At 43.2% G+C, this 576,716-nt stretch overlaps 6 protein-coding genes and 3 long non-coding RNA genes across 19 annotated transcripts; 6 read left to right on the forward strand and 3 right to left on the reverse strand.

Annotated features, from left to right (window-relative positions):
* The first annotated feature begins 7,841 nt into the window (after positions 1–7,841).
* On the forward strand, positions 7,842–27,742 carry LOC128846735 (uncharacterized). Its single transcript, XR_008446810.1, has 3 exons — positions 7,842–8,098; positions 9,928–10,045; positions 26,632–27,742. It is a non-coding gene; the product is annotated as an uncharacterized LOC128846735 (long non-coding RNA).
* Positions 27,743–41,351: 13,609 nt separating this feature from the next.
* LOC128846672 (OX-2 membrane glycoprotein-like) lies at positions 41,352–196,146 on the forward strand. 10 transcript variants are annotated; one of them, XM_054045917.1, is made up of 11 exons: positions 41,352–41,577; positions 43,222–43,371; positions 47,632–47,755; positions 54,040–54,189; positions 55,645–55,924; positions 62,406–62,553; positions 68,299–68,380; positions 69,397–69,723; positions 70,376–70,648; positions 79,448–79,558; positions 104,395–108,323. In XM_054045917.1, exons 7-11 carry the CDS (start codon positions 68,299–68,301, stop codon positions 104,409–104,411), a joined length of 810 nt encoding a protein of 269 aa, XP_053901892.1. In that variant the 5' UTR covers positions 41,352–41,577; positions 43,222–43,371; positions 47,632–47,755; positions 54,040–54,189; positions 55,645–55,924; positions 62,406–62,553; the 3' UTR covers positions 104,412–108,323. The 10 variants fall into 10 exon arrangements, with proteins under 10 accessions (XP_053901892.1, XP_053901907.1, XP_053901899.1 ...); XM_054045932.1 differs by having other exon boundaries at positions 47,660–47,755; XM_054045924.1 differs by lacking the exon at positions 43,222–43,371.
* On the reverse strand, positions 167,465–190,939 carry BTLA (B and T lymphocyte associated). 2 transcript variants are annotated; one of them, XM_054045908.1, is made up of 6 exons: positions 190,784–190,939; positions 177,890–178,210; positions 176,580–176,615; positions 173,814–173,957; positions 172,649–172,695; positions 167,465–170,467 (listed from the first exon to the last, which is right to left on the reverse strand). In XM_054045908.1, the coding sequence occupies exons 1-6, from the start codon at positions 190,869–190,871 to the stop codon at positions 170,126–170,128; spliced, it is 978 nt and encodes a 325-aa protein (XP_053901883.1). In that variant the 5' UTR covers positions 190,872–190,939; the 3' UTR covers positions 167,465–170,125. The 2 variants fall into 2 exon arrangements, with proteins under 2 accessions (XP_053901883.1, XP_053901877.1); XM_054045902.1 differs by having other exon boundaries at positions 173,814–173,969.
* Positions 196,147–205,700: 9,554 nt separating the features above from the next.
* Positions 205,701–207,783, forward strand: LOC128830565 (uncharacterized). Its single transcript, XM_054016428.1, has 2 exons — positions 205,701–206,393; positions 207,214–207,783. The coding sequence occupies exons 1-2, from the start codon at positions 206,003–206,005 to the stop codon at positions 207,714–207,716; spliced, it is 894 nt and encodes a 297-aa protein (XP_053872403.1). The 5' UTR covers positions 205,701–206,002; the 3' UTR covers positions 207,717–207,783.
* Positions 207,784–212,411: 4,628 nt separating this feature from the next.
* CGGBP1 (CGG triplet repeat binding protein 1) lies at positions 212,412–217,253 on the reverse strand. Its single transcript, XM_054045999.1, has 2 exons — positions 217,042–217,253; positions 212,412–215,692 (listed from the first exon to the last, which is right to left on the reverse strand). Exon 2 carries the CDS (start codon positions 215,674–215,676, stop codon positions 215,173–215,175), a length of 504 nt encoding a protein of 167 aa, XP_053901974.1. The 5' UTR covers positions 215,677–215,692; positions 217,042–217,253; the 3' UTR covers positions 212,412–215,172.
* A 405-nt stretch (positions 217,254–217,658) lies between these two features.
* ZNF654 (zinc finger protein 654) lies at positions 217,659–276,395 on the forward strand. Its single transcript, XM_054046008.1, has 9 exons — positions 217,659–217,806; positions 237,081–237,226; positions 244,463–244,544; positions 246,696–246,831; positions 258,477–258,679; positions 259,583–259,722; positions 268,255–268,396; positions 271,690–273,988; positions 274,423–276,395. Exons 1-9 carry the CDS (start codon positions 217,675–217,677, stop codon positions 274,428–274,430), a joined length of 3,288 nt encoding a protein of 1,095 aa, XP_053901983.1. The 5' UTR covers positions 217,659–217,674; the 3' UTR covers positions 274,431–276,395.
* A 64,426-nt stretch (positions 276,396–340,821) lies between these two features.
* LOC128846780 (uncharacterized) lies at positions 340,822–341,776 on the forward strand. The gene is made up of 3 exons (XR_008446815.1): positions 340,822–341,117; positions 341,250–341,341; positions 341,729–341,776. It is a non-coding gene; the product is annotated as an uncharacterized LOC128846780 (long non-coding RNA).
* Positions 341,777–368,296: 26,520 nt separating this feature from the next.
* On the forward strand, positions 368,297–375,101 carry C1H3orf38 (chromosome 1 C3orf38 homolog). Its single transcript, XM_054046015.1, has 3 exons — positions 368,297–368,540; positions 370,596–370,816; positions 374,432–375,101. The coding sequence occupies exons 1-3, from the start codon at positions 368,297–368,299 to the stop codon at positions 375,035–375,037; spliced, it is 1,071 nt and encodes a 356-aa protein (XP_053901990.1). The 3' UTR covers positions 375,038–375,101.
* Positions 375,102–540,622: 165,521 nt separating this feature from the next.
* Positions 540,623–574,139, reverse strand: LOC128840384 (uncharacterized). The gene is made up of 3 exons (XR_008445642.1): positions 574,050–574,139; positions 561,856–561,961; positions 540,623–540,680 (listed from the first exon to the last, which is right to left on the reverse strand). It is a non-coding gene; the product is annotated as an uncharacterized LOC128840384 (long non-coding RNA).
* Between the last annotated feature and the right edge of the window lie 2,577 nt (positions 574,140–576,716).

Raw genomic sequence — 576,716 nt, forward strand, 5'->3', positions numbered from 1 at the left:
GACAGGCTAGGTTGTGAGACAGTCGCAGATGGGGCTGTGGGAATGGGAAAAAGGGAGTGAATTCCTCAGAAAGATAAATGTAGTTGTGAACAAAGAACATAGTCTTTCTCTGTGAACAAGACCATGCACAGCACCTATCACATGCGCACTCAGCACAAGGTCGAATTCTCGGCCTTCGCATTCAGTGCCTGGGGTCTTCTACAGCACATTTGAGAAGCCTCTCAGGAGAACGGAATTTCTGTTGCAGGCAGACATGGTAAGCCGTAGACTTGTGTCAGCTTAAAACTTTGATTTCAATGTGAAATGAGGCCATTGCTAATATTAATGTCGGTCCCTGCTGCCAGCAATTCGGCAAGCAGGAAGTCTGCTCCTGTCCCACACCCTCGCGGCTGTCCCCGGGAACGATCCCTTTCGGCTGCCCCTCTCCTGCCTCCACCGCGTGGCTGCAAACCAGCGGTTACAGTTCTGTAAAGGAACGGCAAAGCAGTCCCAACACTAACATTCCCCTACCTCATTCAAAGCAGGTCATCATGAGCGACATCACCCTCATGAGGATCTCTGACAGCGAGAAAGAGCGAATGCTCCGGGAAAGCCTCCAAAGACCAGGGCCGTATGCCGCCATGCTGTGCAGAGCAATGATTCCAGAGTACTTGCTTGTCTCGTGGCGTGGCAACGTGTCCTACTACGGAGGACCCAATAAGGCCGCTCTCCCCAAGAACCTAATGCAGCGGATTTCCAATTACCTCCAGGAGAGCTTCCTCGAGATGTCACAGGAGGATTTCTGCTCCATCCCCAGACATATAGACCGCATTTTACTGTAGCTGCTGTAGCAGTGACTAACCAGTAGAGCGGCTTGTGCAGGACAATCATGCAAAACCGGACATTGCTAGATTTTTTTTCAATAGTTGCACTGCCCATGACTGAACCGTTAAGCTAATCAAACTAATCATGAGAAACCCATTTTTTAAATTGTTAATATTCCTGTTCTGTTACAAATAAATGTTTAGATTTTTACAACCCTTACTGGCTGATCCTTCCCCAGATTCTGTGTCCGGGGTAACGGCTGGGGAGGGTTGGTAGGGGATCTCTGTAAGGGTGATGAAGAGATCCTGGCTGTCGGGGAAATCAGCGTTGTGAGCGCTGTCGACTGCCTCGTCCTCCTCATCTCCTTCCTCATCTTCCCCGTCCGCTAACATGTCCGAGGATCCAGCCGTGGACACTATCCCATCCTCAGAGTCCACGGTCACTGGTGGGGTAGTGGTGGCGGCCGCACCGAGGATGGAATGCAGTGCCTCGTAGAAACGGGATGTCTGGGGATGGGATCCGGAGCGTCCGTTTGCCTCTTTGGTCTTCTGGTAGCCTTGTCTCAGCTCCTTGATTTTCACGCGGCACTGCGTTACATCCCGGCTGTATCCTCTCTCTGCCATGTCTTTAGAGATCTTCTCGTAGATCTTTGCATTCCGTCTTTTGGATCGCAGCTCGGAAAGCACGGACTCATCGCCCCACACAGCGATGAGATCCAAGACTTCCCGATCAGTCCATGCTGGGGCCCTCTTTCTATTCTGAGATTGCACGGCCATCACTGCTGGAGAGCTCTGCATCGTTGCCAGTGCTGCTGAGCTCGCCACGATGTCCAGACAGGAAATGAGATTCAAACTGGCCAGACAGGAAAAGGAATTCAAATTCAAATTTTCCCGGGGCTTTTCCTGTGTGGCAGTTCAGAGCATCCGAGCTCGTACTGCTGTCCAGAGCGTCAACAGAGTGGTGCACTGTGGGATAGCTCCCGGAGCTATTAGCGTCTATTTCCATCCACACCTAGCCTAATTCGACATGGCCCTCGTCGGGGAGGAGTACAGAAGTCGAATTAAAGAGACCTCTATGTCGAACTAAATACCTTCGCGGTGTGGACGGGTGCAGGGTTAATTCGATGTAACGGCGCTAACTTCGACATAAACGCCTAGTGTAGACCAGGCCTAAGGTGCCACAAGGACTCCTCAATTTTTATCAATACCCTGGATGATTCAGCATGTAGTATTTCTCTGGCCATTCAGTTCCTCTCTCTCTGCCTCCCTAACTGCTCTCTCCCCCTCACCCTTTTTCAGTAGTTGTGTACAATTGAGGAAAGCTGAGAGAAAGAGACAGCTCCAGGGAATAATTATTCCCTCTCAGCCCCCAGAGCAGCCACACACCAGGAAGGGTTTAGGTCTCTTTAGGCTGCAAAGTATCACTCTCCTGTCTGAACACAGTAACACAGCAGCTCTCATACTCCGCTACGCAGAGTCTTGGTCTGACACATGGTTCTGTGTTGTCTGTCTTCTTTCCAGCTGCTTCTAGAAGCATCATCTTTATTTAAACCGTAATAAAAAAGTGCGGGGAGGGGCTCCACAACTCTAAAACCTGGAGGAAACAAATGAGTCAGCATAGGTTTCTCTGCTGGGAGGGGAAGAGTCTGGAGCTGCTAGTGGGAGAGCAATATCCCTGGAGAGAAAGGGACTGGGCGGGATAAAGAGAGGACTAGGTGGCAGAGAAGTAGAAGGGAAGAGGGGATCAGACCAATGGGGAGAGGGAGTGAAGAAAAAAGAGACTGGGTGATAAGCTTCTCCTTAGACAGTCACAAACTCTCCCTAATCCTCCCCTGCTGTTCCTTCACTAGGAATTGCTGTAGTTGATGCAGGTCAGTGGTGTAATGACAAATTTGATGGAGGCTAATTCACATGCTAATAGGGTGACCGGATAGCAAGTGTGAAAAATTGGGACGGGGCGGGGGGGAGGTGAGGGGAAATAAGACAAAGCCCCAAATATCGGGACTGTCCCTGTAAAATCGGGACATCTGGTCACCCTACATGCTAAGGAATGGAAGGGGAGGTGTCTGTGAGTTGCTGCTCTCTGTAAGATCTGGCCCACACTAGGAAAAGGTTTTAGACCCCTTAAATCTGGCACTGCTACTATGAATCTGAAACAGAGCTCAATAAGTGCATAAGGCTGCTCTCGCTGGGCAAAGATCACTGTCTATTTTATCACTTCACCTCCAGGGGAGGATTTCAGTGAAGAATTTTCATTTTGTATCTTCTGGGCTTATAGCCGGATAAATAAGAGCTCCTTTGTGAGCTTCCTCTGGGTTCTGTGGTACCTGCTGCCATCTTGCGGCTGTGTGAAGTCATTGCTGTTTTGTCACTGATTCCCCAAACAGGAAAGAGGCAGACGAGAGGGACTTATCAGGAGGCTGTTCACAGGCTCTATTTCTCCATGTATTACTTGGGGAAAACAAGGATCATATATAGCATTTCCTGTTCTAGCCTGACTATAACCAGCTGTTAACCTAGCCTGAAAAACCTCATGCTGTGTTAATTATTACTTTCCCATGACCACACTGACACGGACAGTGTGTAACACTTGTAGTGTGTCTCTCGCACAGAAGACCTAGGCAGCTGGTAGCATCTGAGCTCCATACCACATTCACATGGTGGTTCGGGGACTATGTAAAATACACACATGCACAATGTGGTGTCCCAGGGCTGTCATAGAGATTTCCTCCGGGGACGTTGCAGTCTCTCTTTTAATGTGATCCTTGATGTGGCTCTGTTTCCAGGTGCCAATGAAGCAGTGAGATGTGAGAGAGTTCCTGCAGCAGCCTTAGGTGAAGATGTGACCCTGAAATGTAACTTTATACCCTCTTTCGATGTTTTACAAGTCACCTGGCAGAAGTTGGAAGGCTCTTCATTCAAAAACATAGCTACCTATAGCAAGGCACATGGAACTAAATTCATAGGGCCTTTCAATAAGAGAATTTGTTTCAATGATACAAGTCTGAAAGCATCATCCATCACTCTTCGTGGCGTGACATTGGAGGATGAAACATGTTATAAGTGCATCTTCAACGCATTTCCATACGGCTCCTTCAGCAGAGAAACTTGCCTCATTGTACAATGTGAGTTTTAAACCCTTTTTCTCTAATGGTGCAGCGCCCTCTAGTGGATTGGATCCAGAATGTCACTGTAATTTTCTTAACTTTTAACTCTCTCCAGCCTGGGCTGTCTCCAGGGCCATCCAGAGGGGTAGGGGAGAGAGGGGGGGCAAATGGAGCAATTTGCCCTGGGCCCCACAGGGGCCCCCATGAGAATATAGTATTCTATAATAGTGCAACTTTTTTTTATGGAAGGGGCCCCCGAAATTGCTTTGCCCCAGGCCCCCTGAATCTTCTGGGTGGCCCTGGCTGTCTCCCACAATGCCTTGCTAATGACAAGCCTCAAGCCCCTCCAGGCATTTATCACTCAGCACAACCACATGAGGGGCCCCAAAGCCAGCTAGATTACAGGAATGCTCCCAGAGCCACTCATGACACACAGAAAGGCACCAGCCAAATCCCCCCAGCTCCCAGCATTGTACCTCAGGAATATACAATCTTGTACTGCTCAAGATGGGCAGTGCAAATGTATTAATTGGTTCAACACTTCATCAATGGAAAGAGGATATACACAGCCTTTGCAAACCTGAGCAGATTACCAAACAGTTTATACAAACTCACTGGTAAAGATAAACAGTAAAACAAATTTATTGACAACAAAAGATAGATTTTAAGTGCTTATAAGTGATAGGCAAAAAGTCAGAGTTACCAATATAAAATAAAATATAAGCATGCAGTCTAAACCAGTGCTTCTCAAAGTCAGGACATTACTTGTTCAGGGAAATCCACTGGCGAGCCGGGCCAGTTTGTTTACCTGCCGCATCCGCAGGTTCAGCTGATCGCGGTTCCCACTGGCCGCAGTTCACCGCTCCAGGCCAATGGAGGCTGCAGGAAGGGCGGCCAGCACATCCCTTGGCCCACGCTCCTTCCTGCAGCCCCCATTGGCCTGGAGAAGCACTGGTCTAAATTCTCAACCCTATTCGATTGGGCAGCATCTAGCTCACAGGTATTCAAACTGTTGTTCATTGATCACCAGTGGTCCGTGAGCTCCATTCAGGTCGTCCGCAGATAGTTCCCTCTAAGGTGCGCGCCTGGGCAGCCGCACGCAAGAGACTGAAGGGCCACCCACCTAATTAGTGGAGCTGCGCAGGCGTGGCTCCACTAATTAGGTGCCTGGACCCTGGAGAAGATGCACATGTGAGGTGAGGTGATGGCCTTGGGGGGACTAAGGAGTAGGTGGGAGGGGGCAGTGGGGTGAGAAGAGGGGGTGGGGAGCATTTGGGATGTGCAGGGCTGCAGCAGCCAGAGAAAGAGGCGACTTTGCCCAGCTCCAGGGCTGGGCTGCTGGGGAGAAAAGGCCCTCCTTCCCAGCCTCAGCTCTGTGGCTGCTGTAGCGGGGGAGAGACCCTCCTCCTTCTGAGCCCCAGATCGGGGGCTGCTACTGTGGGGCAGAGAGGGCACATCCATCACATTTGAAAGGTAAGACTACTGATATTAAAATGAGAGTTGTGTGCTTTTATTTGTAGAACAAAAAAACGTTTATTATTATTAAGTTTTTTTTTATATAGAACTTTTATCCAATGGTTAGCTAATGGTTACAATGCTTAGCTAATGGTGCAAACAACATTTGGAAAGATTAAATGAGACCCTCAGCAATTTTCAAGTGGTCCGTGGGAAAAAAAAGTTTGAGAACCACTGATCTAGCTTAAGCAGTTTTTCTCACCTCACTGGATATTGCAGTTCATAGTACGCAGATTTCATCCTTGAAACCTTGGCCAATTTTCTGTGTTGGAGTCTTAACTAAGTCTTCACAGTGTCCTTGTTGCTTGCAGCATAGGTGAGGGCAGGAGAAAGGCCAAGCATCGTCCCCCTGTGTTCTGTTTTATACCCTCTGTCCCAAGAGCTTGTAGAACACAAGTCCAGGCATGTCTGGTGGGCAATGCTGAGTCCCCAGGCAAGGTTGAGCAATTCCCTTGGTGGGGCCTCATGCAGGTGAGTCATTGAATTGTAGCTCTCTTTCTGGACAATGGCTGTTGATATGGTGTTTGACACACCGCCCGAGCGTTGGTTACTTTCCTTGCTGTTGCTTCTGGGGAACTAATATCTAGCTGATTCCTCCATTTACGGCATGTTTTAGTGACAACCATACAACACAATTCTCATAACTTCATATGCATTAATGATATACATATGTGGATAGAAAATCACTTTCAGCAGATCATAACCTTTCCCCTGATACCTCACATGGCCTGCTTTATATGCAAGATCACAATTATATATAGATAAGGAATATGGGGATTACAAGACGTTCTTACAAATTATCTTAGGTTTACCTGTAACAAGCCCCTATCATGTATCACCAATAAGATTGGATCCCTGAGCCTTTGCTGTTGCACCAGACTGCTACCACCATAGCACTAACTTGATTAGCTGGCAGCAGGAGATTGCTGCTGTGCCAGATGGGGAACAGCCCATTGTTTCTATGTGCTAGGTCCAGGGGGTGGAAACCAGCCCTGCCCAGATTTCTCTCTTCCCTGTCCCCTGGAGACAGGGACTCCTCTTCCATGCTAGGGCAGCAAGTCTGGGAAAGACAACATTCTGGGCATGTTTGAGGGGCTCTGTCCAGCCCAGATCTCCCCACATCCTTTTTCCTACAGCTGTTCTCACAGCCATTCCTACTTTGGTGTGCTACTTTGATGGTGGTATGAGCCTGGTGTTCAATGTTCAAGTCTTTGATTATTAATTTGGCAAGCAAGAGAAAGGGAGTGGTGATCTTTAACCATTGAGAACTCCGCTAAACCTGAATGGAATTTCATGGGACAAAGAAAAGGCACTTCTCCAGCCTGAGGGCTTTCCCCCTGCTGAATGTAGGCTTGCTGCAAACCAGGAAGATTTTACAGCTTCTAAAAACACTATTAAAGCAGCTATTAGATAAGTAGAAGCAGCTGGTCCAAGTTCGAGTCAGTTTGTCCCCTAACATCCCTGTCCTCCTTGTGTAACACAAGGTTCTCAAAGACGATGTTGGTTTTAGTCATTGTAGAGCCAAAGTTTAGCCTGTTTATGATTATATAGCAGAACAAGTCCCTCCTCCTCCTGCCCCCCCCCAAGCCTTGTGATTAAATCCACAGAAGGTCTCGAGTGAAGGAAAGTTTTACAAGGTTTCTCTTGTGATGTTTCCTCAGCAGTTTTCAGCTGAGGAGATGTTGTTGCCACATACTCCTGTAGAGGAAGTTAGTTCTTCCTCAAGTATTGCTGATGCCCTAAAATCCATGTAGATACTGAGGATTCCGCTGGGTCCATGGACCATCAGTGTAGAGGCCCTATGAACGTACCGGGCATACCATTGATCTGCTTTATGGAGCTGAATTGACAAGGCTTTCCCTTCTGGCCAGGGTTCTTGTATCCAACTCACAAAGGGACCTCCCATAGCATGGAGAATTTCCACTCAGAAGTTAATACAGCAATTTCTGAGTGGGTTTTCTCCTGGACTGATGCAAGAGGATGTGCCTCCAGCCCTACTCCTCACTTTCCCCTTCCCCATATGTGGATCCTCCATTCAATGAAGGGCTCTCCTTGGATTTAGGGATAGGGACATGGTGCCTCAAAAGTGTTTATCAGCACATTTTTTTCCATTACAAGAACTGTGGATCCGTGAAGAAGGTACCATCTGGCCCAATTTTCTTTAATTTCCAACCTTATGCCTTCTGCATAAAACCCCCAGCAAACAGTTAGATTTTAATGGTTTATTATTATATTTTAAGACTATAAAGGAACATATTGAACATAGCAGGAATAGTGTGGTTTTCTCCATTAAAAACTTTGCACAGGTCTTAGCTTTTTGGTCACAGTGTAAGGATAATTGTCATTTCCGTTGCACTCTATTCTTTCTCCTAGCGATTTCTGCAGTAAGAACTGAACTCCATTCAAACGCCAGCAGCCCGGAGCTCCTGACTGCAGTCTGCTCAGCTACAGCAAAACCTGCCCCAGAAATCACATGGAAGCCTGAGGGCTTCCTGATTGGCCAGCCTGAGATACATGGAGTTAAGCATGCAAATGGCACAGTAACTGTGACAAGCAAGTGTAACATCTCTGTGAGGCTCCTGCGACTGAAGAACCTCCAGGCTTTGACATGTGTAATAAACCACCCTATGGGAAGGAAAGAGAAGATAATTGGCCCACTAGAAGAATATGAAGGTAGGTTCGATCTGGATGTTGGTATAGGATAGTCTGGGGAGTGGAGAGCAGAGAAAAACCATACCAAAAAAAAAAAAAAGAATAGTTGTCCAAAGAAGGTTGGTTCTCTTCCAGTTGCTTTTCTTCAATGGCTTGTATCTGAGGACTTCTCTTCCGTGCAACAGTGAGTTCAAGTTAGTACACTTGAGATACTACACTGCAGCTGCACATAGTGCTTTGATAAGCAGAGTGATTGGATTAGCTTCTGATGAGATGTTGTAACTTCAGCATCACTCCTATTTCAACCTGCTTCCCTGATGGGCCAGCTGGCGCAAACATAAAACACCACTTAGCTTGAGCTGAAGATTTGTGTGTGGATAGGAGTCGATTTAAGGATAACACTCGAGTTACAACTCGTACTGAGTGTGCTATGAACATAAACCCTGGTGGTATGTCTACATAGCAGCTGGCAGGGTGCTTCCCAGCATGGGTGGACAAACATGCTAGTTCAGATGAAGATAGTGTGCTAAAAATAGCAGTGTGGCTCTGGCCGCTTGGATGATGGCAGGGGGTAACTAACCCCACTGGAGCACCTACGGGTGGCTAGCCTGAGCGGCCACATATACTACCACATCTTCACTGCTATTGTTACCCATGCTAAAATCAGGCCTTCCCTTGCCATGCAGACATACACTTAGATATTCAGAAGACCAAGCTTTTCCTGTTATTTCAGTCCTAGAGCTGTTTCTGGAGCTTTAGATTAAAGGATGTCCTGTACTGAGGATTTCTTGTAACAAATTACCTTATTTCTTATACAAAAGGTCACCAAAGCAGCCATTTTTTAGAAATGAAATTTTTTTACAAAAGGTGTTGTAAACATCAAAATCTTTGATTTTTGGTCAGTTTCAACATAACTGATTTTTTTGAATATTCATTTTTATTATTATTTTTTCATTTATTGAAAACTTTGCTAAACAAAAAATTAATAATGATTTTGAAAATAAAATTAAAAGTATGTATTGAAAACCCACATTGTTGAATCTTCGATGTAAAAGGGTCCATTCTAAGCTCTGTGAAATGGAGACACCTTTAAAATTTTGAAATTTGCAACCTGTTTTTTTTCCATTTTTCAAGTAGATCTAAGAGGCAATAGCAGTATAAATGAGTGTTCATGGGACTCTCTCAACTAATAGTAATTTTTATAATGAATCGCTACTTAGCACTTTCAAAGCATTTAACAGCTACTAACTAATCCTCAAAACACATTTGTGAAATATGTATTACTAGAATTAGAAGAATAATGCAAAAACATTATTCATACCTATTTTAAGAATGAACAAAGCTCTGTGTTTGTATGACACAAGGTTACTCACTATTCATTATTGGCTATTCATCAATCCTTATTCTCCTGTTCACAAAATCTTCCATCCAATCAGAGAGCAGAGACAGAACTCTGTAACCCAGATGACCAATCACATTTCAGAAGAGCTGATAATGGAAGTGAACGGCTCACATATACCCCATCTGTTCAAATAAACTCTGTTACACTGTTCTGTGAATAAGGAAGACATGACCAGAGATCAGAAAAGGTTTGTGAACAATTCAGAAACAGAAGAAAAGTTTTATTATCAGATTATTTATTCATCATGAATAATTGACCTGCTCTGACGAATATCCACATTTTATGGTTAGAAAAACTGATACCTGGGGAGGTTAACCAACATGTCCAGTTTCTACACTTAGTTTAGAACTCTATGATTCATGGTTCCCAGTATCTGAAAACATAAGAAAAGCGTTGACATCCATATGGAGTCTGTGTGACATTTGGTGTGTGCTAATTTGCATTTCAGCATCTGATGAGGAGAGCAAAATATATATTTGGCAAGTGCTTGGCATAATTTCTATTATTCTGAATGCCATAGGAGTCACCATCCTCATCTTGACATACAAGAAAAGCAAAGGGAATAAGTAAGTAGAATTATCATTTTCTTTTAAATTATCTTACAGAATTCTATTTCACTCCTCTTTCCTGCTCCATAGTTTAACATCATGTTACCATTTCTTCAGATCTTGAAAACTAACCTTGGTGTCTGTCCCAGATTTTTATAAGTATTTACATGTTATTACACCCAGTATTGCAGGCCTAACTGATTTAGGAGCTAGTCTCATTTCAAAAGTGCTTTAGGCACTTAGGAGCCAATAACCCATTAACAGTCAGTGGGTTTAGGCTTCTAGGTGCCTTTTAAATGAGACCTAGGCCAGGTCTACACAACAGATGTATACCCACACCCTTGAGTGACATAGTTATACTGACCTAACTCCCCCACGTAGACAGGGCTATGTCAGTTTTTGGGGCCGGCAGGAAATCTGTAGTCTGTATCCAAAGTGTTGAAAACTTTTGAGACCTGCATATATAATATCCCTTTCCCTAGATTCCTGTAAGGTTTTCTGTTGATCTTTAGGATATGCTGTGAGGTTCATCTATTTTCTAGGATTTTTGCATAGGTGGGAGAATTATTATATTTCTGGATGAAAACTCAGAACTATGATTGTGCAGAATAAGTCCATGGAATGCTATGTTGACTTCATGTGCAGCAGGCTGACTACTGTATAAATCTTACACGTGGCAACCTGGGAATATAAATCCCGTCCTTCAGCTTCAAAAACACCTCTAGCTAGTGATGTGCTGCCATAAAGTTAACAAGGGTCTGCTTCCAAAATGTTGTCTCAGTCAGTGATGCATTCAATAGTCCCTGGGTAAAATACTCTCCACCTCTGTCCCACTGTATCAGTTCCCCACTCTTTCCCTTGCTGGTGGGGGTAGGGAGAATAGGGGGGGAGATAGGTTTCAAAGTTCTTCCAGCTCCAGGCTGAGCAGGAGCAGGTGGGCAGCAGCAGGGAGAATGGTGGGATGCAGTGGCTTCAGAATTGCTATTGATGCTTCCTCTCTGACCACCCAGTTTCACCACACAATAATGGAGGCTCCCTGCAGCACTGCTGCTTCCTGAGTGAGCAACATTCAGCTCGGTACTTGCCTCAGAGGTGGCTGAATGTTTTTCACAAGTGGAGCCGGCCTTAGTCCTTTCAGACAGAGTGCAGTTTTTGTTTTCACCACTCCCAAAAACATACTGCTCCCCAGTCTCTCACTGCAGAAGAGGAGTCCAGCTGCTTGTTCCATTTCAGCCTCATCATTGGCTCACATTGATTTCTGAGTCATATCTAGCTTCACAGGAAAAGAAACTTATTAATAAATGAAACTGAGTGTCAAGGCTGGATTCCCACATTGAACTTTAGGGTACAAATGTAGGGGCCTGCATGAAAAACTTCTAAGCTTAACTACCAGCTTAGCTCTGGTTTGGCTGCCACCATTTCAATGGATTCCCTTTTTGGGAAGCCTTGAAAAACCTTCACCAAATCCCTGGTGAAAACAAATCCAAACCCCTTGGATCTTAAAACAAGGAGAAATTAACCATTCCCCCTCCTTCCTCCCACCAACTCCTGGTGAATCAAGTTCCAACCCCCCTGGGATTTACAACAGGGAGAAATCAACCATCCCCCCTCCTTCCTCCCACCAACTCCTGGTGAATCAAGATCCAAAACCCTTGGATTTTAAAACAAGGAAAAATTAATCAGGTTCTTAAAAAGAAGGCTTTTAATTAAAGAAAAAGGTAAAAATTATCTTTGTAAAATTAGTATGGAAATTAACCTTACAGGGTAATCAAACTTAAGGAGCTCAGAGGACTCCCCTCTAGTTTCAGGTTCAAAGTACAGCAAACAAAGATAAACACTTTGGTAAAAGGTACATTTACAAGTTGATAAAAACAAAGGAAAACTAACACGCCTTGCCTGGCTATTTACTTACAAGTTTGAAATAGGAGAGACTTGTTTAGAAAGATGTGGAGAACCTGGATTGATGTCTGGTCCCTCTCAGTCCCGAGAACAAACACACTCCCAAACAAAGAACACAAACAACAGCCTTCCCCTCCCAAGATTTGAAAGTATCTTGTCCCCTTATTGGTCCTTTAGGTCAGATGCCAGCCAGGTTACCTGAGCTTCTTAACCCTTTACAGGGAAAAGGATTTTGGAGTCTCTGGCCAGGAGGGGTTTTATAGTACTGTATACAGGACAGCTATTACCCTTCCCTTTATAGTTATGACACGCCCCCCAAATCACAGATAGTGTTGGATGTTTGGTTTCACACTGGCTGTGATTTCTTCCTGGAGTTTTAGGAGAAAACAGAGTTAATAAGACACATGTACCTTTAGACATACTACTGATTATATAAAAACTAACAATATGTTTTATTTTAAGAACAATTGTTAATTAGTTAACTTTGGGAAACTTTTTTGGGAGAGTGCATTAGCCACTTTGTTAGAAGCTCCCGAAATGTGTTGTATTTTAAAATTAAAATTTTGGAGAGCTAAACTCCACCGAAGAAGTTTTTTGTTATTTTCCTTGGCGGTATGAAGCCACTGTAGCGCAGCATGGTCTGTTTGTAGTTGGAAACGCCGTCCCCAAACATATGGGCGTAGCTTTTTTAGCACGTACACAATGGCATAGTGTGACGTTGTGCAGTCTATATGGTTTTATAAAAACTTGATAATAAGTCAATATAATGTAACTGAGCTGGTTTTAGAGAAAATATGGTAATAAGTGAATGTAACGTAACTGGGATATGCTTCATGCAAGAGGTCTCTTGTAAGGTATCATTACAAAGCTTATAATCTACTGAGTATGATCATCTGATTTGTATAAATGTACCACTCTTGTATCTAAAACTAGAAATATAAAATGTAACTCTGAGGGCCTATTGTAATTGTGTAAAGTGTGGACCATTAATGATGGTTTGGAATCTTGATGACTCCCATTGTCTGCAGATGGCTGTATTTACCTGTGAGTCTTCCTGTATATGTGTGTGCTGGCAAGTGAGTAATGAAGTCTTGCAGTGACATGTGATCATGTCACCTGAACTGGAATCCATCTTTAACATGGTGCTTTTCCAGTGAGGGGGGGTGGAAACCCAGAGAGACAAAGAGTTCCCGCCTTATGCAAAAGATATATAAAGGGGGGAAGAGAACAGAGAGGGGGAGAAGCCATCATGAAGAATCCCCTAGCTACCACCTGAGCTGCAACAAGAGCTGTACCAGGGGAAAGAATTGTGCCCAGGCCTGGAAGGTGTCCAGTCTGAGAAAAACTTACTGAAACATCTCTGAGGGTGAGATTATCTGTATTTAGTTTGATTAGGCATAGATTTGCGCATTTTATTTTATTTGGCTTGGTGACTTACTTTGTTCTGTCTGTTACTACTTTGAACCACTTAAATCCTACTGTCTGTATTTAATAAAATCACTTTTTATTTAGTAATTTACTCAGAGTATGTATTAATACCTGGGGGAGCAAACAACTGTGCATATCTCTCTATCAGTGTTATAGAGGGTGAACAATTTATGAGTTTGCCCTGCATAAGCTTTATGCAGGGTAAAACGGATTTATCTGGGTTTAGACCCCATTGGGAGTTGGGCATCTGAGTGCTAAAGACAAGCACGCTACTGCGAGCTGTTTTCAGGTAAACTTGCAGCTTTGGGACAAGTGATTCGGACCCAGGGTCTGTGTCTGGAGCCAGACGGGAGTGTCTGGCTCAGCAAGACAGGGTGCTGGAGTCCTGAGCTGGCAGGGAAAACAGAAGCAGGGGTAGTCTTTGCACATCTGGTGGCAGCTCCCAAGGGGGTTTCTGTGATCCAACCCGTCACAGTGGCGTAGTCGAGCAGGATCTGTGCACAGTTGATTGCTTTGAGATACTGGTAGTGATTTTAAGTGAGTTTTAAGTGTGGTGGCTGGAGAACAAAGTGGTTACTGGTTTGTTATTTTCTGTTTGCTTATTTCGGGAAAGGGAAGTAGGGACAGAAAAGGAAGCAAAATAAGTAAGAATGAAGATCAAAAGAAGCTAAAACTACACAAGTTACAAATTGCCCAGAAAGACTGAACAATGGGCGCTGGGAATGTCTCTGTTAACTAAGAAGCCCCTGAGCTGAGTGCATCTCAGTTTCAGTGAACTGCAGATGGGTGTGGCCCAACCTCTGTCTGTGCTGAAGCTGACTGGAGTGTCTAATTTAGCAAGACAGGAGTGGAGGGGTGCCTGTTCTGGCAGGAGGGTGTTCTCTGTGGTATCCCAGCTCATCAAGTGATGGTCTCAAGGGAAGACAAATGGAAATTGATGTACAATTTGCCTGGGGAAAGCCTGACCTGGAAAAAGAAAAGGCTGCCCACCAGCCTGGACTTAAGAGACAAAGCAATTAAGACCCCCAGAAGCATGACCTGGCTGTAATGGAGTGGAAGAGGTGCACAGAGACATGTATCCTGGAGCTGGAAGTTGGGGTCCTGGTGACTGCTGCGGTGGGAACAAACCCCAAGGACTCTAGCTGGAAGCAAACCCAACCTGAGTGAAAGGGGGGGGATTTTGCTGGCCAGCGAAAGGTCCCTCATAGCTGGAAGCTGTGAGCCTACAGCTGGGTCAGGGTCTCTTTCCCTTTTGGGGGACACAGGAGTGTCTGCCCCATAGGGGAGCCCAAAAATGAATTTTAGGTATACTGCCTCCGCCATGGTCAGTGTCCAAGTCTCTGGCAGTAAGTTCAGGAGGAGGGTGTGACGTTGTGCAGTCTATATGGTTTTATAAAAACTTGATAATAAGTCAATATAATGTAACTGAGCTGGTTTTAGAGAAAATACGGTAATAAGTGAATGTAACGTAACTGGGATATGCTTCATGCAAAAGGTCTCTTGTAAGGTATCATTACAAAGCTTATAATCTACTGAGTATGATCATCTGATTTGTATAAATGTACCACTCTTGTATCTAAAACTAGAAATATAAAATGTAACTCTGAGGGCCTATTGTAATTGTGTAAAGTGTGGACCATTAATGATGGTTTGGAATCTTGATGACTCCCATTGTCTGCAGATGGCTGTATTTACCTGTGAGTCTTCCTGTATATGTGTGTGCTGGCAAGTGAGTAATGAAGTCTTGCAGTGACATGTGATCATGTCACCTGAACTGGAATCCATCTTTAACCTGGTGCTTTTCCAGTGAGGGGGGGTGGAAACCCAGAGAGACAAAGAGTTCCCGCCTTATGCAAAAGATATATAAAGGGGGGAAGAGAAGAGAGAGAGGAAAAGCCATCATGAAGAATCCCCTAGCTATCACCTGAGCTGCAACAAGAGCTGCACCAGGGGAAAGAATTGTGCCCAGGCCTGGAAGGTGTCCAGTCTGAGAAAAATTTACTGAAGCATCTCTGAGGGTGAGATTATCTGTATTCAGTTTGATTAGGCATAGATTTGCGCATTTTATTTTATTTTGCTTGTGACTTACTTTGTTCTGTCTGTTACTACTTTGAACCACTTAAATCCTACTGTCTGTATTTAGTAAAATCACTTTCTATTTAGTAATTTACTCAGAGTATGTATTAATACCTGGGGGAGCAAACAACTGTGCATATCTCTCTATCAGTGTTATAGAGGGCGAACAATTTATGAGTTTGCCCTGCATAAACTTTATGCAGGGCAAACTCATAAATTTAAACTTTATGCAGGGTAAAACGGATTTATCTGGGTTTAGACCCCACTGGGAGTTGGGCATCTGAGTGCCAAAGACAAGCACGCTACTGTGAGCTGTTTTCAGGTAAACTTGCAGCTTTGGGACAAGTGATTCAGACCCTGGGTCTATGTTGGAGCCAGACGGGAGTGTCTGGCTCAGCAAGACAGGGTGCTGGAGTCCTGAGCTGGCAGGGAAAACAGAAGCAGGGGTAGTCTTTGCACATCGGGTGGCAGCTCCCAAGGGGGTTTCTGTGATCCAACCCGTCACAGTCTTTTTTAGCACGTACACAATGGCATAGCATTTCTTTTCGCTGATTGACCAATGGCTTTTCCTTTTAGACAGTTTTTTACTGAGAAATACGACAGGATGGAATTTTTGATTTGGTTCTTCCTGCATTAAAACTGCTTCCACGCCTTGCTCGGACGCATTTGTGGTTACTTGGAACGGTTTGTCAAAGTTTGGGGCCCTTAGCACAGGGTCAGACATGAGTGTTGCCTTAAGCTGGTTAAAGGCCTTTTGACACTTATTAGTCCACTGAACTGCATTTGGCTGTTTCTTTTTGGTTAGGTTTGTTAGCAGGGCGGCGATTTGGCTGTAGTGGGGTACAAATTGCCTATAATATTCAGCCAAGCCTAAGAAGGATTGGACCTGTTTTTTAGACTTTGGAACCGGCCACTTTTGGATAGCATTTACTTTGGCCTGTAGGGGATTTATAGTTCCTTGACCCACCTGGTGCCCCAGGTAAATTACTTTGTTTTGGCCTATTTGACACTTTTTAGCCTTAACAGTTAGTTCTGCCTGCTGGATGCGCTCGAAAACTTTTTCCAGGTGCTCCATGTGCTTTGCCCATGAATCAGAAAAAATGGCCACATCATCGAGGTAGGCAACTGCAGATTTTCCCAATTCCGCTAGGAGACCATCTACAAGTCTTTGGAAGGTGGCGGGTGCATTTCGCAACCCGAAAGGGAGTACATTGAATTTATACACCCCTGCCTGGGTGACGAAGGCTGACCTTTCCTTAGCGGGTTTATTTAGTGGTACTTGCCAGTACCCCTTGGTTAAGTTTAAAGTAGAGATGAATTGGGCATGTCCCAATTTCTTCAATAGCTTATCTGTGCGTGGCATTGGATAGTTGTTAGGATGAGTTACAGCATTTAGCTTACGGTAGTTCACGTAAAAGCGTATTTTCCCATCTGGTTTGGGAACTAGAACCACTGGAGATGCCCATGCACTTTTAGAGGGGCGGATTATACCCATCTGTAGCATGTTCTGGATTTCCCTTTGTATAGCAGTTTTGGCATGAGGTGACTCCCGGTGGGGTGGGGTTCTAATAGGGTGAGCATTACCTGTGTCAATGGAGTGGTATGCCCATTCGGTCCATCCTGGAGTGGCTGAGAAAATTGGTGCAAAGCTTGTGCACTGCTTCTTGATCTGCTGTCGCTGCAGACGTTTAAGGGTCGTGGAGAGGTTCACCTCTTCCACGCCACCATCCTTTTTTTCTTTGTAGTAGACACCTTTAGGCCACTTCGCGTCATCTGTTTCCTGGGCTGTAAACTGGCAAACGTTTAATTCTCTGGAATAAAAGGGCTTAAGAGAATTAACATGGTATACCTTAGGCTTTATGTTGGAGGTGGGGGAGGCTATGAGATAGTTAACAGCTTCTAGGCGCTCCTGGACCGTGAATGGTCCTTTCCACGACGCTTCCATTTTATGGGCCTGGAGCGCCTTTAAGACCATGACTTGGTCTCCTACTTTGAAGGACCGTTTTCTGGAATGTTTATCATACCAGGCCTTTTGCTCTTCCTGAGCATCCTTTAGGTTTTCTTTAGCAAGGGCTAAAGAATGTCGGAGGGTGTTTTGTAGGTTGCTTACAAAGTTTAGAATGTTAGTTCCTGGAGAAGGCGTAAACCCCTCCCATTGCTGCTTCACCAACTGTAATGGCCCCTTAACCTCACGGCCATACACAAGTTCAAATGGTGAAAACCCTAAACTGGGATGTGGTACAGCCCTGTAGGCAAAAAGCAACTGCTGCAACACTAGGTCCTAATCATTGGAGTGTTCATTTACAAATTTACGTATCATGGCCCCCAAAGTTTCATTAAACCTCTCCACCAGGCCATTGGTTTTATGGTGGTAAGGGGTGGCAACCAAGTGATTCACCCCATGAGCTTCCCACAGGTTTTCCATGGTTCCTGCCAGGAAGTTAGTTCCCGAATCTGTAAGGATGTCGGAGGGCCAACCTACCCTGGCAAAAATGTTTGTTAATGCCTGGCACACACTTTTAGCCCTGGTGTTGCTTAAGGGTACTGCTCCCGGCCATTGGGTAGCAAAATCCATGAAAGTCAGTACGTACTGCTTTCCTCTGGGTGTCTTCTTTGGGAAAGGACCCAGAATATCCACAGCTACGCACTGAAATGGGACCTCAATTATGGGTAGTGGCTGGAGAGGGGCTTTAACCTGGTCTTGGGGCTTTCCCGCTCGTTGGCACACCTCACAAGACCGGACATATTTAGCAACGTCCTTACCCATTCCCTCCCAGTGGAAGGACTTCCCCAACCGGTCCTTGGTTCTGTTCACCCCAGAATGGCCACTGGGATGATCATGGGCTAAGCTCAAGAGCTTTACCCGATACTTAGTGGGAACTACCAACTGTCTTTGAGGATGCCAGTCTTCCTGGTGCCCACCAGAAAGAGTTTCCTTGTATAAAAGTCCTTGTTCTACAACAAACCGGGATCGGTTAGAAGAGCTGAGAGGCGGTGGGGTGCTCCGCGCCGCCGCCCAAGCTTTCTGAAGGCTGTTATCTGCTTCCTGCTCGGCCTGGAACTGTTCCCTTGATGCTGGAGACATCAGTTCCTCCTTGGACTGTGGACTGGGGCTTGGTCCCTCTGGAAGCGATGCAGGTGCTGGGGCTGTTTCCATTGCCTGTGAACCGCTGTTCGCTGGTGCACTATGTGGTATTTCAGGCTCTGGCTGAGCCTCTTGGGTAGGGTTATCTGCTGCTTCTGCCAGTTCAGGCTTGCTGGTGCCCTCTGGCATTGGAGTTGTAGACGGGTTTGCAAGCGCTGGACTCAGGGCTCGCAATGGTTTTCGTGCTGGTTGCATTGCCAGTTCCGGTTCTGGGACTGGCTTTGGCTGGGTCTCTGGGATTGGATCCACTACGGCTGTTGCAGTCGTTGGCAGGGGATCCAGTTCCACCACCTTTGTCTGGGTCTCCGGTAACACAGACGGCTTGCTTAGCCTGGCTGCGGGTGACTATTCCCACCCTCTTGGCTAGCTTTACATGGTTGGCCAAATCTTCCCCCAGCAGCATGGGAATGGGATAATTGTTATAGACTGCAAAAGTCCACATTCCTGACCAGCCCTTGTACTGGACATGCAACGTGGCTGTAGGCAAGGTTACAGACTGTGACACGAAGGGTTGAATTGTCACTGTAGCCTCTGGGTTGATGAGTTTGGGGTCCACTAGGGATTGGTGGATAGTTGACACTTGAGCCCCAGTGTTCCTCCAAGCGGTAACCTTTTTTTCGCCCACTCTTAAGGTTTTCCTTCGCTTCGAGGGTATGAGAGAGGCATCTGGGTTTGGGGATCTTTGATGTGATTGGGGTGTAATGAACTGTAATCGGTTGGGGTTCTTAGGGCAGTGAGCCTTTATATGTCCCAGTTCATTACATTTAAAACATCGCCCTGCTAAGGTATTACTGGGACGATGTTGGTTGGTGGAGACTGGTGTGGTGGGGTGAGAAGGCGTCTGGGGTTTCCCTTGGGATGTGGGTGGGGCCTTGGGTTGTCCCCGGTGGTAAGGTTTTGTTTCGGCTTGCCCCTTCTGATATTCGCTCCAACTGCTACTAGTTTTTTTTTTTTTCTGCCACCTCCACCCATTGGGCTCCAATCTCCCCTGCCTCAGTTACAGTTTTGGGCTTCCTATTTAGGATGTACCTTTCTATTTCCTCAGGAACACCCTCTAAAAACTGCTCCATTTTTACTAGGGAAAGCAGATCTTCCAGAGATTGAACATTTGCTCCTGATACCCAGGCATCACAATTTTTGTCAATGTGGTAGGCATGACGGGTAAATGACACATCGGGTTTCCACTTTAGGGCTCTGAACCGCCGACGGGCATGCTCGGGTATTAGCCCCATTCTGAGTCTGGCCTTGTTTTTAAAAAGTTTATAACTGTTTATGTGTTTCTTAGGCATTTCAGCCGCCACCTCTGCTAAGGGTTCACTGAGCTGCGGCCTCAGCTCTACCATGTACTGGTCTGCAGCGATGCTGTATCCAAGGCAGGCCCTTTTAAAATTTTCTAAGAAGGCCTCAGTATCATCGCCTGCCTTGTAGGTGGGGAATTTTTTGGGATGGGAAGTGGTACCTGGAGGGGGGTTGTTAGCATTGGCTGGTGCATCCTGCTTAGCCTTTGCCACTTTCAGTTCATGCTTCCTTTCTTTTTCTTTCTCCTCCATCTTTTTTTTTTTTAGCTCCATTTTTTTTTTTGTGGGCCTCCTCTTTGGCTTTTTTTTCTTTTTCTTTCTGCTCTGTCTTGAGTTTTGTTAATTGAAGCAGTCTCTGATGTTTTCTTTCATTTTCTTCTGCTTTTAGTTTGGCCAGTTCTATTTTTTTAGCTACTTTTTTGGTAGTCATTTTTCTGTTTTCTTGTGCTGGGTAACCCCCTCTGCAGTTGGCTGAAACTGGGAAGCTCTCAGCTTTGGCTGCTGCTGAGTTAACAGAGACTTTCTAACTAGCTACTTCCGAGGATGTAAAAAGAAAAAAAAACAATTCAGCTTGTAAAGTCCTTTTACCAGTCAAGTTTGCTAATTGAACCCTTCTCTTAACAAAGGACCTGTTAAAAAAACTTAACACCTCTGCTTTCAGGCAAGGAGAGATAAGATATGCATCTATCTACTTCCAGCCCGGCTTTCCAAGCAGCTAGAAGGAGAAAAAAAAATCTCACTGGCTTTTGGGTTTAAAATGATCTCACCGCTGCCACCATGTCAAGGCTGGATTCCCACTTTGAACTTTAGGGTACAAATGTAGGGGCCTGCATGAAAAACTTCTAAGCTTAACTACCAGCTTAGCTCTGGTTTGGCTGCCACCATTTCAATGGATTCCCTTTTTGGGAAGCCTTGAAAAACCTTCACCAAATCCCTGGTGAAAACAAATCCAAACCCCTTGGATCTTAAAACAAGGAGAAATTAACCATTCCCCCTCCTTCCTCCCACCAACTCCTGGTGAATCAAGTTCCAACCCCCCTGGGATTTACAACAGGGAGAAATCAACCATCCCCCCTCCTTCCTCCCACCAACTCCTGGTGAATCAAAATCCAAAACCCTTGAATTTTAAAACAAGAAAAAATTAATCAGGTTCTTAAAAAGAAGGCTTTTAATTAAAAAAAAAGGTAAAAATTATCTTTGTAAAATTAGTATGAAAATTAACCTTATAGGGTAATCAAACTTAAAGAGCTCAGAGGACTCCCCTCTAGTTTCAGGTTCAAAGTACAGCAAACAAAAATAAACACTTTGGTAAAAGGTACATTTACAAGTTAAAAAAAACAAAGGAAAACTAACACGCCTTGCCTGGCTATTTACTTACAAGTTTAAAATAGGAGAGACTTGTTTAGAAAAATGTGGAGAACCTGGATTGATGTCTGGTCCCTCTCAGTCCCGAGAACAAACACACTCCCAAACAAAGAACACAAACAACAGCCTTCCCCCCCCCCCAAGATTTGAAAGTATCTTGTCCCCTTATTGGTCCTTTAGGTCAGATGCCAGCCAGGTTACCTAAGCTTCTTAACCCTTTACAGGGAAAAGGATTTTGGAGTCTCTGGCCAGGAGGGGTTTTATAGTACTGTACACAGGACAGCTATTACCCTTCCCTTTATAGTTATGACACTGAGATTCCCTCTCACAGGGCCCGAAGGCCAGATCTGTTACAAGGGGACTTATGCAAGCCCGTTCCAGTTTATCATGGCACTTGAAATGATGCACTTTGTAGCAGAACAACATAAACGTTACTCAGCTCAGGACCTTTCTTTTGCAATCTGTCTCCCCTCCCACTGTCTTAGCCCATTATAGTCATTGTCACTTGTCTCCTCTTATCTAAATAGACGTTAAATTCTTTTAGTGCAGGGACCATATTTCTGTGCAATGTCTAGCACACTGTTGGGCACTGTATAAATATTCAATATTTACATCACAGACCAACGAGTAGCAGCATGCCCTGCACTCCTGCGGAGAAAAAGAATTTGAACCAAGATGGAGGAGACAGACACCAGTACCAGCCAACACCTAAGAGCCAGCAGAGTGTTTTCTACCAAAATGAGGTAACAGAAAATCATACACAGGCAAACAACCTAGCAATGCCTAATGCTAGGGAGTTGAGGTCTGCCACACCGTGCTTAACTTGTGCCAGGGCTTGCCAGGACTGAGCACCGGCACCTCTAGGCTCGGCAGTTCACAGCCCCAGTACCTCTGGGGTTGCCACATCAGTTATGAAAGTAAAAAAATTGCTTGAGCCCCAGCACCTCTTTCGTTACAAATTAAGCACTGCTGACACAGCTACAATACAGACATTGGATGTTCTCCTTAAAAGAGACACTTAAACATTACATTGACTTTCTTTTGCAGGCTAATTGACTTCCTTATCTGTCCAGATAGACACTAAAGACTTTGAAAGTGAAAAGAAAGACAAAACAAAAATAAAGTACTGCTCCTTTATGAAATATAAAGATAGCCTCAGAGTGTTTAAAAACATGTTCCACATGTTCTTCACTTTAGAACAGGGGTCGGCAACCTTTCAGAAGTGGTGTGCCGAGTCTTCATTTATTCACTTTAATTTAAGGTATTGCGTGCCGGTAATACATTTTAATGGTTTTTAGAAGGTCTCTCTCTATAAGTCTATATATTATATAACTAAACTATTGTTGTATTGTAAAATAAACAAGGTTTTCAAAATGTTTAAGAAGCTTAATTTAAAAATAAATTAAAATGTTGATTCTACGCCGCTGGTCCACTCAGCCTGCTGCTGGTCTGGGGTTCCATTCACCTAGGCTGGCAATGGGCTGAGCGGGGCCTGCGGCCAGGACCCTGGCTGGCAAGGGGCCGGCAGCCAGAACCCCAGACCAGCAGCCGGCTCAGCAGCTGGCTCCTGCCAGCCGGGATCCTGGCTGCCGGACCCACTCAGCCTGCTGCCGGTCTGGGATCCCGGCCCTGCCCACATACAGTGGGTACCTACCTTTTCCCTGGTTCTGGCCCATTCTCTTCCTCTCTCTGCACTGAGCTGAGGGTGGGAGTGCACTGAGCACATGGCTGAGGGTGAAGGAGCAGCCTGGGGGTTGGAGTGTAGGGTCTGGCCAGGAGCTAAAATGAGGGAGGGGGCTCATGGTTGGGGCAGAAGGTTTGGGTGTGGAGCGCTTATCTGGGCAGCTCCCATTTGGTGCAAGGGGTGCAAGTGGAAATGTGTGTTGGAGGGTGCAGGAGCTCCTGTTTGGTGCTCAGGGTGGGGGTGGGGATATGGGGGGGTGTGCAAGAGTCAGGGAAGAGGGCTAAGGGCATGTGAGGGGAGTGCAGGTGTCAGGGCATGGAGTGTGGGGGGGCCTGCGTATGTGTGGGGGTGCCAGGGCTGGGGTCGTGTGTGTGTGGGGGGGGATGAAGGAGTCAAGCAGAGGGCTGGGTGTGTGTGAGGGGAGTACAGGGCTCAGGGCAGAGGGCTGTGTGTTGGGGTCAGGGAAGAGGGCTGGGGGTGTGGGCTGGGGTCACGGGGTGCTTACGGGCTAGAGGAGATATGGCCCGATTACCCCGCCCCCTTCCCCAAGGCCCTGCCCCGGCTTCTTCTCTGCCTCTGCTGGGAGCAGCGAGCACGCTGACTCCGCTCTACCCCCTCCCTCGCAATGGCCATCAGATGATTGCCAGCAGGGAGGGAGGGACAGAGAAGAGGAGGAGGGGCAGGAACCCAGCACACTGGGAAGAGGGAGGGGAGCCGGCAGGACCAAGCTTCTGCCCCCTGCCCCTGTGGGAAGTGGGGGGGGCATGGAGGGCGGAGAAGAGTGGGCCGGGCCAGGCTGGGCAGGATTTTTAATGGCATGCTGCTGCCTGCCGGGACCCCGGCAGGCAGCAGTGTACCATGAAAAATTGGCTTGCGTGCCGCCTTTGGCACACATGGCATAGGTTGCCGACCCCTGCTTTAGAGAATGTCAAGCCCTCACTTCCCATCTCTTGTGCAGGACTCTGGCAAGATATTTGGAGGATCTCAATATTGGTGCTTCAAGAAGCTCTAATCTGATGTTCAGCTCTCCCTCCAATTCCTCTGTGCTTCCTTAAGCATCAGCCCTCTCCAGCTCAGTTGAGGGGAGGGAGAATCAAAGCTCATGCTGACGCCTCAAGTGACATCAGCATTCAGGCCTCCCAAAGAACTCACTGAGCACCTCCAGCAACAATATGGAAGAGGGAAGGCAGGATAGTGATGTGATTTCAATGTGAAAATGAACAGGAATGGAAGCCTTTCTTTTAAAGACAATGGAAGTTCAGACCAGGTCAGGGATCGGCAACCTTTGGCGGGTGACTCGCCAGGATAAGCACCCTGGTGGGCCGGGCCGGTTTGTTTATCTGCCGCATCCGCAGGTTTGGTTTGCCGCTGCAGGCCAATGGGGTCTGCGGGAAGCGGCAGCCAGCACATCCCTCGGCCTGCGCCGCTTCCCTCCATCCCCATTGGCCTGGAGCAGCAAACTACGGCCAGTGGGAGCCACGATCGGCCAAACCTGCGGACACGGCAGGTAAACAAACCGGCCCAGCCTGCCAGGGGGCTTACCCTGGCGAGCAACGTGCCAAAGGTTGCCAATCCCTGGACCAGGTCATAAAGGGATGGTACAGCACAAAACCATAAAGTGCTTCTGGTTTGGCTTTGCTCTTCACTTCTATCCAGTGCTTAATTTGCAATGAAAGAGGTGCCAAAGCTCAAGCAAATTTCTTTCATAACTGATGCGGCAAACCCACAGGTGCCGAGGCTCTGAACTGACAAGCCATGAGGTGCCGGGGCTCAGCCCTGGCACAAATGAAGCACTGCTTTTATCACCTGCGTAGTCCCAGAACCTGCCTTAATAATCATTTACCACTTACCTAGTGCTTCTCACCCATAGCTCTCAAAGTGCTACATATAGGTGAGTAAACATTGCCTCCATTTTACACTTGGGACTACTGAGGCAGAGGGATGTTAAATGCCTTGCTCAGAGTCAGCTGGCAAGGTGGTGGCTTTGCTGGCAGTAGAAGCCTGATCTGATGATTCCTATTCTAGTGCAGTGGCCAGTGAGTCTTGTTGCCTCCCATAGCAGTATCTAGTACATCGTTTCCTGGAAATTCCGTTCCTGCAACCCCAGAATCATGGGTCTGTCTCAATTTACTATAAAAGAATGATAATTGAGGGGGTGTTTTCAGGAAAATATGTGCAAGGAAGGGGCAGAGGTGCAGGGAGAGAGAGTGGCAGAGATGGGATGAAGCCCCATTCTCAATTACTCTGCTTCTGTATTTGTGTCAGAAATAGAGAGTGGGAGAAGGTGGCTTCAGGTCACTTCTTCATTTCCTACATTTTGGGAAACATGGAGTCTATCCTGGAAGTCAGTGACTAGATGTAGTATGGTGAGCTCTGGTTACGTTTCCTTCCACCCTGGCCTGTCCTCTCATGGAAACCTGTTGGGATTATTCTCAGGGGGCCATTTCTGCTCCCTGTACGCTGCCGGGGGGGACGGGACACATTATTATCCCTCTTTGAAAGTATAGAAAATTGAGGTAGAGTGCATTGAATTGACTTGCTCATGGTCTCAGAGTGAGTCAGTGGCAATGCTGGTGATAGAGGCCCGGTCTCACAACTCCTAGTTCATTGGCCCATGTTGCTCCTATGTTGAGTAGGAGGAGGGAGGTTATATCATCTTTGTATTTAGCACTGGTGCGACTCCTGCTGGAATAGTATGTCCAGTTCTGGGTGCCGACAATTGAAGAAGGATGTTGATAAATTAGTGAGGATTCAGAGAAGAGCCACAAGAATGATTAAAGGATTGGAAAACATGGACTATAGAGATAAATTCAAGGAATTCAATCTATTTAGCTTAACAAAGAGAAACGTAAAGGGTCACTTGATCACAATCCAAGTCTCTACATGGGGAACAAATATTTGATAATGCACATTTCAGTGTAGCAGAGAAAGTTGTAACAAGATCCAATGGCTGAAAGTTGAAGCTAGACAAATTCTGGCTGGAAATAACATGTGCATTTTTAACAGAAAGGATAATTAACCAGTGGAACAATTTACCAAGGGATGTGATGGAAACTCCTTCAGTGGCAATTTTCAAATCATGATGAGATGTTTTTCTAAAATATATGATCTAGTAATAACTTTGGGGGAATTCTATGGCCTGTGTTATACAGGAGGTGAGATTAGCTGATCACAGTGGTTCCTTCTGGCCTTGGAATCTATGAATCAGTAGCCAGGAAATCAGTTGTTTGAGTAGTAGTGATTCCTGATAGAATTTTCTGACACTTGAAGTAAGATCCTCCCCAATATTTAACTTTAAAAAGGGACTGAGCTGGGAAAAGGTACTGGGGATAGAGGGAAGGGATGAGTTGAATCAGTGCAGAGATTAGATTCTTCAAAATGCAGCATCACACAGATGCTTTCCCCCAAAACTGTTCTGCCCTGTTGGTCACATGGATGTGAAGGAGAATAATCTCACTAGTGACATCCAGTCATGCAGTTATAAATCTTTCACATCTTTTAAGCACCACCAGCCTACTGATTTGTTCGTTAATCTGTCTTGTTTATACCCATTGCCTTTTTAATGTGTTAGTTCTAATTTCTGGTACTGGCTTCTAGGAGTTTTATTCAGTTGATCCTTTTGCTAGTGTTTTCCCGCATTGCTTTTCCCTCTCTGATAATTTAAACCTTTACCTTTAGTACCACATAACTGTATCACTTGCTCTTACAGCGGCGAACCCCAGGAAGTTCTCAGCGCAAGAGAAACCCATTTTCAAAATCAAAGGACAGTCAAAGAGAGACACTGGTACCCAGAGCAATGTTTCAAGAAGAAAATGAAGAGAATGAGGAAGGCAATCTGAATCATTCATTTGTGGAAGGGGTTGAAGAGATTGAAAACTCGGTTTTTAAAAATTAGAGAGAAGGTAAACTTTCACTACTGCAAATGAAAAAAGCAGAGAAACCAACGTCACTAACTCAGCATTCAAACAAGCCCCAAAGAAGATTTTTTTCAAAGCATTGTGCAGTAGCTTGGAGAAAGGAGCTATTTATAACATGACTTTGACACAAAATAAGCTAAAAAGGGTGGAAAGTTTTTTCAATTGGAGACCTCAGAATGTTTCAGTTTTCAGAAACCATTTTTTTACTTTTTTTCCCAATGAAAACAATTCAGCAAAATTGACGCAAATTCACCAAAAGTTTTGGTGCCACTGAATATTCATTTTTTTTGCCAAAGATAAAGTTTCAGTTGAAAAGTTTCACCCATCTCTAGCTGTGACACCCATTTTATGGAAATTTACATTTAAAAGTAATTATTTCCCCTTTTACACTCTTTTTAATCTTCAGCTTACTTGGTTCCTGTTACGCCAGGCAGACGCAAAAATTTAATGGGGTTTCATTGTTGCTATATTGATCTCAGTTTAAAAAAAAAATCCTGTCTCTTAAAGAGTTCATTCACAACTAGAACACCTCTCCAAGGCTGTCCTCTCTCTTTTCCAAGGTAGAGGAGCTGTGGCCAGATTAAGAGAAAAGAAAAAGAGATAGCCTTTGTTAGATGAATGGAGAGGAATGCAGAGAAGAGTTTATTTGGGGCAAATAGCGGGAGTTCTAGGTAGATTAGACTAACATTGGATAGAAAAGCAGAGATACCATTTTAGTACTTATTATGTCAGATGAATACAATGTAGAGAAATTGTAAAATGCAGTGTTTAATTCCCCCTAAATCCTTGTAAACTTTGTCCTCTGCTTTAATTTCAGTGATTTTTCTTTTTACATGTGTACAGGGCTACTTAGCCAACAGCATCCATTTTACTGCCAGAGAATAAAAACTTTGCTCTTACAGAGTTTGAAGTGATAGTGTTCTTTCATTTTGGATCATATTGAGTGTCTCACTTAGATTAGTCAATATCAATAATGTTTTACTAACACCAGAGCACATATGGTTTAACTGTGAAGATCTCAGTCTCCTTTCCAATTCTACAATCTAAGCATTTTTTCCCTTAAGAGGCAATTTAAAATAACTTCCCACACAATAGGGCCTTAGCAGCACCCCATAAAAATCAGTCTGATGTTTCATTTCACCAGTATTGTTATTCAGTAGAAAGTCTTTCTTCCTATGAATCCAGAATGGTTTGTTGTTACAACAATTGCTGAATAAGCAAATCATTAACGCACTCAGAGAATTAATCTGTGGCGTTCTGTAGGTATTGCAGCTGGATACCAACATCTATCAGGGCGAGATTTAATGGAGAAACAGTAGTTAACATAGCTGTCTCTCTAAAGGCATCAAGGAATAATCCAGCCTAGAATATGAAGAGTGCTTGGCTGAGAAAAAGGGAATCCAGTGCTAATAGTATTGTTTTCTCTCTAGACATTAAGTAGCCCCTAATCCATAATATGACACTCCAGAAGCATCTATATATCTTAGGTACTTATATGGACCTGTCACAGGGTGGCTGGCCCCTTCAAAGAAAGAGGGACCAGCATTCTTGATGACCAAGCAGGGGCACCCAGGTAGGGGCCTGGTGAGAGGCTGGATGACATGTGGTTTTGAAACTAAGGAGGAACTTGTAGAGAGAAGAGGGAGACATGACAGCAAGGCAGCTCAGAGTAGGATGGGAAGGGAAGTTGGAGAAGGGCTTTCATGCAGCATTGCAGAAGGACTTCCATGCAGCATTGCAGTGCAAAACCTTTCTGGGAAAAGGCGGCCTGGGCAGAGACAGGAGCTCAAACCAGTTGTGAGCCCCAAGAAATGGCCAGTAAAGAACATTGACAATTACCTAAAATCCCTTCAGAAAAGAAGGTGGGCCCAGACAGAGCAGTTATCTGAACTTTAAATGACCATAATTATCCCAGAAGGGGAGGACATTAATTTGGGCAGACTGGGAGAGGAGAGGGAGGGACTGAGATGTGCACCCAGGAAAAGATGATCAAAGGCCTGAAGATCATGGTGCAGTGGAATGGTGTTGATAAAATAAATAAATACCCAAACACAGAATTGGTTGAATGGAGAAAGCAGCCTGTGAAGTAATTATTAAGAAACAAGCAAAGGGCATAACCCCAATTGGGGGCAATGGGTCTATGCCTGGGCCAACAGAAGGTGTGCGTGGACAGTCTTGGCCCCTGATAGGACCCCATTACAGTTGTAACTGTACAGCTCACAGTTTTCAGTGTATTTATCCTCCCTGTGAGGTAGGGAAGTGCTGTTATCCCCATTGTACTGATGGGGAACTGAGGCACAGAGGGCCTTGACCGAGGTCACACAGGAAGTCTGTGAAGGGGTGGGTTATTGAACCCAGTTGTCCAAAGTCCCAAGCTAGCATCCTAAGCATTGGAATTTCCTCCTTCTCAAAGGATATTCTTTAGCAGATTCTGTCCAGATTTAGTGGCATTGAACTCTCCAACCATACATGAAAACACAAAATAGGTGCAGAAAACAAATATTTCTTTCTGCAAAGGGAGATGCTCCCTTATTTGGGGCAGAGACATTCAGTATTATGCGGGTGCTGTCAGTTCACCCCTCTGGAATTAGGTACCTCCCCTCCTTATCTTGTGGTTCCTTTTACAATTTACAGTTAATAGATTTGTGCACTAAAATTTGGTACTGCTATTGCTCTGTCAGTGGGAAAAGGAAGTACTGACTTCTCTGAGCCAATTGTGTTTCAATTCCCTGTGCCTTTGATCAGAGAGATGTCTCTTGTAACCATGTCGGAGCAACACTCTTGCTTGGCAAATAAATTATTTTGTCTGTTCATATGATTAACACCACTTACATTCTGCCATTTTGAGCAAAGACGTCATGTAAAAGTATTCACTCAATGTATCCATGTAAAAGTATTCATTCATTCATCATTTAAAAGTAACAGATTCAAGGTGCTATATGGGGAAAAAATAGGAAAACAGGAAAAATTGAAAAAGAGAAGAGAAAAATCTGCTTCCGTGTTAAGTATGGAACAGTACGATTATATATTTCACTATCTAGATAGGTCTTATTTGGAACAAAGTCAAGTTTATATAGAAAAAACAAGGACAATCTCACAAATGCCACCAATATAATATTTAACCAGAAACTGAATATAATCAGTATAAAAATAAACTGAAGATGAACTATCTGTAGTTAAAAATCAAAATCAAATTTCCTTAGAGGCTGAGAGAACTCTGTTGCTTAACATCCTCCACACCCAGTAAGAAGACATTCCAAATCACTCATCAGGAAGGCAGGGATAATGTAAGAAAGGTATGGTAATGTCCGTCTTAAAAAGCAAACATGCAAAGCACTTACTAGCTGAAGGAAAAACATCCTAACAAGAACAGGTGTGAACTGTTGACAGGGAAATGCAGCACCCAGCAAAGGAGTTGGTTCAACCTGCCTATGCTGTGACTAGTTATCTGCCTCCCAGCTTATTGGTTTGGGCTAGTGAGCAGGCATCTGATAGTAGCATTGGGTGGAACTTCCTCTAAGAGGGACTCTGCACCATTAAAGGGGAAAACTAGAGGCTATGAAAATCTTTGAGAAAGTTCTCCAAAGAAGCCTACAGTTTGGAGTGGGCCCAGCAGATCTCCCCTGCTCAGAGAGATCTGGGAAATGAGTGAGAGCAGGGGCATGGTGTCCCATGGTACAAGGTAAAAGGGTAAAGAAACTTGAAAGGAATGGGGGTGGCTTTCGCAGGCACCTGATGAGACCCAGTCATTCTCCCCACCAACCAGCAGAAAAGGTCTAGCTGGAACTATTTGCAGTGAGAGGCAAGAGCAAAATTTTGGTGGCAATTCTGAGACCTGGAGGGGCATAATGGACTGCTGAGCCTCGAGAAGAAAGCTTGGGGACTCCAATTGTTATTTTATGTTAATCACCAAGATGCCCCAAAATGGGAAAGTAACTCAACAGCACCAGTTGTGGTGGTTTAATTGAAGAAAAGGGGGAAACTGAAGCAACTCGAATGTCTGACACTGGATTTGGTCAGACCTGGCTACACCCCTGTTGTAGGGGCATGGAAGAAAGAGAGAGCAAGAGAGAGGGGCTCTTGGTGGTGGTTTTACTTTCAAAGCATAATACACAGACATAATTCCTGAAAGGATAGGAGACCGTACCTCTACATCTACACTACTCTCAAGAACATTTAGAGACAGCCAAGAGCCTTTCATGGAGCGAAGGAAAAAAGCCAGTGACATTACCATTCAATTTTACAATTTCAAGAAAATGCCAGCATCTGAATAAACATGAGATTGCAAGATAAGTATTGAGGACATCCATCTACATGCAAGGCAGTGCCATAATAGAGTACAAAAGTTTGTGGCATAAACACATCATGAACAAACATGTGATTTAGTGCAGTCTGTAGAAGTAGTTTTATCTTGTAAAACCTTAATAAGAGACTTAAAAAAACAAGAAAAGGAAATTATTTTCCATTGCCTTTTCTAGGTCTTGTTAACATGGTATTTTTTCTATATCACATAGACATCCCCTTTTAAAATATTGACAGAACAGTAGCTTTATTCTGGTGTCCTGGAACATCCACCCCAGTGTTTCAAGAATTATAGAAAAATCAATATTAACGGTCCAACAAACTGTTCGACCAACACTTTAAAAAACTCTGGGATTCAAGTTATCTAGACCTACTGATCTAAAAATGACTAACTTTAATGACTGCTTTGTAACATTGTCTTGAGATACCAGAGGAATGGAAAGTGTTTAATCATCATCATGTGATATAACTACGTGATGTGGGTCCCCCCCCTCCCCAAATACAGGCTAGAAATATTTATTGATCACATCTGTCTCATCTGAATGATTAGTGGCAATTTTACCATTTCCAATTGACCCAATACTATTATGAGGGCTCTTTTTGTTGCTAATGTTCTTTAAAAATACAGGAGGGAGACGGATGAAAAATTAAGCCAAACAAACCTCTTCCAAGCTGTCTGTAAAATGATACTGGAGGCTGAGGAGACTTTGCTGTATGCTGTTCTCCCCAGCTACTCTCTCTTCCAGGCTCCAGGGAGAAGTGACTGGCGTTTCATAGATTCATAGACTTTATGATCTTCTAGTCTGACTTCCTGCACAACACAGGCCACAGAATCTCACGCACCCACTCCTGTAACAAACCCCTGACCTATGTCTGAGCTATTGAAGGCCTCAGCTTGTGGTTTAAAGACTTCAAGGTGCAGAGACTCCTCCAGCAAGTGACCCGTGCCCCATGCTGCAGAGGGAGGTGAAAAACTGCCAGGGCCACTGCCAATCTGCCCTTGAGGGAAATTCCTTCCCGACCCCAAATATGGAGATCAGCTAAACCCTGAGCATGTGGGCAAGACTCACCAGCCAGACACCCAGGAAAGAATTCTCTGTATTAACTCAGATCCCACCCTATGTAGTGTCACATCACAGGCCATTGGGCATATTTACTGCTAATAGTCAAAGAAAGTTTCCTTTGGTCCCATGTTTGGCTCAGGTGAAGTATCTGTTTCATGGGTAACTGAGGCCTAGCAAGTAATGGCCACATTCAGATTCTCGTTTGGGAAACTAAGTTCACATGAGTTGCTGTTTTGGGTCTGTGACCCCCTTTTGGTTTCTGTTTAAAATATTTATAAATGACTAGGGTGTAAGGAAGAAAGAAAGTCCTGTCCCTAGGGCTCAGGCATGCTGGCTGATTCTGAGCCATAGGGTAGGAATTCTGTCTTGTTTCTTGCGGTGTCCAGGACTGAGGGTCAGGTTGTTAACCCTTCGCCTTAACAAGAGAGACTTGTTTGTGCTTAATGGGATGTCAGCTCCCTGACACCACCAGTTTGTTAGCCACTCAAACAATCTCCTCAGTGCTTTGCCAGCCTACACATTTGCCTTACAGGTAACGCAAGGTATACCCCAGCCCATAGGTGCCAACTTTCTAATGCGCTGGGGGATGCTTGACCCCTGGCTGTATCCCATCCCTGCCCCCACTCCACCTGTTCCATCAAGGCCCTGCCCCTACCCCACCTCTTCCCGCCCCATTCTGCCCCCTCCCCAAAGCACCACACCCTCCCTCCTTCCTCCTCTCCCCCCAGCGCCTCCTGCATGCCACAGAACAGCTGATCGCATCAGGCGGGAGGTGCTGGGCGGAGCAGGGGCTGATGTGGGGGGCTGCTGATGGGTGCTCAGCACCCACCATTTTTTCCTCCTTGGATGTTCCAGTCCAGGAACACCCACAGTTGGTGCCTATGGCCCAGCCCAGCCCCTCTGAAATCATCCCTGTGTGGTATCCAGCCCGTCACTGGACACTCACAGAAAGCACCAAGTTTGCTGTGCCCAAGAGAACAGTGTATACACAGCATGACTGAGACAACTCAGGGCCAGATCCTTGATAACATCATAAGAACATAAGAATGGCCATATTGGGTCAGACCAAAGGTCCATCCAGCCCAGTAACCTGTCTGCTGACTGTGGCCAATGCCAGGTGCCCCAGAGGAAGTGAACGTAACAGGTAGTGATCAAGTGATCTCTCTCCTGCCGTCCATCACCACCCTCTGACAAACAGAGGCTAGGGACACCATTCCTTACCCATCCTGGCTAATAGCCAATAATGGACTTAACCTCCATGAATTTATCTAGTTCTCTTTTAAACCCTGTTATAGTCTTAGCCTTCACAACCTCCTCAGGCAAGGAGTTCCACAGGTTGACTGTGCGCTGTGTGAAGAATAACTCCCTTTTATTTGTTTTAAACTGGCTGCTCATTAATTTCATTTGGTGGCCCCTAGTTCTTATATTATGGGAACAATAACTTTTCCTTATTCACTTTCTCCACACAACTTATGATTTTATATACCTCTATCATATCCCCCTCTTAGTCTCCTCTTTTCCAAGCTGAAAAATCCTAGCTTCTTTAATCTCTCCTCATATGGGACCTGTTTCAAACCCCTAATCATTTTAGTTGCCCTTCTCTGAACCTTTTCTAATGCCAATATATTTTTTTGAACTGAGGAGACCACATCTGTATACAGTATTCAAGATTCAAGGGCGTACTATGGGTTTATATAAGGGCAATAAGATATTCTCCATCTTATTCTCTATCCCGTTTTTAATGATTCCTAACATCCTGTTTGCTTTTTTGACTGCCGCTGCATACTGTGTGGACGTCTTCAGAGAACTATCTATGATGACTCCAAGATGTCTTTCCTGATTAGTTGTAGCTAAATTAACCCCCATCATATTGTATGTATAGTTGGGGTTATTTTTTCCAATGTGCATTACTTTACATTTAACCACATTAAATTTCATTTGCCATTTGGTTGCCCAACCACTTAGTTTTGTGAGATCTTTTTGAAGTTCTTCACAGTCTGCTTTGGTCTTAACTATCTTGAGTAGTTTAGTATCGTTTGCAAATTTTGCCACCTCACTGTTTACCCCTTTCTCCAGATCATTTATGAATAAGATTGGTCCTAGGACTGATCCTTGGGGAACACCATAGTTACTCCTCTCTGTTCTGAAAATTTACCAATAATTTCCTACCCTTTGTTCCCTATCTTTTAACCAGTTCTCAGTCCATGAAAGGATCTTCCCTCTTATCCCATGACAACTTAATTTACGTAAGAGCCTTTGGTGAAGGACCTTGTCAAAGGCTTTCTGGAAATCTAAGTACACTATGTCCACTGGATTCCCCCTTGTCCACATGTTTGTTGACTCCTTCAAAGAACTTAATAGATTAGTAAGACATGATTTCCCTTTACAGAAACCAGCTGATTTTTGCCCAACAATTTATGTTCTTCTGTGTGTCTGACAATTTTATTCTTTACTATTGTTTCAACTAATTTGCCCAGTACTGACGTTAGACTTACCGGTATGTAATTGCTGGGATCACCTCTTGAGCCCTTTTTAAATATTGGCGTTACATAGCACTGAGGTTAGTTATAAGTGAAAACAAGTCTAAATTTATTAGCAAAGGCTAAAATTTCAAAGATACTGAGTAAGGATAATAGGAACAACAGGTCACATACAAAACAAACGTATAACACAGACTCAGTGCACTCCTGCACCAGGGCTTTAACCTTTAACAACCGGGCTTAGCCTGTTTATGATGACCCAACACAGCTCTGAAAGGAGCATGAGGCTTTTCCTATTTTAGCCATCTCTCTGTAAGTACCAAGGAGGTACATTCTTCCAGCATAGGAACAAAGGGTCAGGCCACTGAGGAGATGCAACGGCAGTTTGAGGAGCAGAGGTTGAAGGAATGTATTTCTGGAGGCTCTGAGCAATGGGATTGGGTAGGGTTACCATTCGTCCGGATTTACCCGGACATGTCCTCCTTTTCGCGCTAAAAATAGCGTCCGGGGGGAATTTGTAAAGCACTCACAATGTCCGGGATTTCCCCCCGGCAGAGCAGAGCGAGCGGCTGGGAGGGCTGCAGGGATGTCCCGGGCTGGACTCCTGAGCAGCTGTAGAGGAGCCGGAGCCGCCCTGCATTCTGAGTTGGCCTCTCCTGCAACCCGGTCCGGCAGCACTGTGCAGGGCCAGGGACCGGGTTTTGTTGTGCAGGGCCAGGGACCGGGTTTTGTTGTGCTGGGGAGCGCAGCCACGTGTCCGGCTCGGCTCGCACAGAGCCCAACACCCTGTTCTGAGCAGCAGGGTAAGGGGGACCGGGGGCAGGAAGGTTCTGGAGGGGGCAGTCAAGAAACGGGGGGGGGGCTTTTGTGGGGGGGTGGAGAAAGTTTTGGGTAGTCAGGGTACAGGTAGGGGGTAGGGTCCTGGGGGGCAGTTGGGGGGGGTCTTAGGAGGGGGCAGTTAGGGGACAAGGAACAGGGAGGCTTAGGGGTGGGGTTCTGGAGGGCAGTTAGGAGCAGGGGTCCCAGGAAGGGGCAGTCAGGGGACAAGGAGCAGGGGGGTGGGGAGCTGGGAGTTCTGGGGGGGGCTGTCAGGGGGCAGGAGTGGGGAGAGGGATCGGAGCAGTCAGGGGACAGGGAGCAGAGAGGTTTAGATGGGTTGGGAGTTCTGGGGGGGGCTGTCAGGGGGCAGGAGTGGGGAGAGGGATCGGAGCAGTCAGGGGACAGGGAGCAGAGGGGTTTAGATGGGTTGGGAGTTCTGGGGGGGCTGTCAGGGGGCAGGAGTGGGGAGAGGGATCGGAGCAGTCGGGACAGGGAGCAGAGGGGTTTAGATGGGTTGGGAGTTCGGGGGGGGCTGTCAGGGGGTGGGGAGTGGTTGGATGGGGCGTGGGAGTCCCAGGGGTCTGTCTGGGGGTGGGGGTGTGGATAAGGGTTGGGGCAGTCAGGGGACAAGAGGCAGGGAGGCTTAGATAGGGAGTGGAGTCCTGGGGGGCAGTTAGGGGCAGGGGTCCCAGGAGGGGGCAGTCAGGGGACAAGGAACGGGGGGAGGGTTGGGGGTTCTGGGGGGGCGGGAAGTGGGAGGGGCAGGGGCGGGGCTAGGGCGGGGCTCCTCCCGTCCTCTTTTTTGCTTGCTGAAATATGGTAACCCTACCTTTCCTCCTACGCTGTACCTCAGATGCATTTTGATCCATTTTGCTGAGTGATTCAGACTCAGCTGGGTCTAAGTGCTCTTTTGGGAAACTGAACTTACGTGAATTGTTCTTTGGGTCTGTGACTTCTTTGAGGTTTTGTTTAAAATAACATTAACTAAGAGAGGGTAAGGAAGAAAGTTGACAGTTGAGATTTCTTTCATAACTCTGGTCTGAGTGAATGGACACACTTGATCATTCAGTTCCTCTCTCTCTGCTTCCCTTACTGCTCTGTGCCTCTCTCTCAGCTTCTTTCATTAGCAGCATTCCTCCCTTTGGAGGAGGGGAAGTGCAAGAGAGACTGACAGAAGGAGAGAGCTTCAGGGAGCTGCAGAACTCAATTCTGTGCTGGGAACAGCCACACACCAGTCTCCCTACAGCTCGTTTGGCTGCAGAGCCATCGCTGTTGTGTCACGCTCTGATCATTCTAACCCAGCAGTTCTCACTCTCTGATCCACGCATCCCTGGCCATTGGTGTTGTGACGTGCTGCTGTCTCTTTCTTGTTTCATCTGTTTTTTAAAAGTAACTAGGGTCATCTGTTGTTCTTCTTTTAAAGAGAAAAGGAGATCTTGGCCACATGCAAGCAAAAGGAAACAAGGAACAGTCAGCATAGCTTCTCCATTAGGTATTTTCACAGCCCTGACTGAGTCCACTGGCTGGGTGGCCACTAAACTGCATTAGTTGTCACCATCCTTTGGATCCCACGTGCTATCAAGCCAGCTGACTCTGGGCAGCATCCAGTCACTGGTTCTACCTCTGCATCTCCAAGGCCTGCTCCTGGGTGCAGAACTCGCTACCTGGCCCCCTGAAACCAGTGATGATCCTCCCAAATCTCCTCAGTCATTTTGTTCACTCTCCCACACTCCATCCCTGTGGGTGCTCTGATTTACAGTTTAATTCTTTGGGAATAGTAATGGGGCTTACAAATACTATACAGAGCATAGACAGAGAGAAAGGAGAGTCTTTCCCGTTTATAAGCAAGCAGCTTGATCACAGCCCCATGCAGTTGCCAGTCATGGAGGCAGGCACCCACAGCTGCAGCAAATAGAGGAAACAAGGCCTGCTAGAAAGGGGAGAGTAGAGCAAAAGAAAGGGAGGCAGAAAGGCCTGAGATAGCAAAGGGGTGTGACAGCCCTGCACCAGGCTGCCTCCAGGAAAACAGATAGGAGATTGCAAGCCCATAAAGCGAAGGACTAATAGGCTTAATTGGAGGTGAGAGTTCAGGAACTGGGCTGACTGAGAACAAACTAAGGAAAGTCAGTCAGGAGCAGCTGAGGCCCCTCCAGAGACCAACCAAGAAGTGGTGACTGGGACACGTGGCAGGTAAAATAAGGAACATAAGCTCTGCAAAGGAACTATAATCGTCAATAGGGTTACCATTTTTTAAAATAACAAAAAGAGGACACTCCAAGGGGCCCCGCCCCCTTCCCCACCCCACCCAGTCCCACCCCAACCCCGCCCCTTTCCCAAAGTCCCTGCCCCAACTCCATCCCCTCCCCTAAACGCTCCGCCCCCCCTGCTCCTCCCCCTCCCCTGCTTCCCACGAATCAAATGTCCGCGGGAAGCCTGAAACAGGGAGGCAGGCAGCAGGTAAGCTGGGGCGAGGGGGCGCAAGGAGGCGCGGCCCAGTCCGGCCCCCTGGCCGAGCGGCTCGGGCCTGGCTCAGCTCGGGCCCTGGGGCGCCAGCCCCAGTTCCAGCCGAGCGCACCAGCCCCGGCCCGCCCCGGCGGTTCCAGCTCGGCTCGGGCCCTGGGGCACCGGCCCTGGTTCCAGTGGAGCGCGCTGGCCCCGGCCCGCCCTGGTCCCGGCGGCTCCAGCTCGGCTCGGGACACAGGCACTGGCCCAGGCTGAGCAGCTCCGGCCCCGGCGGCTCCAACTCGGCTCGGGCCCCGGGGCACGGGCACCGGGCCCAGCCGAGCGGCTTCGGCCCCGAGGCACTGGCCGAGCGGCTCCAGCCCCGGCGACTCCAGCTCGGATCGGGCTCCAGGGCACCGGCCCATCTGGCACCGGCCCCAGCACTGGCCCAGCCCCGGCTGAGCACCACCGGCCCGAGCGGCTCCGGCCCCAGCGCGGATCCAAGCCCCACGACCGCTCCCTATTTTCCTGGACATGTCCGGCTTTTTGGAATTCCCCCCCGGACAGGGATTTGACGACCAAAAAGCCGGACATGTCCGGGAAAATCCGGACATATGGTAACCCTACTCGTCAACAGCACAGAGTTGCAGATGAAGGCAAAACAATAAATGCCTGAACATAATTTTACTCCTTCCCTGCTCTCTTGCCATTCCTGAGAGTCATTGGGAAGGTTGGTCAGTGTCTTTATGGGGGAAGCAGAGTCCCTGCATTCCTCCCGCTGTGTCTTCTGTTTCTTATGGTGGACTAGCTGTCTTGCTTGCTCACAGAGCTTGTTGTTTTTAAAAGCAGGCTTTATTTGACACTTTTTTTTTCTGTGGCTCTGTTTCCACTGAGGGTTTTCCATGCTCCAACCCCTCTGTGGGTTTAGTGGGAAAAGAGTCATTAAAATAGGGTTACCATATTTCAGCAAGCACAAAAGAAGACGGGAGGAGCCCCGCCCCTGTCCTGCCCTAGCGCCGCCCCTGCCCCTTCCACTACCTCCCACTTCCCGCCCTCCTCAGAACCTCCAACCCTCCCCCTGCTCCTTGTTCCCTGACTGCCCCCTCCTGAGACCCTCCCCCCATCCTAAGTGGCCCCCTAGAACCCTACCCCCTACCTGTCCCCTGACTGCCCCAACCCTTATCCACATCCCCACCCCCAGGCAGACCCCCGGGACTCCCACACCCCATCCAACCACTCCCCACCCCCTGACAGCCCCCCCCAGAACTCCCGACCCATCTAAACCCCTCTGCTCCCTGACTGCTCCGAACCCTCTCCCCACCCCTGCCCCCTGACAGCCCCCCCCGAACTCCCAAACATCCCCCCCCGCTCCTTGTCCCCCGACTACCCCTCCTGGGACCCCTGCTCCTAACTGCCCTCCAGAACCCCACCCCCTACCTAAGGGGACAAGGAACAGGGAGGCTAACTGCCCCCTCCTGAGACCCCCCCACCCTAACTGCCCCTACCCCCTACCTGTACCCTGACTGCCCAAAATGTTATCCCAATCCCCACCCCCAGAAAGCCCCCCCCGAACTCCCGACCCCCCCCCTCCGCTCCCTGTCTCTTGACTGCCCCCTCCAGAACTTCCCTGCCCCTTCTCCGACCCCCTGGCCCCCTTACCCTGCCACTCAGCCAGTGTGCCGGGGAGGAGGATCAGGGAGAGGAGCTCCAGACTGCTGGTGCAACTGCCGGCTGGTGACCTGCGAATGCAGGGAGGGAGGAAGTGATCTCAGCTGCAGGGGAGAGGAGGAGGGGCTCTCTCTGGCTGTCGGAGCCCCATGTAAGTGGCACCATCCAGCCGGCTGCCCTGTCAGCAGCGCACGCTCTGCATGGGGGGCGGGGAAGTTCGGACATTTAGAGATTCCCCCCGGACGCTATTTTTAACTCTAAAAGCCGGACATGTCCGGGGGAATAAACCCAAAATTATACTGTCTTGCACTGTATAGAAAGATTTGCCCAGCGTAAGCTCATAAAAATTCACCCTGTCCCTCAATGTGAAGAGGGATATGCACAACTTCTTGCCCACCCGCTCCCCAGTTAGAAATTGCACAAACTGGATTTAATTAAATCTTGCATAAAATAAATTTTAACTAAAAAAGGCAGATTTTAAGTGATCATAAGGGACAGCAAACAGAACAAAGCAGATTACTGAGCAAAAAAAACAAAACACAGATACTAAGCCTAAGGTCTTTAAGAGACTGGTTTCAAGAAGTAATTTCTCACCCTAAATGTTATTTCAGGCAAGTTGCAGAGTTTCTGTAGCTTAGAGTTCACGTTATTTCTTCTTACAGACTGGACCTCTGTCTCAGTGTGGTCTCACCCCTGCCTTTCCACTCAGGTTGGTTCCTTTGTCCCTTCAGGTACTTTCAGCAGTCTTTCTTCTTGGGTAAGCAATGGAGGAGAGTCCAGATTAATCCCCTCCCCAGCCTTAAAAAGAATTTACCTGAAGAGGGAAACCTTTGTTTGATTCCCCATCTCCCTATAAAGGAAAAGTACCAGCAGTGTCCAAGGTGGTATATTGTATCAGGTGATCTTATCACCTGTCTTAGTAGTGTCACAGCTACCTCAGGAAGGAGAGAGATTAGTGTGGAAACAGGGTTAAAGGATTTCAATATAGACCTCTCAGTTGTAAGAAACAGAGCAATTGTTATGCTAAGTCTTAGCTGATATCGCGGAACCTGTAGAAGCAGGCTCACCTCAGAAGCAGGTGGGAAGACAGCAGAGTAGAGTCAGCGTGACCCAGCCTTGAGATAGCGATGTTTTGAGAACAGAAGTGAGAAAATATAGGAATGGGCAGGACATAACCTAAACAAACTGCAGATGTTTTTAATTAATGCATGCCATTAAAATGTATAAATGCTTGTATGATATTGCTTGTACTTTGAAGAAACTGAGGCAGAGATGCTCTCTGTCAGCTGTGTTCTTCTCTTGCAATTGCATGTCCTGAATTAAGCTGTCTTTGATTTTGTTGCTTCCAACCTGAGAGTGGAGTTCGTTTCTTCCACATTAGTATCTTCACATTGTTTCTTCCTAATGGCCCATCAAGGCTGTAATGGCTGGTTGTCTGGTGTGTCTCCCCCAGATACACACACACACACACACACACACACAGTTGTAATTGTTACATAGTCAATATTCCTAACGTTAGATACAACGATACATCCATACAATTTGGATAATCTCATTCAGTAAATCATAACATTTCCAGTGATACCTTACAAGACCCATCTTGCATAAAATATATCTTAGGCCATATTCATATCATAACCATATTTCTATGAATAATATGGGGTGTAACGTCACACCTAGGTGAAGATGTGACCCTGAAATGTAACTATATGCTTTCTTTTACAGGTAATCTATCAGAAGGTCAAAGGATCTTTTAATACACAGCATAGCTACCTACAGCAAGTTATATGGAATCAAAATCCTGGAACCACTCAGGAGAAAGTGCATTTCAGTGACACAAGGTTGAATGCATCATCCATTGCTGTCCATGGGATGAAATGGGAAAATGAGGCATTATAACAGGGCCTCATCCATTCCTTTCTTCATGACACGTTGGAAAAAGAAATATGCATCTCTGTACAAAGTAAGTTTTAAACCTGCCTTGTATTATTTTTATTTATTTGTATTACTGAAGTGCCTAGAAAACCTAGTCATGGACCAGGACCTCATTGTGCCCCAAGGAGTAAACTAACATATGGTACAGTGTCTTCTGATACAAGAAACCAGGCACCTGAGAGTTTCGTTACTGTGAATAGCTTATATGAGAAATTACTGCTATTAATTCACATTGTGGTAATGCCTCAGAGGTCCCAATGAGTCCTAGACCCATGTTGTGCTAGGCACTGTATAAAAGGCCCAAAGAACTTGTAAGCTAAGATATAAATATTTCAAACAATCTTTACACAAATACTCATTTTAGATGTGGGCTGTCACCGAAATAGTTGACAATGGTGCCCGTTAAGAAACTCATCCCAGTTAGTCAAAATATTGAACATTGGGAATATGTAAATAAACTTGAAAATATTGAGTATGTATAAAGAATATATCGGGGCCCAGCAAGGAAATAAAATAGAAATTTGATCAAGATACATGTCTGCTTGGTTTGTCTTTCCCTTCCCCCACCCAATCCAATCAACCTTCACTTGACAAGGTTCTTAAAGTAGGTGTGACTTACCATTATGCTAGATACAAAACTTACCTATGTTGATGATAATGACATAGAGTCTACCCTCTCATGCGGAAAAAATTGTAAGAGGCCATGGTGAGGAACAAAGGTTGGTGCGGTTTCCCTTATTGGAGTTCCCCCAAATTAATTTGCTGGGGAAACAGGGTTTTCCCACCCTGTGCCTTCCTGCTGCCTTCAGGTCCTCTGCTACTTGTTGAAAATGTTCTAGTGCAACCTTGCTGACAGGGTCTCCTTTGCCAAAAACTGCTCCTGGAGTCCTTCTGGACAGGGTGGATTTGATTTAAATCAAATTGATTTAAATTGCTAGTCAGGACGACTCGATTTAATCATGGATTTCTACGTAAAAGTGCATTCTTGTTGGTTGTTATAACCCTAATACATATTCTTCACAACTCCGAGATAAATGTAGGTTTCATTTTTAGAAGGTACACATTATACATTTTTTAAAGTGATTTATTTTGAAAACTTTTCAGATTAGTTTTACAGCTATATCAGAAAATGAATGATTGTTTGGTTATTTCATTTACCAAAGGTAATTGAAGCAGATATTTAGGAAGTCATTGGGAGGTGAACTATCTCCAATTCAACAGGTTAATCATTAATATTTGGAGGATTTTTTTTGCCATGCTGTATTAGGAGGAGAACATCACCAGACAGACATTTAAGTTGTTATAGTTAACTAAAACAACAACATTATGTATTCTGTTTTTTTTCCTTCAACAGCAAACATTTTATTTATAATATTATACATAATATACATATAATATGTATAATGTATGATATATAATAATGTATAATAATATACATAATATTTTAACAAAACAAACATGAATTTTTGAATTTAGTTAAACATTCAAGATTTTTAAAATTGTTTAACTAAAATAGTTAAATGAAATATTAAAAAAAAATGACTGTGTCAGCCAGTTTTCAACATGAGAAACTTAAAATATTGGCTTCTGCAGCTAACTCAGTCGTCTTCACCTTCATTTTCCTGTTTGTTCATAATCTGGAAAAGAAAAACAAGCTTTCCTGCTTTTTCAGGTCCCAAACAATTTCTCTATTTGGAATGAATTAGTCCAAAGGAAGAAAATATTCTTTCTACACCAACAGAAGAAGCTACTGCTGTTAAAATTGAGGTTATCACTTCAACAGTTGAATCTAAGTGCTTAAGTGATGTCCACCAGTTCACTGGTATGACTTTCTTTAAAATGTCATCAGCAAACATATATTTCTTGAATGGTTCTTATTCCCAAACTGGGTCTCTTTTACAGCCTGCTACCATTATAGGTTTTCCCTTTTAGTGAGAGAATGGTATGGTAGATATCAAATCAATGAAGGTTACACTCAGAAAGACCTCAAGACTTCTGGAATATGCTGCTCAAACAGTTTAACTTTTGTTTCTACTGCCTGTCCCTCCCTTCTCACATTTATCTCCAGACTTCTTTTTTCTCTTTGGCCAGATCTATTCCACCCCCAACAATCTTCTATTCATTGAACTTTTTGAAACTTTGCACTTTTAGAGAGAGGTAAGGGATTGACTCTGTGTACACAAATTTGCAGAGGGACAATAGGGTTGAGGTCTGTTATTTCTCACCTCTATATATTATTTATTTATTTATTTAAACACATTTTTGCTGTTAGCAAGCATATTATCTCTGGACTCCTGCTTTGGTTGGAAGTAACGGAAGAGGAGAAGGACCTTGGAGTCCTGGTTGATCACAGGATGACTATGAGTCGGCAATGTGACGTGGCCGTGAAGAAAGCTAATGCGATCTTGGGATGCATTAGGCGAGGTATTTCTAGTAGGGATAGGGAGGTGCTGGTTCCGTTATACAAGGCACTGGTGAGACCTCATTTGGAGTACTGTGTACAGTTTTGGTCTCCCATGTTTAAAAAGGATGAAATCAAACTGGAACGGGTACAGAGAAGGGCCACTAAGATGATCCAAGGAATGGAAAATCTGTCGTATGAAAGGAGACCCGAGGAGCTCGGTTTGTTTACCTTAACCAAAAGAAGGCTGAGGGGGGATATGATTGCTCTCTTTAAATATATCAGAGGGATAAGTGTCAGGGAGGGAGAGAAATTATTTCAGCTCAGTACTAATGTGGACACTAGAACGAATGGATATAAACTGGCCGTCGGGAAGTTTAGGCTTGAAATTAGACAAAGGTTTCTAACCATCAGAGGGGTGAAGTTTTGGAATAGCCTTCTGAGGGAAACAGTGGGGGCGAAAGACCTCTCTGGCTTTATGATCAAGCTTGATAAGTTTATGGAGGGGATGGTTTGATGGGATACAGTGATTTTAGTCAATAGGTCGATAACAATGGTCAATGATGGGATATTAAAAGTTACTACAGAGTACTATTCCAGAAGGTCTGGCTAGAGAATCTTGCCTGCAATGCTCGGGGATCAGCTGATCGCCATATTTGGGGTCGGGAAGGAATTTTCCTCTGGGGTAGATTGGCAGAGGCCCTGGAGGTTTTTCGCTTTCCTCCGCAGCATGGGGCAGGGGTCGCTTGCTGGAGGATTCTGAGCGACTAGAAGTCTTTAAATAATGATTTGGGAGTTCTACAGCTAAGTCAAGGGAGAGAATTCTTCCAGGAGTGGGTGGGTCAGGTTTGGTGGCCCGCATCATGCGGGAGGTCAGACTAGATGATCATAATGGTCCCTTCTGACCTTAGAGTCTATGAGTCTATGACTTCAAAACTGAGTTCACTGTGATCAACACTGCATGTAAAGTTGAAATGGAATCTTTTGATGATGTCGATTATACGGAAAGGAATTCCATATTCCTCCAGAATGCGCCATATGCTGGTCCTCTGAATGCTATAAAAAGCCTTCTCAAAGTCTATGAAATTTATGTAGCGTTTCCATTGCCACTCTAAGTAATGTTCTATTATGTTTCGTAGTGTGAAGATCTGGTCTGTGCATCCATGCCCTTTCCGAAAACCAGCTTGCTCTTTTATGAGAACGCTATATATGCCTCTTACTATGATCTTACACCATACTTTGCTTGGCACAGATAAAAGTGTGATACCACATCAGTTATTACAATAATTGAGAGTTCCTTTCTTTGGCATCCTGACTATAACCCCATTGGTCCACTCGTCTGGCACTTTTCCCTTTCCCAGACTGCCGTAAATAGAGGGGCCAGGATAGATGCTGTTCATTTAGGATTTCCCTTGAACAATTGTGCATTCAAGTTATCCTTGCCAGGAGCTTTCCCATTTTTTAAGGATTTGATGGTTTGAATGATCTCTTCCTTAGTTGGGGTGTCTGTGTTGATATCAAGATCTTCTGCCTCCTGGATGTTTGCTTCCTCTTTAGGTGGCTCCCTGTTCAACAATTCTTTGAAATGCTCTGTCCAGCACATTTCTTGTTCTTTTTCGGTTGTTAGTAGGTGTCCTTGTTTGTTCCTGATGACAGTGTTTGTTGATGTCTGCCATTTACCACTGAAAAGCCGTGTCATTTTGTAGACGGTTCCTTGTTCACCACAAGCAGCTGCATCCTCTGCTTGTGTTGCCAGATTATCAATATAATGCTGTTTGTCCACTCTCACAAGGCATTTGACCTCCTGGTGTGACTTGCTACACTGCTTGTGGTATTTGTCCTTTAGCTTCTGGGATTTTGTGTCTAAAACTTTTTTCTTCTGGGCTCGTCTGGTTTCTATGGTGTTCCATGTGCTGGGTGTAATCCACTTCTTCCTTCCTTTTCTGCCTGTAGCCTACACAGGCTTCACTGCTCTGTTTATAAATTGCTGTTACGTTGTCCCACTTCTTGTTGATCTCTTCATCGGCATTCCGCTCCTCTTCATCAAGGTCTGCAAGTGCTTGAAACCTGTTCTTTAACTGCAAAACAAAGGCTTTCTGTATTTCAAGGGACTTTAGCTTGTCAATATCATAACATATATGTCCCTTGTTTGGTGAACTCACACTTCTGTTTTAGCTTGATGGAGGCTGTCACAAGGTGGTAGTCACTTCCACCATCTGCACCCCTTCTCACTTTCACATCTGTCAGTGAGCGTCGCCATTTGCCATTGATTATGATATGGTAAATCTGGTTCTTAGCTCTGCCATTTAGAGAACACCATGTCAGCTTGTGAATTTCATGATGTTCCAGTAGGGTTACATCAATGACTAGGTCATTCATATTACAGAAATCAACAAGCCTCTCTCTGTTTTCATTCCTGGTGCCACACCCATGTCTTCCTATTGCTCTGTCGTTGTTTGTGTTGCCCTTAATGACCTTGGCATTCAGGTCGCCCATGACGATAGTTAGGTTGTGGCATGGTACTCTCTCTCTAACTCTGCCTGTAGTGTAAGGTAGAATTTGTCCTTTATTACTTCATCACTGTCATTTGTCGGAGCATAGCACTGAATCAGGGTGATATTATGTTTCCCTTTCAGTCGGGCTCTCATAAGTCTGCTGCTGATGGATTTCCATTCAAGCAGGGAATGCTCCACTCCCTTCTTCAAAAGGATGGCAACATCCTCATGGTGTTGTCCATCATCACGTCCAGAAAACAACAATGTTTCTCCAGAGGCTGTTGTTAATCTTCCTGATCCCATCCATCTACTCTCGCTGACACCCAGGACGTGTAAGCTGTAGCGTCTCATCTCTGCTGTGACCTGAGCTAGCTTTCCTGTTTTGTACATTGTCCGTATGTTCCAAAAACCAAGTTTGGCTTTTGTCTTGGTGTTGAGCACTTCAGTCTTCATGCCAGTGGCTTCCTTTCGGCTTTCACCACTGGCAGTCATACGAGTCATTGACTCCTGATGGCCATCACACACAGTAATGGTCGATTTCTCTGTTGCTGTTTCCATAAAATATGTTGTTTTTTACGGGACAGGGTTGTTAGCCCCATGCCTAACCCCCATCCTGAGAACCAGGGTGCAAGGCGTCCCCAGCTATTCTGGGGCCCTACGCAGACCTCCGTCGGGAGGGCAGGGGCTGGCCCCAGGCCTCTGCACAGGGGTGGAGTGGGGCTGGCTTTGGGGGACGGGGGGAACCGACCCCCAGCACTCACCAGCGGCGTGGCTGGGGCCAGGTTGCTGCACTCCTCACCGCCGGTGAGTGCAGGCCTGGCCCTGCTACAGTCCTCAGGGGAGTGGTGGCGGGGGGGAGGCTGGGGCTGAGCAGGGGCGGGAAGAGGTGGGGGTGGGGCGGTGAAGGGAACGGAGCAGGGTGGGGGCTTTGGGGAAGGGGTAGAGTGGTGGTGGGGCTGGGGCTGAGTAGGGGCAGACCAGGGGTGGGAAGAGGAGGGGTGGGGCAGAGCAGGGGTGGGGGCCATGGGGAAGAGGCGGGGCAGGGGCTGGAGCAATATGCAGCTGCGCTGGGCACCCAGAAATTTGTGCCTCAAATTTCCTGGTGCCCTACGCAGCTGCGTACTTTGCATATGGGTAGGGATGGGTTCTGCCAGGGTGTCTGCTTTGTCTGGCCCCTCCCCCACAGACCAATCTGGCACGGTTGAACCTACCAGGAGCAAAAAGCCCCCACCGACACAAACTCCAGGGATCATTAGAACACGCAAGCTGTCCCGCCACGACAAGGCACTGACACCAGAGGACAGAGAAATGTAAGTACAATATTTATATTCCCATAGATTTATTTTATAATTATATGGTAACAATGAGAAAGTAAACATTTTTTTTTAAATAGTTTGCAGTGACACTTCTGTATTTTTATGTCTGATTTTATAAGCAAGTAGTTTTGAAGTAAGGTGAAACTTGGGGTATGCAAGACAAATCAGACTCCTGAAAGGGGTACAGTAGTCTGGACAGGTTGAGAGCCACTGATCTAGTACAGTCCTCAGCACTGAGGCAGGACTAAGTATTATCTAGACATGTGTGCCAAAGGTGGCACGCGAGCTTATTTTCAGTGGCACTAACACTGCCTGGGTCCTGGCCACCGGTCCTGGGGGCTTCTCTGATGGCCTGGGGTACCAGCCACCGGCCCCCTGCCAGCAGGGGTTCTGTGCACTGGCCCCGCTCAGCCCGCTACCGGCCCTGGTCCTGGCCACCGGTCTGAGGGCTCTGCTGCCAGCCTGGGGTCCCGGCTGCCGGCCTGGGCCTCTGCAGCTGCCCCCAGCTGTGGCCCACTGGCCCCAGCGTGGGCAGTGAGCGGGTGCAGACAGGGGCAAGAGGGGGTGCTGAGCTTAAAAATTGTTCCAGCACCACTGTACTGGGATATTTTAAGTCCTGATTTGCTGCTTATATCACTATCACGCCACGTGGAACAGCACACTGTGTTTGACGTTGAGATTAGAATGTACATGCAAGAACTGGAATCAGAATTTTCTGACAGATTTCAAGATTTCCAGTGATTTGGCCCAATGCTTTCTTTTCTAATTAAACCTGAAAAGTTCAGCGAAAGCAACTTGGATTTGCCTGTATTTCTGTGGCTGGGTGTTGAAGATTTTGAAATGCAGCTCATTCAGTTAAAAAGCTCAGAATTATGGGCATCAAAGTTTGGAGATCTGCGGAGTGCACGAGAGAGATCATGGGGCCTCTATTCTGACCTGTTGGACGTCACTGCCAGTGAAATTTAAGTGTTCAAAGAAAATTGTGTTTGCAGTGGTTTCAGCAATTGGATCCACATACCACACACATGAAATCTGTCCTCTGTCCCTCTCGGAGCCGGTTAACAACTGATCATTCAGAAGCCTGTGTGCAGCTTAAAATATCCAAATATGTGTCAGATATTGCAAAACTCAGCAAGGAAAATCAAGGGAAAGGATCACACTAAACTTTTAAGATCTGCATTTTAATTTAATTTTAAATCAAGTTTCTAAAACATATTAAAAACCTTATTTACTTTACATACAACAATAGTTTAGTTATATCAGGGGTCGGCAACATTCGACATGCAGCTCGCCAGAGTAAGCACCCTAGCGGGCCGGGCCAGTTTATTTACCTGCTGACACGGCAGGTTCGGCCGATCGCAACCCCCACTGGCCGTGGTTCGCCATCCCTGGCCAATAGGGGCGGTGGGAAGCCACGGCCAGCACATCCCTCAGCCCGCACCGCTTCCCGCCGCCCCCAATGGACCGGGATGGCGAACCGCGGAGAGTAGGGGCCGCGATCGGCTGAACCTGCCGCGTCAGCAGGTAAATAAACTGGCCCGGCCTGCTAGGGTGCTTACCCTGGCGAGCTGCGTGCCGAACATTGCCGACCCCTAAGTTATATATTATAGACTTATAGAAAGAGACCTTCTAAAAACATATTACTGGTATGCAAAACCTTAAATTAGAGTGAATAAATGAAGACTCTGCACACCACTTCTGAAAGGTTGCCGACCCCTGATCTAGACCATCCCTGACAGGCGTTTGTCTAACCTCTTCCTAAAAATCTCAAATGACAAAGATTCCACAACCTCAATAGGTAATATGTTCCAGTGCTTAACTATCCTTACAGTTAGGAAGTTTTTCCTAATGTCCACCCTAAATCTTCCTAGCTCAAATTTAAGCCCATTGCTTCTTTTCCTGTCCTTAATGGATAAGGTGAACAATTTATTACCCTCCTCTTTATGACAACCTTTTACGTACTTGAAGACAGTTTCATGTCCCCCCTCAGTCTTCTCGTCTCCAGACTAAACAAATCAATTTTTCTTTCAATTTTTGCTAGTCATAGCAGTAGCATTGCTGGGGGGGAGCAGAGCAGCAGCTGCTCCCCCACTGAGCACAAGTGGCACCTTGTCAATTTCTTGGTGCCTTTTTAATTTTTACTCATTCAGAGGGAACAGGGGGAGCGATCAAAAAAAAGGCGCCACCTGCTGCGGCACTTTTACTCACCTGGCGGCGCTCCGGGTCTTCAGCGGCACTTCAGCGGCGGGTCCTTCAGTGCTGCCGAAGACACCCAGAGTGAGTGGCCGCCGAAGACCTGGAGTGTCGCCGGGTGAGTAAAAGTGCCACCAGTGAGTAAAAGCGTCGCAACGGGTGGTGCCTTTTTTTTTGATCGCTCCCCCTGTTCCCTCCACCTGGCTACACCACTGAGTCACAGGTAATGTTTTCTAGACCTTTAATCATTTTTTTTTGTTGCTCTCCTCTGGACTTTCTTCAGTTTGTCCACATCTTTTGTAAAGAGCAATGCCGAGAACAGGACAGCGCTTGAAAAGAAATTAGTGTCTCAAATGCTTTACCTTTGCCAGCCACAGTCAATCGCTCCTTTTAGCTAGCAGCATTTCAGTTATTTGGTTTATAGTTGATTTGCTCTCCTCACTTTCTGTGGTCCGACAGGAAATCTGTGTAGGCTGCATTCAAAGTATTGATGGGTTTTGAGATGAGCATATAAAATATTAATTTCCCATGGATTTCTGTTGGCTCTGTAGGCCACTATCTTTTCCCCATAAGCCCAGCTGAGTCACTTTAGGATCTGTAAATCTTCATCTCTCTGATCATCTCCCTTTGTTCTCTCTCTGAGACCAAATTCCAATTTAAAGGGGTTAGCTTAATAGCAAAATGTAAATTCAAGAGCTGGCCAGCAGAATTTCCCTCCTGTGAAAAATTTCACCATTTTGAAAAAAATAGTTTGCCCCAAATTGGACAAAAGGTTTATATATATATAAAGCCGCACCGGGGGGGGGGGGGGACCCGAGCCGAGCTGCGCCGCGGAAGCCGCACCGGGGGGGGGACCCGAGCCGCGCCGCGGGGGGGCCGGGGCCGGGGGGACCCGAGCCGCACCGCGGGGGCCGCGCCGGGGGTCCCAGCCGCGCCGGGGGGGCCGCGCCGGGGGCGGGGGGGGGGCCCGAGCTGCACCGCGCCGCCGGGGGGCCGGGGACGGGGGGACCCGAGCCGCGCCGGGGGGAATCCCAGCCACGCCGCGGAAGCCGCGCTGGGAGTGGGGGGACCCGAGCCGAGCCGCGCCGAGCCGCGGGGGGTACGGGCTGGAGCCAAGCCGGGCCAGAGCCGCTGGGGCCTGCGGGATGGGCGCGCCTCCCCGGAGCCCTTCTCCCGCCCCCACTCCAGCTTACCTCATGCTGCCGGCCCGCCCCTGCTTCGTCTCAGACTTCCCGCGAATCTCTGATTCGCGGGAAGCAGGGGAGGGGGCGGGGCGTTCACGGGAGGGGAGGAGGGGCCGGGGAAGTGAGCTGGGGGCAGGGCGGGGTTGATAGCTGCAGCGCGGGGCCGAATCAGCCTAAAGCCGTCCCTGCAGCCAATATTTGATAGACTTCGATCAAATCCCCCCTTAGTCACCTCTCCAAGCTGAACAGTCTGTCTTTAATCTCTCCTCATATGGAAGCTGTTCCATACCCTTAATCATTCTTGTTGCCCATCTCTGTACCTTTTCCAATTCCAATATTTTTATTTTTTTAGTTGGGGTGGCCAGATCTACACACAGTATTCAAGATGTGGGCGTACCATGGATTTATATAGCGGCATTATGATTTTCTGTCTTATCGATCCCTTTCCTAATGGTTCCTAACGTTCTGTCAGCTTTTTGACTGCTGCTTCACATTAAGCAGATGTTTTCAGAGAACTATCCACAGTGACTCCAAGATCTCTTTCTTAAGTAGTAACAGTTAATTTAGACCCCATCATTTTGTATGTATAGCTGGGATTGTATTTTCCAATATACATTACTTTGCATTTAATTTCCTATATCAGTTTGAGCCTTAATGCAAGAACTAATAACTTTTACTGGTAAATAAAATTCATGTAGAATATTTGCTCACTATCATTGTCCTTCCCAAATCACACCAATCACTTTCAAACACCCACATATACATTTAAAATAAAAAAGTATTACTGTGACCAGGGTCCCAATGGGGAGCCAGCTGTGGTCACTCAATTAGGATGAACTGCAAAGACTGGGGCAGACAATCCCCATAAAGCTGGTGGATATTCCAATGCTTAGATTTACCAAGCCAGCATAAAACAGCTTCTTTATTACCTTACTGGTTACTCAGAAGTCCAAACAATACTGTTCCCTTAAAGTGATCCAGTCTTAGGCCTCCATCTAGGTACCCACGTCAAATATGATGAAAATTTCTGTAAATCTTATTTCATCACATAAAAGAATAGGTTCTACCAATCCCAAAGGATCGGACACATTACCTCCCAGGTTTATGAATGCTTCAGATCTTACCCGAATACATGCTACAGCAATTCTTACTTAATAAATTTTAGTTTAGTTAAAAACAAAAGAGAGACTATGGTTAAAAGATCATTATACACACAGACATGAGTTCAATTCATTGAGGTTCAGATTCATAGCAGAGATGCTGAGCTTTGTAGTTGCAAAAAGTTCCTTTAGAATTCAGTTCATAGGTCACAGTCCAATGTCCAAATCTCATATTCAGGGCGCACCAGCATAACTGGGACCTCAGGCTTGCGACTCAAACTTCCCCTGATGAAGTCTAAGCAGATCTGAGATGACAGAATCAGGACCCAAGGATTTTTTTATACAATTTCATGTCATCTTTGACAAGCTGGGATTTCCTCGGGGAACAAAAGGTAATTAGGATGACTTTGAAGGAGGTCCATCACTGGTACTTAGTTATACGAATTAACAGAAGGCCATTTGCTTGTTCCACTACCATTCACAGTACATTTCAAAGAGAGATGAATACCAAGATGTCCCGTGTTTACAATTCATTTAAACGATTTGGACCTCTGAATGATCAGAATACAGCATAGACAGGGACTGTTGATTACATTGTTGAACCTACTCATACATATGTAAATACACAAAAACACAAACATTATCTCCCCACATGTCTTTTGAGATTATTTATTTTGCAGGATGTGTAATCCTTTCTAGCCATGCATCACAATTATGTTTTGGAAAATATAAGCAAGCAAATATAGGCCATCTTAATTTGTATAACCCATTAAAAAGTTACGAAGTCTTAAAGTAGTTGAGTTCCCCCTCAGACGTTCTTCTAAAACATGGACTAACTAACAAATTAGAGAAGGAATTTGTTTTCGCACTAGCTTTAAAAAAAAGGAAAGCCCAAAAGCTTTTAAAGTAATAATTGGAAAGAAAATATTACAATAAATTGGCCAACATGGGTTTCCTATCATCTCTAAGACACCTGAAGGTGTATTTCCAGTAGATAAAAATGTTATTTTTTTTCCTATGGCAATGTGTTTTCTTTTCCTATTAAGTTACTCGGTAATTAGAAATGAAGTCTTAAACATTATAATCTATTTATACAGTGCATTTGATATTTCTTCAGCACAAATGAAAACACGCTCCAGTTCAAGGTACTAAAGGTGTAAAGATTCAAAAGATAAAAATGAATTTAAAAATTGAACTTGTATTTACAAATGACTAATCTAAAAGCCTGTTTTAGCCTCTGGAAACTGGAAGGGACGAAAAGTGTGTTGGGTCACTACAAAGACTAATTTCCCCCTACTGTTACTCACACCTTCTTGTCAACTGTTTGAAATGGGCCACCCTGATCACATTGGCCTCATTACCAGTACAAAAGCGATTTCTCCTAGCTTGGTATTCTACTGTTGAGAATATCCCACCTCCACTTTAATTGAATTGTCTTGTTAGCACTGACCCCCCACTTGGTAAGGCAACTCCCATCTTTTCATGTACTGTGTGTATATACCTGCCTATTGAATTTTCCACTCCATGCAGCTGATGAACTGGGTTTTAGTCCACGAAAGCTTATGCCCAAATACATTTGTTAGTCTCAAATATTAAGGACATTAGTAAAGAGACCTGTTCTAAGGTTGTAACAACCTGGTAGGATGAAGAGCACTCCAGGAATTATGTGTTTGTTTTTTAAAAAGGCCCAGGCCAAGGGTGCATTGACTAGATCAAGAAAGAAAACATGTTTATTTTCTGATTGAAAAGTTATTCTCCAACAGCAGAGATATGTACAATAACTTCCTCTGATTTCCATCAGGAGCAACTGAAATGTATAAGGGAAGCACTGACTGTTACACTGAAAGTAAAACTGATCAGCTTTGTGAGAGAGACTTAAGGAGATCAGCAGTCCTCAGGTTTCTTCTCTCCACAAAGGCGAGCCAGAAACTGCTCTCATCCTGTCAGCTGGGTAAGGAGGAGTTATTTACTCACATGGAGTGCTTTGAGTGCACTTCTGTTCCCCGCAGAGGCGGATTTACAGTAAAACACAGGGTGCCCTGGCATGGGGCCCCTCAACGACGGGGGACCCAGGGCCAGGCAGCTGCGGGGGCAGAAGCTTGGTCCTGCCGGCTCCTGCTGCAGGCTCTGCCCCCACCGGCATCCAAGCTCCCCACTCCCTCGCCTCATCCCCCGAGTGTTACGTATTCCTGCCCCTCCTGCTCCCTCCCAGTGCTGCCCCCACGACCGAACAGCTGTTTGCCGGCACTTAACTTGCTCCAGGAGGGAGGGGGAGGAGCAGGGCCCCAGCGCACTCAGGGGAGGAGGTGGAGAAGAGGCGGGGGTGGAGCCTTGAGAAAGAGGGTGGAATCGGGGTAGGACAGAGCAAAGGCAGGGCCCCTGCACTCCCCCTACACATACCCCCCCTGCTGTGAGCCTCTCAGGGCAGGGGGCTGGGGTGGAGCAGGGAGCACCCCCACAATCCCAGTCCACACCCCCTGCCCTGACTCCTGCACCCCCCTCACACACCCTCAGCCCCCTGTCCTCCCTGACTCCTGCACCCCCCCCACACACAGCCCCCCTACACCCCATGCCCTGACTCCTGCATGCACACACACATCCCCACCCTGAGCACCAAACGGGAGCTCCTGCACACCCCTCCCACATTCCCACCTGCACCCCTTACACCAAACGGGAGCTGCCCCAGGTAAGCGCTCCACACCCCAACCCTGAGCCCCTCCTGCATCCTAACTCCTGGCCAGACCCTGCACCCCAACCCCCAGCCCCCTCCTGCACCCTAACTCCCTCCCAGACTCTGCACCCCCAGCCCTGAGCCCCCTCGCGTACCCTAAACCCCAGCCAGACCCTGCACCCTCAGCCCTAAGCCCCCTCCTACACCCTAAGTCCTGGCCAGACCCCGCACCCCAACATTTTTTTACATTTTTTTTTATAAAGCGCTCTTATCCAATAGTTAGTTAATGGTACAAACAATATTTGGAAAGATCGTTAAGTGGTCCGCCGAGACCCTCAGCAATTTTCAAGTGATCTGTGGAAAAATAAGTTAGACTACAAAAACAATCAAGGTACCTCACTTTATTTTCATTTACTTCCTATTACTTATAGGAGGAGAATGAAGGGAAAAAAAGAAAGAAAAACAGGGGTGGGGGGAGATAAGAGAGACTGTTCTTTTTCTTAGCTGGGTCCCAAGGAGGGGCCCCCAAAATGAAGCTGAGCACAGAACCCCACTAACTCTAAATCCGCCACTGGTTCCCCGGCCTGCTAGCACTGCTTCTGGCTGGGAGGGCTGGCAGGGGGGTTTTTAATGGGGCACAGGCTCTCAGCTGCCCAGCTGGTGGGGGCATTGGGACCCTCACTAGACTCACTCTGCAGACAGCAATGCAGACAGCTCTCTCTCTCCTTCTCCCAGCCACAGAGCAGCAGCCCACACAGCTGGAAAACTTACATTTCTCACAGCCTGGAGCCCAGAGGAAGGCGCGGAGGGAGGGGGAAGCGGGGGAGATCTGTTGTTCCAGCTCCGTAGGGACAGTCCTGTCGGCCTTCGAGGTCCTCCTGCGAGACCGTGGAGCAGCAGTTAATTTTCTTGTGTACACTCTCGGCTGGCAGAGACTCACACTGTGGACCTGGAAGTTTCGTTTCCAAAGCCTTGTTCTTCCCAAGGAGGAGGAAAACCAAGGAGCAGTAAACAGGTATAGATTCTCCTCAAAGAAGGGCTAATCTGCGCCTGGTATTTCCTCAAAGAGCACTAATAATATTATAGTCTGCACATGTCCTTTTGCATCTGTGGCTTGGGTAGAGAGGGGAGGGGAAGCCGGTGACTGATGTATATGAAAAACATAAGGTTAAAAAGGTGTTTGACAACTGTTTAAAAACAGCCTATGGTGGTCTAAGCATCCTGGATGAAAACCAGTCTAGCTAGCAGGATATAGATATGAAACGGAGCAACTCATACAGTTTTTAGAGGTAGACAATATAAAGTATCTGTGTAACTTTATTTGTATCAGACATTAAATGGAAGCATCTGATTCTTGCAGGGTAAGGTCTGGTGAGTTGTTAGCACCCTTCAGAGTATTCATTTGAGCAACCTATCTGGCACTCTTAGAACAGCTACCTAGATAGTCCTTTAAAACGGCTCTCTTTGCTTTTGATTTGTTGTAAATGTAACACAGCGCACATCCAATTTATGAGAACTGCGTGGTAATACTAGTATAGATTTTTTTCTTAATTAACAGAAGGCCAGCTCCTCAGCTGATATATTTTGACATTTACTCTATTGAAGTCAAGGGTGTTACACCCACTTATACCAGCTGTGGGTCTGTCCCATTTTTTTCCTCTGGGGGTTGATTAAAGGTGGTCGATTTGATTGCATCATATTTAGCTCACAAAGAGAAAATACCAGGGGTACTTAGCCTAAGGGAGAAAGCAATAACAAGAACCAAAGGCTGGATGCTGAAGCCAGACACATTCAAATAAAGCATAGGTTTTAAACCAGGTTTTTAACCACTGGAACAAGCTACCAAGGGCAGTGGTAGATTCTTTGTCTTCAAATCAAGACCAGATACTTTACTACAAGATAAGTTTGAGCCAAACTCAAGTTATTGGGTTCAATACAGGGGTAACTGGCAGAAATTTACTAGCCTGTGATATACAGGCAGTCAGACTAGAGCAGGGGTAGGCAACCTATGGCACGCGTGCCGAAGGCGGCACATGAGCTGTGTTTCAGTGGCACTCACACTGCCCGGGTCCTGGCCACCGGTCCGGGGGGCTCTGCATTTTAATTTAATTTTAAATGAAGCTTCTTAAACATTTTAAAAACCTTATTTACTTTACATACAACAATAGTTTAGTTTTATATTATAGACTTCTAGAAAGAGACCTTCTAAAAACATTAAAATGTATTACTGGCACGCGAAACCTTAAATTAGAGTGAATAAATGAAGACTCAGCACACCACTTCTGAAAGGTTGCTGACCCATGGACTAGAATGATGTGATGGTCCCTTCTGGCCTTACACTCTTTAAATCTATAATTGATTATTAAAATAAATAAATATTAAAAAATCCCACAAATAACACAACTGGCTGTGCATTTTTTTTAATAGTGATCTTTCAAAGAACAATAGATTTTATTTTAACTTCAGTTAATGACACACCAATTTGCATGCTTCTGAAAATTGGTGGGATTGAAATCAGTTACAATTGTAATTTGTACATGTTGTGATAATTCCATCTGTCCATCAGAATTTGTTACTAGAAGAGGTAGGGGGATGGGAAGAAGCTGTTGTAAGCCAATACATGTATCCATATCTAGCAAGTTGTCATAACTATAAAGGGAAGGGTAACAGCTGTCCTGTGTACAGTACTATAAAATCCCTCCTGGCCAGAGACTCCAAAATCCTTTTCCCTGTAAAGGGTTAAGAAGCTCAGGTAACCTGGCTGGCATCTGACCTAAAGGACCAATAAGGGGACAAGATACTTTCAAATCTTGGTGGGGGGGAAAGGCTTTTGTTTGTATTCTTTGTTTTGGTGAGTGCGTTCGCTCTTGGGACTGAGAGGGACCAGACATCAATCCAGGTTCTCCACATCTTTCTAAACAAGTCTCTCCTATTTCAAACTTGTAAGTAAATAGCCAGGCAAGGCGTGTTAGTTTTCCTTTGTTTTCTCAACTTATAAATGTACCTTTTACTAGAGTGTTTATCTTTGTTTGCTGTACTTTGAACCTAAGACTAGAGGGGAGTCCTCTGAGCTCTTTAAGTTTGATTACCCTGTATGGTTAATTTCCACACTGATTTTACAGAGATGATTTTTACCTTTTTCTTTAATTAAAAACCTTCTTTTTAAGAACCTGATTGATTTTTCCTTGTTTTAAGATCCAAGGGGGTTGGATCTGTATTCACCCGGGAATTGGTGAAGGTTTTTCAAGGCTTCCCAGGGAGGGAATCCATTGGAAATGGTGGCAGCGGGACCAGAGCTAAGCTGGTAGTTAGGCTTAGAAGTTTTCATGCAGGCCCCTACATTTGTACCCTAAAGTTCAAAGTGGGGATACAGCCGTGACACAAGTATATATTTGTATAATGATCTTTTATTAATGGTGACCTAAATGGGGAAAGGAAAAGCATTTGCTGCTTTTTGATGTAAAGAAGACATGGAGAATGAGAGAGTGGATGCGGGCTAGGGAAAGCTGAGCTTCTGTTTGCTTTATTTTTTAACTTTGGAAGTATCGGGAATAGAAAGTCTGGCTTTGCTGCAAGACTTGTCAGAGGTCTCAATCATTTCAGTGGGAGGTAATCAGTCTAGAACAAATAAGTCTTTTCAGAGAAGTGTTTCTCAGTTCTTCAAGTTAAATGGATGTTTTCAAGAAAAAACAACAAACAAGAATTTTAAACGTACTGAATGATTTAATAGAAATGTTTATGATCAGATTTCTTCCTCTCTGTACTTGGGAAGTCATAATTATGCCAATTTCTCAGTTGCCATACATAGTGTCTTCTAGGACACAAGACCAAAAGTTTCTAATATAGAAAGCTATACAGCAGGGAAAAAAGCCACCCAAACTTGTTTTTGAGAAGAATAGGAAATCACCAACGTTAATTTTATATATCAAACAAGGTTAAATCCATTTTTTTACACTTTTCATGTCCTCTATTAAACAAGGACCCAAACTATGTTAGAGCAGTGGTTTGCAACCTTTTTTCATTTGCAGATCCCAAAAATTTTTTGAATGGAGGTGCAGACTCCTTTGGAAATCTTAGACATAGTTTACGGAGCTCCAGGGGTCCACGGACCACCAGGTTGAAAACCACTGTTCTATGGTAAGGACATTTTTTCACAGACCCGTTACAAACAGTCTGTGGACCCCCCAGGGTCCCTGGACCACAGGTTGAAAACCACGGAAGTAGAGAGATCATAAGCTACTAGCAGGAGTCCTAGGGTGGGCCAAAAACAGGACATACCAGGCACTGGAACACAGCGGGGAGCAGCAGTAAGATTTAGAGATTGGAGTACTAGAACCACAGCACTATCTCCCAGCTGCATGGAGCAAGAGCTCTAGGGATGACTTCCTCCCAGGGTAACGTCCAAAAGCACCCCCACTTCCAATCTGTTGGGAGGAACAGGAATTGTGCTTCACTCATCTCAGCTGCCTGCTGACATCAGCAGAACCTTTATTCCTGAGTGAACTGTAGTAACCATCACTAACCCTGTGCATTTCCTCTCTGTATCAAACGGCACATAGTGACTAGTTCCTGTGCAAATACATAAGCAGGAGACAGCGCTAGAAATTTCTTTACCCCACACTACCCCCATTCCTCTTGCAGAGGAGCAGAGACCAGTCACAACCGCAACCCCTACAATCCCATGATTAACACCATTAGTAACATTACCAGCCACAGAAAAGATGGCATGACATTAAAACACAATCACTAGTACTTTATTCTGACCACAACTTTATTGGCATGCTTACATGCCTATGTGACATCATATATCTAAGGCTCTTATCTCTGTCGTACAGAAATACTCACACAATATGCAATTCTTCCTCTAGCCATTACCCTCAACACGGTTGGATGTGCACTCTTTCAAATATCCATCAGTTGATTATGGCTGAATTATGGTCGGATTATGATCCACTAGTTGAATGTGGATGGTATTTGCTGTTTGGCAAATTCCTTATTCAGTTGTGTCATTGCTGGTAGATTCTAGTTTTATGGTTTTATTCCATGTGATGGAAAACCTTGGTCTAAGTTCAACCCTGGTATAACTGTTCTTCTCCATAGAGTTACATCAGGGATGAATTTAGCCCATTTGAAGCATAAAGACAGATTGTTCAAATCTGTATCCATCTGACTTAGCTGTGTTTATTTTAAAACTTGTATTTATTTTATATTGTGAGCTACAGCCTATGGCTAAAAGGCTATATTAATTAACCAGTTACTGATAGATTGTTCATTACTGTGTGTGGCTGTGCACTACCATTTCCTCTAAAGATTTATTTGGGAAATGGAAAGAAGTTCTGTTTTTAAATTGCAGTCGCCTCCCCAAGAACAGAAGTGATAACAGGACACAGGAAATAACTTACAATTAACTCTGTTTTCCAGTGCTTTCCTTGAATCTTGCTGAAAGCTCATAACTCTGAGTATTTACTTTCTTCACAGAAATTGTTCTCAGAAACAGTCAGTCGGTTTGGCTGATGTTGGTAATCCTTGTTGCACACTAGGAATATTGAAAAAGCAGTTTGGTTACTCTTGATTTCAGTTTAAATAACTAAAAGACACCTAACCAGGGCTCTAGGCACCATAACATACCACTTCATACAATTAAATCTCAGCAGCACTTGTACAGGAAGCCAGCCAGCCTACTAGCCACACACAAAAAAACTTCTTTTCTGCCCCTTCATCATTCTAGGAAGTGTACCTTCAGCCCTCTTCATGTCTGGTGAAAGAAATATCTTTTGGGATGCTTGGAAGGTTACCAAATTTCAATCTATTTAGGGCAGAGGAATGAAGCAAGTTCCAGAATCCTAGCACCCTCATAGAGAATGTCCTGCTAGCTGCCACCTCCATTTTTTAGTGAAGGGAATCCAGTTCGAGTGCCGTTGCGGCATAGGAGCTGATTTTTTTTTATTTTTCTCCACTGCCCTGAGGTCCCATCCCCACTCTGCCCCCTCCCATGAAACCCCACCCTCACTCCGCCTTTTCCCACCCCTCTTCTGCCCTCCACTTGCTGCTCTCTGTGCTCCCCCAAGCCCCTCCAGGCACCAAACAGCTGATTGGCAGCCCCACCAAACAACTGATCTGTGATGCTGGTGCAGTGCTGCTGAACATCTGTGGTTGGTGAGTGCTGAGTACCCACTGTTTTTTTTTTCAGTGGGTGCTTCAGCCCCGGAGCACCCATAGTGTTGGCACCTATGCCCTGTGAGAGAACGGATGTGGCAGTATGATTCAGGGTGCAAGAGGTGATCCTTCAGCTAGTCCAGGTCCAGGCCATTTAGGTCTTTGGTGGTCATAACCAACACCTTAAATTCCACCCAGAAACCAACAGGCAGCCAATGCAGATCCCAGAGACCTGGTGACATATGTTCTCAGTGAAATAACTGCCTTAATAAAAAAGCAGCGACATTCTGCACCAGCTTCAGCATCTGAATGGTTTTAAGGTGTAGCCCCACAGAGTGCTTAGCACCAGTCTAATCTTGAGGTAACAAAAGCATGGGTACAGTGGTACAGCCCACATCCATTGGGAAAGGTTGCAACTGTCTAGCCAGATGCAGATGATAAAAATCTGACTGAATTATTACTGTAATATAATCATAACACAGAAGTTGGAAGTGTCTAAAATCACCCCCAAGTTGTGAATCTCACTAGCTAGGGCTGGTCAAAAATTTTATATCAACAGTGATTTTCACTGGAAAATTGTGATTTTGACAAAATAAAATTGTTTCACAAAAAGTGGTTGTTTCCTGTGGAAAACTTCCATTTTTTTATGAAATATTGAACACATGAAAACAAAAATGTTCCAATTTAAAGTTGCACCACCATGCTTTATGGGAGTGCTGATTTGGGTGCTTTATGCTTCTCTCTTTTCTATTGCCAGGGCTATCAGGATGCACCTTGATCAACTATGTTGTACCCTCTCCCTTCACCAAGAGGTAGCAAGTGGTGCATCATGGAAAATGTAGTCCAACCACAGAGGCCAGCCCCTAGAAGAGAACAGGAGCATAAGTCACCCAAACTACAATTCCTATAAGGCACTGCAATGCTATTTTTTTCAATAGAAATGTTTGTTTCAGCTGAAATACTTCATTTTTTAGTATTTTGCCAAAATGTTGAAATTTTTCCCAAGGGATGGGCTGGGGGGGAAAGCTATTTTCTCACCAGCTCTTCTGGTAACTACTACTAGTTATTCCTAGCAGCTAACTGGAGTGCTATTACCTCCACCATTTCCTCTGATTCCCCTAACTGACCAGCCTCACTTCAGTATTGTTTGGGTTGAGCTTCAGCCAGCTCACTCTCATATATACCCCAGTCTCATTTAGACACTGGCTGAAGTACCGAGTTGCATCATCTGGGTCTGACGAGGTGGAGTCATAGAGCTGGGTGCTTTCAGTATACTGAAAACACTGTACCCCATGCCTTCTTGCTGACCTCCTTAACACCCCCCTATACATTTCGAACAGGGGGGATGATGGAATGGCACCATGCGACACCCCATTTCTGACTCTCCGAGAAGAGGAATGATTGCCCACATCTATCCATTGTGAACTCTGAGAGAAAAGAACAAAGACACTGAAGAGCAACCCCTTCCACTCCTGTTGGGGCCACTAGGTGAGTTGTCAACCCTTGTGATCAATCAGGCAGCTGATGTATCTAATAATACTAGTGTGGACACCTGATCTTCATCCATTGCTAGGAAGAGATCATCCACCAGCACAGTCTCTGTGCCAAAGCAAGGTCCACATCAGATTGACAAGAGTCAAAGAGATCTAGGGCATCTAGTTACTGAGAGGGTTTTTTTTTCCACAACCTTCTCCACAATCTACCCAAAAAGAGGTGATACGATCCTGATAGATGATTGGCAAGATAGTCAACATCAAATTATGACTTCTTGAGCAAAGGTTGCACTTATGTTTCCTTCAAAGCAATCAACTCCCTGCCCCCTCTCTCTGAGAGGCATTGACAATCTCCACAAGCAACAGATCCAGCGTTTCTCCACTGGTCTTCACCAGCCAGGAAGCATATAGATCTAAAACACAGGTTGTGGGATAAAGCTCTTTCAACATTTCAGTCAGTACCTCAGTGTTACGTTCCCCTGGTGTTATCTGGACCAGTGATCTGCTAGGTCACTCCAGTCCTTGACTCTGGGAGCCAGCCTTACCCTGCTCTGCTGTGAGAACCCCCACTCCTGGGCTGTTCACGCACAGCCTCTAGCATGTAAGCTGCTTGGATTGTGCAACTGAATGACACCAGCCAATATCTCCGGTGCCAGACACAACCCTAGGAACCTCCATCTTGCAGTGTCCAGTTATGCCCGCTGGACGCTGCAAGCTTATATGAGTTTGTCAATTTAACAAAGAAATTGATATATACCAGGCTTGTTATCCCAAGGGGAGTCTCTGACATGCTTCAAACCAAATGAACTGCTTTGGGTGGAATAAACAAATAAATGTATTAACCTACAAAAGATAGAGTTTAAGTGATTATAAGTCAAAGCACCACGAGTCAGATTTGGTCAAATGAAATAAAAGCAAAACATATTCTAAGCTAATCTTAACACTTTTAGTGCCCTTACAAACTTAGGTGCTTCTCACCACAGACTGGCTGGTTGCCCTTCAGCCAGGTTCTCCCCTTTGATCAGCGCTTAAGTCCGTTGGTGGTGGTGTCTGTACATGGAGGTGGAAGAGAGAGGAAGAGCATCACAAACATCTTTCCCTTTTATCATGTCCTTTCTTCCCTCTTGGCTTTGCCTCCACACTTCCAGGCCAGGTGAGCATTACCTCATCGTAGTCCCTGACTGACCAAGGGAAGGGGGGTGACTCACTCGAGAGTCCAACAGATCCTTTGTTGCTGCCTAGGCCAGTGTCCTTTGTTCCTGTGAGGTGGGGATGGTTTGTCCCATACGTGCCCTGATAAGGTGTGAACTGTGCCCCTCTGTTCCTGGAGAGTTTTGCCTGGGCTTGTTTTAAGCCATGAGGACACATTTTCAGCCTCATAACTATATGCATGAAATTACAACCTATAACATTACTATAACAACAATGCTCAGTGCATCATGAGCCTTCCGAAGACACCCGACATGACAAACTTTACATTGGATACAACACAATCAGATTATAAGGATAAACATGGGGGTGCAGGGTGTTCCCCCGAGATACAGAGTGTCACACTTAGTGAGCATTACCAGCTGAAGATCTAGCAAACAAGACTAGGACTTTATTCCCTCGAGACCTTGCTTGGTCACCATGGAAACAGAGAGCCCATCTCTAAGTTGACCAATCTTGTCCATATAATAACAAATAGTTTTCTCACAGTAAGAGGAACCCAGCTAGCTACTAAGATGAGACCATTAGAATTTATCAGACATTCTGTCGTCCAAAACAAATGTGCTGTCTGAGATTTTGAAGATGCTATGTTGGAGGAAAATACAAAGGATTTTGTTTTCTTTCTCTTCTGAATGTGGCAGATTATTTGTCAACCGAAGTGATCTGTGAGAAACAAGACAGTGAAGAGCGTGCCTAGGGATGGAGGATAAAAAGTATTATAGGATATGTCAATACTCTAATAAGGGGTCCCAGAGCCCAAACTCCAGCCCAAGCCCAGATCTCTACACTGCAATTTTATAGCCCCACAACCCTAGCCCTGTGAGTCTGAGTCAGGTGACACAAGCCAGCCACAGGTGTTTTATTGCAGTGTAGACATACCCTTAATGTTCTACTAAACCACCCAGGCAGTGGTCTGTCTGTGGAATAAAATTCTCACTCAGAGTGTTCTGGAATATTTCTGGCTACATTAATTTCTGAGGGCAGACCTGCCTGATCCGTCAAAGGCCATGGTCCTCTTGGCACCCAGGAAACCCTAAACTGCCTTAGAAGATTTAAAATCTGCATGCAGATTGAAGTCACTGAGAACAACTGAATCAAATGCCACCATAGTGAGGAATGTTATTACTAAGTGACTTGGCAGTGCATCAAGGCAAGCTGAATTTAACCAGGAATTAGATGTTTTACATCATCTCCTTACAAATGCATCATTGACTATATGCATTACATGATTTATTAAATAGAATGCATGTGTTTGGAGAGTACCCTGATGGGCAGGTATTATTATTATTATTTATTATTAACAATAATAAGAAATAGTGGCTTATGGGTTTTTTTGTTGTTAAGCCCTAAGGGCTGATTGCATGGCAGCAGGACTCTGGGTTCAAGGAGAGATTTTTTTCAGGGATCAGGTGTCCTGGGAAACAGCTATTTTCTTAGGTACCTTTCCTCTCATTCTCTGTCTGTCTGTCAGTCTTTATCTTTTTCCTACTATCTCACTGGAGGGCACTTCTTATTTTTACTATGTCTCTTGTGTTTCCATGGACAATGCAAGAATTTTGTTTTTCTCCTGAGTAATGCTCCACTTCTTATTGTTCTTGTCACATCTGTTTCCTTCTCTGCTCCTGAAACGCAAACCCTTGCCTTGGGTGAGGTCACTCTCCAGAAAAGTGTTTTTCTTTATCGTTGTCAAGTGTTCCCCACCCCACATTAATTTAATGTCCCTTTGTGAGCCAAGGAGGCTGAGAGGGGGTAGCTGTCACAGTGACAGTAAATGAATTAGAAGCTGTGTGCATAAGATGAAAGGCCCAGGACACAGTAGTATTTTGTTGGGATTCAGAGATGGAATGTTACTAATGAGGATGTCGTAATAAAATGTCTTCTGTTTATGTTGAATGCCTTTTCTTGGGAGCTTGGTGGTGGCATAGCAGGTCCACATAGCAAGAAGAAGGTGAAAAACTTTCACAGTACATATGCCGTCTGGTGAAACTACTACATAAGGCACTGGTAAAGAAGGGAATGATCAGGTGAGAATGGAGCAAGTACTGAAGGGTGCTTTGTCCTGGCAACCTGATAGCCCTGAAGCTGCAGCTTTCTGATTCACTTTGGAATCCCCCCTCCTTCTCCAGACTGGTACGGGATATCAGGGAAGAGGAGGATCAACTGGCTGCTCGGGAAGCTGGCCGCATACCTGCAGCTTCTGTATGCACTCTTACCGCTGTGGCTCCTCATGATGAAATAGCTGACCTAAAGAAGGGCCTGCTGTGTCTAACTGAGCAAGTTAATCAGCTACTCCAGCTGAATACTCTAGTGGAAAACCTGACAGATTCCGTCAGTTACAAAGGAGGGATGCCCTTCTGAGAACCAATGATGCAGTGGCTGATATTACCACCCGTCGTTCAAGAGGCTATGTGGAAACTACTTGTAGAAGTGACTTCTTCTGCTACAAGTGTGGGGAGAATGGTCACACAAAACAAGACTGTGAAGCGGAAGAAGATTTACAGAAAGTCGCCCGCAAGCTTATCCAAGCCAGAAAGAATTTGGAAAACTTCAGAGAAGCCCAGTGAAGGAGTGAACTGGGGCATCAAGGAAGGTACGCTCCACTAGGTGTCACCAACAGATTGCTAGTAGCTGAAGGGATTTGCCCCCAGGACTGGTCAGTCCAGCTCCCATTGTCCCTGTTCAAGTAGAAGGCATTTATGCTCATGCCCCTCTGGACACTGGTTCGCCGGTCACCATGCTATATAAAATATTTTGCAACACCCACCTTCGTCACTTGCCTATCCAGCCCTGAGATAATTTGGAAATCTGGTGGTTGAGTAATCAAAAATACCCATATGAGGGATACTTGTCCATTCAAATTGAATTCCCACAGTCCATTCTGGGAGTTCCCGAGAAGCTGGACACTTTAGTCCTAGTATGCCCAGACCCCTGTGTCAAGAGTAATGTCTCAATCTTGGTTGGAACCAACACCAGTCTGCTCCGGTGATTTTTCAAAGTATGCAAGGAAACCATGGGGGAACAATACATCAATTCCTTCCCTATCACCCTAACATATGTGAAGCCTATAAATGCTTCCAAGGAGAATCTCTTTGTTTCTGATGAGGATGCCAATAGGTACGGCAGTGTGTGGTACTCACAGAAAAGAACTGTCCACATACCACCCGGTGGCACCCCTCAAGTGACTAAGATCCCTAAGTTTCCTGTTCAGCCTACAGGTCAGTTGTTGTTATTGGAAACACCAGAGGTAATGTCTCTACCTGGAGGATTCATGGTCAGGCCTGAGGTGCAAGCGGCTACGGTAGTGTCTACTAGAAGGATCACAGTTACTGTTAGAAATGTATCTGTTCACAAAGTGATCATTCGGCGTGGGACAGTGATTGCCCAGTTGTTCCCAGTTGATGTACTACCTCAGATGCATATTGTAGCAGTCAAGAGCAACACTTATGACTTGACACCCGATTGTTTTGATTTTGGAGATTCCCCTATCCGTCTAACTGACTCTCAACCTTTTCGAGAATGATCCCGTTGCCTGGCCCCAGCTGATGTGGAAGTTGTTCAGAAACACTTACGTGATTTGATGGCCACTGGAATAATTTCTTAGTCACGAAGTCCGTATGCCTCTCCAATTGTTGTAGTGAGGAAGAAGAATGGATCTGACAGAATGTGTGTAGCTTATAGAACTCTAAATAAGCTCACTGTACCAGACCAATTTTCAATGCCAAGGATTGAGGATGTCCTTAACTGCTTAGATGGAAGTAAATGGTTTACTGTATTAGATCTTCTCAGTGGATATTATCAAATACCTGTGAATAAGGTGGATAAAGAGGGAACTGCTTTTATGTGTCCACTTGGATGTTACCAATTTGAGAGGATGCCCCCACAGCATTTGTGGGGCTCCTGCTACCTTTCAAAGATTAATGGTGTGAACAGTTGGAGACATGAATCTCCTGGAGGTCCCTGTCTACTTGGATGACCTAATTGTTTTCCATGTATATAGGTGCTGGGTGCACAAACATGATTTACACGAGAAAATGCCTATTTTACATACAGTGCATGTGCAAAGGTTTTTGTGGCGCAATTGGCGGGTAGTATCGAACCAGGGATCTCTGGAGCTTAGTGCATGAGCCTCTACCACATGAGCTGTTAGCTAAGGCTGTAGAGCGGACTTACTAATTGCTCTCTCTTTAAGTGGTCTCAGTGCCACTAGATGGGACAGAACATCACACCCAGAAGGTGTGTGAGTTACACATCCTTAGAGCTTGTTTGAAATTCTAGCTCTAAATGTGGAACTTTGGGGGTGGGCGGGAGGAAAGAGATTTAACTTCAGGTAACTTTCCAGCTCCTACACCACAATCACATTTGGTAGTGTAATGGAGCCTTTAGAATGGACTTTCTCTGCAGTTTGCAAATGTGTTCCTGTCACATCCAAGAGCGGTCTTGTCATGGCTCCAAAAATGGGAGCATTATCATTGGAAATATATCTACTGTTAAGCCCATAACTTCATGTATCAAATTTCTCTTGCATCTCCAGATGAAAGAACAGCTCAGTTCTCAGATGACTTACCAAGGTCTGATGTTGAGTGTGGTCTTTATCATGCTCTGCAGGACAGAAGGTAAGGCCAATGGAATTTCCTCTCAGATTTCTACAAGGAGTGTGGGGGCTGGTCTCTGATTCCTGAGGCTCCATCAGTGAAGTGAAGTGACACCTCGCTGGGTCCTCTAAGACAGAGATTCTTAAACTGGGGGACACGGAATGTATTCTGGGAGCTGGCTGCCTTCAGAGCTGGGCTGCCGGAGAGCAGTGGCTGCTGGTCGGGCACCCAGCTCTGAAGGCAGCAACGCCAACGCTAGCAGCACAGAAGTAAGCATGCCATGGCATGGTATTACCAACCCAAGATGGAATGGCTCTTCTCCAAAAAAAAAAAAAAAAAAAAAACAGGTGCAGCCATCACACCAGTAACAACAGTGTGATGCCAGTAAGCAGTATCTCACTTAAAATTTACATTACTATATACTTAAATGGCTCTGTTTGAATCAATGCCTTAATGTTTTTACTATTTAGTGAGAGTTGCATGTGGATTTTTTTTATCAGTATGTGTACTTGTGTGGCAGGGGTGGGGCATAAACTACTACAGACAGAAGGAAGGGGGACACAAGCAAATAACTTTGTGAACCACTGGTCTCAGAAACCAGTTAATCTAAGTCTCCCTCCTTTTTCTGTGTGCATAGATAATTTAATGGATTCTTTCTCCATCTGATTCTGTGGGAATGGCTTTGGGTCTCTCTTGCTATCCAGTCTTCCTCGCTATCCAGTCTTCCTCTAACCTCTTATTAGAAAAAAAAAATCTGTTGGGAGAACAGAAGCCGTATGTGGATTTAATCAAGTGGAGGTAGGTGTTTAGAGGGGTTGGTAAGGAGGTGCAGTAAGTGGCTTTCCCTTTTTGATGGTCTAATAAAGATGGAGGCCAAGGACCTCAGGTGGTGTAAACCAACAATGCTCCATTGAGGTCAATAGAATAGCCCCATTTTACACCTGCCAGTTATCTGGCCCAGAAAGTCAGCAAGAGATTTCTAAGCATGAGCGAAGGTGATATTTGTCTATTTCATATATTGTTTTATATCACTACAGTGGACACAGTGACACAGAAAAACGTGGTGAAGGTGGGTGGCAACGGGACCTTGAGCTGCTTCCTGAAGGAGTCACATGACGTTCTGCAAGTTACATGGCAGAAGAAAAATACTGGAGTGAATGAAAATTTGGCCACATACAGTGTATCTAAAGGAGTAAATATTGTTGAAAAATATCGAGGTCGATTAAATTTCACACGCCTGTCACTAAATGATACGACCATTACCCTCTGGAGAGTTAGAATCCAGGATGACGGATGTTACGCATGCATCTTTAATACCTTTCCCACAGGAGCCATCGTACAAGACTCCTGCTTGACTGTCTATGGTGAGGTTCTCTGTGGGGCAAAATCTCTAAAGGGAAGGGAAGGTGTTTTCTATCAGCAGCATTAGCTCGCAGCATTCACTGGTCAGTTGCATCAAGGACTCCAGCACTGGGAACTTCCCAATAGCAGTACCAGGTCTGTATTAGCTGGAACTGCGTTAGAAGAATACCCTATCTATCACTGCTAGAGGGACTCCAGCAATGTGAGCTGCTTCTCTGCAGGCCCATGTTACTGCATGTGGAGACTCCCACTGTGAGCGTTCTTACTTTAATGTCCTCTGAGTGCCAGCTAAAACTCATGGAGGGGGAACTTCCTCCCTGCAGGGTCTTCCCAGACATGGCTAGAACTCGGGCTGTGTGAGCTTCCTCACTGAACAGCACTATTGGTAGCAGCTAGGAGAACATTGTCAAGCGGCCACATGATTTATCTCTTGGTAGAAACCCTCAATTCTGGGGTCATAAAAGAAGTTAACGCCTCCATGATAGTTCCCTTCAATATACGGGAACAAGGGAATAGGGAATGAATCATTGCAAGGGCCTGGGGTGGGGGACTTGTTTGTATTCCTTCTCTCAGGTTGCCTCAGAATGCAATGAGGTACATTGGTTTCGATACTATTCCATTTGGTCAAAAGCTCCTTGTGTTTATGTGTTTCAGAGCAGCTGAGAGGATCTCTCCATTATGTCGTCTCTGAAGGTAACCTGACAGCCACTTGTTCTGCTAATGCCTGGCCTCGTCCTGTGATCTCCTGGATTGTGCCAAAAACTGAGAGTGAAAAGACAGAAGAGGTGGTCACGCACCCCAATGGAACAGTGTCCGTCATCAGCAAACTCTATGTCAACAGTTCTACAAGCCTGGCAGGCCAATTGCTGATCTGCAGAGTACGGCACATGGAGGAAGACAGAGATTACAGTGTGAAAGTGAAAGAGGGTCAGTGAGTGATATATACGACCAGTGTTAATGTCCTCTTGGCTGCAAGATTTTGTACTAGCATATCTCCAGCCCCATTTTTGGATGGGGGAGATAACGAGAAACAGACTTCCAAGAAAGAGGAGAGGAAAGTGTTTGTGTTGTGGGGAGGGAGAAAGAGAGAGGATCCTATTCTGAGTTCAGCACTGCATTGGGGTTTGGTGCAGGGGACAGCAGTCTATCATTATGTGCTCTGAGGGGTGGGGGGGGGTCGGAATTAGAGACGTCTGTATGCTTTCTGGGACAAGGTCCCATGGTTCCTGTGGCAAACCCATGCCTCGGGCTGAAAATTCTATGTAGGGTTTTTATTGACTTAAATATGAGAATGAATAATTCAGTCAGTATGATATCACTTGTTGTTTATTTTAATAATGAATTCAGTTAAGTGCTCTCTGCCCTAAAATTTTCAGTGTAACACCAACTTTTTTTTTTTACTATCAACACAACAATGTAAAAGTTGTCAGTGGAGACTGGTGTTTTGGGTAGTCGGGAGGGGGACACTTGAGGCTCAATTTTTATAGGTATTTTTAGATTTATCACTTTAGTATTTGAGCACATCACAATGCTAATTAATTTGTCCTGCCACCATCCTGATGACGTAGAGAAATATTATTAGCCCAGTTGTTAGAGAGAGGAAACGGAAGCATTAAAAAATTAAGGGCTGAATACTCAAAAGGAGCGAGGCTCCTTCCATTGATTAATTTCCACTGATTTAAATAGAAATTAGGAGCCTGATTCCTTTTGAGCACTCGTCTTCAGTTACTTGTCCAGATCACACAAGAATCCTGTGACAGAAATGGTAATGAAACTCACATGGCCCGAATTACAGTATATTTGGTGCCTTGATTGTTAGACAATCATTCCGGTTTTATAGCACCTGGGAAGGCATGCAAGGCAGTTTGGGACTGTGGATCGAATCCATTAGGCTGTATGATTTTTAATGATCTTTTTAGCACAAATGGTTAACAAACAGGACTGGTCAAAATTTTCCACCAAAAATTGGATTTTTAATATTTTTATTGAAAAAATTCAAAATGAAAATTTTAATTTCATCTGGAATTGAACCATTGGTTTCTGTTTTTGAAAAGTGGTGAAAATTTTGAAAAGAAAACAATGTTAGTTAGGTTTTTTAATTGTTTTTGCTGAAAAATCAAAAAGGTTCTTGAAATCGAACTGTTTTTGCAAAATGTGTCAATTTGGACAAACCTGCAATTTTTCAAAGAAAAACAATTTCCGATGAAAAAATTCAACCAGCTCTTATTGACACTATGGACATTTTTGGCTTTGTGATCGGCGTTGGCCCACCTACCCGCTAGGGGGCAGTGGGGAGCTATGAGGTCACTGGCCGGCCTGGGTCACGCCTCCGTCAGCGGGGAATTAGCGGCGGGGCGGCCGCCAGCCAGAGTCTGTAGCGCGCCCCTCAGGCAGGGGAGCGCCGGCAAAGGTCAGTAGCGCGCCCCTCAGGCAGGGGAGCGCCGGCTAAGGTCAGTAGCGCGCCCCTCAGGCAGGGGAGCGCCGGCTAAGGTCAGTAGCGCGCCCCTCAGGCAGGGGAGCGCCGGCTAAGGTCAGTAGCGCGCCCCTCAAGCAGGGGAGCGCCGGCAAAGGTCAGTAGCGCGCCCCTCAGGCAGGGGAGCGCCGGCAAAGGTCAGTAGCGCGCCCCTCAGGCAGGGGAGCGCCGGCAAAGGTCAGTAGCGCGCCCCTCAGGCAGGGGAGCGCCGGCAAAGGTCAGTAGCGCGCCCCTCAGGCAGGGGAGCGCCGGCTAAGGTCAGTAGCGCGCCCCTCAGGCAGGGGAGCGCCGGCTAAGGTCAGTAGCGCGCCCCTCAGGCAGGGGAGCGCCGGCTAAGGTCTGTGGCGCGCCCCTCAGGCAGGGGAGCGCCGGCTAAGGTCAGTGGCGCGCCCCTCAGGCAGGGGAGCGCCGGCTAAGGTCAGTGGCGCGCCCCTCAGGCAGGGGAGCGCCGGCAAAGGTCAGTGGCGCGCCCCTCAGGCAGGGGAGCGCCGGCAAAGGTCAGTGGCGCGCCCCTCAGGCAGGGGAGCGCCGGCTAAGGTCTGTAGCGCGCCCCTCAGGCAGGGGAGCGCCGGCAAAGGTCAGTGGCGCGCCCCTCAGGCAGGGGAGCGCCGGCTAAGGTCAGTGGCGCGCCCCTCAGGCAGGGGAGCGCCGGCAAAGGTCCCGGCGTGGCTCTGCCGGGTAGGGGAGCGCAGGCCCACCCTACACCACTGCGCCCCAGCCCAGGGCCCTGACAGTGGCAGAACGAGGGTCCCACCACTGGGTCAGCGGGGTCGTCCCGCTACATAGACTCACCACTGTGCAGCTCTGTCCCTGGGCTACTTCCTACCCGACAGTTTTCCCCGAATCCCTCTGGTCCCGTGAGTGCGTCGGGGTAGTCCGCTGCTGGCAGCTCCGGCTCCCCCTCAGGCTCAGGCTCCTCCAGCTCCTCTGGGTACTCGGCTGCTGGCAGCTCCCGCTCCCCCTCCGACTCCTCCAGTTCCTCTGGGTACTCGGCAGCGGGCAGTCCTGGCAGCCCCAGTCCGTCCTCCAGGTGAGGTCTCCACTGGCCCAGGGCCTCCCCTGGTGTGGCAGCAGGCTCTGACGGGAGCAGCCCACGGTCTGTGTCTGCCTCCCTCCCTGGTGCTGCCCTAACTGAGCTAAGGGCCCCGCCCTTTATACTTCCTGTTCCACCCCTCCCCTTCCGGGGGGTGGAGCGAGCTTGGGCTGGCCCCGCCCACTCAGGCTGAGGGACAGGCACTTTACCCTCAGGTTCGGAGGGAAGCCACCCTGGCTCCCTACAGGCTTGATCCAATTCTCATCTAAGTCAGTGAGAGTCTTTCCATTAACTTAGATGAGAATTGGATCAAGCCCTTAAATTGTCATCATTGGGGTTCTGGTGCTAATTCCACCTTGAGATGAAGGAAAGCAGTTTACATGTCTTTGAACTATTGTTTAAGCCTGCTTGCAAGCATCATTACATGCACTCAATTCATATTCTGAAGGTTAATTGAATCTTTGCAACTACAATAGAAATTTTAAATAAGAAATGCATGTTTCTTTTATAAATGAAAACTTGGAATCTGGAATACAGTTTGCAGTAAGGGGGATTCTTACTGGGTAGGATTCTTCAAAAAATATTGTGGCTTCTGAATACACAAGGCCTTGCTTATTTATCTACCAATCATCATGACAGAGATGGAGAGACAGTAAGTTTTCTTTGCTGGGAATGATTCTAGTTACACTTTGTTAGCTTGACGAAATGTTTTCTGATTTCCCAGAGGATGTGGAAACAGAATAGGGGGGAAATAAGTGGTGAAGATGGGCACCACAGGTATTTTGACAAGTGTGTTGTCAAAGATAAATTTACTCAGCCAATTTCTGCTCTGAAGAACTCTAGTGATGACCTAAATAGAAATTGGAAAGAGCCCACCATCACCCGGTTCCCTATTACGCCCTCTACACTCTCTCAGGGTATGTCTACACTACGAAATTAGGTCGAATTTATAGAAGCAGGTTTTATAGAAATCGTTTTTATACAGTCGATTGTGTGTGTCCCCACATAAAACGCTCTAAGTGCATTAAGTCGGCGGACCGCGTCCACAGTACCGAGGCTAGCGTCGACTTCCGGAGAGTTGCACTGTGGGTAGCTATCCCACAGTTCCTGCAGTCTCCGCCGCCTGCTGGAATTCTGGGTTGAGATCCCAATGCCTGATGATGCAAAAACAGTGTCGTGGGGGGTTCTGGGTACATGTCGTCAGGCCCCTCCCCCTCTATCAGAGCAACGGCAGACAATCGATTTGTGCCTTTTTACCTGGGTTACCTGTACAGACGACGTACCACGGCAAGCATGGAGCCCGCTCAGCTCACCATCACCATATGTCATCTGGGTGCCAGCAGACGTGGTATTGCATTGCTACACAGCAGCAGCTCCTTGCCTTTTGGCAGCAGATACTGTATTACGACTGGTATCCATCATCGTCATACTCCTCAGTGAGTTCGGTCAGAGGCGCCTGGGCTGACATGTTTTGTCTCCTGGAGACTCAGTCTTGCCGGCAGTCCTATTGCACCGTCTTGACGATGATGGCTAGCAGTCATAATGCACCATTTTCTGCCAAGCACCCAGAAGATGCCGATGGCTATCAGTCATGCTGCACTGTCTGCTGCCAGCTTAAGATGTAAAAGATAGATGGACCAGATTTGTTCTGTATTCATTTGCTTCCCGCTCCCTCCGTGAAATCAACGGCCTGCTAAACCCAGGGTTTTGAGTTCAATCTTTGGGGGGAGCATTCTGTGTGACAGTTGTTTGTGTTTCTCCCTGATGCACAGCCACCTTTGCTGATTTTAATTCCCTGTAAGCCATGTCACCACTCGCCCCTCCCTCCCTCCGTCAGACAATAGTTTTGTGCCTTTTTTCAGCCCAGTCGCCATAGCACTGGGATCATGGAGCCCGCTCAGATCACCGTGGCAATTATGAGCACTATGAACACCACGCGCATTGTCCTGGAGTATATGCAGAGCCAGAACATGCCAAAGCAAAAACAGGCGAGGAGGCGATTGCAGCACGGTGACGAGAGTGATGAAGAAATTGACATGGACATAAACCTCTCCCGAAGTACGGGCCCCAGCAATGTGCAAATCATGGTGTTACTGGGGCAGATTCATGCCATGGAATGCCGATTCTGGGCCCAGGAAACAAGCACAGACTGGTGGGACCGCATCGTGTTGCGGGTGTGGGACGATTCCCAGTGGCTGCGAAACTTTAGCATGTGTAAGGGCACTTTCATGGAACTTTATGACTTGCTTTCCCCTGCCCTGAAGCACCAGAATACCAGGATGAGAGCAGCCCTCACAGTTGAGAAGCGAGTGGCGATAGCCCTGTGGAAGCTTGCAATGCCAGATAGCTACCGGTCAGTCGGGAATCAATTTGGAGTGGGCAAATCTACTGTGGGGGCTGCTGTGATCCAAGTAGCCAACGCAATCAAAAACCTGCTGATATCAAGGGTAGTGACTCTGGGAAACGTGCAGGTCATAGTGGATGGCTTTGCTGCAATGGGATTCCCTAACTGTGGTGGGGCGATAGACGGAACCCATATCCCTATCTTCTCACCGGAGCACCAAGCCACCGAGTACATAAACCGAAAAGGGTACTTTTCAATGCTGCTGCAAGCCCTGGTGGATCACAAGGGACGTTTCACTAACATCAATGTGGGATGGCCGGGAAAGGTACATGATGCTCGCGTCTTCAGGAACTCTGGTCTGTTTCAAAAGCTGGAGGAAGGAACTTTCTTCCCGGATCAGAAAATAACTGTTGGGGATGTTGAAATGCCTATAGTTATCCTTGGGGACCCAGCCTACCCCTTAATGCCATGGCTCATGAAGCCATACACAGGCAGCCTGGACAGGAGTCAGGAGCTGTTCAACTACAGGGTGAGCAAGTGCAGAATGGTGGTAGAATGTGCATTTGGCCGTTTAAAAGGTCGCTGGCGATCGTTACTGACTCGCTCAGACCTCAGCCAAACCAATCTCCCCATTGTTATTTCTGCTTGCTTTGTGCTCCACAATCTCTGTGAAAGTAAGGGGGAAGCATTTATGGCGAGGTGGGAGGCTAAGGCAAATCGCCTGGCTGCTGATTACGCGCAGCCAGAGACCAGGGCGGTTAGAAGAGTACAGCAGGGCGCGGTGCACATCAGAGAAGCTTTGAAAACCAGTTTTGTGACTGGCCAGGCTACGGTGTGAAAGTTCTACTAGTTTCTCCTTGATGAACCCCTCCCCCCCGCCCCCCAGTTCACTCTACTTCCCTGTAAGCTAACCACCCTACCCTCCCCCCTTCGAGCACCGCTTGCAGAGGCAATAAAGTCATTGTTACTTCACATTCATGCATTCTTTATTAATTCATCACACAACTAGGGGGATAACTGCCAAGGTAGCTGGGAGGGGTGGGGGAGGAGGGAAGGACAAGGACACACTGCAGTTTAAAACTTTAACTCTTATTGAAGGCCAGCCTTCTGATGCTTGGGCAATCATCTGGGGTGGAGTGGCTGGGTGGCCGGAGGCCCCCCCCCCACTGAGTTCTTGGGCGTCTGGGTGAGGAGGCTATAGAACTTGGGGAGGAGGGCTGTTGGTTACACAGGGGCTGTAGAGGCGGTCTCTGCTTCTGCTGCCTTTCCTGCAGCTCAACCATACACTGGAGCATATCAGTTTGATGCTCCAGCAGCCAGAGCATCGACTCTTGCCTTCTGTCAGCAAGCTGATGCCACCTATCCTCTTCAGCCCGCCACTTGCTCTCTTCAGCCCGTGATTCAGCCCGCCACCTCTCCTCTTTCATATTGTGCTTTTCTGCACTCTGACATTGACTGCCTCCATGCATTCTGCTGTGCTCTGTCAGCGTGGGAGGACATCTGGCGCTCCGAGAACATATCATCCCGAGTCTGCCGTTTTCTCCTTCTAATCTTCACTAGCCTCTGCGAAGGAGAAACATTTGCAGCTGGTGGAGGAGAAGGGAGAGGTGGTTAAAAAAGACACATTTTAGAGAACAACGGGTACACTCTTTCACGTTAAATTTTGCTGTTCACATTACACAGCACATGTGCTTTTGTTACAAGGTCGCGTTTTTCCTCTTATATTGAGGGCCTGCCGGTTTGGTGTGAGAGATCACTCACGCAGTGCCAGGCAACAGAATTCGGCTTGCAGGCAGCCATGGTAAGCCACAGTCTTTTGGATTTTTTAACCTTCATAACATGTGGGAATGGTTTCAAACAGCAGCGCCCTCATTTCCCATACCAAGCACCCGTTGGGTTGGCCATTTAAAATGGGTTTGCAATGTAAAAGGAGGGGCTGCAGATTCCGGGTTAACATGCAGCACAAACCCAACTAACCCCCCTTCCCCCCACACACCCAATTCTCTGGGATGATCACTTCACCCCTCCCCACCACCGCGTGGCTAACAGTGGGGAATATTTCTGTTCAGCCAAGCAGAAACGGGCACCTCTGAATGTCCCCTTAATAAAATCACCCCATTTCAACCAGGTGACCGTGAATGATATCACTCTCCTGAGGATAACAAAGAGAAATAAGGAATGGATGTTGTCTGCATGCCAGCAAACACCGGGACCATACACTGCCATGCTTTGTTATGCAATGATTCCAGACTATGTGCTACTGGCCTGGCATGGTAAAGTGTCCTACCATGGCGGACGGAATAAGGCAGCCCTCCCCAGAAACCTTTTGCAAAGGCTTTGGGAGTACATCAGGGAGAGCTTTCTGGAGATGTTCCTGGAGGATTTCCGCTCCATCCCCATACACGTTAACAGACTTTTCCAATAGCTGTACTCGCCGCAATTGCCCGGACAAATTAATCATTAAACATGCTTGCTTTTAAACCATGTGTAATATTTACAAAGGTACACTCAACAGAGGTCCCTTGTGCGCCCTCAGGGTCTGGGAGCACGCCTTGGGTGAGTTCGGGGGTTACTGGTTCCAGGTCCAGGGTGATAAACATATCCTGGCTGTTGGGGAAACTGGTTTCTCCGCTTCCTTGCTGTGAGCTATCTTCATTGTCGTCTTCATCATCTTCCTCGTACCCCGAACCCGCTTCACTGTTGCGTGATTCTCCATTGATGGAGTCAAAGCACAGGATTGGGGTAGTGGTGGCTGCACCCCCTAGCAGGGTAGGCTTTAGGCCAATTCCACCAATTCCCCCGAATTGGGCCCCGCACCTAATAGGGCCCCATGCCCAGTGGCAGGGCTGCCCAGAGTGGGGGGCAAGTGGCAGAGAATCCCTTCCCTGGCTAAAGGCGCCTTTTTAATTTTTACTCACCCGGCGGCGCTCCGGGTCTTTGGCGGCACTTTGGCGGCGGGTCTTTCAGTGCCGCCGAAGACCCGGAGCGAGTGAAGGACCCGCCACCAAAGACTAGGAGCATGGCCCGGGGAGTACAAGCCCCACTTGTTTTTTTTTTTACGTGTTTTTTTTTTTTTTTAGTCATCCCTGTCGGGGCCCCGTCGAAACTGTTCGAATCGGGCCCTGCACTTCCTAAAGCCGGCCCTGCCCCCTAGCATGGCATGCAGCTCCATGTAGAAGTGGCCTGTCTGCGGCTCTGCCCTGGACCTTCCGTTTGCCTCTCTGGCTTTGTGGTAGGCTTGCCTTAGCTCCTTAATTTTCATGCGGCACTGCTGTGCGTCCCTGTTATGGCCCCTGTCCTTCATGGCCTTTGAGACTTTTTCTAATATTTTGCCATTTTGTTTACTGCTACGGAGTTCAGCTAGCACTGATTCATCTCCCCGTATGGCGAGCAGATCCCGTACCTCCCGTTCGGTCCATGCTGGAGCTCTTTTGCGATCCTGGGACTCCATCATGTTACCTGTGCTGATGAGCTCTGCCTGGTCACAGGTGCTCTCCACGCTGGGCAAACAGGAAATTAAATTCAAAAGTTCGCAGGGCTTTTCCTGTCTACCTGGTCAGTGCATCTGAGTTGAGAGTGCTGTCCAGAGCGGTCACAATGAAGCACTCTGGGATAGCTCCTGGAGGCCAATACCGTCAAATTCCATCCACACTACCCCAAATCCAACCCAGAAAGGCCGGTTTCAGTGCTAATCCCCTCGTCGGAGGTGGAGTAAAGAAACCGGTTTAAAAGGCCCTTTAAGTAGAAAAAAAGGCTTCATCATGTGGATGTGTCCAGGCTTCATTCGATTTAACGCTGCTAAATTCGACCTAAACTCGTAGTGTAGACCAGGCCTCATGTATCTGAAGTTCCTTTGTTTGATTTTATTTCCCACAGGCAGGTGGTTTTCAGTTCCTTGGTTGCTGACCTCAGTGACCCTACTCGTAGTGTTCGTTGGGTTGGTTCTGACTGTGGTGTGCTGCAGAAGACGCAGGAAAAAGCAAAGCGGTGAGTCACTCTTTCAAGTGGAAACCAATAGCTGATTGATTGTGTGGATTCCATACAGGTTGTATTAAGCACTTGTAAAATGGCAGTTGCACAGGAGAAATTTTGCCTGCTGAGGTGTATGTGGTAGTACCATATGAGACAGGTACATTTGCTAGTGTTATTTCCAAGTTTATTAGAGATTGCTTCAGTTTCTTATAATTTTGGAAGCTATTTGTCTGAGAGTCTTTTGGAGAGGATAATACACTACTGCATATCATTTCAGTTAACTCCAGATTAGCAGTTAGGTTAAAGTCACAGCAAAGCATAATGTCTAATCTCACTTTCAGAGTTATGACTGCGCAGATCAGGTACCCTTCCCGTCTCTATTGGCTTTACAGGGTTTCACACAGGAGTCCAATCAAAGTCTCCTCAGGGAGGATTTTCAGGAAGGAAACAGCTGACTTTTTCACCCATTTGTAAACAATGACCCCACTCACAGACCCCATCAGAAGAAGGGATCTCACCTGATCACAGTGCTTTTTTGCATTTTAAAGAGACAGCAGTAGGATAGGATGGAAGAGTTACTGAGTGTCTTTGTAGGTGGATTAAGGAGGAGCTGGCCTACAAGGCTGCTCCCTAAAGCTGATACAGAGAGAAATGGACCATCCCAGTCACCTCATGCATGTGATAACCTGACAAGGGATTGGTAGCAGGTCAACAGGCCTTAATTAACTCTAGTCCAGGTAAGCAAATAGCACAGAAGAGGCAGGGAGGGTGGGGAAGGGAGAGGTAGAACCTTTTAAGGGAGAGAGCTGTGCATGGAGGGAGCATCACACTGAGCTCTGGGAATCATGGGGAGAAATTCTTAGGACTTGGTTGTAGAAGAGGTCAGACTAGTTGATGATAATTATGTTTCTGGCCTTAAAACCCATTAATTTGTTAATGCACTTCCAAACTTTTCCATGCTTTCAAACCAAACACACATGCTGAATATTCAGAGGCTTGTTTTGCACTGATATTTTGACTTATCATCATGAAGAACTTTCCTGGAACCAAGACTCCATAATATTTACTTTGAGTGATTCTATAATTGCTGCTGGTACATTGGCTGCATAAATCACAACCATCTGGATGAGTACTTCACTGAGGAGAAAGTTTTCAAAAATGAAACCAGTTGGATTTTAACTACTGATCAGATTCCCTAATATAGTCTTTTCACTGATGCAGAACACACACAATCTTGTTATGGTCCCATAAAGAATGAAAAACAAAGAAACTCCCCTACCCAATTTAAACTGTATCATTCTCTAAATCCCAGCCCTTTGCAACAAGATGGACAAGAGGGAGTCTTGGTGAGAGATGATTCTGGCGTCCATTGTTCTGTTCAGGTTTTGTACATTATCTCTCGTGCAAAGAATTCACAAGCAAAATCTATTTCTGTTTGATAAGTGCAGGCAAGTGCTATGTTGTGGTGGCTATGGGCATTCCCTCCTAAGGTTAAATTCCCTCTGCTTCACACTCTAATCAATTAATTTAATCTCCCAAATAAACACAATAATACTTCAAAGGAAAATTCAATTTTTCTTCTCCCCCTCCGCCAGTAAAACATGGACAGACTTTGCCAGGGGAAACATTTTTAAATGCTGCTTTTGTAAAACTTTTATTGAAAATCTCCCTTCTTGGAATCTCTCTGGCTAAAGACCCGTAGTCACCACAAACTTCTCATGCCCTGGTGTTATCATAACGTCACAAACAGGACATTTTTCAGATTAAACACAGGAGTTATTCCATTGTTAGTCATAATCTAATTTAAATCTGCAAAGAAAAGCCAGGAGAACTGCCAAGTTTCTGGCTGCTCTGCTCACGTTACACTCCCACTCCAGACCAGGGCGAGACCGAACATTCCCTTCTTCCTTGGGTAACACAGAAACTTTACCACTTCTGGGTGTTACAGGGAATGGAGGGCAGACGTGATGCTGGGTGTAGCAGACAAGAGGTTAGGGAGATTGTGATGTGGAGAAGGAGGGCCAGAGAGGAGCGGTGCTCTGGTGAATCCCATGGCTCATCAGAGAGGATTTAAACTACTTTCGACGTCTCCGACTCAAATAATATTTCCAACACCCCTCTGAACAACATACTAACCCACAGAATCCTTCCTACCAGCACTACAAAAAGAAGGATTCTGCTTGGACTCATCCTGAAGGTTGAAACAACAGACTGGACTTCTACATAGATTGCTTCCATCGATGTGCACGGGCTGAAATTGTAGAAAAGCAGCATCACTTGCCCCATGACCTCAGCTGTGCTGAACATAATGCCATCAAAAGCCTCAGGAACAACTCTTACATCATAATCAAAAAGGCTGACAAAGGAGGTGCTGTCATCATCATGAATAAGTTGGCATATGACACAAGAGGCTGCTAGGCAGCTCTCTAACTCCACATTCTACAGGCCATTATCCTCTGATCCCAGTGAGGATTACCAAAAGAAACTACACCATCTGCTCCAGAAACTCCCTGAAAAAGCACAGGAACAGATCTGTACAGACACATGCCTAGAGCCCCAACCAGAGGTATTCTATTTGCTACCCAAGATCTATAAACCTGGAAATCCTGGATGCCCCATCATCTCGGGCATTGGCACCCTAACAGTAGGATTGTCTGGCTATGTGGATTCTCTCCTCACCAGCACTCCCAGCTATCTTCGAGACACCACTTACTTCTTGAGGATGCTACAGTCCATCAGTGAACTTCCAGAAAACACCATCCTGGCCACTATGGATGTAGAAGCCCTGTACACCAACATTCCACACAAAGATGGACTACAAGCTATCAGGAACAGTATCCCCAATAATGTCACGGCAAACCTGGTGGCTGAACTTTGTGACTTTGTCCTCACTATTTCACATTTGGGGACAATATATACGTTCAAGTCAGCAGCACTGCTATGGGTATCTGCATGGCCCCACAGAATGCCAACATTTTTATGGCTGACTTAGAACAACGCTTCCTTAGCTCTCGCCCCTTAACATTCCTACTCTGCTTTCGCTACATTGATGACATCTTCATCATCTGGACCCATGGAAAAGAAGTCCTTGAGGAATTCCACCATGATTTCAGCAATTTCCATCCTACCATCAACTTCAGCCTGGACCAATCCACACAAGCGGTCAATTTCCTGGCCACTACTGTGCTAATAAGCGATGGTCACATAAACACCACCCTATACCAGAAACCTAATGACCGCTTGTCAAGGTTCCTTCCCCATTCTGAACTTTAGGGTACAGAGGTGGAGACCTGCATGAAAACCTCTAAACTGAATTACCAGCTTAGATCTGGTTTTGCTGCCACCACTCCCAAATATTAACTCCCTTCCCTGGGTAGCCTTGAGAGACTTCTCCACCAATTTCCTGGTGAACACCGATCCAGACCCTTGGATCTTAAAACAAGGAGAAATTAACCATTCCCCCTCCTTTCCCCCACCAATTCCTAGTGAGTCCAGATCCAATCCCCTTGGATCTTAAAACAAGAACAAATCAATCAGGTTCTTAAAAAGAAGGCTTTTAATTAAAGAAAGAAAGAGGTTAAAAATCATCTCTGTAAAATCAGGATGGAAAATAACTTTACAGGGTAATCAGATTCAAAGAGCCCAGAGGAACCCCCTCTAGCCTTAAGTTCAAAGTTACAGCAAACAGAGGTAAACCCTATAGCAAAAAGGAACATTTACAAGTTGAGAAAACAAAGATAAACCTAACACACCTTGCCTGGCTGTTACTTACAAGTTTGAAATATGAGAGACTTGTTCAGAAAGATTTGGAGAGCATGGATTGATGTCCGGTCCCTCTTAGTTCCAAGAGCAAACAACCCCCAAAACAAAGAGCACAAACAAAAGCCTTCCCCCCACCAAGTTTTGAAAGTATCTTGTCCCCTTATTGGTCCTTTGGGTCAGGTGTCAGCCAGGTTACCTGAGCTTCTTAACCCTTTACAGGTAAAAGGATTTTGATGTCTCTGGCCAGGAGGGATTTTATAGTATTGTATACAGGAGGGCTGTTACCCTTCCCTTTATAGTTATGACACCGCTATACTTACCACGTGCCTCCAGCATCCATCCAGGACACACCACACGATCCATTGTCTACAGCCAAGCTCTAAAATACAACCGCATTTGCTCCAATCCCTCAGACACAGACAAACACCTACAAGATCTCTATCAAGTATTCTTAAAACTATAATACCCACCCGCTGAAGTGAAAAAACAGATTGACAGAGCCAGAAGAGGACCCAGAAGTCACCTACTACAGGACAGGCCCAACAAAGAAAATAACAGAACGCCACTAGCCATTACCTTCAGCCCCCAACTGAAACCTCTCCTGCGCATCATCAGAGATCTACAACCTATCCTGAAAGACAATCTCTCACTCTCACAGATCTTGGGAGACAGACCAGTCCTCACTTACCGACAGCCCCCCAACCTGAAGCAAATACTCACCAGCAACCACACACCACAAAACAAAAACACTAACCCAGGAACCTATCCTTGCAACAAAGCCCGATGCCAACTCTGTCCACATATCTATTCAAGTGACACCATCATAGGACCTAATCACATCAGCCACGCCATCAGGGGCTCATTCACCTGCACATCTACCAATGTGATATGTGCCAGCAATGCCCCTCTGCCATGTACATTGGCCAAACCGGACAGTCTCTACACAAAAGAATAAATGGACACAAATCTGACATCAGGAATTTTGATTCAAAAACCAATAGGAAAACACTTCAACCTCTCTGGTCACACAGTAACAGACTTAAAGGTGGCAATTTTGCAACAGAAAAGCTTCAAAAACACTCCAATGAGAAACTGCTGAACTGGAATTCATTTGCAAACTAGATACCATTAACTTGGGCTTGAATAGAGACTGGGAGTGGCTGGGTCATTACACCTGTTTAATCTATTTCCCCATGTTAAGTATCCTCATACCTTCTTGTCAACTGTCCGAAATGGGTCATCTTGATTATCACTACAAAAGTTTTTTTTTTCTCCTGCTGATAATAGCTCATCTTAATTAATTAGCCTCTTAGGGTATGTCTACACTACAAAATTAGGTCAATTTAACAGAAGTCAATTTTTTTAGAAATCGATTTGATAGTTGATTGTGTGTGTCCCCACTAAGCACATTAAGTCGGCGGTGTGCGTCCAAAGTACCGAGGCTAGCGTCAATTTTGGAGTGTTGCACTGTGGTAGCTATCCCACAGTTCCCGCAGTCTCCGCCGCCCATTGGAATTCTGGATTGAGCTCCCAATGCCTGATGGGGCAAAAACATTGTCATGGGTGGTTTTGGGTACATGTTGTCAGGCCCCCCTCCCTTTCCCTCTCCCTCCGTGAAAGCAACGGCAAAAAATTGTTTCTTGCCTTTTTTCCTGGGTTACCCATGCAGACGACATACCACAGCAAGCATGGAGCCCGCTCAGCTCACTGTCACCGTATGTCTCCTGGGTGCTGCTGGCAGACACAGTACTGCAGTGCTACACAGCAGCATCCCCTTGCCTTGCCTTGTGGATGGCAGACGGTACAATACAACTGCTAGCCATTGTCGTCGTCCCGTGGGTGCTCCTGGCCAACCTCGATTAGGTTGGTCGGGGGCGCCTGGGCAGACATAGGGAATGACTCCAGATCATTCTCTTCTTTAAGTTTTGTCTAATGCAGATTCAGTCCTGCCTGAAATATCATGCCAGCTGGAGGCTTCTGCCTCGGGCTGCTCTCCCAGTCGGCAGCACCATGCGGTCACGCCTACCCCTTGCTCTCATGGCTCATGAAGCCTGGACAGTAGTAAGGAGCAGTTCAACTATAGACTGAGCAAGTGCATAATGGTGGTAGAATGTGCCTTTGGACATTTAAAAGCTCGCTGGCTAACTCACTCGGTTAGACCTCAGCAAAACCAATATTCCCATCATTATTACTGCTTGCTGAGTGCTCCAGAATATCTGTGAGAGTAAGGGGGAGATGTTTATGGTGGGGTGGGAGGTTGAGGCAAATCGCCTGGCCCCTGATTACGCACAGCCAGACACCAGGGCGGTTAGAAGAACACAGCAGGGCGCGCTGTGCATCAGAGAAGCTTTGAAAACCAGTTTCATGACTGGCCAGGCTACGGTGTGAAAGTTTTACTTGTTTCTCCTTGATGAAAACCCGCCCCCTTGGTTCATTCTACTTCCCTGTAAGCCAACCGCCCTTCCCTCCCCCTTTTGATCTCCGCTTGCAGAGGCAATAAAGTCATTGTTGTTTCAAATTCATGCCTCTTTATTAATTCGTCACACAAATGGGGGGATAACTGCCAACGTAGCCTGGGAGGGGTGGGAGAAGAGGGAAGCACAGGGGTGGGGTAGTTGTAGAGGTACCCCCTAGATTGGCATGCAGCTCATCATAGAAGCGGCATGTCTGGGGCTCTGACCCGGAGCGGCCATTTGCCTCTCTGGTTCTTTGGTAGGCTTCATGCGGCACTGCTGCGGGTCCCTGTTATAACCTCTGTCCTTCATGCCCTTGGAGATTTTTTCAAATATTCCGGCATTTTGTCTTTTGGAATGGAGTTTGGATAGCACAGATTCATTTCCCCATACAGCGATCAGATGTAGTACCTCCCAGTCGGTCCATGCTGGAGCTCTTTTGCAATTCTGGGACTCCATGGTCATCTGTGCTGATCAGCTCGCCACGCTGGCCAAACAGGAAATGAAATTCAAAAGTTTGCGGGGCTTTTCCTGTCTACCTGGCCAGTGCATCTAAGTTGAGAGTGCTGTCCAGAGGAGTCACAATGGAGCACTTTGGGATAGCTCCCAGAGGCAAATACCGTCAAATTGCATCCACACTACCCCAAATTCGACCCAGCAGGGTTGATTTCAGCGCTAATCCCCTCGTCAGGGAGGAGTACAGAAATCGATTTTAAGAGCCCTTTAAGTCGACAAAAATGGCTTTGTTGTGTGGACGGGTGCAGGGTTAAATCGATCTAACACTGCTAAATTCAACCTAAACTCATAGTGTAGACCAGGGCTTAGAATTGGTATGGCAACTTCCACCTTTTCATGTTCTCTGTATGTATGTATATATATCTTCTTACTATATGTTCCATTCTATGCATCTAATGAAGTGGGCTGTAGCCCATGAAAGCTTATGCTCAAATAAATTTGTTAGTCTCTAAAGTGCAACAAGTACTCCTGTTCTTTTTGCGGATACAGACTAACACGGCTGCTACTCTGAAACCTTAAACTAAGGCAGAGCACAGAGTTTGTCAGAGCACAGATCCTATTTAACCTTGCTTTTCTCCCCTTTTCACGTGTGCAGGAGGGGCAGTGGTTGGCAGGAGAAGAGGTAGGCTCCAGCACTGGGAGACCAGGCCTCCCCACTGAACAGCTGTGCGCAACCCCACTGCCTCGCCTAATTTCCCAGGCCTAATACTTGGTCAAGCTGCCTGGTTTCAAGGTCTCATTGTTTCCATCCTCCCCCCCCCCCCGCCCCCATACACACTTGCTCCTCTCAACCCATACCTTATATGTAGTCATTTTTATTAGCTCCTGAATATTTTAAATTACAGAAAGGCATGCATTCCTTATGTTGCTATAAAATGTAAGAGCCCAGTCCCAGTTTGTAATGTAGCTAATTCTAACAACATCTGAATCAATGCAAAAGTGTATAGTTAATTAATATAAATGAATTTATAAACTAATAGAAGAGAAGATGTAGTTTCTGAAAAGATTTGATGGGCAAGCTGTAGAATTGGGAAGTTGACTTTTTCCCAGGAAAAAAAAAAATCTTCCTGGCAAGGAAAGAGAAATATCCTCCTCCACGCAAACAACACTAAGCAGCCAAAATATTTTTCCTTCTTGAAAAAAAGATTTGATGAAACAAACATAAGATTATATTTTTTCCAATAAAAATATATCAGAATGAATCTTTAGGTCAAAATATCCCAATTGCATAAATTAGTGCAACTCCTCTGAAACTAGCAGAGTTGTGTCCTCTTACAACAGTGGTGAAGTGAATGGTGAAAAACCCCACCCAGAGAGAGGCTGAGAGCAGAATGCAATTGCTTTTGAATAGTCCGAGATTTGGGTATATGGACAACTTGCACTTGTCTCTGGAGACACTGCTTGAAATGCAAAGGCCTGCAAGTGAGCTTTGCAAATATGGCTTCTGAAATAGTTATCATCAGCTGGAGCTTAGTGCTCTCCTGAGGTGAATATCACTCTCTTCACCCAAATGTTTGCTCAACTCTGTGAAAATTTGGTTTGACGGACCTCCCTTTACACACTCACCATGTTTGCACTACTGTGTTGTTATGTTGTGTCCTGACAGAAATAACACAGAATACTTTTTATGCTGCTAGCCCAGAAAAGGCTTGTGTGTGCCAGAAGCTCACTGTTGGAGTTTGGGGTAAAAGAGTGGAAGACAGAGAAGCATAGAGTCACATACTCCAGTGTTTGTCAGCAACTTCATCCCAATAACATTAACCAATCAAAGTACATTTTGATGGTTTCAAATGTATACATTTCCTTCCATTTCTAAAATCTGTCAGCTCATTGTTATGCCAGTATGTGACGTTTCCAGAAGTCTGGAAGGACCCTTTACCTCAGTTCTTTTAACTTACTCAGTCCAGTCTAGGCCAGTCTATTAATTTCTCACTTTTCTTTACATACAAACAATTTTATATAACACGTTGAGTTGTACTTTTGTTAGTTCGGAAAAGTTAGAGTAAAGTCCTCTGCACAACAGTACTTTGTCTAAAGTCATTGTAAATCATCCTGTAGTATTCGTTGCTGTGAGGGACAAAGTGAGGAAACATGTGTTTCCCATCCTTTTAATAAACATCAGATTCGTTGAAGGCCTCACTGTTTAGTTTATGCTGCAAAATAATCTCCAAAACTCGCTCACTCTAATCACTCTTTTTCACTTTCCAGCATTTGGTTTTCTACTTGTTTTTATCTATTTACCGATAACTGCTGAGAGACTCTTTCTCTTGTGTATGATTTTTCCCATTTGAGTTGGAGGTCAGTCATACAAGATGGTATACAATAGGTCTGCATTGTATTGGTTGCTTTTTGCTTACCCCAAATTGATAAAAATGCAGATGTAATCAGAAAAATAGTTAATAACAGCACATTGTCACTCCCCAGGCCAGCTCCCTGAGTGTCATGAAGTCACATCTACTAACTCAATTGGCGCAAAGCCAGTTTGCACTGCCATGAGCCCTGCAGAGCCAATACTGCAGAGGGCGCATGAGCAGGATTCTGTTTAGCCTCTTCTATCATCAAGAGACACGTCAGCTAATTCCTGATTGCAGAATCTGTATTGCTACTGATGGTGGGACAGGCAGAAATGGCTAGGGTGACCAGAGAGCAAGTGTGAAAAATCAGGACAGGGGATGGGGGGTAATAGGAGCCTATATAAGAAAAAGACCCAAAAATCGGGACTGTCCCTATAAAATCGGGACATCTGGTCACCCTAGAAATGGCACTGGGAGATTTTTTTGAAATCTCAGGCTGTTTGCAGCACAGGCCATTTGGGAGGGTGGGTGATGGGGGAATCATTGCTCTGTTTAGTTAAGAGAGCAAGTTTGAGCTCATATAATGTCAAGAAGAACTATGGAACCACCCACAGTAATCTTTTATGTTCAGACTATAATCATATTTCAAAGTGAACGCAGTTTTGTAAGGAGCCCTCCCCTTCAGATTTCACTCCAGCCTTTCCCCTCATTTCTTCTTCGTTTACTCCCACCAAAAACTGTTACCTCTGGACTTGGTGTTGCAGACACTGATGTTCTCTTGGCTGCCTTTGCAATCTGTTAATGCTTCTACAAGTGCTGGCCAGAGCAGGTTAGTAAGGAGAGACACAACATCCTGCGTGGGCAGTTTATATTGCCAGACCCTGCTGGAACAGAGAACAAATTGTACATATGTCACTTTGATCCCACTTGCTTGGAAGAGAAACAAGGAGCTAAGAGACCACAGGTTAGGCCAGAAAAAGCTAGTGTCTCATCAGTACCCTCAGGTAGAGCTGACTGGAGGACAATTCTGTTTCACAGCAATTTGCAAGGTTTTAAAATTTGTTTTTGTTTCACATGGACAAAGCATTTCAAATGTTTTTTTGTGAAAACAGAAGTGTGTGTGTGTGTGTGTCTACCTACCTATTTACCTATCTAGGATTGAAACCTGAGCTCCCCAAGTGTCTTTCCATTTGTCTTGGAGGACAGGGCACTGACCTGGGATACAGGAGAACCGAGTTCAAGTTACTCTGTCTCATTCAGATGAGAATTTTCCATTGCAGTTCACTCTGAACCAGGCAGAGCCGGGACTTAAAGCAGGATCTACCACATCCCAGGCCAGTGCCCTAGCTTCCAGGCTGCAGAGTGCCAAAGAGGTTGTGTGCATGTCTCTCAAAATATCTTCCCAACAAAACTTCATTGAACCAGATGTGTCTCTGCAAAATGTTTCAGCTTCAATGAAACAGCATTGTCATGAGGCACACTCTCCACCAGAGCTCCCCCTTGGGTTAGGATGCAGGCAGCATTGTAGGAACTCTTGCCATTCTAGTGCTCCGTTTGTCAGCCAACCTGGTTCCGCAGACCATCTGCACAGGCCACACTTAAAGTTCAGTCCCCTTCCAGGGTATCTAAGTCCTGCTGTAACCTGGCTGACAACTTCAAAGTCCCTTTACCCAGCTCCCCTTGGGTGTGCAGCGAAGTCCTTCTAAAATCAAACAGAACTTAACAGAATCACACTCTTCTTCTGCAGAACAGCAGATCCCAGAACTTAGCCCTGGGCCTTTCAGTAGAGCTCGGAACTACAAACAAAATTAAATACTACAGTAGTATCTTTCATCCCTCTCCAGGCTTTCCATCCCTCTTGGGCTCCTCTTCAGCTCCCAGTTTCTATTATAGAGCACCAGCCCCAGGACTGCCTCCCTCATTCCAGTGGCTCCACACAGGAGTTAGTGCCACTCCTGGGGCTCAGCTCTTCAGCCACAACCCAGCTCAACTGCTCTCCTCCACAGCCAGCCCCTAACTTTGTCTTTGTCTTGTGTTTTGATTCAGCAGCCTCATCATGTGAGGTTATGACTACCACTTTTCTTTATTCATTTTTAGCCATTTTAAAAAAAATATCCTTTCACTTAGTCTAATATCCTTAAGGAAACACAGCAAGGCTGCTTTTCTGTTCGTTGTTCCATTTACCTGACATTTTCCCTAGTCTCTTTAGAGAAAAAGGATTTGATTCCGAGCCAGCTTTTTTTTTTTTTTGATAAAGAACCTTTCTTTCCATAGACTATTGTCCACAATGCCGTAGAGGATTATCAACCGTTTCACTGGTTTTGCATGCTTTACCTAACCCATCTTTATGTCTTTTTAATAAGTTTAATGTATCATTTAAGGCACAAAGACCTGCTAACACTCTCAAAATAACTACTTCACTTTTTTCTATGATGAATGTGGAGTATAGTATTATCTTTGATTTTTGAGCATACATCATTCTTCATCCTTTTGTTTCCTAAGTCCATAGTTCTTGCCATTCCTTTGCAAGCTCCTTCATGACTGTTCTTGTACATTCTTGTCTACTTAATGGTATCTTAATATCTACCTCCTCATTTTTCAAGCTTGTTTTGCTGCTCTGTCAGCCCTCTCAAATCCAGATATTCCAATATGTGCCATGCAACTGTTACACAGATACCTCTTTGCATCATTTCTGATGTTAGGAACATTATTTCACTTATTATGTCACGTCTGCTTTCCAAAGTCCCTGTTCTGATTGTCATAATGCCTGTCAAGGAATAAGATAAAATTAAACCTGCAGCTGGTTGCACACCTCTTATGCAGATTAGTGCCAACATTATTCCCATTAGTTCAGCCATCAAAACGGTCACATAATTTGATAACCTTTTAGATTTCTGGATTCCAAGACTGGGAACATAGAAGGCTGTTCCCACTCTCTGTTCTATTATCTTTTGATCCATCTGTATGGACTTGGCAAATCTGGCCACATGTTTCATACATTCAGAAATTTCATTGCCCATAATGTGTGAGGGTTTTTCTTCCCTCAGTTTTTTCATACAGTTCCAAAACCACTAATGGGGAGGATAACTTTCCAGCTGTAATTTGATTTCCCATGACTAAAAATTTTTAGTTCTCTCAATTTTTCTTTTTTTTTACATATCTCCTGATAGTCTTTTACATATCTCCTGATAGAGGAAATCGGTGGCAATCCATATAATTTTGTCTACTAAGCTCCCAGCAATTCTCATAAATCTGTTGTGCACTTCTGTTTTCATGGTTCCCTTTTACCTTTGTCCAAAAGCTTAGAGCTAATAGTTCCATCCTTAGATTTATAGGTGCGTCTCCAGTGGGTATCTGCAGTGGTGGGTCTCATTGCACAACATGCCAATCACAGAGCTTGGGCCCGGAACAGTTCGAAGTTTCTGAGCCCAGGTCTACACTAGCGGGGGTGCGGGGAGGGGTCAACCTAAGATATGCAACTTCAGCTATGCAAATAGCATAGCTGAAGTCGGCATATCTTAGGTCAACTTACCTAGCCGTGAGGACGGCAGTGAGTCAACTGCTGCCGCTCCCCTGTTGACTCCACTTCTGCCTCTCACAAGCTGGAGTTCCCCGATCGCGCTCCCCGTTGACTCCAGATAGATTTTATTACGTCTACACTAGACACGATAAATCGACTCCTGATAAATCAATCACTACCCACCAATCCTCATTTGCCTTTTCCTTGGCTACTGTGTGTTATAGGATCTAAGCATAAAACATAGACATGTGCAAAAAGGGAAACACCTATTTCCGTCTGCACACTTTCTGGGAGGTCATTTATCATAATGGAATACAAAATAGAGCTAATAATAGTCTCTTGTAGAGTTCCATTTGGAAGCTTGTAGATTTTTTATAAAGCTGTCCCCACTTTGACTTGTATAGTTCTGTCACTTAAAAAGGCCTGTATCCACCAATTTTTTTCTCTTTTTATTTCAATTTTGGCTATTTTATAGGAGGCCTTTTAGCCATAGCAGGTCATATGCTTTTTCAGTGTCCGAGAAGACTGTTATCCTAAAGTTCTTAGTCCTTATGCTTATTTTCATCCTTCATTTCTAATCTTACTATATGGTCAACTGCACATCTTCCTTTACTGAAACCTCTTTGTACCTCAGTTATAATATCATTTTTCTCCAAGTATACCACTCATCTTACATGTATATTTTTTTCCATGATTTTCCCCACACATGATGGCTATAGGCTTCAGGTGTTGTATGTACCTCACCTGGTTTCCTAATTGGTATTACCAATGCTTGTTTCCATTCTATTGGCAGCAATTCTTTTTCCATATATTATTATAGAATGCAATAGAATCTTTAGACTCCCTTCTGACAAGTGTTGGAGCATTTCATTACTTTATCTTATCTCTACTGGGAACTGTATTTTTTTCCTTTTTCTAATTGCTGCAATACTGCATACTAAAATTTTTGTTTAACACATCATCAGTATATTCTCTCCAGCCATTTAATTGTTCACAGTTTTCCTCCTTTTTTTCTTATGAAATTTATTGCTTTGATTCATATCACTACTGACCTTTTGGAATTTTTTGGCTAAAATGTCTGCCTTTCCTAGGCTGGAGACCTCAGTTTCGTTGTTTACAATAAGACCAAGTATACATTTACTTTTACTTCAAATCTCATTCATTCATAGAATTTCTGAAAGCGTTAAATCTTTATTCCATTTCCCACAGAAATTTCTCCAACTTCCTTTTTTTTGTCTTTTTGATAATCCTTTGTGCCACCACCTTACATCTTTTGTATTCATTACGTCTTCACTATTCATTGTGTGTTTTGCTTGATGCCTTATGTATTTACTTGCCTGATAATTTGCAATCCTCATTCCACCAGGGCACCAGATTTCTAGGGCAGGGGTAATCAATTATTTTTTGTCAACATCCAAATTTCTTGGTCCAGACGCCAGAGAAAATAATATAGAAATAACAACACTGATAAAAAGGAAATAAAAAGATTCCGTGGTCCATTCAAAAGTGTCTGGTGGTCCGGATTTGGCCCCTAGTCTGACTATTGACTACCCCAGGTCTAGGGCAATTTGATGTTTTGTAGATGGACGGATCAGCTGCTGCTGTAATTCCTTTTATTACATTGTTATAGAATTATCCTAGGTTGTCACCTGTACAGTTACTACATAAATATTTATCACATTTACTCTAGGAAAGGTCCTGGTCAGCTTTTAGAAAATTCCAGCTAGGACTCTTTGGTAATTTCAATATTTTCTCAGCCTTGGCACTCAGTAAGCGTAGGGAAGTGATCACTTCCCATTATCTTCTCTCTAAATTTCTGAGCTGCATTTACTAGCTATATGATTTGATCTTTTCCGTCAGAAAACTGTTCCATTGACAATTTTTCATCATCTTTTGTACTGTCCTGTCACTGAGAGTGGTCAGTGCTGGATTCTCCAGAGAGAGGTGTTAAAAATCCATACTGTAACATTGGGGAGGGGGGGAGAAATCCTCTTGACTCAAGCTGCTGATCAGTTTATGTCCTGAAATGACATGAAACTTTATAGCCCTTGTAATGTTTATCCTATCTGTGCTACTCACAGAGAGAGAAATTGAGCAAGATGTTTCAAATTGTCATAAGTAACATAGCCTGAGGTTTTCCAGCTCTCTCATTCTGCAGATCATTCCTCTTCTAATACTACAGGTGTGTATTTATCAAAAAGTTGAATGCTGTGGTCCACCAGCCAAGGCTCCACAATTTGAGAACTGCAGCTTTTGAACGATATTCAGTGCTCATACATATTCTCTCTCATGTACAGACAAAAATCAAGAGCAAGTTACTGAGACATACAGATGGTCAGAAAATGGAGGGTTCTTTCAATGGAAAATTTAGAGTTTTCAGTGAAAACTGAAATGTTCTGGCCAAAGAACAAAATACTGTATTTTCTGGCGTATAAGACTACTTTTTAACCCAGGAAAATCTTCTCAAAAGTCGGGGGTCGTCTTATAGGGCGGGTGCTGAAACTTCCGAGCCGGACTGGAGAATCTGCGGTCGCCGCATATGGTGGGGGAGCTCAAAAACGGCCGCGGCCGCATCCCCGCCCGATGACGAGGTGAGAGGGCGCCTCACCGGGAAGGTGTAAGTGAAGGGCGGAGCAAGCTGCAGGCGTCCGGGATGCCCGGGGTATGGAAAAAAGAGATAGAGCAGCGCTGTGCCCAGAAAAACACTCCTCTTTCACCCGTCTGGCCCGCCCTTGTATCCTATTACCGTACCTCCTTCTCTGCCTCTCAGATCTCGCTCCTGAGGACTGCAGTGAAGCGGCGCAGGCGCGCATGTGCGAGATCTGAGAGGCAGAGAAGGAGGTAATAGGATACAAGGGCGGGCCAGATGGGTGAAAGAGGCGTTTTTGCGCTACCGCTCTGATAGTCTTGGAGACAGGGAGGGCTGGGCAGGCAGGGAGAGCTGACCAATCCAAGCAGACTTTGTATACAACAACCAGCCAATCGCCGGTAAGGTACATCGCTTGCTGTGATTGGCTGGTTGTTGTATACTGGGTACCACATACAGTACAGCACCAGTATCTGTACCTGTTCATACAGTATAGCACCAGTACATACAGTACAGTATACAAATGTCCAACAGTCAAAACCCCATCATGGCTCCACCAGCAAGAAGAAAGAAATATGAAGCCAGTTTCAAACTTAAAGTTGTAAACTTTGCCATGGAACATAACTGCGCTGCTGCAAGACAATATGGAGTAACAGAAAAGATGATTCGGGACTGGAAAGCAAATGAAAAAGCATTAAAGAGTATGCCAAGGGGTAAGTGTGCATTAAGAAGAGGCACTCCACATTGGCCAGAACTCGAAAAACATGTAGCAGACATCGTGAATGAGCATCGCCAAAACGGTTATGTAGTGACACGAAATAAAATACATTTGTTTGCACTTCAGTGGGCCAAATCTAACCCAGATCACAGCAACAGATTTAAGGCCACTGTATCCTGGTGTACTAGATTCATGGGAAGGCATAATATGGTACTGAGGCAAAAGATGAAAATTGCCCCAAAATTACCTGCAGATCTTGATAGCAAAGTAAATAGTTTCCATCGATACGTAATACAACAGCGCACTAAACATGGCTATGCGTTAAGTAGTATTGGAAATATGGATGAAACTCCAATGAATTTTGATATGGTTGGAAATAAAACTGTCCATCAAAAAGGTGAAAAAACAATTTTAATTAAAACAACAGGACATGAGAAGTCCAGTTTTACAGTGGTACTAGGATGCACAGCTGATGGCGCCAAACTGAGACCAATGATTATTTTTAAAAGAAAAACAATGCCGAAATTCAAGTTCCCTGTTGGTTGTTTTGTACATGTGAATGAAAAAGGCTGGATGGATGAAGAAGGGGTAAAGCTATGGCTTGATAATGTATGGAGCAGGCGACCAGGTGGACTTATTCAAAAATGTAGTCTACTGGTGTGGGATATGTTCAGGGCTCATTTAACTCCCAGCACCAAGCAAATGCTTGCAAGACTAAACACAGATGCGGCAGTTATTCCTGCAGGATTGACATCGTTGGTACAGCCACTGGATGTGTGCCTAAACAAGCCATTTAAAGATCGCATTCAAGAACAGTGGAATGAATGGATGGTTAGCGGCGAAAAGTCATTCACAAAAGGAGGAAACATGCGTGCTCCACAGTTGGATGTTTTGTGCAAGTTTGTCATAAAAGCCTGGAATGATATTGATGCAGAAACAGTAATCAAGTCTTTCAAGAAATGTGGCATATCAAATTCATTAGATGGTATGGAGGACGACTACTTGTGGCAAGATGAAGAGGAAGCCGAAGCTGAGACCACACCATCTGATACGGAATTCGATCCATACGATGACTGCCTTACAAATGTATCACAAGATGTCATTGATGTACTTATGATATCAGATGACGAACAGGAGGATTTTGAAGGCTTTTAAAGGGAAACTGTCACGCCAGCAAAACCTGTAAAAATACCGTAGCTTGCAGTTATGATGGGCGTTGCTAACTCGCCAGGGACTTGCCCGGCACTTGCTCTCTCTCTCTTGTTTGTTATCTTCCTCCTATCATCATCAGTTCCAGTTTGGTTGACAGCTTAGAAAACAAACAGCATGGCAGCTCCCATGGGTTTATTGTCTTATCCTTCCTTTCAGCTTTAGAGTGAATTAGGAAAAGTTTAATCCACTTGCACTGTTTTATGTTTACATGTTTGATGACAAACAGCCTTATGTTTATAAGTGACAGTTTTCCTGCTAAGTACCTGCATGTCATAAGCATTTGAATTAAAATTACCATATTGAAATCAAATCTGATGTTTTTTTAATTTTTTTTGGTGTGCGTTGGAAGAGGGGTAGTCTTATACGGCAAGTATATCCCAAACTCTATATTTTAACTGGAAAAGTTGGGGGTCGTCTTATACGCCCAGTCGTCTTATACGCCGGAAAATACGGTATTTAATTTGCCAACCTCAAGTCTCATAGAAATTGTAGTTCAGGTGTTTCATGCTCCCGTTCTCTCTACAGGCTTGGTTCCCTGACTGGACTACATTTCCCATTAGGCACCACAGTCTCTCCTCTTAGTAAAGGGAGGCAGTGCTTCATGCAGTTGCATGGCTCCAATGCATCATGGGAAATGAAGGCCAGTTCGGGAGCCTGGCCCATCCAAGAGAACAGAAGCAGGAGGGAACCAAACTGCAACTCACATAATGCATCACACTGGCATTTCAGAACTGATTTTTTTCAGATTTTAGACATCCAATTTTTCTACTAAAAAAATCCCCAACATTTTCAGCAGAAAGCAGACACTTTTTTGCAAAAAAATTCATTTAATTGAAAACTCAATTTTCCATCACAGAACAGTTTTGCTGGAAAATTTTCCACCAACCCTATTGAGATTATTGTATAGCCAGACTTGGTTCTAAAGTAGCAGGTAGTGATATGATTACTTTTATTTTGCATGTCTAGTTAACCATTTAAACCTCACTGAATGGAACACACTGTCTTGATTAACTTCTTACTCATGTAAATGTCTAGTACTTATTTTCAGAATTACTCCTCTGTTGTCTCAAAGCTGTTTTGCAGCACTGTGATTAAAAGTGGTGAGGATTTAGTGTTTTAGGCTAGGGTTACCACATTTCAATCCTGTAAAAAAAGGACACTCCAGAGGACACTTCGCCCCCGCCCCAACTCCGTCCCTTCTCTGCCTTGGCCCCGCCCCAACTCCACCCCCAGGGTGACCAGAGCCGCCCCCCCCCCCCCCCCCCAAAAAAAAAAAACAGTGGCAGAGGGAGGCCCGGGAGACGCAGGGGGACCGCGGGGCTGGGGTGAGTGAGTCCGGCCTGGCCCCGAGCGCAGGCAGAACTCGGGCGCAGTAGCAGCCAGACTCGGGAGCAGCCGCTGCTGCAGCTCCCACTGCCGCGGGGGGAGAAAGCGGCCAAGCACGTGGCGCTCGGCGGCTGTGGCTCTGGCGCCCGAGCCTGAACCCCCCGAGCCCGGGCCTGCTGCGGGGACCCAGCAGCGCGCACGCTGTGCCCAGCCCCTGGCCAGTCGCGTCTGGGCTGCTGCCCAGCTGGTGCTATCCCGCGGGCGGCCCCGGGGCGGAGGCATCATCAGCCCCGTTTGTTCCCCTGTGGGACCCGAGCGGGACAGGAGGGGGGCTGGGGCCTGCTGCCCCCACTCCGGGACCGCCCGCAGGATTGCACCAGCTGGGTCCCCGCAGCAGGCCCGGGCACAGGGGGTTCACATCCCGGGCGCCAGAGCCGCAGCCGCCGAGCGCCACATGCTTGGCCGCTTCCCCCCGCGGCAGTGGGAGCTGCAGCAGCGACTGCTCCCAAGTCCAGCTGCCTGGGTGGGGAGAACGAACAACCGCTGCCTGGCCCCAGAAAGTTGGAGCCCGGGGAGGAGGCGGTTCCCTTTCCATATCTCCCTATTTTCCCGGACATGTCCTGCTTTTTGTAAATTCCTCCCGGACAGGAATTTGAGCACCAAAAAGCTGGACATGTCCGGGAAAATTCGGACGTATGGTAACTCTATTTTAGGCAGAAATGGATTGTGAAATCTGTGCAGAACTGTCTGATGTGACACCACTGCTGGTACGTAGTAATTGCCCAGACTGGAAGGTTTAGCCTGGGTTTCTAGTTAAAGAATGACCCAGCATGTCTGATCTGACACTGAAAATTCACCTGAAAGGAGAACCCACTGTATTAAGTCAATGTTCAGTTGTAAACTTTTGAAATACAATGATAATGTTTTGTTCGGAGTTATGAATATTTCAGAGTTACAAACAACATCCATTCCTGAGGTGTTCATAACTTTGAAGTTCTACTGTATTTTCCAAGGTGGCAGAATATCCCAGTCAGAATGTCTCATTGCCACTAGAGTCCTGACCCTGGAGTCTTATTTTAGAATTGCCGTTGTATAGTCTGGTGTGGCTTTCTTGTAAAGGGGAGAGTATTTTGGTTGTGGACAGATGAATATTCTGCAATTCCAGAAATGCATTTTGCCACAGTCAGTTGTTTTGGCTCCATGTGGAAAATAATCTTACAAACAACAAAGAAAGCCATGACAACAATCCTCACAGTGACGTATGGTGTAATTAAGTTAGTCAAATCCCCCCCGCCCTGTCCAAAGATAAACATTGCACAACACAAAAGTAATAGAGTATTTGTGGACTGTTCTTGGTTTAATAATACACTATACCCATACTGCTCTCTACTTGTACTTAGAGTTATTTTTAAAAGAAGAATTACGAATGTAGGATTACTCATGCATCTGCCAGTATCAGCTAGTAGCCCTCTGTTTGTCTGTCTGCATCATACAAGGAAAGGTTTGCAGCCATTCTTTCAGTGCATTCATTCATAATTTTATACGGCTTCTCTCCCATGGAATTGTTCCCTCTGTTCACTCAGTTTTTCATGGTATAACATCTCTGTCCTGCATAGCACTACCTCTTCATTCCTATTTTCTTTTTCCTTTCAGCACTGATAGGTACTCCAGAGAACTAGTAGTTGTTGAGATTATACCTTAAAGGGGAGAGCATGTGAGTAGTGTTAGCTGTGCTGTGGGGTTTCTGGAAAGTGGGGGTGGGAAGGAAAGTAGCCGAAGCAGTGTGGGAGGCAGGAGACAGGGCTGTGTGAAGAACTGAATATTCAGTTTGGGTGCAGGTCCAAAAGCTACAAAAAATAGTTTCAGGTGTATCTGAAACAAAATGTTTCAATTTTTCAAGGGTTTTTTAAAAAAAACTTTTAAGTGCTTTAAAAGTAAGAGAAATTCTGAAACGGAGAAATTGAAAGGTTGAAATTGAAAGGTTTGCCAAAATCAACCCAAATTGATGAATTGTTTCAGTCCATCTAAAAAAAGGTTTTGCGTGGGAAAAAAAAACACCATCCAGCTCTAGCCAGGAGAGCAACAGCAATGTGGAAAATCCAGGTTTGTTGGGGTATCCCAGAGTGGCAGGGGAAAGTGACGGGGTAGGTAGTCCCAAAACCCTGGATAGGTCTAGCAGCAAGACAAGATAGCACAGTAGCCAATAGTCAAAGGTTACGTAATGTCTCCGCCCATGGTTTCAGGTTAACATTTAATTAGTATTTTAATAAAATGTATTAGTATAAAATATATATATATATTGAATTCTGATTTGGGGTTCATAGGAATGAAGTGGCTCCTCTGATTGTCCAACTGGTACATACCTAGGGGTTAAAGCTAAGAAACAGTGAAAGTATATGGCAATAAAGATTGTCTTTCAAGTTGCTCATTTTAAGGCAGGCATTGGTCCCTGGGAAAGGGAGCTGGGAGAAGGCCATATCTTATGCTGACATGCTTGAACCTTTCATAAACTCAAGGTTGGCGTGTGGGAAGAACATTTCCCTACAGAAGAAACAAACACAACAGAAACAGGGCTTCTTTGTTCTGTTTTTGCAACTTTGAATAAGACACAATTATTGCTCCAACATCTGGCAATTTTGCTGACCAGGCTTATCTTAGCAAAAGCAAGGTTATCTTTTGTTTATTCTGCTTTTTCTCTTAGCTAATCACGATTTGCTAGACCTCTGGTCTCTTGACCAAACTCTGGACTTTTGGGGCCTGTAAAAGAGCTGACACAATCCATATACCAGGATGTTATATAAGTAGCACATGGATTTTGACTCTTCACCTGCCCAGCAATTAATCCTGTGCCCCAGCCCCCTCCAAAAGTTCAGTCCGCACCCAGCCCACATTCCCCATCAGTTCATCCCAGCCTCACTTCAGTCCCACCTAGGGTTTTTGACGCTACTTCTTCCAGATGTAGGCCAACAGCAGAGGGGTTCCCTCTCCCCTTTCCAGGGTGAGGGGCGCAGCTCCAGTGGCGCTTCACCCCCCTCTACCTCTTCCCAGGCTGGAGGTGGCAGGGGGAGGGCAAGGAGCACGGGCACAGTTCTGTATGTGTTGCTCACAGGAGGGGAGGAGGGAGTGGAGCTGATGGGCTCTTTGCATCCTCTCCCCTCCTGTGAGAATGGTGAGTGGAGTGGAGAGACTTTGCCGGATTCTGGCAGGGCAAAAATTTGTAAGGTGCCTGCACGTTGATTTAACCATCTATGTAAGCCATCCTTCAGAAATTAAGAATCTGAATATTCTTTCTATATTTCAATTCTTAATTACTCCATTTTTTTCATTGTTAGAAAATGTGTTTCTTATTTATCAGGTAACTTTTTTTACCCATGATTTCTATCAAGCTGCTTTTGGATGGAAATTGGAATTGAATTAAAAAATGCACAAATCAGTCAGCATTTAAAAATTGTTTTAATTAGTTAAATAAAACTATTTTAAGTGTGTAGATTACATAAGAAAAAAAGTGAAACTAAAAGTGTTTCTGCAGATCTTTTGTGCACAACAGATTGAAACTACTAACAACTGGAAATAAGTAAATTACCAGAGTTCACTCCGTTCTAAAGACTGAAAATAATATAAAAACTTAATGCAGTACATGGCATGTTGTGCCATATTTATACAACTGGCATTCAAAAGTTTGTTAAAGATGTCTTGCCTTCTAAATTGATTCTGTATATAAAACAAAATCTTGGACTCGGTCCTCACGGTATATAAGGAGGGCTCATTGGTTCAGCATATATCTTTTTAAAATTATTTTAGTAGATTCTAGTATGTTTCAGCCTTGAAAGGTGTGGCTTGACTGTTATGGGCTGGAGGGCCTGGGGAGAGCACACTCTGATTACTGAATGAGCCACAGCTGAGAAATCACGTGGTTTCCCCACAAAAAGCTGTTGGGGGTGGGGGGATCAGGAAACTGCAGGAAGTGAAAGGGTCTGCAGGAAATGCCTGACATCAGGGGAGTTGGGAGCCTTCTGTGGGAAACCCTGATTGGGTCTGGGCTTGGAGGCCAGAACCGGAAGGCTGAGCAGGGAGGGGAGAACAGATTGGGACAGAAGAAGAGCTCTGGTGGTGATAGAACATGCCACAGCTAAGTATAAACTTTTCTGTTTGGTTGATGAATGTCATTTGGGGACTCTGATTGTTGTGAACTGTTTCAATTAAAGCGGGCATGGTTGGTGGTAACTCAGAGAAACCCATGTGCTGCTCTTAAGTGGCATCAAAGAGAGGAGAAACAGTGGTGGGGTGTTGCAGAATGACCTCCAGCCCTGAGGAGGCACTCAGGAGGCAGCTGGCCTTGTTACAGGCCTTAACATAGCCTATCATAAATTCAAATTTAATTTTAAACATATTTGTTTTCAAAAAGAAAACTCCGATTTAAATTTTAGAAATATGTTTTTTGTTTTGTTTTATTTTATTTTATTTTTATTCTAATTTTTATTCATGCTCCTGGAGAGCCATCAGTTGGTAACTACCACTGGTAACTACTCACTACTGATCTGAGGTGGATTTGATTCACTGATCTATTGTACAGGTGAAATGCTCCATCAAGTTAAACCAGCAACCCTACCATCACCACTGTTATGAATCTCCAGGAACAGGGCCGGTGCAACCACTAGGCGAACTAGGCAGCCGCCTAGGGCACCAAGTGGTTGGGGACACCAAAAAGCACTCTCAGGGGAGGCGGTGGAGTGGAGGTGAGCTGGGGCAGAGGAACGCGGGGAGGGCTGCCCCGCCCGCAGCAAGTAACGGGGGGGAGGACGATGTGCAGGTCACCTCCGCTCCACCTTCTCCCCTAAGCACGCCGCCCCTGCTCTAATTCTCCTCCCCTCCCAGGCTTGCCGCACCAAACAGCTGATTGGCGCCGCAAGCCTGGAAGGCGGGAGAAGTGGAGCGGCGCCGGCGTGCTCAGGGTAGAAGGCGGAGCGGAGGTGAGCTGGGGCGGGGAAGGCTGCCCGGGCAGAGGGGGCGCCATAGGGCGGAGCAGGGAGCTGCCGTGGGGGGGGCTCCCCGGGCGGAGAGGGGGTGAGGAGCTGTCGCAGGGGGGGCGCCCCGCCCCACCTCCACTCCCCTGAAGATTGCAGCCAGGCCGGACCCTGCACTCACCGCATGGTAAGTGGAGTGATCCGGCCCCAGCCTGCTTCGCTCCCCTGGCTCCCAGCCGTGCTGCTGGTGACTGCTGAGGGGGCGGTTTCCCCCATGCCTGGGAGCCAGGAGAGCAGAGCAGGCTGGGGCCCCAGGCCTAAGAGGGGGCTGGCGCAGGCCTCCGTGGGGGATGGGGATCTGCCTACTTCCTGCAGGAAGTGGAGTGACCCGGACCCGGCCTGCTCCGCTCCCCTGGCTCCCAGGCTTGGGGGCAGGGGGGAACCGCTCCCCTACCCCCGCATTCGCCGGTGGCGCGGCGGGGAGTGGAGCAGGCTGGGGCCGGGTCACTCCACTTCCCGCAGGAAGTGGCCAGCCCCCCCGTCCCCCACAGAGGCCTGCTCCCTCCCCCAGTCCTCCCGCAAAAGTCTGGGGCCCCACATAGCCCCCCCCCCCCCCCCCCCCACGGAGGCCTGGGGGCTGCGTAGGGCTCCAAAATAGTTAGGGCAGCCCTGGCTCCCCAGGTCAGAAGGGGGCGCAAGCTGGAAGTTTCGCCTAGGGTGTGAAATATCCTTGCACCGGCCCTGTCCAGGAAAGGACTGTGTTCCATCGGGACAGCTTGTGCCAAAAGAGAAATAACTGGCACAAAGTATGCTGTAGTCATTAACTTTTGAATAATCTCTGTTGAACTTCTTTCAGAAACAGATTCTCAAGGCACATTCTCTAGTTAGAAAACAAAAAACAAAACAAAGCCTCCAAAAGGCTTTCAGTTTAAGAATCCTCTTCCTTGGGGGAAAATAGTAAACCTGGCATTGAGGAGACTGATGTCAGAAGTATACTGAAGCCCAAACAGGGGAACCTGATAACAGATAAGCAATTGCTGCATAGGGACCTACCTGCTGAGCATGAATAGATGTAGTTGTAACTGCTTAAGGTGCTCTGTCTGCCTTTAGTGGCTGGACCTCATAGAGGTTTGAGTCTGTACAGTCTTTGAGCTAACAGACTGGAGCTCCTGTTGTTAGGTCAATAGGTCCTGGGTTAAAACCCTAAAGATCACATGTTACATAATTATATATTTACTGGCAGTTGTGAAATTCATTCACAAGATGTCTCTCTGTGCTACAGAGATTTCCAGATGAAGTATGCTTCCTGGTAAGCAAGGGAAATAAAGGTGGAACTCAAGCTACGTGGTAGCCTGTCTGTGTATAAGAAATCCAACACTCAATATAACGTGACTAGGGGAACCTTTAGTTACAGCTGCTGCTGTATTTTAAGCAATTGGTCAGTCCGCTTTTCTTGTTTTCAACAATCAACAAGATTTTCTTCCATTTTTTTTTTCTAGAATCTAAAGCATCTTAACCCATCTACTGGATCATTCCTTGGCAAACCTGATTCAGCATTAGGCGCAGTGACCTGGCGTGGCCTGAAAGTAACATCAATAAAAGGGAAGTGTGATCCAACCTAGACTCTGTAGCTGGAAGATAGGAAGTAAAACAGTGACACCAGATTCAGACATGTAAGGGATAGACCTAATGTCATCTGTCTCAGTCCCACTGGACAGCAACTATCCACCTGCTTCTTTCCTCCTATCTAGCTGATCAGGTTCTTCTTCACAGGGCCGGCTCCAGGCACCAGCTTCTCAAGCAGGTGCTTGGGGCGGCACGTCCAGGTATTCGGCGGCAATTCGGCGGACGGTCCCTCACTCCGCCTGAGAGTGAAGGACCTCCCGCCAAATTGCCGCCGCAGATCGCGATCACGGCTTTTTTTAGATCGCGATCTCGGCTTTTTTGTTTTGTTTTGTTTTGGCTGCTTGGGGCGGCCAAAACCCTGGAGCCGGCCCTGCTTCTTTAGCAGTGAATGACTGATGGATCTGGATCATCTGTCCAGGGAATTCATTCACAAGACTTGTTGTTTCCCTTCCTTACATTCCTCCTCTTGCTGTTGATCTTCAACATGGCTCCAGCCACACTGCATTTACCTGGCACTACTGGTGAAAGAGCTATAGGATTTCAAGACAGGCCGTTAACCAGATACAGCAGTAGTGGCAAAGCTAATGAATAAAAGCTAATAGCTTAAGGATTAAAAAAGCCAGAATAAATTATTTTTAAAGGTTGAAAATGAGGAGAGGAAAGAAGGAGTTAAAATAAAATCCAAAAATAGGAATACTGGCATTCCTCATTGCTCCTTTTCCATTCCATTTTCACCCATCGTACCTCTTGTGTTTTCTGAAGTAACAAATTCCAGCTAGTGCCCCAGCTAACTCCCTGCTCGCTTGCCAGAATGTTTGGACTAGTCCGCACAATGCCCTCCCTGGACTTTTACGTGACATTGGACTAGCTCTCTCTACTCTGCATTTTATAACTTATTTATACAGAATAACCAAATGCTTTTGCACAGGGCAGCAATTATCCTCCACCTAGAGATAACATCCTACTTCTCAATGTTACATCAGATGGCATACTCTGACCTGCCTAATGGGTGTGCTTGTGTGACTTCAACAGCATTTATGTAAAAGTTTGCATAAAATAGATTTACCATGTGTGATAAATGCAGGGTAGAGCCACCCCAAGCAGTCAGCCAGTAGCTATAAAATCCCTCTTAGTAGCTGTTCTCTAATTGCTTTACCTGTAAAGGGTTAAAAAGTCTCACTGCTATGCATAGGTAAAAAGAAGTGAGTGAACACCTGGCCAAAAGAGCCAATGAGAAGGCTAGAACTATTTAAAATTGAAAAATGACTCCTCTTTTGTCTGTCTGTTGTTGTTCTCCCGGGGAGAGGCAGACAGGACAGAGCTATGATTTAAGAAGCTTGGGCCAGGTATGAAAAAATCATCAGTATCATACCTAGAAACTACTCATTTAAAACCCCAAATATGCAAGTAGATCAGGAAATGTCTAGGAAGACGCAATTAGGTTTATCCATTTTATTTCTTTATGGCTTGTGGATTCCTCTGTGCTAACCCCAAGTGCTTTTGTTTTGCCTGTAACTCTTAAGCGGGACCGCAAAAAAACTATTCTTGGTGCTTATTCCTTGTAGTTGCTCTTTTAAATTCTAGCAGTAGTCAGAGTTCCCAGATGTATTTTCTTCCCTTTTTTTAAAATAAAATTTACCTTTTATAAGAATAGAATTGGATTTTTGTGTCTGAAGAGGTTAGTGCACAGGTTGTTTAATTAGCTGGTGGCAACAGCTGATTTCCTTTTTTTTTCTTTCTCACCTCTTCCCCGGAGTGGGGGGGGGGTGAAAGGACTTGAGGAAGGAATTCCCAAGTGCACCTGGGCTCTCAAAGGGATTCTGCACTTGGGTGGTGGCAGTATCTACCAATCCAAGGTCAGAGAAAAGCTGTGACCTTGGGAGTTTAATACAAGCCTGGAGTGGCCAGTATTAGTTTTTAGAATCCTTGTGGGTCCCCACCTTCTGCACTCGAAGTGCCAGAGTGGGGAATCAGCCTTGACACCATGTCATGTTCTTATATAAGGGCAGCATGCACCATCACTACAAGCTGAGATCAAGCATTCATTCCAATACCCATTTTTTTTTCAATTGTCTTAACTTTTTCACACATTCCATATGATCTTAAAGTTTCTAGTGTTGGTCTCAGCCCAATCTTTGTTTCTTCTTAGTTCAAACAATCACTTTGGTCATTCTTGAGTTGTACAAATGAGAAAAATACACTTCTGCTCATAATTTATTATCAGAAATTTTGTGCTGGGGCTAACTCAGACAGCTGAAGCTAGAAACCATGGATGTGGCTTGTTTTGTAAGCCTAGCTGAGTATTAAAAATCTAAACAACGCTGGAAGAAAAATTGACTTCATCTAAAGTTATGGCTATTTAAAGTTGACCACCTCATGCATCATCAACATTAGGATTTTTCTGACTTTAATGTATTTTGGGATTTTTTTTTAAGGTTATCCTGGTTTGGCATGTTTCAGACTGGTCACTTTAATTTGGTTAAGGATGGGTGGGTTTAGCAGGGGCTTGGTTAAAGAAAACCAGCATATCCTAAACTTTTCTCTCTAAAGAGGTCAAGTTAAAGAAAAGGTCAAGCTCTGGAGAAACTGAACAGCTCAAAATGTTTTATCTGAAGATATCTGTAGTGCTTTTTTGTTGTTCTTGCTTTGGGTTTTGTGCATGTGTGTGCACATGGTGGCCCTAATCCATCAAAATTCTTAAGCATGTACTTAATTTTAAGCGTGCAAATAATCCCACTGAACCTATAGCAATAATCACAGGCCAACGGCAGCTGTCACCCATGACAAGCATGGCTTCCTGTTCCTATAGAAACAGTAGCCCTTTGTAGTCTATTGAGAGGATATTAGAGAGACAAGGTGGGTGAGGTAATATCTTCTATTGAATCACCTTCTGTTGGTGAAAGAGACAAGCTTTTGAGCAGGTCCTGAAGATCTTTGTATATGCTTGAAAGCTTCTCGCTCCACCCGACCTACAGAAGTTGGTCCCATAAAAGGTATTACCTCACCCACCTGGTCTCTCTAATATCCTGGCCCAACATGGTTATAACAACATAATAGGTATCACTAATGCATCTGCTAGCACTGTGTACGCTTTCTAATCCATTACTCTGCAGCTCCATGGACAGTTCTCGTGCATTATTGCGGGAATTAAGTGGCTGAGCTGACCCTCTGTTTACTGTCATTCCTATGCATGTTTCACTATGAATGAATATTGCAGCTGCTACTTCTCTTCTGTCATTTCTAAGACATCTAAATTTCCTGTGGATATAAGGTTTAAGCCTTGTATCCCATCTAGAGCACTGTTAAAACCTTCCTGTGAGGCATTTGGCTATTCTAGTCCATTAGCTTTTGTTCTAGCATCAGTCATGTTCCACGTTATTTAACTTTTTGTAAGACATGCTGGGTTACAGTTTTATGTAAATGCTATATGCATAGTTATTAAGGCAACAGGGAACATTTAGCAGCTGAGTTTCTTGAGACTAAAGTAACTTTCAGATTCAAAGTTCAAATCCATTCCTGTGAGGAAAGACAGATTTCTTCAATTTCCCAGAACTGCAACTGTTTCAATACCCCAGTGTGATACAAGCATTTGTATGTGTATTAATGTGTATTCATCTATGTGTTTGTAAGGACATTAGAGATAGTTGCTGACAGTTACTGTTGTGCTAGGGACTTTGTTATTGCTACTTAATGCTTCTCTTATCTGAAGCTACCTCTCTTACTAATGCATTGACTCTATTATTTATCATTGTGTTCTAACTATGCTGAAAAAAGACCAAATAAAGCTATTTTGAAAATTAAAGGCTCCGTGCATTTGTTCTCTGAGTAGACTGCACATCACTTTATACTGTGATTCCATTTCCTCCATCTGAGCAAAGCAGAATCAAGCCAAGCAAGTTGGTACCTGGCCGAGAGGCACCCAAAGCTGCTGCAGGGAGTTGTGTTAATGACTCAGTAGGTGGTACTTTTCCACAAGTTAGCACATTGCTAAATGACCCAAAGCCCCAGCATGGTTTTAAGGTGTTGCTGGAGGTACAGTCCTTTGGATGACTTGTAAAACTATGGTTATTTGTACAGCCATAATGGCTACTGACTTTCATTTAAAAAGAGATTAAGTTTAGATTCTGGCACCCGCCACATAAATATGCTGATGCACCAAACTGCTGTGAGCTGACCCCCATTCAATTCCTAGTTCAAAAGGATAGAAGGCAGTTTTGGGAGAGGGAAAAATCCAACTCTGAGAAGATGTTTCCGTGATGATGAAAATTCAGATATAGGGTAGAATACTGTCATTTTTCCTTTAAAAAACTATGTGGAGATGGTGGGATTTTGTCCTGGGCCCTATCTGAAAATATTAATGAAGGGGGGAAATTGTTTCCTTGTCTGAGCCCTGTGCTGACAGAGTATGGAGAGTTAGTAGAGAGGGACAGAGGGTGACTCCTGGAGAATTCTGAGCTTACAGCACCCCAACCCACTTACTGACCTTTCAAAAAACTCCCACAGCTGTTAATGGCTTCAGCAAAATGTCCCTGTGGTGCTGACAGCTAGTTAGCTTAGGGCATGACCTCAAAGAAATGTTAATTCACTGTGTGGGGGTAACAAAGGTACATAAATAGGTTAGCAGACACAAGCCCATTCACTTGTGTTGATAAAAATCAAGAATAGATTGTAATTGTATTTACCTACATTCTGTTAATTTGGTTACCCTGATATACATTTAACCTGTAGTTGCTAAATCCTTTTCATGTCTTGTAACTCCATATTACTTTTGCATTATGTATGCAACTATACTCAATTGTCATTACATCAAAAGGCCTGCATTTAGATGAAGTTTACTAGAAGGACAATGAGGAGTCTGGTGGCACCTTAAAGACAGATTTATTTGGGCATAAGCTTTCGTGGGTAAAAAAACCCCACTTCTTCAGATGCATCTGAAGAAGTGGGGTATTTTACTCATGAAAGCATATGCCCAAATAAATCTGTTCGTCTTTAAGGTGCCACCGGACTCCTTGTTGTTTTTGTGGATACAGACTAACACGGCTACCCCTCTGATACTTAAAAGGATAATAGTATCGTCTTAGGCCTTGTCTACACTACAGAGTTTTGTCACCACAAATTATGCTGACATACAGCTACCACTTTAATTAAGCCGCTGTTGCATGTCCACACTATGCTCCTTGTATCAGCAGAGCACATCCACACTAGCAGCTCTTGCATAAACACAGGGAGCAGTGCACTGTGGGTAGCTATCCCATTGTGCAACTGGCTGCAGGGTGCTTTGGGAAGGGTTTGCGATGCCTCATGGGGCAGGCACAGCATCACATGATGCAGGTTTCTCAATTTCATCATTCCATGGGCATCCTACTAGATTGCCAGCTGCTTTTTAACAGAAGTGAGGGGGGTGTCAGGGGAGTAGTGTGTGTGACAGGGAGTGTGTGGGGGGGAGGGAGACAGTGTGTGTGAGAGAGAGTGTGCGTTGGAAGAAAGTGAGTGTGTCAACATGCTGTCTCTTTAGAATTGCCAACCCTCCTGGTTTTGCTGGGAGTCTCCCAGAATCAGGCTCTATCTCCCAGAGGCTACTGAAGCCAACCCGGGAGATTTTAGGTGCTGAAAGTCCGGCATGCAGCAGGGCTAAAGCAGGCTCCCTGCCAGCCCCTGCGCTCCTCCCAGAAGCAACTGCCACGTCCCTGCGGCCCCTGGGTGGGTGGGGGTGGCAGGGGTCTCCGCGCACTGCCCTCACCCCGAGCACCGATTCCACAGCGCCCATTCACCGGGAACTGTGGCCAATGGGAGCTGCAGGGGTGAACCCTGCAGGTAAGGGCAGTGTGCAGTGCCTCCTAGCCCCCTTTCAGGGCTGCAAGGATGTGCTGGCCACTTCTGGGAGCGGCGCACGGAGCCCCCTGGCTCCGCTTACCTCGGCTGGCTCCCGGTCAGCAGCACAGCGTGGCTAAGGCAGGCTCCACCCCTGCAACTCCTATTGGCCACAGTTCCTGGCCAAGGGGAGCTGCAGAGTCGGCGTTCGAGCCTCCATGGCTGCCCAGGTGCCTAGGGGCTGCAGAGACCTGAAGACCACTTCCGGGAGTGGCCCAGGACCAGGGCAGGCAGGCAGCCTGTCTTAGCCCCGCTGCGCCGCCGACTGGTAGCCACCCGATGTAAGCACTGCCTGGCCGGAGCCCGCACCCCGAACTCTCTGATCCATCCCTGACCTCCCTCCTGCACCCAAACTCCCTTTCAGAGCCTGCACCCCTGCCCTAGGCTCAACCCTGAGCCCCCTCCTGGAGCCTGCACCCCGACCTCTGCCCAGGCTCAGCCCTGGGCCCCCTCCTGGAGCCTGCACCCCGCAACCCCCTCCCATACCCAACCCCCTACCCTAGCCCAAAGCCCCCTCCAACACCCAAACTCCCTCCCAGAGCCTGCACCCCACACTACCTCCTACACCCCAACTCCCTGCCCCATCCCGGTGAAAGTGAGTGAGGGTCGGGGAGAGTGAGCGATGGAGGGAGGGGGGAATGGAGTAAGTGGGGCGGGGCCTTGTGGAAGTGGCAGGGCCTTGGAGAAGGGGCGGAGAAAGGGTGTTTAGGTTTGTGTGATTAGACAGTTGGCAACCCTATGTCTCTTTACGTTCAGACAGGAGACTGAAGCAACCAATCTTGGGGGAGGGGAACACTGCCCCCCCGCGCCCCCCCTCCCCGGTCATCAGCCTCAGGCTCCCTCGCTGGCTCTGCACTGCATGGCAGAGTCTCTTCCCCCATCTCCCAGCAGCAGCCCACCCGGCCTGCTTGCGGCTGTGTTCCTAGTGCCGGGGAGAGCAGGATTCCACATTAATGATTCTGTGATTTCCTCTGAGTTCTCCCACAGCCTCCCCTCAGAACAGACCAAGATGATCCACTCCTCCCCTGTAGTCCAGGCAGCAGTGCATTTGCTGCTGTCATGCTCAGCAGGGCAGTAGCTAGGTGAGCTCTGCACCCTGAGGAATTTCCATAGTTCCTGGGGGCTTGAAAGGGGAGGAGTACATGCCTGTGGAGCTGGGTGCAGGGCAGCGGAGTTCAAAATAGTGAGCAGAGCAGAACAGTGAGTGGAGGCCAGTTATGACGACGTAACAAATGCAGTGTTTACACTGATGCTTTGTCGCTCTAATTTTTCCACAAAAAGCTCCATGCCTCTCGTTGAGGTGGTTTTATTTTGTCGGCAAAACAGGACAGTTTTGTCACCAGAGTAGCATAGTAGTGTATACGCCTCCACTGTTTTGTCGACAAAAGCTGTCTTTTGCCGACAAAACTGCTTAATGTAGACAAGGCCTAAGTCTATCTGAAACTTGTTAACTTATAATGTAAACCTCCTGCAGACCAGTGGTTCTCAGCCTATTTACCATTGTGGGCCACATCCAATACTACCTGTTTGGTCCTGAGGATGTCACATTGGCCATGAGAACCATTGCTGTAGACCATCATATTAGGTTGAAGGGCAGTTACTAAATGCATTATCTTTGAATGGCCTGGCAACCAGAGTGAAGTCTTAAATCTTTAAAGGAAAGGGTGGTTGACTTTAAAGCAAGGGTCATTGGTTAACAATGGGACATTCACAGCCTTGGTCACCTATTATTCATCAGAGGAACACATAAGCTGTGACTGTTTTTTTCTGTCTGGACACCTATCAACGTGTTCTTTGTGTGAAAGAGCTATAAAAATGGACCTTGGGCACAATCCTGCCACCTCTGATCTGCTGAACTCTAAACAAGGGGAGTTTGACCCATTGGACTATTGGACAATACTATTTTGGGACACCCTGAAAGATTCTAAGAGACTTATGGAGAATTAGCAGACATTATATCTCTGCTAACAACTGGAATCATGTATTCTGATTCAACAGTAGTGCATTTTATCTCCTTTGACCTTTTAACAACTAATTTCTTCTCTTAGCTAATAAATTTTAGTTTTAGATACTAAAGAAATTGGCTACTAGCATTGTATTTGGGGAGATCTGGAGCATATTTTGACCTGGGGTAAGTGACTAGTCCTTTGGGACTGGAAGAACCTAATGTGTGGCGAGTTTTGGTTTTAATAACCTTTCATCATAAAGTTCAGTTTGGCTGGATGGTAGTAAGAGGCTGGAATGCCAAGGGGACTGTATATATTCCAGGGAAAATATAGTCCAGAAGTACATTTTTATTGCTGGTTTGGTGAAATCTAATGATAGAGTATACCACCAGTTTGGAGTATCTGCCCTATTTTCTGACAGTCTGTCCTGAGTTTGGCGTTCTCAATTGAAAGTCACTCCAGGCACTATGAGAGTCCCATTAGGTGGTGCAGAAAAGCTAAAATCCTCTTCCCCACATGAATAAGCTGGAGTGCCTGGAGTAACTTTTTACTTTGAGGCCTGTGAGGTTGTACCTATGTGCTCAAAGGAAAGTAGCAGACTGGCACAACATCTACCTTGTATGCAATAATACTTGCAACCTTAATGGATGACAGGAGAAGTCCTGGAACACTGGCAAAGGGCTAACATAGTGCCCACCTTTCAAAAGGGGAAAAAAGAGGAGTCCTGGAACTATAGATCAGTCAGCCTAACTTTGATACCTGGGAAGCTACTAGAGCAATGTAGAAAACATTCAATTTGTGAATACCTGGTGGATGAGGAGGTAATCACTAGCAGCCAGCATAGATTTACCAAGAACAAATCATATTGCCCAACCAGCTTTATTTCCTTCTTTGACAGGGTAACTGGTTGTGTGGATGGGGGGATGCAGTTGACATAATATACCTGGACTTCAGCAAGGCTTTTGATACAGTCCCACATGACATACTGATAAGTAAGCTGGAGAAATGTGGGCTTGGCGGAACTACCATTAAGCGGATGCATAATTGGTTAAACAACCACAAACAAGGAGTAACTATTAATGGAATGATGTCAGATTGGTGGAAGGTCTCGTGTGAAGTTCCACAGGGATCTGCTCTGGGTCCAGTGTTATTTAACATCTTTGACCTGGATGTAGGAGTAGAGAGCATACTGGTCAAATTTGCAGCTGATGCAAAGCTAGTGGGAGTTACCAACACTTTGGAGGATAGAGCTAAAATTCAGTGGGATCTTGATAAATTGGAGAACTTGATTATAGACAACAAATGAAATTCAGCAAAGACAAATGTAAGGTGCTACACTTAGGGAAGAAAACCCCAATGCACAAATACACAATGGGGGATAACTGCCGTGGCAGCAGCACTGCTGAGGATGATCTGGGAGTAGTGGTGGATCACAACCGCAAAATGAGTCAGCAATGTGATGCTGTTGCAAAAAAAGCAAACGGAATTTTAGGTTGCATTAACAGAGGCATAGCATGCAAGTCACAGGAGGTGATAGAACTGCTCTATTCGGCATTGGTTAGGCCTCAGCTGGAGTACGGTGTCCAATTTTGATCACCATGTATAGAAAGGATGTAAAAAAACTGGAAAGGATCCAGAGGTGCATGACACAGATGATCAAAGGGATGGAATGCAAGCCATACGAGCAAAGGCTGAAGGACCAGAGTATGTTTAGTTTGGAAAATAAGATATTAAAGAAAGACATGATAGTGGTCTTCAAATACTTGAAAGTCTGCCATAAAAAAGATGGAGAAAAGTTGTTCTCTCTTGCTACAGCGGGGAGGAACAAGAGGAAATGGGTTCAAACTACAGCATAGCAGATTCAGATTAAATCTCAGGAAAAACTTGCTAATTGTAAGAACAGTAGGATAATGGAACAGACGCCTAGGGAAGTTGTGGAAGCTCCGTCACTAGAGGTTTTTCCAAAGGAGGCTGGATAGCCATCTGTATTGGATGGTTTAGCCATAACAAATCCTGCATCTTGGCACGGTGTTAGACTAGATGACCCTACTGGTTCCTTCTAGCCCTGTGACTCTATACAGTTACTCATGAGCGTATATTTTTTCTTTCCCTTGTCTTCTATTATTACAGGGTTTTTTTTTATTTTTCTTCTCTAGTTTAGAAGAGCAGAGGGTGATACGGATTAGAGTTGAAGTGTATCTGGCAGAGCTGCGTAGGGCTCAGAGCCAGAACAACATCTATACTATGATGATTTGCACTGGCAGAGGAGGGTAGGAATGAAACAGCAAGAGGTACTGCTGATTGGTAACTGAAGTGCATTGTGCAATAAATAGCAAGCACAAGTGACCTGGGAGAAGTTTGCTTGACCACTCCTCCTTTCCTTATACATACATATGTCCTTTACAAGAACATAACCAATCAGAGCATCCCCCTCCCCCATGTGCTTCCCCAGTATCCCTTAAGAAACTGCTCCACCCCTCCTTTGTGAGTGACAATATGTTTACTGCTCAGAAGCATTAGATCAGTCTGTTCATTGTCTGTTTTCCCCTCAGTAGCTTATTTCAATTACAGTAAATGTACTATTCAGAGGCATTGGTGTCTGCCCACAATATTTCCCCTCTCAGTTCTTCAGGCTTTGTGACTGACATCCATTCAGGGATGCTTTTACTCTGAGGTTTGAGAATTCACTTCCGTTTCAGTGGCACAATAAAGGCAGGAAGGTGAGGTCAGGGCTGGAGATAACAATTTCCATTTCCACATATGCCACTGGTGATTAAAAAGGGTTGTCAGAGAAACTCCAGCAGGCAAGGGCAAAGCTAAATTTGCAGGGGGAAAAAAACAACCATATCACCAGCTCAAAACAAAGACCCATTTTTCTTTTTGTAAATGTGCTGCTTTCACGTTGTCAGACCCTCTCATGAGGCACAAATCAGCATCTCTTTCAGCTTCAGAGAAAAAACAAGCATGGGCTCTTACTATACCTCCTCTTGGCCTCTGCATAACCGCACAATACCCTTTCCATCTGCCCCTAAATGACTTTTTCGCCATCTCCTTGACTTTCTCTGCTTTCCTGTCTTCACCTGCCCTGGCATGGACATTCCACGTTACTGCCATGATGCTTTGCTCCTCTGACTGACCCACCCCCTTCACCCACCCACTGAAATACAGTCAGGGTTAGAATGGGACACAGCAGCCACTCTTCATCAGCTTCACTACACAATAAGATGAAAGAGAGTAAGTGAGGAGTTAGCTTTAAAAACGACAACAGGATGTGTATTTTTAAAGACAGGCAGAACTTAATTACCTAAGTTGGCGTTTAGCCAGGACAGCAGGGTTAGCATAGCTATTCTTGACAAAAACACGCAGGATATTTACTGACCGGGAGCAGTCAGTTGCTTGGTTTTACAGTTCACCAGAAAAATAGTCCACTGCTGATGTAACCACATCAATCCCCAAAGGGCCATTGAGAGCTTCTAACGACAAAAGACAGAGAGGTGCATCACTGTTGCTCCCAAGTAGCCATCAGCATTCACTCAGATTAGCGCTTTCTGTGTTCACACCGCAACCCACATGCCAGTTCGTTCTCAGGAGAAGGCCATTTTGGCATGGGTCAAGTACACTTTCCAAAGTCCTAACCTAATGACCTATGGCTGGAAACCATCCCCAATCCCCTGTACATGTGCATCCCTTAACTGCATCTTTACAGACAAATTTCTAATCAAACCACAGTCACTTTTTTTCTGTGCGGGAACAGGGATATCTAGTTCTACATTTATTTTTTTGAAGGACCCTCTGAAGTTTCACCAGGACAAGTCCATAGCACTAAAGTTTAGATTGTTGGCATGTTGACCCCTGCTAGGTAGTCTTCACAAAAGTCTTAGCTGTGTTCAGCAGGCTGGAGGGTGGCTTGTTCAGAGTCATGGCTGGACTGTTTGCTCTGTGGGGAAACCTAAATTGAAGTAATAAGGATCTTGAATTCTCCATGCAGGCCAAGGAGGATGGTTCTGTTCCCCGTGGTCAGTTGTTGAGCTGCAATTAAAGAATGAAAGTGAGGTAGGTCCTGCCGCTGCCCCATGTCCGTCATTCTTTATCTGTCGCTTCAAACTCTAAACATCTGCTGTCTAGCTTCTTGTAATTCCATTGCAATGCCTCAAAGGAGATACAGTAATAGAGCTCTGGCACATGTGATTCATGGAGGAGCCTTTTAAAAATTCAGGATTAGTGAAAAAGGAAGAGGTGGGGAAGGAAATCCACCTCCGCTCACAAGCCTACATCCAGTTTCCGGGGTTGGCAACAACAGGGTAGAGTCCGGTCATAGCCTCAAGCATTAGAATTTCTTTCAAAAGCAAGGATCGGATTTCCTAGCAGGCACTATGTAGCTGGGGGGCAGCAGGTGCTATGAGTTCTGCAGGAGATAGCAGGTTAACCCTGGGATAGGAGGGGACAGAGTGTTTCATATTACATTAGTGCCTAGCATGGGGTTTGGAACACATTTAGAACCGGCCTTCTATCACTCTTTTTCAGAGTTTGGACCACATCTTAGTTGAGGGATTGCCTCCTGGACACCTCACTCTGCTACTTAGGATTATGTGAATCATTGCCCAGTCTCGATTGTATGGACCATGTCTCCTCCCATTCATGATCACGTCATATCTCTGGGGTGAATGTGGCAGTGGCTTGCATTGGAAAGTAATACAAGGGAAGTAGTTAATGTGTTTCAGCTCTGTGTATGAAGGGTGTTTGTCCTTTTGGGGGGAAAAAATGAATCACATTGTCTCCTTGTGGTCCTCATTTCACCTCTTCCCTTTCCATCTGTTCTGTTCCTCTCTCCCCTGCTCATGCTGCCCTATCACCTCATCTCTTTCTGCTCCTTTTCATGCACATGTTTTCCTGTTGCATTTTCTCTGACCTTCCACATAATTTCCCTGATTCCTGGCACCCTTGCATACTGCCCTGCTGCTTTGTCCCCTTTTCCCTGGCACATTCCCTTTCTGTGTGTGCCTGGGAAGTCTATTCCTAATGATAGCTCCATTCTCTGAAGGCATCTTCTTTCTCCTCCGTAGCAACAGCCACTAGTAGGGGCAGCTAGGCTGGCAGCTCCTCCTTGTTTCCAGATGCTTTTTCAGAGCACAAGGTTCTGCTTTAAAACAAATTGCCTGGACAGCAGCAGAATGAACTGGGGAAAAGGACAGAGCCACCTCCTTGCTCTACTGACCATCACTGAGTGTACTGCAGACTACAGTAAGCATAGAGTTGGGGATGGTTTGGCATCCAAAGTTCTGGAGCCTGTCCTTCCCTGGGACTCACTACTTACCACCAGCTGCTCCTGTCTCCTTCCTTTAACCTATATGACCCTTCAGCCAAGGCCTACTGGAATCTCTCAGGAACGAAAGAGACAATCATGCTTACATGTCAAAATGGGTTTGTGCTGTGGTCAGTTGTTCACTAGGGAAGAAATGTAGGAGGATGTCACCAAACTCATTTGACCCAAGTAAAAATGAGACATCTTGAAGGATTTGCTTGGGGTTTTCAAATACCTGGGGCCTTCTTTTGACACTGACAAATATTTGATGTTCTGCCTTACTCATAAGTGGCCCAGGCTTGTTGGGAAGCTAGAAAACAGAAACACCTTTGTTACCCACACACTCTAGGGTGCCCCACCTTTACCCTTCCATGGGCTCAAGGCATAACTCAGTTAATTTAGCACCCACACACACCCTTTCCATTTTCTCTAGGGCTCAGGGTGAAAGGCACCTACCCTTACCCAGTTCCTACAGCTCAGGGCATAATCTTCTATGGGTTTGCGAGACTTATTCCCAGTGAAAGAGTCTTACACAGTAATATCCTTAACCTCTATTTATTAACAATTACCAAGCAGAATACACCCACTAAACATGCAATGCTCTGCTCACCAAGCCTGATCACACAGGCAGACATTCCCTGTTGGCCAGGCTAGGTCGGTCTCGTCTAGGTTCTGGTTGCTGCACGTCATGGTCCTGCAGAGGATTCTAGCAGCTCCGATCTTGGGCTGTGGATTGCAGGTGAGTTCTTCTTTCAGGTCTTTCCTTATTCTTCTTCCCCCCCCCCCTCCCCCCGTCTCCTGCATGGACTCAAGTTTATATAGTGAAACTTGAGTCCTGATTAGCTCTATTTTAACCAATCATTTTACTAAAGTATTATGAAACAATTCTTTGACCAATCATACCCCACCACGTAGTTGATTTAAATCTTGCAAAATCAGTTATTCAACAGACAGAAACAATCAAAGAATCAGACAGAGACCATACAGAAGTAGGGGCCATAAAGGCAAAAACAATAGAAAAGTATAGATTTCACCATCACAACTGCTGCTAAGTGATTTAATGCCAGACAGAATACCATCAAACAAACTTTTCTTTAAACATTTTAAGATTTGTTTCTTTCTCTAGTGATGATGAGTACTATTAAGACAGGAGCTTAGACAGTACTTCTTAACAGCCCAATATTATATTGTTTTGGTGCAATTTAGATGGAAAGTGAAGATGTGACTCTCTGCAACTTAGCTCATGGCTGCTGTCTCTCAATCTGGCTGCTGTTTTTACTGAAGAAGAAGGCCTCACACCTTACACATTCATAAAACAATTTGTAATGTCAGACTTATCACTATGGTGCTGCAGAGGAAGGCAATGCTGCTGGCGAGGGATGTAACAAGCACTGGAATTGTAGACAGTGGTAGGAAAAGTGTTTAAAATATTTTCTCTTAAGTGAAAAGAAGGCACAGAAATGGGGCCTGCATCACAGTGAAAGGTAAGCATATTTTATTCATAGCATCCCTGATGCTATAAAAACTTATATATGTGCATAACTTTTTGTATATGAATATTCCCATTGAATTCAGTGATTACAGGCCCGTAGTCTGTATTGTGCAATGCTCCAAAGCAAAGCCGTCCCTTGGATATGCTGAATCGGGGCGACCGCTCTGGGCCCCGCGCTTTGGGTGGCCCCACGGGCCACTGGTACAGTTGGTCTGCGCTGGGAACAGTTGGTCCCAGAAGTGCCGATGCGATTGGCCGTCGCTGGGCACAGTCGGTCCCGGAAGTGATGGTTCGGTCCCAGAAATGACAGATTCATCATTTCAGCCTCGGACCCCGCACCCTCATAGAGTCAGCCCTGCTCCAAAAGAATGTCTGCTGCGCACTAACACCCACACAATTGTAAAAGGCTGGTATTTCATTCTCTTCTTTAGCATTCAAGGGCTCAGGGTTCTTAATGGACAATTGCATTCTGCCTCCTTACATTCTTCATGCCATTTCAATGGAAAAAGAATTCTCCTTTACTGCTTGCCCTGAGGTGTTACTGTGCACCATGATACGCTTGTCTTCAGTGCATACCCGTAGGTAGTTGCACTTACCTTTAGTGGGAGATGAAGTGACTCCAGTTTGTAGTCACACCAAGAAAAACTTGGTTAAAATCCAGTTAAGGTGGCTAAAGGGTAAAACCCATCCACAAAAAGCTTTAATAATGGAAATGACTGGTGAGGGAAATGACTTTCCTATCATTTAGTACCCAAAGTTCACATTAAAACACTCACTGCCAGACTGCATCTGCACATAGTACTCCCTTCCACCTCTGGTGGATACAGGAAAACCCTGCCCGCAAATTATTTTAATTTACACAGTAATTCAAAATCGTAATGCTCATTTCAGCAACACAAACATGTTTATTATGGCTATACGTGCACTAGGTGAGTGTATAATATCTTCTCTGTACAGGGGGTGAGCTCATGACTGTGAGTGCCAACTTCAGGCAGACTGCCAAGAAACAGAGCAGAGACCCCAATTAGATTTCACCAGCCCAGTAACAAGCGTGAACTCCTAAAACACTATAACAATCTTACCATGGAGTCACAGACAGTCCCCTTGGGCATTCCAGTCTGTCTTGCCACCTACACAAGCTGGACTTTGTGATAGATGGTTGCTATACACCAAAGACCACAAAATAGTCATGTCGCTCCCAGTCCCAAGAGACCAGTCAAGGTCAATTTGTACCACCCATCTCACCCCAAAGACAACACTTGTAGTTAATCCTATAGGAAAATATCTAAGACAAGAAATGAGAGAGTTATTACAAGGAAAAGGCAGGCAAACAAATACACACAAATAAGTTACCATCTGTGGTTTCAAAAGGTGACAGAGTTGTCATAATCTGTCAGTTCTGAATGTCTTTTAGGGCTAACCCAGGAAACTAGGGAGATCTCTGCTTCCGCTTCAGAGCTCCAGCCCTGTGAGTCCAAACAGCAAAAGATGAACAATTTTCTTGTCAGCTATTTTTATTTCCTTCCAGAATTCAAGCTGATGGGAGAAGCCCTTTTGCACATAGCCTCTTCATGGGTGTGAGGGGGCAGTTAACAAAGTCATTGTATTTTAATGTCCCACAAAGGCCAATTTAGTTGGATAGGCCTACTTAATGGGCAGGAGATAGTCCCTCCTGAGTGGGTTCCCAGTTTCAGAGCAAACATTTTTTACTGTTACAAAACAAAAACTTAAATATTACCTTATAGCATGTGATAAACTATTATAGGTGAGATTAATACGTGCAGCAGCTTGCAAATATTTCATAAAGTCTAAAACTAAATGCATTTTTATAAGTCCAATACTCATCTTAACCATACTAACACACAGGTGAAAACCACTGGTTTCCAGCAATGAAGACTTGGCAAGAGCTGGCATTTGGTCTGCCAGTGTCACACCTTATTTACTTCTTATATGTAAACTGATGTGAACACACATTCCTTTGTTTAAGACAGACATGCTTAACCACTCCTGCCTAATCGGTGCTCTGTGGGTTTGAACATATGCTACTAACTTCTCACAGGGGAAATTCATAACTTTATGTTGCTACATACACTATGATATTATTGACCAGCGAGTTATTACTTTTCAAATGATACTTCACAAGATATATGTTGTACAAAGATTATTAGAGCGCCGGATGTGAATTCAGGGGTGCAGGCAGTCATACTAACATAGTTCCAATTTTTAGAGTAGATGGCACTAATCTATCTACCTGGATGACAAACTCTGAAGGTGAGCTTTTCACCCCTGCCACTCTGGCCCCTGTACACCATGTGAGAGGTCCAAAGCAGCATAAAGTGACTCTAAAAGCCCTGGTTCTACCTAAGGGAGAAGTCCCCTAGCACTAGAATTAGGGAAGACAGCCATGAAGTTGCCTTCTGAGGACCCCTTTGCAAGTGCTGGCATAGGAGTGTGCAGGGGGTGTTCTGGGGATGTGAGGATCATATTGGAGGCAGGGTGATAGCATGCAGCCCAATAGGATGTGATAAATCAGACTGAGGAGGTTACTGTAATTTAGACAGGCCCCAGACACAGCAAACTAGGATTAGGAGGGTGCAAAGTGCATTATGTGCTGTGCCTCTTAGAGGTGTAGCATTTTGTATTGCTGTTTGCACCTGTGCAAAGCAGATGTAAAATGCTTCCATTCAGCCATAGTGAGGGTTTGTATCACCTTTGTATGCACTGTGCACAGGTGGTAATGATCACACAAGGTACACAAAGAATCAGGCCACAAAAATCTGAATGTTTCAACTGACCTCAGCTGTGAAAGCTTATCGGAGAGTTGCACCCTCATAGGGTAGCTCCTTCAGACACACCTCTGTTAATGTTGGCAAAAGAAATTAGGGTAAGAAATGTTAAACTGGTTTTAAAACCTAAAAAGGGGCTAAACTGTCTGTAATGGAGAAAATGGCTCCTAAAAATCAATATAAGGGATTCTCTGTTTTTTTATTACAATCTCTATTTTTAGAATGTTAGTCATATCATCGGAAAAATTCTCTCAGCAGTTGCAAAAGAATGAACATGTCTTTGCTAACTAAAAAAGGGATATTTTTTTCTCACTGACAGTGAAGTGTACTGTCAGGGGATTAGACATTATTTTATTCAATAGCGTGTCTCATTATAATTGTAGATGGCTTGCTATACTGCAGCAAAATAATTTAAACTAAAAAAAAAACTACAAGGGGCTCCTAGTGACAAACTGACTAAAAATGCAATCGATGCAGTCAAAATAACAAAAAGAGTTTGCAATATTGGTTTTACTACATTATTTTAAATGTTTGTATTTTAGCACCAGTCTGTACATCCATTGCTTTTTTTCTAGTGCAAATACTATAGCTTTTGCTTCTGCCACACTATTAACTGTAAAGAAACTAGAGGTAAAATGATTATAGATGGCAAGAGCATGAGGATTGCTGCTCCCAAAAGCCAGGGCCAGATTAACCCTCCTGTGCACCCAGGGTTATTAGATTTTGTGGGGCCCCTGTATACAAGTCTTTTTCCTAATTTAAAACACAATGATCACAATTATGGCATCGAAGCTATTAACACTATACTAAACTTGCCTTTTAATTAACATAAAGCTGTTCTGTGATTACATTTCAGTTTTAAAACATGTAGAATATAGTTAAATTAATTCAAAATAGCCTACTCTTACCTTAGAACAGCTGTTATATTTGTTTGTTTCTGGGAGAGAGTTTGGGTGCAGGAGGGGGCTCCAGGATGGGGCAGAGTGTTGGGGTGCAGGAGTGGGTGAGGGTATGGGCTCTGGGAGGGGGTTTGGTGCAGGATGGTATTCTGACCTGGGACAGGGGGATGGGGTGCAGGAAGGGGTGCGAGGTGCAGGCTCTGGCTGGGAGGCACTTATCACAGGTGGCTCCTGGTTGGTGGTGTAGCAGGGCTCAGGCAGGCTGCATGCTGCAACCACTGTGCCCAGAAACAGCTGGCTGCTGGCACCTCTCTGCGCGCCCCTGGGGAGAGGGGGACAGCGTGTCTCCGTGCGCTGCCCACGCCCGGTTCCTGGCCAATGGGAGCTGTGGGGACAGTGCTGGGGACGGGGCCAGCATGTAGAGCCACCGCCTCCTCCCCGACAAGGGCCGCAGATATGTGCCAGAAGCTGGCTGCTTCCAGGAGCGGTGTGAGGCCATGGCATGCAGGCAGCCTGCCTGAGCCCTGCTGTACTGGGACCCCCTCAGCCCGGGGCCCTGGACTGCAGCCTCTAAAGCCTCTGGGTTAATCTGGCCCTGCCAGCAGCTAGACTACGCTACAATATCTGTTCCATTGAAACACAAATGTTGTTTGGATTTAAGAAATGTTTAATCCCATGTCACAGTGAAATGAATTGAAACTATTATTGTTCAGTGATGCTGCTGTCAATTATAGCTGCAGGGCAATATTTACACTCGCTTAGGTGATGGCCTAACTGTCCTGAATAATGTTTTCTGTCTTAATAAATATAAGACTGCATGATTGCTGTCCTGCAAGGGCTGTCTCAGCTCATGCAAATCACCTTAGCTTCATTGACTTCAACACTGCTCCATTTATACCAAACAAGGATTTGGCCCCAAATATATATCTCAACCTGTTTAACATGGACTAGCTATTGTCTTCTTGTGGGCTGGAATTTCTTGTCTCTGTTGGCTGAAAGCTCAGTAGATTCGTTTAGGAAATGTAAATGGAGATTTATTTTTTGGTCATGCCTAACATACATTTGCACAAATGCTGGGTCTGGATTTTGTTAATTCTCTTTTTATCGTTTTAAAGTGAGGCAATGGATACGGAGGCTATTGACAAGCGATGTTGATTTCTTAAAGCTGACCTAACCCTGACTCCTTAGATTTTCCTCCTCTATTTGAGGTGATGGTAGAGAGAGGCAGATTTTACTGTCTTGGCTTCCTTTGATTGCTCACATAATAGTCATAAAATGCACAATTGTTACAACCATTTTGGATATAAAAGTTCACTTAGGGCATAGCAGATGCCCAAATAAATTTATTAGTCTATAAGGTGCCACAAGGACTCCTTGTTGTTTTTGCTGATACAGTCTAACACTGCTACCCCTCTGAAACCTGTCAGAAAGAAAAGGGTATCTGTTCTATGGACAACGCACAATGCAGATTGAAGATAGTCTAAAATCCCGTAGCAACACTTCTACTGTAGAACACTGTAGCATTTTTAATAAAGGTGGAACAAATCCTACCTCTATGTATAACTGGTAAAACAGGTTACAGAGCACTTTGGAATCTGTGGACTAAAGGGGTCATATAAATGCCAGTCAGTTTTAAAGAGACAAGGTAGGTGGAGTAATAATTTTTATTGGACCAAGTTCTGTTGGTGAGAGAGACAAGCTTTGGAGCTTCCATGGAGCTCTTCTTCAAGTCATTAACGTGTATTATTACAGGTCTGTGAAAGATACTGTTTCTTTTCACAACCCTCATCCAGGCTAGCTCTTGTACCCTGAGAGAAGAGCTAGTATTTCTCATAGGTGCTATGGGCCCTTTCTTATTGATATTCTGAAGGGGGTTTTATATGAAAATGTAAATAAAATCAATAACTCACAAAAGATCTAGCATCACTTTGTCTAGAACTGAGCCTGAGCTAGCTCCCTGATCTGAACACCCCTGAACTTTGAAGAAGTTTACATCAAGACCCAGATTCTGTGTGGATATAAAATAAGCCAGTGAGAAGCAAGCACTGTATCCAAGTATGGTGGGAGGTTGAGGGGAGAAATGTGTGCAATGTTTATGGGAGCTAATACTGACCCAACTGAAGTGTTCTAGGTTCTCTTCTTGGCATATGGATAAGAACTCCATGCTGCTCTTCCAGGTGACCCAGGTACTACGCCAGTGGTGCATATAAAGAAGACATATAATGTTTGTCCACTTTGTGGTGTGGCTATTTTGCAAACCTGAGAATAGTACAGTACTTTCTTGCTGCTTTTACAAGCTTCTATCATAGATTTTGTTGCTCTCATAAGGATGCCTGCTGTCTCTTGGTTCCCACCGGAAATGGAAATGCTGAAATACCGTGACAGAAGTGCACAATTTGTTTGTTTGTTGTTCCAGCCTGACTGGAAGCAGTAATATTGCATGCTGTGGAATGTCTAGTCTAATTTTGCAGACTCTGTCAGGTTCAGATCAGCATCTGGATGCTTAACTTCCAAAAAGTTTCTGGCTGCTGAATACCCAAACTCAACTTCTTGAGGATCACCCACCACTAGTTATCATGTTATGGGGATTGTTTCCATATAATTCTCACATGGTTAATGTAGTTGCATCTATTATGTAAAATGTCTCTTTTTCTCTACTATACAGTGATGGGATTAACATGCAACCCATAGCATGTTGGATGGTTGCAATATAAACACAAATAAGAAATTATTTCAGTATATCAAAATAAGAAAACCTGTGAGAGAATCAGTTTGTTGGTGAGACTACTAAAGCAAATAAAGGCGCAATAAAGGAAAATAAGGTTATTGCAGAGATGCTAAATGATATCTTTGTATCGCTCTTAGTTTACCTACTCCTTTTTGGGTGATGCAGATTAAGATACTGTTAGAGACTGAGAGCATGTTAGACAAACACCTGTCAGGGATGGTCTAGATAATTTTTAGTCCTACCTTGAGTGCAAGGGACTGGATTAGAAAACCTTTTGAGGTCCCTTCCAGTCCTACACCTCTATGCTTCTATGTCAAAAGATGCTGGAAGAAAGTGACACATTAAAGAGCAATATATTACTTCAGCCAGATGATGTACATCCAAGAATTCTGAAAGAATTCAAGACAGAAGTAGGTGAGTTGCTGACAAAAATATGCATTTTTCTCAGTAAAATCAATTATTTCAGGAGAGAATGGCAGAAGTTGTTCCTATCTTTACTAAATGAGTTCGTGGTGATCCTCCTGGGTATTACTGACAAGTAAACTTTCATTTCATACCAGGTAATGTGGTAGAAATGATAATTAATAGAACTGCAAAACACCTAGCTGAACAGGAACTGATAGGGATAAAGAAAAATCATACTTCTCTAACCTATTAGAATTCTTTAAACATCTCAATAGAACAGGGAAAAAAGAGAACATGGCTGACAACCAATGTGGCTTTTCAAAAGCTATTGACAAAGTCCCCTACAAGGGACTATTAAGGAAATTTGGTAGCAATAGGATAAGAGAATGCAGAAATGGACCCAAAACTGGCGAAGAGTAGGAATGAGTGGTACATTTTCAGCATGACAAAAGGTTATCAATGAGTACACTAATGTTCTGTACTACAACCAGTGTGGTTTTGCACGTTTGTTGATTATCTGAATATTATCTTGATGAACTTCATCATATCACCATTTTTTAATGAACACACAAACTATTTCTCATCTGCACATGTCCCATTTATTATATATATAAAAACATGCTGAAGTCTAACCGACAGGCCACAGCAAGATCTACATGTACAACCCTGGCACAGCATTGTCTTCCAGGAACAAAGAAACTGGCATCACTGCCATAAAAAGTCTCCCTTCTCCCCACCGCTACCCCATCTCTCAGCAGCACATCCCAGATGTAGTATGAATTTCAGCCTGTAGATGGTAAAAATCCAAAGGTATTGCCACTCTCCTAATTACAGAGGGAGAGGGGGCTCTGACCAGGAAGAGGGAGACAGGTTGGGGAGGATGTGCTTGTACAGAATGATGAGATGGCGGGCAAACTCCCTCAGCTTGGCCAGATATCCCGGAAGGGTGGATAACATGGAGACCTTGCTTTGCCTCCCTCTTTGGCATGCATATATATATATATAATGTTATATTTAGTGTGGTGGACAGCAAAGAATAGCCTCCGTAACCATTGCCAAAAGACACAACTTAGTGAAACATTTCCATTTTTGTTCAAGTCAGGAATCCTGTTTTCCTTCTGTTCCTTAACCCAGAGGGAAGTACTCCAAGCAACCACTGCCCTTTTAGTCATACCCCAATAAAGCATATGAGAAAGTCTATGCTGTTCTATCTCCACGCTCTAACTCATTCCTTCCCAAATTATCACACAGGAAGAGGTCAGACACTAGACTACAGTCTCGGCTGCTCCCGGTGAGCAATTCTTTTTTTTTTTTTTTTTTGATCATGTGATCCAGCCAACTAGGTTCAAGACAATGGTGGAAATACTCCAGGCTGTATGTGTTAGAGCACCACTGTGAGCTGGTTTCCTTTATGGTGTGATTTAATTTCCTGAAGACAGGTCTTTGTGGGGAGGGGGTTTGGAGTGGGCCCATACTAGGCACAGAGTTGTTCTCCTTATTTTGTGGCCCATTACCTCTCAGGTCAGGGTGTGTGTGAGGATCACCAAGAAGGAACAATAACATCAGGTTGGGATTTTAGATCAGAAAACAGGACACTTTTGTTGGTGAGGGGGGATTGTATGGAATGGTGTTGGGTAAGGTCAGGGAGATGAGCATAGAAGAATTTTGATAGCTGTGGGGAAGGGGGGGAAAAGGTCCCCACTCTTTCTTTATATTTTTGTGCTTCTATCTCTTTTTCCTTTATCTCACTTTATTTTTGTTCATTTCTTTAATTCCCCCAGACTTTAGTCTTCTCCACCTATCTTCTTATTGCCATTCTTATCTCCCTGCTCACTCTCCCCATGCATAATCACTCTTTTCTCTCATCGTCTGTCTGTCCTTTGTCTCTCCACTTCCCTCAGCCCTTGTATCCCACCACAATTCAGTGCTCACAGTGGATGCAGTGGAGATGGGTAGATGCCAGCCCAGGTTGGATATACCAGCTTGCTGCATATATAACGGCAATGCAACAGAGCTGCCATGGGAATCGTGACCATTCACAGAAATATCTGGGATGTGACTTCCACGTGGATATATTTATCTATGGGAACACTTGCTAGGGGTGGGGAGAATGCCCACAGGGAGTCATCATACAGGTCATGGTCAGCAGAGGACAAACCTAGTGCGAAGGGATGGACCTTGAAGTGCATATGTGTTTAGGTGGCCAACAGATCCTTCAGGTGAGGTTTACATAAATTAGGTAAAAATATTGTTTTTTGTGAAACTGGAAGGGACATGTACAGAAAGCAGTGAAAGCATTTTTCAGGGAGGCATGCCCTAAACATGATCAAAAGATGTCTACAAAGGAAATTGTTGAAGAATGCGCCATCAGTGACATTTCACTATTAAGTCTTATCTGAGTGACTCATGTTCTGTCACCAAGAAAAACAGGCTAACCCTTTCTAGATAACAACTGTGGAAAGAGTAATTAAAAGAACCGGGGAATTTCTTTTTTGTTATAAAATATACAAATGAGTTTTCAGCTTAATAGATGTTTTTTTTCCTGCTGAGACAGCTCCGTTTTTCCAGTGTGTTTTTGATATGCTATGATATATGTAGACACATATATCTTTTCCTAGTAGAGAGATAGATCCAACTGATGTGAGATTAGTAGAGGAAAGTTCTGTGAGAAAATTCACTTTCAGTATGATCTAATCAAAAACATTTAATGTGTTTTCTCTCTTAAAAAAAAATTTAAAAAAAGCCAATTTAGAAGAAGATCCATTAAGTCTCATAAAGATGCGGTAATAGTGAAGTGTTTCCTGAGGCCAGAGTATCAACTGTCAAATTCTCCTCTCAGTTACAACAGTACAACTCTATTGGAGTCAATGGGATTGATAGAGAATTTGGCCTGTAGTTTGTGTGATAGGTTTTACAACCCCCCTTGGTCCTATTGGGTTCCGGGGAGGTGGGCAGGCACAAACTGGCCCATGGCTAAAGGACCCTCGCCCAGTCTATGATTATGGGGGACAACAGAAAATATAACAAGGGCAGGTGTGAAGGTCAAAGGGTCAAAACAAGGGAACCTGAAGGGGACACTGAACAGAGAACCCTGGACAACGTCCACAGTTCTTGGTCTTGAGGGGGGTATGGGGCCTGAACAGTGGTCCCATAGCTGGAGACAAGACCAAAACACCTTTAATTCTGTCAGGCCTGGAACTAGGTGAGGCTATGTAGCTTGGGGCAAATGCAGCTGGGACTCATTATCCTCTCAGGCCCAGGTGACATGCATAAAAGGAGAAAGAGGAAGTGGCTAGTTCTTGGGAAAGATTAGAATCAAAGGAAGAAGGGTCTTTATCACCACATTGTGCTTGGACCATAAAGCATGCTGGTTTTTATTTTGGGATCTATTTGCCCATAAAAGGGAAGACTTTGATTTGGACTTCTATATCTTGGAAGGAGGACAACTAGGTGCCTTATTTAGGATTGGATTCATTGTACCATTGGAGGGAGCCAGAGAAAGAAAGAGAGCATGTCCTGTGATAGTTTGTAAGACATTTCAGGATGTGCCTGGATGGAAAGGAGCTATGAAAACCTAAGAGATTGCTTAAGCAAAGAGTCTCACTAGAAATAAGTTAGCCATTGTACTGCTCATATAGAATAAACAAGCAATGGTGAGTTTGTGGAATCCTACATGTGAAATACTTGTTTAGTAAAGTAATGCAGACTTTCATTATTTTTTAAGAAAAAAAATGAAACAAATCCCATCTTCAGCCTCCACTCCCTGCTTTTGCGACAGAGGCTGTGAGTACTGTTCTGAGGGTTCCTCTGGCTGGAGTCGTCAGCAATGGAGAGGCATTTGCTGTCATAAAAATCTACCTCAAAAGAGAGACTGAAAAGCCTGAGCTTTTCCTTTGGGGTGAATGCCTCCTCTTCCTCAGCTTCCTTTCTGCCATTTTAGGGAAAAAATATATTTATATAAATCTTCCATAATATAAGAACTGATCTGCTTTATGAGAAACAGTGGGTCTCAGTAAATCCATAGCCTGTCTCCAAACTGGACAGGAACCAGCTTTCAGTTCTTACTCTGTTTGCTTTATTATAACTTCCACAGTTGTGCTGTTTGTGCCTGTGGCACTTGAGGCACCGTTGGCTGTGATACCACGAACTGTCCTTAGGGTCTGAGAAATCCTACACACCCTACTGCCCCCTCAAAACAAAATGTGTGTCTCTCAATCTTCTTTAACCAATTTCCACATTCTTGCAAAATTCCTGAGGTTAAGGCCAGGGCTGGATTTACACCTTATGTGCCCCTACACACAGCATCTTTAACATCCTGTCCGCCCCCCCCCCCCCCCCCCCCCCGCCTACAGCTGACCTTCATGTTTTCTGTAAAAAAATGAAACTTTTAACCCACTTTTAACTTTTAGGTGCCCCTAGAATGCTGGTGCCTCTAAGCACGTGCCTACTGTGCCTAATTGGAAATCCAGCCCTCATTAAGATGTTTTCTCATATCCCATATCTCACTCCTTCCCTCCTACACACACACACCACTTCTCTGTGGAGCTAGCTCTGGGAGCCAGAGCATATTCTGAGTGGGGAGTGTGCTAAACAGCATGGTGCTACGGTGCCACAAGTCCAGAAGGGAAGCAAGTGGCATGGGGCTATTCAGGGTGCTGGCTGCTTCTAATGAACTATATTGTAGAGAGAGGTAGATGTCTTCACTAGAGTGTGTCTTCTCACTCCCAAGAGCTGCCACCTTTTCCCCCCCGGTAGGATAGCTGTTAGCATCTTTAATCTTAACTTTGCTTATGCTATTGTATTTTATTTCCAGAGGAGCCCCTGTGACTTCCTGTTGCTGCTTTGTTTTCACAGAACCATACAGAAGTCCTTGTGGTTTTCTCAAGGTACAGTAATTTTTCTTGCTATGCTTCACTGAACTGTGTCAGCAGGAGCTCCTTAGCCTGTTCTCATAGCCAGGATCCAGAGCTCTCAAATCTAGTGAATTTTGCAGGACATTACACACATTAGCTGACTCAGGCTTGTGGGCTCCTAACCCCCAATGTTCTACTGCTGTCTAACAAATAGCTGTGTAACCCACAAGCAAAGTGTGTGTCGCATCCCCCTCTCATGCCGAGTGTACAGAGAAGATAAATTAATCCTTAGCTCAAGTATACAGGCCTGTGTTTAAGGTCTATGACCTTGTTGGTGACCCATGTTGGGCTGGGGCTTATGGTTGCACATGCTAGAACTAGTTTATTTGATTCACACAGTAAGAAAATATAATTGAAAACATGTTTTATAGTTAAATATAATCTGTAAATAGAGTGGCATGCAGAACCCCCTCAGATGTTCCACATCTCATTGTCACGCATTTCAAGTGCTTGTGTCACATGCTGGCAGGTTCAGCGGTTGACAGAGGAATGCTTTGCTCAGGGGAATATTTTAATTTGGTTGTAGTGGGGTGGGTTATGGTTCAGGTTTGATCTGGATTGGGAGGCGCTGTAATTTAATGAAGCAATCTCATGAGATTTTGATCCTGAATGGCAAAAAACCCCGAGATACATTCAGGTGAATAGGTTTTCATTGTTTTAGCTGAAATCTTAGCGGAACAGCTGTTTGAGATCTCTGTCAGAAGTGTTGTCACCAAAAAATCGATACAGTCACAACCAAAACTGTAGTGGGAAGGCATCCAGATACTGAAGGTTAAACATCCCACAAAGTCCAAAAGGGTTTGACTCTGTGGTCCTTATTTGGCTCCTTTCCATTTAGTATCCAGTCAAAAATTATTGCACCGAATTTTTCTTTACTGTATGTTATGTTTTGCTGCTCAAACTGAAAGTTGTTTAAATATTTTTTTCTAAATGTGGATTATCTCTCTAACTGTAACAAAGTACCAAAAATAGTGATTAATTTTGACACTAAGAATAGAAGTCATGGGGCCTGTTACAAAGAATTTCTTTTAAAAAGTAACCCTTCAAAAATTTGAACTAAGTCAATTTGTCCCATAAAATGGGCTTCTCATCCAACGGTTATGCAAGATTTGGCTAGCAGTCATGGGAATCTGCAGAGATTATTTTAGAATAAAAACATATTAAAAATTACAAGGGGAAAAATTGTTTATCAGGGTACAGAGTTCAAATGAAGCATGTTTCCACATTCAGATGGGTATGCATGAATGCAAAATAATAAGCAAAAAAGATGTATCTATTGCGTGTCTTGCTCAATTAAAGTGATAACAAAGAATAAGAATTTTCCTACTTGTTCGCTATAAATCTCTCCATAAATAGGGCACTTACTGTATTAAAATACCTTGCATGTGATGTTAGCATAAGGTCTGTATGAAAAGAGTAAAATTCCGGTTCTCATATGGTCATGTTGATAGCCAAGGTCTTAGATTCAGTTCGGTACCATGCAGATTACTATTTTATTTGTCTAACACTAGCACCTAGGTGCTGTACAATCACATAGGAAGAGAAAATCCTTGCCCTGAAGAGCTTACATCCTCAGTAGATCAAACCAACAAAAGGTGGGAGAAAGGAGGTATTATAGTTTTCTTTATATTAGGACTTTCTTAAATATTGTAGTAACACAAATGCATTTCACAGCACTTTGGAACACACTTTTTAACAGCCCCCTAGCCTTTGTGCTATTTTTTCTCTATGCATTCCAGGATCCAACTTTCTTATAGCTTAAGGATAAAAGGTAATACTTTCAAAAGCAACTGAGGTGCTTTTGAAAATAGGACTTAGGATCCCATGTCACTGAGATGCTTTTGAATTTTTTACACAAAATATCCAAACTGGAGTGCCTAAATTTAGGCATCCGCATCTGTATTTAGGCATCTAAATAAAAGCGCCTTGGTTTTCAGAGTTATAGAGTATTTTGAGTTTCCATTGACTTCAGTGGAATTTGTGGATGCTAAGTACCTTTGACAATCAGGCCACCTTCATGTAGGTGTCTAAATATAGATTCAGGACCCTAAATTTAGACATCCAGGTTTTGAGACTTCTGGGCTGGCATATTTAACAAACCATATAACAGGGAGTTGGAGATCTTGTATCTGAAGGTAGTGTTTGTAGTAGATAATGTAGACACAACATTATTGAGATTCAGTTCAGAGAAGATTGTGAAGAACTTCAGAGGGACTCACATGAATGGGCAATATGATAGATGAAGTTCAATGTTGATAAATGTAAAATAATGCAGATTTGAAGAAAAAATTTAAACTACTCATACATATTGCAGTGTACTAAATTAACTGTATCAACTCAACTCAATAAAGACCTCTGGTCAATGTTCAACTGAAGTAAAAAAAAAAGCAACAAAAAACAAGGTGTTAGGGAGAAATGGGAATCAATGGTGTTGTCTCATGTGCAGCACTGGTCACCCCATCTCAAAAAGGACATTGCAGAATTAAAGGGAGTTGAAAATGATTAGAGGTATGAAAAGACTGTGATACGAAGAGAGATTGAAAAGATTGGGATTGTTCACCTAAGAGGGGGCATGATAAAAATATATAAAATAATAAATGGTCTAACGAAGGTAGAAAGTAGATTCTATTCTCTCTGTATTAGCCAAGGGATGTTACATGAAAATAAAGTGTGATAAATTCAAAACTGATTGAGAGATACTTTTTCAGACAACACATAATTAGACTGTGGAACACATTGCAACATGATAATATTGAGACCAAGAATGCAGTAAAATTGAAAGAGGGATAGGACATTTATATCAGCCAGAGCTGTTATAGTTCATGCTAACAAATAATTGTGGAAAGGAGAAAGAACTTCATGCTTCAGGGTTGAAACCAATTTCTACTGTAGTTTAGGATGAGACCTTCATGGTGTCAGATTATCCCATGTCTGCCTACTGTAGTGTTCCTCTGAATCACCTGATCCTGTATGGAGTCTATGCCTCATTTTGACTGTGGTGCTTTTCTCTGTGCTCTTGCCATAAGATCAAGAGCATCAAGAACAAGTGATGGCTGCAGAGAGGGAAAACACAAGGAGGTTTTAAAAAATAAATGAGTGATTTCTGTTTAACATGTATCACACACACACAAACTACGTTAAAAGAACACTATTAAGATTGCAAAGTCAAGCACTCTGAAGTTAGGAAATGGCAGAATTAAGGGTGCCTGTGCAATCTTAATTTGGCTTCCTTGTGCCAATAGAGGAAAATGGGAGATGGGGGCACTCATAGCATCGCAAGCAAACATAGATTAATGTTGAACCGACCCAAAATGTTGTGTATCAACATTTTTTTTAATTCTCCATCCTGCAAAAAATGTCAATAGTTCAGCTTTTCATCCCGATTTGAGATAGAAAACAAATGTTAAAATATCAGAATTCCTCGTGGAATAGAATTTTTTTGACCAGCTCTGTTCCCAAATTCTAAACTTTGGTCCACAGGGAGCAGGCTTACTCACATGGTGTTAGCTGGGACTACAGCTGCTAAACTGTATTAAAAGATTAAATGCTTTCCATGTAAGCAGTTGCTGTAATTACCACGAGGGTGTTACATGATCATGAATGGGAGGAAAGGACTCTGAGTCAGTCAAGGCATCTTCAATCCTAAGGACATTAAAATGTGCTGCATGCTATGAGCAAGTATGAAAACCACTGCCTTGACACCATGCAAAGCCATTGTTTAACACTGAATGATAGGAACAAACCTGCCTTTGTGAGTCAACGCCACCATTTCTAGCATCCTCTGGGTTTGTAAGTGAAGGTCTTCCATCTGGCCAAGACTGATGACTAAATGTGGGAAATCTGATGCTGGAAATGGTGGTGTTGACTCATAAAAGCATGCCAGTTGGAAAACTGGCAAAAAGAAACCACCACAGGAAGGAAGAAATCGGAGAGACAAACAACTTGAGAATGAGGCACCTCAAAGACCAGGCTAAGAAAAGGCTTTCATTGCAATAGTTCTCATTTCGATGGGTTCTGATTCAAGCTTTCCTCATCCCATCTGGTTTCTTCTTTCCTTCAGGGTTTCTGGGTTTACAGACCATAGGGTCTTAGCCCAGATCCCTAGCTGGTGTAAATTAGCATCGCTCCTTTTGTCTTCAGTGGAGCTGCACCAATTTATGCCAGCTCAGCATCTGGCTCTCTTGGCTTAAATGGATCATGCTGCGGAGGATCCATGGAGAAAAAAGTCTCGTTGGGCTTAGAAAAATATTTTTAAATAAGCATTCCTAATCTAATTCACCTAATGGACCCCAGGCAGTTTAGATAGGGATAGATAATAAGACAGAAAATATCATATTCGCTCTATATAAATCCATGATATGCCCACAACTTGAATACTGTGTGCAGATCTGGTCACCCCATCTCTCTCTCAAAAAAAGTTGGAATTGGAAAAGGTTCAGAAAAGAGCAACAAAAATGATTAGGGGGACGGAACAGTGTCAGAGATTAATAGAACTGTGACTTTTCAGCTTGGAAAAAAGATGACTTGAGGGGGAATATGATAGAGGTCTATAAAATCATGACAGGTGTAGAGAAAGTAAATAAGGAAGCATTATTTACTCCTTCACATAACACAAGAATTAGGGGTCACCAAATGAAATTAATAGGTGACCATTTTAAAACAAACAAAAGGAAGTATTTCTTCACAAAATGCACAGTTAACCTGTGGAACTCTTAGCCAGAGGATGTTGTAAAGTTCAAGACTATAAAAGGGTTAAAAAAAGAACTAGGTAAGTTCATGGAGGACAGGGTCATCAAAAGCTATTAGCCAGGATGGGCAGGGATGCAAAACCATGCTCTGAAGTGTCCCTAGCCTCTGTTTCCCAGAAGCTGGGGAGGATGAACAGATGGGCAGGATCCCCTGGGAGAATAACATGAAGGGCAAAGGGGTCCAGGAGACCTGGCTGTATTTTAAAGAATCCTTATTGCGGTTGCAGGAACAAACCATCCCGATGTGTAGAAAGAATAGTAAATATGGCAGGCGACCAGCTTGGCTAAACAGTGAAATCCTTGCTGATCTTAAACGCAAAAAAGAAGCTTACAAGAAGTGGAAAATTGGACAAATGACCAGGGAGGAGTATAAAAATATTGCTCAGGCATGCAGGAGTGAAATCAGGAAGGCCAAATCGCACTTGGAGTTGCAGCTAGCAAGAGATGTTAAGAGTAACAGGAAGGGTTTCTTCAGGTATGTTAGCAACAAGAAGAAAGTCAAGGAAAGTGTGGGCCCCTTACTGAATGAGGGAGGCAACCTAGTGACCGAGGATGCGGAAAAAGCTAATGTACTCAATGCTTTTTTTGCCTCTGTCTTCACGAACAAGGTCAGCTCCCAGACTGCTGCACTGGGCAGCACAATATGGGGAGAAGGTGACCAGCCCTCTGTGGAGAAAGAAGTGGTTCGGGACTATTTAGAAAAACTGAACGTGCACAAGTCCATGGGGCCGGATGCGCTGCATCCGAGGGTGCTAAAGGAGTTGGCGGATGAGATTGCAGAGCCATTAGCTATTATTTTTGAAAACTCATGGCGACTGGGGGAGGTCCCGGAAAAAGGCTAATGTAGTGCCCATCTTTAAAAAAGGGAAGAAGGAGGATCCAGGGAACTACAGGCCAGTCAGCCTCACCTCAGTCCCTGGAAAAGTCATGGAGCAGGTCCTCAAGGAATCAATTATGAAACACTTAGAGGAGAGGAAAGTGATCAGGAACAGTCAGCATGGATTCACCTAGGGGAAGTCGTGCCTGACTAACCTAATTGCCTTCTATGATGAGATAACTAGCTCTGTGGATGAGGGGAAAGCAGTGGATGTGTTATTCCTTGACTTTAGCAAAGCTTTTGATACGGTCTCCCACAGTATTCTTGCCGCCAAGTTAAAGAAGTATGGGCTGGATGAATGGACTGTAAGGTGGATAGAAAGCTGGCTAGATCATCGGGCTCAACGGGTAGTGATCAATGGCTCCATGTCTAGTTAGCAGCCGGTTTCAAGCGGAGTGCCCCAAGGATTGGTCCTGGGGCCAGTTTTGTTTAATATCTTTATTAATGATCTGGAGGATGGTGTGGACTGCACTCTCAGCAAGTTTGCAGATGACACTAAACTAGGAGGCGTGGTAGATACACTAGAGGGTAGGGATCAGATACAGAGGGACCTAGACAAATTAGAGGATTGGGCCAAAAAAAACCTGATGAGGTTCAACAAGGACAAGTGCAAAGTCCTGCACTTAGGACGGAAGAATCCCATGCACTGCTACAGACTAGGGACCGAATGGCTAGGTAGCAGTTCTGCAGAAAAGGACCTAGGGGTCACAGTGGACGAGAAGCTGGATATGAGTCAACATAGCCAAGAAGGCTAACGGCATTTTGGGTTGTATAAGTAGGGGCATTGCCAGCAGATCGAGGAACGTGATCGTTCCCCTTTATTCGACATTGGTGAGGCCTCATCTGGAATACTGTGTCCAGTTTTGGGCCCCACACTATAAGAAGGATGTGGAAAAATTGGAAAGAGTCCAGCGGAGGGCAACAAAAATGATTAGGGGTCTGGAGCACATGACTTATGAGGAGAGGCTGAGGGAACTGGGATTGTTTAGTCTCCAGAAGAGAAGAATGAGGGGGGATTTGATAGCAGCCTTCAACTACCTGAAGGGGGGTTCCAAAGAGGATGGAGCTCAGCTGTTCTCAGTGGTGGCAGATGACAGAACAAGGAGCAATGGTCTCAAGTTGCAGTGGGGGAGGTCCAGGTTGGATATTAGGAAACACTATTTCACTAGGAGGGTGGTGAAGCACTGGAATGCGTTACCTAGGGAGCTGGTGGAGTATCCTTCTTTGGAGGTTTTTAAGGCCCGGCTTGACAAAGCCCTGGCTGGGATGATTTAGTTGGGAATTGGTCCTGCTTTGAGCAGGGGTTGGACTAGATGACCTCTTGAGGTCCCTTCCAACCCTGATATTCTATGATTCTATGATGGATCACTTGATGATTACCTGTATTGTTCATTCCCTCTGAAGCACCTGGTATTGGCCACTGTCAGAAGACAGGATATTGGGTAAGATGACCTTTGGTCTGACCCCGTATGGCTGTTCTCTAGACCTCATTTTTCCCATATGTAAAATGGGGAGAATGATACTGACCGTCTTTGTAAAGCACTTTGAGGTCTATTGATGAAAAGTGCTATATAACAGCTAAGTGGTATTATTCTCTCGCAGGGATTCTTCCACTGACTCTGTCTTTAATTAGGAGAGGCATGTAGAGCTGGGAAGAAGTCTCTTAGTTACCATACTCCTTACACTTACTTTTATTCCTTACACTAATTGGGCCAAATTCTGCCAGAGATTCTCATGTGCAACCCCAATGACTGTGATAGGCTTGTACTGACTGTAAATCATGGCAGAGTTTGGCCCTTAGGGTGTAAACTCCCTCATGACCCAGTCAAATAGGAGGTAACTTTTTCTTTCTTACGATCAGAATTAAGTTGACTGGAGCCCTAGCACGCTGAAGAGAAACATCAGCTTCTTCTCTCAGACAGAGAGCAAGTGCCAGCAATTCCCTGGAGTGTTCTGTGATTTTGGGGGTGGGGTGGGAGGGACCTTTTTTAAAACTGACAAAAAAATATGATTTCATTTTGGCTTTTTGACTCCCCAGCTCCAATTCCTTGGCCCCCGTAAGTCTGGCAGTTTTTACAGCAGGTTATCTCAGATATTGGGGAAGTAGAAAGAGAAATGCTTGGAAAGTCCCTTTTTAAAGAATGTACTGTTATGGTTTTATTTAATTGTTTATATTTTGTGTTAATCTTTCTGACCGGCAGAGATAAGGCTGCAATTTAACATCTTTCCGCAACTGTGCTTCCTTGCAAGCTCTGACCTGCTGTGCAAGCTATTGTATCAGACCATTACCAATGTTATGTAACCAAGGAATTTCCCACTTCTAGCCAGGTTGCACAGTCTCTCCTAAAAATGTTCTGGGGATGGGGGCTAAGGGCTGGAGTCAAGAAATATTGTTTTGCATGATGCATCTTAAATTTTACCCTGATCCTCCCCCTTCCTCCACTCTTGTGCCTTTTTGAAAATAAAGACCATGTTACTCATACATCATAATTTCCTGTTCCTCCACCCCTACAATAACCCCCTTCCTTTGTAAATCAATATAGGGAATGTCTCTGACTTTTTAAGAGGGATTTATAATACAAGTTTTTCCATCCCCTTGTTAGACTACCCTGGGTAGTGCTACTGTAAACCACATGGATGAAGGGAGTGACTATCCACTTACAAGTTAATTAACTGCAGAGCATCTGCCAACTGATGGCCACAAACTAAAATGGCTTAACCAATTAGAGAGGTCTTCCACTCTGAGTCTGGACTCGCTGTACCAAATTCAGACCTGTGTAAAGCAGGTGCAGGTCAACAAAAGTCAGCGTTGCATCACTCTCTGATGCCTGTCTGAATTTAGCCAGGTGTATGTGCGCCTGACATATTACTATAGCTGGACTGGGACCTTGGTAGTCCCTAAAAAGCAGGCATACTAGCTGAGGCAAAAGCATGCTTCTCCTTGGTTAAACCACTAGTAACCTTGCTATAGATTCATCGATTCTAGGACTGGAAGGGACCTTGAGAGGTCATCAAGTCCAGTCCGCTGCCCTCATGGCAGGACCAAATACTGTCTAGACCAACCCTGATAGACATTTATCTAACCTACTCTTAAATATCTCAGAGATGGAGATTCCACAACCTCCCTAGGCAATTTATTCCAGTGTTTAACTACCCTGACAGTTAGGAACTTTTTCCTCATGTCCAACCTAAACCTCCCTTGCTGCAGTTTAAGCCCATTGCTTCTTGTTCTATCCTTAGAGGCTAAGGTGAACAAGTTTTCTCCCTCCTCCCTATGACATCCTTTTAGATACCTGAAAACTGCTATCATCTTCCCTCTCAGTCTTCTCTTTTCCAAACTAAACAAACCCAATGCTTTCAGCCTTCCTTCATAGGTCATGTTCTCAAGACCTTTAATCATTCTTGTTGCTCTTCTCTGGACCCTCTTCCAATTTCTCCACATCTTTCTGGAAATGCGGTGCCCAGAACTGGACACAATACTCCAGTTGAGGCCTAACCAGCGCAGAGTAGAGCGGAAGAATGACTTCTCGAGTCTTGCTCACAACACACTCGTTAATACATCCCAGAATCATGTTTGCTTTTTTTGAAACAGCATCACACTATTGACTCATATTTAGGTTGTGGTCCACTATAACCCCTAGATCCCTTTCTGCTATACTCCTTCCTAGTCAGTCTCTTCCCATTCTGTATGTGTGAAACCGATTTTTCCTTCCTAAGTGGAGCACTTTGCATTTGTCTTTGTTAAACTTCATCCTGTTTAACTCAGACCATTTCTCCAATTTGTCCAGATCATTTTGAATTATGACCCTGTCCTCCAAAGCAGTTGCAATCCCTCCCAGTTTGGTATCATCTGCAAACTTAATAAGCGTACTTTCTATGCCAATATCTAAGTTGTTAATGAAGATATTGAACAGAGCCAGTCCCAAAACAGACCCCTGCGGAACCCCACTTGTTATGCCTTTCCAGCAGGATTGGGAACCATTAATAACTACTCTCTGAGTACGGTTATCCAGCCAGTTATGCACCCACCTTATAGTAGCCCCATCTAAATTATATTTGCCTAGTTTATCGATAAGAATATCATGCGAGACTGTATCAAATGCCTTACTAAAGTCTAGGTATACCCCATCCACAGCTTCACCCTTATCCACAAGGCTCGTTATCCTATCAAAGAAAGCTATCAGATTGGTTTGACACGATTTGTTCTTTACAAATCCATGCTGGCTGTTCCCTATCACCTTACCACCTTCCATGTGATTGCAGATGAGTTCCTTAATTACTTGCTCCATTATCTTCCCTGGCACAGAAGTTAAACTAATTGGTCTGTAGTTTCCTGGGTTGTTTTTATTTCCCTTCTTATAGATGGGCACTATATTTGCCCTTTTCCAGTCTTCTGGAATCTCTCCCGTCTCCCATGACTTTCCAAAGATAATAGCTAGAGGCTCCAGTGCTCAGATAGATATGAGCTATCTGAGCACTGGAAGTCTGGATGTAATAGGAACAGGGCAGGATTTCTTACTGGCAAGGCTCCACTTAAGTTAGTCATAATGGCCCGACCATTTCATTCTCTCCTCCCACTTAAAAAAAAAAAAGACTCACTCTTTCCTACCTCCCGCCTTTTTCCTTTTCCCTTTCTTCTGCTTAATCGTACTTTCCATTCTTTCCCATGGGAGGCTATTCCATGCTCTGCTGAAGAGACCTTTTCTTTTCCTGCTCCCACTATGGAGTAAGACAGGGAGGCAAGAATACTGCAGCCTCAGGAACAGGAAGGGTGCTGCAGCCTCTGCCACTTCCTAGGGCAGAGGCAGGTCTGCACCAGAACTCAAGCTATTTGAGGAAACCTTTTCCTAGAGATTTGTAAAGGAAAGGCTTTCAGTTATTAAATCACATGGGGCACTGAGACCATGGAAGGCAGTGGCAGCTGAGAGCTGTGGAAATTGCAGTAGCAATAGGAAAATGGGAGAGTGGGTCATAACTGAGTGTTTGAAGGGGCAAGAGTGATCCTAGAAAAAGGAGATGCTGGAATGTCATATGGGGACAATAAGCTTGAGGTGTCCTGATTGCCGCTGTTAGGGTATTTGTTCCCCAGGTCTTGGGGGAGAAAAATATTGATCCCAGGGAGAATGGAGACGGAGGTGTAGATCTTTCAGGAATGAGATAGTAGAAGACTTGGATGTGCCTGTGAGACAGACATCAGCTATAGCCAAGGGCTGCAGCAGACGGTTTGGGATCAAGAGAACCCCACCACTTTCTCACCATCTCTAAGATTTTTAGAGCACTACACAAACAGGTAGAATACAATCCTGGAACTAGAAGGAGAATGAAACACTATAAAAAGAACATCAAGGCTCAAAAACGTGTAGAGACGTGTTTTACACTTTTATAAAATAGTTGAACAGATTGAACTAAGACAGATGCTCATGGAGGGACACATTGGTAAAAGGGGCTGAGAAGCCCAGCAGCTAGAGCCAGGGCCAGCTCTGGCTTTTTTGCCACTCTAGGCAAAAAAGCCAGCCGCTGCCGCCCCCCCCCCCCCAGCACGGCAGGGGAGGGCGCCAAGCTCGGCTGTGGGCCCGCAATCCCCGACTGGCTGGAGCGCCGGGGGGAGGGCGCCGAGCCTGGCTGCGGGCCCGCAATCCCCGACCGGCTGGAGCGCCGGGAGGAGGGGGGCGTGCCCGCCGCGGCTCCGCTCTCCCCGGCGGCCAGAGCGCCAAGAGGAGGGCAGAGAGCCTGGCCAGGGCTCTCCGCTCTCCCCGACGGCCAGAGCGCCGGGGGGAGGGGGGAGAGCCCCCGACCGGCCGGAGCGCCACAGGGAGGGCGGCAAGCCCAGTCGCAGCCCCGCTCTCGGCCCGAAGCGCCCCGCCGCGCCGCCCCCATCCAAGCGCCGCCCCAAGCACATGCTTGGTGGGCTGGTGCCTGGAGCCGGCCCTGGCTAGAGCATAGCCTACTCTGAGGGAAAGGCTCTTAAAGTTGGTCTCAAGTATCACCAGGGCACCCGTTATTATACGTTCACTTTAGTGGTAGTTTGTAAAATGCAATAAATCTGAGGTTTAAACAATCTGGACTTACTTCTGGTATTGTTAAGAATGTTATTGCTGTATCCGTGTTGTATGTCTTGACCTTCTTTAGTTATGCCCATATGCAAGGGATTGAGTTCTGGATGGTTGACTTTTTTTTTTTTTTAAGAATTTCTTGATATTCTCCCGCTTCCGTCCTTCTGTTTAATTTATTTATAACCTAACAGAAACTTGGAGGAAAGAGACTTCAGTGTCGAAATACTTGGCTTTGTTTCTGACAAGTTGTGCTGGATCAGAGAAGTCTGAATCCTGATAGGAGAAAGACACACAGCTCTGCTCTACTTATCATCAGTGATGAGCTCCCAAAATCCTAAGAACCGGTTCCCTATCGGGTCCACTCGCTCCGGGTTTTCGGCGTCAGGTCCTACACCGGGAGCAAGTGAAGGACCTGCCGCTGAAGTGCCGTGGAAGACCCAGTAGGGAACCACGGGGTGAGTACAAGCCCCATGTGCCTGTCTCCCTCCCCACCCCATCTGACCCCAACCCACATCCTGCCCCCCCCCAACCCGCAAGTTTCTCCTCCCCCCTCCACCACCAGGGTAGCAGCAGCAGCCCGGGGCTCTGGGGCCTATATAAAGGGCCTGCTTCTACCGCCCCATTCTTTAAATAACCGCCAGAGCCCTGGGGAAGCGGCAAGGCTCCAATGGCTATTTAAAGGACCGGAGCGGCAGAGGCAGCTGGAGCCCCGACCCTTTAAATAGCTGCCAGGCCCCTCGCTACCCCAGGGCTCTGGGGGCTATTTAAAGGGCCCACGGCTCCCCTGCTTCTACCGCCCCGGCCCTTAAATAGCTGCTAGAGCCCTGGGGAAGCAGCGGGGCTCCAGTGGCTATTTAAAGGACCAGAGCAGCAGAGGCAACTGGAGCCCCGGCCCTTTAAATAGCCGCCGGAGCCCCCCCGCTACCGCAGGGCTCTGGGGGCTATTTAAAGGGTCGGGGCTTCCCTGCTTCTACCGCCCCGTCCTTTAAATAGCTGCTGGAGTCCTGGAGTAGTAGCGGGGCTCTGGCAGCTATTTAAAGAGCCAGGGCAGTAGAAGCAGCGGGAGCCCCGGACTTTTTAAATAGCTCCCAGAGCCCCGCAGCCCTACCCCAGGGCTCCAGCAGTGGGGCTCTGGTGGCAATTTAAAGGGCCTGGGGCTCCATCCCCTTCTGGGAGCCCCAGGCCCTTTAAATTGCCCCCTGGGGAAGCCGGGCCACCGCTGTACGGTGCACCGGCTCTCCCCTTTAACAGCCTGTTCTACACCGGCTTCTAAATTTAACAACCGGTTCTTGCGAACCAGTGGGAACTGCTTATCATCTCAAGCTCACCACTGTTTATCATCTCATGAGAAAATCTATAGTTAAAACTGTCCAAGTTTACAAGGGAATCAACAATAAAGTGTCCACAGAGGAGGATGAGCAGAGGCACAGACAGCAAAGAGACAAAGTAATCAATAGACTTTCCCTAACAGGTGACTTATTGAGAGGATCTTTGGGACAGAATTTGCATTTTCTTTTAAATCAAACATTTGCTTTTAAAAAGTCTTCATGTGTTTTTCATTGGAAACCTGACCATGTTGGGATGGAGTAGCTAGGAATTGTGAATGGTCTTTCATCTTCACAGTTCTTTTTTAATCTCAAAATAATTAATGACAAATTAATTTGAAGTAATCTGAAGTGAGCCCTGCTGACACATTTATATAGGCTAGTCTGGACACCCTCTAAGGACTTGTTAACATATGGAGCTATTTAGGAATAGCTGTTGAGGAACAGATATTCCTGAATAATTCCAAATGTGAACACTCTTATTCTGGAATGTGAGTGCCTGGTTCCTGTTTAGTTCATTGGTTCAAGTTAAACAGGCTGAGGCACTCACATTCCAGCATAAAAGTGTTCAAACTTGGAATTATTCAGACATAACTATTATGCTTTAAATATATACATCTGTTTCATGTACAGCACCCTGGATAATAACATGCAAGGACTCCATGCTTGCACTGGCGGCATTAGGCACCTATCACCCAAACAATTGCAGGGGGCCCTGAGGCAGCAAGAGAGTCCCCTGAAAGCCAGATCAGGCCCATGAGGGTCTTCCGTTTGGCCCACTATGGGTCTGCGGTTCCATCTCCTCCCTGCTGGGGGTTCCGCTGTAAGGACTGCCCCTCTCCCCAGCTCGGGCTTCTGCCGGCTCTGGCACCTGCTTGGTCGTAGCTTCAGCATCCTCAGGCTGAACCACCTTTAAGTGCCACTCCCCAGCCCTGCCCACCAGCTTGGTGGATGCTCTGCAGCCAGAAAGCACAAGAATTGGAGCTCCCACTGCGTGGTGGTAAAATTCAGTTGGCAATTGATTAACAGAACTATTTACAGAGATTCTGCAACTTTATTAAGCCCTGTGCACACCGTCTGGCTTCCTGATGCCTTCTCCTTACTATTCCCTCTTGCAACCCTGCTCCTCCCTCCAGGTTCCGTGCAGGTTGCTACAATACCAAACCTTAATCCTAATTCTCTTTTCAAGTGTAGACTAGTCTTAAAGCTGCGCCTTCACTGCCCCCCAAAAAGGGTATGTTTACAGCAACATAACTCATGCACATGGGCTATCTCGCTGTAAAATCTTAGTGAATTTAAGTCACTGTAGTCATCTTCATGGTGTAGCTAGGCAAGCTCAACCATGGATAGGGGTTAAAGCATCGACTTCACCTAGCTACAGCAGTAAAAATTACCCGTGCCTTGTCTCCACTGTAACTAGGGTTTTACAGTAAGATAACTAACCTGCATTAGTTATGTGAATGAAGGGGGGAAAAAACTCGTGATTTTTGGCTGGGAATAGACTAAATGCTTTTGCAGGGCTACAGCTATCTGCAGTTTCCCCTAGCTGATGAACCACAAACATTTGAGGAGTGTCCAGACTAGCCTTTACAAATACATTAACTACCTCCAGTTAACTGGCAATCAGTTAAGTGAAAGTAAAATCTTGAGTGTAGACATAATGTGTTTTGAATATGGCCATATCAGTAGACAGTAGTGACTGAAAGCTGTCGTCATGTGAGAGCTATTGAATGACCTAACCAAAATATATCCATTACCTCAGGTTGGTAATTGGATCTTAGGGATGCAGGGTCCACAGCATAACTTGCTCTAGCAGCGAGGGCAAGGATAGAACAGGCTGTAAAATGGAGCTTTGGAACGGGGTTCCCCTAAGTGAGGAACGAGGCATGTGGGGAGGGGAGCAGTGTAAGGGGATTTGCAGTGCTTCTGCCTATGCTGTATCTCTTCCTTGGCTAAAAAGAAGGCTATTAAGTCTGCTAGGCTGGCACCTTCCACCAACCCTAAAATCACTTCAAAATTCAGAAGACAAGAGAAGATTTCTAAACCGAACACACTTGGCGGAATTAACCAAGTGTGCTATGTGTGGGGATTCCTGTGTAAACCAATAAAACCCCAAGTGAAAATTGTAGGCTTAAAAAAAAAAAGGGTGCTATCTTTGCAGCATTTGAAAACTGCTGGTTAAAAGGATCCATATAACTTGGATCCTTACACATTTGCTGTGAGCTTCTCTCTGGAAACACAGCCCTGAAGGACAAAGCAGTGAGGGAGGTGAGCAAGTGTGACTTTTCATATAACTCAAGGAAAGCAGTTCTTTAAGCACCATTTAAAAAAAAATAGGGGTGTTGATTAATTGCAGTTGACTCATGCAGTTAACTCAAAAATTAATCGTGATTAAAAAATTAATCACAGCTTTAATCTCACTTTTAAACAATAGAATACGAATTGAAATTTATTAAATATTTTGATGTTTTTCTATATTTTCAAATATATTGATTTCAATTACAACAAAGAATACTAAGTGTATATTTTATATTTTAATTGCAAATGTTTGCACTAGAAAAATGATAAAAGAAATAGTATTTTTCAATTCACCTCGTACAAGTACTGTAGTGATTCTCTTTATCATGAAAGTGCAACTTACAAATGTAGATTTTTTTTGTTACATAACTGCACTCAAAAACAAAACAAAAACATGTAAAAATTTAGCGCCTACAAGTCCACTCAGTCCTACTTCTCGTTTAGCCAATTGCTAAGACAAACAAGTTTGTTTACATTTACGGGAGATAATGCTGCCTGCTTCTTATTTATAATGTCATCTGAAAGTGAGAGCAGATGTTCACATGGCACTGTTGTAGCCGGCATTGCAAGGTATTTATGTGCCAGATATGCTAAACAGTCGTATGCCCCTTCATGCTTCGGCCACCATTCCAGAGGTCATGCTTCCACAATGATGATGCTCGTTAAAAAAAAAAAAAAGCATTAATTAAATTTGTGACTGAACTCCTTGGGGGAGAATTGTATATCCCCTGTTCTGTTCTACCCGTATTCTGACATATATTTTATGTTATAGCAGTCTTGGATGATGATCTAGCACATGTTGTTCATTTTAAGAACACTTTCACTGCAGATTTCACAATACGCAAAGAAGGTACCAATGTGAGATTTCTAAAGATAGCTACAGCACTTGACCCAAGGTTTAAGAATCTGACGTGCCGTCCAAAATCTGAAAGGGACGAGGTGTGGAGCATGCTTTCAGAAGTCTAAAAAGACCAACACTCCGATGCGGAAACTGCAGAACCCGAACCACCAAAAAAGAAAACCAGCTATCTGCTGGTGGCATCTGACTCAGATGATGAAATTAACTGCTTTGGATTGTTATCATGCAGAATCCGTGATCAGCATGGGCACATGTCCCCTGGAATGGTGGTTGAAGCATGAAGGAACATATGAATCTTTAGCGCATCTGGCACATAAATACCTTGCGATGCCGGCTGCAACAATGCCATGTGAACGCTTGCTCTGACTTTCATGTGACATTGTAAACAAGAAGTGGGCAGCATTATCTCCCGCAAATGTGAATACACTTGTTTGTCTGATCGATTGGCTGAACAAGAAGTAGGACTGTGTGGACTTGTAGCCTCTAAAGTTTTACATTGTTTTGTTTTTGAATGCAGTTATTTTTATACATAATTCTACATTTGTAAGTTCAACTTTCATGACAAAGAGATTGCACTACAGTACTTGTATTAGATTAATTAAAAATACTACTTCTTTTGTTTTTTACAGTGCAAAGATTTGTAATAAAAAATAAATATAAAGTGAGCACTGTTCACTTTGTATTCTGTGTTGTAATGGATATCAATATATTTGAAAATGTAGAAAACATCCACAAAAATTTAACTGGTATTCTATTATTGTTTAACAGCCTGATTAATCGTGCAATTAATTGCAATTACTTTGTTTAATCACTTGACAGCCCTAAAAAAATAAAAAAAGGCTCCTAGTATCTGAGCTCGTATTTGTTCCCCTCCCTCCCACCGCAACTCAGAAACAGACAACTCCCTGTAACTGGAACCCATACTAAAGGGGCTTCCAGCTGATCACATGGCCAAATGCAGCACATCCTTTTCTTTTTCTAAAGAACTGCTGAAAAACACCTATCTTTCTCAGAAAGGAAACCAGTTGTCAGTTGCATTTTGCATCTGTGCACTATAGTATAGTAACACATTAATAGGTGAAATGTTTTTTAAAATAACAATAGTAAAAAATCTTAACATCACAGAAAGGGGAACTTGTCAGGGTGCTTCCAGTAAATAAGCCTTAGGGGTCATTATGACTTGGATTTAATTTTAGACCCTACTGCTGCAAACAGGCCCAGGCAGGTGCCCCACTATGCTTTTGCAGAGTCCCACTGAATTCACCAAACCTCTGATCAGGTTTAAGGGTCTGACCGTGAATTCCTCTGCTGGAGCAGGGCACTTAGGCTAGGTCTACACTACGGGGGGGGGGGGGGGGGGGAGGGTGTTGACCTAAGATACGCAACTTCAGCTACGTGAACAGCGTAGTTGAAGTTGCGTATTTTAGGTCGACTTACCTGGCTATGAGGATGGTGGGAGCTGACCGCTGCCACGCCGCCGTCGACTCCGCTTCCACCTCTTGCCGCGGTGGATTTCTGGAGTCGACGGCAGAGCCATCAGGGATCGATTTTGTCGCGTCTTCACTAGACGCGATAAGTCGATCCCCAATAGATGGATTGCTACCCGCCGATCCGGCGGGTAGTGAAGACATGCCCTCAGTGTAGAAAGAAACTAGAGCTTGTCCCTGAGCTCTGACTGTATGCTCTTTCCTGCCATCTGGTGGGTGCAGCAGAAAAGCCAACCTTTCACTTATTCTAGAGTTGGGCAAAACCCACCACACAAAACATGTAACTTCTGTTGCATGCCTCAGTCATATTTAAAGGCTAGAGTCAGGTGAGAAAATAATATTCCCTTGCTTATTGTTACCTGAGGTCTACCATGTGTGCCCCCCGCCCCTTACTGGCTCTTGTCTTTGAGTACTCAAGCTGGTACTTTTCTCCCCACTTAACCTCTTCTAGTGTTGATTAAGTTTCTTTCTCTCAGGAATGCCCCAAGTGGTTGTCCTCTAGTAACTACCACCAGTACCACTGGACTTAAATAAAGCAAGAGTTATGTGACATAGGAAACAGAATTCAACAAGAATGAAATATGCTATGAAAAAAACTGGTTAGGATATATGCTGCAATTTACCGTTTCTTAACTGAGTAAGGTTAGAACTCCTACACCTGAATGTCTGCTTGCCTCTCTCCTATCACCCACGGTGCTAAGTTTAATCAGACAATGATTCATCTCTCCACTTGTACCATCTTCAGCTCAGTCAGCCTCCTGGCAACTCCTTTTGGCTTTGTCTATACTGGAGAAATATTTGGAAATGTTACGCATCCGTGTTTACCCCTCACACTGTGGGGATCATTCCTAAATAAATAAAATGGCTTGAGAGCCCACTTCAAGACACTTACCCAAAAGTTCTGAGCTTAAAAAAAATGAAATAAAAGAGCCTGGTCTACAATTCTGGCACTCCTCAACTTAGCCACGACGGACACTGAGTTAGCTGTGCTTTGTAATTAAACCTGAGAATGTGACTTTTCTGAATAAGTTTAATGCGAACCAAAGTAACCAGCAATATCAGCAGGTAATTAGAGGTGACAATACATGCGTTGCAATGGAAACTCTGCAAACTGGCTGTCAAAAGGTACCAGTGTCTGGAGCAAAGGAACAAGTGATATCTAACACTGTCGTGAGAGAGATGGGGTATAAAACACACCTTAGTTAAGCAACTACTTAAATGATTACCTGTACCACATTTCTTAGGGTTCTTTTAACTTTGATGACTTAACTAAAGAAATGGACTCAAGAGCTGAATTTAGTTTTATTAAATATCCTTAACAGCAGCAACTAATCTAAAAGCTGCCAGAAAAGCATTGGAGTATGATTTGGCTAACATAAATTAGAAAACTGGACGATTTAGCCATTCAGGTTTTCAGAATCAAATCACATAACCACAATAGAAAATAACACTTGTGCTCTGTTTCTATCTTGGGAAGGTGATTTTGTTTAGAGTTTTGACTGAATCCCTCAGAACAGGGCCTCACTTGTGCCAGTTAGATATCTATTCCAGCATTGCTAAATGTCCAACCAAAATGCAAGTCACGCTCTCTCACCATTCAATCAGGGAATGAGACATCAGATTTTGAGTTCGTGTTGCTAGAACTGGAATTTTCCAGTCTCTTTGTGTCAGGGCCGGCTCCAGGCACCAGCTGAGCAAGCTGGTGATTGGGGCAGCAGATTGTTGGAGGCAGCATTCTGCCCAATCCTAGGGCAGCACGGCCCCTTTTTTTTTTGTTCTGCTCCGGCCACCCGGTAGGGGGCGGCTGCGCGGAGAATCAGAGTGCCCTGCAGGGCAGTCCTCTTCCTTCCCTCCCCGCCGACCGGAGCGGAGCCCTCGCGGCAGGAGGCGGCGCAGAGGGAGGGGCTGCGTGGCAGCACCCCTGCTGTAGCCCTGGCCGCCCCCTTCTCTCTCTCTCCCGCCCGCTCCATCCGCTCCCCCCCCCAGCCAGTCCCCCTGCACCCGCGCTCCAGCCGCGCCACATTTTTTTTTTTTTTGCTTTGCCGTTCTGCCCACCCCATTTTTTTTTTGCTTGGGGCGGCCAAAAAGCCAGAGCCAGCCCTGCTTTGTGTAACACATCTTGTCACACCAGTTTGTGTTAGGCAAGTTAGGCCCAACCATCTTGAGACATACCTTTAACACATACCTTTTGCTGTGGTTAGCAGATTACCTCTGCAAGTCACTTTGCATGGGCCCCTTTGCAGTGCATCTCTTGGCCAGCCTTGCAGCTATGCTTGCTCAAGTTGCAGTTTCTCCATCAACTCTGCTTGCTGCTGAAATGTCCAATTTAAAGTTCATATAATTTACACCATGCCCCTCCATAGTCTTTGATTCTCTTTAAACTTCTTTTTAACAGTCCATGATAGAATGCAAAGTCACTTCAAGAACTGTTGTTCTCCAGCAGCCTAGGGCATCTGTATAAATTTTCCATTTCTGTTCCCCTTGCTTTAACAATAATGGTGAAACCTTAGTATGTATGGCTGAGCTGGGTCTCTGCCTTATTAACCAAACAGTTACATTTCTTTTTATTCCACTCAGTGGTCAAGTGTCCTTATAAACACAGTATTTGGCTTCAGTTCCTTCTGTTTACTGCTTCTTTCAACACAGCACATTATCCTTACTTCATTTAACCTAAAATAAATCAATATGAATGCACCCTCTTTCTTTTCTAACAGGATTGACCATGAGGTAAATCTTGTCATTAAATATCAGAGGGGTAGCCTTGTTAGTCTGGATTTGTAAAAAGCAACAAAGAGTCCTGTGGCACCTTTAAGACTAACAGATGTATTGGAGGATAAGCTTTCCTGGGTGAATACCCACTTCGTCCTGTTGTTAAAGTTTACAATATTTTGTGCAAAACTATATCCCTTGTAGTTGACTTCCCTTTATACACATTTTATTTATAATATTAAATTCAATCAGTTTTCCTGTTTTACTACTATATCTGGTACATCACATACTATCCATGTTTGATATCAATTTAAAATGTTTTTTAAAAATGTAATTCATTCACAGAAAGGGAAAAAGCAGAAGTCTCTTTAGCTGTACCAGCAGCACACTCTTGTAAAAGTCTGTAGTAACTCTGAGTTTTTCTCAGACTGTTGAAGAAATCTAGCCATTAGACACTGGGTTTTCATTCTCTTAGCCCTCTGTTCTATCTGTCCAAAAAGCCTTGATACTTGGGCAGTTTTTAAACAGTAATAACTCATAATTTGGGGGCCTTAGTCACTACATTGTGCTGATGCAGCGCGTGATAAGTAATCTGACTTGCATTGGGTCTTTCTGTTTAGAGTGGAGATGTTGCTGTAATATCCACTAGCTGTCAACCTAACTACCTCTAACTAAAATAACAGGAAAGTCTATTACTATCCAATACATAGATGGGAAATGGTGTGCAGTGACTGGAAATGGGGTTTGCTGGCTGGCAGCAAGTTGTTCTGATAGGTTAGATGCTGTCCTCCCTGTTGCCTCTCTCATTCTCTCTCTGCAGCGATGCTCAGGCAGGATAACATCCCATATGAGTCCTCTTGTGAAGATGATGAGTTCCTCTTTCTCTAGCTGTCTCAGCAGAAAACAGGGCCTGTTTCCCTCTGATCACGCCTTCAGCCAGTTCAATGGGTAGCTTTAGCAGTTGTGGGGAGAAAGGGTAAGTGAGTACTTGTCTGCAATGATAAGTGCGCTTGCGGTATATTATTCGGCCACTAGATGTCTCTATGTTGTATAGAGTAGATGTGCTCTCTGGTATATCAAGGAAACTAAGCTGAAACCCAAGCTGCATGGCGGCTTGTCTGTCCATGCGGCTCAGAGGCCCACTTGTTGACGCAGTAGCCCGACAGTAGCTATGCATTTGAGTTGGGCTACTCATGTTACATAGGGTCAGGTTTGCAAGAAGGTTCAGAGGCTTCAGTGAATGTAGGCAAGTTTCTAGTAGCGCTGGAATCATTTATTTCCACTTGGCAGTGTCCATAGAGTTTCTGAGTTTGTTCAAACACAGTGTGAGCGCAACTCAGAAACACAAGCTGCTGCATGATCTGAACTCAGGTTTGGGGTTTGCAGGAATTCCTGAGAATTGAAATGCACAGTTCTGCAGCACTCCATCACAGACCAAGGAATTAAGTTACACCAGTAATTTGTGTCTGTACATCCCCTGCGGTAAGGCAATGGACTGATATACTTATGGCTTGTTCCTGAAGTGACGGAGTGTTTTCACAGCTCACTGTATGGCAATAGGGGGTTTTGGGAGGTGGTAGCAGTTCCTCTTTTCTTTCCACAGTCTTTACAGCAGGTGTTACCAGCTGAGTCAGGTCCAAGGCTGATGCATATGGTGCTTGCATAAATGCATTCAGTTCAGGAACAGATTTTCAAGCTGTGCACATCTGTTTTATAGAACAACTGCTCTCTTGATATGATGCCCTTAACACCTTGTAATGCCACAGTAAATGGGTTTTTTATTGCACAGATGGGCCAAACCAAAACACCTGCAAACTACATATATTTGGCTTTAAAGTTGAAATGTACAGCTTTTAAGAAGGCAGTGCAGTCTAGTGATTAGCATACAGAAATGGGAGCCAGAAGACCAGAGTTCTAGGCCTGCCATGTACTTGCTCTTAAAGAAGTTCCTAACATATCTGTGCTTCAGATTCCTCATCTGTAACATTGGGGAAATGATACATTTCATGATATCTTAATTTATTATTAATAACTTTTTTTAGTGTGTTGGGGGAAATTTCAGTGAATTTTGTGCTGTTGAAAGGTGGAGGACTGAAAGCCTTGGTGACAGGAGTATACCTCCAGAATGCAGACCCAGCAAAAATACCCATCTGAGAGAGAGTATTATATCAAGCCCCTCATCCCCCATAAACAAATAACACAAGTATGTGGGGGGGGAGGGGAATTAGACCAAGGCACAAAACGAGATCAAACTAGCTAGAGACATAAAGTGTAACAGGAAAACATTCTACAAATACATTAGAAGCAAGAGGAACACCAAGGACAGGGTAGGCCTGTTACTCAATGTGGGGGTGGGAAATAATAACAGAAAATGTGGAAATGGCAGAGATGCTTAATGACTTATTTGTTTTGGTTTTCACCAGAAGGTTGGTGGTGATTGGACATCTAATGTAGTGAATGTCAATGAAAATGAGGTAGGATCGGAGGCTAAAATAGGAAAAGAACAAGTTAAAAATTACTTAGACAAGTTAGATGTCTTCAAGTCACCAGGGCCTGATGAAATGCATCCTAGAATACTCAAGGAGCTGACTGAAGAGATATCTGAGTCATTAGCGATTATCTTTGAACAGTCATGGAAAATAGGAGAGATTCCAGAGGACTGGAAAAGTGCAAATATAGTGCCAATCTATAAAAAGGGAAATAAGGACAACCGGGGAATTACAGACGAGTCAGCTTAACTTCTGTATCCAGAAAGATAATGGAGCAAATAATTAAGCAATCAATTTGCAAACATTTAGAAGATAATAAGGTGATAAGTAACAGTCAGCATGGATTTGTCAAGAACAAATCGTGTCAAACCAACCCAATAGCTTTCTTTGACAGGGTAATAAACCTTGTGGATGGGGAAAGCAATAGATGTGGTATATCTTGACTTTAGTAAGGCTTTTGACACTGTCTTGCATGACCTTCTCATAAACAAACTAGGGAAATACAACCTAGTTGGAACTACTATAAGGTGGGTGCAAAACTGGTTGGAAAACCATTCCCAGAGAGTAGTTATCAGTGGTTCACAGTCATGCTGGAAGGGCATAACCAGTGGGGTCCCGCAGGGATCAGTTCTGGGTCTGGTTCTGTTCAATATCTTCATCAATGATTTATATAATGGCATAGAGAATACACTTATAAACTTTGTGGATAATACCAATCTGGGAGGGGTTGCAAGTGCTTTGGAGGATAGGATTAAAATTCAAAATGATCTGGACAAACTTGAGAAATGGTCTGAAGTAAATAGGATGAAATTCAACAAGGACAAATACAAAGTACTCCATTTAGGAAGGAGCAATCCGTTGCACACATACAAAATGGGAAATGACTGCCGAGGAAGGAGTACTGCAAAAAGAGATCTGGGGGTCATTGTGGACCATAAGCTAAATATGAGTCAACAGTGTAACACTGATGCAAGAATATCATTCTGGGATGTATTAGAAGGAGTGTTGTAAGCAAGACATGAGGAATAATTCTTCCGCTCTACTCTGCACTGATTAGGCCTCAACTGGAGTATTGTGTCCAGTTCTGGGTACCACATTTCAGGAAAGATGTGGACAAATTGGAGAAAGTCCAGAGAAAAGCAACAAAAATTAGTAAAGGTCTAGAAAACATGACCTATGAGGAAAGATTGAAAAAAATAGGTTTGTTTAGTCTGGAAAAGAGAAGACTGAGAGGGGACATGATAACAGTTTTCAAGTACATAGAAGATTGTTATACAAGGAGGAGGGAGAAGAATTGTTCTTAACCTCTGAGGATAGGAGAAGAAGCAATGGGCTTAAATTGTAGCAAAGGAGATTTAGGTTGGACATTGGGAAAAACTTCCTAACTGTCAGGGTGATTAAGCACTGGAATAAATTGCCTAGGGAGGTTGTGGAATCTCCATCATTGGGAATTTTTAAGAGCAAGTTGGACAAACACCTGTCAGGGATGGTCTAGATCAGATGTGGGCAAACTCGGTGGCCCACGGGACCGTCCTGCCTGGCCCCTGAGCTCCCAGATGGGGAGCCTAGTCCCCAGGCCCTCCCCCACTGTCCCTCCTCCCCCATAGCCACGCCACTGCGCAGGCCGAGCTCTGGCCCACCCACTGGGCAGCGTGGGGAGCGCAACTGGCTCTTGCCGGGTATCGCAGCTGTGAGCTCCTGCTGCTGGTAAGGGGGTGGGGACCGGGGGTGTTGGGTAGGGGAGCGAGGAGTCCTGGGGGGCAGTCAGGGAGGAGGGGATGGTTGCATGGAGTGGAGGTTCTGGGGGGGATGGTCAGGGGATGGGGAACAGGGAGGGTTGGGAGTGGGAGTCTCGGGGGGCCTGTCAAGGGGTGGGGGTGTGGATGGGGTTGGGAGGGCAGTCAGGGGACAGGGAGCAGGGAGGGTTGGATAAAGGGGTGGGATCCCAGGGGACAGTTAGGGGCGGGGGTCCCGGGACGGGTTGGTCAGGGGACAAGGAGCAGGGGCGGTTGGATGGATTGGAAGTTCTGAGGGGGGCAGTCAGGGGGCAGGAGCCAGGCTGTTTGGGGAGGCACAGCCTTCCCTACCCGGCCCTCCATACAGTTGCGCAACCCCGATGTGGCCCTCAGGCCAAAAAGTTTGCCCACCCCTGGTCTAGATAATACTTAGTCCTGCCTTGAGTGCAGGGGACTGGACTACATGACCTCTTGAGGTCCCTTCCCGTCCTATGATTTTATTAATTTACATTTTCTCTCTCTCTCTTCATCAGGTCATCCAGTTTTGTGGTATTCTGCATTCTGACAGAGGCTTCTCTCAATAGCTGCTGCTCCTCACAATGTGGTATTAAAAAGAGCAGCAGGTGGTTATCAGCATCTTGCCAGCCAGGCTCCTGGTGTCACTGGGTTTGTGGGATTGAGGGTGTGGAGTGTGGCTCTCCACTCACTCTCTCTCTCTCTCTCTCATAAATGGGGGAGCTGCAGTATTTTAACATTTGTGACTCAGCTTTTCTTTATGCTTAGATTTAAAAGATAGAGCTGTGCAGAGAGAGTGGAAACCATGCTGGTGGGTGAGAGACCGGGGGGCGAGGGGAGAGGTGGAAACCATTCTGCTCAGCCTTCAGTCTACCATGTGCCAGTAGCTTTCTAAAATTAAACCTCCCATCTGTCAACTGCTTCCTTCCCCCGTTTGCAGCCTCACAGCTCTCTCTCTTATCAGGGTCTCTAATGTTGATAAAAGGTTAATGGTTAAAATGGGAAGGTGTGGGCATAGCCAACCTTGCAGAGAAGTGTGATGAGCTAGGGGTGAGAGGCGATGGGGAGGCATAAAGAACCACTGTCATCACTTCATTAGTAAAAGTCTGACCCTTCTTGACCGTGGAGAAGAGGAAATTGATAGGTGACACCAAGGATTTTACAGCCACATGCATTAGATAACAAACAATTGCATGTCCTTTATGAGGCCGTGGGCTGAGGCTAGATATCATCACCATAACCACAGTTACATAAGGTTACTTTACATTTTACTTTCCTTTTATGACTGAGGTTGTTGCTACAGTTAACCTAAGAAGTCTGGCTTCCTCAAGAAAACTCATGGCTCTGCTGTAGTCAGCCGCTTCTTCCAGACAACACTGATAGCAATGACCAGCACCTGGACCAAGGCAGGCACTAAATATATATTCGCCTATATTGAAAGTACATCTCAAATGGCTTTAGAGTCTAGAGCAGACTTATTTAAACATCTTTACTAAAGGTAAATCCCCAGTACAAATGACTTGGCTTATTAATGAACAGATTGGAAAAAAAGCTGTAAATTGCAATAGTACAGTAAAAATGATGCTTCTTTAACCAGCCTTTTAAAATTCTAGAAAATAGATAAGGCTTGTAGCATACTCTGAGGGTCAACAAATCCCATCTCTAATGTCTTCACTACAGAGTTAGCCTGGGCAGGACATCTCCACTAAAAAGCCCTTGCCATGCCAGACCTGTGTAACTGCATCCACAATGGTTCTGTCCTAAGCTGTGCTGGCATGGATTTCTGGTGGGATGTCCATTGTCTGTGGTGGTGCATTAAGCTGGGTTCCTCTAGGAATTCAGTAGCAGGGTACTCTCACTGTCTCTCGCCTAGCATGGAGCTGCTGTCTGTGAGAGTGACAATAGAACCATGCTTTATGTGACTAATTTCCAAGTGGAGCTACTCCTTATTAACGCAGACAGTTCCAAAGGCGAAAGCAGAACATTTGGCAGCAGGAACTTTAAATGAGAATGTTGTTAAGGAATTCAATCTGCAAACTCAGCGTGATTTGTAGAGCACCTGACTGACTGCTGGGCCTCTCTGTTTTTTCATGTCCACTTAACATAAAAATGACATTGTGGATCCATTTCCCCAAATTATGGGTCCTACTGATATCACATCACAACTTTACAAGAAGGCTGGTGTCAATGTCTGGCCAACTGGCAGCGTGGGAGGAGGATTTCTTGGATGAAATGCTGTGGAAGTGCAGCAGAAATAGAGAGCCACTGTAGGTGATAAGGGAGGAGCTAGACAAGAAAGTACAACCCAGATAGAATTGTGGGATAGTCTTGTAGGACTAACAGCACCTGGACTTGATTAGCCTGCATTCTCATGGCAAAATAGGTGGGTCGCCAGCCTGGGTTGAAGCAAAGCCTGAGCTCAGCCATGACTGCTAGCACAGGCTCAAAGCACTTCCAAACCCGCATTAGAGGTTTTTCTGTGTGGACCAAAGAGGCAGTTTGGGGCAACACCCCAGCTAACTCTGCAGTGAAGACTTGACTTATCAGATCAAGAGAGACAATGTTCCAGAGCACCAGACGGGAGCTGCAAGAAAGGAAGGAAATGAGCCCACTTGAACTATGCAGACCGCAAATACCAATCTACGGGAAATGATACAGTACTCAGTTAAAACAATGTTTGTCAATAGAATTTAAACATCTAGAGTCACGTCATCAGCTAGTGTGAAATAGACTAGCTCCATTGATTTCAGTGGAGCTACACCCATTTACATCAGCTGAGGATCTGGCCCTTAATGAATGGTGACTGAACATACAAAGACTTCATAAAATACGATGACAAAAATCCCAGGTATGGAACAGAATAAACATGTCCATAGGGCTGGCTTTGTGGACAAAATGCTGTATAAATTATGAGAGTTCTAACAAAACTTAGCATTTTCAAGGTACTCTGTGTGCATTAACTAATACTATCCCCACTAGTAAGCAAGTCCTGCACAGCAAGTAATAGTATCCACATTTCGAGATGAGAAAACCAGGGCCGCCCGGGGGGGGGGGGGGGGGAGGGCGGGGGCAAGTGGGGCAATTTGCCCCAGGCCCTGGGCCCCGCAGGGGCCCCCACGAGTATGTCAGAGGCTCCCCCACTTCCGTCTTCCCCCATCCCCTGGCATCTCAGCTGGTAAGGGGGTGGTGCTGCGAGCTGTGGCCGAGCGGCAGGAACTCAGGCCCCGCTGGAGACACCACGCCGCTGCAGCGCTGTCCAGAGCTGCTCCTGGACACGGAGCGCTGAGGCTCTGGGAGAGGGGGTAAGCGGCATGGTAAGGGGCCGGGTACCCCCCGATCCCATCCCCCTCACAGCCCTGACCCCCAGCTCCAAGCCCAGCCCCTCTGAGCCGGGCACCCCCCCGACCCCATCCCTCCACAGCTCTGACCCCTAGCTCTGAGCCCAGCCCCTCTGAGCCGGGCACCCCCCTGACCCCATCTCACCACAGCCCTGAGCCCAGCCCCTGTGAGCCGGACACCCCCCTGACCCCATCTCCCCCACAGCCCTGACCCCCAGCTCCGAGCCCAGCCCCTCTGAGGCGGACAACCCCTGACCCCATCCCCCCACAGCCCTGACCCCCAGCTCTGAGCCCAGCCCCTCTGAGACGGACACCCCACTGACCCCATCTCCCCACAGCCCTGAGCCCAGCCCCTGTGAGCCAGGCACTCCCCAACCCAGAGCCCAGCTCCCCACCCAGCCCTGGGCAACAGCAGCACCCCCCCCCAGGCAGCGACAGCCCATTGGCACCAACCATCACCCAGCAACAGCCCATTATGTAATTGCAAATGTATACATACCGTTAAAGCATTTAATGTTTTTAAATAATGTATTTAGTGTATTTTCAAATTATTACAAATTAATTTTTTAATTATTTCACTAGTTATTTTTTACATTTCCAAATACCTGTTACTATAGTATTACAACTTTTTTTATGGAAGGGGCCCCCAAAATTGCTTTGCCCCAGACCCCCTGAATCCTCTGGGCGGCGCTGGAGAAAACTGAGACTAAGGCTCATATCCTCAAAAGTGTTTAGGTTCCTGTCATAAACATACAGCTAAGGGTAGCATAAAATCCCTCCTTTACCTGTAAAGAGTTAAGAAGCTCAAGTAACCTGGTTGGCACCTGACCAAAAGGACCAATGAGGGGAGAAGATACTTTCAAATCTGTGGGGGAAGGTTATTGTTTTGTGTTCCTTTGTGTTCTCTCCGGAGAATCAGGCAGGGAAAATACATCTCCCAAAGCCATACCTGAACTAAAGGCCTCTAAAATTACAAATTGTAAGTAATAGAAAAGAAATGCGTTAGATTATCTTTTGTTGAAGCTTGTGAATTTTCCCTGTGCTAAGAGGGAGGCTTATCCCTGTTTTTGTAACTTTAAAGTTTTGCCTAGAGGGGAAATCCTCTGTGTTTTGAATCTTTTTGTTACCCTGTAAAGTTATCTTCCATCCTGATTTTACAGAGGTGATTCTTTTATCTTTTTTTAAATAAACCTCTTTTAAGAATCTGATTGTTTTTCAGTGTCCTAAAGACCCAGGGGGGGTTGATCTGTGCTCACTTTGTAACCAATTGGTTAGGATATTATTCTCAAGGAAAGGGGGTGTAGGGACTTGGGGGGATATTTTGGGGAAACAAGAACTCCAAGTGGTCCTTTTCCTGAAACTTTGTCTAACTCACTTGGTGGTGGCAGCATACCATCCAAGGGCAAGGAAGAATTTGTGCCTTGGGGAAGTTTTAAACCTAAGCTGGTAGAAATAAGCTTAGGGGGTCTTTCATGTGGGTCCCCACATCTGTACCCTAGAGTTTAGAGTGGGGAGGGAACCCTGACAGTTCCTAATTCCCATTAACATCAATGGGAGTTAGGCACCTAACTACACCACTACCTCGATATAACACGACCCAATATAACACAAATTCGGATAGAACGTGGTAAAGCAGTGCTCCGGGGGGGCGGGGCTGTGCACTCCGGTAGGTCAAAGCCAGTTCAATATAACGTGGTTTCACCTATAACACGGTAAGATTTTTTGGCTCCCGAGGACAGCGTTATATCAAGGTAGAGGTGTACCTTTGAGGATCTGGGCCTAAGTAACTTGCAGATGGCCAAAGGACATTTGGTGTCCAGCATGGATTGGAATTTAGGAACCATTGTTGTTCTGGGGCCACTGGACCACAGCCTCTCTAAGCAGTGTACAGCTGGGATGCAGTAGTGAGCGTTTCTTTGCTGCAATTAGCTCCTGACCACAGCATCATAATGTTCCTTTTACATATACCAATAATGCATGTGCTCTGTAGTAATGTTTTCCTCAAGGTGTCTCTCTCTCTCTCTTTTTTTTACAGCTGTGGTGTGGAAATTTATCTGTGATTCATTGTCAGGTGTAAGGTTTTATATTTCTGAAAAAAATCAGCAGAAGGAAGCAAAAGCTGTTGCAAAGAAAACAGCACAAGTTTTGAGCTTGGTTAAAAGAATGTCATGTGCAACCACACAATGACTACAAATGTGTGTCTGGGTTGACCTGATACTTACCTCACACAATCTCACTTGAAAAGATCATTCCTGTTGGCTTAGTTATGAACACTGTCATATGGATTTAAAACTAGCTGAAGCACCATACGCATATAGGGTAATGTGAAAAGCAGCAAAGTTTATCATTGAGTTGGTGAGAAATATCTAATAGCAGAGCTCAAGGATCTTAGTTAAGTCTAGTTTTATTTCATATATCTTGCACCATTAACTTAGGAAATACAAGTATCAGAGGGGTAGCCGTGTTAGTCTGAATCTGTAAAAAGCAACACAGGGTCCTGTGAAACAGTTTCTCCTCCCTTGGTGTTCACATCTCAACTGCTAGCAGAGCACCTCACCCTCCCTGATTGAACTAACCTCGTTATCTCCACACTGATATATACCTGCCTCTGGAGATTTCCATTACTTGCATCTGAAGAAGTGAGGTTCTTACCCATGAAAGCTTATGCTCCCAGTACTTCTGTTAGTTTCAAAAGTGCCACAGGACCCTCTGTTGCTTTTTAGGAAATACACTTGATCAGACTTAATTCTATCGACGCAATTACTAAAAATCAAGGAAACCACCACTAAGGGCAACGTAAACATGCATACCGGCTTCAGCTAATAAAACTTAGTCAAATGTCATAATACCCAGACACTCAGCCCTACCATAAACTATTTTAATGTTAACATATAACTACCCACAGTGCACACATCCACTTCTTCGCAATCACACTCAAATGTGCAGTCGGAACGCCAGCCTCAGTTAGAGAGATCCCCTGTATGCATCTTAAGTGTAGTGTTTGTTGATGGAAAAAGTATGAGGTCAGAGTTCAGGTTTTGCCTTTGCGTGCAGTTGTGAGGAACTGGGAGAGTGCATTCTGGCTTGCTGTGTGATGAAACTGAAAGGGAGTTTGTTGTGCAGTTGATAAAGCTGAGGGTTTGGGTGTTCTGGTATCTGGGTAAGAAACGTGAATTCAAATTGGTGGGGGTGTTAATGTTGCCTTAATTAGTGCTGTCCTTGATTATTTTGGGGGGGGGGCGGGGGGGTTGGCTTGTTTATTTAGTGTGTTGGCAGGAAATGCACTTGAGCAAGTTTAACACTAAATTAATGTAGTGTTTTTGTGGAGGAATTTTGCTGCTATTTAAAAATCAATTAAGGGAAGTCTTCAACCTGCAAGCCCCTGCCCGAATTCTGTGACTCTCCCCACTGTGTTTCTGCTCATGCCCAGTAGTCCATCTTGCTTCCCTCTACATTCTTGCATCCCCATTTCAGAGCATCTTCCCTGTGACCCCTTCTAGTCACTCTCTCTTCCTTCCCCTAAAGTCTTACTGCCACTGTAGTCTCTTGCACACCCTCCCCACATCCTGAGGGGCAGAGACTGGAGATTTGACTAATGGAATCAGTGTGGGCAGGGCAGGGCAGGTGGGGAACAGAACTGGGGAGCTGGGCAGTACAATGGAGCTAACTGTACACAGACCCACTATGCAGCCTTGTTCCACAGTTCCCTTGTTCTCCATCCGTTCCTCTCCCTTATCTCTTCCGTTCACAGTGGAAAAACTTTTGATGGGTGTGGAGATCCATGGAACCTTGGAGCTAGTTGATAATTGGGATCAGGGAAATGGGTCAGTGGTGTGGGGGCTAGCAGTGCAGCAAGGGTCAGGAAGTCCAGTGAGAGCCTGGCTGCCCAGCCCCCTAACATCCTTTGTTTCCCTCTCCTCATGGTCCTCCACCCTCCCTCAGAAATGACTGTGGTGTATTGAAAACTGTTAAAATTACAAATTATCACTTTAAAGGTTAGAGGTTTCTGGGTCCTGCTTGCAAATGAGGGGCTCTGTAGGGAAGTATGAGATCAGCATCTGTCTGCAGAAACCTAGCCTAGAGAAAGATGGGATGAGTTGTGCCTCTCGGGGAGCAGCCTGCTTTGTCTCTCTCTGTTTTGGGGTTCTTGTGTTAGGATTCTGAATTCTAAGAAATAAAGTAGGTATGTTGCAACCATCCAGTAAGAGTATTTCATGTTTATTTAACTGCTGTGTGAATATGCTGTGAACATAATGACATACTTTGGCAGTGCATCAGACCAAGGGCTGGTCTCTGATAAACCAAAAAGTCCCACAGTCCGAGATGCTGCTTCCCTTGGGGAGTTGCAAACTCTGCTTCTCAGGCATCTTTAGCTATTGCTCTTGTTCCCACACCTCATGCCTGCTCTTTGTTGTAGCTAAGAAGATATAGGATATAGTGAGAAGGAGATGATTGCAGCTTAACTTGATGGAGACACACAGCTTGCTGCTCCCTCATAGAACTTCTGCTTCATTGAGGAGCTTCCTGGTCTGGCAAGGGAGAAAAGAGAACTTGTGGTTCACTTGAGATAGTCCCAGGTCTGACAAACCTTTGGGCCTGCAAATCTGCAAATCAGTACATACCTCGCTATTTATTATTATTTTTTCCTAGTAAAGAACTAAATTTTTTATTGGGAGGGAATAGGGAAAATGAAACACTAAGAGATGACATATGTATTTTACTCCCTGTCCTAAAAGCCCATTTGCTGCATAGTACATAAGCCATTTAAAAGGCTGCATACCATGCCTATTGTTCCCAGGATGACCTGGCATCACTGATACTGTAACTACAAGCTCTTCTTGTGCAAATCAGGTTAATGGACTATCATGAAAGGTGATGGTTCAATCCTGCTCTAATTGACACACACACTCAACTCCATAGACTTCACTGTAACATCCTAAGGGTTTCATGGGTGTAACAGAGGGCAGAATACATCCCTGTATGTGTGTTTCTGGCTTATTGTCTGAATACAATACACAGTCTATACAGCATGTGTGATACAAACCTTGCTAGTAACCATGAGGATCAAGAAGAAGAATGCACAATATATGCAGTTTGCAGTGTTGTTGTAGTCAGGATATTAGAGAGACAAGGTGGGTGAGGTAATATCTTTTATTGGACCAACTTCTGTTGGTGAGAGAGACAAGCTTTCCAGCTATACAGAGCATTTCTGGTTTGGACTTTGTGTAAGCTCAAAAACTTGTTTTGTCTCTCACCCACAAAAGTTGGCCCAATAATAGATATTACCTCTCCTACTTTGTCTCTCTAATATATGCAGTACAGCCTCACATTGTTCTTCAGGAAGGTTGGTCAGGTATAGAATGGATCCTAGGCTCCTTTTCCTACTTGAATGTGCTACAGTGGCTGTGTAAGTTGAATGCTAACCAGGGCTGGCGCCAGGCACCAGCGTAGCAAGCACGTGCCTGGGGCGGCCAATGAAGAGAGGGGCGGCACATCCGGCCGTTCGGCGGCGGGGCCGTTACTCCCTCTAGGAGTGAAGGATCTGCCTCCCAATTGCCGCCGATCATGATCGCGGCTTTTTTTTTTGGTGTGTGCTTGGGGCGGCAAAAACGCTAGAGCCGGCCCTGATGCTAAGTAAGCATTTTCTGTAATGTTCTCTCTCACCATATTTTGATAAGTTCATGAATTATCTTTTGGCCCGTAGACCTGGTTCTTCTAAGTCAAGGGTTGAGGTACGTGGGTCGGACAAATTGGAAGAAACTTGCACTGGCATTGCTGGTGCTGTGCCTATTACTTAAAGTATGTCTACACTGCAATTAAACACCCATGGCTGGTCTGTGTCAGCTGACTCAGGCTTGCAGGCTGACTTTAGGGCTTGGCCTGCATGGCTATTAAATTGCAGTGTATACATCCAGGCTCTGGGACCCTCCCCCCCTTGTATGGTCCCAGAGATCCCAACAATCTACACTGCAGTTTTATAGCCGCACAGCCCAAGCCCCTGAGCCTGAGTCAGCTGACATGAGCCAGCCACAGGTGTTAAATTCCAGTGTAGATATACCCTTAAAAAACTGAAGTATATTGTCTCCGGGGCTCTCAGCTGAGCCCTAAAAATGATTATATTGAATTATTGGCAAATGCTGTAGATATTAGAACCAGGGGCAGCTCTATGTTTTTTGCCGCCCCAAGCACGGCAGTCAGGCAGCCTTCAGCGGCATGCCTGCGTGTGGTCCGCTGGCCACATGGATTCGGCAGTGTTTCTGCGGGTGATCTGCAGGTCCCGCGCCTTCGGTGTTCCCGCCACCGAATTGCCGCCGAAGCCGCGGAATCAGCGGACCTCCCGCAGGCATGCCGCCGAAGGCTGCCTGACTGGCGCTCTCACAGCGACGGGCAGGCCGCTCCCCCATCGCTTGCCGCCCCAGACACGCGCTTGCTGCGCTGGTGTCTGAAGCCGCCCCTGATTAGAACAGAATATACTAACTCCTGAACCAGAGAATGGGATAGTCTTTCTAGTTTTGGATTATGAGCCATGGCACGTTACAGGATTGATTGAAAATGAAATCAGTTTCAATCTTTCCCAGGAGAAGAAATGCCCATGGAGACTGAGCAGACTGCATTTTACCTGCGCAGATTATTTCCGTCTTAATAGTAGGTGCTCTCAGCTTTTTACATTTCACTGCTTCAGGATGTCTGGTCTTCTGTTAAAAACCGAGACCCATTGTAAGTGCATGCCAGCTCCTTTTACTATTTTTTGCAGTTAGCACATTTGGTGGTAAGGCACTTCCTGTTTATCTGCAGAAATCTTACTTTCCAAATCAAACGTGGGTCTGCAGGGAGCACACTAACCCACAGCTCCCAGTCTTGCACCTGCATGTTAATTTAATGGCAGTTTCTGCTTCCCATTTTCACATGCTTCATGAGATGATCATGGCAGAACTCACTCCAGAGAAGCATGTAACTACGCCCCCTGTGATAGTTATTTATAGGGTGACCAGATGACCCAATTTTATAAGGATAGTCCCAATATTCAGGGCTTTGTCTTATATAGGTGCCTATTACCCCCATCATCCATCCCATTTTTTTCACACTTGGTATCTGGTCATCCTAGTTACTTGTAGCTCATGGAAAGCATTTTACTTTCATTAACTGAACACCAGATGTCATTAGGGGCCCACTTCTGCCAGCCACCACCTGATATTGAGACAGTGTACCTTACTGGACAGTGTACCTTACTCCATGATAGTCTCATTGAATTCAGTGGCCCCACTCCCAGGATAAGATAGATACTATTTCATCTGGGTAGCAGAATTTGGCTCAGCATAAAACAGAACATTTTAAAGTAAAATTCTTCTGGGAAATAAATGAACCGTGTGTGGCTACCTCTACTTTAACAAAGGAGAGTAATGTTCTATGGCTTGTGTTTGTTTAAAAACAAAGGACCTGATCTTGTAATCTTTATGCAGGCTAAACTGCCACTGACAGCTTTGTTAGCATTGGTACTGCAGAGTTAACTCAGGCAGGTGGAATTAACACAGAAGAATGAACCATAAGAATAATAAATATTCTTTATTAGCAATCGAAAAGAATGATCAAGAACCTGTTAATATTTGTGGTGCTAGTTGATATAGTACAGAGATAAGATACAAACATTTCTCTTTTCCATTAACTTGAGCACAAATATTCTGGTATGTTACTTGCACCCTGCGAATGATAGATGTAGTACATCCTTCCTTTTGAATTGTGGTCTGAATTTTAACCAAGCTAGAAGACTCTCATTGTTGCAGCACTAATCTGTTGATACGAATATTGCTATGAGTAATTTTCTTCCAAAGTACATTTTTTGCAGTACCAGAAGCATGGTATCAGAGCAAGAGCTGATCAAATGTCGTAAACCAATGTTGCAAACATTCTTTCAAATTTAAAATGGCATTCTGGCGTACCCTTTGTATTCACAAAGTTTGACGTGAATGGCTTTTTGTTTGTACCAGTGTTTGAAGAAAAGCTGTTTGTACACTACTTATCCACACTTACTTGCCAATAAAAGCTGATCAAGCCTGAATGAGAACATTCATCATTCATTGTTACCCTGTTCAAAAACATCTTTTAGTCGGCAAACAAAAGCAGTATCATGTGACTTAAATAACCAATCAGCAGGGCCAGCTCTAGGCACCAGCAAAGCAAGCAGGTGCTTGGGGTGGCAAATTTGCAGGGGTGCAAGAATCCAGCATGGGAGCTGAGAATCAACAGGGAGCCCTGGGAGCTGTAGTTCCTTGGTTAGCTCCCTGCCTATAGATCCAGCCCTGGAGCAGGGAAAGAACTACATTTCCCAGCATTCCCTCAGCCGCAATTAACAGGAAAGGGAGGGGGAAGGAGCGTAGAACTGAAACCTCATGCTGCAGCTTGCTGTGAATGGTAGGGTCAGAGCCAGCTCTAGGTTTTTTGCTGCGCCCCCACCTCAGCCCTGGGTTCCCCCCGCACCCGTGTTGCTCCAGCCCTGGACTCTCCCCTGCCCACACCCCCTGCTGCCCCAGCTCTGGCCCCCACCTGCACTCCCCTGCTGCCCCAGCCCTGGGCTCTCCCCCCACCCGCATCTCCTGCCACCCCAGCCCTGGGCTCTTCTCCCCCCCCCCGCACCCGCACCCCCTGCCACCCCAGCTCTGGCCCCACGCGCACCTCCTGCTGCCCCAGCCCTGGGCTCGTCCCCCAAAGAAAGAATTGGGTGGACTAAATGGACATTGCACCTCTCTATCTGAAGCCTAGCAAGGCAGGTACGTGGATCCCACTAGAATTTAAAATGAAAAGTAAGGGAGGGGAGGCTCTGCTAGAGGACCTGGGTAGCTCTAGTTACAGTACCAGGCATGTAGGAGGATTTACACTTCTGAGCCATGGAAGCAGAAATTGACTTTTCTTTTCCAGATTCAGAAAGGGAATCCAGCCCTGCCTTCCAGATTTGAACATCCTCAAAATTCAGCAGTGCTCAAGCTCAGTTTGGGCAGCTGTTACTTCATTTCTCCCAAATCAAATATACTGATCCACTGTAACTTGCTGTAGAAAAAGTAGACTAAATTGAGCAAGAAATGCTTCCCAGTGGTTATTAGGACTGGAATTGCTATTTTCATCAGCCATTGCTTTATTATTATTAATATTATTAAGTTTTAGTTTTATTTGTTTAAAAGGAAGACAGTGATATCGCATTGGCAAATTCCCCATAGAAACAAAGAATGGTACAAAAGAATAATAAAGGCACCAACTTTTCCTCATTTATGTAGGACAGTCTTATAATATGCATCCAGATCACACAAGCTGAAAATTGTTCCACTTTACTGCAGTTCTGTAACCATATGGGAACCAATCCTGTCTGTGTTCTGTGCACATCCAAAATTCCTGCTGAATGACCCGCCCTGGGAGCGAGTTACCAGTGACCCTGGGCTGGGGCGGCAGGAGGGTGTGGGAGGCGGGGGAGGACAGCCAAAATTTTTTTTGCTGGGGGCAGCAAAAAACCTAGAGCCGGCCCTGCAATCAGAATCCCAGGAAAGCCAATTATGAATACTTTAAGGGAATAATTTGTGAACAACCTGTACGCTGAAATTTGACCACATAAACTGTTCATCAAATAGTTATGGAAAAGTGAATAAATAAAAAAACCAGCCTGTTCACAAATGAAATATTTATAGGAAATAAATAAACGGACACTTAGGGTATGTCTGCACAGCAAGAAAAACCTAGGGCTGGCCCATGCCAGCCTACTCAGGCTGTGCAGCTGTTTCGTTACTATGGAGACCTCTTTGGCTGGAGTCCAGACTCTAGGACCCTGCAAGGTGGGAGGGTCCCAGAGCTTGGGCTCCAGCATGAACCCGGAAGTCTGCAGAGCAATGAAACAGCCCCATAGCCTGAGTTGGCTGGCATGAGCCAGCCAGAGGTTTTTCTTTGCTGTGTAGATAAACCCTTAGACCTTTTTCCTGTTTGTTTATCTCCTCAGCAGCACAATACATCTTGGCCTTGTATAATATCTTTCATGCAGTTGTATCCCAGGCTCTCTACATAAACAAACAGTACAGTTAAACGTGAAATCAGAGGTGGAGGGAAATCAGTTGGTATAAACCAGGGAGACAATATGTTTCAGATAAGATTTTGAAAGGGGAGGGAGATGTCAGGATCTATGAAGGGTGAAGGCTCTTTTTGCCAACTGTTTTGAGATGATATGATGGGATGTGGAGAAGGCCATGAGAAGAGTGTGATTGGGAGGAACAAAGTGTCAGAGAAGTAGGTCAGAGTAAGTCCATATAAAGTTTTTAAAAATTAGGGCAATTTCTAGCTGGATCCTGAACTAAATAGGAAGCTAGTAGAGTTGTTTGAGAATCAGGTGATGCGGTGGCCGTTCATTTTACTTGTAAGAAGGTGAACAGCAGCATTCAGCAAACTGCTGGTGTTTGGCTTCCCCAGTCATGGCTCTCCACAGAAAAGTAAATTCCATGTTCACCTACAGTCTATGCTTCCATATGAACAGGCTGAGCCATCCATTCATCTGTAATGTGTCTTATCAACATGACATCTGTTTATCTGTAAATGCATAAATTAATGTATGCATCTATTACCCCTGTTTGTGTATCTTGCAGTTTATCAATACATTCCTCCTCTTTGTTGCCTCTTTAACTTCACATAGTTAGTTTCTTGTCTGTCATTTCAAACATGATCTCTTTCTTTTAGATTTTTTTTTCATACTGTCTAGATAACCCCATCTACGCGGATGGGGATAAGCTGCTGGTTGAGAGTGATAAATTAGTAGTAGAAAACAAAAACAAAAAACCATTAGCTTTGCTTTTTAGTTAGTAGCAGGTTGATATGTTCCTCATAGTCAAGAACACCTCCCAGTCTTATGCTTAAATATGTTCTTCAAGCAAAATTCATATCGTCAAAAGTTTTCTTCAACAAACATAATTCATAATTTCCCCCAGTGGACCTAATCTAGTTCATTGTCCTTTAAATTTGTTTTCTTTTCCAATGCTCCTAACCTTTATTATTCAGTTTTTATTGATCCTGTCCAAACTCTGACTTTGTTCTGGACAGTGCTTTGATCAGAGCAGGGGGTTCCTGGAATATGAAAGCTTCAAATGAATCCACGTGGAAGATAACAAACATGTGATTGCTAATATCCAAGCATGAACATGGGCTTCACTTAAGTGTGAATTCCAGCACATATCCTAAGAATCATCATGCTTTTATTGATGAGAGTTCCTCTTTGTTTAGAAGAAAGTCTACGTAAAGCTTGAATCACTGCAGGACATGTAACGTTACGGTGCTGGCCAAGTTAAAGAGATGTCATTGCCAGGGCTATTTCTTCACACAAACAGTGGCATATTCTGTAAATTCAATTTCCACATCCTGCTCTTTTCTCGGGAGCTTATCTAGAATACTAGAATGGTTTAGTGAAGCATAAACAAGGACATCTTCGCTCTCAGATGAGGGCTGGTAGGAATCAACAGCAGCACTGTCACAGGCGTTGCCAGTTGCTGCCCTGCTACCATTCCAGTGAGGGACATGATTATCATAAATTGTGCTGTCATCCAATGGCTGCTGCAGGCTAGCCATGGAGCAATAGTAAAGTGTAGATCCTTCATTGGGGGCATGCGTGGTCCTATCGGTGTGATATGGAGCACATGTAGATCTGCTGACCTGCAAGAGAACAGAATGGTGTTCAGTTCTGTGTGGAACTGTGTATTAGATATGTGTCGGCTGCGCAAAGCACACATGTGAGACTAACAGAGATGCGGCATAAGGTTTCATTCAGCTGGGCTCTACCGCTACAAAATTGCCTTAAAAATGATGGATAAATGTTGGAGCAAAGGTGGACATCCAGGTTCCCTGGAATATACTTTAGGGTAATGCACCAAATTATGGGATAAAGTTAGAAATCATTGCATCTTTAGCCTTTCTCTACCTTTACTTCCCTTCCCAAACTCTCTGTCTCCTTTCTCTTCCCCCCCTTACCCTCTCTCCATGTGATATGAGTTTCAGAGTAAAATTGAACATCATGTTGCAAGAGCTCTCCTAACTCACTCATTCTGTGCCTCTCACTTCCATGGCTCTCCCTGCCCATCAGTCATCCAGTCTCAGAATGCAAGACTCTCTCTATTTGTCCCCATCCTTCCGTCTCCTAATCTGTCATTCCTTCTTTCATCCCTTGTCCAGCATCTGTCTGCTTACAAGTTCATTCATATATTTTTTCCTAAAGAAACCCTCCTTTGGACCCCACTTGCCTATTCACCTAAATTCTATCTCCCTCCTTGAGTGGAACATCTGTTCCTGCTATCTCAATCTTCTCTCCTATGCCGTTGAATCCTGTGTAGTCTGGTTTATGGCCTTTCAACTCCTCTGGAACATTCCGTGCAAGTGTCCATGTGACCTCATGCTGGCCACATTTAAGTACCATTTTTCTTCACTCATCTTTCCCACTGTTTTTTTTTTGACACTTCTCCTCCATGGGCTTCAATTTTCTCCTTCTTCTCCACAATCTTTCTGTTTTTTCACCAGTAACTTCTCCCTTTCTCCCCTCTCCTTTTGTCTCAAGGTTTTGTCCTTTGTCCCCTCCACTTATCCCTCCGTACTCTCACTAGGTAAGCTCATCCAGTCCCACAGTTTCAGCTACCATCACTAGGTAGGTGATTCCCAAAACTCTTGCCTTCTTCCCCTCATTGCAATCTCACATTTACGCCATGTCTGGGCTGTCCCACTGACAAATCAAGCTCACAGTGGCAAAATTGAAACTCCCCTTCTTTCCTCTTCAGCCCTCTCCCTTCTTTTCTCCATCACCTTTGACAACTGTGCCATCCTCTACATCAGCCTCGCAACATCACTGAATGTGACTCCTGTCTTTCCTTTTTTTCTTCATGTCTCTCCTTTCTCCAAATCTATCAGTTCCTCTTATACATTTCTGAAATCCACTCTTCCCTCTCATTCCTTCCCACTTTGTCTTCCCTCACCTTGTTTACTGCAATCTACTCCACATTGGCTGCCTACTGTCATTTCTAGTCCCCCAACAGTCTGCAAAAAATGCTGCTGCTAACACTATCTTCCTTTGCTTGCTACTCTGATCGGATTACTGGCCTCTGGCTTCTTGGTGCGTTGAGATCATTGCTTATCATACTGATGAATATGGTTTCATTGTTTCCTTGTACTCACTTGTCTGTACCCATTTATTGTCTCTTGTCTTATACTTAGACTGTAAGATCTTTTGGGAAGGGCCTGTCTTTTTTTGTTGTTGTTGTTCTTTGTACAATGCCTAGCACAATGGAGTCCAGGTCCACGACCAGGGTTCCTAACTGCTATGGTAATACATATAGCCACATTTTTTTTATTTTTCTTTCACTTTCCATGTCAAGTTCAAACTTCTTGTCCTCACCTTCACGGCATTACCCAGCTCCAACCTTACCAGGATCTCTGCTTTTATGCTTTTCCATTTCCCTTTCCACTGCCTGTGTTCTTTCCAGGCTCCTGTCCTAAAAACCCCATCTGTATCCTCTTTGCATCTGCTTCCGCAATTCCCATATATTTGGAATGTCATCCCTCTGTCCCTTCAAAACCCTACTCAAAGTAGATCTCTTCCACTAGTCTTTATACAGCTGCGACCCAACAACTATAGAACATGGACTAGCAAAACAAAACTACTTCACTTGAACTTTGCACCTTCAGCCTATGTGGTGTTACATGACTGAGGCGTATTCTGTCTTTTATTTAGACTGTTTGCTCCTTGAGTTAGAGACTGTCTTCCTATATGTTTGTACAATACTAAGCACGCTGTCAGCACTCAATAATACAGGATATGACAAGGCTTGGTAGCACAGAGCTCAAACATACCGTGTTCATTTCCTTCTGTGAGGTTACTGGGGTTGTCTTGGGTTTCACTGGGGAGGAAAAAAAAAGAAAATGGTGTATCAATAAAACAACTGTGAGAATTGTCTTTCTGCTAGTAGAAAAAGGTTATGGACATCAGTAAAATACCCCTTTCCTTACTGGATACACCTCAAAACATGAAAATCCAGTTAGAGTATGCCCAGGTTGGATTCAGGAAGATCTATTTTGACAAAGGGTAATAAACATATTCTACAGTTTACTAGGAAACATGACTGTCCCTCCATAGCCCCAGAAATGTAAAAAGATATCTTCCTAGTATATGGGGGGTGGGGGAAGAAGGGAGATTCTCCTAGATTAACTGAAGGGGAGGCAGTTCTAGTCATAAACAAGAACATACTAGCCAGAGGCATCAGGCATGGAAAACACTCGATAAACTCGAGCCATGTAGTAGGCAATTACAGAACCTTTCATTGGAAAGTCTCAAAGCATTTTTCAAATATTAACCAACGAACCCTCAGAAAGCCACTGAGAAATAGGTAAGGGAAATGACCCATCACTTCCCACCACTGAAGTGACAATGTAGTGGAACTGTGGGTTCCATTTCTGAGGTGGAAGATAGCATTTTTGTAACAGCCCATGACACTACATCTTAGGAAGGGAAGAAGAATATTGTATCTAATTGAAAATACAAAGGGAAATTAGGGAAGCAGAATGTAATTAGTTGGAGTGTGATCAGGACTGCAAGGTTAACTCTCCCACCCTTATGAACTGTAGCAAGGGATCTGTAATGACCATAAGTGGTCAAGACACTTGTTTAATGTCTTATCTGTAAAATGGGGATGGGGAGAGACAAAGAGCAAATCACAGCATTTCAAACTACTAAAGAAGTGTAGTTTGAGGTTTGGGTGGGTTCTTATTTTATACAAACCTATTGCACTGTCCCTAGATGAGAGTAGGCCGTGTGACAAATAAAGCTGCCAAAGAATCATCATCATAACCAGGTGGGCCTTGGCCATGTTCTAGCTCATCTGTCAGTTGGGGATGATTATTCTCAGACATTTTAACAGTACTTAGAGAAGAGACATTTTAAATAGTGGAAACCAGAGAAAACCAAATGACTCTGCCCACAGCAGCAAAAGGAAGAACAGAAGGTGGTATAAGAGCTCACCTTGGTGCCACTGCAGACAACACAACAGGCATAAGCAGATAAGGATGAGGAGACACAATGCCCCCAGAGATGGTAGGGCATAAATAATCCACTTCTTATTGTTGTTGCTAGGTCCTTGAGGAGCTTCTGTGACATTAGTGGCACCTGCAAATTCCTCTAAGATTTATTAGTACATGATATAGGATGTTGGCTGGATTATTCCAAGCCATCTGATTAGTTCATAAATTCAATGTACCAATTCGTTTAATCTGCTAACCGCACATTTTTTAGAGTAACTTGAATTAGGCTAGTTAACCAAGCATTTTAAAATATTCATTAGGAATATATTTAGTGAACTGTGAGGGGTGAAAGGCTATCTGAAATTCTTAGGGGGACTGGGGTTAGGGGCTGCTCAAAACTTCCTTTTTCTGCTCCAGATTCTCGCCTCCTCTTCTCTTTTTCGTTTCCTGTACTTTTTGCAGCATAGAAAAAAACTAACTTGGGAGGTTCCATTTTATTTTTTTCTCAACTAAACTCAAAGCCCAAGACTTTCAGAAATGGATGCTAAAGACAGGCTCCTGAGTCCAGACTTTGGCACTAGCCTAATTTTCAGAAGTGGTAAGCACCCCGCAGCTCCCACTGAAGTCTATGCAGGGGCGGCTCCAGGCACCAGCGCACCAAGCGCGTGCCCTGGGCGGCAAGCCATGGGGGAGCGGCCTGCCAGTCACCATGAGGGCGGCAGTCAGGCTGCCTTCGGCGGCATGCCTGCGGGAGGTCCGCGGGTCCCGCAGTTTTGGCGGCAATTCGGCAATTCGAAGGCGCGGGACCGGCAGACCTCCTGCAGGCATGCCGCCGAAGGCTGCCTCACTGCCGTGCTTGGGGCAGCAAAATACATAGAGCCGCCCCTGAGTCTATGAGAGCTGCTGGGTGCTCAGCACTTCTGGAAATCAGGCCATATATTTAGGTGCCTAACTATGGACTCAGGAGCTTTGGGTTCCCTTTAAGGGATGGCAGGAGGAAAAGCTTAGAAAGGAGAAGGGCTGGCAGAGGAGCCAGATTGGTGGGGAACTATGAGATTTTTGTCCTTTTGCTGCCTGTAATATTTCAAGAGAACAGTATGTTAAATGAGGGTGACAAAGATAGTTAAGATCATTTCCCCCATATCTATTTTAAAACCCATGTAATGTATAGGGTGCACAGATCCCTTTTTGTTGACAAGGGCGCAGCTGTGCATCGTTGGTTTATATAGTATTGGTGTGACACTCCTGAATAGGCCAGGCAGACTAAACAGATTATGGCTTTGGGTAATCTCTTTAAGATGTTGTTTATGTTCTGTTGACCCTTGAACCCGAACTGATCTTGGAAGGTTTATGCTTGTGTTTAAACTATAATCTATATGTTAGAAACTAACATGCTTATAAATGCGGATATTAAAGCTGTAATGTAAGTAGGGAAGAACAAAATGTATAAATAGTCGAAATAGGCTTTGCAACAAGTTTAATACCTAACAGAGACTAGTAGTTAGCATAAGGCTTAAATATTTAGCATAAGTATTTAACCTACAATGATAATTTTTAGCAATATGTATCTTGTGATAAACAAGTAAACTGCAAAGGAATAGATTACACTTAAAATAATAGCATTTTAGGGGTTTTATAGTACACCTTTACCCCGATATAATGCGACCCGATATAACACGAATTCTGATATAGCGGTAAAGCAGTGTTCCAGGGGGGGCGGGGCTGCACACTCCGGTGGATCAAAGCAAGTTCAATATAACGCGGTAAGATTTTTTGGCTCCCGAGGACAGCGTTCTATCGAGGTAGAGATGTATATGTAACCATGCAGCAAAACTAAGTTTACCCATTGAAACTATTGTGAAATACATTGACCGCAAATTGGCCATGCAAGCAGCCTGAACTCTGACATTGGCCCCCTGGAATGCTATACAACAGTGGCTCTCAAACTTTTTTACTGGTGACCCCTTTCACATAGCAAGCCTTTACCCCTGCTATACAAGGACAGGGCACTGAGACTTAATCAAATATGGTCCCATACATGTGTGGGTGTAATGGAAATTAATTACATTACAATTAATGTATAAAAAATGTACACTCAGCCCTTAGTTGAAATGTCACTCCCACTTACAGTGCTTCTCCATGTACTATTCATTCCATCTTCACTCATGATGCTCTCCATAAGGTTGTAAATATACACATTATAGGGAATTGTTTTTCTATCCTCATCTGACTTTTCTATGACTGTAATTATACTTCCTTGCATTTGGGTACTAAATAAAGTCTTCATGTCTCTATATATGTGACTCACCAATCTTATTTCCTGTAACAAATATTTAAGTAGTCACCTGAGTAAAAGAACCTGTTATTAGTGACTTGTGCATTTTGCACTGTAAATTAATCAAAGACTACAATTCTGATACAGTGTGACTCCTGGAACAGCATGAGTGACATGTGTAGCATGTATTACGCAGTATGAGAGAAATGTGTGTGAACTGAACAATCTGTTACACTATGATGGAGTGTCTAATTAGCTTTGTCTCGCTTATGCTGATACATTCATGCATTAGGGTGGGCAGCAGCAAGGGATTCTGGCATAGGTGATGGCTGTTTAGGTCCAAGTGAAGCATTCAAGCTATGGTGTGAGCAACAGTGATTTAGTGAGGTTAAACAGTATTTCAGTATGTGCAAAAATATATGACCCTCCCCAGACACAGTCATATAAATATTAGATAGTTCCCCTATTTTATGAGAGAAGATCAGAACTTACTTGATGGTGGATTTGTGGGGGCATTTGTAGTCACTTCTGAAAAAGAAAAGCAGGACAAGAATTGAAACTGATCTGAGAACTTGGTAAACTTTATGTTCCGGTTATGTTTTCCATACTCAAAGAGCAATCTTATAGTGAAGTCTCCATGACTTCTACTTTCGATTAAGGGAAACAACAAAACAAGAAAGAAGGCAGTTGGTGGGAGGGCACAGCACTTGTCTCCTAAGGCTGCTTGAGTAGTACACACACATTTTATTCAAAGACTTTGACATTTTAAAAAATCAGCCAAGTGAATAATTTGCAAATAGCTATTATGTCACTTTTTCAAAATACATTTGTGAATACTTTTTTTGCTCATCACTTTCTATTAGAGTTTAGCTCACACTAAGAGACATGTGTGAGCTGGACACAGGCTAAACCACCTTGCAAGGTTCAGCAATAAATGCTGTGAGGGATTTTCTCTAGCCCTGCACCCTATGTAAATTGCTGCAGCAGTGAACAGGGGCCATAAAAGCTCCTTAACATACTGGGAGAGAATTCTCCTGGTGCAGGCACTGTGTAAGACAGCCTTACAGCTGGACTAGGCCAGGAGTGTGCCAGAGCCATATTGAGCAGTTCCTGGTTGCAGAGCTGCTTATAAGCAGCCCAGGTAGGGCTGCCATGAATTAGAGCAGACCTCTGAGTTGTTCTGGGAACCACACCAAGCCCATATCCCAAGGGCATCATATCCCTCTTGCTGCTGGGACTGTACTGTATTCTTTGCCTCCAACAGGCATAGCACGAAGTCATACACTCCTTTTGTACTCTCTGTAAGACAACTGTTGCTTTCAGCATGATTTTCTCGTAAGCCATTTCATTCCTTGTACTTTGTTGACCTTGTCCAATAACATGCACCTTTTCGCATCTTGACTGATTTGTGCAGCTTGTGACCAGACTGTACCTTTCCTGACTTTCCTTGGCTTTGACTGACTTATATTTCTTATTACTAGATTGGCCTTTCATGGGTCATCCTAAATTCCAAGAGTTTTAGAATCCCCCATGACTGTATTTTTCTTTTCCTGATGCTCTTGAGTCTTTCCTGATTTCTTCCTAATGACCGTTAAGAGAGCCAGAAAGAGGGAAGACAGACATTAACAGGAGCAGAATGGGAGAGGTAAGAATGTTTAGGAGGCCGGTTGGATTACTACTGTGCCACTGAATAGTGTGTGTGTTTGTAGAAACAGGCTTCCAGATAGAATGTGTTTTTAACCGTTGGAATCAGTTCTGATAAAGAGAAACTCCTTCAAAACTAGTTATCCTCTAATGCTTACCTTGAACACGAACTACTACTGCATGGCTCTGACTGTTTAAACTTCCCACAGTAGCTTGGCAACGATAGAATCCACTGTTGTTCTGATGAACAGGTACAAAGTTCAGAACAAACACTTTCTCTTGTTTCCAGGCTGTGTGCATGTTTGACTCATCTTTCAGAAGTAAGCAGCCCTTCTCCTCTATCTTGCACCAGTTCATGGCCGGCTTTTCTGTGCAGTACTCCACTGGACACTCTATACTGAGGAAGTCCCCAGGTTTTCCCTGGTATTGTTTACCTCTTGTAACATGAAGTTCAACAGTACAGTTTACAGTCACATCTCCTGGAAGAGAAGAAAAACCCGAAAGATTATAATTGTTTCATAGTGTCTCTTCCCCTTATAGCTCTATTCATAGTCTCTTCCGACTGTCATTGCCCATTCTCTGCCTTGTCTACTTTTATGAGATCTCCTCATTATTTCTGTATGGGTCACTGAAAGAAGATAAAGCATAGATTATGGGTTCTTTCATCTCAAGGGACACAAAACTGGCTCTTGCAGAAGATTGGTAACGTGATGCAACTTTTGTCTATTGGTTCATGTCTAGCCCAGCTGTGACATTATAGTAGGTCAAGAATTCTCTGTAAAAATTATTTTTGATGGAAAATGCAGTTTCTGCAAAATTGGGGCAGAGTTAAGGTTATGCTGGTTGCGCTACTAGTGAGCTGTGCCTCTCTGGTTGGAGAAATAAAAGTTATGTACTATTAGATGCCTTAACTCTTCATTTCCTTGTTTTTGTGGTTTTCTATTTTGTGTGTTATGTATAGAGCCCCCTTAGCTCTCACACAACTTAGAGGTTTTGTGCATTAATAGAAAAATAGAGAGGGGGAAAGTATCCTAAATCTGGCCTCATTTCTCCCCCAACATTGTTCCCCGCTCCTAAATCCAAATGAGGGAGGGGACATCTGATCAATTTGACTCCAGGACAGGGCACAGAAGTAAACAGACAGGTCAGTAACTGTCGCCTCCAAGGTGGTGTGGTATAGCCTTTGGAAAACTGCCAAAGTAGTTAGCAGCCGCATTGTGTGCACACGAACAATAAACTGGACTAACTCACTTCACAGCAAAGTTTAGTTCACTTTGAAAGAGGAATCCAGAGTTTGTGATAAGTGCAGAGTCAGTGCTCACAATAAATTGTGTTGTGTTTACTCAAGTGTGGTCAAAGCAGATAAACTCAAAAAGCTGTGGATTTAACCTTCCCCTCTCTCCCAGTAGACAAGCCTTTACAGATGATGTATGAATGAGTCTAAACTATGGTAACTTGCTGAGCATACCATCTGGAAGAATGTGAACGTGGTGTCAGTTTAGATTCCCTTAAACCACTTCCTCCCACTGTTGTGTAATTTGTCCCTCGCATATTACTTCTGAATTTGGAATCCTATTTGTCAGGAAGAAAGGACATAATTATGTATGTTGGGTTTGGGGGGAGGGTTTCCCCCTATTTTTCCTCTCAGATTTTTTTGCTACTGTGGGATTTACTTGAGGTGCTGGTGGTTTCATTAGTAGTGACACCGTGCTGCCAGTGTGTTGTTTTTATTTTTATATACCATCTTTGCCTCAAATAGCTTACAATCTAATAATAGTGGTGTCCAGTTATTGTAAACTGTGTTTTCAGATTACTTTTTTTAAGGCGCACAGAGGACTTTGAGAGCAGGTGGCTTGAAATAAAATAAATTATGAATGTTCTAAACCTACGAAATATGAATCTGTTGTTTTTAATATTCTCCTGCAATCACATGTATAACTGTAAGCATACATGCAGTACTAGTCCCATTGAACTCAATAGGGCTAAATATATGCTTTAAGTTAAGCACATGTGAAAGTTAAGCACATGTGAAAGGAGCCTAAATCAGAAAGTGGGATCATCATCTTTGCCTGTAGCTCAAATCCTTCCATTTCTGAGGAAAGGAAAATACAAATAGACTGTTAGTGTGCAGGGCAGAACAGCTGCACGGCTGAATAGTCTAAAAATGGAAACAAAGATCTAGAATTAGAAAGCAGAAGTTTCAACCAGAACAACAATTAAAATGTCTATAATAATCTTCCGGAAATACAGTACCTGCAATGATCACAACTTGCTAGCCGTCCTTTCAATGCTATCACTGTGTGTGACAGATGCCTATATCAGAATGTTAAATTTGATCTATAGTTTTTTGTAGTAAGCCTGTCTGATACTGCATATACTTGATGACTCTTCCCTAAATACATTAAATGTGTTATCCTTCATCAAAATAGCTGTCCATGGTCAGTAACACAAACCAACTCTGCTCCTGCCATTTTCTTTTCAAACTCTATTTTTCTAAGGCTTGGTCTACACTAACCCCCCAAATCGAACTAAGGTACGCAACTTCAGCTACGTGAATAACGTAGCTGAAGTTCGAAGTACCTTAGTTCGATCTTACCTCGGTCCACACGCGGCAGGCAGGCTCCCCCGTCGACTCCGTGGTACTCCTCTCGCCGAGCTGGAGTACCGCAGTCGACAGCGAGCACTTCCGGGTTCGACTTATCGCGTCCAGACAAGACGCGATAAGTTGAACCCAGAAGTTCGATTGCCAGCCGCCGAACTAGCGGCTGGGTATAGATGTACCCTAAGAGGCCTACACAGTCTAGTCCTTCCTTCCTTTGACACAGCTTTAAAACAAACCTTTAGTAACCTGCACTACTTTGGCATCAATATCCAAAGCAACATTGTTATATTATTTCTGTAGCTTCTTCTTTCCCCTTTCACACCAGCATTATCTTCCCTGTCTTGTCATAAATTAGATCCTGATCCTACAGTGAGCTTCGCAGGGATGCAAGGGGTCTGCCACCACAGACTTTTATGGTGGTGTAAAATAAAAACATCACCATTCACTATTAGTTGAGGAAGAATCACTCAATTAACATTTCATAAACACTCCCTAAGGGATGATGAATGTAGCCGAGGGGACTCTCTTGTAAGCGGGAACTAAAGAACAACATAGATTAATTCATGTAAATGTTGGTAAAACCACATTCCTTTTCAATCACGTCTTTAGCTAAAAAGCAGACATCACCCAAATAATCATCTTGGAACGGACAAGATACCCTGATGCTGTGGAAGGACCTCCCTGGATTGTGACAAAGAGGTGCAGAAGAGCCTAGCTGGGCTCAGACCCTTAAAGAGGCTGCTGAGCTATCCTCCTGCAGGGCCGGATTAATGCAGGGGCTTTAGGGGCTGCCACCCAGAGCCTCAGGCTAAGGGGGGCCCTGCAGGCCGGATGCGGCCCTCTGCTTCTTTTCATCCGGCCTGTAGCAAGTCTCACACCACGGGCCGGATACCAGTCCCCAAGCCTCAGTGCCATCCCCCTGGGCTGGAGCTGCAAGCGCTGGCTTGCCGATGTGCCCCTGTGGCTCCTAGGCGAGGGGCATTCAGGGAATCTCTGTGTGCTGCCCCCGCCCCCAGCACTGGCTCCACAGCTCCCATTGGCTGGATACCCTGGCCAATGGGAGCTGCGGGGGCAGTGCCTGCGGGCACAGGCAGCGTGCACCATGCAGAGCTGCCTGGCCCCTCTGCCTAGGAGCCGGACATGCCAGCCACCTCAGGGAGCAGAGCAGCACGGAGCCAAGGCAGGCAGGGATCCAGGGACCCTGTTGCACCGCCAACCAGGAGCCATCAGTGCACCCCGTTGTGCACCTCTACCCCAGCCTGGAGCCCCCTCCTGCACCCAAACTCCCTCCCAGACCCCACACCCCCACCTGCACCCCCACCCCGTCCCATCTCAGGCCCCACCCCAGAGCCCACCCCCTCCCCAGCTGGAGCTGCACCCCCTCCTGCACACCAATCCCCTGCTCCAGCCCTGAGCCCACTCCAAACCTCCAGGGGCCCCATACAATCTAATAGCCCCAGGCCCACAGGAGAGTTAATTTGGCTCTGTCCTCCTGAACACGGTTTGCCAAGCAAAAGCCAGGAAAGAGACAGAAGCAGTCTGTTGGAGGCAAGTTGGCACTGAAACATGGATAAACTTGCACTTCTGCTGCTTGTGCCATACCTGCTCTGAGATTGAGGACTTCAGTTTTCCAGACCAAATGTAACCAGCCTACATAGATGATCACAGAGGGAAATTCCCCTCCTGTAAACTCCCTGCAGTGCTACCAGTTAAGACAGAAGAAGCCATTCCATGCTTAATATGAATATTTCACTTGCTTTGAACTTTACAAAAATTTCCATTTGCATTGAGAGTGCTCATACTTTGTCTCATCCAAAAGGTGATTTTTTTTTTTCAAGAGAGAGTTTGAATAAAATGTTTTCATCTGCTTCTCAGCCAGGAGAATGTGATTCATGTTTTCCCCTCTTTTAAAAAGAAAGTGTGGTGTCTACAAAACATCTTTATCTTAACATTTGAACAATAACAAGTGCTGGGACAGCAGAAAGCCCTCTTCCTTCTGGAACAAACTTTTTGCCTTGTCTGAAGAAATAGGACTCTGTAGGCACAAAGTGATGAACATGGGCAGTATCCTTTTCTTTCCTATCTGATTTCAGTGTTCACAGAAGTGAGATGCTCTCCTTGGCTGCAATGCAAGTACTGCTATTTGCTCATTCAGCGTCACTTGTAGGAAACCACAACAATCAGGCTTGCTGCAGTGATGAGAGTGCTGGGGAGGCAAAACTGACTCCCCAAAGGCCAGAAGGATTGCTCTCCCACAGCCACTTCCTTCAGCCCATAGCTGTGAGGCGTAGTAATAACATGATACCTGGCTCTCATAGTGCTTTTCATCAGCAGATCTCAAAACACTTGACTAAGGAGGTCATTATCATTATCCCCATTTCACGGATGGGGAAACTGAGGCACGGGAAAAGGGAAGTAACTTGCCCAAGGTCACCCAGCTGCTGCTAATAGTGATCTGCAAAAAGAAAATGGGCTGGTACACTTTTTTGTTTCTTTGCTGCATAATGACGTGTGTGTGTGTGTGTGTACCCTAAAAAAAACAAAAAAGCCACTTCTGCTTGGTTTTTTATGTTAAAGATTCAATTCCTGCCTAGGCTGAAAGATGCTATTGAAGAGTGGAAAGCTAGTGCAATGGTAACATGATGAGAATCAGATGAGTGAAACCTGAGGTATTGCAGTGGAAAACAATTTTGGACAGACTATTCAAAACTCCTCCAGTTTTGGGTTTTGGTTAATACCTATTTAACTGCAATAACTAAACACTTGGGATAAAGGAAGTCTTTGCTCAAATCCAGCATACTCTCTCCTTCAGTTAAATGGTTGGAGCCCACAATGAATATGCTTTGAGACCTCTCAATGGCCCTTCAACAAAGCCAATGGAAAATCAGACCTGACATTCCAGGTTTTTCTAAGTGGAAAAACGAGCAGTTAAAAAAAAAACAAAAAACAACATAAAAATATTTCAGGCCTGCCTTATATGTAATTAAAGGACACAAGGCCAATTTTTGAAAAAAAATTTGCGGGTTCTCTTTAAAAAGCAGTAGTGGGCCTCTGACTCAGGGAAGAAGTGTTCTAAGGTAAGCCTTAGGGTTTTGCTTTGTTTTGGTTTAAGTGCCTAAATAAAACACAGCATCCTAGGAAGTGGGAGATGTTTTTTCTTTATTTACCAGAGTATTCATTAGCAAGGGGAAACTCTGGACTCTAGTGCAGTAATACAGAGTTTATATGTGCTCGTACAAGCTTTACTGGGGGTGAATAATGCTCACCTTCCTTTTTCTGTAAGAATATCTCTTGAACATTTCTGCCTGTTTCCTGTGCTGTGGTTTATTAACAGTTAACAATAGTGGTGTAACTAACCAACTCCAGAAATGATATTGTAGATGTGTGAGTGCATGGTATTTCAAGAGTCGTTGGCTGAGGCCTTGAAAAAGCTGGCCTGTTTACGTCAGATGTAGTGGAATTTGTGTCTTGAAAAGCTAAACAGGGGTGGCCATGCACGATCAGTACTTGGATGTCAGACTTCAAAGAGGACAAAGGAATCTATAAAATATGCATTGCTTGTGTATCAAACTAGTCCTTGTAGTCCTCTAATAACTTATACTGCAAAAGGAAGAGATTCTTTTAGATCATTTGATTGCTCTAATGTTTTGGATGCAGAGAGCCAAACTTTAATTTCTGGCTAGACTGGATTCTTCATAAATAAGGATATGTTTTTTTCTGTTTTCTGAGATAAATATCTCCACTCACATTAACGCACATGCCATAACCTCACTGAGAGGAAAATCCTCCTTCGAATGATTTATACCTTAAAGGCTTTTTTTCCAGGACTGTCAAACGATTAAAAAAATTAATCGCAATTAATCGCACTCTTAAACAATAATAGAGTACCATTTATTTAAATATTTTTGGATGTTTCCTACATTTTCAAATATATTGATTTCAATTACAACACAGAATACAAAGTGTACAGTGCTCACTTTATATTTATTCTTAGTACAAATATTTTCACAGTAAAAAACTAAAGAAATAGTATTTTTCAATTAATCTAATACAAGTACTGTAGTGCAATCTCTTTATCATGAAAGCTGAATTTACAAATGTAGAATTATGTACAAAAAAACCTGCATTCAAAACTAAAACAATGTAAAACTTTACAGACTACAAGACCACGCAGTCCTACTTCAGCCAATCACTCAGACAAACAAGTTTGGTTACAATTTGCAGGAGATAATGTTGCCTGCTTCTTGTTTACAATGTCTCCTGAAAGTCAGAACAGGAGTTTGCATGGCACTGTTGTAGCCGGCGTCACAAGATATTTACATGCCAGATGCGCTAAAGCAGGGATCGGCAACCTTTGGCCCGCGGCCCGCCAGGGTAAGCACCATGGCAGGCCGGGCCGGTTTGTTTACCTGCCGCATCCGCAGGTTTGGCCAATCACGGCTCCCACTGGCCGTGGTTTGCCACTCCAGGCCAATGGGGGTGGCAGGAAGTGGCAGCCAGCACATCCCTCGGCCCGTGCCGCTTCCCGCAGCTCCCATTGGCCTGGAGCGGCAAACTGCAGCCAGTGGGAGCCACGATCAGCCAAACCCGCAGATGCGGCAGGTAAACAAACCAGCCCAGTCTGCCAGGGGGCTTACTCTAGGGTGACCAGACAGCAAGTGTGAAAAATCGGGACAGAGGGTGCAGGGGTAATAGGAGCCTATATAAGAAAAGGCCCCTAAATATCGGGACTGTCCCTATTAAATCAGGACATCTGGTCACCTTAGCTTACCCTGGTGGGCCGCGTGCCAAAGGTTGCCAATCCCTGCGCTAAAGATTCATATATCCCTTCATGCTTCAACCATCATTCCAGAGGACATGCATCCATGCTGATGATGGGTTTTGGCAATAACAATCCAAAGCAGAGTGGACCGACATATGTTCATTTTCATCATCTGAGTCAGATGCCACCGACAGGTTGCAATTCTTTTTTTTTGGTGTTCGGGTTCTGTAGTTTCCTCATCGGAGTGTTGCTCTTTTAAGACTTCTGAAAGCATGCTCCACCCTCATCCCTCTCAGGTTTTGAAAGGCACTTCAGATTCTTAAACCTTGGGTTGAGTGCTGTAGCTATTTTTAGAAATCTCATATTGGTACCTTCTCTGCATTTTGTCAAATCTGCAGTGGAAGTGTTCTTAAAACGAAGAACATGTGCTGGGTCCTCATCCGAGACTGCTATAACATGAAATATATGGCAGAAATGTCGGTAAAACAGAACAGGAGACATACAATTCTCCCCCAAGTTCAGTCACAAATTTAATTAACACACTATTTTTTTAACGAGCATCATCAGCATGGAAGCATGTCCTCTGGAATGGTGGCCGAAGCATGAAGGGGCATACGAATGTTTAGCATATCTGGCACATAAATACCTTGCAACGCCAGCTACAAAAATGCCATGCGAACGCCTGTTCTCACTTTCAGCTGACATTGTAAACAAGAAAAAGGCAGCAGTATCTCCTGTAAATGTAAACAAACTTGTTTGTCTTAGCGATTGGCTGAACAAAAAGTAGGACTGAGTGGACTTGTAGGCTCTAAAGTTTTACATTGTTTTGTTTTTGAGTGCAGTTATGTAACAAAAAAAAAATCTACATTTGTAAATTACACTTTCACAATAAAGAGATTGCACTACAGTACTTGTATGAGGTGAATTGAAAAATACTACTGTATTTCTTTTATCATTTTTACAGTGCAAATATTTGTAATCAAAAATAATATAAAGTGAGCACTGTACACTCTGTATTCTGTGTTGTAATAAAAATCAATATATTTGAAAATGTAGAAAAACATCCAAAAATATTTAATACATTTCAATTGGTATTCTATTGTTTAACAGTGCGATTAATCACGATTAATTTTTTTAATCATGATAAATTGTTTTGAGCTAATTGCATGAGTTAACTTGCGAGTAATCGACAGCCCTACTTTTTTATTTTGTTTTGTTGTTTGTTTGTTTACATTAAAAATTCAAGTCTTGTTTTCCCTTGTTTTGTCCTGGAAAACATTAAGGAGAACTGGAGAACTGTGTGTTTATGATTAATCATGCAGGTTTAATCTGATTAATTGAGATTCGCAACACTTAACTAACTCAACCCATGGGTAGAAACGCTGTGTTAAAAATTGACCATCCTGATCTTTCAATTAACAGCTGGTGCTAGTTTACGTCTGAGTTATGTAAGAATCCATCATCAAAAACAGTGAAGCCAAGACCCTGTGCTCTTGTAAAAATCACTCCCTTTAAGAACTGCAACTGGCCAGGATCTTGCTTTTACCTTTTATCTAAAGAAAAGAGCAACACTAGCAGCCCCTAGTTCCATTCTGGGGTGCTGACTAGGTGGGAAGAGCAATTCCTCCTGAGTCTTCCAGCATGTAAGTGGTCTCCCATCTCAGTACTAATTAGACTTGATGCTGCTTAGTTTCTAAGAACAGACTGTGTGGTGGTTGGTGGCCAGTTCTGTACATGAGGTCAGTCTAGAGAATCCAAGTAACAGAGGAGTAGCCGTATTAGTCTGAATCTGTGAAAAGCAACGGAGGGTCCTGTGGCATCTTTAAGATTAACAGAAGTATGGGAGCATAAGCTTTCGTGGGTGAATGCCCACTTCATCAGACGCAAGGGTCTTGCGTCTGATGAAGTGGGCATTCACCCACAAAAGCTTATGCTTCCATACTTCTGTTAGTCTTAAATGTGCCACAGGACCCTCTGTTGCTTTCTAGAGAATCCAGTGATCCCTTCTGGTCTTAAATTCTACCACATGATTGATATTTCTAAGGCAGAACAAAAGCAAGAACATTTTTGTTTGTTTAGCAAACTTTCTGAGACACGTTTAGTCATCATAAAGAAACAACAAAGGGCACAAACCCCCTTTGCAAGATCACATCAGGTGATGTTACATTTTGGAAAACCAGTTTGCCAACTCTCTAGCTGAATATTTGTGGTCTTGATATGTAAAACTCTTTATATTCTAAGCCCTGGTCTACACTACAAACTTGTGTCCATATAACTATATTGTTCATAGAGGTGGAAAATCCACACTCCTGAGCAATGCAGTTATACCGACCGAACTCCTAGTATAGACAGCATTATGTCAACGGGAGGGCTTCTCTTGTTGATATACCTACCAGCTCTCAGGGAGATGGAGTACCTGCGCTGATGGGATAAGCTCTCCCGTCAGCATAGGTAGCATCTTCTTTAACCACTACAGCGGCACGGCTGCACTGCTGTAAGTGTCGACAGAGGTACAAGTGTCAGCAAGAGGCACTCTAGAAAGACTCAGGCCATGTCTACACTACAAAATTATGTCAACCTAACTTGCATCATACAGCTCTCTCTATATATATATAAGCACAATATTTATATTCCAATTGATTTATTTTATAAGTATATGGTCAAAATGAGAAAGTAAGCAATTTCTCAGTACTAGTGTGCTGTGACACTTTTGTATTTTTTTATGTCTGATTTTGTAATCAAGTAGTTTGAAGTGAGGTGTAACTTGGGGTACGTGAGACAAATCAGACTCCTGAAAGGGGCACAGTAGTTAGAAAAGTTGAGAGCCACTGGTTTAAAGAATATAGGGTGGCAGTGAGATCTGCTAATTAGTTATGCTAATCTGCTAATTTAAAAAGAGAGAGAGATTGGGTGGGCAAATCTGCTTCTGCTCCCATCTGCAATACACGGAAAGGGGACCAAAGAGAGGAGTATTGCAGAAGGCACTCTTCTAGTTGATTTCCTTGACATTTGGAGTGGACTAATGGATAAAACACATGAGTGCACACATTAATGTTCCCACAGCAGAACTATCTCAGTCATGTTGCACAAATGTAGTGTTTTATATAGCTAAATATCTATGATAATATTTTTTAAAAAGTCACAAAATATTCCACATATGTAAGATGGCTGAATTAATATTGTTATTGGATGCTTAATTTTTGCCTTTTTTCACTTAATTTTATCAGAGCTACCTTAATGCTTCATCAATGTACTTCTTTATCTACAAAGAGAAAATTTCCTGTGAATAATTATAGCAATTACAGTTTGAAATTCACCTTCCCACTGAGATGCCTGATAGATAGTTGTTGCTGTTTTCTGGCTGGTGAAAGTTCTCTGCAAGGCCGTGTCAACCGTGAAAACAAATCACTTTGGCTGCAGGTTGATAATAAGTTGTTGTTGTTTTTTAACAGAAGTTTAGAATTTGCAGAGTAATGTGCAAAAACCATGAGTCCCTCATTTTTTCCATCCAATCTTCTCCTTTCCCTGATGTTAAGACAATATTTTTGGCAGGACTCTGTTTCAGGGAGACTTTTATAGTATTCTCCATGCAGACTGCCTCAGCAGCTGCTGATGTGCCCATCAGGCTGGGTGGGGAAAAAATACACTTTCATGTCACAGAGTTAGTGAGGTTTTATTAGGCTAAAAATAATAGAGGCGTACTGAGCACGTTCAGAGATTTTCCACTCATTTGACATTTTGTGCCTGTGAGGTAATACTACTTTTTCCAAATTTAAGAAAGCATACACTTCTTACTGATGACTCCTTACATCAAGTGTCAATGGTGAGCTGTCTCTGTGGAGGCAAAAAGGGTCCGTTTTTGTCCGTGTTAGGGGAGGGGAAACATTTTCAGTCCTATGTCAAAAATGGCTGAAGCAATTTGGCTTAAACTCTTCAGGCAAATGCACCTTTAGGCGAAGAACAAGCAAAAGAAATTCATGGCCAAAACGTAAATGTGTCAGAAAGTTATGAACGTGTGAAATCATGGGGCAATAATGGAGATTGCTTTTGCAAATTTCAGCACTGTGCAATATTTCTGATGCCGTTCTGTTATTTGTTTGCGGTAGCATGCATGATGTGCAAGGCACTTTCTAAGTATATAAGAAGGGCTGGCCCCTGCTCTGAGGAGTTCACAAAGGACAGACAGGTAGCATTAGATGTAGGTCAGGGAAGGGGAACAAAACCAGGGATTTTCTTCATGCACACAAGATTCATTATAGTGCACGTAGCAGAAATAGATTTTTGACAAGACTTAAATGTGGAGAGGTAGGGGACTGGCTGATGAATTTGGAGAGGCTGACCCATGCACATGGGTCATGTGGAATAAGGCAGAGAAGTGATTATCTGAGACACTGGCCACTGCCAGACAGTTGGCAATGGCAGAGTGACGCTAAGTTCAACAAGGAAGCTTAAGAAGGGAAGAGTAGACTTCCACAGAGACCTGAGGGAGATGGTCAGTAGTTGTAGAAGCTCACAAAACCTTTGAGATAGATAATTGTTAGTTTAAAATGGGTAAAACAAAGTACTGAGAGATTAAGTGACTTGCCCAAAGTCAGGTCACACACTGAGTCAGTGGTAGAGAAGATCACATCGCTAACCAGGCAGGGCACGTCCTTTACCCCACACCTCTGACTTTCCCATGATCTGTGGCTAAACTGCTAATGACATGCACTTTAACTTAATTGTTGTCTCATGCTATTAATAGGAGTTTTACAAGTAATATTACGAGTCTGTACTGTGCAGTAAATTATAGCAGTGGTGGAAATACAACTTTAAGGTTAACATAGCATAACTTTTCAAAATCAGTTTAATGCTTACAGCATATTATGTGCACTGTTTCACACTATTTTGGACAAATGGAATGGACTGGAATAATCAAGACTGAATTAAAAGTGGCAAACACATGAGAGGCAATAAGCAGTTGTAATGGATGTGCTTATCTTTGTCATCCTTGACTCTAATTTTTTTTTAACCATGAACATAAAGTATAAATGTAAAGGGCTGTTCTTCTTTGTGAGACAGCCCAGAACCTCTCTTTCCATAATCACCATGGGCTAAAGTCTCTGTTGTAATGCCACTGACTTCAGAAAAATTATCATAGATGAATTAGGCACAATGTCTTCATAAATACAGGGACCAACTGTCCCTTATACTGGTATAAATCAGGAGAACCACTATTAAAGTCAACAGTTTCACTGCAGAAAGTGAGAGGAAAATTAGACCCCTGGATTTTTTTAGGACATGTGACTGAGGTAATTGGTAATTACTAGGTCTGGACATGCAAGCACTCTGCCGGCACTCTGGGGTCAAACCACACCTGGTAGAACCTAGGACTTTAAAAAGGTGCTTGGGTTCTACCCTTGCACAGCTGGCAGAGGCTTTGGTCAGGAACTGGAGAGAGCCCAGTCCCAATTAGCTGACTTTCAGTCTAGACAGTAACATAGAGGCCTAGTTTTAATATCCATAATCCACGTGCTCATTATTTTACCTTATTAGATTTATGTCTATCTTATTCCACCATCATCCAGCATACCATAGTTTCACAATCTGAATTTCTCCTCACCCAGACTACACTGAAAATCACTTGGGTACATCGTTTTCTATGAAGGCTAGTAACTTAAGTCACATTAGATTGATAAAAAATCTTACCATAAACCTGACAGACATCCAGAGATAGCACCACAAGAAGGATGTGCAGTACAATTCTATTCGCCTGCATGCCTGGAGAAGCCGTCATTTCATCGGCATGGTGGAGATGGGAGAGATTCCTCTGAGGTTAAAGAAGTGCACTTTGTATAGACACCTATACCTCTCTGTGATTGCCCATGGTGTCTCTGAACTGATTCTCTTGACTGAAGAGTTTAGACAGGGAAGGAGATTTGGGGGTGGGGAAAAGGGCGGGGAAGATTTCTGTAACATACTATGCAAAAATCTGACAGGTTACGTGGTGTTCTTTTATGTGGTTGTATCAGCATCCACCGCTTGCTTACTTTCAAAATCTCTGAATTGCAAAACTTCTCGTTTTCCCCTGAGTGCTTTTTCAGTGCAGTAAGTGGAACTACAGAATTAAAACTATAAGAAGAAAATCCTCGGTTAGTGCAACATTAAGACTGAGATTTTAATCTTACAAACAGTAAATTCAAAGCGAACACCTGCACAGTAGTGTTTCTTCCCCCACACTTTTTCCAACCCTTTTGGATCGCTTCTTTATTCCATTTTATTTTCATAGTACATTTTAAAAAAAACCTACATTAAAGGAACATTAAGGTGGTTCTTTGAGTAGTGTCCCTATGGGTGCTCAACTGTAGGTATGCTTGCATCGGAGGCACTAGAACATGGCTGTGTGCCCATCACATTTAAAAGTGAGAAAGACAGTGCGGGGGCAGGGAATTGGGGAGAAGGAGCGGGGGATGAAGGGGAGGACAGGGCCACAGCTCAGGTTCCGGTGCCCCCCCCACACACACACACACTTTTAGGGAGCTTCCGCCACTTCTAGCTTGTGCCCTTGCACTACTGAACTGAGAACTTTGTAGCAGTGGCCTTTAGGCCACACATGCGCTATGCCTCCTTGGGCCATGCCATGAGGCTAGCCAGCATGCACGGGCAAGGCCCCCTGCCCCTTAATTCCTTCTCTACCACAGAGTCATTGACAAGAACTCTGAAGTAGAGGGGAGGAGGGTGGGTTGTGGAGCGCTCGTAGGGACACACATCTTGAAGAACTATTGTTACTGCAAAAGGTGAGTAACTTCTTGCAAAGTCAAGCATTCAGTTTAGGAAATGACAGAATTAAGGTTGCCTGTGCAACTTCAGTTTGGCTCCCTTGTACATATGCATAATGATACAGTCTATAATCACATGAGCACATGCTACCATTTTCCCCTGCTCTCACTTCCAACAGCCAGAGGCCCCCAGAACACAGAAACATCAGTTATATACATCAGCCCCTGAGATGGAATGTATTCACTTGTTCTGTGAAGATGAAATAGGCATTGTCCAGTCACACGTCGGAGCTGTGAAGGGATGGAGCATGAACATAAGAGTCACAAACGTTAACATCCAAGGTCCATCTAGTCCAATAACTTGTCTCTGACAGTGGCTAGAACCAGAAGATTCAGAGAAAGGTGTAAGACCCCTGCAGTATCAGATATGAGATAATCTGTCTGCCCCACATAAGCTCATCCTGGTCTCTAATAATTAGAGATTACTTTAGACCCTGAGGCATGGGGTTTAAAATCCCTTCCAAACATTCATTGACATTTAATTATAACAACTCCACAGATTCTTAATATCCATATAAATATTCAATCTCATTTTAACTCTTGCTCAATTCTTGGCCACAATGACTTCCTGTAGCAAGGAGTTCCACCATTTAATCACACATGTGAGAAAGTATTTCCTTTTTATCTGTTTTGAATTTCCCTTCTTTTATTTCCACTGTATTCCCACTGTTCTTGTGTTATGACACCAGGAGAACAGATGTTCCCTGTCTAATGTCTCTAGACCATTCATTATTTTATATATTTTTAGTATGTCCCCTCTTATTAATTTCCTTTCTAAGGTGAACACTCAATGTTTCAATCTCTCTTCAGAAAAGTTTTTTTCCAGGCCCTTGATCATTTGTGTCTCTTTTCTCTGAACTCCCTCCAGTTCTGCAATATTTTTTTGAGATAGGGTGATTGGAGATAGGGTGATCAGTGTTGCACACAGTTTCCAGATAAGGCAGCTCCACTGGTTTATATAAAGGCTTCTACTATTTCTGATAATATCCTTCATTCCATTTCTTATGCATTGTAACATCTTGTTTGCTTTTTTGACCGGAGCTGTGCATTGAGTAGAGGTTTTCATTGAGCTATCTACAGTGATGCCCTAGTCCCTTTCTTGGGTTGACACAGGTACTTTAGAACTTTGTAAGGCATATGAGTGGTTTAATTTTTTCTCTCAATGTGTTTTACTTTGCATTTATCAACCTTAAATTTCCTCATGCTCGGTAAAAATGGAATCTTCAGAGAATTTAGCTGCCAAATTATGACAAGATTCGGAGTGTGAACAGCAATTTCTCAGTGGCTTATAAATTGGCCCAGATTGAGTGAATTTTCACAGAGATGTCCAAAAGCATATTCCTGGCACCAGACCCTGCCCACCAAATTCAAGACATTGCTTCAAAGCATGGGGGTGCACGAGCTCCTCAACTAAACAATTGTAAGAATTTTTTTAACATGGGTAAAACAACTTATTTTTTTCTAACCTCAGTCTCAAAACCAACAGAACTATTTTAGCTGAAACTTCTCAAAAAAAAAAAAAAATCAACCTGAGACAGATTCCTGGCATGAAAATTTCAGCCCAAACAGTTAAAGTTTTAGCATGGTTACAAGCAACTGAACAAACAGGGTCTTATAAGGGAAATTGTAAGGCAACTTTATCTATAAGCAGTACTGCCAGCTCTGCATATAATACCTTTATCAGCATGAAAAGACTGCTTTTTGTAGATGATGCACTAATGAAGATCTAAATCCAGAAAGGTGTTTCAAGGCAATCTTTCAGTGATGAAAAAAATAGCATAAAAGAGTTAGAAATAATACTAATCAAATATTTTAAAAGCAGTTTGCAAAATGTTCAGAAAAAAGTGCTTAGCTTAGTTTATTATGATTTATTGATCCATGTAATTTGTTGTTCATGTACATTTGAGGAATGTCCTGAAATATGGAATCTCGGTCCATCCTAAACAGGACCCATTTATTAAAGAGAACTACCATAGACTATGGACACACACAGCAGACTTCCACTTAGCTTAAATACTAGTTTTGTCTCTTGTCTACCAGGGACAGGACCCAATCTAGAATTCTGTGGCTCACAGAGACATCTAGTGACTGAATAATATACTGCAATTGCACATTATTACATGGGACAGAAAGATGTTAAGGAAAATGATCATGATCATGAAAATTCTAGGCATTTTAGTGTTAATGATTATTTATACTAGAAGTGTAATATTTGCTGTTCCTGTTTTATCATTGTTTTTCCTACTAAAGTTTAAGTTATCTAATTAGTGAGGAGAAATAATATAACTGAATGGTGTAGTGAATAACAACACCATTCAAATAGTGACTAGCCTGAAGTGAACAGTTGGCAAGCAACTCACAGCCTTAAAATTATTTGTCCAAACAATTCAGCAAGTAAAAGAGCAAAGCCTTTTGGGGCAGTTTTTGGACCTCATGAGTTCTTGACATTTGTATGATACGTTTTAGACAGGGTTTGACACCTTCTTTACCACTGAGCTATGTTTGGACCCTTTGAGCGCTATTGGGGGCTTGCTTTACCCCATTTGAAAACAAAAAATCATTTTGGACCATTTCCTCATATTTTCATAAAACGATTAAACCCTTTTGGGCATTTCTGAGCACTTCTTGGACCTTTTCAAGAACTTTTGGTAGCTCTTAGGCATTGTACTCATACTCTGGGTACCTTTTTGGCTTGCTTTAGCTCACTTTTTTATGCTGTTTCAATGGTTTGGGGAACTTCTTTGGATGATTTTTTTTCATGTTTAACCTTTAAGTAACTTGAGGAATGTTCTGCTATTAGGGGCATTTTGAAGTGGGGTTGGAGCTGGTTTTGAGTTTGGTGTTTGGAGACTGATTGAGGCTCTGTTTTTAATTTTTTTAGGGAACAGAGGGAGTCTCTTTTTCTTTGTGCTGTTTAGGGGTGGTCTTCCAGGCTATTTTTGAAGTTTTTAGTGACTAGCATTTGGTCTTTTTGAACATCATCTGGACCCATGGAAAAGAAGCCCTCGAAGAATTCCACCATGATTTTAACAATTTCCATCCCACCATCAACCTCAGCCTAGACCAATCCACACAAGCGGTCCATTTCCTAGACACTACTGTGCTAATAAGCAATGGTCACATAAACACCACCCTATATGGGAAACCTACTGACCGCTATACTTACCTACATGCCTCCAGCTTCCATCCAGGACACACCACACAATCCATTGTCTACAGCCAAGCTCTAAGATACAAACGCATTTGCTCCAATCCCTCAGACAGAGACAAACACCTACAAGATCTCTATCAAGCATTCTTAAAACTACAATACCCACCTGCTGAAGTGAAAAAACAGATTGACAGAGCCAGAAGAGTACCCAGAAGTCACCTACTACAGGACAGGCCCAACAAAGAAAATAACAGAACGCCACTAGCCGTCACCTTCAGCCCCCAACTAAAACCTCTCCAGTGCATCATCAAAGATATACAACCTATCCTGAAGGACGATCCATCACTCTCACAGATCTTGGGAGACAGATCTGTCCTCGCTTACAGACAACCTCCCAACCTGAAGCAAATACTCACCAGCAACCACACACCACTGAACAAAAACACTGACCCAGGAACCTATCCTTGCAACAAAGCCCGATGCCAACTCTGTCCACCTAATTATTCAAGTGACACCATCATAGGACCTAATCACATCAGCCACGCCATCAGGGGCTCGTTCACTTGCACATCTACCAACGTGATATATGCCATCATGTGCCAGCAATGCCCCTCTGCCATATACATTGGCCAAACCAGACAGTCTCTACACAAAAGAATAAATGGACACAAATCTGACATCAGGAATCATAACATTCAAAAACCAGTGGGAGAACACTTCAACCTCTCTAACCACTCAGTGACAGACTTGAAGGTGGCAATTTTACAACAAAAAAACTTCAAAAACAGACTCCAAAGAGAGACTGCTGAACTTGAATTAATATGCAAATTAGATACAATTAACTTAGGTTTGAACAGAGACTGGGAATGGTTGGGTCATTACACTAATTGAATCTATTTCCCCATGTTAAGTATCCTCACACCTTCTATGGGTCATCTCGATTATCACTTCAAAAGTTTTTTTTCTCTTGCTGATGATAGCTCATCTCAATTGATTGGCCTCTTACAGTTAGTATGGCTACTTCCACCTTTTCATGTTTTCTATATGTATAAATATCTTCTTGCTGTATGTTCCAATCTATGCATCTGTAGCCCATGAAAGCTTATACTCAAATACATTTGTTAGTCTCTAAGGTGCCACAAGTACTCCTGTTCTTTTTGCGGATACAGACTAACACGGCTGCTACTCTGAAACCTAGGTTATGGGCAGTGGGTTTTGGGGGGCCACATCTCCTGAACTGTGTAGTGTGTGTGGTTTTGAGAGAATTTTGGGGGTTGATTGTTGGGTGGTATTTCTCAAGCCGATTATTGGGGATCACATTGGAGCAGGTGACTAAGCTGACTGTGGAGGATCTCTCTGTGTGATGGCTTTTGCATCAACTTGTATGGGGGCTGGTATTTGATTATCTCTTTGAACCGTTTTGGGCAGTTTTTGGACCATCTGCCCATCCTGAGCATTTCTGGGTTTTGTTTTAGACTCTGACATTTTCTACATCTTTTGGGCCTCTAAACGTAAATGAATTAAGTGAATTTCTTTTAGAAAACAGCTTATGAAACACTAAAAGAGAAGGTTACTCATCCTGTGCAATAACTGAGGTTCTTCGGGATGTGTCTCTTTGGGTGCTCCATTGCAGGTCCAGCAGCGCCCTTTGCACCTGGGATCGGGGATCTTCATCAGCAGGGCCCATCGGCCCACACGTGCACAGCTCCCGATCTCATGCCATGAGAGGGACATATATAAAATGCTGTGCAGTCTGACTGCCCCACTCCCACACCCCCAGTTCCTTTTCAGCCACAGAGCTTATCTTTCAGCTCTGCAGCAAAGGGAAGGAGTGTGGGTAGTGGAGCACCTGTAGGGACACACATCTCAAAAATCCTCACCACTGCATAGGGTGAGTAACCTTCTCTTCTTCTTCAAGTGATGTCCCTATGGGTGCTACACTGTGGGTGACTATAAAGCAGTGCCCCTCATTGGAAGGCTGGGGCTTCGGAGCAGCATTTACTGTCGATGATAGGACACTGTGTCCTAGCAGAGTATCTGATGCGGCGTCCTGAGTAATGGAGTAGTGACAGCTACAAGTGTCTGCGGATGCCCATGTGGCTGCTTTGCAGATGTCAGCAATCAGGACATTGTTGAGAAAGGCAATCAAGGTGGCTAGAGAGCAAGTGAAATGTGCTTGAGTTCCAGGAAGAGGTTGTTTATTGTGTAGTTGATAGGACACTGTTAGATCCACTTGGAAAGGCATTGCTTAGAAATGGTAGTGCCTTTCAATCTTTCAGCTGTTGAGAGGAATAAGTGTGGCAATTTTCTGAAAGGTTTAGTTCTGTCCAGGAAGAAAGCTAATGCTCGTCTGATGTCCAGGGTGTGCAACATTGCCTCCTGTTGGTTGCTGTGTTAGTTTGGAAAGAAGCACGGAAAGTGAATAGGTTGATTTAGCTGGAAAAAGGATGGCACCTTGGGTAAAAATTTGGGCTATGGACATAGTGTAACCTTGTCTTTATGAAAAAATTGTCCACAGGGGTATGCCATACCGTGCTCCAATTTCACCAACCCACCAGGCAGAGGTGCTAGAGACAAGAAAAGCTGTTTTCATAGATAAATGGACATTAGGAGCATATTGCCATTGAGTTGAATGGAGGTCTAGTAAGAAAGCATATGATAAGGTCAGAGTCCCAAGCTGGAGTTGGATCCCATAGGGTAAAGATTTTGGAGGTCCTTCAGGAATAGTTTCATGAGTGGGTGGGTGAGGACGGAGTGGCTATCTATCTCCTAGTGGAAAGTCATGATGGTTCCCAAATGCACACAAATGAAGCTTCTGGATAACCCCAATTGTTAAGGTGTCAAATATAGTCCAGGATAAGTAGTAATGGAGTGCTTGTTGCCTTGACCTGATTGGAGGTGCACCAGGATTGGAATCCAGTCCTATTGTGGAGGTAAGTGCATCTAGTCGTATCAGACCTGCTGTTCAAGAGTACTTATTTAACTGCTTCTAAACAGGTTATTTCTGAGTCCTGGAACCATGGAGGAGCCATGATTTCAGGTGGAGCAGCTGTGGATTGGGATAGAGGATGCATCCTGTGAAAGAAGTTGCAGAGTCGGACGGAGAGAGATTGGCAGGCATACCATCATGTGAATGACGTAAGTATAGCAGATCTGTTGTGGCCATGGCGGAGCTATAAGGATGACATGGGCTCAGTCCCGTGGGATCTTGTGGAGTACTCAGAACAGAAGGGGGAAGGGAGGAAAGGCATAGAGTAGCAGCGCATCCCATTTGATGAGGAATGCATCTGATCTGTGTCCTAAGCCCGCTCTTGAGCAAAATTGAGGGCAGTGGCCATTCTCCGGTGTGGGAAAGAGATGTATGGTGGAGAATCCCCAGTGGTTGAAGATGTGCTGAAGGGCTAATGTATCTAGTTCCCACTCATGATCGTGGAAGAATCGCCTGCTTAATGAGTCCATGGTAGTATTCTGGATCCAGGAAGGTATGTGGCTGAGATGGTGATGCTGTGTTGGATACACCAGTTCTATAATTTCATTGCCTCCAAACATAGAGAATGGGAACTCACTCTGCCTTGTCTGTTGATGTAGAATATGCAGGCAATATTGTCCATCATGATTCTGATAGTACAATGTGCGATCAGTGGGAGAAAGCATTGGCAGGCATTGTGGACTGCTCATAGCTCTAGGAGGTTGATGTGTAGGGCGGATTCGGTTAAAAACCCCCAACCCTTGATAATTACCAAAGCTGAGTATGGCTCTTGAGTGACACAGCGGCAGGCTTCCGGTAGCCAAATCTTCCATCTGCCAGTGGGGACGGCAAGATGTATCCAGAGGGAAAGTCCAAACAAGTCCCAAAAGAGTCCAACTACCTCAAACTTTTCCCCCTTATTTATACATTAGTAATAGAGTGGCATATCCCTTAAAGAAAACTTGTCAAGTAAGCAGTTTCAATGGTCAAGCAAGAGGTTCCTTCTGATTATTGATTAACCAATCAATGGGTTTTTCCAGAGTTTTCAGCCTTGAGGCCCCAATAGACATTCCTGGGGCATATCCTGCTCTCCTAAAATGCATGTATCAGCAAATTCAACACAATTCTTACCAGGAAGGACGCCTTTCTGTGGCACCCAAAACCTCATCCCCTCCTCCCTTGGTCAAGCTGAGATTGCTGACTAGGCTGCTTTTAGCAATAAGCCATAGTGGTTTCAAGAACTTTACTGGTTTGCCAAAATCTCCCTGTACAAGCTGGAAACATGTCCTGGCTAAAACTTGAGGGCAGATTCTCTCCTTGAATACAAAATCAACTATAAACTCCCATGTTGCACAGTTGTTAGTGTAGATTTCTCTAGGTTTACATGAAGGCTGAGGCTCAAGAAAAGATCCATTGTCATTTGGACAGCATAAAGGGCATTGGTTTTGGATGTGGCCTTGAGGAGACAGTCATCTAAGTATGGAAAGATGACAATGCCCTCTTTGCGTAGGTAAGCAGCCACTACCATAAGGATATAGAGCACATGTGAGAGGCTGTCGAGACTCTGAAGGGCAGTACTTTGTATTGAGAGAGATCAATCCCCATAATGAATCAGAGGAACCATATATGGGTAGGGTGTATTGTGATAAATAAATAATGGGAGTACAAACCCTTCCCTCTGTGCTGGGATGGGACTGGCTTTATGGCTCCCAGTTGCAGAAGGTGATTTATATATTCTCATAGTACGGGTTTGTAAGAAGGGACTCTGAAGGGGGACTGGGAAAGAGAGGGATTATCCTTCCTTGATGATCTCTAGGACCCACTTGTCCGAGGTAATTAGCTGCCATGATGGAAAGAAAGGGTCTGGACTGTCGCCAGATTGCTGGGATGTCAGAGATGGTTGTTGTGACTGGAACAGGATGAGGCTTTTCGGGGCCTCAACCACCCCTTCAAAATTGTTGTTTGGTTAAACGTGCATGAGAGGTAGCCCCTTGAGCAGTCGTATATCTCCACTTGGTAGGGGGTTTCTGTCAACGGTGTTGAGTATCGTAGCGTCACTGGAGAGTGTATTGTGGTGGTCAGGGTCATGAGGGAAGTTGGTATTTCCCCAGGCATCTCTTTGGCACTGGTGTGTAAATACTGAGAGTGCGGAGAGTTGCTTGAGAGTCCTTAAGGGAGTGTGGAGATTCATCCGTACGCTCCACAAATAATTTGGGACCTTCAAAGAATAGGTTCTCAATGGTGGTTTATACCTCCTTAGTAAGGTCAAAGCGGTGCAGCCATGACACTTCTCTCATGACTACAGCAATTGTGATGGAGTGGGCAGCAGTATCCACAGAGTCCAAAGAGCCTTGTAAAACTGTACAGGCTGAGAGGTGTCCTTCAGACACGAGGGCCTAGAGTTGATCTTTTTTATCTGAGGAAGGTCTTGGTAGGAAAGTCTGTATTTTAGAATAGTTCAGATAATTGTATTTGTTCATGAGAGTCTCATAATTGGATATTTAGAATTGTGGATAGTGAGACTGTGTAGAGGATGACTTTTGTGCCAGTCCCATGTATGAGGGTGTAACGTAGTACACATCCACCTCTGCATCGCTGGGGAAGGACAGTGCCATCTTCAGAAGGGAAAAGGAAGAATCATTCCAGAGAGGAGGACAGAAGTGGAGGAGGTCGTGTCTGAGTAGTGGTGACTCAGGCATATCAGATACAAGTATATCTTTGGGGTATCTGAACTCTTGGAGAGGAGGGAGGAGCATCATCAGCATCTCACATGTATCGGTGCTGAGGGAGAGGTGCATTCTCTTGAGCAGCCAGCAGATGGAGTTGAAGACTCGCTTGGGGTGTAGGACTTTCTCAGTGCTGAGGACTTGCTTCATGCTGAAATGGATGTCAGCATTGGTAGAGCTGTCGGTGCCAGTGCCATAGTGCCCAAAGTTGGTCTGGTCGGGCGCTTGGCACCGTTCTTGAAGGTCTCATGTTTCAGTCTCCAGTGCCAAGAGATGGTGCTGACAGCTGTAAGTCTGCCTGGTAAGGGTCTTTAGACCTTTACCTAGCTCTGGCATCAGAGGTACTCAGACCGTCCCTGGAGCTGTGTGCCCTCTCGGAAGATGTTGGGGCAATTGATCTCGCAGGGGATGGCGTTCTGGCAGGCGGTGCCTTAGAGGAAGATGAGGGAGCCCATTTCTTCCCATCAGCTCAGGAAAGAGAAGATTTTCTTTTAGAAGGATGCAGTGAATGAGGTTCAGTGGATGACCTAGCGGCGTGTGAGAGCTGTGCAGGGGAAGTGTCCAGGCCAGGGTCCAATGCTGCACAGAGTGATTTCTCCATGCAGAGAAGTCATAGCCAAATGTCCCGGTCTTTTCTGGCCCTGGGAGTCAGATTGTGGCAATGAGTACACCTTTGCAGGAGGTGTCCCTCTCCCAGGCAGAGAATGCATTTTAGGTGACCATCAATTACCAGAAAGGCATCCTGGCAGGAAATGCTCCTCTTAAACCCAGGCAATCTGGGCATAAGGATGAGGGGAAAAGCTTCCTGGTCAGGAAAGGCAGGAAGTGGGAAAACGAAAACCTAAGCTATAAACTAATGGAAACGGAAAAACAATTTTTTTTTATTCAGGAAGAGGACAAGAAAGGAAGAAGTAACTATTAAACTACACTAAAACTAACAGGTAAGGCACTATCTAACAGGTCAAAAGGAGAAACAGGCTCTGCTGCAGATTCCATCCCAGATCAAAGGCACTAGAGAAGAAACCGGGAGGGTGGTCAGACCGCACAGTGCTATATCTATGTCCCGCTCATGGTATGAGACTGGAAGGTGAGCATGTGCGGTCCAACAGGCACTGCTGATGAAGATCTCCGAACCCAGACGCAGGCGGAGCTGCCCCACCTACAGTGGAGCACCCATAGGGACATTACTCAAAGAAAAAGTATAAGTTCTTCTTCAGTGGCATCCATCTCCAAAAGGGGGTAAATATTTCTAGTTCAATATGTAGTACGCTAGTTCTGAGATGGTTTATTTAAAATGCATACATTAGAGAGAAAAAGAGTAATATGAAGAGTGTAATTGAATAAGGGTGAAGGATCACCATGAAAATGAAATTAGTGTTGTTTGGGATGAAAAAGATTATATATAGGCATGGAAGGATTAGCTTTTTATTGGCAAATGTCAGTAAACATCAGTTTCACCATACACACACAAACTGACATAAAATATTTCCATTGATAACAACAGAAATTTACAGATAGGCAAAGTAAGAAAAATGCTATTTGAAAACATATTAGAGTTTGATTTAAGGATATTTATTGCATATATTTTGACATATGTTTTAAAGGCAGCAGGAAGGGCTGATGAGGCACTAACCTATCTTTGATTGGTTCATGATTGGCTGAAATATCTGCTCAATTTACGAGTGGATGAAGTTAATCTTTAGTAGACTTGGGTCATGGGGTATGAGCAGCTTTTGGCAGGACATGTGAAGAACCAAATTGCCCCAGATCACAAATCTTTTCCACATGGAATTACAAGTTCTTTTGTAGGTGGCTACTTCTGGCCAGGAGTACACATATCACCTGCCTGGAGATACTTATGAATCTGGATCTTTATTCTTCATCTTGTCTAATTACTATTTTTAATGAGACAAGGTAGGTGAGGTAATATCTTTTATTGACCCAACTTCTGTATTGTGGTATGCAGTGTAGTTGTAGCCAGGTCAATCCCAGGATATCAGAGAGATAAGGTAGGTAAGGCAGAAGTTGGTCCAGTAAAAGATACTGCCTCACCCCTTGTCTCTCTAATATCCTGGGACTGACATAGAATATCAAGGTTGGAAGGGACCTCAGTAGGTCATCTAGTCCAACCCCCTGCTCAGGGCAGGACCAATTCCCAGACAGATTTTTATTACCCCAGTTCCCTAAATGGCCCCCTCAAGGATTGAGCTCATAACCCTGGGTTTAGCAGGCCAATGCTCAAACCACTGAGCTATCCCTCCCCCACTAGACTGCACACTATTTTTAACATTTATAACAGACCTAAATTCAGGAATTTAGACTTAACTCACTCAGTGTTCAGTTGAGATGGAGGTGATGCTTCAGGGACTGCTTCTGACAGTAGGAGGAGGAACCTATATGTTGGGATTCTTGCCAACACCTCTTTCCACTCGCCTTTCCAAGAAGTCAGTTCGATCCAGACTTCATCACTCAGATATCTTTATTTGGCATACAGCAAAGCTATGCTGAGTTGATCAGACTCAAGCGTAGGGGGTGGGTATAGGGCAATCCATACATCTAAAGATACACAGGAAACCTCTTCTTTTATGTACATTTACACACTACATTGCATATACATAGCTTGGTTACTTAGGGATCATACAATCATACACACTTAGGGATTGGCTTGGTTACTTTGTAGGAACCAGTCCCTGTTATAGCATGCTCAATAGAAGCACTGTCCATGCACAACTTTCTCTGTACCTCATCTTGTGTTCTAGGCTTATCTTGTCTATTATAAATGCTTCCTTGAGTGTCTTCCCTTATCTTAGCTAGTACAGACATTCTGTCTCTTAGCTTACCAACCCATTAACGTATCCTAATTAGCAAAGCCATTCTGTTTCCAGGTTGCTGATTCAGTTACCTCCCTAATCCTGTCTCCTAAGAAATGAGACCTCACCCATGTCATTACGTATGTCAAGCCAGGCCTACCTTCCACTGTTTTTGGTTTCCTTTTTTATATTGCAGTTTGTTTTATTTGCATTGTATTATTGTTTTGCTGCAATTTTATCACCCAGCAAAACTGCAATATTTGTAATTTTTTGAAGCACTATAATAACCAGGCTTAAAGTATGCATCAGCGTGCACAAATTCACCTCCTCTGGTATAACTACCAGCCTGTAATCCCACATTATGGAATGGCTTTCATAGAATCATAGGACTGGAAGGGACCTCAAGAGGTCATCTAGTCCAGTCCCCTGCATTAATGGCAGGACTACGTATTATTTAGTATTATAAGTATTTGCTCTTAAAGCATTCTTTTGTAATTTTAACTTTGCTTTTATTTTAATTACATTATGAAAAACTGGTACAAAATATAGAAATCTTTCCATTTATCACCAGATGAAACAGAACATAGGCTAATTAAAATAACATTTCCTGGGTTTGACCAGAAGTGGTCTGCTTCAGCCAATGCACAATACTTGTTCTTACCAGGCCTACACTATGATGATAACGGGGAGGTAGGACTTGTTATAAACATGGATGAAACATCTGATTCATAGGTCCTTGCATAGGCACTCAAATAGTTAAACTGCATTAGAACAGTCATGGGATTATGTAGCAAATCGTGAGATTCTTATAGTGGGGGATCTGCAAAAGGGTTGCCACATGACAATGTCCTTTACTTGTCAGTAACAGTTCCAGCCTCTGTGCCATCTGGATTTCAGGATTCCAGAGACAGGCCACTGCCTTTCCTTGACACTGAACTGCAGCAACTTCTGAATATTTTATTCATCCCCAGACATATTTATATATCTAGTGATTCTTGTTTGTTCTATATTTAACTTTATAATTTTATAAATAGCATTACAAATGAAGAAATGTAAGTATTATACGATAATGCAGTTTATACATAAATGTGTTTGTTTACAGAACGAAAGGACTATATCTATGGCCTATTACCATAATATCTGAGCACCTCTTAATCTTTAATATAGTTATCCTCACAACACCCATTATCACCATGTTACACCTGCAGACTGAGGCATGGAGAGAGACTAGGTGACTTTTGGCAGACCTGGATCCAATTCCATTCCTAGGCTAGCGCCCTAATCACTGGGATGTCCTTCCTCCTTGAACATCAACTTGTTGTGAAACAACTCTTTCCATGCCATTTTGACTTAGGCCTGGTCTACACTACGGGTTTAGGTCGACTTTAGCAGCGTTAAATCGAATTAAGCCTGGACACGTCCACACGACGAAGCCCTTTCTTTCGACTTAAAGGGTCCTTTAAACCGGTTTCTTTAAATCCACCTCCGACGAGGAGATTAGCGATAAAACCGGCCTTTGCGGGTCGGAATTGGGGTAGTGTGGACGAAATTCGACGTTATTGGCCTCCGGGAGCTATCCCACAGTGCTTCATTGTGACCGCTCTGGACAGCACTCTCAACTCAGATGCACTGACCAGGTAGACAGGAAAAGACCCGCGAATGTTTGAATTTCATTTCCTGTTTGCTCAGCGTGGAGAGCACAGGTGACCACGCAGAGCTCATCAGCACAGGTAACCGTGATGGAGTCCCAGGATCGCAAAAGAGCTCCAGCATGGACCGAACGGGAGGTACGACACGAGAACGAATGGATACAAACTGGCCGGGGGGAAGTTTAGGCTTGAAATTAGACGAAGGTTTCTGACCATCAGAGGGGTGAAATATTGGAACGGCCTTCCGAGGGAAACGGTGGGGGCGACGGACCTGTCTGGTTTTAAGATTAAGTTGGATAAGTTTATGGAGGGAATGGTTTAATGATAAAACATAGTAGCCAAGGAAAACCAAGCAATGGTACATGAACAGCATAATGGCCAACAAGGGTCAGGCTAGAGACTCTTGCCTATATGCTCGGGGTATTACTGATCGCCATATTTGGGGTCGGGAAGGAATTTTCCTCCAGGGTAGATTGGCTGAGCCTCTGGAGGTTTTTCGCCTTCCTCCGCAGCATGGGGCAGGGATCACTAGCAGGAGGGTCTCAGCCGATTGAAGTCACTAAAACACAGGATTGGGGACTTCAACGGTAGAGTCCAGGGAAGGGTCTTGCGGCCTGCAGCATGCAGGGGGTCAGACCAGATGATCATAATGGTCCCTTCTGACCTTAATGTCTATGAGTCTATGAGTATGGGATCTGCTCGCCATATGGGGAGATGAAGCAGTGATAGCTGAACTCCGTAGCAGTAAAAGAAATGGCAAAGTATTAGAAAAGATCTCCAAGGCCATGAAGGACCGAGGCCATAACAGGGACACACAGCAGTGCCGCGTGAAAATTAAGGAGCTACGGCAAGCTTACCACAAAGCCAGAGAAGCAAACGGAAGGTCCGGGGCAGAGCCGCAAACTTGTCGCTTCTACGCCGAGCTGCATGCGATCCTAGGGGGTGCAGCCACCACTACCCCAACCGTGTGCTATGACTCTCTCACTGGAGAAACACACAGGGAAGACGGTTCGGGGAACGAGGAAGATGAGGATGGAGGTACTGTAGGTAGCTCACAGCAGCAAGGAAGCGGAGAAACCGGTTTCCCCAACAGCCAGGATATGTTTGTTACCCTGGACCTGGAACCAGTAACCCCCGAACTCACCCAAGACCCTCAGGGCACACAGGAGACCTCTGGTGAGTGTACCTTTGTAAATATTTGTAAACATTACACATGGTTTAAAAGCAAGCGTGTTTAATGATTAATTTGCCCTGGCAATCGCGGCCAGTACATCTACTGGAAAAGTCTGTTAACGTGTATGGGGATGGAGCGGAAATCCTCCAGGGACATCTCCAGAAAGCTCTCCTTTATGTACTCCCAAAGCGTTTGCAAAAGGTTTCTGGGGAGGGCTGCCTTATCCCGTCCGCCATGGTAGGACACTTTACCACGCCAGGCCAGTAGCACGTAGTCTGGAATCATTGCATAACAAAGCATGGCAGCGTATGGTCCCGGTGTTTGCTGGCATGCAGACAATATCCCTTATCTCTCTTTGTTATCCTCAGGAGAGTGATATCATTCACGGTCACCTGGTTGAAATGGGGTGATTTTATTAAGGGGACATTCAGAGGTGCCCGTTCCTGCTCTGCTGAACAGAAATGTTCCCCGCTGTTAACCACGCGGTGGAGGGGAGGGGTGAAGTGATCATCCCAGAGAATCGTGTGTGTGTGTGTGGGGGGTGGTTTACTTGTGTTTGTGCCGCATGTTAACCGGGAAACCGCAGCCCCTCCTTTTACATTGAAAACCCATTTTAAATGGACAACCCAATTCATCCTTGATATGGGAAATGCGCTGCTGTTTGCAACCTTTCCCGCATGTTAAGAAGGTTAAAAAAGCCAAAACACTGTGGCCTACCATGGCTGCCTGCAAGCTGAAATATGCGACCTTGTAATGAAAGAGTGTACCCATTGTTCTCTAAAATGTGTCTTTTTTAACCACCTCTCCCTTCTCCTCCACCAGCTGCAAATGTTTCTCCTTCGCAGAGGCTAGTGAACATTAGAAAGAGAAAATGTAGGACGAGGGACGATATGTTCACGGAGCTGCAGATGTCCTCCCACGCTGATAGAGCACAGCAGAATGCGTGGAGGCAGTCAATGTCGGACATGAGAAAAGCACAATATGAAGGAGAGGAGAGATGGCGGGCTGAATGGCGGGATGAAAAGAGCAAGTGGCGGGCTGAAGACGATAGGTGGCGTCAGCTTGCAGACAGACGGCAAGAGTCAATGCTCCATCTGCTGGAGCATCAAACTGATATGCTAGAGCGTATGGTTGAGCTGCAGGAAAGGCAGCAGGAGCAGAGACCGTTGCTACAGCCCCTGTTTAACCAACAGCCCTCCTCCCCAAGTTCCATAGCCTCCTCACCAAGACGCCCAAGAACACGGTGGGGGGGCCTCCGTCCACCCAGTCACTCCACCCCAGATGATCGCCCAAGCATCAGAAGGCTGGCCTTCAATAAGACTTAAGGTTTTAAAATGCAGTGTGTCCTTTTTCATCCCTCCTCCCCCACCCATCCCAGGCTACCTTGGCAATTATCCCCCTACTTCTGTGAGGAACTAATAAAGAATGCATGAATGTGAAAAAACAATGACTTTATTGCCTCTGCAAGCGGTGCTCAAATTGGGGAGGGGAGGGTGGGGTGGGGTGGTTGGTTTACAGGGAAGTAGAGTGAACCGGGTCGGGGGGGGGGGGGTTTGGAGGGTTCATCAAGGAGAAACAAACAGAAGTTTCACACAGTAGCCTGGCCAGTCACAAAACTCGTTTTCAAAGCTTCTCTGATGCGCACTGCGCCCTGCTGTGCTCCTCTAACCGCCCTGGTGTCTGGCTGCGCGTAATCAGCGGCCAGGCGAGTTGCCTCAACCTCCCACCCCGCCATAAAGGTCTCCCCCTTACTCTCACAGATATTGTGGAGCGCACAGCAAGCAGCAATAACAATGGGGATATTCTTTTCGCTGAGGTCTGAGCGAGTCAGTAAGCTGCGCCAGCGCGCTTTTAAACGTCCAAATGCACATTCCACCACCATTCGGCACTTGCTCAGCCTGTAGTTGAACAGGTCCTGACTCCTGTCCAGGCTGCCTGTGTACGGCTTCATGAGCCATGGCATTAAGGGGTAGGCTGGGTCCCCAAGGATCACGATAGGCATTTCAACATCCCCAATGGTTACTTTCTGGTCCGGGAAGAAAGTACCTTCTCCAGCTTTCGAAACAGAGCAGAGTTCCTGAAGACGCGAGCATCATGTACCTTTCCCGGCCATCCCACGTTGATGTTGGTGAAACGTCCCTTGTGATCCACCAGGGCTTGCAGCAGCATTGAAAAGTACCCCTTGCGGTTTACGTAGTCGGTGGCTTGGTGCTCCGGTGACAAGATAGGGATATGGGTTCCGTCTATGGCCCCGCCACAGTTTGGGAATCCCATTTCAGCAAAACCATCCACTATTGACTGCACGTTTCCCAGAGTCACTACCCTTGATATCACCAGGTCTTTCATTGCCCTGGCAAATTGGATCACAGCAGCCCCCACCGTAGATTTGCCCACTCCAAATTGATTCCCGACTGACCGGTAGCTGTCTGGCGTTGCAAGCTTCCACAGGGCTATCGCCACTCGCTTCTCAACTGTGAGGGCTGCTCTCATCTTGGTATCCTGGCGTTTCAGGGCAGGGGAAAGCAAGTCACAAAGTTCCATGAAAGTGCCCTTACGCATGCAAAAGTTTCGCAGCCACTGGGAATCGTCCCATACCTGCAGCACGATGCGGTCCCACCAGTCTGTGCTTGTTTCCCGGGCCCAGAATCGGCGTTCCACGGCATGAACCTGCCCCAGTGACACCATGATTTGCACATTGCTGGGGCCTGTGCCTTGTGAGAGGTCTATGTCCATGTCAATTTCCTCATCACTCTCTTCGCCGCGCTGCAATCGCCTCCTAGGGTGGTCCGGGTTTCACCTTGGCATGTCCTGGCTCTGCATATACTCCAGGACAATGCGCGTGGTGTTCATAGTGCTCATAATTGCCGCGGTGATCTGAGCGGGCTCCATGATCCCAGTGCTAGCTATGGCGCCTGGTCAGAAAAAAGGCGCGAAACTAGTATCTGATGGACCAGGAGAAGGAGGGAGGGCCGAGTGACGACATGGCGTACAGGTACAGGAACAGGGAATTAAAATCAAGAAAGGTGTCTGTGCATCAGGGAGAAACACAAACAACTGTCACACAGAATGGTCCCCCCAAAGATTAAACTGAAAACCCTGGGCTTAGCAGGCCGTTGATTTCACAGAGGAAGGGGAAGCAAATGAATACAGAACAAATCTATTTTTTACATCTTAAGATGGCAGCCGACGGTGCAGCATGAGTGATAGCCTCTCCAGTATGATGATGACGGATACCAATCATAATATACCATCGTCTGCCAAAAGGCAAGGGGCTGCTGCTGTGTAGCAATGCAGCCCCACGTCTGCCAGCCCCACGTCCGCCAGCACCCAGCATCGCCCTCGGCCTCTTCTGGGTGCTTAGCAGACAATACTGGGCAATTGGCAGAAAATAGTATACTACGACTGGTAGCCATCATCATCGAAACAGTAGCATGTCTGCCCAAGTGGCCATGATTGACAGTCACTCCAGTACGACGACAATGGGTACCAGTCATAATATACCATCGCCTACCAAAGGGCAAGGGGCTGGTGCAATGCAGCCCTACGGCTGCCAGCCCCACGGCTATCACTCATGCTACACTGTCTACCGCCAAAAGGCAGTTAGCAGCTGCTGCTGTGTAGCAATGCAGTCCCACGTCTGCCGGCACCCTGAGGACATATGGTGACGGTGAGCTCAGCTGAGCTGAGCGGGCTCCATGCTTGCCGTGGTATGTTGTCTGCACAGGTAACCCAGGTAAAAAGGCGCGAATCTATTGTCTGCCGTTGCTGTGACGGGGGGGGAGGGGCCTGACGACATGTACCCAGAACCGCCCGCGACACTGTTTTGCATCATCCGGGCATTGGGATCTCAACCCAGAATTCCAAGGGGCGGCGGAGACTGTGGGATAGCTGTGGGATAGCTACCCATAGTGCAATGCTCCGGAAGTCGACGCTAGCCTCGTACTGTGGACGCGGTCCGCCGACTAGAGCACCTAGAGCATTTTATGTGGGGACACACACAATCGGCTGTATACAACCGATTTCAATAAAACTGGCTTCTATAAATTCGAACTAATTTCGTAGTGTAGACATACCCTTAGTATAAAATCTTCAGTTTTAAACACAGGCATAGGAGGGCCTCTTTAGTAATCACTTCAAGCTTTCTGTGACTCAAGATGGTGAATTCAAACAGCTGGTAATGTAAACTTTTTTTTTTTGCTTAAAACATTTATTGAATTCAACACACAACTTTAAAATTTTACACAGACAACGAGTGCTCAGGTTACATGCTCGAGCAAATAAAAGTTAGCAATGAACACAATAAACAAGGACTATTTCTCACTGCCAGACTTCCAGAGACACTCTGAAAATTAGTTCAATATGGTATCAAACAACCAGGGCTGGAGTGCTTCACTGTTCAGTTCCATAGAAGCAGTAAAAAAATAAAATAAAATAAAATAAAATAAACCCAGACTAAAATAATCCTTTTCAGGCTAATGAGTTTTTCTGGCATGAGAATGTCCAACACTTTGCAGAACCAAGTCTCTCTTTTAATTGAAAACCAGTCTCTCTCCAACTATGCAAAATGTTTCATGATTACTATGAACTAATGACCAGCCAAATTAGAGGTTTCTACATGCTTTTAAAATAATTAGAGCTTAAAAAAAAATCAAGAACTTGAATTGTTTGTGTCCTGGTGACACACAAACTGCCTGAACAAACTACAATAAACCTGGTGCATAAACTCACAAATGACGGTGAAACATGGAATGTTGTTTTTGCCCACCTTCTTACTCTGAAAATTGGCTTTTAAAAATGCATTTCAAAGTAGTGTCCGGATGCCAATTAGTTAATCTAGCTTATTTACAAGGTTAAAAAAACAACCATAACCAGCAAATACTTTAACAGTGGCAAAGCCATTTGCAGCAGGCCCCCAACTCTACCATATTAGAGGTAATTGAAAACTTGAAGTTTCTACTACCACACCCCATTGACTAAGAGCTCTCTCTGCAGGAAGCATTTGGAAAAATAATGCGCATTTCTTGTAAAAGTAAGGAAAACCCATGGGATTTTTAAATAAACTATTTCATTAAATACACCTCTACCTCGATATAACACGAATTCGGATATAATGCGATAAAGCAGTGCTCCAGGGGGGCAGGGCTGCGAACTCTGGCGGATCAAAGCAAGTTCGTCACAACGCGGTTTCACCTATAACGCGGTAAGATTTTTTGACTCCCGAGGACAGCGTTATATCGAGGTAGAGGTGTACTGCAATCCTAGGATACAGTCTATTATTTATGAAAGTTAGAGATGAAGTTTTGATTGAAATTTTCCCCCAAAATCAAGTGTAATTAGACGAGGGCAAAATCTGACCATGACAAAGTTGCAGGGGTTTTCTGGGATTTTGCATGGGACGCATTTCTAATTTTAAAAGAAAACAAGTGTCTCTCAGGCATTTTGGATTATGTTTAGAATTACATAAGAAACATAATAAATTAACTCACCACGTGCCTGTCACACTTACTTTGTCTCGACTCAAATTTGCCTGGAATGCCAATTGTATTTTTAATGTTTTGTTTATGAACACTTGCCATAACAAACTGATGTCTGGTATTTCTGAAACAAAGTTTCAAGAGAGAAAAATTATTATCATTTTTCCACTAGTACAGCTAGTGAAGCTCAAGAAAGGTTTCACTATACAGCCCCCATTATCTCATATAGATAGTACGTGCCTTGTATTTAACATGTCTATTTATTCTTTTCATAATACCTGCTGTATTTCAATTATTATTTGGGACATTATTTGTGAAATCTTAATGACACCAAGATATCTGGAAAACCCTAAGGTTTGTTACAAGGGCTGTGCTGCTAGCACTGACTTTAGATTAAAAAGAAAAATTGACACTGAAGTATTCTAGAAAGCCTGTGAAGAATTACATCAAACTTGTAAATTGATATAATTGAAGTCTAATTTTAAGACCAGATTTTTATCACTTTATAAAGATAAATATAGTGTTTTAAAAGGCTGACATCAAGTGTATCTTAATCATATTACTAATGCTTTATTTTCTATTATTTGTAGTAATCTCCTTAGATACTTGAAAAACAACATAATTTATTTACCAAAGTTGCCTGTCATTTTTTATTTCTTCTAACACAAGAGTGAAGCGGCCTTTTTTGTTTTGTTTTGTTTTATTAGTCTGTGTACCAACATGCTTAATCATAATGCTAGCATAGCTTTTTGAAGAGGGTTTATTAGTTTGATAGTAGAGAGCAGAGAAAAACATTTCTGTTTAGGTCTTTTGTAAAGCGACTTTAATATCAACAATAGCCTGTAAAATTATTAAAAAACATCAAGGCCAGAATTAGTCATCTCAAACTAGTACATAAAATAGCACTTTCTTATTTTAATGGAAGACTGATTTCAAAAATTCATACTCAAGCTGTTTCCTCAATACTCACAACTGTTTTCCCTTTGTGATTCAACCCTAATACAACTGTATGGATGGAGTACAAAACTAATTCAAAGATATCTAACTTTGATTAATGAAGTGCAGATAGCATAACTCCACTGAAACAAGAAGAGGAGCTGTCATGGAAGAACACAATTTTTTAACATAGAAAAGGCTATTGGCAGTGGTAACTTATACTCATGTGTCTTAAGAGGATTTATATGAAACAGTACCAGCCCTACGCAATGCATGATCCTAAGCACATCCCATAGCTAGTCACACTTGTGAAGGCAAATTGAGACATCCAAGATCAAGAGAAAGATTTCCACTACTATTTCTATCTGAAGTCCTAAACCAGCAATTGATATTGAATGGGCAGATTGCTTTAACTGTGTCGAGCCTCACTGGCTTCAATGGGGCTCAGCACCGGTGCAACAATTTGCCTGCATACTATTCATTTAGTTTGCTGTGTCTATACAAATACACCTCGCACAGCAGGCAACCAGTTGCAAGAAAGAAATGATTAAATTGTGTGAATACACTTTGAGCCATTCATCTGACAAGTTCTTGAAGATTGCATAAAAATAGTCAGCATTAAACTGTTTCCTCTCTTCAAGCTGATGTGTATTTTAAACTACCGAGAACTGCAGAAACCAACCAAATTAATAGCAGGCTAGTCTGTGTCCCTCTACAATTCCACCTGTAAGCACTATTAGTTAATGCTACTGTCAGCACCCTAAAATGAAATGGGCAAAATGAAGAAAAATGAGAAATATAGTGAAAACCAAGAAAGGGAAAAAGCAGCAAAATAGGAGGAACTAAACCTGCGAGACAGAACACTTATGGTGAGTGGAAGGCATGCTGCACTGCCTAGGAGATGCTCAGCACCTCACAGAATCACAGCCCAAAGGAGGCAGGCAGAAAAGGCAGTTGTGTTACTTGCCTCTGCACAATATTCTCTCTCCTCACCCAAGAGCTTTCTTGGACACTAAAGTTGAGTGGGCTACCACCATACTTAATTTAGGCATAATACTCAACTCCCCCAAAAAGATGTGAAAAGGGTTGAGAATTACACAATTTAGAGAAAGAAACACACATTACTGATATACAGCAAGTCACTTTTTTTATGATCCAGTGAATATGGCACTGGCTTGGAAAAGGAACTGTAACCCAGGTAACACTTATTCTACTGTTGCATCCTTTTCGGTACACTTACCTCATAGCTACACTACATGAACTATTTGTCATCAACATTAACTGTTTTAAAAACACATTTAGGTCACTTAGTCTGCGACAAGCACAAGACCCAGGAAAAGGGTATGAGTGCAAGAGCTTAAGTGACCCCATACTCAGGAAAAGGGTATGAGTGCAAGAGCTTAAGTGACCCCATACTCAAGTAGGACTCTTGAACTGCTACTCCCATGTCCTGATCAGTTCCAACTGGGTTCTGGTTTATAGCTAACAGATTGAAAAGAAAATGTTCTGCTTCTGCTGTCATGCTAGGAAAACACACAGCAAACTGTATTATTAGGGACCGTGACCAGGCATGTGTTTCATAGGCCAGCAGCTGCACAAGGCACCTTGCTCAAAGACACTAGTCTCTCAGCTTACTATAAGGAGACACATTGAAACTGCAAGACAGTGAATTTAAAACTGAGATAAGAAACTGCTTTTTCTTTTATGCAATGCGTAACAAACCTATTGAACTCCCTGCTTTAAGAGAAAAGTGAAGCCATAATTAAGTATTTAGATAGACGAGAACATCCAGAGTTACGTTAGATAGGATAAAAGAGTTTTTTAAAAGGATGTAAGTCCCCATGCTGTAAGGCATAAGTCAGCCTCTACCAGCGGTTAGAATTTGCTTCTGTGGGCAGGTTATTATGTAACTGGCCATTATACGACTTTTTGCACGCTAACAATACAGGACTTATTCCTGGTCATTGACAGAGACAGAATACTGAACAAAGATGGTCAATATGTCTGATGTAGTAAAGTAATTCCTACTGTTTGGTCCTTTCTTGTGTAATGAAGATGTCATGTTGGTGATTGAATTGGCATGGAAAGTCCTCCATGCACACGTGAGTGTTTGTTAATGTCACAGTTATGGTTGGCCTTTACATAGATGTTCCCTATCTTGAAAATGAGTTCTGAATCACAGTGGATATAAACTCTACAGTAGGGTTATCAAGAGTCTGTGGCACATCATTAATTTTGGTGATAGATTGTCATGTCTACAGTAATACAAAATAAACTGTAAAACCAATATAACAGTGTATGCATGAATATAAAAATAAACCACACCATCAATATGTAACTTTAATACGCCATCCCCAAAATAGTCATCTTCTCAACAGTCTTCCATACTGAGGAGTTGGTTCTCATTCTCATATCCATCAGGCAGGTACGTTTTCCTTAACTGATCTGACTGCGGAATGGAACTACCATTCTTCACATGGCGAGACAGGAAAGCTCGCACCGATGGATGGTCAGCTTTCTCAAGTGGGATGTTAGCTTCCAAGCACATCTTCACAAAGTCCTGGATGACACTGATTTTCTCTGTCTGAGTAGCACTGTTGCATTGGAGAGAAGCAGTCAGAGCCCTCGGCTTCTTTCTGACACTCTGCTCTTCAAACTCTGCCTTCCGCTTTGTATGAGTTTTAGACTTGAGATGGTCATTGATTGCAGATTTGCGAACATGATTCAGGACCATATTGCAGGAAGTACAGAACAATTTCCCTCCATCTTCATGCAGTTCACTCCCAAACTCGGTTACACGATCCTGAGGGGTCACGTACAAAGCTGTCTTAGAACGGTTATGGGAAGGAGTAGCTTTCACTCCAAGTCGCTCCATTGTTGTTTTCACTAAGCTACTTTTAAAAAACAAGAGAAATACATATCAGATTCATGTAAGTCAAGTGTCCTAGGCTCCACATTTATATATCTAGATGTATTTTATTCACTTTAGACATAACTGTGTGCAAAATATTGTACATGCTCGATATGACCACTAGGAAGACAATGTGAGAGAAGTGTACTTAAGAAACTACATATAAAAACTTCAAAATAATTTAGATATCCCATTCAACTATCCCACAGTAGTCTGAGGAATCCAGAGTTTTACTTATGATTCAGATTTGTTTGGTTAATAAGTCACCTTGAACAGCCTGTGGGAGACACAAGGCCCTACAGCTATCTATTTTAAAATTTTTACACCAACTGGCTGACATGGTATTTATCTTGAACAACAGACAAATTTCCAGGAGCTGAGACAAAATTACATGAATAGAAGAATGTGTAGCCTCATGTCATGGTGAAAAGGTTTCTGTTGAGGCAGACATTTCTCATGAACTAGGGTAAAATGTTCAAAAGTTTCTATAGCTGCAGAACGGACAGGACACAGTTTGAAATAAATTAAAACTGCTCATCACTGGAAATTAGATGTGTACTTTAAGAAGAGATTTTTACTGTTCAAGAAATGTAGCTTCTTCCTAACTACTTTTATTTTATTGCACTTTGATGCCTAAGTGCTGTTTTGAGAGTAAACATTGCTTCATTCTGTTTACCTCCTTCGAATCAATACAATTTATTCCAGGAGATACACACTTCTCAAACTATGTAGTATTAACAAGACATTGCCAAATATTACTAATGGAAACACTTGACCCTTTGTCAGAACTGATTTGAGAATATCCACCCCTTATCTGCTCATATCCCAAATATGTATGTATTTAAAGTAGAATCTGGGTTGAGTTTTAAGCAATTAGCAAACGGAAAGCCCTACTGATCATAGCATTAGAAAGGAACAGGCAACGCCTTATGCTTTCACAGGGCCGCACTGAAATCACATTGCAAAAGTGGGGCCTAGGTTTTTCAAGTATCTCTGAGATGAATGCACAGCTGTTACCTCTGTTCGGCCTAAACCCTTCAAAATAACTCGTTTGCTGTTACGAAAGCAGCCGGTGTCTGGGGAGGGAGGAGAAACTGGAACAGGGGTTGTTAGAGCGATGATGTCCGGTTCTCGCTAACACCCGCCCACCCTGCCCTTAGACCTATCACCCCGGACTGCAACTCCCGCCCCCATTCTCTCCCCCGCCCCCCGGCACCGTTACCCGCCCAGCCGCGAGCCCCCCCCCAGGCCGGAGGCGGTGCCGATCCCGGCTCCCCGCGCAGGGCCAAGAGCGCAACGCTCCCCCCTCCCGCCCCTGTCCCATCTTACCGCCGCAGGGCGGACGGGGCCCGGCCGGGCAGCCCCCGATCTCCGCTGCACAACCAGCGGCTACAGCGATTTACCCACCCAACCAGCCGCGGTAGGCGGGACTTGGCAACCTAGCAACGTCTGCTCCAATCAGTGAGCTGTTAACCTAAAGAAAGATGCGAGGGACTGGTCGCCTTGCGAGATTGTAAAAAGATGAGCAAAGCTTCCGTCCAATTACAAAGTTGGGGGCGGAAAAAAATCTTATGGTTGAGAGCTCTTTCGTCCAATCTGGAGGGGGGGACTACTACTATGATGGACGGCTATAAAACCCAATCATATGTAGGAAAAAATGGACTTTAATTGATTGACTTCACTTCTTACCAATCACAAGGCAGAACCGAAGTAATGAAGATAGTTTTCATCCAATCAAACGCAGGCGATCCGAGACAGGGCGAAGAGAGGAGTTAAGGGTGAGAGATCGTTGGCTGCTCTTTCCCCCTCCCAACCGTTAGCAGATGATTGGCACCTTCAGTAGCCCGTGAGATCGCGGGCGGTGGGAGGTGCCGGATGTGAGGTAGTTTGCAAGGAGGCGGGCCATCCGGTGTGTCGGGGCTAAGGAGGGGGGCTCGGTACGCGCAGGGTGGCCGGAGCAGCATGGCGGAAGACGAGAGCGACCAAGAGTCGGAGCGGCTCGGCGAGGAACTGGAGGCCATCGCGGGGCCGCGTATCCTCGCCGGGGTCTCGCCCGCGCTCAGTAGCCAGTATTACTGCCGCCGCTTCTGCCAGGTGAGCCCCGCCCCGCCTCCGGGCCGCTCCTCGCCCCTCCCCCAAGCCTGGGGGGTGTCTGGTTTCTTTGGGGCTGTTCGGTTCCCACGGGTGGGGGGAGGGCGGTTCGGTTCCTCCCTCGGGCCCGTCCGGCGGGTGTCGTCCCGTCCCCAGAGCGGGGAGCGCAGTCTCGCCCTCCCCCCTCCGAGGGGTCGGTCTGGGGCCTCTGCCCGTCACCGGGGCCCCGTTTGGATCCGAGCCTTGGCTGTGGCTGGGAGCGGCCCCTCTCCCCGCCCTGTGTGCGGCCTCCTCCCCCGCCTGCCGGATCCCCCCCGCGGCCTTCCCCGGTATCACGGGTGGGGTCGGAGGGTTGCGCTGGGCGCTCGAGGGCTGGCCGGGGCTCGGGCTCGGGTGTGTCTACGCTGGGGAAGTGAGGCCTGGGACAGGCAGGGGGGGGTGGGGGGAAGGGTCATGGGTCGGGGCACAGCGGGGGTGGGGAGCTGTACAGCCACCCCTCGGTTAGGTGTTGGTACCACACACACACACACAGCCCGAGAAATGGCAGCAGTTTTCTCCTGCGCTGGGGGCCAAACAGGTTTGTGTGGCTTTTGTGTGACTTGGGGGTGTTTGGAGGCGGCGGGGAGATTTCTGACACTGACTGTCAATAGGAAACACCCGTCTACATGTAGTGTCTCTCCTCGCGTACTACCAGGGCCCTCCTCTTAACGCCTTTCATAATGGTGGGATTGCCTCCGACATTGAGCTTGAAGTGTGTTCCTGACTAGCTAACCAGAAAACTGCAGGTAGTTTTTCCTGTATGGTTTAATTGGACACCAGGCAGTACAATTGAGGAAACATTGTCCCATTTAAGTGCCACCCAGCTAGCTATCTAGAATCTGGCCTAGAAAATTTCTGTGGATTTATTTCATTTCTAAACTTCTGACATACAGTTCCAGGAGATTTTTGGGGGGGGTCGTTTACCAAAGTACCATATTTTCTCAACAGATAGTGCCAGAATGCCAGATATTTTGTGTTTTCAGTAGTTTGCTTTCCTGTTGTTTCGTTGAATGGGACACTAACTTGACATTAAGTGTATTGAAATTTAGACTAAGCTCTTTAGTTCAGGGACTGCCCATTTGTTCTGTGCTTGCACAGAGGCTAGCACGGCATGGTCTTGGTCCATGACTGTGAGTGCTGTGCGTTATGGTAGTATAAATAAATAACTAATGAGTTGAAAATAGTTTGGTGGTGGTTTTACAGCTACATTTCTGTTGTTCAAACATTCCTTTTCCTCTTTGTTGTGAGACACTCATATAAACATAAACTGCCAGTACACAATGTCAAAAGTACAAACTGAAAAATCTGTCAAATATTTCAGTTATAATAATTTGTTGCTTGCAACAATAGTAGGCAAAAATATTCAGACAGAAGTTTGAAATTGATGGGGTTTGTTAATTTTGACAGGGAATGGTATACTGCTTTGTCCAAGGATAGGGGTTTTGCTTTAAATCTTTCCAGTGAAACTTGTTTTGTAATGCACCCTTTTGCCTCAGGAAGAGGTGCTGGTGAGGTGATAGTTGTATATGCTAATCCCACCACCACCCACACGGAGATGAATTAATAGGCAACAGGAAGAGGCCAAGACCAGAGAGGGAAGTTGGATACAAAAATGTATAATCCATTTTATTAGCAATACAGTGTTTTAAATCCCCAAACAGTTGGGGTTTGCTGCAGTCCTGTTGGCTAGAGATTTTAACAAAACTTTTACACCCTCTTACTCTTCTGTTTGAAGAGTAGAGGTGGGTGCTAATTTTGAGTGTGTGAAGGATGCAGTTTTCTTCAGTCAGTATACAAATTTTCAATAATCCAAATAAAAGTGAGTGTCAGTAAAATTTGTTTTCATTCTATCGGATTTTTAATGTTGGCCAGATGAACAGTAAATGCACATTTGTGTGCTTATTCAAGGCATAATCCTTGGAGTCTTGTGAAAGTATCCTTGAGTCTCAAGGCTTGTTAGCATAAGGCAGTGGTTTTCACACTGGGATATGTGAGCTCTTGTCAAGAACTATGTGAAAAAAATCCTATACTGGTGGACAACACATTTTATTTAATAAGACTTGGCAATCCAATCTGATTAGGGTCATTACATATCTCACGTGGGGATACAAAGCGGACTACATTATTTGGAAAGGGTTACATAGCCTAAGAAGTTTGAAAACCACTGGCATAAGGGATTTCTATACCAGTGTAGCTACATTATTCCAGACTCCCAACATAGAGGAGCTGCAGCTGTGTAAAGCAGGGTTTGCAGCTATGATTTATCATAGTTTGGAAACAGATTAAGTTGCATAGATAAAGCCCTATATTAAATCAATGCAGAACATCTATAGTGAGGTTTGCAGTGGTGCAAAAAGCCCTCAACCTCAGTCTGCATGCAGCAGAACTGCTCACTAATATAGAATGATGACATAGATGTATTTTCCCGTTACTACTTTTCTAGATCCCAATGACTTATAATTCTGTCTCAATTTGTTGTCTCCTTTTAAAACTAAGTCAAAAACATTCCATCTTGCTACTAAATGCTATTTACTTTGTCATTCCTTTTCTCATTTAGATATTTTCTTCCTTCTCTAAACAATATCTTCTCTTCAGTCAGTTCAGAACCCATCGCAACATTCTAGGCTCCTGATTTGAGCTTTGTGCTGATTTAGTTCAACCAAGAGACAGGCCACTTCACAACCTCCTACCCTCCTCCCTCCCTTTTGTACCAATAAAAAAGCTTGTACTTCTCCTTTCTAAAGTTCTTAAGTAGAGTGCAGTTTAATTAACATCACTATATTCCTGTTCCTTGGTCAAAGAGAAGAAGCAGCTGTGTTGGTAATTGCTTAGAAAAGATGCTATGAGATTGAACTGCCTAAAGGAAGCGATTTGTTCCTTTCCAAAATAGCAAGTAAACTGTTAAAATAACTAGGTTGTAAGTTAATATGGACAATGATATAAATCAGCATCACCAAATTTATTATTGCTGGTCCAGGTATAATCCTGCTACACAATCTGAGTAATGTATACACAGATGATTTTTATGGTTGGGGTATGTTATAAGGTGGTACCATGTGTTTGAACAGAAGGATCCCTTACTCTGTTGAAGTGTGCTTTATTGTATTGGAATTTCAATTTAAGATAGTGGTTGAAGAGGCAGCTATGACAATATCTCTGTTGTTTATTGTATATCAAATAGTGCTTTTCTAGATAGGTGTGCCTACATTTTAATAAGGTCAGAACAGATTAGTGTGGTGGTGTACATGGATTCTCTAAAACGACAATTGGCTTAATTTTTTTTTCATGATGTCATAGATGTGCACCAGCATGCAATAGTTTGCAGCTGGAATCTTATCAGAAGAAACCTCCTCACAAAATATCTGATCCCATTATGTGGAATGGAGGTGGGGAATGTTGGGGAAAGACAAAACCAGCACAGTTTGTGGGGGTGGGAGGCAATAGGAGGCTGAGGTAATAAGTGACAGTTTTACATTGTCTCATTCTCTGACAATGTTTTTTCTGAAGCAGTATGTAGCCATTTCAGCCACTTGTGCCAGACTTTCTAGGGTGAAAGGTAAAGTATAGATGCTTAATATTTCACATGTAGGTTTTGATTCTGCAAGGGGCTCTTCAGGGTGCAAAGACTCTGGGTAGGTGGAGATGGCTGCAGACCTGGGGACTTAAATTTATAAAAGAAAGCAAGTTAACACTTGCTGCTGAAAAGGTAAATGGGCTTCTGGTGGTAGAGAATAGGTTTTTTAAAAAAAAAAAAAAGTCCAAGGAAACTTTAAAATAAAAGGTTAAGAAAATAATAGAATAGTAGAGAAACAGTATATATAATTTCCCTGCTAATTTCTCTTATTCTTTCACTCTGAAGTACTTTTTATAGGGTGGCGATGTGTTGCTTAAACCTACACACAAATGTTAAAAAAGCTTTTGAAAAAATAAATTAAATGTGAAGTGAATGAGCCATACATATTTCAATAGCAGACAGCCATCCAGATTGTGTATTAGTAGGCAATTGCTGCATTTCTTGGGTGGCTGAAGGCATTCAGTCTTGTGCCTCACAGTGTACCCAAGACAGCCTATTAGCCTGCACTAGTACCCTATTATGATGACTTATTGCAATACTCACCCACGTCCATTAAATCTGTATTAAAATACATCGATCTATACCATATATCTTTTTGTTCATGAAATTGGTAGAAAACAAGGGAGTGTACAACTAACTCTTCAAGCTCTGTAGAATGTATTTAGTAACATAAAACAATAAACATATATACAAGGACCTAAACACTCTTGTTAATTTCATTGTTCATTTAGGACCACTCCTTTATCGCAATGGATTACTTGCAGAGGATTGCTTCTAGACTATTTTTTGTGCCCTAGATTGCTGTTTTTGTTCTTGATGTCAATACAGTATGCTTTCTTCACATAGAAGAGCCAATTCAAACTTTCTTACTGTGTAAAATTAAAGATCTTTAACTAAAAACTTATGCATACCAGTACCAGCTGCAAGTGACCACCTCTGTGAAATAGTTGTCTTGATATTTTATACATGGCCCTTCAATATCATCTTTTTAACTGAGTATCTGAAAGAGCTTGACAAAAACTAGTAATAGTGCATACAGAATTTGAAGTCATTAACACATGGTTTGTTTTCAAGGACTTCTGTTTTTATGCTTTTCATTTGGAAGTTGTTACCTCTGGGTGCAAAACAGTGAATGGTGGCTCCAGACAACTTACAGGCTAAAATAGAAGATTAAGGCAACTCTCTAGAGGGTTATAAGGGTGTTTATGGATGTTGTCCTGTCAAAAGAAAGTATTTCCAATGTTAGCTGCTTTGAAAACAAATTTTAATGGTAAACTGTGGAAGCACATAAAAATGGAAATATCATGACAGTTCACTGCAATTCTGGTGAAAACAATATCACAATATGCATTCTCAGTGTAGTGAGTAAGCCCCCCTGAGTGCATAGTAACGTTTTTATGTTACTCAACACTGCTGTGACTTGATTTTTTTAATTTTTTTTTAGATCACTTAATGTGCATAAATTTGAGAAGAGTACTTTCTATCTTCCTAAGAAATACTTGTGGAAATCTCCTTTATTATTTAATGACTTGGTTAAAGGGAGCTCTGTAGATCAGTTTACAGCATGTATGTTAATAACTTAAATTCATGTTCACCATAGCTAATATTTTGTGATTGGGTTTATATAGTTGTCTATATGGTTGTGTAAAGATACTAAATTTTATTTAAAATGTTGCTCAAAACTCATTAAAATAATTACTAAATGATACTGGTCTTAAATAGCAAAGGAGTGTAAAGATTGAACATTACCTGCTGTCCTCTACTGTGGATCAATTTACAGCCCTGCATAGAGAGAGGTGGCACCATTTGGACCACAGTTTGGTTCTGTTTTGTTTTTGCAGATGCCAGCATGTCTCTGATGGTTTTGTGTTCTCAGATGATAATTTAGTAGTGAAAACTTACTTGCTGAAATGGTTTAATAAATGTTTTAGCCAGGGAGCAATTTTTAAAATACTGTTTTATAAAAGCTTTTAAGACAATACTGGAAAAACTTGGTCAGTGCTTCTAATTTAAAAATAAAATGCTAGGAATTAAAAAGATAATTTGGTAAGCATTTAGGCCAAAATATTGTAACCTGTTGCATTTTTCACAGGAAATAAAATGGCTAAGGTAGTGTCTTAAATATAGTTTTTATCTATATCTGTTTTTTGAGTGTGTGCCTCATTTTCATATGGAATTTAAATACAAAGACATTGGATATGTCCTTAAGGTAGGAAAAATGTGAATGTTTCTGAATGTTTGAGTTGTTTTTGTCTTTGGTAAATCATTTATTACCATTCTATTAAATACAACTTTAAAAAGTGTTCAATTTAAACTAGAGAGTAAGACTCAACAGTGTTTTCACTTTCTAAACATGCGCCCCCCCCCCCCCCCCAAAAAAAAAAGTGTAATGGCAACCAGGAGTCCGGTGGCACCTTAAAGACTAACAGATTTATTTGAGCATAAGCTTTTGTGGGTAAAGTGCCACTGGACTCCTTGTTGTTTTTGTGGATATAGACTAACATGGCTACCCCCTGATATTTAGTGTAATGGGTTATGTCAACCCCTAGTTACCTTCATGTTTTCTGGGGCCCTCATCAGTCTGATACCTAATATATTTTTTTCAAAGTTGTGCATAGGAATTTAACCACTGAAATCTCACTGATGATATAGGGAGTTGCAGAGCTCAATCCCTATGCATTACTCTGCATCTTAACCCTCTCACATAGTAAAAAGGTAGTTCCTAAGGCCTCAGAATGTATGTTACAGCCCTTGTATCAATTATGTATCAATATCTGATAATACAAAATACATTGAAGTCTTATAGCCACTGTTAACATGCTTTTCTTTTTGTGTAGGGCCTGATTCTCGGGCTGTTTCATATAGAAGTCCAATAGAAGCTAATTTTGCAAATTTCAGAATAAGTATTATTGAATTTTATTTTTGAATTGATCTAATACAGTTGTTTCAGACCTATTAAGGGCAAATCATATGTTGCAAATAAACTTGTGTATAACATCTTAGATTATTGGAAGCTGATGGAATTTAAAAATTCATTTAACCTGTCACTGCACTTTACATACTTACTGCATTTTTCTCAGGTTGGTCAGTAAAAAGGAATGAAGTTCATTTCACTTATAATAAACATTCAATTTTTTTAGTGCTGCATGAGTGTCAAGCATTACAAGGGTAATGGGATTGTCATGGGATTTTTTTTTTTGTTTAAATTGTTTCTTTTGGTCTTAAATTTTAGAAAATCTTACGCCTTCTAAACTTAGATTTGTCACCACTTTTAAAGATTGTATGAAAATGTCCATTACAAACCTTTTTTCATATAAGCACTTTATGTAACAATGACTATTTGGGTGTAAATTAGCAGCCCCATTTTACAAATGGAAACTTGGTGTAGTAGAACTCCGGGCTCCTTGCTCAGATACTTGCAAATCTTGTGCAAATCACTGTTAATATGAAAAATAAAATTACTGTGAACCACATTGGTGCACAGTTTGTTTGGCTTGCTGTTTTGTTGGGACTTCTTCCAGAAAACCAGCCTAATTGTAGTCACTACTGATTTCTAAACATTATGCAGGAGATGTTTAATATTTGTGGGCATAATCCCTTAATTCTTCCCATTCATATTACCAAATTATTCACTTGTTTCACTTGTTCCTATTTACCCTCCTCTGAATTGAATTATTCTATCCTTGTGTATTCTCCCACGTTCATGCCCACTCATCTTTTCCTTGTTTAGTATTTTCCCCTTCAATTACTTCATGCTCTCTCTCCTAACCCTCTAGTTCACTTTTGCTTTATGCCTATCCCCAAGTCAGTTAACTGCTGATGACCCTGTACTGTCCCGTCCCCTGTCGTCGTGTCGTACCGTCCCGTCCCCCCAAAAAATCTGGTAATTGCCTACTCCCACTTGCAAATAAACTAGTGTTTGTCCTTCCTCCAGTCTTAGGCTAAGTCTACACTACAGAATTAATTCAAGCTAAGTTATGTCAGCATACAGCCATTGCAGTAAATTAATTGGTTTTACGTGTACATGCTACGCTCCTTGTGTTGATGGTGTGTGTCCTCACAAGGAGTGCTTGCGTGGATTTAACTGCTAGTGTGGGACTTTGTGGGATGGTTTCTGAAAGGCAGCAATAGTTGATGTAAACAACACAGTGTCTACCTGATTATGTTGACTTAAGCGCTATGCCTCTCCCAGAGGTGGAGTTACATTGGTGTAGTGGGCAAGTTACTTTGATGGGAGCTACATTTTAGTATAGATGCGTACAGAGTTAGGTTGACCATAGGCAGCTTACATCGACCTAACTTTGTAGTGTGGACCAGGCCTTAGTGAGCATCCACTTGTGCTGGGGCACCGAGTGCAGCACGGTGCCCCTAATCCTGGCCTCGTGCCCCCTGTCCCCGAGTGGTCCCAGGAGCCTTCCCTCACCCTGGCCTCGTGCCTTCTGTCCCTGTGTGGTCCCTGATTTCTCTCTCCCTCCCCCCCCCCCATCCCAGCCACAAGTGGTCCCTGGAGTCCCCCACCCTGTCCTCATGTGCTCTCCAGTCCCCCATCCTTTGGGGCCAGTCCCCAGAGCCCTCTCCAGTTCCTCCCACCAACCCCAACCAGTCTCTTTCCTTCCTTAATCTGCCTCCAGTCAGCTTCTGCCACATCCTGGCCTCCCCCCATCTGCCTACCGCTGATATCTGAAGTCTCCTTGTTCCCTCCTGCTACCTGGAGCTTCCTTCCTGCCCTTTTGCTATCCCAGCTCCCAAAGGGGCATTGCACCGCTAGCTGGATCATAGTCCAATAGCTTCACTTCTTGGCTCTGACTCAAAAGTACCCACACCTCACTTTGCTGCCAGATCCCAGCCCATAGCCATTCCTCTTCCCTGGGAGCGGGAGTTGCAATACCAGCTATTGATAACTTTCCAGTTAAAGTACAATTATGTATTCTGTATGTAAAGAAGGATTACCCAGTCTTTTACTAAAGTATATCCTATATACAAAGGAAGTATCAGTTGGCTTTCAGACAAATTGAAGCTAGGTTATGTTAAAACTAGATGCTCTAAGAAGACTGCTTTCATTGTATTTTTTTAATTGCTTCTTTGAAAAATAGTTCGCAAAATATATCTCTGCTATAACAGGATTTGTTCTCAAAAGAATGAAAAATGCCCTGTTAAACATAATATATTGATGGTGACAATTGCAACATGATTTAACTGGAAGAGAACTAGCATAAAAAAGGTCACCCCATCCCCGTTAGACAGCCTGCTTACGTATACCCATGACTGTCTCTACTTCCTGTATGGGTGATAGACCCTCACCGCTTATTGACTGTTTCCTGATCCCGACCACCGGTTATCCACCCCTCATTGGGGACATTGCAGTCTGTATATACTATGTGTGCTGCCCAACCCCAAAACACCAACATACCCCTATACTCTGTATGTTACCCCCAATGACCAATAACTGACGCCTCAAATTTTCTGTATCGTTTATTTTTTAAATAGTCTCTAATAAAATTTAAATCTAAAAGAAATTTTACTGAGCCACTATGCAACAAAATACCAGATATATAAAGTTGTGGAAAATTATGAAAGTTATGCAGAAATACCATGTGATCATTTAATAAACAACTACCTTATGCATATATATGAGTAGTACAGAGGTAAGGTTGCGAATTGAGCCTTTACTAAAGTTAGAAAAAAAAATCATTTTCTATTAGATAACTTGAATAGTGCATTAATATATTTTGTCTGAAGCAAATGTTTCTACATAACTGTTACTTATGTTTAATGCTACGATTTAGTCACGGAGGTCATGGCAGTCACGGATTCCCTGACTTTAATGGAGATCACTGACTTCTAGGGCTTCAGCAGGAGGCGGTGGGACTGTGCCCCTGCCCAGCAGTGGGCTGGCTGGAACCAGGACCCTGCAGCCCCAGCCCCACTGTTTCTTCTGGGGGGCTGCAGCCAGGGCTGGGACTCGTCATGTGCCAGGCTTGGCGGCGGCTGTGAGGGGCTTGGCCGTCAGTCTCTTCCCCTTCGCCCCCCCCCCCCCCCACCCCGCATGGGACTCCATTCCTCCCCTAGCCCTGCACTCAGTTATTTGTAGTAAAGTAACAGACAAGTCATGACCTCAGTGAATTTTTGTTTTTACCTGTGACCTGTTCGTGACTTATACTAAAAATAACTGTGGAAAAAATCTTAGCTTTACTTATGTTGTATGATTGAGCCAGGTATATTTGTCTTTCATCAAGATTTCACTGCTTGACTGAGACAGTATTTGTGTGAGAACCTGTACATTAGGATGATTTTTATTTTTAGTGTTTAAAAAGTAGTTGTAGATTTACTATAGTATGATGTCATACAACATGAATTGTAACGAAGATTTATTTTATATACCAAAAGCACCCATCTGTTGAGCTTAGAATAGGTTAATTACAAATTCTTTATTACATAATTAAAACAAAACAGAAATGAATTAAAAGAATCACAGACTGTCCCTGCAGATATTTATGGCTTTATAATCATGTTCTTGTAGTCCAAAAATATTTATTTCCTCTATTGCAAGGATGTATACAAACAGGGGAAACTGCATATATAGGAGAAATGTGAAACTGACTATATACAAAGGGCTGTCAATCACAGAAAATAGAAATAAAAAAAGGATGCAGTGATGTCTCTTGTTCATGGTGTCCCTTTAAATGCTGTGTGTGTTTTAAATAAATTAAACAGAATAATCCTAGTGTGCTGAGTTACAGTTATTAGTGGAGCCACAAGTCTGCATGTGCAGAATATTTGCATAACTTCAAATCTCTTTTAAATTGTAGTTTCTCTTTTAAAAAGTTTTTAGTTGAAGAGTTTTCTTTGTATATACTGTTTGGTTGTTTATATAATCAACTGCATCCTTGCAAAGTTTGTCTCTGCCTTAATGTCAGGTGAGTTAGATACACCTAGAAGGTGAATAGTGCATTTGTTGTACTACCTATGCCACTTGTCCCTTATATTGTTTTGACAGCAAAATGGTTCACATTTTAGAAACTGCTCTTATATGAGTACTAGCAATCTCATTGCACTATCTTGTTTGATTTGGAGGTGATCTCAGATGCTTCTTTCATCTTTGCAAAATCAGTTACTCTGTATAAAGTAGCCATTTTATAAAAATGTCAGCAACTCTCTTGGTAAACAATCCAAACTAGGCCTAAAAAAACAAGTTAAAAGTAATATTAGTAAAGTGAGGGGAAATATGATTTTACTCTTTCATAAATATAAATATTTAGTCAAAATGACACTAATATTGAAATCCATGTTTGTTGTCACTGAACAAAACTTTGCCCCAAGAAAATACCCCTGCTAATGAACACATGGATGGCTTTTTTTAAAGGCAAAACTTAGTTTTCATGCCTTAAGGGCCTTCACCCATGACAACTTAGTTTAAAATAATCACAACATTGGGCCTCATTATCTGATGACAAAACAGAGGCACTCATTATGTTAAATTTACCTTAGCATGTATCTTGTAACACTGTTTTCTCCATAGTGAAGGAGTGTTAATGTGGAATAATTTCATTTACTTCAGTAGCTCTTAATTTGGGCTAGTGTAATTAGGAGCAGAACTTGACCTCTAATGCCTGCTGAGTCAGAATGTTGATAATATTATTTTTCTTAATTCCTGAAGACAGCAGCGCAGTGGTAGGTGAAAATTTGTAATAGAAATTGAACTATATTTTTAATTTAGGCTGTAAAAATAAAGTAAATCAAATTTAAAATTTTCCATTATAATTTGAAGTACACTGTCATGGAAAAAAGTAATTGTAAACACGAGTAAATGAGAATACTATTGTGGATGATAGTCTTTGTCCATCTACTGCTATTTATTGGTTACTGGAATTATTCTTATTACCAATTATCTTGAAACACCTAGTAGTAATATTGTATGGAGCCATGCTGCCAGGAGTACAGGGCCAGCATGAGAGTCTCTAAGGCTTTTACACAGGACGTCAAGGCTGGGGGCAAGCTGCTCAGCCTTTATGGGAGGAATCCTTTCTGTAAAGGAATCCTTGTAGTTAGATTCCTGTGGAAAGTGTTCCCTGCTGCAGATTTTCACATTGGAAGCAGGGCAGGAAATGATCTGGCATTTGATTTATTAGAATTAGCTTGCATACACTTTAACAAGTTAAGATTTTTCCTCAAATTAACATCTTAAATCGCTGTTAAAAATTGTGACCCAAGAGCTCTTAATGCCAATTGGCAAGGTGATGCAGAGGGAATCTCATGAGACTGGTGTGTACATTAAAGTTCAGCATATGATGTCATGTGTGACCTCAAATGAAATCTAGTGTCACACTGGTCATGAGTATCGTGAAACGTATGTACAGATACTGCATGAGAAGATGTGTGTATGCACAGGAAAATATGCTCTTAATGTCTCTCAAGGTACTGGTCCTGAGCAATGGTGAAAAACAGGTTTTCTGTCAGACACGAGGTGTTCAGTCATCTATCTGTTTACATGTAAATTGACTGTCTTGTTCAGTGTGTCCCCTGGATCACCCCTTTGAACTGAATACAAATGTAGGATTGTAAGAAAGAAACAAAGGGAAAGAACAACACAGCATGGGGTAGATGAACTTATCTTGAGGTGCATATCAAAGTTTGCTTGACTATATTTGGGAGCCTAGAAGACACCCAGGCATGTTTCACTGAGGAAGTAAGAGGACAGTGCTTTCGCTTAATTAAAAAATTGCTTTAACAGGGCTTGGTTGAAAATGCTGGCGAGAGCTTTGGGTGAGAGAAGCTTCTTTAGAGAAGAGAGTAACTTGTTAGTTAAATTTAGTTTCTAGAAAGCAGTTTTAGGACTTTTTTTTATGTAACCATTTGTTTCCAATATTCTTTCTTACTATTAGTCGAATCTTTTTTCTTTGATAAACTTACTCTTGTTTTCACATTAAATATATCAGTGCTGTGGTGTTAAGCAAAATGATGGTCCTGGGTTGAATCTTACAAATCGTGATATACTGTTGCCTTGCCAATTATAAGCCTGGTAATTCTGAGAGTTCACTGGGTAAGGATGCTGCAGGGAATCCTCTAAGTTTTGTGGGGCTAGAGTGTGCCCACACCGAGAGAACAAGGCCTGGAAGGCAGTGCTTGTGTTGCTGGAGATGGGTGGTTTCAGGGAGCTGATCCACAACGGGCACAGACAAGAATGCTGTACGCAAAGGGAAGGTGCGGAGCTGCCTCACAATCCTGGGGAGCATCACAAATGGTTAAAACTTGGGTTAAAAATGTTTGCATTAGTTGAAAGTTGCATGTACTTAGATAATACCCATTTTCTTTCTTAAGGATCGTAAAGGATCTTACTAAGTGCTCACCCGCCACTAAAAGGTACTGATCTCCAGGGTGAAAATTTGCATCCATTTTGCACTGACAACACTACGCATATGTTAGGAGTGTCAATGAGCGACTCCTCCAACTAAAACTACAGTTAAACTTAAATAGTTCAGTTTTAATAACCTGTGGTGGAAATGGGCCATGATTCCTTGCTCTGGCATAAAGCTCTACTGAAGTGTGGAATCTACTATGACCTGGCCACATATTAGTCATCAGTTACTGTAATTAAAATCACTCTTGGTACTGGAGTAGAGCCATTCCCAAAGTGCAGGTTTGCAGACAGAGGAATTTGAAGTGATTAGCCAGGCTTTTTTGTCTGCTGCGGTCTGGTCTCTGATGATATTTTATTTAGTTGTCATTCGTTTTGAGAAACTGAGCAGAGTAGTGAAGTCAGGAGAGCCAATCTTTCTGTTTTAAGCAGTGACTAAACACTAGGTAACATACTTTCTTTGCTCCAGGAATTTTGGTAGATCCTATGAATTACAGAGCTTTCTTCTTTTCTCCAGTATTTGTAAACCAATAGTCATGTAGTCTGGGTTATAAATATATGTCCAAATTTATTTTTCAAGGTCATAGGAGTAGTGTGACAATTTCAAGATATGCAATGTATGGCATGCTAATTCAGCATATTCAACTTGAAAAATTTCAGGATATTTATATAGGAGGCTTAGCCATTGAGAGGGCTTTCAGATAAAACTTGAAGTATACAAGCAAATTAAAATAAATATGGATTATTTTCCCCAAAAAACTAATATTCAATCAGGTCTGGAATTTCTCTTTCCTTAACAAATAGTTTAATATATTTCTCCCCTCCACATACTGTACTGGTGCTTCCAATTGGTTGGGTGAAGAAAATGACTAACTTCACAGATTTGAGCTTGTGGAGACATAGAACTGTAGATTGAAAAATGAGAAAAGGAACACAGGATTGCTATTCTAGTCTTTCCCTTTTGTTTAGCTAACTTCTGTCTTCCTGTCTACATTTCTCGTTTGACCATGTGCTTCATCCTTTTCAATCTTCTTTTTCCTTTATTTTGTGATAGTGATTGTACCTAAGCATATTACTCTTTGTACTTAAAGCACTTCTCCTTTTGATTGTTGTACTGTTCTTGAGTGCTGGTTATTTACAGTTACTCTTCAGGACAGGAATTTTGACAGTTGATGAATGCATGCTGGACTTACTAGACCGGGGGTGGGCAAACTACAGCCTGTGAGCCATTTTAATCAGACCCTTGAGCTCCCGCTGGGGAGCGGGGTCGGGGCTGCTCCCGGAAGCAGCCACATGGGCTCCTGTCCCCCGCTGCACCCCACGGCTCCTACCTGTAGGTGCAGCCAGGGGCCTCCGCTCTGCATGCTGCCCCAGCATTCAAGTGCCACCCCTGCAGCTCCCATTAGCCAGGAACCACAGCCAATGGGAGCTGCGCAGGCAGTGCCTGAAGATGTGGCTGTGTGCAGAATTGCCTGTCTGCGCCTCCGCATAAGGAACTGGAGAAGGGACATGCCGCTGCTTCTGGGAGCCGCTTGAGGTAAGCGCCGCCTGGAGCCTGCACTCCTGAGCCTCTCCCCGCACCCCAACCCCCTGCCCTAGCCCTGATCCCCCTCCTGCCCTCCGAACCCCTCGGCCCCAGCCCAGAGCACCCTCCACCCCAAACCCCTCATCCCCAGCCCCACTCTAGAGCCCGCACCCCACTCCAGCGCCCCAGTCCGGAGCCTCCTTCCGCACCCTGAACTCCTCATTTCTGGCTCCACCCTGGAGCCCGCACGCCCAACCAGAGCCCTCACCCTCTCCCATACCCCAGTCCCAATTTTGTGAAAGATTCATTGCCCGCTGTAAAATTTCTATTCCCAGATCTGGCCCTCGGGCCAAAAAGTTTGCCCACCCCTGCACTAGACATATGTACTTCATTTCTCTCGTGCTTTTTTATGCATACATATTCTTTCAAATAGAGGGAAGATTAAATCAATTAGAATGAAATTGAAAGGTAGCAAATTCAAAATGGATAAAAACACTTTTTTCATAAAACACACAATAGTGTGTGCAACTCAGTGCTACAAGATGTTGCTGAGCCCAAAAGCTTAGCAGGATTCACAAAGGGTCAGACATCTATAGGGATAACAAAAATATCTAGAATTAATCTAATAAGTATAAAACCCCCAGGTATTCAAAGCTATTCAGTGACTCATGTTTCAGAGCATAAACCAAACTTTTAACTATTGGAGGTCAGGGAAAAAACCTTCCCTAGGCATATTATCCCATAAGGTGGTACTATGGGGTTTCCTTTGAAGGAACAGATGCTGAACTAAATGACTGTTCTGATCCAGCATGAAAAATGCATATGTTCCTCTGCCAGTTCTGTCAAAGTCTATAAACAAGTGTAATAAACTGATCATAGTATCTGCAAATGAATGACATTTTTGGAAGTTAATATAATAGTGTAAATAAACATACTGGTATAATATCCTAGAGATGGAAGATCTTCATTTGCTTATATAGTAGAAACAGAAAAAGCCTCTCCACACCATTCTTAAATCCCAGTCCTGTTCTGTATATGACTAAATCTTAATTTGAAAACATAGTTTAGTTTCCATGACTATTCAGTCCTTCAGCCATCTGCCAAAGGCTCCAGTTGTGCCTGAGGTGTTCATGTTGCAGACAGATATCTGCTACAACCAGGACCGATGCCACCTACTCATATCCCATAGGCAACTTAACATCTCGGTCTGAATGAATTTTGGTAACTACTGATTTGATTGGAGGTGTCCAAGTGAAAGTTTTCATATCCCATCACCCAGTCCATTCTAATAAAGTAAAATAGGAAATGCACACAATTTCTTCTAGACTAGATCTATTCTGAATGTGTTATAATCTGAGATGAAAAGGAACCCCATCACAGCTTTGGACCTCATCCATACTACTTGGCTATTTATGTGGTAGGATTCACTGTAACATCTGAGCACCACACAGAAAATAAAGGAGCTTATTCTTTGCATACTTGTGATACACAAAAGTAATATTCCCTTTTAAAAGTTGAGAATTGAGGCACAGAGCAGCGCTGTAACGTGGGCAGTGTAGACACGCTTTATCGCTGGGGGAGAGCTTTCCTGGCGATAAAAATAAAAAAAACCCACCCCGAACGAGCGATGGTAGCTGTCTATACTGGCGCTTTTCAGTGCTAAATCTTTTGTCGCTCGGGGGTGTGTGTGTTTTTTCATACCCCTGAAGGACTAAAGTTTTAGTACTGAAAGTGGTAGTGTAGATACAGCCTGAGTCAGAGCGTATACTTGAATCAGCATTTTCTAAACCATTCCTGTACCTTAGCCACCAGATCATCCCCTTTTTTCTGCACTGCCATTTTTGGCTTGGCTCTAACCATGGTTTATATTTGCTTACAGCATATTTAGAACTGTTAGTGGTAAATGGTCATGCGCTTTTTTTTTTGGTAACGTAGAATGGATACCCTATTCATGTTTGTGTGGCTGGTCTGGTTGGTCCTCACAGAGCTGAAAGAACGGTGGTAGGACATCCGAATGCACTGCCACCAAATGTACATGTTTTCTGAACATTCTGTTTTTCTTCATTTAATTGCTCAGATTTTCCCAGATGCCCTGAAAAGAACATAGGCAATTTATGGTACACTTTTACCTCGATATAAGGCTGTCCTCGGGAGCCAAAAAATCTTACCGCGTTCTAGGTGATACTGCGTTACATTGAACTTGCTTTGATCCACCGAAGTGCGCAGCCCCTCTCCCCCCCCAAGCACTGCTTTACCGCGTTATATCCGAATTCGTGTTATATCAGGTAGCGTTATATCGAGGTAGAGGTGTAGTTGTAAATGCATGAACTGTTGTAGCAGAAATGGTACTGTGTGGACACAAATGGAACAGTGTTATTGGTAACTGGTTAATGTGACCGTGCTTCTACCTGATATGGGATTACCGTTGAAAGCCGTAGCATGGACACGGCCTTGGATGGGAATTAAATGACCTTCGTATTAATCTCACATTCTTTATTGTGATGATGACCTATCCTAAGTTTAAGCAGTTAAGGAATATTTTCGATGTATTTCTAAATTTGTGTTTCATATAGTCTTAAATACAGTAGTATATCATTGTAGTTCAGTTTCTGATAACTTTAGGCATGTAAGGATTAGATTTTTATCAATTAAATGTCAGTAAATGTCAGTTTCATCATACACACAAAATAACAAACACCAATTTCCATCAGTGATAACAGAAATTTACAAATAGGCAGAATAAAAAATATGCTACTTAAGAACTTAATAGAGTTTTATTTAAGGATATTTACTCTGTATATTTTGATTTGTGATGTTTATAGTTTGTGTTTTAATGGTTATAAACCTTTACCTTTTTAAATCCCAATATCTACTTTAATTAAATACACCTCTACCCCAATATAACGCGACCCGATATAACACGAATTCGGATATAACGCGGTAAAGCAGTGCTCCAGGGGGGCGGGGCTGCGCGCTCCGGCGGATCAAAGCAAGTTCGATATAATGCGGTTTCACCTATAACGTGGTAAGATTTTTTTGGCTCCCAAGGACAGCATTATATCGGGGTAGAGGTGTAATTGTCTGACCTCCCCATAATTTCCCACAAGTGTGAAAATTTACATTGATAAAAATTGAATTCTCTAAAGCCTACTTAGAACATTGTAATGTTTTAGTGATATATAAGATTCATCAACAGTTTATTTTGTGTTCCTAGTATGACCACAGTCTCAATTTTAATTGTTTGGAGTTTAGTTTGGATTGGCTGCGTTTTACAAATGTTAATAGTGTAAAAAAATAAAAAGCCAGGACTGCTTAGGCTTCAGTCATTAACTGTTGTAAACATATTGTATGCAGACACAAATCAGACTAATAAAATTAGGATAACTCTATTAATCCAGAGGAATTTAAACCAAGGATGATTTTGGCCTCCTATTTTAACTGGCCAAGGCTTTGAACTGGTGTGTTAAACTACTTTATCAAGGGAGGGATATATGGTGTGCGCACATACACTTGGGTTCTTTGCATTTGTAAGGTCAACCTGTTGTATGTTCTGCCAAAGCATTATTGACAAAAATTGACCATGAGAACACATTAATCTGTTCACTGTATATTCAGGGGCACTTGAGGTGTTTTATGATGATGAATACATTTACCTATCAAACCCTTTATTTGTTCCTGTATGTACTTCATAGTTAGGAAAGAGTTATTTCTGCAGAAAAGTACATTGTGCTAGCAGTATATATATATATTTTTGTAAGTACTTATCTTACATTTGTTTTCCTTTCTCTAATTGTACTTTTTCTCCTACAAAACTGGAGTAGTCAATAAGTTTAAATGTGACATACATAGAAAAAATGTTTGCACACAAGATGTGAACTTCTTTTTAAAGGGTTTTCTAACCATTAAACCAACGAACAAATGTAGTTTATCCTGTTTGGTCTTTTTTGTAAACAGTTAACTGAAATGTCTAGTACATTTGGAAGAAAAGCCCTTTATCTAAAATTCCCTTGTCTTGGAAGCGGTGAGACTTCCAATTCTCCATGTATTTGTGCCTTTCAAGGAAAAAGTACAGACTTGCTCTTGACTTTAGGAATAAGGAATGTCAATCAGAAAACAACCATTTTTTTCTGAAGAGTATCTTTAGCCTTCCTCTGTCATAAAAAACAAAAGGGGCACAAACCCATTTTTTCCCCACTTATTGACATTTCAAGTGGTAGGTGTTAATATGGCTGCAGACTATGCCTTTTTCTTCTGTTGCAAAACAAAAGCTTGTATTTAAGCGTAGAGCATACACCTTTACCTCGATATAACGCCACCCGATATAACACTAATTCAGATATAACATGGTAAAGCAGTGCCCGGGGGGGCGGGGCTGCCCACTCCAGTGGATCAAAGCAAGTTCAATATAACGCGGTAAAAAATGTTGGCTCCCGAGGACAGCATTATATCGAGGTAGAGGTGTAATTGCTAATCTGATAGCACGTAAGAAGAATTCTTCCTCCACTGCTTTTTGGTCCATATTTTGTGGTGTAAGAAGGACAGGGCTTCTTCCTTTATATTTTTGCTTTATCAAAATGAAAGAACATGAGAAAATTACATATATGAAACATCTTAAAGTGTTGCATCCTAGAGGAATGAATTGTGGTTTTATATTGATATCCTCTATTAAACCTGCTACTTAAAAGCTTTTTTCCCCCTTTATAAACTATAGACCTTTTTTACTATTTCTGGCGAAAGAGAACTTTCTCTATTGTAATACAGGTTTGTGACTGTTTTCCCTATAGATTGTTGAAGACTATGCTGGAAGATGGCAGGTTCCTTTGCCTCAGCTTCAGGTGCTTCAGACAGCTCTTTGTTGTTTCACGTCTGCCTGTGTATCATTCCCAGCTGAATGTGAGCACGTACAATATGTTTTGAGTAGCCTAGCTTTGTAAGTACATCCTTTTTTCTATTAACTCCATTTACAGGCTAACTGTTAGTGTTCTACTTTTGCAATGAAAGCAGCATGTCAAAAGAGGTCCTGTTTTGTAAAGACAGTCTTACTTTCTACTATATAAATACACGAGACCAAACTTATTCCTGGTGAATTAAATAATTGAAGCTCTGAAAGGGATGACTTTAGCCTGTTCTTTTTATATCACATTTACTCAAAGAACATGCTCAGGTCAAACTTGTGAAAGTGTTGTACAGTTTCTTTTAACAACACCACCTAATAATAGAAGCGTGCCTGTGATCGTTTTATATTTCACTGACATTTTAAATGTTATGTTTTCCTGAAATATTTGCAAGCCAAACCTTGTGGCAATAAATGGCCATGAACAAAAGTGAAATTGACTGGTACACTTCTGTTTAAGCAGAGAGATGCAAAAAGTAAATAAAAAATTATTGTAATGGCCTAAGGTTTTTGTAACAGGAAAAAATTTGTGTAAATTGCGACTCTAAATCTGATTCTTCAACAAAACACTTTTTGGAGAAGAGTTTGTTACATAAGATAAGAAAACGTTTTTCTTTTGAGGAAAAGATTTGTTTAGGGATAATATACACATCTTCAACTGATGATTTTGTTATCCTGTTTATTTGCCCTAACAAAATCCTCCTCACCATCACATTTATTGTCTAACTCAATAAAGTAGATGCCAAAAACTTGAAAATGTCAAAATAAAAACAAACAATTCTTGTATCCTATGGATATTGGCTCCTGTCATAAGTAGGTGGAGAGAGGAAATTTGAAGCATACTGAGTGCTGCTTTCACAAATAAGAGCGAGTTCCAGCTCAGTAAATGGGTTAATTTTTTGTCCAGCAGGTGGAACAGCTGTCTTGCTGAGCTCTGGTTTTAACTGTTCTTAGTTTGTTTTTGTTACTAGTTTTACTTGGTCAGAATTTGTCATCTCAATGTGGGATTTTGTGTTGGGGGGAAAAAAAAAATATCTGTAAGGGAACACTTTATTGGTCTTTACATCTCCTGCTTGCATCTCCAGAGTGAGCTGGCAGACCCACCTTTTTTACCTTGTCTTTGAACTACCATCACTAATCCCAGGAGACTAGAAGCTTCTATTTTGTGCACTTATGATGTACTTTAAAAAAGTGAAACTGAAGAGTAGGGTAGAGTAGATTTATGTGGAAATACAACTCTTAAAAGTGAATAACTGTTGAGTGAAACCAGAAAAAATAGATTTATCAAAGTATGGTGGTCAAGTACCTGAGGATAAACTATTTGCCCCTATAGAGTAGAATGAATATAGTCATAGTATCTGCTTTTAGAGAAAGATTAGTTATTGTCTGAAACATGATTCAGGTTGTTTAATACCTGGCTCATAGTTGATGCTTATTAGCTACTGTGAATCTTGTAAAAACAAAATACATTCTAAGAAAGATTTAGTGTTTCAGGGTAGGGACAATACCTTCATATGTGTCTGTACAGCATATAGCACGGTGTCATTTCGATCCTGAGTGGGGCCTGTGGGTCCTACTGCAACACAAATAATAAATAACGGTCACACCAAATTTAGTGTCTGTCCTACTCTAGATTAGGTACTGATCAGAAATTGGGGCCAATTGCCGGGAGGGGGGGGGATGAGTTTCTTGGTCATCTGCTATCACCCCTTATGTTAAATCTGTGTACAGAGTTTGGGGATTGATTGTCCTTTATAGCTTGCTTGCCCCCAGCTTATGAATTTGAGGAGCATTGAGCACAAAACAAAGTATTCCCTCCCACCCCCCAAAAAAACTGCTTTGGTTGGCTTAGTTTTGCTGTGATGTCACAAAATGATTCTGGGGCCTAACAGTTACCAAGGAAACATTGCTGAAGTATGTTAGCCCTAAGGGTGTTGAAGTCTGTCTTTCGGAAAATACACCATACATAATACAAAGTCCTAGCTCTTAAAGGAGAGAGGGAGGGAGAGAAAGAGGGGGGGGGGGGGGGAGTAGAAAAAGCAGGAATCTGCCTGACCCCATATGGGCTTTCTCCATACTTGAGCAGGGTTTCCTTGGTAACCAGATGGTAAACTACTGAGAGCAGGGGCTGCTGTTCTTTCTGTGCACTTACTAAGCAAACCATTCATAATAAATGAGGCAGCATCTATAGTCACTTTAATACAGGAGTTGTCTACTGGGATCATTGGTAAACAACATATAGGTGCTACAAGTCAGTGCTTGTATGTTATCTGAAAAGATGGTGTGGCAAATGGCAGTAAACATGAATGTAGATACCTATATTTTAAAACGGCGTGGTAGGTCAGATCACATTTTGGAGCATCAGGAGAGATGAAATTGACTAAGATAATTTTGATATTCATGTAAAAAGATTGATGGAGAAGGAAGTTTTAAGTCTTGTTTTGAATGGCCCATCTGAGCCTGCTGATTTAAGCGTGCAGCACATATTGAAGGTGAAGAAATGTGAAATTTAGATCTGCAATTCACTTTTAATAAAAACTAGAACGAAGCGATTTGCAGATGATCCCAAATTCAATCAGAAACCAAATAAAAACACATACTTAGAGTTAGTGTAGTCTTTCCCAAGCAGCGTGTGAGTTCCCGAGGCTGGTAGTTTTCCAAACACTCACATGACATGTGACTTCTGCTGCAAGTAAAATGTGTTACTTAAACTTACTGATCTCACTTCAGATTGGCAATGAGAATTTGTGGTTAGCAGGAAGTATTTGTTGTTTCAATTAGCAAAATTGATCAAATTTTCCTTTAGGATTGAGATTAAAGGGCCCTTGTGCAAAAGAACCATTACAGCTTTGAATATGAAGGAAGGTGCAAAAATTGACCATGCCATTTTGAAAAACAAGAGACTCTAATGTAGAATATCTCTACATATTTTTTTTTACAAATTCAGAGTAACTTTTTGATTCATCATTGGATAAAGAAGAATTAGGTGCATCTTAATGTAGAAGTAGCTCAACCCTTAATTACTTCCAGACAAAGCCTGTTGTTGTAGATAATGTTCTTCCCTTTATAAAGAACATGACATTTACAGAAATGTTCGTTGGCCTGGTCTACGTTTAAAATGTAGATCAACCTAGCTGTGTCACTCAAGGGTGTGAAAAATTCATATCCCGAGCACTGAAGTTAAGCTAAGACCACAAGACTGGCCATACTGGGTCAGACCAAAGGTCCATCCAGCCCAGTATCCTGTCTGCCGACAGTGGCCAATGCCAGGTGCCCCAGAGGGAGTGAACCTAACAGGTAATGATCAAGTGATCTCTCTCCTGCCATCCATCTCCACCATCTGACAAATAGAGGCTAAGGACACCATTCCTTACCCATCCTGGCTAATAGCCATTAATGGACTTAACCTCCATGAATTTATCTAGTTCTCTTTTAAATGCAGTTATAGTCCTAGCCTTCACAACCTCCTCAGCTGACCTAACCTCCAGCGTAGAAATGATTTAAGTCGACTGAAGAATTATTTCATCAACCTAGCTGTTGCCGCTTGGTGAGGTAGATTAACTACATTGATGGAAAGACCACATCCGTTAATGTGGGAAGTGTCTACACTACAGCAGTGCAGCTCTGCTGCCTGTAGTGTAGATATGCTTTTACTGTTCACCTTAGATCATCTTGGCATTTGTACATACCTTAATTCCTTTCGATCAGTTTAGTGTTGAAGCTTGAGTAAAACAATTTGCTTTTATTTTAGGAGTTCTTTGGAAACTGAATTTCAAAAGTACTGAATATAGAAAGTGAATTTTAATTGGTTATTTTCTAGGTACCTTGTGAACTGTTAAGTTGACCAAAACTTTTAAGCTGTTTTATAATAATTTCTGAAACTGTCTTTCACTACTTAAAGTTTCTGATACCTACAGTTGCAGGAATAAATGTTCCAGGCAGAGAAAGTGTTAAAGACACTGGTGAAGACAACTTATCCTTAAGTTCTAAGATCAGTCCCCTGTTACCTCCAGCAGCTGCAGAGGATGCTAGGACTTGCACAGAAGCCCTGTTTGGGCCTTAATATTTCATGACAGCCCATGGCTGGTATCAGTCTGATAAACTTCAAGCTCCATTCTCACTAGCTTTTCTAATGGAAAAGGAGCTTTGTCTGAATTATTTATTCCCCCGAATCGGGGCCTGTGCCTAAGAGGGCCCTGCACCCTAAAAATGAGCACTTAACTTAGGCGCCTTTTTTAATTTTTACTCACCTGGTGGCGCTCCGGGTCTTTGGCAACGAGTCTTTCACTCGCTCGGGGTCTTCAGCGGCATTTCGGCGGCAGGTCCTTCAGTGCTGCGGAAGACCCAGAGTGCCGCTGGGTGAGTGATCCCTGCTGGGGCCCCGTCGAAACTATTCGAATTGGGCCCCGCACTTCCTAAAGCCGGCCCTGCTCGCTATAACATCCTTCCTAATAACAAACCTTCTGCTATAATAAACCTGGTCCCTGGATCCCACCTCCAGCCCCATGGCTGTGGCAGTGCTGGAGTAGCTGTCAGCTGTACCACCCCTCAGGGCAATGGGGCTCTTCTGTTATAATGAACCCCTGGCTATAATGAACAAATGGCATGGATCTCAGTGGGTTCATTATAGCAATGGGGTACTGTATTTGCAAAGTTACTTTTGTAACCCCAACGGCTAGAAATTTAACTTTCTTTAAATGAAATCTTAAATCAGCAAAAATTGATGTCTCGGGTCCTCAGCCCTTTTGCTACAAAGTTACTCATACTAGTAACCTGATTTTGGAAGCCTTTATTTTTTTTTTTTCTTTTACTGTTTGTTCAGGAAGTTTTAACAGGTTTACAAATCCTTGCCATGTAAATATCAGAAACAAAATAATCATTACAATAGTAAGCTTCTGTTTTGAGAGACACCGTACGGTAATATAGTCATCGGCTCTCTCTGTTTATAACATGTTAAAACCTGTTGTTGTGAGAATCATTACAATGTCCATAACGTGTTTCTAATGAGTATATTAAATTGAGTGGAATTTCTGATTACACATGTAACAGACCAGGCATGTCTATCAAATGTTAATGTTCTCCCAAAAATTGAACAATTGTGCTCTTTTTTTGCGGTGAATGTACTTTGTTGGAGCATTGAATAAATGGTAAACCAAATATGTTTGTCCTCTGTCTATTTTGCTGGGTACTTCATTGGTGCATTAATTTTTCATAACCACCTTTGATATTTCTTTGAACCATTCTGTTAGTTTTTTCAAGTTTTCTAACACTGAGGGTGATTTTTAGTCCTGTTGTTGCCTTATCAAATAGCAGAATACTATTAGCAGTTAAGATGGTAAATTTCTGTACTTTTATTTTTATCTTTAAGGTACTGGGAAAAAAAAAATATAGTGACTCTTTAGAACTAGATGTAGTGGATCCCTACAGAAATCCGTTCAAGTAGTGTGGTAAGCTAAAGTCGATAGAGTAGAGTGGCAGAGCAGTGCGTAGCAGTACTCCAGCAGTTCTGTCTCAGGAGGGAAGTTAGTCTGCATCTTGCAGAGTGTGGGAGCTTTGCCACTGGATACTTCACTGCTCTCCTTCTCTGCTCACAGAGTGGCAAGTGGGATACTTTTAGCTAGTGACTTGCTGCAGGATTTGTCAAGGATTGAGCTGTGAGTAGAGCACAGTGTCTTTGCAAGAAAAACTCAGAGTAATAAAAGAAATTTTAAATCAAATCTTTTGTGTGAAAGGGATAGAGTGAGGGGCAAGACGTAGAAACTATACAAATATAGGGGAGGAGCAGTGAAAATAGGTCAGAATTAAGACATGCTAATTTTGTATGCCAGTTTGTTTTGTCACACAGAAGCTAAATTAAGTCTCATTGGGTTGTGAACACAACACTTCATCATTCTTGAAAACCACCTTAAAAAGTTTTCCATAGACAATACAAAACAAATTATCAACTGTTTAGTCATTTTTCTGGTACAATAGTTTCAATCACACATGGCCTTGACAAGTAATAAGTATGTAGTGACAAGACAAAATAAGGAATGGAAAACTTGTGGGTGAGAAGGTAAATTACTTGTGACTTTGACATTTAATAGAAAGTAACATGTTAGGGGTTAAGTGTCTATCACCCAAAGTCCTGTGCAAAGTATTAGGCTAACCTACAAGACTTGTATGTTTCACAAGGATTTGAATTATGCATCATGGAAGTGTATTCTATCATTTGTGAAAATTCAAATTGCTAAATTTTCTTACACTCGAATACTCAGGCTTGTAGAAATGTAGCTTCAGAGCATTGCATGGCGACTTAGCAGTGACTAGTGATAACTCAGGGCTAAATCTTTGTGCAGTGCAATTAAAATTAATCCCATCTAGCAGCTGCTGTTAATGAGATTCAAAAACCTGAAAATAAGAAATTTGTGAATCTTTTCCTGAATGGTGAGGCTTTGAGTTTCAAATATAAACTATGCAATTGTATTGCCATGTTTTTGTTACAATGGTACGTTATGCATCTGGATGGGAGACAACTTCACCTCATTCTGTTGAATTTCCATCTCCTTGTCACATGCTTAGAGTGAACAGAAACCAAGTTAAAGGGGATGTGCACAGTTCTGTTTTAATTTATAGTATCATCTTGCTATATAAAGGAAGTCAAAAGGATTTTCTGTCCCCAAAGGGTTTTTTCTGTTTGTGTTGAGAAATATCAGATAGGTCCATTCCTGTGCTCTCTAGCAAAATGAGGGGACTGAGATCATAATCATATTGGGAGTTTTCAGATCCAAAAGTTGAGGAAGTATCAAGTCTTCAATCTATGTTCTTGCTTTCAGCAGCTGTTTAAGTTAACACTTGAAGTAAAAATCTCTAATTTGGTTTCATTTACATGATGTCTGATTTTTTTACAATCCTAGGAGTTACACAATAGTTTGAGTTTTTAGGGGTGGGCCAGACCTGAGTTTCTCATTTACAGCCAAAAATATTGAGTTAACTGGTGCAGAACTGAGTATAGCTTTTATACATTGTGGGTGGGATTTTCAATGTTGAGCATTTTTTGCCTAAGTCTTACTATTGGTATAAATTGGGTCTGAGTCAAACAAATGGTAAGTGCTTTGGAAAACACTACTCTATATTTTAGCTGCTGTGATATGTAATACAATTTTTAATAGAGTTGTTGTAGTTTGACTGCCTAAGTACCAAATAATTTCAGGATCCCTAGCTGTGAAGACAGCTGAAATGATTTGCTTTTGTTTGGTTTGGTTTTGACTTGTTGTTTACTTGTGTTTGTAGGAGTTTTTTTGAATTGCTGCTGTTCTTTGGAAAAGATGAATTCTATGAAGATCCTTTAAAAGATATTCTAGGTTCAATCCAGGTAATACCAGTTTTTGCTTGCTTCTATGTTTGTTTTTGTAAAACACAATTTTTGGTTTTTGAAGATCAGCCTGTTTGTAGAAAGTCATGCTTTCATGAGTGTTTGGAGGATACAAGCATTGGTAGAACACTTCAGTAGCGTGAAGATAGTGAGCCATTTTATTTACACTTCCCGTCTCTGTAATTTTATCAGAGGAAAAACCTTTTAGTACACTTGCCATTGCTGCTACTATTCATATCAAAAGCCTAAATAAACTAGAGCACAATCCTTGTTTTGTAATGATGAACAGATTAATAAGGTTCTATTTTGTGAATTTGCTTTAAGAGACAGGAAAAAAAATTCAAATAAAGATCCCATCACCAAATTAATTTCTGACAGCTTTCCTTTAAGTATCTGACCAGAGTTTAGTGTCATTCAAGTAATCAAGTGTTCCACGTTAAGATTTAAATCTACAGTTTCCTCCTCCACAATTTTAGACAGTGGACTGAAAAAGCAAAACTGTTATCTTATTTTATTGTTTAGGACTAGGCTGTGTTCAGTTACTTGCCTTATGTGTTGGGCATTGGAGGATGCTAACATCTAGTAACTGCTTTATAATTGTACAGTAATGTTCTCATTAACCATCTGACATAAGTTACCTAGGCACATGCTGCAGAATTGGATAAGGGGAAGGGAGCTGATTTAGACACACAGAATGAAGCATGTCATGGTTTTGCTTAGGTTTTGTGGGACTGTTTTTTGTTAATATTTAGGGTACCCAAAGGAATGGTTGCTATGTCAGATTCAAGTTGAGACAGATCCTTGCCGTAAAGAATTTATAACGTAGACAGGGGATGTAAGAGGAAACTGATAAAAAGGCCCATATTTTTTCTTTACCCTTAAATTGTTTGTTTTTATTTTAGCTTTTTTGGTTTCTCCTTTTTTATTTTCGATTTACTTAAACCATTTGCCTCTCATTTGTCATTTTGCATTTTGACACACATTAGTTTTGTTTTCTTTTAAATCAATAGTGCATTAATGGTCAAAATGGTCTTTTTAATGAGGAAACTTGTAAGATTTGCTTTTCAACCGAACACCTACATACAAATTGTCTGGATGAAAATAAATCCGTTTCAGTTCCTTGACAGTCAAACACAACTCATTCAGACATAATAGACAAACTTAGGAATGAATTGAAGAACATAGTAGCTAAAATAACCTACAGCAGAAATGAATGTTAAAGCAGTGAATTGTAAATGCCTGGAAGCTGTTCTCTAGCTTACATGAAATATGGATTGTCCCAAAGACACTTCAGTGTGCAATAAAAGCTAATGATAGATAAATTGTCTTGAATAGAATGATCTGAAAATAATTTCAGATACCATCTTACTTTCCATTTAGTATCTTGTTTCTTTTTGCGGATGACTGATACCAGGTGTTGTGTTAAGCTATTAATTGATGCTGGTGGCAAAGGCTACTTTATACCAGTAAATTACAAAGAAAGAATAACTTGGGCAGCATGAAAATTGTGGCTGCTGCTATCGGATTACTACAAGTAAACATTTGGCTTGATATAAGAGTTATAGGGTTTAAAAAACATATCTGCTTTCGGACAGTCCATAATCACCACATAATTCCAGGGTAATTTCTTTTTTGTACTGCATTTATTCACTTCTGCCATTAAAATTAACTTAGCACAGTATAGACTGCATGACTGGACCAAACCTCACCTGTTGTAAATCAGTGCTGATTTATGCAAGCTGAAGAGCACCCTAGTATGTGTTCTACTTAAATATCTCTTAATTGGAGACTAGAAGACAGCTCCCCAAAAGTTTGGGAAATGGCACAAACTTGTCAGGCTTAGTTGACTGCATTGTTAGGATGTTTACCAAGGTTTGTGTATAACCTTTAGATTACAGAAAAGCTAGATGGGTACCTTTTTATTAAAGGCTTAATATATAGCTTCAGTCAACATGTATGTGGATTTCATAGTTTTAACTCAAAATAAATATTTCTTGAAACTTGTTTACAACATTTTATAATATGTATTTAACTTGTACGGTAACTTTTAAACCCTTCTCAGGAAGTTTGACTTTTTAGCCATTAAATGAATAAAAAAGGTCTGTCAGACCTCTTGACAGTTTTAAATCTAATCCACTTTTTTACTCCTAGGAATGCCAGAACCTCCTAAGCAGATATGGAAATGTCAACCTGGAATTAGTGACTCGAATTATCAGAGATGGAGGGCCATGGGAAGATCCAGTATTACAAGCAGTTCTTAAAGCAAAGCCTGTATCTCAGGAGTTAGGTACTTGATTTAACACACAGACATTTTTAAAAGACTTTAAAACATGCATGTTTAAGTATTATTTTACAGATACTTTTGCATATTGGGGCAATACTGACAGAGAAAGTGTGGTGTCAATAGTACTTAAGTTGTATTTTTGATATAATTTACTATACATGTTATACTTGGTGTCCTATATAATAGGTACTAATTTGAAAAACTTGTTCACTGTTCGCTCACCCTGTAGGGCATAATGAGCTAGTTACCCTGAGGCTGTTTTTTTTTTTTTTTTTTTTAAATTGAAGTAATTACATATAATACTTAGAGCCAGGTATTTACCTGTCAACTCAGTAGTTTGGGAGGAGGGGCAAAAGCTCTTCATTAAATTTCTATCAAGGCAAGACATCAAGGTAGTTGAAGTATTCATAGCTTTATACAAGAAAATAAATCTGATTTTGAGGTGATTGGTGAAAGGTTTTCACCACCAGCCTTATGAACTACATTCAATTATATTACATAAATGTCTTTACTAACCTCCTAGGGAATGTGGTCTACTAGCAGTGATCTATGGCACCTTTTTACCTCTTGCTTACTAGTTCAAATTGGCTCATTTTGATATTGACTAAAGAATGCCACTATCTTTCACTAGTTTTCCAATTTTTACATGTCAGAGTATCTTTCTTGAGACAGACTGGTTCAGTCAGTAGACAAGTGTGTACATTATAATTGTCACCTTTATGGTAGCATTAATTCAGAAGGTAAAGACTGAAAGGCCATGGAAACTGAGTTGCCCCCCATAAGCATAGATGGTTGTTCCAGAACAAAGAGGAGGGAATTTAATAAGGCTTGGTCCACACTGGGGCGGGGGATCGATGTAGGAAACGCAGCTTCAGCTACGAGAATAGCGTAGCTGCAGTTGACGTTTCCTAGATCGAACTAAGTTTACTTACTGCGGGTCCATGCGGCGCAGGCAAACTCCCCCGTCGACAGCGCTTCCTCCTCTTGGCGAGCAGGAGTTCCGCAGTCGACAGGGGAGCGCTTCTGGGATCAATTTATCACGTCCAGATGCGACGCGATAAATCGATCCCAGAAGATGGATCTCTACCCGCTGAATCAGGCGGGTAGCGTGGACCTAGCCTAAGATAATGCAGGGAAGCTTTGAGTGCTATACATCATCTGTGGACAAAAGGACTTGGGTCTTCAGAGGTGTCAATAGTGTACCTTTCATTATAAGTAAATTTGTATGAAAGCAGAATTATGGTGGGGTGGAAATCTCATTGGAGAGTTTTGTATCACACTGCAAGTTCTACCAGAATTTCTGTTTGTAATGATCTGGTGGTAAAGGAGGTAATAGAAGTAATGAAAGTGATAGAAGTCCAAAAGGATTTGGGCTTTTTATAATATCAACAGGATGTTCTGAGAGAGATGGAGAGCGCTCAGATACATAGCAGATTGCTCTTCAGTTTTGGACGTTTCAGGTGGCTTGATCCAAATTCTTGGCCTTCCAAATAAATAAATAAATGGTCCTTTTCCTAAGAGCTATTTATTTTCTGATTTGTCTGGTTAGTCATTATGCAGAAGCTTCCCCCAACATGCTTTCCTGCTACCTGGTTCTTTGTCTCTCCCAGAATAAAATTAGCTGTAGCCTTTAGAAGATCATTTTACCTAAGATGACTGCAGGCTGGATCTCCCTTCCTTGCTATTGCTAAGTATTTTAGCTCCTATATTTTCTACTGGCTTTCTCTCACACATCTATCTCTGAGATGGTAGCACATCCTTATGCTGTTTTCTATTTCCTTTTAGGCAAATTACTCCTTGTTTTAAAAAAGAAAAAATATTTTATTGCTACTTAAATTTGGCTGCCTCTAAAGCCCAAATCTTCTGGAAAGAGCTTTCAGTGAGCATAGGAGGATTTTTGAATCCTTAGTGTGAGCAATTCAGTACTGCAAAAATAATACATTTAGGCTATATTTATCTTTCTAAAACATTACCAAACTGCTTTCACAGTGGGCACTTTTGGTCAGGGTGGTTTGTTTTAAATCGTGAGTTAAATCAGCAAGCAGGAGATCTTGATTTAAATAATCCATTTTAATCATGTTTTGTGTTTGTACTTATTTTCCTAAAGAGAGGTTGATTTTTCATTATTTGGTGTAATTACTAAAACATGTTTGCAACTAAAAATAGCCTTTACACTAAATGTGGTGCTTTTTTGCTAACCAGGAGGACACTTTATCTATACACATTTAGTTAAGCAATTTAAATAGCTTACCTTACTTTTATTCAAATTCTTAATTTTTGCATTTTTCTTGTTACAAAATGGCGAACCATGCATTTCTTATTTTCTAGATTAACTTTTTACTTGTGATTTATATTAAGTGCCGGTTGGAATTCAAATTCAATTAAAAAATGCACAAAAACAGCACTGTAATACTTTTATTAAATAAAGATACTAGATTGATAAAAAGTTTCAAAGTTGATCAAACATTATTTGCATTTAAAACTGGCAGTAGTATCTCTAGTTAATGAACTGATTGTTTCTGCTCATCATATCCTTCAAGATTTTAGAACCCATAGATCTCACCAACACCTAGTTTTTATTCATAGATTGGAAGAGGAAAACAAGCTTTTCTGCATTTTCTTCAACTCCCAGTGGGTTTCTTAATTTTGAATGAACTAGTCATCAAACTGAACTAGTAATAAACTGAAATGAAGAACATACTCTCTTCACACTTGCAGAAGAGGTTCTTCTTCGAGTGCTTGCTCATGTTGATTCCATGGTAGGTGTGCACATGCCACATGTGCAGTTGCTGGAGATGTTTCCCTTAATGGTCTCCGTAGGTCCGGCCCTAGCGCCCCTGGGAGCCGCGTGCTTATGCGCTGGTATAAGGGGTGCCATGGCCTCGTGCCCTCTCAGTTCTTTCTTACCATCCATGACAGTTGCTGGAACGGCTTTTTACTCTCATATGGTTTTCTTACCCTGGTGGTTTGGACTTACTTTTATATATTTATATTTATATATATATATATATATATATATATATATATAATATATATATATATATAAACTATATATAGTTCTTTCTAGTTAGCTTAGTTAAAACAGTAAATGTTAAAGTATAGATAGTTGTCCCAGTCTTGAGGGACTTTGTCCCAGGGACTGGGCATGTCCCGGTCTGCACATTTCAAGCCGTGCTGTACCTGCCTATGCCTATGAGCAACATGCATTCAGCTTGTCTGAAGTGCCTCAGGGACGCTCACATCAAAGACAAGTGCAAGTGTATTGGTCTTCAGGGGCTTCAGGTGTCAAAATCCTTCCGTACCTCGACAATTGGCTAATCAAGGGCCGTTCACAAATTTAAGTCCAGTGCAACGCTGACTTCGTATGGGCTACTTGTCAAGAGTTGGGCCTATTAATAAACGAGAAACAGTCAACGCTAGCCCCTGTTCGGAGAATAGAATATATAGGGGCAATGCTAGACTTCACTCAAACGAGAGCCTACCTACTGGAGGCCCGGCTCCAATCTATGTCGATCCTAGTCCCCTCGTCAGGGCCACCCACTCATGGTCATAGGAATGTGGCTCAGGTTGCTGGGTCACATAGCAGTGTGTACTTACTTGGTGCAGTATGCGTGGCTGCATCTCAGACCCCTACAGATGTGGCTGGCCTTAGTCTGTTTTCCAGGCAGGCACCATTTGGATATGATTCTCCCAGTTCCGTTGGCTGTCTTAGTGTCTTTGACTTCGTGGGTGGACCCATGGTCGGTGACTAACAGCGTGCCCTTTGCTGCCCCATATCCTTCAGTGACCTTAGTTTTGCTTCAGACCTGGGATGGGGAGCCCACCTCAGCAGTCTCAGACCCCAGGGCCTCTGTTCCCAGGAAGAACTTTCCTTACATATAAACATCATAGAATATCAGGGTTGGAAGGTCATCTAGTCCAATCCCTAGACAGATTTTTGCCCCAGATTCCTAAATGGCCCCCTCAAGGATTGAACTCACAACCCTGAGTTTAGCAGGCCAATGCTCAAACCACTGAGCTATTCCTCCCCATCAGGGAACTGAGTCATATACTTAGCCTATCAGGTGTTCCTTCCCCCTCTGTCAGGCAGAGTAGTGCAGGTCTTAACGGACAACCCAGCCTCCGTGTTTTACACCAAAAAACAAGGGGTAGCTCACTCTTCAGCCCTGTGTTAGAAGGCCCTCTGGTTGTAGGACTTTTGTGAGGATCACGCAGTCCACTTCAAGGTGGTGCATCTCCCAGGAGATCAGAATGTGCTAGCGGATTCCCCTCGGCAGGTCCTTCTCCTCTCGCCACGAGTGGTTCCTTCATACACAGGTGGTCAGCACCATCTGCCACAAGCGGGGGACTCCCCAGTTGGACCTGTTTACCACCGGACAGAACAGAAAATACCATCAGTTCTGCTCGGTACATGGGCTCAGCAAGGGATCCTTCTCAGATACCTTCCTGCTCTCCCGGGCAGTCAGGGGACTACTGTGTACGCTTTTCCACCGATACTCCTGGTTCACAAGGTTCTCTTAAAGATCAAGACAGACAAGGTAAAGGTTACCCTGATAGCCCTGGTATTGCCTCATCACTGTTGATTCGGGATGCTTCTGGACCTCTCGGTAGCAGCTTCACTGGGGCTTGATCTTGATCTTGCAGAACCAAGGCCGATTGCTCCACCTGAACCTCTCCTCCCTACACCTGATGACGTGGCTGCTGTGTGGCTGAACACAGAAGAGCAAGTCTGCTTGGAGCAGGTCCAGCAGATCTTGCTAAGCAGCAGGAAACACTTCCCAGGCGACCTACTTGGCAAAATGGAAGCATTTCACTTGTTGGCCCTCATAATGGAATCTCTCTCCCTCTTGGTCATCCCTGCAGTCCATCTTGGGCTATCTGCTTCACCTGAAGCATCAAGGGCTAGTTCTGTCATTGATCAAGGTTCATTTGGCAGCCATCTCGGCCTTCCATTATCTGGTCTACAGTAGATCGGTCTTCTCCCACGAGATGACGGTCTGGTTCCTGAAAGGTTTAGAGAGACTCACCTGCAGGTTTGCAAGATTCCCCCATGGGACTTAAACCTGGTGCTGTCAAGGCTCCCGGGAGTCTGCCTTTGAGCTTTTGGCATCTTGTTCTCTGCTGTTCCTCTCGTGGAAGGTTGCCTTCCTTGTGGTGGTTTTCTTGGCCAGCAGCATCTTCAAGATCAGAGCCTTGACTTCAGAACCCCCTTGTATGGTGTCCCTCAAAGAGAAAGTTCAGCTACATCCCCAACCAGCCTACCTACTAAAGGTGGTGTCGCAGTTTCAGCCAGGACATTTTTCTGCATGTCTTCTTTCCGAAGCCTCGCAGAACAGAAAAGGAATGCCGGCTGCATACCATAGCATTCGACAGGCCCTGGCCTTCTACATTGAAAGGACTAACCCTTCCACAAGTCAACATAGCTTTGTAACAGTGACAGACAGGATGAAAAGTCTGCCAGTGTCATCCCAGAGAATCTCATCCTGTATAACCACCTGCACCCAGGCTAGCTAGGAGTAGGCGAAGGTTCCACCTCCGGCCATCATGACGGCTCATTCTGCGAGAGCTCAGGCTTTGTCAGCAGTATTCCTCATGCAAGAACCAATCCAGGACATTTGCAGGGCCGCAACATGGTTGTCAGTTCATACTTTGATGTCCCACTATGCTATCACCCAGCAGGCCCAAGACTATGCCAGTTTTGAAAGGGCAGTGTTACAATTAGCACGTCCATGAACTCTGAGTCCACCTCCAAGGGTACTGCTTGTGAGTCACCTAACATGGAATGAGCATGAACAAGCACTCAAAGAAAACCTGTTACTAAACTTTTGTAACTATTCTTGGAGATGTGTTGCTCATGTCTATTCCATGACCCACCCTCTACACGTCTGTCGGAGTTACCGGCAAGAAAGAACTGAGAGGGCATGGGGCCGGCAGTGCCCCTTATACCTGGTTTGACTTTCTTCAAAACTTGGCAACAAAGTTTGTGAGTTAATGGAATTAAATCACTTTTTTGAATTACAGAGGGACTAGGCAGTCCACTAGTCCATTGTCTCCTTTACTTTTTGCACTAGCTGTGGAGCCTTTTGTACAGAGAATACAATGGATCCAACAATGGATCCATCACAGGAATCAAAGTTGCAGGAACACATCAGAAAATAGCAGTATATGCAAGTGATGTAATATTTTTATCTAAAGCAAATATTTTCCTAAAATTAGCTTATAAAGAAATTTGGGACTTTGGGAAAGTGTCTGGATTTCAAGAAAATAATGCCAGATCTGAAGTGATAGCTATAAATTTGCCAGACTCTGAAAAGTCCTCCTCCAGAAAACATTTGGTTACAGATGGGCAACATAGTCTATAAGAGACCTGGGAATTCAAGTCTTAAAAAAAACTAGAAGAGCTGTATGATTTAAATGTCAAACACTACCTCAACACTCCAGATCTCTGTTCATTTGCTGAAGAAGTATGCAATTCCTTGGTTGTGAAGAATAGCAACAGTGAGAATGAATATTCCGCCAAGGATATCTTTATTTCAAAATCTTTCTGTAATTATCCTAGACAAAGCCCTAGCAGGAATGCAGAGGATGTTGTTAGATTGTATATGGAATCAGAAAAGACCAAGAATGAGAGACAATACTTCGTACAGTCCTATTAAACAGGGTGGACTGGCTGTTCAGAATATTCTATGGTACTATCAAGCCAGCCAACTCAAAGCAGTAGTGAATTGGAGGTGCTCTAGCCCAGCAAAACACTGGGTCTGTATTGAACAAGAAAATTGTGGCAGTGTAAACATTGCTGGGCTATTATGGATTAATAAAGAATCAAATCTGCCAGAAATTTCCACACATCTCTTAGCAAAGGCTACTCTATGGGTTTGGGATAGAACTAGAGATAAGATCAGTTCTTTTTCCTCATCAATGACACCAATTGCAAATAATCCAGATCTTAACTCAAATCACAAACCAGGGAGCTTCAAAGATTGGGTGAGCCTTGGAATAAACATGGTTGGTAAGCTATTCAGTAAAGAAACTTTTCTATCTTATTTAGAGATTAAAGATATCTTTAACTGGCCTGCTCTTCCCTGATACCAGTACTTTCAAGTCAGACACAGTTTATCAGCTTTCCAGAAAACTGTTTAAAGCTAACTTTAATAGAAGCAAAGGCATCTAGTCAATTAGGGAACAAAAAATTGTAACTAATTTATTTCAATCTGTGCAGACAGATTTCCTAACAGAAAAGTGTCCCTATATGACATGCTTTGAAAATGATGTGGATAGACCAATCACGCCAAAGGAATGGGGTTTGATCTGGAAAAGAGAACCAGCAACCTCAGTCTGCAGCACAATAAAAGAAAATGTATTTAAGATACTGTTTCAGTGCTACTTCACACCAGCCAGGTTAAAAAATATAAATAGGCTGAACGAACTGGAATAAATGTTGGAGAAATTGTGGCGAGAATGGAGATTTTATGCATATATGATGGACATGTCCAGTCACTTGAGAGTGTTGGGATACAATTGGTAACTAAATATCACAACTTCTTGGATATTTATTGCCAAATGATCCTTTGATAATGCTCTTGGGGCTTCCTAATGGAAATGGTCTCTCACAAGGACATGAAGAATTAATCTCTCATCTGCTAGTAGCTGCTCAACTGTGGGTAGCCTTTCATGGGAAAAAGAAAAATAGCTCAACCATTGCAGAATGGTTCAAAAAATAGGAGGTTGTGGTTATGGAAAAATTCACACCAATTATGTACCCAGTAAAATAAGCAGAAGACAGATACTTATATATTTGGTTACCTTTTCGTCAGTACTCGGATTGCATTCACCGGTGGAAAAAAATCCAGCACACCAATCCAGTTTTTTTGGATCTTAACATTTGATAGACATACCTGGTCTGTTAAATGTGTGTATAAAAAGTTCACTCAATTTAATAATATCACTAGAAATGTCATAGGTATTGTAATGATACTTACTCTGTACTATGGTAATACCCTGTTAAGTAGAAAGATCCGATGACTATATTCCTGTATGTCTCTTTAAACAAAAGTGAAGTCTTGTAATGATTTGTTTCTGATATGTACTTGGCAGGGATTTGTAAACTGGTCAAAACTTCCTAAATACATAGTTTAAAAAAACAACTTAGCAGTAAGTTTGCTGCTTAATATTATTTTTTGTATTTAATTTAATAGTGTTAGATTATAGTAAGTTTAAATCTTTCTATAGGCTGTCATAACTTTAAGTAGGTTTATTTTTAAAAAGCACCTGTATTTAAATAAAAAAATCAATTTAAATTTAAAAAAATCCCTGTTCTTTAAAATAATGGATTTTTATCCATCTTGCCTGTCTGTCGTCCATCTAGCTATGGATTTAGGATTTATCATTAAGTATTACATCTATGAAAATCAGTTGGACAGTGTGTACTGTATGAATAAATCCTATTACGCTGTGTTAGGTCCCCCAATTAGTAGACAGAAGAATAGGCTAGGATAAGCAATGGTTATCATTTCAGCAATATTTCCGGATGACCATGCAGGAGGGCAATATTTAAAAAAAGACCTGGGCTTTACTATTGGAAAAAATGCTTTCCTGGAGACAGATACACGGACCTTTTAGGCAGACCATTGAGTCTCCAAAGCAGCCTGCCATGAATTGTAGGAGAAGTTAAAATTAGAAGGGGTAGAGACTCTCTGGCATAAAAGCTTTCTGCTACCAACTTTATGATCAGAACATCCAGTTAAATTCAAGCAAGATTCTGTATAGTCCTTGTCTGGACAAGAATAGATGCTTTATTTTATTTTTCTCTTACCTTTCTTAAATTAACACTTGTTCAAATGCTGTGCCTGTAATTAGGATTTGTCTGTTGCTTTGGGGCTTAGATCAGCAGCATGTATATTCTTGCCTGAGAAGGTAGGGCCCTCTATGCTAGAGAGGGGAGGAAAGGAAAACAGGTGGGGTTAATCAGCCAAAAAGCACCTAAAAATCTGAGAAGTGACTTGTGAATAGCTGTGGTCAGTACCCATGTAGGTGAGAGAGTCAGTAGTCAGGGGTTCCTGCTGTGAAATTGAACTCTCACCTTTGGATGCTGGGGCATGGTGACCCATGGCTATATCATCTGAAAAAGGGAATTCTATAAATAAGCTAAAATAGTACTGCAGACTTTTCATTCATTACTCAGTGAAAATGTATAATGTACCAAATCATTATGCTCAGTCTTTTGATATGAGTAGAGGTAGGAGTTAAATATCAAATCTCATAGCTTGTCAGGGACTTTTTTGGCATATAAAATAGGTGGTTGAGGATTGGGTTACCTTTAATGTAGATATAGCATTACACAAGTAGTCCCATCATGTGTTTTTAATTTAATTGGAAATATCAGTGATTTTGGTTCTAGTGGTAGTCTGCAATAACTATTGTAGTTCATGCTTGAATTCTGCCTTCCATTTAAATCCTTCCCACTCCTTTTTCACTTGCTCATAACTTTCTCACATAGGTACCTTAGAATGTATTATTATTATTATTATTATTGGAAAGATGAGGTAGAATTAGACTATTTGCATTACAGAAGATTGTCATCCAACTTTGTATGCTTAAGTAATTTACTTCACTATTATGATAAACCTATTATTTCTGTGTTTTGATAGCACCTAAAAATCCCTCTAAAAATCAGCCTCATTGTCCAAGACATGTAACAAACGGTCTCCGCCCCAGAGTACTCACAATGTACAAAAAAGACAGGATGCAACATGTGCTCCTCAAACTAGAAGCATCACACTGAGATTTTGTAGTCTGGAATGAGACTTAAACTGTTCAAGTTTAAAGAGAATATGTTAATGTAAACTTTGATCTAAAATCTGCAATTTTGCATGTGTTTTATTTTTTCTATTTTTTATGAACACATTTAAGTTTTTTTCCATTTCAAGTTGAAGAAATTAAATGTAAAATCTAGCATGAGTTCAATCTTCAGATTGAAAATTTAGTACTCAGTCAAGGGGCCAGATTTTTAAAGGTAATTAGGTGCTTTTGAGTGTCTACAAAGTGCCTTCTTGCATTTTTAGGCTCCTAAATATCTTTAGAAATATGTTCTAAGGTTTCTACTGCAACTTTAACTTGGTTGTGTTGCACATAAGTAGTATTCTAGTCCAGTTGTCCTTGTTGAAAGTAAACCGTAACATACTCTTCGTTAGTGCACCTTTAAGGCTGAGATTAACTTAATTCTAATTATAAGGACACCTTGGGTTGATACAATGAAGTGATGAAATAAACACTATATCTAATCATCATTTCATTTTTTTTGTAAATGATATGTGAGGGAATTAGACTTAATTGTGGCTTGTGGAGATATTAATATGAGAACTATATATTGACTAAAGTTTGAGGTTATCCTATAATTTCAAATAGAAATGCATTTTGACAGTAGAGCTGGGGTGATCTAAATCGGGGGTTCTCAACCTTTTTCTTTCTGAGGCCCCAAAACATGCTATAAAAACTCCACAGCCCACCTGTGCCACAATAGCTGGTTTCCTGCATCTAAAAGCCAGGGCCGGCATTGGGGATAGCAAGCAGGGCAATTGCTCAGGGCCCCTTGCCACAGGGGACACTGTGAAGCTAAGTTGCTCAGGCTTCTGCTTCAGCCCCCGATGGCAGGGCTCAGGGCCCCAGGCTTCAGCCCCATGCAGTGGGACCTCAGCTTTCTGTCCTGGGCACCAGCAAGTCTAATACTCGTCCTGCTGAACCCTGGCGGACCCTCTGAAACCTGCTCGTGGCCCCCCAGGAGTCCCCAGATGCCTGGTTGAGAACCACTGATCTAAGTTAGCTTGGAATTGCTATATGACTCATTAAATCTGGTGTCCACAGCGTAACATTGTAGATAGTCATTTAATACAGCACTAATGCCCAGGCTTTTACTTTATTTTTATGGAATGCATTTGCAGGAATAACAGATTGAACAGTTCTGAAAGTTTCTAGCTTTTATTTAAATTCAGTTCTCTGTAACAGTTCAGAATTTCAGCTTCAAAATGTTTCCACGCCCTGTCGTATTTACTGAAAGGAGCCCAGCGTAAATCAGAATCTTAAAAATAGTTGTCAGAAGCTATAGTTTTCCATCTATCTAAGCAGGTAAAATACAATTGTATTAAAAACTAAAACATGCAGTATTTGAACTGAAGCTAAATTATATTTGATTATCTAATCCCATTCCCACTTTCCCCATTTTTATGGATATCAAGAACATCCAGGATTGTTAGACATTTTAAAGAGTGTTTTGGAAGGGAGATGTATCCTCATGCTTCAGGACATGAGCCACACTCTATTGGGGGTGAGGGAGAAAGTCTGAGTGCATGTTATCCCATAATTGCCTACTGCAAGGTTTACTACACATTCCTCTGAAGCAGCTGGTACTGGTCACTGTTGGAGACAGGATTCTAAATGAGTAAGACCACTAGTATTGTCAGCATAGTAATTCCTCTCACTCCAAACTGAAAGCTAGATCCCTGAATATGGTATTTAAATATATGGTTGGCTTCATTTGCAGATAGTTGATTATACAACTTGTAGATAAGGTCCTGTAAAAAATGTGTGTAATTTAAATATTTTTATGGGGACTTGAGATTCTAATTACGTCTAAATTTTTCTTTTCCATACAGTTAACAAATATTTAAGCTCTGAAAATCCACTATTCTTTGAACTACGTGCCAGATACCTTATTGCCTGCGAACGCATCCCAGAGGCAATGGCTTTTATCAAATCTTGCATAAATCATCCAGAAATCAGTAAAGATTTGTATTTCCATCAAGCTTTTTTCACCTGTCTTTATATGTCTCCAGTAGAAGATCAGCTGTTCCAGGAGGTACTGTGTCAGTGTACATTTTTATGCCTCTAGCAATATATTATACTCTTCTTCTGTATAGTCATCAAGAGAAACATATGAAACTTTTTTTATTTGTACTACAGCCAAATGTCAGAACAGCAGGTGACCTGATTGGTATCCATTTGAATTTATTTTCTGAGGACTGAAGTCTGAACATACAACACCTAGTGACTTCATTGGTCATTTACATTTGCCTGAAGACACAATTTTCCCCAGATATTCTCTAAATAACAGATTCAGAGACATTTTGTAACCAAGTCGAATAGTTGTTTTAAAACAACGGGGCTATAGCAGAAGACGTTAATTTTAGATTACTTTCAGTTTAATTCTGCCTTGTCAAATTTCTTAAACTTCTAAAGAAGTGTTTTCTTTTCGTTTGTGCTGATATGCGAAATGGCACTACATAGTTTCTCCTTTTAATATTGATCGTACATGTTACAAACGAGTGCATTTTGTGTCTAATTTGTCAAAATCAAGATAAAACTTTCAGGTGGGCTTCCAGGATATGTGCAACACAATGCCTAGAAAGAATAGGTTTTATATGTACTAACCCCTAAATCCCATTGAAAACTTTATCCTAAATATCTGATAAAATCTAACAGGTAAACTTGTCTTAGGTTTCAGGGGGTAGCCGTGTTAGTCTGTATCAGCAAAAACAACGAGGAGTCCTTGTGGCACCTTAGAGACTAACAAATTTATTTGGGCATAAGACAACTCGTCTTAGATGATTATCTGCAGAAAAACACAACTTTTGCCAAAGAATCCTTGTCAGTAGCAATTCCCGGAAATATCAATGACTACTTTAGCATAGCAAGGTGTGATCAACTTTTTTCCCCCGCATTAGCAAACTTATCTAAACCTGATCTTATTTTAATTGCATAGCACTTATTGAGGACTGATTGCAAGAGTGGAATTGAGATCATCTGCAACACTGAAAAAGAAGGGAAGACTACCTTAGCCTTACAGCTGTGTGAATCGTTCCTGGTCCCACAGCTCCAAAATGGGGACATGTATTGTATCTGGTAAATACTTTATTTTTGGTGAAGGAGCTTAGAAGATAAATGCTTATTGCCAAGATAGAAGTGAAGTGTGTTAACTTTAAGATGCAGCTAAACTTTAAAACTGCAGTTGTAACTGTTTTGACTTTTCCAGTATGCATGTTATGCATATCTAGTCTGTCTATGTAGTTGTACGTGGGAGGCAGCCGTTCTGTACCCCTAATCATTTTCATTGTAGTGGGTGCATGCTACATTCATTATACTTGATGATAGCTTCAAAGTAGCAGCAGAAGGGTGAGTGTCTAAACTAGAGACTTGCACTGCTGTCAATATCAGTAAATATAACCTAATTACAAATTTTCTGGCACCACAAGTATTTTGCTATCCAGCTTTTTAAACAGTCACACCAACATTATTGTAATTTACCTACAGCATCCCATGGATGTATGCTTTAATATCTAACAGAGGATCTGTAATCTTCTATGAAAATCTGCTGTGTTTGAGAATCCTTTTTTGTTAATTCCAATTTAATTTATTCTCTTAGGCTATTGTGTTACAAATCCAAAGAACCTGCAGAATCACAAAGTTAAATGTATCCATTTAGATAAGATTCACATAATTAAAATAAATCTCCATGCATTCAGAGAAAAGATAGGGCTTGAGATTTTTTTGAAAACATGTATTCTCTAGAATACATCAGAACAAGTATTGCTCTATCCTCTGAGGTCTGAAAGGTGTCTACCAGAGAATAATCTGTTTTACTTTTGAAATTTCTTCTTAAACCAGGTAAAATTTGACAGACTTTTATTAAAAAGTACTTAGTTTATCTGTGTCTAACATGTTGTTGAAGCAAGAAGATTCAGTTGGTTTTGCTGAATCCTACTGATCTGCTTTGTGACGGATCAAGAGAGGGTTTAAAATCAGATTGAAAAATGGAAAATAAGTCTTCCAGGATCCTCAGATCCCAGTATTTGTCTGGTTTATCAAGGGAGATGAGAAAGACAAGAGAAGGTTTTGCATTTTAAAGAGGAGTTCACAAAGATTGTCTAATCTTTATTTTTTCTGGCTAAAGTTTGTATTATATCTCATATGTAAGAGTTACTTATGATGATGAAGCAAAAAAGTTGAATGAATTCTGAACCTGAAATTATTTTTTGGCATTCATACAAAGATACAAATGCAGATTTTTACCAAGAATTCATGATTACAAATGAATAATTTTTGTCTACACTTTGGGTTTCAGACCTGTTTTTAACCATATGTTTCCTTTACCTTAAGTTTTTTAAATGTTTTATACAATTGATCTTTGGGTTAGACACTGTACATAGTCCGTTGTAAAAACTATAACCAAAGATTTCCTCATCCTCACGTTCACGTCTGCATTCAGGGTCAGAGTTGTGAAATTCCAGTAAAGGTGCTTCATGCTTTATCACTTGTCTTCAGAATTGCAACACTTTTACCATTTTCTGGTGCTTTGGCGTCCTTAAGCAGAAGCAGCAAAAGCTTCTGAATTTTCTAAAGGTTCTGGGGCAAATAATTGTGTCCACAGCCGAAATAATTACTGTGCTGTTTATAAAATGCTTAGCTGTCTCACCTGCACACACTGCAGAATAACTCTTCAGACCTCAAAAGGTTAAGTCATCACGGGCAACATTTGTGAAGACATCTGAGAATCACGGTGCCATTATTAGAGGGCTGGAGACCATAAAGTTTAAGCTAAAGTACCCCAAGTCTCAACTTTTCTCTGAGGCCACTGGAATCCCTATGCTTGTGTCATGTGTAGGAAGAAACCATCTTGCTCCCGGTTGGGATCCAGGGCACTATGGATCTAGCAGAGAGGATTTGCCAGGGCTAACAAGTATCTGCAAGGATAATAATACTGATGTTGGGCTGATGGCCACATATATTGTCAGTATCTGTGGCACACCTCCACCTGAAGCAATCTTGGTCTATCCTGAGATCTCTTAATGTGAACCACTCACTCACATACCCCCTCAAAGAAAGATGGCCTCTGAGCCACTCAGTCTCTAGGCTGCCATCAGTTTAATCTGCAGTTAAGAAGGAACAAAGTCTGATGATCCAAATTGTAGTTACTGCAGATGCACCCCTTCTGAAATAACACCCACATATAGGTGTTTTACACAAAGCTGCACTTGGTCTCTGAAGGAACAACTGCACATAAATGTTTTGGAGGAGAGGGCAGTCCTTGACACACTAGAGGACTAAGTACCTTCAGAGCCCAGAACATAAGACCAGCCCTACTGGGTCAGACCAAAGGTCCATCTAGCACGATATCCTGTCTTCCAACAGTGGCCAATGCCAGGTGCCCCAGAGGGAATGAACAGTACAGGTAATCATGAAGTGATCCATCCCCGTCGTCCATTCCCAGCTTCTGACAAAAAGAGGCTAGGGAAACCATCCCTGCCCATCCTGGCTAATAGCTATTGACGGAACTATTCTCCATAAATTTATCTACTTCTCTTTTTAACCCTGTAATAGTTTGGTATTCACCACATCCTCTGGCAAGGAGTTCCCCAAGTTGATTGTGTGTTGTCTGGAAAAAAAATACTTTTTTGTTTGTTTTAAACCTGTTGTCTATTAATTTCATTTGGTGGCCCCTAGTTCTTGTGTTATGAGAAGGAGTAAATAACACTTTCTTATTTACTTTCTCCACACTAATCATGATTTTATAGACCTCTATCATATCTCCCGCCCTCTCCCCCCCACCCCCCCGTTGTCTCTTTTCCAAGCTGAAAAGTCCCAGTCTTATTAATCTTCCTTTATAGGGCAGCCGTTCTATACCCCTGATAGTTTTTGTTGCCCTTTTCTGAACCTTTTCCAATTCCAATATATCTTTTTTGAGATGGGGCGACCACATCTGCATGCAGTATTCAAGATGTGGGCGTACCATGGGATTTATATAGAGGCAATATGATATTTTCTGTCTTATTATCTATCTTTCTTAATTATTCCAACATTTTATTTGCTTTTTTGACTGCTGTTGCACATTGAATGGATGTTTTCAGAGAACTATCCACAATGACTCCAAGATCTTTCTTGAGTGGTAACAACTGATTTAGACCTCATCATTTTCTATGCATAGTTGGGATTGTTTTCCAATGTGCATTACTTTGCATTTATCAACATTGAATTTCATCTTCCATTTTGTTGCTCAGTCACCCAGTTCGGAGAGATCCTTTTGTAGTCCTTTGCAGCCTGTCTGGCACTTAATTATCTTGAGTAGTTTTGTATTATCTGCAAATTTTGCCACCTCACTGTTTACCCCTTTTTCCAGATCATTTATGAATATGTTAAATAGGACTGGGCCCAGTACAGACCCTTGGGGGACACCACTATTTACCTCTCTCCATTCTGAAAACTGACCATTTATTCCTACCCTTTGTTTCCTATCTTTTAACCAGTTACCAATCCACAAAAGAACCTTCCATCTTATCCCATGACTGCTTACTTTGCTTAAGAGCCTTTGGTGAGGGACCTTGTCAAAGGCTTTCTGAAAATCTGAGTACACTATATCCACTGGATCCCCCTGGTTCACATGCTTGTTGACGCCCCTTAAAGAATTCTAGTAGATTGGTGAGGCATGATTTCACTTTACAAAAAGCTCGTTGACTATTCCCCAACAAATTATGTTCATCTATGTGTCTGACAATTTTGTTCTTTACTATAGTTTCAACCAGTTTGCTTGGTACTGAAGTCAGGCTTACTGGCCTGTAATTGCTGGGGTCTCTTCTGGAGCCCTTTTTAAAAAATTGGCATCACACTAGCTATCCTCTGGGCAGTTGCTACAGAAGCTGATTTAAATTATAGGTTACAGATGACAATTAGTAGTCCTGCAATTTCATATTTGAATTCTTCAGAACTCTTGGGTGAATACCATCTGGTCCTGGTGACTTATTACTGTTTAGTTTATTAGTTTGTTCCAAAACCTCCTCTAACGACACCTCAGTCTGGGACAGTTCCTCAGATTTGTCACCTAAAAACAATGTCTCAGCTTTGGGAATCTCCCTCACATCCTCAACTGCAAACAATTCATTTGGTTTCTCTGCAATGGTCTTATCCTTGAGTGCTCCTTTATCATCTTAATCATCCAGTGGCCCCACTGGTTGTTAAGCAGGCTTCCTGCTTCTGATGTACTTAAAAATGTGTTTGCTATTACTTTTTGAGTCTTTGGCTAGCTGTTTTTCAGATTTTTTTTTGGCCTTTCTAATATATTTGTTTACGTTTCATTTGCCAGAGTTTATGCTCCTTTCTGTTTTCCTCATGAGGATTTAACTTCCACTTCTTAAAGGATGTTTCTTTACCTCTGATTGCTTCTTTTACTTTGTTGTTTAGCCACAGTGGCACTTCTTTGGTTCTCTTGCTATGTTTTGTAATTTGAGGTATACATTTAAGTTGAGCCTCTATTATGGTGTCTTTAAAAAGTTTCCATGTAGCTTGCAAGGATTTTACTTTTGGCACTGTACCTTTTAATTTCTGTTTAACTAACTTCCTCATTTTTGTGTAGTCCCCCTTTCTGAAATTAAATGCTACAGTGTTGGGCTGCTGTGGTGGATTCCCTGCCACATGGATGTTAAATTTAATTATATTATGGTCACTATTACCAAGCGGTCCAGCTATATTCACCTCTTGGACTTGATCCTGTGCTCCACTTAAGACTAAATCAAGAATTGCCTCTCCTCTTGTGGGTTCCAGGACTATCTGCTCCAAGAAGCAGTCATTTAAGGTGTCCAAGAAACTTTATGCATCCCTTCCTGAGGTGATATGTACCCAGTCAATATGGGGATAGTTGAAATCCCCCATTATTGAGTTTTTTTATTTTAATAGCCTCTCTAATCTCCCTGAGCATTTCAGTCACTATCACTGTCCTGGTCAGGTGGTCTGTAATGTATCCCTACTGCTATATTCTTCTTGTTCAAGCATGGAATTACTATCCATAGATTGTATGGTATAGTTTGGTTCATTTAAGATTTTTACTTCATTTGATTCTATGCTTTCTTTCACATATAGTGCCACTTCCCCACCAGCACAACCTGTTCTGTCCTTCCAGTATATTTTGTACCCTGGTATTACTGTGTCCCATTGCTTATCCTCATTCCACCAAGTTTCTGCGTTGTCTGTTATATCAATATCCTTATTTAATATGAGGCACTCTAGTTCACCCATCTTATTATTTAGACTTCTAGCATTGGTATAAAAGCACTTTAAAAACTTGTCACTTTTTAGCTGCCTGCCATTACATGATGTAATGGGACTTTTTTCATTTAACTGTTTCTCATCAGATCCTTCCTGCATTTTATCGTCTTCCAACCTCTCCTCCTTATTAGGACATAGGGCATCTCCATTTATAGATCCTACCCTAAGGGATGTCTGAACCATATGGTCCTCTGCACCTGTCGCTTTCCCCCAGCCCTTAGTTTAAAAACTGCTCTACAACCTTTTTAAGTGTAGCAAGGTAATCATGATTCAAACTGACAACCAGGATGTTGACCTAAGCAAACTTAAACAGGATCACACCTTCCAGGTATGTGATTTGGTAGTTTCCAGACATCTGTCATGGTCACTTGCTTGGCATGAAAGAAACACAGTTGTTGATCTGTTTATCTGATCTGCTATTGACCTTTGGCTCAATGGTACTTAGTTCGGTATCTTTTGTGTAGGGTACACCAGAGGGATCTATTCATAACCATTCAGAATGGACATCTAGTGTTATTACCAATACCTACGTGCAGGGATGTTTCTTCCATTTACTTGAAATAGGTCACATTTGCCTTTCCTCTTAACATCGGTAGCAAAGGTCTTAAATCTAGGGCAAGAGAGACAAAGCTTCAAATGCTGTTTGTGGTGGCAAATACTGTTTTCAGCATTTGTTAAGGATGGTGATAACTGATCACATTGGGCTGAATGTCTGGCCACATTGGTCAGAGAACCAGGGAAGCTCTGCATCATATCCTGTGTTCACGCTTCTTGTCAGTCTGGCCCCCGAGAGGATAGACGCTTGGAGTAAAACTTTCAAAATCATCCCATTTTCAAAAGTTACTGAGCCACTTAGTCTAGATCCTATTCACTTTCCGTTAGACATAAGTTCCTATGTGCCTAAATGACTTGAAAATGGGACTTAGGGTCCTGAGTCATTTGGATGCTTTTTAAAATTTTACCCTTGGTGTTTATAAATGTCAAGAGTTTTCCTGCTAATGAGTAGTCTACTTGGTGGACATAGGAATTTAAGGGGAAAAGTTTCAAGATCCTGTGCTAAAAGGCCCATATGAATACTTCTATATGCCCTGTACAAGCTGCTCAGCTTTCTTCTCTTGTCTGTTTAGGTTCTGAGCTTCTTCCCTTAATGTTTGTGAAAAGTTGAAATAGCTATTTGATTATACAGAAGATAATCAGTTTCTCTCTGGGCTTTCACAAGCTTTACACGTGTCTTGATGTATTTGTGAGATATTCATGATCCTGGCAAAGCTGAGCATGAGTGGTTCATACGTCTTGTTTAATCCTTAAGGCAGGAGATTTTTTTTCCCCTGTGAAATTTACTGGAACAATATTTTTGTGCATAAAAATGGCTACCACCAGTTCAGGCTTTTTTGGCTGGCTTCATGGTATAGATAGTTCCTAATACAAAGAGGCTGAAATGATGGATGGTCTTTTTTTAGCTTCGTACACTTACACAATGATAGGATATGCGATTACAGATATGAGGAAAGCCCATTTTTAATTTTGTCCACTATCTGTGAGCTCAGATTTTACTTGCAACTTAATTTTCCTGGGGAAAATGACTTAAGTACTGAATAAGTGAAATTCAGGATCTAGTATCTGAACCAATTTATATTGTATTTTTAAATGTACCGTGGAGCTGTTGAAACACCCCAAATTCTCAAGTGATGTAGGTGTTCTATCCTATTCAGTCAATCCTAGCAATGTTTTCCTCTGTTTAGTGAGGCTGTTCTTCACAAGCTTAATGTCAAAAAGCTTGCTAGACTTGCATCTGGCACATATTAAAAAGACAGCCAAACCTTTTGGTTTTTTTATACTAATTCACTAAGTTCTGTGAGATTCACTAGAAAAAAAAATCCAAGTGGCCTGATCGCATCTCATGGTTGGTTTGGCAGGACTGCAACCTGGTCATGACAAGGCTCATTTCATACAAGTGAGATTCAGCCAATCTTGGCTCTTTTTTTAACCCATGAGATTTGGAAGCTGTGTGTAATTCTTTAAATTATTAACTAAGGGTGGTTACTTAGGTTTGTTCTAGAGGTGTTAAAGAACCTCTTTCTGGGGTATAGGTGCCTTTATTTTTAGACTTCTTTCTTTTGAAAGGTATCTTACGTTGAATCCATCTGTCATGCAGTCACACTAGTGACTCCATAGTTAAAGTTGGAAGAAATTACCTTTATTTCCTGTTGCCCATGAGCTGTACCAGTTTTCAACTGTGAAATACGAATCCCAGTGAAAACTCTACCTACTATCCTGTAAATTGCAAATGTACCTGCTCATTAGAGGTTCACTAGGCTGTCCACCTATATGGTATAGACCAAAGACCTCATTTCCTTCTACACAAGATTCCACTCCCCCTGCACCCAACTATGGGATGGATAACATCAAAGACTTGAAGCTGCATATAAAGGCAGGAGAGTTTTTTCTATATTCATCTTGAAGATGCAGGCCAGAAATTTCCCCTACCATACATCCTCAACAGATGGCCGGATATTGCCATATATCTGTTATAGGCTAAAAGGGCTAGTACAAAAGTTAAGCTGGAAAAGGTAATATTTTATTGGACCAACTTCTCTTGGTGAGAGAGACAAGCTTTTGAATGCTTTTCTCTCTCGCAACAGAAGTTGTTCCAATAAAAGATATTATCTCACCCACTTTCTCTCTCTCTCTCTCTCTCTCTCTAATATCCAGTGCCTGACATGGCTACAACAATACTGCATAGTACAGAAGAAATCACCGGTTAGAAAAGGACAGTATAGTAGTGATATAGACATGCACATGGAAAACATCACTATCTTCTAAATGGTAGCCCATAGGCTTCCCCTAATAATGGAATGAATGAGAGAGCATGTCCCTACCATCCTTTCATTTTGTCACCCTCGGACATTTGTGCTCCTGAAAGCTTCCCCACCTTACAGTGAATGTAATTTAATCCCAGAATATATTGGCATGGCCATCCTGACAGTCATCTTCCCTATAATCTTGGGAAAGCAGGGGTAAATGCTATAAGCTTTCTGTTTTGTTGTCCAGTTCTCTGTGATACTAAACTGGATCCATTAATCTTCTGTTACATATTTTAGTGGGTCCATGATAGGGTATACCATAGATGCTTTAAAAATGACATTTTCCATCATGTAACTTCATGCATATATTTGTGGTTATAATTAGCTTTGCCCTTAACTGTCAAATATGATTATAGTTACAGAATTACTAGCATGTAAACAATATGCATAGTCAAGCTGCTTATAGAAACACATCTTGCTTAGGGCCAGCTCTGTTTCAACCATAGCTTAACAAAACTGTTTTGTTTTATATTTATAGGGACCTGATATTTATGTGGAGTAAACTGCAGCTTAAATCTAACCCTTCGAAACAAGTATTTGTTGATCAGTGCTACCAGCTTTTAAGGATAGCTACAAATGTCAGAGTAATTTTCCCTTTCATGAAAGTCATTAAGGATGAAGTAAGTGTTGATATTTTTTTTTGCATTACCAATTTGACTTAGTCATTGCTACCTCATTTTCTTGTATGCAGCAAAGGGGGAAAGAAGGGATAGCTAGACAATATTAATTTCAAATTAAGTCAAGACCCAAAAAACTAGCTAAAAGAACTTGTGGGTACTTCATATGACCCTGAGTTCCCTTGTCCATTGTTGTGGTTTTACAAATGCACTTTTTCCTATTATTTAAATTGTGTTTTTTCTCATATTTCTATACGGTTGGGAGGAGCCCACATAAATAAAAGAGGAAATTGACACAACAGAAATGGCATCATTTACAATAAATAAATGCACAAAGTAAACAAACTAGAAAAAGAAAAATAACTTGGTTTCTAATTTACTGCTGTTCTCGTAATCTTAAGTGTTCTAATGATAGTAACATGCTTTCATGCAGAAATCTGATAAACTGTGTGCCTTTTGGAGTTCCTTCAGCAACAGCCACTCTACAATAAGCTATAATGGGATACTACAACACAGTACGTGTCAGTAGATCAATACAAGTAACTTGTCTGTAGCACACGGAGAGGAGTTAAACATCCAGTGATCTAAATGATCAAAGCATCTGTAGACTTACAAAAGAAAATGGGAATGAAAAAATTATAGACTTATATTTCTCATCTAGAAGATGGGTTTGGCTGATTTCTTCAGTATTTTTGTATAAGATCATTTTGCAGTATTTTTGTTGGGTTTTCTTCATTTCAGCTGAGATTCAGTTGTCATTTTGACTAAATAGTATCTTCCATATAATTGCTTTCCGGTTGGATTAAATGTACCACCATTTATTGTTAATGGCTTTCACTGGGCCTCTCATACCTGTCCTGTGTCCGTTGGCATCCTAATTCCAGAAGAGCACATCTGCTAAAGCTTTTTGAAATACTTCCCCAAGCAAACTGTATATATTTACCATTCAGGAGGCGAATAGAGATTTTGAATTGTCTCACGGCAGGTATTATCAGTTAAATCAGTAGTTGTTAAACTATCATCCATCAACTACAAGTGGCCCCTACAGCACTAGCTGGTGGTCTGCAAACACCTGACTGGTTACATGGTGGTGTTTTCATAGTTTATATGAAAAGGAGCTAAAAGTACTCTAAATGCTTTTCTAATACTCCTTTGCAATGTAAGCAATTGCTGTAATTGACAGAAGGATGTTACTTGTTTGCCGGTGGGAGAGCTGATGACCCATGCAGTCTCAAATGAGAGAAAGTATGATCTGTGAGACAGCCTCTACTAAGATAAGGCCCACCCTATGTACATTTGAGACTCCTTGAATTAAGAAACTGACATGATTAATTGTAGCCTTGTTATTGGCAATATATCTGCTGACGAATTGGACTGTTTAATGTAATGTGGTATTACTTACCTTTGGCCAAACAAGGTTCTAAGCAGAAGACATGGTAAACTTAGTTGGTTCTCTGCCTTTTTATCTGTAGCCAAGGTATAGATCTATTTCTTTTAACATGAACCTTGAGTTTGTATGATAGTGGCAGTGTCCTGAGGGATTATTAATTCTTTGGCAAGGATCAAGCCTGGATCCTGGAAAAAAGAAAGTACTACAAACTCCACGCAAAAGAGCTAATATAGTAGACCAATATGCTAAAACACATTGTACTTCAGACACTCATTTCATGACATTTGGTACCAGGTTCAGCTTGTTCTTGTCCTATATGCTTTCCCATGTCTCTCAGAAGTTTGTAATAAAGTGCAACATTGCACATCCTAATGTGCCAAATAGCTCAAATTCCATATCAAATATCTGACTAACTTTGCAGCTGACAGCAGATTTTATAGTAGTAGGAACGTATTAGGTCTTCCTGGCATTCTGAGACTTAGGTGCATGAAGAGTGTAATCATTTTTTTCACTTGAACCAAAGTAAACATATATTGTTAACGTTACAGTATAGTTATACACAAGTGAAATAATTCTGTTAATGTTCACCATGTCTTGACTCTAAGTAAATAGTCCAAAAAATATTCCTGGTGGTTATGTTAATCTGGTACTGCTGTTAGTAAGATTTAACTAAACACTCAAGTGCTATTTAGATTTTTAAATGCCCCAACAAATATGTGAATATGTACGTACTCGTTAATACATAGATATTGAAGATGTATGCAACATATAGCTATAATAAAAACTTGTTCCCAAATTTTTCCTTTATCAAAATACTTTATCTCAGATAGGAGGCATTTTCAGAAACACATCTTAATTATAAATTTCAGTTAAGGGCCTAGCTTAAATTTCAAGTGATTAGTATTTTTCAGGGTGATAGCTCACCATTTCTGAAATGTCAGGCCATTATGATGTGTCAGTTTGGGCACCCAAAATCACTTGTCACCTTTGAAAAGTTACGTCCATGTTTGTAGTTTTCATTTTTTATGCAGTATAAGTTAAATGAGTCAAAATGGGGACAGATTTAGAGAGCCCAAGCTTCAGCAAACCTTGACCAAAACACTTCATTATATTCTTCTTTCCCTAGAGTCTGTGAAAGCATATTTAGAATACAGGCGAGTCTCATCTTACGCGGGGGTTCCGTTCCGCGGTTAGCGCATAAAGCGAAAACCGCGTATAGTCAAAATTACATTGAGTTGAATGGCGGGCGGAATCGCCCGCACTACAGGTACAGTATTAAAATTGTTATTTTTCTCTTTTTTGTTTTGTTTTTTGTTTTGTTTTTGCCGACCGCATAAAGCTGAAATCGCACATGTTAAATGCGCGTAAGATGCGACAGACCTGTATGCTCAGTTATATTATGAAATATAGACCAATTAATCAGGATATGGATTGCAGAATAGTGATTTGCACAATGGTCCTTTGCGTGCAGTTCTCTAAACTGAAACTAAAACATGCCCAAACGGTTATCCTGCTGTCTCTTTAACACAGAAAGTGTGCAGTGCAAAAGTATCGGAAGCTTTGTTGACAGCACTAGATGTGCAGCCTGCAGTGCAAGCCAAATGTTATGCTCGGCATAGCTGTAGTTTATTTTTTTGCTTTATTTATATACCATTTAATAAAATCTGCTTTTGGAGGACTTTGCAAATTTAAACATTTACGTTAACAACTGAGATGCCTTCTGAATTCTACTTACCTTTGAAATATTTTAATACAAAGTTGTTATATGTTGAAATTCAAGTATTGTTTTAGAACTGTATTTTTGTTTGTTGCTCTTGCTTTATTTTGCATTCAAACGTGCCTCTGTTGCAAGCCAACAATAAAAGCAGGGGATGATGTATAATTAATCTTAATTTCTTTTCTGCAGGTTGGAGAAGATGGCTTGCAGATTTGTGTTGAAATATGTGGCTGTGCTCTGCAGTTGGACCTTCGTGATGATCCAATTATGAAATGTCTCATATATAAAACGATTGCTCATTTTTTGCCAAATGACTTGGAGATACTCAGAATTTGTGCGCTTTCTATCTTTTTTCTTGAGCGCACCTTAGAATCATATTACACTGTTGAACATCTATATAAATGTGCAGATGAAGAGTATAATGAGCACACTAGTTCTGTTCAGAACCGTGTACGTTTTGAGTTGCTTCCAATTTTGAAGAAAGGTTTGTTTTTCGATCCTGAGTTTTGGAATTTTTTGATGATCAAGCAAAATTGTTTATCACTGTTGGGGGATAAAGCATCTGTTGGCTTAGGTGAAAGTACACTGGAAAATTCTGTTGCTAATACAGAGAAGCCGATGGAACGTCAGGCTTTGAGTGAAGAAGTTATCTCTTTAACAGATCTAAGTAATGGGGAGCTTGACTCTGAAGACCCCTCTGAAGACCAGTTTAAAGGTCACGCCAGAAAGAACCATGTAGCTCTTGCAGCATCTAAAATAGATCATAATGTACCAAGACACCGTTGTGCATTATGCAACAGGGAATTTCTTGGCGGTCACATTGTGAGGCATGCACAGGCTCACCAGAAAAAGGGCAGTTTTTCATGTGTAATATGCTGTAGGAAATTCAGGCAAAGAGGAATCATGCTGAAGCACTTAAGGAATCATGTCAAGAAAATACAAAGACAGCATCTTGCTGCTACCCATCATGATGATCAGGAAACCCCTGCTTTAAATGAAGTAAATTGCTCTGATGCATCCGTCTCTTTAGAAAATGGGAATTCTAACAGTTCTAAAGATAATGAATCAGAGGCTGCAATAGTTCCAAGTATTGATATGGAAGTACAAAACCATGACCAGGACTTGGATGTGGCTGAAAATCATGTAAGCCAACAGGATAATGTTATTGAAAATGGCAGTTGTGACAGCTGTTTAAATAACACTCCTGAACCTTTAACTACAGAGAGTTTGCCTGAGGGTGGTGGTAGCCCGAGTCAAGAGTCTCCTATACTTCATAAAGTAAATGGAGCTTTGTGCTCTCAAAAGGATCTGGATGTTATGGATCAAGAAGGTAACTTCAAGTGCCCTGCCAACAGTTGCATTAGAGTGTTTAAAAAGATAAGATTTCTCAATAAACATGCAAGAAAAGCTCACCCAACTGATCTGAAGGTGCAGCAGCATATAATGAAGTGGAATAAAGGAAAATGTCGGTTCTGTCAAAGAAAGTTTGCAGATTCTCAGCATTTCATAGATCACCTGAAGCGACACGTATATCCAAATGTTTACTTTTGTTTACATTTTAACTGTAATCAGAGATTTAAGCTGTCCACTGAGCTGGCAGAGCATACGAAAAGTCACAGTGTGTTTAAGGCTCAGTGCAATTTTGCAGAGTGCTGCGAGCTTTTTGAAGAGCTTCCTTTGCTGTATGAACATGAGGCTCAGCATTATTTAAACAAAACAGAGTGTTCTGAAGTAAATGAAGAAAATTCATCAGATACTCTATCAGAGTCACTTTGTGGTTTTCAAGAAAAAGATGCATCTAGTAGCGAAAAAGAAGCTGTAGATTTACCAGTTCCAACTTGGAAGGCAAGGAAAGACTCTACAGAACCAAAGACATATATCCAGAGTATTGAGAAGAAAGCATACAATGTAATTCAGAATGGGAGTGAAAATTCATCTGACGTTACTGCTACAGTTTTAAGCTTGATAGACCAAAAGATGCCTATAGTACAGCCAAAAACTGAAAACTGTAATGTTCATGACCAACTGGTCAATGGGCACATTGAACTGGAGCAGACTTGTTCAGCTTCATCAGATGCAGCTTTGGACAGAGTGGCAGATGAAACAAGGACAGAAAATGGGTCAATACCAGTTTTACAAAACTGCAATGATATACCACAAAACAATACTGCTGCAGTCTCTCAGTCACCTTCCAAACCAAATCAGACAACTGAAAACACTTCATATGGCTTAATTGTGACAAAACCATATGTTAGACCGTTGCCTCCAAGCTACCTTGATGAACGATACATTAGCATGCCAAAACGTAGAAAAACTGTAACTGATAAAATAGATGCCCATTCTGAGCAAGATAAAGCTTGTAGCAAATCAGCAGAAAGATTTAGATGTGGGAACTGTCTGACCACCTACTGTAACTCAGAAGCACTTGAGGCTCACCTTGCACAAAAGAAATGTCAGACGCTCTTTGGATTTGATTCAGATGATGAAAGTAAGTCTTACAATGCTTCTATATGCAGACGTTTAGAGAGAGAAACTAAGAGAAATGGTCCTTGGAAACAGGCTTCAAGGCAGAACAGATTTAAAAAAAGACAAATAGAGCAGATAACCAATTCCAGTGTATTCGAACCTGTACTAGATGTACTAGAATTGAGTGATAATGACCTGAATAAAAAAGTATTTTAATAAACCGGAAGATAAACTCAGTTAATCTAAGTGTTTAGGAAAAGAAATGAGATTTGAAAATCAGCAGACAGCTTTGATGAGAGCGCATTCAGACAAGACTGACTTTGGTAGTTTAGTCTATGCATTTTCTACTTGCATGTTCAAAACTAGGCATGTTGACAAACTCAAGCAAAATTCCAATTTAAAGCACTATTTGCATGGGAACAAAATGAAAGCTAACAAACTTAATCTGTTTTACAGGTGCCTGATTAAATGTTGTGGGAAGATGTATCAATTGAGGAGTGGTGTGAGAAAACACTACGTGAAGAAGCATCAGTTTGCTGTTTCCCAGATGGCCTTAATCATAAAGCAGACTCAAATTACTAAAGAAAAATGTGACCTTGATAAAAGACAAAGCACATTTTCTAGATAAAACTCACAGAGGAATAGTAGGAGCGGTGCAGGTTTTGAGTCCAGAAAGGTTGCTACAAACTCCCCAAAGTACCAGTTACCCAGAAAGCCCCATGAAGTGTATGAGCAAAGAACAGCAGCAGAGTGTCTGGCATGAGCGCTTAAGAAAAATAAAACACTCAGCTGAGTAGGCAGAGAAGAGAAGTGGCTGTTGCCTTAGAGAAAGAAACACCACTGTAACCTGTGCCACTGGATTAAAAAGTTGTAATAAGAGAAACCATTCCTATCCATGCAAGTTGAAAGGGTGTCGTTCCACATTATTAAAAAGATTTAATTTAAAGAGACATTACATTTATTTTCATGGTATGTATAAAAATCTGATAGAGGAAACGGACATTCTTTTTTCAGCGTTTAGGTCTTCAGCGAAAAATCAAGGAGGTCATTTAATAAACTTGTGTTCAGAATCCAAAATGAAGAATTTAGAGAAAAGTCTAAGATGGACAGTGGGTACCAATGGCCAAAAAAGTTAAAGTGTAGCATATACAATGAAAATTGTATCAACAGTCTGATTAGATGTGTCAGCTGTACAAGACACAATTCAGATGCACTTAAAAGCCCACTTAAAATATATGGCAAAACTACACATACTGACTTTTTAGAAATGTTAAATAAAAAGTCCATTACAGGCACAGAGATTTAAGAAAAGTAATGTGTGTACAACAGCTGCTGGTACTAACACATACAGATTGAGGCTAAAAAATAAATGTATGCGCGGCATGAATAAAGATGAATTTGAGCTGGCATATAGTGCTAAAATAATATCCAAATATAAAGATCCTTCAATTCTTAGTATGACTGATGGACAGAATTTAATAGACGCTTTTTTATGAAAAATGTGAGTTAAATGAAGATAAAGCAAAGAATGTCAGTTGTTAGCAAAAATAGATCAGGAAGAAACTTCTATACCCACTCAGCATCCTGCAGTGATACAGCACTAAGTTTTGATTTACCCAGTAATGCTCTGTCATGTAAAGGAGGAATTCTGGGAAAATGTTAACAGGTCAACCTTAAAACACAGTACAGCCAGCAGTAGCAGTCTCTCTGGAAAAAAAGTGGTGGTCCTTATCAGAAACAAATGAAAGAGCTCAGCAATGTAAATCAAAGTGTTTAAGTACTTTGGCCAGCAAAAGATTGCTGGTAAAGTGACATCCAGAATTAGTCTGTAAGGATGGAAAGTTTCAATATGTCACCTGTATGTAACAGACCTAAAGACACACACAACAAAAAGGCATTCCTGAGTTTTACTAATGAGGGTATTCTGCTTCAAAAAATAAAAAAATTAATTAATTCTGCACACAATATATTAAAATTCTGCAAATGTTATTTGTGAAATAAATGTGGAGGCGCCTGCTTGGCATTGGAGAGCACAGGCACTGGCTGCATGGAGGTGGTAGATCACTGAGCAGCTCGCCCCACGCTACGGACTCGGCGATGAGGCTGCACCCACCCCTAACACAGCGCAAGGACAGGACCTGCCCTAGAAACAGCCCAGAGTCCTGCCCCTCCATGCCAGGTGCACCAGGTGTGGGCAGGCAGACTCAGCAAGGCAGGATCCAAGTGTGGAGGGGCTTAGTGTGGGGGGATCCAGGTGTGGGTTGAGAGATTTCTGTGTGCGGCGATTTGAGTGCTGGCAGCTCAGTGGGGGATCTGCATGCGGGAGACATCTGGATGCATAGGGGCTTCTTTGGGGGGTTCTGGGTGCAACGGTAATGGGACTCTGCAGGCGGGTCCAGGTAAAGTTGGTTGGGGTTCAGTGGAGGGGGTCTCAGTGTGTGTCTGGGGGGAGGAATAGAGCTCAGCAGGGGGGTTTTGGTGGGGGACGCTTGGGGGGGGGGGGATCCAGATGCTGGAGGAGTGGAGCTCAGTGGGGTAGGGATCCAGGTACAGCTGGTTGGGGCCCGGTAGGGTGGGAATTCAGTTGGTGGTGGTTTGTCGAGGTTGTCCAGGTGCAGAGGGAGTGGGTTCTGGGTGGGTTGGAGGTGAGGCTCGGCGGGAGGGTCTGGGCATGAGGAGGTCTGGATGCAAAGGAGTTGTGCGGATTGGGGAGCAGCAGCTCCCTGTACAGTTAACCCTCCCCCCTGCAGCTGAGGAGTGATGGGCACAGGAAGCATGGAGGAGAGAGTTTTCAGAGTGTCCTACAGCCAGGGGAGAAATTGGGGTGGGTCTGATACAGCCCCAGATGCCATGGAGGGGAAGAGGAAGTCCTGTCCTCCCCAGCCCAGCTGGGACTAGCAGCTGAACCCGGCACAGTGTAGGTGCCACCAGCTGGGTTTTCCCCAGTCCCGGCTCCTGCCCCCCCAGTGACTGACTTGCTAGCTGCCCTGGGCACCCAAAACATATTGTTAGGCAGGGTCTCCTGGTTGCTCTTGTTGCTTCCCTGTCAAGTCATTTTTTCTGCAGGAAGCAAATAAATCTGCAGGGGAGATAAATTCTGCGCATGCAGAGAGGTGCAGAATTCCTCCAGGAGTAGAGTTTGCAAAGGAGAATGTTGCAAGTGCTCAGATTTTCAACTGCAATGAAAAATTACCCACTAACAATGCTACCTTGTTTTGTAGATCATACAAACTGTATGTTTATTTCAGACCCTGCTTGGTGCTGTTAGCTAGAAAGTTGGGTACATTCAGAGAGCCAGAAGCTATCATTGATAAAAATAGTGGGCATGAGTCAAATTTTCACAGTAATCCAGGACAACACAGAAGGGCTTTCCCAGCTCAATTAGTTTGCTCGTTGAATGATTCATCACAATGTGTGTACAGTATAGTAAGGCAGTCGGCTTACTTACTCAACAGATTATGTAAGAATTGGTACCAGGTAAAAATATGGATACAGGATCTGTTCATTGTAGCAACAACTCACATTTGGAAACGCAGAAAGGTTTCATTGTAAAGTAGGCTGTCAAATATTTCTGGCACTTAAAACACTATAGTTGAAAAATGACTCTGCTAGTAATCCTCTGTAAAATCAAATAGATGTTCATATAACTTCTCCCTCCTTTTCCCCTCACTTAGGGGAAAAAAAGAATGCTAACTCAGATTCTTACTACTTGAATCCTAGAAAATGGTCCTCTAACTTGGATTTGGCCAAAAGTAAAAGGGTATAAAATTATGATCACAGGTATGTGTGCATTACATTAATACCAATGTCTGGGGCGCTTCTAGAAAGATCTGCATGATATTTGAGGCACCAAAGAACACATTTTTTGTTTTATATTTACAAGATAAAGTGCATCATGTGTATAAAATTTATTAGCTTTTTAAATAAATGAAACTAAGGGAACAAGTCAGTCAAATGCATTTCCATACTTCCACTTATCTACTGTAAAGTTTTTACCCAACTAACTTTTAAGAACCTGGTTATCTTCTTTAGAATATTCCCAGGTTCCCCTTTGTATTTTAGCTTCAGTTTTAGTCTAGTTAAATTGCTTAAATACATCTGGAAAAAATAAAGGTTATTTTAGAGTATTAAGTTATAAAAACTTGAAAACTTGGTCAGTAGATATCAAAAAAATTATGTATTAAATCTTTAAGTGTACTTAATCTTTGATGCTTTTTTGCTGGTACTAAAGCGCCACGTGTTGCTTCAAAAACATGATTGGGATTTGTATTGGTTTAAAGTGTGTAGCTTATGTGCATCTATGTACATGCATAAAACTGTGACCATAATTTTTCTACCTGTTCAACTCATTTTTTGTTTAAAGATGCTTGTGTTGCACACAACCATCTGTTTATATCACATGTTCAGTATATATAATTTTGAAAAATCTAGTTTTTTATTTCACTTAGGTGAACACTTAAAGGAGTAAGTGGCAGGTAACATTTTGAAGTACAGATTTTAGTTCAAAAGACATGTAGTTGTCCCTTCTGTAAAATGTTACCTGTTGGCATACTCAGTTGAAGTATTAAGTAACTATAATTTGAAAATAATGTGTGGGATTATTATACATGCTTTATAGGATTCAGAGATATTTAAGACACCATCCTTAATTGAGTTGGCAATTTTTAGTTTAAAAAAGTTCCAAACCTAGATTTGTTTTTTTCCAAGACTAAGTGTCATATTGTGTAATTTAAAATACACTTACTCCAACATTGATGTATGGTTTTGATCCAGCAAAGAATGTGTGTAACTTTAAGCATGCAAATAGTCCCATTGAAGTTAATGGCAGTATTGATGTGCTTAGTTATTCATGCACCGAAGTGCTTTGCTGGATCAAGGTCTGTGTGCTTTTTGTGCAGATTCTCATATTTTAATCATCTTCCTCCAAGTGGACTTAACTCGGTTTGACTTGGCGGTTAGTTTTCTAGAGCTCATCTGTTACTACTTGAACCCACTCCATTATAAAGGTCACATAAATTCTAATTTTCAAAAGTTGCTGCTTGATAGGCACCCTCCACAAATAATTGTGCTAAATAGGTTGAAAATGGTCATATCTGTGGGGAAAGGTTACTGGTACTTGGGTTATTTAGCCATATTCATTTTAAAAAAAGAACTATAAATTGTATAGTTTGGATAATTTATAACATTAAATTTGTGATTTTAATATCACAGTGAAGGTTCAGCTGTACTCATTTACTTTTATTGTTTAACATCAGTGGTATGGATGAAAGACTTAAAGGGGTAGTAGTGTTATTTTTTTTAATTTATTTGGTACTGTATAACACCTTTCTGACTAAATGCAGTGTATGCATTTTGGGACTCTGTTAATTTGTAAAAGCTATTAAAGGTTCAGCAAGAAAGGAAATTAGTGCTTCCTTGTTGAATGTTAAATTATTTTACTTTTCATTTATATGAGTACAAATTAAAACTGAGCCGTCAAACTGCAATAAATCAACAGTAGTGTTTCATTTTAAAAACCTTTTTGTACTGTACATAGATTTGTTCAATAAAACATTGTCTTTGTTGTTAATATAAAGTGAACTTGTGATTTCTTCGGGAATGTGCCTGATAAAATTATTTGACCACAGTATCTACCATTACTTGGCACGCAGTATGATACTATATAGTATAGCATCCATACAAAACTAAATCAGCACTCCTCAATCTGTCTATGGCAGTGGTTCTAACTGTGGGTGGGGACCCCAAAGTGGGTTGTGACCCCCTTTGAATGGCGTCGTCAGGGCTGGTTTAGACTTGCTGGGGCCCAGGGCTGAAGCCCGAACCACACTGCCCAGGGCTGAAGCCAAAGCCCGAGGGCCTCAGCCCTGGGTGGGAGAGCTCAGGTTGCAGGCCCCCTGCCTGGGGCTGAAGCCCTTGAGCTTCAGCTTTGCTTCCCTGCCCAGAGTGGTGAAGCTCAGGCTTTGGTCCCCCTCCTGGGATCATGAAGTAATTTTTGTTAGAAGGGGGTCGCGGTGCAATGAGGTTTGAGAACCCCCTGGTCTATGGGATGGTGCTTATATCAGCATAGCTTTGTGTCTCAGGGGTGTGAAAAATCTACACCCCTGAGAGGTAATTATGCTAACCTAACCCCCAGTGTAGACTTGCTAAATCAATGGAAGAATTCTTCTGTTGACCTCACTACAACCTCTTGGGGAGGCAGATTAACTCCAGCAATGTCAGAACCCTTCCCCACCCGGTAGTGAGTATCTATATTGAAGCACTTGTATATGCAAACACAAGACGTGGATTAGAATATATTGTGCAAGTACAAACAAAACTTGTGGCATATAGAAGTGAAAAGTGGTGATGAGAATGTGTTGGGGCTTTTAGTTTGGTTTTTACAAATCGTATACCTCTCAGATTACCTGTGTAGTAATATCCTGCCTGAGTGCATAGAATTGAATCAAAAGGGTTGTTAAAGGAACCTAATAGGAAAGACAAAATAATGACACATGGATAAGAATCCTTGAGGAAAAACATGGGGAAAGGGTTTATTGGAGAGTGCCAATTATTTGGCTCCATCCAGAATAGAATGGTTTACTTCTCCCATGGCTAAGCCTAGGATCAAAGGATCCAAAACCTTGAAGATTCCTTTGGGAAGTGTATGTGTGGTGGGTGGGGCAGGGCTTGGCTGCTCAGTGAGTCACTGAGAGCTAACAAGCATGCAGAGCATCACACACGCGCATGCGTCTTCCAGCTACGTCCATATCTAACTGGTCTAGATGAAACATATCAAAGTTTACAATGAAAGATTAAGGATTAGGTAAAGAGACTCATGCATGTAGACATTTGCTTTAACCTTTTGCTCTGCATGCTATGTTGTTTAGGTGAAGAAATAATGCTTGGTTTTAAAGAAGCTGTTTTTTGTCATTTTAATCAACCACAGTCACAGGATTCTGAAGAAAAAAAGCTTACAGGTGTCATACTCATTTGGGCCAGTTAGATTAACATAGTTAATGGGGCATGTGGCCAGGATATCCTGTAGTAGGGTGGCATAGTTGCATCTAGAGAGAGGTGCAGGAAGCCAAGTTTGTCACCAATGGTGTGCACTTGAGGAACAAAATTGGACTAAGGTGCAGCTTGCTTGGTAACTATGAATACTAAATGAGGGAGAGTGGGTCAGTATAGGGAAACCAGTAGGAAAAATGAATAAGATTTGACTTGTAGGTAGGGAAAGAATTAGACAACAGAGAGAATGAATTATGAGATATGAATAGTCTTGAAACTAAATCGGTTGTAATGAAAGGCTGTTTCAGCAGGTAAGGCTATTATCATAGACTTTAAGGTCAGAATGGATCACTATGATCGTCTAGTCTGACCTGCCCAACGCAGGCCACAGAAGCTCACCCACCCACTCCTGTATAAAATCTGTGTCTGAGCCATTGAAGTCCTCAAATCATGGTTTAAAGACTTTTAAGATGCAGAGAATCTTCCAGCAAGTGACGCATGTGCAGAGGAAGGCGAAAACCCCCCTTTTCAGTACATCAGAAGCAGGAAGCCTGCTAAACAATCAGTGGGGACACTGGACGATCGAGGTGCTAAAGGAGCACTCAAGGACGATAAGGCCATTGCGGAGAAACTAAATGAATTCTTTGCATCGGTCTTCACGGCTGAGGATGTGAGGGAGATTCCCAATCCTGAGCCATTCTTTTTAGGTGACAAATCTGAGGAACTGTCCCAGATTGAGGTGTCAATAGAGGAGGTTTTGGAACAAATTGATAAATTAAACAGTAATAAGTCACCAGGCCCAGATGGGATTCACCCAAGAGTTCTGAAGGAACTCAATTGTGAATTTTCAGAACTACTAACTGTGGTCTGTAACCTAGCATTTAAATCAGCTTCTGTACCAGATGACTGGAGGATAGCTAATGGACGCCAATATTTAAAAAGGGCTTCAGAGGTGATCTCGGCAATTAGAGTCCAGGAAGCCTGAGTTCAGTACTTGGCAAACTGGTTGAAACTCTAGTAAAGAACAGAATTGTCAGACACACAGATGAACATAATTTGTTGGGGAAGAGTCAACATGATTTTGGAGTCTTTCCAGTTATTTCAATGGGCTTTGAATCAGGCCCTCCAGGGCTCTTGCAGAGTAATTTACTACTTAATGTAGTAAATTCATGTGACAGATGTAGTAGAGGATAGGAGATGATGAAAGCCCTGATATGAGCAGAAAATGATACACTAGGAAAATTCATATGAAACAGAAATAAAATAATAATAATGGGCCACATCTTCAGCTTCAATGGAGCAGCACTGATCTGAAGGTATGAGTCATAATCTCCTAGGCAGGAGCATGCCTTTTTGGCAGGTGTTTGTACAGTGTCTGGTACATTGAGGGGGCTACTAGACATGTCATGTCAGACATACCCATATACCTGAGTGTTGTGCCTTTCCAGCCACACACAGCAGCTGTAAACTGGTTTAACCAGCCACTTGAGGGTTCTCCATGTGTAGGGGAACACTTGGGTCATGCAGATGGACCATGGTGGCTCCTAGTCCTATGGTTGGTGTACTGGAATAGGCTGCCTCCCTAAGAACCACCCCCCCCCCCCCCGGGGTGAACAGGCTGATCCTCCCACAGCGGGTTTGACAGACCCCAAGTTTGTTGACCTTCCAGGCACACTGCAAGCCCCATCTGTTTTCCATTGCAGACTTATTTGCTGGAAGTGATGGTGATCAGAGGAAAGGATCTTTATGGTGAGTGCAGATTTTATTGAGACATTTACTGGATTTTTAGATCAGTCCTTTAACTAACATTGGATCAATTTGTTATTTGCTACTTTAGCTAATGTGTTTCAGTTTTGTACTCTCAGAAGTCTGAGTGTCTTTGATCAACCTATATAAATAAACAAAAGGACAGGACGTTGGGATGAATTCATCGCAACAAAGAAAAAATGGATATTATTAATATTGTTCCACCATCTGTGTGTCTGGCACTTTCTAGAGTTGGAGTGCTGATTTAAAGGGCCATCCAGACAAGCTGGCATCATAACCAGTTCATCCAAGATAAAGTATCAGCCAACATCAAGAAACATGAGGGCAGGCACCTCATGGATAATGGACATCGGCCTGGGAGACTTCAAAAAAACAGCAAGAATGCGTGGCAGGGAAAAGGATGAGAAGCAAGGGCCATGACTGATGAGAAATATTAATCTTGACCATTAACATGACTCCACCTGAGATCTGGGAGGATGGGTCTGAGCAAGGAGTTAAAAATATGAAACAATTGCACTTAGCTAAGATCTGCACTCTCAGCCAAAGACAAATAAAACTGCGATGAGGAGACCAGTTGTGCCGCCCTTACTCACAGAGATAGTGTCGTACTAAACAAGTATCAGAGGGTAGCCGTTTTAGTCTGTATCCACAAAAACAATGAGGAGTCCGGTGGCACCTTAAAGACTAACAGATTTATTTTATTTTTAACCACAAAAGCTTATGCCCAAATAAATCTGTTAGTCTTTAAGGTGCCATCAGACTCCTCATTGTTTTTGTACTAAACAAGTTGTCTTGTTGAAACAAGTGGGACTCTGCGTAGTGAGGTACAATCCAGAGATTCCATGATGTCTTCTAGGGACTCTGCAGTTGCTATTGATTTTACATGAAAGCTACTCAGATACTATGGTGATGGGCAGTAGTGTAAAACAAATGGTTAGCTAGATAATCAGCGTGAGTGAGGGTTATACAATTAGACCATAGTTAAGGCCAAACTTTCCTTACAGCGGATGCTGGAAACTTCTGGTGGAAAATGAAAGATCAGATTTAAAACCAAACAATTGGCCTGAAGACCAGCTAGGATTTTCACTACTAAGCTCCCTCCTGAATCGCCCCTCTGATATACGGCCTGTATTGCCATATATCTCCAGAGATGTGTGCAGGGTCTTCTATATTTTCAAGGAAAACCCAGCTATATAGAGATGCTTAACACTGAGTCCATTAACTTATCAGTTATATCAAAGATGAATAGAGCTGTTTGTTTGTATGCAGCACTCATACAGCACACATGCATCTTATATAATAAATATTATATAAAGATACAATCTAGTATTGCAATAACTTTGCTTGATGTCCTGTGTTGTTTTCTCTCTGTCTTTTGTAATAATGATCTTATTTAGTTCTATGTGATATCTGTTTTTATAGAAGCTGTGATGGGATGTGTAACGTTCCCATGGTGTTATCTGGACCGGTGATTTGCTAGGTCACTCCAATCCTCAACTCTGGGAACCAGCCTTACCAGGCTTTGCTGTGAGAACCCCCACTCCTGGACTGTTCACGCACAACATCTAGCATGTAACCTGCTCCCAGCTACATGAGTGAGCACTTTTAGCAAGCTGGTGCTTGGATCGTGCAACCGAATGACACTAGCCAATATCTCCAGCCCCAGAACCAACCCTAGGAACCTCTGTCTTGCAATTTCCAGTTATGCCCACTGGACACTGCAAGCTTATATGAGTTCATCAATTTAACAAAGAAATTGATATGTACCAGGTGTGACAAAGTTCCTCCTCTATCTTGGTGGGTCCTGTGCTTATTGGTGGATTTTCTTGCCTCAGAGATTCACCATGTGGGTTGGGGAACAGCCCAGAGACCTTCCCGTCTGGAAGACCCCACAGTCCAGGTCAATTGGGAGGTTTGGGGGGAACCCGGGCCCGCCTTCTACTCCGGGTTCCAGCCCAGGGCCCTGTGGACTGCAGCTGTCTATAGTGCCTCCTGTAACAGCTGCATGACAGCTACAACTCCCTGGGCTACTTCCCCATGGCCTCCTTCGAACACCTTCCTTATTCTCACCACAGGACCTTCCTCCTGGTGTCTGATAATGCTGGTGCTCCTCAGTCCTCCAGCAGCACACCTTCTCACTCTCAGACTGTGAAGAACTTCAAAAAGATCTCACAAAACTAAATGATTGGGCAACAAAATGGCAAATGAAATTTAATGTGGATAAATGTAAAGTAATGCACATTGGAAAAAATAACCCCAACTATACATACAATATGATGGGGGCTAATTTAGCTACAACAAGTCAGGAAAAAGATCTTGGAGTCAGCGTGGATAGTTCTCTGAAAATGTCCATGCAGTGTGCAGAGGCGGTCAAAAAAGCAAACAGGATGTTAGGAATCATTAAAAAGGGGATAGAGAATAAGACTGAGAATATATTATTGCCCTTATATAAATCGATGGTACGCCCTCATCTCAAATACTGCGTACAGATGTGGTCTCCTCATCTCAAAAAAGATATACTAGCACTAGAAAAGGTTCAGAGAAGGGCAACTAAAATGATTAGGGGTTTGGAACAGGTCCCATATGAGGAGAGATTAAAGAGGCTAGGACTCTTGAGCTTTAAAAAGAGGAGACTAAGGGGGGATATGATAGAGGTATATAAAATCATGAATGATGTGGAGAAAGTGGATAAGGAAAAGTTATTTACTTATTCCCATAATACAAGAACTAGGGGTCATCAAATGAAATTAATAGGCAGCAGGTTTAAAACAAATAAAAGGAAGTTCTTCTTCACACAGCGCACAGTCAACTTGTGGAACTCCTTACCTGAGAAGGTTGTGAAGGCTAGGACTATAACAGAGTTTAAAAGAGAACTGGATAAATTCATGGTGGTTAAGTCCATTAATGGCTATTAGCCAGGACGGGTAAGGAATGGTGTCCCTAACCTCTGTCTGTCAGAGGATGGAGATGGATGGCAGGAGAGAGATCACTTGATCATTGCCTGTTAGGTTCACTCCCTCTGGGGCACCTGGCATTGACCACTGTCGGTAGACAGGATACTGGGCTAGATGAACGTTTGGTCTGACCCGGTATGGCCGTTCTTATGTTCTCTTGGCTTTGCCCCCCACCCCTTCAGAGTCAGGTGAGCATTACCTCATCGTAGTCCCAAACTGACCAAGGGAAGGGGGGTGACTCACTCGAGAGTCCAACAGATCCTTTGTTGCCGCTTAGGCCAGTGTCCTTGTTCCTGTGAGGCTGGGCTGGGTTTGTCTCATACATGCTCTGATGAGGTGTGAACTGCCCCTCTGCTCTTGGAGAGTTTTTGTTTGGGCCTCTGCTCCTGGAGGGTTTTGCCTGGGCTTTTTTTAAGCCACGAGGACACATTTTCAGCCTCATAACTATATACATGAAATTACAACCTATAACATTGCTATAACAACAATGCTCCGTGTATCATGAGCCTTCTGAAAACACCCAACGTGACAAACTTTGCATTGGATACCACACAATCATATTGTAAGAATGAACATGGGGGTGCAGGGTGTTCCCCAAGGTATAGAGCATCACAGGGTGTCTGTCCCCTACAGGGCCTGAAGGGGTAAATTAGGCCAATTAACCTATAGGCCACATCTGGAGGAGAGTCAGGGAGTGCTGCGGCCTAATTTGCTGATAAAGTCCAGCTGGGGGAGGAGCTGGTCCAGGTTTATAAAGCCAGGAAGTTGGCAGCAGAATGTGGCTACAGGGAAGGAATCCCTGGGAATAGGGAGGTCTGTCACAGGGTTCAGTAGTCTGTAGTTACTCCCTGGGAGGAGGGAGTTTGAGCTGTTACACCCACAGTGGGAGGAACCAGAAACTGTAGAAAGGAGTCCAGGGGAGGAGCAATGAGGTCTGAGGGAAAGCAGACCACAGTTGCCCAGTGCAAGGTTCCTGGACTGGAACCTGGAGTAGTGGGCAGGCCTGGGTTCCCCTGCTAGCCATGGGGGAAGTGGCACCCTCAGGGGAGTGCCAGAGAATACTGACTGAGACCGTTCATGTGGAAGAACTTTGGTACCCTGTAGGGGAAAACTGCTGAGTGACCTGGCCGGAGTGCTAAGTCACCAAGAGCAGGCTGCAGCTTGTGGAACTAGAGGGGGGCCAGAGAGGTGGAGAGACTGCATGTAACCGCGGGAAGGGCCATTGACCTCGTGAAGCTAATCCCCAGAAAGGCCAGAGGAGGTGCCATTCTAGTGGTGAGTCGAGCTCCCCGTCACAGAAGCATTGAAAGTGACTGGCCGATCTGATTATTTCTGAGAAGTACTGACTGAGCTGCTCCTGGAGATGGGTTCTCTCCACTCGCTCCTTTGGAAGGTAATAAATAATACACGACTAACATAAATACTCTTTTGAACTTCTATAGCAACTTCTGCCTGCGGGTTTACAATCAGCATGGAATGCAGCCGAATAGCGCCTCATGTGACATAGCAAAGTGTTATCCCTAAGTCACAGACGGGGCATCTAAGGCACAGAGACACTTTGTGACTTACCTACGGTCTCCTAGCAAATGTGAGGCAGACTCAGGAATAGAAGCTGCATCTCCTAACTCCTGCACATGCTTTGCCATAAAACCACCCCTATCCCAGGGAGGTTTTTTAGTGGTCTTTGGTCAAAAGTTGAGCTCAGCTCTTTGGCCAGGCCAGAGAAACCCAGCCGATATAGCCTGTGGGCACAGAGTGATATTACTGTAAGGTGAAACGTTCTGTTGCACCAGGGGTGTGCCTGGTGCCACCTTCCAGCTTGTAGTGCCACCTAGAGATACTCTACGGAGCTGAGCTTCTGAAAGACAAAAGCTGAAGCCTGAGATTCTCTGTAAACAGAATTTTGCATCCATCGGGAAATGCTGCCTTTGGGCTGCTTTAATATTTCATTTGATCACTACAGACCAGACTGTAACCCACCCTTACATGGCTATGCAGGGATGTACTGGGAAGTAAGACCCTGGTCACACTCCCACTCCGCTCTGCTGCCTCTCCACATTGCAGGTGCAGGCATAGGAGAAGGAGAAGAGTTGCACACCTGGCATTTCACCTCCACCCCCAGCCCATGCAGGTGGATGCGAGGGGGTGGAGAGGGGTAGGAAATGGGTGGAATCTTGGCTTTGCTCTTCCTCCCCCCAATACAACATGCTTAATAATTTGCTCCATTTATCTTTCTGGGTACTGAACTTAAGATGGCCTCTGCAGGGTGTATAGGAGAGATTAGGGTTACACTTTTTTTTCTGAGAAAAGCTTGTACTCCACCATGTCTTCAAGAGAAGTTTGCAGCTCCATCAAACGCACAAGCAGACATCTTGGGGTCCAATTTACAAGCATTTAACTCTTCTAAGACGTGGGTTGTCACAGATGCAGCCGATGTGTCTTCTATAACCTGAACATCTAGAAATGCATCTGCTGGCCTACCCCTGACATCAAGATAAGACACGCAATGACTTAATACTCGATGCCCATTTGCACTGGTGCATTCATCAGACATATATGCACATTTTTTGAATGTGGTGAGAGAGTTCTTCACTTTTTCAACTGCTGAGTCTTTCAATGTTGCACCGCATGATTCTAATCAGTCCATTGAGTTTCTTGCAGAAAGATAAGCTTTCGTGGGCTAAACCCCACTTCATCGGATGCATGCAGTGGAAAATACAGTAGGAATATATATATACACAGAGGACATGAAAAAATGGGTGTTGCCATACTAACTATAATGAGAGTAATCAGTTAAGGTGGGCTTGTTATAGTTAGTATGGCAACACCCATTTTTTCATGTCCCCTATGTATACCGGTATATATATTCCTACTGTATTTTCCACTGTATGCATCCGATGAAGTGGGTTTTAGCCCCCGAAAGCTTATGCTCAAATAAATTTGTTAGTCTCTAAGGTGCCACAAGGACTCCTTGTTCTTTTTGCTGATACAGACTAACACGGCTACCACTCTGAAACCTTGCAGAAAGATAGTGAGCATTTGCTGGTCTTGGTTGGAACCAGTGTCCAACTTCAGGGTTAACAAGTAACAATGCACTTAACATTGGCCTCCAGTTTGTAGGATGTGGTATCTTTTGCTTAAATAGAAAGTATGATACGACAGCCATGTTTGTTTGCATAAACTGTGTTGTGTCTCCAGCATTCTTAACAGCCTCATTAAGTACTTCTGGCAGTGACTGGCTTATAAGGCTTTCAGGAGGCTTGGTGTTTTGCAGCCTTTTCATGTAGTTTGTCAGCTCTGGCTTTGCTGATCGGTCCGGCAAACCAAGCTCCTCCAGTTTTACCAATTGTAACAGTAGGAAGCTTTCCTTCTTCGTAAGCTTATTTGCAAGAGGTGCACCAGCAGCCATGTTTTGTAACTTCAATAAATGGGACAAGTTTGACCGACAAACATCGGGAATTGCCTTTAGATTGTGGAGACGTTCTTCAGTAGGTAGCTGTATTTGTGCTTCGGGCTGTTTGGATGTTTTAAACCTGCAGAGGACAGGTTGGTATATTCCTGGTTCTTGGTATGTTCTTCAGCTTGGTTGGGTTGACCCCTGGGAGGGTGATGGGGGAGTTTTTTTGGGGGGTGGGGTGTAGGGAAATTCCTGGTGTGGCTGGAGAGGATGTGGAAACCGCAGGAGGGCATTGATATTTATGCTTCCTAGTGAGAGCAGCTACAGAACTGTGCCGTTTCGACACTGACGGAGTAATGCTGGATTCTACGAGGAAAAGGCATTATCGGTGATGTGACTCCAGGGGACCCAGATTCTCTGAGTTTGGTGCATCCAGCTATCATAGAATCGTAGAAGATCAGGGTTGGAAGAGACCTCAGGAGGTCATCTAGTCCATGAAGCTAAGAAGCTATCTGTTACCATGCCGGGAGTCTGGGTAGCTGAGGTATAACCTATCCTGCCTGGCGAAGGCGGAAGATCAACTCAGCACTTACAACAACTAGTAGAGTGTGTGGGTCAACTAGCTGCACCAGCAGATGCTGCTTCAATTCCCCAGCAACCACAAAGAGGGTGGTGGGGGGGAAGTTTCTTGCTACATATGGTCACAGATGGGCCATTTATTACAATATGAATGCAGGGCTAAGAATAATGCCTGGAAGCCATCAGGAAATTAGGGGTGAGGGCTGGGCTTTTTGGCCAGACCCTCTGTTATCATGGTGATGGATACGGTGAATCAGAATAGAATAGGGACTAACTGAAGCAGAGCAAAGGCCATTTACTGAAGTAGCATTACCTCCGTTGCTGGTGTTGTATGGGTCACTGTGAATCAGACAGCTGCTGCCTGGTTTAGTGGCTATGGGAGCTGCTGTTTCTCTAGTGACTTGAGAACTTTGAGCAAATATTCCCCTGACCTATCCTCATCTGCTTCCTGTCCATGGAACTGAGGGCCAAGAATTGTCAGTTAAAGGCAAGGCAGATCTCACTGTACATATTGGTGCCTCAGCAGGGGACACCCCTTTGTGGTCACTGATATGGTCCAGTTTGGGAGTAGATTTTTGTAGACTGGAATCCGATGGCGATTCCATGTGTGTAATCAAACATCAGGGTGAGATGAAGATCGTGCTGAATTACACACGAACACCAATGTATCAATTTCATCTTCTGTGACTGATACAACAGTGCCCTTGGAGGATGTGAATATCCTTTTGTCCAGTTACAAAGGCATCTTAATTATAGGACTTAGCGCCAAGCTGGGATGGGCTCATTTGACAGCACTATATCGATACATCGAGATGTACACCCCATAAACAGAGACCCTCTTGCACAGCTGTGCAAGACAGTAGAAAACCTGTTACAGGTCAAAAAGAGAGTGATTTGGCCATCTCATGGACATCACCAGTTTTTCTAGTCACAAGGGAAGATAAAGTACACTGCTTTTGTGGGGTTGTTAGACAGCTAAATACTGTTACAAAAAACATACACCGCCAAGCCTACAGATTGATGATGTTCTGGACCAATTTGGGGGTGCTCAGGAATCCATTACTCTGGATTTGCCCAGTGGATATTGCCAGGTTCTCTTACGGAAGTTCTGCATAAAGATAACCTTCACTATTGGGCTGCATCATTATAGTTCAGTTCAGCTTTTTGGGATGACCCAGGGGCCTGCTGCCTCTCAGAGATTAATGACTTAAGCAGATGTTTCTTCTACTTGGATGGTATCATTGTGTACACCATCCAGCTGGATGGAGCATCCGCAATGTCTATGAGCAGCATAGGAATGTTGACAGTTAGAACCAATGAGGCCACCATCTTCAGGGGAAGTTCTGAGTGGTAGTTGGGCCCAGAGTTTTGCAGGTATTTATGTGCCTAACTCCCTGACTGAGTAAAGGTCAGAGTAAAGGTTAATCCATACTGGTTAACCACCTGCTCATAGGGAAAAGCAGGAATTTATGCCCCATTTTAGACAAAACCTTAACCTTAACCGGAGTCGCCACCAGGCACCTCCATAATACTTTATGTCGCTTATATTCATAGATTCATAGATTCTAGGACTGGAAGGGACCTCGAGAGGTCATCGAGTCCAGTCCCCTGCCCGCATGGCAGGACCAAATACTGTCTAGACCATCCCTGATAGACATTTATCTAACCTACTCTTAAATATCTCCAGAGACTGAGATTCCACAACCTCCCTAGGCAATTTATTTCAGTGTTTAACCACCCTGACAGTTAGGAACTTTTTCCTAATGTCCAACCTAGACCTCCCTTGCTGCAGTTTAAACCCATTGCTTCTGGTTCTATCCTTAGAGGCTAAGGTGAACAAGTTTTCTCCCTCCTCCTTATGACACCCTTTTAAATACCTGAAAACTGCTATCATGTCCCCTCTCAGTCTTCTCTTTTCCAAACTACACAAACCCAATTCTTTCAGCCTTCCTTCATAGGTCATGTTCTCAAGACCTTTAATCATTCTTGTTGCTCTTCTCTGGACCCTTTCCAATTTCTCCACATCTTTTTTAAAATGCGGTGCCCAGAACTGGACACAATACTCCAGCTGAGGCCTAACCAGAGCAGAGTAGAGCGGAAGAATAACTTCTCGTGTTTTGCTCATAACACACCTGTTAATACATCCCAGAATCGTGTTTGCTTTTTTTGCAACAGCATCACACTGTTGACTCATATTTAGCTTGTGGTCCACTATAACCCCTAGATCCCTTTCTGCCATACTCCTTCCTAGACAGTCTCTTCCCATTCTGTATGTGTGAAACTGATTTTTTCTTCCTAAGTGGAGCACTTTGCATTTGTCTTTGTTAAACTTCATCCTGTTTAACTCAGACCATTTCTCCAATTTGTCCAGATCATTTTGAATTATGACCCTGTCCTCCAAAGCAGTTGCAATCCCTCCCAGTTTGGTATCATCTGCAAACTTAATAAGCGTACTTTCTATGCCAATATCTAAGTCGTTGATGAAGATATTGAACAGCGCCGGTCCCAAAACAGACCCCTGTGGTACCCCACTCGTTATGCCTTTCCAGCAGGATTGGGAACCATTAATAACAACTCTCTGAGTACGGTTATCCAGCCAGTTATGCACCCACTTTAGAGTAGCCCCATCTAAATTGTATTTGCCTAGTTTATCGATAAGAATATCATGCGAGACCGTATATGGTTAACAACCCTTGGTCCTTCCTTTATTACCCACCCGTGTTCATGGCAACAATGATATAAGTGCTGCAGTGTGACCTCACTATGCTGTGATTTGAACACTGGCAGTTGGCCCTCAGTGTCAGTTGCTTTTACTTGGACAGAAGGAGAGGCTGGGTATTGTGCTGGCTAAAGTCGATTTCAGATCCAAGATCTAATCTATTACTGAGGGGGGAAAAAAGTAAGTGGGCTTTCTTACTCCCCATGGCTGTCCTACCTCTGACCAACAGAGACCCACTTTGCTTAAATTCTGTTTGAAAAGGGTCACCAAATTAAATTCGTTTTTTTTGGCCCAGAACCTCAAAGGTATTTAGGCACTTAACTCCCACTGAAATCCATGGGAGTTAGGAGCCTAACTCCCTGACTGAGTAAAGGTCAGAGTAAAGGTTAATCCATACTGGTTAACCACCTGCTCATAGGGAAAAGCAGGAATTTATGCCCCATTTTAGACAAAACCTTAACCTTAACTGGAGTCGCCACCAGGCACCTCCATAATACTTTGTCGCTTATATGGTTAACAACCCTTGGTCCTTCCTTTATTACCCGCCCGTGGTCATGGCAACAATGACATAAGTGCTGCAGTGTGACCTCACTATGCTGTGATTTGAACACTGGCAGTTGGCCCTCAGTGTCAGTTGCTTTTACTTGGACAGAAGGAGAGGCTGGGTATTGTGCTGGCTAAAGTCGATTTCAGATCCAAGATCTAATCTATTACTGAGGGGGGAAAAAAGTAAGTGGGCTTTCTTACTCCCCATGGCTGTCCTACCTCTGACCAACAGAGACCCACTTTGCTTAAATTCTGTTTGAAAAGGGTCACCAAATTAAATTCGTTTTTTTTGGCCCAGAACCTCAAAGGTATTTAGGCACTTAACTCCCACTGAAATCCATGGGAGTTAGGAGCCTAACTCCCTGACTGAGTAAAGGTCAGAGTAAAGGTTAATCCATACTGGTTAACCACCTGCTCATAGGGAAAAGCAGGAATTTATGCCCCATTTTAGACAAAACCTTAACCTTAACTGGAGTCGCCACCAGGCACCTCCATAATACTTTGTCGCTTATATGGTTAACAACCCTTGGTCCTTCCTTTATTACCCGCCCGTGGTCATGGCAACAATGACATAAGTGCTGCAGTGTGATCTCACTATGCTGTGATTTGAACACTGGCAGTTGGCCCTCAGTGTCAGTTGCTTTTACTTGGACAGAAGGAGAGGCTGGGTATTGTGCTGGCTAAAGTCGATTTCAGATCCAAGATCTAATCTATTACTGAGGGGGGAAAAAAGTAAGTGGGCTTTCTTACTCCCCATGGCTGTCCTACCTCTGACCAACAGAGACCCACTTTGCTTAAATTCTGTTTGAAAAGGGTCACCAAATTAAATTCGTTTTTTTGGCCCAGAACCTCAAAAGTATTTAGGCACTTAACTCCCACTGAAATCCATGGGAGTTAGGAGTCTAAATACCTGTGAGAATCTGGGCCTTTGTTCCATTTTATGTCTCTCTCGCTCTGGCATGAAAAGTGCCATCCTAACAGAATCCAGGAGGGAATCCAGCTGTCTGATCAGGGGCTACTTGTGCCCTACCTCTCTCTTACACTCAATTCTTTAGTTCAGCTGTAAAAATTGTGGCAGATAGGGAATAACTCCAGAGTTGATAAGGCTGCATGTTAAGGTTATATTTCATTAACCCAGCAAGGACTTCCGGAGATCACTGAGATCCCTAGAAAGACTTGCCCCCTCTGGGAGTCTCTTCCGCTGATCCCTCTCTGAGACCCTGTTCTAGGATCTCACACAGGGCCCTTGTCCCTGAAGTGGGGAATGAAAGGAAGTGGGTTCTGTTCCAGGCCTCCATTCATCTGTAGACGAGCTCCCTACGCACAGACCCAAGAGGACAAAATCAGGGGAGTCGCCCACTAACTTCAATGGGCTTGGATCAGGCCCAGATATAGGCCCAATAAAAAGATGGCTCCTGCTGTCCCTGCAGCAGAGTGTGGAAAGGAGAGGCTCTTTACTGTGGCATTATTTCCTCCAGGTGCAGAATGGACAGTAGGGGATTTCCACTTCAGTTCCTGGAGATTTAGGGAAGCTGATCCCCATTCTGTGGCCTCACCCTCACAGCTGGCATGAGAGGCAGCAATTGGGCTCGAGACATGGCCCTTAAAATCTGCCTTCAAGTTGATTCTCCATAATTCTCCATCTTGGATGAAGAATAACATTTCCTTTCCCCACTATGGCAGATCATTTTGGTTTTGCGCTGCCCATTTCAATGTTTAAAATTTTCCAGGATTAGGAAGGAATGAGGAGATACAGATACATGCTCTTTAATGCTTTTGGGGGTGCAATTCTCCCCTGGGCTGAGGGTCAGCAAAAAGTCATGTACCTCTTACATCCCACTAAAATCCAGAGCCTTGGAGAGTGCAATGAAATTTTGCAATGAGTGTGAAGAGCTGTAATTTTTCCTGCTGTCTGCAGTGGAGCACAAGCAGCGGCAGCTCCAGGCACCAGCGCTCCAAGCACGTACCAGGGGCGGCAAAGCGCGGGGGGTGCCCTGCCGGTCGCTGCAAGGGCGGCAGTCAGGCTGCCTTCGGCAGCGCGCCTGTGGGAGGTCCGCCGGTCCCGTGGATTTGGCGGTAATTCGGCGGCGGGTACGCCGAATCTGCGGGACCGGCGGACCTCCCGCAGGCGCACTGCTGAAGGCAGCCTGCCTGCCGTGCTTGGGGCGACAAAAAAGCTAGATCCTCCCCTGAGCGCAAGCATGTAGATTAAAATTTAAATCTTTGACAGAGGATTTAAGTAATATTGGAGCACAATGTGATATTTTGAATACAGCTAAACTTTGTGTTGCCCACTAGACTAAGAAGTATATTGTGATATTGATTGATGACCATCAAGCCTGTAATCTTAGCTTTGTGAACTTCTTTCTCCATCTTTGTTCATAGCTCAAGTATTGGAGGAAACTAATGATTGTGAAATTAGTTAAGAGTCCCAACTTCTAAAGCAAGTAAACTTCGGGCTTAAAATGTGTTGGGTTTTATGGGCCAGAACTTCAGCTGCTATAAATCAACAGCTCCATTGACTTGAATGAAGAATTCTGATTTCCAGCAGCTGCGGATCTGACTCAACAAATGTATTATTCAAACGAAATGCATATGCGATGGACAGTGTTCAATGTGGGATTTTTAGAATTACTGAATTCATACATACATTCATACATTCGTACATAACTGAATTTTGGGTTGGCAAATATTGTGATACATGTATATTTGTTTGGATTTTTAGGTGCTTTATAATTCCACTCTTGGTGCCGTCATTGTGTCAGGTTAGTTTTGTCGCCTCTTTTCTCTTTACAAATATTAACTAAGTAACCTTCCTCATCCCTGGGAGGTACAGAAGGGTCAGTATCATCCCTTTTTAGTATATTGGGAAACTGAAGCATGGGGCGGGGACGTGAGTTGCCCAGCATCACACAGTGAGTGAGTGGCAACGCCAGGATGAGAAATCTATTTCTGGTTGCCAGTCCCATACTCAAACCATTAGACCACACTGCTTATCCTTTGCATAGTTTTGAGTATATTTATTGACTTTATTAAAACAACAAAGTTCCAAAAGGAACCCCCAAACCTTTGCTAATATACAATTTGAGTCGAGGATTTATTTCTGTATTTAAAAGAACTAGATTCTCTACAGCTGAGCATTTACATGTTAAAAAGGAAGGCAATTCTCAACTGAGATTCCGGCACCAACCTTTAATCTGGTCCCAGCTACTTCTCATTTTGTAGAATCACAGAACTGTGGGGCTGGACGGCTCCTCAAGAAATCATCAAGTCCAGCCCCCTACGCTGAGGCAGGACCAAGCAGGGTGCGATTCCCTGCTTGAGGAGACATCCCTGCGCTAGCTGTCATCAAGCTAGTGTGTTAAATAGCAGTGTGGCTGCGACAGTTCAGGCAGTGGCTTGGGCTAGCCGCCGGAGTACGTACTCATAGGATCTGGGTGGGGTTGTACTCTGGGTGGCTAGCCCCTCTCACCGCTGTCCATGCTATCCTTGCTACAGTGCTATTTTAGCAAGCCAGTGCAAATATGTGTATGCGAGCCGGGTGTCACACACCCAGCTGCAAGTGTAGAGATACACTTGGTGGGGGGATTGGCAGGGGGTGCAGGGTCCCAGGACCAGATTCTCAGAGGTATTTAAGCTCCTAACTGCCATTGATTTCCATGGAAGTTAGGAAACTCCAAACCTTTGAGGATCTGGGCCCCAGTTCTCGGGCTCTGCTGTCTGTGGCTCACATTTTTAGCCGGAGGACGACGCACACATTCTCACTAGCTTCAGGCTGGAAATTGTCCCGCAGACAATAAGATCGACTGAAACAAAACTGGCCACCCTTCCTGACTTGTTGCAGAATGGACGTGCACAGCTTGCCAAGGGAGGAGAAGGAAAAGGACGCGGCTGCTGAGGGCACGTCCACCTTGGGAAGAGAGGAACATTCCAGTGGGAGTCAGTGTGAGCCGGAGCTGGCTCGAGAAGATACTCAAGATGGCCCAGCCAAGGTCGTTCCTAAGCAGAGTGGGCCCATCCTAAGGTGTCTAAAGCGAATCTGCCAAAAAGCGAATAGAGGCCAGACGCCATATCCCCGAACTGTCACTACAGGTAAAAGGAAAGGCTAAGGATGCGCTAAGGGGTGGGAATGAAGGGAGGCAAACTCAGTCTCAACCCCCATGTGTTCAAAGATTTCAAGTGATCCCAAAGGCTCTTGGGTTTGTGTTCCACTTAGGGGAAACTGAAGACAAGGCACAGAGAGTGGGGGGGAAAAACATGGAAAAAGTGGAGGAGGGGAGAACAAATAGATGTGGCCGCATGGCTTTGCTAGTGGGTGGACGGCGCTCTTCCATGGCTGAGTCTGCATGCAGCTCGAGGGCAGCCCTCTGTTCTGCACCGGGGGCAGAGATCACTGCTGGAGCTTGGCAAATAAATAATGAGCTAGCAGTAATCAGTCCCAGTACTAATCATCCCGGAATCTCCCAGAGACTGGAATGACAGGAGACAGTGTTCCTGAATCAGGACCAGTTTGATAAATGCTGGCTCTCCGTGAGGTCCTTCCATCCCCAGTTTGAACACAATACTTACAAGCCCTGGTACAAACACTAGACCCGGGTGACGGTCAGACCCCTGTATTTCTAAGGCTCTCCAGCACTGGTGGAGGTGATGATGCCCCCAGAGCCTGTATTTCTCTGGGAATCTCTGGCTGCTGGAAGAGGAAGGGCAGTTTCTATTTCTCTCCACCACACACTGCTCTCCCTTCTCTTTCTTACCCTTGTAGTGAAGTCATTGCTTGCAGCAGGCAGAACAATACAACACTAGGGATGACTGACTAGGCCAATACCTGGGTTGGAATGGGAGTCCTATTTCTGGAACCTAGAGCCTGGTTCTCATTACACTAAGGCCTCTTTCCACTGCTTTGGCAGGTACATCTCTCTCAGGAACCATAAGGAGGAATGGGCAGGGAGTAAAATGGGGCCTAGGTGTGGCCACGCCTCTGCACCCAGAAGTGTGCAAAGGAGACACCCCCACACACACTCTGGGCCCAGCTGGTGCCTCTCCACAATAGGGCCCTGCTCTTGGAGAGCCCGTAGGCATTACTGTAATCAAAATCTTAAATAACAGCTAGAGACTTACATTGTTTCTAAATGAAAGCTTAGATGCTGCAGAACAAAAAGGCATTAGAAAAAAGAAGCCAATATGCCAGGCCACCGCGGCCCATCCCACGCTGAGCCCTGGTTTAGTCCAGTCTAGTTTTAAATGTCTTTAGCCAACGTTTCTCAAACAGTGGGTCTTGACCCCAGATGATTACACAGAGCAATCAAGGGAGTCAGGAGGCATTGAAAATTGTATTATAACCTAAAGCAAAAATAATCTTGCTCCCCCACTCCCTGCACACCTTTACCCTTCAAGGTCAAATATTCTTGGCCAACCTCTCACAACACACGTGCAGGTGAATTCTGTAGGGCTAACGTTGTTAGCAATGACACATTTCTAACTCTTATAGTGAGTGTAAAGGCAAAATTCTTTGACTTTGAATAAGTGGCCAACCTGAAAACCACAGACTTAAGCAATGGGGCTTCCACCATTTCCCTTGGGAGGATGTTATCCTGGCTGTTCCACCCATCACGAGCTCCTAGCTGCTTTCCCATGCTGCTGACGGCGGCAAAGCAGGATATGTGAACTGAATCCTAATTGCAAGAGCATCAGCCGGTCCTATTCAGCCAGATTTGGCTGGCTAATGTTCATGCTGTGGGACAAATCTATTATGTGGTTGGCCCTATACAGTACAGCGAGTCCTGGTATTTCTTTGGGTCTGTGCTCATTCATGTCCAATCGGAGAGCACAAGGATATTTATTGTGTAATGAATCAATAACATTTATCCAAGAAATAAAGGGGGTAGAGGATGTGACTGGAGTCAGGAGAACTATCTTCTATTCCCAGCATTGCCAGTGACCTGCTGTTTGACTGAGCCAGTCACTTCAGCTCCCTGTGCCATGGTTTCTCCAACCATAAAAATGGTGGTAATAATACCGGCCCACCTTTAAAAGCCATTTGGAGATCTTCCACTGAAAAACTCCATAGAAATGCAAAGGAGTCTCATTCTGGGTCTCTCTTATTTTGTTTTTGGTTTTTAAGGAATCCCCAATTTGATTCTGATTTTGATCACACCAATCTCTCTTGCTTTGAGAGTCACTGGCTTATTTCACCAGCATCACAGTTTCCTTCACTTCTCCCCTGCTCAAGCAGGATATAGATGTCTAGCCCTATTTAAAACAAGCGGTGGGAATCAAACCAATCAAGCCAACAAACAAAAAACCCTACCCAGAGCAGAGATATCTTACCCCAAAAAGGGAGATGTGCCAGTGACGCCAAGCTTTCCACTAGGAACTTCGCTATTGCTCATTGATTTTAGCTGGAAGGAGCCCAGATACCACGGTGATGGGCAGCAGTATACAACCCCAAGACAGACATACCGTGTCCTTTCTTTGGTTTAAGTGAACTGTCTTTTGGGCACCAATCAGTCCATGAATGACACCTCAGGGGTGTTCGTTCCCATTTAACCAGCAATGGTAGTAATTTCTTTCTTTCTGTCATTCCTTCTTTCTTAGTAGTCCCAGATATCTTGTGCATGGAGACTATTTCGGAGGCGGATGAAAGTGGTCGTGAGCAGCATGGCTGTGCTATGGAGGGAGCCATGCTCTTGCTGGAATCATGGAGAAACACTGCTGACTACTTCAATAGTAACAAAGAGGTATAAACCTTCTCCATCTAATCTGTAAACTAGTGTCCCCTCACGCTGTCCGTCCCACCTGACCCAGCCTGGGACATCCCAGAAGGTTTATCACATAGGGTCTGACTTCTCTTCAAACCCTTTGCCTACAGCACTCAACCTTTCTTCTTTCACTTACTCCAGACAATCCAGCCTCTGGATGCTTTTCTCCTATTATACATATTAGGTGCCTTCTCCAGATACATTCCACAAACTCTTTGGTGATCTCATGCCCCGTTTGTCGGTGGTATCCTTGATTTGCAGGGATTTCCCACCAATCTGTGCTAGTTTCAGTAGATTCTTGCCCGGCTACTCCCCTGCCTCACACTATCCGTTGGACTCAAGGACGAGACATTTCCACCCAAGGTCTCCCCTGGCGACTGCTCCTCTCTCAGGGCTGGTCTACACTGAGGAGGATTGATTTAAGATACGCAACTTCAGCTACAAGGATAGCTACGAGAATAGCGTAGCTGAAGTTGACATATCTTAGATTGATTTACCTTGGGTCCTCACAGCGCGGGATCGACAGCTGCGGCTCCCCCGTCGACTCCGCTTCCACCTCTCGCTCTGGTGGAGTTCCGGAGTTGACAGGGAGCGAGTTCGGGGATTGATTTATCGCGTCTAGACGAGACACAATAAATCGATCCTCGATAGATCGATTACTACCCGCCAATCCGGCAGGTAGTGAAGACGTACCCTTAGACCTTCACTGACAAAACAAATGGGTCCAGCTTTGTCGCTTATACACATGGTGTCAAGGCTGAATCCCTACTCTGGCACTTCGAGTGCAGAAGGTGGAGGCTGGCAAGGATTTAAAAAATCAATACTTGCCACTCCAGACTTGTATTACACTCCCAACGTTACAGCTTTTCTCTGACCTTGTCTTGTTAAACGCTGCCATCACCCAAATGCAAAAAAACCCCTTGGACCCAGGAAGGAGCACTTGGGAATTCTTCCCTGTGGGGTATCCTCAAGCCCTTTCAAATCCCGCCCCTTTCTCCTCCCCTCCACCCCCCCCGGGGAAGAGCTGAGAAAGAAAACAAAGGAAATCTGCTGTTGCCACCAGCTAATTAAACAACATGCACAAACCTCTTAGGACACCAAAAATCCAATTCTGTTCTTAAAAAAGGTAAATTTTGTTAAAAACAAAAAGGAAGAAAGTGCATCTGGAACTTAGGTTTTTTGCTAGATCTTAAAAGAAAACAATTACAAAAATTAAGCATCAAGATAGCTCTCTTGAGGTTCAGCTTCAAGGTTACAAGCAAAACAAAAGTATCTGGGGTTAGCACAGAGGAGATCCACACACCAAAATAAAGAAATAAACCTGATCACGTCTAGTTAAACATTCCCTGTCCAATGATTTTTCTCGGTTTGGAAGATGAATTTTCATACCTGGTTCCAGCCTTACACAGAATTGCTGCTCTGTGTCCCGTCTCCAGAGAACAGACACAGACAAAGAGAAGTTTTTTCCCCATTTTAAAAATTTTTAGCCCTCCCATTGGATCTTTTGGTCAGGTGCCCACTCCTTTTCCTTTAGCTGGGGAACTTTGTTAACCCTTTACAGGTAAAGCAAGCAGAGAACAGCCACCAAGAGGGACTTTTTAGCTAACTGGCTGGCTGGGTGTTCATAAAAGGGAGCCTCCCCCTTCATTTATTGCACATGGTCATGCTACATCTGGCTACTTGTCCTACAGAAAACAGGCCCTGTGTGGAGTCCTCCACATGGAGTCCCATTGCTGTTCTGCTTGTTCTCCTTGATCCAACCCTTCTCTGAACAAGTAGCTCACACAGTCAGGTCCTACACAAGCCAACATTCTGCTGGAAGCCATCAGAACCCTTCTTAGACTGTCAATTCTTGGGAGCTGGGCCTGTGTCTTCCTTTGTTTGCAGACAGAGCCCAGTATATTGTAGGTGCTGCCCGGATACATCATCATCCTCAACTCACCACGATATCTGATCCTGACTATTCATTGCTCTGCAACATTGTTAATTTATCTACCAGGTGTTCCGTGTGGAGGGGTTTTGAATGAAGGTAGAATATTCTACCCGATGATGTTCTCTATCTAAATCCCTTTCACCCTGATATATATTTTTTCTCATTTTGGTTTAGGATTTCATTATGAAAAAAAGTTTCTTAAGACTCTTGTCTGTTCTTAGCAAGAGCATCGACTGGCATAACATGCCTGACTTTTTTATTTACAACTTTGCATCAGACACTGCAGGAGCCATAGTGGTGAGTAAATAATATACACAGGGTCCGTGTTGTTGGTTGGAAAAGATTGATGAACTGTGGAGAATACTTAGCTGCTAAACCCACGCTAGGATCCATGGAATCTGGAGAGTTGTAAAGAACTTTGTTGTATACACTGAAGCAATTATTTCAGTGTGTAAAATTGAGGTCAGTGCTGATTGACTGGAAATATTAGTGTGAATGGACAGAGAGAGGATGCTAGTTGGTGGGAAGTAGGAGATGAGTGGACAGAGATGGTTGAGGAAATGAGTGAGTGAATTTGTGGCTGGGTAGAAACGGATGAGATCCCTTTGGACAACAACACTGGCTGAGTAGCTTCATGCTCTGGGAGCTCTTCCATCAGAAAGGAAGATCCTGGGTTTTGGCTGGGCTCCTTGTTACTTTTGGAATATCTGATGTTCTTTTAGCTGGGGATTTATTGGAGACTCCGGAGAAGCCTGTGGCTAATTTAGCCTTTTTTGAGGCCTCCAGAGTTAGCTGTGATGCCAGGGCTTTGTATAACCTCCTCAATGAATGTGTGAGGGAGTAGGACTGATGCTGGGAGCACTTGTGTCTTATTTACTATGTTTGCCCCTTTGTGACTTACAGGAGATGATTAAGAAAGAACCCCGGGACTCTCTCTCCAGCACCATACGGCTCCAGGCCATGGCCATCATTATCGAACTGAGGTAACGTGACTTCTCATTTAACTGCCCAGCCTTCACACCTGGCTTCTCACTCCATGCTCGGTGGGACCAGAGTTGCCAATAGCAGTCCCTCACTTCGTGCCTTTTTCTCTTTAGATGCTGAGGACTCTTTGGGGAGGAGCTGGGGGACTATTGCATGGCTGACTGATGATTTTCTACCCAGTAACATTGTAATCCTCTTTACTCCACATGTGATTCAAAGCCCAGAGTCTCTGCAGACATTTTGAGATGATTTTCTTTCTGGAGGTGTCAGCTGAGTCATTTCCTTCACTCTCTTCTGTAGCGTTTCTGAGCCGGATTTACTATTCGGGTCACCAGTCCCTGCCCTCCTGTGCTTTTCCTGTATTCTGTTAATCTTTGTCAGTGTCTTACTCTTCTACATTGTTACTGTTCACATGATCTTGTTCTCTTGTATAGTCCAAATGTCTCTTAGTCTCACGCTCCTTCAGCATAACCCTCAGTTCATGTCCTCACCATCTGATGCCTCTGTTACGCTTCAGCACCTCAAAGTCCAATCCAGGCTTCTTCCTTTTACCAGCAAAAAGCATGTGGTGAAGGCCATGGGCTCCCACCAGAGAAGGGTCTTGCTGAGAACATTCCTCAAGAGCGTGTTTTCCCTGCCACTTCTAACGACATTGCAGGCGCAAGGAGTAATCAGGGGTACAAGCGCCCAGGACACAAAGGTAACTCAAGAATGGCTTCCTGTTACTTACTTTGGGCCCATATTGGTGATATGTGACTACACTGTCAGCGAAATTTCTCATGGAACGCCATTGTGGAGTTTCAGTTGGGGACTTTAGCCCCGGTGATGTGGCCCTGATCATTCGTCCCATGCATACAGCAAGTAGCTGCCACATTCCCAATTATGAAAATGATCCATCCGTTTTCAATTTACTAGGGAACTACTGGGGATCCCAATCTGGGTGGCGAAGCTAGAATGAGGCATGTGGAATGAGGAAAACGTACTTAGTGCTTGCCCCAGAAATGGGGCTGGCTATTGTTTGATCACTGACCAGGTATTTCTGGTGTGTGGTACCTCCCACAGCTAGGTCCTCTTGCATGAAGGGGCTGAATAAAGTTGGGGTCCTGCGGCACTCAATACAGCCACATTTTCAGCATGAACTTTACTTTAGTCCCTACTTTTGACCTGCAATTATTTGCAGTTACACCTTAGCTCACGTGGGCACCTGAAATACCTGATTTCACACCTAAATCCAGTATTTTGGCATCGAAGTGATCAACTTGATGGGTAAAAAGACCAGTAGGAGCAAAGCTGCGCCTTCAAATTGTGGGTGTAAATATGGTGGCAAATCTTTAAACATCTGACCTGTACTGTCAGAGTTGCTAAAGCTTTCAGTGCCTGCGCTTTTTAATTCTGAAAAGCGATTAATGGCCCTAAAGTTGAGGGGAGAGAAATTACAGACACTGGACCAAATTCACTACCAAAGTCAATAGAATTTAGAACACTTAATTTGCCTCACATCCTGCATGCTCACATATGCTCTCTATAACCAAATCATTGAAGTGAATAGTATCTAAGACCCAGAGGGGTAAAGGGCAAAGACACAGGGCCGGCGCAACCCATTAGGCGGTCGCCTAGGGCACTACAATTTGGGGGGTGGCGACCACATCGTTATTTCGACGGTGGTACCTTCCGCCACCTCCGTGGGGGGCGGCATTTCGGGGCGGGACCTTCCGCTGCCTAGGGCAGCAGAAAAGCTGGTGGCACTCCTGCAAAGACAAGGTTATATATTTATTAAAGTGATATTTATTTCTAATGTTAAAAAAATCTCATTTCAATGTAGGACTTTCTTTTGCTATAACATTTTCCTTACTCTCTGATAAGGGCTTTGCTGCATGTTATCTTCCCAAGGGAGGCATTGATGAATTCATTACATCAGGTTTGGGCGATGATTTGGAAGATGATGTCTTTCTGTTATCAGTTTCCTTTGGTTTATAATGGAAATGAGGCAGGGATATAATGATGCATCTGACTTTTTGGGTGATTGTCAAGAGCACAGCTTTGAATCATGGCAGGCCAATATCAGTTGAAACATGAGGCTAGTTTTCTCGAGATTCCTGAAGGATTCACTGCCCAGAATAAATCTAAATACGGTTTCTCTTGCTCTCAGGGCACCCACATTATTGAATAAGTGAAGTAGCTAATTATTTAGCAACTATTGTGTACAAGAAGTACGGGCCAGACCCTTCGCTGGTATGAATCCGTGTAGCTTCACGCCCGCTGATGGAGCTATGTCAATATGCACTCATTGAGGATCTGGCCTTATTTTTATAGACCTTGTCTTAGGACAAGGTCTGAACTATAAATTCTATTGGTTTATGACTTGGAAGCCAGAAAGGACCATTAGATCATCTAACCCAGGGGTGGCCAACCTGAGCCTGAGAAGGAGCCAGAATTTACCAATGGACATTGCTGAAGATCCACAGTAATATGTCAGCAGCCCCCCATCAGCTCCCCCATCCCACTCCCAGCGCCTCCCGCCCTCTGGCAGCCCCGCTGATCAGCGCCTCCCCCTCCCTCTCCACACGTCCCCATCAGCTGTTTGGTGGTGTGCAGGAGGCTCTGGAGGGGAGGAGCGATGGGACGGCAGGCTCAGGGGAGGGGGTGAGAAGGGGTGGAGTGGGGGCAGAGCCTGTGGCAGAGCCAGGGGTTGAGCAGTAAGCACCAGTAGCGTAGCTAGGGTGGAAGCGGGGCAGCGGCCGCTCCCCCACCAAGCACAAGTGGCGCCTTTTTCATTTTACTCACCCGGGAGCAGAAAAAAAAAGGTGCCACCTTTTACTGACGGGGCAGCGCTCCGGGTCTTGGCGGTACTTCGGCGGCGGGACCTTCACTAGCTCCGGGTGTCTTCGGCGGCACTGAAGCTTCATCGCCGAAATGACGCCGAAGACCCGCAGAGCGAGTGAAGGTCCCACCGCCGAGGTGCCACCGAAGACCCGCAGAGTGAGTGAAGCTCCCGCCGCTGAGGTGCCGCCGAAGACCCGCAGAACGAGTGAAGCTCCCGCCGCCGAGGTTCCGCCGAAGACCCAGAGCACCGCCCTGTCAGTAAAAGCACCGCAGTGGGTGGCGCTTTTTTTTTTTTCCACTGCTCCTGTTCCCTCCACCTGGCTACGCCCCTGATGAGCACCCCCGGGCACATTGGAACGTTGGCGCTGTAGCTCCAGTCCCGGAGTCGGTGCCTATACAAGGAGCCGCATATTAACTTCTGAAGCGCCGCATATGGCTCCGGAGCCACAGGTTGGCCACCCCTGATTTCTTGTATAATACAGGCCAAAGAATTTCACCCTGTGATTCTTGCCTCAAGCCCATAAGATAAATTATTTGTATAATCCACAGCTTTGTGGCGCTGAGCATAACGGTTCCCCCTCCTTTCAGGACCTCTTCATTGGAACATTGCAGACCCTCCACGAGATGCTCCAGAGTCTGATTTTAGAAAATCCAGTTCCGGTTGAGCTAGAGATGATCTTGCAGGTAAACAGGATCTGGAGATGCCGGTTGGAGGATGGTAAGGTAGGGAAGAGGAACAGGAAAATCTTGTTAAGAGCTTGTGAGGGAAAGGAGAGTTAAGGAAAGAACGGAGTGCCCCATCTCCACAGGGTTCTCCTATTAGGGCATATGTGACAAGGTTCATGTAGCACGGGGGAGTCTTCTATTTCCATCTGTGAGGTCTGACAATCTCCTCCATTGTTACCCTCAGTTTCTTTCCTGTCTCCTGATGGCCCTTACATCACAGTGTCCTTTCCAAATGAGGACGTTATTCCCTTTACTGCCCATCATTGCCACTCCTGATGCAATTGGAGGGGTCGCTGCCAGGACTGTAGTCCCCCATGAGGGCTGGCACCTGGCCTCCACAGAACTCCCAGCTCCAGCTGTCCCACAGTGAGAACCAATGGGTGCAATGGGAACCAAGAGTGCTGCTAACTACAGAGCATGAGGGCTGGCCCAAAGTCTGCAATTATGAAAGAATAGAAGTTTTCCTCCAGCTGCTCTTATTTTGCTGAATGAAATGCTGGATTGTGTGGCTTGTCCAGAGAAGACTTGGCCCTTCCCTTCCTTACATAGGACCCAATCCTGCATCCATTAAAGACTCGATTCAATGCTCATTGAAATCAAATGGGGACCTTTCCGTTGACTTCAATGGGCATTGGATTGGTCCTTAGATCAATGTCAAAACTTTCATTGACTTCAGCGGGTGTGTGACTGGGCCCTCAGAGAGAAATGCACTTTGCTTTCGTTCGAAGAGAAGAATTCCATGTGTATTTTGAGTCTGCACAAAGCAGACGCAGCCTGTATCTGTAAGAGTGAGATGATTCAGCCAGAATAAAGTTTATCCTTTGGGGATCACTTGTATACACCCTTTCCCCCTGTTATTTTTAACCTCTCTTGTTTTTCCTGCAGCTCATGGACTCCTGGATTCAGTCCAGGAAAGATTGCTTGCGGGGGAGGGCTATATGGAGCAGCATACTGCTCCTAAACTTCGTGGCCACAGAAGTCAAACTGGATGTGAGTAACTCTTGACTTCTAGTGACCTGACTGCAAACTAGACCTACAGGGCACTCTCCCATGCCAGAGAAACTTCCTGCTTAGAAGTATGTTGATAGGCCCCACAGTGCAATGCTCCCTAATAGGCGGAGGAAAAACCGATCTCCTTGCTCGTCCATCATCCTGACTGAGATGGGTTGGCGTCTGATACACTTGGAAAATAAATCCAGTGCCCTGGAGGAATAGGCCACCTCTTTCCAATGCAGGAAAGGCAGCTAACAAGGGGCACAGGAAGAACGGGTTTTTCTATGGTTGGATCTAATGAATTTCAGAGAAAAGAGATTTCAAAATCCTAGAGACTGAAGACATTTCATCCCCAGCTGGTTCCCTGTTTGCCTCCATTCCTCATCCTAGTACCATGGGATACTTTCCTGTTGTGGAGCTGCAGGAAGAGGCCTCTCCATTCCAGCCCACCTCAGCCGTTACAGATCATTACGATCCTGATCTTGCTCCCACTGACGTCTGTGGCAAAACTCCAGTGGACGTCTGTGGTGCGGGATCGAGCCCTATATTCTTCTTCTGGCTCCCAAGCCTCTTCTGAAGAGGGAGAGCTGAGGATCACGCCCCATTATGGAAAGGGACTGTGTGGATATAGACTCCTTGCCTAGGAGACACAGCCCGCTTTACCTGCAGTGGTAATGGATTCCTCCTCTCCTCTTTTGTACAATTAGGAAGCGTCTCCATTCACCAGGCTTGGACACCTGGTTGCAGTGCTGGGGATCCGCTGTGGGGATCCCGTCAAGGCGATTCGCTCAAAGGCAGCAGAGGCTGTTGGTTACCTCGTCTCTATTGCGTGGCGCCAAAAGAGTAAGAGAAGCACTGATGAGCATCTGAATCCCCCTCCTGGGAGCTAAATGCTAGAGACTTTCCTCAGGCAAAGCTCCCATTCAGGATAGTGCCTGAGGAAGAAGTAGAGCATCTGGCTCGGTATTTGTTCCTTTGAACAGAGTGCTGGTTTTTTTGTGGCTCTAGAAACAAGCGTCTGATAGTCATCCCGTAATTCTAGCCCTGACTTTCAAAGAAAGGAAAGGGGAGGGGGGGGAAACAGAGAAAGGCAACACACGTTACCGCAAACTGAGACTGGTAGAGCTCATTCCGTCAGTGGGAATGGGAAGGGTCAGTGGGACACGATGATAGGGGATTAAACGCCATCAGACCAATTAGATCAGTTCGAGATGCCTGTACCCCGAACGCCCCAGAACTTTGATGGCTGTTGGAAATCTGGATCCAAATCTGGGGCTCGATTCATGACTGTGTTAATCCACTTCTATGCCACTGAAGTGTTTTGGCTAGATTCCAGTCACCACTTGATAGAGCCACTTTACTCTGGGGGTCAAGGCCCTGATCCAGCACCACATTTACGCACATCTGTAACTTTCATCAGGCGAGTAGTCCCACAGAAGTCCCTGGGATTATTCATCTGCTTAGAATAATGTACGTGCTTAAATCCTTTCCTGGATTAGGGCCAAAGGGCTTTGTCCAGTAAAGAGGGATGAGAGCAGAAGCCAGGAAGCAGAATGGAAAGTTAAGAGTGTTGTTAACATGTATTTCAGTTGCACAGTTGGACAGAAACAATGTGGAATGGACTGAACAGAGGAACAAGGAATTTCTGGCTGCTTGGAGCCCCACTGTGGTTTGCAACAGCCCCTCCAAGGTCGCAGAGGTAATCACAGCCTGGCACTAATGACCATTCTACATTGGTGTCAGTACAATACGGTATCGCACAGCTCCAAACTACTTCCTGTCCCTGGATCGCCCATCTCTATTGTGTATGGCTTACCCAAGAATTACAGCTCCTGCCCTTACTCATGGCTAGAAATGACACGCTCAGAAAGAAACAAGATGGGTGAGGTCCAATTTTTTTATTGGATCAACTTCTGTGGGTGAAAGAGACAAACTTTGGAGCCATACAGAGCTCTTCTTCAGACAGAGACAGACGAGCTCTGTGTAGCTCAAAAGCTGGTCTCTCTCACTACCAGAAGTTGGTTCAATAAAAGATAGAACCTCACCCACCTTGTGTCTCTAATATCCTGGGACCGACACGGCTACAACAGTGAAGACAACAAATGCTCATAAAGAGTGATCTACTCTCTAGCAAGTGGTTCTCAACCTTTCCAGACTATTGTACCTCTTTCAGGAGACACTGATTTCAGTCCCAGGTGGCGGGGTTCGGGCTTCAGCTTGAGCCCCGGGCGGTGGTAAGGTGGCCGGGTGCCCGGTTTTCGACCAGAAAATCTGGTTGAAAAGGGGATCTGATAGTGTCCGGTCAGATCTACTGACGGACACCCAAAGTCCAGTTACTGCGGGTGAGGGAGGTGGGGAGGTGCCAGGTCATCACCCGCACCAGCCCCTACTCAACCGGGGCCGCCACCTACCCACATCATGCGGCTGCAGCTCCCAGCAGGCAAATTGCTCCTGACCTGGGCGGGGAAGAGGGGAAGAGCAGTGAGCAACAGTGGAAGGGGAGAAGAGGACCAAATGGGGGGCAGGGCCTCAGGGGGAAGAGGCAGGGCAGAAGAGGTCCAGCACTCCTGCATGAGTGTCTGGTTTTTAAATATTACAAAGTTGGCAAACCTAGGCATTGGGCTTGGCTTGGGTTTCAGCTTCTGCATATATCTTAGATTTGCGGGGGCCCTGCTTGCCACCCCAATGGCGACCCTAAACTTGTGACCCTCCTAAACCCATCCCATGACCCCCTTGGGGGTTGCCACCCCCAGATTGAGAAACACTGATATAGTAGATAGAGCAGTATAAACAAGTCATTGTCCGTATGAAATGTTAGTTTGGACTGACTTTGCTAGTGCTTTTTATGTAGCCTGTTGTAAAACTAAGCAAATATCTAGATGAGTTGATGTACCCCCTGTACTCCCAGGGGCGGCAAGTTATATGGGCCCATGGTGCCCGGGCTTGAGAAAATTCAGGGCCCAGGGGACCCGGCTCCACCAATGTTCGGGGCCGGGTCTCTCTCCCAGCCCCGCCTGCCACCCCCACACACCTCCCCCGGCCCCGGCTGCCACCCCCGCGCGCCTCCCCCAAGAGCCCCCTGCAGCTCCGTACTGTGCTCCCTCGCCAGCCGCTGCCGCAGCCGGCTACAAGGAAGCAGCGCCGGGGGCAGGCTGAGGCGGCTGCTGTGCCTGCGGAGGGAGGAGGGGAGGAGCGCATGGCAGCCCTCCCCCCCGCCCCCCGGCAGGAGACTCCAAGTCAACTCGGGGGAGGGGAGGGGGAGGCTTATCCTGGCTGGACCTCCTGAGCAGCAGCCTGGGGGGGCTTGGATGAGTGTCGTGTTGGGGGTCGGTGAGGAGGCTCCCCCCTTCCTCTCCCCCAGAGCTCGCTGCTGCCAGCAGGGAGAGGGCTGGGGGGAGTCCTCCTCTCTGGCCCCCTGCCCCAGCCCAGGGTCAGCCTGCCTGCTGCACCCCAAACTGCTCATCCTTGGACCAGCTGCACGCCCCCTCCCACACCCAAACCCTCTATCCCAGCTCAGAGCCTGCACCCAGCACCCAAACTCCATCTCAGAGCCTGCACCCCTCCTGCACCCAAACTTCCTCCCAGAGCCTGCACCCCAAACCCCCTCCCGCACCCAGACTCCGTCCCAGAGCCTGCACTCAAACTTCCTCCCAGAGCCTGCACCCCAAACCCCCTCCCGCACCCAGACTCCCTCCCAGAGCTTGCACTCAAACTTCCTCCCAGAGCCTGCACCCCAAACCCCCTCCCACACCCAGACTCCCTCCCAGAGCCTGAGGCAGGTGTAGGGGGAGGCAGGACTTGGACCCATTCTGGGCAATGCCAAAAATTATACAAACCTGCCGCCCCTGTGTGTACCCCCAGGGGTATGTGTATCCCTGATTGAGAACCACTGCTCTAGCAGATGGGTTCCCAACCTGGGGGGCACAGCCACCCTGCCCTTTCCTTATTGCCAAATGGGACAGGGTCTTGGCTAGTTTGGAAGGGGACTCTGGGAGGGTCCTAGTATACGAAAGGGAGTGTCCATATGGGGAAGATTGAACGCCTACTGCTCTAGTACTTTGGGTTGTTAGAAGCTGTCACAACGAGGTCTGTACTATATAGGCTTGATCCAAAACCTATTGAAGCCAATGGAAGTCTTTCCATTGATTTCGATGGTCTTTGGGTCAGGCTGCAAGCCAGGAAGTATGGTTATGGTGTCGTAATCAGGACTTGGGTGCTGTATTTATGTTGGGATGTGTTGTAGGAGGGTATCACATACAGTCACAGTCAAAGACCGAGTACTGTAACAGTCATTACTAATATTACTACATGGATCCCGCAACTGCTGATCTTTTAATGGTGACCCTTTCACCTCGGATGTCTGAGAAGTAGGTGTCTGACACCACTAAATGCACATCCTGACGTGCACGGCAGCACTCCTAGGTTGGCCACTGTAATGGTTTAACTAGTCCTCTTGCCTCACCGTGAGTGATATGGTTTCGCAGCAGAAGCCTCATCAGCCACTGGGGACCTGTAATAGAAAGGAGTAAAACAGAGCCCCTGAGAAGCTGGAGAGGACCTGCAACCCCCAGACAGGGCTTTCTCTGGGCTCCAGTAGTTATCCGCCCCCCCCGTGGAATCAGGACAGGCCTTTTGTAAATTACACTTTTCCCTGTATGCTTCAGCTCTTTGGAGTCTATTTCAACCCAAGAGAGAGGACAGATTTCATTCTGACTGTTATGGATGGCCTGACGAATCACTGCAACAATAACTGCCAGCCAACTGCAGAGGGATTGCTGTCTGCTGTGGTGAACAGCGGTGGGACTAAGGTGGAAAAGGTATGGGGCGCTGCTGCTGAGATGGACGGAAACTAGAATTCCCAGTGCTGGGAACAGTCATACGTTCAGAGAGTTTAAGGCCAGAAGGAACCATCAGATCTTCTAGTCTGATTCCTGTATATTGGAAAACATAATCCCAACTATACATACAAACGGAGGGGGTCTAAATCAGCTGTTACCACTCAAGGGTGGAGTCATCATGGACAATTCTCTGAAAACATCCACTCAGTGTGCAATGGCAGTCAAAAAGGCTACCAGAATGTTAGGAAGCATTAGGAAAGGGATAGATAATAAGACAGAAAATATCATATTGCTTCTGTATAAATCCATGGGATGCCCACACCTATAAATTCATGAATGGTGTGGAGAAAGTAAATAGGGAAGTTTTATTTATCCTTTCTCTCTCTCTCTCTCTCTCTCTCTCACTCACACACACACACACACACACACACACACACACACACACACACACACACACACACACACACACACACACACACACACACCTGGGTTAATACAAACCTAAGGAAATATTTCTTCACACAACACAACTCGTAACTCATTGCCAGGGGATGTCGTGAAGGCCAAAAGTATAACCAGGTTCAAAAAAGAATTAGAGAAGTTCCTGGAGGACAGGTCCATCAATGGCTATTAGCCAAGGTGGTCAGGGGTGCAACACCTTGCACAGGGTGTCCCTACGCCTTCTGATTGAAACTGGGACTGTGTGACGGGATGGATCACTCGATAAATTGTCCTGTTCTGTTCATTTCTTCTGAAGCATCTGGCACCAGCAGAAGACAGGATACTGGGCTAGATGGACAATTGGTGTGACCCAGTATGGCCATTCTTATGTTACCCCTGTATTGTGCCTAGATAGGACTCATCTCCTTTGAGCCATTGATATGTGGTCTTTGCGACAATGCACCTTGTAAGGCTCTGAAATGAGCCCTGCCAATAATATAGGAAATTGTGACTTTTAGGCAAAACCTAGAGGCTAACTCTGATTCTCCAGGGATGCTGAGGTTCCCTCTTGCCCCAGCTGCAGGATGGGATGAGAGTCTTGTCCCGTCTCATCTGGTTCCCTCTCTCTCAGGCAGCAGACCTTGTGGCTGGGGTTTACAGCCGATTGGATTCAGTCCAGCAGCCCAGCTCCCGGACCCTGATGAAGAAGTTAGTGGCCCTGCTGGCTGGCGAGGCGGAGCATCTGGACACAGTGATCTCATACCTTCTGGACTACTCCTTCCCTACAGACAGGTACGAAATGCCTCCACTCTTCAGGCCTCGCGTGATCCTTTGAGGCCCTATATGAGAACCTCTCCACTGAGCACATTGTTTGGTCTTACTAAGGCAAAGTATAAAGCACTGACTGTTGAGGACTGAATCTCCCCCCTCTACATGGGGCAAATTACCTGCCCTCTCCTCCTGATGGCTCTTTTCTTTTCAGCCACAAACCACAGTGAGCAAAATCCACCTGTCAGAGATTCCTCTCCCCCATTCCCTGAATGTGTCTCCCATGTGCAAGGCAGGAGCTCTCATTCCCAGTCCCCCTCTCCCAGCCCCTGGGACTTGTTAGAGATCTGCCTGTGGGAGGGGTTCTCAAAAGCACAGTCCCCCGCACCTACGGTCAGTGCTCATGGGTCCTGGAGCAGGGGGTGGATTTACGTCTGTGTTCTTGAGTTCACGATCCCTTTGCTACTCTGGCTGGCAAGCGCAGAGCTCATTCCGCCGTTCTCCTTCATCTGAACGTACAGATAGTGAGCCTAGTGAGATAGATAGTGAGACAGTTTGCTGTCTGAAGCACATGTGTGTTTGGGCAGGAAAAGTTGAACAACAGTGATTACGCAAAGCGTGGTTTTATGATGGATGATCCCAAGCGGTGAGTTCCAGAAACAATCCATATCAGCAGGGCCGGCTCCAGGCACCAGCAAAACAAGCAGGTGCTTGGGGCGGCACATTTCTAGGGGCGGCATTCTGGAACCGGCCATCATAGGTGCTGACTCCGGGGCATGGGGAAAAAGTGCCCCCGCACCTGAGCTCGCCGCCCCAGCTTGCCTCCGCTCCGCCTCCACCTGCTTCCCTGAGCGCGCCACCGCCGCTCCGCTTCTCCCCCCTCCCTCCCAGGCTTGCTGCGCGAGAAACAGCTGTTTCGCGCAGCAAGTCTGGGAGGGAGGAGAAGCTGAGCAGCAGGGCACTCGGGGGAGGTGGCGGTGGTGGAGCGGAGGTGAGCTGGAGCGGGGAGCGGTTCCTCTACCCCCCGTTACTTCCTGCGCTTCCCCCCCCCACCCTAGCTCACCTCCACTCCGCCTGCTCCCCTGAACGCGCCGCCGCTCTGCTTCTCCCCCCTTCTTCGCCTGAGGGGGGGGAGAAGCAGAGCGGCAGCGCACCCAGGGGAGCAGGCGGAGCGGAGGTGAGCTAGGGCGGGAGGTCGCGGGGGCCTCCAGGAAGCAATGGGGGGGAAATGTGGCACACCCGGGGGAGGAGGCGGGGCTGGGGATTTGGGGAAGGAGTTTGGAAGGGGTGGAGTTGGGACGGGGCCGGGGGAGGAGGGCACGAAAAAAGAAGTGGGGGCGGCCAAAATTTTTTTTGCTTGGGGCGGCAAAAATCCTAGAGCCAGCCCTGCATATCAGAGGACTCCACTGAAACCCTCCCTCACACAGTTGTTGGCTGAGCGCTGCGGAGATCTGAGCCACGCTGCTGCATGCCCGCTCCCTTTTTTTTTAAAGGGAATTTAATGCTGGTGAAAGGTGCCCCACTGATACCCTTGGACAATGAAGACCTCAGCTGCAGCCCAGGAAGTGACGATGAAGCTTCCTCCACACTGCCCCTAACAACACTTTGAGCTCATAGGTGGAGGGGCTGCCGACTAGGCAAGAAAGGCTCATTCAGCCTCCATGTCCCGTTCAATCCCTGAACCTACCAACAAGGGCCAAGTATGGTGGTTGACTCTGTAATGTGGACAGCGTGCACTGGGCACTGATCCGAGACCCTTAGTTCATTTCATATAGGACATCTGCTGCCAGAGAAGCTGTATTAGCCATTAGCCATCAGCCTCTCGGTATTAGCCATCAGCCAGTAACAGGTCATGACCAACTGAGGCCAGATTCACACTGGCAGCCTTGAGCTGAAATGCTCCATATCCTGTGCCAGTGATTCTCAATCTGAGGTCCATGGAGTCCTTGTTCATGCTCCACATTGAATTGCACAAGCTCTGGGGACTGGACTGCTGGGCAGGGCGTTGGCTCCACAGGAGGATTTCTCTTACAAAGAGGTTACATTGGTGAAGAGGTTTAATAGCTTTTCTCCTAAGCCATCCAGTCCCTCATGTTGCCGTATTTCTGAATTTCTAGCAATTCGGCCGAGCTGTGGCAGTTCCTGTCTGCTGACCCGGCCCTCGGAGGACAGGTGATGGAGAACCTGGTTGTGAAGCTGCAGAGTCACCACAGCTCTGAGCACCAAGCCTCTCACACGTCTGCTGCCGTAAGTCACTGTTTGAACATCCATAGCCCCATACAGTTAAATCTATCCTATGTCTCGGTCACAGGGCACACTCACTGCCAACGCGCCTCCTCATGCCAGGACATGATGCTGCAGGGCTTATTCCACACTGGTGTCCCCTTGTCCAGCCTCCTGGTTCTGCAACACTCCGCAGGTTCCATGGTCTGGCCCTCTGGCCACGTCACCTCTTCCAGGGTTAACAGAAAAGTCCAATATGGGAAAACCCAACATGTAGTGGCCTCTGTGCCAGGCCCTCAGCCCCCATCTGAGCCTCATCATTCTTGGTCTCTTAGTCCTGAGGTTGGTACTTTGCCTCTTGCTGGGGAACCCAGACCTGACCTCTGCTCTGGGTTCCAGCCCACGGACCCCATGATAGGCTGCTAAGGACTGTTCCTTCAATCCCTCACCACTTCCCTGAGCTGCTCCTCCCTTTTTCCTGCTTGTTAGCAACTCCCATGGGTCTGCAGCTTCTGCTTTTCCCGCCCTGGATTTGTGGCTCCTTGTGGCTTCTTCCCACCCAACTTCTGAGGAGCTTCCTCAAAGCTGTTCCCAGCCTCCCTGGCAGCAGCTGGGCTGTGTTTTGAACTGTCCTTCTGGTTTCCCTCCATAAGACAGGATTCCCCACCCCCTAGCCTTCCTCCTGGAGGTGGCATTTACTTCAGGCAGTCCCTCCACCTCTCCTGCAGGCAGGACTCCCCCAGTCTCCTCCTTTATGCTGGGTTGTAAGTTAGCCAACTGTGGGGCCTTAGCCAGATTCTCCTGGGTGGCCCTTTTCCCCCAGTCAGTCCTCAGGCTCAGAGGGTTCAGGCATAGGTGCTGGAACTGGGGGAACGCGGGTGCTGTAGCACCCCCTGGCTTGAAGCAGTTTCCATCATATACAGGGTTTACAGTTTGGTTCAATGGCTCTCAGCACCCCCACTACACAACGTGTTCCAGCACCCCTGGGTTCAGCCTTCTCCTGCTGGTGTTTTCTCTGCTAGGAGGGAGGAGGCAGCATGTATGCTGATCCCCTTCCTAAAGCTCATCCCAATTCACTGGGAGAGAGGGGAGTCCTGGCCCTCCCATTTTGCAAGGCTCCTGGTCCCAGGTCCTTACAAAAACATAACAGGAGTTCCTCCTGAACACAACTTATTCCTTGGACCACTTCTTCCCTACCAGTTTTCCCAGCTCCTCCGGACATCTCAAAATCTGACAGGGCCACGCCATGTGACAAGGGTGGGCTGACTCCTAGCACCGCTACCTTTACAGGGACAGACTATCCCCTCCGTTTTGGGGCTACTCCATAATGTCCTGACAAACCCTTGGGGGAGGGTTCCATTCATTGCATCCATGTTGGAGCTCTGAGAAACCCCTGTGACACTGTCTGCCTTGGTGCCAGCTCAGGATAGGGTTGCAGGCTAATTCACTCAGATGCTAATAGAAATCAAAGGAGTGTCAAAAGCTATTGTAGTGTAATCAGGCAGTTCACCTGTGTGTTTGTTTAGTTCAAAGGAAAAGTTAAAGGAAACATTTATCTTTGTAACCTGTTGATTGCTATTGTATTGTGTATATCCCTGTAATTAGTTACCCCAGATCAAAAGTGTACATTGGTGTTAAAAGATGAGAATGAACTTGATGTGTAAAGTTTATGAAAACTAATGAAGGATTCTTGTTTGCTATTACATTACATTGGCATCGTGTATATCCCTGTAATTAAATTACCCATCAAACACAATTGGAGACTTGGAAATGTAAATGAAGAAGACTGCTAACTTCAAAGCAAGGGCTACTGTGTTTGACAACGGGAATTCACAGACTAAGTCTGAATTTCCTACTCATCAAAACCCACTTGGGTAAAGACACCGTTCAGATTGGTTTCTGGAAAAGCTGTAAAATAGATGTCAAGGAATGATCCTGTATCTCTGACTGTTTGGACTCTTACAGGGAAGATGCCAAATGCAAAATGGAGATCCCCAGAAACATCTGGGTTCCTGAAAAGACATTTAGGAAACCAAGAGATTACTACATCTCCGCTATCATTTGGGATTTACAAATTTTGACTCACCTGTTAATGTATTTTACCTGCTTTAACCTCTCAATAACTCTCATTTATTTTTCCTAGCTAATAAATCTTTAGTTAGTTTACTAGAGAATTGGCTGCCAGTGTTGTTTTTGGTGTGAGATCCAGAATACCAATTGACCTATGGTAAGTGACTGACCCTTTGGGGTTGGGAGTAACCTGATGTGGTGAGATTTTTGGTTTTAACAACTTTTAATCACAAAGTTCAGTTTGTCTGGGTGGCAAGATAGGCTAGAATGTCTAAGGGGACTGTCTGTGGTGGGACTGTCTGTGGTAAAACTGGTACTGTAATCCAGGAATGCACAATTGTTACTGGCTTTGTGAAATCCAATTATAGAATATACTACTAGTTTGGGGTGCCTACCCTGTTTTATGACAGTCTGATCTAAGATTGGCACTCACAGTTGTGAACCACTCCAGAGAGCGTGACAATTGGCGTAGTCAGCACAGGAGTCACATGCCACAGGTCAATTGGGCTTAAAGATCATAACCCAACACTATTTAAAGTTTAAATTTGATATGGAGAGTTTTAAGGGTTAAAGATGAGTTACAATGGGTGAATCACAATCCTATGAGAGTCTTGACTCAAAAGAACTTGAAGAAGTATGTAAAGAAAGGGGGCTATCTGTTAAGAAGAAAGCCGCAGAACATGAACTGAGAGATTTGCTCATGGACTTTGACCAAAAAGCAGGGTCTCAGCCCCCCTATACCCCAGATGCAGAAGAAAAGGCCCCTCTGAGGCACTTGGAAGCCAAGAAACAATGCAAGCATGAAAGAATGACGGTGAAAGTCCAAATGAGGGAGAAGAAAGATGCCGAGGAAGCTGATGAAAGAGCCACTCTTCTCTTCATTAATTTATTCTCTCCCATTCTTAGTCCCATGAGGCATTACCCCCACCCCAAGCATGCTGTCTCTGCAGCCCCTGCAGGTCAGGAAGCTCTGCGAGATCCGAAATCAAAGCTAGGTCCCCTGTGTGGCAATGCAGCCTAGTGTCACCAGACTCCACAAGGCAAAGCCTTCAACCTGCCAGTGCCCGGCTTCCCCTGCCCTGCTGCTCAGGGCAGTTTAACTCGGTTTGTTTCTCCATGAATCAGGGGAGTTTCATAGCACATAAGCAGGAAGTCCTGAGAACTGACGCAGGAGGGAGTAGGATTTCCAAGTAAGCTTGTGTCTGTCTTGTTCCCTCTTCAGGCCACATGCGCCCTCTATGAGATGATCTCAGTGAGCAAATCCAAAGATGCCACAACCCGCCTCTATCCTCAGCTGCTAATGGCTCTTCTTGTCGAAATCCATTTCAGCCTGGGACAGAGCATAGCAGGGGATAAAGTCTCTGGAAGGGAAAGCAGCTGGCAGAGCCTCCACACCAGGTACTGCGCCTACTGGAAAGTCAACAGTCTAATTACATGGACAGTCATAGAGAAGTCATAGTTCTCTTCTCCAGCTCTCATGTGGCCCCTGCAGGTTTTCCATAACTCTCTAATTCTCAGGGAGTTAGCAGGCAGGGCTTAGGTTGCAAGGGTGTCTCTCAGCGGTAAATGACATACCGACCAATGCACTGCAGAGGAAGTAGAAAGACTATCCCAGCAGCTATGGGGAGAAATTAGTGGGAGCCAATTTGCCAGTGTGTCAAAGGAATGTGGGTCCGACACTAAAGGGCTGAAGTTTTCCTGTTCTGTGACATTGACATGCCCTAGTGCTGATGTGCAATTGTCTGTAGGATTTGCTCAGAACTCTTTCTCTTTCTTCATATTATTAAATTGTATTACTATAGTGCCTAGGAACCCCAGTCACGAACCTGTGCCTTCCTAAGCTCTATTTAAACCATTGGTGTGTCTTTCCACACACAAGTGAATCCGTCACTCCCTGACAGACCTATCATGAGGGGGCTCCTGGCACTCAGTCACACTGGTGTGTTGTTTGAATCTAGCTCTGCAGTGGAGGCTATAAAGATGCTGCTTCTCTGTGTTGGCTGCCGTTCCGAGCTGACTGTTATGGAGAAGGAGCAAGGCTGGATCCTCCTACAAAGCCCCCAAGATCACCTCCGTGGGGTGAGCCTGCTGGCCAGGTAATACACAAGCGTTTTCCATGCAGTCAGTCCTGCTAGTGGGGGCAATTCCAGAATGAAACAGTCCTCACTTCTGGGCTGCCATGTGGCCCCAAGCTGACCCCTCACCCCCTTGTTGCAGAATGTGCTTCTTCCCTTACTAACAAAGGTATTTCTGCTTTGTGTCACAGAGCCGTGGTGCACTATGCTTGCCCTGAGACCACAAGGATGCTGCTGGACCTAGTGATCCCGCTCCTCGACAGAGGTGATAAGAAACACAGGCTGACCATGATGGCCTTCTTTGTAGAAGTAAGTTTCATTAGCTGATGAGAGCAATTGGGTCTGGTATCCTAGATTAGTGAGCAACTGCTTAAATCAAGCCTTTGAGACTCATTCTTGCGCTACATAAACGATGAGCTTTATTGGTCATGTCCACATTGCCAGGTGTCCATGCAGCACTGAGTAGGCTCCCCCAGTCCTGTCCCAGCACGCTCAGTGTAAAATCTGAGATGGATCCTTTAGGGGATCATTGGTTGCTCCAAAGTTGTAATCAGGAGCCTGATGGGAATATCCAAGAAACTAAGGTTCTGTAGAACAGCATCAGCCTAGACTCTCCCGAAGGGCAGCTGGGTCTCCTGTCAGCATCAGCCTTTCTGCAGGTCCATGAAAGGTTCCTCCCTGCGAAGTCACTAAGGAAAAGCAAAGAGGGGCATTTTGAGTGGGTATGGAGGAGAGAGGATCATGGTAAAAGCTCCCCCAGATGCAGGATCATTAGCTCTGAATGTGGTGAGCAATCTTTAACCTTCTCTATTGGATGGGTTAGTTAGAGGCACATCACCAGGAATGAGGTGGCTCTATAGTCCATCGCTAGGTTGTCCTCCCCATTTCCACGGTTTCTGTCTGGCTAGTTCCTATTGACAGTTTTCAGGGATTGTCTCCTCATCTAACTCATTAAGGGATGGGGTTTAATTCTCTCCTCACCAGGAGTCCAATCCTGGGCCCATTGCGATCAATGGCAAAACTTCCACTGACTTCAGTGGGGTCAGGATTTCAACTCAGGGGTTTGATTTCTCAGTCCCAGCTTTCGCGTGATCTCAGAGCGGCTTGTTCCCCTTCACCACGAGGGGTTCGGCTGCTCTTGGCAAACCCCCAGATGCACAAGAGTCCGCCATACAAATGGTCACTGAACATTTTGTTGCCCTACATGTTCTCCTGGAGGGTAGAGCAGCTCTGCTAACGCCTATGGCTGAGTCTAGTGCTAACGGCCAGTCGAAGCCCCAGGAAGTCAGTGGGAGGACTGGGTGTCACACACAAAGTGGGGCTGATGTATAGCAATGGACGGTACAACATGGAGGTTATGATGCCTCTCCACAGAACCGACACACAAAGTTTTCTGGTAAGCACCCTGTTGCTGATTCGCTCTGTGTTGTTTTCAGCTTCTGCGTTACAAAGAGGCCAAGAAGCTCCCACATCCAGACACTTTGGACCGTCTCGAGGAGTGGACAAAACACCCCAGCCCAGTTTTCCGTTCACTTGGTCTAAGAGGACTCGGCATCCTGGCAACCCAACCAGGGAAGGTGAGAGCCTTGGTTAACTGGAAAACGAACGGGGTGGCTGTGACCCAGTGGACTGAGTTCTGGGCAGGCAGTGAGGCACAGTGTTCTGAGCCCACCTCTGCTGCTGACTTGCTGACCCTCTCGGTGCCTCCATTTCCCCAGCAGGAACGGGGATCACAACGGCCCCTCAATGCAGATCTTTCCTCAGAGAGTATTTTAGATGGGATTTTACTGCTTGGATTTCAGGTGGACATTATCACTCTCCTAGGGCTATCACACGTCTGGGTTTCCCCGGACATGTCCGGCTTTTCGCTCTTTAAATAGCCGTCCAGGAGGGATTTCTAAAAATCTAAAAATGTCTGGGATTTCCCCCCAGTCGGCTATTTATCAACTGAAAAGCGGCTGACAGGGCGGCCGAGCGCCGCTCGCATTGGGGCCTCGGCAGCCAAAGCCCCTTCCCAGCTCCCCCCATCCCCTGCAGCCTTAGCACGTCGCCCGGCAGCGCTGGGGGGCGGGGCTGTTTGCCTGTGAGGGAACGCGGCGGCGGGGCTGGCAGCGGCGGCCAGAGCCCCTCCCCCGCTTCCCCTCCCCCACAGCCTCAGCACGCCGCTCAGCAGCACTCGGGCGGGGTGCTCCTTGGGGCGCGGAGCCAGACACCTGCTCTAAGCCGAGTGGCACGGTAAGGGGGCCGGGGAGTTGGAGAAGGGGGGCAGTCAGGGGACAGGGAGCGGGGGGGGGTTGGATGGGTCGGGGGTTCTGGGGGGGCTGTCAGGGGGCGGGAAGTGGGAGGGAGTGGCTAGGGGGCGGGGCTACCCCCCCCAATGGAGTGTCCTCTCTTTGAAAGTTCAGATATGGTAACCCTAATTCTCCCGCATGCAAATTACCCCAGCAGCATTCCTGTTCCTTCTTGGAGAGACCAATCCTGGTGCTGTCACAAAGGAAGACCTTGATTGGTCTAAAGACCTTAGCGAGCACACAGGGCCCTGTCTCATAGCCCCCTCCAGTGGCAAGACCCAACATTGCAGCACTGCCTCAGTTTTCCCCTCCTCGGCTTGACTTCACAAATACCTCGTTCAATAACACCCTTATTCAGGCACATTTATTAAGACAAACAAGCCTTTGAAGGCCAAAGATAAAACCCTCAGAATCAAACCTGACAATGTCCAACAGACTAAAAATCAGAAACAGGATCTTCTGCCATTACCACATCTCCTCTTCTGAGCTCACTCAACAAAGGTTCCACCCTGTCCTTAGTAAACATAAGAAAACTTAACTTTGGCCCCCTTCCTGGGCACCCCTTCTGCAAGCTCTTTGCCCCCAGGCTCTGAGGAGTTCTTTGTTCTCTTGGGGGAGGACTGCTTCCCAAGGCTTCCTCCCTGGAGGCCCTTTTCCCCCATCAGATTCCCCCTGCCTTCCCTCCCAGGGTACTCTAGGAGCCTCTCCCCCCTGCTCCTGCTTCCCCTTCCTTCCTGACAGCCCAAAATAGTTCTCTCCTCCTCCACTGCATCTGATTAATGCATGGGGCTGGCTGGCCCCAAAGTCTCTGGCTCTGAGAGAGGCAGAGCACTCTCTTAAAGAGTGTTTGTGACCCTGCCCCCAAATGATATTTCAGTGCCTTGCACTATCAGGTCCAAGTTTCTCAAACTTTGCAGAGGGTTCAGCTCTCACCTAGGACTCCCCATGGGCCAGGTTTTATTTTTTCCCCAAGTTTCACCATTTGGGGGATTGTCTGCATGGGAAAAGAAGGTGGCTAGACGTTTTCGTTTGTTTGTTTGTAAGTGGAAAAACTGTCCTACAGCTCAGAGACACAATCTCCCGAGGAAAAAATCACAATTGACTGGGGAGACAGCATGGAACATTTCCATCCAAAAAGGGAATGTTTTTAGGAGCGTATCAAAAGGAGCAACTAGAATGGAAACTGTGTACCAGCCTTAACTATGGAGATTGCTGCCAGCATCTGCTGTAATAATAATTAATAGCACGTAGAAAAGAGAGAAAAGCCCTGAAGCAAACCACAGCTTTGCCCACCCTACACCAGAACGACCCGGGACAGGGTTAGGATTCACTGATTGCCTCATCAGGCATCCCCATCGATTCTAAAGCACCACGCCTCCGACTGTGGAGACGGAGCTTCTCTCTGACTTGGTGCCACGGGGTAGAATAAACACAGCCCTGGCACTGTGGCTTGTACTCTCTGGAGGGCTGGGAGATCTGATGAGTCCCCCCGTGTGTGTGTGTGTGTGTGTGTGTGTGTGTGTGTAGGTGGAACAAGTCAAGGCCCTGCTGCCTGCCATCCTTTGGGGCTCGGATGAGAAGGATGATGGGAGTATTCTGGAGGCCATCTCAGCTGTTCAGAACCTTCTGCAGAGCCTGGATGGGAGTGAGCGCACCAGCGTGGCCAGGAAGCTAATCCCCTTACTCGATGCTGTAAGTCAGGGGCTCTTGACCTGCCCATCCCCAGCCAGGCAGTGTTGTGACTCTGGAGTTGTAGTGGTGGCATATCTGACCTGATCAGTTCCGAGCCATTGCCTGGGCCTCAGGCATTGGTGACACCTTGGTCTCTCGTGTTCTCTGTGTGTGGCATGCAACCGTTTGGTCTCCTGAGGACTGATGTGCTTTAATCTAACTCAAGTTAACATGCTCAATGTAGTGGTCATGGGGTGAAATGTAATGTCCTGTGCTTTGGAGTCTAGATGAATGAATGGCCCTTAAATGCTATGAAACTATGAAAGTGTTGAACCCATTAAAGAAACCCTCCAAAGAGCCCTTCACTGTGGATGGAGTCAGCACTTACAGGAGGCCTCCAGGGAAATTTAGGAACCACTGTCCTAACCTGTGTTGTCTGCCCCTCCACCCAAACCTTTCTGCAAATGGGTGTCCTCTTGATGGGCAGACCATGGAGTTATTAGTCAGACTGGCCCTTATCTGTGGTTTGCATTGTGCCAAGCTCACCCTGTAAGGAGAGTGTGAAGCTCCCTCGGTGACATCCCCTCATGGTTGTGTGTCCATCACAGGTGAGACCCCAGGTGCGCTCTGCTGCCATCATGCTCTTTACAAAGTTGCTTAACACAGTGAAGAGGAGGCAGAAGCCCCTGCTGCAGGAGGAAGTGACCCGCAGCCTGGTCCCACTGCTCCTTCACTTACAGGACGAGGACCCTGACGTGGGCAAGGTGAGTCCCGCTGCCATGTGCTCCCTGGTGCAGCAGGCCCTGACTGCTCCAGCTCTCCTGCTAGGTCTGTCTCCAGAGCCGCCTCCCAAAAGTGAAAAATCTCAGCCCTACCTGCTTACCCAAGCAAGTTCCCTGGCCTTCAATGGACACACAAGTGGAGATGTTTTATGGCTCCCAGCAGCCACTTCCTAAGTCACTGAACTGCAGCCACCATGAAGATCAAACTCCAGGAGCCTCCACTAATAGGAACAAAGAGACACCAAGGGTCAGCAGGATACCATGTGACCCCCACATTGATCATTTCAGCTGGCTTTTCACTGCAGAGTGACCACAGATTCCAGCTCTTCTCATGATGCAAACTCTCCTTGTCCCATCTTGTGTTGCAGAGGTGTCAGAAAGCCTTGGCTGGGTGTTTTCAGCTCCTGGGATGGTCTTGTCCTAAGCAGATTAACAGCAAGAAGGCTTGGCACACCCATCCCCAGGTGGTGGACAAGATCTGCCAGCACTCTGTAAGTGAACAATCGGCTTCTCGTGAGTGCTGCTTCTAGATGTGGGACCGGAAACGTGTTCCCTCACTCACTGCTCTGATTGCATGTCTAGTACTAGCATACTGCACTCTGGCTTCCTCTTAGAAGCACCCAGCTCCCCCACTCCTCCCAGTGCCTGTCAGATCTGAACAGGCAGACCTGGCCAGGAGTTCAGTACGGAGGTGAAAGCTCAGAACATAAAGAATCAGTTGATGGCAAAAATGCCTTCTGAATCCTGCAGGAAAATGGATGTCCCCATTTTTCACCTTACCCCAGCCCATTGGCCACTTCTGCACCGTATTTCCTATGCTCTGCACTCTCTCTAATGTCCTCCCCAGATGAAGCCCATACAACCGGGCTTCAGTGTTCTCTAGTGCCAGGCTCCAGCCCTGCAGTGCCAGCAGCTCAGACACCAGCAATGTGTCTGGTGACACTCTGAAATGGTCATTTAATGACTGCCTGGCATGTAGATGGCCGCCCCCAGGATACATGGAGATGGGAGCTGCATTCTTCCCACCCCTCCAAGCCAAGCAGATGAAATCTCTCTTCTCCTCACCCTGCGGCCCCAGCAACAAGAAGCTTCTTTGGTTTCTATTCCTAGGTGCTGAAGCTCAAGAACGTATCTGACATCTTGCTCCAATGTCTGGATCACCTCCAAAGCCCCCAGGCTCCAATACGATGGGCAGCAGCCATCTTTATCGGTAACCACTACTTTTCTTAAGCAACTTCTATCTGAGAGGTTGTCCTGTGTTCTGCTTGGAGGGCACTAGCAGCAAGAATTAACCCCCTGGGATCCTAGTGTCTAGATTTCCTGCCCTTGAGGCAGTTGGGCTGGGGATTATATCAAAAGGCCTGGAGCAAATTACAACCCTACCCTCCAGCTCCACCCACTGGAATCCCTGTGGGACTGCAGCAATACCATAGCCATTGGCAATCAGGCTCTCTGTATCTTCCAAGACATGAGCCTCTCTGTCTTGGAGCTTGTGGACTTGTCTGATTATCCGAGGGACCACTTGAAAGCTGTTTTGCTTGTTGGAAAGACTGACATTTTTTAAAAGGTAGCCCCAGGGGAGGTGAAAACTCCTGCAAGATTCATTTCCATTGTACGTTCCAGGTTGCACTGTTCGAAGCTCAGAGCCCACCATGGTCAGGCAAGAGAAGGAGCTGATACTTCAGTGTAAGTAGTTGCCACATGGCTGTGTTTGCATATGGAAGGAGAGCTCATGCTCCTTGTAGAATATCAGGGTTGGAATATCAGGAGATCATCTAATCCAACCCCCTGCTCAAACCAGGACCAATCCCCAGATAGTGTTTGTTTGTGGTTTTTTAAACCCCAGTTCCCTAAATGGCCCCCTCAAGGATTGAACTCACAACCCTGGGTTTAGCAGGTCAATCCTCGAACCACTGAGCTATCCCTCCCGCTTGTGAACCAGTCTCGGAAAAAGTGCAACTCCCCCGCCATGCTGCTGCATTGAGTTCAATTTAGACGTGGCCAGAGGTAGCTGTTGAGAGAGCCTGGACATCAGTCCCAGCTTTGTTTTCTCTGATGTCAGGCGTCACTTCCATCTCCAGGTGCCAGAAGGTTTTACAAGGAGAAAGTAAATGCCAGGCAGGGTGAGAGGCCCTGGCATGTGTCAGGGAGATGGTGCTAAGGAGGTGGATGCCCCAGAATGCAGTGGAAGATGGTGCTGCCAAGGGCAGATGTCACTGAGGACTTAAGGGGTTATCAGATGGCGATGACACTGATAGCCCAGGTGGGTCCAGAGCATCTGGGAGGAGTTAGTTGCTGTGGAAGATCAGGGGTGGCTCCAGGCACCAGCGCAGCAAGTGCATACCTGGGACGGCAAGCCACGGGGGGCGGCGTGCCGGTCGCCATGAGGGCAGCAGTCAGGCAGCCTTCGGCGGCATGCCTGCAGGAGGACCGCCGGTCCCGCAGCTTCGGCGGCAATTCGGCGGCAGGTACACTGAAGGCGCGGGACCAGCAGATCACCAACAGAAACGCCGCTGAATCCGCGTGACCAGCGGAACGTCTGCAGGCATGCCACCAGAGGCCGCCTGACTGCCGTGCTTGGGGTGGCAAAAAACATAGAGCCGCCCCTGTGGAAGATACAGAGGCCCATGGTGCAGGTGCTAGGGCATGCTAATACGATATGTGTTTTGACCTGAGCTTCCTCTCTCTGTCTCAGCTCTCAGTGGCCTGCAGCAAGATCCAGATTTCTCTGTCCATGTCAGTATCTCACGGGCCATTCAGCAAGTTCGGGATGGTGGCAGAAACCAGTCACGTCAGACCCTAGGAGCTAAATTCAGGAACCTGCTCTGCTGCTTGACTGGCCAGGAGGAGAGGGAAAATGCTCCTGACAGAGATCTCTTGGGTGGCCCGGACCCTTCCCAAAGCCACCGATGGGACTCAGGAGGGCCCTGAGTTCCCACAGAGAAGTTGGTGACTGGAGGAGGTCAGCTGAGCCACCACTCCAGCCCCGAAGCCAGTGCCTGCATGATCCTGTGGTAATTACCTGCATTGTTCCCCATGAGATGTAGGCAACTGGCGATGAGTTTAAGTGACCCCAGTACTCAGCAGAATGACGGCTACGGGCTCCAGCTAAACAAAAAGGTGACAAGACTGTTAGTGTAAAACCAAGGGCATTTGCTCTCACGTCTCTGTCTTCCTTCCATAATGGGACAAGTTGCAAGATAGCTGGTTCATTACATCAGCCACGGCATTAATGACCTTTTCCCTTTCTTCTGATTAAACTCCGTTCTCTGATACAATCTTTGTGACCATGTAGGAAGAGATGGAATCTGGATGATGGGGGTGGATCACTTGATAAATTGCCCTGTTCTGTTCATTCCTTCTGAAGCATCTGGCACTGGCCACTGTCAGAATATGGAATGCTGGGCTAGATGGACCACTGGTCTGATCCAATATGGCTGTTCGTATGATCCAGGCCTCTAGTTCCCCTTGGACAGTTAAATAAAACCCTTCATCTCTCCATCCATTGACATTATATAATTTCACTTGGGCCAGCACTTTCAAACATGGATGTCAAAAGTTAAGTACCTAAATCCATACTTCTTCTTCAACGCTTAGCCAGACGGTCGGCCGTAGCAATTGTTCTCCATTGATCCGTTCCTATGCTTGACGGGCCGAGGGCCCAACGTCGGAATAGACTTGAGGCACCCATGTAATAGGGGGCCTGCCTTTGGGCTGCATACACCCCTTGATTGGTGGAATTGTCTCTCGGATGTTATGAGACACTCAAAGAACGGCGTTCGCCGGAACGTCTTGTGGCATACTCGCGACATGTCTGAAAAACATAAGACGCCATCTGCGGAAAATGGCCCCAGTAATCTGTAGACCGGAGCGACCATAAACATCTGCTTTACAAATGAAGTCGTTCCACTCTATGCCCAATATACAACATTGGCATTTTATGTGGAAAGACTCCAGCTTTGCCCACTCTGAGTGGCGCAGTCCCAATGTTTCGCAACCGTACAGCAGTACAGAGAGGATACAGCTCGATTAGATCCTGAACTTGGGTGTCGTGCCAAGATGATGCTGATTCCGTCTTCATTGTAAACGACCCATGACAGAGGCTGCAATGCCACACTCAGGCACCTAAATAAATGGCCTGACCTTTCTCAAATGCTGAATACCAAGAACTTCTCACTCGAATCTGCCGAAGCCGTGGCTGTTCAGCTCCTCTGAAAATCAATCCACTCGTTTAGATGCCTGAATATGAATGTTAGTGCCAGACTTTGGACAGTGACATAGGAAGATATTGGCCTGAGCCTATGCATGGACTCTCATCCTACAATCCAGCCCCTCAACAGATACATCCCAGCTTCTGACTGTGAGCCATTCAGTTACAATGGGGAGGCCTAGATGCTGTAAGTGAATTAACATGTAATGATAGATAGTATAAGCTATTCTTTCTACCATCTGCCGTATGGATTTGCTCTGTAGAGCTTGCTGTCCCTGTTACTCATGGGTATTTATGTTCCAGAGGCCCACATGAGAGAGGGAAGGATTTCAGGCCCAAGGCCCAAGTGACTCATAGACTCATAGACTCATAGACATTAAGGTCAGAAGGGACCATTATGATCATCTGGTCTGACCCCCTGCATGCTGCAGGCCGCAAGACCCTTCCCTGTACTCTACCGTTGAAGTCCCCAGTCCTGTGTTTTAGTGACTTCAATCGGCTGAGACCCTCCTGCTAGTGATCCCTGCCCCATGCTGCGGAGGAAGGCGAAAAACCTCCAGAGGCTCAGCCAATCTACCCTGGAGGAAAATTCCTTCCCGACCCCAAATATGGCGATCAGTAATACCCCGAGCATATAGGCAAGAGTCTCTAGCCTGACCCTTGTTGGCCATTATGTTGTTCATGTACCATTGCTTGGTTTTCCTTGGCTACTATGTTTTATCATTAAACCATTCCCTCCATAAACTTATCCAACTTAATCTTAAAACCAGACAGGTCCGTCGCCCCACCGTTTCCCTCGGAAGGCCGTTCCAATATTTCACCCCTCTGACGGTCAGAAACCTTCGTCTAATTTCTAGCCTAAACTTCCCCCCGGCCAGTTTGTATCCATTCGTTCTCGTGTCCACATTAGTACTAAACTGGAATAATTCCTCTCCCTCCCTTGTATTAACCCCTCTGATATATTTAAAGATAGCAATCATATCCCCCCTCAGCCTTCGCTTTGTCAGACTAAACAACCCAAGCTCCTCTAATCTCTTTTCATACGACAGGTTTTCCATTCCTCTGATCATCTTAGTCGCCCTTCTCTGCACCCGTTCCAGTTTGAGTTCATCTTTTTTAAACATTGGAGACCAGAACTGCACACAGTACTCCAAATGAGGTCTCACCAGCGCCTTATACAACGGAAGCAGGACCTCCCTATCTCTACTAGATATACCTCGCCTAATACATCCCAAGACCGCATTGGCTTTTTTCACCGCCACGTCACATTGCCGACTCATAGTCATCCTGCGGTCCACAAGGACCCCTAGGTCCTTCTCCTCTTCCGTTACTTCTAACCAATGCGTCCCCATCTTGTAACTAAAATTGTTATTATTCGTCCCCAAGTGCATAACCTTACACTTTTTACTATTAAATTTCATCCTATTTCTAATACTCCAATTCACAAGCTCATTCAAGTCTCCCTGCAGAGTATCCCTATCCTCCTCCGAGTTTGCAACTCCTCCCACCTTCGTATCATCCGCAAACTTTATCCGCCCACTCTTGCAATCTGTCCCGAGGTCAGTTATAAATAGATTAAATAAGATGGGTCCCAAAACCGAACCTTGAGGCACTCCACTAGTAACCTCCCTCCAACCCGACAATTCACCCTTTAATACGACCCGCTGCATTCTCCCCATTAACCAATTCCCTATCCACCTCTGGATTTTCATATCGATCCCCATGTTTTTCATTTTAACCAATAGTTCCTCATGGGGTACTGTATCAAACGCTTTACTGAAATCCAGGTAAATTAGGTCCACCGCATTTCCCTTATCTAATAAGTCCGTTACTTTCTCAAAGAAGGAGATCAGATTCGTTTGGCACGATCTGCCCTTCGTAAAACCATGCTGTAATTTATCGCATTTGCCATTAACTTCAAGGTCCTCAACTAGTTTCTCTTTCAGAATCTTCTCCAGCACCTTGCCACACTACTGATGTTAAACTAACAGGCCTATAGTTACCCGGGTCACTTTTTTTCCCTTTCTTGAAAATAGGAACCACATTGGCTATTCTCCAGTCTAACGGGACTACCCCCGAGTTTACAGATTCATTAAATATAGTCGCTAATGGGCCTGCTATTTCCCGCGCCAATTCCTTCAATATTCTCGGATGAAGATCGTCCGGTCCACCCGACTTAGTCCCATTAAGGCGTTCTAGTTTTGTTTCTACCTCGGATGCGGTAATCCCCCATCCCGAATCCCCCTCTGTAACGGTGCTAGTATCCCTAATACCTTCATTGGCCTCATTAAACACCGATGCAAAATATTCATTGAGATATTGCGCCATGCCTAGATTATCTTTAATCTCCTCTCCGGCTATAGTCTTCAGCGGTCCCACTTCTTCTAGTGGGGCAGGAAGAAGCACACGCTCACCTCAGTTGCCTTCTGTGCTGAGGTAAGTTTTGTTGACTTGTTGAACTGAGATTGCAAAGCGTTGCTCAGTCCCATATTCTCACAACTGGCAGAGCCCCATATATATGTACGGGGCACCTTGCAACCTCATTTCTCTCACATCTCTGTCTTCCTTCCATAACAGGATGAGTTGCAAGACAGCTGGTTCATTACATCAGCCACGGCATTATTGACCTTTTCCCTTTCTACTGATTAGCCTCCGATCTCTGATGCATTCTTTGTGACCGTGTAGGAAGAGATGGAATCTGTGCATTAGCCCTCTCATGCTATGGAGCCACGAGAAGTTTGACAGCAGAAGTAGATGCAGTGTGGACTAATCTACGAGGGACTAACAGGTTCATGCCATATAGCAGGCCTGCACAACATACGGCCCGCGGTGGCGTGCCTGCCCGCCGACAGGAGCCAGCAATGCTTGCGGCTGAGTCCAGCCCAATCAGAGCTGCGGTGGAGGGGCTTTCAGGCGCCCCTCCCGACCCAGTGCCGGCGCCGGCGCAAGGATATTCGCGCCACCGCCCCCCCCACCCCAAGCAGGACACAGGCACGGAGCCCTCGCGCGCTGCCAGCCCGCCCCCCCCGCCCCAAGGGGGACACGGGGATGGAGCCCTCGCGCGCCTCCACCTGCCCCCACCCCAAGCGGGACACGGGGATGGAGCCCTCGCGCGCCGCCGCGCCTCCACCCGCCCCTGCCCCAAGCAGGACACGGGGATGGAGCCCTCGCGCGCCGCCGCGCCTCCACCCGCCCCCGCCCCAAGCAGGACACGGGGATGGAGCCCTCGCGCGCCGCCGCGCCTCCACCCGCCCCCGCCCCAAGCAGGACACGGGGATGGAGCCCTCGCGCGCCTCCACCCGCCCCCCCCCCCCAAGCGGGACACGGGGATGGAGCCCTCGCGAGCCGCCGCGCCTCCACCCGCCCCCGCCCCAAGAGGGACACGGGGATGGAGCCCTCGCGCGCTGCCGCGCCTCCACCTGCCCCCGCCCCAAGCGGGACACGGGGATGGAGCCCTCGCGCGCCGCCGCGCCTCCACCCCCCTCTGCCCCAAGAGGGACACGGAGATGGAGCCCTCGTGCGCCGCCGCGCCTCCACCCACCCCCGCCCCAAGAGGGACACGAGGATGGAGTCCTCGCGCGCCGCCGCGCCTCCACCCGCCCCCGCCCCAAGAGGGACACGGCGATGGAGCCCTCGCGCGCCGCCGCGCCTCCACCCGCCCCCGCCCCAAGAGGGACACGGCGATGGAGCCCTCGCGCGCCGCCGCGCCTCCACCCACCCCCGCCCCAAGCGGGACACGGGGATGTAGCCCTCGTGCGCCGCCGCGCCTCCACCCGCCCCCGCCCTAAGCGGGACACGGGGATGGAGCCCTCGCGCGCCGCCGCGCCTTCAAACTCCCCCCCACCGCCCCAAGCGGGACACAGGGATGGAGCCCTCGCACGCCGCCGCGCCTCCACCCCCCTCCCACCCCAAGAGGGACACGGGGATGGAGCCCTCGCGCGCCGCCACGCCTCCACCCCCCCCCACCCCAAGAGGGACACGGGGATGGAGCCCTCGCGCGCCGCCGCGCCTCCACCCGCCCCTGCCCCAAGAGGGACACAGGGATGGAGCCCTCGCACGCCGCCACGCCTCCACCCCCCCCCGGCCCCAAGCAGGACACGGAGCCTGCGCGCGCCGCCTTCCCTCCCCACTGCCCCAAGTGGGACACGGGCACGGAGCCCTCGCCCCCCCCAGCAGGACACAGGGCTCTGCCACCGCCCCCATCCTGAGCGCTTTTTGGCCCACCCCCCCCGGGACTCCTGCCCCATCCAACCCCCCGCGTTCCTTGATGCCTCCCCCGGGACCCCTCCCCATCCACCCCCTTCCCTGTCCCCTGACTGCCCTCCGCCACCCCATCCAACTCCTCTCCTGATTCCCCATCCAACCACCCCTTCTCCCTGTCCCCTGACCACCCTTGGAACCCCTGCCCCTGACTGCCTCCCACCGCCCCATCCAACCCCTGCTCCTTCCTGATTGCCCCCCGGATCCCTTGTCCCCATTCAATCCCCCTGTTCCCTGCTATCTGACCACCCCGACCTCTATCCAGCCCCCCCCCACCCTCCTGAACTCCCCTGTCCTCTATCCAACATCCTCTCCCTGCTCTCTTACCGCGCTGCCTGGAGGTGGCTGGCGGCGCTACAGCCGCGCCGCTCGGCTGGAGCCGGGCCATGCTGCCACCGTGCAGTGCCTGGAGCACCGGGTGTCTGAGCTTGCAGCCCCCCCGCTTCCTGCCAATCAGCTGTTCGCGAAGGAAGCCTGGGAGGGCTGAGAAGCAAGCGGCAGCTTCGCGCTCAGACCCAGGGAGGCAGAGCGGAGGTGAGCTGGGGCGGGGAGCGGTTCCCCTGCGCGCCCCTCCCCCCGGGTTACCTGCTGTGGCGCGGGCGGCTCCCCCCACCCCAGCTCACCTCTGCTCCGTCTCTGCCTCCCTGGGCTTGAGCGTGAAGCTGCCGCTTGCTTCTCTGCCCTCCCAGGCTTCCCGCGCGAACAGCTGATTCGCGGGAAGCCGGGGGGAAGAGGGGGAGAAGCGGGGAGGAGTGTTCAGAGGCGGAGCGGAGAGGAGGTGAGCTGGGGCCGGGGAGCGGGGCGGTGAGCTGGAGCACCCATGGGGTCGGCTCCTAAGGCGCCACTTTTGGATAATGTGCTCAAGGGGAGCAGCCGCTCCCTCTGCTCCCCCCCAGCTACGGTCCTGGTCACTTCAACTTACCGGTTGTTAAATTTAGAAGCCCTTTTAGAACCGGTCCCACGCAGGACAACTGGTTCGAAAAGGGCTTCTAAATTTAACAACCGGCTCCCGCTCACCACTGGAGACTCCCTTTGCCGCTCTCACCCTAGGAGCCAGAGACCTCCCAGCAGGGCTGGTGAGTGCGGCCAGGGAAGGGGGAAGGGTGTGGTGGAGTGAGTGTCTGGGAGGTGTGCAGGGGGTGCTGGGCTGTGAGGGTGTGGAGGGCGCTGGGCAGTGGGGGAGGTTTGTGTGTTTTGGGGTGCTAGGCAGTGGGGGCCTGTTGGGGGGTGCTGGGCAGTGAGGGAGATCTTTGTGTGTCAGGGCACTGGGGGTCTGTGTGGGACATTGTTTAGTTGTGGTGGTGGGGCTGTGGGGAAGGGCACTGGGAGGGAGGGAGGGAGGAAGGAGAAATCTGTGTGTATTGGGAAACTAGCGAGTGGGGTGCTGATGTGTATTAAGATGTGCTGATGTGATGTGGGGTGCTGATGTGTATTAAGAGTTACCAGCTGGATTGAGGACTGATAGATTTGGACAGAGTTTATATTGAATGGACAAATGAAAAAGATCACAGGGAAAAACAGTCACGTTAGTTTAGCAGTCTTTGACATTTCGACCAATAAAGAAATTAAAATGCATTTGTAATTACATATCTTATTCTTGGCTGATAATCATTTATTGATATTTTTTAGGAAAATTTTCCATTTAAAACACAGTTTTGTTTTTCTTTTTTTACTTATGATGTCTCTATCTGAAAACCCATATAAATTGACACAAATTGCAAATTAAAACTTTTTAAATGTATAAGCGTTTTACTCACTTGGACGCATTTGCCTCATGGCACACAAATTTGAACTCAGATTCAAAAATTTGCACAGAAGAAATTTTTCTTTTACCTTAATTATACTATCTTAGGAACCCACTATAACATAGTACCAAGGTTCAATACAAAGTCATATAAAAGTTATACAAAAATGCATAATGCAGAGATTTATCTACAACTGCATTGATTGACTGCTGTGTGCAGTAATATAGTGACCCCTGGACCTACAGGCTTCCACACACCATCAGTGCCTTGCTAGTGTGCCATGCGCCGTGAGATATCTCTTCTCTTTGTGTGTGACTGTGAGTGTTTCCCTTGTGTGTGAATTTTATTCAACAAAATCTTGAGCTTCATAATGGATACCATGAGTGAAAAGAAAAAGAGAAAAATAGAATCAGAGCACAGAGTTTTCAACACTGAATGGACGAATAAATATTTATGTACTATTTCCAAAGACAAAATACTGTGCCTCGTGTGTCGCGAAACGTGAGCCGTTCCGAAAGAATACAACCTTCGGTGGCACTTTGAAACTAAGCATCCCAATCTTGCCAAATTGAGCCCAAATGAAAAAATAATTAAAGCAGCCAGTTTAGCGAAAAACCTTAGTAGAGAACAGCAAATTTTCAAGGCACTGACGGTGTGTGGAAGCCTGTAGGTCCAGGGGTCACTATATTACTGCACACAGCAGTCAATCAATGCAGTTGTAGATAAATCTCTGTATTATGCATTTTTGTATAACTTTTATATGACTTTGTATTGAGAATATGAGATAAGAACAGATACAGCCAGGGGGAAGAGATTGGACATAAGGAGGAGGGGGGCGTGGATACCAGACTAATGGGTCATACTAGCAGTACGGTGTCCATATCAAATGGGAGAATGAATGTGAGAGAGGCCAAAAGGCATAAATTAAGATGTTTATACACCAATGTGAGAAGCCTAGGTAACAAAATGGAGGAATTGGAGCTCCTGGTCTGAGAAATGAAACCGGATATCGTAGGAATAACTGAAACGTGGTGGAACAATAGTCATGACTGGAGTACAGATATGGAAGGGTATGTGCTGTTTAGGAAAGACCGGATCAAAGGTAAAGGTGGGGGAGTAGCATTGTATGTCAATAATGAGGTAAACTGTAAAGAAATAATAAGCGATGGAATGGATAAGATGGAGTCTGTCTGGGCATTACTCACATTGGGTAAAAGAACTACTAGAGCCTCCCCTGGAATAGTGCTTGGGGTGTGCTATAGACCGCCGGGATCTAGCCTGGATATGGACAGAGAACTCACTAACGTTTTTAGGGAAGTAAATACTAATAGGAACTGTGTAATCATGGGAGACTTTAACTTCCCAGATATAGATTGGGGAACAAATGCTAGTAACAATAATAGGGCTCAGATTTTCCTAGACGGTAATAGCTGATGAATTCCTTCATCAAGTAGTTGCTGAACCGACGAGGGGGGATGCCATTTTAGATTTGGTGCTGGTGAGTAGTGAGGACCTCGTTGAGGAAATGGTTGTAGGGGACAACCTTGGCTCAAGTGATCATGAGCTAATTCCATTTAAACTAAATGGAAAGATTAACAGAATTAAATCAGAGACTAAGGTTTACGATTTCAAAAGGGCTAATTTTAATAAATTAAGGAGACTGGTTAGGGAAGTGGATTGGACTAACATATTTAGGGATCTAAAGGTGGAAGGCGCCTGGGATTATTTCAAGTTGAAGTTGCAGGAGCTGTCAGAGGCGTGTATCCCAAGAAAGGGAAAACGGTTCGTAGGCAGGAGATTTAGACCGAGCTGGATGAGCAAGCATCTCAGAGGGGTCATTAAGAAAAAACAGGAAGCGTACAGGGAGTGGAAGAGGGGGGGGATCAGCAAAGAAACCTACCTTATTGAGGTCCGAGCATGTAGAGATGGAGTGAGAAAAGCCAAAAGCTGAGTAGAGTTGGACCTTGTGAGGGGAATTAAAACCAATAGTAAGAGCTTTTATAGCCATATAAATAGGAAGAAAACAAAGAAAGAAGAAGTGGGACTGCTTAAGACTGTAGATGGAGTGGAGATTAAGGATAAACTAGGCATGGCACAATATCTAAATGAATATTTTGCATCGGTATTTAATGAGGCTAATAAAAGACTGAGGAATAGTAGAAGCGAGACGGATGGGAATAAAGGAGTGGGGATTGACATTACCGTATCCGAGGTAGAAGCCAAACTTGAACAGCTTAACGGGACTAAATCGGGCGGACCAGATGATCTTCATCCAAGAATATTAAAAGAACTGGTGCGGGAAATTGCAAGCCCGTTAGCGATAATTTTTAATGAATCCATAAACTCGGGGGTGGTACTGTTTGACTGGAGAACAGCTAATCTGGTTCCTATTTTCAAGAAGGGGAAAAAAAGTGACCCGGGTAACTACAGGCCTGTTAGTCTAACATCTGTAATATGCAAGGTCTTGGAAAAAATTTTGAAGGAGAAAGTAGTTAAGGACCTCGAGGTCAATGCCAATTGGGACAAATTACAACACGGTTTTACGAAAGGTAGATTGTGCCAAACCAACCTGATCTCCTTCTTTGAGAAAGTACCAGATTTTTTAGATAAAGGAAATGCGGTGGATCTAATATACCTCGATTTCAGTAAAGCGTTTGATACGGTACCGCATGAGGAATTATTGGTTAAATTGGAAAAGATGGGGATCGATATGAAAATCCATAGGTGGATAAGGAACTGGTTAAAGGGGAGAACGAGGAGGGGTGCAGCAGGTGGTAACTGAAGGGGGCACGATGAGGAAAAAGAGACGAGCAGCTAGTCCCATAGAAAGAGGGGAGGAGTTGATGGAGACAGCACCAATTCTGGGCCCTGGGAGGATACAGGATGACATAAAGGGGACTATAAGGGAAAATAGGAATGGACAGGGGTTGCAACTAGAGGGAACAGGGGATAGATTAGTAGCTCACACTGTCACCAGGCAAAGGTGAACTGTCAGGTTGGCGGGAAGTTACCAGTGGAGTTCCTCAAGGTTCAGTTTTGGGTCCGATTTTATTTAATCTATTCATTACTGACCTCGGAACCAAATGTAGGAGTGGGCTGATAAAGTTTGCGGATGACACAAAGTTGGGAGGTATTGCCAATTCGGAGAAGGATCGGGATATCCTGCAGGGAGATTTGGATGACCTTGTAAACTGGAGTAATAGTAATAAGATGAAATTTAATAGTGAGAAGTGTAAGGTTATGCATTTAGGGATAATTAACAAGAATTTTAGTTATAAGCTGGGGACGCATCAGTTGGATGTAACGGAAGAGGAGAAGGACCTCGGAGTCCTGGTTGATCGCAGGATGACTATGAGTCGACAATGTGACGTGGCCATGAAAAAAGCTAATGCGGTCTTGGGATGCATTAGGCGAGGTATTTCTAGTAGGGATAAGGAGGTGCTGGTTCCATTATACAAGGCACTGGTGAGACCTCATTTGGAGTACTGTGTGCAGTTCTGGTCTCCCATGTTTAAAAAGGTTGAAATCAAACTGGAACGGGTACAGAGAAGGGCCACTAGGATGATCCGAGGAATGGAAAATCTGCCATATTAGAGGAGTCTCGAGGAGCTCGGTTTGTTTACCTTAACCAAAAGAAGGCTGAGCGGGGATATAATTGCTCTCTTTAAATATATCAGAGGGATAAATACCAGGGAGGGAGAGGAATTATTTCAGCTCAGTACTAATGTGGACACCAGAACGAATGGATATAAACTGGCCGTCAGGAAGTTTAGGCTTGAAATTAGACGAAGGTTTCTAACCATCAGAGGGGTGAAGTTTTGGAACGGCCTTCCAAGGGAAACAGAGGGGGCGAAAGACCTCTCTGGCTTTAAGATTAAGCTTGATAAGTTTGTGAAGGGGATGGTTTGATGGGATACAGTGATTTTAGTCAATAGGTCAATAACAATGGTCAATGATGGGATATTAAAAGTTACTACAGAGAACTTTTCCAGGTGGTCTGGCTAGAGAATCTTGCCTGCATGCTTGGGGTTCAGCTGATTGCCATATTTAGGATCGGGAAGGAATTTTCCTCCAGGGTAGATTGGCAGAGGCCCTGGAGGTTTTTCGCTTTCCTCCGCAGCATGGGACAGGGGTCGCTTGCTGGAGGATTCTCAGCGACTTGAAGTCTTTAAATAATGATTTGGGGAGTTCAACAGCTAAGTCAAGGGAGAGAATTCTTCCAGGAGTGGGTGGGTCAGGTTTTGTGGCCCGCATCATGAGGGAGGTCAGACTAGATGATCATAATGGTCCCTTCTGACCTTAGAGTCTATGAGTCTATGAGATCTCCCTCACTGCCCAGCACCCCCCAACAGGCCCCCACTGCCTACCACCCCAAAACACACAAACCTCCCCCACTGCCCAGCGCCCTCCACACCCTCACAGCCTAGCACCCCCCGCACACCTCCCAGACACTCACTCCACCACACCCTTCCCACTTCCCTGGCTGCACTCACCAGCCCTGCTGGGAGGTCTCTGGCTCCTAGGGTGAGAACGGCAAGGGGAGTCTCCAGTGATGAGCGGGAGTCGGTTCGCGGGAACCGGTTGTTAAATTTAGAAGCCCTTTTCGAACCAGTTGTCCTGCGCGGGACCGGTTCTAAAAGGGCTTCTAAATTTAACAACCAGTAAGTTGAAGTGACCAGGACCGTAGCTGGGGGGGAGCAGAGGGAGCGGCTGCTCCCCTTGAGCACATTATCCAAAAGTGGCGCCTTAGGAGCTGACCCCATGGGTGCTCCAGCTCTCCGCCCCGCTCCCCGGCCCCAGCTCACCTCCGCTCTGCCTCCGCCTCTGAACACTCCGCCCCGCTTCTCCCCCTCCCTACACTGCTTCCTGCGAATCAGCTATTCGCGCGGGAAGCCTGGGAGGGCAGAGAAACAAGCAGCGGCTTCGTGCTCAAGCCCAGGGAGGCAGAGACGGAGCAGAGGTGAGCTGGGGTGGGGGGAGCCGCCCGCGCCACAGCAGGTAACCTGGGGGAGGGGCGCGCAGGGGAACCGCTCCCCGCCCCAGCTCACCTCCGCTCTGCCTCCCTGGGCCTGAGCACGAAGCCGCCGCTTGCTTCTCAGCCCTCCCAGGCTTCCTGCGCGAACAGCTGATTGGCGGGAAGCGGGGGGGCTGCAAGCTCAGACTGACCTGGTGCTCCAGGCACTGCGCGGTGGCAGCGTGGCCTGGCTCCAGCCGAGCAGCGTGGCTGTAGCGCCGCCAGCCACCTCCAGGCAGCGCGGTAAGGGAGCAGGGAGAGGGTGTTCGATAGAGGGCAGGGGAGTTCAGGGGGGTGGGGGGGGCTGGATAGGAGTCGGGGCAGTCAGATGGCAGGGAACAGGGGGATTGAATGGGGGCAAGGGTCCCGGGGCACAGTCAGGAAAGAGCAGGGGTTGGATGGGGCGGTGGGAGGCAGTCAGGGGCAGGGGTTCCAAGGGTGGTCAGGGGACAGGGAGAAGGGGTGGTTGGATGGGGAATCAGGAGAGGAGTTGGATGGGGTGGTGGAAGGCAGTCAGGGGACAGGGAAGGGGGTGGATGGGGAGAGGTCCGGGGGGGGGGGGAGCATCAAGGAACGCGGGGGGTTGGATGGGGCAGGAGTTCAGGGGGGGGGGTGGGCCAAAAATCACTCAGGATGGGGGCGGTGGCTGAGCCCTGTATCCCGCTGGGGGGGGGGGTGTGAGGGCTCCATGCCTGTGTCCCGCTTGGGGCAGTGGGGCGGGGCAGTGGTGCGCGCGGGCTCAGTGTCCCACTTGGGGCCGGGGGAGGGGTGGAGGCGCGGCGGCGTGCAGGCGCGGCGGCGTGCGAGGGCTCCATCCCCATGTCCCGCCTTGCTGGCTCCTGTCGGCGGGCAGGCACGCCACCAGGAGCTGCCCCAGGAGCGCCGCCACGCCAGCCTCGGGACTTTGTGTGTGTGGGGTTTAGAATCCCCCCGCGGGCCGCACAGTGAACCCCCACGGGCCGCATGCGGCCCACGGGCCGTATGTTGTGCAGGCCTGGTCGTGTGGCATACTCTCCACATGTCTGAAAAGCATAAGACGCCATCTGCAGACAATGGCCCCAGTAGTCTGTAGACCGGAGCGACCATAAACATCTGCTTTACAAATGAAGTCGTTCCACTCTATGCCCAATATACAACATTGGCATTTTATGTGGAAAGACTCCAGCTTTGCCCACTCTGAGTGGCGCAGTCCCAATGTTTCGCAGCCGTACAGAGAGGATACAGCTCGATTAGATCCTGAACTTGGTTGTCGTGCCGAGATGATGCTGATTCCGTCTTCATTGTAAACGACCCATGACAGAGGCTGCAATGCCACACTCAGGCACCTAAATAAATGGCCTGACCTTTCTCAAATGCTGAATACCAAGAACTTCTCACTCGAATCTGCCGAAGCCGTGGCTGTTCAGCTCCTCTGAAAATCAATCCACTCGTTTAGATGCCTGAATATGAATGTTAGTGCCAGACTTTGGACAGTGACATAGGAAGATATTGGCCTGAGCCTACGCATGGACTCTCATCCTACAATCCAGCCCCTCAACAGATACATCCCAGCTTCTGACTGTGAGCCATTCAGCTACAATGGGGAGGCCTAGATGCTGTAAGTGAATTAACATGTAATGATAGATAGACAGATAGATAGATAGTATAAGCTATTCTTTCTACCATCTGCCGTACGGATTTGCTCTATAGAGCTTGCTGTCCCTGTTACTCATGGGTATTTATGTTCCAGAGCCCCACATGAGAGAGGGAAGGATTTCAGGCCCAAGGCCCAAGTGGGGCAGGAAGAAGCACACGCTCACCTCAGTTGCCTTCTTTGCTGAGGTAAGTTTTGTTGACTTGTTGAACTGAGATTGCAGAGCGTTGCTCAGTCCCATATTCTCACAACTGGCAGTGCCCCATATATATGTCTGGGGCACCTTGCATCCTCATTTCTTGACTTGTAAGTGGGGTGGCCTGGGGTTTATGTAAAAGGCAGGGATTGTGTTCAAACCATAATCATCCAGATACTTCTGAGGAAATCCCTCTGGAACAGTGGAAATAGCGTAGCATTCGGCCATCAGTCCCTCGGTAATTTCCCAGATTGTGACTGCGTTTGATTTCCCGTGAGATGTCTTAACAAAGAGAGCAGTTTTCGAGAGGCTGAACCTCTGAAAGTTCGCCCTGGAGAATGTAAGCATTGACAGGAGAGCTTTTGTGTTGATTCCCTAGGGCGCACTGTCCAGCACGCCGGCAGACAGACCCAGATCAGAAGGCCTGGACTTGGTACATGAACGTAAGTAATATCCTTAGTTTAGTGCAGTGAGGAAGCAGAGGTCCCAGGGTGTGGGTCAAGGAGATGGCAATGGGGACGCAGAGGCCCTGTCATGGCACCAATGGGGTCTAATTTGTACTGTTTGCTTTGGTCATCCACTGTGTGATGATCCTCTTCTGTAATGGGCGCCATCGGCCTGTTGTAATGGCTCCAACACCACCCTCCTCCCAGCCTCAGGAGAGGGAGGTGTTTCCAAGGGAGAGGGGGCATGGCTGCGGCATCCCAGAGGCTTCTCTGCTTTATGCTGGGGGCTGGCCCAGTGGCCAGATGGCCTCCAAGTTGGTGGGGGTGGCGCACAAAAGTGGCTTTCAGGCACATTCCCACGCAGCTGCCAGAATCTGCACTGAGCCTAGGATCTGCAGAACCATATCACAGGCTGGACCTCAAGGCTGGCAGGTTGGCAGATGCTGCACTGAGCAGCAGAGTTACTCTGTGTCCTGAGTCAGGAAGCTTTTCTGCTGCTTCGCTGATCAGAGGAGCCTGGTAGTTAAATGAGGCAGGAAGATACACCTGGTTAATGCAAAGACACAGATGGAGCCCTGGAAGCCCGTATTTCCTGGTGTTTAGTCAAAGAAGATCAGGCCTGGGCAATATGACTTGACAGTCCTCAGCAAGGACTCATCAGAGAGACCCTCAGATGTAAAGAGGGAGGAGGTGGGGGATATTGGGTACAAACTCCCCAGATCCAGTTCCTTAGTCCGGGATCTGAGTGAGGGTGAGACCAGCCCGTCAGTCAAAGGAAATAGTGGACAGTGAGATGGTTATAGGCTAAGCCTAGAGACACAGGAATGAGTCCAACCCCTCTTTGTTCAAGGTGGCCTGATCCAAACAAAGCTCACGGAAGTCAGTCTCTCTGTTGTCTTTAATGGGCTGTGGCCCAGGCCCATGGAGAAGGGAATGTGTTCTTTGAGCCCTACAAAGGACAGAGTAGAGACCATTTCCATCATTAATGGTGTGATGATTGAGCTGGAATAAAGCTAATCCAGGGTTCCCCTTTGCTGTTGCTAAACTTCTTTTTTCCTTGTTGATCCCCCAACACACGAACTGCTGGGCACCACCAAAGTCCACAAAGAGGAGAAAAGAGGGAGGAGCAGCATCCGCCTGCTAAAATTCATGGCTGAGGATGGACCAAGTAACCTTTGACCCTGGCTAGCTCATTATGCGTTCCACAGGGGACCCTTATTACATAACAGTACAGTGATTGGCCAGCCCCAGGCTGGCAGGATAAACCCAGAGCACAGCAACCTCTGTCCTCATGACTGAAATGGGCTAGTGCCACTAGACTGGGCCATGCCTCCTTCACCTCTATTACGCAGCAGTAAGGGTGTGAATCACAGCAAGGAGATCAAAGCTCTGTAGAGCTAGAGACAAGCTCTCTCCTCGCCACCTTTCATATGGCAATTCTCACCCCTCCCCACCCCCACCCTCCCACACACACACACATTTACAGAGGAGACTCTAGACAAAATACAGCAAACGGGAAAATAACTGGTCCCTGGACTGTGGGAGGAGAGTTATGGGCACGGAGTGAGGGAGCTGATGGCAAGGGGAAGGCTCCGGGCGAGTGTGGTCCCCGTGATCAGCGAGCCTACGGGAGTTATTCACATTCTCAGGAGGCCGGGACAATTGCTTAAAACTAAGACAGGAAAGCTGGAGGCAAGACCAAGTTAACCATTAAAGCAGCTTGTCAGTTTCCCTTGGATGGGGACAGTCCAGCTCGCAGCGTAGTTCTCCTACAGTCGCTCTGGACTGACTCTGGCTCTTGTCCCCACTGAGTCTCCCACCCCAGCCACCATGCGCACATGAGTCCAGGGTGATTCTGAGGAGACCTCTATTTTCTGAACAACGGCTTCAGGAAGGACCTGGCTGGCTGGGAAAGCACAGAGCACTACAGAGCCGGCTGGGCCCTTCATGTTTTTCAGCCTGTCGGCATATTGGATTCAGACTAATTCTCAGGCTGAACTCTATTTAGAACAGGTACCTTTGTTCCTTCCTGCACTAATGTCACTCCGCTTTGCGGGAGAATAAGGACAAAGGCCTATTAGAGATCTGTAGAAAGCCGATCTGGGAGACAGATTCTTCCACAGCTGCTACTGTGAGATTCTGACAGCTTCCTCTGAACCATCGGGTGCTGGCTGCTCTCAGAGATGGGCTCCTGGACTGGATGGAACTCAAGTTTTGATTCAGTCTGCTAATGTCTATAGCTAGTCCTTCACTAGTCAGTACCAGACTCCAAGAACCAGCTCCTCGGATGGTGCAAATTGGCTTAGCGCTATGGACAGCAATGGAGCTCTGCAAATTCCCACCAGCTGAGGATCTCTAGCCCTGCAGCATCAGTGACTCAGGATACTGGAGTGTGTTGGCCAAGGCTTTGAAATGATCATGGCAGTGAGAGATGGGCTCAGACTGGAAACCCCAAACCCAGCACTGGTGGACTTGGGGACGCTGAGATCTGGATCCGGAGCCAGAGCTGAATGATGTGGCTTGGGGCAGTCGCTGATTACAATAACCCCTGTTGTGTAGCTGGGCTGTGTGCACTGCACACTGGGCTCCCAACTGCAGGATTTGACTAGTAGCCTTTTAAAAAAAAAAAGTTTTGAGGTGCAGAAGGACAAGGAAAAATGTGACACCCTGTCCCAGACCCTGAGCTATTTCTGTGGTACAGGGGTCCCTTTACGAACACAGCAGCCATCTCCATACAGCAGCTAACAAAAAAAAAACATTCCATGATCCTTAAGTCCTGACCCTGTCCCTCTTCCATCCTGCACTGTCCTTTATTACACAAAGGCCTTGTCTACACTTACATCAGCACGTAGGGTGCGTGTAGCTACACCTGAAAGGCTGTGGTAGGGAGGGCAGCCAGGCTCAGCTTGGGGAGCTGCCGGTGCCATTCCGCACTGCCTCCCCCCACCAGAGCCTTTCCCCACTGGAATCTTTCACTGCCGTGGGGAAAGGCTCTGGCAGCGGGGAAGGGGCAGGACTCTACCCTACTAAATATAGCAGCGTAGACACGGGAGGCCCTGCATGGGCATGTAGGGTGCATAGCCATAGGGTTCAAGCGTCCCTTTACTTGCCTTAGCCAGGCCTCACCATCTACACTGCTGTTACACCCGTGCTAGCAGGGTCGAAATAGCCCCAAGTGTAGACCTACCCAAAGCAACCACCTCTGTTCCTGGACTCCTAATTGACTGCGCTTGAAGAGGCTTGGGGATTGCAAAGGAAGGCAGGGTCCAAGTTAACACCCTAGCCCAGCAGCAGCCCCTCTGGTGGGAATTTGTCCTGGGCTCACTGCAAGGAAACAGTTCCCCCTTAGTTAGGACTTTGTATTGTTCTTCCAAAGAAGTAAGGCAGAAACTAGTCATGTAAGCCACTCACCACAGGGTGGCGCTGATGCTCTGCCTCCCCTACGTTTTTCTTCTCTTAGGTCCCTTTGCAGCGGATCAGATGATGTCCGGTCTCTGTGCCCATTGATGCAGTCTGAGTAGCAGGAGCCCTTCAGCCCCACGGTGACATGGGCTGTTATGTGTTTGAATGATTAATCCTTCCTCTTCCTATTCCAGGCCAGAAGGGCTGAGGTGCTGCTTCCCGAGGAGCTGTTCCTGGACTAGCGAGGTAAGCACAGACACGGGCCGTGCACTACAGCTCTAGGTACACCCAGGAGCGCCGCCAGCGTTTTTGCCGCCCTAGGTGGCGGAAGGTCCCGCCCCCGAAATGCCGCCCCCGACAGGTGGCAGAAGGTCCCGCCCCCGAAATACCGACGACAACGGGGGCAGCCGAAGATCCGGCCGCCGCGGTCGCCGCCCCCCAAATGTTAGCGCCCAAGGCAACCGCCTAGGTTGCCTAATGGGTTGTGCCGGCCCTGGGTACACCCCTGTAACCCAAGAGGGGTAGGAAACGTGGTCCTTTCAGGTGGAAACGATGGTCGTTTTAATATGAGTGTGGAGTGTTTAGATGCAAGCTGGCTGGATAGAAACAGAGAGTTTGGAAGATCAATATGTAGCTGAAGATCATTGTTTTTACTGTGTTTTTCCCCCCTCTCATAGGAGCCTTTCCAAGCGTCACAGAAGGACGGGCCAGAGTTAACACGGCATTGAGTTGTTTCTTGCCTAATAAAGCTGCTGCTGATTTCCAAGTGTGTGCGGCCAACTTTCCTCACTGTGCACTAGGCCGCGTGTAGCCATGTGACTGAGATGTCGCCTTCTCTTTTCTGGGCACTGCACCTTTAATAGTAGAGGAATCTTGCTGGCTGCCAGCATCCTGGCTAGGGTTGCCAGGTGTCCGGTTTTCGACCGGAACACCCGCTCGAAAAGGGACCCTGGCGGCTCCGGTCAGCACTGCTGACTGGGCTGTCAAAAGTCCGGTTGGCGTGGGGCTGGCAGGCTCCCTACCTGGCTCCGCGCGTCTCCCCACAAGCAGCGACATGTCCCTCGGCTCCTAGATGGAGGAACGGCCGCAGCCCCATGTACAGCCCCCACCACGAGCGCTGGCTCCGCATCTCCCATTGCCTGGGAGCCGCGGCCAATGGGAGCTGCAGGGGTGGCACCTGAGGGTGGCGACAGCGTGCAGAGCTGCCTGACTGCGCCTACGCCTAGGAGCCAAGGGACATGTCGCTCTTTCTCTGGAACCGGCTGAGGTAAACACCACCCGGAGCCCGCACTCCAAAACCCCTCCTGCACCCCAACCCCTGACCCAGCTCTGAGCCCCGTCCTGCACCCAAGCTTGGGGATTGGTCCTCGTTTGAGCAGGGGGTTGGACTAGATACCTCCTGAGGTCTCTTCCAACCCTGATATTCTATGACTCTATGATTCCCTCCCAGAGTCTGCAACACCCCAACACCCTACCCCAGCCCTGAGCCTCCCCTGCACCCCAAGCCCCTCATCCCCAGCCCCACCCCAGAGCCCGCACCCCTAGCCGGAGCCCTCACCTTCCCCCTCACATTCCAACTGCCTGCCCCAGCACTGAACCCCTTCCCCCACCCGTCATCCCCAGCCCCACCCCAGAGCCCACACCCCCAGCTGGAGCCCTAACCTCCTCCCGCACCCCAACCCCCTGCCCCAGTCCTGAACCCCATCTCGCACCCAAACTCTTTCCTGAAACACACGCCGCACCCCCCTGCCGCAACTTGGACCCCCCTCCTGCACTCCAAACTCCTCGTCACCAGCTCGGAGCCCACACCCCCAGCTGGAGCCCTCACCCTCACACCCCAACCTCCTGCCCCAGCCTGGATCCACCTCCCACACCCTGAACCCCTCATTCTTCTTCGAGTGCTTGCTCATATCCATTCCATTAGGTGTGCGCGCGCCGCGTGCACGATCGTCGGAAGATTTTCTACCCTAGCAACACCGGCGGGTCGGTTGTGGAGCCCCCTAGAGTGGCGCCTTCATGGCGCTGAATATATACCCCAGCCGACCCGGCGCCCCCTCAGTTCCTTCTTACCGCCCCTGATGGTCGTTGGAACTGTGGAGCGCGGCGTAGCTGTTCTCCACTCTCCCTAGCTTATCCAGTTATTCACAGTTATAGTTATAGTTCTAGTTGTTTATAGTATATAGTTGGTTATTCACTTGTTTATAGTTGTTATATAGTTAAAGGGGATTCAGGGGGTTCTCTCCCCCCTTTTCCCCGGCCGCGTGGCCGGGCTCATGCCCAAGGCTCCCGGCTTCAAACAGTGCGCCTCCTGCGCTAAGCCTATGCCAACAAGCGATCCGCACGACTCGTGTTTGAAGTGCCTGGGAGAGTCCCATCAAACAGACAAGTGCAAAATCTGTAAGGCCTTCAAACCGAGGACCAAGAAGGAGCGGGACTTTCGACTCCGGCAACTCCTTATGGAGGCGGCACTTAGCCCAGACGCTCCATCGGCGCGTCAGGCCCCGGCACCTAGCACCTCGGTGCGCAGTGCCCCGGCGGCACCGACCATGCCGACCACGTCGGACAAGCCTCCACGGCACCGGACCCCATCGGCACCGCACTCACAGCAAGTGCCTCGGCGCCGTTCACTATCCCCGGGACATAAAAAATCCCATAAGACGGGGACCTCAGTGCCGAAGACGCCGGCTCCCCCGGTGCCGGGGGTAGAGCCGCGTCCACCTGTGGAGTACCGAAAACAGGTGCCTCCAGCACCGTCGACTCCGGCTCCGAGGCCGTTGAGTCTGGTGCAGACAGAATCACCACCGAGACCGGCAGTGATACAGTGCCTCCCGTCGACACCGGAGACCTTCGCGACGGCGAGAGAATTGATCGCCCTCACGGAGCCGGCACCGCCCCAACCACCGGCACCGTCGGCACCGTTGACTCGCCCGGTCCAATCTAGGGGAAAACCTGCCTTGATGCGCCCTCCATTGCAAGGGCTGGAACCACGGCACCGGTCCAGGTCCCGAAGCAGGTCCCCACGCCGCTCGCAGTCCCGGCGCCGGATATCACCTCGGCACCGGTCGTACTCGCGGCCAAGATCATCGCGGCACCGCTCTACATCTCGGCACCGTTATGATCGTCGGCACCGATCAACGTCGAGACGTAGTTCTCGGCACCGGTACGATCGACGTTCGACGTCGAGAGGCCGCTCCCGGCACCGGGCCTACTCCAGGTCATCGTCTCGATCCAGGTCCGACTCCCGGCACCGGCGAGGTCATCGGCACCGATCGCGATCTCGGCACCGATCGCCGGCACCGCGTAGAGATAGAACATCTCTAGACCGGCACCGTACGGCACCGTATCCCACGGGATTCGTCTCGGCGCAGTCGGCACCGCCATGGCCATCGAGATCGGTGTCTCGCTCCTCTGAGGACTTGTCAAGATCGGCATACCCCCCTCAGGGGCAAACCGGGGAGCAAGATTTAGGCCATTGGCAAGAGGGAGCAGAGGACCCTGACCATGGCCCATCTCACTGGTCGTTCTGGACCCCGTGGGCATACCACCAGGCGCAAGGGGCTCCAACAACCTCTCGCTCGGGTCACTCTGATACAAGGGCCCCAGAGTCCACTATCTCTCGCCCTCCTCCAGGGGGCATGGAGGCCTCTGTATCTGTACCACCTGACGTCCCGGACCCAAGGGCAGGTGATGCTCCGTCCCAGGAACAGGGAGACCAGGTTCCTCCCCTGGATCCCTTACCACCGGAGGCATCTTCCTCTTCCTCTCCGGATGAGGCAGTGGCGGGCACGTCGTGCACAGGTCCACCCCCAATAGATCTTCGAGCTCATCAGGACCTGTTACGTAGGATGGCCCGTAACATGGACCTACAGACGGAGGAGATAGTGGAGGTGCAGGACCCCATTGTAAATATCCTCGCGGCGGATGTCCCATCAAGAGTGGCGTTGCCCCTGATCCGCACGATCCAGGCGAACGCAACTACAATATGGCAAACCCCTGCCTCTATCCCACCTACAGCGAGAGGGGTGGAAAGAAAGTACTTTGTCCCTTCCAAAGACTACGAGTACTTGTATACCCATCCCCAGCCGTGTTCACTGGTGGTGTCATCAGTGAATGCAAGGGAGCGCCACGGTCAACAAGCTGCAGCGCCCAAATCAAAGGAGGCTAAGCGACTCGATTTGTTTGGCCGTAAAGTTTATTCAGCTGGAGGGCTGCAACTTAGAGCGGCTAACCAGCAGGCGCTCCTGAGCCGCTACAACTTTAATTCCTGGAACTCTATGGGGAAGTTCAAGGAATTGGTTCCCCAAGAGTCCAGGGAAGAGTTTGGGGCCTTGGTTGAGGAGGGTAAGAAGGTGGCTCGGACCTCCTTACAGGCCTCCCTGGACATAGCAGACTCGGCCGCCAGAACCCTGGCCGCAGGTATCGCTATGCGAAGGACCTCCTGGCTCCAAGTTTCGGGTTTGCCCCCTGAATTACAGCAAACCCTACAGGATTTGCCCTTTGAAGGACAGGGGTTGTTCTCGGAGAAGACGGACTCTTGATTGCAGAGCCTCAAGGACTCCAGGACAATCATGCGCTCCCTGGGGATGCATGTTGCGGGTCCCCAGCGCAGACCATTTAGGCCCCAGCCTCAACGTTTTTACCCCCCTCCACCTCGTCAGAGACAGGACCCTGCCAGAAGGCGAGGGCGAGGTGGTAGGAGAAGATGGGCTGGCCCTCAACCCGGTCAGAACCAGGGGCCACCAAGACCACCTTCAGGTCCTCGACAGAACTTTTGAAGGTGCGGTCGAGGACGGCGCCCCAGTCATTCCCCAGGATCCAGACCCCTCCTTTCGGGATCGCCTCTCCCACTTCCACCGTGCTTGGTCCCTTATAACTTCGGACCGTTGGGTCCTCCGCACGGTGGAGAGGGGATACGCTATCCAGTTTTCTTCTATCCCCCCCTCCCACCCCCGTTCCCCATCCCTCTTCAGGGACCCTTCTCACGAGCAACTTCTTATACAGGAGGTTTCTACGCTCCTTGCCATGGGGGCCATAGAGGAGGTTCCGATAGAGTTAAGGGGCAGGGGATTTTATTCCCGTTACTTTCTGATCCCCAAGTCCAAAGGAGGTCTGCGGCCCATCTTGGACTTGCGCGGACTCAACAAATTCGTAGTAAAGTTGAAGTTCCGCATGGTCTCTTTGGGGGCCATTATCCCTTCCCTCGATCCTGGAGACTGGTTCGCCGCCCTCGACATGAAAGACGCATATTTTCACATCGCAATTTACCCACCTCACAGACGCTTCCTGAGATTCGTGGTAAACACGGTGCACTACCAATTTACAGTCCTTCCCTTCGGCCTATCCTCGGCCCCAAGGGTGTTCACGAAATGTATAGCTGTCGTGGCAGCGTACCTTCGTCGACAAGGGATACAGGTGTTCCCGTACCTAGACGACTGGCTGGTACGCGGTCGCACCAAGGAGCAAGTTCAAGCTCACGTCCACATAATAGTGCACACATTCAATGAGCTGGGCATCCTCCTCAACAAGGACAAATCCACTCTAGAACCTACCCAGAGAATAGAATTCATCGGCGCAGTTCTAGACTCCAGACGTGCACAAGCCATCCTGCCAGACAACCGCTTTGGCACCATCAAGAACCTCATTCAAGGGCTCAAGGCCTTCCCAACTACCACGGTGAGGTCGTGCCTTACCCTGCTGGGCCACATGGCTTCCTGAACGTACGTAACCAGGTATGCCAGACTTCGGCTTCGCCCACTTCAAACCTGGGTGTCATCAATATACCGTCCACATCGGGACAGCCTGAACATGGTGGTCACGGTCCCGAACTCGGTCCTGACCTCCCTCACCTGGTGGCTAGATCACAATGTGGTCTGCGAGGGGATCCCTTTTCACACCCCACAACCCTCTCTGCACCTGGTCACAGACGCTTCATCTCTGGGTTGGGGCGCCCATCTCAACAAACACCATACCCAGGGCCTATGGACTGCACCCCAGTTAGCCCTGCACATCAATGTTCGGGAACTGATGGCGGTGCGCCTGGCGTGCCAGGCATTTCTCAATCTCCTACGTGGCCGTTGTGTGTTAGTTCTCATCGACAACACCACGGCCATGTTTTACATCAACAAGCAAGGAGGAGCACGTTCGTCAATTCTATGCCAAGAGGCCATTCGCCTGTGGGACTTCTGCATCGCCCACTCAATTCATCTCACGGCATCGTTCCTCCCTGGAGTCCAGAACACTCTAGCGGACCGACTCAGCAGGTCCTTCCAGACGCACGAGTGGTCTATCCGTCCGGACATCATACATTCCATCTTCCAGAAGTGGGGGTTTCCCCAGATAGACCTGTTTGCATCTCGAGACAACAGGAAGTGCCACGTGTTCTGCTCCCTACAAGGTCGAGCTCCGGGCTCCCTCTCGGATGCGTTTCTCCTTCCCTGGAAAGACCACCTGTTTTATGCCTTCCCTCCGTTTCCTCTGGTCCACAAGGTACTGCTCAAATTGCGCAGAGACCAGGCACAGGTAATTCTGATCGCTCCAGCGTGGCCGAGACAACATTGGTACACCACACTGTTGGAACTCTCGGTTCAGACTCTGATCCCGCTTCCGTTATGTCCGGATCTCATCTCTCAGGACCACGGCCGGTTGCGTCACCCCGACCTGCAATCACTCCACCTCACGGCGTGGCTGCTCCATGGTTCACCCATGCAGAGCAGCAATGCTCGCTCTCTGTCCAACAGATTCTGCTGAGCAGTAGGAAGCCCTCAACACGCACCACGTACCTGGCCAAGTGGAAGCAGTTCTCCTGTTGGTGCAAACAACGAGCCACGTCCCCGTTGCAGGCATCCATTCCCCTCATTTTGGAATATCTCCTCTCCCTAAAACAGCAGGGGTTGGCGATATCTTCAATTAGAGTTCACCTGGCCGCTATATCGGCCTTTCACCCAGGGGAACTCGCGTCCTCGGTATTCTCTAACCCGATGGTCGTTAGATTCCTCAAGGGCTTAGACCGGATGTACCCACAACAACGTCAGCCCGTCCCGACGTGGGACCTCAACCTGGTTCTCTCCAAGCTCACAGGTCCTCCATTCGAGCCACTGGCCACCTGTTCACTTCTGTACCTATCCTGGAAGACAGCCTTCCTCGTAGCCATCACCTCAGCAAGGCGTGTTTCTGAACTCAGGGCGCTTACATCTGAGCCCCCTTACACAGTTTTTCACAAGGATAAAGTGCAGCTTCGTCCACATCCTGCCTTTCTCCCTAAGGTGGTTTCTCCTTTTCATATATATTGACCGCACAAAGCACTTTAGAAAGACGACGCAACTCTTCGTTGCAGTGGCCGACCGAATGAAAGGCTCACCGGTCTCCTCACAACGCCTATCCTCCTGGATTACGTCTTGCATCCGGACTTGCTATGACCTGGCAGGTGTCTCAGCACCGCACCTCACCGCTCACTCCACGAGGGCCCAAGCTTCCTCGACTGCTTTCCTGGCACATGTTCCGATCCAGGACATTTGTAGAGCGGCGGTTTGGTCATCAGTCCACACATTTACAGCTCACTATGCACTAGTGCAGCAGTCCAGAGACGATGCTGCTTTCGGATCAGCGGTTTTGCACACAGCAATGTCTCACTCCGACCCCACCACCTAAGTTGGGCTTGGGAGTCACCTAATGGAATGGATATGAGCAAGCACTCGAAGAAGAAAAGACGGTTACTCACCGTTGTAACTGTTGTTCTTCGAGATGTGTTGCTCATATCCATTCCAAACCCGCCCCCCGTCCCCACTGTCGGAGTAGCCGGCAAGAAGGAACTGAGGGGGCGCCGGGTCGGCTGGGGTATATATTCAGCGCCATGAAGGCGCCACCCTAGGGGGCTCCACAGCCGACCCGCCGGTGTTGCTAGGGTAGAAAATCTTCCGACGATCGGCACGCGGCGCGTGCACACCTAATGGAATGGATATGAGCAACACATCTCGAAGAACAACAGTTACAACGGTGAGTAACCGTCTTTTTCTGGCCCCAGTCCAGAACCTGCACCCCCACCCCAAAGCCCATGTCCCCTCACACGCCCCAACCACCTGCCTCAGCCCAGACCCCTCCCACACTCCGAACCTCTCATCCCTGGCCCCACCCCAGAACCCTCAGCCGAAGCCCTCACCCCCTCCCACACCCCAACCACCTGCCCCAGCCTGGTAAAAATGAGGGAGTGGAGTGAGGGTGGGGGAGAGCGAGCGACAGAGGGCGGAGGGAATGGAGTGAGTGGGGGTAGGGCCTCGGAGACGGGACGGGGCAGGGCCTCGGTGATGGGGTGGCAATGGAAGGGGCCTTGGAGAAGAGTCAGGGCAGGGGTGTTCGGTTTTGTGTGATTAGAAAGTCAGCAGCCCTAACGCTGACTTTCGGGGGCAGGGGGCAAAGCCGGGCGGCCTGCTGTAGTCTGATCAATGGCTGGAGTTCCAAGTGGTGCCTGTTGGCTCACAGTGGAGCAAGTTCAGCCTTTCCTTTCGAAAACTCAGCCGGGCATTTTGAAGGAGAATCTCAGCTTTCTTCTTACTTTCTTTCAAGTGAGTCGCTCTAGATTTTATGGCTGTGGGTAAATACTTGAAAATGTGAACTCCAAAGGCTCAAAAACCAGAGAGCAAATCATTTATTGATTTATTAACCTCATGATTTGGGGGGACATGACATGATTTTTGAACATGGGGTGTTGGTCCTACTGCCTCTGCATCTAACCCTTGTCAGGGGGAAAGGTACTTCCTCCTCGTGGATTGCCAATTTAGGTTGGACGTATTCCTGAAGGTTTCATAACATGACATAATCCTTAATTAAAGATTAATCTTGAATTCATGGAGACACCAAGCCAATCCTGGGGGCTTGGCAACCCTACCTGCAGCACAAGCCGCCTTCTCTCAAGAAGAAACACCTACAAGCGACGTCCCCCAGCTCTGCCCACTCTCTGTTTTCTTGCTCCATTTTATCATTCTGTCTTCATCACAAATCACCCTTTCCCCTGCCCTGTGGGTCATTCTATCTGTTCCTCTTTTTCTGATAAATAAATATGGCGATCAGCTAAACCCTGAGCATGTGGGCAAGACTCACCAGCCAGACACCCAGGAAAGAATTCTCTATAGTAACTCAGATCCCACCCCATCTAACATCCCATCACAAACCATTGGGCATATTTACCGCTAATAGTCAAAGACCAATTAATTGCCCAAATTAGGCTATCCCATTATACCATCCCCTCCACAAACTTATTGAAAAGCCATGGTCTGTTACCCACTGTGAAGAAAAGCCAGTTTTTAAAGAGCATTTGTAATGTACAGGCAAGTAAGAGATCGAGGAATTGGAGGCAAATGGGAGAATCTTTTAGAGTAGATCTTTCCCTTAATGCTGTGAAATAGGAAAGAAGTCAGTATAGATATCCGGGAATGGGAGGAGGGTAGTTACATTCTCCGCACATGTACAAAGGAAGTTACTCAAACTCATGTCTTTCCAGAATTTGTCTGAAGACCAGAGGAAGGTCTGAATAACCAGTCTCAGAAGAGGGCTTGTGAAGTTTCATATGGGCTATGTTCTGGAGACAGACATGCCCATGACCTATTCAGATGGCTGCATGGTAGAGTTTGGATGATTTTACTATAGGGAAAATAACTTGCTTTCATGGCTCACTAATAGCACTGCTCTACAGCCAAAATGCTTCTGAAATAAATGTAGTCAAACTTTACTAATTCTGGGTCACTGAGAACGAAAATGATGCTTAAAATTGTTGATTGGCTCTAGTTTTCACGATATGCTATTGGGTCAGTATATACGACCCTTGACTTGGGAATGGCGGAGGATAAGTGAGTTATAAAGGGAAGGGATCTCAATTTCAACCAGAAATGACTAAAATACATCTTTGACTGGATCTATGAATAAATCTATGACTGGGTTTGGACAGTACTTGCTTTTTAGGCAAAACAATGAATGATGCAATCTGAAGCTGGTATTGCATCATACATGATATGAATTGCATCATGTTATTCCTAGAAGTCATGGATGATGCAATCATAATGAAGCTTACATCACTCTGCTGAACAAATTGCCCTAGATCAGCTCTAGAAATCATCCAGTGTCATGCTCTCTTATTTGTCAGTGTTTGATTTTGCAAAGGGACACATTTCTGTTTAGCCAAAGTGAGCAGAGATGCCTCGTACTTGTGTGAACAGTGCAGATAACTTCTGCTATGTTTGTGGTGAAGTGACTTTTGCATCACAAAAGCGCAGTATAACCACTATGGTTAAGAAAGCCTATCCCCTTTATTTTGGCTGCAAAATTGGAGATCAGGACAAGAGGTTGGCCCCACACATATGCTGCAACACTTGTGCAACAAATCTTCGCCAGTGGTTGAACAGGAAAAGGAAATCTATGCCTTTTGCAGTGCCAATGATTTGGAGAGAGCCAACAGATCATACCAGCAATTGTTACTTCTGCATGGTGCCTCCAGTTGGGAAAGATGTGTCAAAGAAGAAAAAGTGGACTGTGCATTATCCAAACATTCCATCAGCTATACGCCCAGTACCCCATGGAGAAGGACTGCCGGTTCCTGATGCACCAGAATCATTCTCACTTGAGTCAGACGAGGAAAAGGATGAACCTTCTGGTCCTGAACCATCAATGTCACAGGACCCACGTTTTCTCCCATCCTCCTCCTCTGAAGCACACCTCATAACACAAGGTGAACTGACGGACCTTGTCAGGGATTTGGAACTACCCAAGAGTAAGGCAGAGCTGTTGGACTCCAGACTACAGCAGTGGAATCTCCTGGCAGGTGATGTTAAGGTTTCCATGTTCCGTGACCGTCAAAAGGATCTTGTCCCATTCTTCTTCATGGAAGGTGATCTTGTAGCCTGCAACAACATCGATGGTGTGATGGCAGCCCTCAACATCGTTCACGATCCAGATGAGTGGAGACTGTTCATTGATTCATTGAAGACGAGTCTTAAAGCTGTTTTACTGCATAATGGCAATGTTTTGCCATCAATTCCAGTTGGTCATGCAGTCCATATGAAGGAAACCTATGACAACATGAAACAACTTGTGAGGTGCATAAACTATGACCAACATCAGTGGCAGCTTTGTGGCGATTTGAAGGTTGTTGCTCTCTTGCTTGGTCTGCAGACTGGATACACAAAGTCCTGTTTTCTCTGCGATTGGGATAGTCGTGCAAGAGATTCCCACTACATCAAGAAAGATTGGTCACTCCGACAGTCATTGGAGCCTGGGAGGAAAAGTGTTCAGCATCCACCACTTGTTGAATCAAGGAAGTTTTTGTTACCACCCTTACACATCAAGCTGGGTCTGATGAAGAACTTTGTCAAGGCCATTGACAAAACACAAGCAGCTTTCAAGTACCTCTGTGGAAAATTTCCAAGGTTAAGTGAAGCTAAGATAAAGGAAGGTGTCTTTGTTGGTCCTCAGGTTCGTGAACTTCTTCAAGATGTATTTGAGCATGCACTGCGTGGCAAGGAAAAGACGGCATGGAAAGCCTTCCAGTTAGTGGCAATAAATTTTCTCGGAAACAACAAGGCAGACAACTACAGGTTGTTGGTGGAAAACCTCCTCAAGGCATACAAAAGCCTTGGTTGCAACATGTCACTAAAGATACATTTTTTGCACTCTCATCTAGGTTCTTTTCCACCGAACTGCGGAGCAGTGAGCAACGAGCACAGTGAGCGATTTCACCAGGACATTGCAACAATGGAGAAATGCTATCAGGGCAAATGGAGCCCATCAATGCTTGCAGACTATTGCTGGACGGTGACAAGAGATGCTCCATTTAATGAATACAAGAGACAAGCCAAGAAGCGCCGAGTAGACACTGAATAGGACTAAACTATGTATATAATAATTTTTTGCCTTTTGTTTCATAATAAATTTTATTTATATAACCCTTTTGCTGATTTTTAAAGTGTTATATAAACAGGACAGGTGAAATATTATCATGCAAAGCAACCATAAACACATGAAAAGACTTAGGTTTACAATTTATGATTAAAACTCTACTATCTACACAATATACATAGACATAAAATGTAAAAACTTAAATATCTTAGAAACAGTAGCCAATCAGTTGTTTTAATTGTCATATTTGAATTCAGCACATCAAAATACATAATAAATAGCACATTTTATCTCTGAAGCAGACTCCTCCTCAAAAATTGTAGAACAGTGTAGTCTGTGTTTAAATTTTCCCAGGATAAAGGTAGTCTGATTTTTGCTTATAGAGTTTATTTTAGGTTCTATCCCATTCTTTAAAACAAAGTAGTCTTTTGTGGTGGGAAAATGGAGAAGTATTTAACTAACTTCATCTTACACTGCTACTGACCTATTCACAAGGATGCAAAACTAGGAAAATGCAACTTGAAGCAGGCTTGGAAAACAAAAGCATCTGAAGAACAAACACTAAATTAGTAACACAGGTTAGCAAAGTACTGAAATATTTCCTCTTTTGAAGTTCTAATCTCCAAATTATCTCACCCACTCCTTTGTCTACAAAAATGAAAATGATCTTGTGTGTTTGAATTTAATAAGGGTTGGACATTGTCAAATAATAGGCTCAAATGGAATTATTTAATCAGATTATTAATCAGATTACATACTACAGAACACAGAAACAAGACCTACTTTACCAATCCCCGTAGATGGTGAAGAAAAGTTAGTTTGTTCCCTTCCTCTGTACCTGGTGGAGTGCTGACAATATTCATTTCCCAAACTAACTTTCCAACCCTCTTTCTTTTATAAGGCCTGAGACAAACTCCTTTTTTGAGGGGAAAAATACTTTCCCAGGATTTAATTTTACCATGTGTACTGTTTTTCTAATTACTTATGGAATTCTTTTTATGGTCCTCCATTTACCTGCTTGAGTAAAAAAGGGAATCTACAATCCAGTTATTACTAACAGCTGCACCAACCAACAGTTAATGAATTAAATATCTTTCAAGGGTCATATCCATTATAAAATCCATCTGTAATAACAAGTACTTCTCAATTACCCAGTTTTGTTTATAACCTACTTCTGTAGACACTTCTCATTAGGTTGAGGAGTCTCTTCCCTGCGCTCCCAGATTATATTAGTAAAATCAGAACAAAAAAGCTGAGTTAAAAGATTGCACTTCATTTTTGAGTTAATCTTCCTTTCACACTTTAGATTCAGTTGAAGGATGAAACTTTAGTTTCAACATACATAGGGCAATAAATATATAGATGCACCCAATAGAAGGCTTTTGGTTATCATGTAAAAGAATTACAGGAGTTTAACATAAAAAAATAAGAATATGAACTACCTCTTGGCCATATAGTCAAATGCAGAGCTTCAACTATCCTCCTTTCCCTACGATGGAATTTGTGTAATATATTTCCTTGGTAACCCCATGTGGCTGGCATAAATTTGCATGCCAAATTTCCCATTTAATTTAACATCAGATTACTAGAGCTGTCAGATGTGGCAAAAGAGTATGGGGGTTTCCTATTTTCTTAAATTCAAAGGGCCTCTGTAATGATTTAGTCTGATTGGTATAACACAGGTTACAGAACTTCACCTAAATAATTCCTAGAGCAGATCTTTTAGAAAAGCATCCAATCTTGATTTAAAAGTTGCCAGTGATGAAGAATCCACCATGACCATGGTAAAGTATTCCAATGGTTAATTATTCTAACTTTTCAAAATGTCTGCCTTATTTCCAGTTTGAATTTGTCCAGCCATTGGATCATGTTACACATTTCTCTGCTAGGCTGATGAGTCCCTTCTCAAATATTGTTTCCCATATAGACAGGCTGTAATCAGATAACCCCTTAACCTTCACTTTGTTAAGCTAAATAAATTTTGGTGCTTGAGACTATCACTATAAGGCATGTTCTCTAATCCTGATTCAAATACTTAAATTCCAGGTTGTAGGGGGCAAATGTGAGATCTGAGTCAAGGAAGGAGGTGAAGGTGCTAGGGTTTTGGATGAGTGGAACTCTTAACAACTAGTAAAGTATCAAAGATATTGAGAAAGTTATGATGTTAAATGCATCCTTGATCTGAAAGAGGATGTAGGAGGCTGCGTAGGTAGATGGAAGACCATGAATGGCTTTCAGAAGACTAGATTTCATGTTGTGAAAAGAGCAAAAGCTAGGTTTGATACAATGAAGGAGGTTGTTTTTGAAAATGTGTTCTATATTGCCTATTAACACTGATACTGGAAAAATGGGGAATAAAATGTCAGAAGAGTCTGGCTGCTTTAAAAATAGGTCAATCTAAAAATGAACATGAAAAAGGGGTTAAATCTGGAAGTTGTTTGGCACAGTAACAAGGTAGTGTATCTTGTTGAGCTTTAATATAGTACATAGTTGCAGATGATATACAATGTTACAACAAATAAGGTATTAATATAAACAATGTGGATTGATACATGTATGACAAATTTTGTTGGGACACTTCATATAGAATAACAAAATGGTAAAGAGAAGGTTAATGTAAATCCCATTATGATTTAAATGTGTTCCCATGTAATGTAGTAAAATTTTGCACTTATGCCATTCGTTGTAGTCACCGATGGTGCCCACTGTATAATGCTTACTCTACCAGGTGACTGTAAAATTGACGTGATCAACATTTGTTTAGTTTCAGTAACTTCCAGATCAAATTTGCTTAGTTTTCAAATAAAACGCTGTTTCCAAATTGCAAGGTCTGCACTATAACTGGCATCCGAGTCAAATTGTGCAACCTTATTGAGGTCACTGGGGATGTACACATGAAACAGCAGTATTTGTTCCTACATTTGGAACTATATTCATTCTCATGAAACAGTATTATTAGTACAATGCTAGTCGATATTTGAGTAAGCTTTGCAGTGTCAACAGGAGTAAATGACAAATTGACCATTTAAGTAGATATGACTGAATAAGAACAGGAATTATCTGTTTAATAAGAGTGCCATTTGTAGTTACTCTTCAGAGCACAAGTGCACTTCAAGGTTTCAACACAGCTTCTGCAATACACCCTTGTTTTTACAGGTTAATAATTTTCCTTAGCTTTCACCTTTGGACATGCTGTTTTGCATTCTTGGTCACTAGCCAAAGGCATTTTTAATTTAAAGTTTGAGCAGTCTTTATAGTCAATTTTGAGTTTGGAAAAGTGTGTGTGTGTGGCGGGGGTGGGGGGGATCCTTTTCATGCTGTAAAAATTTTAACCAGTTGTTTTAAGAGGGCTATAGCAGAAACAGCGGAGGTTAATGAATAGGTATTGACATAGTCCTGCTAAGGAATACTGCCCTTGCTTGATTTTTTTTTAAATCAGCCTTTTAAATATCAATAAACACTAGAAAAGTCACTTCTGAACATGAGCATGCTGAATGGCCATCTAAGAACTTAAAGAAGCTCTTCCTACTTTGTGTCACCAATGCACATTAGCTCCTGTCTGAGATTAGGAAAGGATGGAAGCTGGAGCAGTGTGCATGAGGAAAATGAGTATCTTATGAATGCACTGCATTATCTTCTCTGCCAAAAAGTGTCTTTATCAGAACAAGAAAATTATGAGTGTGGAAAGACCAAAAATCACTTGATTTTATGGGGTCTTTTTTTTTTTTTTTCTGAATTCGACAATATTCAGAATCAGTCTTCATTTTTTAAAGTTAGATGTAAGTGCCCACACCCAGCTGGAAACATTTAAATGCGAACATTGAGCATTTTTTAATATGTGTGTGTGCTTATATATATATAACCTGATTGATTTTCAGTGTCCTAAAAACCAGTGATTTGGTCTGTGCTCACATTGTAACCAATTTGTTAGTATATTATTCTCAAGCCTCCCCAGGAAAGGGGGTGAAGGGGTTTGGGGAAATATTTTGGGGGATAGGGCTCCAAGTTGCCCCTCCCCGAATGTTTGTTTAAATCACTTGGTGGTGGCAGCAATACCATCCAAGGACAAGGAAAGGAATTTGTGCCTTGGGGAAGTTTTTAATCTAAGTTGGTGGAATAAGTTTAGGGGGTCTTTCATGCAGGTCCCCACATCTGTACCCCAGAGTTCAGATTGGGGAGGGAACCCTGACAGACCTAAGTCTCCCTTTCTGCAATTTAAGCCCATTACTACTTGTCCTGACCTTTGAGGATAAGGAGAACAATTTATCACCCTCCTCTTTATAACAACCTTTTATGTATCAAGACTATTATCGTGTCCTCCCTTAGTCTTCTCTTCTCCAGACTAAACAAACCCAATTTTTTTTCTCAATCTTTCCTCGTAGGTCATGTTGTTTAGACCTTTAATTATTTTTGTTGCTCTTCTCTGGACTTTCTCTAGTTTGTCCACCTCTTTCCCAAAGTGTGGTGTCCAGAACTGGATGCAGTACTCCAATTGAAGCCTTATCAGCGTTGAGTGGAGTGGAAGAATTACTTCTCTTGTCTTGCTTACAACACTCCTGCTGACGCATCCCAGAATGATGTTTCCTCTTTTTGCAACAGAATTAAACTGTTGACTCATTTAGTTTGAGATCGATCCACCATAACTGCTAGATCCTTTTCTGCAATACTCCTTCCTAGGCAGTCATTTCCCATTTTCTAGATGTGCAATTGATTGTTCCTTCCTAAGTGGAGTACTTTGCATTTGTCCTCATTGAATTTCATCCTATTTACTTCAGACCATTTCTCCAGTTTGGCCAGATCATTTTGAATTCTAATCCTGTTCCCCAAAGCACCTGCAAACCATCCTAGCTCAGTATTATTTACAAACTAAAAATTTCCCCCTCTCTGCCATTATCCAAATCATTTATGAAGATATTGAATAGAACAGGACTCAGGAAAAATCTCTGTGGAATCCTGCTGGATATGCTCTTCCAGCTCAACTGTGAACCATTAATAACTACTGAGTATAGTTTTCCAACCAGTTGTGCACCCCCCTCCCTTATAGTAGGTTTGTCTGTGCTATATTTCCTTAGTTTGCTTATGAGAAAGTCATGTGAGACAATATCAAAAGCCTTACTAATGTAAAGATATAATTTCTACTGCTTCCCCCCCCCCCATATCCGTAAGGCTTGTTACCCTGTCAAAGAAGGATATTAGGTTGGTTTGATGTGATCCACATTGACTATTACTTATCACCTTAGCTTCTAGGTGCTTACAAACTGATTATTTACTCCGGTATCTTTACAGGTACTGAAGTTAAGCTTACTGGTCTACAGTTCCCTGGATTGTCCTTATTCCCCTTTTTATAGATAGCTACTATGTTTTCCCTTTTCCAGTCCTCTGGGATCTCTCCTATTCTCCATGGTTTCTCAAAGATAATTTCTAATGGCTCAGAGATCTCCTCAGCCAGTTCCTTAAGTGTTCTAGGATGAGTTTTTTCAGGCCCTGCATACTTGAAGACATCTGACTTGTCTAAATAAAACTGAATGGAAGGTTACAAAGTCTTCAGGGTAGGCGATGCCTTTTATTATCACATTATTAATATTTTTAATATTTACTTAAGGTTTAGCATTTCTGTGCATTAGAATTTTCAATCTGATTTCTTCCTGTTGCTTTTAATCTAGAGAGGTTTAAGGTGGAGGAAGATTCACTTGTCTAGACTCAGAACTAAGGGCTAGTCTATGTTCAGCATTATAGTGGTACAAACACAATCTGTTTAGAAATGTATGCAGTTAAATCAATATAGCCCTTAGTATGTATAAAGGTTCTTATCTTTCCATACCTTATTCATGTAAATATAAGCACCATTATATTGATATTACTGTGTTCATGTAAGGGGGTTGTACTGCTTTAATTACCTGTTTATAAACTGATAGATTTAGTACTGCTATAGCTATGTCTAGACTGCATCTAGGGGTCAGAAGACTTAGGATTTATTTCTAATAGCTGTCAAAAAAAAAGTATCAAGACATTTCAGAGCACTTCAATAAGGTCACTTTGATATTTCTGAAACTATTTTTTGAAATTTCCAGTTTGTGGGAGATAATTTATAATATAAAAATCTGAATTAAATGCTTTGACATTGTTGAAACAAAATGTTTTAAAATTTCATTTCATAAGAAATTTAACTTTTTGTTCTGATTTGGGATGAAGGGAAATTTTAAAATGTCATTTCCTGTGGAACGGAAATCCTGAGTTTGGAGTAGCTCTAGTGATGATACTTGTGAAGCACATTGAAACATAGGTGAAATGCATGTTGTTTTTTCATATTATGTCAACTGTCTTCAGTTAAGGCTTGGTAGTTAACCCTTTTGCAGCATTCTTCCCTTTAAAGAAAAAAGGTAAGTTAAAATAAAAAATATAGGCAGCACTGAGTTGAGAAATCAAGCACACAAAAGTTAACTGTTAAATTACAATGTTAACTTACCACAGAACAATATTTTGTTTGTTTTCCTTGTTAAATATCAATCTTAATTTATTCACAGATAAATTTAGATAAGGCTGGAAAAAGATATCTAGAAAAAGAACACCGCGAATACTGTAGCTATTTTAAAGAAAAAAAAAAAAAAAACCTAGGAAATTCATGGTCCAAATTCAGCTAACTGTGGTACTTGAGTCAGAACATGTGGGTGTTTAAGACTGCATATTTTAGTGAGTAAATGAGACTCCTCATCAAATCATAGAATGTAGGCTAAGAAATGGTACTTCTCTCTCCATTTATCAGTATAATCCAGAAGTGATGAGCTTCTGGTGCTAATGGGCAATAGGATTGGAAGACCCAAGTATGTCTGAGTTGGCTCACAAATATGTGGAGGGGGAGGTGGTAGGTATTTTATCTACTGTAATAAGAGGTAATGTTGGACCAACTGGAGCCAAAAATAATGTCACTCTGGTATTGATCCTGATAAAGAACTGACACTGCGATTAGTTATCTTCATTGTATTTTCAGTATGGTAGTTCAGGGTTTGTATGGGAAGCTTAGATCACTTATGGTCATTTGGTGATTGGCTGTTGGGGATAGGTAGATTGATGGCAGATAGGTAGAGGATAAAACATTAACATAAGGACAGTCAGTTGTAAATCCTGTCCTCACAGTAGTAGCAGGAGACCAACAGGAGGCTACCACTGAAGCAAAGAACCAAGATCTGGCTGCAAGGTTTTCCCCTCACCATTTGATGTAAGAATGGCCAGTGGGTCAGATCAATGTTCCATCTAGCCCAGTATCCTGTCTTCCGATAGTGGCCAATGGCAAGTGCTTCAAAGGGAATCAACAGAACAGGGCAATTATCAAATGATCCATCCCATGTCATCCAGTCCCAGCATCATTTACTTTGATTAGGCTGCAACATAGGGGAACAGAGTGGGAACAGTAGAGGTTGGACAAAGTTGGCAAATCCCTGTGCAAATCCCAATTACCCAATGCAGGAAGACTTTGATTCTCCTGATCCCACAGGAAGAGGAAAGTAGTTGGCAGCCTCCTCAATCTCCAAGTCATTGACCTATCTCCTCATATGGTAGCTAGTGGTGAAGACAGCTACTGCTATCCAAAAAGGGGTAGAAAGGGGCTTAGGTCCAGAGGGAAGAGAGAGCACAGAGAAACAGATAACTTGACAGGGAGAGTGTGTGGCTTATAGCAGACATCTTGAGTAAGAGGAATGGTTTATGGACAGGTGTGAACAGATCTACCTTACACAGAGAGGGATGTTGATCTGCTGGTATGAACACAGGACTGGGAATCAGGAGTTCGAGTTCTTATTCGGCCTCTGACAGATTCCCTCTGTGGCCTAGGGCCACCCCTTAACCTCTCTGTCAGTTTTGCCTTCAGGCTTCAACAATGCCTACTTCACAAGGCTTTGAAGAGTAGTTAATGTATGTGGTTTGAACATGGGAGGAGCTATACAGATTATATTATGTTCTTACACAAAGTTTGGCTGTCCAATCTTAATTACTAATTTCCAAATTACCAATTTCTTGTTTTTTGTAATAACTTTATTCAGTACAGTTTGTAGTTGAAATTCTCAGCTCTACATCTGTGCAACTTCTACTGAGAATGTCTTAGTTTTTTTTAGAAAGTAATTAAAAACATTTATGGAAACTGCATAGACTGACTTCTCAACGTATTTTGCTAGAATTGTAAAAGATTGTGTAAATCAGTGATTTTCAAAGTTCAGGTTGCGACCCAGTACTGGGTCGTGGCATGTAAGGCACTGGGTCGCCTTGCTCAGCACCCAGGGACCCTAGCCAGGACAGGTGGGAAGCCTGCCTCTGCACCCTGGCTGTGCTGCTGACCAGGAGACGCCAAAGGTAAGTCCATGCCCCAATTCACTGCCCCCCCAGTTCCGGAACCCCACATTCCTGGCCCCATCCCAGAGCCCTGACCCTCTCCCACACCCCAAACCTCTCATCCCCAGCTCTGTTGGGTCACAGGCATCAAGAATTTTCTTCAACTGGGTCACCAGGAAAATTTTTTTTAAAACCACTGGTGTAAATAATCACTGAAATGTAAGACAATACAGTCACTGAACCACACATCGACTGACAGAGTTTGTAACTTTTTAACATGAGTATTTCAGCTAGTGCCAGAATACTTTACAAACTCTATTAGCACAGTGTCAAAACTTAAAAACCATATAAAACCTTCCATTATCTGACAGGGTGGTAAATGCTCAAAATACTTACACTCAAATTTTGTGCCAGACATCATGAGAACAGGACTAATGAATAAAACTCATTTTAAATTTCTGACCTCTTTGTTTTACAAAACAGTTAAGTACACTTCACTTGATGTAAGGTCCCATCACTCAATACCGCATCTAGATAACTCCAAAATTACTTACAAAATTCTCTTGGTAGAGCCCACACGTGAAGTTTAAGGTAGAAAGGATTTTTTTTAGTAAGTAAAGTAGCAGAAGACTGCAAAATTTAGCTGGAAAGGGAGTAAAAGCCTTAGCTATAGAATTATAACCATATGTCTATAATTTAACCTGTACTATGCAACATAGTTCATGTGCAATATTAACAAGTTATAACCATAAAAACATCAATTTATAGAATTTCTTTACTCAAACCTGATTTTTTTAAAACCATCTTGTATATAATTCTTGTTTGGTGTAAAGGGCTGGTTATAAGAATATAAACATACAGTTCAATCTACAAATGTTCTCCAAAGCATCTGAAGAGAAGCATGCACTAATAAACTAGGTTAAATAGTGTAGAGTTGCAATTCTTTAGCAGGAAGAACGTTTCAACCTAAACTATAGAAGATGGAGTGCTCTTCCCCTAATGACCAGATAATCAGTTTATTCATAGAGCTATATTTCCAATTTGGTTCTGTCATGGATGACTGCACTACCTGGTTAGAACCACTGTTCCTGCTTTTGGCGCATACCACCCAACTTCTGTAATAGTCAAAAGGCATCCTCCTCAGATACATAGTACTTTGCAACTCATCCAATGATCTCTAATTGTTTTCATAAATTAACTCATTTGGTAGCATGGCATAGTGAGATACATGAATGTAATTTAGTGAAAATGAGAGAAAGGAAAATAGTGGCATTTTGTATACAATGGGAAGGGCAACATGGATGTCTGAGAGGCAAAAAAGAAGGTAATTGAAGTAATTAAATAGGAGCGGATGAGCTGGTGTAGTTACATTGTTCAGCGGACTGGGTTAAACTTGCAAAACCATTGCTTATGGTTTTCATTTGTGCTGAAAAGGTGACATTAAGATCTATTCCTGTTTTACCAGTTAATCAATTTCCATCCAGAGACTTGAATTTCAGTTGTTGAAGTGATTCCTGTGTATATATAATTTGTACAATGTGTAGGGAAAATATTGTGGAATCCATTTGGATTGATGGTGCTCTCTAAATGCAAGATTATTAAACATTAGACCATTTGTATGATTAAAATTTTAGTTTAGTTTATTAGGAAGATAAATTATCACCAGGGATTGGTAATGGGGTATGGAGCCTATACCTGAAAGGAGATGCTTGAAATCAAGGTTGGGCTGAAAGTGACTTAGATGCATAGAGTTTAAGGCCAGAAGAAATCATGTGCTGAGGGAGTTTGACTTTCTGTATGTGAGGCCACCAGCACCTGTACCCTGCCCCAGCATCTGAAATTAGAACATAGAAGTAGTACGAACTCCAAGAGCCTAGACTATTTTGTGCAACAGGCAGAGAGCAGTAGGGACTGAGAAACACCAATACCCCAGGCCCCTGTAAAGGCAAGGTAATGATTAAATTCTGTCAAGTGACCTATACTGCAAAGAAAGGCAACCCTTCTTCTCTCTCACCCCCCCTTCTCATCACTGCCCCTCTGACCTGGGGAAAATTCCTTCCCCACCCTACATATGGTGATCAGTTAGACCCTGTTCATATGATCAAGAACTAGCAAGCCAAACACGTGCACAGAGAGGCTGTTATTAGGTGGCTCTTTCCTCCCAAAGGCCAGGACAAGTAGCTATGTGACAAAAAAAATCCCACCATGGAATGAAGCCCTTCTGTGCAGCTGTAGCAGGGTTGAAGTGAGAGTCAGGCAGGGGTCTGGACTACCCTCTAACAGTAGTGGTATGGGGAGTGCCTGGCCTATGCCTGTTGCCTTTGTACAGAACTGAACTCAGCCTGTAACTAAAGGCTCTGAAAGGAGAATCTTGGGGCTTCTCTCTCTGTACAGTGTTCCAGCCGTGTACTTGCTCCATGATCCTATACCCATGGGAGAGCTTCTCCCCTTGGCATAGTTAATCCATCTCCCTGAGAGGTGGTAGCTATGTTGATGGGAGAAGCTCTCCTGCTGACAGGGCTTGCTATGGGGGGGAGGTTAGGCTTCTTCACACCCCTGCACAACATTATTATAGCGCTGTGGGTCTGAAGTGTAGACCTGCCCTTGAACCTCTGATCTCTGCGCAGAGAGAGCGGCTGAGTTGATCGCTCTGGTGGTGGGAGGCGACATGGGGGTGTTTCACCCTGACCGTGTGGCAGAAGCTGTCCTGGGTTGAGATCAGGTTGGGGTGTCCTCGACCCCTATGAAAGCACCAACACCCCGCCCCCGCCGGCTCCTTCTCCGCAGCAGCGGTCGAGCAGCCTCCAGGGGTGGGGCTTAGGAAGGGGGCGGAACTATAGTGCCGGGAGGTGCCCGTTGCCGGCCGGGCCACGTTAGCTGTTGCTCCCAGGCGGCCCATGAGGGGCTGTTTACAGCAACGCACACAGGTTGTAGACGCTGCGTCCCTTCCGCTAGCTGGTTGTCAGGGTTGCGCGAGGGCTGCCTACGGCCCGGCGCCGGCTGCCGCTGGGTGGACGATGGGGCTGAGCGAGCGGGAGCGGGCCGGGTGTCGGGTCCTGCTGGAGCAGATGGCGACGGACGAGCTGATGGCGCTGACGGACACGATCACCAACCGCCTGGTGCTGCCGCAGAGCCGACAAGGTGGGTGGGGCCGGGGGAGGGGTTGGGGGGAAGGGGCGGGCCCTCGCGCGAGCCCCGCCCCTTTTCTCTAGCTGGGCCCCGCCTTGCTCTGGGGCTGGGGGGCGCGCGGCGCTGCCGGGTTCTGCGGCTCATTGTCCGCCGGGGCTGCCCGGGTCTCCGGCCCGGAGCCGCCAACGTCCGGCCCCGCCCCGCCCATGTCACCGCGGCTCCCCCGCCCAGCCCCCTGAAGCGGCTCTCCCGGGGGTTTGGCTGCAAGGCCCGGCCTCGTCACGGGCTCCTGCCGCTGCTCAGCTCTCGCCTCACCCATCTCTTGCTTGGGTGCGTGCCGGGCCGGGGGGCCTGGTCCGCGCCCCGGGCTCCTAGGCGCGGCCGCAATACGAGTAACGAGCTGTTAGCTGTATCCCAAGCACTGCTCCCCTCTCCCCCAGTCAGCCCGACGCGAGGCCCCGGCTGCCCTGTCTTATGCTGCAAGAACAGCCCCTAAAGTGTCTTATGCTTTAGCTAGTCAGCTGCCCTCTTCTTTAACAAGTGTGAAGAGCATGTGGGAGCAAGGGCAGGGACGAGGATGAAACCTTTGTGATCTCTAATGCATGTGGTGTTACCCAGCTGTTGACTTCACACAGTTCATTTAGTAATCACATCACTCAGGTGCCTGTGCTTTTCAAACATGATGCAGTATTTAAACAGGAAACCCGGGGGATAAATGGACTTTCTAGATTTTATTTTTCATTTTATAAGTAGATTTCTGGTGTTTTCAAAGAAAATAATAATTCATAATTCCTTGATTAGGTAAATGCCATAGCTGTTTTCATAGCCCAAAAATTAACCATGTATGAGCCCTTGAGACTTCATTTGATTGTATCCCTGTTTAGAGCCTCTTTCCTCCATGGATCTTTCTGTGCCTTAAGCTTGTTTTTTATCAGTGTATTGTGGTGGTATCCAAACAGCATCAGTACTCCATTATGCTAGGCTCTGCACAAGCAGGAGACATGTTCATACCAAAATCAGCTTTCAATAAGTAAAATCATAGATTGCTCTCCTCTGAGAGGCATTCAGACTTCTGAACAAATTACCAAAATAGTCAACACTTACCGTCCTCTATGTTTGACAATGGTTGGAGTTAAAAGCATTTTCATCCTTTATCAAGTAGTGAGTGTCTCATGTAAGTTCTATGTCCTTTTAAAAAAAGTGGGGAGGTGGGGGGATAGGGTAAGGAGCAGATGTGCATTACAGCTAACTGAAATACCAGTTAATGCTGCTGCTGGCATGAGTAACTTCTGCTCTCAGTTGTTGAAAGAAATATGCATAGTCACGTGGTAAATAAGTTACTAGCCCATAGGGCAAAGTATCTTCCATTTGTACATCTTCCACCCCTTTTTGTGGACTCATTTTGATTTATTGACTGTTTTGCTTTGCTTTAACTTAAGGATTTTTGTACTATTTGTAGAATACAATAAGGATAAGTAAAGTTTGTTTTAACTAAACAGTCGTTTCTTAAATATAAGGTGTTCTAAGTCAAACACTGAAGTGCTTGATGTGTAACATCAGCCAAAATTAGAATTGGCTACTTTGACTTGTAATATTTCCTAACTGAGCAATAAACCCCTGAAAAATAAAGGTTTCCAATACTAATGTGCTTTCTGTCCGAAAAATTATATATTAAAAATGGCACCTTCCTACATCATACAATGCATCCCCCTGAAATTTTTTTTTAGGTTTTCTTTTTGGTGAGGAAAATTTAAAAAAAAATGAGGTTAGGTTTGAACTCATTTTTTGGGGATCTTCAATTCAGCCCCCAAACAAACTGTTCAGCTCTAGTTCAGTCAGTTAGGTCTGTTTCAAGCATCAGTTTCTGTTAGGCCATTGAGGCAACAGATCAATTTCAGGCTTTTGCATATGACCTGCTGAATGCCTTTCAACCATATTTGCATGAGTTTGTTACTGATCATCACTGAGAAAAATGTTCAAGTTGAAATTTTTACTTTAGTTAGAAAATCAACAGATTGGTTTTCTAATGAGAGAAGCAGTTGCTGACTTAACTTTCTTTATTTCCAGAAGCCATCCATGCAATTTTAGTTTACAGTCAAAGTGTAGAAGAACTCTTGAAACGAAGAAAAGTCTATCGAGAAATAATTTTTAAATACCTGGCAAAAGAAGGAGTTGTGGTGCCACCTTGTTCAGAAAAACACCAGCTCATTCATCACGCAAAGCAATACTGGAGTGGGCAGCTGACAGATCGTGTTGCAGAGACAGAGGATATTAATCTAAATAAACAGGTGAGTTTTATGTTCTGAAAGGCCTAAGAATATTGCCTGTGTGGAACAGCTGTTGCTTGTAAGTTCATTGACTTTTTTTTCTCAGCCAAACTGAGATGGTTGTGTTTTCCTGTGTTTGTAGTGGAATTGAATTTTTTCTTGATTTAAAAGCTTCACTTAATAAAAAAAAAATCTTCTCATTGAATCTCATATCTGGAAATTCTGTAGCTATCTTGATAGATAAGATGCATTTTGTTTGTTCGTGTCTGAGTATGTAATTAACTTGTTGTGTCTTCCTCACAACAACTGACTTTGAATTGCAATGAGTGGAATCAGTAGGTCACAAATTAAGACAAAATAGTACATCAGAGTCTGGATAATTCTAAAGATGGACATGTGACTGCCACAGAGTTAATGGACATGGGACACTCCATAAGCTTCAAGGTCACAAATGTTCTGAGAAGTGTTCTGAAAGTTTAGTCTCAGTTGTTGGGAAAATAAACTATGCGCCTCTCTCTCTTATTTATTTATTTATTAAGCTGCCCTTCTCCCACTTTGCCAAGCAACAATAGCACCAAAACAGCACTGCTGCCCTTAGATTTTAACTAACAGGACACATGACAAATCATTTGGTTAGATGCTCCAATAGCTGTTAACTTTTTGCAAGCCATGTTCCTTTCCATTCCTGGTATCTAAGGAAAGTGGAGAGTGAAATACACGATGGATGTTGAAAAACTGTAACTCTTCTGAAACTTTAGGACTGGCAGCAGTGCTACCCCTGCTACTGAACAGGTCTCTTTCTAACCTCTGCTTAATATGTTGTGACTAGATTTGCCTCAAATCAACAAGTTTGTGGGTGATCTGAACTTCCTCCTCATTGTATTTTGTAAAATATATTTTTTTGTTTGGTTGGTTTTTTTTTTTTTAGTTTATCATTCTTCTTGGATCTAAAGTTTCTAACTCGAGGTGGCCATGATTACTATTAAGTAGTTATGTGACTCAAAGACATAATGGTTACCAACCTGTCAAAGAGCTCTGTAGCTATTGATGTGAAAACAACTTGCAATATTTAAGAAAGTGAAGGATAGATGACTGGAAATTAGATACACTAAAAGTAAAGTGAGTTAAATACTCATTCAGAGAAATGCAGAAAGAATGGGAAATTCAGCTGTGCTTTATGCTCAGGCTTGTCCTTCCACTTATCCTTTGCAGCAGGAGTGGGGGTGAGAAGTCATGACATCATAAATCTGGAGTATATATTTAATCTAAAATATGAAATTCAAACACAGAAGTTATTACCCGAACTTGATTCCAGAAATTAATGATCACGACCTTAGCAGAAGCTTAGTTGAACTTGCTTCTGGCTTGACCTGCTTTTAAGGAATTCTGTTAATTGGCAAGTACCAGGAGATGTAGATATGTGTTGTTGGTATCTCACTCAACAAATGCAGACAGAAAAATGAGCAATTTATCCTGTAGATCTAATTCCTGTTTGGAACGTGGGGCTTGGCATTACTAGGCTAGAACTTATTGGAAAATTAAGCATCTTTTTGTCACAAAGTTTCAGTCATAAAATATTCAGCTAAGAAACCAGCCAGTATTGTAAGAGAAAGCAAAGGATATGTCCCTAAGAACAAAGTTGGTTCGAGAGGTGCACCTACCTGGGAGACAAATGGATAATTGTCTAGTCCTCCTTTATATAGATCCCTGACTTGCATGAATTCACTCTCCCTTTATCTGGGAAAGTATTTTTCCTCTAGATGACAGAAAACTTCCTTTTCTGAATTCCAGTATCAGCCAAAGGTATCTTTAAAAGTAACCTGCCAGTCTGTACTTAAAATATAACAACTTATTTCCCAAATATTTAAGTCTTCATATTTCTTCCTCCTCTGCACAGGGTAACACACACAGCCATAAAACACTTAAAGATTCTAATTTTCATTGTCCCCCAATAGCTTTCTTAACAGTTGCTATTCTTGGTTTCATTTTATTAAATTTATTGCAATTTATCCCTATTCTATCCTCAATGAGATCTTCCCCTTGCTACTGGTTACGTATAACAACTTAGTTTCTGCTTTCATCCCCATCGTTCTCAGCTGCATTTGCAGGACAGACTGCAGCCTCGCCGGGCTGCTTCAAGGAAATAACCCTTCAGGTTAGTATTGATTTGGTCCCTTTATTTCTAATATTTAGCAATTCCTCCTCAGTAGATCTTAGAAATGCTTTGCAAAGGCAGGTAAGTTTAATTTCCCACCTGTAAAAACAGGGAAACCAGGGATACAGAAGTTAAGTGACTTGCCCAAGATACACAGTGAATTAATGGAGAACCTAGTATTAACACTATCCTCAGCTCTTTCTGTTGGACCATGCTGCCTTGAGATTTTTAAACAAATTAAATTTAGTTTGTGTGAGGAGCTGTGTTGATCTCTTCAGACTATTCTTTGTATTCTTTCATGCTGCCAATGTTTGTTTTGGGTTACTATTTTAAAATATTTTTTCCAGTAGACTTAGTGCTGATGAAAGAGTGCAGTAATGATACCCTTGGAGACTATGATTTGGACACTTCTCTATTAGAAACATGGTGAAGATCAGACTCCCTTCACATAGTTGACCAGACAGCTTTCCGGTGGTACTGACTTTCTGTCACTAACAAAACCGATCTAGGTTCAAATAGGTAATCTAGAAGTGAAAAGTTTTATATCCCAATAATCCTTTGAGCTATCCAGTTCTTCCTGGGTTACTGATTTTCTTTTTGTTAGCATCTTCTACTGCCTTGGGTTGAAATATCAGGTAGGTTCTGAGATACTCCAGCAGCTTCAAATGTTGCATCAAGGACACACACAAAATGACTGATACTGATCAGGATTGGTTGTGTCCATCTGGTCATTTGAGGGTCCAAAGCATAAAGTCAGTTTGCTAGTATCTGTCAAAGACAAATACAATAAAGGGAGACATTGAGGGTAGAGGTAATTACTGTGGCCACCTTTAGTATTAGAAGTACTACCCTTGCTCCCAAGTAAATGGAGATATTTGTTTATTGAAGATATGTAGTGTAAGCCATTTGGTTCTGTATTTTATCTTCGTTTGACAAGGCATTGCCATAATCATAGGTTTTAAGTGTAAATCTTAGCTAGAATTTACTTGTACAGACAACTCCTTTTTACACAGCAAGTCTAAATCATACTCTTTAGAAACAGCGTGAAAAATCTTTGCCCCATTGAAGTAAGTGGTAGAACTGCCATTGACTTAAATTGAGCTAGGATTTTATCCAGAGTTGTTGAGCTTATTACTCAAACCAACTTTAAGTACCTTTCTCATTTCTCTTAAAAGTAACTACTTCAAGTACTGTATTTCTAAAGTGACTATTAAAGAGATTTCTGGGCACCACCTATGGACAAGCATGCAGAATCTTCATTATTTAAGAAGAGAGGTTTAGGTTTGACTTCCTTGCTTTATTCCTTCTCAAGCATTCTGTCTGGAAAACTCAGGAATGTGCAAAATAGAAAATAAAATTTTAGCACAGCAAATCTTTTGAGGTGTATTAAAGACTTGTGCATAGTAAGTAGCAAGCTCCTGTATTAAAGGCTGCTAAATTCTTCTAAGAAAAATAAGTGCATTTTTTTTCTTTGATTACAGAGCTATGAACAGAAACAAAAACAACAGGAAGAGAATGATTGGCACAGACTAGGAAGAGAATTCTGTCAGTGGTTCTTTGAACTTCTCAACTCTCAGCATCCTTTGGGGGGACAATCCAAAGAACAGTGGGGACCACAGCATTTCTGGGAGGATGTCAAACTGAAATTTTGTTACAACACATTAGAAAAAAACATGGAAGAATACGTTGGTGCAGAATTGGTGAGCCTCCGTTTACTCTCATTGGTGAAAGAGGAGTATCTCTTACTGAACCCCAACTTGGGTGCTGGTGGACTGAAGTGTGTAATTTCTCCACATGGGTTAGTAGTGGTGGCGGTAGCTGGCACAGTACATAGAGGCAACATTTGCTTGGGCATCTTTGAACAAATCTTTGGACTCATCCGCTGTCCAGTTAGCGAGAATACCTGGAAAATAAAATTAGTGAACCTTAAAATAGTTGGAGAAAATGCTCTGGAGCCTGGGACACAAGTGCAAAAGCCTTCCATAAAATATGAATCGAATGAACTGCAAGAGCTATATGATGGGAAAGAACTGAGCTTGGTTGAACCTCAAATTCTGAGCAATGTGCGTACAGAATTGGGAGAATAACAATTGTTTGAAGAACAATACAGCAGTTGTGCATTCTTGAATGTTTAAATGACTTCAGACTTGTGGTGATGTCTGTTTCTTTAGTCAGGTTTGCTAAGTTGATGACGTGCCAAAGTACTGAGTGAAATACACTTAAAGAGCCCCACTGCTTTTGGGTACCCGTCCTCCATACTAACATGTAATTGAAAAAGTTGCTTCAGGACTTAGAACTGCAAAACACATGTTTAGAAATGAAATAACTTTATTTTTCTTTCTATTTGATGTGTTCTTCACATCACATAAGTTCACGGGGACTTAAAATAGTATATGGAGCTTCTCGCGAGGCCACTAGTTAAAGTTGGACCCCAATTGTGTTGGAAAGTCATTGCCTTCAGGTGGCCGCTTAAAAATGCATTAGGATTCTTGGTTTAATTTCTTAATGGGCCAATAACCCCCACAAAACTGGCAGGGGGAGAAGTCAAGTACTGAATGCACGAAGAGAATTTTCCTCTTTGTCCTAAAATTGATTCCTTCACTAAAAAATAGAGAGAACTTAATAAGATGATGCGGGAAAGCTAGCCCTGCTGCTGACAATGCTTTTCCTGTTCTGAATTAATAGTTAAGTTTCCAGTGTTATCATTTATTTTTAATTTTCCAGTAGCATTTACCTCACTTCTGCAATAAAAAACAACACCCCGCTTCCAAAGTTAAATGGTTGCCATTGCATCCATTTCTTGCACTGACTCTCTGGGGGATCAAGGGGTTAACATTAGAATTTAGTCAATCAATTTAAGCTTCATATAAAGCCAAATGCTTTGATGGGGTATTTGTTTTGTATACAACTTACAGGAGAGTTTAATGTCATAGCTTACATGTGGTGGTTCCTGTACGTTCTCTCAAAATCAAGAAGTGTATCCAGTTATTGCAGACTTATTAAACTGGATATGTCAGGTTTTTAAAACACGGAAGCTGGAACAAGAAGTAGATTTTCCAGATAAGCTTGCTCTTCCATTGCCACAAGTAATAGCAATTCAGAGGTTAAAGGGAATTCAGGTAACTTCAATAACTACACTTCTCTGTTTTCTTAATGTGTTTAAAAGTAACACAAAAGATTACGTACAATTTTTCTGTTTACTTCGAGTATTTGACAGTTGTTTGTCTAGTCAATTTAATTATTTCTCCAATAATTATTTCCTATTTGTGTGGTCTATCACACAACATGGGAGAGAAGTTTGCACTTTAAAGAAATGTTTAAATGTGGTTAAAACTAGTAAAAAGTATCAGGAAGACACGAGGCAGGTGTGGTGCCTAGAAAACAGCTCTTGAACTCACTTTTGTGAACCAACTGATTTCTAGTTGTCCCTTTCACAACAACAAGATTTGTTTAAAAAGAATGTGATTATATACTGAGTGAAGGACAGTGTTTGAAACATTGTTTCCTAGTGAACTGTTGAGATAATGAGGGCTTTCTCCGCTACTGATTTCTAATTAAGAAAAAGTAGCTTTCATTCTTAAATTCCTTTGAAGCACTTCCCTTTCCTTGTGTGCATGTAATCTACTAGTTTCAAGTTATTGGTAGTCATGCATACCTATCAAAGGGGAGGGAGTGGGGGAAGTCTTTACATACTCGTGATTTTGACTTTTGGAGTGCAGAGGAGGAAATAACTGTGAAAACCAAAGACTAAAAACAGTGCCTCCTTTGATTATGTAGAGATGTTACCTCTCTGAATATTAAAGCAAATTTCTTGTCTCCGGTAGAAGTGTACCGTACCTTCCCTTCTTGCTAAAATTCATGGTATTTCTAAACATGCACTAACTAATAATATGAACATGACTTTATGAACATTACATTCAAAATGTAACTAGTTGTCCTTGCTAAATTAAAATTATGCTAGTGTTTATGCTTTATGTACTCACTTTACTCACATCTACAGAAAGTACACAAACAAACAACTTCAAGAGAGGAATACAGCCAAATGGAACTTCTATATTTCATTCATGTTTTACAATAAAGTTTAACTAGCATGTACAGAACTCTTTTCAATTACATAACATTATAAACATTTTGTGCTCCCCTTCTGGTGTTTAAGACTTTTCCCAAGAAAAGTGAATGAGGAAAGCAGAGAGCAACACCACCATACAAACTTGAGGGGGGAGTAGTTGCCTTCAGTTCTCTCTGCATATGCCTATCTGCTGTTAGTTTCAGCTTTGCTAAACACCTTTTTGCAGGGTTTGTGGAAAGATAGATGTGATGCTCTGTACCTTGGGGGAACACCCTACGCCTCCATGTTCATCTTTACAAAATGATTGTGTGGTATCCAATGCAAAGTTTGTCATGTTGGGTGTCTTCGGAAGGCTCATGATGCACTGAGCATGGTTGTTAATAGTGATGTTATAGTACAGGGGTAGGCGAGCTGATTTTCAGTTGGACTCACACTGCCCGGGTCCGGGCCACCAGTCCGGGGGGGTTCTGCATTTTAATTTAATTTTAAATGAAGCTTCTTAAACAGTTTAAAAACCTTATTTACTTTACATACAATTATAGTTTAGTTCTGTATTACACTGCTCTACAGCCAAAATGCTTCTGAAAGAAATGTAGTCAAACTTTACTAATTCTGGGTCACTGAGAACGAAAATGATGCTTAAAATTGTTGATTGGCTCTAGTTTTCACGATATGCTATTGGGTCAGTATATACGACCCTTGACTTGGGAATGGCGGAGGATAAGTGAGTTATAAAGGGAAGGGATCTCAATTTCAACCAGAAATGACTAAAATACATCTTTGACTGGATCTATGAATAAATCTATGACTGGGTTTGGACAGTACTTGCTTTTTAGGCAAAACAATGAATGATGCAATCTGAAGCTGGTATTGCATCATACATGATATGAATTGCATCATGTTATTCCTAGAAGTCATGGATGATGCAATCATAATGAAGCTTACATCACTCTGCTGAACAAATTGCCCTAGATCAGCTCTAGAAATCATCCAGTGTCATGCTCTCTTATTTGTCAGTGTTTGATTTTGCAAAGGGACACATTTCTGTTTAGCCAAAGTGAGCAGAGATGCCTCGTACTTGTGTGAACAGTGCAGATAACTTCTGCTATGTTTGTGGTGAAGTGACTTTTGCATCACAAAAGCGCAGTATAACCACTATGGTTAAGAAAGCCTATCACCTTTATTTTGGCTGCAAAATTGGAGATCAGGACAAGAGGTGGGCCCCACACATATGCTGCAACAATTGTGCAACAAATCTTCGCCAGTGGTTGAACAGGAAAAGGAAATCTATGCCTTTTGCAGTGCCAATGATTTGGAGAGAGCCAACAGATCATACCAGCAATTGTTACTTCTGCATGGTGCCTCCAGTTGGGAAAGTTGTGTCAAAGAAGAAAAAGTGGACTTTGCATTATCCAAACATTCCATCAGCTATACGCCCAGTACCCCACGGAGAAGGACTGCCGATTCCTGATGCACCAGAATCATTTTCACTTCCTCATCTGACTCAAGAGGATGAAACTTCTGGTCCTGAACCATCAATGTCACAGGACCCACATTTTCTCCCATCCTCCTCCTCTGAGCCACACCTCATAACACAAGATGAACTGACTGACCTTGTCAGGGATTTGGAACTACCCAAGAGTAAGGCAGAGCTGTTGGGCTCCAGACTACAGCAGTGGAATCTCCTGGCAGGTGATGTTAGGGTTTTCATGTTCCGTGACCGTCAAAAGGATCTTATCCCATTCTTCTTCATGGAAGGTGATCTTGTAGCCTGCAACAACATCGATGGTGTGATGGCAGCCCACAACATTGTTCACAATCCAGATGAGTGGAGACTGTTCATTGATTCATCGAAGACGAGTCTTCAAGCTGTTTTACTGCATAATGGCAATGTTTTGCCATCAATTCCAGTTGGTCATGCAGTCCGTATGAAAGAAACCTTTGACAACATGAAACAACTTTTGAGGTGCATAAATGATGACCAACATCAGTGGCAGCTTTGTGGCGATTTGAAGGTTGTTGCTCTCTTGCTTGGTCTGCAGACTGGATACACAAAGTACTGCTGTTTTCTCTGCGATTGGGATAGTCGTGCAAGAGATTCCCACTACATCAAGAAAGATTGGCCACTCCAACAGTCATTGGAGCCTGGGAGGAAAAGTGTTCAGCATCCACCACTTGTTGAATCAAGGAAGATTTTGTTACCACCCTTATCAAGCTGGGTCTGATGAAGAACTTTGTGAAGGCCATTGACAAAACACAAGCAGCTTTCAAGTACCTCCGTGGAAAATTTCCAAGGTTAAGTGAAGCTAAGATAAAGGAAGGTGTCTTTGTTGCTCCTCAGATTCGTGAAGTTCTTCGAGATGATGCATGTGAGCATGTACTGCGTGGCAAGGAAAAGACGGCATGGAAAGCCTTCCAGTTAGTGGCAATAAATTTTCTCAGAAACAACAAGGCAGACAACTACAGGTTGTTGGTGGAAAACCTCCTCAAGGCATACAAAAGCCTTGGTTGCAACATGTCACTAAAGATACATTTTTTGCACTCTGATCTAGATTTTTTTCCACTGAACTGCGGAGCAGTGAGCGACGAGCACGGCGAGCGATTTCACCAGGACATTGCAACAATGGAGAAACTCTGTCAGGGCAAATGGAGCCCATCAATGCTTGCAGACTATTGCTGAACAGTGACAAGAGATGCTCATTTAATGAATACAGGAGACAAGCCAAAAAGTGCTGAGTAGACACTGAATAGGACTAAACTATGTACATAATATATTTTTTTGCCTTTTGTTTCATAATAAATTTTATTTATATAACCCTTTTGCTGATTTTTAAAGTGTTACACAAACAGGACATGTAAAGCAACCATAAACACATGAAAAGACCTAGGTTTACAATTTATGATTAAAACTCTATCTACACAATATACATAGACATAAAATGTAAAAACTTAAATATCTTAGAAACAGTAGCCAATCAGTTGTTTTAATTGTCATATTTGAATTCAGCACATCAAAATACATAATAAATAACACATTTTATCTCTGAAGCAGACGACTTCTCAAAAATTGTAGACCAGTGTTATAGACTTATAGAAAGAGACTTTCTAAAATTGTTTAAATGTATTACTGGCACACGAAACCTTAAGTTAGAGTGAATAAATGAAGACTCGGCACACCACTCCTGAAAGGTTGCCAACCCGTTATAGTAATTATTACAGTAATGTTATAGTAAGGTTATAATTTTATGTATATAGTTATGAGGCTGAAAATGTATCCTCATGGCTTAAAACAAGCCCATGCAAAAACTCTCCAGGAACAGAGAGGCAGTTCACACCTCGTGAGGGCATGGATGGGACAAACCCAGCCCAGCCTCACAGGAACAATTGACACTGGCTTAGGCAGCAACTAAAGAGTCTGTTAGACCCTGGAAGGAGTCACCCCTTCCTTTGGGCAGTTTGGGACTGTGATGAGGTATTGCTCACCTGACTCTGAAGGGAGGGGTGGGGGTGGGGAAGACCAAGGGGAAAGCAAGGACATGATAAAAGGGAGAGATATTTTGCCATGCTCTCTCTCTTCCACCTACATCTACAGCCACCACCACCGCCAAGTGACTGGAACACTGATCAAAGGGGAGAGCCTGACTGAAAAGTAACCAGCCAGCCTGTGGTGAGAAGCATCTAAGTTTTAAAGGACATTGAAAATGTTAAGATCAGCTTAGAATGCGTTTTGCTTTTATTTCATTTGATCAAATCTGACTTGTTATACTTCGACTTATAATCACTTAAAATCTACCTTTATAGAAAATAAATCTGTTTATTTTACCTGAATCAGTGCATTTGGTTTGCAGTGTGTCAGAGACTCCCCTTGGGAGAACAAGCCTGGTCCGTATCAATTCCTTTGTTAAATTGATGAACTTATATAAGCTTGCAGCGTCCAGTGGGCATAACTGGACACTGCAAGATGGAGGTTCCTAGGGTTGTTTCTGGGACCGGAGATATTGGTTAGTGTCATTTGCTTGCAAGTAGCTGGAAGCAGCTTACATGCCAGAGGCTGTGCATGAACAGCCCAGGAGTGGGGGTTCCCACAGCAGAGCAGGGTCAGGCTGGCTCCCAGGGTCAAGGATTGGAGTGGCCTAACAGATCACCGGCCCAGATAACACCAAAGGGGAACATCACAATAGTTGAGATGAGTGTTGATGTGTGTGGCAGGCTGTCTGGAATGGCTCACGATCATAGGTGCCAAACTCAGCACAGACTGTTAGAAACCAGGGCACAAACCCCAAACTGGTTGATTCATCAGCCAAGTATCAAGAGTGAACTCCTCAAGCATTAGATCGGTCTTAACATGGAGTAACAGACAGTCCTCTTGGGCACTCCGGTCTGTCTTGCTATGCAGGCAAGCCTGTCTTGTGATAGATGATCCCTTACACTCAGAAATCACAATAATATTCAGGTTACTCCTAGTCCCAAAGGACCAGGTCACTTGTACCTTAGATCTTTCACCAAAGACAATGGTTGTAGCCAATTCTGTAAGAAACTATCTAAAGATTTATTAACTGGGAAAAGAAAATAGTAGAATGATTTACAAGGTTAAAGCCAGTAAACATATACAAATGAGTTGCGGTCTTAAGTTTAAAAACGTAATAGAAGCTGCTGTATTATGAAACCTCTACATGTCTTTTAGGGCTAACCCAAGCTAAACAGCTTGGGGGGATTCCTTGCTTAAGCTTAGAAATATTGCCCTCTCCAAATTCCAAGCAGCATAGTGATACAGTTCCTTCGGCTCAGGTATTTTTATTTTCTTTCCCCAGAATTCAAACTGTGATGTGATGAGGGTTTGTGTATGTCCCTTCTTCGTGGGTGTGGGGGAGCTATCACCAAAGTCTTTTGTCCACTGATGTTCCACAATGGTTTATCAGGTATCTCTAGAGATCTGCTCTTTTGCGGCAGGAAATGACACCTCTCTTGGTAAACTAGTATTTCACACTTGGTAATGCTTCTACTGATTGTGGGACTTTCCAGTTTCATAGCAAACACTTAAAGATTCCCTGATAAGGTGGGAAACATAAGAGAGATTAATGCATGCAGCAACTCACAAGCAATTCATAAAGTTGAAACATAACATCTATTTTAACAATGCTAGCACACCGGTGAGCCAGACTGGTTTCCAGCAATGCATTTGTCAGTGTTCAGTGAGGCTTAGGGGCTGAGCTGGCACCTGGTCTGCCAGAGTGTCAGTGAGCTTGCCCCAAAGCAGTGTATTAGTAAGTGCACAATTAAGATTTTTTTTCCCCTTTAGCCTTTCAATTAAAAGTGAAAAATTCAAGGATTATTCATCTTCCTCATTCTGACATCTTTCTATTCCAGCACTTTCATTGTGCTTGGAGGCTGTCAAATTTCCCACTGTCATCACGCACTTCCACCGCCTGCTGGCATTACCATTCACATATGGTAGCATTCACTACCTCTCACCCATAGTGGCCCTTCAGGTTTTAAATTTACAGCTGTTATCCTGCTTCCTTGAGAGAAGACCTCCTGAAAGGAGCTTATTGTACAGCAAGAGGGGAAGAAATCCAGAATGGGAGCCCCTGGTGGCTCATATTAAACATGTGAGCATTAAAGAGCTGTGTCGTTGTGGGGGGGATGCCTTGCTGTGATTTCAAAGTTTTTCTTGTTTTTAATAACAAAGCTGAAGCATTAGGTAAAATGACATGGACTTCATCAAATAAATGGGGCTCTATATATTTCATAGCTAGCACAAACTATTAAATTATAAAGCAATTTTTTATCTTGTATGATCAACACTTAGGAAACATTGCTGTACTTGAACAGATAAGATGACAGATTTACAGAGCGCTAAACAGCCCAGACTGGTAACAGCAAGATCTTGGGAGCTAGAGATGAAAGGACTTGAGAGCACAGAGCCCATCCTCCTACCAGGGCAGGCTACACTCTCTGATTAAGGACACATCAAATATTTAAGTGATATATATAGGCAAAATGCCAGCAAGAATGAGAAATAGGGTGGGGATCAGAATGCTGTTATTACAATAACAACAAGGAGTCTGGTGGCACCTTAAAGACTAACAGATTTATTTGGGCATAAGCTTTCGTGGGTAAAAACCTCACTTCTTCAGATGCATCAAGTGAAAGTTACAGATGCAGGCATTATATACTGACACATGGAGAGCAGGGAGTTACTTCGCAAGTGGAGAACCAGTGTTGACAGGGCCAATTCAATCAGGGTGGATGTAGTCCACTCCCAATAATGGATGAGGAGGTGTCAATTCCAGGAGAGGAAAAGCTGCTTCTGTAAAGAGCCAGCCACTCCCAGTCCCTATTCAAGCCCAGATTAATGGTGTTAAATTTGCAAATTAATTTTAGTTCTGCTGTTTCTCTTTGAAGTCTGTTTCTGAAGTTATTTTGTTCGAGAGTGACTTTTAAATCTGTAATAGAATGACCAGGGAGATTGAAGTGTTCACTTACTGGCTTATGTATGTTACCATTCCTGATGTCCGATTTGTGTCCATTTATTCTTTTGCTGAGGGACTGTCCAGTGTACATGGCAGAGGGGCATTGCTGGCACATGATGGCATATATAACGTTAGTGGATGTGCACCTCCTTTGTCAGCCCCTTTGATGATAATGTCAGAGTTGTTTCTGAGGCTGTGGATGGCATTGCGTTCTGTACGGCTGAGGTTATGGGACAAGTGATGTTGTTTGTCCACAATTTCAGCCTGTGCACGTCTTCGGAAGCACTCTATGTAGAGGTCCAGTCTGTCATTTCGACTGTCAGGAGGAGTCCAGGCAGAGTTCTTCTTCTTGTAGTGTTGGTAGGAGGGTTCCTGTGGGTCAGTGCACTGTTCAGTGGTGTATTGAAAATATTCCTTGAGTCGGAGACAACGAAAGTAGGCTTCCAGATCACCGCAGAACTGTATCGTGTTCGTGGGGATAGTGGGACAGAAAGAGAGTCCCCAAGATAGGACAGACTCTTCTGCTGGGCTAAGTGTGTGGTTGGAAAGATTGACAATGTTGTTGTTACAATAGTTCTTATCATATAGGGAAGGAGAACAATGATTAAATGATGGAATATTTAAACCAACAAAATAGCCATTGTCCTTGAATAGTTCATCTAAGATTGTAACATTTTGAAATTGTCATTGACCTGGATTTGATTATCATGATACTAATTTAATTGTTCTTGAATGAATTAGAATTTGTTATGTAAATTGCTCCGAATAAGTTGGCAATTAATTCTGAATGCTAAGTCAAGCTATTAGCAAAGAACCACACTTGGTTTTTATGCAGTTTTCAAATGTCAGAACTATTAAGGAAGATAGGCTTAATACACACTGGGGATAACAGTTGTACTGTACTCTACATTCCTCCACTCCTTGCATAGAGATCAAGCAATCTTGAATAATAGACCCCCAGCTGTTTACAATATGCATAATGGTATTTTGGTGACACCTTGTGGCAGTTTCATTGTGTGCTTGTATTTCTGGCTCATCTTTATCTCCGGAGCTGACATGAGAGAGGAAGCAAGGAAAATGACTGGAAAGTGTTTAGGCTTGATCAGAAGAAAAGCGCTAGTCTTCTCTGCAGGAGCAGCATTCTGTTTTATCCTTTCAATCGGTCAGCGATCCAAGTGCCTGATATTTCTACCCCATCAGAGAGAACGTTTGGAGGCAAGCCACCTGCCATTGATAACAATCAGAACACTGTCTCACTGTTTTGAAGACCTGCCCTTCTCCCTTCTGGTCAATGAAGTCAAGCTGTGATAAGCAGGAGACACACATTGTTGCTAGGGTCGGGCAGGGAAATGTTATCTGTGACAGCTGCCAAAGAGAGGGCTGCCTGGCAACAACATTTCAACTGACTTGTTCAACACATTTCTTAGACTCTGGCTCCCAGTAGGTTTAGAATGTCAGGACTGAGTGTAGAGAACCGTGATGGCAATAGAATAGATATCCCTTCACCTGCCTACCTCGGTGACTGCAGATCTTAACAATTGCTTCTCAGACTAAATTGGAAGAGGAATTGCTTTCAGTCAGTGGTAGCAAGTAGCTGGGGTACTTGATATGGTGTACAATTGTGATGCTTCCACTGTTTTAAGTAGAGAAAACCCATACTCAAGAACACCTAACAAAAAACATACTCTCACATTCAGGATAGAATATGACACGTTAAGTACTTTCCATTTTGTTTTTAGGATTTAGGCTTAGAATTTAGCCTACTAGACTAGAATTTAGACCTACTAGAGCTACTAGGTTCTGTCCTCTCGAGGCCTATTTAGAGAGAGAGCAGATAGTATGTAGATCATTAGTGCCATAGATCATAGTAATGTAGAGATTGTCGTGCTGTGGTCTTCTGAAGGAGTGTGGAGCACTTGTTAGTTGTCTGCGGAGAACTATGTGGTCAGCTGAACTGGCTCCTTTCCAGCCTTTAAGTTGCATTACAAGACCGCTAACAATACACTAAATACTTTACAATTATTATTAATAATTGACATTACAGTAGCTAATATTACTTTTCTATGTAAGCAGCTGCTGTAATTGCAATCACAAATGGGAGGGGAGGTGATGTGTGGGAGGGACTGCAACTGGAAGGGGAGATGGACCCCAAGACAGTCTTAGTTTTATCCCCTTGTGCATCCATCCTGTGCACTGAAGGAGCCAGGGGTCGTGCAGGAAAAATAGTAGATGACTTATAATTGAGGACTTACAATACATATGTACCGGGGGGGGGGGGGGAGGTAAATTAAGGTTGCATGGGCATAAGTAAATCGGGCGTTTCCTAGCTTTCAAATGTCTGAGTTTGTAACCTCAGTTTTATTTTGGCATGTTAACAAAATATTGCCGAGCAGTGCAAGTGACATAAGAGGAAATGGCCATTTTTAACAGTTTGTAACTCAGCTAAACCTGAATAGATTTAATGGAAAGAAGCAAAGGCTCTTTAGTGCAACGGCTGTCTCCCTGTCAAATTTCAAAGGACTGCTGCAAACAATGGAATGTGTTGAAGTTCCTCAAAAAAAAAAAAAAATGTTGCAATAATTATAATGGGAAGTGTTAGGCAATCGAAGTATAGCAGGCTGCCCTGTAACGTGCTAGTTACCTGCACAATTGCATCAGAGTTGTATTTTTTTTTTTAACTGTGGGACAGGAAGACTTCATGTAGGGAGGAGGCTGCTAGGTATATATTCATGGAGGTGCATATGGATTTGGTTGTGAAATTGCTAGTAACGTCACTGAGAGTTGAGTAGGGAAAGCCCTGTTGATATTTAAACATCCCAGAGTATGCTGGTGAAACAAGGTAGCATTATGCATTTTGTATCTTGTGAACTGACACAGCTCAGACCAAACACATCCAAGCTATTTGTTCCAGTTTTTAATCCTTGTATCTGTGTGGCTTCGCCAGCTGGTAAATAAGGTGGTTCATTTCCACCCCGCAGGCTAGGTTTGATGTAGGTCATGCCAGCCTGAAATTTCTTCAGAGCTGATGCAACGTCCTTGTGTTGTACTATTGCATCACTAGGCTGAAATGTTTGTGAGTCAAGGCAGAGGTGTGTGTGTGTGTGTGTAGCAATGCTAGCATTGTTGCTTCAGGATGATCTTGTCCTGCAGCATAAGTTTTATTCTGAATATTTTCTTACTTTTGCTGATTTTAAAATGTCACTGAATACACTAATTAACAGTAAAAGGCATACAGTAGAACCTCCATTTTACAAACACTGTTATTACAAATGACCAGTTACTGGAACCATTTTTCCTGACTGGAGAAGGGAGGGGGAAAATATATAAGGAAGGTGATATAGATGAAGATCCCTTGATGTTCTGATGTCTTTAATGCATTGAAAATTTCTTTGCAGTGGTTTGAAAGACAAAAAGAAAGTGATGCAATGTACCATAGTGCACCCTAGGTCCATACCTATTGAAATTTTGAGATGTTCAATTTTATGACCTTTCAATTTTTATGAACTCCTCAATCCACAATTAGTTTGTATAAGAAGAGTTTTACTGTACATGCTACCAAAGAGTCATCATATTCAGAAAAAACAGCCCTTGACATACCATCCTTATAAAGTTTGCAAATGCTACCAAGCTGGGAGGGGTTGCAAGTGCTTTGGAGGATAGGATTAAATTCAAAACCATCTGGACAAATTGGAGAAATGCTCTGAAGTAAATAGGATGAAATTCAATAAGGACAAATGCAATATACCCCACTTAGGAAGGAACAAGCAGCTGCACACATACAAAATTGGAAATGATGCCTAGGAAGAAGTACTGTGGAAAGGGATCTGGGGGTCATAGTGGATCACAAGCTAAATATGAGTCAACAGTGTAACATTTCTGCTAATACATCCCAGAATTATGTTTGCTTTTTTCGCAAGAGTGTTGTAGGCAAGACACACAAAAGTAATTCTTCTGCTGTACTTCATGCTGATTAGGCCTCAACTGAAGTATTGTGTCCAGTTCTGGGTACCACATTTCAGGAAAGATGTAGATAAAGGGAGAAAGTCCAGAGGAGAGCAACAGAAATAATTAAAGGTCTAGAAACCATGACCTATGAGGGAAGATTGAGAAAATTGGGTTTGTTTAGTCTGGAGAAGAGAAGACTGAGGTGGAACATAACCGTTTTCAAATACATAAAAGGTTGTTACAAGGAGGAGGGTGAAAAATTGTTCTCCTTAACCTCTGATGATAGGACAAGAAGCAATGGGCCTAAATTACAGCAAGGGTAGTTTAAGTTGGACGTTAGGAAAAACTTCCCAACTGTCAGGGTGGTTGAGCACTAGAATAAATTGCTTTAGGGAGGTTGTGGAATCTTCGTTATTGGAGATTTTTAAGAGCAGTTTAGACAAACACCTGTCAGGGATGGTCTAGATAATACTTAGTCCTGCCTTGAGTGCAGGTCTCTTTGAGGTTCCTACCAGTCCTACAATTCCATGATACTGTAGGTGTCACAGCTCCAGCTGAGATTTCTTTGAGGGGGTCAACAAGCATGTGGACAAAGGGGATCCAGTGGATATAATATACTTAGATTTTCAGAAAGCCTTTGACAGGGTCCCTCACCAAAATCTCTTAAGCAAAGTAAGCTGTCATGGGACAGAGGGAACGTCCTCTCATGGACTGGTAACTGGTTAAAAGCTAGGAAACAAAGGGTAGGAATAAATGGTCAGTTTTCAGAATGGAGAGAGGTAAATAGTGGTGTCCCCCAAGGGTCTGTACTGGGACTAGTCCTATTCAACATATTCATAAATGATCTGGAAAAAGGGGTAAACAGTGAGGTGGCAAAATTTGCAGATGATACAGAACTACTCAAGATAGTTAAGTCCCAGGCAGACTGCCAGGAGCTACAAAAGGATCTCTCCAAACTGGGTGACTGCGCAACAGAATGGCAGATGAAATTCAATGTTGATAAATGCAAAGTAATGCACATTGGAAAATATAAACCCAACTATGCATATAAAATGATGGGGTCTAAATTAGCTGTTACCACTCAAGAAAGAGATCTTGAGGTCATTTTGGATAGTTCTCTGAAAACATCCACTTAATGTGCAGTCAAAAAAGCGAACAGAATGTTGGGAATCATTAAGAAAGGGATAGATAAAAAGAGAGAAAATATCATATTACCTCTATATAAATCCATTGCATGCCCACATCTTGAATACTGCTTGCAGATGTGGTTGCCCCATCTCAAAAAAGATATATTGGACTTGGAAAAGGTTCATAAAAAGGCAACAAAAATTATTAGGTCTATGGAAAGGCTTCCATAAGAGGAGAGATTAATAAAACTGGGACTTTTCAGCTTGGAAAAGAGACGACTAAGGGGGATATGATTGATGTTTATAACATCATGACTAGTGTAGAGAAAGTAAATAAGGGAGTGTTATTTACTCCTTCTCATAACACACGAACTAGGGGTCACCAAATGAAATTAATAGGCAGCAGATTTAAAACAAACAAAAGGAAGTATTTCTTCACACAATGCATAGTCAACTTGTGGAACTCCTTGCCAGAGGATGTTGTGAAGGCCACGATTATAACAGGGTTCAAAAAAGAAATAGATAAATTCATGGCTCATAGGTCCATCGATGGCTATTAGCCAGGATGTGCAGGGATGGTGTCCCTAGTCTCTATTTGCCAGAAGCTGGGAATGGGCAACAGAGAATGGATCACTTGATGATTTCCTGTTCTGTTCATTCCCTCTGCGGCACCTGGCATTGGCCACTTTCGGGAGATAGGATACTGGGCTAGATGGACCTGTGGTCTGACCCTGTATGGCCATTCTTCTGAGATTCCCCAGCTGACTGCCCCCCAAGACTGCTGTGAGGGGAATCAAGTTGCTGAATCTCTGCATGTTTTAAGTCTGTGGAGTCTAAACAGAGCCCAAGACACTTTCCCAGTCTTGTTTCCTAGGCACATACTTGGAATGCAGATCCTCTTTCTAGCAGTCCACTGCCCAAGCCCTGGGAGTAGTGTTGACTCCTTAGAGCCCCTTATAGCTTAAACACACCCTTTCCCAGAATTCCACCAAAGATTTGAGCCTTCTGGGTTACTGTTTAACTCTCTCAGAGGGCACATGGTAGATGTAGCATATTACACATACAGGCACTTTGCACAGAGTTCTACAACTCTGCTGCTTTTTATGTAATCACATGAGAAATACACAGACCCATTAAAAAAAACCCTACACACATTTCCTCTCATTCTAGCTCATCCTTCCCTTGCGAGGCCTTGGGGACCATCTGTTTTCAAGTAGGTAGGCAGCCAGTGTCCCCATCTCTTTCACCCTCTACCCCCTGCTTCATCCAGTTCCTGCAGCAGCTTCCCTCTTCTTAAACTGGTGAAAAAAAGGCAGAGAGAGTGAATAGATCATTTTCTACCTTTATAAACTTTGAATCTCCTCAATCAGGTAATCACCTGGTCAGTCTCAAGAGGTGACCGTAAAGTCCTACCAAGTAACTTCATTTCTAGATGACTCTCCGCTGCCAAATTGCCTCTCCTGGTCAGGGCAAGTTGTTTATCCAGAGTGTTTACATTTCAGGGGTCGGTTGCTAATGTCAGTGAGTCTCTTTTGTTAGCCCAGTGATACCAACCTGTGGAATTTTAATCCAACATGGCAGCAAAAGGACAACAAAGAAGGGGAAGAACCCCATATACAAAATGGAATCTGTCGTCTGGTAAAGATACACACAGAGTTCATAATGTCACGCAGAATTCATGAACTGTACACATTTCCCAGATCATCACAGTAGGTCGCTAGTTCGGCAGTTTATCATATTAATTGCCAATGTTCAAAGTGCAGGCTGGGTCCGGGTTGTGCAGAAGAGGGACGTGGCAGCTACCTACAAGTTCCAGACATATAGCAGTTTTAAGTAAAATTAAGACAAATACAGAGACTTCAGAGAGAACAGCTCTCATCTCTGTTAGATCCTAAACTTAGTCCCTTGGTGGGGTCAAGCAGACAGCTCTCTTGTAGCAGATCCAGTGTGTGGTTCCTGTGCACAGCTTGGATGGTCTCTAGAGCCCACTGGTGATGTGGAGGGCAGGTCAGATGGATATGCTACTACTTGGATCCACCAGTCACTTCCTCTTGTATTGCAAGGGAAAGTATTGTGGAGGCTACTGTAGCTCCAAGGATTCAGGACCAGATTCTCAAAGGTAGTTAGGCACCTAAAGATTCAGGTAGGTGCCCACTGGGATTTTCAAATGTGCATAATCAGGTTAACAAAGCATGTAACCAGTGAAATCAATAGGAGTTAAGCACATAACCCACTTTGGAACTTTGGTAAGATGCCTATTTCTATCTTTGGGTGCCTAAATACTGTTGAACATCTGGCCCGTAGTGCTCACGCTGTGAATTGGAGTCAGCAATGTTTGCCTCCTCTAATGTTTCGATGTTGTCTTTCTGCAGATTCTAGCTGAGAACCCTGCACTATTTCCTCAGTCAGTTTTGTTCACAACTGCAAGAGATGGAGAATTATTTTTCAATTTTATTTTTTAATGAAAGCCTAATATCTTCAGAAACAGATGGGTGTAAATTCCCCACTCACCAGAGGAATCTTCCTACTCACCACTGATGTGTGAGAGAGTGAACTTGTCAAGCCGTGATTCAAAACATTTGATAAAATTAAACTATACAACAACTATGAACGAGAAAAGAAACAAGAAGTCTTAAAAACGGCAAACCTAGTTATGTTCATCGCTAAACAGACACTTTGGTCAGTCCCCTGACAAAAAAACACACAACAGTACTTGTACTATGAGGCCTCCAGCCTTCCACTTTGCTGATGCCATAAAGTATTGAAACCGCCCCTCCTGCCATATTTCTTAGCGTATGTGCAACGTGCCTCAGGTGGCTCGGGACCAGGATTCATCACCTAATTTGGTCCACTAGTTGGATCATTAGCTTTCCCGGCCCAGGCTGGGCACTGACGGGGAGTGCGATGTGAACGCTGATACATGCCTCCCCCACCCCATCTACCATTTAGAGATAACATCGCAACTGTGTTTCAGAGAGAATGCAGAAGAACCACAATCGCGTGCACATAAGTGGTTGAGGTGAATCTTGCATAACAAGGCACGTAGGAGAGCAGGGATGAGACAGATTTTTTTTTCTCTGCTGAATCCTCTACATTTTCTTACCTTGACCTCATACACAGATGCACCCTGTTCTGTTTTTGTCCATCAGTCATTTCCCCTGTGACCCTAGACTCAGGTTGCTGGGACAGGGACAGTTTGTTTTGCCATTTATGCAGCAGTTAGCACAATAGGGACCTGATGCTTGATTAGATTCCTATGCACTACCAATAATGCAAATACATCAGAACAAGAAATAGTGGATCTGGTGTAAGAAATAAGAATAGACAACTCTCACCTATTTCCAGAAATAATCTTTTCTCAGATCAGCACTTCTATCCTCCCATGCTCTCAAGAAAGGATGAAAGTGGCACAGAAAGTTTTACATTGCAATCCGCAGCTGCTCCAGCCTTAGCAGAAAAACATGTCCCACAGACAGTATGTGTCCCAGCATGATGCAGTCCTGCTGCTTGTATCAAGCCTGAGCATCCGCACATTGGGATCTGTCATTGCCACATGCTACACCTCTGCAGGACAGAGGAGCACAGCAACTACAAGTTCCATTTATGCAAATTAGAGACCTAATCCAAAACCCATAGATGTAAATGTAGACTCCTATTGATTTCCATGGACTTTTGATTAGAGCTTGATTAGGTGTGGTCTGAGGGCCTCTGGCAAGTTACCAATGTATTCCTCAATTTAACAGAATTTGAGGAGCTCTAGTGACAATCACATAGGGCTGTTCTTTATTGCTAAAATAGCAGACCTGATTTTGTTTAGTTCTGGATTCACTCACTGAAGAGGCTCCCACAAGGATTTGGAAGTGGTGAGCAAACACTATTCTGCCTTCTGTGATCTGTCTCATCAGCTCTCCATCAATATCCATGTCCATTCAGTAGATGAAAGACTATTATGAACTCCTTCACCATCTTATGAACATCCAACTGATGTGGTTGTATGCCATAGGACATATAGTGCAGAAATTTGCATGAACTCTATGGTGAATTGTGCCTAAAAATTATTGGTGAACCAACTAAAAATATGTGAACCATCTGTGGTACTTAATATGCTAAAATTGTATTGTATCATTATTAAGACTCAACTGGTAGTCTGTCTAATTAGTTGGACCTCCCCTTTAGTTGAGTCTTGATATATATTGAACTAAATCATTCATTTTAACAAGAGCCTTCACTCCCAGCCCCCAGCTGTTTCCTCAATAGAATTTAGCTTCAAACACAGTAATTGCCAATTCTTCTGCAATAGCAATAGACAGATGACAGGATGTCAGTTCTTGTTCACCTGTTAATTTCTTTTCTCAGTTCATTAATATTATTTATTGCTGGTCCTGATTTCAAGTATTAAAGAACTGTTATAGTAGTTTGCATTTTTTTATTGAAATGGATTGGTCTTCTGTAACATCTTTTCAGTAATTACCTGTTAGATCTATTTACACAATGCCTCAGGTACTGACGAGATTAATGGTGAGAAAACCCCATTCGGATGCTTAGTGTGATGCATTACCTTGAACTTTAGGATTTTCTTTAATCCATTTGATTCTTGCATTTTCACGATAGAGCTTTAGTACTGAAATAGACTTTCTGTCTTGCATTACTCACAAGACATGGCATGTGTCTGACAATTATTTGACATGAATAGACATTTTTCAGAATTTTGTAATACCTTATTTCCAAGGTAAATTGATGACATGCCTCCCAGGGAGCTAGTTTTAAATTAAAATAGCAAATGTTGTAAATAGGGCTCCAACCTTGTGATCATCTTGGCATCTTCAATTCATAGTGAAGTCAATAGCAGTGGAGCTCGCTCAGCATCAGCCCTTTGATGTGTAGAATTTGCTATAGGATACTGAGTATTGTCACTTTTAAATTCGTGGTGCGGGGCTGGGCTCTGGATTTGACAATGTTGTAAGCTGTAGTTCAAATCCAAACCAGATGGATTGTGACCAAAAATCATGTGCTGTCTGAACTCTCTATAATGGCTTATAGGAAATAAGGTAGTGGGCTCAGTCTTGTTCCTTTTGGACAAGTGTCTAGATCATAAAAAAAATTGCCACCACTACTTGTCCCACTTGCTGGCAATCTCAACAGAGAATGTGTATGGAACAGGAAGTTCCATCTCCATGGCCATCTGCATTAGAGGGACTAGCTGTTCTATTTGGAACCCTGTCTGTGCTGAGGAAATGTTTGAAACATTTTACACACTTACTAACATTTGTTCTGTTGAGTGTTCCAGTCTAGATTGGGTGTCAGCTGTTGCACCATTTTCAGTACTCAGTGAATTAGACTTGCTTCTGAGGAAAAGGTTTAACTGTCACAGTGGGAGATATGCAGGAAGCTTTTTAGGGCAGGGACAAGTTCTTATCTTGTCTTTGTACAGCACTTAGCACCATGGGGTCCTGGTAGGATCCCACAATCCCTCCCATGATACAAATACAGACGATAAACCACCAGAGTCTTGTCTACACTAAGGCTACCATTGGTGCAGTTGACTCAATGGTAGAACTCATAGGAATATTCTTCTAAAACTCCCTACTGTCAACCAAGCCTAATTGTGTGTGGCTATAGTAAATAAAAGTCATCAGTCTCCACTGCTGTTTAGTCACCAGCTTTCTCAACCACTAATATTAAAACACGTGGAAGGGAAAAAAACCCTGTTGCAGCTACAATTGATTATTATGGAGCATATTCCAATGTCAATTAATAGTACATAATGAGTGTGGCTGGGGTTTTCAAAGGTGCGGAAGGGCGTTAGATACCATACTCCCAGTTAATTGAATTACAGTATGAGTGGGGCACCTAACACCATTGACTTAGGCTGGGAGTTTCAAAGGAGCCTATCAGGCCTTATTATATACTAATTAAAATTGATGATGCCTAATTAACAAGTTCAGTTAATATTGAAAATAGCCTCCTTTTCCCCCCCCTCCATTTCTGAGGGAAGTTAGAAGAAAGCAATTGACAAAATAGCAATTATTTCAGTCCAATGTACCATTTATTTATAAGTGGCTGGCAAACAAGTAACCACACACTTAAGCAATCTGGCAATTATGCAGTACAATTACAATAAAACAATTAGGTCACAATAAGAAGATTCCCATTAAGAACTAATTAAAACATTGTAAAATAAGCTTTTTGCATTAAGGGAAAACAAACCTCGAGCAACTTAGTACTAGGAATACAAATGATTGATTTGCCCTCCCACACAGTTTTATATCCCATTTCAGCAAAGGCAGGCCTTGTGTGAAGCTCAGACTGAGTGGGTGCAGACAAGAGATCTTGCTTTTTATACTACAGCATTAATCCTCTTCCAATAAGAAGCCAAAGAAGTTTCAAAAATTTTCCTTTGTGTAAAACAGGCCAATAGAGCAGGTGAAATGAGTACAGATCACTGCCCCCATTTGGCTGGCCTCTAGCTTATCAGTAGGGGTGGGTGAGCTAACTCATGCATTTGCCAAATAGCATGGGTATCAGTGTGTTAGACTGGCTGAATACGTTCAAATCCCATTCCGAAAATATCTGATTGCTGTATATTCATGTCACCCATTCATCAGTCTGCTCATAGCAGCAAACTCAGTATATGAATTCAGGTCAGAGCTCTTGTTATCTCTACCTGTGTGGTGGTGGTTCTGCTGTCAGAAGGGGAAAAAATACTTCCAGGGCAGCTCCGTCTATTTGTGTTCCCCTCTCTAGGCTTCAGAGGGGACAGAAGTGAAGATCTGGCTTTCACAGCTCCTCCTAAAGGAACAGGGAAAAGAAATGTTTGCAGGTAGAGCCCAGAGAAGGTAAGGAAGGAGACTTCCCCTAGTCCCCACAAAGATAGAAATATATTTGCATTCTAGGATTGGAATGTTTGCCATGTCTTGTTCAAATCTGAATGCTTGATGTTCATCTGATCCTGTTTATTAATAGGGCCTTAAAACTTTCCTTTCCAATACTTTCCTTCAGAATTACATTGACAGCACATTCAGTGTTGTTGTGGCCATGTCAGTTCCAGGACATAAGAGAGACAAGATGGATGAGATAATATCTTTTATTGGACTAACTTCTGTTGGTGAGAGTGACTAGCTTTCAAGCTACACAGAACTCTTCTTCTGGAAGCTTAGTTTAAGCTCGAAAGCGTGTCTCTTTCACCAACAGAAGTTGGTCCAATAAAAGATATTACCTCACCCACCTTGTCTCATTAGCACTCTCAGAGCTCAGTTAATATCTCAGGCCATGTCTACACTACAGCAGCTACAGTGCTGCAGCTATGCCAATGTATTGGAAGGGTGTTTTCCATTGATGTAGGTAATCTACCTCTTGGAGAGGCGACAGCTACGTCAATGGAAGAATTCTTCTGTCGACCTAGCTGCATCTACCGTGCGAGTTAGGTTGACCTGACTGTCACACACGGTGTAACATTTTTCACAGGCCTGAGTGAAGTAGCTAGGTCAATCTAATTTTTAGGTATAGGCCAGGCCTCAGAGCCACCAGTGTGCAGCATCAAAAAATGGAAGCATCCATACAACTGAAAGGCTAGTTGCAGCCCCTATGCCTCTGCAATGAGTTCCTGCAGTTTTCTAAATAGTGCCTTTTGGACAGCTACCCATATCTATCATCACCATGATCAGACATCCCTTTAATGGGTTATGGTTGGATCCAAATAGGGAAGTTTTAACGTTACACACCTGGTACTTTTATATTCCCTTTGCCTCACACAGCCTCTAGGCAGGTCAGGCAGATTTACAGTCCCTGCACTTGGAAGCAGCACCAGGCTTGCCCTAATATTAACCTCAAGCATTAAAAAATCACGAGATTAATTAAGTTCTGATCACCTAGTACTCAGACACTACTGAGACGGATGTAGCGTAACACTTTGGATAGAAAGTGAGATTCTTAATTATAGTGGACAGTAGCAGTTATCTGCTATATTATATGTATTGTTCTGTAGGCAGGTTTTCAGTTAGGTACATGCCAAAATTTGTGTATGCCTAACTTCAGCATGAATGAACAAATTGTGTGCATGCAAACTGGGAATTAGCATATGGCCAGTTATGTTCATGAACATGTATCTGATTTGAACGTGTGTGTGTGTGCGCGTGCGCACACACATTTTCTGCTAATGTAGGTGTTGGATAAGATCTCCAGTGTTTTAATTTTCAGCCAGTCAATGGGTTCTTTCCCCCTCCCCTTCACATAACATTAATCTGAGTCATTATGTTATGTCCAGTAAGAAAACGACTTGTATGTTTGTTGTCTGTCCTGGACTGCTCAGGCAGAATGAGGCATGAAAAATACACAGAGGTATGTTACACAAACAACACACACATCTGTATGGGTAGAGATAAAAGTTGAACAGTGACTCTCCAAGTCATTTTACTGTTTCTGATCTGGAAAATCTGAACCAGGTTAGAGCGACTCTCCCAGATCCACTAAAGCAGTGGTTCTCAACCAGGGGTACATGTACCCTGGGGGTACACAGAGATCATCCAGGGGATACATCAACTCATCTAGATATTTGCCTAGTTTTACAATAGGCTACATAAAAACACTAACAAAGTCAGTACAAACTAAAATTTTATATAAACAATGACTCGTTCATACTGCTCTCTATACCGGTGTTTCTCAGACTTGGGTCTGCGGACCCCTGGGGGTCTGTGAGGGTACTCCAGGGGGTCCGTGGGCCCCGCTGATCAATCCCTCCCTCCTTCCCTCCCAGCGCCTTCTGCATGCTGGGGAACAGCTGTTGAGCAGCATGCAGGAGGCGCTGGGAGGGAGGAGAAGGAGCAGGGATGTGGCGTACTTGGGGCAGGGGGTGAAAAGAGATGAGGAAGAGGAGGAGCAGGAGTGGAGCAGGGGTGGGAAGAGGTCAGGCAGGGGTGGGGGACCTTGGGGGAAGGGGTGAAATGGGGGCAGGAAGAAGTGGGGTCTTGGGGGAAGGGGAGGAGTGGGGGCAGGGTCTGGGGCTGAGTGGGAGTTTGGGGGTCTGCAAAATTTTTTAAAACAAAATGGGGGTCCTTGGGTTGCTAAAATTTGAGAACCACTGCTCTATATACTACCCACTGAAATGTAAGTACAATATTTATATTTCAGTCCATTTATTTTATAATCACATGGGTAAAAATGAGAAAGTAAGAACTTTTTCAGTAATAGTTGCTGTGACACTTTTGTATGTTTGTCTGATTTTGTAAGCAAGTAGTTTTTAAGTGAGGTGTAACATGGGGGTACTCAAGACAAATCAGGCTCCTGAAAGGTTAAGAGCCTCTGCACTAAAGCAAGAAGAGTGGTACAAAGGGTAAATTGTGCAGTCTGTAGAAGTATATAGCAATACAGGTGCTTTTTCTAATTGCATACAGTTTTTGAACAAACGTCCGAATCAAGCATAGATGTATAAACTTTAAATCCCAAGCCATAATGTGAAGGTTTATTTAGTGCTGGTGAGTTAAATGTTTATTTTACAGCTAACTTTTCATGGTCCAGCTATTTCTTTTTAGTTGCAAGCTTGTCTCAGAAGTAGATGAGTTTCTGCATTCTCAACTGATTGATCTTTAATGTGGCTTAATTTCAAATCTATTTTCTTGGTTTAATGCTTTTTTGATTTATGCAATCTGCTAACTTGAATATCTTCTAAATATACTCTTCCAATTTCTACCTGTTAATTGTGGAATATCTCAGCTGGGGGACGCATGCCAAACAACATTCTCAGGACACAATGCCAAATCATGTATCAAAAGCAATTTGGCTTTCTGCTTTTTTCAGCCAGAGATGTATCATAAAAGCCACACGTTGGAAGTGACACAGGAGATAAGTTTGGTCTTGCTGTAGCACTGGTAATGTCTGTCTTAGTTGTTACGTGAAATGTTTTTTTATGATCCTTACAGTCTACATACAGCCCTTAGGTCACCATTTTTCATCTAAAAATAGTAAATTAATCCAGGCACTTTTCTCTTCTGTTTCCCTCACTATCCGAACATCATTAGTCAGTCAAGCTCCTTGCAAAATCTGCCTTTTATACCTCCTGACACCTTTCTGATAGTATTGGGTGTCTAATTTCTCTTCTTGTAGGGCAGTTTGCATCTTTGAAGACATCAGAGACTTATCCTCAAGTAGTGTCATTGCATCACTCACAGGAGCTGCGCTCTTTCTCCTTTGCAGTACTTCCTAATGTCACATTAGTTACTTATGTTCTTTTAGGCTGTGTCTACTCCACGAGCCAGGGGTCTAATTCCCCTACTTGTATACACATACGCACGCTCGCTCATGGCTCAGCCATGCCTCCACTGCTGCTACTTGTGCTACTGCAACTACGCTGCTATCTATATTTGTGCTAGCTCAGTAAGAATCTGAGCCTTGATCCGCTGAGGTCATCCGGTTGGTACCAGGGGACTGCAACTAGGGCCCAGTCTGAGAATGGGAAAAAATAACATGATTACACCCTGAGAGCTGGAGATGGCCCAAGCCTTGAGACATAGATGGGGTGAACTTGACGAGACCAGAAGCAGGTCAGAAGTGCAGTTTGTCCAGTAACTGACACACCCCAAATAGAGAAAATAATACTGAAGTTCAATAAACACTTTCTCATTAAAAACAAGCTATGCAATGTGGGTGGCTGATCATCTGTAATAGATGAAGGATTTTCCAGGCTGTCTGCATCTCTCATTGTAGATCTTCTCCCTCTCCCTCCCCCTCCCCCAATGCTGTACAGTTCACATTTGTGCTAAGATTTGGATCTCCATTGTGATGTGTAGAGTTCTTCTGCTGACTCCATTTCATCTCAGGTGCTAGGACCCTGCACAGAAATGAAGGCTTATAAGGCTTACTCACCCTAGCAGACCAGGTAGTTCTGTTAGCTCTAACCCAGGAGTATGAAAGGGTTTGAATGTTTGCAAGTACAGGGAATTAGGGGCAAGGTATAGAGATGTCCAGCCAAGGAAATCCTCTAGGAAGAGCCATGCTTTGGAGAAACTGAGCTGAAGTTTTTATTGCTGTTTCAGTTAACAGAGGCAAAGTTAAGGAAGGTGGTAAGTTTGGATGAGATCTGTCTGCATATATTATGCTAGGAACAAGGTTGGAATGCCACCCACTTTATAATAGAGAGGAGAAAACTGGGTTTTGTAAAATTTTGTTGGCCACGCTTTTTGCATTGTAAATCCAAATGTCTATATTGGGAGTAATTCAGATCCAGGTCCTGTTAATTTAAACCACTGAGATTTTGTTTCTTGGTGTCTGAGGAATGGTTCCTGCTTTGGTTCATCTCTAGTTCTCTGAATGCAAAATATATACAACTTAAAAAACAAAACATGCACATTTTTTTTAAAAAAAGAAAGACCAAATAAAGGTTGTAGCAGTGGATGCTAATGCAACTCAATTCTATTTCATAGAAAAGATACTATACAGAGTTTGCATGTTCATTTCTTTGTGTAATTAGGGTGATATTTGTCCAAATCTCAAATATTTTGAGTTATTGTTTGGTTTTGGCCAGACTGGGGATACAGTCACCTGTATGGTATATAATCACGTATTGCAGTTAATAATAAAAGTCAATATTTAGTCAACTACATCACTGCGCAAAACCAAATGTATTAGTTCAGGATAACTGTTCCTATTATACTTTAATAACTTGCTGTTGTAATTGTAACGTGTAGTGAAAAAAATATAGCAGATTTAATTTAAGCCCAATTAGATTTGCTATATGGAAAGTTCATACCACCCCCCAATCACAAATAACGATTATTACCCTTTACAAAAAAGAGACAATTGATCAGTCTATCAATTATAAAAACTGTTATATAGTGATTATTTGGTATTCGATCAATAAAATAGACGAATGCACTCTGAAATGATCAAAGACCTTACTTAAAATGCTCTTCTGCTTGTACTATTGAAGTAGGGGGCTAATATAAGTAAGTGAACACCCATTTTTAAAATCTGCCTCCTTTAAGTAGAGGTTTAATTGTGGTAAAAAGCTGTTCTCAACATGCAGATTGCAAGAGTGAAGAATGAGACTAGCAGCTGCTCGGAAGACTTCGGTGCACATCCTGCTCCCACTGAAGTCCCTGGCAAAACTCTAGTTAACTTCAGTGGTGCAGGATCTGGCCCTATAAACAGAGTTCCAATCCAATCTGTGATTTTAAGTTTCTTGCTCACCCCTAAAAGGAGGGGATGATGTGATAGCGGAAAAGTGGGTATTGCAGAAACATTGGAAGAGGATCTTACCAGGACTGGCCATCAGGAGGAGAGACAGAAAAGCTTCCTCACCATCCCAGGGCATGTTGGGCCACCATCAAAAGAGCCCTGGAGAAGAAGTAATTGAGTTGGCAATGGCACTGTCTGAGGAAAGTGGTGCTTTCTTCTAATTATTCAGTTTCTAAAAGATATTATCAGTCAAAGCCAAACCTCAGAATTCTGGCCCCAGTTCAGCCATTTATCTATTCAAAGCCAAATTGCCATACAACTGTAGTGAGATCTGCAAACAGCATTACAGTGCTTCAGGATGTGGAGGCAAAATCCAAGATCAACTCTAACAATGTAATAAAAGCAACTAGTGTGGCAGAATCAAATTTGTGCAGGTGTGAAATTAGAGTACTCTGCATGTTCTTAAAGCTCTGTTTTTAATGCGAAATATGGGCCGTTACACTTTGGGACATGTGCTCTAGTTTACTAATTTAGTTTGCTCAATCCCAGTAGAACATTATTGTCTCTCATTCAGTCTTTAAGAAGACAGTAAAAGTTTGTTGTGTCCATCAGGGCTGTGTTTTATTTTAACACATTGGGGAGAGGAGGAGAAAGGGAGGAAAATCAATCATTGGGAGTATCTGACCTTTCCTCTTTTATTTGAGCTTTTCTATTTCTTAAGGCTTAAAAGCTAACTGGACTCTTTATTGTTTAGGGATGTCAAGGTTCCTTCCCCACTCTGAACTTTAGGGTACAGATATGGCGACCTGCATGAAAACTTCTAAGCTTAACTACCAGCTTAGATCTGGTTTTGCTGCCACCACTCCCAAGTGCTAACTCCCTTCCCTGGGTAGCCTTGAGAGACGACTCCACCAATTCCCTGGTGGACACCGATCCAAAACCCCTGGGATCTTAAAACAAGGAAAAATCAACCAGGTTCTTAAAAAGAAAGCTTTTAATTAAAGAAAGAAAGAGGTAAAAAATCATCTCTGTAAAATCAGGATGGAAAATAACTTTACAGAGTAATCAAATTCAAAGAGCCCAGAGGAACCCCCTCTTGCCTTAAGTTCAAAGTTACAGCAAACTGAGGTAAACACTCTAGCAAAAGGTGCATTTACAAGTTGAGAAAACAAAGATAAACCTAACATGCCTTGCCTGGCTGTTACTTACAAGTTTGAAATATGAGAGACTTGTTCAGAAGATTTGGAGAGCATGGATTGATGTCCGGTCCCTCTTAAGTTCCAAGAGCGAACAACCCCCAAAACAAAGAGCACAAACAAAAGCCTTCCCCCCACCAAGATTTGAAAGTATCTTGTCCCCTTATTGGTCCTTTGGGTCAGGTGTCAGCCAGGTTATCTGAGCTTCTTAACCCTTTACAGGTAAAAGGATTTTGGAGTCTCTGGCCAGGAGGGATTTTATAGTATTGTACACAGGAGGGCTGTTACTCTTCCCTTTATAGTTATGACAAGGGAGTTTGATTGTTGTTTTTCAAACATAAAAGCAGCTGATCGGACAGGAGAGGATCTGCTGAAGGCAACAAGATGACAAAAGCATGCAGCTCCATGAGGAAGGAGTAAGAAGGAGGTGTGTCCTGGTGTGATTACACTGAAAGGGGAGGGGGCAGGGGAGATAGAGGATTTCAATGGCAACGTTAAATTATCAGGGAAAGGAATGTCTTGTCATCTAGTAATGGGGAAAAAGTTAATATTACTTAAGATGAATGGACCATACTGACTGTCAACATAAATGGACACAATTCCATTGACGTTAGTGGGATTGTGCCTGTTTGTACCAGTGCAATTGATATATGTAATGTATCATGCATGGGTGGTGTGTGTACACATCACTGCCCTCTGCGGGGCAGAATTTCTGAAATATGTAAATCATAATGTAAGTATATAGCATTGTAGATGTGAGTACCACACACTAGTTCTTGGGCTTCTAGATATATTACAACTAGGAGCGATTCCTTTAACACAATCGGAACTGGGTGGTGTGATATTTTTGATATGCAAGATCATGTGTGTTAAATACTATTTATGACCGTGAAGTCCATAGGTGTTTCATGAATAAATAAATTTGCAAATACTAATAGAGAAGAATATCAAAGCCACTCTTCTCCACTTCTTGAAGTTCATATACGGGACAAAGATGGAAAATGAGGGACACAACTATTAAACAAGGGTGCAGAAAGCATTCAGTGATGTGAGATTTATTTTGCATTAAAAACATTGTTTTGTGAAGCCCCTTTTTATGATATCACATCTTAGATATAAATATACAGTTAAAAAAAAAGAGATGACCGAGCTACAAGGGAGGTGGTCCTTGTACCAAGGGAGAGTTCAGACACTAGTTTCAATATAGGTTAAAAAGAAAGTTCACACTCAGAGTAACGTGTTTGTCATTTATGGTAAGATGACATGATTCATTGAGGTGGGTGAGATTTATCAAGGTTGATGGTGAAATCGCAGGCTGCCTGATAAACTAAAGAGGAATTACAAACTACAGCTAGACTTGTGGGAAAGTGAGCAATTTGTGTGAGAATTTTTGACTCTAAACGTAAATAGGTGTATGATCAGTGGTGGAGTGGGAACTAAGAAAAGCAGAAAAGATAGTGTGGGGAAGGAGAGGGATGGGATAAGAAGAGACAGAAGAATACATTACTTCTTTGATCAAGCTCGCACTGTCTCGGTGAAAAGTACTCTGTGAGAAATTCCCAGCCAGGCCAATTATATTTATTGTTGTTTCTGGTAGTGCCCAGAGCATTCTATACAAATACTTAGGAATTTGGTAGGTCTTACTAGGATGAAGACTTGAACAGAACATTGTGTATGGAGAGTGCTGCACTCCATTCCTCTTCAGCCATAGAGAGAAAAGCTATCTCTTTGCTATGAAAGTGCAGGCACTGCCTTCTGAATTGTGAACAATTCCTGTTGTAACCACTGTATGGAGCTATTGCAACACAATCCCATCTAGGCAATGTCTGAGTCTCACTGTGGTCTCATTCGGTCTCTGATTGTCACTGGCCACACTGATTTTCCTGTCAATTATATCACTTCCTATCATAAAGAAATGTCTCTATTTTCCTATTTAAACTAATAAATGTGTATGGCACACATTTTCCTGTGTGCAGCTTAGATTTTTCTTTGCACAATACAGATGTTCTTCTGCATTTGACATCCTTGGTAATAGGCCATAATCTCCCTATGCTTTCAAAGCATTGTGTAGGGTTTTTTAACCATGTGATTCCCATTAAAATCATGGGAGCTACATGGCAAAACTCCATACACCACTTTGCATACTAAAGATCTTACTGAAGTGACTGGATGTGCCTCTGAGGTTTTTACCCTTTTCTTACAGCAAAGAAAGCATTACTCTATTTAAAAAAAAAAAAAAAAAACTTTTCTAAAAGTAATTTTCAAATAAATTTACAGACTAATATGTGGGAATTATTAGGGAATTAAAGAGCTTTTGAAATATGTCAAATTTTGTGTGTCCTGAATGTTACACTTTATTTTCACCGAACAGTGTGTGAGGCTTTTGGGTCAAATTCTGACAGAATCTGGTCATCTTTTGATTTTTGGAAGGAATCGTGGCTCTGCAGCAGGTGCTCAGAATTTAATCCTATTATTATTTGTATTGCATTGTATTGTATTGTGTGTAGAGAACCCCACTCAGGGCTATTGGGTTAGGCACACAGAGCAAAAAGACAGCAGACAAACCCGAACAGCCTCCAAAAAAGTACCATGAAACAAGATGTATGAAGTCTAAAAGCAATTATTTATTGCAATTAAGGAGATCTAACAATAAACATGTCTGGAATGAGATAAAGATAACTGCTACCTATGGTTGTTGATCAAATCTGTTTCACTGCTTAACACGAAGGGCAAAAAAATGAGGGGAGGTTTAAGCTTCCATGTGTACTGCAAGTACAACCGTATTTCTGTAACTGCTTTTGACTGTCATCCAACCTGGTTACTGCAAACATGGTTGAAAGTTGTCCTCACAGCAGCTTTTTTTACATCACAATAATCTGTCAACTGAGTTTGTGACTTCACACCTATCCTGCTGCCTAACTATTTTTATCAGTGCATCCTGGGATGTTCTGGGCTGTTAATTCACAGCATTCTCTCAGCAGAGGATAACACTCTCGGAGGACAGGCATGCAGCACATGGAGAAATGCACTCCGTGGTGTCCTACTTTGGAAGGAAGGGGGACTGACCACACCTTTTAGTTAGGCCTAATTGTGGGATCTTGTCCATGCAGCCAAAGCAAGCATGCAAAACCAGTTGCAGAATGGCCCCCGCAGCATGTGTACATTACCCACCTGCTGAGACATAAATAATTGCTCAGCAACGTTGCCTCCAATGTTACACAGGCAGAAAAACATAAGTAGTTCAGCAAATACAATTACAGTGATCTTGAATAATCACAAATCTACCATATTTACCTGATGAGAACAATCAGAGCTCCGTATAACAACAAAGGAGGAGATAGGGACAAGTAAGAGGCCATATCAAATACCATTGCTGAAATCCGAGCCCTGTGGAGCCTCGTTCTTATGCAATATCACACATTGCTAAGGGTATTCTTTACTCTGTCTGGGACTGCAGCTACTAGGGGAAATGCTTTTTTTCCCCATTTTTGGTTACCAAGAAAACGATCAATAGATTGATAAATTTTAACTCCAGAAGGGAGCAGTAGAGGGTCTCCTCTGACCTCCTCTATAACACAGGCTATGGAATGTCTCCAGTTACTCCTGTACTGAGCACAATGACTTGTGTTTGACTGGAGCATATCTTTTAGAAAGGCATCCTGCCTTGATTTGAAGACATCAAGAGATGGAGAGCTCACCATTTCCTGTGGTAGTTTGTTCCAATGGTTAATCACCCTCATTGTTAAAAATTTGTCTTTGTTCTAGTTTGAATCTATCTGGCTTCAGCTTCTAGCCATGGGATCTTATGCCTTTCTCTGCTAGATTGAATAACTGTTAAATACCTGATATATCTCCCTGTGATGGTGCTTATACACCATAGGCTAAAGTGATTGACAACTATTTAAATGAAAGTTAAATTTAAAAATGATTGCTTGAGGTATCAGCCTGAAATCTGCTCACTAATGTTAACACTGCATTCCTCATCCCACTACAAAAGCCTAGGTGTGCTGGTGCTGTGAAAAGGAAGCTGGCAATTCTGAAAGTAGAATATCACAACTTTTACACTGGAAAGCAGAATTCACCCTTAGAGATGGTGAGCTTTCACCTTGGTGCACCCTTTCCTCTTCCCACTTCACATTTTCTTCAGAATATTCCTTTCACATGAGAATTCTTGCCAAGGGAAGACTGATAACTTAGCACTACTTGGCTTGTGCATGGCAGGCACAAAGGTCTTTTACCCCTGTATGTATCTAATACAAAGGAAGGGAAGGTGGTTGATTTTGTGTATGGCTACTGTAATTAGCCAGCAACATCCAGATATTTTTTTTTTAATTTGGGAGCCTTAAAGAAGGCAACAATATTTACTCTCCCCTGTTAAGGCTGCATGGGGATTTGAGTGCCTGATTTCTAGCTTCAGAAGGGAGAGCTGTTTCCGACACCACCAAGCTATCTCCTAAAGAAGAGTGGCTTGATCTGAGCACACATTGGCTTTCCTCCCTCCTCCCCCTCCCCGCCTGCCTTGTTTTGAAATCCCTCATTTTAAACCCATTTGATTGTTCCTGGACAATAGCTCTCTTGACAGATCTCACCCTGTGCATAAGGGTGATATCGGAGTGATTCTGACAGTTTACAAGGAACTCAAAGGTATTTTTTGTTGTTGTTGTTTTTTGTCTTCTGGTTGCTTCTCTATTTCTTTTCCTCCTTCCTTTCCTTTCCTATGGCTCTCTATTCATCCCCTTCCTCTTGCCATTCTTTAAAGGTGTGTTTAAAAGGAAAAACAGTAGAGCTTGTAGACACTCGAAAACTTCATGATTCATTTCAAAAAGAAGTCTTGAAGGTTTCATTGGAAAAAAAAAAGCAGTTTTTGTCTGTGTTGTGGGGTTTAACTTTAGAAATTGAGGTTTGTAGGCTCTTGGGGGACAGGGACTGTGTTTGTTTTTTTGTTCTGTGTTTGTACAACACCTAGCATAATGGAGTCCTGGTCCATGACTAGGACTCCTACAGTATGTCTACACAGCCCGTGACAGCAGTCCTCCCAGTTAAGGTCAACAGACTCAGGGTCACCCTAGTGCTCTAAAATAGCTATGTAGGCAGCCCTTTGAAGTTGAGGCTTGGGCTCTGATGCTGAGAAAAGCTCTTGTGAAAAGTTCACAATTACTGTGATGCCTCCAAAGAGTTTTCCACTGGACTTGCTAATTCTTATTCTTGCAAAGGCAAAGAACCCAACCTTTCATAGCTTATTTTTTATACCATAAGAAATGAGAAAAGAGGGCAACATATTTTTTCCACTTACAGGTCATCTTTATCAATATTAAAAAGTAGAGCTCATGTGGGAGGAGGGGAAATAATTTTTTTCTTCTGAAAACTAAATTTTCACTCTATGGGTTTTGAGAAGAATTAACTTTTTATTTGATTTTTTTTGTTTTTTTTTTTTGCAAACCTTTCCATAGAAAAATTTGGTTTTGATTTTTCCTGGTGTTTTGTGGTGTGTTCGTGTGTGTATGTTCATTTTGTCACTGAGAGGGAGAAAAAAACTGAGATTTTCCTTTTCAGGTCTGGTTGAAAAATGAAAAATATTTTAAAAAGATACTTTTTGGTGAAAATTTCCATTTCCAGAAAGAGTTATGGTTCAGTGAAAACCGTTTGTTTGGGGGGGAAACCGATCAGCTCTCTTTTTAAAAAAAAGTCATACTTCCGGGAAGTATAGATAGCTTCCTTCTAGCTGTTCTCTGCTATGGGCTAGTTCTCCGCTGCACATAGATTGCCAGAAGGAGAACTTACCACACCCAGGAACTTCTTGATCAGGAGAAAAAAAGGACAGATTTTCTAACTAGCATAGTGTCCTCCTCTGTCCCCTGGCTCCTTCTTCACTGAATATTTCTATTGCCCTCATTTTTGATTGCCACCCCTATTGTTCTGTCTCTCCTTCAGCACTGAATACCTCCCCTCCCAGTATCCCCTTTGCAGCCTCCTGCTGCTCACCAGGGTGTTCAGTGTTCCTGCTGCTGCTCCAGTTGGGTTGGATAATGGAAGACATGACTAAAGGAATGAGCTTGTAAGAGAGGACCAGTGGCCTGGGAAAGGGAGACTTTCCTAAGGAGGTGGCAGAAGACAGATTTTGGAGGTGGGAGAAGGAAGAGGCTCCCTAAGGAGGTAGAGGGAAAGATGTAGGAAGGTAGGGAGAGGGTGACGGAGGAGGAGGGTGGTGGTGTGCGTCTAGGAAAGAAAACACAAAGGAGGAAGACTGGTGGAAGGGGGCTGTAAAAGGGAAGGGCAGGAATGTTGAGTATTAATTAGTTAATGTTTGCAGAGTGCTCTTGAGGATGAAATGGCGTGTGTGTATATGCTATCCTGCCAAGAAATAATCATTAGTATCGTGTTGCCTAAGATCATACATCACTACTCGGGGCTGTCTTGTCAATAGCTGTGACAAACTGCAACATGACATGAAAACTAAGCAGAAATTAAAGCACTGATCATTTTCTTCCCCTTCCTCCCCACCACGGGGGGGGGGGAAGGGGAGGGGGAATGGTTATGGAAAATGAGTCTAAACTTGCTCAATTCCTCCTGCAAGAAGAGAGGGTTTCCTTTCTGCAAAAGGGTATTGGGTTCTTGGCCCTAAAGTCACACTGTTCTGGGATATCCATCTGGAGGTCAGCCCCCCCAGATGTTAGTTGAGCTGGTCCCCTGCATCCCCTCTCCAGAAGGGTGATAGGTAGGGTTGCCAACTTTCTAATGGCAGAAAATCAAACCCCTTGCCCCGCCCCTCCCCCAAGCCCTCTCCGTCGCTCACTTCCCCTCCCCACTTGCTCATGTTCACCGGGCTGGGGTAGGGGGTCGGGGTGTAGGAAGGGATGAGGGCTCTGATGGGGGTGCGGGCTCAGGCGTGCAGGCTCTAGGGTGGGACCTGGGATGAGGGGTTTGGGTGTAGCAGAGGGCTCTGGGGTGGGGCTGTAGCTGAGGGGTTTGGAGTGTGGGAGGGGACTCAGGGCTGGGGCAGGGGTGGCCAGAGGGTTCCATGCATTGTCGAGGGGCTATGTACATGGTGCCTGCAGGCACCGCCCCCTCAGCTCCCATTGGCCGTGGTTCCCGGCCAATGGGAGCTGAGGGGGCGGTGCCTGCAGGCATCATGGCCGTGGTTCCCGGTCAATGGGAGCTGCAGAGGTGGTGCTCAAGGCAGCACCTGCGGGCAAGGGCAATACATGGAGCCCCATTGGCTGCTCCTCTGCCTAGGCGCTGGGAGGACATGCTGGCCACTTCCTGGGCGCTGTGAAGAGCTGGGCACAGAGCCTGCTTGCCCCGCTGCGGCCAACCAGACTTGTAGCAGACTGGTCAGCTATGCTGACCAGAGCTGCCAGGTCCCTTTTCGACCAGCGTTCTGGTTGAAAACTGGACACTTGACCTCCTTAGGTAAGAGGCAGGAAATGCAGGAGTTAGTGTTGCAATAAACAGCATTAACTTGTGCAGCAAATTCCACAGGTTTGGAGGGAGATGACAATGCAAAACAGCAATTTTTGGTTCTCTCTGCCAGTCACATCCTCTTCATGACTCCCTCACATGAAATTTCAGAGTCTCCACCCCACGCAGTGTATTCCTCTGGGCTCCATGAAATCTGGGGTTGGGAGAGGATTAGGCTGCATGAGTTTCTTCCCACTCTGCTCCCTATACACATACATTTGATGTCACAAGTTGGACTGGTGTTTAAGGGGAGTTGGGCTCAGACTCACCTCTTCCTAGTTATCAGTCTCACAGGTGATGGATGGATTTGGGCTTGGTTGGATCAGGTGACCAGGAATCACAAGATGATAATGCAGGGTGTGACATATGGCTAGAAAGGGTTAAATATTCTGCAAAATAAACAACCCTCAAAAGTGATGTGGAGGGATAACGTTTGTGTTTTTGTGTATTTACATACCTCTGAGTAGGGTCGACAATGTAATCAACTGTCCCTGTCTATACTGTATTCTGATCATTCAGAGGTCAAAAGAACAGCCTATCATTTAAATGAAGTGTAAACATGGCATATCTTGGGACTGACGTGGCTACAACACTACAAACATTCCAGAAGCTCTCCCTTCAGAGCCATCAGTGTTGCTCTGAGAAACCATTGCAATGAGTACCTTGAGAACAAATCAGGTATTTGAGCCAAGGTCTACGTTTATAACCTGAGTTCCTTATACTCTTCCACAGCAGCACCACACTTCCTGAATAGTGGAAGTAAGAAATTCTGTTTTTCCTTTAATGATGTTGAAAATTACCATATATTCTCTAAGGGAAATTCTTAAACATGTCAAAGCAAGATATATCCTGGTAGAGACTATAATGTAGCCATCAGTTCTCCTCTGGCTTATACTGGTGACAGGGAACTGGTAGGATTGCTCTGTTTCTCTTGGATTACTTCTAAGGGAGGGAAGGTGGTACAGTCTCCCTCTTTTCCGGGGAGTGGGTGGAGAAAATCAGCTAGGGTGACAGATTTTCCTTTGTGGAAGAGACAGATATAGTATTCCCATCTTTAATAATTCTTCTTCCATGTGTAAGCAGAGTCCGAATGAGCTCTATCCTGACATCTGGTGGTGAGCTGTGGAAAAGGACTTAGGGGCTGATCTCATTTGCATGGGCACACCGACCCTACCTAGCATGATGGACTGCTTGCCCAAATGGTCACTTTGGCTGCTGTGGGATCCCCAGTCTCTTTGTTATTGGGGAAGGAGTAATAAAGGGTTGTTATCCTGGTTATGTGAATCAAGGACAGTAGAACTGTACTTGGCATTTTATGATGGAGGGACTTGCCCTCAACTAAGTAGCACTCGCTAGGCAAGGGACATGGGTTCCAAAGTCCAGTGAATTGAGAGAGGCTGGGACAGGTATGTGTACTTGATAATGTAGGCCTCCTTCTGAGGGTCCTAAACACCACTTTGATTCTTCCATCTCTCTATGTTGTAATAACAGAGCTAATTTTGATTCTGTTAGGAGTCTTGTTAGGTGCTGCAGAGCTGAAATCACTGATTATTAGATCTAAGCATTAGACCTATTTTGGGTTAGTTGCTCTGAGTGCACTGGCACTGAGGCCCTCCTACTAACAGCTGAAATAATGGTTGGTGGAGAGGCGCAGCTGGCGGTGAAGACTGCAGCAGAACCCTGCAGAGAGGCGTGGTAATCGGCTGTCGACCCGAGCAGCGGAGCATGTAAGATGGCCCCCTTCATACCTCCCCCCACTTCCACCCAGGCTGGGAGGTAAACTCTGCAGATGAACTTCTGAACTCTGGGGGCTGCACTGACCAAGGACAGAAACTGTGGGAGGGGTGACTTTTGGGTTGCTGGACTTAAGACCCTGAGGGGAAAAGGACACTGCCAAACTTACTTGGGGGCGGGTCTTTTGCTCATGGTTTGTGTTCTGAATCCTGTTTGTGGTGTTTCCCCAACATAATGCTGCATTGTTTCCCTCTTTTATTAAAAGGCTTTTGCTACACTCAGACTCTGTGCTTGCGAGAGGGGAAGTATTGCCTCCTAGAGGCACCCGGGGGGTGGTATGTAATTGTCCCAGGACACTGGGTGGGGGCTCGGGCCAGTTTTGCATTGTGTTATTGAAACGGAACCCCTAGATACTGAACCTGGCCCTTGTTGCTGCCAACTCTGATGGGCAGAAGGGTTACACATGTTGTGATACTCCACCTACTGGAGCAAGAACAGTAGAAACTGCCCATACTTTTCCCCATAAACATTTAATTTTCAACAAAACCACTTTTTTTTATTGAAAAAAGACTTTGATTATTCCTAGTGGTCTTAATTATGGGTTGAAAGCACCTGAGAGACTCATGTGTCACTACAGCCATGTGATTTCCAATTAATGCAAAAGACTTGTCTTTCTCAATCATCTTGAATTTACCTAAGACATTGATTCAGTCTGGCCATCTCTATTCTTGTAGAGAAGAACTTGATCAACTCAGGGAGGGATCCTGTGGTATTTTGGAATGACAGTAACTACAGTCAATTGATGTCACAATTTTAGCTTTCAGACCTTTCTGAAGTGTGAAGAAACTTTGAGGGGAATGATCTATATACCTATATCTGCTCCATTTTATTCCTGTATTCAAGTACTGGATGGACAAACTAGTTAAAATATTATCTTACAACTATGAGTGAGTCCACTAGTTTCCTTTCCAAACTGTGCTGAGAGATTTGGATTATCGCTTGACCTGCGCATGCTAAATGAAGCAAAAACTCAAGTAAAAGAGATCAATTCTTGCTGTTGGTGAAGCATTTAATGAACTAAATGGGGTCAGGGCACTCTTACTCTTAAAACTTAGTTTGATGGTAGCAGCAACAAAAATTAACCTTGAACCAGAATCTAGAACGCTCCGCTGCATTACAGGGCTGTATTGCTATAAAAGATTAGTGTCTGGTATCAGGTCCTGATTCAGTGTTTCAGAGCATTTCTAATGATAAATGTTTTTTGGAGCATCAATTACATTTTCTAATGATTTTTAGAAAAGACAAAGAAATATATAAAAGGCCTGGACTACACCTACTTTTTTCTATCAGTATTGCTATTTTGGTTAGGGCTGTTTATATATATATATATATTTTTTTTACCAAAATAGTTAGACTAGTACAAACTCCTAGTGTGGAGACAGTTATATCAATATAAAGGTGCCTTATACTGGTATAGGTTATTCCCTTCCTTTATATTGATATAACTGCATCCTCACTAGCGGTTATACTACTTCAACTAGACCAGTTGTATACCAGTACAACGTTTCAGTGTAGACAAGTCTTGAGATGTGAAAAAGTTTAGAAATTCTCATAATATAAAGGCTAAACTTAAAAATAAAAAAGTCTTAGTTTGAAATGGACAAAATTTTCTTTGGGGGGGGTATAATTTCTTCTAAAGCCTTTAGTTGTAGTCAAAACAGTTGAAGTCATCAAATCAATTCAAATTATAGGTGATGAGAAAATGCAGAAGTTTATTTCTTGGGCCTTGTTAATTAATTTACAAGATCAGACAGTTCTGCATCTGAGGGCTTGCTGCCTAGCCCAATTGTATCAGTATTGTTATAATGAGACAGTCTCGTTATGATCGTATGTGCTGGTTTTTTTTTTTTTTGCAAGCAGAGGGCTTGCTGTGATGGATTTGGAGGTGCTGTGTAATTTATATATACTGTGTGTTGACCTGCTTATTGGGATGTTTGCTATATGGCTGTCCTGATGTAGTTTAATAGTAGGCTGTTAAGAAAAATGAGTGGGAAGGAAACAGAATGGCTCAAGTTAAATCGCTTCTCAGCAAACACTTGAGGGCCGTTAAGAGAAAAGGCTCGTTGAAAGCTGAGACCAAAAGGCCCATAGCAGTTTCAAAAGGGACTCTGTCGAAGGCATGTGTGTGGGGGGCAGTTTGGGGTACATGATACCCCACTGCAGGTGTCTGAGGAAGTTAGGCCTCACTATGTACTGGGGGAATAGATGTGTGTACACTGTTTTTAAACTCCTTTTTTCTAAATGCTTTATTCCTGTTGTTAAAATAAACAATACTCACATTTAAAAACCAGACTTGGGTTTGGTCACTATGGTCACTACTGTGCCCTGAAGGGAAGAACTGTAGGCAGGAGAACTCACTTACACTTCCTGGGTAAGCTTGAGCTCTAGGCTGCAGGACCCACGTATGAGGGGGAGACCCACAGAATTGTACTTGCCAAACTGTGGTAATGACTGGGTCCCACAAATAAAGCTGGTGGACTATCTGTAGGAACTCGGAAAGCATCAGCTGTAGCTAAGGGGTCCAAGTGTTCTGTTGCTCAGGAAGTAGTGCCAGAAGATTTAGCCAAACATTTACTTTTCTGATTTCCATCCCACTATTCCTAGTAATATCTCCTTGCTAAACATTCCACAGGCTAAACCTTTCTTGATATGCGGCCTCTGTGTGCTGCCCAAAACTTGGCTTTTTCCCCCTTTTGTGCCCTATTACATGGCCAGATCCTATATCATTTGCTGTCTGTTTTCATCTTTATGCTTTCAATAGGTGCTGGCCATGCAATAGGGCACAAAAGTGGTGGTTGTGGGGGGGAGGCAAGTTTTGGGCTACACACAGAGGCAGCGTATCAACATTTCATCATTTTGTTTTTTTCCAGAATTTTCTTCCCTCTGTTTTTGTGCAAGGGCTGGAAATCAGAGATCTAAAAATGTGCCCTGCAGGTCCAGACTGGACATAGGGTATAAAGCAAATGCGTATGGATTTGCTGCAAATAATGAGATAAAAATGTGATCATTGTTTCCATTGTAACATAGAGCACACTAGAGTTCCAAAGGCCATCATGGCATTATTGAAGGAAAGCAAAAATGACTCACAATAGAGACTCAGCCTGGTCTAGACGACAGAGTTAGGTTGACATAAGGCAGCTTACACTTACTTGACTGTGTGTCTACACTAGACTGCAACTCCCACCAATATAAATTGCCCACTACACTGACTTAATAACTCCACCTCCACAAGAGGCATAGTGGTTAAGTTGATGTAGTTAGGTCAACATAGTGTCAGTGTAGACACTGCATTGCTTATATTGACTGCTGCCTTTCAGAAGCCGTCCCACAATACCCCACACTGACAGTTAAATCAGTGCAAGCGCTCCTGGTGAGGATGTGCACCGCTGACACAAGGAGCGTAGTGTGGACATGCAAAAGCAGTTCAATTATTGCGGTGCTGTAAATGGATGTAACTTACATCAACTTCATTTTGTAGTGTAGACTTGCCCTTAGCTAACAAATGATAGGATTGTCAAATAATGTAACTTTTGTCTCAAGTAATGATTAAAATAGCTTGCTCATCAGCTATTATGGATGATTGTTCATAAAAGCCACATTACCCTCGATCAAGTCGAGTGGCTATTCTATGACTTGTGGCAGTCCTTCTCATGGAACATTCACACAAATCTTTGGGCTGAGTATAATAATTGGAGGGAAATTAATAGGAATTGCTAATAATTCTATTTTAAAGGGCCACTTTATTTCATAAAACCTGTAGGTAGTTGGCACTTGAGACACATTTGCATCTTGTGATTATAATCTATGCAGCAATTTACAACCTTTAAATCCTAATGTTAAATCCTACAAAAATGGGGTTTGCTTTACGAAAACATGCATTCTACTACAGATAACCTCCTTAGCATTTGTCTGTGATGTAGTCGTCATGATTCCCTTTGCTAAAAGGGGAGAAAAATGAGGGACTTGAACACAGAAGCTTTGATCTTATTGAGCAGAAGATTGAAGTGAAAGACAAGTTGTTTCTTCACACTTCAGAAAGGTCTGAAAGCTAAAATTGTGACAGCAATTGACTGTAGTTACTGTAACAATTAATTTGTCATGATGAAAAGACTGCAGGAAGAGGGTGGATCAGATCATCCACCCCCACAGAATATCTGCATGTGCAGGTGGCAGTTTTAAAGCATACAAGCTGCCAAGGGTACACTGTTAGCTTTACCCGTATGTGACAGTTAGCTGCCTCCTGTCCTTTTACCTTCTTCACCTCCCCCCCCGCACCTTTTGCCCAAGCCCCACTTAATAAAGATTAGTACCATGTTCTTTAAACACATAGCAGTAAACTTTGCAAAGACCCCCTGTGATACATGTCATTAGCGCCCAGGTTCTGTTGCTTGTTGCCTACTATTTGATCTGGCTTAGTCTGCCGTGCTGTTTGTGTTTATACAATGTAATAAGACATCTGCTGCCCAGCAGAACTCATCTGTGTATCGGTGGAGCTTTGCAGTTGACTGCTGTCCTATTTATATTAATTGAACATGCCGTATTCTGCATACATCGCTGATTACCCTAATTTATTTCAGCTCCTAAAGACCCAAGGATTTTTGCTGCTTGCCCTTACAGCATTGTTTTATTCATTTGGCTCCAATTAGCCTCAGCTAACGAAAATACATCATACTGAACCCTCTTGTTAGCCATTGCTGTTCCTAATGACATAATTTGTGAGTTTTGAGCTCTTTAAAGTAAAGACATTAGGAATTAAGTTACAGTCTCTTAGTGGTATTGAAAAATATTAATTGGAGGCATCTGGGGTCCTTCCTTTAAAGACGATTTGTGATTTTTACTTAGCTCTCTGATTATGTCAATGTTTATTAGTTATCAGCACCATATGTCAGTCCTTTGTGAGAAACAGATCATACCTCTGCCCAGCTGGGGAAGGAAATGCTTCAACATTAGCACTGTCTTGGTATATTTTTAGAACATCATTCAACACAGGGGAGTTGCTATGGGAAAAGTTGCAACTTACTTTAAAAGTCAGGTGTTATTTTCCCCCCCGACTATTCAGGTGAGGTTAACTTTAATGATAAACAGATTCCAGAGACTGTGTATGTAACTACACTTCTTTAGTGTGGTGTTTTCAAAAGCCCTCAGTGTTGCCCTAACTTAGCTCCTCCTGTAATACGTGCATTGACTTCAATGGGAGCAACATTAGGTCAGTACTGAGGGCTTTTAAAAATCTCTTCCCTATTGTGCTTGTGTGTGTGTTCTGAGATAATACATGCTCTTGTGGTGTGAAGGTTTTATTGGAGTGAATGAGTTTTGAGGGCAGCTTTGAAGGAGATTGAGTTTAGGTGTTTGTGAAGGGGTGATCCTCTCTCCCTCCCCCACCTCCCAAGGCAATTTAAAAAACAAAAGCTACTTGACAGTATAATTTATCCCTATAGTAGACTGCAGGAAGATAAAAAATCATACAGATTCCACAGACATGTAATACATGTTACCGAAAGGGGAATATCTCTCCTATTCTTGTTTAGGTGCTGGCACTGTACAACCTTCACAGTCCTGTAGGGTATAAATTTTGCCACCCAGCTCCTTCATTATATGCTATCTTTTCTTCTCTGACATGGAGGGAGTTCTGCAATCTCTTCAAGTCTTTCTGTGTCCTCTGATGCTCTGGGTTCTTCTGACCGTCTGCAAGTATTTCATAATTTCGTCCGTCTCCGAGACAGTGAGAGTGGACGACATCTTCAGCTCTCTAAATATCAAATGCCATAAAAGCGTTGTTTGCATGTTAATTGATTACTTATTCCTAATTCTTCCATTTTATTGCAATGATTCTAAGACCACAGAGAGAAAATAAGAAAGAGCATTGACTTCTGTCAAAGTGGAGGGTCTGATGAAGCAGGGGGAGTAAATGTTGTGCATTGAAATGGATGCTTCCATGTTGAGGGTGTGGAAATACCCTTTCAGCTTCTGCACACGGACTGAATGGGGGAAATTGGGGAAGAGAGGATAGAAGTGCTAGTGAACTTGGAGGGAATGGGGAGATCGGAGAAAGGGACGTTTCTCCATTGTAGATCTTAGAAACTGTGCAGGATGGATAAGCTGCTTCTCTGTGGAGAAGTGTGCAGAAGTGGAATTCCCTTAGAGGATGATGTGGCATCTCTAAACAAAGAGGGCATGTATGGAGGGGAAGGGGGAATTGTAAATTGTGTGGGGATTTGTGTTAATGCACAATTGCACTATATGTAGGGCCCTATGTATAAGGCTGCCTGTCAAAGGTTGGGTGGATCAGTTCTTCTCCATTAGTCCCTTCACTTCCTTAAACACTGGTTGCTTCCAGTGTGAAGAAGGGTGAGATTCCCCTGGCATGAAGTTTCTTTTCCCCCCATAAAGCTAGCAAAGAAACAAAGCCCCTTCATTATAAAGGTATTAACACTCCTAGCACGTGAACCTGCTCAGAGTGAAAGTGAATGGCAAGGCAATTGAGGACTTGCACTGTTTCCCTTTAGCAGAGTTCACCATGCAGGCAGGCTCCACTGCACTTAAAAAGCGAGGTAGCTAGTCTTAGCCCAGAGGCTTACCGCATCCTCATAAAAGGCAGGCAAAAGTTGGGAGGGGAAATGGAGGCACAGAGAGGTTTGGCCCAGCGTCATGTGGCAGAGCTGGGACTAGGACCCAGGTCTTGAGACCCAGCTCAGTGCCCTGTCCACTAGACCACACTGACCCTTTCAGTTTTGGATTTGACATAGGATCGGTAAGGTTCCCGGAGCCTCAATTTCATGCCTCTCTCATGTTGTTCCCATGCTGCTTATGATTCTGAACCCCTGTTGTTTCATTTGTGATTTCTAAGGCACCCCAAAGTGCTGTGCTCATGCCTTTGTGCATCCAAAACTTAGCAGCAAAAAAGAAGAAGTTAACAAACTGTCTTTTCTAAAAAGCATGTGAAAGGGTGGGTTTGTTGGATCTGATATATTTCCTATTCTTTATTTTCAGTCTGATGGCTGAAGCATAAGGGAGACGAGCTGCAGAGTAGCTGTGAAAGTTGCTTTACTTAAAAGACCAGCCTCTCTTCTCTTTCATATTCTTACATTGGTAGTGCTGCTTTCACATTAACCCTTTGAGCACTGCCATACATACTGCATGATATGGTGTGGAGTACAAGGTAGGCGGCACCCTTGTTACACCACTCGTATATGGCTGAATCACTTGCATTCTAATGAACTGACACTTTAGAATGAAGACACAGCATTAGCCTATTCCATTGATGCAGAACACAGTAGCAAAAGGGCTAACTAAGTCTTTGTGTAATGGGCACAGTGGTACATACATCTGGAGAAGGTGTGTTATGAGAACTAATTTGACTGGTAAGTGTTGTGGGTACCCGATATGACAACAAAAGCCAGCCAATTTGTGATGACAGTAAAGCGCATTATATTTTGGAAGAGAGGTAGTCCAGATACTTCTGCCACCTGAGAAGCACAAGTCACTTGACCTTTTCATAACTTGAAATGCCCACAGGGCATATGATATATCCATATACCTACTGTAATTATTAGGGCTGGGTGAAAAATTTATAACCACGTGTTTTCCATTGGAAAACAGGGCTTCTTTGAAACTGAAGTATTCTGCAGTAAAAGATAAGACTATAGGCAGAATTTTCCATTGGAAAAAATATATATTTCCAAACTGCCACTTGCTTTCCATCAGCCTGCATTGTCATGGTGCCTCATGGAAGCTGTACTTTCCTGTCACGTGAGGCACTGTGGTGGATCAGCCTCACGAGACATTGTGATGCATGATGTGAGGCACCGTCCTGCTGAAGAGAATGGGGATCTGGGGGACCTGAAACTGCAACTCCTGTGCAGCACTACAGGAGCTCAGGTTGACCCAGATAAACAAAACACTTGGACACTTCTGAAATGAAACTTTTCAGAACTTTTAATTCCACTTAAACTTGGGATATTTTGACTGAATTCTGATTCAGGATGAAACAATAAAACCCAGAATTTCTCAGGAGATGAGAATTGGATATTTTTTTTTGATCCACTCTAGTAGTAGTAAATTAATCTTATTCCTCATATGAACATAGGTGGCTTCCGAAAATTTCCATAATAGATGGTACTGAAAGCCATTGGTATCCATATAATATTACCTACCTTTTAATGAGCAACAAGAATAAACAGAAGTTTCACAGAGAAACCCTATAATGCTATATTAACAATATTGTACAAGAAAACTCCATTTTCTCTTCTGTTTTAGGATTTCAATAGTTTGTTGGAGCTACATCCCGGAGTTATTTAATTTTCTTCATATTAATGTATATAACTCCCTCTGAATCTACTGCCAGAGGCAACTATGATTTACAAATAAACTATAGTATTTTCCCCAAATCTGTAAGGTTAAAGGAAAAGTTTTAATTACTCATGGAACTTCAGCAATGTAATGGCAGTCACACTGCACCTGTACCTGAAGCAAACAAGCTTTGCCTGGCAGCCTAACTGCCACTTTGCTAACCAGCTCACCTGTGGAATTCTCATGCTCCTCTTGCAATTTGTATAGGTTGATGTGGTGAACAGCTAGTATTCTGTGTGTGTGTGTGTGTGTGCGCGTGTGTGCACGGTAAGTGTTGTGCCTTTATGAAAATCTCCCATTTTGGAAGAGAGGTAGAGGTGCGCTCTCATTAACCATTTGAAAAAAAGAAAGAGAAGCTTTCATTGTGTTTTCAAGAAACATACTAGATTTGTATCCCTGGAACCTGAAGTCAGTATTTACTAACCAGTTAAAGCTCAGAGAGCAGCATTGGTTTCCTCATGCTACTCAGCAAATTTCCCTCCAGCCTAAATCTGTAGAACTACCATCTGAAGGTAGATAACTGTCCCTATCCAGTCAGTTCTTGACAATGAGATTGCTAATAGTTGAACTAGAATAGTGTGTTTTGCTGCATCCACCAGGATTTAAATTTCTACCATCAAAGAGATGGTTCTGGTAACAACTGTTGTTTACTACGGCATGTGCTATATTTGAACTGTGGTGACCTAGAGGTGAAAGGTTGGCATATTATTATCAAGCCCCTGATATATGGGATTTTGCATCAAGCGGGATTCTTTACTACTTGAATGTCAAGTTCTGCGGGCCAAATGATGCCCTCGTCTTTATACCCCACTGCATTCAAGTTATGCTCATTGACACCCATGTCACTCTGCTGCTCTTGGTGGGTTTGTGTGGTTTGTAACTGACTGGAACTGAATAAACAATGCTGTTGATGAAGCATAAGGAGGAGTCAGAATCCAGCTGAGTTTTCCTCAGTTGGGGGGACTCTGCAAGCCAAACAGGAATAAATAGTAGTAAAAACTAACTTTAGTTACTGAAGTTGGCAGATATTAAGAAGTTATCTTTCAGAGCAGAAATACAGTTTAAGTGAGTCCCAGTATTCTGCTTATTTAAATCTATATGTGTGAGTGCTTTTTCAATCAGGTAATGTAAAATTGTATCACCACGATGATTGTGGCCCCAGCAGAACTAAACAAATCAAATGTCCAGTTGACACAACAAAAGGCATGGTGTTAAGAGTACAAGAACAGATTATAAATGATCAGATAAATCTTGCCCACCATGTACTGTACCTTTAAGAAATGAATCATTCCACAGAGCTCAAGTTAAGTAGGCGGAGAGAAGTAACAAAGGCTGAAAGAAGGGCAGACTTATTGTTCTGGTAAGACGTGATATTGCATTGATGTTCCAAAGGCAGTACCACAACAACTGATGCAAAGGAATGAAGAGTTCTGGGGCATTTGGGTGAAGGCAGGGATCTTTTTATTGTGTGTAAAAGAACTTATTTTAATATTTTGCGTAAAAACTAAAACTTTATTGTGAGAACTTGCTATTCAGGGCCACCCATAGAAGTGGTGGACTAAGTAGTTGCCTATACTGGCAATTGGTAAAGCCAGCACCCTTTCATGTATTTGCCATGCTAACAATTCTGGGCTTGTAAAATCTGACATTAGTGTCAGTGTATAGAAAAGCGAGTTCATGAGGTTACTGCACTAGCCTTTCTGACATGGGGAGGTGCGGGGGGGGGGGAGGGAAGAGCATAGAAAGCAATTCTCCCACTTGTGTTTGAATGATAAGATCACTGGGAAACAGGCAGGTGTTACAATAAAATGCTCCCAAGAATAACAGTACACCAGATTGCTGAAGGAATATGAATACATAGAAGGCTAAATTCAGCTGTCACTGAGGTATGTGTAACTGGGCCAAATTATTTTCTCAATGTAATGTTCTACATAGCATGTAGAGCTAAATTATACCTCACATTAATAAATGATGTGCCCAATCTTGCACCCATTATACAGGCAGAATCCTATCAAAGTCGATTGGCCAAATTCAGTGCTGAATGGATGGAATTCCATTGATACCAGTTTGTCTGCTTACATGAGGGATAAACTTAGTCCTATAAAATTTGTCTGTGTGGTGCTTGAGGCAAAAGTCCAAGGGGATGCATTTAATGTGCCACCAACAAGAGAGCTGCATGGGGTCAAGACAGCTCCTCCGTTATTTAGGTGTTTGGGCTCTGTTTTGTTGAGGACCATTGTGGCTGAAAATATTTTACACTAGCACATTAATCAAATGGGAAAAGTTTTTGCAGAGTTTATTTTTCAAAGGTTTAGTGTCACTGTTCTTACTGAATTGATAATCTTAATGGGATATGTTTGGAAGGGATCCAAATTCTAATTTTGGAAATTGAATTGTTTTAGTGATTTACCAAAGTAACTGAGGGCATCACCCTATTAAATACGATATTTCATGCATGTGATTAATTGTAATCTCAACGTAAATCCTTTTGATTTAGAGATTAATGTTGATTCTTTGCTTTGAATTTACTGTCCATTTGTTTTGTTAATTAAAGTTAAAGATGGAAGACAGATAGCTGTGGAACCTCTTCAGGATGCTGATGTTCACTTTGTTAAATAGGACACTTTTCATTACTATAATCAAAAATAATGGACTTGGTATAGCTGTATTAACCCTCAAGCAGTACAGGATGAATAAAAGAGGAGACACATGCAGTCTTTTCTACTGATTGATAAGCTTGTCACATTTCATGTCACTTTAAAAATACCAATCGCTAACCTTTTGGCTTGAGTGCAGTTTTATCTTCTGATTTTTTTTTTTAAAGAAGGCAAAATGTTTGAAAAATACCTTTTTTTAAGGGTAATTTTTCCTTGTACTGCTTGGAGTTTATGCATTTTAGATTAAATAGCCATCTCAAGTCAAAAGAATATACTGGGTGGTGGTAGTAGTGTTTAATTTTTTTTCCTGTTGGGTCATACAGGGGGTATATACTAGGTTCCAGTCAAAACAGATCCAATTATCTCAGGAAGTTTCCCCAAATACTGAGCTTTATGCACTATACAGTTGATAAGAGAGTGTAATACATTCAGATATAAATAGACAAAAAATACCTTATGTCTAAAATACGAAGTGGCTGCAAGATCTCAACACTGAGTTATCTAAAGCATTTCTACTACACATTAGCTAAGTGAAAGGTAAAATACATTTTTAGTTAGTATAGTTAAAGCCTTATAACACAGGAAGAAATCAAAGGCTTTATCTTGCTTATTACAAAGAGGATTTGAATAAACAATTACACACCATAAGCTTTTCAGGGGAGAGACCTTGTGTTCTTTGTTTTGTTAAACACTGTATGTTTAAAATGCTATGTCAGGGTTCCCTCCCCACTCTGAACTCTGGGGTACAGATGTGGGGACCCGCATGAAAAAAACCCTAAGCTTATTTCTACCAGCTTAGGTTTAAAACTTCCCCAAGGCACAAATTCCTTCCTTGCCCTTAGTATCGCTGCTACCACCAAGTGATTTAAACAAACATTCAGGGAAGGCCACTTGGAGCCCTATCCCCCAAAATATCCCCCCAACCCCCTACACCCCCTTTCCTGGGGAGGCTTGAGAATAATATGCTAACCAATTGGTTACAAAGTGAGCACAGATCAAACCCCTTGGGTCTTTAGGACACTGAAAAACAATCAGGTTCTTAAAAGAAGTTTATTTAAAAATAAAGATAACAGAATCACCTCTGTAAAATTAGGATGTAAGATAACTTTATAGAGTAACAAGATTCAAAACACAGAGGATTTCCCCTCTAGGCAAAACTTTAAAGTTACAAAAACGGGGATAAACCTCCCTCTTAGCACAGGGAAAATTCACAAGCTAAAACAAAAGATAATCTAACGCATTTCCTTGCTATTACTTACTATTTCTGTAATATTAGATGCTTAGTTCAGATATGGCTTAGGGAGATGTATTTTCCCTGTCCTGGTTCCTCGCTGACCCAGAGAGAACAAAGGAACACAAAACAAAAACCTCCCCCGCACACACAGATTTGAAAGCATCTTCTTCCCTCATTGGTCTTTTTGGTCAGGTGCCAACCAGGTTATTTGAGCTTCTTAACTCTTTACAGGTAAAGGAGAGATTAACCCTTTACAGGGTAAGGAGGGATTTTATGCTACCCTTAGCTGTATGTTTATGACATGCTATATTAATAATAGCGACGCAAGTCTGCTTTATATTGATGATGATGCCCTTAATTCATTTTAAGGCTGCAAATTATTGGGACAGCAAGACATGATTTGAGATCAAGTAATAGCATGCATTTCCCATGGGTCTCTACTCTTAGTCTTAGTTGTGGTTTACAGGCATGGCACTTGAAGGTTGATCTGAAAGGAACTTGCAGCTAAACAATGTTAGATAATTAGTTATTGTGAAGTTGAGGTTTGTAAACCAAAATCTGGAGTTAACAAATGTTCTGGTTCCTTGACTTACTTCTGTACTGTTTGGTGTTTGTATCTAATTACTGTTCTGAAACCTTAACACTGCCAGACTTACCTAATAGTGAGAGAAAATAGAAGAATAGATTTTTTTCAGTTGATTTAGCTCAATTATATAAATATTTTATGGATCATTGCTTACTAAACAGAATTTCACCATCAAAATCTTCTAACAATTTGAAAATTGGCCTTACGCTCTATAAAATTATTCATAGTCCTCTGCCTGGCAATCAGAAGAGAATCCTGAAGAGATATGAATAATGTAAGCTGTAAAGCAGCATTTAATGCAAAATAAATGCAGACAGTAATTGGTGAGCTGACCTTTCATCTAATGTTTCAGTTCTGTGGCAGTAACCTCTTATGATTCAAAACTCAATGTTTAAAAAGTGTACTTCATTGAATAGCAACTTCTTTCAGGTTATGAAACATTATTTTTGTTCATCTGACACAATTTAAAAAAGTATTAAGGTCAGTTTCTGCTAAGGATGCTCAAGACACTGAAGGAGTCACTAATCAGGGCTTGAAGTTGGTGTTCAAAGTAACAATGTGAAGAAAACAAATCTTAATACTTAGGGCTAGATTGGCTAAAAGGTACCTAGCAAGGGCCAGTGCAAAGCCGCAAATGAACACTGAGAAACATTTTCTGAAATTTTCCCCACAACTTCTAGATGCCAAGAGGCCACATGCCTGCTATTTAAACTTTGTTTGGTTGGGCAGCTTCCCCTCTCTTCTTCTTCTTCTTCCCTCCGTCCCCCACCTCCCCTGTAGTTGAGGGAGAATGGGACATTAATTTTTCCATCTGCCCTATTTACATTTTAGGGAGGCAGCTTGTCTAGGGGTTGGAGAGGTTGACAGAACAAGGAGTAATAGTCTCAAGTTGCAGTGGGGGAGGTTTAGGTTGGATATTAGGAAAAACTTTTTCACTAGGAGGGTGGTCAAGCACTGGAATGGGTTACCTAGGGAGGTGGTGGAATCTCCTTCCTTAGAGGTTTTTAAGGTCAGGCTTGACAAAGCCCTGGCTGGGATGATTTAGTTGGGGGTTGGTCCTGCTTTGAGCAGGGGTTGGACTAGATAACCTCCTGAGGTCCCTTCCAACCCTGATGTTCTATGATTCTATGATCTGGGTTCTGTTTCTGACTTTCTTGGGTGCCATTGAAAGAACCACTCATCCTAGTCTGTAAAACGGGGCTAAGGAACTGAATTCAGCCCTCTAACACAGAGATTCAGGTCGAGGCGTTGACTGCAGTTGAGGGGTTGACTCCTGGATTCCACAGTCATCTGCCTTCTGGGTTTATATCAGTCGGAAGGCAGTTAAGTTCTGCCAGGGCCTGCCAATTCAGCCTGCTGTGGATGTGGGCTGAATCCCCTAGAGATCCTGGCTGTGCTCCCTAGCCAGCACAGCATACTTGAGAGGATACATTAGCTGCTCATTGGGCTAATCCAGAAGAAGGAAAGTTGTTTTGTGCCACCGCCACCTTCCGCTTGTGATGTTTTCTGCTGCCTTGGGCACTATTCCTTTGCTTATGCTCTCAGTAGCTAACATACATACGGGATGATTTTTGTCCAATAATGCTTACCACCTTCCTTTATTAAAGCAGTGTGAGATCTTTGAGTGAAGCCACTGTGTAAAGTGCAAAGTACAGGTGAACCCAGATTCAGGGACATACCTGAAATGCAGATAATTGGTGTGAAGATATTCAGAATTTACCTGTGATGTTAGATTTTTTTAATAGTTCTGTAAATTGCTTTATTTTGCTCCTGTCTGAAGTATTTTATTTATTCTTGTAAACGATGTACTTTGTGTGTGAAATCCTTGAGCACTTTAGAAATGCCCTCATTAATGTTTGACTAATTTTTGTTTTGCTTGAACACTGTATGAAATCAAATTCCAACAGGTTCCAGGTCTGGCTGTCTTAACATCTGTTTCAGGTCCTTAGGAAATGCAGACCTTTGCCAGAGTAGAAATGTAATTTAATTAGTACAAAAAAATGCCACTATGCGTTCTTATTGAATGTGTTCTCTTTTAGGCTAGTCTGCGCTGAAGCTTTCTAGGGAAAACCCTGAGTATTTGAAGTCACGTGAAACCTAAACCTGTAACATAACTATTCGACTTGATTTAACTGTCCTTTTTCAAGTCTTGGATCATGACATATTTTTAAAGGTGACCTACAAAGTGCAGGGAGGGTTGTGCTTTGTTTTTGCTACTTCAAGATGTAAAGAGAGAGCCTGAAACTTTTTTTTTTAGTAATTTTTGTGCTTGCATTTTACATTACATTGCATCTCATCCGGTCTTGAAATCTATGGTTGACTGGAGAAATACTGCTATGATGACAACATAAGGGACACAAGACCATGGACTAGGTGTCATCTGGTGTAAATAGGTGCCTCTCCACATAACTTGTAACACAAATTAACACCAGCAGAATTTTTTGTTGTAAACATTCAGCACATGGCGGGGAAGGAGGGACTCTTGGATACACGGTGGGGCACACTCTGAACCCCCTGTTTTCACCTCATGTAGTCCATTGACTTCTATGGGACTACTCAGACAAATAATAGTTTATCAGTGAGAACAAAGGGTTTTTTTGGTGGTGGTGGTGAACACCTATTTAATTCCATTGCCTAACCAGATTGGGAGAAAGTTGGTGTGACCGGGGCCCCAGGGGAGCCAACTGAGGTCACTCAATTAGGGTGAAGTGCAAAGAATGAGGCAGACAATCCCCAAAGCTGGTGGATATTCCAGTACTTAGATTTACAAAGCCAGCATAAAACAGCTTCTATAATACCTCACTGGTTACCCAGAAGTCAACAACACAGTTTCCTTAAAGCAACCCAGCCTTAGGCCTCCACCCAGACACTCAAGTCAGATATGATGAGGATTACTGAAAATCTTATTCATCATATAAAAAAGTTCTACCAATCCCAACGGATCGGACACATTACCTTCCAGGTTAATGAGTATTCCAGATCTACCCAAATACACACTTACAGCCAATTCTTATTAACTAAACTAAAATTTATTAAAAAAGAAAAGATAGAGAGCATTGGTTAAAAGATCAGTATGCATACAGACATGAATACAATTCTTGAGATTCAGATTCATAGCAGAGATGGTGAGCTCTGTAGTTGCAAAGAGTTATTTCAGAAATAGTTCATAGGTTATAGTCCAATGTTTATATTCAGGGTGGTCAAGTCACAACTGGGATCTCAGTCCTTATGGCTTAGGCTTCCCCTGCACGAAGCCTCAAGCAGATCTGAGATAACAGGAACAGAACCCAGGGGTCTCTTATACAGTTTTAGGCCCCCTTGTGATAGCTGGGAGTCCTTAGGCAAACAATAGGCCTCATGGGGACTTAGAAGTGGACCCATTTCCTAAGCATAGCTGGTAATTATCCACACAGATTAACATAAGGCAATTGCCTGTTTTTCATCATTCTCAGGTGACTTGCTATACATGTCAAAGAGAGATGAACACAGTGAGATCCTATGTTTACAGTTCATTTAAATGTTACTATTCCCTTTCTGATCTCTGAATCAATAGCTATAGTAAAAAGAAGAACAGGAGTACTTGTGGCACCTATATTGAGGAGATATATATACACACATACAGAGAGCATAAACAGGTGGGAGTTGTCTTACCAACTCTGAGAGGCCAATTAATTAAGAGAAAAAAAACTTTTGAAGTGATAATCAAGATAGCCCAGTACAGACAGTCTCCTCAATATATGTTCCATTCTATATGCATCCGAAGAAGTGGGCTGTAGTCCACGAAAGCTTATGCTCTAATAAATTTGTTAGTCTCTAAGGTGCCACAAGTACTCCTGTTCTTCTTTTTGCGGATACAGACTAACACGGCTGCTACACTGAAACCTGTCAATAGCTATAGTGACAGCCAGGAACTGTCTGTTTACATGGCTAATCACTAAACAAGATATAAGTAAACACACACAATTAGTATGACCTTTAATTTCTAACAATATAGGTTTTCATTTCAAAGTTCTAGCCTACCTAACATGTAATGGCCCTAATTACCATTTACATGCCTTTCTAATATGTCTCTAAAGGTTGACTCTGGGTCAACTAGCCTGCAGGATGCTTAACCCTTTCTGGCCATGTATTACACTTTGTATAAGATTCGTTGTGATTATATAACAGTGGTAGCAATAACGATTTGCATGGTTATATTTTAATTAAACAACATCACAGTTGGTCTCTGTTAAAGATAGTGTACCCACGTCTTCAGTGACATTGCATGTTGTGTGGTTTCTTGCATCACCCAGCAAACCTAAAAAAGACCAGTTTTGATGTTCTCGATCAAGTAAGAAACAGCCTCAAAATTGCTAATATTTCCCCTTTTGTGAGGAAAGGGTGTGAGGGCACCTTCATGTCATTGTGATCGGGTGGTCTGTCCCCTTGAGGGCAGTGGTGCCTAAGGATCAATCTTTCCCCATCATGTGGCGTGACCCTTTAAGGTTTGGGAGATAGATATACACAAGGACCTAAGAGAGAGTGGGAGAGAGGCAACAGTCTCAGGAGTAAATGGTGTTTGGGAGGAAATCCCATTACTCTTTCTTTAAGGCCTGGGGCCAGGAAATTTGCAGAATGGTTAGGGCAAGGCTCCCCTCTCTTCCATCCAAGACCAGCTGGGAGAAGGGGACCAGCATAATATACTGCTTTATCTCTCAAAGCACACCAGGAGAAGGGCTGGCCGGCTGAACCTTCTGAGCCGGGGGGCTAACTGGGGAAAGGGGCCAACTGAAAGAGAGGCTGGCTAAATTACAACCTCAGCTTCAAGAAAGAGAACTGGAGGGGACTCCTGCCTTAGGGAGAGACTGAGGGACTGCCTGAATCACAACCCCAGCTCCAGGAGGAGGGCCGGGGCAGACTTTATTCTTAAGGAGGAAAATATATCCCAGCTGCTGCCAGAGAGGCTGGGAATGGCTTTAAGGATGTTATTTGGCTAAGAACTGACAAACTCATAGCTGGAAACCAAACTAGATCACCCCATATTAGGTTTGTTCAGATAGCTATTAGTCTTACCAGCATGTATTTAGTGTTTAGATGCTGTGAAATGCTTTTAACTTGCTGCATGTGTTAATGCCACTTGTAATGCCTGTATTGCCTATTTCCTTATAACATGAAAGTTTTGCTTTACAACTTTCAAAATGTTTGCTCTGAACTCAGGCACAAGATCTCTTATCTCCCCTGCTGCCGATTAAGGAGGCCTATCAAGATTAAACATGCCACTAAGAAACATCATAATACAAAGGATTGGTGAATGGCCCTATCATGCCTTGGAAATGCTACGTGCAAGGGAGCTTGTCTCCTGGACTGGAAGGTCAAATGTGACATGGTCACAAGAAAATTTGTCATCTCTTTGCTGGTTGAACGCTTGCAGGGCCAGAGACATTTAAACAAAGGCAGAGATCCCCAAGGGTTTATCCCATGGTCTGCCTTGGAAGACCTTTTGAATTGACAGATTACCACATCTGTCATCTTTAGGAATTACACATGGTAACTCATTTGTGTGTATATGTTTGTTTCCTTTAACTTATAAATGGCTATTATTCCTTTTTCCTAGTTAATAAATCTTTAGATAGTTTATTACAGGATTGGCTATAGGCATTGTCTTTGGCGTAAGATCTAGAGTACCAGTTGTGGCTGGTTTCTTGAGACCAGAAGGAACCTGAATTTTGTTTGTTTGTTTTTTGTTTTGGTGTGAGTGACCATTTATCACTAAGTCCAGTTTGTCTGGGTGGGAAGATAGACTGGATAAGTCTAAGGGGACTGTCTGTGACTCCATGGTAAGACTGTTATAATGATCCAGAAATACACATTTATTACTGGCTTGTTGAAATCTAATTATAGAACACACCACCAGCTTGGGGTTTCTGACTTGTTTCTAACAGTCTGCCCTGAGGTAGGCATGCTCAGTCATGAGCCACTCCAGGCAGCATGACAGAAGTTCCTCAGCAGCTGACTGGGAAGAAGCTGTATCATAAATATAGAGAGAAGAGTAGCATAAAATGCCTCCTTGGCAGCTGTACTGAATTGCCTTACCTGTATGGGGTTAATCAGTTCAAATAACCTAGTTGGTACCTGACCAGAAGGACCAATAGGGAAAAAAGATACGTTCAAATCTGGGAGGGGGGGGAGGAAGGTTTTGTTTGTGCTCTCTCTTTGTTGTTCCCTCTCCGGACGGAGAGAGAAGCCAAGCAGGTACAACATCTCCTGAAAATATACTTGGAATGATCCATCTAAAATTACAGCAATTGTAAGTAGGGCAAGGAAATGTGTTAGGAAAATTCACCAACTAAAACAAAAGATAACCTATGCTACAGAGGTAGTTTTATTCCTGTTTTTGTAACTGTGAAGCTGAGCCACAGGAAATCCTCTGTGTTTAAAATCTTATTTACCCTGTAAAGTTACTTTCCATTCTGATTTTGCAGGTGTGATTCTTTTACTTTTTCTTTATAAATAAAGTTCTTCTTTTAAGAACCTGATTGATTTTAAGTGTCCTGAAGACAAAGGGTCTGGTCTGTGCTCACATTGTAACCAACTGGTTGGTATATTATTCTCAAGCCTCCCCAGGAAAAGGGGTGAAGGGACTTGTTGGGGGGGGGAGATAGGCATTCCAAGTGACCCTTCCCTGAATTTTTGTGTAAATCACTTGGTGGTGGCAGCAATACTGTCCAAGGACAAGGAAAGGAATTTGTGCCTTGGGGAAGTTTTTAACCTAAGCTGGTAGAATATAAACATAGGGGATCTTTCATGTGGGTCACCACATCTGTACCTCAGAGTTCAGAGTGTGTGTGTGGGAAGCCAGACAAGCTGTGAGGAGCTGTAAATCCATGGTGGCAATAGAGTCCACAAACCTGTGGAAGATGCTGACAAGCAGTGAAAAGGTAGGAGTAGCCCAGGGAAGTGGCAAGGAATTGAATGAATAGTCTTTACCTGCTTAAATTAGAATCCTTGTGATGGAACCCGGAGGACAAGGTGAGTCTGTGTTCCCCTACTGCTCCCCTGGACCAGGAAAGGGAGAACAGGTTTCAGGACCAGAAGAAGCCAAGAGTGACTAGTCCCAGACGGGGGCCGAAGGCCTGGCATGGAGGCCACCACACTTTGGGTTTTCCTACTTAGGACTCTTCTGTTAATTCTGGAAGGAGACCAGACTGAGAGATGACCTGGCTGGAAGGCTAGACCATGGAACCTGCAGACCATTGTGCAACGAGAAGGACAGACAAGGGGGTGCTAGACTGGATGAACTCGTGCAATGCAGAGTGCTGATACAAGATGGTGCTCTGGCAGTCAGTGCACCCTGTGACGGGCTGGATCACAGACCCCCCCCCCCCCCTTGGGAGTTGCCACCCAAAGTGCCAAGACTACTTCTACCCCTTCCTTCTCTGCCAGCTCAGGACTCCAGCACCCTGTCTTGCTGAGCCAGACACTCCCGTCTGCTCCAACAAAGACCCAGGGTCTGAATTACTTGCCCCAAAGCTGCAGGTTTACCTGAAAGCAGCTAACAGAAGTGTTCCTGTCTTTAACACTCAGATGCCCAACTCCCAATGGGGTCTAAACCCAAATAAATCCGTTTTACCCCGTATAAAGCTTATACAGGGTAAACTCATAAATTGTTCGCCCTTTATAACACAGAGAGAGATATGCACAGTTGTTTGCTCCCCCCAGGTATTAATACATACTCTGAGTTAATTAATAAGTAAAAAGGGATTTTATTAAATACAGAAAGTAGGATTTAAGTGGTTCCAAGTAGTAACAGACAGAACAAAGTATGTCACTAAGCAAAATAAAATAAAATACGCAAATCTATGTCTAATCAAACTGAATACAGATAAGATCCTCACCAGTTCCAGAATGCTCCCTTATACAGACTAATCTCCTTTTAGCCTGGATCCAGCAATCGCTCACAACCCTTGCACACTGTCCTTTGTTCCAGTTTCTTTCAAGTATTCTGGGGAGTAGAGAGGATCTCTTTAGCCAGCTGAAGACCCTAATGGAGGGGTCTCCCAGGGGTTTAAATAGACTTTCTCTTGTGGGTGGAGACCCCCTCCTCACTCCTATGCAAAGTCCAGCTCCAAGATGGAATTTAGGAGTCACCTGGGCTACTCACATGTCCATGCATGACTCACAGTTTTTACAGGTAGCATCCAATGTTTACATGCTACCTTGAACGTCCTCAAGTAGACTTCTTATGTGGATTGGAGCATTCCAAGATCCTTTGTCCTTTAAGTGTTTCTTGATTAGGTACTTAATTTCAACATTCCTTTCTCCAGGAACTGACCAAATGCTGTACTAAGGTTATTTAGAAATCAAACCAGTACACAGCCAACATTCATAACTTTGAATACAAAAATGATACATGCATACAAATAGGATTAATACAGTCAGTAGATCATAACCTTTACGGAGATATGTTACATGGCATATGTAGCATAAAACACATTCTAAGCATATTTCCATAAAGCCTTATGGGAGGTACCGTCACACACCCCATAACACATTTTTATGTATCGTACAGAAGGAAAAAGGGCACAAATCCATCTCTTTTCCTTTTGCAGGTCACTTTTCAAATCCTTCTGTATTGGCTCCAGCCTGTTTCCATTGCTTTATTAAGCTAGTGTTTGATAGTCACTGATTTAAAACCATTATTAAACAAAAGGCTATTTTCAGGTGATGGTTTGTTATGTGTCCCCGAGGTCAAACCCATAGCAGTGTATTGTGTCAAAGATCTATTTTTATGGCTCCATAGAAAGCTTTTACATGGCATACTGTAATGGCTTCTCCAGAGCCTTTGTGGTGGATCATGTCAAAGATCCACATTGTAATGGCTCTCTAATGCTGACTGCCACAGCACCTCACAATGGCTATAAAGAGTATTATGTCAAAGACCTACTTGTTCACAGATCTACAATTTGCATTGACATGGTACAACATAGTAGCGAACACCAGTTATTCTGTTGTAACATGCTCAAAAGCCATGTACTTTAGCAAAGTGTCAGAATATGCAGATTCTGTGCATAATCAGCCCCTCAAAATACTTTCTAAGCAACATATCATTGCCTGGAAGTAAAGAGCCATTTATCTATCTCCCTGGGGAAGAAGTGTGTGTGTGTGGGGGGGAGTTGGACTACAGCACAATTAGAAAAAAATTCTTTACTTCCTTACTTTCAGTGGCTCTAATAAACAGGTCAGTCCAGCCTAAATATTGGTTTTTTTTTTTTCAGTATTCTAATAATCTTATGGAGCTGAAAAAGCTATAGTTTCAATATTATTGTCTACTGATGAGTTTTCTGGCTGTCGTGAAGGACATGAATGATAACAATTCACATTCAAGGAGTGTGTCTGTTGCATGCTATTTGCTCTGCCAAAAAAGGGAAAGTAAGAATTCTAGTTTAAAAAAGAATAGTCATAGTACACTATTTCAATTACACTTATTTTCTGTTAGAAAAGCGTTAAGTAGCTGTTAATAGTGTAAAAGAATATAAAAGTTTCAAAAATCCCCACTGAAAATGAGACAAATTGCTCAAATTAGTGGATGACTCTGATGGGGGAAAAAAACATGATTTTTACAATGCAAAAAGTATCCGTCACATTTCTTGTGCAAATTATACTTGTGACAAATTTCAATTCTAGGCCAAGTTTTTCAAAATTGACTAGTGACTTTGGGTGCCTGTTTGTGGGAGTCCAATCTGAGGCTGCACTGCCATAAACTCTGTAGTGAAGCCACTCTAAAACCCTGGAATCTTTTTATTTTCTTTTGGAGTCTGGACCTCGACTATACCTTGACCAAGAAATTTGGACCTTGGTAAAAAATTGACTACTCTGGTTTGTAGTAACATGAAGTGAACTTAGGTCAAACATCCTGTGTTTACAGATGGCCATGTTGCAGTGCACAACTCTGCCTATACCAAGTTAATATTGCTCAAAGCAATATTAATCTATGATATGCTTTTAAAAATGTGTATTTTGAAAAAGAAAAATAGTATAATCACTGTTTTCTATTGCTCACATGGTCATTATTCTAATAATTAAAGCAAATGTATCAGTCTTCTGAAGTAAATTTGTGAGTTGCCCTCTCCACCCCTGCATCAAACACAAAGTTTAAAAGTATGGAAATATCTTGCAGGAGTGGGGCCTGGGTAGCTAGGTGGCATGTTCTCCTGTAGCTAGAAGCCCTTTGAAGCTAATGGTTAGGCTGTGTGGGTCTGGTGGTCAGGAGGAATGTACACTGAGGCTGAATATCCCAACTCATGCATGTAAAACAGCCCTTTTGCTCCCACAGCTCTATTACGCAAATTACACTCTCATTACTCACTTAAGGCAATGACTCTACCAGCCCCATTGTTCTAGAACAGGGGTCGGCAACCTCTGGCACGCGGCTCACCAGGGTAAGCACCCTGGCAGCAGTGCCGTATAATTGCCTAGGCCGACAAGGCCTAGGCCTAGGGCAGCAAATTTGCAGGGGTGGAAGCTCCCCTCCGTGCCCCGCCCCCCTGCTCCAGCTCACCTCCACCTCCTCTGCAAGCGCACCGCCACGTCCTGTTTCTCTCCCCTCCCAGCGCTTGCGCCACGAAACAGCTGTTTCGCGGGGCAGGGAGGGAGGGGAGAGGAGGGGGAATGCTGCGCACTGGGGGAAGAGGCTGGGGCGGGGATTTGGGGAAGGGATCCAATAGGGTAAGGGAGGGGGCGGAGTCGGAGCGGAGACTTTGGGGAAGGGGTTGGAATGGGGGCGGGGAAATGGGCGGAGTCGGGGCGGGGCCAGGACGGCAATTATTTCCTGGCCTAAGGGCAGCAAAATTATTAATCCGCCACTGCCTGGCGGACCGGGCCAGTTTGTTTACCTGCCGCGTCCGCAGGTTTGGCCGATCACGGCTCCCATTGGCGATGGTTCGCCACTCCAGGCCAATGGGGGCAGCGGGAAGCCATGGCCAGCACATCCCTCGGCTCGTGCCACTTCATGCTGCCCCCATTGGCCTGGAGCGGCGAACTGCAGCCAGTGGGAGCCGCGATCGGCTGAACCTGCGGACGCGGCAGGTAAACAAACTGGCCCAGCCCGCCAGGGGGCTTACCTTGTTTTCAGTCTGTAGCTTGATTCCTTGCTGATGCAGTAATTAGTTAGCCTGGTCAGACAAGAAAAAGGGGGAAGTTATGTTAAAATCAATAACACCTGCCTAACAACTCCAGTGGTGATGAACAAAAGTGATTCACCACTGTCCTTTGTTATGATTTAAAAATACATGGATGTCCTCACTTAAAAGGGGACTTATTTTACTACCATATCAGTTGTAATACTATCTTAACAAGTAAGATGCATAGCTGAATAGTTTAAGGTTACAGCTATAAAAATGTCATCCTTTTAAAATAGTGATACATGGCAATATGATAATGAAGCACTTTGATTAAAAGCCTCCAACATTTTGTGATGTATGGGCGTTCGCAGGAAGGGCATTCATGTGGAATGAATAAGTAGCTTTTCTTTAGAAGGTCTAGTTGTGTTCCGTGGAATTGATTTTTGAATGGTGACAAAGAATCAGGCTCTTGTGTGTGTTTGCTGCACAATTAAATATGTGGCTGTTGGCAGGAGCAGCTAGCTCAGGGGGAGTGGCGATGGGATGAAGAGCCTTTTACCTCCTGACTGCTTTCTTGAGTCCGAGCCAGTTGGGTTGGTGAGGTGACCAATAGTTATTGATGACTCTTTGGTTGCCTGTGTGAAATGAACTGGTGATCTATGTCTGGTTCATGGCAGATGTGTAGCCACACCACACTTGGCACAGTTGGATAGCATCCTTATTGGTAGTGTAACGGAGAAAAAAGAGCGAGTCAGCATGGAAACTGGACTGTAAAAATAAACTGTAAAGGTGGTGTCTTTAGGTCAGGATTGAGGCAGATTGATAGACCAGCATGAGGAAATGTGCACTCCTCCTATTCTGGCCTTATCTTTTCCATGGTTAAATAGAGGAGTTCAGTTGTCAGTTATGTCAATCTGGCCCCTTTTGTGGGCACTCATGTTCCAAAGTTTATTTTAAAGAGGAAACATTGTTAATATACTAGAAAAGAGCCTTCTAGAAAATGACTCTAGTTTCATAATCTGTTTAATCCAACAATGGATCTCTGACAGCCTTCATTGTCAGAATGTTTCACTTTAGTTTCAATAAAACGAATAAACCAAAGCAAATCAGAAATAAATCAATAATTGGTTTAGTAGTTTTAGCTCACAGTGGAACGGTGCGGTAAATAAAAAGGAAGAAATTAACATTTCATACCAATGGGAGTAGAGGGGGAGGAGGAAGTGGACCTTAGAGTTTTTAGTCAGTTTCAGATGGAGATATGTAAATACTCTTGTATCTGATTACATTTGATTAAAAAAAAAAAGTAACACTGACTAATTTCTGGTTCTCTTTGTAGCTTCAGCTATTTTTGGATGTTCAGAAAGCAGCAGTAGCTAAGAGTGCTCTATCTGGTTTGGAGCGTTAAATGTACTTTTTGGAGGTGAACCTTTCTGCAGTTATTCATGCCTTTCTCATGTCCAGCTTTGATTATTGTGATGAACTCTACTTTGGGCTTCATTTGAAGACTACTGACAGTGCACGTTTGGACCCATCCAATTCACATTGAAACTAATGGGAGACTTTCCAATGAGTTCTATGGGAGTTGGATAAGGCTGTGAATGCAGAATATTATTGAATAATGATTCTCACGTGGAGTAAATGATGCCAATGGTGTGGGCACCCTGTCTTCCAACTAGTTTTGGAGAACAAATCAAGGTGTTGGCTTTGACATATAAAGCTCTCTGGGGTTTTTGTCCTGCTATGTTAGAAGATGCATCACTCATCCTGAGGTGCTTGAGCTGACTTTCCTTACATTTGTATAGCTGGGAGCTGGTGACAGGACACACTTGGAGTAGAACCCTAGCTCAGGAGCATACTTCCTCTGCTTCTTGGTCTGACCAGAATTCTGTAATTTCAGGGCATATTGCAAAGCTTATATTTTTACTCTCTCTTTTTTTTTTCAGAGTTGATGGAGTTTGTGGGAAGGCTTGGTTTCTGTAGATGGTGAGGGAAAGAGTTTTTTTTCTTATTGCTGGCATCTTGCCAATTCCACTGACTCTTACTGTGTATTTATGCTTTTACTGTGATTGCATCTAGCGATTTGGATGCACCTTTATGCATTGGGGGGGGGGGGGGGCGGTGAGGGAAGATTCCTGGCAAAATATACTAATTTTTTTTAGTATGTAGTCACTACTTCTAGACCAAAAGACCTTCCACTGATGTCCATAAGAGTAAGTAAAAGGGGACAAGGAAGAATAGAAAGCTAAGTGTCTGACATACTAGGATTGCTATCTAAATGATGAAAATACAGCTGGGGCATTTTAGCCTATAATTTGAAACAAAAGCATAAATTTGGTTTCTTTTTGCTGTGGAATAATCTGAACTGCTTGTGACACTGAAGATGTGAGCCAACATGCACTTTTTCGGAACACACACAACAGTCAAAGCCCAATTGTGACCTTAGATGCTCCTATGCCACTGCCATTGGTTTCCATGGGAATTGTAACTTTGTAACTGAGGAGAAAATGTGGCTTGTAGTTGCTTTACAAATAGCTCATTCCCATCCTGTCAGGTTCACGTAATTTTTGTGGCTCACCCAGAAGAATTCAGGAAAAAACAAGCACCACATTAAAGCTAAGTCAGTATTTATGTGTCATTTCAACAGGATCTGAGTGAATGGTGGTGATGTCAGTACCTCAGTTTCTTGGTCTGCCTTACAGCAGGATATTGACACCTTAATTTTCAGCATCTCAAAATATATTACTGTATGCACTGAAAGTTTAAGTTAATTATATAATAAAACAAGAGGAAATAGACTTGCCTTGTAGGTTGGGTGCTGAATCTTAATTTAATTGCCTAAACTATTCTTAAACACTTGTACAGAATTCAACTTTATTTCAAAACTTCTCTGTTGCTTGTATACTTCTCATTTTTGAAAATACATTACTCTGACTGTGGGTATAAATGGGAGCTAGCTTGCAATGTTAAGAACATAAGACTGGCCATACTGGATCAGACCAATGGTCCACCTAGCCCAATAGTCTATCTTTGAACAGTGGCCTATGCTAGATGCTTCAGAGGGAATGAATAGAGCAAGGCACTTATTAAGTGATCCATCCCCTATCATCTAGTCATAGTATCTAGCGGTCAGAAGCTCAGGGATATTGATGGACCTATGCTTCATGAAATTATCTAATTCTTTTTTGACCCCCAGTTATATTGTTGGTGTTCACAACATCTCTTGGCAATGAGTTCCACATGTTGTCTGTGTTGTGTGAAGAAGTGCTTCCTTTTGTTTGTTTTTAACCTGCTGCCAATTAATATCATTGGGTGACCACTGGTTCTTGTGTTATGTGAAGGGGTAAATAACACTTCCTTATTGAATTTCTCCCCACTGTTCATGATTTTATAGACCTCCTATCATATCCCCCCTTAGTCATCTCTTTTCCAAGCTGAACAGTTCTGGTTTTTAATCTCTCATCCACCAGAATAAGTTCCAGAACCCAAATCATTTTTGTTGCCCTTCTTTGTACCTTTTCCAATTCCAATATATCTTTTTTGAGGTGGGGTAACCAGAGCTGCAAGCAGTATTCAAGGTGTGGGCATACCAGGGATTTATATAATGGCACTATGGTATTTACTGGCTTATTATCGATCCCTTTCCTATTGGTTCCTAATATTGTTCGCTTTTTTGACTGCTGCGGTGCATTGAGCAGATGTTTTCAGAGAACTATCCACAATGGCTCCAAGATCTCTTTCTTGAGTGGTAACAGCTGATTTAGACCCCATCATCTTGTATGTACAGTTGCAAATTTTCCCAATGTGCATTACTTTGCATTTATCAGCATTTGAATTTCATCTGCCATTTTGTTGCCTAGTCACCCAATTTTGTGATGTCCCTTTGTAACTGTTCACAGTCTGCTGTGGACTTAATTATTTTGAAGACTTTTGTATTGACTGCAAACTTTGTTACTTCAGTGGTTACCCCTTCTCCAGATCATTTTCTGAATGTGTTGAACAGCACTGGTCCCAGTAAAGATCGCTGGAGAACCCTGCTATTTACCCCTCTCTATTGTGAGCATTTATTCCTACTCTTTGTTTCCTGTCTTTTTTAACCAATTACTGATCGATGAGAGGACCTTTCCTCTGATCCCATGACTGTTTACTTTGCTGAAGAGCCTTTTTGGAAAGGACATTGTCAGAAGGTTTCTGAAAGTCCAAGTACATTATAGCCACTGGATCACCCTTGTCCACATGCTTGTTGACCACCTCGAAGAATTCTAATAGATTAGTGAGGCATGATTTCTCTTTACAGAAGCCATGTTAACTCTGCCCCACCAAATTATGTTCATCTATGTGTCTGATCATTCTGCTCTTTACTTTAGTTTCAACCAATTTGCCTGGTCCTGAAGTTAGGCTTACTGGTATGTGTCGCTTTCCAGGGTACAGTCCAGAACCATAACTGGTTGTGTTACGCCTGTGTCACTGCAACCTTGGGTGCCTTACAACGCTTTGCTGTTCCCAACCAGGGAACCTCTCAAACAGCCTAACAGTATGCAGGTCACACAATGAGTGTCTGTGTATAGCCACTACACTGGTCCAGCAACTCTGATCCCAGCAGCCAGTTAGCAAACACCAGTCACACTTTTTGGCTTCTAGCAGCCTTGGTTACTAGTTGCAGGGTGACCCCAACACACAGAGTCCCAAATTTCCCCCAAAACCTATGTTCTGCACTATCCAGCTCTTTCCTGGACAGTTCAGATATTAAAAGTCTGTTGCCCCTGTAAAGGGTCCATATTCAACAGTTTGCTACTTTAACTGGAGTTACCAAACAGTTCAGTTTAAACATAACACTGGATTGCTTTAGATTAAAAGATAAAACAAGTTTATTTAACTGTGAAGAGAGATTTGAAGTGAGTACAAATGTAACTATTTCTGACTTAAATACCTTTATAAGAAAAACAAAGATAAAATGCTTCCTAGTAGCTCAAACTTAATAAGCTAGATTTGATTAAAGGTAAAAGCCTTAACACATATTCCCAGAAATAGTGCTGGGATCTCCCCCAAGAGTCAAAGGGCTGGTTCTTTTGTTATTTTAGGTGGGTGTGTATGAGACAGAGAAATTGGGGTGTTTTTGCCGCTCCCTTTTATAGTCCAGTCACCTTTTGACATGCATTTTCCTGATGTTTACTCCTAGAAAAAGTTAATTCCACCGGTGAGGACAGAGACATGGAGTCTCATGGTGAAAGATGGAGCATGTTTGCTAAAAATGCAGATCTATCTTTTCCTGCCTACCTTCATTGCCAAAGAAGAGCCACTTGACTGATGATTGCCAATCAAATTGGATGACACCTGACTAGAGGGTCAGTGTGTCCTTTTTCTTTGAGAAATAGGTTTATTCATGCTCCAGACTTGTTTGGTAAATACGTTTTAGTAATTTCATCCTATGTTCATAACTCCTAATACTCATTTTGTATATACATTATGCAAGAATATTAATGATCATTGTGGTGATAGTTTTTAAACGATACCCCACAAGGCCTATTTTGCACAAAGATTACTACAGTGTGTAGGGTGTGAATGCATAGTGCTTTTGGTCACAGCCTGTAATTGCCAGGATAGTCTCTGGAGCCTTTTTTTTTAAAAAGATGTCATTACATTAGCAATCCTCCAGTCATCTGGTACAGAGGATGAATTAAGCGTTGGCTTACATACCACAGTTCTGCAATCTTGTATTTGACTTCCTTCAGAACTCTTGGGTGAATACCATCTGGTCGTGGTGATTTTATTACTGTTTAATTTAACAGTTTTCCTCAAATCTCCTCTATCAACTGGGACAGTTCCTCAGATTTGTCAACTAAAAAGAATGGCTCAAGTATGGGAATCTCCCTCATCCTCTGCAGTGAAGACGGATGCAAAGAATTAGTTTAGCTTCTCTTCAATGGCTTTGTCTTCCTTGAGTGCTCCATTAGCACCTCAATCATCCAATGGTCCCACTGATTGATTGGCAAACTTCCTGCTTCTGGTGTACTTAGTTTGTTGGTTTTTTTTGCTGTTTGTCTGAGAGTCTCTTGCTAATTACTCTTAGCATTTTTTGGCCTGTCTAATTATGCTTTTATACTTGACTTGCTAGAGTTTATGCTCCTTTCTGTTTTCCTCAGTAGGATTTGACTTCCAATTTTTAAAGGATGCCTTTTTGCCTCTAGCTGCCTCTTTTACTTTGTTTAGCCAAGATGCCATTTTTTGGTCCTCCTACAATTTTTTTTATTTGAGATAAACATTTAATTTCATATTCTATAATAGTGTCTTAAAGACATTTAGAGCTTGCAGGATTTTGCTCTTGTCTGTTTCTTTTAATTTCCATTTAACTAGCTTCCTCATGTTGTGTGTAGTTCCCCATTTTGAAGTTGAAGTGGTGGGTTTCTTGTGTATTCACCATACACCCCCTCCCACCTGCAAGGGTGTTGACTCTCTAACAAAACCCCCGCTGCTGAGAAATATCAGAGGCAAATTCTTTTGCCTTTTCTGCCCTTGTGCAAGTGGTTTGTGCAAGTATAACAAAGTAGGTTGCACTCAATGCTCTGGAGAGATGCCCGACCCTTCAGAGAATTAGGCTTTGATTATGGAATTGGATCTACATGGGTAGATGCTTGTGCAGAACCTGCCTAGGGGCAGTAGCCTGCCTGTGAAGATCTGAAGGCAAGATCAGTCAGGCCTCTGGTGACTTGAAAATGTTGTGAACTCGGGGATCCAGATGGGGAAAAACTGGCTTGAAAGTCCTCATTATGATAGAAAGGAGTAGGGTAGAAGGATCTCCAAAGAGCTAGAGTCTGATTCTGCTCTGTTGCATGGGTCTCAAGCGTTGGCTTCAGTGATTTTACTCCTGATTGACACTTAATGTGGGTGAGATCAGAATTAGGCCCAAAGTGAATAACTTGGTAGTCAAAAATGCTGTTTTGTAACTTGAAAAGTAAAATAAAAACAAATGCAGTGATATTGACTAAACTTCTGTGCTTTCAGTCAAATCTGGGGGAGTCTATGACAAATCATACTAATATCAGAGACAACTCAAAGGGAAAAAGCTCAGATTTTCTAGATGAAGCCCCATGTATGTAACTGAATTAGCAATTTTGACCTGTGTTTGGGAACCCCTCGTGGAGGTATGCACTAAACCAGAGACAAAGAGGCTCATTCGAACTAGATAGGTAGTCCTAGATAGTTGTACAAAAACTTAGCACATGAAGAAAGCAAGTTTGCATATCCCACAAAGAGCAACAATAATAAGCCAGAGAGCGTGGACTGGCAACTAAGAGGCACATGGATTGCCTTCTTCTGCGGAAGTATCTGCATGACAGAGCCCTGGGGAGAGAGACTCCCCACATAACTCCTTGTGATGTTTTCCCTGATATATATTTTTTTCCTAGAGGGAAAAGGTGGGGAAGAAACACTGTCTCTGTTGCAGGAAGGGCCGAGGTTCTGAACTAAAGGACTTTGGATGCTATGGCTGTGTGGAGTTCCTGTGAGCCCACTGAAGTCCTGCAGCTTGGGATCCCTGAGCCAGTGGCTGCTGTAGAAATCCCCTTTCAAGTACGATGATCCAGGAGGTTGCAGGATCTGGTAGAAAAGTGTAGGCAATCTCAGGGTGGTATTAACTTTCTGCCGCTTTCCCCAGGGAGCTGGATATGGCATGACGGGCCAACCCTTATGCACGCCGTGAAGGCATTGTGGTCTGTTGGGTTAGGTCCACGTTCTCTAACTCCCAGTCCAGGACCCGTTTCCAGCTCTGCTGTGGACCTGGGGCAAATCACTTCATCTCTCTCTCCCTCTCTCTCTCTCTGCCCAGTTGCCCCTCTCACCCTTCTTCTGGTTAGTTGGTTGGTTTTTTAGTCTGTAAGTTTTTTGGGATAGATGCTGTCTCTTAAGGTGTTTGTACTGTGCTTAGCACAATGGGGCTCCCAGTCTTTTAGCTGGGACATCGAGGTGTTAGGTAATACAAATAACGCTCCCTGTTGCCCAACTCTACAAAGGGTTCTGTGCAGGGTCCAGGCCAGAGGAGGAATGGTGCTGCAAAGAGACACATGCCTCCTCTGCACAAGAAGGGGAAGATGGATATTTGGAAGGAGTTGTGTGTGGGGATGCGGTGGGTAGGAAGGTCTCTTCCTCGTTGTTCATTTGGCAGAAGGATTGGATCCAGCAATATTAATCCAGAGTGTCCTCTCTTTCTAAAACATAATTAGCTGCTTCACACTTCGAGGTCATGCTACCACTTTCCATACATTTCATTCCATGTATGAAAATAAAAATTGGAAAACGACGGTAGTGGCTAGCCTTTGCTTGTATATCATAAATAGATTTGTTCCCTAGTAATTCCACTATTATGTGGCTATTTTGGCCATACAGATTACACAGTATTTAAGATTCCAATTCAATAAAATGAAAGTACATCTGGTTCCTACTCTACAAAACCTATTAGACTGTAGAAACTATGAAATAAATTTATGTGGGCCTCTGTGGTCTCTAGTTGGCTTTCACAGTGTTTGTTTACTCAGGCCCTACATTTAGCGTAACCATGGCAAACTTTACATTTCAAAAGTAACTACTGCAAGAAGTAGGCATGTAGTTATTAGTTAATTTCTGTTGTCCTGCTGTTAGTGCATCATTTAAATGTCACAAGTGATGGAATCTCTACCACTTCCCTCAAGAGAATATTCCGCAGTCTAATAGATCTCATTGTCAGGAAGTCTTTGACCACAAGTTATATACATCTTATGGATTCCTTTTCAGTCATGCAAAATATGCTGCAGGGCACCAAATGAACCTTGTTTTAAAAAACAAAATAAAACTGTCAGTTTATGACACAACAGCAAAAACATAGAAACCAAAGAGATCGATAGTTAATGCCAAAACAGATTTATATTTCTGGTGCACTTTATCTTGTCCATATATTATGTGTTAAACAAATCTTTGAAGCTGGCCTGTTGAATATTCTTAAAGAAAAGAAACTAAAGCAGGTTAATGTGAACTCTGGTGAGGGGGTTTCCAATTCTGGGATGAGCAGCAGAACTGCCAAGTAAATTAATGGTAACCCGAACAGCTCAAGAACAACAAAAAGACAGCTTAATAGTTAATAAGTCTTGCCTTATCTCCACCGGCAGACTCTGTGTAGTAGGGTTAATCGGGGGGCAGTACTGATATCATCATGCTATTGTGGTGTTGAACATTTCAGTGAAACTGCAATTGTATTCTCTATTCTTCTTTCCTTTATAGATCCAGGTCTTCCAAAAAAAATTTTGTTTCAGTGCCCACTAATTATGCCTGATTTCTTTATTTGCACAAGGGTTATATTGGTGTAAATATCTTGAATTAGAGTTTAGGCCATAATCAGTGGTGCAAGTAGATTTTAATTCTTACCGGTACGGCCCAACCCCTTTGCCTCTGGTCCCCATCACAAAAAATGTTCTGTGACTAGAGCCCTGTGCACGGACGTGGATATCTGTGGATAGAAATCAGTATCTGCTGAACTGCAGAGCTCTCCTGGGAACTGCAATGGTGAAAGGAGCAGAACGTGGGGCTGCCACTCCCAGGAGCCAGCTCCTTCAGCACGGCTGTAGTGCCCCCAACAGCTCCGTCTCCTCTCTGGAGTCTGTGCAGCCCTGACGAAGGACAGGGCTTGGGGTGGTACAGCCGCACCGGAGGAGCTGCCAGTGCGGGGCACTGGCTCCTAGGAGCGGTGGGCCCACGTGCTGCTCCTTTCACTGTTGTGGTTCCCAGGGGAGCCCTGAGGTTCAGTGGATACAGATTTCTATCCGCAGATATCCGCATCCATGGGTATAAATTTGTATCCACACTGGGCTCTACAATTAATTCTTGAAAATGTCTTTCCGGTATGGTGTACCGACAATAAATGTCTTAATGGTACAGCGTACCTGACCGTACCGGCTTACTTGCATGACTGGCCATAATCCTGTACTCTGATCCACTAATGCAGACTTCTGGAACTGCATTGAAATCAATGGAACTAATCATGGATGTGAAGGTCCTTGCTAGCAGATCCAAGACAGGACTGGGTCCTGATCCTTAGATAAGTGAGAGAAAAACCAGGCACCTTATATAGGGTCACCAATTTGCTATGCAAAAGCACTGGAAATTATACTCTTCCCCAAAGTAAATCTTTAATGAGGAACTTGCTAGTTCATTTTTAAAAGGCATTCCTAAAAGGAAAAAGTTTTTCTTAACTTTTAATGTTGTTAAGATGTTTGTCTAAGATGGTTCTGGATCATTTGCTTATCTGTATGATAACTCTTTTAGCTTTGGGCTAACTCAGCTGTGATTGAAGTGTGAAATGGTAAATACTCATTATCTGAAAAGATGTTTGAGACTTGCTCATGCAAAGAGCTGAGATAAAGTGGCTGTTTCTACTAACTAGATGAGAGGGAAATAGTTAAGACTTTCCTCGTGCTGTTTTATGCCTAGTTGTAGAGCTATGCTGTACATTAAACTTGCATTGCAATGCACACACTGTTACAAAGAAAAAACATAATGTACAAAATGCCTATTGAACAAACTCTGAGTCATGGTTCACATATAGCCATTGAATATTGTCAAGTATCGGGGTAGCCGTGTTAGTCTGTATCTACAAAAACAACAAGGAGTCTGGTGGCACCTTAAATATTGAATATTGAATATTGTATCTATGGGCATAGAATACATACACTCCAACTCCCAGGATACTGGAGGCCCAAGACTTAAAGATGACTTCAGAGTTTCCTCAGATCCTGGTTGCAAGCCATCAAAAATATAATCCAGCCCTTGATCTCTCTCCTCCCTACAGATGTTTTTCAGATACTGTACTACTTAGCTTTGGCTCTGCTGGCCCCCAATCAGCTGTTTGATTGCGGAGTGGACGTGAGGCATGCTTCCCTATATAGCAGAAAACTACCAAAACCATGGTGGCACCTGGACTTTGTGGTTGCCTCTGGGATTACAGCAGTGCAATGGAGTATCTCTTCATGCAAGTTTGGATTTGACCCTAGCAGAGGGCATGAGGAGGGAAATCGGAGAGGAACCCCAGGGTAAGGAGAGAGGCTGGTGAATAGTAGGGGAGAAGTCAAGGAGACGCCCTCTCTGGGGAAAAGAGAGGTGAGAAGGGGGAAGGCTGAGTCCAGCTTAGGAGCCAGACCTGGAGCTTTGCTGTTGAACTAGGGAGATGAGGAGAGAGGAGCTGTGCAGTAGGTGAGAACGCAGTATCCCAGTAAATCATGCCATCTACAGTAGCTGCTTCTGGTTCTACCAGTCATCCAGATGGTCATGCTGTTTCCAATTAAACATTTTAACTAAGTGGATTTCACATGGGAGGATTTCTTCCTGCCTGGGGACTTGGATAGTAGGCAGTGAATGCCATACTCCCCTACTTTGTATGCTTTCCACCAGACACATCCTCTTTGCTCCCTTCTGTGTTGTGCAGTGGAGGGAACCATAGGGAATAATAATATTTAGTAGAAGTGGCTGAAATATTTTTGTGTGTGGGAGAGTGAGTATTATTCAGCAATGGTGTTTTGATGAAATGAGTGCTTTGCAAAAAAAAGTTTTAACAATTTGAAATAAAAAATTAGTGTAACTTTTTGTAGACCCCTGTAATTTTTTTTTGCCCATAGACAGAAATATATTTTAACTGGGTAAGAAACATTGCATGCATTGGCGAATACTAATGAGGATAGCAAACTGACATTAAAAAGGTGTCGCCAACATTGAGTAACTGCAAAAATATACCAACAGCACATCCAGTTGTGAGCTGTAGAGAAACGTGATGGCAGTAGAACAACAAACCTCTACTAAGTTCGCTGTGTTCTCCCGCAGGCTCCAAACATACTGTTATGTACAGTGTATACACCACAGAGTAAAATCCTACTCTTGCTATACAGTACTTGAGACTCTGTAAGGAACCGTAAATTCCTCTGCAGTAATACATTATTATATTGCCATGAAATTACACTTTAGTCCCAACCCTCTCCACCTCCACACAAACACACATAACTATAGCTCATTCTCAGAAATACTAACGTCAAATTTGCCTATTTACTGAAAGTAATTATTTTTGAGGATGGGGGTTTTCCCATCCTATCTTAACCATTTTGCCTAAACCATATGCTCCTGTGATGTTGTCCAGCCAATTGAGTTCAGAACCCCTCCTGTCCTTCTGTGTGACAGGGAAGAGAGGAAACTATAGCCAGCTTCATGGACTCCTCTCGCTGGTTCCCTAGGCTTCTGCTAGTCTAGCTCTCCAGTCTATACTTCTGGCTCTCCACCCTGCTCCCTGGATGGAAGCTAGGCTCCAGCTCTGGCTCCTTGATCCGCTTCTCGCTGGCTGAATAGATCCGTGTAGGAAGCATGCTCTGTAAATCAACTTAACACCTTCTTGTGGGGAAAGCTGGAGAGAGAGAGGCAACTGCATACAGGTCCCAGCAGGGCACAGAGACAAAAACAAAATGTCTGGTGCCTGGTTGCAGCAAAATAGATCAGATTTGCAGGTCTGTTGTCACGTACAGGGCAGGGTGGCTAAGCACAGTGGGGTTTGTGAAGTGCACTGTACTGTAGCTCCAGAATGATTGAGTATGCCCTTTCCTCCAATACATTCTGCAAATAGCACCATACATTCAGTAGAACTGACTATGCTCCCAAGTCAGCATTTCACACACCATTGGGTTGTAACCCATTCTCTTCTTGGTGCTGACTTAAGCATAAAAACAGACTTGTGCCCTCGCACTGTGCTATGATAGTGTCTCTAGTTCCCACATTCCATCCCTAGGGTACACCCAAAACAGAAGGAAGAATTTTTTGTATATGAAACTCTGTTTTTTTTTTCTCCCTGTATAACTTTAGTTTGGTTTCCAAGGAACATACTATCAATAAGATGTTATATGAAATATTTGTAATGAGGTTATCTGACAAATATTGAATGTTTAAGGTAAAGAAAATCTTGTCTATAAAAACTATTGTGGTGTGTGTGTGTGTGTGTGTGTGTGTGTGTGTGTGTGTATACAGCATGCTGTATATTTATACACAAACATATGCAAGAGTATTTTCAGTCCTGTAACTCTCATATCTGTCTTAAATGATTATCCAAGTGACCAGGTAGAATTGAATATCTGCTAGAAGCAGCTTCTCTACTTTAAACTAGACTCTAAAGACACAACACTGCTGTTGCGAGCAAAGGTATATTTAGGCCTGACAGAAGCCTGCTGTGGATTTTAGGAGTCTGGTCTGATAATGTTTAACAATTCATATAAGCAGACCTGGGTATGTGTAAGAAATTGCAGAATAATCATGTTTACTGTTGCACATGTGTAGGAATTGCAGAGTGATCCTGTTTGTGAGAACAGAAAAGACAAAGTAACTAAAGCTAGAAAAGAGCCATTTGAACTAACACTAAACCTGTACTGATGGGGGAGGAGAGTTAATCTAGAAATGAGAGACTAATACGTAGGTATAAAAAAAACCCCAAAAGTTAAGTTTGTAACAAAGGGAAGCAGAAGCTGTATTGTCTGCTGTTTAAGGTGACACTGGTATTTTCCTGATAAACTTTACTCTTGTGAATAACTGATCACTACTTACTGAGTGTTTTGCCTTTAACAAATACTTGTTAGACCCTTGTGAACCTTAATCCAACAATTAACTGCTGGGAGTGTTTGTTAATATTGTTTAGGCTAGGTTCTGCTCCTGGTTCCACTGGTACAGTTCCATCAAAATCAGTTATACCTTTCTAAGAGAGAGAAGTATAACACAAGCCAATTACTAGAATTTGAAGTTAGACAAATTCAGACTGAAAATGAGGTGTACACTTTTAACAGGGTAATTAACCATTGGAACAATTTACAAAGGGTCGTGGAGGATTTGCCATCATGTGCAATTTTTTATATCCAGATTGTTTTTCTTAGATCTTCTCCAAAAGAATTCTTTATCGCCTGTGTTATACATGAGATCAGACTAGATGATTACAATAGTTACCTTCTGGTCTTGGAATCAGAGTTTATGGATGGGAGCTAGATGGGTGTACTGGAGAGCAGAATTTGGTTTTATATTTATTTGTATATTCAAATTAAGAATATAAGAACGGCCATACTGGGTCAGACCAAAGTTCCATCCAGCCCAGTATCCTGTCTACCAACAGTGGCCAATGCCAGGTGCCCCACAGGGAGTGAACCTAACAGGGAGTGATGAAGTGATCTCTCTCCTGCCATCCATCTCCACCCTCTGTCAAACAGAGGCTAGGGACACCACTCCTTACCCATCCTGGCTAATAGCCATTAATGGGCTTAACTGCCATGAATTTATCTAGTTCTCTTTTAAACCCTGTTATAGTCACAATATCCTCAGGCAAGGAGTTCCACGGGTTGATTGTGCGCTGTGTGAAGAACTTCCTTTTATTTGTTTTAAACCTGTTGGTCATTAATTTCATTTGGTGGCCCCTAGTTCTTATATTATGGAAACAAGCAAATAACTTTTCCTATTCACTTTCTCTACACCACTCATGATTTTATATACCTCTTAATTAATGGGATTGATGTAAGTGAAGGTACACAGCATCTCTTAATGGCAATGATGCACAAAGAGGAAAGAACAAATTCCAGGTTGTTTGCTGGGCTGGTAGGTAGAGGTCCCTTAGGCTAGTACCTGGGGACAGCCAGTAAGACCAGTGGAACAGCTCCTCCTCCAGCAAGTTTTCCCAACAAGTCTTCACTTCCTCTTCAATATTGCCAGAAGCTATCATTTGGAGATCTGTGCAAATAACATCATGTTGATCTGGTTGGTTGGTTCAGTGGCCAGACCAAAAAATTAGGAACAAAAAAATAATTCATGTTGATCTGAAATATTTGTTTTGTTGGGTGAAACAAAAAACGAAAGCTTAATCTAGCTCTCATGATGTCAAACAACCTCCCCCCTCAACTCCTCCACCCCCTTTTTTTCTGTGAAGATATTGCCCTCTAGTGCATTGGCACCATTTCCTTCTTTATTTGCTCATGCACTCTGCTAAGCTCTTTCCTGCTTTGGCTTACCATTGTTTCAAACCTGAACTATGTCTGAGGTTACTTGTTCTTTGACTCTAGAGGCATGATTCCTTCCAAAGGGTCCAATTCTGCCAACTCTACGAGGCATAGTGCATTCTACTGTGAGTAAGCCCGCTGAAGTGAATGGAACTGCTCAGTGTACTATATCTGCTAGTAAGTGCTTGCAAGGTTATGTACAGAGTGTGTGTATTTTTTTAAAAAAGGTATACTGTAAACATTTTCAAAATCACCAGATCCACTGACTTTCAGTTAAACTTAGGCTACATGTTATTGAAATTTTTTTACCCTTAATGTGAATGAGTAGTATTTGGTTCAACAGTCATTAAAAGGAGTGTGATGCTAATAAGAATTGACACCTGTTTGTTTCTGATCTTCTCCTGTGTTATAGTCTGAAAGCAAAAATCAAGTGGTGGTGTTTAGTTCTATAGCAACCTGTCATCTAACATGCACCATATTTCCTATTAATAAACAAACATGAGATATCTAATTAGTAGTTAGATCTTGGAAGGAAGCTTTTAAAATATTTAAAGTCAATTGAATTATCTCTTTTTTTTTTTTAAATGTGGAGTGAATACAGCTGGCTATAAGACAATGACTGAATATATCCTCTTTTGGCTTGTTGTCAACCTTTAGAATACCAGTGTTTAAAGCTGAATAAATATCCAACTAGCAGAAGATAATAAAATACAATATTTGATATTGTGTTCCCAGAGGCAGAGGAAAGGTTATAAACCCTGCTATCTGGCTAATGGCCCCGATGGTTTCTAGCAAGTTATTTAACTAACCATTTATTCATTCTAATTTATAGTGCAATTAATGAGAGCTAAAACACAGCCACAGGATTCAGGTTCCCAGAAAAAATAGTAATAAATTATGGCCAGGTTTAAAGTGCATGACTTATCAGCCAAGCTGCCCGGTAACCTCTGGGGATATGGTGTCTGTACCACAGATACTTATGGGTAGTCAGTTCTGTGTTCTGTAGATGATTTTTCGTTTGGTCTTCCCTGCCATTTGACCAGTTCAAAATCTTCCTGCCTTCAAGACAAAAAAAAGAATTGAAATAGACAGTATGAGGTGCAACTGAACATCAGTTTCACACATGTGGTGGATGTTTTGTAAACCACTGTGATAGCTTTCCTGGTAGAATATCCTGCCTTTTGTTGGCTCTGTGTGTGTGTGTGTGTGTGTGTGTGTGTGTGTGTGTGTGTGTGCATATATAGATAGTATCTGTTAGCATGCCTGGGGCATCGAGAGACCTACTAATTTCCAGTCTGTTTAACTAATTCTTAAATGTTGCAAATACACCCCACTACATGAAAAAAACTACAGATGTGCTTAATTTTATTAAAGTTCATAAGCACTTGTGGGATTGGAGCAAAATGTACCAGCAAAAATTAATGATGAAACGCGTACTTTTTAAAGGATATATGATGACACAGGTTTATCAAATAACCTTCAATAAAGTGAGAGAGAGAGAAAATACTTGATTAAATTAGTACCCAAATATTTTAAAAACTACTATTGTCTAGATGTACACAAAACTGATCCCCCAAATGTACACAATGTAAATACTATTATATATGTATTTGAGTTGCTGTAATCCTAATCAAATTTGTAGCAGGTGTAGACTGCATTGTGGAAAAAAATGAAATTAAATAGGAGATAAAACATTGCTCTTTCTTACTCCTCATGTTGAATTGCTGTTGTCATAGATATAAGAACATCTAGAAAAGCCTGGAGTAATAGAATAGAAACTCGAATTGTTAACTACCTGGCAAACAAAAGCAAGATTACTGTACAATAGCACATTCTGAGATATGTTAATATTTCTTGACACATTCTGACTTTTTTCTTATTCAGTGTTCATTGCTTACTTAATTTTGAAGAGCTCTAAGGAAACCCATGTGTGTTTTCCTGAAAACTTGAGAACTTTCAAGGGAGTGGATTTGTTTGGATATGATCTGTTCTGAATACCTGTGACACATGAATTTAATTTGGATCAAGCCTGTGGCTGATTGTGTATGGAAGCTGAATGGGATCTCTACTTTCTGTCTAGCTCTAATTCCCTTGAATTGTTTATCTTCTTCCCATTTACCAGGAAATAAACTACCGGTACTTTATTTGGAACTCCTTTATCTATAGAACTGTACCTATGTGCCACATAAGCTGCTCACCTTTTCGAGAGCAGAAGGGGGGCAAAGGGATGTGAGCCAAGACAATTGGTGCTTGACGTTCAGAGAGACAGAGAGAGAGAGAGATGTGCATGCGACTTTACTGGTCAATCAAAAACATAATCCCTACCCTGAGGTGATTATCATTTGGTTGTGCTTGATCCTTACTAGATTATAATGTGTAGGGATGGGTGGGCAACAATATTAAATACTGGGCTCTGATTCGGTGCTGTGCTTCCTGGAGGGATGGGGGCCAAGATGTGTTTTAAGCCATATTTATGCAGCCTGGATTCTGAGATGGGGGATGGGGGAGGTGTAGCCTTTGGTGTGAATTAGAGTGGGCCTATGGGTTGTTGTGTCTATTTTGGTAGCTTTTCAAGAGCTGCCTATTGGTGGTCACAGTATAGGATCTCTGTAGCGTCATACACTACGCAGGGGTTCTCAAACTGGGGATTGGGACCCCTCAGGGTGTTGCAAGGTTATTACATGGGGGGTCACGAGCTGTCAGCCTCCACCCCAAACCCCGCTTTGCCTCCAGCATTTATAATGGTGTTAAATATATAAAAAAGTGTTTTTAATTTATAAGGGGGAGGGTCGCACTCAGAGGCTTGCTATTTGAAAGGGGTCACCAGTACAAAAGTTTGAGAACCACTGCACTATAGTGACACTCTCCCCTTCTGCTGTCGATACTTCCCATCCTGGGACTTTTGTGGGGAGCAAAGTAAGGCTCAGTACTCCAGCCCTATCTTCTCACTACCTTGAGAGAATTCTCCTCTGTTCCCTGGTGGCACAATTATGGCTCTTGTAAACTTCTGGGGCAGTATGGATATGTGCTAACATCTTCTAGGGAGAAGAACACAAGCCTTGAGGGTGTACGGAGTTTTCTGCAGGAAGCAAACCATATGGGTGTTCTGTTTCACATGCTTCTTGTTATGTTTTACAGATGTGGTTTTAATTAGAGTGTTCTGTTTAATTCAAGAACCTTGGGTTGGTTACCTTGAAACTGCATTCTTGGTTTCTGTTAAGCAGAATCTAACACAACAGGAAGCCTAGTAGAAGGATGGTTCCCAAGCTGTTTTGTGGACAAGGTATAAGCGTATATGAGAAATTAGGCATCCTAAAACAAGGTTGAGTTATCCTGTGATATTACCCCTACCCCAAATACTGGAAGAAAGGGTGCTGCCTTGATGAAGAGATTTAGGGGTGATGAAAGCATTCAGCAGTGGAGTAAACATTTACTATTTTCATGCTTGTTTTTTGAGGACTGTGTTCTTGTTAATGACTATATAAATGTGTCCACTAAAGGGAGTTCTCACCACATGAGATTTTTTTTTTTTTTACACACCTTCAGCCAACTTGTGGATTTGGAGGCAAAATATTAAGAAAACTTGGGAAAACGGGTGGTAACTTCTCATTTAAGTTTCTCCTTAATAGCCTAGTAGTCCAACTTAGGAGAAGGGCATTCCAAATTATTGGGTCGCATGGAAAAAAACCATGAGGTCGTACTGGAAGAAGATAAAGTGGAGCATCGTGAATAGGCATCAGTAACAGAGTGGAGGAGGTGGATGCACCACTGAAAGAGACCAGGGCAGAGGCATAGGGCGGGGGAGAGATTGACAGTATTGTGAAGGTGAGGAAAAATAGTTTGAACTTCTTTCAGTGGACAAATGTGTTAGTAGAGGCATTCCAAGAGAGGGGCAATGTGTGTTTTGCATTAATGGACAAAAAAAATGATCTTATTGGCTGTGTTTGTATAGACTGGTGGGGAGGGCCTTAAACTGTGCTGGCTCAGAAGATGTTCTGGGATGTGGTCAATCTCTTATGAGCTTAATATAGGGCCCGATAACCAACCTCTACTCCAACTGAGTCAGATTTAATAGAAACAGGGTTGCAGTTTGAGGTCGTTGGTTTATAGGAAGTGGGATGCTCCAGTTTACAGTAGGACTGCCCTGTGAAAAATGGGAACTGTAGCTGAATCCTCCAAATACATCGTATTTAAGGAAATTAAAATAATCCTACTGTGGGTCTGCAAGGCACTGAATCATTTACAGGTTACCAGTGTGTGTTTGGTGTAATGCCTGTTACCTCTGCTTACCTCGTTACCTCTTCTGCTGAGCAGTATATCACGTTACCTAGTGTTATGACCATTTAATGCAAGACCCTTTTAGAAGGGCCTTAAGTTAAGATTGCCCTCAAAACCTTTAAATAGGAGCTTAAATGTTGAAGCCAAATTGATACTGTTTGTTTGGGCTACTTGTATTTGTGGAAAACATTCAATAAAAAATAAATTTTTAAAAAGAGAAAAATTCAGACACACAAACCCCTTCTGAGAAGTGTGGTAATAATCAGATCTAGCTCTTATGTAACATTTTTATAAATAGATCTCAGAGTACTTGACAGAGGAGGTCAGAATCATTAACCCCCATTTTACAGATGGGGGAACTGAGGTTTGGAGAGAGAAAATGACTTACTCAAGGTCACCCAGCAGGCCAGTGGCAGAGTTGATAATAGGATCCAGGTCTCCTGAGTCCCAGTCCAGTGCTCTAAGTCATTAGGCAACATTGCCTCCCCTTTTCCACTTAAATCTTAATGATCATGGTAACCATGGAGGAAGACTGAGGAGAGGTCTCTAAAAAAGAGTTACCTAAAGTGTGTGCACTGTCATGAAATCAACAAAAACATATACATTGTTACTACTAAGAGTTATGCAGGATTCTCTGGATGGTTTTAGTAATATAGGCTCTCTGAACTTCCGCGTCAAACCACCTGCCCTCATGTCTCAAACAAGTGTGTGCGCATGTGTGCTTGGTGGTGGGGGTGGAATCCTGTGGCCTTAATTTTAAGGACTTGATTCTGCCTCTAAACTTGTATTAATCATCCAAAGTGAAGTAGTTGATGCTTTGGTGAAGAGTCTCTTTCTAGCCCTTCAAATCTACTATTCTGATGGAATCCCAGCATTCCCTGACGGCTTGCTGGTCACAGACATAGTTTACATAAAGTTGCATCTTTGTGTCTAACGAGCTTCAAAATGGGGCATGTCTAGACCAAAATAATTATTCCTACTCACCAGTTGAGCTTGTTTCAGGTGGTAGGATATGAATATTGGAACAAATGTAATACGTGTTACTTGGGCTAAACCTTTGCAGTTACTTGGGTTAAACCTTTGCTGCAATCAACTGTGCAGACCCAGGTCTCTTTAAATGTGTCAACTAAAGGGATTTTTACACATCTTCAGCCAACTTGTGGATTTAGAGGCAAAATATTAGAAAAAATCTTCCAGATGTATTGTAATGAAACATAGTCAGGAATCATCCCATTACCTCAGTACTATAAACATATGATCACAGTTCATATCAGCTCCTAATTATTTGACCTTACGCCACTCAAGAACATATACCTCCTTCTACTGTATTATGTAGAAGACTTGACTCCAAAATTGGGGATTTAAGCTTTGCACACTGTACTTAATTTTCTGGTAATGTTAATTAGCTAATTTGAAACATAAGTAAGATACAATTAATGTCGTACTTTGATATTTTATTTCTAACAACAGGAAGATGATTACCTTCAAAAATAATAAGATTGAAATCTAAATAAGGATCTAAATTATAGTTGTTGGGTTGTGAAGAAAAGCAAATTCAGTTAATCCCTATTTCAATGTGCCAATTAGCTAAGTATTAATCAATCTCCTATATAAATGGAAATGAGGATACTAAGCTCTCTTTGGTAAGATAATGTTTCTCATTAACACAAGTACAATCCTCCTAACACTTTAATGTAGGGGGGAAAAAATCTCTTCTTCCTAGTTGTCTTAAAAAACCCAAACACAAATCCAAAGTCACTTGATGAAACCAGTGCATTCTAGTGTCCCTGTATTCTGTCAATATTTCTTGTAGAAACCCCTGCTTTAGTATGAGGGTATGGGAAAGGGAGAATTTTATTTTGATTAAGGGAGAATATAATATAGATTTAAAAACAAAGTCTCTAGGGATACCATAATTTACATGACTGCATAAAACAGGAGTTGAATAATTCTGGCTTTCTTTATGCTCCTGTGACTTATAAATCAATTTTCTTAGTGGAATTTTGCCTCTTAGATAATTTGGGCCAGAATCTTTTCTCAGTTTAAACATGGTCAAAATAGTTAGTTGTGTAGTTCAAAAGATAAATGACATAAAACATTCCCTTTCAGGGCTTTTGCAATCCTTTTAGTATGCGTACAGTTGCCTAATAAACCAGGGTTTATATATTGAGATACAGTTGCAAGGGTGTGCTGAGCTCCTGTGTTGTAATAGAATGAGCATTTTTAGTGATCTCCTGTATAGAGTTGCCGATTAACCTACAGTCTTTCACCCTTTTTGAAGGATTTCACAAACGTAAATGAGTTAAGACTTAGAACCTTCCTGTCAGCTAGGTAGACAGTATTATACCCCCATTTTATTGATGAGGAAATTGGTAGAGGACGTTAAGTGATTTGCCCAAGCATACAGAGGAAATCTGTCTCATAGCCAGCATTAGAACTTGGGCATTCCCAGCTCTAATCCCTGTACTCAAACAGCTAGGCTACATCCCTCTAATTTACTCCTACATAAACATGTAGGCTTTAATAATCTCCTAGGATTTCTGCCTCCCTTAAAATAAATAAATAAACACACACACACACACACACACACAAACATATATATATATATATATATATATATATATATATTTTTTTTTTTGAAAGGTAAAATGAGACAACCATTTCCCCCAGCTCTGGGCTATTGTAGGGAAATAGAAAGTAGAATGAATTGAATAAAAGCTCTGAGTCAATTCACTATGTCCATGGGATCATACAAAGTGTTTGCAAATACACCTCTACCCCCAATATAATGCTGTCCTCGAGAGCCAAAAAATCTTACCGCGTTATAGGTGAAACCGTGTTATATCAAACTTGCTTTGATCCGCCGGAGTGCACAGCTTCCCCCTCCCGCCCCAGGAGCACTGCTTTACCGTGTTATATCCAAATTCGTGTTATATTGGGGTTGAGGTGTATTCAGTTGACCACACCATGTGTGAGCATATCCACTGATCCTGAAAATTTCAAGAATTTTGGCACATATGAATTAATAGTCCAAGTAGCTATATCTGATATTACTCATTAGTTACTACTTGCTATTGGCTGTTCTCATGTTGAAACTGTTTGCCCTTCAGGCTCTGATCAAGCATGACCATTAAGTAAATGCTTAATTTTAAGCATATGAGTAGTTCCATTGATAACTTATGTGCTTAAAGGTACATGCATGCTTTAGTAGCTTGTTGAATCAGTATTGTAATGAGTAAATTCTGGAATGTACCAGTTCATAGTATGTTGAGATTAGTTTTATTGCCTTAAATTTTAGCTAATTTGTAGTAGATACAATACAAAGTCCACTACCCAAATTTGAATTCCCTAGAATCACTAATCTGCAAGTGAATTTGGACATTAACTACCCTACATCACTACACATTGTACTTGGTTTTGGCGATGCCAGTTTCTTTCATCACTGAACCACTTTACTGTTTCCCCCTCTCCCTCTCCCCCCCCGCCCCCCCGCAAAATTGCTACATTAGGAGAAATGTTGTTTGGCCATTTTTATTTGCGTTCCCCAGATCTGGCCTTAGTATGAGGCTTTCACATTTTTTGTGACTTGTTTAAAAATAAAAAATAAAAACACAAAATCAGGCTTTGGATTTCATGTTTTGTTTTTTCCCTCCATTCCAAAATAAGACAATGCTTGAATGAAAACAGCAGGCAACTGATGTGAGAAAGCCATGTAGAATATTAAGCAGAGAAATATACTGATCATGGAATGTATTTACAGGGTATATTTGGAAAAAAGTCAATGTACTTGTAAGTATGGAATACTCTGCGGTCTACAGGCAGGATGGATAATTTTGTATTTCTTTCTTCCTCAGCTGACCTAATGTTCATAATTGCACTGTTTGCTGGGGTGCTGCTGGGTGGTAGATGATTTGCTAGTGATTATGCTACACCCTCTTGTACAGAAATGCTTACTGAGGTGTTACTTTGAGGAATGCACTCAGTGCAGTGTCAGCATTTGCTGAATGTGTCAGTCGGTGAATAATATAGTATTGGGGACACTTGTGCATAGACACAATAGGGAGGTCTTCAAAGAAAAATGCTGAAAATGGTTATCTGATTTCATTGCATACTATACATGGAATATAGGAAAATATACAAATTAACCCCCCCACACACACTTTATATTTATATTGCTATTTTATCCTCAAAGATAGTGAACTGATACTTCATAGCATGTGGGCCTAAATTACAGTAAATACAGGAATAAACCTAAGCGTAACACAAGTGGTGAGCTCTAGGGACCAATGGTTGCTTCTCTCACTATTGTATGTTTCAGGAATAAAATTATTTGGTTATGTTTTTAAAAACGCTTTTTGGGTTGCTGTTGGTTACTTGAGTTACTCCAGTAATATACATCCACTCATTATTATTATTATTATTATTTATTATTATTATTTAAAATATTAAGGGTTAGGTTACACATCATAAATATCTTCTTTACGAGCTCCCTCAGAGAGGTGATATATTTCAGCTTCCTTAGGCATAGTGAGTAAAGTCACTGTCAGAGAGGAGGCCATTCATGACTGATGAACACTGTATCAGCAACAGATACTAAATCTACTTTATAGTGGTCAGTAAAAACTGTGCTGCAAAATAAGGGTTGCTTAATCTGGCTGTATCTATCCAATGTTAATTCTGAGAATAATTAAGAGGGGAACAAACTGAGTTTGGAAAAAACCTGGTGTATAGCTCCAAATTGGGAGGAGTCGGTGTTTGTTTAAAGATTCCTGCAAGAGCCAGGTAAATATGCACATATGCAGCAGTTGCTGTTGGGTAATTCAGAGGTAGAGCTGAGCAAAATCTTTTGAGTTTCATTGTATGGCCTTCATCCTGCTCTGTTACACTAATGTAAGTCTGAAATAAAACTTCTGAGTCAGTTGAGTTACACTTGAGAGAAGTGCAAGTGAACTGGGTATTAAGCCCCATAGCACTTTTAAACACAAAAGCAAGGGCTGCATCTGCTCTCATGTGCTTGGCTTCTATTTATTTCAGTGGGAGCCTTGTCAATGCTTTCCAAGATGGATTTTTTCCTGACTCTTGCGAAGAAAGCTTTTTAGGCTACTCTCATCTGTTTTTTAATTGCCACATTTTTCTTGCAAATTAATTAGGTGTGAAAACAGCAGCAGCAACAGAAATCTGTTTAGTTGTTATGGTTGAAGGGTTAATTGCATGTTGCTTAGTGCAAAAAGGCTAGTGTTAAAATGCAGAGATCTCTTGAGGTTTCAGCCTTGTGGACTTGATTCTGCTCTCCCTTTCAGCATTCTACATCAGGAGTAAAGCCCTTTGAAGTCACAGGGATTACATTAGTATAAATAATATCAATGTGGACAGAATCAGGTCCTATGTCTCTATTTACTTAACATGCAGGAAAAATTGCAAGATACGAGACCAGTTTTTCTCTTACTTAAATGTTACGTTAACTGGCTTTGAACCAAAACTCTCAGCTTAAATCTCAGTTCGTCAAGGTACTTAAATATGTAAGTAATTTTAAGATTTGGAGTAGTCCCACTGAGGCCAGCGGGAGTTTCTTATGCTTAAAGTCACAAACATGTATCTTGCTGAATTGGGGCTTCAATCACAACGCTGTTAAATTTCATTTTCCTTGAAAATGAAAGAATAAAAGAAAACAAAAGAAGTGTGCTGTGGGAGAATGCTCCTTTCTACAGCCATCTTCATATAGTAGAATCTGCAGCTGGGTCAGGAATTTTTACATCAATTGTTGTTTGTCAAAAATGCAGCTTGTCAAAACTGAACCTACGCAAAACCAAGTTGGGTTTGAATTTCCTGACTCAAAAAAATGTTGAGACAAGTTTTGAAACTGTCTTAATGTTTTTGTTTTTGACATTTTCAATAAGGAAAGACTCTGGCTTTTCTGCTTCAGAGCAACTTTTTGTTTTGAAATTTAAGACAATTAGATTGAAAAAGGTTTTTTTAAAAAAAAGACAGAATAGTAATTAAATGTTTTAATTGACCTGACATGGGACATAAATTCTTCTTTTCAGCTGGCAAATATTTTGGGGATTTTGTCTTTTCATCCCAGTTCGAGCCAGGAAAAGGTTTTGAGCTCCTAAAGATATTCACAATATGGAAAATTGTTTCCCTCCCATTTCTAATAGAATCTGTGGTGTACTGTGCACTGTGTTGGAATTGTAAGCTATCGCTTCAAGAGTGGCGGGTTTCCTGATCCTGTTTGCCAGCTAAGGGGACCTGTAGGGAAGTGTGCGAACTAATCTAATTTCTCTGTGTTCCATGAACAATCCCTGGTCTGTCTCAGTCAGGTTGGAAGACTGAATCAGAGGCTTGATTCCATTGTTGGTAGTTTCCAGTCAGCAGGAACAAGCAAAGACTAAATCTATGGCCTTCTCTAGGGCATGCTGTTGAATCTGAGAAACAACATGGCCTAAAGTGCAATAGGCTTTACATCCCACTTATTTCAGTGGAATTTAATGGACAGTGGTGAACCAGCAGAGCAGTGGAGTAGATGTATTGAACTGGTTAACTGACAGTCTTCTGAACTGCTCAAAAGTCTGTCTTAAGGCCAAGAAATATATCAAATTGTTCCAATAAATAAGTAAAATTGTGAAGAGTAGATAATGTACCTAGAGTATAACATATTGTGCTTTCTCTATCCTTAAAGCATAAAAGCTTTTTCAATAACTACTAAAATCTTCAGACTAGACTACATTATCTTCAAATGCATTTTCTATTCCAAAATGTCATGAAATGATGGAGTTTGTATCAAAAATCTGGAAGAAACATACAACAAAGGAATCTTTAAGTGGTATCATTTTTATCATTGCTTCCTGGGGAAAGCAGTGCTGAATTGGAGCCAACTTTGATATTACCACAATAAACCCATCTCCTCCACCAAAAAAAAAAGAAAAAAACCCTCACAAAAAATAAAAGCTAATACCGCATTTTGTTTGTTTTGCTTCTTAAACCTGATATTGATCTCATGCTGTTTTCCCACTTTGAAATCAAGAATAATTCTGTTGAAGTTATACTTGAGAGCAGAATTATGCCCTTTTAGGTTAGGAAAGTGTAACATGCATCCGACGAAGTGGGCATTCACCCACAAAAGCTTATGCTCCAATACATCTGTTAGTCTTAAAGGTGCCACAGGACTCTCTGTTGCTTCCCATTCTTGTTTTCCTAATATTCTGAAATAAACATTCCACTAAATACTGATAGTAGATGGGATTCGGAGTGTGTGTGTGTGTGTGTGTGTGTGTGTGTGTGTGTGTGTGACCATGTTCTAAAACAGGGGTGGGCAAACTTTTTGGCCCGAGGGCCACATCGGGGAATAGAAATTGTATGGAGGGCCATGAATGCTCACAACATTGGGGTTGCAGTGTGGGAGGGGGTGTGGGCTCTGGGGTGGGGCTGGGGATGAGGCGGTTGGGGTGTAGGAGGGTGCTCTGGGGTTGTGACCTAGGGGTTCGGAGGGTGGGAGGGGGATCAGGGCTAGGGCAGGAGGTTGGGGCGTGGGGAGAGGCTCAGGGGTGTTGCCCCCAACCTAGCGCCCCCTGGAGTGGGGTCGGAGCGCTGGAGCAGGGCCGAGCCACGTGGTGCGGTGCGGCCATGACCCTGCACCCCGGCCGGAGCGGGACCACACCACGCGCCCCAGTGCCCTGGCTGGAGCGGGGCCGAGCCACTTGGTGTGGCTCGGAGCTGGCTTAAAACTGCTCGCGGGCCAGATCCGGTCAATGGGCCGTAGTTTGCCCATCCCTGTTCTAAAATAATAAATTAAAAGTCCTGGAACCATGCTCCCCAATATCTTTACCATTAAAAATGGATGCAGCCAGTTTAGCAAACCTTCTTTACGTGTCATGTGGAGAGACTTGACATGTGAAGGTAATTAGGGGGTACTTGTAAGTAAGCTGTATGGTGTCAGCTTCTTGTTGTCCTTACTACCACCTATATTACTTTTGGGCCTGATTTTGCCATCCTCTGTTGCATTGCCTGGTACCTTCCTCCATTAGATCTCAAACTGACCTCATGAAGATTTCTCCTGTCAGTCTTTGTGTGAACATTTTTCTGCATGTTTTGGAGACTGGTTTTCATGAACATTTTTGCAAACAACAAATTGCTTATACAAACCAGTGTCAAAAAAAATGAAGAGTTTTGAATAATGTCAAAGTGAATGTGTGGATTTTCATCAAATGAACATGGACTAAATACTGAAGCACAGAGGTTACGTAACTTTCCCAATTTCACACTGGGTGTCCGTGGTGGAAGTGCGGATGTAACTCATGCTCTTGACAGAAAGAAGTCCCTGTTCTAACCACAAGACACGCTCCCTCATTGGCTCAAGGAAGGGAAGAGAAGAAGATAACTTTTACCCATGTTAAGGATGATATTTAACACATTATTAACTGAAAACTCCCCTTTTTTTCAGATCCTGTGATAGACTTTCCTCACAGTGTAGCCTTCTCTGCAACAGGCTGCTGAGGTGACAGTTACCACAGAGCTAGGTTGGAGTATGAGGGCAGCACACATGAGTTCAAGTAGGTGCTATATTTTTATTAACTGCTATTATTTTGTACAGTTTCATTTTTAATGTCGTTTCCCAAAACCTGCATGGTTTTAAATAGCCTGAAGTTGTTGACTTCGGGATATACCTCAAGGTACAACTATTCTCTCAGTGATTGAAAAGACAGAGATCGGACAGTTGGTGAATTAGAGAAAAGGAAGCTTATTTTTATACCCGGTTCATTGTTGGAAGGTTTCGCTGTAAATTGGTTGAATAGGCTAGTCCAATTTTTTTTGTTTACATTTTGCTAGTTTGTAGAGCTTGAGAGGAGATTTATTAATCAAAATTCATATTAAGTAAATAACATTTTATTTTTGTTCAACAGTGATTTTAAAATGTTAATCTATGTAATAAGATTGCAGGAATATTAGTGTGTGTGTCATTCTGAAGCTTAAAATGTCTGAATCCACGTGAAGTGAAGAAAGACGCTCTGGTTGAGAGCTCTCTTTGTTCAGAATGTCACCATGTTCAATCATCATTGGGATTCATGTCTGTTACCATCCAATTTGTAAGTTCTCAGCCATTTAGGGCTTTGTTATGCAAGTGACTTTATTTAACCTATGCAATAGTATGGGCTTTCACCCACTAGTATTCAAATAAGGGCCCTAATTTATGCGTGGCGGAACACCATTGGCTTGACAGATGTCAGTCATTACTGTTTAGAGCAAGGTGACATTTTACACTTTTTTCAGCAAAAAATGCAGATTTGGCAGCACTGAAACACTTTGCAAATCCATGTCAGTTTTGCCAAATGGTTTCAGTTGAAATTAAAAAAATATATTAAAATGTTTTGTCATTTTTTTAAAATAGAATATTTTGGTTCTAAATGACATTTTAAAAATGTCCTTAAATTTTATTTTAGCCCACCCTCAAATTTACATGCTCAAAATCTACAAATTTCAGAGTAACAGCCGTGTTAGTCTGTAACCGCAAAAAGAAGAACAGGAGTACTTGTGGCACCTTAGAGACTAACAAATTTATTAGAGCATAAGCTTTCGTGGACTACAGCCCACTTCTTTGGATGCATATAGAATGGAACATATAATGAGGAGATATATATACACACATACAGAGAGCATAAACAGGTGGGAGTTGTCTTACCAACTTTCACGTTGAGTCAAAGAAAATGTTTTGTTTGACTCAAAACTGTTTTCAGAATTGCCAGTGAACTGGAAAAAAAATTCACTCTCTACTATTGTTGAGTCATTGCCCCATAGACAAAGACAAGGTCCCTCTCTTGCAAGGCTCCAGTGCTGAAAACACTGGTATGTGTAAATTTACTTATATTCCATATCAGCTCTCCCATTGACTTGGCTCATATATGGATCAGGTCTGAAGTTGCATCAGTGACATGTGAGCGAGGGTGCTAAGCAATAAGGTGAAGCGGTAAAGAAAGTCAGTGGTCACAGCAAACCGATGAGTTACTTGGCATTGTAACATCTTGAGGTTCCTTGAGCTATACCAGGGATAAATTTGGTCCCAGATCTGAAATTATGTTAAGCTTCTTTTTGCCATTGCTGATTCCAATAAATAGGTTGGAATTGGTTAATGCTGTGACAGTAAGCTCTATGATATAGATGATCTCAGTTTTTCAGCAAGTTGGCCATACCAGCCAGAGGCATGATAATACCAAATGCAACTGAAAACTATATTTTTCAAACGAAATCTACAGGTCATTCCAAGTATGATGCACTTAACCTTATGATTTTTCAGACTACTGTGCTGAGTTGTATCCTGGATATTGTGTGTGTGGGTGGTTTTTTTTGAGACTATAGTATGTCTATGATACAGCTACAATAGTTTGCAAACACTTTATAGGATATATCACCACAAGGAGTATGACAGACCTCCAGGGTAAGGTAAACCACATATATGTTCAACAAAGCTTTATATTTAGAATGGCCTTCACAGACTTGTTTTTACACTTTGATGTTGGCGAACTGTGAAGATAATTATCTTTCAACTAGTTTCCTTGCTTTTATATATTGATGTAGCGCCAGATTCTGCTACCTCTTCTCGTGCTGAATGGCAGTTTATTCCACAAGTTGCCCCATTCATTCCAAGGGGTAAGGGTATCAGAATTTGGCACATATTACTAAACTGTAATTCAATATATGCACACATGTTTTATTCCTTTTCCTTGCTAAAAGTGTCATTTAACAATAAGCTGTGTAAATATTTAAGGAAAAGATATAAAAAATGAAACTTGGATAAAACAGGCACATTTTATAACAGGGTCTCGTCCAGTATCTATACCAGTTCCTTGCACCAGGTCAATTTTGTGATTGCTATAACAGCACAGCATGCACCATGTTGGCAGACCCCAAGAGAGCAAGAAACAATAAAGGCAGATTTAAAATCATTTACATGCTAATGTCCCTCTTACCATTTTGGGCATTATGCACAAATCCCTCCTTGTAGTTCATAAGGTGGAGTTGATCATTGTTTTTAGGTTTGTATTATTTACATCTTTGTCAGAACAATCAAGCTTTTTAAAACAAAACAAAAAAATAAACAACCACCAAACCCTGGTAGCTTCTTATACAGGGGATGTTGGGTACTGAAACATATTTGGCAAAGAAATCTGGTTCTTGATATAATTATTAAAGACTTTGATACTTGGATGGGAAACTCTAAAGAGTAAAATCGGCTTAGATCTGTCAACTCTTGCTTAGCTTTACTTTGTAGTCTAGCTGATTTTGCTTCTATCTTTTCACAGCTTCCATACATATTGTAGGGGTGTCTTTAAAATCCTGTTAGAAAATCCCAATCTTTTGAATGGTGCATTGCTTTGACAGCTCTATCTATATTACGTGGAGAAATTGAAGCTAGGAGTCTAGAGATTTTTGCAATACGGTTTCAAAGAGAATAGAGAAGGGAAACCTTTCCTATTCAGATGTATTGGCAAGGAGTTCCAGAGGATTAAAAATGCTACATCTTAATTATTATTCTCAACCCTCTTCTTTGGTTGTGTTTTTCATATATCAGTGTACAGCATTTATTTTATGTGTGTGTGGAAGTTATAACCCAGTGACATCAGAATAACCTTTCACAGAAGATCTAAAAATAAAAAAGCCACAATATTAAGAACTTTTCATTCTGTAAATAGTGTGTTTCAGACAGAAATGTAATTAAGTTGTCTTTGCCTTTATGATCACCAAAAAACCAATTTGACTAGAGAGGAAAAATTCCTGAAGTCGTCTATAAATTGAATTCCTTGTAAAAATATTTTTAACACACAAGATCACTGTATCTGAAACAGATGAGAGGAAAAATGTAGTTTTGCTCCTTTTTTGTTTTTATTTGTGTATTTTGTGCATTTGACAACATTCTGTTTGGAGACCAGTATAATTGTTTTTTACGGTGATGGCTGATGTGCTTGCAGGCAAACTTCCTTTTAGACACCTTTTCATCCCCCTCAAGCACACCCCTTTGGGGATAGATTTCAGTATCTTCACTCTTCTCTGAGTGAATCCATGTGGTCCAACCATGCTTAAAATTAATCTCTGAGATGCTGTCCCTGTTTATTGACTGTGCTAACCCAACAGGCCCCTGTGAGTTTGGCACTTGTAATGCCTTTCATTCCAGGAACCTGTGACAGCAGCTGCTTAAAATGATTAAAAAATGACTTCTTCAAAATAAAACCTTATTTATTCATTCACCCCAAAGGTACATAGCAATCAGAGAAAATGACTAAAACAATGAATATACTACATGTATATTTTCTCTTATCTAACACATAATCTTTCCTTGCAAGCTTTTGTAAGTTCCATTCAGCCCAGCTACCTCTAGTTGTGTTGGGAGAAGCAAACTGCCCTGCCACAGTGTGGCCTCTGTGACTCTCCTCTTGTGTCCTTGTCAGCACTCACTGATGCTCCCCAAGTAGCCATGGCAATTCACTCTACCCGCCCCATTTCCTTTTCTAGGTGTGAGGCTCTCTAACAATTTTTAGTATCCTTTTTGCTCCTGGGCTCCGGCGTGGGAAGAATAAACATGCCCAGCTTGCTGGGATACAATCAGGGAATTCTCTGATCAATAGCTTCCCCATGGTTTCCTCAAGGTCCATATTCTCTGGACTGTACTTAATCTTTGCCATTGTTTTGTTTCCTGTTGGTTTTTCCCCCCAGCATCCTCCATTGACTTAACTCCCTGGAGTTAGGCAGGATAATACATAGGTAACCTGGGGAACATAAGGTATTTATATATTAAAAAAAAAATACAAATAACTACCTCATTCTCCACAGTTATGTAGTGCCAGATCCACCACTACTTATTCAACCGCCAGCTTGGCAGACACACTAGGGATGGAGCCAGGGCTCTACCAAGCTAGAACTATGAATGGCTACAACTTGAGCTAAAGAGCCAAGGCTTTCTAGCTGGGGCTATAACAGACTTGTATCCTCTGAGGATTGGTCACAGAGAGACCTGTAACATACACACTCACCAGTGGGTTACATTTACGCCCAGCACTAGCTTGACTCATGCGAGTTATCTGACTGAATTTAGTGTAAAAATACTAGCGTACCTAAGTGGTGGAAGGTTTTGGACATGTAGGGTAATTCCTGGGAAGTTTTATGAATAGTCTCACTGGCCTCAATGGGACTATTCACAAAGCCCTGGTAGGACAGTTTGTCAGTTTCTTCTGTGTTTTGTGTGTGGGTCTTTCACCCACTCACCCAGGACATTAATTAATGTAATTAATTCTCATAACACCTATATGAGAGAAGTAAGAACTATTATCCATGTGTTGTTAGATAGGGAAGCTGGCACATGGGAAAATTATTTAAACTCATGGAAGCCGCACAGTAAATCAGCGGCAACGCTGGGAATAGAACACACCCAAACTGGCTCCCAGTTCTCTGTGTCAACCACAAAAACATCCTTCTCCTTAACCCTCCAGGGCAGCTTTAGTTTTGGTTGCATGAACTAAACAGGTAATATCCACACAGTGTTCCTAACATATGTGCAGAAAAACAGGTATGTTAATTCTCTCCAGAGCACTAATACATAGAATTTGATTTCAAAGCTTTCTTCATAGTAAAAGTTTACAAAATCAAAATGCGGTGAGCTTCTCAGCAGGTGTGCAGGTGAATATGCTGTGGTAACAACTGGACACTTTTTAGAATGTTCTAATGTATATTTTAAAACAAGTTACATTGACCAAACATACAGTAGTTAACAAGTTTTTCAGTTCCTTTTGTAAAAACATGATTTTGCTGGTTGTATTTGAGAAGTGTATTCTTTCCTTTTGGCTGGATGGGGCAGTGAAAGGGTGTCTACACTAGCCATTTTTTCTAAAATTTCCCATTGTTGCAGCTCCAATTAGCAATGCTAATGTAGGCAGGTGCTCGTGTTTTAAAACCTTCTCTGACTAGGTGGAGGCAACATAATGGTTAAAATTAGTGGCAGTCACCAAAACCCTACATTAGCATTGCCGCCGTTGCTTCAGATGTGGTGGTGGGGAACAACAATGGGGAAAATGAAGTCTACCACGAACAAGGGGCGCATGTGCGTGCGCACATGCTTACTAGTGTGAAAAAGCAAGTCTGGACTGTAAACAATTTTATCAAGCATGACCAGCACTTGCGAAAGTTTATCCCAGAAAGAGGACTCCCCCTCCCTTCGCTCCCTAGAGGTATTCAGCTCAAGGAAACCTAATAGCTCCCACCTGAACTAATGAAATGGTGAGGAGCGATTTCGACTTTAATCCTCCAGAACCAAAGCCGGCTAATTTTTAAGGGGGGTCCCAAACTATCATCCCTTCCATCTCAATTATAGCCATATGGACAAATAAAATATACACGCTCAGTAGATTTGGTTACATATCTTTTCAAAATAAAATATACTGCAGATGTATTTAAAATATATTTCATAATTTAAAGAAAATGTGTCTAGCCACTTGGGTGCCCTCTGGGGGCACTTGGTGCATATAAAAGAAGTAATGGCACCTGTACATAATATTGGACATCTGAAAGAACCATTAAAGCTTCCTGCACTGCATTTGATTCCTTAGGAGCCAGTATCATTCCATACTCCACTCCATGAGGTGCATTAATGGGTTAAAATTCAGTTTTGCAAGAGCCTTGGTTTCATCAGATGAAATATTTTTTTTCATGCTCTATTTTACAAAGTTAACATTGAGTAATTACTTATGTATTGACCGTATCTGAAGTGAAGCTGAAATGGTTTAGGTTGTGGATGTGAATAGTTAGCTTGAGAGTAGTTTTACAAGTAGGTCCTCTGCTCGCTCAGCCCTTGCCCAATCCCTCCTTCCCTGGCCCACTGTCTTGGCTGCAAAGCAGAGTCTTACCAGACCTGGATGGCTGCAAAGAGCTGAAACACCACAAGGTCTCCCTGTTATCTTTCAGTCTGCAGCTTGGCAAAACAAATCCCAGCCTGTAGAACTGAGCTGAAAAAGCAACATTTTGTGGGAGTTAAATTGCCTGAAATTAAATTGTGAAACAATGTACAAAAGAAAAATGATAATTTTGCATCCCCTTACTTAATGTATACCCCTTCCGTAAAGTTCAGGGGGGGCTTATAATATGTATTGAACAAGTGCCTGGCTGGTTACAAGTTGGATTGAAAGCTAAAATAAGGATAAAATAAAATATACAGTATGTCTAAGATATAGTCATGGTCAGATTTTCCTGGTTTTTGTTTTGCACGTCTCAGTTATAAATATTGTTGCAGGAGACACTTTAGTTTTAACTTTTCCAGAAAGTCCTAAGGACTTGAAAGAAGGGCTTTGGTATTGCCAACCCTAAGTATTTACATATCGTGAGCCAGCGCGCCCCCCCCCCCACAATTATGAGATTGTTTTAAAAATCAGATTATTAAAAATAATGTTGGTGTTCTTTATTTGGCTTGTTGAATATTTAGGGTACAATGGGAATATGTTTCCAAACTTTTCTCTGCAACTGTGACAAACTTATTTTTAATGAAAGATGAGATTCTCAACTAATCATATGCTTCCAAGAGCTGGGGCTTTTAGAAAAATATTCAATATTGTGGGATTTGCAATACAATTGTGAGTTGGCAAAACTGGGCTTGTAATAATAATAAATTCTTTTACTTTCACTAGTATTTTCGGCCACTTTATAGATCCAGAAGGGAAAGTGGTTGTAGGTGATGTTTTTGATCATTATATATTAGAAACTCTGGATATTGTTCACACATGAGACCTACTTTTGTTGTATGTGGAACAACCCACTGGCTAACTGGGAGTCAGATCCAACTCCTGTTGAAGTAACTGATAATCTTTCCATTGGCTTCAGTGAGTTGGGTCAAGTGCTTACTATATAAGAGGAGGGGAAATGGGAAATACGTTAGTACGCTGGTGACAGCCTATTCTCTGTGTGGTTATGTCTAAATGAAGAAAATAGGTAGTTAGCTAACATGTTTTTAAAAGACAGATATAAACAGAGTTTTAAAAACCTTAATACATATTAGTTGGTCATAGGCAACCCCTTGGAGGTTTGAATTATATTAGTGAAAACATGTTGGCTAACACACTTTTCAGCATGACTTACTTTTAGTCTAGACAAGGCCTACAAGTGCTGCTTTCTCATCTTTTCTGTTTACTGTTCCTTCTTTATTCTGTTTAAATGAAGCTTAAATTGCTGTATCCATACCGCCAATTTGTCTCTGCTAAATCACCCCCTCTGGATATGTTCTCTGAAAGGAACACATTACCTTGGGAAGTGTTGTTTCATTGTGGTAATAAGCAGCAAATTTCCCTCCAAGAGCAAAAGACGGGCTAAGTGGCCTGGATAGGAAACTTTTAAAACTTGCAGTTGTCTTCTGTGCCTGGGGTTCTTATTAGGTATTCAAACAGAATTCCCTGGGACACTCCCAACCCCTTAAAAAAGCAAACTGGAGAAAAAAACAGTAGGCACCATGATATTTTGCCCCATGGACTTGTTCTGTCATTGCAAAATGGAGATGCCACCCTATGGCATTTGGCAGATTTTTAATTCTGAACGGCAAAATCTGAAATTGCAGCCAAGATGGTGAGTATTAATAACAATTCAGGGCAGAAATTAAATTCCCCCCCTTGTTTTCTGAGCGGCATTGAAGGAATGATACAGGAAACCACAGATGCTAAACTTCTAGCTGCTGCTATGTCTTTCCTGAAGTAGATCAATGAAAGTTAAGTAAATCCTATAATAGTAATTTCCTCACCTAATTTCCTCACCTAGAATGAGGGGATCTTTTTTTGCCTTTTCAGGATAATAAATCAGTTGAGTATGCCATTCTAGGAAATGCTTATTTCCTATGGGGTTACTTATATCCTCTGTATTACATATATTTCCCCTCTCCCCTCCTTTTACCTGAGGCTGAAAGTATCATGCAGGCTGGGTAAGAAGAAAGGGATATTTTATTCTGTGCCTGTAACCATCACGTCCACATGTCATAGCTTGACAGATGAACTTTCATTTAAAAATAATCCTTGCAGTTTGAGCCAAGATATGCTTATTTTTAGGGCTGTCAAGCAATTAAAAAAATTACCGTAATCACGATTAACCACACTGTTTAACTAAATGGTATTCTATTATTTAATATTTTGGATGTTTTCTACATTTTCAAATATATTTATTTCAATTACAATACACAATACGGAGTGTAAAGTGTTCACTCTATATTTATTCTTGATTACAAATATTTGCACTGTAAAAAACAAAAGAAATAGTATTTTTCAATTCACCTCATACAAGTACTGTGGTGCAATCTCTTTATCATGAAAGTTGAACTTACAAATGTAAAATGATGTACCAAAAAAAGGCATTCAAAAATAAAACAATATAAAATTTTAGAGCCTGCAGGTCCACTCAGTCCTACTTTTTGTTCAGGCAATCGCTCAGACAAACAAGTTTGTTTACATTTGCACGAGATGCTGCTACCTGCTTCTTGTTTACAACATCACCTGAAAGTTAGAACAGGCATTCTGATGTTTTCAAGTGTCACTAATACTTTTGTCAACTTTTTCTCCCCATCTCCCTCCAGATGTTCAGCAGGAGTATCCCTTTGTTACTATATGGTTTAATGGGAGGAAAGGGGAAAATGTCTGTTTCCTACCCCCATTCCCCTGCAGGGAAGTGTATCCTGGGTCAGAGCTCCTCTGAGCAGGAGGCGAACCCATTCAGACAGTCTATGTTCTCCAAAGTTGATGTAATAGATTCCCTTCCCTCTTTGATCCTTGCTCCCCCTGTATGGCACAATGATTAGAACCTTTGGAGCTCAAAGTTTTGAAGCAGCATGCTGCCTTATCAATGGATGCTTTTGTTCTCCTTAAATTTATGATAACACGAACTACCTTAGATGGATGGGAACAGAGCACTTTCCCTTAGTGTTGTGCAGGACCTAGATTCCAAACTAAGCAGTGTTCTGCAAATCCCTAAAATAGGTAGGTTGATTAGGAGACTCGAGGAGCTCGGTTTGTTTACCTTAACCAAAAGAAGGCTGAGGGGGGATATGATTGCTCTCTTTAAATATATCAGAGGGATAAATACCAGGGAAGGAGAGGAATTATTTCAGCTCAGTACTAATGTGGACACCAGAACAAATGGATATAAACTGGCCGTCGGGAAGTTTAGGCTTGAAATTAGACGAAGGTTTCTAACCATCAGAGGGGTGAAGTTTTGGAACAGCCTTCTGAGGGAAACAGAGGGGGTGAAAGACCTCTCTGGCTTTAAGATTAAGCTTGATAAGTTTATGGAGGGGATGGTTTGATGGGATAAAGTGATTTTAGTCAATAGGTCAATAACGTGGCATCGCTGGTAATTAGCAACAATGGTCAATGATGGGATATTAAAAATTACTACAGAGAACTTTTTCCAGAGGGTCTGGCTAGAGAATCTTGCCCACATGCTCGGGGTTCAGCTGATTGCCATATTTGGGGTCGGGAAGGAATTTTCCTCCAGGGTTGATTGGCAGAGGCCCTAGAGGTTTTTTGCCTTCCTCCGCAGCATGGGGCAGGGGTTGCTGGCTGGAGGATTCTCAGCGATTTGAAGTCTTTAAATCATGATTTAGGGACTTCAGCAGCTGAGTCAAGGGAGAGAATTCTTCCAGGAGTGGGTGGGTCAGCTTTTGAGGCCCGCATCATGCGGGAGGTCAGACTGGATGATCATAATGGTCCCTTCTGACCTTAGAGTCTATGAGTCTATGATTAGACAGAAACTGGAGAGTGAATCTCCAAAAGATTGGATGTAATGTTACTCCACGACTGGAGAAAGATTGAAATCAAGATAAATTCCTAATTCATCTAGGTCCTTGTGCCCACTGGAGTTTTTGGCAGTTTATAGCATTGCTGAGATCTCAACTCTAGCAATCGAAGTATTTAAATACCTTATATTTTTATAGTTATTTTTAGGATAATAAAAAATTAACTTATTTTTAAAGGGGCAAGTTCTGCTTCTTTTAAACACCTTCAATGCCTTGATTTTTCTCTTAGTACTAGTAGGACCTCTGGATGGTACCACCGTCATCCAGCCTCTAAGAGGTCAGGTGTAGTATATATGCCAGTTTAAAGTCAGATTGGCCTGGTTACTTTGATTACTCCAGGTTGCAGCCTGGACCTGACTTCCCTATCAGACCAGACACACATGCTTTCTTCTGGCTTCCTCATATCATATGAATCGCAGCAGGTAGCATTTGGCAGAAGATCAGAAATCAGATGTCCGGTTGATGTGGACACAGCTGCTTACTCTAGCCAGCAAAAGGAGGTGCCAGAGAGGTCAAGTGAGGTTACCCTTGTTTGATCTGACCAGCAAAGACAGGTGGGAAGACTGGCATGGACAGGACATACACAGAATGACTCATTACACATCTTGTAGAGGACTTTGGTGTACTTTTCCAGAGACAGCTGAGAGTAGATAGGCCTCCATAAACAGGCAGGACTGGTTATTCTGCAAAATAACCATGCTTAGATGTGACAATCATGCTAGATCCTTGACTGGTGGCAGAACCAAAATCCACCAACAAATTTAGGAACAGTGTGTTAACGGTGCTATCTGTCAACATAAACTACGCTTGGAGTCAGCCTCGTCATACCCTCGTTACAAACCATGGGGAAAAAGCTGTAGTGTAGATGACCCTTTTGTCTTTATATAGCACCTGACACAATGAAGGCCCTTAATAAGAAACATTAATAATTGCTTGTTGCAATACATTACTTAAAACATAATTAAAATGAAAGACAAAACACACAGGAAGCTTATGCCTACCTAGTGGGAAATGTGTTTGGACTATTATTGTAATGACAACAAAAGTCTAACATTAAATTGCTATTGAACTTCTTGCTCCATTTCGAATAAAATTCCTGAGCCTAAACATTTGTATTACTTATTGTTTGATGCTTTCTATAATTGGTGCTGGTGAAATCTGAACATGAGTGTGTGCTTTAAAATGGTGACACAATGCATCTAATCTAGAGTAGTTTGAATGTAAGTGACATCAATATACAAATGCCATTTGGTAACTTGGCATCAGATGCCTTCTTCCAGCTTAGTAAAAGGTGTAAGGACTTTGATTAAGTGTTGACATTTCTATTCCTCATTTGCTGTTTTCTTCTGAGGAATCTCAGTGCGGTTACCCCAGTGTTATTTGGCTATGCTGACCCATAGGGCTTTCTTAACCTTTTTGTAACTTAACTGCCAATCATGAGGTTGGATATAATTACTCTTTGGTGATGAAGTAGACCTTTTTTCCAACTTTGAAGGCCAAAAGATAGCCTCAGGTGTTTAGTTAACTGCTTGAACTTCTTTAATTGGTACAAACTGTCTAGTTTGTCTAGCACTATCACCCAACAGCTTTGCTATTTTAAATTTATACACTTATACTGATGTTATTCACTGATATATGATATCAGTATATGAGCACTGAAGCTCAATAAGATTCTGAGACATCCCTTGAGGCCATCGAACCAAAATTATATAGTAATAAATAACTTGGTATCAATGCATTTAAAGTTTATGTGATGCATTGGCCAATTTAATGCTTAAAATTGGATTCTGCTGTGTTCCTTTTTAAATGTCACTGAAGTGTTATCACTTTACCAGTTCATATGAAAACATATTAGGGAGCTCTCTATTAACTCCACAGTTGCAAGATAGACTTGAAATAAAGAAAATGCCACAAAAAGATTAATCTTTGCTATAGAACTGTAAGTGGTTTTACTTAAATGATGTGTTCACTTAAATATGGACAATTTTTTCAGTCCTATAGTATATACTATATTTAATTAATGACAGTAAATATGTATTTATTGATTGAAATAAGTGGAATGAAGTATGATCACAGGCTAGTAATTTTCTGCTGCATGAGAAATACCAAGGTGAAGCAGAGATGTTTATAGAAAATAAATGTCAAGGCAAAGGCTAGGTATTTATTTTCAGTTCAGGAGACATTGATCCTGTGACAACATTCTATTTCAATGACTTTATTTTTATTACTCCGAATGATTGATCAGTAGATGTAATATGAACATGGTACATGGTTATTCCTTTTATTGGCTCAACACATGCCAGTAAGTTAGAGTATTCAAATTTATTGGCCTAAAATGATCTTTGTATAATATACCTATTCTATTTGAATAGTAGTGAAATGTATTTTTACAGATGCTTTATTCTACCTTTCGTCCTTTTTTAAACTCTGATTAACATAGAAAATAGACTTGTGTGATTCCGCAATCGGAGATTATTTTATCCACAGCAATTTTGAAGTACGATGTACTTGTATTCATAAAACATTCTATATTCTTAAAAGAGGAATTTTCTTATGGTTCATGCACTGGACTGGAACTCAGGAGATAGGATTTCAATTCCCTGCCACAGGCTTCATGTGTAGCAAGGGGGAAGTTAGATAATCTTTCTGTGCTTCCATTTTCTGTTTGTAAAAAAAGGATTTTTTTCCCTTTTTATGTAGCCTCCTTAGGCTCTGATACTGCAGGTGGATACCTGAACTTGTCCACAGTCCCATAGGCTTCAATGGGACTCTGCAAGGGCTCAGGAATCTGCCTATGTGGAGAGTTGCAGCATCGCACCGTAAGATGCCAAGCTCTGCAGGCCATTGGCTGTCTCTTACTATGTGTGTTGTACAATACCTAGCACAACGTGGTTGGATCTCAGTTGGGGTATTTAGGCACTGCTGGAGTAAAACTACCTTGAGGTTTGTTCAAAACTAATTTGTTTCACAAACAAATATGTACTTCGAGCTGGTTGGTTCAGATTCTAGTTCATGTAATTATGACTTTGTATTTTTAAGTTACAACTATGAAGTTTATATAGTGCTTGAGCAATAAAGCAACTTGATATTGGTATGTTTTATATGTATATTTCCATATAAACATCATAGAACTGCACTTATATGGTCTGATTGTGGTTTAACGGCAGTTTTACACCTGTATAATTTTTTCCTTCCATTGAAATGAGACAATAAGTAACCTGACAAGGGGGAGTCAAGTAAAATAACAAAAATAAAGAAATAATTGTAGGCACACAGGGAATTGGAGTGGATAATAAGAGAGGATATGAAAATAGTTTTTTGTTGTTGATAGAATGGAGGACTAATTGCAGGAATGGCTGGCTGAGAGACCAGGTATGGATTCAAATTGCTCACTGTTTTGTCAGTGGCCCAAAATCGCTCAAGTCTATAATCACGGAAAGCTTTTTATGAGTGATTTATGGAAAAGAGTTGGCTATTTTAGTGCATTTCTGGTAGGAAAACGTGGACACTACTAAAGCCACACGTTACATCTGGCACTGTAGACAGATGGATCAAGATTTGGGTAGAGATGGAGAATGAACTGTACTTCTCACCCTAGATCTGCTCCCTCTCTCCACAACAGGGCTCATTGGTGCAGAAACATAGCTTGCATTGCATTATCATTTTGTCCATATTAGGCCCACAGACCTTTGGCTGTCCACTGACTAGAGCTTAGCTAGCTCTGTCTGGTCCAGTGGATCATGCACAAATAAAGGGAAAGTCACTCATTTCCACCTCAGCTTGCAGCCAAGCTTTTAAAGCCTCTTCTCTCTCCTTCCAAAACTCTGTCCCTGGAGGGAAGACCTACCTACCACCACCACTTCCTGAAGACATTGGAAAGGATAGATTTTTCAAATGCAAACAGGGTGCCAACTTCCCTAAGACAACAGTAGGTAAAAGTGGGCCCCGAGGCTTATTGGAGGTAGGTCATGAAATCCGGGAAAAGGGAGCTCCTGGGCCTCAAGGGGAGAGGATGTGATCGAGAAGGAGGTGTCATAACTATAAAGGGAAGGGTAACAGCTGTCCTGTGTACAGTACTATAAAATCCCTCCTGGCCAGAGACTCCAAAATCCTTTTACCTGTAAAGGGTTAAGAAGCTCAGGTAACCTGGCTGACATCTGACCCAAAGGACCAATAAGGGGACAAGATGCTTTCAAATCTTGGTGTGGGGAAGGCTTTCGTTTGTGCTCTTTGTTTGGGAAGTTGTTCGCTGTTGGGACTAAGAGGGACCAGACATCAATCCAGGTTCTCCAAATCTTTCTGAACAAGTCTCTCCTATTTCAAACTTGTAAGTAAACAGCCAGGCAAGGCGTGTTCGTTTACCTTTGTTTTCTCAACTTGTAAATGTACCTTTTGCTGGAGTGTTTATCTCTGTTTGCTGTACTTGGAACCTAAGCCTAGAGAGGGGTCCTCTGAGCTCTTTAAGTTTGATTACCCTGTAAAGTTATTTTTCCATCCTGATTTTACAGAGATGATTTTTACCTTTTTTTTAATTAAAAGCCTTCTTTTTAAGAACCTGATTGATTTTTCCTTGTGTTTAGATCCAAGGGGGTTGGATCTTGCTCCACCAGGAGTTGGTGGGAGGAAGGAGGGGGGATGGTTAATTTTTCCTTGTTTTAAAATCCAAGGGGTTTGGATCTGTATTCACCAGGGAATTGGTAAAGAGTCTCTCAAGGCTACCCAGGGAAGGGAATTAGCTTTGGGAGTTGTGGCAGCGGACCAGATCTAAGCTGGTAGTTAAGCTTAGAAGTTTTCACGCAGGCCCCCACATTTGTACCCTAAAGTTCAGAGTGGGGAAGAAGCCTTGACAGGAGGATATTCAGAAATTTGATGATGTTCTGGCATTTGACTAGCACCCAGATATAAAGAACCCTGAATAAGTTGAATTTTCATATATCAGTCTGTTTGCACAGCATTCCATCCTTACCCTTAAGTGAAAATGGCAGTGATCGGACCAAAGGTTTAAAAACAGATGTGCATCCCATGGAGTCCTGATGGAGGAACACTGGCTGTGGAATCACTACCACTTCCCAGAATACCAAGTGTTGAATAGTAGTTACCTATGCAAGTAGTGATAAGAGTCACTTGTCTCATGCATAAATTATTTGTCTTTGCTTTCAAGGTCTTTCACATTCAGTCCCCACCCGACTTACCATTTCTAATTCACTATCAAGAGGTTGACTCCAAACTCCAGTGATCCATGATGTTAAACTTTCAGACAAGCACCTTCATGCTTTTTTCCAATCTGTCTCCTGCATGGGAGGTGCTTGCTATAAACACCAACAAAATTACCTCACTATCCTCCTTCATATTCCTCTTTTAGACTCTCCTTTGCCATGATGACTACAAACCGCTCTCTTCCTGCAAAAAAAAAAAAAAAAAACCTTGACGTTGGCGAGGTTGCTAGTGTGCTGAGAGCATTGCCTAGCATGCTGACCAATACTGTCTTGTACTCATTCCAATGTCTCTATCCATATGTTGTCTGTTATTCTCAGATTGCAAACTGCTTGAGGCAAGGACCATTTTTTGTCCGGTGTGTGTTTGTATAATGCTTTGCACAATGGGTTTGTGGTCTATGACTAAGGCTCCTAGTCGTTATACTACTAACAATGACCTAGCTTCAATGGTTTATCTTGTGAGAGCTGATGAGACCACAGTACAAGGGGCTGCGGCAGCAGGCAAACTTACAAGAGCACTAATTGGTTTTACAACCTTGTGAGTAACTTTAGTACTCATGAATGTGAGAAATTAATAGCAGCAACTTGCTCTGCTTAGGCCTATTGTGGATAGGCAGAATGTGCTTTTTACTGATGTAGATCTACCAATGTGCTTTTGGCCTAGATCTGCAGAAAACCCTGTTACCTTTGACAATAGCGGGGGTGGGGGGGTTGTTTTTGTTTTTTAAAAGACATGAGTGTGAACTTTCTATTTTAAAAAGTTGATGTCCCTTTTTGTAGAAGCTAATTTCCCACTGAGAACTTACTTTAAAATAATTACATGTGAACAGCAAATAAGCATCCCTTTTTTAAGAACTCTTGCTTTGATTCATAGATTTGAAGGTGAAAAGGGACCTGTAGGATTCTCTCTTCTGACCTACTGGCACAGGGCATAGCATTTTATCTAGTAGCTTCTGCCTCAAGCCACCTGGTGTGTGTGTACTAGAGCATCTTTTTTAGAAATACATCCAGTCTAGATTTAAAGACATCTACTGATGGAAAAATTATTTTATCTTTGCTCAGTCCTAATCTAAATTTTTTTAAATGAAGGAAATTACTCTTGTTCCACAACACATTTCTCAGGAAGGAGTTCCTTTTCTTTCTTCCCACTCTCACTTCCTACCCCTATTTTTTCTGGTATCTCCTCGCAGCTTCCCTACTTTTGTTAGTCTTTCCACGGTCTGGTATACAAATACGATAGAAGCAGTGGCAAAACATATTCAGCTCTGTCAGTGGTAGAGACCTATGTAAATATATTGCAAAAAAACATAGGAGAGGGCAAGACAAGCCAATGACGAAGTATATAGAAAAAATATGGGATAGCTGCATTTCTGTCACCTGCCTGGTTTCTCTGGGTGCACCCCCTCAGCTGTCAGGCCTCAGGCCTTTACCTCTCCTGGAATGGGATTCCACAATTCTCTCACTCTTACACCATGCCCTGAGGCATAGCACACTGTGTATCAACCATGATTACCCAGGTCCGACTGAGTTGTAGTACCTGCAGTTCTTCCCTTGGGCGGGGTGTGTGTGTGTGTGTGTGTGTCTGAACGGTGGTATTTAGTGACCAGATAGGCTTCTTAAACCAAAGTATTGTTTATTTTTACAATAAGAACATAAGAAGAATGGCCATACTGGGTCAGACCAAAGGTCTATCTAGCCCAATATCCTGTCTGCCAACAGTGGCCACTGCCAGGTGCCCCAGAGGGAATGAACAGAACAGGTAATCATCAAGTGGTCCATCCCTGGTTGCCCATTCACAGCTTCTGGCAAACAGAGGTTAGGGACACCTTCCCTGTCCATCCTGGCTAATAGTCATTGCTGGACCGATTCCATGAACTTATCTATTCTTTTTTGAACCCTGTTATAGTATTGGCCTTTACAACATCCTCTGGCAAGGAGTTCCACAGGTTGACTGTTGTGTGAAAAAATACTTCATTTTGTTTGTTTTAAACCTGCTGCCTATTAACTTCATTTGGTGATCCCTAGTTCATGTGTTATGAGAAGAAGTAAATAACACTTCCTTATTTACTTTCTCCACACCAGTCATGGTTTTATAGACCTCTATCATATCCCCCCTTTGTCATCCCTTTTCCAAGCTGAAAAGTCTGTCTTATTTGTCTCTCCTCCTATTGCAGCCGTTCCATATTTTTGTTGCCCTTTTTGTTGAACCTTTTTCCAATTCCAATATATCTTTTTTTTTTTTTTTTTTTTTTAAGATGGGGCAACCACATCTGCACGCAGTATTCAAGATGTGGGCATACTATGGATTTATATAGAGGCAATATGATATTTTCTGTTTTATTACCTATCCTTTTCTTAATGATTCCCAACATTCTGTTTGCTTTTTTGACTGCTGCTGCACATTGAGTGGATGTTTTCAAAAAACTATCCACAATGACTCCAAGATCTTTCTTGAGTGGTAACAGCTAATTTAGACCCCATCATTTTATATGTATAGTTGGGATTGTTTTCCAATGTCCATTGCTTTGCATTTATCAACTTTGAATTTTATCTGCCATTTTGTTGCCCCCCCCACCCAGTTTTGAGAGATCCTTTCGTAGATCTTCACAGTCTGCCTGGGACTTACAAAATTTCCCAAGACAGTGATCTGCAAATTTTGCCACCTCACTGTTTACCCCCTTTTCCAGATCATTTATGAATATGTTAAATAGGACCGGGCCCAGTATAGACTCCCGGAGGACACCACTATTTACCTCTCCCGTTTCTGAAAACTGACCATTTACTCCTACCCTTTGCTTCCTATCTTTGTTACCAAAGCCATGAAAGGACCTTTCCTCTATCCCTAGTAAAATAATAAAACTCTCAGAGACAAAGTTTCTTGATACCTTAAATGACTGCTTCTTGGAGCAGCTAGTCCTGGAACCAACAAGAGGAGAGGCAATTCTTGATTTAGTCCGCAGGACCACTTGGTAATAGTGACCATAATATAATTAAATTTAACATCTCTGTGGCAGGGAAAACACCACAGCAGCCCAACATTGTAGCATTTAATTCCAGAAAGGGGGACTACACAAAAATGAGGAAGTCGATGAAACAGAAATTAAAAGGTACAGCGCAAAAATCCTTTATTATTTAGACTTCTAGCATTTGTATATAAGCACTTTTAAAAAACTTTTTAGCTGTCTGCCATTTATGTGATGTAATTGAATGGGACTTTTTTTCATTTGACTTTCTCATCAGATCCTACCTGTATTTTATCATCTTCCATCCTCGCCTCCTTACTCTAGGACATAGAGATTCTTCATTAATAGATCCTCCCCAAGAGATGTCTCTGTCCGAACCATGTGCTCCACACCTGTCAGCTTTCCCCCAGCCCTTAGTTTAAAAACTGCTCTATAACATTTTTAATTTTAAGTGCCAGCAATAGTCTGCAAGCATTGATGGGCTCCATTTGCCCTGATAGCGTTTCTCCATTGTTGCAATGTCCTGGTGAAATCGCTCGCCGTGCTCGTCGCTCACTGCTCCGCAGTTCGGGGGAAAAAAATCTAGATGTGAGTGCAAAAAATGTATCTTTAGTGACATGTTGCAACCAAGGCTTTTGTATGCCTTGAGGAGGTTTTCCACCAACAACCTGTAGTTGTCTGCCTTGTTGTTTCCGAGAAAATTTATTGCCACTAACTGGAAGGCTTTCCATGCCATCTTTTCCTTGCCACGCAGTGCATGCTCAAATGCATCATCTCGAAGAAGTTCACGAATCTGAGGACCAACAAAGACACCTTCCTTTAACTTAGCTTCACTTAACCTTGGAAATTTTCCACGGAGGTACTTGGAAGCTGCTTGTGTTTTGTCAATGGCCTTGACAAAGTTCTTTATCAGACCCAGCTTGATGTGTAAGGGTGGTAACAAAATCTTCCTTGATTCAACAAGTGGTGGATGCTGAACACTTTTCCTCCCAGGCTCCAATGACTGTCGGAGTGGCCGATCTTTCTTGATGTAGTGGGAATCTCTTGCACAACTGTCCCATTCGCAGAGAAAACAGCAGTACTTTGTGAATCCAGTCTGCAGATCAAGCAAGAGAGCAACAACCTTCAAATCGCCACAAAGCTGCCACTGATGTCGGTCATAGTTTATGCACCTCACAAGTTGTTTCATGTTGTCATAGGTTTCCTTCATATGGACTGCATGACCAACTGGAATTGGTGGCAAAACATTGCCATTATGCAGTAAAACAGCTTTAAGACTCGTCTTCGATGAATCAATGAACAGTCTCCACTCATTTGGATTGTGAACGATGTTGAGGGCTGCCATCACACCATCAATGTTGTTGCAGGCTACAAGATCACTTTCCATGAAGAAGAATGGGACAAGATCCTTTTGACGGTCATGGAACATGGAAACCCTAACATCACCTGCCAGGAGATTCCACTGCTGTAGTCTGGAGCCCAACAGCTCTGCCTTACTCTTGGGTAGTTCCAAATCCCTGACAAGGTCATTCAGTTCATCTTGTGTTATGAGGTGTGGTTCAGAGGAGGAGGATGGGAGAAAATGTGGGTCCTGTGACATTGATGGTTCAGGACCAGAAGTTTCATCCTCTTCCTCTTCCTCGTCTGACTCAAGTGAGAATGATTCTGGTGCATCAGGAACCGGCAGTCCTTCTCTGTGGGGTACTGGGCATATAGCTGATGGACTGTTTGGATAATGCACAGTCCACTTTTTCTTCTTTGACACACCTTTCCCAACTGGAGGCACTATGCAGAAGTAACAATTGCTGGTATGATCTGTTGGCTCTCTCCAAATCAATGGCACTGCAAAAGGCATAGATTTCCTTTTTCTGTTCAACCACTGGCGAAGATTTGTTGCACAAGTGTTGCAGCATATGTGTGGGGCCCACCTCTTGTCCTGATCTCCAATTTTGCAGCCAAAATAAAGGTGATAGGCTTTCTTAACCATAGTGGTTATACTGCGCTTTTGTGATGCAAAAGTCACTTCACCACAAACATAGCAGAAGTTATCTGCACTGTTCACACAAGTACGAGGCATCTTTGCTCACTTTGGCTAAACAGAAATGTGTCCCTTTGCAAAATCAAACACTGACAAATAAGAGAGCACGACACTGTATGATTTCTAGAGCTGATCTAGGGCAATTTGTTCAGCAGAGTGATGTAAGCTTCGTTATGATTGCATCATCCATGACTTTTAGGAATAACATGATGCAATTCATATCATGTATGACACAATACCAGCTTCAGATTGCATCATTCATTGTTTTGCCCAAAAAGCAAGTACTGTCCAAACCCAGTCATAGATTTATTCATAGATCCAGTCAAAGATGTATTTTAGTCATTTCTGGTTTAAATTGAGATCCCTTCCCTTTATAACTCACTTGCATATCTTGAAAACTAGAGCCAATCAACAATTTTAAGCATCATTTTCGTTCTCGGTGACCCAGAATTAGTAAAATTTGACTACATTTATTTCAGAAACATTTTGGCTGTAGAGCAGTGATACAAGAGACCAGCCAAGAAGCGCCGAGTAGACACTGAATAGGACTAAACTATGTACATAATAGTTTTTTGCCTTTTGTTTCATAATAAATTTTATTTATATAACCCTTTTGTTGATTTTTAAAGTGTTTCATAAACAGGACAGGTGAAATATTATCATGTAAAGCAACCATAAACACATGAAAAGACCTAGATTTACAATTTATGATTAAAACTCTACTATCTACCCAATATACATAGACATAAAATGTAAAAACTTAAATATCTTAGAAACAGTAGCCAATCAGTTGTTTTAATTGTCATATTTGAATTCAGCACATCAAAATACATAATAGCACATTTTATCACTGAAGCAGATGACTTCTCAAAAATTGTAGACCAGTCTAATAATAAACTTAGTTTGTATTAAATCTTAGGAGTGGTTTAATGTGGCCAGACATCAGTGACAGTGATCGCCTCCTTCTCTAAACTGGGCTCCAAGTAAGGAAAGAAGCATGTTGGAAGGTCAACAGTGGCACGGATCTTGGAGCAGTTCATTAGCTCTTACTCATTGCACTGAAGACAGGATCCCGATGATATCAATAGCTCATCTATACATCATACTTTTTTTGTATTGGCAGATAAAAGCTAATTGAACACTTCTTTGAGTTGTGTGGAAGAAGGCAGAACTCTTTTTGTGTATGTACATGCTGCGCTATACAATACATTAGGACTCCTTGGCAGTCATTAATCTGTGTCCAGATGCTGTCTTATCTCCATGATATATCACAGCACATGCATAATTAAATATGGAAAGGAGATGAAGCCAGAAGATATCACTTCTGTGCAACCAAAAATTCTTGATTTTCCCTCCCCCGCTTAATCTTTTACATCTCTAGATAAATATCTAATACTTAAAAGAAAAATAATTTTATGTGCAATTTGTTACACCTCTTCCTAACTGATTGATTGCAATACTCACAGCTGCTACATAGGCATAAGTTCACAGCTTCTGGAGCAATACTATTGTTGGTTCAAATGGTGTCTCACAGGTCACAAGATTCTGTGTTAATACAAGTGCATTGTTTGTTAATACAAGTGGAGGGAAATCATGACTCCTGGTGTCAATGAATTATAAAGCCTGTATTAAGTATCTTAGTCCTGGAGCATTTCAGGAGCTTCCATTCATGTTACTTTAGAACTAATTATAAAGTCTTTGAGGCAGATATTTGTGGTAGAGGATGGATTTAATCAGGCAAAATCTGAAATTTGCAAGTGATACTCCAAATATAGTGACTTTAAAATTATTTTTTATTGGCTTTTTTTTTTTAAACAAGCATTCTGATTTCATTAATAGCACACACTATCTGTTTGAAGCTAGGTGTAAATGAACTAGAACTAAGAAACGTGTTCAAACTTGTACCAAAAAAAAGTATGGGTCATCTTGATTGGGGAGATTATTTGAATACAATTGTTTGAATTTATTTCTTCATAACAGGAAACTCATTTTCTGTACTCCCAATCTTTCAGTGTTTAGCAATATAACTGTTCTTGATCTTGTTTTCTGTGCCGTGCATTTTTAAGACTCTGTCTGTTGCTGGCAGCTGCTATTATGTGTTCCAGTCAGATGCACCCCATTACAGAGAGAGCACACTGTGCTCTCTCATGGAGATTTTTTTGTTCTTGGTTGGTTTTCCTCTTAATCCAAAACAAATATATTTAGATTGTAAGCATAGTAGAGGTGCAGGTTGCTGCACACAACCCTACTCGGTTCAACTAATAGTTTGACTAGCTAGGGCCTCAGCTATGGAGCAAATTCTTCTAAACCATCTGTGGTTAATGGAAACATTAAGCCAAAATATCAAACTTATTATTAACAAAAGTGATACCATATATTGAACTCAGTGAAGAGATATGGGTTTCTTAAAAGAATATGAAATTTAACAAGTTTTAGCTGCTAACCTAAAGTTCCTTGTGGGATGATAAAACAAAGACTTTGTGCCCCTCCCCATCCCATCCCCACCCCACCCCCCATCATCGTGGCTGTCTGTAGGAAGGAGCTCCACATTTTCCTACTTACCATCCATGGTGGGACAGATTTGGAGCTATCAGTGACAGGCGCATGACTGAGCTTCACAAAGTGTCGAGAAGGCGACTACAATCCCATTTTTTAGAGTCTGTGTCACTGGAGTCCTTCCTCATGCTCCGGTCCAGATTGGCACTCACTGATAGACAAGTTACTTTCTTCAACTGCCATGAAATCTTGACTCCACTCAATCGAGCATGCTCGTTATATAGAACATGCTCGCTCTAGTGTGAGCTGTCCAAGAATATGACAAGTCCCTTTCACTACAGTTTAGAGGAGGAAAGGGGTGGGAGCGGAGGGGGGTAAAATAGCTTGCAACAGCTCTATGAATACAGAACAACATCACAATCCTCTTCCAGATCCAGCACAGCTTAAACTTTGATGCACATCTGAGGACCAAGAGGTTTAATCCATCACCTGCCTCCTTAATTACTATTATTAGTAATGGGAGTAACATAGTATGTAAATGGGTTACCACATTGGTCATATGAGATTTGTGCAAACCAGTCCTATGACTCATTTAGTTGATGTGATTTCATGCCCCCAAGTCCTGTCAAACTCTGTGGAAACTAGCAAAGCTATACAAAACCATGTTTACAAACTGTTACGCAATCGCATGAATTGGATGTCTTTCTTTGAAACTGGGCACAGCCTCTTGATGAAGCCAAGTTTTTAGTGTGCACTGAAACCCTAAACTGTAAAATTTCACCTGTTTTATTTTTCTGCTTTGTAACTACAATTTGTTTGCGGCTTTATTATGTATGAATGTTAGTGGTGGCCTAGATTCTTTTACTCAGTTTGGTCTTTTTAGGCATATATGGACTAGAACATGTTTTGAAACATCTTTCAAAAAAGCTAGTTTATACCTTGGTTATATTTTCTGTAATGATTCCAGAATGCTGAAGGATTTGGGAGCTCTCTGGCTGATAAGCCTTCTCTTTAATTCTATTTGGCTTTGGACAGTGCTGTTTTCTTCTAAAAGCAAATGCCCACACACTGTCTGGATTATTTCACAGTGCATCTGCTCTTTTCAGTTCCTGCAAATATTGATATAAATCTTAATGATTCCCTGTTCACTGTAAGATTTTACTTGTTTGCTAATCCTGATTACACGTCTCTCTCTTTTTTATGTCTTCCAGTTCAGGGTATGAAAACATAAATAGGGAAGACAAACACTGAACATTTCAGATAGATTCTTCCATCTGTTTCATTTTGGCTAATGCCTGAGAAAAATCATCAGCTAATGTTTATGGGTTCCAACACCTTAGAGAAATACTTAAAAGGCCTAATCAAACCCTCTTTCTGTTACTTCTGTACTGGGTTAGTCGTCCGATGGGACAGAACTGTCCTGGCTGTGAAGCAGCTATCTTTTACTAAGCACTCATTGTTCATAGTATTCAAGCTTTGCTATAATGCAGTTGTCATCAGATTATTCTGATTGAAGGCTCTGAGTTTTTAGTTTTGGAAATTATAAAGTTCAAAGTCTGCTTGGACTATCTTCCTTCTTTTGCTATTGCAGTGTATTTCTTCTCCACCCCCCATTTTTTTTTTTTTTTTTACCATGTACAGTGCCAAAGTGCTTTGAACTGGAAACTATAGTGGTGATGAAAAGCAGCTATCCTACAACTATAAGCTTCTCCACAGAGAAGCCCCTTAGTGTGCATTCTTACCCACACAAGCACTTTTAACTAATTAAGCTTTATGAATGCTGTCTTTAAAACCTGAGATCTTATCTTTGTCATGCTGTGGGAGGGGGTGAGAAAGGTCCAGACCACATCACTTTAAAAAATGCTCTTGAACTATGTACTTTGTGTTTAACAAGAGTAGGGCTTCAGTAGTGGATATCAGATGCTATTGAATTTCTGTTCCTGAAGCTTTATGAAATTATGTTCAAAAGAACTTGAATTAAATTGAAACAGATGTGTCAGTCTTTAATTACGGTGTAATAAGTCATGCTACTGTAGGCTGGAGTGCACTGTTTGATAAGCCTTTATATGGTAACAGGTCATGCAATTTCTAAATAATCAAAACACAACGTTCTGCTTTATACATGCCACTTTAGGTTTCCAATTGGGTTTAATTCATGCAGGCTATAATGTATAATTAGTGTCATGTTGATGCCTTTGATGGCATATGAAGTCTATAGAATATAAAGTTTATGCTCTATTCTGAAGCTGAAACTGGAATAGTAACCAAAATCCATTTCCGGAAGGGACAAATATCCAATTCAATCAGACAATGTTATCCAGGGGTTGAGGCACCGGAGTGGAAGCTAGATTACCTGCGTTCTATTCCAGGGAATTGATATTTGTTCCTCAGCAAGCCTCTTGTGCTTATTTTATACACAGGGAAACGGGGTGTGACAGGAGTGGAGTGCAATGTAATGCTATGAATAATGAGATGTAACCATTTTATGAATTGTGTATATGACCTGGCCAATGAGTGGAGGTTACTCTATACTGAAATTATAGGATTTCCCTCGGTGAATGCCTTGATCTAGCAAGAGAGGGCTCTGCAAAGAACAAACAGGGAAGCAATACAATGACTTCTCACATAAGAACATCTAGGTAGACACTTGAGAGTGGGGGCTTCGGAGATCATGTATCTAGTCTCCAACACACTGTAAGCCTTGTTTTGCCCAAATTGGGAGCTGACAGATCAAAAGCACTATAGTTAGCGTCCTGATTTCTGGGAAGATGGCAGTAGGAAGTGGGGGAATGGGCTGGGTTGCGAGGGTGTTATCAGTAAGGTTTAATAGAGAGACAAGCCAACAGAGGCTCCACAGAAGGAGTCGAAAGAAATTGGGCCTTTCAAGATCCCAGGAATGGTATGTGTTGGGGAAAAGCTAAATGCACGTACGGTGCATGGTGTGTTTCAGGTATTTTGTCTCTGAAATGCTTTAATGTTAAATAATATGTTGCTTTAAGGAGGTTTTCATCACTGATTATCATTATCATTGCCCCAGAGGGAATAGCACTGTAGCATCTGAGCTGAAGTCAGACCTGCTGAGGTAACTGATTATTGCCACGGGACTGCAGCTAGCGCCCAGTCGGAGGGGGAGAATTGCATGATACTGCTCTAGGCCTGAGACTTGTGGATGGGATGTACACAATGAGACCATGCGAGTCTGTGTGAATCTGATTTATGGTGGCTAGTATTTACTCAAGTGTTTTATCCAGGTATCTGTTTTACTAAACTTGGTTTGTTATCATTTAATTTCCATTGTTTCTCTTCAAAAACGTTTGGGCAGATATTAAATTCTGTTTCTGGTGATCTCTGATGTCCTGACTGATGAATACATAGATTTGTAATGGCCAGGACAGCCCTTGGAGGACTAATTACCCTATTTGTAATCACACAACCATGACTTCTGTTCAGATGTTGTGATGACGTGATTTAGGCTCGGTCAAGATTAACCTTCGGGAGAAGCCTGGTACAGCAGTCACAAGTCATAGCATGACTCTTTCATTTCATAGACTCATAGACTCATAGACTTTAAGGTCAGAAGGGACCATTATGATCATCTGGTCTGACCCCCTGCATGCTGCAGGCCGCAAGACCCTTCCCTGGACTCTACCGTTGAAGTCCCCAATCCTGTGTTTTAGTGACTTCAATAGGCTGAGACCCTCCTGCTAGTGATCCCTGCCCCATGCTGCGGAGGAAGGCGAAAAACCTCCAGAGGCTCAGCCAATCTACCCTGGAGGAAAATTCCTTCCCGACCCCAAATATGGCGATCAGTAATACCCCGAGCATATAGGCAAGAGTCTCTAGCCTGACCCTTGTTGGCCATTATGCTATTCATGTACCATTGCTTGGTTTTCCTTGGCTACTATGTTTTATCATTAAACCATTCCCTCCATAAACTTATCCAACTTAATCTTAAAACCAGACAGGTCCGTCGCCCCCACCGTTCCCCTCGGAAGGCCGTTCCAATATTTCACCCCTCTGACGGTCAGAAACCTTCGTCTAATTTCAAGCCTAAACTTCCCCCTGACCAGTTTGTATCCATTCGTTCTCGTGTCCACATTAGTACTAAGCTGGAATAATTCCTCTCCCTCCCTTGTATTAACCCGTCTGATATATTTAAAGATAGCAATCATATCCCCCCTCAGCCTTCGCTTTGTCAGACTAAACAACCCAAGCTCCTCTAATCTCTTTTCATACGACAGGTTTTCCATTCCTCTGATCATCTTAGTCGCCCTTCTCTGCACCCGTTCCAGTTTGAGTTCATCTTTTTTAAACATTGGAGACCAGAACTGCACACAGTACTCCAAATGAGGTCTCACCAGCGCCTTATACAACGGAAGCAGGACCTCCCTATCCCTACTAGATATACCTCGCCTAATACATCCCAAGACCGCATTGGCTTTTTTCACCGCCACGTCACATTGTCGACTCATAGTCATCCTGCGGTCCACAAGGACCCCTAGGTCCTTCTCCTCTTCCGTTACTTCTAACCAATGCGTCCCCATCTTGTAACTAAAATTGTTATTATTCGTCCCCAAGTGCATCACCTTACACTTTTTACTATTAAATTTCATCCTATTTCTGATACTCCAATTCACAAGCTCATTCAAGTCTCCCTGCAGAATATCCCTATCCTCCTCCGAGTTTGCAACTCCTCCCACCTTCGTATCATCCGCAAACTTTATCAGCCCACTCTTGCAATCGGTCCCGAGGTCAGTTATAAATAGATTAAATAAGATGGGTCCCAAAACCGAACCTTGAGGCACTCCACTAGTAACCTCCCTCCAACCCGACAATTCACCCTTTAATACGACCCGCTGCATTCTCCCCATTAACCAATTCCCTATCCACCTCTGGATTTTCATATCGATCCCCATGTTTTTCATTTTAACCAATAGTTCCTCATGGGGTACTGTATCAAACGCTTTACTGAAATCCAGGTATATTAGGTCCACCGTATTTCCCTTATCTAATAAGTCCGTTACTTTCTCAACGAAGGAGATCAGATTCGTTTGGCACGATCTGCCCTTCGTAAAACCATGCTGTAATTTATCGCATTTGCCATTAACTTCAAGGTCCTCAACTAGTTTCTCTTTCAGAATCTTCTCCAGCACCTTGCACACTACTGATGTTAAACTAACAGGCCTATAGTTACCAGGGTCACTTTTTTTCCCTTTCTTGAAAATAGGAACCACATTGGCTATTCTCCAGTCTAACGGGACCACCCCCGAGTTTACAGATTCATTAAATATAGTCGCTAATGGGCCTGCTATTTCCTGCGCCAATTCCTTCAATATTCTCGGATGAAGATCGTCCGGTCCACCCGACTTAGTCCCATTAAGGCGTTCTAGTTTTGTTTCTACCTCGGATGCGGTAATCCCCCATCCTGTATGCCCCTCTGTAACGGTGCTAGTATCCCTAATACCTTCATTGGCCTCATTAAACACCGATGCAAAATATTCATTGAGATATTGCGCCATGCCTAGATTATCTTTAATCTCCTCTCCGGCTATAGTCTTCAGCGGTCCCACTTCTTCTTTCTTTGCTTTCTTCCTATTTATATGGCTGTAAAACCTCTTACTATTGCTTTTAATTCCCCTCGCTAAGTCCAACTCTTCCCGGCCTTTGGCCTTTCTCACTCTATCTCTACATTCTCTGACTTCACTAAGGTAAGTTTCCTTACTGATCCCTCCCCTCTTCCACTCTTTGTACGCTTTCTGTTTTTTCCTAATCGCCCCTTTCAGCCGGTCGCTCATCCAGCTCGGTCTAAGTCTCTTGCTTAGTAATCTTTTTCCCTTTTTGGGGATACAGGCCTCTGACAGCTCTTGCATCTTTAACTTAAAGTAATCCCAGGCTTCTTCTGCCTTTAGGTCCCTTAATACGTTTGCCCAATCCACTTCCCTTACCAGTCCCCTTAATTTGTTAAAATTGGCCTTTTTAAAATTATAAACCCTAGTCTTTGACTTAATTCTGGTACTCTTTCCATTTAGTTTAAACCGAATTAGCTCATGATCACTGGAGCCCAAGTTGTCCCCCACTACCACTTCCTCAACAAGGTCCTCACTACTTACTAGAATCAAATCTAAAATGGCCTGTACTACCAACTTAGATTCAGAGAGCCAGAGTCTATGTAAACTGAGTTCCACTGAAGTCAATAGAATTATAACTGATACAAACTAAGAATCTGGCCCAGAGTGTCTTGGAGTTGTGTTCGAGGGAACTGTTGATTTTAAACACAATGTTTCCCTAGTGAAGACAAAACCCTGTAAGATAAGATAATTTGAATCCCAGGTACCCATGCCTGCCTTTGAATACTGGTGCCTTATTCCTTCCACTGTAAATAAGCAGCTTTTTCAGTGCATTAATATATTTCCATCTGGAAGCTGTAGAATGGGGTGGCAAAGGACATCTCGCTGTTTGAGTGACAGCTCTAGCAGCGTAAGCTGCTCCCAGGTTGACAAGTACCCCCATCTTCAGTGACTGCATGAGCTTTGAGTTGGAATTTTATTGTGAGTCTTGTGATACCTGGTATGTGTTCCCAGGTGATGGAGTCAGAAGAATGCATGGGAATCTTGATTTCATTTGAACAATCTAAGTAAATTTCTAGCTTTTTTGATTGTGGAGAAAAGCTTGCAAATGTGATCCAAGTGTGTACCCTGACGTCTCAGAAACCAGAAGACAAAGAAGGAACGCTGAATTTATTTAGCATTTCATGATTTGGGGAGGGGGGTCCTGATGCATATTTTTCAAATGTTTGGGACGAGAAAACTGATTCTGTTATACTGCTACCTACACGTAGAAATAGTGTATCTTTTTTTTTCTAATTACTGACATAATTCTGATGGGTAATGCTTTACCAGGGTTTCGCTTTTAAAAATCCTATGAATGAAAAATGGAACAGAAGCAGAGGAAAGATAGTACTGTACCTTTTATTGCTCTTCCTGCAAATCAGAAGAGTAGCGTAGACAAAGTTTGTGAATCAAACTCTGATGAAGAATGAATTCATTCTAATATTCTGATTAGTTCAAGTTGCTAGAGCATGGGAAGGAACAAAAAAGGATTCAAATCTGTTTAAAGAAACAAATCAAAGTATAAACATACTCCTACAATAAATATATCTTACAATATCCTGTAAAAGTCTTTAATGTTCCTGAAGTTAAAGTTCTTTCATTTCATCAGTTCTTTCACATTTTGCATGGTCCTGTAGCTGAAAAACATTCTTTTGTTAACATAACCTCAATGCTAAAGTAAACCGTGCCACAAAGCCCCTCATTTTACTGTAGCTCAGGCAACAAACCTAGAACACACTAGCACTGATTTACCATGGTTCTAATCAGCATTTTGCACATGGAAAACTCACCATGTGTCTCAGAACCCTTTGACACTCATCTCTTTCTAATACAACTGCCTGTTTCTCCCTCTGCTGGTTTCAGAATAAACGCCTTGTCAAAAAAAGAATTAGATTTTGACAGCTTTTTTCCTATGGTTAATTGAGGTGATAGATACACTTGACATTTATCTAACCGCAGAAAAGAAGATTAAGACATATTTTTCTACATGCATTCTCTGTATTAGAGGAGGTCACTTTCCGGGGTCTTTTTAATATGCCTGTGCAATTAATAGTGGTGATAATTCCGCTTCATATCACAGCGTCTTTAAAGTTCTCTTTCAAACTGACAGATAAAACTCTCTCTTCTGTATATAGGGCTTGAATTTGACTAATCTTTTTCAAGTTCGCCCTCCAGGCCTTCCCCTTCTCACAGTCCTGAAAATTAATACTGGCTGAAAAATACAAAAGATAGTGTGTTAACTCACTTACTTCAAAGAAAATGAGAGAAAAGTCATATTTCAGATTTATTTAATTATTCCCACTAAATTTTTGAGGACATTCCCCTGAATTGTAACTCTTACAGTAATGCAATTAGAACGTTCTATGTGCTAAATGTCCCTTTGTATTGTGTAGTTGTTTCTGTTCCTTACAATGCAGAGTGGCTCTTTTGACTTTCTAAGAAGTTACAGTATGAGTGTTACAGTTCATATACACTCAGCTTATGTAATATAGTTATATAATTTCCTAAATACAGTTAATACATTTTTATAAGAGAAATTATACATTTATACAGATAACCTTTATAAGCAGAACTGTTAAAGATCAAAGCTGACAAACTTCCCTTTCAAGCCCTCGGAGAAAGCAAAAGTTCTCTAGGTCCCAAAATTACACAAATAAATCTTTGGGTTAAGCAGACCAGAACCTGCTATCTGGCTGATACTAATATTTTAAACTCCACTTTGATATACAGTCCTATAGTTTCTTTCTATAGAACTGTATTTTAATGAAAAATTGACATTTAATTCTAAGATGGGTGTTATATACTTTCCAGTTTTCAAGGTCTGACTTCAATAACATTCTCCACTTTTAAATTCTATTATACTCTTTGTGGTGTCTTTCATTTTGGTCCGGTGAAGGAGCCTGTACATTTTAGGATGTTGAAGTGTGCTTCCCCCGGGATATCCTGTCTTCAGAGAGTGTAGGAAAAGTGTGTGGTTCTTTAGTTCACTGTGTAACAATCAATGTCAAAGCACGCAGTGCATAAAGAGCTCTGATTTTGGGATAGTGTTCTTTTTTTTTTTTTTTAAGGACCCCTCAGTGCAACAAAAATAAATCTATTAAGATTGGAGGTTGGGAACTTGCTGTTTGATTTAGCTGTGTCACAAGAGAGTGTGTAAGGGCAGTGTGGAGCATGGCTGTCCCATAATGCTGTGGGTAACCTAGTTAACCCTATCATGACCACTTTACTACAGAGGATATGACTTATAAATGCAGTACAAATTTGTTCTAGTTTTGAAGGGTTTGTAATGCACCCCTTGTTTATATTGAAAACTTGTTTTTGGTAAATGAAAAATTTTGGCAGCCATTTCCAAACAGTTTCAATTTTGGGGGGAAAAAACTGCTCTGTGTGGATTGCTCCCTGCCTGCTTGGAGTGGGAGGCAGATATCTCCTCAGCACTTTCCTGTACCCACTTCTATAGATGCTGTGTGAGGAGAGGAGATGGCCAAGGGTTGTGACACACATTAAACCACCCCATTCCCCAGCTCTCTACAGAGGTTTTTCAGAATGTAATACTACTGGAGGCTCTAATTTACATTTAAAAACGTGTCAATGTCTAAGGGCAGGTATCTTACTTTCACAATGCAGATTGTAACCCATACATTGGATGATTGATATCATTCAGAAGTACTGTAATGTTTTCCCACATGAACACACTGCATGTGACCAGAGTCACAATAAGAGAGCAACAGGCATTGGAGAGACACAGATTTCAGCATTGATACATTGTCACTCAACTTTTTTCTTGTATCTTTCATTTTTAACTACTGTTATGTTAATTTCGCCTGTTCTGTGGAGTTTATAATCATTATTCATTAAGGCCGGGAGCCAAGAAAGCACTTAGGTGTATGCTTAGATTCATTCCTGTTCAGGATGGCACTTAAGCACATGTGTAAGTCCCTTTTGATTTGAAAACCTCTTAAGCACATGCTTAATTTTGAACATGAGCTTAACTGCTTTCTTGAACTGTGGCCTACAATTATGTCTTGCATTAAGACCTGATCCTGCCAACCATTAACATTGAGTATAGTGCCTGCTACTATGAGAAGTCCCATTGAAGTCAAACTCTTATTGGTTTCATGTTTCGGGTCCAAAATGTTTTTTAGCATGAAATGGGATGAGAGTTAATGGATAACTCTCAATAATAGACACTATACTGTGTAGTAAGTGCTGTCAGGATTGGCCTCACAGGTGGTGTCTTCACTAGAAATGCTGCAGCTCTTCAATGTAAACACACATTACAGCAACAGGAGGGGTTCCCACATTGCTGTAAGCAATCCACCTTCTTGACAGGTGGTAGCGAGGTCGACGAAAGAATTCTAGCTGGCGCTGTCTACACTAGGGTTTAGGTTGGCTTAACTATGTTGCTCAAGGGGTGGATTTTTCACATCCCTGAGCAGCATAGCTGGGTTGATCTATCTTTTTAAAGTAGACCTGGCCTTAGATTGCAAATACTCAGATTGTAAGTACAGTAGTTTCCTTTACAGTGCAGATTGTTAGGGCTTGTCGACGCATACAGTTGTTCCTGATTATGAGCATCTACAGATGAAGTTATTCTAGAACAAACTCAACTTATCTCACTTTGAAGAGGACAAGGCCTTCATGATCCAGAATAAGAGCATCCATACATAGCTGTTCTTGAATAATGCCATTGTGCTTCAAATTCATATACGAGCTTAATTAGTATTAACTTTCAAGTGGAATCAAGTCTTAACTTGAATTCATCCTGTCTTGCCAGTAGACTATCATCCCATTTCGTGCTCTCAAAAAAGTGTCTGACCTGAGAGATGAAATTAACAGGAGTTTGCCACTTAGCTGCTGGTCCCTGTTTCCATGGAAATGGAACTTCAAATCGGTGATAATATATGAAGATGTAAAATATAGATGTCGTCTTCTCTTTTTCTTCAAAAAAAAAAAAAAGAAACCCTCATGTTTTTTATGGAGAAAGGGGGCTGGATCAGCAATTCTGTTCGGCAGTTGATGGGCTGCTGGCAGTCAGTGGTTGAGACTGAGAGGTCTCATGGTGATATTTCAGTTGCTGGCTGCCTGCTGAAACCTGAAAGTGAGGGCTTCATTATAATAATAAAGGAAACCCATATTAAACAATGATTTGCAAGGACAAAATAAGTTGTTTTAATACAATTCATTAACACACAGTGATATATTTTATAATAAATGCATTTACCTACGTTCTGTACTGATGTAATTTAGTTACAACACACATCCACACTTCTGAAGTGATTGAAGGCATTTGGGCATACATTTTATGTCTCTTGATGCATCTGACCTATGAAGGGCAGTGGTTTTCAACCAGTGGTCCAGGGCCCCCTGGGGGGCCGCGAACAGGTTTCAGGGGGTCTGCCAAGCAGGGCTAGTGTTAGACTCACTGGGGACCAGAGCAGAAAGCCGAAGTCCCACCATGTGGGGCTGAAGCCCAGGGCCCTGAACCTGCCACCAGGGACTGAAGTTGAAGCCTGAGCAACTTAGCTTTGCAGGACCCATTGTGGTGTGGGGCCCTGGGCAATAGCCTTTCTCACTACCTCCTAACGCCAGCTCTGGCTTTTATATGCAGAAAACAGTTGTGGCACAGCTGGGCTATAGAGTTTTTATAACATGTTGGGGGCTCAGAAAGAAAAAGGTTGAGAACCCCTGATGTAGGGTATATGATGGGAAAAGCAGAAGTGGCAGCAAGGGGAGAAAAGGGGTGTTAATTTCCATTCTAGAAGGACTACTAGAGTACACACCTAACACACTAACCCAAGAACTGATACCCATCTTGATGACCAAAGGCTTCTCCTAGGTTATCTCTGGTTCCACTTGCACCATCAGGCATATGCCCATTGTTAATTTTTGGTTTGGGGTTAGACTTTGGATGCATGAACAAGATTCCACCCTCCTTTAAAACAGATAAAAGTGATCTCAGGACTAAGGATCTAAGTGAACTAATGAGCTTGGAGCTCTTGGTTCCAGGGAACTTCAGCAAGACCTTGAGGTTACTAAACTTATCCATCTGACCAAGGCATAAATGACCTGGTAGAACATTGGCTCAAACTTAATCCAACAAACACAGAACTGATGACAGAAGGAAAGGAGAAACATCTCAAGGAACTCTAAGCAAGGGCAGTATCAGCAGTTGTACAAAGCTGCGGTGTCATCTAGGTCTTTTCACTACCTCCAGAAACAGGTTACTATGTGGGTAAGGAATGTCCTTTACCAAATTCAGCCAGGAGGATCATGATCGCACCAGAATGGCTGAGACGGTGCTGGCTCTCAGATCTAATGAATGTCTCAATTAAATCTCCAATTCAATCGTCTCTTCAACCATATGTGAAATCCCCAAAACAAGAACAGATTTTCTATCCAGATCCACCTTCCTTGCACCTCGTGACATGGATGCTGGCTGGTTAACATCTGAGGTACAAAACACCTTTACCCACAGTATAGAGGACTCTACTTTTACTCAGCCAAGTGGAGAAGATTCACTGTCTGGGCTCAACATCATTCATAGTCTCCATTTAACCTCTAGGTATCTGACAGCATTTAATACAGTCTCTCTTAAAAGAACTTTGGACGATCTGTGAGCTCCTTGAGAGGGTCCACCTAGTAGCCATCTTACTTTCCACCCTCCAGTTTAGGGGTATTCCACATTTTCACATCCTAAGACACACAGGCTCTTCATGTACTTAGCTATATCTCCTAGTCAGAGAGCCTCCCTCTCTGTGGGATCTAAACATTGTACCAACAGATTTAATGGGTCCATGCTTTGAACTGCATGTTGTCTGTTCCATCCATTAAAACAGACTTTTTGGTAGCAAATAATATCTGCCAGAAGGTTAGAGAAGATAGAAGGTCTTGTGGCAAACCTCCACATATGTTTTTTTTTTTTTCATAAAGACCAAGTAACCCTGAGACCTCACCCAAAGTTCTTCCTGAAGGTAGTCCATCTCAACCAAGTAATACATCTACCTGTTTTCTTTATGAAGCCATGTTGTAGCAAAGGAGAGGCTAAACTTCACACCCTAGATGTTCTTAGGGTACTCTCCTTCTATCTCAACAGGACTAAGCAATTCGGGCATCTCCCAGATTGTTTGTGTTTTACAGGGGTATGGCCTAACCTTTCATCCTCTCAATGCAAATACTTTCTAACTGGATTTCTACATGAATTATGTTGTGCTATCAAATAGCCAACTTAGACTTGCCATTGAGAGAGGCCAATCCATGAGATGTCAGGCAGCTTCTTTGAGAAATGTTCCAATACAGAGATGGAGGGCAGCTACTAGGGATCAGTGCATAGGTTTACTGAGCACTTATCCATAGCAGAAACATCAAGATCTGTGGCTCATTTTGGTAGGGCTGTCCTACAATCATTATTTATGTAGACTTCTTGCATCCACCTCTGGTGATGTAGGTCACTGATTGTGAGTAACCAACAGTGGGATATATATGGACAAGCACTCAAAAAAATTACTTACAATAACTGTAGTCGTCAACATATTCCACAACCCACCCTCCTTCTTTGTTACTGTGGAGTCCCATAACACCTGAGTTCTGTGTTGGTTAATGAACTTATAATGGTTGGGATTGCTCCACCTTTGAAGCACAAGGGCACTCAGCACAGGTGTGGCCCCAGTGGGCACTGCTGTCCAAAAGAATCCAAACTTGAGTGCATATGGTGCATGTGCACCAACAGTGGAATGTATGTGGGCAACACATCTCAAAGAACTATTCTTATTGTATGGTAAGAAACACTTTTTCCTCCTGTGTGTGTTGGACAGATGTCCATCCTATCATGAGTCCTTTAAACAATGAATGAAATATAAAAAAAACGTGGTCCAGTTCTCTTGCATCACCAAAGGGATGGAAAGAAGCTGGATCTGGCCATCTGAAAATCCCCTTGCTGTTGCAGGAGCTCTCCGGTGCTGCGTAACTGGTCACAGTTGGTTAGACAAGTGGGATGTGGCCAGAGCCTGTTGCATACTGACTATGCTCCTCTATCATACGGTCCCTTAGAGATCATTGCCAACTGGCATAAATTAGACAAGATTGATTCTGTAGGATTAACCGAATGAATCCAGCCTTTAATACGACTTTCTGAACATGAAGTATGCTATTTAGGAGCTGAATTTAGCAGCCTTAAGGCTGCTGTGTACACTGGATACATGACCCTAAAGCTTCTTGAAATGAAATTGAAGGGAGTCAGAGAGAAGCTCTGTAGTTTGGGAAGGAGTTGAGCAGGATCAGAAGTACAATGGTGGTTCTTGTATTCAGCAGCATAGAATGGCTGCAAGAGAGTTGGAGCCTTCCTAGGAGCTTAAAAGCTGTTATTTCTGAAGAGGTAGATTTGGCAAATGAAGAGATTTTAGAAATAAGAGATGATCTGATGAAAGATCTAGGAGAGAAGGAAAACAGGAGGCTAAGGCTTTATAAGGCTTGTAGGCATTTTAGTTGCCCACGACGGAGTATAATTTGTCAAAAGGAATAGTAGTAGGATTTGTGGCCAAACTGAGATAAAGGATTGAAACCCTTAATGTTGAGGGCTCATAAAGGTCCCATCTTGCTCCTATATAAGTCCATCTGTCACAGTTACAGGGAAAACTACACCATAGGCTCTCTCATGCCTCTTGAGGGCACCCCTCAGGTGATGGGCTGCAGGAAGTGGCGCAGGCTGAGGGATGTGCTGGCTGCCACTTCCTGCCGCCCCCATTGGCCTGGAGTGGTGAACCGCGGCCAGTGGGAGCCACAATCAGCCGAACCTGCGGACACGGCAGGTAAACAAACCGGCCCGGCCCGCCAGGGTGCTGATCCCTGGTCTATGTACATGTTTCCCTTTACCTAACCTTTAATCTCTCCCTGCAAACATGTACGTTTCATTTAGCCCAATCACTTCGATCTCTGAGTTGTGAGAAGCAGACTGCCCTTGCCTATAGTGTGTCCTTGCCAGCCTGTCAGCTCTCATTGGCTCTCTGGGCAGCCCCTCCACGCCCTCTTCATTAAACCAGCATCTTTAATGTTTAATGTTTAGGATCCTCTTTGATCCAAGGTTTAGCCTGCGGGTATGTCTACATAGAGATGTTAATTTGCAGCTCAGGTAAACATACCTGAAAAAGGGCAAATATAGTGCCCATCTATAAAAAGGGAAATAAAAACAACCCAGGAAACTACAGACCAGTTAGTTTAACTTCTGTGCCAGGGAAGATAATGGAGCAAGTAATTAAGGAAATCATCTGCAAACACTTGGAAGGTGGTAAGGTGATAGGGAATAGCCAGCATGGATTTGTGAAGAACAAATCATGTCAAACCAATCTGATAGCTTTCTTTGATAGGATAACGAGCCTTGTGGATAAGGGTGAAGCTGTGGATGTGGTATACCTAGACTTTAGTAAGGCATTTGATACGGTCTTGCAAGATATTCTTTTCGATAAACTAGGCAAATACAATTTAGATGGGGCTACTATAAGGTGGGTGCATAACTGGCTGGATAACCGTACTCAGAGATCAAGTATCAGAGGGGTAGCCGTGTTAGTCTGAATCTGTAAAAAGCAACAGAGGGTCCTGTGGCACCTTTGAGACTAACAGAAGTACTGGGAGCATAAGCTTTCATGGGTAAGAACCTCACTTCTTCAGATGCAAGTAATGGAAATCTCCAGAGGCAGGTATATATCAGTGTGGAGATAACGAGGTTAGTTCAGTCATGGTGGGTGAGGTGCTCTGCTAGCAGTTGAGGTGTGAACACCAAGGGAGGAGAAACTGTTTCTGTAGTTGGATAGCCATTCACAGTCTTTGTTTAATCCTGATCTGATGGTGTCAAATTTGCAAATGAATTGGAGCTCAGCAGTTTCTCTTTGGAGTCTGGTCCTGAAGTTTTTTTGCTGTAAGATGGCTACCTTTACATCTGCTATTGTGTGGCCAGGGAGGTTGAAGTGTTCTCCTACAGGTTTTTGTATATTGCCATTCCTGGTATCTGACTTGTGTCCATTTATCCTCTTGCGTAGTGACTGTCCAGTTTGGCCAATGTACATAGCAGAGGGGCATTGCTGGCATATGATGGCATATATAACATTGGTGGATGTGCAGGTGAATGAGCCGGTGATGTTGTAGCTGATCTGGTTAGGTCCAGTGATGGTGTTGCTGGTGTAGATATGTGGGCAGAGTTGGCATCGAGGTTTGTTGCATGGGTTGGTTCCTGAGTTAGAGTTGTTATGGTGCGGTGCGTGGTTGCTGGTGAGAATATGCTTAAGGTTGGCAGGTTGTCTGTGGGCGAGGACTGGCCTGCCTCCCAAGGTCTGTGAAAGTGAGGGATCATTGTCCAGGATGGGTTGTAGATCACTGATGATGCATTGGAGAGGTTTAAGCTGAGGACTGTAGGTGATGGCCAGTGGAGTTCTGTTGGTTTGGTGACAATATATACCTCCAGACCAGTGGCACTGCTATGGGCACCCGCATGGGCCCACAATATGCCAACATTTTTATGGCTGACCTGGAACAACGCTTCCTCAGCTCTCGTTCACTCATGCCCCTTCTCTACCTATGCTACATTGATGACATCTTCATCATCTGGACCCATGGGAAGGAGACCCTGGAAGAATTCCACCATGCTTTCAACAGCTTCCACCCCACCATCAACCTCAGCCTGGACCAATCTACACGGGAGGTCCACTTCCTGGACACCACCGTACAAATAAGCGATGGCCACATTAACACCACCCTATACCGAAAACCCACCGACCGCTACGCCTACCTTCATGCCTCCAGCTTCCACCCCGGTCACACCACACGATCCATCGTCTACAGCCAAGCACTGAGGTACAATCGCATCTGCTCCAACCCCTCAGACAGAGACCAACACCTACAAGATCTTCACCAAGCATTCTCAAAACTACGATACCCACACAAGGAAATAAAGAAACAAATCAACAGAGCCAGACGTGTACCCAGAAGCCTCCTGCTACAAGACAGGCCCAGAAGAGAAACCAACAGAACTCCACTGGCCATCACCTACAGTCCTCAGCTTAAACCTCTCCAACGCATCATCAGTGATCTACAACCCATCCTGGACAATGATCCCTCACTTTCACAGACCATGGGAGGCAGGCCAGTCCTCGCCCACAGACAACCTGCCAACCTTAAGCATATTCTCACCAGCAACCACGCACCGCACCATAACAACTCTAACTCAGGAACCAACCCATGCAACAAACCTCGATGCCAACTCTGCCCACATATCTACACCAGCAACACCATCACTGGACCTAACCAGATCAGCTACAACATCGCCGGCTCATTCACCTGCACATCCACCAATGTTATATATGCCATCATATGCCAGCAATGCCCCTCTGCTATGTACATTGGCCAAACTGGACAGTCACTACGCAGGAGGATAAATGGACACAAGTCAGATATCAGGAATGGCAATATACAAAAACCTGTAGGAGAACACTTCAACCTCCCTGGCCACACAATAGCAGATGTAAAGGTAGCCATCTTACAGCAAAAAAACTTCAGGACCAGACTCCAAAGAGAAACTGCTGAGCTCCAATTCATTTGCAAATTTGACACCATCAGATCAGGATTAAACAAAGGCTGTGAATGGCTATCCAACTACAGAAACAGTTTCTCCTCCCTTGGTGTTCACACCTCAACTGCTAGCAGAGCACCTCACCCACCCTGACTGAACTAACCTCGTTATCTCCACACTGATATATACCTGCCTCTGGAGATTTCCATTACTTGCATCTGAAGAAGTGAGGTTCTTACCCATGAAAGCTTATGCTCCCAGTACTTCTGTTAGTCTCAAAGGTGCCACAGGACCCTCTGTTGCTTCGTACTCAGAGAGTTGTTATTAATGGTTCCCAATCCTGCTGGAAAGGCATAACGAGTGGGGTACCGCAGGGGTCTGTTTTGGGACCGGCGCTGTTCAATATCTTCATCAACGACTTAGATATTGGCATAGAAAGTACGCTTATTAAGTTTGCGGATGATACCAAACTGGGAGGGATTGCAACTGCTTTGGAGGACAGGGTCATAATTCAAAATGATCTGGATCAATTGGAGAAATGGTCTGAGTTAAACAGGATGAAGTTTAACAAAGACAAATGCAAAGTGCTCCACTTAGGAAGGAAAAATCAGTTTCACACATACAGAATGGGAAGAGACTGTCTAGGAAGGAGTATGGCAGAAAGGGATCTAGGGGTTATAGTGGACCACAAGCTAAATATGAGTCAACAGTGTGATGCTGTTGCAAAAAAAGCAAACATGATTCTGGGATGTATTAACAGGTGTGTTGTGAGCAAGACACGAGAAGTCATTCTTCCGCTCTACTCTACTCTGGTTAGGCCTCAGCTGGAGTAATGTGTCCAGTTCTGGACACCGCATTTTAAAAAAGATGTGGAGAAATTGGAGCGGGTCCAGAGAAGAGCAACAAGAATGATTAAAGGTCTTGAGAACATGACCTATGAAGGAAGGCTGAAAGAATTGGGTTTGTTTAGTTTGGAAAAGAGAAGACTGAGAGGGGACATGATAGCAGTTTTCAGGTATTTAAAAGGGTGTCATAAGGAGGAGGGAGAAAACTTGTTCACCTTAGCCTCTAAGGATAGAACCAGAAGCAATGGGTTTAAACTGCAGCAAGGGAGGTCTAGGTTGGACATTAGGAAAAAGTTCCTAACTGTCAGGGTGGTTAAACACTGGAATAAATTGCCTAGGGAGGTTGTGGAATCTCCATCTCTGGAGATATTTAAGAGTAGGTTAGATAAATGTCTATCAGGGATGGTCTAGACAGTATTTGGTCCTGCCATGCAGGCAGGGGACTGGACTCGATGACCTCTCGAGGTCCCTTCCAGTCCTAGAATCCATGAATCTATGAATCTATACCAACACTTGCTCTGATTGAGCTAGTGTACTAAAAATAGCAGCACAGCGACAGTAGCATTAACGGCCGGGGAGGCTAGCCACCCAAATGTGTACCTTGGGCTTCAGAAGGGATCGTACTCAGGCCAGCTACATCCTCCCACCACTTGTGCCACTGCAGCTATGCTGCTAATTTTAGTTTGTTAGTTTGATCAGAGCTAGTGAGGGTATGTCTACCCAAACTGGAAATTACACTGTCCAGCTCCATTGCAGACATACTCCTGTGTCATTGTCTTGTCTTTGTTGCTTGGTTTGCTTAACAACCCCTTTGACTTAACTTTATGCCTTCAAGCAGGAGAATATCACACAGGTAAACTGAGGGGCATATGATACTTAAGGAAGTTATGTGTCTTTTTTTCTTTTTTAATCTCTATGCCATCTATGGCAATACTCCCATGAATTTAGATGAGATCAGGATATGGTTTGGAATGGTTACAAGCTAAAGCCTCCTGATTCAAATTAGACCATGGAAATAGAGTTATTGGAGCATGATGATGCAGTTAAAAATAAAATAAAATGAGGTCTGACTATTGGGGTAGGAGACAGCCATCTCTTTATTTTTAATCTCTATTCTCAGGGCCTTTAATTCCAAAATAAGTTAGACTAAAATGACCTTTAACTTCCTGCCTCAGTTTTCCCATTTGTAAAATTAAGGCTACCTCTCATAGGTGGTGTGAGAGTTAATATTTGTAAAGGGACTTGAAGACTGATATACACGCAACCAACTTTGAGGGAGATTTTAATATTCCAGTCTAGTAATAACAGTAATACCTTGCTTTTCTCTAGCATCTTCTGAGGAGGACAGAGTGCTCAGCAAACACTACATCTCTGCCACTGTCACACATAGGTAAATTGAGGCACAGAGCACTGAAGTGACTTGGTCGAGGACACATGGTAAGTCTGTAGCAAAGCCTCAAATCATGGCTTCCAGGCCCAGATTAACCAATGTTTGCTTGGTCATTTGCAAAGATCTTGATCTCGATCTCAGGTCGTGGTGGTGCCCCCTGACCGCTAGGAAAAACTAAAACAAAAAAGCCTGTGCAGCACTGCACCTCCGTGTTTCAGGTCACAACGCCACTCGCTTGAGTTTGGCTTGGCGGCTCCTCTGTCATAACAGAGAGATGGAGGGGTTTGGAGTGTTGAGGCAGCGTGATACCAGTGAGTGGCCAGGAAGGGCCTGGGGGGAGAGTGGAGGATGTTGTGGGTGGTGAGGTTGGGGCTGCAATGGGTGGGATGTATATCAGGGCTCCAGAGATGTGTGAGGGAGCTGTCAGGATAAGTGGGGGGCTAATGGAGGGTTGGGAGGGGTATTCAGTGGTCTGTGTGGCATGGGGTATGGATGAGGTGGGGGCACTCTGGTGTCTAGTTAACCGAAGGCGGAGGCCATCCAAATTCTTATCAAAATGTAACATCTATGTATTTAGGAAAGGGTAAATGTTAGTAGCACACTTTCTTCTGGAAGAATGGTTGATGAATTTCCTACATTGGCTAAACACTCTGCAATACTTGGTACTGCAGTGCCATCTTTCTTGTTTATTAAGGCATGCTGGCAGATAAAGTAATGAAAGGCATAAAATCTTTATTGAAAAGCTCCATAATTTGATCACAAACAGCAGAATGGTTTTGAATACCTTAGAAAGACAAGTTAACAGTGACTGATTTGAGAGCCTGACGTGGGTGACTGACAGCTATTTTAGAGAGTTAGTTTACTGCATCACAGCTTGTGCTTTGATAGCACTGATATGCTGAACTTCGGTTTTATTAGGATGATCATGTGCAGTGTATCATGGTGGTGATCATAAATGATAAATTAAGCACATACAGCAAAGACAGCCATGTTTTAAAATTATTTTTGTAAAATTACTACCACTGATCAATAACCAAAAATAGATGGGTAGATTTTTTTATTTTTTTGTAAGGCCTGGAGGGATTACCAGGGTCATCTAGTCTGCCCTCCTGCATAACTCAGGCTATAAAACTTCATCCAGGAATTCTTTCATCAGGGCCAATAACTTGTGACTGAAATAGATTGTTCCTTTTAGAAATTATAATCCCCGTCACACACTGGTGGCTGTTGGCAGGTTGAATAATCAATGTGAGCTAATATTTTGTAGAATAGCTTTTGCTTTGCATATCTTGCAAGTTTCTTATCGGAAGTATGATAATCTGGGAAATCAATACAATTTATGAATTTGGTGGGAGATTATGAACTCTGTGCAGATCTTTATCAGACTGCAAACTCCATTTTGAAAGCACAGTCCTTTTGCCTTCTTTTTCCTTTCACCTCTGCACTGGACTGACATTCCCAGGGGGTAGTGGCACATAGCTAACAATAGTTCTTTTTTTAAATTGAAGTGGTTCACTGTTCAAATATGAACATCCTAGATAATAAATGGTATCCCACGCAGAAGAACTGGTTTGTAGTGGAGAGACCACCAGGTGATGAAGGCACCTGGTTAGAGGTCTGGGATCACCTGAGGAGGCTGATCAGGGAGTGGAAAGTTATAAAAGGTCAGGAGCTGATCTATTTGGGATCTTTGGCTGTTTTCACCAGCTCAGACCAAGCAAAGCCATTGAAGGAGCCTGATGAGGCAGGAGCCCGGGGAGACCCTCACTACCTGAACACAGAGATGGCTCTCCAAGGAGAGGGTAAGCTAGAGTGAGGGGCATTGCGTTCAGGGTGTATGTTTTCTAAATGATCTGTTCTCTCTCATGCTATTAAGTAAAGAGGAAAGATGTTTTAGAATCCCATGCAAAGACTGTATGTGTTATACCTGTCATGTACCCTTAAAGAGTTAATCTGTGGATCTAGAGTACCCATATGGCTGGAGTTCTGGGACAGGGGGGTGTTTAATCCTATGGAGCAATCTGGGGGAGGTCAGAACTTGTGGTCCAACTCACCAGCCACTGGAACAAGGTTTCCGCTTTCAGGAGATGGTGCTAGATAGAAGATTTGAACCTCTAAGAACATGCCTAGGACCCTAGCTGGGCTAACACCTGGAGTCCATTCAGACTTTAGAGGCTTAAAGAGCATGGGGGTTACATGTTTGGATCCCCTCACAACAGTCTGGTGAGAGTCCAAGAGGGGGCATGTGACTAGATATGTGACAGCAAACAAGTGCTGATAGACACCACACAGAACTGTGTACTTTCTGTCTTGCTTTCTAAGGTGGATCAACAGCTGAGAGTATCTTCCTTGTGAGTATGCTGCAGCCTCTGTAGTTCAGGAACCCAGAGTGAGACCCGGGATATAAAGTTTTTAAACCAGAGCTCTCTTTATTAGATACTTAACAAGATGGCTCCTACAGTCTCTGAACAGTCAGACCCAGAGTGTGTCTGCATCGTGTGTGAGATTCCCCCCCCCCTTTAAAATTACATATGATTAATTTTGAAGAGACAATACCACAATATGCTCCACTACCCAGGATCAGCTCACCGTTTCCCTGGTGAATGCTAGTTGGGCCCATGCTGCATAGTCCTGTTCATAACTCTTGCAGAACAACAGCATGTCTCAGAGGCACTGAGTCCTATCTCCTAACTGGCAGTTCCTAAAGGATCAGGACATTTATGTGCTCTGGGTGTTCATCCAAAAAAGCAAGACATGGTTTATTTTGGAGGTGTCTGTGTTGGTCAGTTCTGTCCACCACAACTTCCTGAAAACCTCCAGACCTCTCCCATAGCTTTCACTACATAGAGGTTCCCTCCATAGTCTCTTCTCATGAGCTGCCTCCACTTCATGGGGCCTGATCAAAAAAAGAGAGGCCTAGCACTCCTGCGTCACCTGGGTCACAGTTCTAAACACCTCTGTGGAAAAATTAGCCATCTCCTCTGGACTGGGTCTAATGAGCCAGCTGCCCAGAAACCATCATGGGATGCAAGTGCCAACATCCCGGGAACAGTAGAATGCTTTGAGCACTAGCTGGCAGTTATTAAAAATCTAAGTTGTGGTCTTGAAGTTGCTGCACAAAATGTTGGTTTTCTGGGAGCAGAGAAGAAAGATGGGATTTTTTTTGTCCTAGCCAGCCAGCTACTCTCTAGCCTGATTTTTTTTTTTTGAAGCAAAACTGTTTATTTCAAAAATTGATATTGTCATTTTAATAACCCGAGCCTTTTGCAACTTAATTTCCTGTGTCCGATACCAATTCTTACTTAGAAAACAGGTTACTCAAGCTAGTCACGTCCACTGGGCTACTTTGAGGGGAATGCAGGCCTCTATGTCCCAGGATCCCTGGGTGTTTTATGCTTCCTGAGCGAAGTACAGCCACTGCCCCAATCTTGGGTCCCTGGGCACACACAGAGTGCAAATCTGCAGTCTAACACTGCCTCCCTGAGAGCTTGAATCTGCTGCCCAACTCCCTAGCCCCTGGGCACAATGGTGACCCTTCAGACTCCCCTGCACTTAAATATATCATCTCCCAGCATCCCGCTCTGAAGGTGTGAAGCTTCTGGTTTACAGTTCAACTCTCTAGAGACATGCAGTAGTTGGAAACATTCAATACATAGAGACACACTTTGACCTTACTTTAATTTTTTCCATACCCGGTGGTATTAAAACTGACCATTCATCTCCAGATGACTTCTTCATTCCATTTAATTGAGACAGTCTCCTTAATATCCCTGTGACCCAAGCAAACAAAAACCAAACCCCATAAAACTGAAAACCTACCATTTATACTCTCTCATACTCCTGGGATTTCAGGGACACTATTACATCTTTCCTCAAATTGGAGAATCTTTCTCTCTCTCTGTTGGCTGCTCAAGGTTTTGAGTACCAGATAGTGCTGACCACCAATTTTCCAGGGCCTTTTTTAACAGAAAATTGGGGTTTTGACCAAAATTGTGTGTGTGGAAAATGTCTCTGAATTTTTATTTGAAAATCTAAAAATGTTTTCTAATTTTCACCAGAAAACCAGTAAGTTTTATCATTGTCTTAGCATGGAGAGTTAAATCAGTTTAGTTTACCTCAGGGGATGACTAAATTAATGTTTATAATAAACAATTTAAAACATGGATTTTTTTCTTAGTAACATTAAAAAAAAAAAAAAAAACCAATGGGCCAAAGTCAGGCATGAAGTAAGCACATGACTTCCTATTGACTTCACATGCATGAACCAGGTCCAAATTTGTTCTGTAATTGTGTTGTTCTCTTCTAATTGGCTTCAGTGGGAACTATTTACTTAAAGTCCCATATGCTGCCTTTAAAATGTACCCAATAATGTACAATGTGTTAGATACCAGCCATATAAAATATTTGATGGGCTGTTGTGTTGTGGAGCTACTTTTCATATATCCTTCTTTCTCCGTAGGAAAGGAAAAGGCAAAAGAGGGAAATTTTATGTCAGTCTCAAAAGGCAGACTTTACATAAAATAAAGTACTTAATTAAAACCTATTTTTTCTGCTGCCATCTAGAGGAGATGGATTATTTAATATCCTACTTAAAAGCACAGGAAATATCCATTGTAACACAGGCCAGCTATCTTCAAAAATCCCTTGAACATAAAGTGCCAATTGAAGAGCTGTAAGTGGCCTGTAGGCAATGCTATGCCTCCATGCAGTCACTGAGCTGTAGTAAGCTGTACTCTGTCCTGGGATTTGAGCAGTCTGCATGTTAACAGGAGCTCACTCCCTTTTGTTTTGATGTTTTGGTGGTTTCGTGATTGGTACCAATTTCCTGCAGCCAAAACATAAATTTGTCATAACTTTAAGCCTGTGAAAACTAATTGAAATAAATCAGCCATGACCACTCAGGGCCAATTGTGACAGTTAGAAAGGGGTAATGGAACATTATAATTAGCTGCCTTTATACGGGTGCTCACCTGAAATTTCTGCACAGATTTGGGCACACTGGGTTGCTTAAGTAAGTATTTGCACGCAAACTAGTGATATTTGATCCACCTCAGTGTCAAGTGCCTCCATAACTTAAATTTTTAAAGAAGCTGAGAGTCTCAAGTGGATTTCAGTCAGCGGTTGGATTCAGATTTTATTATCAGCAATGGGTCTATAATAAGCATGAACTGTCCTCTCAGATTAGCTATGCCTCAGCAGCTACCCGCTCCATTTCTCCCTCCTCCCCCTACCTTTTGCTGAAAATGGAAGAGGCCTTTTGCAGGCTTTGACTTGCTATTCAAGCTGGCTGCTAGGAGTCTAGATAGAACAAGGCAATACATGTGCCTGTCTTCACACAATATGATCAGTCTCTTATGCCTGACATTCCCCCTCCTCCCCCCCCCCCGGACTGTAAATACCAACTAACAGTGGGTGTAGCGATAAATAGGCAAATGTGAAATTTAGCCAAACGATTGAGCTCTTCTATTAAAAACCTGTGGTATTTGTTCCATAAATATCAGCATGAACCATAATAAGGCGTTTTAACTATAAAACCCCTTCCTTAGACAGTTGCACATATTCAATTTGTTTAGCAAAGATTACACTTTTAGCACACAATTTCATCTGCTTTAGTCTTACTGGAGAATTTAACAGCTTAGAACTAGACCGGCACGTAGAATTTTAAATGACTCATTTAATAGTCCAAAACCCATTTTCTTTGTCTAGATGTGTTTTATCTTCCGGTAGGTTAATTACTCCCATGATTAATCTCTGGTGAACAGTCAGGAGCTTATTATTAATTATCTGTTATGTGCATTATCAACTTTTTACACTGCTCATAAAGTATACCCACTAAACACTAAAATTAACAATTGGTATAATCAAAACTGATAAAAGCAGAAACAATATCTAGCTTCCGCAACAACTGTAACAGCAGTGACACGTTGAGTTCCTTAGTGCCAGAATCTGTACCAAGATTCTGAGCCATTGTGTGGTATAGGAGAACTTGATGTTGCTGAGGCAGTGAAATCCCTTTAAAATGATTAAATCAATAAATCTATGGGAAAGCGGGAGACTCTCCAAATGTCTTAATGCACTACATAGCAAATGACAGAAATTCTGATTTGAAATGGTATCTGTGTGTAGAACATAATTTAGAACTTAACCTAACTTTTGTAAGTTTTTTTTTTTAATAGCAAACTGTGATTCACTGAATATAAAGGGAGGTATCTCTGCTTAAGTGGATGATCATAAAGATCCTACATTAGAGAGGTAGCTATCATCTAAACCCTGCCTTTTCAAACTTTAGCTTGGTGAGAGCATACCTGGTAAAACTAGAGATGTCCTCCAGGCAGTATTTTATTTCTAGAACTTTTAAAGATCATTATGTAAAAAGAAAAATGTTGAGAACAAATATGTGGTAGTCTATGATCTCACGGTGTCATAAAACTTCTTTATGTAACACGAGTGGATATAATTTAAATACACCTCTGCCCCGATATAACACAAATTCGGATATAACGTGGTAAAGCAGTGCTCCAGGGGGGGCGGGGCTGCGCACTCCAGTGGATCAAAACAAGATCAATATAATGTGGTTTCACCTATAACACGGTAAGATTTTTTGGCTCCCGAGGACAGCGTTATATCACTTATTTTGCCTCTATGGGTTTCAATAGTTTGCAGTATGTAAATGATAAATTAGTAAATGTGGATCAGACTAAATTAAAAGATGCTGAATTGTTTTCATTTCAGCTAACTAACTCATAGTTAAAGCTATTTTTCACTTAGAAAAACAAATCCTAGTTTATGGAAAATAATTCTACAAGGAAAAACCATATTATCTAGATCAGGGGTTCTCAAACTGGGGGTTGGAAACCTTCAGTGGGTCGCGAGGTTGTACCTGGGGGGGTCATGAGGTGTCAGCCTCCACCCCAAACCCCACTTTACCATTTATAATGGTGTTAAATATATAAAAATGTGTTTTTAATTTATTAGGGAGGCCGCACTCAGAGGCTTACTTTGTGAAAGGGGTCACCAGTTTGAGAACCACTGATCTAGAATGTAGGTTTATGCTAAATTACACATTTTTTAATATGTGAGAGATTTTCAACAGTTGATTAGTGGCTTTTGGGTTTTCAATTCCAACATCTTAGAAGCCTGATTTTCATAAAGTGCTCAGCACCCCCTCTAAAAATCAGACCTCTGTGAAGGGAGTACCAAGTATCAAGAGTTAGTTTTGAAAATCTCTGCCTGGAAGAAATATTGTAGATGTTCACCCTGCCTGTTTCCCATTGGTTAAACATTTAAGCGTAAATATAATTTATGGTTAAATGTTTAAAATGTCCTTTCTTCCCTAAACCCTCCCACCCCCCAAAACCAACAAAACAGCATATTCTGAAAAGCAAGATACATATTGGTTTTATTTTAAAGCAGATGCTAAGGAAAGAAAGCTCAAAAGCTTAGAAACAAGAATATCAAGGAAGAAAGCAACATTGGAATGTCATCTTTTAAAGCATAACAGAAACCAACCAAACAAAAATCCCCATGAAATGGTATGTTTCATCTGCATATTAAGACAGTTTCAACAATGAAAAGTCATGAGGCCTATACAATATTGGCAAAGCTTTGTATGTGGTTTTAAGACAATTATTGGTATTTTAAAATGTATTTGCTGCCAAGACATTCTGTATAGTACACTAAAGAGCCATTAGTCATTTATCACCCTAACGCTCTTGCTACTTCATAGTTCATATGTCTGCTAGGCTCAGATGGAAAGCTCTAGATCTGAATGTAGATATAAATCCTGTTCCATTAATTTTGATTTTGTTCTTTGAGCCTTTATTTTACTATTAAAAATGCATGACTAGGAAGGCTGCTGTTTCATCCTACAAACTGGAACAAGCCATTTTTATTTTAATTTCCAAATTAGCCAGTATTTCTTTTTTTTTGTTATTTTGTGTATGCTAATGGTCCTTAAGTGTGTGGGTTTTTTTGGAAAAGCAAGGCAGGCAAATAATTTAGAGTGCCATGCTTGTCTTGCTGAACTCTCCCTGGTTTACTGCATTATTAAATATTTCATAAATTATTCAATGTCCTTTATATCAAAAAATACTTCTTGCAAACAGAACCAGATGAACAAATGGGTATTAAGTAAAACCCCCAGATAGAAATGAAGTGGCATTTCCCTCCCCTTTTCTCTATAAAGAGCCAGCTCTCCTTTACTAACATCCCTGAAACACTGGAAGAAAAAAAATGGTGACAGAACTACATGAACCATTCACTTTGTGTGATGTTAAAACACCACCTTTGCCAGCCAGCATCCAATACAGCGCGTTAAATTCACTGGAATTATAAGTATAGGATGCATGCCACTTGGTCGCCGGATTTGTCAAGTGTCTAATTGCCTCAAGCAGATGAAGTTTCCCTGTATTTTCATCTTTTGGCAGGAATAAGTCACTTAATACATAAGGATCCTAGCTAGCTAAGGAGCAGCATGAGAATCTGCTGTAAGGTGGGGAAAAGGTTGCTTGGTAGAAGGGGGGGATGCAACACAGTAAATAACCTGTCCATAGATGGATGGATGTTTGAATCACATTACATCTTAAAACCAGAGAATAAATACTGCATGCACTTCGTCTATTCTCTTTAGTCCCAATCCTGCAACCATATAGGCATTTGAACAACTTTACTCAATCGAGCGGTCCCATCATTTTCACGAGGATTACTCTTCTGAGTAAAGTTCTTCTTGTGTGCAAATATTTGCTGATTCAGACCTTACAACATTGCTCGTATCTAAGAGGATTTTGGAAATGGGGAGGGGGGGGGGGAAGTAAGAAATAGAATTCTAGTGCTTTTAACTGTGTGTGTGTGTGTGTCGGGGGGTGCTTTGTGTAGACAAAAAGGGAAGGTTCCTTGTATGAGCACTTGTTCTGAATAGTGCGTGGTCAGATTAGCCATGCTGCACTGAGCAGTTTAAGGAGGTCTGGGAACCTTGCAATATTTACCTCTCCTCCATCTTTCCATCCCCCCCACAAACCCTCTGCACCCCCTCCTACCCAAGCAACAGTGAGCAGATGATCTAAAGAGCAGGGAAATAAGAAACGAAGGATGAATAGTAGCCCTTAAGTCTAGAAATGAAGATTTCTGAATGCATTATTGAGCTTCGTGCATCTGTGTGTTTCCATTTAAAATAATTGGAAATGTGTGCGGGAATTGGAGGGTCTGGGGGGCAAGGGTTATTCTTCAGGTTTTAATACTGGATTTTGGTTTTTGTTACATTAGCTCTTTACATATGAAATAGACTGGTGGTTGAAAATTTTGATGTCTGATATGCAAAGAGCTGGAAAAGGAAGTCTCAGCTTATTAAAATTCTCTAGTGTCACTTTTTCCCTTTACAACAAAGGTGTCTATTTTAGAAAGGGCTAATCTGCGATCTTTGTGGAAAGTATTTTATATTTTGGCTGCTCTGTAGTGTTACAATCTGAATTGTGCTATAGTTTCAAGCACACTTTTATAGATGTTGTGGTGTTTTTGCTTGAGGGAGCGGAGGGTTGATTTTAAAAAAAGCTGAAAATATGCAGGGTACTCCACCACGAGTGATCTTGTGAAAACTGCCAAAAGACAACATTTGCTATCAACAACATTTATATTTGTGGCAACAGAAGATGTAAATGAGGTATTGTCAAAACATTAAAAATTGTGCTGCTGTTTAACATATTAAAAATAAACATGACTGGCAAACAATGATCTTTCTAAACATACTGTTTATTTCCCTAACTATAGTTGCTCTTATCAACAAAGACCTTATTTACAAAGGCAAATATTTCTATTATTTAATGTTTGGTTGCAGTAATGTCCACAGGCTGTGACCAGGAATGGGCTCCCATATGGCAGACAGTGTATAAATACACATGAAATCATAATTCCAGCCCTGGAAAGTTTACAGTCTTAGAGTTTTAAGATTCTGTTGATTTATCCTGTAACTATCTAATCCTAACTACAGTCTGAATATACTAACTTTTCAATAAGCAGTTTAAGGGCTTTGCAAAATCATTGTGATTTGGGGTAATTTCCAGCAGAATACCATGTGAAAGCTATTAATAATTCACATTCATTTCCATGTGCTATCAATACTAGATTTAATATAAAACAATAACACAGCAAAAAGAATGGGGGTTGGGTGGGTAAGATTTTCAAAAATCCGCATCTAAAATAGTCCCAGAATATGGGTTTAGGAGTTTAAATAAGTGGCCTGATTTTCATAAGTGCAGAACAGTGGGAGATGTTCAATGCTCAGCATTTGTGAAAATAGTCCACTTATTTTATGCTGCTTAAGAGCCAAATTTGAGGCACTTATTTCTAAAAGTCTTGACCTCAATTTTGCTGATTCAGTTTTAAGTATTGCAGTAATCTAAGATCACTATATGCCTGATCCTACATTCTGTGGTTACCCCAAACTCACATCTGTTCCCGGTGATTTCCCACTGATTACAGTTTGGCTTTGTATTGCATCAGTGGGGCAAGTTAAGAGCACAATCATAGGAAGAGGGTAAGAGTTTCAACAATAAGGAGGAAGGAAAATCCATTTTCAAGTTTGTGCCTATTTTCAAGTCTGGGGCAGAATGCCTCATCTAGAACAATATACATCTGGAGTAACTCCAAATGAAATGGGAAAGGACCACTCACAGATGACCCAGAATCCCTGAGGTTTGGGGTGCTTACCGTAACCTTTACTGTGGTCAGGGGGAAACCCTAAATCCCAACAAGACACAGTGGTGGGATTTGGCCCAATTTATGTGTTATCACCTTAACATGACATTATTTTGTTAGTTTTTTTACCAATGAAGATAAGCCATGAAAAAAGCTTCTTCAATTATTTCCAGGCACTTCAATTCCATTTGGAATTCTTTTGCTTAGGGAGATAGATCTGTGGAGTGAGGAGTCTGGCTTCTGCAACATCAAAGCTCAAGAAATGTATGCTAGACATTTTTTATTTAATTGCACCAGATCCTTAGTTAAAATCTTTCAGATCACATTGTCTTCTAGCTAAAGGGCATCTGAAAAAATTAAATTTCTGTCCTTTACTTTTCTAAGTTGAAAACAACATAATTGATTTATTTGCTCCCTGACTGAATTGCTTCCAAAAATGGGTTGATTTGAAGAAATTATTAATCATTTGCAATTAGGGATTATAATGGAAATGCTGGAATATACTTTTAATATCCTTAAATATTAGCAAATGTTGCTGTAACTAAAATATTCTTGTGCTTTTTTAATCCCAAATTTTCATTGTGTACATTTACAATGAAGGTTCTATTGATTTACGTTTAAAACAGAAAACATGTCCAAGCTTCCATAATAAAAACAATAGTTGAGAAACATTTCAACAAATCATGGGGCATATTTTTTTCATTGTATCTTGTGGTAGTTACACAAATGTAAGTACAGAATTTATTCTCTATTTTCTGTTTCAAAGTGTGAAAACAGGGTAATCTGGGAAGTTTTTTTTAAATAAGAGTTGAACCAGACCTTAGCAATATGTTTTTGCATGTTAATTAATTAAATCAGCAAAAGTAACAAGTTAATCTCATGATTGTGCTTTTATAGTGTATTAACAAATAACCCAATCCTGCAAGTGTTCCATGCTCAAAACATTTGACTTAATGGAAATTGTGCATAAAGAGTGCTTGAAGGATTGTATCCAATAATTGTTATGTGAACATTAATAATTGTACTTCTATATAAAAGTATACTCAATATGCTGAAATATACATGTAGTAATTCTTTTAGATTCAACAATGAGTTTAAAAGCCCCTACAAAAACCCTAAGTGCCCTAACAATTAATTAGATTTAAAATCTTAGGGCCCCATTCTTGCAAGTTGTTCTGGGTGTGCTACCCCCTATGCCACCCTCCTGCGCACACATTGAATAACTTGCAGTATGAAGTCCATAATAACCACACAGCAGCATAAAAACGATCACATAGAGGAAAAATTGTTACAACATTGTATTTAAATTTTGTGTCTTAAAAAAAATCATTGATGTACTATTTATACTTGTCAAAACTAGTTAATATATAATGGAGTATTAAATTATTAGGTTCTCTTTGGGAGAGGGAATAAATCTCATGTATGTTTCTAGTGCTTATGAATTTCAGTTTTTTGCAGTTTAAATACTTCTCAATTTTCCCATGTGTTTCTAAAAGTGAGTCATTAATTTTGCATTGTCAACATTTTAGGAGTAACTGCAGTTGTGGTTCAAGGCAAATATGTTCAAGATTTTGTCACTTTCATTAATGGTATTAAAAGATGAAAAACCCAGGAATTGCCCGTTTGATGATTGATTAGTTTTAACTGTGTACCATTTTTATAGAAAAAATATCCACACTTTTAGTTAAATTTATTATTTGTTCCTCATCTGTCATTATTCCTTATTCTATAATCTTTTATTGTATGAGAACGGTTCTTGCACTATTGTTTCCTTAGTAGAAACCTCCCATTTTTATGTTCAGATCAGGGCCTAATGGGAATAAGAAAATAGCTTCAGGAATTTGTTCTAATTACATTATATCCGCATGAACACCAAAAGAATTTACCATGATTAATGTTGTTAAGGCATACTAGGGTCCGTAACAATGGTTTGAAACTTGTTTTACAGTGATCCAAATTTTTGATTTGGTCCTGCTTTGAACCAAGCTCCTATAATAATGCATGACATTGGAATACTTAAATTAGCATTTGTGTATTCAAGGAAATAAAAAGATAGTAATTTTAACTTCAGAATACTATCAGACATACCACAAATTAATAGTGACCAGTGACAATTCCATATAGAGGCTGCTGGAATAAACTGGAGAATTACTGGCTAAATTTTTTTTTTTCTGTTTTAGATTAATCTAAAGACAATTACTCTAGATTTACTCCTCTGTAAATAAGCAGAATTTGGCCCTTAAGGATGTATTCTTTCTATGGCAGTCTATTCAAAGGAAAGGCAAAACAATCATACATGGTACATTTGTAAAGGGATTGTCTTTAGATGCATCATGATCCACTAAACAAGAGAAGCCTAAGCACACTTCAGTATTGCCATTGTCATAAATAAATGCCTGTTAGCTACATATAATGCCAATTTCTGTTCTTGGGTGTGGGTGATGTGTATCTGGATTTACATCAGTATAATTGATAGGATTGGGCTCATAAACATACTGTTCTTGATGCTCTGTGAAATGTGTAGACTTGTCTTCTCTCTCTCTCTGTACTTGTGTATATGTTTATCACAAATGACTAGTCAAGTGATATTTGAATTATAATAATGAAGAATTGTATTGAAATAGTATTCATAGCCAGATCAATAGCTGAAATCTTAAGATTTTGTCACATGTAACACCAATATGAGTAGAATTGTGTTTTTCCATTTTAGTACCATTGGGTGACAGCAGTTCTTCCCCCTCTTGTTAGGAAAACCTATTGAAGTCAAGAGAACATTAAGTACGTGCTTATGTGCTGTCCAGAATCAGGGTCTTCGTTTCCAACCCCACATTCCTTACTCAGGCAAAACTCCCATCAAAGTGAATTGGAATACTGCTTCAATAAGGACTGCAGGATTTGTCCCCAAATGCTTTTCTCTCACTTCTCACAAAGCAAATATGTAAGCAAGCATATGTTTAACTATAATGAATTAATTATTACGTAAGGTATTCTGCAAGGCAATGTTGCTAATAGATGGTCATAATCCGCTGAGTCCTAACACTTAAATACTACCATGATTGGGTGGTTTGTTAATATATAGAAAAGTACTACTTCTCTGTATTGCAAGGTACTGTTCTACTGACAACAATCATGTATGTTACGTGTGTGTTTCAATCTTTCTTTTAGTAGTCGTGTTCAGCCTTCTCATTCATTAGGGTGTGGTTTCACCTGATGGCTGAGTTGATCTATTTTTGTACATCCTGTTTCTGTAAGACTCTAAAAGTAATAAGCTAGAGAGAGATTTTTATTATTCTTAACATTTGCTAATGCACATTTCCTTGTCTTGGAGAGTCACGGTCTGGTCCTACCAGCTGCCCTCTATATCCTTGTTGCTCATTTTAGAAGTGATAGGAATTTGCTGTACAGAAGATATTAAACATAACTCAGTTCCAGTCAGAATATGAACAGCAGCAGCATTTAAAAAAGAAATCTGATGAAGGAGTTGGAATTTATTAATCAATTAATCATGACGGGGCCATGACCGTATCTTAATATGAATGGTCTCCATCTTTGGTGAGATTGGGTAAGATTTCTTCTTATACTATACATTTTATTCTGTAAAGCAGGTGTGGGCAACTTTAAGGTAGTAGAGGACCATAGTACCCACTAAAACCTTTGGTTGGCCTGGCGTTGTGATGCATGGGAAAGGGGGGCTGGTTCTGCCCCAGGGGTTGGGATTTCAACAGAAGTTGGGAGTGCTCAGCCTCTTGCAGGGTTGAGACCCTAGAAAAAAAGGATTAACTCTGTCGTAAATTGCTCATATATGTTGGTATTGTATCATTAATCATGATGAACTCTTGACTGAATTTTAATGTGGAAGAGAAAGTTTCTTCTGTGAAGTGCATGGTGTATGCCTCGTTGTGTGTTTAAAAAAAATTACTATAAAAAGGCACTTTGACAATAAAGCTTTTTTATTGTTATTGCTTTTGTCGAACACAGAAATAAATGGAGAGAGACTGTGATGACTAGTGCCTTTGTGTTGCCACTGTTTTTGTTTAATTAGCTGTTAAATGTACTCATGCCTTCCAACCCCCACAAATTAATAAAAACGGAGGTTGAACACACTCACAAGTCAAGCAACCCAGAGACTTTGTTCACCTTGCAAACTGTAATTTGACTCTTTTTATGCATGAGTAGTTTGTTATATGTGATAGAATTGGGAAAGTGCTGTACAGAGGCAACCATCTGAAAACCTACATCAGCAACTGAAGTGTAGACAAGAAACTGCCTGTCCCTATTCTGGTTTCACCAGAAAGTTGCTGTCTAGACTGTTCAGGACAGGAACTGTGAAGGGTCATCTTTTTTTGCCTATGCTTATTTTAATGAAAAGAAAAATAAATTTCCATAGAAGGAAATTTCCTTACTTGTGCCATGAAAAACCACGTTTGCAGGCTGAAATGGTAATGTTCTTATTTTTGAACTCTATACTTCAATGAAATAGGCTGTATTATATTGTATATCTTTATTCAAAAGATATACATATTTAAGTGAATGCGTATCTTGTGGTATGTTAGTATCAAACCTAAAACCTATCAAACTAATAGGAATTTGGAACTCTGAACTTCTCAGTGAAGTGAGATACAAATGTTTGTTTTACCTGGAAAGAAATACTCTGAGATATTGATTAATCCTACAAAATTATATTTAAATTGGGGATAGGATGAATAGTTTGCATATAGTAAGATGTCTTTTGCTTCGAACTATTTCTCCACCACTTGCAAGTTTGACTGTATTATCTTTGAATGTCTTCTATTCCTATACCTGTGGAATCAATCTGAGCTGAAACCCAATTGTGCTGGTCAGAAAATTGATGTAATCAAATTTTCATGAAAAATGAAGTTTTTCAGACATTTTCATGGTACGTTTTCCTCTCAGCTATTATAAGGAGTCAAAAAACTTCAATAAAATTAAATTTCAGAGAAATAAAAACTTAACAAATTTGCATGCATTCCCATCTTTCCAACTACCTTCTACTAAAGAAATTTGGGGGTGGGGGAATCAAGAGATTTAAAAGATCCTATTTTGTAGTGTGAGATTTGGGTCAAGATATGTACTTGTAGGTGCTTAACAACCTCTCAACTCTGAGTTTCACCCAACACTAATGTAAGTAACAAAGGTTTTGTCACTAGCTGACATAAACAAGTAACTGTGAAACTTTAGGCCATTTCATGCTATTGATTTTTTTTAAATGAGCACTCTCCTTTATTATCAGTGGGAAGTTCTGCTCACAGATCTATAGCACAACGTGGACCTTTCATTTAGTGGGGGTTGCTAATTCCTTGGGTCACCCTGCTTGTGCCTAGTACGGTATACAAGGGACCAGTTCCTATAGTTCTTTTTAAGCAGAAATCTCATAGAATTCTTGCTTCAGTAGGGACTGCAGGGCTGATTTGGTTTAGTACTAAACTTTGTGCATTGATCTGACACACAGTATTGCCATCTCCGAGCATTTAGAAATCATAAATCCAGTCGCCAGCATGAGACTGGTTTAGAAAACAAGATTTTAAAATACACTTTTTTTTATTTACCTTCTGCTTCTTGAGCTTCTAGGGTTCACATTTTCAAGCTGTTTCCTGAGGACCATGAGGGTTGAACAACTTAATTTTTATTAAGATGAAAGCTGAGATTCACCAGACTCAAGGAGCGAGGCGTTAAGAAAACCTCAACCATTTTGAGAGAATGGTAAGAGTTGGCAGTACTGGTGTGCAAATGGGTGGGCGCACTTGGGAAAAGAAAGGGTAGACTGTGTAGCAACCTGCATGGAATTTGGAGGGAGGAACACAGGTTGCAAGAGGGAAGAGTCTGGAGGAGGCACCAGGAAGCCAGCTGGTGTGCACATGGCTAGAATACTAGCTGCAGTTGTGACATCTCTGTAAATAATTATTTTAGTAAACAATCAGTTTAGTTTTACAAGCATGGAGTGCTTTCATGTTATTATTACTCAGCAAGTGGTACATGAAAAAGACTGCAAGCAAAGGGGATTATTCACATGAGCTAAGCAAGATGGATTTGAGGGGCAGGCAGTGGTATTTCTCCTTCCTTCCCTTAAGAGGCTCCCCAGGAAGGAAGTAGCTATAATTTATGGCTGGGGCTGCTCAGGAGATGTGGGGGGTGACCTGATCATACGCCCTTCCCTAACTGGCAGATGCCAAGCAAGTCTTCATGTGTAAGAATGGGCCCATTTAAGTGAGTGCGTGACAAATTGCCATTCAGTTTGTATAAGAATAGTGCCATTTTGTGGCTACACATATTCACTCAATAGTGCTCTATAAACGAATACAAGTACTAAATAATCACATGGGTATTAGTGATCTTTCATTGGTGACATTGCATTCAATCCCTGAGTCCTATAATGCATGACACATCCATCTGGTAGCATATTGCTGAGTGCAGCCACCAGACGGCTATGTAGAGTGTACTTATAAAATAGTTATGGTTATTCATATATGTTCTAGTTTCACTAGATAAAATACATGCCGTGAATCATTTTCATGTGACGGTTTCAAAAGCACTGTTTAAATGTAATGTAAACTGAGACGTGAAAAACATTGTTTTTATACCAAAGAGATTGTGAAGATCATAGAGACAAACAAATATGATATATCAGTGAGCACTAGTAGCTACTTCTTAGTAATCAAACACTGGAAAAAAGTGGTTTTGTCACATCCCTGCTTTTAAGGTGTACCTGTAGTTATTCCTGTTTACCCATTTCACCCACAGAGCTGAGAAATGGCTCCCTCTGAATTGTTACATTTCTATTTATAAAGAAGTAGCTTGAAAGTTGTGGTTAGGGGTGTGTGTGGGTGTCTGTTGGCTGGTGTGTCCACACCTCCAATTTGGATAATGTATGTGGTTACCTAACTTGCCTTTGCGTGCATAAGGCTTTTGCATATTTAAAGCTTGGGTATTCAGGGATTATCTGTCGTGCTTGTTCTTTTTGTTCTGATCACGCAAGGAGAGGTTTTTAGGCAACATAACGAGAATAGGATTTCTTCCCCCTCCCCCGCCCGAAGCTTTACTAGTGCTGCACATCTTTACATCTTGCATATGGGGGGAAAATGTTCCTGGTTTACATGTGATTTTTTTTTTATTATGTCTGTATAGCACTCATGCAATAACACTCACAAAGCATTTAGCCTAAAGGTGCAATATTCCTTTACAATCATCCCTTGTCAATTAAACTGCAAGAGCCTTACAGAAAAGCTTATCAAAGCCGGAACACAATTGTGAACAACAGTTAATACGAGAAAAGCAAAACTATTATAAAATACAAATAGAATTCAAGGGATACACGATCAGAAAATGTCTTATGGTGCACTGGTAAATTAGAATTTTATGTTTAAATATGTCTAAAATAGAAGAACTAATTTTTCTCTAGAAAAGCTACAGAAATGGAAAGAAACACAGACTAGTGTGTAGCAATATTTATGTGCATGAGTGATTCCTTAACTCTTCATTTCAGGTTTGCTGCTCCAGCTGTTTCTTCTAGTCTTCAAAATATTATATAATTACGGTACTTAAAAACTGCACATAGTCCATATCTGTAATCCTGTCAACCTTACTTTCAGGAGATTAGTAGCAAGTACTGAGTGATCAAACTGATTTGTATTGTATAAGAAGAAGAAAGTACTTCTCTTATAAACACAGCTTAATTAATTTGTAATTAGGCTACAATGCAGTTCCTGTTCTAATTATTCTATGCCTCTTGGTTTTTAATCAAGGTAAGTTTAATTTATTTTTTTTCCAAATGAATCAAACTAAATTAAAAATACTACTCAGTTGTCTTTTTTCCTCCCCAAATGTTAAACTATTAATCCTATTTTAAGAAACAGCAGTGCTAATGGTGGTTGTTAGTAATTACTGTGTGTGTATTTTGATTCAGAAAAATCAGAGTTTTAGAGATTGATATCTCACCAGTGTTCTTTGTTGCAAATGGTTTGCAGATGAAGAGAACTGGGCTACTTCAGTCTATGGATTTAGTTCCCTTACTTATGTCACAAATTGAATAATAAACTTGGTTGTACAGCAATAATAAGCAAATATCCTTTAAAGATTATCCCCACTAGCTGCACTTGTCAAAATGTACTGTGAATTAAGGACTATTCAAGTTGTGATTGCAAATAAAATCCTGATGTGGTAAGGTTTGCTTTGAATTAATTTCTAAGAATTCAATAATTTTGGGTGTAAATATATACTTAATTTGGTTAGAGTCCACTTAATGGATTTGATGATTTTGCAGTAATTGAGATCCTAAAATCAAATATGTCTGTTTAAAATCTGTTACTTTTCTCAAGAAAATTGGATAACTTCTTTTAAGAAGGAGCATAATATATTAGATTAATTTATAAGTAAGTTTTGGCTTTGCACACGGCATTACATAGATATGCAAAAGCTAAGCATAAAGACCACAGAAATAAATGTTGCTCTATGCTCTGTAATGTCGGCATTAATAACAATTGCCTTTCTTCTGATTATAGAAAATGTGAGTGTCAAAATGTCAAAGCAGCGTCAACTGCAGCAAGTACTTTGTAACTCTGTGGATAACTAGATAAATTAGGTTAATTTGGATATTGTACCCTATGGTACTCAGTCCCACAGTTGTCTCAGATTCTCATTGTGAGTGTAACCTGGAATGATGCACTTCTGGCTGTAAAATATTGAACACATCAAATGTGAATGTTTCTTCCACTTCAAAATAATGCCAAGGAAAATAGGAGTAATTCACTCCTCTTATTTTGTCTTCATTCCTTTCTCCTACTCTCTATATTGTTAAAAACGTTTTTGATTTGACACTTTGCGTATATACCTAAAAATAATCACACTCTTATAAAATATTGACTTATAAAATATTTTATATCAACTTCAAATGTAAGGAAGAAATTATTGTTCCATTGCTTGGATAAAACTCTACAGCAGTTGGTTGCTTTATGTCGTACAGACTATGAAAAGCAAGGATTTGACTGAATCTCATTCTGGCCGAACCCTAAAGTGACCTAATGAAAAATGGCTTGAGTTCATGGTTTTGCTGCAATACCACAAAAGGCATACTACTAGTGTTGTATTTTTAAAGAAACAAGGATTCTAGAGAATTTTATTTTATACACTGGTTGTATGTTGGCAGAATCATTTGATAAGTCGTAACTTGGGTGTCTGATTCCAATTCTCGTATACTGTAGAATGTGCCAGCTGAAATTATTTGCAACGAATAATATTTCAAAATGTTGGCTGGAAGATTTGATAAACTGTCTTTATGGTGTGATGCCAATGGAATACAATAATCTCCCATCTAGCAATGCAAAGTAGATTGTATTAATATGTTACGTGCTTGTTGCAGTTCAAGGTCACAAATAAAAACATGACATTTTTAAATACGAAAGCATGACACTTTGGTAGTTGTGTAACACAAAGGGGTCACCCTAATCTGTTCTGCATTTAAATATGGGTTCAAGTGAGATTAGCAATCCAGACAGTGCAAGAGAGATTTTCAAGTCCAAAAGTCAGAAAACGCACTGAGATAATAGGAAGGATGCAGAAAAACTTAGGGCTTGTCTGCACTTTCAGGTTTCGTTAACAAAACTCATGTCGACACCCAAAAGTCGACAAAACAAAAATTGCCCGAGGGTGTTCACACTTGCTTCCTCTGTCGACAGATCATGTCCACATTGGGGACACCATCATCAAGAGGGTGAGCGATGCACTATGAATATGTAAAAGCTGATTGCTGTGCATCTTGGGATTCTCTGAGTTCTCCCACAGCCCCCTCAGCTGCAGAGAGCAGCATCATGAGTAGCTCTGTGATCTCTCCGCGCTGAGGAATGGCAAAGCAGCACAGCAGTCTGTCCCCCTCCCCCTGCAGCAGCAGTCTGCCTGCCGCTGTGTTCCTAGTGCCGGGCAGAACAGGAGCATTCCAATGATTTGCTCTTTGTTCCCCAAACTGAGCAGCACACAGATACTTCCTAGCACTTTGAAAAGGGAGAGGTGTATGCCTGCAGGGCAGCAGAGATCAAAACACTGAGCAGAGCAATCAGGGCAGGCATTGTGGGATACTGGCAGAAGCCAGTTCTGTCGACAAAACAATCAGCAGTGTCTACACTGGCTCTTCTTCCACAATAAAGGGAGGGGAAAAGACAAAAGTCTCTCGTAGGGGTGGAAGTTTTTTGTCGCCAAAACTGGGCATTTTTCATGATAAAAGTCCCACTGTAGTGTGTATGCTCTTGCTGTTTTGTCACCAAAAGGCAGTTTTTGGGGACAAAACTTGCCAATGTAGACAAGCCCTTAGATAGATAATTGGAAATCCACTTCTCCTTAAAGTAATCGTTCTGCTTCACCAAGACAGTTTTGGACACATTTTTGGTCCCACTAATGGTGGAATTACAGACTGGCAGTTGGACTAGAAAAGCTTGTTACAAAATCAAAAATAAAATACAAACAAAAGCTATCCTTGAAGTTTTAAAACATTAAAAAAAACCCAAACCTTGGGTTGATGAATTGTACCTCTTAAAGTAGTATAGGTCTGATTCTCTTCTATCTTACATTGGGGTGAATCAGGAGCAATTCTGACACATGCGTAGTAATAGCAGTGTATAAAACTGAGATATGAAGGAGAACCAAACCCTATATTATCATTTAGTAGAGAATTGATCCCAGGTCTCTTGGATCCTAGGCGAGTGCCTTTCTCAGTGCCTATCTCAGCCTTTCCAGTTTCTCAGGCACTTTCCCCAGAATGCTTGAAATGTCTTGGGCTTTCATTTCATCAACCATAAGGCTTAGTCGTTTAACTGCTGGAGATGTTCAGCATTATTTATGTGGAAAGTTTTCCAGCTGAAAAAATGTTTTTTTACTTGAAATAAAAAAACGTTTAAGGGGAAAAAGGGAATTTTGATTTTTCTCTTCCCCCTCCCCCCACAGGAAATGTTGAAATGGCACTTTACATTTTGACATAAAATGTATTTTTGTTTCATTTTTTAAAATATTTTTACTTGAAGCAAATTAATTTTTTTTTCAAAATGTCAATTTAAACCAAAATTTTCTTTTTAAATCAGCTTGAAACTTCTTCCATGAAAAATTTGAATTTTTGATGAGATTTAATATTTCTACAAGATATAATGCTATATGGATTAGAACCTATTCTGTGTTGACCAAAACCAAAAAGTACGGTGGAATGAGTGCTCAGTGTGATTATCAATAGAATGGATAAAGAATTTTATCTCAGTATTTTTCAACAGAAATTGTGGCTTCCATGAAATGTATATTTTGAGGGAAAATGTCAGTTTGGCCACTTATTTTTTTCAATTTTCTTGATGGAAAATTGAAACGAAATATTTTGGTTTTGGTCAGTTCAACAGTAATCTCTTTATTTAATTCATCTGCTGCTATATTTCAAGGGACCCATAGTTTAGGTAATTCACGCCCCCATAATCTCTTATGGACTGGACTGCATCTCCCATGAGGCACTGCATCTGCTCAGGCAAATGCAGATTAGGGTTGATGTGATCCAGAATAGAACACTTTTTGTTTTCAGTTGACAAACTAAAACATTTTGACATTGTGTTTCATTTTGATTGCTAATGTCAAAAGAAAACATTTTGACATTCCCAAATAGAAAACTTTAAAACTTTTCATTCCACAAGAAGTTTTGGTACTTTCATGTCTTGTTTCATTTTGGGAGGAAAATTAAATGTCAAAATTATTAGTGTTTTCCCTAGAATGGAATTTTTTTTATCAGCTCTAAAGAACAGAGCTTGAGGTGAAGAGCAAAGTCAAACAAATGTGCGTTCTATCAGAGCTATTCTTTTACTCAGTGAATGTTACTGATGTTACTTGATTGTTTCATGATAAACTCATTCAGAATAGTAAATTACTAGGGGGGAAAAATCCTCCACTCCAAGAAACATATCATGTTTTGCTGTCAAGTTGGCAAGCTGGCTTTAGTAGTGCCAGTATTCATTTTTAAAAAATGGTCAAATTGAGGTGGGGAAGTAGGTGGTGCTACCTTCCCAAACTGCCCACAAAATAAGATTTACCCATTGGAGTTGCCGAAATGAGTCATTGCTCACAAACGATGGCAGAGATGTTGAAAATATGATTGTGTGTTTGCTCCCTGAGTTCCTCTGGGTTTTTTGAGCTTGGCTTCCCATCAGTGGGGGCTCAATTGGCCCACTGGCTCTGATACGCTCCTTAGACTTGGACTCTTCTAGAAGGGCGGGGGGGAATTAGCCACCAAAATGTGTCTCCAGAATTAGATGTCAATCACTGTAGATTGTGCACCAATTGTGCTTTCGTTAACAGTGTTGATATTTAAATTACCTTTGCTAGGCATCTGAGTTAACCCCCATTCTGAATTATGGAGTAGTTCACACTACTCAGAGCTCAGGCAGATGCTGTGTGAGTTGCACTCAGTTCACAATCTTAAGTTTATATTACAACCATAATACCTAGAGATTTAGGCATTGATCCTGCAGGGTGCTGAACACTCTGACCATGCATACCTAAACACGAAAGTCAATGGGACTACACACACATAGGAATGTATTTGCACACATTGCTGAATCAGGCTAGAGTGCTTAGTGCCTTGTAGGGTTGAACATCCCTTCCCCTCGCCTCCCTCACCTTTTTAAAACATGCAATTGGAGATTCTAGAACACAAGACGGCAACATGGTAGAGGTGCTAGTATATTGTACCAGCACATACTGGTCGATCCAAGCCCTGAAAAGAGTGCCCTTCTGTCATTTGTATGTTTTTTTCACAAACCTAAAAAATGTTGCTACAAAAATATCTCCTTTTTATGTTTTGAAACTATGATAATCTGCACCCTACAAAAGAGGAAAGCTGTTTCTCATGATTCTACCCAACCCTATCCAGAACCACTGAGCCCCTGTAGCACAGAGGGCTTACACTTTAGGAGTTAGGTAGAGAAAGTTGCTCTTATCCCATTTTCTCTAGTTCCTGCTGTTCTTCAAATACATGAAACAAAATGGCAGTCTCTATCTCTTGCTCTTTTTTTTTAAATAACACACTTAATAATATAACCTTTAAGTTGAGTGTTGGGATCATGTCAGTGAAATCACAGTTTATACCCTAATAATCATTTAAAGGAGAGGAAAAGAATGTTTCTTGGCTTTGTCTAACCATTTATCTCAGCAGCACAGGCGATTATCAGGGAACAAACTCAGATCCAATTAGCTTTATCACTTAATTAAAGACACATTTTAGGATTCATGTCTTTCTGGCCTGAACCGAGTTGAAACTACAACATGTAACTTCTGAAGAAGCTCATTAAGTCATACCTCTCCATTCATTATTTTGCACTACTTTGTACCATTCATTCCATTGTACATTGAGTTCTGTCAATAATGTGATGAATCAGGAGAGGACTATATTTTGCTGGGTTCTAGGGATTCACAAAAATGACTTCACCTAGCAAAAACTATAGTGTTTTGTAAATTTTCCTTTCAGTTGAATTATTTTCTGACTGGAGAAAGAAGAGGGAAAATCTGGTTAGAAAATCTTGCCTCATTCTTCAAAATCTTCAACCACTTTCACTATTTTAAAAATAATTAACCTTCCAGTTTTTCAAATATTCTTAAATGTTAGTTGTGAATGTTACATGATCAAGAAACGATGATCCAGTGTTCTGCAGCCTTTTTTTTTCTTATGTATTGCATATTTACAAAAGAAATAGGAATTGCTGGGATTGACTGATTTCATGTTAAGCTATTTCATCAAGCATTGCCTTTGTCTTTTAGTTGTGATTGGAACAACTCAAATGCTCAAATAGAATATTCTGATGGGATACTAAGTTTGGCTTTTAGATTAACTTCTCATGAAAATTTGAAATGGATTCTCTTTCAGTGCCAACAATAAAGTCATGTTAACAAGTTCACTGGGTATCTTAAGAGAAATTCCTAATAAAAGAAGAATTTAGGATACTTTGTTGTTGTTTAGTGTAAACTAGGGACTAAATAGTGGCTCTACAGAAGTCAGTGAGAGCTTTGCTGTTGACTTCATTTGGTTTAGGATGTAGCCCTTCTACATCCCTCCTTTATTTCCCATCTAACGCTGACTTTTTTAACTCAATACTGGAACTATATGAAACTCTGTGGTTTCTGATTTCCGGAGTTGACGTTGTCATAGTTAGACTCAGGACTCACAGTTTGTCAGACCACTCTGTTTTATTAGCACAGCACTTTGCTAATACATTCAGATAATGTGAACCCCCATGCAAGACCCAAACAATCTTATTTATACAGATAAAAGGGCACTAACTAAACAAAGGGACAAAGAGAGCAAAACTGTAAAATTTACCTGGGGCACAACATGCATATCCTACTTCCTTACTAACTCTTATCGATCTAAGGCTAATACTTCACCAATCACCCTTAAGTGGAGCAATTGTTCTATCTTAATGTCTGCTTTCCTGACACCTGGATCGCAGCATTTCTCATTTCTGCTTAAAGGCACATACAGCATTCTTTAATTCATTCTATTTCTTTAATATAATTTATTTCACTTTCACAAAGTGAACCTATTTAATTCTGATTCAAATTGGCTTGTTTTCCAGTTTCCCTTGGAAAAAGTTGAAAGCTTATTCAAATCCCCCATTCCATCGTGTGGTACTTAACAGAGAGATTGCTTGGTGAATGTTTACAACCTCATCTAACAAGCAGGGGTAGATGTGGGGCAAAGCCCCTGAAGCCATGGAAAGGAGGAGCTTTCCTTTTGCTTTTAGCTGATGAGAAAGAGCCATTCCCCCACGCCCCACATACCCATAACTTCAATTTCTTTGTATCAAGAGTGACTGGGGCACGGTGCATGTGACGTGTGAGTGCATGGATAAAAGGGAGGAGTTGGGGAGCAAGTGAGGGGATGGCAAACTGGGGTGACTGATTCATAGGGCAACTGGGGAAAATGATGATGGGGGAGAGATCAAGGAGTGCTGTGTATTTTCTTCACACCTTCAAAGGGAGGCCCCTGACTCTGTCATGTTCATCTGCCTGCCATGCTGCCCCTACGGCAGTTATTTTACCTGGCTTAAAAAAAGGATGCAAGCTGGATTTTGTTTTTGTTTTTAAAAGGCCCAGGATGTGCAAGAGAAGAGGGACTAGAAACAGTGAGAGTTGTTGGGAGGAGCGGGAGAGAACAAAAGGGCATGTGCTGAGGGGAGAGCTGCTCCCATTTGTCCTGGTAGATGATAATCTTGACTGTGGCCTGTTAATAATAGATGTATGGTACCACCCACAGGGATTCTCTTATTTGAAAATCAAAGCAATTAGAATTCATCCTAATTCTTGGTCCAGACAGACTTTGTACTTAGGGGAAGTTTGGATTTGAGCTTGGATGACGCAAGCCTGTTGTTCACCACAACTGTGTGCCCTATTCCTTTGCTCACAACAGGGGCGGCTCTATGTTTTTTACCTCCCCAAGCATGGCAGGCAGGCGGCTTTCAGTGCTGCACCATCGGCGTCCCCGCTGCCAAATTGCCGCTGAAGCCGCGGGACCGGCGGACCTCCCGCAGACACACCACCGAAAGCCACCTGCCTGCCGCCCTCACAGTGACCAGCAGGCCACCCCCCACGGCTTGCCGCCCCAGGCACGCGCTTGCTGCGCTGGTGCGTGGAGCTGCCCTGGCTCACAAAACAGTTTGAGTATAAAGAGGGCAAGAGAAACAGAATAGAGTGGAAATTGGGATGAAGGAATGTGAGGTGACTAAAAAAGGAGAGTGGATGGTATGAGGCAGGCACACAAAGCCATCAACATAGGGACAGAAGAAGAGCTTTAACAGTGAGGCGACTGGACCTTTGGTAGCAGTATTGGTCAAAATGAGAGAGACAAAAAGGATGAGTGTGTGCACTGCCCCTTGGAAGTGAAGAGACAGTTGCTTGGAGCATCTAGGCTGGAATAGATAATCAAATGCATAGCTGAACAATCATACCAAGGAGATTTGGCCACCCTAGAGAGGGGCCTATGATTTTTAAAGTTTAATTGTTGTGTTTTCATTGTTCTGTTTTTTCTCCTGATGTGTGAGAAACTCATCTCTTTAAGTAGATGAACATGTTTCAGTGTCCTTCTGAGTAGTTCCAGTTAATGAGTCTCCTGGCAGTCCTTCAAAATCCATGAGCTTGTTGGTTTAAAGAACTTTTTTTATTCACATACTCTTCTTAATCACTTTCTGTTGTTTTCTATCATAATTCAGAAAAAACACATTAATAAAAAAAACCTTAACCTCATTTTGCCTACTGCAGAGTTGGTGTGTTAATACGAAATATGAGCCTGTCAGCTACATGAATGTACTAAACATCCTTACAGAATCAGACCACTATCAGGGTTCCCGCTGTTACAGAAAAACAATGACTCTCTTTTTAGTTTCTTATATTTTGGATTGTAACCTACAGTTCTTTAATTCATTCACTGTGGAAGCAAGGCAGCATTTTTAGAAGGATGTACTGTTAAATAAAAGGAATGACTAAACCAATGGTAAGGTCCATGTGTAACCAATTAAATTATCCATGATTTAGACTGTGTTCTCACGTTTTACACAGTAAAATGTCTATTGTTAGACATGCAATGTAATCAACAGGTTCCCAAATTTGTAATAAGGTTCTTCATAAGGTTCTTCTTATTGTTTGCACAGCTGCCAGATGGTGCACGGCATATCCCATTTCACCACATTATTATTATTTCTGTCTAAAGGTTGATGAGTGCTACAAGCAGTATGGAATTTTTCACACTTTATGCTCATTTGTGAGTTTGATCCATGTGTAATGCAGATTGAACTTCTGAAAAGCTCCAGACTGTGTGAAAAGTTCTTGTACATTATTTTATGAAGAGTGTAAGTTCTCCGGGGCAGGGATGCTATCTTCAAATCTGTCAGTAAAGCGCCTAGCACATTAGTAATCTCACTAGCCTCTCTCTTATCCTTATCTACAAATGCTGTCGGCAGTTCTTTCTCACAAGTTCCATTCTTTACCCTCTCCAATCTGGCTTCTGCCTTCTATACTCCACTGAAACTGCCCTCACTCTACTGAAACTAGCCACCTTCTGTCCAGATCTCAGGGTCTCATCTTTCTTGACCTTTTGGCAACTTTTGACACTATAGTAGACACTTGTTTGCAGCAATGCCTTATAAAAGCAAACACCACTTACGAGCAACGTTTCTTCTGAGAACACTTTCCCTACCATGAATTGCCCACTCAGTACCAGCAACATAGCTGCTGCATAAGAGCAACATTTGTGACATCCTCTGCCTCCTTGCATCATTATTTTGTGGCAAAACAGACCAAATGCCAAGAAGTCTCTCCCAGAAAGAAAAACTACAGATTATCTGAGACTGTCAAATTTTGGGGGCTGCTCAAAACCAAGTTGCATCAAGGGGGGTTGCATAGGTCAGCTGTATACAGAATGTGAAAGCAGAAGGATAAGCTTTTGGCTAAATACAAAGATGGACAGTTGAATAGCTGCCATAAGCATGGATGTGAAGGAAGAGCCCCTGATGCTGTACATGCTCTTTTTATATGGTTCAAGGAGAAGGCAGCGCAGTGAGCTCTGCTTGCTGGACCTGCAATCGAGGAAAAAGCCCTTCAGCTTGCCACTTTGCTTGGATTGAATGATTTTAAGGCAAGTGATGGTTGATTTACCAGATGGAAGAAATGCTTCAGTGTCGCTTACAAAAAAGAACATGGTGAAAAACAGTCAGCGGACAAACCAGCTGAGCAGTGGCAGTGCGAAATACTTCCTCACATTCTTGAAAAGTTTTTCCTGGCTGACATCTACAATGCGGATGAAACAGCACTTTATCTGAAAGAGCTCTGTGACAGAGGACATGTGGGGGGGCGGGGGTGTGTGCAGGGAATGAAAAGCTGGAAGGGAGGGAAAGCTTCAAAGGACAGAGTAAGTGTGCTCATCTGTGCCGAATGCCCACTGTTCATGATCGGGAAGTCAAAACAACCCAGATGCTTTCCAAAGGATTTCAGTAAACTTCCCCTCAATTATGTCAGTTCAATGAATGCCTGGATGACAGGTGAGATTTTCATCAACTAGCTAAAACAGTGGGATTGTCAGCTTCGCTTGCAGAACTGTAAGATATGCCTCTTGTGGGATAAGTGCTCTGCACACCCTCAAGGAGTGGTCCTCACTAACTTTCAGCCCAAATTCTTACCCCCACACTATATCTTTGATGCAATCTATGGGTCAAAGTGTGATTAAGAACCTAAAGAACCAAAGTGTAATTAAGAGCCAATCAAAAATCGCCAACTGGATTATTGTTCTTGATCTAGACCAGTGTTCCTGCTAATTTTTTCCACCCATGAGCGGAATGAATTTTGTTATGTGCAGCACCAATATCGAGGTAATATGTGGATGCGTGCCAGCACCTCCGTACTTTCACGGCAACCCTTATCCCACCAAGAGCTAGTACCTAGCTGGGTCTTAGGGAAGGTCTGTCTTCAGGTGACGTCTGCAGTAACTATCTGTTCATTCCTACAGCCTCCTTTCACAAGGATCAGTACATGCTTTTCAAACTATATATAGAAATGCACCACTGAAATGCAGCCACCTCTCAGGAGGAGAGGAAAGTCAGTAGCCAGCTAGGCCAAGAGCACAGAGAGCACTGTGCAATAGTTTGGAAAGAGAAGGGGAATTTTGGATAGGAACAATCTTTTCCTCTTATGCAAAATGCTTGAGATATTAAATGTTCAGACAGGACTTCATCTGTAAAGGTCTCATCTGAATGTAAAATATAATACCACAATATTAGAAATGAAAGTAAATGTTTATTTTTATATCAGGACACTACGGGTAAAAATAAATAAGAAAAACACTCAAATTCCCCTTACTACCATCCTCTTGTATTAACAATACAAAGCACTTTAAAAGTTCTATAGACTATTCAACCTTCATGTTGTTTAATTGTCCAAGCTGATCCAGTGTAAAAATATAAAGTAGCACAATCAAGTGCACCATCAGATTCTCATGCACACATACAATGTTCCAATGTCTTGGTTATTACAGTCAAACACACATATCACTGTAAATTTACACAGCACTTTACAAACACATGGGCTAAGGCAAACATTCACGTGACATGAAGTTTTCCCACTTCTTTCCATGAGGCCACTCACATAAGTAACAGCTACATGAGTAACACTTTGCAGGCTCCTAGATAAACCATATGTCTTCCTGCCCACAAAAAGCTTCGCAAAAACTGCTAGGGGAAGTTTTAGGCTTGGTCTACACTAAACCCCCAAATCGAACTAAGGTACGCAACTTCAGCTACATTAATAACGTAGCTGAAGTTCGAAGTACCTTAGTTCGAACTTACCTCGGTCCACACGCGGCAGGCAGGCTCCCCCATCAACTCCGCGGTACTCCTCTCGCCGAGCTGGAGTACCGCAGTCAACGGCGAGCACTTCCGGGTTCGACTTATCGCGTCCAGACAATTGTCGATTGCCAGCCGCCGAACTAGCGGCTGGGTATAGACGTACCCTTAATCCACAACAGGGAATTGTTGTCATTGGAAATCAGATAAAAACAGTCACAAAAATATTTCTATTAAGTCCTAGTTTTGGTAATTTCCTTTTAAAACACAAATCAAAAAGCCAACAATATTTGTGCTTTTCATTTATAAATATCAAAATGTTCTACAAGGGAAGGTCAATATCATTATTCCCATCTGGAAAATGGGGAAACTGAGGCACAGTGTGGGACAAGGGGGGATACAGAATAAACACCCCAACCTGTGGCCAGAGCAGATACATACCCTCTTCGCAGATGCTGTACCAGATCCTGTGATTCCTGCACACTGGTCTAATAACATTCCTTGCCATGCCCACTGGATACATGTAACCATGGACTTTTTCCATTCCTTGGCCCATTCCTTAAGTCCCTTTCTGTAGTGGCCTATTCATTGCTAGTGTGGAACCCAGTTCTGTCAGATGCAGGAGGTAGTGTCTTCTGTGCACCCATGGAAATTACCCATTCACATGTAGTGTAACCACGACAGTTCTGCTGTATTGGGGGACTTTCTGTGGCCATCTATGTTCCTGGGTGAATTTCAACAAAAGTGTGGCACAGCTGACATTAACCTTAAAGGGGGTTGCACATGGCAACAATCAGACCCTGTAGTTTTCCCAAGGCGAGCTCAACCAAAATAAACTTGTTTATCATCAGAATTTGTCTTCTCTTTTTCTTACCTAGAGACTGTTCCTTTGTAATCTATAAATGGGAAAGGCTCACTCCTTCAGGCTGATACTTAAAGCTTTCATGGAATGCTTAATATATGCTCTTACTTCTGAATTCAGAGCACAGTTCAAGTTGAGGGACAAAATGATATTGATCCAGTGACTAACCTCAAAGAAAATTTCTGCCAGCTGATCCAAGTAATGCAATGGTAAACCGGGGACAGTGAAATACTATTTTTGCCATTTTGAAAAGCATGAGGAAAAAATGTAGATAGTGTAATGGAGTAAAAAATTAAATGATAAGTAATGGCCAAGAATGATGTTTATAAGACCTTTAGATGACGTTAAAATTTATCAACTGGTGTGGAGCTGCTAGAAGCATCTCTCTGGCAGACTCTGTTTTATTGAGGCATTATCCCCTGGCTATTCAGATGGTGACAAAACACATTTTGCTAATCAAGATACTGTGTTGACTGGGGGAGAGGAGGTGGGGCCGAGGGAGGGAGAGGCGTCTCTCCCCCATAGCTCTGCACACCCCAAGCTCCCCCCAAAATCCCCATCACTGCCCCCCACTGCTCCCACCCACCCTACACATGCTTCATGCTCATCTCTGTGTGTGCCTGCTTGGCCCTGGATGGCCTCCTGAGAGGGAACACAGATGTAGACTCCAACACAGATGTTCAGACAGTCCTGAAAACTGTACATTTGCTAGACTGTGCTTATCTTGTTGCTGAGGCCTGGCAAGATGTAAAGTCAACAACAATTTCCAACTACTTCAGGAGATGGAAATTTGTTGAGCTAGTGGAAGGTGTGCAAGACGAGGATATTGAAGAGTTTAATGACCCCCTGAACAATGTTCTGCTTCCAGTCAACGTGGAAAAAGAGCACTTAATAGCAGCTGTAGATGAGGATTTGTTCATGTTCAGAGAGCTAACTGATAAGGAATTACTGAGTACTGCAACTGCTGCATGGCCTGAGAAATGAGGTTGTGTTGATTAAACATATCCTCATCAAGAGATTGAGACTGATTTTGATGAAGTTCCACCTCCGACGAATTCTGAGCCATTGAAGGCTTTGAACACACTTTGGTGCTTCAACAGCTAGCAGGACTTGGTGATAGGGTCTACAGGTCTCTTTGGGACACTGAATCCGATCTTCAAAACAAAATTGTGATTGAGAAGAAGCAGAGCAAATTAACAGAGTTCTTTCACCCAAAATGAGCGAGTTTTTTCCATTCTTAATTTACAAGTGGATACCATATAAATAGAATACACTTTGATGTGGAATAATACTTAATTTAGGTTATAACAGTATTTATTTGCTTAGCAGATGCCCTTATCCAGGGTGACATATACTGCATACAATGTATTCCAGTGTAGTCCGAGTACAAAAAAATGTTTACAATAAGAGCAAGAGATTGAGTTTGTTGTAATGGTTGATGTTTGATCTTAAAATAAAAATAAAACTTGATACTTTTATAACATTAACTCAATTAATACCGCTTTCTTGATACAGCATGGTGGTGGGTTACAAATGTAGAACAGAGCATGTGTGTAAAATATATAATATGTATACTAGGGTAATACCGTTGCAATAATAAACATACAGCACATTGTTACAATTATAGATGGTTAGCGAATACTGTAGCTGTTCTATGCATCAGAAAAAGCAGGCTGCCTTTTGTCAGCCAACACTCCGCATAAGAGCAACGGCAGCTTAGGGGCTACAGAGCAAAAGGGCACCGCTATATTGCTACTAACGAGCATCTACAGTATTGGCAAATCTCTGCTTCTTGCAGTCCTGTTCTCTGTTGGCTTTCGTGGCTCATGCCTCTCTGATCACTCCTCCATTGTTTTGTTTGGTGGGTCATCCTCTTTCCCCTTGCCCCCACTTGTTACTATTTCTTAAAGCTCAGTCCTTGGTTCCCCTCTTCTTCTTTCTCTAGACACTCTTTCCAGGTGCTCATTCCTGCAAACACATGTAAACTTGTGGTCTGAGGTGCCAGAGGGAAGGCGCTCTCTGCCACTGTCTACAGGTGAACAAGAGGAAGAGATTGAATGAGCCAGACTTCATTTGCATGTTGGTTACCCACTATCCCAGTGTGAACATTTCGGTTGTTTTGGTTACATTTTGGACACAGAGCTAATGAACAATTGTCCTTATTATGTGACTAAGAGACCATGCAACTGTACCTAATGGCCCTCAGTGAGGGTTTACTATCACCAAATCCTCACTCTTGCACAGCTGAATAGAGGAACTTGGATAAAAATCAGACAGACAGTACAGGGAAAGGATCTCTAATCTTCTGGTAAGGAGTGACTCCCTGGTGGCAAGGGCTCTGGTGGCAAGGGCTCTGCTGAAGGGTCTTATATGCCATTGAACCATTTCTATAGGTGACTCTTTGCTGAAGCCACAGAGTAGGCTGTAGGATCCTTACCAGGATTCACTCTATCTCCATTACAGCTGAAGTCACTATTGCTGACTAGGTGGTGGAACCTTGGATGACCAGATCAACATAGATGCTGTAATATGGAAAGAGATGGCAGCAAGGCATGTCTTCACAGAAGTCAGACATTATGCCCCCTCAGGGCTGGAGATGAACCTGACTGAGAGCACTCTGGGACTTTACTAACCAGTGATGTCAAGCCATGAATGGGATGGAGGAGGAGAAAAGGGGAAAGTGGCATTTTAAAGGGACATTTATTCCACCAGGTAGGGAAACTGAGATCAAGGGCTACTATCAGAGATACTGTCCAGGTGAATGTTAGCTACTTATTTGTATAAATATAGTGATTTATTAAGTGTGTTCCATGTTCCCTTAATAAAGTTTACTTTGTTGCATATAAATGCTTGTGAGAGGAAGTATAGCCTGTTAAGGGGAAGGTATTTAATTTCCCTCCCAGGTTTCTGGGTTGAGGCTCAAGTTGGTGCTGGGTTGCAAATTTAAAGAGAAACCCCTAGATATTGAACCCAGCTCTTTTTGATGCTGACAAAACCTGGCAGACAGCTTACGTGCAATTTTGACTCCCATCTTTGTGACAACCACTCACAAATCTGCCTCTCTGCTAGAGCTGGTAAAAAAAAAAATTCCATTCCACAAGAGATTCCAGAATTCTGAAAAAAAGTGTTCCATTTCTGAAGAAAAAGTAGACTTTTTTCAAAATTTCCCGCAGAAGGGAAAAACCGAGAAGAATTCATTTTGAAATAATCAAAACATTTTGTTCCACAAAATTGCAAATTATCATTGAGCTTGGGGAGCCCAAGCACCAAAGCTGCTAGTTCTAACATGGTTCCAAGGCTCCTGGCCACCCCATCTGCCCTAATGAACTGCCAGGGAGCTGGAAGCCTAAAAGTTCTGGCCATGGCTGAGCTGGGAGACTGAGAACTGGGGAACCAAGGCCCCTGACTCGGAGGTAGGGAGTTTAAAGCCCTGAGACCCTGGTTTGAGCCATGGATTTGGAGCTTTCCTTTACTCTCTCTTCATGTAGCTGAAACTCTCATCCAAGCAGTCATGACTTCACATCTTGATTTACTACAGTTTCCTTCTCTCTAGCCTTGACTGCTGTGACCGTGCCTACATCGTTCAAAATGCTGCTACTAAAATAATGTTGCTGGCACATGACTCATCTTGCATCACCCTCTCTTTGCTTCTCTCCACTGGCTCTTCCTTCATCTCTGCGCATGGTCTCAGTCTGCATGTGTGTCTCATAAAACACAGGTAGGCTTTGATGGCCCAGGCAAGGGCTTGAGACAGGGACAGATAGGGGCCTGTGGTGAGCACTACAGGTCCAGGAACTATGGATTATGAATGGTTGAACACAGGTAGGGAGAGGACAGATGGTCTTGTGGTTAGGCCATTGGCCTGGAACTTGAGATGTGCATTTCATTTCTGGTTATGTCACAGATTTCCTTTGCGACCTTAGGTAAAATACATAATCTCCCTTTGACTCTCCATATATATAATAGGAATAATTATATCTCCTTACTTTCAAGGGGTGTTGTGGAGTTGTTACATTGATGTTGGGGAGTCACTTGGGTACTATCGTGCTGAGCACCATAGAAAAGGCTAACCCATTCCCCCACCCCCTACTAATGTTTTAACTTTTCCGTTCTCTTGGAAATTTATTTCAAGTATTTCAGCCTGATAGAATTATCATGCTTTCTTGGCTCCCATCTACCAGCAATTCCACATGTAACCTCAATGGAACTCTTGCTAGATCTTTCAGTTCCTAACATTGCCTCTTAGGCTATTATGCGGTACTGTGGGAAAGCCGTCAAAACAGAATCAATTCACTCTTAACAGTGTTAATGTCTTTCCCAGCAAATAGCAATCAAATACATCCCCAATATATGGTCTCACCTCAGAATGACAAATTCTCTCACATCTAAACCGACGGCAAAGCTTCTCTATCAGGAAACTTCCTCTCTTCCTTCTGTGTGAGCAAGCTCCTTTCTTCCAACCTGCAATCACAGAAAATATCCTCACTCTCTTCCTTGTCTCCCTTGAAATCAACACTTGCTTAGCAGAACGGGTTACCCCTCAGGTGTCCTGGGCTTGTTGGTTGTGGAGCCAGAGGCTGGATTGCAGTAGCAAACAACACAATGTTGAGAGTTTGGCCAGCTAAGTCCACTTAGCTAATGGAAAAGGAAATATACCAAAGCTATTAAAATTAGGTGCTCAGTAACTGCTTTTGAACATCCATATAATAATCCATTGAGGCCAACAGTGTTGGAAGCTATGTTTTGGCTTCCACTCAGCTCTAGCAAGGCAGAACAGCCGACTTTGTTATCTAAGTGTTGTACCTTCATTGCTTGAATTTAGCCATCCAGACTGAGGTATCCACCCTTCCAAAATTGCTGGGAGATTCAGAGGAGAGAACTGTGCCAGTGGGGCCTGGCAGGGACTCAAGGTGAGAATGAGTTGCGGCTGCCTCAGCTGCCAGCAGGTGATCGTGTCGCCAACTTCTGCTTCTTGTACAGATCAATGCCACAACATCCGTCCGGTACCGAGTAAATTACTTGATCTGCTTATTACCAGATTGGAAGAATTCTTCAGTTTTATGTAGATCATTTGCATCTCTGTCTACAGCATGTGTGTTCTGATGGCGCAAATGGATGTTTCCTACTATAACACAATTACTGTTTAGGGAAACCCTTTATTATTGTTGAATGCTTTCATCTCCAGTTATAAAGTGTTTGGGCCTGATTTGCAGCTGGGGTCAACTATCACAAGTCTATTGACTTTAGAGGAACTATGCTGACTTTCCAGGACTGCATCAGCTAAACCTTAGAGTGTGAAGTAGCCTCTGGTGTTACTTAATGTAAACCATTGGCATCCAAAAATGTTAATTCTCAACAAAATTGTTCATTTTTGTCAAATTGAACCCCTTCTCCACTGCTCCTCCCCCAAAACACCTTTCTTGCTCCCCCTTTCAGTAGCTAAAACCTACAACTCCAGCTGAAAAAGGTTTGATTGCTGAAAACTTTTAAAAACACTTTTCCATACATACTTTTCTTTTGCTGTTTTCAGGTCAGGGAAATGTCCTTTTTCTACTGGGTGTGGGAATTAAAATCCTGAAGCCTGTGTACCAAACTTGCAATCTAGAGCTCATGGTGCCCCAGATCTTAAGTCATTACTACTGTTTTGTAAATGAATCAATAGCAATAATACAAGTTATGCTATAGTGACAATACATAAAACACAGAAAGAATGTTCTTTAGTAACTGACTGCTGCTTTCTCTAGTTCTCTCTTCCAGCTAGTAACTTCTTTTAACTCCTCAATATTTTCCTGTTCTCATTCCTGAGGGGAGAGCACATTCAGACAAAGATTAATAAACTGATAAATCTTCATAGTAAACTGATAATATAGCTGCAACACTATGGGGTATATTATGCAGACCTAGTTATGCAAGTGCAGCCACTGGAATTGTGATGACTTTATACTTAGAATACCTCAATTGGTATCAGGTAGCTACAATCCTTACTGGGGTTGAGTGATCTAGCAGTAAGGTAAATATTAGTTTCATGTATAAAACATAAAAAAAATAAAACCATGGCAAATCACCTTCTGCTTTTCTAGAGAGCATCCTTAAAAGGGCACTGTGAAACAGAAGGCTCTGAATATGACCTATCTTAAAATGATTAATTTAGGGCCTGATTATTAAAATTGATGTGTCTTTCAGTTGACTTCAGACTGACTTTTAATCAGACCTTGGTGGGGAGAGTCCCTTCCCATAGACATTTGAAATAACTTTTTTTTTTTTATTTCCATCACTCTGATGCTGAAAAATGAATTAATTAAAAATAGCAGGCACAGCTAATGCATGACCCTTCCACATTTGTGGTGCTGCTGAAAAGGGAAAATGGGTCAACAAATCCCATACTGATAATATTGGCACATTGCTATGTGTTAATGATGCTTATCACATGTGTTTAAGTACCCCAAAGTCATATGTACGTCTGCCCTTTGGGTGAAATCCTGGCCCCATTGAAGTCGGTGAGAGTTTTGCAATTGACTTCACAAAGGGGCCAAGATGTCCCCCTATGAGTTATAAGGACATCCCAGAAGAGTTTGTCAAAGAGAACAGTACATAGGTACAAACCCAGATCATAATTTCAGTTAAACTGGTGTAAATCCAGTACAACTCTGAAGTTACTGAAGTTACTCACCTTATGCTGGTATAAGCGAGATGAGAATTTGGCCTATAGATATTAAAAAGAAAATGTTGGTTTTGAGTTTCTGAGAGAGAATTTCAAATAATAGAGCAGATAAGCAGAAAAATATCCAGAAAACGGAAAACTCAAAAAAGTAAAGAGGCTAGATTATGCAGAGGAGTGATTTTGGGGGAGACAGTGTTTCACCTCTATGTCACGGATTCAAATCAATAGTTTCCTAAAGTAGTTACCAGTGGATTGTTTTTTAGGTACCTATTTCTGGTGGGCAAGTACTGGCAGGAAGCTACTATTGTGTTTGATACTATTTGGCACATGTGTTGGTAGTCTGAACCAGAGAGAATCCAGTGACTGAATGAATACAGAGAATGAGCCTGGAAATGATCCCTACTTAAAAAAAAAAAAATATAGAGAAGCAGCTGTAGGGCAGTTTGAGGAAGCTTGGCCTATCACTCTTCATCCTATGAGATGTAGTTTGTAATGTCTGTGACATTCTATACCTTGGGGGAGCATCCTGTAACCCCCATATTCCTTATTTAAATATAATTGTCATATTGCATAGAAAGAAGGCTGTGTGAGGTATCAGGGGAAAGGTTATGATATGCTGAAAGTCACTATTCTATCTAAATATGTATATCATTAATACATATGAAGTTATGAGAATTTTGTTGTACGGTTGTCACTAAAACATGCTGTGGGTTTGGAAAGGGCCCAGATACTAGCTCTCCAGAGGCAATGACAAGGGAGGTATCCAATACCCAAGTGGGTGCTGAACAGACATCACCAGTCATTGTCCAGCAGAAGAGTTACAACACAATGGCTCACTTGCATAAGGCCATACCAGGGGAATTGCTCAGCCTTCACTTCCCTGACTCAGCAATGTCCACCAGACATGCATGGACTTGTGTTCTCCAAGGACATGGACTAAGCGTATAAAACAGAACACAGGGGCACCATGCTTGCTTGGCTTTTCTCCTGCCTCCACCTATGCTGCAAGCAACAAGGACACTCAGAAGACTGAAGATTACAACAGAGGAGACTGGCCCAGGTTACAGGGGTGAAACCTGTATACTATGAACTGCAATATCCAATGGGGTGAGAAAAACTGCTTAATCGAGACGTTGCCCAGTCTAATAGGGTTGAAAGTTTAGACTGCGTGATTTTATTTTGTTTTATTTATTAAGCACTCTGACTTTTTGGTTATCACTTATAATCACATAAAATCTATCTTTTGTAGTTAATAAATTTGTTTAACTGTTTATCTTTACCAGTGAGTTTGCCCGAAGTGTTTGGTAAATCTGCTCGGGTTTACAAAGGCTGGTGTATATCCATTTTTCATCGATGAAGTGGTGAACCAATTAATCAATGTATATTAATTAGGTATTAAGACGGTCTATTCCTGAGGTACAGGCTGGGGTCTGGGGGGGATTTGGCTGATACCTTGCTCTGTGTGATTCATGAGTGGCTCTGGGAGCATTCATGCAATATAGCTGGGCGTGGGCTCCACATGAGTTTGTGCTGAGTGATAACAGTGCCCGGAGGGCTTGCTGCTTGTCACTAGCAAAGCATTGAGAGGGACAGCCCAGGCAGGAGAGTTACTGGAGCACAGTGGTCCCATAGTTCCAGGCTGCACCCCGGGGATCCTGTCACAGTGTCCCAAAGGACCCCTAATTTAGGCCCACTCTAAACTGCATTTTCCCTGTATTGTCAATTTGGCTCCTTTCACAAGCACTGAAAAGAAACATAATCAGCAGAAGAAAATATGTAATAAAGGACTGTCATTCAGCTCAATTGTAAAATTCACTTAATATAACCTGGATTAGAGATTCTGCCAAGTAACAATGTTTGTGCACTATATATGCTTAGTTAATGTGGATGCACAGTATTGAAAAACACACAGTTATAATCAATTACACTAATAGGCATATTTTATGCAGCATTAGCACTCAAGTGCACTCTCAAAAATTTGAATTGATTCATACCATTTTTTATTCCCTCCCAATCACAGACCTATATTAATTAATATATATTATATAAATAATATAAATAAAAATATCTTAGATTTTGTGAAACTAACAGGATGCTTTCTTCTGGATCAGGATCCAGGCATTGGTTTAGGATCAGAGAAAGGAAATATTGCTTGTGGGTATACTGGATTTTTTTTAAAAAGGTGTGTTTAGTTGAACACAGTTCGCTACAAAATTTAGTAGACCTGTTTGTTAATTACCTCCCCACCCTGGCGAGGGGCCTGGACAGATACTTACAAAAATGAACTTCAGTTTATGCCTCAACATCATTTCTTTGCTTTTTGCATATTCATTGTTACTTACAATTGAATCAATGTCCCCAGTCCTTGGTGCTTGCACCTCTAGCTACCTGAGTGCACTTTGTACTCTGATTTGCAGTTTACTTTGTGGACACAAATTGAGTCAACTAAAGGGTAATCAATGAACAAATGTGAAAACACAGTTTTGTAAATGTAATATAGTAGGGACTGATTCAGTAAGGTGCTGAGCACCTCTTGCAGGATACTAATGGACTAATGTCTTAATAAAGCTAATGAATTAAGGTGTGTGAGCAGCCCACAGACCTCGTTCAGCACTTGACAAGATAGGATTCTTAATGAGTACTTTGAACATTACGAAGGAACACAAATATATTGGATAGTAATTTTGGAGTCTGTAGTATAGGGAAGCTCAGTCACTCAGCCTGATCATGTGGAGTTGGCAAGAAAGAGAACTACTTAGATAATAATGCAATGTATGCAAATGAATGGGAGAAAAGACAGATGCATAGATGTGATGATGGTGGCGTTCGGAAGGATGTGAAAGTGAAGTTCTTCTCTAGTGGACTGATACACAGGGCCGGCTCTAGTTTTTTTGCCGCCCTAAGCCACCCCCTCCAAAAAAACCTCAGAGAGCGCAACTGCCGAAGCGCAAAAAAACCCCAAACCCCACAACCCGGAATGCCGCCCCTGGAATTGTGCCGCCCCAAGCACGTGCTTGGTTTGCTAGTGCCTAAAGCCGGTCCTGCTGATACACCTAACTTCCAACAATGAAAACTTTTTTCTCTGAATAGAATTGGGTAACGTGCAACGTGTGTATCCACTTCTGGGCTAATGTTGACACAAAATTTTATGCATTTATAAGTTTAAAGATGGCACTTTGTTCAAGAACTCAAGATTTTGAAGGAGTTCCAGTGTGTGATTTTCAGCGGCTCTGTTCAAATTTTATTAATATATATTTAGTTAAGAAAGCAGTGTGTCAGAATCACATTCTCAGGGTACATCTACACTACAGGGGGGAGTCGATTTAAGATACGCAAATTCAGCTACGTGAATAGTGTAGCTGAATTCGACGTATCGCAGCCGACTTACCCCGCTGTGAGGACGGCGGCAAAATCGACTTCTGTGGCTTTCTGTCGACGGCGCTTACTCCCACCTCCGCTGGTGGAGTAAGAGCGCCGATTTGGGGATCGATTGTCGCATCCCGACGGGACGTGATAATTCGATCCCCGAGAGGTCGATTTCTACCCGCCGATTCAGGCGGGTAGTGTAGACCTAGCCTCAGTGACTTTTATCAGCCAACATTACACCCTGATGTGAGAGATGCCCGAAAAGGTAACAGTGATCTATTAGTATCTCTTTATAAAAGACATGTTAATTGTGGTACTTTTATATGAAAATTAGCTAAAATATTGCCATGTGCTACACTGTAAACTGAAGAGCTCAAAAAGTTTCCTCATCAAGGATGAGCGAAAGAGTTGGTTACTCTAAATAGCTTGAAGACCCATACTGCTTATGCTGACATATGTCATCTAGTTGGAATTTCCCTCCATGCATCTAACTGAACACGAATAGCAGCTGTTTTCTTGGTTCCTATTTCTCAACAATAATTTGTTGTGAATGAGAAATCTTCTGTCCATGAATACAGTAACTCTCATTCACAAGAATATATATATATAAAAAAATGAACTCCCAAGTTCCAGAGTATATGCCAAAAAAGTTGTCTGTCTCTTCTTAATCATTCACAAATCTATTGTGTGCCTTGTATAGAAAACCAAACAAAACCCTACTCCCCCCCGAACATTCCACCATCCCCCACACACACATACAACTTTTCTGAAAGGTAGAGTGTGGGAAACTTGTTAAAACTGAAGGAAGTTTACTGAAAATATCAGTAAATTTGGATAAATTGAAGCAAGTGATGTTAGAATATTTTAGTGTCAATTGAATGCAGTACAAATAATCTCTTCCAAATTTAATAATCCTCAAATTAAATCTAATGGGTAAACCCAGAATAAACATTATGGTGATGTCTTACTTTTTATCTGAAAAACTGTGCTCTGTTTAGAATTGGTCAACATTTTACTTTAGAAAACATTTTTGGTTATAACTAGCCTTTTTATCAACCTTTTTCATTAAAATTTTGATTTTATTTCATTTGAAAATTTTCTGTGTATTGATGAGAACCTCCACCCCAAAATGAAAGATTGGTTTTTTTCCTACTCCTGATATCAAGTAACACACAGGGGAGAGACAGAAAAGGAAAGGAGGAAAAAAAGACAATCAGTTTGGGCTTTTTTTATTGAAAAAGCCAAAAAACGTTTGCAATAAACTTCTAATGAAATTTTTACCTTGAAAAAACATTATCGCTTTCCACCCAGCTGTGATCCTATGCATTTTACAGGCTATTTTTTGGCATATGTGAAATTATTGTCCCATCAAATGGTAAGACCCAATTCAGATGCCTCCTCCAGCCCCTTCACAGTACCTTGGGAGCATGTGCAGAAAACAGACAAGCCATGAGGGGCCAGATCAGAATTTCCCAATGCAGAAGCATGTTGGCAAGACAAGACTTGAATCCATGTCTTCAGTTTCAAGGTATAATTTATAAATGTGACATGGGCAGGCACGGATTCAGTCCTCTAAATATTTTGTCCATAGAGCCTGTAGTTCAGAGTGACAGGGTCCTTGCTCTTTCAGAGGTTCCAGCTCCCGCTGTTGTGTGCACACAATTCAGTTTGGTCTGTCTCTTCTTACCACCTTCTGATCTGAGGAGAAATGTCATTTAGTACTTTTCTTCTTAACCTTCTAGGTTTCTTGAAGGGACAAATGATAATTATTGAAGATGTATTTTATACTAGGGCTGAACAGCTGGCTAGCTGATCTCTTCTATTTGGGTTTTGCAGCAAAGCATTAGTGATGTGCTTATATCCATGATAAGAGATGAAGTGGTAGAGAAGGCATTGGCCTGGATCTAAAAAGATATGGGTTCAGTTCCCAGCTGTGTCACAGATTTTGTGAGTTACCTTGGGCACGTCACTTATTTTATGTGCCTCCACTTCCCTTCTGTAAAATGGGGAGAATAGTATTTCCTTTCCCCACCCTTTATCTGGCTTCTATATAGTCTCTTCAGCGAAGTGACTGATTCTAACTACATGTATATCTAGTGCCTAGCACAATATGGTTCCAGTCTTAATTGAGGTTCTCTAAGCACTACTGTACTAAAACAGCGTAGTCACTGATTTCACAGACACACAGGTAAACTTAATTGTAAGATTAAGCTGAAAGAAAAACTGTATTGCTATCCAAGTATTAATGTAGGAGGTGGGGTGGTGTGGAAGGCCAGTAGTTTTCTGTATTCCCTTTGCTAAGATAGTTCATTTTGGCATGAATGTTCTCCTTCTAGCTACAATTATTTGTGCTTACAATGGTTTCAGATATTGCCAGTGGTAGTAATAAAAGAAACTGAGAACAATTTCTAGAGACTACTGGCACCAATAAAAATTAAACTAAGGGGGGGAATGTTCTACTTTTGTGGAGATCTCCATAGCTGCACCAAAAGTGCCAGCATTGTTGATTCTTTCTTGATTTATTAAAGTACAGGTTCTGCCTTAGGGTCCTTTTAAAAATATATCAGAAATGAATATAATATACTGGAGTGAGATCCCTTTGGAAGTGGCAAACTACTTCTTACACTCTGATGGATAAGATGTTGGAGAAAGGAAGAATTTTGCTGTGTATCTATAGACACTACATGCCAGGCTAAATTCAGAGGTGAATCTAGGGCTGCATCTAATGGAGTACAAGGTGATGTAACTGGCACCTTCTCCTGGTCTCTGAAGCATATACATGGCAACAATTACACTCTCTCCCACTTACCAATATGTAATTTAGGCCTCCTTACATATTAGCTCTGATTGTCATCCACAGGCGGTTAAATTGGGCTAACTTACATACTGAAGCACTGAAAGAGAGGAGTGTAGTAGGAAAAGCAACAGCCTGAAAGTGCACTAGTTTCACAGATATCAAGGCCAGAAAGGACTGTTGTGCTCATCTAGTCTAAGCTCCTTTATAACATAGGCCATAGAACTTCCCCGCAATAATTCTTAGAGCAGATCTTAAAAAACAAACAAAAAAACGATTGAGATTTAAAAATTGCAAGTGACAGAGAATCCACCATGACCCTTGGTAAACTGTTCCAATGGTTAATTACTGTCTCTCTTAAAAAATTACACTTTATTTTCAGACTGAATAGATCTAGTGACAGCTTCCAGCCATTGTATCATGTTATACCTGTCTGTGCTAGATTAAAGAGTCCCTTATCAAATATTTGTTCTTCATGTAGGTACATATAGACTGCAATCAAATCATCCCTTAACCTTCTCTTTGTTAAGCTAAATAGATTGAGTTCCTTGAGTGTCACTATAAGGCAGGTTTTCCAATCCTTTAATCATTCTTGTGGCCCTTCTCTGAACCCTCCTCCCATTTATCAACAATCTTCAATTGTGGATGCCAGAACTGCACACAGCATTTCAGCAGGGGCACACCAGTGCCAATCACAGAACTAAAAACCTCTTTACTCTTGCTCAAGAGTCTCCTGTTTATGCATCTAAGGATTGTATCAGCCCTTTTGACCATTGCATTGCACCTGGGAGCTTATGTTCAGATGATGATACACCATGATCCCAAAATCATTTTCTCAGACACTGCTTCCCACGATAATCTCCATCCTGTAAGTATGGCCTAAGTTCTCCCCCCACCATGTATATATTTACATTTAGCTGTATTAAACCCATTTTTTGTTTATGCCCAGTTTAACAAACAATAAAGATTGCTCTGTATCAGTGACCTCTTCACTTTTTACTATTCCTCCAATTTTTGTGTCATCTGCAAATTTTATCAGAGAAGATTTTGTTTTCTTCCAAGTCATGGATAAAAAATATTAAATCACGTAGGGCCAAGAACCAATGCCTCCACACACCCACCAGAAACACACTAGTTTACAAACTACATGTTGAGACCTATGAATCAGCCAGCTTTTAATCTATTGTATATGCTGTATTATTTTTGTACCATTCTAGTTTTTTATTCAGAATGTCACATGGTACCAAGTCAAATGCCTTGCAGAAGGCTATGTATCTTACATGAGTACTATTATCCTTATCAGCCAAACTTGTAATCACATCCAAAAGCTATCAAGTTTGTTTGACAGGATCTGTTGTCCATAAACTCATAGTGATTGGCATTAATTATGTTACCCTCCTTTAATTCTTTATTAATCAAGTTCTATATCAGCTGCTCCATTATTGCATACCATTCTGCTTTAGTATTTGCTGTCCCAGGGCCGGCTCTAGCTTTTTTGCTGCCCCAAGCAGCAAAAAAAAGCGCCGCCCCCCAGATCCCCCGCTGAGCACCAGGCCGCGCTGCCCCCCCCCAGCCGAGCGCCGCGCCGCCCCCCCGCCGAGCGCCGCCGGAACCCCCCCCCCCGAGCCGCCCCCACGCGCCCCCCCCGTGCTAAGCGCCACCGGAACCCCCCCCCCCGAGCGCCGAGCCCTGCGATGCCCCCCACCGCTGGAGCCCGCCCCCCGCCAAGTACCGCCGGAACCCCCTTCCAGCGCTGCACCCGCGACGCCCCCTCGCCGAACACCACGCAACCGGAGCCCGCCCCCCCAGCGCCACGCCGCCGGAGCGCCCCCTCCCCCCCCGCGAAATGCCACGCCGCGCTCCCCCCGCCGCCCCTTACCAGGTGCCGCCCCAAGCATGTGCTTGGGTGCCTGGTGCCTAGAGCCAGCCCTGGCTGTTCCTATTCTGCTCCTCCTTTCTGTCCCCATAGCATGTAAATTTAAACCAACTCAATATTCTTCACTGGAAGTTAGTGTGTTAAATTTAGTGGCCCAGATTGTGCCTCTGACATTTGAGCAGCGCAGGCACCCTTCATGTACAAATTTTCTCTCTTACCTCACAGAAATGAAGGGTCTGCTGTAGTAATGGTGCCCACTCCCTCCCAGTAGGATCCAAGAGATGCCTATGGCCTGGGGATGTAAATTGTCTGGGCCTGGGGCAAAAATTGGTATGCATGGGGCATAGGCTATGCCTCCAATACCACAGAGCTGATCTGGAAAAGATGAAACTGTCCAGGGCTGCATTAGTTTTTCGGATGAGGTTTTCACTCTGTGACATCCTGGGCACAGCTGCATCCAGGGGTAGTATCTGGTAGCATGGGACACAGGGTGGAAGCCACCAGAGGTCATAGAGGCACAGGGTCTACACATAGGTAACCCTAGCATCCTGGGGTTCTGCCAAATCTGGGAGTGAGTCTAGTGGCCAGTTCTGCTGGAGGATGTCAGAGGATCCTTTATCAGGAGTTTTTACACCTTTCCTAAGGGTGGGGATGTTCTGAGCTGGTTCTACTAGGCAGCCTTGTTTAACTGCTGGAAGCAGGACACAGGTGAAGGGATAGCTGTTTTGTGTGTGTGTATAGTACATATACTTTATAGTACATATGGTCTGTCAATAGTAAGTTAAGAGCCCTTAAAATTGATGGTTGATCTAACGTATACTGTAATTTGGTGCTTTTGTTTAACTTGTCCTCTACAGCATCATTTCTAATTTAGAGCTGGCAGACATTCACCCAAAGGACTCTTCTGATAGTATTTTCTCCAGCTGTAAATATGAAACTATGAACTCATTCAACAGGTTTAAACATTTTTTTTAAATCTCTCCAAAACACAATGCCTACTCAGTTCTTATTTTATGTAATTTTATTTTCAGAATATAAGTAGGATGTAATAGACTTATGGGCATTTCCTGAAATGTTCATTTCTTGTAATTTGACAAACTTTGTTAAAACATCCTGAGTCACATGGTCTATGTGGCATGTTTTCACTTTGTTCTGGTCACATGAAAAGCAAAACTAGTTTATTTTAGATTTCAAATGACGACTTTCAAGTCTCGATATATTTCACACTAAATGTAGTATAATTTTTGCATAAGTTTGCTATTTCATGTAATACAGAAGACATGCAAAAACTGACCTGCTTCAAACAACATAAAAATGAGAAGTATTCACGAATTCTAAGAAGCTGCTTGGTCTTTTGGCAATCTGTTATTGGACAATATTGAATAACTACTTGAGATCAGAAACCGTGTATTTGTGTTTATACAGCATCTAGCATATTAGAGCTCAATCCAATTGGGGCCGGAGGTGCTAATGAAATATAAACAACAAATAACTGCTGAGTTCCTTTAGGTTTTTCATGGCATTTAAAATGAACTACTTTTTCTGTCGCTTTTGTGATATTCCATTCTTGATGTCTTACAACAACCAATGAACTGTAATACACTTATGGGTCATTTTTTCTCACTTTTCTCTTTTGCCACTCTATAATTTTTCCAAAGTTTAGGAAATTTTGGAAACTTAGGGTAGAAAAAAGGGAAAATTATATAATTTTATTGCAAAATTTTTATAAAGGAGAAAACAAGAGGGGAAAAATACAAATTTTAGAAAATTTTGGTTTAAAAAACAAAAACAAAATATTTAGAAAATACTAAATGGGGGGGGGGGGATGTTTTTAGTTGTGAAGAAGGCAATTTGTCTTGGAAAATATGTATCCAATAAAAATGTTGCTCATCTCTACTGATGGTAACAGCTTCCAATAACGTGACCTGTTTTGGAATCTCCTGGGAAATCATGCCCATTTCATGCCATTGTAGGAATAAACCTGTGTCACTAAAGTTGAAATCTCTGCCAAACTCCCTTTCCACATCTTGCATTTTCCCCTGCATTTTTGGAGGCAGACACACTTTCAGGATGTGAACTAAGTGGCTCAATCAAAGATCATATAGTTTAATTCAGCAACTCTTGTTTAGGGAGAGCAAAATCATTGAGAAGCTTTTGCAACTGGGGGTTTCTAGAACAAAAGCCTGAACATAACAATAGCAAATAACAGATACCTCAATGACAAAAGCCAAAGATATCTAGCTGCATTTCAATCAGTATGTGTTCCGAGCTGTTCCTCTGACTTTAAGATACTTTTCATTTCAGTGAAGTTTTATTCCAATTCTTACTAAAATGGAACAAAAAAGTCTGAAGGTGTTTTAATATATCTGGAAGTATTGTTTTAAAAAAATGTGCTGCATCTCAAGAAAGCAGAGATTTTTCTCTGAGCAGTTCAAATGCAGTGAAATCCTGTGTAGTTTGTCAACCATGTGCAAAATGAATTTGTGGGAAGTTGCAAAAACTTTCTAAAGCTTTGTTACCAGACTGTATAGCCAGAAGGAGAAAGACATAATGTCACCTTATTAGTAAAAGATACCTGTATTTTTCATTATGAAGAAGCTTTGCATGATGTACAGATACCAAGACCAAATACCTTAGTAGTACTATATATTAAAATTCTTGCACGAAAGACACAAAACTAGGAAGCATTTTTAGATTTCTCCTGTTCAGTAAAGGTAAACAATGTACATAATATAACATAGTACTAATACATATACTTAATATAGTTTAATATACAATAACGTATTTTCTTGCTACTTCCTGTGAGCAAAATTCCATGTAATTTAGCAAAAACACTTTTTCAAATCCTCATGTTTTGTTCAAAATTCCTAATTCATAACTTATTTTTCTCAGATCTCGCTTACAAAATTCAATTTCCAAGACTGCAGTATCTTGAGTTAATTTTATACATTAAATGTTTTGCTTCGAAGCACTACGTCAGTACAAAGGGATAGTGCAATACAAAAAATCTAGAGGCAGTCACACAAACATTTATCTTACATATACTGACAGAAGTGCATACATGAAGAGACACCATTTCAGAGTGGGAGAAAAGTGGCAAGTGATGTAAATACATCAATAGCACTGCCAAAAATTATAGGCTCTTTCATGCTATTCCTGTTTTTTCCACCTTCTGGTCCAATCAGAAATACGCCGAGAAGACTGTTTTATGTAGCGTTTGGACCCAGGAATTTCAGTGGAACCAGGAAGTGCAGAGGAGCACAAAAATAAGTGAAATAAACATTTAGGGAAACTCTTGTATTTGAATTTTGGGTGAATATTGTGGGTTGGATTTTATTTTATCCAAATTGGTTCACTTCCAGGTTCTCCCTGCAAAATATAATTTATCTGGAAAGAAAATGTATGAAGACACAAAGTCAAATTTAAATTAAGACCACCACTCTGAATTGAAGGGGTTTCTATAATATAATGTTTGCACAGTGACAGCACCAGAGGAAAAGCAAAATTAAAAGGTAGAGTGACAAAGCAAACTCCAGAACATATCTCCCACTCCCATCCAGAGTGATTGATTGGTTGGTTTATCCGGGGAAAGGATCAGGGAGACAAAGTAGGAAAATGTCTAGTGAGACTTTGGAGAATAGAGGAATGGAGCTCAGTAATAAAGGGGGCATCTACACAAATGTGCAACTGAGTGGAAGAAACAATAAGAGTCCCAGCTGTATTATTACAGGCTTTGAGAGAATTTTGAAGAAATCAATCCCCCATGTACTGTTGTATTTTGTTACCAGTAATCTTTGTTCTGATTTCTAGATTGACATTGGTTACACCTACTTATTGGACTGTCTTTCTTTTCTACTTGGTTAAGGTATCAGTTAGGCCCAGAGCATTTGCTATGACATGACATGACGTAGGTTTAGGGAATGAAGACATGATTGCTGACACAGCACTTCTCCTGGATGCTCCTATCCAAGAAGCACTTACCTTACTGGTGACACACATCTGTTCTATTTTGAGTTTCTTTCTGGATCATGACAGTTTTCTATTCTTGCTTGAATGAATGCTAGAGCTGGGTGAATTTTTTTGACCAAAATTATTTTTGAGAAAAATGCACATTCAGTGACACCAAAGCAATTAGGCAAATTTGACACAAATTTGCAAAATGTTTGTCAATGAAAAAACTTAAAATATTTTTTTCAAAAAGTATAATTTTTCTCTGACATTTTCAAAATAAGCGTTCTAATTTTTTAATTCAAAACAAATTTTCATTTTTAAATTCCCTAATACAAACCATTTTTCAACCTACAATGTCATCCTCCTCCCATTTGCTGAAAATTAAAAAAATATTGGTCTTGGGTCAACCTGAAACATTCTTTACATTATTTTTTTTCAGATTTGCCAGCAAACAGAAAAATCTATTATTTGTACAGCTGTATTTATTACATAACACCATCTCTCTGTCAGATTTTCTTGGCCAGATTTTCTGAAACACATATAACAGTCCTCTTATCCTGTGAAGCAATATGCTTTGGAACCTCCGTGGGCTACTTCTGGGATAGAGGACTTTAATTGATTTTTCTATTTCCTCTCATTTTAGAAAAGAATAATGAAGGAGATAGTTATTTTTTATCCCTTTGATTTTTCTGACTTAATACGCTTCAAGGGGGGCCTGAAAAACAACACTTCAAATGATGTACTGACATTTTAGGTCACAGGCATCTATTCTTTTGCCACGTATTAAGAAGTTACTATTGCCTAGCTGCAGATATACTAGTTTGCATGTCCCTTTTTTCATTGCATCCCAATGTTAATATGTAGCAGTACCTCATTATTTGCTTATTTTATACTGTAGTAATTTCAGTAAAGAAACAAAATCTAAATAGTTACTAATAAGGAGCTCTGATGGCACAAAGGAGATGGAAAGCAGGATTTTAAACAAACAGCTGGAGTTTCCCCTTGAGTAAAGGAATTTCCTGGTGATATAAAGGTACCTTATCCAGTTCGGTGCTACCTGATCTTGGCCCCCCGAGCTAAGAGAATGTTAGGGGTATGGCCAGAGCACTCTGGCTTTACTGGGCTGGTGGAGTAGCTCTTGTAGTGCTGTTGTTTGGATAATTTGCCTGCGGCTGATTTTGCCCCTCGTTGCCCCCACACAAGACTTGGGGTGTGTGTGTGTGTGTGTGTGTGTGGGAATGGGAGGGTGAAATAACATGCTGCACTCCCTCTCACATATTCATGTACTGAACAATGCTTGGCTGGACCTGAGGACTTGACCCAACAGAGAACCACAAAACTTGGGCCGCTTGGAACCGACATAAATAATGTGAGAGTTTTGGTGTTGAACATTTTGAACAGAAAGTGCTTCTCACAGCGTGAGAAAAAAGTTTTTCTGGAAGCTGTGGTGGGAAAATGTTTAAATTACAGGGATCTTGGATGGCTTGATACTAAATGCTTTGCTGCTTCTAACACATTGTTACTGTCCTTCTAGTTCTGCCCAGAGGGATATTCTCTGCTGACTCATCTGGTAGACCTGCAGTCTATTGTACATTCCACTGTTATGCAAGGCTTCATTAAGGCACTGAGACACACTTAGAGCCTTGGCTCCTGGAGTCACACGATAAAATGAGAATCTGAGATAACTATAAAAATAAACGTTTCAAACCTCATTGAAGAAAATCTTGAAAATCTGACTGTAGTGGTGCAGTGTCATCTGCCTAACTCTGCAGAGAACCCTGACCAGTAACTCTGAGAGGTGTGAAATGTTCCATTCATCTTAATAGTTTGTCTGAAACCCACTGATCCGAGAGGACCCCTTGCTGATCCCTCCATCACAAAGGACTCTGTGGTAGGGAAGGGGACAGTTAGCTACTGCCATTCAGTCATGGCTCTACAGGGGTGCTATCAGCAGCTCTCTCTCCCTCCCACTCCCTCAGTCCTCCTTTCTCTAGGATGGATTTGAGCCCACTTGAAGATGGGGAGCAGTGGCTTGAGGATAGGGGAGGACCATCCTGCTCAGAGTATGGTGGTAGGCTCCTCACCAGCCCAACAGATGGCTCTTATGTGGGTGGCCATGGCGATTGCTACCCAGGAATGGTAGGACCATGGCCCATTGGTGAGGCCACAGGGGGCTTCCCTGGGGATGTGTCTAGAACCCTAATTGTCTCAATCCAAGATTTATCCCTTATTTAGCATCTGTTCTGGTAATGTGTTGTACCCCTCTCCTATGCACATGCTGAGTCCAGCCCCTATATAAAACTGTTCGTTAGCTGTTCTAGTGTATGGCCACCAATTGGCCAGCACTCTGCTCAGGACAATCACTGCTTCTGTAATGGTAGAGCTACCACTGTGATTCAGCCTTTTTTCCTACTGCCATTTTTGTTCTTCCCATCTAAATATAAAGGAGGAATTCAACATCAATTACTTCTATTGAATTAATATCTTATCAGCTTTTGTTTAAATGGAGACTCACTTTTATGATGTAAATACCACCTTTAAATGTTGTCCTTTGGTAGACATTGTGGCCAAAATTTTCAATATAAAATTACCGTATATACTTGATCATAAGCCAGTTCGTTTATAAGCCGACTCCCCCCCCACCAAGCTAGATAAGTAAAAATGGAAAATTTGTATGACCCATTCATAAGCCAACCCTATAATTCAGTGTTCAGCAAACTTTGGCTCCTGGGCCATCAGGATAAGCCGCTGGCGGGCGGAGATGGTTTGTTTACCTCGAGCATCCGCAGGCACGGAGGTAAACCTAAGTAAGCAAAGTGTTCCGGCGCCAGCTGCTTACCCTGATGGGCTGGGACAGCAACTGATGGGGAAATTTTGGGGGGGAGAAGATGGGGGTCAGGGAGTAACCCCTGTGACCACCCCTCACGTGACCCTACCCTAGCCCAGGACCCCCACACTTTCCCCATCCCATCCCTTCCCACCTTATCTGGGGCCGGGGAGGATGTCTCTGACCTGGCTGGAGCTGCTTCGGGAGGCAGGGCAGTATGGCCGCAGCGTGCTCCGGCAGGCCAGACCGGGCGGCGCGGCTGCAGCATGTTCCAGCCGGCTGGGCCGGGCGGCACAGCTGCAGTGTGCTCTGGCGGGCTGGGCGGCGCGGTCACAGCCTGCTCTGGGGGACGGGGCCAAGCGGCACGGCTGCAGCCTGCCAGCCCCAGAGCTGCAGCTGCTTCGGAGGCTGGGGGGAGAGCAGCGTAGCCAGAGGCAGAGAGACTCTGGCACCGCCTCTTCCCTTCTGGCTCTCCTGGCTGTGCTGTCTCTCCTTGCTCCCTTTGTTGCGGGGAGGGGCTGCGTCCCACCTCTCCCTCTCTATACCCATTCATAAGCCAACCCCCGACTGTGGTGCTTTGCTTTTTTACTAAAAAAATTCGGCTTATGAACGAGTATATACGGTAAGTGCCTCGCTCATATTCAGGCATTGTAATAGGGGATGCTGAGGTGCTGAACACTGGTCTCACTGGGCGCTGCAAATCTTGGTTTTGGTGCCAAACTTTAGGCACCTAAGTTTAGAAATGTTGGTCTGTGCCCAAAGCAGGTTCACTGTGGACCAGATTCTGACACATTTATCCTCTTCGAATAGGTCCCATTGGCCACACTGTAGGTGTGAGTGGCAGAATATGGCCCTAAAGCAGTAGGTATAGTTTGCTATGTATATATAGCAGTATGTTCTTAAGAAGCTTAAAAATATATATATATATTGCCTGCTTAAAACTGTATTTGTATACCATCATGTGCATGGCATATATCTGCTTACATCCATGGGGTGAGAGCTTTACTTTTCAGTGATAAAGTTAGAAAGGTGTATTTCTTGTTATTACAATACTTTGCTTTTTTTGTGTGGGAGGAGGAACATAATAGGCTAAGGCAGATTCCTTGCTACTGAGTATCCAGTGAATTAGGTTTTATCTTTCAGAGTTTTTTTTTTTTTTTTGCTGTAAATTGGCCAAAAAAGAATTTTGAAATTGTTTTCACTAGCTCTATTTTTAGAGGGTCAACTAAGAACCCTTTTATCTGATTTAAGTCACAGACTGATGAGACGGGTGGCTGGGCCCAGTAGTCAGAGCGGGGCCAGGAACAAGGCTGGAGCAGGGCCGGGAACAAGGCAGGCACAGGAACAATCACAGATGAATGCTGCCGCTGGGCTTAAGAGCTTGTCTGGTTGCTTCAGCCAGTTGGGTGGTCTGGCTAATCAGGTAATTGTGTTGCAAGCCAACTGTGATTCAGTTAAAAGAACAGGAGTACTTGTGGCACCTTAGAGACTAACAAATTTATTAGAGCATAAGCTTTCGTGGATTCAGTTGTAAGTCTTCTGTTGCTTTTTAGGGAGGTGACGCTAGCTGGTCCCAGACTCAGATGCAAGCCCTAATTCCTAACAATTTATTTCGCATTTCATAGGGGGGGGAAATTCTATATCTGCTCCAGATCAAACTTTTGAAACTGCTGTGACTTTTTTGTAGGTTTCAGGTAGGAGGGAGGCAAATGTCTTTTAATGGAAACTTCTTTACATGATTAGGATTGTAATTGTTGCTGCATAATCCTTTCTGCACATGCTTGTAGCAGCCATAGAAAAAGCCCATTACATTTTTGCCATTTATTGTGTTTAGTCAAAGCGCAGGATGGTTCACAAATATCCCTGAAACAAGTTTGAGAAGATGGACTTTGGGAATATTCAAAATCTCAGATCCCTATTTTGTGCTCAGTTTATAAATAGTCAAATCAAAACCCAGGAGCCAGGCACTCCTGACCTTTGGGATGTTCAAAATCTGGATCTGCATTTTGCTGCTTCAACTCATCTTTTGTACAAACTTCCCGTTGGGGCTAACACTGCAGGGGGCAGACTATCTAGGATTGTTTTCTGATTAATTCTTCTTGAGGCCAACAGTGTAAGAGAATTTATGCATCTGCCTTTCCCCTTGCTGCATATCCAAGATGCTTCTTGAAAAGCTCACGTGGTTTTTCCATCAGCAAAGCTGACTATAGCCTCCCAGGGGGCTTGTGCAAAATATCCTCTTGGGGATCCCAGTCATATCAAATTGAGTAGAATGACAGCATTGCTTTTCAGTAGAGTTAATCCTGCTTATACTAAATAAATATAGACACTTCAGGTAAAGAAAACAAGAATGCTGTACAGAATAAAGAGACAGCTGGGGAAATTGTGTCCATAAAATGCCCAGCACAATCCCTGCCGCTGAAAGTCTTACAGAGTAAGAAGCAGAATTATGGGGCTTCTGACATTACTAAGAGGGAAGGAGAACAAATAGCTAAAGCCATTAATTCCAATTTATGTCACAGCATGAGTACAGTCTTATAGGATAACTTTGCATCCGGTTTTAAAGCCCATAGTTCAGTAGTTGGTGTATCTCCAATGTGCATGTTGTGGCCCAGATCCTCAACGATGGTTAAAAATTGCACAGGGCAACTCAGAAACTGGGCCCAGCGGTGACTTTTCCAGACCTCTCATCCTTAAACTGTGTGCCAAGCTTGATCTGAACCAGCTGCCCTCAGCTCCAAAGAGCAGATATGGCAGGTATAGGGATGCGCTTCCCCTTTATCCGCAAATATACCGACTGCTATGCTTGTACAGGGGGTAGCAGCATTTTTGTAATCAGCACAAGAGCTCATTTCAAGTGCTGAGTCATAATTATGCTACTGGAGGATTCATCCATATTGAGATGATCCTCCCAATGTGGAGCTCTGCTAGGTCTAGGGCCTATAATCCACTGGGGCTGTAATATAGTGTGTGCACTGCACCAGACGATCCGGACCTGTTGCTGTAGTGCCATTGTATGAATGGATGTTTTAGACCTGCCACAAACAATCATTTAGAGAGAGACTCTGTGCATTGTACTGTGCAGTGTGACAATTAGGACCAAATTCTGCTCAAGATGATTGAATGATTTAGTTGGGGATTGGTCCTGCTTTGAGCAGGGGTTGGACTAGATGACCTCCAGACGTCCCTCCCAACCCTGATATTCTATGATTCTATGTAGACATGAAATTTATAACAGCTGCTGCAATACAGGTAGATGAAAACATCAAGTTAAGTTACTGACTCAGCACTTGAAATGAGCTCTTGTGCTGATTACAAAAATTAGCAAACATATACCCGCAAATAAGTTAATTTCTTCAAAATATGAGAGATCAAATTAAGTTCCTGGATATGCTGTGTGGTATTTTTGATACTTAGATTCTCAACTGTTTTACAGAAATGCTGCATTAAAAAGTATTGCTGCTATCTGTACAGAAACCCTTGTGAATGGTCACTGCAGCAGCTGCTGTTTGTTTCTAAAGAGTGAGAGAAGTTATTCATGATCAGCAAATTAGAAACTGAATTTCAACTTGCAATGTTTCCACCGCTTTTGTGTTTGTTTGCAAATATTTCAGTGACTGAGGGTCTGTTCAGAAAACCTATTTTGAGCACTTAACTGAAATACATCTTGTGACTTGATTCAGGGGGAAGTAGTAAAAGCCAAGTGACCATTTAAACAAAAGATAAAATTTTCAACATCTCCGAAGTCCCATTTTCAAAAATGGTTTAGGTGCCTAAGTCTCATTGAACGTCAGCAGGACTAAAGGTCTTAAGTCACTTAGGTGCATTTGAAAATTTTACCTGTGGACTAATAAATGATAAGTTGTGTTGCTGCAGCAGCTTCATCTTTATCACATTTATAACTTATCAAGGCCCCACCTTTCTCTTACCACGTTTAGCACTAAAAGTTGACTAGCTCTAATGCTAGGTTGGCTTTTGTGCTGGCTTTCGTGTGACACTAGAATACTCATTCTGTCTTATTTCCTCCCTGTTTGTGGCCTCACTGCTTATCAGCAAAATGAAGTGAATTGGTCTCCAGACAAAAAGCAGTATATCCCGTCTTTGTAAGTAAGGCAAACACCTAATGTGTTTTCTGTATGCGGCATATTATGCAGTACTTACCATTAGTGCTCAAAGGATGCCTCTGTATCCTGTTCTTCCCAGCTGTGAAACTCATGGTCCTACTTCTCTTCTCAGGAGTAACTGGCTCTGTGCTTTCAACTTTTCTCTGAAAAGAAAGACAGTGATGTACATTATCCACAAATGAACACTCCTCTCCCCATATTACACTGGCTTCATTTCCACTATCATCCTGTGATCGGACAACAGCATCCACTGTGTTCTCTGCATTGTGTTCAAAAGGGTACCACCCATCCTAGATGGCCTGCTTTCCCCACTCAAATGTGGAGAACCATCCCCGGAAGGTTGCCATAAACTCCGCCATCCCCGGAACTGACAGCCAACTGCAACCGGACATTGTTATCACCGAGGACCGGAAGAAGATCATCATGGTGGACATCACAGTGCCCTTCGGAAACAGGACCCTGGCCTTCCATGATGCCCAAGCTTGAAAGCTGGAGAAACACGCCCCTCTGGCCGATGCCCTGAGATCATCGGAGCCCTGGGCACATGGGACCCCGTTAATGAGCGAGTGCTGAGAGAATGTGGAGTCAGTCAATGCTACGCTCGGCTGATGCGGCAACTTGTAGTGTTGGACGCTGTCAGGTGCTTGAGGGACATCTACCTAGAACACATCACATGACATTGGCAATACCAGGAGGGATGAGCTGGAGTGCCGATGAGAAGTGCAGTAACTCAAATACTTTCCTGATGGACTGTTTTTTTCTCTCTCTCTAAATGGACAACCTAATTCTCAGTTACTGAGGGACAATCTCCACTCATTGATATATTTTGCTTTCCACAACCAAATCTCTGTACAACTTTTAATGAGTGATGTATCCGAGTATTTGGATTCTAATATCTAAACTGTATTGTTAAATCTATTCACCTAAATTTCGGTTATTGCTGATTATGTACTCCATGTATCATATGACTTTTTAAAAACACTTTTTGCATTTGTGGATAATCTAAGCATTATACCCAGATGTATAGACACTCTTTTCCCAACCTATGTATTACACTGTGCTTTAGCACTTCTGATAGTGACAGGTAGTAAGAACAGGGCTATGCTACATGTGCCCAGGTTAGATCTCTCACTGTGTCTGCACTGGGCTTTTTGCAAACTCCCTTGTGTTTTCATTGTTAGTTCTCTTAGTCACTGTGCATGCCATTGATGTAGAAAGGCAGGCACAAATAAAACAATGCTTTAGTAACACAACAGATGGCCATGCTTGTTTAAATGTTTCCTGTAGTCCTGATGTTGAGGCTATTAAGGGGATCTAGCAATACTTTTTTTTCTCTCAAGCATACCTGTGTGCATGTAAATCTATGGTGCAATTACTAATGTGCATGAGACTGATGGTGGTGAATCGTGAACCTTGATAGGTGACAGAAAATTGGAGGCTAGTAAATTTGACAAATGCACTTGTATGTATACATTTAATAATGCTGCATGAAAAATTTAACAAGAATATGGCATCATGGGAACTCTGTTCCTCAAGTGCCCAGGTCAGACCCCTGGCACTAGTGTAGTTGAAGATAACTGTTAAGGATATGTGACGACATCTTTCACAGTTGGGACCTTGCGAAACCCCGGTTGAGAGAGCCCTGGCACAAAGGCAGTTAAATAAGCCCAACAAAGATGTGGCTACACTCTCTGTGGCTTGGATTGTGCATGTACCTACTATATGCAGTTTGTGTGAATGATGTGGAAAAAATTAAGTCTAATCCAAGCCTACAATATTAATAGTTTAATATGTCTAGCAGTGATGTCTCAAACTCGGAATTATTAAAATAGCAGAGAAACAAAAAAGGTTGAAGGGGCATTGAGAAACTTTCTAAAATTATTCTAAAACTGCTAGATAATTATCTTAGATCTAGTCAGGGAATGGTAACAATAGCATATGATTGGTCAGATGGTGGTAATATATAGCAAAGACCCAAAGCGAACAGTTTGCAAACAACGCATTGTTTGGTGGAAATTGATTTGCATGAAATGTTTCTACAGTTAAATAAAAACCAATCACTACAGGGCTGACATTCACTTATGCTCATGTTGAGTAGTACCTTACACACTGTAAGTAGTTCCACTGCATTGATGGGTTTACACACGCAATAAGTTAGTACTCAACTCTAAGAAAGAGGGTAGAATCTGTTAACAATCACAAACAGAAAAGAGGGCTGAATACATGGTGTAAATGGCTTACTAAAAATGATTTGCCCAGCCTCTTTCTTTCTTGGGCTTTATACAGCTCTAAATCCTAATCAGCACAGCAGCATGTACTTCCTTCATGTTGCTCTTCTAGTGATGACTTCATGACACATAGAGATCCTAATGTCTCATTTATTTCATGCAGCATCTATGTTGTAGTCCTTCACTCTTGGAAAAGTAGGATCACTTGGAGTAGTTGGGCATGGGGCTTTTTATTTATTTATTTATTTATTTATTTATTTAAAGGTGGTTGGGTTGGAGATTGTTCTCCAATACTGTAGCACATGTACAATGCATTGATAGACTCGTGTGGCTTCTTTCTGCAGTCAGAGCAGTGCAATTCTTAATTGTTTTGTTCCTAACAAAGTGTTTAGAACAACAGTGCCTTATGGTTTAACCACTTCTTCGATTCTGAATTTAACTACGTTTGGGGGAGGGCGGTGAAAGGGCAATTAATTTAATTAGTACTTTACAAATGCTGATCAAGATAATCCTATCACAATCACAAAAATGCAGTCACATCTATCTGAGTTACAAGGTAGGAGCCAATTTGTGAATGAAATATACCCCACAGTTGGAATACAAAAGGGCAGAGGGTGACCCAGAGTTGCTACTTTGCTTGTACTGAGCATGCTCAGTAACATCTGCTGAAGCCACTGTCCTCACTCTGAACCCTCCTCCCCGCCAGCAGCAGGTACAGGTCTGTGCAAAAAAAAAAAAGAATGGGGAAGAGAAGACTTTTTCAATTGCTGGTCCATATGTGTATTCTACACATGGGGGATATGCATGCACATGAAGCACCGGAGTCCAGAGACTGTAACAGGCAGTGTTTGTTGGGCTGCACATGTGCAGTACATCTCCTTGTGTTCCTGAGCAAGGGCGTAAGAGGCAGTGCAGGTTGATGCCCCCTCAGTTCCTTTTTACTGCCCCATGGTCTGAGTCAGAATCTAGTGTCATCTCCTTTAGCCTTTCAGAATACTTGTAAATAAAATTGTAAATAGTTGTTATTTTTAGCTTGGGACAGTTATTTTACTAGAGTTAGTGCAGTTTGTTTCCCTGACTGGGAACTCCTCCTTCATGATCACGGATTATACCAAGTCCCGGGCTTCAGAAACTACATCTCTTGTGCTAGATCCTTTCCCGTCAGTGAAGGACCTGCCTCTACTGTCTGGGTGAGAGACATATTTTGGCTAAGTGCAGCATTTGTTGCTCATTTCCACTGAGAACTTGTTAAGTCTATGAGTTTTGCATTAAAAAACGCTTAATGGAGAAGGCTATGAGGCCCCTCTCCGATCTGGGCCAGGGAGACCCCCTTGTACATCAGCTTCACCAAATGAGCAGCCCCCCTCCAAGCACATGCAGGAACCTGCTGATTCAAAGCCCAAATACTCTTCCTCCAGGGCTTCCCAGGAGAGCAAGGGACATTCTCATGGGCGTAAGGACAGATACCTGTCGAGGACTGTCCATAGAAGACACATGCCCATCGAGATGCATGCCTTATGCGTGGACCCTAAGAAACCAGCTCAGCAAAAAAAAAAAAAATTAGGCTGGTGGATAAAGCGGGTAGGAAGAAGGATCTGCTGGTTCCATTGGAGACTCAGAACTGAAGCATAAGGACCTTCATCTGCCGGTTCCATCCTCCAGCTGAGCACTCCCCATAGCGATGCAGTTATACTGACATAATCTTCAGTGTAGACAGTGCTATGCTGACAAGAGAGCTTCTCCTGTCAACAAAACCATAGGCGCCGAGTTTCTAATCTGCCAGGGGGTGGTCTGCCCCAACTCCACCCATTCCCCCAATGCCCTACCCTGCCCTTCTTCCCACCCCTGTCGCACCTCTTCTTGCCCCCACCCCGCCTCTTCCCCGCCCAGTTCTGCCCCCTGGCCCCCAGTGCCTCCTGACACCGCGAAACAGTTGATCCGCTGCAGGCAGTAGGCACTGGGAGGGAGGGAGAGGTGCTGATCAGCGGGGCCCACCGGAGGTGCTGGGGGGACAGAGAGGAGTTGGTGAGGGGCTGCTGGTGGTTGCTGAGTACCCACCATCTTTTTTTCTCGTGGGTGCTCCAGCCCCAGAGCACCCACGTAGTCAGCGCCGATGAACAAAACTACCGTCTCTCTGGGAAGTGGATTAACTACACCAACAGGAAAAGCTCTTCACTGCAGTGCTGTAAATGAAGACAAACCATGAGAGTGGCTTTTTTTGGTTTACCGTAAGCCCCTTCCCAAGCAACTTAAATTACGTGGAATAAAGACACACTTATATCAGAATAAGAGTGTCCACATGTTGAGTTATGTCAGTATAGCTATGTGGTTTCAATACACACCATACTGAAAAATCTTTCCTGTCTATATAAGGGCTAATACTTTACAGGTTGTAAGGTATTTTTATTGCCTGACCAAACCCCCATCTACGTTATGCGTCACTGAAATGTATGTTTAACACAGGCTGAATTTATAAACAGAAGCTTCAGGAACAATAAATGTTTGGTTCTCCTCTCCCCCATAAAAAATAATTAATTATTTTGTATGCATAGATGACAAAATTGATTTAACACTTCAATATTATTTGATAGTGCTTAAGGGGTCGTTGTGTGGGACAATTGATTAATACATTTTCAGAGACCTAGGTTTAATAACTAGCATAGGTCACAATTGAAATTAGTTTGATAAGCTCATCTTAGGTTTAAATGGACATTTGTCCACATCATAAAGCTATCAAGCAATAGAACACAAATAATTAACACTGCTGAAGACAAACTCCTGACAAGAAGAGTAGCAAAGGTCTTGAGGGGCATGATGTATGCTCATTGGCAGAAACTTAGAATGGTTATTCTGGTTTATTTTCACTGTGACTCATTTTTAAAATCTCTATCAAATTTTAACCATTTTAGGGTGAAATCATGTCAAATGGGGATAATGTTTACCCACCTTTCTAAAATAATTAAAAATTTTAAAAAAATGTTTATTATTACTTATTTGTATTACAGCACTACCTTCAGGCCCCAATCAAGCTCAGGGCCTTATTTGAAACTCTATTAAGGCAAAATTACAATAAAATGTCAACATGCTACATTGAATATTAACCTGTAGTAATGTACGAAGAATCAACCTGCAAGCCAGAATCTTTAGCCAGGAGAGCCCTCCTCCTTTGAGTATGCTAAAAAGAATGACCAAATTTCGAAACACCTATCCCCTTTTTGGTGCTTATCTTGTGTACATACTTGGTTTGAAAGCTTTTTGCAATACAACAGTCCATATTTTATTATACCACAATTACAGAGGAGGAGGAGTCACATTTTTCTGGTAATGTGCAATACTGTACAGTGTCTTGCTGCAGACAATGACAAAGAAATTAATTTGTTCTGTTTAAAAGGAAGATCCTTTAATGGAGCATTAAGTAAGGAGGTCAGGGGATCTCTAGGATGCTCGCATTTGGTCATAAGATGAAACTCTTTAATTTCCTCCCATAACTGTCTAATTCCTGGATGCAACTGCCACCCTTTCCCCACAGCCCCTCCAACAGAGCACCTCCCTGGCAGCAAAAATATGATAGCATTTGACTCCAGTTAAGATCAATCTATAGAGTCAAGAGTTATGAGTTACTGTGACAGTCAGGGTCCAGAAACCACAATGGCAGAACAGGGGGTCTGACTCCCCTCCCCACCCCCAAGAATAAGCTATTGAATGAACTGATTGTATACAATGTTGTTGTGGATAAAAATATGTTGAGTAAGGTCTTTTATGAAAGATTGTAACATTCAAAACTTAATCATTATGATCTAGGTAAACAGGCTGTGGTTTTGAATAAATGTATATAGAGAATAGGGTTTATAAAGCTTTACCTCCATGCAGGAGCGCTGGAACTGGCGGGGCAGAGATCATGGTCCCTCCCATCTTTTACCAGCTGCAAGGGTGAGCGATTGGGGTGAGGAGGCAGACAGGACCGAGTGGGGGACAGGGTCTCGGGGGAAGAGGTGGGGCAGTGCAGGGGCAGGGCCACGGTTGGGGCATCTGTGGTCCCCCCACTTTGAGAGCTTCTGCTGCTCCTGCTTCATCTCACAGCAGGCTGTGGACAGCCAGGCAGGGAGAAGCTGCCTAGCCAACCAGAAAAGACTAGGTCCAATCACCTAGCATTGTACAACCTAGGAAAAGGCACATGATGGGCCATTAGGGTTAATGGGAAAACCTTGAGATATCCCAATTAGAATTTCTCCACCGTAAATAACCGGGAGTCACCATGCTAGGAGATAGATAAAGAAAGGGAAAAAAGCCCTTTTTAAAAGGAGGCTTGAAACTGAAGTCTTCATCCAGATCTGAGGGACAGCCTCAAAGGAGGGGGACTGTCTATGAATGCTGGATTCCCTCTATGGCAGGGGATAATCTGGGAAACTGTTCAAGGGCAATAGGTAATTTTTACTGGAAAGGATAATTTATCTGATGTAGAAGTGTAAAGCCTGAAGTTGTGTCTTTGTTTATTTTCTGTATAACTTGTATATGTTTGCTTCCTTTACTGTTTCATCTTTGAATCTGTCATTTTTCTATCAAATAAGATGTTAGTTTGCACAACAGACCCCGATTTGGGGATAAAAATAAACAATCTGGAGTACGTGTGTCCCAAAGTGAGGTGATAAGTGGGGGCTGGTGTCATACCTTCGGGGGTGAGGAACCAAAGGGGAAAGGACCAAATATTGGGTAGTTCAGAGCTTGGGGTAGATGGATTTGGTGAGACTCTGGACTGGAAGAGCTATTGGGGTCACGCTGCAAGGAGTAGCGAGGCTGGTGGAAGCTAGGGTGAGACCTTCATGCTTGTGGGCTGGCTGCTGGGGTCAAGATTCTGAGCCATAGCAGCATCCCATTAAGGCACACACAGTACAAGGCAGGCAGTGACAGAACCCCATACTAGTCAGGGTGATCCCCAAAATGTCACAGTTATACAAACTGAAGATTTGTATTCCCCTTCCCAGAGATCAGGGACGACTTTGGCAGGCCCCGTACAAATTTATAGTAAGCGATGATGATAGTTCCTGCCCCAAAGAGCTTACAGCCTAAATGGGCAAATAGGTAAAGAGGCAGTAATAGTAGAATCCTTAGGTTAAAGATGCAGGTCTAAGATGCATCTAAGAGAGAAGATGTATCTTGACCAAGGTATCACAGGAAATCTTTGGTAGAACCCAGAATTGAACCCAGATAGTCTTAACTACAAGGCCAACCGTCCTCTCTGTGGCTAATCAGTGTTGTATAATTATTTTACCAAATGTTCTTTCTTTTTCATGAGCAATGTAAATACATTACGTGCTGTGCAGCAAAAAGGAAAAGCTAAGTAGAAACCAATAAGGCCCTGTCAAATACTAATTTGAGTCCACGTCTGCAACACTTACCCATTAATTCAATACCCCGGATTTCTCATATGAGAAGGGTTTGTAGGATCATCTCAGTATGCTTTCTCTGGCTTTGCTCTATTTTGACATGATCTTAGTGTAATCATAGGAGATAATGTTGATGGATATTAAAAGATGAGATAGAGAGATGTCCACTGATCTCAGCTGATGCATACAGGGGCATTTATGTCACGTCCATAAACATGAGATATGAGAAGAGACCCCAGGGACACCAGTGTATTAGATACCTTTTATTCGGAGTTGGTATTAATTTAGACAAAGCAATCTGGAACTGTCAGAGATATAACCTCTATGCTCACCTTTGTAAACGATCATAGACCGTATCTCCGTAATAACAGGGATTCGTGTATGTGTTCGGGGTGAGTCTTGACTTATTAGGTTATCATTGGCTTGAATGGACACATTTTTCTGGAATATTTTAATAAGATTTCTTTTCATGTTGTTAAATGCTAAAATATGCAAATTTATTCTGAATATAAGCTTTTGATAATTAGCCACCAGGTTGAGGTCCTATGTCTAACACAAGTACTGCACAGAGCTATATGAAGGAATTGTATATAAGATTTAAATACTTGTGCTTATTTGTAACTATTAGGCACAGTTTGACATTTGAAAGGAAGTTAATGATGGTGGTAGGGAATTCCTGTCTGTTCTCCTGGACACAGTTACACACACAGCTATTAAATATTGAGTAAGACAATTCACCATGTCCTATTTTCCCCCTTTACAGCAGAGGATCTTCTCACTTCTGAGACGTACAACCTGGAGAGAGTGATCCCCATTCAGTTGCCCAAGATTTCACCTTACTGATGTTGCAAAATAGATTTTTCCAGTCTTGTTCATTACCTCTGCCTTCTCCATATCCACATACTGTGTATATGCTCATCATTCAGTGTTCCACCTTGATATGAGATTCACTGAACTGTACTTTGACAAAGAATGCTCCTTCCAAGTGTTCTTTCACTCTTTTCTCTGATTGTACGCACATCTGGGCTGTGTATTATGAGCTATGCATCAGCTTGCATTCATAGTTTCCTCTATATAAAACAGGACTGTGCTTATGAACCAGAGGATCTGTTTCTTTTGTACTTTTTGGTGCTATACCACAAACAAGCAGAAGTGATTCCATGGTACATTAAACAATGGCTAAGTCCCTTCCCAATTTTTTGCATTACAGGAAACATCTCTCATGTTTCTCTCATGTAATTAGTAATAACAATTAACTTTATTTATAGAATTGCTCCCATCTTGTACATAATATATTTAAAAAATAAATTTAACACATTAAAGTAACTTCCTATAAGCTTAGAACCACATTTATTTATATTGAATAGTAACTTACTCTAATAATAGTCCCAATGGAACTGCATGTGTAGTGAGAGGAAGGGAGGCAAAATATGATACCTAATAAATAGTCATTTAGTGTGTCTCTGTGGGCATTGTACAGCTTAAGCGCAACAATCTTCCTGTCCAGTGAATAACTTCTTGCCCCGCATTTTGCCTCTGAGCTGGTTTCACAAACCAATGTATCTGAGCAGTTTACCCTGGTTTTCTTTTTACATAAGTTTTCTGATCAAATTCACATCCAGTGTGCAACTTACACTCTTGTTTATGTTACTGCTGCATTTGGCGCAGAGTTTCCATGAGAGCGGTACCAACTTACTCCAGACTGAACTGCTCCTCATGTGTCAGGACTTGAAGTGGTAAGGGCTTCCAGCTTAATATAAAGCTCTCGGAGAGCTGCTGTTTAAAGTATGTCTCCACCTCAATTCTATTCTATATAGGTTTTTCCACCTTATATTCTCACTCACCTGGAAGAAATAATGACCATCAGTTTTACTCAGGCCAGCACTAAAGGTAAAAGGCTAATGTAAACCACAGTATACGCCAAAGTCCTTTGCTTGGCAAGAATGTATTATTCTTGACATCACACCTGACACCTAAAAACCTTAAGGTTTGTATTTTTTGAGGAACTGAGGCCTATTTGTTTCAGCTTTTAAGAACTCAGGGAAGGAGGGTTTGCAGTTCTGCCTGGAAATCATGTTACATATCCCTGTGAAATGTGTGTATTAGGTATGTGTCATTGGCTGGATTTGGGAAACCTAAAATCTCAGTTGCTGAAAGATATGCAAGGTAATGCTACAATGTATCTTTTTCGTATGGTGTTTACTCCCAGCTTCTGCAAGACTATTTATTATGAGATTCCAATTCACTTCTTCACTGCCAGGAAGCCAGGTCCTCTTCAGGAACTTCCTAACATTTTGACAGGCCTGGCTGTGTTACTAACGACTGCCTCAGACACAGCTTCTACAGTGTGCTCATGTTTTGTACTATTTACTGCATTTCCAAGAGGATGTGAACCGTTTTCATGAATATGAATGTATTGAGTTAAGGTCAGTAGAAAGTGATACTGAGTTTCAGTGAGTGTTAATTTTCTTCAGGTTCACACACTCTTCCCACCCAGACTGAGGCTTCTCTAGTTATCATCCAATGTACTCTGAAGCATCCTAAGATGTACAAGCCTTCAGTTCAATGGGCAGCATTGGAGGAGCATCTCAAGCTTGCTGGTGCTGAGGGAAACAGAAGAAAACAGCGGGACAACTCTCTAAACTTTTTTCCAGGTGTATAAGAATAGCCCTGATTGTGCTTTTATTGATAGTGGTGTAAGTCAAGAATAACTCCACACAAAGGAATTATATTGGTATAAAAAATGTGTAATGGAGAACAGAACTAGCAACCCCCCCCCCCCAAACCTATAAACTTTCAACAAAAGCCCCAGAGGCTAGTAAAGTGAGATACAGCAAGTAGGAACAAAAGCAAAGCAATTCCTTTCCCAGAAATACTTGTTTCATTGACTTTTCACTCTCTCTTACTTCTCCATACTGCAGGATTGTCCTGTTATAGAGTTTTTCCCAGCATGCCTTTCTGTGTCTGGTCTTTAAAATTTGGTAGAGAGAAACAGTTGTAGCCTTAATGTGGCCATTTTGCAAATGGTGCAGCTTTCTCTCTTCCAGATGGTAAGTACCATTTATGCTACTCTACATACAGGAGATGATACATTCTCTTGGGGGGATTTCATTTCACATTTAACTATTCGACAACAAAAATGGAAAGTTTTAATGTCCAAACTGGGATGATGGGGTTTTATTTCAATCTACATTTTCCAGTTAAAACATCTGAAAAGAATAAGTTTTGACTATGGTTTTATCTCAGATCTATGGCGTTGGTATTGCTTTTCCCCTCTTGCTTCAATGTATTTGACAATGGAGACCCCATAGTAATTCAGATGTCAACCACTCATTTGTGAAAAGGAAAGGATCTTCTTACCACTATCCTTCCAACAGATTGGATCCAATGATGTTCCAGGCTGTTTTTGTTTTTTTCCCCACATTTCTCCACCAACAGGCATATAACAGAATGAAGTGCTGATGCTAAACAAGCTTGCTATTTTCCTAATTAATGTATTATTTTTATATTTTTAACCAGTTTCACTTTGATGTTGTTGGATTGACTCTTCCCCTCAAATGCACTAAACATAGAATTTGGCAAGAAAGAAGGAAATTATACCAAACTAATTTCAATTAAAAGCTAGCAATCCAAATCATTTTTTCACCAGCTAACCCAGAGCTCTCTTTGAATCACTGAGCCATACTAACAACTCATATGGAAATAAATAATAGTAAATTTGGGTGGCTTAGCCCTCTGTAGATGTCCAAACAAACAATGACTCATCAATAAGACCAATCCTGTAATTTTGCTCTGTTTGCATTTTTTCAAAATGGAACTCTCAATTACATGTATTAAGCTTTCAGATACTGCTGAAATTGATGTCCATTATTATGTTATCAGTCAACCTGTACTGAAGGAACATTAGGTCTTTATGTGGCCCAGGTGCACATTCTTACAATTTAATCAACACAAAGCACCCTCGTTTCACCAGAGAACACTAATTCATGCTGTAAAACCCTTCCAGCTTCAGTGCCCCCACCGCAGTGAGTAAATTATGGCCAACAATGCATAACTGAATTACCTGCATTTAATCTAGTGACCTTTGCAGTCAGTTCAGCCAGCTTCCCTCTACAACACAGTAACGTTATACAGAATGCAATGAATTATTTTCTCTGAGATCAAAGATGTCAAAAGGGACAGCTTTTAAAAACATAGTAATTGGGTTTAGGAAAATGTATGTGTGAAATACATTCATGTTGATCTCTGGTATAGAATGGCATTACTTAGCTCAGGAAGAAGGAGGTGGGGAAGGAAGACAGCAAACTCTCTGCCTTCCTTTCTCATTGTCTGTCTCTCCCTCCCCCCTGCCATTCTGTCACAGGCCAGTGATCAGGTTAATAGTGTGAAGAAAAAGCTATCTTGTCCGGGTAAACTAAACTTTCATAACGAGAACCCACTAGCAATGAGATGTCAAATACGGAAATCGGAGGGTAAAATCTATTTAACGATCTCTTCAATTTATCCCAGGGAGCAGCTGCTGCCAAAAAAGCACTGCCAACCTGAGTGACAGCAGGTAGTTTCCATGAAAGAAACAGCCACTTTACAGCTCTCTCTCCCAGTTTATGCTTTTGTCTTACCGTGACTGCAGCTCAGGATTTTTCAGCGAAATGAGTCGATAGTACGTGCTGTCAACAGAAATGTATGTTTCTTTCTTTCTTTCTTTCTTTTTTTTTTTTAAAGGATTTTCCTGCTTGAAGCCTGGTTTTGAGGAGCTTGGCTCTGAAATACACTTCAGTGTCAATATGCACTACTTCCTGCCAATGGTAAGGAACAGCTACAAAGAGCGGGATCAGATAGTGTCATGATGCCTGCAAGCACAGATGCCGCTAGCTGCCTGCCTGCAAACATCCTTTAGGAACAAGAGAGTTTTTTTTTTTCTTTCTCAGTGCTACAGTGTTTGAAAGGGTGCAATTATTTTTCTAGTTCTAGAGATGGCCTTGTTTATATTATTGAAGAATGGCGCTGGAAATGCTAAAGTTGAGATTTTTCAAAGCTGTTTAGGGGGATTTGTATGCTCAGTTTTCATTAGAAAACAGTGGGAGCTGAGTGTTGGCTTTGAAAATCACACCCTGAAAGCAGTTGTAAAATATAAGAATTTCTGTGTACAGGAAATGCAACTCTGCATGGATTAATATAAACTAGATAGAAACAACCGCGCTTTGATGCTGGTGAACAATCGCTGCTTGATAAGCATGAGTTCAGGTTACAGATGCTTCATGGGTAATGTGTGTTAGACAGGCATATACGATTGCCACTTAAAATTGTGTAAGCATATTGATGTCATTATATTATATTAAGGACTCAAATCAGAACTGGTGTAGGTTCAGCTCCATTGGGTTACATAGTTCTTATTAGGACAAATTGGTCAAGATTATGCATCTCTGCATAAACCTAGTCCAAAATATGTAGCAAAAGGCTTATTGTTCACCGATAGTCTTACCATAACACTCCTCCCTGAAAATTGTTCCGACTATGAGCAAAAATAATCTACTTTGAAGATGGGAGTAAGGAGCATAGTGCTATTGCAAGGTGAGGGGGTATATGGATACAGTAGTACACACAAATGCTTGGATTGCTATGCCTCAGGATGGTATGCCCCTTGGCTCTTCCTGCATGAACTTCACAGTTATCTGCTGGCAGGTTGGGGGCGGGGTGCGGGCAGAAAAGAACCTAGATAAGAATACAACTTGTTTGCGCTTTGTCCTCCTCTTTTGTGAGTTTTTCTGATGGGAACCTATGTTTGTCCAGCACCTCGATTTCAGCTCATTACTGAGTATTTTAACTGTGCCTCTTCTCTTAAGTTTTTGTTTGATATTGTTTGTAACACTTCTTTTGCTAGGAAGGTTATTGCCCTTTCAGTTTTTGAATAGAATTTTTTGTATCTTAAACCAATATCATTAATTTCTTAAGGACTGTAAAATACATATGTTTAGAGTGAGGGTGTGTAGAGCCTGGGGTCACTTTGGCATATTCATTTGCTTAGCTCTGAACATGCAGTGTGGGATTTTGAATGACATCTGGTCTCTTAGACCTCGAACTAATTTTGGGTGCCTTTCTCTGTGATGATGCACAACGCTCCAAGGATCTGAGTGGTTCCTGTCAGAGCAGCTGCCGGGTGACTTACCTTCTCCTTCATTTGAGATGGAAATTGCATTGTGCCAGGCAAGTGATATTAAAGAGTTCATTTGATATGTACAGTAAGGAGAATCAGCAGTTTATCCATAAGATTTACTGCACAGTGTAATCTGTGCTGACTGTATATGAGTACATATTTTTTATTGAAAACTTAGTGATTTCTCTCTCCATAAAAGGTGCCAATACTGTTGCGATGGAGACTGATGGTCAGTCATCAGCCTCCAGACAAATGTTACATAGGCAGCAGCAGCGCCGGTTTCCTTTCATTGCTCCACTGAAGTATTTCAACTTCATTCAGAGTCACCGCATCTGAGGATGAGAAGGTAGGCCAAGAATTGAATAAGCTTGGGCTATCTGCTGCTTTCACTGCCAGAAAGAGTGCCACTTGTGGTGACACTTTTTCATGTGGTTACTATACCTGTAATACAGCAATTGGCCTGAGACCACAGACTAATTTATAGAAGTCACTAGACAGGAATTAGATGGCATTCTCTCTCGGTTTCTACCAGTCTGTTTCAGATTATAACCTAGTGATCTAGGTGGATGGTAATGGAACACAGCCTATCCCCAGAGTCACACAGTTTGCCCATGTGAGCGATGTAAACAGTGGATACAGGATGTTGGCATTCAATAGTCAGTTTTCCCATCATGTCCTAATAGCATTTATTCAGATACATTAGAAAAGTTATCCTTCAGATTCTCCTCAGACAGAAAATAGATTATCTTTATGTAGCTGTAATTATAAACTCCTGGCCAGATCCTGAAGTCCTTCTTCAATTAACTTTTTCACCTAAACCCAATGTCCTGAGCTAGAGCTAAGGACAAGATTTGAGTTTGTAAGTTGAAGAGTTATCACCTGCAGTAATGTACTTGCTACAATACACGCACTACAGGTTAGAAAAACTCCCTTGGAATCAAAACTTTCATATTCTTAACTCCTTTCTGTCATGTGGATTTCAACTCCATTTCTGACTGCTGCCTTCTCAGCAAGTGCACACCTTTTGCTTCTTGGCATCCCTTGTTTTGTGTAGGTGGAGAGGGGTTTGAGAGTTGAAGGCAGGGATTGAAGTAAAAGGGATGGACAGGTTGAGGCATGCAGTTCCCCCTTC

The sequence above is a fragment of the Malaclemys terrapin genome, chromosome 1, assembly GCF_027887155.1.
Source record: "Malaclemys terrapin pileata isolate rMalTer1 chromosome 1, rMalTer1.hap1, whole genome shotgun sequence".
NCBI lineage: Eukaryota > Metazoa > Chordata > Testudines > Emydidae > Malaclemys > Malaclemys terrapin.

Bases quoted from the DNA above. Each gene is read 5' to 3' on its own strand.
- C1H3orf38 (XM_054046015.1), top strand. From the start codon at position 368,297: ATGAGGGGCTGTTTACAGCAACGCACACAGGTTGTAGACGCTGCGTCC. The intron at 368,541-370,595 runs GTGGGTGGGGCC...CTTTATTTCCAG, and splicing joins GCTGCCGCAGAGCCGACAAG to AAGCCATCCATGCAATTTTA. The intron at 370,817-374,431 runs GTGAGTTTTATG...CTTTGATTACAG, and splicing joins ATATTAATCTAAATAAACAG to AGCTATGAACAGAAACAAAA.
- LOC128830565 (XM_054016428.1), top strand. From the start codon at position 206,003: ATGAAGGACCGAGGCCATAACAGGGACACACAGCAGTGCCGCGTGAAA. The intron at 206,394-207,213 runs GTGAGTGTACCT...CTCCTCCACCAG, and splicing joins GGGCACACAGGAGACCTCTG to CTGCAAATGTTTCTCCTTCG.
- CGGBP1 (XM_054045999.1), bottom strand. From the start codon at position 215,676: ATGGAGCGACTTGGAGTGAAAGCTACTCCTTCCCATAACCGTTCTAAG.
- BTLA (XM_054045902.1), bottom strand. From the start codon at position 190,871: ATGACGGCTTCTCCAGGCATGCAGGCGAATAGAATTGTACTGCACATC. The intron at 178,211-190,783 runs GTAAGATTTTTT...CTTCTCTTCCAG, and splicing joins GGATGTCTGTCAGGTTTATG to GAGATGTGACTGTAAACTGT. The intron at 170,468-172,648 runs GTATGTTTGAGC...GTTCTCTTGCAG, and splicing joins CACAGAAGGAAATGAACACG to GTCAGCAGATCTACATGTGC.
- ZNF654 (XM_054046008.1), top strand. From the start codon at position 217,675: ATGGCGGAAGACGAGAGCGACCAAGAGTCGGAGCGGCTCGGCGAGGAA. The intron at 217,807-237,080 runs GTGAGCCCCGCC...TTTTCCCTATAG, and splicing joins ACTGCCGCCGCTTCTGCCAG to ATTGTTGAAGACTATGCTGG. The intron at 268,397-271,689 runs GTAAGTGTTGAT...TCTTTTCTGCAG, and splicing joins TGAAAGTCATTAAGGATGAA to GTTGGAGAAGATGGCTTGCA.
- LOC128846672 (XM_054045917.1), top strand. From the start codon at position 68,299: ATGAAAGAACAGCTCAGTTCTCAGATGACTTACCAAGGTCTGATGTTG. The intron at 68,381-69,396 runs GTAAGGCCAATG...ATATCACTACAG, and splicing joins CATGCTCTGCAGGACAGAAG to TGGACACAGTGACACAGAAA. The intron at 69,724-70,375 runs GTGAGGTTCTCT...TATGTGTTTCAG, and splicing joins CTCCTGCTTGACTGTCTATG to AGCAGCTGAGAGGATCTCTC.